The following is a 576,716-nucleotide window of genomic DNA, read 5'->3' on the forward strand; positions in this document are numbered from 1 at the left end:
AAAGCACTGGAAATTCAGATGATGCTCATCAATTGAAGAATGACTGAATAAATTGTGGCACATGATTATGATGGAATATGATGTTCTCTAAGAAATGATGAGAAGGATGCTCTCAGAAAAACCTGAAAAGTCTTCCACAAGCTCATGCAAAGTGAAATGTATTATGTACAGAAAAATAATAATAATGTGAGATAAATGACTGTGAATGACTTTGCTATTCTCAGCAATACAGTGACCCAAGATTTCCATGGAGGACTTATGATTTAAAATGCTATCCACACCCAGAGAAAGAAATGATTGTGTCTGAATATAGGTTGAAACATACTCTTTAAAAATCTTTATTTTCCTTGAGGGTTTTTATTGGGAAGGGGAGGAAAGGACAGGGAGAAACTATGTTTTCTTTCACAACATGACTTTTACATAAATGTTTTGCATAACTTCACATGTGCCTTTTCAGTGGAGGTGTGGAGGGAAGAGAGGCAGGGAGAGAATTTGGAACTCAAAGTTTTAAAAACAAATGTTAAAAATGTTTTACATGTAATTGGTGGAAATAAAATATTAAATAAAGAAATGTTTTTAAAATGCAAGAATAAAAGTGTGATTTATACAATTCAAATAATGAAGACAGGAATGTGGGACTTATCCAAGCCTCTTAAACACACACACACACACACACACACACACACACACACACACACAGACATACAAGCAGTCTTGCAGAAAGAAAGACAAAGGCCTTCTTTCTAGACTGTCCTACTGTGAATGTGAAATGTCCCAGATTTTAGGAAACAAGAAGGGTCTGATCTTGTTTCACAAATAGGAACTAAAATTAAAATATAACAAAAAGCATATTTTTAAAAAACTTGGCACAAGACACAATCCAACTGTTTATAATGCATTCATTTCCCAAAGTTGAGCTATGTATTTTATGCATTATTTGTGCTTTATGCGGGTTATGTATTATTTGTTATGAGCCTCTCTTACTTTATCTTGACATCATAAGGCTATCACATACATATCGATCTACATGCTATTCCTTATCCTCATCATGTAACTAGTCCATTTTTTCAATCATCCACTTTTTGATGACAGATTTATTCAAGCTCTTCTTCAGTTTCTTTAACGGTTGCAGCCTACTTGCAATCATCCACCTGTATATTATCCTTTAATATTTTCACTTTTTTCAACCCTGTAGAGATACAGATTTCCAAGTCATACAAAAACACAGATAACACACTGGCATTTGTATCATCCCAAATTGTGCTGCATTTTCTGTTTTAGATGTTAGATACAGTTCACCTCAACAACTTCATCGCTATAATACTTTTAAGAAAGAGGATTTAGTACATATGGTAAAAGGATAGGGAGTTCAGAGCCTAAAGACTTTAGAAAAGGTAATAGCCCTTCTCCCAGCCAAAATCATCTCCTTTATACGCTTTTTTTGTTGCTGTTGTCGGTTTTTGCTAGGCAGCTGTAGTTGAATGACTTGCCCAGAGTCACACAGCTAGTGAGTACTAAGAGACTAAGGCCATATTTGAATTCAAGTTCTCCTAACTCCAGGGCAGTGCTCTATTCACTGCAGCATCTAGCTGCCCCTCTATGTAGTTAATTCAGTCTTCTCTCATGCTCTCCTGCAGACTGCCCTAACTATTGAATCAATTCTCTCTAATCTTTAATTTCTCTAAGCCTGTACTGTTTCCTTTTGCTTTCAATCATACCTATGTATTCACTGTCTTAAAAAAAAGACAAATAACATTCATTTGCTTTTACTATCTATCCCCACCAGCCATCATCCTAGAGTTCTCCTTTCCTTCATTCCTAAGCTTGGAAAATATTTCTACAATTATCATCATCAAGGCTTCTTTGAATTTTAAAGCTTCTGCAATCTGGCATCCATCCTCATGATTTAAGTGAAACTGTTCCTTCAAAGTTTTTGTTGTTCAGTCATTCACAACTGTGTCTGACTCTTTATGACTGGTAGATCATAACATGCCAGTATTGTCCATGGGGTTTTCTTGGCAAAAATACTGGAATAGTTTCTCATTTCTTCTCAAATGGATTAAGGCAAATGGAGGTTAAGTGGTTAATCTAAAGTCACAAAGCTCATAAGTGGCTGACATTTATTGACTTCAGGTCCAGTCTGCTAGCCACTGAACTATCCAGCTACATATTCCAAGGTTATCAATGTTTCATAATTGCCAAATCTAATGGTATTTCCTCATTGCTGATCCTTATTAATCTCTCCCCAGAATTAAATGTCACTATTAGCTATTGTTTTCTCTGAGATACTCTCTCCCCTGTAATTCCGGTAAAACTAAGTAAGTCTCTTGTTTCTCCTCCTATCTTTTTCATCACTGTCAGTATACATTCCTTAGTCTTCACCTGGAACATGCTTTTTAACCATGGACATCCCTTGTATATTTGTTCTGGGGCCTCTTCTCTTCTAACTCTATACTCTGTCACTTAGCAACTTATCAGCTCCCATGGCCCAATTATTATCTTTATGAAGATAATTCCAGATCTACATATCTAATTCTAATCTCTCTCCTGAACCTTAATTTCACTTCACCAGTGGATGTCTCATGATAACTCAAACTCTATACATCTAAAAGGAAAATTGTTCTCCCACCTCTTTCAAACATCCCAATCAATAGATTCAGGACACTGTGTCATCCTTGATTCACACTCAACCCATATATTTAGTCACTTTCCAAATCTTGTTATCTTTTCCTTCAAAATATGTTAATATTTTATATCTCTTTCTCTCCATTCAGTCAAATCCTGATATAGTCCCTATTTACCTCTTTCCTAGATGGTTGCAATGTTCTGCTCATTGTTTTCTCTGCCTCAAATCTCTTGATTCTAGTCCTTCGTCCATTCACTTACAAAAGAAATTTTTCAAAGCAGTTATGACCATATCACATCACAACTACTGAATTTACTCCAGTGACTCTCTCTATCTCAAAAGTTAAACAAAATCCTATTAGGGTTCAAAGGTCCTCATGAGTTTGCCTCTGGTACTCTTACACTTGTTCCTTTCCCTGAATTCTATGATTTAGCAACATGGCCTTCTTTCTGTTCTTTGAATGTTATACTCCATCTCTTGATTCTATGTCTTTTCAATCCTTACCCTTCATAACTGGAATATTCTTCCTTCTACCTTCTTTTTCCTATCTTCATTATGATGTAGCTCAAATTCTAATTTCTGCAGGAATCTTTTGCCATCCCTCTCCTAACCCAGTGCCTTTTTTTTGAGGTTATATCTTGTCTTCATTGCATGTAACTCATATGAAGAATTGTTTGTATTTTGTCTTTCTATTGGAATCAGAACTCCTTGAAGGTGAGCATGGTATTTTCATTTTTGTATCCCCAAAGCTTAATGCCATATCTAGTCCACAATAAATGGTTCAGAAAAGCTTGCTGACTGAATGACTTCTGCCTCTTCTGAGATTTAGAGTTACCTGTGTCCTCCAATCCAACATTCTTGCTGCTAACTTCCATGGCATACCGCCTGATTGCTGCGTCTGTGCATTGCACAGCAGACTATGTCTCCAGAGGTACCAAAGCATCCCTTTAATAGCTGACTTGCTTGCTTTTTCCTGTTAGCTGGCAGCTACCTTGCCCAGGTGCAAATGATGAGTAATCAGCAGATTCCTGCTAATTGCAGCCAAAGCTTTCAATGCAAAACAGCAGCTGCAATTGTCAATTATCTGATAGATGATATTCTAAAAGGAGTCCAATTTTTACCTTCCTTCTTATCTTCTGGGGAAAATGTTAGAGAAAATCTGAGGTCAGACTGAGTAGTTTATTTCTCTGGTCATCATGGACTATCTGTCATCTCCTCTGACCTAGTTGTTGAAATTCTTGTCCACCCACCACCATTTTAGAACCAGAGAAACAGAATTTCAGTCATGTGCTCAAGAGCTTTCAGCTCCAATTCAAGTCAATGCACCAAAAAAAAAAAAAATGTTTAAATTAACTATTACATATGAGGCACTAGGCCAGATGCAAGAGATGCAAAAACAAAGTGAAAATACTTTCTTCCCCTGAGAGCTTACATTCTATGGAGGAGGGGTTTGGACATAGCATGTAATTATTTTGTAATGAGGATAGGGATTGGAACTATGAGTTCATTGGTATAGGAAATTTCCAGGTGAGAGAATTTCCACTGCCAATGAAGGTTTCTACCTCCTTTGCAAATTTAGACTTAGAGAATTTTTTTTAGATTACTGTAAGGTTTCAACAGGTTTGACAGCTGGCATATGTCAGAGGCAGCACTTTAAACTGGTTCTTCTACATTTTAAGACTAACTATTAGAGAGGAGAAGTAGCAGGAAGTAAGTTGATAGAGCAAGTCTCGGAGACAAAAGGAAGCAGACCAAAACAAACTAAAGGAACAGAAAAAGAGATGGAGTTTATGTGAGAGGCAGATTAGGTTGCTGGATGAAATCTTTTCTGTAGAATGAGGAGGAACCAGATGAAAATCAATTCCTTGTGAGCATTTTATGTTGTGATAAAGGACAAGGGAAGCTAGGTGGTACAATGACTAGAGCATCAGATCTGGAGACAGGAAGACCTGGGTTCAAATCACTTACTCATTGGAAAGTCATTTAACCCTGTTTACTTCATTTTTTATCTGCAAAATGAGATGGAGAAGGACATGGCAAATCATTCCGGTGTTTTTGCCAAGAAAATCCAAATGGGGTCACAAATAGTTTAAATTGATTGAAAAAGTCATTAAACTTCTCAGAGGCACAGTTTCCTTTTGTAAAATGCAAATAATGCTATCTTCCTCAATGAATTTTTGTGATGCTCAAATAAAGTAATCCATGGAACATTCATTGAGAATTGCAAAGCACCGTCTCTAAATGGCAAAGTATTATTCTGAAACACCTGACTTTTCTGATTAATCCATAGGGCTATGTCTGCAGGAAGGTACAACAATTCCCATCTCACCTGGACACCAAGTAGGATCTTGCTTCTTTTCGTTAAAGCATTCATCTAAATGTCATAGCATCATATCTCTGGGCCTTCTCTATGTTTATCTCTGTTATTCTCCTCTGAATTTCTCTATATTCCTTCTATGTGTCTCTTCCTTATTCATGTCTTTCTGCTGTTTTCCTCTCTCTCTCTCTCTCTCTCTCTCTCTCTCTCTCTCTCTCTCTCTCTCTCTCTCACACACACACACACACACACACACACACACCCCAATCTGTTTTTTTGTCTACCCTAAAAGATTTCAGATCAATAAGATACTTTTAAATGCTAGTAAACTGTCTGTTTTTAATTTCAGATGGAACTTAATTCCAACCAGTGAGTTTGTTTTAATTTGCAGCTGATTAGTCGCAAACCTTGAATGTAAACTATACAAAACAAATCTAAATTTAAAAAAAAATCACTGGATTAAATTTCAACCATAAACAGGGGTCAGATTTTAATATAACTTTAAAAAAACACTACAGTGATGTTGGTTTGATTGGCTTAGCAGGATATTAATGTGAAAATTTTCTGAAATGGGAAAACAGCTGCTTTACCAAACTTGAGCATTTGGCCAAACAACTGTCTATTTTTAGCTTTAAGCTAGCCATATATCCTTTATGTCTTGACAATTTGTATGCTGCTTCCATTTAAGGAGTCTGAAATGATATCTTTACAGATGCAAGGTCAGAAAGACCTTGATTCACAACCCTTCTACCACTTGGGGCTTTATAGAGAGAATTCACATTAATTCCTGATACTAAGTAAATACTCCCCGTTTCAAAGCCTATTTGGCTTTTAAAACCTTTGTTCCCGTTGGCATGACGTAAAATATGATGTCAATAATGCATATTGTCCACTTTAAGGCTATTACTCATGTCCCAATATCCCGCCTACCTTAGCCAGTTTGTAATCCCCAACTCCACTTGCACATCAAGGCAGAGATAACTGCAGGGGAGAGCCTTGAATACAAATTGTGCACTGCTGGCAGAGACTACATTTGCTCCAAACAAAGCTTTTTCATCCTTCTGATTTAAAATGAGAGAGAACATTTTGTTGGATCCCTAAATTTTCAGCTGTTTAAAAGGCAGAATGCATTGAGCTCATTAAAATTTCTTAATAACAAATTATTTTGGGGGGCATAGTCAACTTTTGAAGAATACCTAAACAGATTTTTAATATTATCTGATCTTGTTGGTGATGTGAATTAAATCAATGTATTTAAAAGCCTATGTAAGAATGGTAAGTGCCAGTATGGGGCTTGGATTTCTCTTTGTTATGTCATTGATTTTCCATATTGTTTTTTAAATCCCAGGGTGTTATAGGTAATGCATCATAGTAAGATGCAAAGAAATCGAGTGACACTACAAAAATAACAATAATAAAATTGAATCTTACTGAAATTCTCCAGGGGAATAAAAAAATCTATAATATTCATTAAAGTTGGTGATTTGCAAAAAGCAACCTGAATTCAATTGTCTTTAATTTGAACATAAAAAGTAGTGTTATGTTTAACCCATACTGGCATATATTTGGATATTATTCATGAATACCTGGCTGTGAATGACTAAATCTACCAATTAAAAATCTTGAATTTTTCATTCTCCCACAGGAAAAGTCATAAATTATGGTTATATAAATATAGCACATTAGCAAGTATCAAATTTACTAGAAATAGATTTTCCTTTTTTTGCTAGCACAGCACATGAATGTCTTGCAGAAAGAGTTTCAGTATTCTTTTAAAATACCCAAATTTTAGAGCCATTTTGTTGAAACCATAGCAAAACCAGTCTATCATGCAAGATATGCCAAGCATTCACAGATCCTGTTGACATCCATCTCACAAACATTAGGAAACAACTCTGAATTTTTGTAACATTGGCTGGTAGCCATATGTAAAAAAAAAAATAATTAAGAGAAAACAGAGACTGCTATAATTTATAGGAATCTGATTTATTTTTAATGCACAGTACCATGTTAGAAAATGATTTATCAAGTCCAACGAAGCCATAACATGACAGAATGGATCATTTAGCCTATTACATTGCAGCATTTTATATATTGATGCTTTGAAACTATTAAGGAATTGTCTCAGCCAGCATATTTTTTGCAAGCATCCTTGTTTGTGCATTTCCAGTGGAGTGAATCTATCATGGCATTTAATCACTGTCTGAATTTAGTGGCTCTAGAAGATTTATGATTTTATCTCAATTCTTTAGATTTACACAGTGACATTTTCTAGAATTCTTTGATAGCCTTTGCCCTGTTCGAAAAGAACAAGAGAATATAGATACTTAGAATACAGTGTGTGGAGGAGATAGTTTATGCTTAGTTTCACTGACTCCTTGAGTACACAATGAAATGAGATTCATAAGTAAACAATGACAGCTCCTCTCTGTCTACAGATATATTTATAAATCTTTCCAATTCTCTGTATCTTTGCTATTGTTGTCTTTATGTTTCTGTTTCTGGTTCCTTCTGTATCTGTGTTTCTTTCTGTTTCTGTCTCTGTGTTTGTCTATCTGTGTCTGTCTCTCTTCCTCTCCTTTTCCCCCTTTCCTCCACTGCATCTCTCTATCTCGTGCAAGTTGGAAGTGCAGTATTCACTCAGAAGCCCAATCCAAATATTGATTGACAAGGAAGATTTAACCTGCTCCCTTTTTTCTGGCCCTGATTTTCTGCTTTATCCTTCTTTGTCAGTGTGGTTGCCATCTGCAACTAAGAACTCACAATATTGGTTTCAGACATATTATTGACACCCAATCATCTTTCACCCGATGTCAGCTCTGAACTCTAATAGTCCAACAGTCTCATCCTCTCCAAAAGCAGGGACTCTAGACATGTCTTGCTAGATCCAGCTTTTTCTTTATATCTTGGTTGTATTTTTATCTGCAAAGACTCTAAGAGATTTTATTTTTATAAATCGAAACAAGAAGGAAAGAAAAAAGAAAGCAAGAAAAACAGACAGACAGAAAGAAAAAGAAACAAAGAAAAATAAAGGGATAGAGGAAGAAAGGAAGGAAGAAAGAAAGGAAAGAAAGGAGAAAGAAAGGGAAAGGAGGAAGGAGGAAGGAAAAGCAAAAAAATAAAGAAGAAATACCTCAACCAATTTCTGATCCTTAAATTACCAATTGATTTGTAATCATCACATTGATGACCAATACTCTTTGTTATTTTGTAAATAAAAAGTAATATTGTTTTGAATTTACATTGATGAAATATTTTCATGAATCATGAACAATGGTGGTTATCTTTCTCTGATAAGTATTTTCTAAAAGATTAAAGAGAAATGACAGGCCAACAGAAAACAAAATGAGAGCTTACATTGGTCACCTGAACTACATTTGTGGCACTGATAATAAAATATCAATTTATGTTCAGAAAAGAAGAGAGAAAGTCTCTTGTTCTGTACCCCCAACAACTTCATTTGCCACTTAGACACAAATGACTCTTAAGTCGTTGTCTACGGTACTGATTTTTGCTAAGCTCCAAGTCCACACGTTTGATCGTCTATTGCACAATTATTCGAATGTCCTGCCTGGATCTCAAGCTCAATATATACAAAGAGAATTAATCTTGAGTTTCAATCTTGTTCTATTTTCTGACCTCTATTTCTCACAATATCATGTATAATTCATATACATTTGTACTCTAAGCCTTCTAAGATATGGATTTCTAAGATACTAAACTATTGGAATTACTTTCTGAGCTTTTTTTCATGTCTTGCCATCTGCAAACCATCTTGGATCCCATTGTCAGTTCATGTTTCAAAATCTTGGTTCTGATCAGAACACTCTTATGCTTAAAAATGTTAATGGCTTTTATTATTTATTATATAAAGTCTGATTTTGTTTGATATTCAGTATTTCCATAAGATAACTTTAAAGTTAATCTCTTTACTCCCTGTCACATGCTATATACTACATAGAACTTGAACTATTTGTTCATCCTACATATATCCTATATATTACTAGCTTAGTATTTTCTTCTACCTCAAATGTTCTTTTCATCTTGTTTTTCTCATATACTTACCTATCTCTACCTCTTCAAAATCTTATACTTTTCAGACTCAGCTCAAATACTGTTCCTCATATGAAGCCTTCCTGTGTCCTTTTTCCTAATCCTGACATATAGATATTCTGATTCACTCCTCTGTATTTTTATTTTTTTAATTTATCTTATGAATTTGTTCTTTTTATGGACTTATCATGTTCATTTTTTAAAAAATTTAGCAAAATAAGCTATGTCTTCTCTATTAGATTTTAAATTTCTTAAGGTCAGAGACCATGATTTTCCTTTTTCTCTCTTAGTATATGGAGCAGTGCTTTCTTCATATCAGAAATTCAGAAACGAGAAGTTAAGAATACTTCAAAGAGCCACAGTGCATTGACTGAACATTTGATGTATTTATTTTTATCCACTAGTCAAAGAAAATATAAATGTCATGACAAAAATTTCATCCTAATGTAAAATTACATATTATAATTGTCTTTATTTAAAGCTTATGTGAACAGAAGAAAGAGAATAAGTTATAAAAAAAAAAAACAGTAGGACAAGGGTCAATTGATGCTCTTTGTCCTAATGGTGCAAGGAATATAAATTTTTTATTGACCTGAATTAAACAGATGATTTCCTTCTATTGTCTTTTATATGAAAGGGTTTAATCATATAAATTATTTTTAAATAAAGGGGAAAAGTTTTATATGAAATATATTATTTTTCAAAACTCAAGAAATCAAGATTTAGGAATGAAAAAAATCATATATGCTTTATTTATAATTAAAATTCAATTCATATAAACCAAAAAGTATTAAGCACTTATTACTTAAAAGCAATATTTTGGGTGCATATCCAAAAGTATTTTCTTTCCCTTAAGTGTTTTACATTCTATTGGGTAAGAGAGGGAAAATATCCTCTACAAAATGTAAATCACTTCTCTCTCTTGGATCCATTCATCGTCACCAATACAACAGCTTTAAGTTTTTAGAATTCCATGTGTTATCTCATTTGATCCCTAAAACAATTTTGTGAGATGGGTGTTATCATTATCCCTTTTTTACACAAAAAGAAATTGAGCTTGCATATATAAAATGACTTGCTCACTGTCACAGATTACTAAGTGTTTAAGTCACATTTGAACTCAGGTCTTCTTGACTCCAGATCAAGCACTGTATAAATTGTACTAACTTAATTATCCTTTATTTTAGTCCTCAAGATTCTGTCCTATGATACCCTGTTCTCTGTCCTAAGATTATAAATCTAGAGCTAGAAGGAACCTTAAAGCCAAAGCCACCTAGCCCATTAGGAAACTGTGACTTATCTAGTCATATAGCCAGTAAGCATGAGAGGCATAATTTCAACCCAAGGTTTCTGACATTAGAAGTAATATTCTATCCATTTACAGATTAACATGAAATGCCAAGAACTTGGTAAATGCTAGTTTATTCTCATTAGTGATATTTAATAGATAATTATGCATAATAAAGAAGGCTTATTCTCTAAATTTTGAAACAAGCATATGTCCATTTTAACGTATAAAATGTGTGCCATTTAAATGTATTATTTCTTCTCAAAAATTACAAAGCTCTATTATTACAAAAGTGATAAAATTCTATTTTTATAATTTTAAAAGTTCTTTATTTTCCCCCAATTACAAATCAAGAAAGTTTTTAGAATTGATTTTAAAAGATTTTCAGTTATTATTTTTTCCTGTGTTCCTCTGAAGATGATATACAGTTGGATATAATTTATATACATGCTATCATGTAAAACATATTTCCATATTAGTCACTGTGGTGAAAGAAGAAACAGATCAAAAGGAAAACAAAACCATGAGAAAGGATAAAGTTAAAAGATATATTTCAATCTACATTCAGAGTCCAGCAGTTCTTTATCTAGATATGAATAATATTTTCCTTTGTGAGTCCTTTGTACTTGTCTTGGGTTATTGTCTTACTGAAAAGAGCAGAGTCTTTCATAGCTGATTGTCATATAATGTTGCTGTTGCTTTGTATAATGTTTTCGTTCTGTTCATTCATTGATACAATTCTTCCCAGTTTTTTTCTTTCTTTTTTTTTTTTTTTTGAAATCTGCTTGTTCATCATTTACTATTGCACAATAAATAGTATTCTATTACATTCATATACCCCAGCAAATTCGGCTGTTAAACAATCGGTGGGCATCTCCTCAATTTCCAATATTCTGCAACCAGAAAAAGGAATGCTATAAAGATTTTTGCACATGAAGTTCCTTTTCCCTGTACTATTATATCTTTGAGATACTGACAAAGTAGTTGTATTTCTGAGTCAAAGGGTATATGGAATTTGGTTGTGATTTGGGCATAGTTCTAAGTGGTTGGATCACATCACAGCTCCACCAAAAGAACCTTAATGTCCTAATTTTCCAATATTGATCATTTTCCTTTTTTGTCACATTAGTCAATCTAATAGGTATAAGGTGTTATTTCAGAGTTCTTTTAATAGATAGTTTTGATTTCTTCATGTGAAAAATACCTGTACACATCGTTTGACCATTTATCAGTCGTCAGTGGCTTGTAATCTTACAAATTTGAGTCAGTTCTCTATATTTGAGAAGTGAGATTTAATCAGAGACACTGTCTGTAAAGTTTGTTTCCTAGCTTTCTTCTTTCCTTCTAATCTTGGTTGGATTTGGTTTTGTTTGTTTAAAAAAAAAAAGAGAGATGTTTAATTTAATATAATCAAAATGATTTATTTTGCATTTTGTAATGCTTTCTATATCTTTTTGAATTGTGAATTCTTCTCCTTCCAAAAGATCTGAGAGACTATTCCTTGATCTTCTAATTTGATTACAATGTCACCATTTACATGTTAATCATGCATCTATTTTGATCTTACCTTGATATATGGTATGTGATGTTAGTCTATACATAGTTTGTGACTTATTGTTATCCATTTTACCCAGCATTTTTGGACAAATAGAGTGTTCTTATAACAAAAGCTAAGGTCTTTTGAGTTTATCAAACACTGTTTTTTTGTTGTTGTTGTTGTTTGTTTGTTTTTTATCATTGACTACTGTACCTAAGATGCCAAATATCTTTTTTTTTAATTACAAGTATTATCTTCCCATAGTTCAAACTCCATTAATTCCCTTATGTTTTCTTTTCCAGTTTTACCTTTTTTAGGCTTCTCTTGGATCTTGATATCAGACATACTCTTCAATTCTGGTCTCTTTATGAAAGTTTGAAATCTTTCTATAGCATTGAGTAACCTTTTGTTTTCTCTTGGAGTATTAGTATTAGGCTTAATTTGACTATTTAGGTGATTTTTGTTTATAGTCTTAGCTCCTTTACCTTCTGGAAAACATGTGCATAATCTCCAACCTTTTCATTTTGCATCTGCCAAAGTCCTGTGTATGATTGTGACTCTCTGGTATTTGAATTGTTTCTTTTCAGCCATACACAGTATTTTTCCCTTGATCTGATAGTTTTGAAACTTGGCTTTTATGTTCCTTGGAGTTTATATTTGAGAATCTCTTTCCTGAGGTGACTGGTGTATCCTTTCAATACAAATTTCATTCTCTTGCTTCCACATATCAGGGCAGTTTAGTTTGGTAATTTCTTGGAAGATGATGTTGAGGTCTTCCTTTTGATTATGGCTTTCAGGTATTTCAATGATTCTTATTTTGTCTTTTATGGATTTATTTTCCAGGTCAGTTGTTATTTCAATGAGATATTTTACATTTTATTCCATTTTCCCAATTTTCAGAATTTGATTGATTATGTTTTCAGTTTCTACTTCAGAATTCTACCAATTCTAACTTTTATGGAATCATTTTCCTCAATCCCCTTTTGCACTTTCCCTTACATTTGATGAATTATGCTCTTTACAGAGTTGTTTTCTTCAGTATTTTTCAGATTTTTCTGTCTCTTTTTCCATTTTGCCAAGTCTGTTTTCAAGGCGTTTTTCAAGTTGTTGATTTCCCTCTCCCCATAATTCTCCTGTAATAATTTCATTTATTTTCCCAGGCTTTTTCCCTACCTCTTTTCTATGATTTTTGGGTTTCTTTTTAAGCTCTTCCATGGGCTCTTTCAGGGCTTGAGATCACTTCCCATTTTTCTCTGAGGGTTTTCCTCATATGTATTTGATCATTATGATCCTCGTCTGAGTTCTTTCCTCGGTCTTCCTTGTTTTCATAATAGCTTTCTATGGTAAGATTCCTTTTTGTTTGTTTGTTTGTTTGAGGTTTTTGCTCTGGCTCTGGCTCTCTGGTTCTCTCTCTGGTTCGTTTTCTCTCTCTCTTCTCTCTTTCTCTCTCTTCTCTGTTCTCTCTGTTCTCTCTGTTCTCTCTCTTCTCTCTCTTCCCTCTCTTCTCTCTCTCTCTCTTTCTTCTCTCTCTCTTCTCTCTCTCTCTCTCTCTCTCTTTCTTCTCTTGTCTTCTCTTCTTTTCTTCTTCTTCTTCTTCTTCTTCTTTTCTTCTTCTTCTTCTTTTCTTCTTCTTCTTCTCCTCCTCCTCCTCTCTCTCTCTCTCTCTCTCTCTCTTTCTTTCTCTCTCTTTCTCTCTTTAAATTTGAGCTCTGCTCCTAGGGAGGAGTACCATTTTACTTTTCTTGTGCCAATGGCTACAGATCCAGACTGTTTATTTGGTGTTGCACTGATGTTTCCCTGAGGGACTCCGATGGTTGCTGTTGGCTGAACGGGTGGTGTTGGTGGCTAATGATGCTGGAGACTGTAGGGATGTGGCAGTTTACCTGATGCTGAGCTGGTGTCCTAGTAGTGGTGTCTGGTATGTGTTGAGTCCAGATGGAACTGAGCAATGTGGAAGCCTGGCAGCTAGAAAATCTCTAATTGCCCAGTGCTATGCTGAAACACATGGTAATTGGATCTGGAGTCTGCAGGCTCTCCTGGTTTTGCCAAGTCATGTGTCAGGTCCTGATGTTGTCATTCATCTGTTCCACTACCCTGGGGCTAAGAATTTCCTGCTGGTTTCCTGAAGTGGGCTTGCTGCAGACTCACTGGGGAGTTTCCTGTCCTAGAGGACCCCTCCTACATATCTTCCAAGTTTTCTGTCTTTTTTTACCCTGTCTTTTGCTGGTTTTACTATTCCAGAACTTGTCTTTAAGTGTTATTTTATGGTTGCTCAGAGGTGAACATGGGAGAATTGCAGTCATTCACTGCTTGCTACACCATTCTTGGCTTGATGAAGTTCTAAAGAGGCAAAGTTAGACAAAGTATAATAAAAAAAAAAAAACTAACAACAAAAAATTTCCAAATTATTAGGATGAAAAGCAAACAAAACAGTTTGCCTCTAAAGGTACCAATTCTTTAATACTCTGGTCAAGACTGACCACTTCTCAGGACATTTGTGAAGGATATATTTTTCAATTAAGGCAGGGACTAGATATCCTATGGAAATTTTTCCAACTGTCAATTTCTGTGATTATGTATGAGAATTCTTCATCAAGTGTTTGGGAGAAGTGATGCATTTTCAGCCACAGGGAAATATATCTGAAGACAACTGGGATGCTGTTCTTTGTCCTTCATTCTCAAAGATGACCATGACATAAGTGAGGTGTAACTGTATTAACAATCTGTTATTGGATTTAAGTGAGGGAGAGCTGTCCAAAGTTTCTCCTCCAGGACTATCTGGATCCAGAGGCAAGGTATAAATCAGAACAATGGAGATGACCCTGGATGCAGTAGGAAACTGAGGTCTTTTTTAAGGTAAAGTCTTTAACAGGTTCCAATTTGACTGAGGCAATGTCCAACCAGTGTTTATGATGAGGTAAAAAATAAGGCAAAGAATGGCCTTTTTTACCTAGTCAAAAAATAAAAATAGCAATCAGGGTGAATAAAACTTTCAGGATTTCTGGTCAAAATAGAAAAAAAAATTGCTATTTCCTCTGAACAAATTAGGACCCAAATAGTGGTCCAGGGCCTATTATTGATCAACCAATGAGAGCCAGAGTGATGTGAGATTAAGTCATGATGCTAGCCTGCAAACTCCAGGATATCTTGCCAAGTTTCAGTGATCAAAATTTACATTCCTTTGTATAGACCCCCCCCCCCCACAGCTAAGAATATAATATACCTATGGGGACAGAAGGAAGAGAAGGGAAAGAACATAAGAAAGAAGAGAAGAGAGGAGAGGAGAGAAGAAGGGAGAGGAGAAGAGAAGGAAGAAGAGAAGAGGAGAAGAGAGAAAATGAGAGGAAATGAGAAGAGATGGGAAGAGAAGAAAGAAAAAAAAGAGAAGAAGAGAGAAGACGGGAGAGAACAGGAGGGAAAAGAGGATAAAATAAAAGAGCTATATTTCCCAAATGGCCAGTTCTAGTTGGTTTTCCAGTGAGATGGCTGCTACTCCTAGTCACAAAGGTTGTTTTTTGTCTTCCATTCTCAAAGGGACATCAGGGAGATGATGCCATGACATGCTGCTTCATTTCTTAACTGACCTAAATCACTGATATGACATTGCCTCAGGTAAACTGAGACTTGTTAGACTTTATATTAAAAAGGCCACTGCCCCCAGAGCCATCTCCAGTCATCCTGATCTATATGCTGCCACTGAACCCAGATGGTTTCAGAAGAAAAAGTGAGGTTAGTGACTTTTCACAGTCCTCCCTAACTTAAATCCAAAATTATAAATTTTTACAACATATGCTTAGTTCAGTTGTATTCATTGTCTTTATTAGTTTATTGCTAAAAGAATCTACACATATGAGAATATCATTATTTACTCTATTAACATGTCCAATTCTGTAAAAAGGATATTGAAACATTTTAGCTCTTCAAATAGTTTATCATAACAAGAAAAAAGAAATACACCTCTCATGAGACATTTTTATCTATACTGCTTAGTCAAATACTCAGCATCTCAAGTCATTATACTTAATTAAATATTTTGTTAGAAACAACACTAAGTATAGAAACAATTAATAACTATATTAAAATTTATGCATTTTAATATATAAAGAATCATACTGCTTTCCATCCCTTCCAGTTCCATTTTCTAAACTCCCATACAGATTATCCAGTCTTTCTCATCCATTTTTCTTTATGTTCTTATAATTTATTTGATATCCCTACTTTTTCATTTTAAACTTTATTTCATAAAAATCTTAACAGATATTTAAAATTCTATGTAGTTGTTCATTTAAATGCATTATAATATTCTATTATATCAATGTGTCAGACTATTATCCTGTAATGATACTTTTATGTTATTTGCAGCATTTACAATAATTCTATGAAAGAACAAAAGTGAATAATAAAAACTTGATTTGTGAGTCTGTGAAAATCACTTTGCCTTAATGTTCCTGAGGTTAGTGGACACCAAAGTTTATTTTTTGGTTGTTGTTTTTTTAATCATGCAAATTTAAGTATTTTTTAAACTTGAACATATTCTTAAATATGTACAGATGTATGTATTTGTAAATTTGTCTCTCTATACTATGTGATGATATTAACAATCATATTCATCACAGAATTTGTACAAAATAAATAACAATGAAATATATCTGTTTATATATGCACATATGTGTATATGTATACATATGTGTATGTATATACATATATCTATCTATAAAATATATGCGTATATCTATATCTATATACTTCTCTCTCTCTCTCTGTGTATGTATGTTACAACATAATGTAAATAGGAAGCCATTAAAATTGATCAAGCAGGTAAACATCATGGTCAGAAAACACTAGCAGTCAGTCATGTAGAGGATGAATTAGAGTGGAGGAGAACTTGAAGCAGGGAGACCAATTAAGAGGTTTTGGTCATAATCAAAATGAACATGATGAATATCTGAACTAGATTAATTGTTAAAAGATAGATTTGGAAGGAAAGATAATATTCTGAGGCCTGTAATCTTTTGTAACCCATCCTTACCTGTCATCTATTTGACTTATTCTGTCTTATCCAAAACGAAGAGGGGGAAAATGGTACTCTCCTTTCAGGTCATTGCCCCAGAGAGAGGTGGGGCATCCTTCCAAAGTTCATCTGCTGCTGCTATGGAATGATTTGAAGATAATAAATAGTTTGGGAACATGAGTTGTTGAATTTTTCTAATGGGATCTGTGTAGTTGCTGCTCTGGATACCTGCTAGAAATTTAGTTATAACTGCTTGAGAGAAAATGCTTGTATCAAAGGGGTGAGGTTGGTAGCTATTAGAGCAAAGGAAAAATGAAATATATGAGAATGTTGTGAAAAAAGAAAGTCTGTGATTGTGTTGTAAACTTGTTTCATACTGAGCTATCTTGGGAAGGGTAGAATTTGGCCTATGGGTTTTGTGTCAGTTTTTATATTTAATCCTCATCGTCTAGGTTAATTTCTGGAACAATATAGGATTTAATTTGTTTGTTGATTAAATTTAACTATCTACAATCACATTGAAGTTTTATAGATATGGATATAGATATATTAGGGTATGGTTATAAAGTGCATCCCTCCTGGAGACCTACCTAGCAAGCACTTTGGAGACTACTGATTTAGACAGCTTTATAAGACTACATTACGAAGAATACATTTTCCTCTTCTGGAACTTCCCTATATCAATTAAGCAACAAATTCATTATGCAGTTTGTTTGTTTTTTTTAAGTAGAGAGCTATTGTTATGTTTATATTGACACTATCAGGTTATATTATTTTTCTTTTTTAAAATTATAGCTTTTTATTATCAAAATATGTGCATAGATAATTTTTGACATTCACCCCCTACAAAACCCTCTGTTCTAATTTTTCCCTCTCTTCCACCCACTCCCTCCCCTGTTGACAAATGATCCAATATAGATTAAACGTTTGCAATTTCTCTATACATATTTCCATAAATATCAAGCTGCACAAGAAAAATCAGAACAAAATGAAAAAGAAATGAGAAAGAAAACAGAATGCAAGCAAACACAACAAAAAGAGTGAAAATGCTATGTCGTGATTCACATTCAGTTCCCACAGTCCTCTCTCTGTATGTAGATAGTTCTCTTTATTACAAGATCATTGGAACTGGCCTAGATCATCTCATTGTTGATGAGGGCCATGTCCATCAGAATTGATCATTGTTCAGTCTTGTTGCCATATAAAATATCTCCTGGTTCTGCCCATTTCACTTAGCATCAGTTCATGTAAGCCTCTCTAGGAATGTCTGAAATCACACTCCTGGTCATTTCTTATAGAACTATAATATTCCTCCATAACATTTATATGCCATAACATTCAGCCATTTTCCTGTTGATGGACATTCACTCAGATTCCAGTTTCTTGACACCACAAAAAGGGCTGCTGCTTGCCCTTATGGGTCCCTTTCCCTCCTTTATGATTTCTTTAGAACACAAGCATAGTAGAGACACTGCTGGATCAAAGGGTGTGCACATTTTGATAGCACTTTGGGCATAGTTCCAAACTGCTCTCCAGAAGAGTTGAATCAGTTCACAACTTCACCAACATTGTATTAGTGTTCCAGTTTTCCCACATCCCCTCCAACATTTATCATCTTTTCCTGTCATTTTAACTGATCGTAGAGGTATGTTGAACTCCCCTAATTTAGAGTTAGAAAGATTAGGGTCTAATTTATGCCTTCCATGCTTATTAGCTTTGTGACCTTGGCAGGTCACTTAGAATCTCTTATTCAATTTCCTTACCTCTGAAATGAAATGTTCAAAATCCATGGTCTTTAAGGTCCTTCCAACTGAGATTCTTTGACCCTGTGACTTTGTTGAAGTGGTCTATAGAGGCTGATGTTCTATCTGATTCCCAACTATTTGATTTCAAGTATTAACATTGTCTAGGTGGCATAGTGAATTAAACACTAAAGATGGAATAAGGAAAATCTGAGTTCAAATCTAGCTTCAAACACTTACTAGCTGTATGACTCTGGGTAAGTCACTAAGCCTTTGTCTATCTTGGTCTTCTCCATTATATAAAGATAACACCTACCTGAATTTGTTGATTCATTGATATAAGGAAGTTCCAGAAGAGGAAAATGTATCCCCAAGTGTAGATCAGCACCTTCTTCATAACTTAGTCTTGTAGAGCTGCCTAAATCAGAATGGTTGGATTCGTTCATAGTTCCACCAACTATGTATCAGTGTGCCAGTTTTCCCACATCCCTTCCAACATTCATCATTATCTTTTCCTGTCAACTTAGTTTACACTCTTTGACCATTTATCAGTTGGAGAATGGCTTGAATTCTCTTAAGTTATTATTAAAAATTCTTTATAAATTTTATGTGTTTTGTAAATGAGACCCTTGAATGTAAACATTTTTCCCATTTTATTGCTTCCCTTCTAATTTTGTCTACATTGTTCTTGTTTGTACAAAAAACTTTTTAACTTCAGAAAATCAAAATTATCCATTTTGCATTCAATAATATGCTCAAGTTCTTCTTTGGCCACAAAGTCCTTCTTTCTCCAGAGAGCTGAGAGGTAAACTATCCTTTGTTCTCCTAATTCTCTTATCATGTCACTTTTTATTTCTAAATCATGAATCCATTTAGATCTGATCTTGGTAAAGGATGTTGGGTGTGAGTCAATACCTAGTTTCTGTCACACTACTTTTGCAATTTTCCCAGCAGTTTTTGTCAAATAGTAAGTTCTTATTCTAAAAACTGGGATTTGGGGAGTTTGTCAAACACTAGATTACTATAATAATTGATGATTTTGTCCTGTGATCCTAATCTATTCTACTGATCAGCTAGTCTATTTCTTAGCCAATACCAAATGGTTTTGATGACCACTGCTTTGTAATAGAGTTTTAGATCTGGTACAGCAAGGCCATCTTCATTTGCATTTTGTATCAGTTTCTATTATTAACATTGGAGTGATTGTGTAAAGTGGCTACACTATTTTTATAACCTTTATTTTTTTTTTTTCTATGAAAGGATTCTACAATATCAAAATTCCTCTGGCATTTGGTTTTGTTTCTCCATAATTGTGCCTCATTATTATTATTATTATTATTATTATTATTATTAATACTGAAGAAATTTGTGTTAAGTGACTTGCCCAAGGTCATACAGCCAGGAAGTGTTAAGTGTCTGAGGCCAGATTTGAACTCTGGACCTCCTGATTTCAGGGTTGGTGAATAATTTTTTTTAATTAAAATTTACAAATTCAATGAAAGAAAATATATTTTCTTTCTCAAATAGGCAAAGTTAAGGAAAACAACCCTTATAACAAATGTTCATAGTCAAGAAAAACAAATTCCTGTCTTTATTATATCCAAAAAATGTTATATCTTAATCTTGAATTCATCTCATTGACAGGAGATGATTAGCATGATTATCATTCCTTTTTCTTTGTGGTTGGTCATCAGGTTGATGAGAATTATTAAGTCTTTTGGATTTTTGTCTTTACAGAGTTGTAATTAAATATGTTGTCTTCATTCTTTTAAATTCACTCTGTATAAATTCATTCAAATTATTTGAGGTTTATCTGAAAATATCCCCTTGATCTTTTCTTGCAACACTGAAATTCATTGTTTTTAACTACTTCATCAATCTTCTAAATATAACATCTTACCATAAAGTAATTTTAACTAAAATCTCTTTAATTATTTATTCAGTTGAATAATTCTTCAAGAGAACAATAGTCATTTCTGTCATCTCTTTACAAAATTATCTGCCCATATCATTTGACCAAATATTTCACTGTAGTCTGAGTTAGCAGCTTGACTTTTTATTTGTTCTCTCTATATATGTAAGTATCATTTTTTGTGTGTGTCATATATTCCATAAATATTTTCTGATGCCTAATTTTTCTTTTGATTTCTATTATTAAACAAATGTTCTATTCATTAAAGTGTTTCAACATGTTTTCTTAGCATTTATAAAAATTGTTTTCTTATTTGGTGCTATGTTAACGTTCATGTTTTTCAACTTCTTGGAGTTGAAAGGGCTATATAGCCCAGTGATAAATTGAAAACCAATACATCCCTTACCCAAATGTTATTTTTAAAAGCATGTCAGCTTTTAATCTTTTGTATACATTTGTTTGGATGTCATATCAATTCTATGTCACTGAGATATACACACATATATAGATATACTCATACATATATGTATATTTGCACAGTATCAGTTTAGATAATAACCTATAAGTTTATCACCACATATCTAAGTAAGTACCTCCTCATTACTGAAGTTTCTGAATTTATTTAAATTTAAGAATATATCTTTTGTCTCAGGGACCAAATTTCATCATGAACTCTCCCTGTGTATTAGCTGAGTCTAATAGTCTGATTTTCAACAATAACAAAAACAACAATAATTTCTAATCTATACGGTTTTTGTGGCCTGAAAAAATACTTTGTGGAAATATTTTTATTTGATCTTTAAAAATGACCTAAGATACTAGTGCTGCAATACATTCTTTTTTACAGATGGTAAAATTGAGAAATTAAGTGAGTTATTGAAGAAGAGAAGATTGAAGGAATTGAAGAAGTCAATTAAAGATTGAAGATCAGTACTATAAGTATCTGAAGCAAAACTTTTTAGTTCTGTACACTATAGGGCACACCCTTAAGTAATATAAGTAGATTAAAAGAGCTTCAGAATGAAAATCAACTCTTCCAAAGTTTTTAGATCTTACGCAAGCATAACAGGTAGAACCTTTAGCACCGAGCAGTATGAAACAACATATGAAGGAAGGACAAGAGACAAACATTAATTTCCTACTATGTACCAGAAACAGTGCTAAATATTTTATAAATACTATCTCATTTAGTAGATGCTCATCAATTGGGAAATGGCTGAAGAAATTATGGCATATGAAAATAATAGAATATTATTGTTTTATAAACATGATAAACAAGATAATTTTTGAAAGGCCTGGAAACATTTACATGATCTGATGCTGAGTGAAACAGCAGAAACAGGAATAATGTGTCCATAGTAACAACAGCATGATTGTGGGATGATCAACTATGACAGACTTAATTCTTGTCAATGGTTTAATGATTCAAGGCAATACTAATAAACTTTAGAAGGAAAACACCATCCACATTCAAAGAGACAACTATGGAGACTGAATCTGTCAACACATGCTTTGTTCATTTTCCTTTATTTTTTCTTAATCTTTTATTGTTTTCTTATTTTTCCCTTTTGTTCTGAGTTTTCTTTCCCAATATATTCATATGTTTTTAAAAATTGAATGTATGTGTATAACCAAAAAAAATCAATTAATTAATTAATTTTTAAAAAAACTTTCACATTTGATGCCCAGAACAACCTAGATGCTATCTTTATATCGCTTATATAGTTGAGAAGATTAAGATAGACAAAGGCTTAGTGATTTACCCAGGGTCATACAGCTAGTAAGTGTTTGAAGCTAGATTTGAATTCAGATTTTCCTTATTCCATCCTTAGTGTTTAATTCACTATGCCACTCAGATATTGTTAATACTTGAAATCAGATAATTGGGAGGCGGACATCAGTCTCTGTAGACCACTTCAACAAAGTCACAGGGTCAAAGAATTACAGTTTAAAGGGACTTTAAAGGCCATGGATTTTAAATATTTCATTTCAGAGGTAAGAAAATCGAATCAGAGATTCTAAGTGACCTGTCTGCTAAGGTCACAAAGCTAATAATGAGCATGGAAGGCATAAATTGGACCCAATCTTCCTAACTCTAAGTTAGAGGAGTTCAACATTCTTCCTTTCTCATTTGGTCATAGTCTATCCGATATTGATTTCTCTTGCACTTATTGGTACCATAGATATAAGACTGGAAAAAACCTTAAGGGCCAGTGACAGGAGCTCCTTCATTTTACAGATGGAGATATGACAACAGCAAAATAAAGGGACTTTCCCAGGGACATTAGTGCATTGTTGGTGAAGTTCTGAAATGATCCCAACAATTCTGGATAGCAATTTGGAACTATCCTTAAAGGGCTGTCAAATTGTGCATAGTTTCATTACTGGTTCCATATCCCAAAGAGATCATAAAAGAATGAAAAGGACCCACATGTGCAAAAATGCTTGTAACTACTCTTTTTTGTAATAGCATGGAACTGGAAATTGAGTAGATATCCATCAATTGGCTAAATAAGTTATGATATATTAATATAATAGAATATTATTGTTCTATAAGAAATGATTAGCAGATTATTTTAGAAAAGCCTGGAAAGACATTATTCATGAATTGATGCCAAGTGAGGTAAGCAGAACCAAGAGTACATTGTACACAGTAAGAACAAAATTATGTGATGATCAACTTGTGATGGACTTGGTTCAAGTCAATTTCAATAAACTTGGATAGAAAGTTCTACTTTCATCCAAAGAGAGAGAACTGTGGACAGAATTATGGAATGTTGATAAAGCATAATATTTTCACCATTTTATTGTTGCTTATTTGTTTTTTCTTCTCGGTTTTTTTTTCCATTTTTTCTTCTTTTTTATGCACAACATGACAAATATGGAAATATGTTTTAAAGAATTTCACTTAGTTGCCTATATCAGATTGCTTGCAGTTTTGGAAGGAGAGGAGTAGGGAGGTAAAGAAGAAAGAGAGAAAAATTTGAAGCACAGAATTTTACAAAAATGAACATTGAAAACTGTCTTTAGACATATTTAGAAAAAATAAAGAAAAGAAACTTTCCCAGGATCATGAAGGTCATAAATATTTAAGGAGGAATTTAAGTGCACTCATTCTAAATCTAATTCCTTACTTTCCAAACAGTAATTTCAAATATTATTATTAGGAATAATACTGATAATATAAACCCCAAATGCTAGCATTTATAAGTTTTTAAGGTTTGCAAAACACTTTACAAATATTGTCTTATTTTATCTTCTAAACAATGATGGAGAATAGGTGCCTACTTTATAAAAGGGTAACTGAAGCAAACTGAGGTTAAGTGGCTTTCTCACAGTCCATAGCTAGTTATTGTCTGAGGCAGGGTTTAAATTCAGGCCTTTTTTTTTTTTTCCTCCAGGACAGAATTTTACTAACTGTCTTTGTCTACATCAAATTAATTTATATTTATCTGACAGAATTATATAATTTCAGAATTTCAAGATACCTTAGAGATCTATAGGCCAATCCATATACAAAAGGAATTTACACTATAATGTCTTTATTAGGGAAGCCTGGTGAGAAAGTCCATTCTATTTGTGGATAGTAACTAATTTTTTCTTGTATTGCCAACCCCTAGCACAAGATTGTGAAGTAATGGATAAAATGGTGTACCTAGAATAAATCTATCCTTAGACTCATATTAGCTGGGTGACCTTGGGCATTATCATTCAAGCTCTCTTGGTCTATTTTCTCCCCTATAGGGATTCTAATAGCACTTTCCTCACATCTATTGTGAGAATAAAATGAGATAATATATGTAAAATACTATGTGATATAGTTATAGCAGTGTCAGAGGAAAAAAGGAGGCTACATGAAGGAAATGTTTTGAAGGTAAAATTGATAGGATTTGCAATGGATTAGATATGAGAATAGTGAGCACTTTAAAGTTTATAAAGTGCTTTACATATATTATCTCATTTTATCCTCGCAAGAGCACTTCACATGGCGACTATTGCAATAATATGGTGATTGATATCCTCCAACTTGAGTCTCACTCCATGCCAGTCCATCCTCTATTGTAGCTACTATTTCATCTTCCTGAATTGCAGGACTGATTATATGTCACATGCAACACCTTCTTTATTCTGTAAATTACAGTGGATATATAACAACCCCATGATCAAAGATAAAATTCTCTGTATGCAAAATGCATCCCTCCCATATTCACTGTCTTCTTACAGCTAACTCTACTTTCCCTGTATTCAGATATTCAGATTCAGTGCCACTTGCCTCCTTGATTTCCTTAAAAAAAAAAAAAATGAACAATAACAAACAAACAAAAAAACAATGACAAAAATAGTCCATCTTTATGAAATTTTACTGGTTATCCCTATGCCAGAATTCTCTTCATCACCATCATCAGGTCTTCATGACTTTCTTCATTCCACAAGTCATATCCTACCTTTTATACAAAACTTTTCTTGATTCCCTTTAATGCTAATTTCCTCCCATTGTTGACTACTTCTAACTTATCCTTCATTTATTTCTTGTTTGCTCATAGTTATTTGCATATTGACTCTCCTCATTAGACTTTGGGCTCCTTGAGATCACAGACTGTCTTTTGTTCGTTTGTTTGTTTGTTTTTTTCCTTTCTTGGCATTATCTTTACTTATAAGAGAGTCTAATATAGACTGGTGACAATTGAAGGGTAACAATTAACTTTTGTTAATATTATACTTGGTAAGCACTTAATAAATGTCTTCTTTGAATTGAATATGAATATCCACAAACCACAGGAGGCGCAAAACTAGACCACTGTTTTATGAGTCTGAGAAGTACATTTTATTATAAACAAGGATATTAACATGAATATATTAATTATACAAGATATTAATTACACATGAATTTTTCCTTTTCTTTTCTGGAAAATATTGATGGAGTAGTTGGAAAGAATAAGCGTCAACAACAATAACAACAATAGTCAATAATCATTTACAATGTGCTTATTATTGGCCTGGTCTAAGGATAAAAAGGAGCAAAAGCACAAATCACTCATGGAATATGTCTACAGTATATATATATATACTAACAGAAATTTTATGGAATTAAAAATAGAAAACATAATTGGAACTTCAAAGGTAAGTCATTTCAAGGAGCTGTATTTTCCCTTGAAGTTACTGAACTTTCCCCTTTGTCTTTTTCTTCAGTGTTCTTTAGTTAAACAATCATACCAAGTCTTTGATTTATAAATTGTATGGCTAGAAACTGCAATCTCCTCTATTTGCTGTTCAATGGACTATGTGGAATCACTGCTGTCTCAGTCTAGTAGCCAAAGCACAAGAGTCTACATTACAAAAATAAATAGTGCCATGCTGTCATGGTCACTCTATTGAGGAGGCACTGTGAAAAAGGGAGGACGGGAACATGGAAAATTGAAACTTTTCACTTTTTTTTCTTTTATCCTGGGATCTCTGCTGACTAGAATCATTCATTTGTATAATAGGGCAACTTCTATCATGACTCATCTAAACTGCCAAGCATTCTAACTCTGTTGGACTTGCCATATTGTTCTAATACCAAATGTACACTTGCCAAAAAGATTATTTTATGGAGAACTCATGTATGGCAAGCACTCCTGAACTCATCAGAAGAAAAGCAATGCAAGGATACACTCAAGCTCTCTTTTAAGAACTTTAGAAATGATCATTTGACATGGGAGATACTTGTATAGGACCACCCAGCACGGCATGCTCTTATCAGAGAACATACTGTGCTCTATGAGCAGAGCAGAATTGAAGTAGCTCTGAGAAAACATGAGGTTGGAAAAATTAAAGAATCTACCCCAAATATTCACAGGGACTATTTTTTTTCCTATGTGTGGCAGAGCATTTTGAGCTCTCGTTGGTCTGATTAGCCAAAGTAGAATACACTGTAAGTAGAGCTGTCATTTTGTTCCTCTGCAAGAATGAAGGAAAATAACCAAACTAGTCCTCATATAATTGTGGGAAGATTGTTAGGTGACTATTGATCAATAATCTTCAATTACTGATTTATGGGAAAAGGAAGGAAGGGAGGGAGGAAGGGAGGGAGGAAGGAGGGAAGGAAGGAAGGAAGGAAGGAAGGAAGGAAGGAAGGAAGGAAGGAAGGAAGGAAGGAAGGAGGAAGGAAGGAAGGAAAGAAGGAAGGAAGGAAGGAAGGAAGGAAGGAAGGAAGGAAGGAAGGAAGGAAAGGAAAGGAAAGGAAAGGAAAGGAAGGAAGGAAAGGAAGGAAGGAAGGAAGTGAAGGAAGGAAGGAAGGAAGGAAGTGAAGGAAGGAAGGAAGGAAGGAAGGAAGGAAGGAAGGAAAGAAGGAAGGAAGGAAGGAAGGAGGAAGGAAGGAAGGAAGGAAAGGAAGGAAGGAAGGAAGGAAAGGAAGGAAGGAAGGAAGGAAAGGAAGGAAGGAAGGAAGGAAAGGAAGGAAGGAAGGAAGGAAAGGAAGGAAGGAAGGAAAGGAAGGGAAGGAAGGAAAGGAAGGAAAGAAGGAAAGTATATATATATATAACTATATACAATATTCTCCTGGTTCTTATTCCTTTACTTTTCATCAATTCAAGTCTTTTCAGATTTGTTTTGTTTTGTTTTCTGAAATCTGCCTGCTTGTCATGTCTCATAGCACAATAGTATTCCATTCCATTTTAACACAATAACTTGTTCAGCCATTCCTAAATTGATCAGTATCTCTTCAATTTCCAATTCTTTGCCACCACAGAAAGAGCTGCTTATAAATATTTTGTACATATAGGTACTTTCCCCTTTTTGTTATCTAATATAGGATATTATTGAAAAAGTACCAATTGAACTCAGTAAACTTTGAAATTAATCAGTCAATTAAAAAGCATTTATTAACATCTGTTATGTTTTAGGAACTATGTTAAGCATAGACATAAAAAGACAAAAATGAAGTAATTCTTGTCTTCAAGAAATTTACAGTAACTGAAGAGACAACATGTAGTAAGTTATATAGGAGAAAGGGACTAAAACTTTGTGATTATATATTTAGGGAACCCTGATATGGAAATTCCCTTCATCATGCAAGTAACTACCTTTTCTGCATTTTTAGTCTTAGGGACTTATCTAGAACACTGGAGTTTGAGGGACTTACCCAGTTTCATACATTCAGTATGTATTAAAAGCATAAATTAGACCCAAAGTTTCTTGGCTTTTTTGCTCTTTACTATACCATACCATATTTTTTATAAGTAAAAATGAAATACATGAAATTAGGGCCACCCAACAAATGTAACAGTCAAAGAAAAACATTGATCCTTCTCTCTAGAAATTTTTAAGTAAAAACAAGAAAAGAACTTATCAGAGATTCTATAGATGATATTCTTTTTTTATAGTATTTTATTTTTCCAATTACATGCATTTTAACTAAGTTCCAAATTATCACTGTCCCTCCCTCATTCACCACCTTCATCCTAACATGATAAGCAATTTGATGTAGGTTATATGTGTACAATTGTGTAAAATGTAAAATAAAAAAAAATCCCCATTGATCACTTTGTGAAAAAAGAAAGAATATAAAAGAAAAAAAAAAAAAAAACTATGAAAAAATAAGAAAGAAAATAGTATACTTCAATCTATATTCAGACTTCATTAGTTTTTTTCTTTCAATGTGGATAATATTTTCATGATGAGTTCTCTGGAATTGTCTTGGATCATTTTATTGCTGTGAAGACCCAAGTCATTCGTAGTTGATCATTATACAATGCTCCTGAAACTATATACAATATTCTCCTGGTTCTTATTCCTTTACTTTTCATCAATTCAAGTCTTTTCAGATTTGTTTTGTTTTGTTTTCTGAAATCTGCCTGCTTGTCATGTCTCATAGCACAATAGTATTCCATTCCATTTTAACACAATAACTTGTTCAGCCATTCCTAAATTGATCAGTATCTCTTCAATTTCCAATTCTTTGCCACCACAGAAAGAGCTGCTTATAAATATTTTGTACATATAGGTACTTTCCCCTTTTTGTTATCTAATATAGGATATTATTGAAAAAGTACCAATTGAACTCAGTAAACTTTGAAATTAATCAGTCAATTAAAAAGCATTTATTAACATCTGTTATGTTTTAGGAACTATGTTAAGCATAGACATAAAAAGACAAAAATGAAGTAATTCTTGTCTTCAAGAAATTTACAGTAACTGAAGAGACAACATGTAGTAAGTTATATAGGAGAAAGGGACTAAAACTTTGTGATTATATATTTAGGGAACCCTGATATGGAAATTCCCTTCATCATGCAAGTAACTACCTTTTCTGCATTTTTAGTCTTAGGGACTTATCTAGAACACTGGAGGTTGAGGGACTTACCCAGTTTCATACATTCAGTATGTATTAAAAGCATAAATTAGACCCAAAGTTTCTTGGCTTTTTTGCTCTTTACTATACCATACCATATTTTTTATAAGTAAAAACAAAATACATAAAATATAAACAAAATATGTAAGGATAAATATGTATTCATTTTGCAGGGTAGTGATACCAATTTCTTTGGAATCAAGAATGGTTCCATGTAGAAGGTCCTACTTGAACTCCTTTTGGAAAGAAACTGGGCAAAATTGATGTTAATGAAGGTTTAGAAAACATTGATTGATTGGTGAGGCAATAAATGGAAAGGATCAAAATGAGAGAAGCAATGCAATATGAGGTTGAAAAAGAAGAGAATTTTGGCTGGACTAAAGAGGCTTTCCAAATATGACATTCTATGACTATCCTAGAATCCTGTTGTTGTTGTGTGTCTCTCCTTCTCAAAGAGGACCATCAAATCAAGGAGGTAATGTCATGATATACAAATAAATTGGATTTAAGTGAGGGAAGGCTGGGCAAGGTCACTGTCCCCTCCAGAGCCATTTGAGTCCCTTGAGCAGATATAGATCAAGATAACTGGGAAATGGGAGACCATGGCCTTTTTAAGCTAAAATCTTCAACAGGTCTCAGTTTGACTGAGGCTGCACCCATTCAGTGATGAAGGCTAGCTTACAATTGAGATAAAGAATCTCCTCTTTGACCTAGTCCAAAAAAAAATCTAAATAGATAAATGAACAAATGAGTGAATCTGGGAGGGAAGGCCCTCAGGGTTTCTGGCCAAAACAGCAGCCTGTTAATTAATATATGACAGTCCTTGAAAATAAGACATATGATCTAAAAGGAACAACTCCTGATACAAAATGATACAAACAAAAAATTGGTTTGATGTTCTTTTAAAGAAATAACCCCCCCAAAAAAAAAAAATTAGTCTTGACATGAAGATTGCAAATGACTGAAACGTTGTAACAGTGGGATATTCCCAATCCCTATGAATTAATCCCCTATTCCCTAACCACCTATTTAGGATTCTATATCTTTAATTTCCTGTGTCAAGTGTAAAGCAATGTAGAAAACAAATTGCTTAGCTTTTGATTGAAATTGTTTAACTCTTTAAAACAATGTGGATGAGGCACTATGAAATTCCTGCTGATACATTTAAATCAGAACTTCCAAACCCTAATTTTCTTTCAAAATGTGATGCATTTAGACAACACTCTGGGGAAAAGACAGGGGGAGGGTTAGTGAACTAAGTACATCTGTAATCCAAATGATAGCAATTTAGTGCTAAATGTTTGACAAATATTGGCAGACTGATTATTCACCAAAAGCTATTACTGGTTATGAATCAGAGGGGTGCAGTTTATTAATTAAATGTGAAGACAAAGGCTTCATTATCTCCCTATTATTAAAATGCTGGGAAAACCACCTGTTTTCTTACATTATAATCTCTTTGAAGGGTTCCATTAAGAATAATAAAAAGGTCTCTGTAATCAGACTACACCCAACAGCTTCTCCGGATATTGTTAGAGGTGCCTTTGAAAATGTCAGATAAATAATAATGTTCCATTAGAAGGACTTAATTCCAATGTGTTATTTGCATACCCAGAGAATTGCCATGCCTCTATTCATATACAAGTCTTATTTAAAATCCAAAGCTTTCATTTTTCTTTGTTGTTCCCTTCAATTTGCATAAATATTGTGAGGATTTTCTACAAAAGTTTTGTAAGTGTATCTGATATGCATGTTCCATACATGAGCTAATTAACTAAAAAGAAAACAATAATGTATAATTCTACTTTCGTTTTTTTTATTTTTGAATGTTAGAATCAAAAGATTTCACATACAACTTAAATTTCAAGGGTATTGTTTTATAGATGAAAAACTGACATCTAGAGAAGATAAATAATTTCTGCAGTCACAGAAGTTGTAACAAATGTAGAATTTGAACCCAGATGTTCTGATTCATTGAAGTCTCCATTTTATTATGATATCTTTCCATCTTGACCCACCAAAAAGCCAGTTGCTGAAATGTATTCAATTATTTTTTTCTGTATAGAGGTAGATTATGGATGTAGAACGTGGTCTTTGTTTCAAACATGGAGACTCTGATGATCAGATTTACTTAAATTCTTTCCTTCATTATAATTGAAGAAGTTTATTCTAAGCAATTATGTTGATATGAAATTAAAGGCATATGTATAAGCAAATGGGGGCAAAATTTTGTCATCTTGACAATAAGATGGTTTAATTAAAGAATTTATAAGAATAATTTAAAAATTGAGGTATTAGCTGAATTAATATAACAGAAAAAGTCAAGCAAACAATTGGCATTTTTTATATATGACCAACAAACCACAAGAGAAAGAAATTGGAAGACGTATTCCAAAAAGTTAACAACAAAACTATTATAAAGGTATATTGATTAAGTTATTAAGATGCTCAGAAGAATTTAAGTTTTATAACTCTACAGTACTTTTAAAAATCTTTCTTATTTTCAAAACATATGCATAGATAGTTTTCAACATTCATCCCTTATAAAACCTTGTTTTCCAATTTTTTCTCCATCTCTTCCCCAGTCCCTCCCCTACATAGCAAGTAATCCAATATATGTTAAACACATGCAATTCTTCTATACATCTTTCTACAATCATCATGCTGCACAAGAAATATCAGATCAAAAAGGAAAAAATGAGAAAGAAAACAAAATACAAGCAAATAACAATAAAAAAATTAAAATACTATGCTGCAATCCATCCTTAGTCCCTACAGTGTTCTCTCTGGATGCATGTGGCTTTCTCCATCACCCATTGGAACTGACCTGAATCACCTCACTGTTGAAAAGAGCCATGTCCATCAGAATTGATTTTCATATAATATTCTTGTTCTCTCAGTTCTACTCACTTGACTCAGTATCAATTCATGTAAATCTCTTAAAAAAAAAATAGAGTCTTACATAATTAGAGAGATAGATATATAACATTCATGGCTAATCCATGGCAATATTATAGGGTTTCACCCCAATATTTTTTATTGTATGTTGAATCTGAAATTATGGATTTGCTAAATTAGCAAACTCAACTTGCCAAAAAAAATACTTTAAAGAATTAGAGATGCCCATTAAAGGTATTCTTTAGAGGAGTAGAAGTTTAGAAATATTAAGTTATTTCATTTTTAATAGTAGAAAGAAGTACACTTTCATGCTATCAAATCAGTACTATAATGAAGTAGCTAAATTAAAAAAAATAAATAAAACACACACACACACAAGCAAATGAATATTTGAGATATTCAAAAACTAGAGATAAATGGTTGAATGAATAGAAAGAAAAAAAATAGTGATTGTAATCCCACCTAAGCACCGAGCAAACAGAAAGTTAAAGTTGTTCCTACTTTCAGGGAGTTAATTCTAATGTAATCTGTATTTGAGGTTTCAGAGTCTAGTCAGTTGCAAAGGTTTTATAGTCCTTTGGGTGCAGTTGCAAAGTAGGTGACAATGAACCATCTTTAATATCATTTTCACTAAAAAAGTATAATTAATTAAATAAATGAATAGATAGTTTATTAAATTATTAAATAAAATAAATTAAATTGTTATATTGAACCATTTGACAATGTCAAAGGTTTTGGTGGGATTAAATTTCTTTTATGAGTCTTCAGTAACTGTGGCTTCAGTAGCCATAAAAGTTGTATCTAGGCCACATCTATAGAGTAATTCCCAGAATACTGGTTGTGAGAGGACTCTGCAAGAAAAAGAAAAATGCTGTTTTACAGGGCATTGACATCCCTAGGGATCTTTAGCGTGTGTGCCAGTGGTTTCTATTGGTCAGCAACTTGTGTTGGTAGTAGTAAGAAAAATAAGCCTTCTTTATGATGATTTCTTTACTCATTGATTGTAAGATTCTGATTGAAAACAGATACAGTGATCCTGGGAGAATGTTGAGCTTTCTCCACCTCTGTTTAAGAAGTCATTGAGATCAAGGTGATGGTTTGACTAGCCTGGCACATGCTGTTTCTTCTCTTTCCTTCAGGGACCTTTACTGTTTCAGTTAGGATGGATTGCCAACTCTACAGGAGTCATTTGATCAGCAATTTGTGAATTGGTTTTCCCCTTTTTCACAGGAATTATATCTCCAATGATGAATATGAGGGATTGGCTGAAATCACAGCATGTGTTGGACAAAGCAAAGAATACAGATAATTTTACAGAATTTGGGAAAGCAGAAGCAGTGTGATTTAAGAATAAACATAGAGGGGCAGCTAAGTATCATAGGGACTAGAGCAGTGGCACCAGTATCACAAAAATCTAAATTAAAATCTAACCTTAAATACTTGACACTAATTGTGTGATCCTCAGCAAGTCACTTAACCCTAATTGCCTTGCAAAAAGAAAGATTAAATGTAGAACAGTATCATTTTGACCAATATACCACAATGAATCCCAAATGAATAAAATATCTAAATTTTTGGAATTAAATGATGAAATATAGCAGTATCAAAAGACATGGTTTTCATAGCTTTGGATTGATGAATTCAATGAGCATATACTTAATAGAAATAGTCAAAAAAGACCAAAAAATGCAAACAATTATTACAATAAACCAAGAAGCATTTGTAAGAACAAAAATAAATAAAGATAGATGAGAAGAAAGGTACATTGGAGAAAATTCCTTGCATTAAACCAACCCAATAAAAACAACTAAATATCCCAAACCAATAAGAGTTGATATGTTAATATTCTAATAAAATTATAATGTCAAATAATAGTAGGCATTTATATAGTGTTTTAAGGATGAGTAATTCAAAGCATTATTTATTTTATCTTTAAAACAACCTTGGATGAAAACAATTATTATTATTCCATTTTGTAGATGAAAAAATGAGACAGCAATTAAATGACTTGGTCAATACCACACAAACAGGAAATATTTGAGGCCAGATTTGAACTCATATTCTTGACTTGATGTCCAAAGCTTCAACTACTCTCACCTACTTGTCTAAAAAGTTGTTTTATAAGAAATATGAGGTTGTAGGAAAACAACACTAGTTTTCTAAAGAAGCAGTTTACCTGTTTCTTATATATATTTTCAAATGATTTACAATTGAAATAATATCAAAAATCCCCATCAGTTGGGAAATGGCTGAATAAATTATGGTATATGAATTTTATGGAATATCATTGTTTCATAAGAAATAATCAGCAGGATGATTTTAGAAAATCCTGGGGAGACTTACATGAACTGATGCTAAGTGAAATGAGCACAATCCAGAGAATAATGTACAAGGCAACAACAAGATTATGTGACGATCAATTCTCATGGACATGCCTCTTTTCAGCAATACCGTGATTCAAGCCAATTCCTATAGACTTATAATGGAGAGAACCATCTGCATCTAGAAAGAGGATTGTCTGGACTGAATGTGGATCAATCAAAACATAGTTTGTTTGTTTGTTTTTTTTCACCTTTTTGTTGTTTGCTTGCTTTTTGTTTTCTTTCTCTTTTTTCCTCTTTGATATGATTTTTTTTTTTTTTTGTGCAGCAAGATAAATGTAAACATACATACAGAAGAATTGGACACATTTAGAATATATTGGATTACTTGCTATCTAAGGGAAGGATATGAAAAGAGTGGGAGAAAAATTTGTAATACAAGGTTTTGCAAGGATGAATGTTGAAAATTATTTTTGCATATTTTTTGAAAATAAAAAGTTATTTTAAGAAAGAAATAATATCCAGAATCTGAGCTTGTCAATGAGTTCAGTGTACATTCACAATAGTCTCTTCAAGCAGCTGCCTGTGTCTTTACAATTTCCTTTTGTGACTTCAGAAATTCACAATCAATCATTTCCTAACTTTCCTGTCCTACTTCTCTTAAATGTTTTTAAATCCAATATTCCAAAATCTATGTTGTATTATTACCATGTATTGTGTTGTCTTCCTTTTTCTATCACAAACTTTATGACAGAATAGTCACTTGACTTTAAATTGCCTATCAGTTCTACTTCTGCCACTAATCCCTTTTTCTTCTTGGCCAAGATCGGGTCCAGAATAGCATCCTCCCTTATCATCTCCTTACCTTTTAAAGGAAAGTGATATTATTAAGGCAAAGTGTGCATTTCTCACCTGCTGTGCTTCTTCTCCCCATCCCCAGATACACAGAGAGATCTGGAAGGTTGTAAACCTATATTTGTTGAAGTGATGTTTTTTGTAACATGATCCAGGAAATATAGAATAGGAGAAAAGAAGTTCACTGGGAAATGTAGGTGATATAAATATAGAAGAGATCAATGAAAATGTATTTTGCATGAAGAAACAAAGGAGAGATTTGCAGGTCTGTCATGTTTACATATGCATAATTTAGATTATATCTGAAATACTATTTTAAAAACTTATCTTTTTAGCCAATTGAATCTTTACACAGGAGTAGTGTAAAACTAATGTGCATAAGATATGAGGAGGAGGGTGGGGGAAGACAGACACAGTGTCTGCTCCACCCACTCACTCATGCTTAAAAATGGGTCAGCATGCTGATGGAAAATATAGCATATTTATGAAAGAGAAATCCCCAGTTTATACATTTAACTGAAATTATGTTATTCTATGAATTCTGAAGTCTTCCGCATAGGCTCAGCTCCCAACTCCCTTTTTTAGTTGAATTTATGAATTAGTTTATTTTTTTTTATTTTAAAACACTTTATAATTGAATAATTATTTTATTTTATTATTAAAGTTTTTTTTTCAAGTTATATGCATGGATAATTTTCAATATTCACTCTTACAAAATCCTGTGTTCCAATTTTTTCCCTCCCTTCCCCCCTCCCTTCCCCTAGATGGCTAGCAATCCAATATATGACAAACTCTTATACATATTTCCACAAACATCATGTTACACAAGAAAAATCAGATCAAAAAGGAAAAAAAATGAAAAAGAAAATAAAACATAAACAAATAATCACAAATCTCTGAAAATACTCTGGTAGCAGATGGCTCTCTTCATCACAAGACCATTGGAACTGGCCTGAATCATCTCATTGCTGAAAAGAGCCGCTTCCATCAGAATTGATCATCATAAAATCTTGTTGCTGTGTACAATAATCTGCTGGTTCTGCTCATTTCATTTAGCATCAGTTCTCTTCAAGTCTCTCTGAAATCATCCTGCTGATCATTTCTTATAGAACAATAATATTCCATAACATTTATCTACTATAACTTGTTCAGTATTCTCCAATTGATGGGCATCCCCTGAGTTTTCATTTTCTTGCCATTACAAAAAGGACTGCCACAAACATTTTTGCACATGTAGAGCTCTTTCCCTTCTTTGTGATCTTTTTTGGATTCAGGCCCAGTAGAAACACTGCACAATTTAATAATCCTTTGGGCACAGTTCCAAATTGATCTACACAATGATTGAATCAGTTCACAATTCCACCAACAATATATTAGTGTCCCAGTTTTCCCATATGCCCTCCAACATTTGTCATTATCTTTTCCCAACATTTTAGCAAATCTGAGAGATGTATAGTGACACCTCAGAGTTTTCTTAATTTTCATATCTCCCATCAATTCAGCTCCCCTTTTTAGTTTCTGAAGTTATATTGCATAAAGAATTAAATTACAGATATATTTATAGCTGACAGAATTATAAACTACCCTTTCTTCTCTTTAAATAACTCTAAAAACTCAACATTTTCTCCATATTCTTTCTATTGTTTTTCCTGCAAGACAATTCAGACCAAATTTTCTCCTTTTGTCTGTTACTGCCAATCTGAGGATATTTCTTTTCATTCCTGCAATCACGTCTTGGTTCAGAAAGATTTTGCTATTATATATCTCATCTTCCAAATTCTCGCATTTCCATTTCTCTTCCTATGTATGATTTTATAGTACTTCGAACAGGAAAGATATACCGATGTTCTCATTTGCCATTGTTTGAATTGTCTTTTTCTCTTAAACAATGGCAGTGATGGTAACAAATGGTGACAATCCACTCTTGTGTAGGTAGAAGACAATGAAGTCCTCCTCCCCAAAAAATGGGACCTAGCCTGGATTTGGCAGATTGTTAGAAGTATGTCCAAGTTGATTATACACGAGAAAATACACTTCTTCCTTTTCCCTTAATAGGATTACCAAAGGTATGAAAAGATGCCAGGACTATTTTACCTAGCTTAATTGAATCTTAGAAAGTAGATGCTATTAGGAAAATGAGACAAACAACAGGTTGAATGAAAGGGCACAATGCATACTTCCTACCATCTGATTTCAGAACCCCATTATCTCTCAGCTGGACTATTGAAATAGTTTCCCTAATTGGTATTACTGATTCCAGTCTCTTCCTTCTTCAAATTATCCTCTATCTTGCTGCCAAAATTATATTCTGAAAGCTAAGATGTGCCCATGACATCAGCTTATTCAGTCAACTACAGTGGTTTCCTACTGACTCAAAGTGGAAACATGGCATCTTATACTTGGCATTTGAATCTTTCTGGATTCTCACCTGCTTTTCCATATTTCCCTAATAAAAGTTGTCAACATTCAGTCCTACAGAATTTACTGTAATCCAAGCAGTGAAGATACAAAGACAAAGTAAACAGTGTCTGTTCTCAAGGAACTTATGGAGAAGGAAATGTATAATTAAGGAAATGGACCATCTATATAAAATGAATGAAGAGTAGTGTAAAAAGGGAGTGGAGCCATATGAGGGATCATTAAATTCCTCATGTAGAAAATGACACTTGAAATGAATCCTGTATGAAAGCAAGATTTCCAAGACACAAAGGCAGAGACAGAGAGGGAATACATCCAGGCATAGGGGAAGAGCCGTTGCATCAGCTTAGAAATGGGCTATCAAATGTGTATTTAGAAGAGCAAGTGAGCTATGAATTTTTGAGTTGAAGAATAGAACAAAATGCATAAAAAGCCTGGAAAAGTATTTTGGCCCAGGGTTGAAATGGGGTTTAAAATGTCAAATAGAAGAGTTTATATTTGATCCTAGAGGCAACAAGGAACTGTGGATTTTATTGAGAATAAGGTGTGTGTTGGGGGGGGGGGGAGGAGGGGGGGGGGCGCGCAGGGGGGGGTAACATGAACAGCCCTGTGCTCTAAGAATATCATTTTGGCAGCTTGGTATAAAGCATGGAATAAGGAGGGGAAAGACTTGAGGAGCTGACACCAATAAAGGCTATTACAGAAGTTTCACTAAGAAGAAATGTGGGTCTGAATGAGCATAGTGGTTGTGTGACTACAGAGGAGGGAAAATTGAGATTTTGAACAAATAGGAACAATACTCCATCTCCTGACTCTTTAATTTTGCATAATCTATCTTTCCTGCCTGGAATACAGCATCCTTGCTTCCTCTCTCTGAGTTCCAGTTAATCTCAAATACCACCTACTACATAAGACTTTTCCTTATATATACATAAATACATATATATATATATATATCTGTGTATATATGTATACCATATACATATAAATGTGTATATGATTTATGGATAAGTGGATATGTAGATATACAAGTATGTATATAGATATATATACAGAGAGAAATATGTGTGTGTGTATATATATATATATATATATAAAGTGTTTTAATATTTTTTTATCATTCTTGTAATAATCCCCTAGATAAATCAGTCTAATATCATCAGGGTCATAATAATGTCATAATAATAAGACTAAGAAATTTCCATGTGACTTTGTATTTTTCGTAGGGAAACCAGTTTAAGGAGACCTCACCTTTTATTCCCACTATATTTTACCACCAATTACATGATGAATCTTTGGGAAAGTGAGTGTCCCATGTTTTAATGAATTCTAAGCCCCAAGGATTTCAGTTGTTAAAAGACTTGCTGCACATTGCGACCTTGGTAATTAGCATTCAGGAGAAGCTTTGAAAAGCAATTACTCAAGTCTGAAATTATACTATGGGAGAAGCATTTTTAAGCATAATCTTGTTCTGTACATATTTTTTATAAAAGTTATGCCAACTGTTTTTGTGATATTATTTGGTTTTAAAAAACATTATTTTAAATATTATTTCCTTAAAGGTTTGTTATACAGAAGCATACTGAAGTTCCAGAAAATCTTCAGGAGACTATCTTCCATTTGATTTACAATTTTCAATATTTTTCAGTATTTCAGTTTTCCTTGCAAAGCAGAAATATCTATCATACTAGTTTAGATTTATGTTATCCAGTAACAAACTAATTTATCATGATCCTACATGAGCAACTTTATTGTTAAAATCCTCGTAGAATAAAAAAGAATCTTGCTAAACTCCTATTTATTTATTTTTCCTACACAGATATTATTTGACTTGGAGTGATATGAGATTGTAGCAAGACTTGTTTTGCAAATGGAGATAGAAGATTGTAGACAAGATGACAAAGTTAGTTTCTGGAGAATTTTACTATCAGGGGAAAATATGCAAGCAGTAGGATGAATAATTGTTTTCATTTCTGTCTTTAGAAAGTTTTAGTAGAACCTCTAAAGAATATGACTTCATTTTCTTACCCCTCTAATGTGATGCAAAGAGAATGGCTGTAATCATTCTCAAAATCCATTCACTACAAAATCCAAAGTAGAGATATGTATCACTGAGGGAGCACCTACATATATGAAGTCACAGATCGTTGAAATACTGAAGGTTGTTTTAATATTGTTTTAAGGCAAATAAAGTGCCTTTATTTAAAACATTTTTTTATTTATTTAAATTTATTTTTAATTTATTAATATCTATTTATTTATTAAATAAATTTGTTAAATTATTTAAAACAGTCTTTGCCTATTTAGAAACACTATTCAGAATTCTATTTTAACATTTATTTTGAAATCCCTTGCTCTGGTGATTAATACTTAGAAATATTCAAAATATGTCAGTTTTTAAAAATCAAGCACTCCCCTTCATAACTTTTAAAATTTCTAAATCATGCCCCTTCTCCAAATACCTTGAACTCTGACTCATTTGATTTCTGTTTCTTGTTTATGTAATATCTTCCCCTATTTTAATAGATGACCTCTAGGTATAGAAACGAATTTTCTCTTTGTATTTGCAGCACATAGAAAAGTTTCTGATACATAGTAAGTATTAATAATTTTTTCTTTCTTCTTTTATTTCTCCCTCTTTCTCTTTTTTCTTCCCTCTTTTCTTCCCTCCCTCTTTCCTTCATTCCTCTTTCTTTCCCTCCCTCGCTCCTTATTTCCTTTCCTTTTTTCTTCCTTCCTTCCTTCCTGCCCTATTTTCTTCCTTCTTGTTTTCTTCTTTCCTTCGCTCCTTCTTTCCTTTCTTCCTTCTTTCCTTCTTTCCTTTCTTTTTTTCATTCTTCCTTCATTCTCTTCATTCTTCAAACTTTCATTCCTGCTGCTCAGAATATAGTCTTGATTACTGCAGGAATGAAAAGAGAAGGTGATAGAGGGATGGTGCACCTCTGTCTTGAATCTATGGAAGGAAAAAAGCATCTAAAATTGCTCAGGCTTATATGACTATGAGAAAGTAACATACTGTGGAGTCTTAGACACTTTGAAGGTTGCCAGAGTTGGCTGATATCTGGGATTCACTTAGCGCAGGAGTAGAGCTGATATTTTTGGGAAAGTGTTCTTGTGCTTGTTACAGAACAATGAGGGATGCTGGAGACCTGGTTTGTAGAGATGCCCATGAAATAGTGCTTTCATTGTCATATATAGATGGATAAAATAATGAGGGAGCCAATGTATGACTAGGTTAATACTCAGGTAGGGTGGCACAGTTACATATCAAGACATGGAGTAAGAGAATTATTTGTTGATGCCTGGAATAAAAGAAAATGAATTAAGGAATAGGATAGTAACTCAGGGCTTATTTGCCTCATTACCTATATCCACCATCTTAAAGAAAAGAACTGTAATAAAAAAGTGTAAAATCAGAGCCTGTTTCATACAGTGCATCTTAATCCTGAATATTTACTCAAACTTCTCTCTCTTTTTAAAGAAAGATTCACCAGAAAGGAATAAAACAACTAATCCTTTCTCCAGTCAATCATCCACACCACTGCCTGAGACATCTTCTTATGACAATCATTTTCATGAATTTAGAAATATGTTTAGAAGTGCACATGTTTAACCTATATCAGATGGCTTGCTTTCTTGAGGAAGGGGTAGAGAGGAGAAGATTTTTTAAAAGTGACTGTTAAAAACTATCTTTGCATGTATTTGGAAAAATGAAATATTTTTAAAAATGAAAAAGAGAAAAGAAAAGAAATCATCCTAATTAGTAACTTTTAGTGACTCTTCAAGTTCCTACTATGGGATCCAAAATTCAGATGTTATAGGACCAATACTCCAACATATTTCTTAAGGTTACACCCAAACACATTAAAGTTTAATTTCTTTACCCATATATTCTAAAGCTTAAGGTAAAATAAAAGTCACCACTGTCAAATCCTCAGGTTGTTTCAGGGTTGGATTCCAGGATGGCACTGGAGAACAGACTATGTGCCATTGAACAAATTTATATCACTGGTATCTTCATAAAGCAATGATTTCTACATAAAATCAGCAAAACACCATCAAACTTCAGTCATTTGAGAGTAGGCGTGAGGCAAGCCCCAGCAGGTACTACATATTACTTCCATTTGACTGGCAGAGATTATACATTTGGCAATGACTGAATATCATCAAATAACAGGAAAAGCATGATACTTTATCAAAAGTCATCAGTGGTGTTGCAATTCTAAGGGAGTTGGCCTTCTATAAATTTGCCAAGAACACATGTGCTCCTCTATACACCACTTTGTACATGAATTCTGTCTGACACTAGCATGTAATCTCCTAGAAGGCAGGGATTGGACTACTTTTTAAGCTTTTCTTACATCAATGCCACCAAACAAAAAAAGGATTGTAGGAGAATAGTAAACTTAATAGATGCTGCTTTATTAATTGATTAGTATAAGTATGGGCAACTCATTTCCTTATGGGATACACCTTGGGATTTTTAAAAATTGAACATATAGTGAATTTTTAATTATGAAGAGCATTATTATATTCATCAAACTAAAGAATCTACCCTTAATTAAATTGCATTATATTAAAAATTAAACTTTATTTAAACATATAAACCCAGCAATGGAAATTTTTCTAATGTTTTTATCCTTAACGTCTTGTCTAACGACAATATAAAAAGATATTCAAATGATCCCTGCTTCCCAAGTCCAGCATTTCTAAAAGTTTCCTTTTAGCATTTATTTTATTTCAAATTTTTCTTGTACACTACTCATTTCATTTACAATATAATTTTAACTTGTTTTTTTTCTTTTTTAAAGCTTTTTATTTTCAAAACATACACATAGTTTTGAACATTCACCCTTGCAAAATTTTGTGTTCCAAATTTTTTCTCCCTCCTTTCCCACATTCACTCAACTAGATGACAAGCAATCCAAAATATGTTAAACATGTGCAGTTCTATACATATCCCTCAATTATCATGCTACAAAAGAAAAATTAGTTCAAAAAAGAAAAAAATGAGAAAGAAAACAAAATGTGAACAAGCAACCACAAAAAAACTGAAAATAGTATGTTGTGACCCACTCGGTCCCAACAAGTCCTCTGGCTGCAGATGGCTCTGTCCATCACAAGACCATTGAAACTAGACTGAATCACCTCACTGTTGAAATGAGTTGCATCCATCAGAATTAATCATTGTATAATCTTTTTATTGTTGTGGACAATGCTCTCTTGGCTCTATTCAATTCATGTTAGGATTGCTTCACATAAGTCTCTCTGGATGTTTCTGAAATCATCCTGCTGATCATTTCTTATAGAACAACACTATTCCATAATATTCGTATACCATAACTTATTCAGTATTCTCCAATTGATGGGCATCCACTCAGTGTCCACTTCCTTTCTACTACAACAAGGACTGCTACAAATTATTTTCCACTTGAGGGTCTTTTTCAATTTTTTATGAGCTCTTTAGGATACAGGTCCAGTAGAGACACTGTTGGACCAAAGGATATACATAGTTTGATAGCCTTTCAGGCATAGTTCCATATTGTTCTCCAGAATGGTTGGATCAGTTCACAATTCCAGCAACAATATATTAGTGTCCCAGTTTTCTCACATGTCCTCCAACATTCATCATTATCTTTTTTTGTCATCTTATCCAATCTGAGAGGTGTATAGCAGTAGCTCAGATTTGTCTTGATTTGCATTTCTCTAACCAATAGGGATGTGGAACATTTTTTCATATGACTAGAAGTGGTTTTAATTTTTTCATCTGAAAATTGTTCTTATCTTTTCACCATTTGACAATTGGAGAAGAGCTTTAATTTTTATCAATTCGAATCAATTCTCTATGCATTTTTGAAATGAGGCTTTTATTAGAACTCTTGATTGTAAAATTTTTCCCTGTTTACTGGCTTCTCCTGTAATCTTTTCTGCATTGGTTTTGTTTGTACAAAACCTTTTTAACTTAATATAATCAAAATTATCCATTTTGCTTTCCATAATGTACTCTAGTTTTTCTTTGGCCACAGATTCCTTTCTGCTCTACAGATTTGAAAGGTAGACTACCCTTTGTTTTTCTAATTTGCTTAAAGCATCACTCTTTATGTCTAAATCATGAACCCATTTAGACCTTATCTTGGTATAGGGTGTTAGGTATAGGTCAATGCCTAGTTTCTGTCATACTAATTTCCAATTTTCACACAAATTTTTGTCAAATAGCGAGTTCTTATTCCAGAAGCTGTGGTCTTTGGGTTTATCAAATACTAGATTACTATAGTCAATGACTATTATGTCTTGTGAACCTAACCTATTCCACAGATCAACTACTCAATAACTGGTATTAGCCAGTATCAAATGATTTTAATGACCACTGCTTTATAATATAGTTTTAGGTCTGGCACATATGGGCCACCTTCATTTGCATTTTTTCATTTATTCCCTTTAAATTCCTGACCTTTTGTTCTTTCAGACAAACTTTGTTATTATTTTTTTCTAGCTTTGTAAAATAATTTCTTGGCAGTTTGGTTGGTATTGCATTGAATAAGTAGATTAATTTAAGTAGCATTGTTATTTTTATTATATTAGCTCAGCCTACCCATGAGCACTTTATATTCTTTCAGTTGATTAGATCTGACTTTATTTGTGTCAAAAGTATTTTGTAATTGTTTTCATATAGTTCCTGACTTTGCCATTGCAGGTAGACTCCCAAATATCTTATATTATCCACAGCTATTTTAAATGGAATTTATCTTTGTAACTCTTGCCGCAGAATATTGTTAACATATAGAAATGCTGATAATTTCTGTGGATTTATTTTATATCCTGCAACTTGGCTAAAGTTGTGAATTTTTTCTAATAGTTTTTCAGTTGATTCTCTAAGTATACCATTATCTCATGTGTAAAAAGTGATAATTTGGTTTCCTTATTATCAATTCTAATTCCTTTAATTTCATTATATCTCTTATTGCTAAAACTAACTTTTCTAATGTAATATTTAATAGTAATGGTGATAGTGAGTGAGCAACCTTGTTTCACCCCTGATCTTAGTGAAAATGGTTCTAATTTGTCTCCATTACATGTGATGATTGCTGATGTTTTAAATAGATGCTACTGATAATTTTGAGGAAAATCCCATTACCATTACTATTGGATTGTAAAAATGCCTCACATTTCTTTTGAGTTGATACAGTTCTGCTTTGCTCATAAAGCACTTTCCAGGGTCTCCTATGTCTCACAATCAACACAAGAGTTCCTCAGAGATAACTTGAGAGTGCCCTCATATCCACCACAATGGATACACTTGCTTTGTCTGAATACTCCATAAGATAATCTGTTAGGCAAATGTACATTGGCCCATTGTAATTGCTAGTCACTCTATAGTAAAATCTGAATGCTTATCAGTCCAGCTAGAGAAAGAACTCAGTGTCGGGTACCTTATCTTGTTAGGTGATTTTCAGAATCTTCCTAAGACAATATAAATCTTGTAATATACAAGGCAATATAAATTATTAAGACAATATAAGAAGCATTTCAATTTTCTGGCATGGCACTGAAAGGTTGTCCAGATTTCACAGCTATACAACAATGAGATCAACACAAAGGCTCTATAGATCTTCAGCTTGGTAGGCAGCCTAATACTGCTTCCCTCCCCCATGTTCTTTTGCAGTCTCCCAACTGCTGACCTAGCTCTGGAAGTTCACTGGTCAAACTTATAAGCTATGTGGACGTCCTCTGAAAGTATGCTGTCAAAGTAACTGACCTGGTCCACTTCAATTTTTTTTTTTCCATTTTGTTTGATAGTTGGTGTTAATTATTAGGCAAAAATCTCAGTCTCAAAGGCTACATTGAGTGCACAATCATTTCTGAATGAAAAGTCAATTCTCCTTCCACTTTAGTTTTGGTTTGTAGCCTTTTCAAGCTAAATAATTTGCTGTCACTGTGGTAGTTGACCTTATGACATTTTCATCCTTATTGAAAGTGTCTGACAACATTGCTGAAAATATCATGCTAAAAAGCATGGGAGTAACACTGCTTTGGTCCACTGGTGACTGAGAAAGTGCAAGATCATTATCCGTTATCCAGAACCCTTGTGAGAATGCCTTCATGAAACTGGCATGCAATATTAATGAAATTCTCAGGGAAAGCAAATATTACCATGATCTTCCACAGTCCCTAGTGACTGACAATTATCAAAGACCTTGGTTGATCTACGGACATGTACAGACCTCTGTTCTTCTCCTGCCATGTTTTCAGGAGTTGTCAGCCAGAAAACATCATGTCAACCATTTCTTGTCACTTTCTAAAGCCATACTAACTCTTGGATATCTGCCCTCGTCCAGGAGAAGAATCAGACAATTAATGAAGTTTCTGGAAAAAATCTTATCAGCCATTACTAAGAGAAAGACTCCCCTGTGGTTGTTGTAAGAGAATCTATTTCCTTTTCTTTATATACCTGGACAATGAAGACATCCTTTATCTCCTCTTGTCATATAACTTAGAAGATTCCTTTCAGTTTTTTTTTTTTTTTTAATTTTATGAGACCTCTGCTCAATGGAATTAGCACTAGATCTTTGCCTAATGGCTTTCAAACCCTTTTTTTCAGTTAGAAGCTCAGCTAAAATAGAGATTTACTTCAACTTGTTGTAAATAGTCAATAACTTCAGCTTTGGTTGATGACAGTTTTTTGGGGACACTATGGAAGCATCTGACCCATCTTGTAAGAATTATGTTATTGTCACTGATCAATATGGCTCCTTCTATTAGCTCAGCATAGTTGAGAAGTACCAACGATCTTTGGCTCATGAATGGCTTCAGGGCCTTGTAAAAATGTTTTGGATTATTACTATCAACTTAAAACTAACTTATCTGCCTTGTTACTAATCAAGAAACCCTCATTTCTCTAAGCTTTATTTGAACTTTAGTTTTGATGGAGTTAAATGTTGCCTTTTTAGAGAGAGATAAGCTAACCTTCTGGTAGACTCTGTCAGGGATCCTCAAACTTTTAAAATAGGGGGTCAGTTCACTGTCCCTCAGACTGCTGAAGGGCCGGACTATAGTAAAAACAAAAACTTTTGTTTTGTGGACCTTTAAATAAAGAAATTTCATAGCCCTGGGTGAGGGGGATAATAGTCCTCAGCTGCTGCATCTGGCCAGCAGAATGTAGTTTGAGGACCCCTGCACTAGAGTATTCTCTGTGTCTCTAAGTCTCTGTCTCTTTTGCCTCTCTGTCTCTCTTTCTATCTTTCTTTCCCTCGCCCTCTTTCTCTCTCTGTGTCTTCCTCTTTCTGTCTCTCAGAAACTTCTGAAATTCCCCATCATTTCCATCAAATAAATCCACATCTTACAAATGGGACACTTTGTAAGGATCCCAGCTAAAATGAGTAAATGTAGTGCTGAATACCAAATCTCCAAAAGATGCCCACTCACCTGATGATGGCATGTGGCACTTTCTGCAAGGGACAATGACATTGTCATGAACTCCTTTTGGGGAGGAAGCCTGTCTAGATTTGATCATGATACCTACACCAGCTTTCACGGAGTTCCCTATCACTGTGTCCACTCCAAGAAAACATTTATCCAGCTTTTGTTTCACTCAAAACTGATATTTGGATGTAATATGCCCTGAGTTTCCTTGCAAGAAGAGTTCTTTGTCTTTCAGATTTACTGGATTTCTTATTGATCTTAAGTGTATACACATTTCATGTACCAATTATACATGGACTCATCTTCGCAAAAGATTTTCTACGTGTTTTTGTCTTTCAACACAGGTGGGATTTGATTGACCAATTGTTCGATTTGACCATTGGTTTAACATTGGTCATCAATGCAAACCACCAAAGTAAGCAAACCAGGGTTACATGAAACAGGCAATTTAAGGCACCTTTTCTGTCCCTTTCCTCCTACCAGGAGATACTCAGTACAATTCTCAGAAGACCACCCAAATACTCAGCTGCCAAATTTCAAAATGCTGTTTCAATTCAGTGAGAAAATGACCCTATGATCCGAGCTGCCTATATGCAGGGTTGTTACTTTAGTTCCCAATATATCTTCACTTATTGTTTTGTCACTAGCCTATCATCTCAGGACTTTGAAATAGGTGAAAAAATAACCCAGTAAAATAATAAGTATCGTTATCCCTTCTGCATCATAGAGGTTAAGGGAACAATGTCTCTGTGATCTGGAAAAACCACAAACAAATTTTAGCCCTTGCTTTGTACCAGAGAAGTCTAAGTTATTATGGTATTAAGAGAAAATATGTTGATATCATACAATAAAATGCATATATTTTATGCATTTTTTTAAATTTCAAAACTTCTGGCATTGTCTTTTGGCCTTCATGTGTTGTGGCTTCTGCAAATCTTCTCCAATATTTCCATTTAATTCCTCATGTCTAGTTTTCTATTTGAAAACACAATGGGAAAAGTCATGATGTGGAAGGGATAACTGTAATAACATAGTTGATTAACAAAATAACAAAGTGATAGAGTTGTAAAATTATTGAATAGTAAAATAAGAAAATAGCAAATTGATAAGGATGATGCCTTTTGACTCCCTTGTAAATTTGATATAAATGAGACAGACTTGTATAAAGTCATCAGTCTCACTCTCTTTTCCAATCATCAAAGTCTAAAACAAAAGTCAAGATAAATGGAAATGACTTTCTCTGGATATAGTGAATAACCTCGTCACCTTAAGTGACTGACCAAGGTTTAAGCAATGCTGAGGGCCTGATTCTCCCAACCTTCATGATCCACTGAAATAAAATAGTCATTTCTGTCCATTCTACTAATGAAGTCTTTACATATTTGTATAGATACCTCCTTAAGTTACCCAGAAGTTTGAGGCCTTTCAGATACTCTCAGCCTGGTTTAGCTCATATATCAAGATGATTAATACTCCAGAGCCTAAACTGATTAATTGTGGAATAGATGGAGGAAAGATTTTAGACATTAGGGAAGGTTAGGAGATAAACTCAGCAAGACTTGATATTTGGCTACATAGTAAGGTACTCAGAAGGTGAGAGACAGCAAAGAGCTGAGAATGTTGTGAAGCTGGGTAACTTGAAGTATGGTTGTGCCTATCAACAGAAAAGGGAAAAATCAGAAGATATTTGGGAAAAATGTACGTTTAGTTTTGGGCATATTTTGTTTGTAAGATCTATGAGATTTCAAGATAGAGTTTTCAGATAATTGGCAAGGAGGTTAACAGATGTCAATTGGATATTAAATATAGGAGTTTTATTGTCAAATTTTTATTATTGACCATATATTATAAATATATGTATATATACCCATGTATAATTAGCAGGGTAAGAATAATAATTCAACAATGAAGAATGAGAAGTAATAGGTCATCCTAGTAAAAGGTGAGCCAAGAAAAAGAAATATGCTGAATACTCAGAAAGCAGAGAGTGATTCAGGACGAAGCATTGATAAAAGGCAGCTAGATGGCACAGTGAATAGGGTCCTGGGCCTGTAGTTGGGAAGATCCGAGCCAAAATCTGTCATGGACAATTGTTAGCTGTGTGTCTGAGGTGGTTAGAGAAAACTGGCACCTCTCCTTTGAGGGCTGCTGAGGGCTGCCAGTCTCCCATGTAATGCAATCACTTCCAAAGTTCTTCAAAGATATCTTGAAAGTGTCCTTGAATCACTTCTTCTGACTATCATGGAAGTATTTTCCTTTGGGTGATTTCTCCATAAAATAGTCTTTTAGGGAAACAGAGATTTACTTAAAAATCCATTTCACATGTAAGTCAAGACATAATCCTGTATGTCCTTGATCCCCTTCAAAAGTGAATGACTAACAGCAGCAACAGGATGACTCTGAGTAAGTCACATAACCACTGTTTTCCTCAGTTTTTCCATCTGTAAAGAGGGGATTATAATAAAAGCACCTACCTCCCAGGGTTTTTGTAAGCATCTAATAAAGTAATAATTATAAAGCAGTTTGCACAATGCCTGAACATAGTAAGTGTTTAGATAGATAGATATAGATATATAATTATTATTAGCAAAATGAAATCTATAAGGTCTCTCTCACTTCTTAGTCATAAATTTATTTGTGACTTACAGTAAACTGGCTGTGCATCTTACGGTGCCTCAGGCAAAATAATCTTGTTCCACAACAGTATTTGATTATATGTTCATTGCCCCATCTACTATAGAAAGACAAGTTATAAACTACACAAACTAAATATGTATCATTTCCTTTCCTTTTGAGGATGCCAGTTTAAATCATTATTGTGGGTTAAATCAATGTATTACTAGTAAAATTTTATGTAGGTTAGGGATACCAGCAAATAGCTGGGTAAACTAAACTATCCTTTCCATTAGGTTCCCATTTGTCATTTTAAACTCTGTCACCATCAATACCCATATATAAGAATGATATATTGATTCAAAGAATTGTTAATAAATTCCTCCACTTATTTCTCCTATAAACAGTCTGGAATTTTGGCAATATTAGTCATTTAAATGTAAGTTATTGTTATTGTGGATTTTTTATGAGACATTGGATCATTATTGAAACTGGGCTAATAAAAAGCAAACGCATTTGATGCAGATACAGTTTAGAACAATGAATCTAAGAACAAAGAGGAGAAATTGTGCATCTGCTGAAAGGAAAGATTCTTCCGAATACTGATGAGGAAAGTGGTCTGGGAGTTGTTGCATCAAGCGTCAGCCTAATGTACAAATGTGGTGAAGGAGATTGCAAGCTTAGAGAAATATAAATCAGATTTCATCTTATTATACAATTGTCTAAAGAATTATTGTCTACATTGTCTTTGTCCAATAAATCTTCAAAAAAATACATCTGATGCTTAAAATGGTCTAGCCTAAAACATCCCCTAAAATATTGTGGTTGAAAGATCAAGTTTGAGGTTCACATGTGGGATGTGTATGTATGTTTACATATGTGTGTATGTGTGTGTGAGTACACATATATGATTCCTAGAAAGAGATCTGACTCCATCTCTAAATGGATATTAGTTCAATGCTTTAGGAAATTAAATGTCCAGAATTATGGAATTCATGTAAAACCAGACCTAACTCTAACTGGAGATTTCTCACAAAGTTGTTGTTGCTAGTCACAAGGGGGTGAAACAGAAAGATGAGACACCATGCTTGTGTCTGGCTAACAGACAAATTAATGAGAGAATCTGAGCTCTTTTAGTCAGCATTGTGTGAAAACTAGATTTAGGTCCAGAATCTCTTAGAAACTGTTCTGGTCTGACCTGCTTGACCTTGTCAAAATGGACAGAAAATAGGAATTTACTGATATCATTAATAATAATTAGCATAATAAGTGCTGAGACATAGGAATTAATCGGTTGATCAAAGGCAGTATCTAGAAGGGATCCTTTTTATTATTGATTATTGAATCAAGTGGGAAATTTTCTCAGTGTTTTGCCAGATAAGTTATTGACACAAGTGGAGCATAGAATCTGTGAGGAGGGATCTCGGAGCCTATATAGACCAAGCTGGTGTTATAACTTGTTCATTACCAGAGGGATCCAGACCACTTCCCACCCTTGAAAAGTTCAATAATCTTGTCTCATCATCATCCCAAGACTAAGGAGAAGAATTTTATTTTTCAAAATTTAAAGATAGGGAGAGCAATAGGGAGATTACAGTACATTTACAGTATTTAGCAAAATTCCTGGAACATAGCAATACCTATCCTTATTTTCTCAGTTTTGTTGTACACAGAAGGAAGAAGATTGTGGAAGAAAGGGTATTCTAAGAAATAGAGAAGCAGAGAAAGGTAGAGACAAAGGAGAAAGAGAGACAGATAGACAAAGACAATGTGATAGAGACAGAGAGAGAGAGAGAGAGAGAGAGAGAGAGAGAGAGAGCAGAGACAGACACAGAGACAGAGAGACAGAGAAAAAGACACAAAAAGAGGCAGAGACAAAGATAGAGGCAGAGAAACAAAGCAGAAACAGAGAGATTGACACAGAGATGAGAGATAGAGAGGTAGAGGAAAAGAAAGAGGAATAGAGAGGCAGAGACAGATAGACACAGAGAGACAGAGACACAGAGAGACAGAGACAGAGAAGAATGGAAAGAAAAAGGGAAAGAAAGGAATAGAGAGATGAAACAGAGAGATATGTAGAGACAAAAAATTCAAAGAGGAATAGAGATAGAGACACAGAAAAAGAAAGAGATAAAGAGAGAGAAATAAAGAGATAAGAGACAGATAGAAACAGACAGACATACAGACTGAACAGTGAAAGTGGAAGAAAAGTCCCAGCATCTCAGACCATTTTCACTGTATTATTTACCTCTGTGTGTGTGTGTGTGTGTGTAAAACTGTTTTTGTGCATTCTATAGGCAGCCTAATAGTGGCTGTTTTGCATCAGCTCCTTGGGAACAGGCTAGTCCTTCCTTTCTCTAGGTGACTCTTAGGTGGGCCTAGGGAGAGTGCTGGGGCAAGAATCAGGACAACATGGGAAGACTTCAAATCCTGCCTCAGATTCTTATCAACTGTATGATCCTGGTCAAGTCACTTAACCTTTGTTTTGAGTCAGTTTTCTCAACTGGAAAAAAAAAAAAAAGCTGATAGCATCACCCACCTTTCTAGATTATTGAGAAAATCTAATAAAATATTTGTAAAGTGTTTAGAACAGTTCCAAATCAGAAGGTACTAGATTATTATTCTTATTCATGTCTCTTATTCATCTCTCTTCCATTGCCCTAAACCTGAAGGGTTGCTGACACGACGGTAGATTGTTTACTTCAAACCTGGGTCTTTCCATCTATTTTATTTTCGAGGAAACATCTGTGAAGGGGATTTATCACAATTAGTAGGTATGACAAAACTTAAAATAGGTTTCTCCTCATAAGTTAGATGAAAACTGAATTGATAGACTCAGACTTTAAATCAGTGATAAGGGAATAGAAAGAAGAATAAAGAGACAGAGACAGAAAAAAAATGTCTAAAGGTCAAAGGCCCGATCTTACCATGTTCTGTACTTCCTGGTCAAGTCAGGCTGAGGAAAATAGATCTTCTAAGCGGTAATTGAGAGATGCTTTTCTGAGAAAACCAGAGAAAGATTTGAAATCCCAGAATGAGAAAAGCAAATTGAAGGAAGCTTCAAAATAATTTGGAAAACAAAAGACAAGAGAGAGAGACTAAGCTTTTATGTGGTACCTACTATATGCCAGGAATTGTTCTAAAGGTTTTTCAAATATTATCTCATTTGATCTTCTAAACAATGTGAAAAACCATGAGATAGATACTATTATTATACCCCTTTCATAGTTGAAGAAACTGAGGTCAAATGAGTTTCCCAGCATTACACAAATAAAAAGCATGTAAAACTGGATTTGAACTCAGGCCTTAGTGATGCCAAACCCATCAGTCTATCCACAAGGCTGCCTAGTTGCCCAGGTAACTGAGAATGCTTTATCTCATAATGCAGGAACAACATAGAGGTTCTCCTAAAGGTATCACTTTAGCTGATGACTATAGCTGAAGCCCAGATAGAAAATGGAGGAACAAGCAGACAGTGCTAACTGAAAAAAAACATATTAATCATACCCATATAATACCGTCATGGTTGGTGGAGGTCATAAAAAGAGGTGTGAAAGAACTTTAACTATAAAATCTCCTATGGGTGTTCTATAGAATATTAGGTTTCCCAGAAAAGAGTCTAGAACACATAGCAGCAGAGAACAATAAGAAATTACTAGCGATCTAGTGATTGGAAAGGAACAACAAAGAATAACCATCTTAATATGCAACACTGCCCCATCACCACTGCTACTCACCATGTTTCTTTTAACTAAACCATATCCATTCCGAGCCATTACTTTTATCAATCCCAGTCTAACTGTTCTATTTGTTTAAATTCCCCTCTTTCTCCTTGTTTCTTGCTCAGTCTTTGGCTATTTGTACAGCTACAAAAAAGAGAAACCAGAGACTCATGTTCAAGGAGGTAAATTTGACCTCTTGAATACCAAAAAATACATGACTAGATTGTCACTTAATGAGTATATTTTATTCAAAAGAAATGGAGTATGTAAAAAAGGATAGTTTTGCATATTAATAAAATAGTCCTTATTCATTGCTCTTCCTTGCTAAGAGACAGCTAAGTGGCACATTGGGAAGAGTACTGGGTCTGGAATCAAGAAGAACTGAATTCAAATATGGTCTTATAGATTTACTAGGTCTGTGACACTAGAAAAGTTATTTAAGCTCTAGTTTCTTCAGTTCCTCAAATGAAAATAATAATAGCACAACCTTATAGACTTGTTGTAAAGATCAAATGAGATAATATTTGCAAAGTTCTTAGCACAATACCTAGCATATATTAGGCAACATATAAATGATTTTGTTCTCTTCTTCCCTTTCTTTTCCCTAGCACTTCATATTAAAAATATACAATTATGTATGGAAATCTAAGGATGAGAGAGGAGAGGCCTGATGGAGAAAGGTAAAGGTAAAAATAAGGAGAAAGATCTAGCTCCCACATTCATGAGCTGGACCTACAATACATGAGAAAGAGAGAACAAATTTGAGACAGAAATATGATACAAAAATAATGGGTAGTTTAATTATCCAGCAACTGCCGGAATTCTCTACCAAAAGAAAAACAGCTAACAATTTCTTGATTTGCTTAGTACTAATTCCTCCTTTCAGAAAGTCCAGGATACAGTTCTCACTAACAAGGGATAACTGGTTGCTGGAGTGGAAATGATGAGAAGCAGAATGAAAAGTTGTCATCTATCCTATAGTTTTTGATAGAGATGGATGGCAAATCTTGGCATAATATGACATGCAACCTTGATTTTGAGAATGATGCCTTCAAAGAAGTCACATGAAAGATAGGTAAAAATGTATCAGGGAAAGTCAGGCCTTGAGATATGAAAAAAATGTTCAAGAATGAAATTCTAAAGATACAAAAGGATATAATTCCAATGAAAAAAGAAAATAGAATTTGACCAAAGAGAAGTTAATTAGCAACTTAGATCATCAAAAACATATAGAAATAGAAGAAAGATCAAATGACACTGAACACATATAAGTATGATAAGAAACTGGTATTTGGGTATTGGGAAATGGTATTGGGAATATTCAGTCTCAGAATGAGCAGAGAAGGGCAGGATAAATTAAAATCAATTTTTAAAAGGTTTCATTTGTTTTAACTTCTCCCAGAGAAAAGAGACTATCAAAGAAAAGATAGGAATTTTGTTTGAGTTGGTTGAGATTGATAATAGAAAACAGATAAAAGACAGAATGATCAGATCTTGTTTTAATTCAGCTTTCTTTGCAAAGGGGAATGACTGGAAATGAGGGAACAAAAATGACTAACAAGTTATTGATACAAATGTAAGGTAATATTAAGAAAATACCTAGTACAATATGATGAATCCAAATCACTTATCCCAAATAAATTACATTGTCCTGTGATTGCTAAGCCTGATATTTGAAAGGCTATGTAGAAAAAATGAGTGGCAGACCATTAGAGTAGAGGAAAAATACTGTTCCATTTAAAAAGAAAAGAGAACAGTTTTCAAACTATAGGCCAATGAGTTTGGGATTTATTCTTTGGAAAATTTTAGAAGAGTTCTAGAACCAACAGAAAAAGTTGGTGATTACCTAGATAAGATGAGATGAGATGAGATAAGATAAGATAACACTATGATTACAAGGAAGCACAGGGGGCAGCTAGATGGCACAGTGGATAAAGTACCAGCCAAAAAGTCAGGAGGATCTGAGTTCAAATTTCACTTCAGAATCTTAACACTTCCTAGCTGGATGACCCTAGGTAGGTCACTTAACTCTAATTGCCTTAGCCAAAAAAAAAAAAAAAAAAGTACAGTGTTTCATCAAGAACAATGTATGCAAGACTAACTTTTTGTTTTTTAACATTGATTTTCACAAGAGTTCTAAACTAAGATAATAGGTATGTTGTTACTAAAATTGATCCAATTCTGGCAGAGCTCATTTATAAAATATATTAGACTATTGTCATGAAAAACATAGATATAGATTTGGTAATAATATAACTAAATTGTTTCAGAGTTTCATGACCCAATTCAAAGACTGATGGTCAAAGATTCATATTCAATATAGCAATAGGACTTGGCTATAATGCCTCAGGCATATGTACTGACCATGATTTTAAACATTTTTTAAATTAATTACTTGTAAATTTATTAATGGCAGATAGGTGACATAGTGGATAAAGTGCTGGGCTGGAGTAAGGAAGTTTAAATCCAGCCTCTGGGACTTACTTGCTATGTGATTCTGGACAATTCACTTTATCTTGTTTGTTTTGGTAAAAAATGGAAAATCATTCCAGTATCTTTGGAAAGAAAAAACGAATGGGATCATGAAGAGTCAAACACAACTGAAAAATAACTCAACAACACAATTAGATCTGAACTGCCTCTGAGTCTGTGGGCACATCCCCACATGGAAATTGAATTATATATGAACATGGTTCCCACATACACACACAATCCACCCTCATTGCTAATACTAAGTGAACAGCTGACTAGGAATCATGATTCTCTGGACTGTGATATAAAACTGACCAGAGGTGATCTCCATGGTTGTTCCCTGCTGACTACTCAAACTGTAGCTGAAGCTTAAAGGACCCAGAAGTTAAAGTGTGTACTGCCCTTTTCAGCCCACTGGCTCCCATCCCACTAGGATTAGGTACAAGAAAAACCTGCCTCTGTGTTTTCAGTCCTGATTTCTGTAAAAGGATCTAGGACTTTAATTTTCTGGGTGCATGCTTTTCACTGGCATGGGCCACCTTTTGATTCAATTTAGTTAAATAAATATGACTTCAAATGCCTAATATATTGCAAGGCACTGAGTTACAGGATGAGGATACAATGGCAAAAATGAAGTTGTCCCTGGCTGCCTAGAGAATTATATTTCCTATGGAAATAGATGCATAGAAATAAGTCAGTTGAAATGAAGGGGAAAATAAATGTTTTCTTGAAAAAGTGGAACCTACGCCATATTTTGAAGGATTCAAAGAATATCATTCTGCATATGGAGTTAGATTTTGTCAAAGCACACAGAGATGGAAATAGGGAACACCTAGCAGAGAAGTTTGCCTAAAATATAGATGTATCTATGATATTATGAAAGTAATTTAATCTACTTCAAAGATTTTCTGGAGGGACCTAATGATAAAATCATATCTAAAGTGCTATGCAGACTTTTAAGTGACATAAAACCATTAATTTTATAGAATCTATAAGACTTGGCATCTGACTAGATGAAGAAGAGGAAATCAAGGATAATTTCAAAGTGATGAATATAATTGAATGAAAATATGATGATGCCTTAAATGGGATTATGTGTGTGTATTTATGTACCTGAGTGTGTGAGAGAGAAAGACAGAGACACAAAGACAGAGACAGATAAGGAGAGAGTTAGAGAAACAGAGACAGAATAACAGGGACATATGGAGAGAAACAGATATTGAGACAGTAAGAAACAAAAAAGGAAAAAGAAAGAATTCAAGGAAAAAACTGTCCTTGAAGGACACCTATCTTTCTACAGGAAAAAAATGATGATATTGATCCAGGCAATGATACTAACAAAGCAACATATAAGATCTCAGAGGAAAAACAGGGAAATATCAGAATCCTGAAAACCAAAGAAGGGAAGAGTACTGGGGGAGAAGGAATTTAGGATACAGTATCTAATCTACATGAGATCAATATAGTTGGGGATTTTAATACACACACACACACACACACACACACAATTGATAGCTATATAACTAGCTAGATAGATAAAATTTATTAAGTATTTATTGTATATCAAGCACTATGACAATTGTTGGGGATATAAGAGAAAACAAGACTGCTCCTACGCTCAGAGAGATTACCTACTAACAGGGATAGGGAAGGAAAAAAAAGGGAATTGGGAAAGGAAAAGGAAGAAAGAGGCTATCCACATAAAGGCCAAGTGGTCAACAAGGAAGTGAACTCATCCAACATGCTTCAGACTGGAGGGTGACTTGGAAGTAATGTATTTGGTCTTAAGATTTGACAATTCAGAAATTAATGGTAACTTTAGAGAGACATGTTTTTATCTAGTGGTGATATAAGCTCAGTCACAAGGGAGTAAGGAATGAAGGAAAGGTAAGAACTTGGAGGCAATAAATGCAAATGGATTATTTTTAGGATTTTGATTGTGAAAGGTCCTAGAAATACAGTGTGATAGCTGAGGGGTATTGCAGAGTCAAATGAAGAATATTATCATAGGATAAGAAAGAGCTGATCATGTGCATAATTAGTATGTAGTAAGCCTGTAGGTAAGGATAAAATGAAACTGAGATAGGAAAAAAACTGATAGATGGTAAAAGTTCCTGAGGAATTCAAAATGGATAGATTTAGTTGAGCAAGCAAATGATTTTCCTAAGCAGAGAGAAGGGCAGCGTCTTTTTCAAAATAAATAAATAAATAAATGGACTGCAGCACAAGTAGAAAGAATTGTGATTGGAAATTGGTTAAAGGTAGATTAGAGAGTACAAGAGAAGAGATTCCAATGGAAGAGAACAAAGTTGAACTGGATGGTAATGAGATTTGGAAGTGGTAGAGAGAGGATTTTTTTTTTTTTTAATTTCAGCTGACATGAGACTCAGATGAGGAGGAAATGTCAAATTTCTAGTCATTGGACAATTGGTTAGAAAAGAATAGCACCAGAGTTTCATCATGATGGAGAAGAATATACCTTTTTTTCTTTCTAGACATCAGAGTTGAAGAGATTGAGACATAAAGAGATTGTCAGAACATGGAGACCTATACATCCAGTCCTTTTTAAATGGCCAATTATTAGAGCCTTTCCTTTTTATAGGAAGGGAGAAATAGCTATTAGGAAAAGGGATCTTGGGAGTTCAGGGGATATGAGATTGACTGAAACATTCTTGTTTATTTTATTTTTTTTGTCATTGTTTTTTTTTGTTGTTGTTTTATTTTTTAGTTTGGTGACAAATAATAGAATGGGTAGAGCATTAACTTACGACAGCAGATAAGGGCCAGTAGCAAAATCTGGAAGGATTAGAAACTCCAAATCCAGTCTCTAAAAGCAACTAGACTACCATTCCCTTTCACCAGTTAGGTGAAGCTACTTCTACTTCTACCACCTGGCTCTCAGTCAGGTGGTAAGAATCATGCTCCACTATATCACTACTTGTTTCTATTTCAAAATCACTTGAGTGTGGCTGCCCCAGCTGCTGTCCAAGTCTTCTTCTGCCCCAATAATTCATGTGGAGCTAAACAGATCCTTGTTTTCCATTTGCTATAGTGATCTTTTTTTACTGTTCTTCACACATAATGCTCCCTCTACCAACTGCAGGTCTTTTCACTTTCTTTTTCTTATACCTGAAACATTTTTCATCCTTATCCTTCATCTCCTGGTCCCCCAATCTTCCTTAAAGACTCAACTCAAATCTTCCCTTTTGAAGGAGACCTTTCCCACAACTATGGTTTTCTCTCACATTTATACATGTGTTTACTATGATCATTTAAACATAATGTTCACATTTTTCTTCATTAATTTCATACCCTCCTTTAAAAAAAATAGAACATTTAAATTTTTAAATATATTCTCCAAATATCCAAGGACACCCTTCAAGGTCTTTTTTCTTCTGATATGGTTACAAAAATGTCCTAAATATTTTCTGAATTAATTATATTTCATATCTGATCTACTTGAGTAGTTTTCACAGTGAAAATACCATGTCTGACAGGGTCAAAAGACAGTAAAAATTAAGCCTCAAAAGCATGTCTCATCTCCAACTTTGTCCCTATTTGCAAGGTCAATTCCTTTGCCAAGAAAGGAAATTGAATATATTTAGCTTGATTTGCCTTCTGATAAATCACTGTTGGCACATATGTACACTTCCTCCACATTTTCGCAAAATGATTTTGTAATGAAATCTCTCCACATCTTTCTAGCATTTTTTCTCTCATTTCTAATTTTTCAAGATGAGATTTACTAGCTGATAGCTAGATATATGATAGATTAGATAGATTATAGATTAAATAGATAAATGATAGATGACACATGAGATAGATGATAGCTTCAATAGAAGGATTAGATAGCTCATAGGTACTTTAGAAAGAAAGCATATTTATTAAGCATTCATTATGTGTCAGGAAGTAAGCTAAGTTCTGTGAATACAAATATAATGAGCTGGAAGGTCTCTACCTTCAATGAGTTTACATTTTTTTTTTAAATGATTAAAATTTTCTTGGTACATTTTGTTTTTCTTACTAGTGTAACAAAGTATTACAATTAAGTAAACTAATAACATAACCTTATCTGAAAAAGCATACAACATTACACTTCTGTAGTACCATCCCAACTTCTATTAAAAAATAACTTATAATATATATTTTCTTTCCTTTCAAAATGCTTTCATTGAAAAAATGGGGGAAAAAGTTCTTGCAACAAATATGTATAGTCAAGTGATAAAAATACCTTCAGTGGCTGTATACAAATTATATACATGGTAAAACTGTTGTGTATATATACACATATAATATACATGTGTTACATATATAAAATATGAATATACATGTGTGTACACATACATATCCTTTTAAACCCAATCTGTTATTTGTTGTAATATATAAAATGTGGTATCATCAATCTTTTGGAAATATGAATCACCTTTGTATTAAACATAATTATTACAACTTTCAAAGTTTTGAGAGGAGGTGGAATTGTTTATAAAATAGCGTATATAAGAACCTTAAAAGAGAGAGAAAGTGCCTATTCAGAAAAGATAAGACTGCATGGAGGGAACTGGTTGGTGTGGTGGATGAAGCTTGAGCCCTGAAGAGTCAGGAGGACCTGAGTTCAAATATGGCCTCATACAGAGGCTATATGATCCTGGGTAAGTCACTTAACCCCAATTGCCTCAGCAAAAAAAAAAAAAAATAATAATAAAATTAAATTAAAAATAAAATTTAAAAAACACTGCATGAAGTTTTGCAAAAACCTGGACTAAGGAAATATATAGCAAAATGCTCACATATTAAAGCTGAGAGAATCAAGGATAGAATCAGAAAAGTAAAACATCAGGCCAATTAATGTCTTTCCTACAAATTCAATGTGAACCAGCTGCTTTAGCAGCTGCCTTCCAACAACCTCTTATAATAATATTTCTATACCTCATTCTCAAACTCTGGGTAAAATCTTGCACTGGACAGTTTAGTTTATAATACCTTTGGGCTGGGTTAACATTATATACATAAAGGTCAACAACAAATGGTTCACCAAATGATTTGAGGAATAATAACACTGATAAACTTGAAAACAATTATTGATTTTACTCACTGGTAAGAGATGAAGGTAATTTCATACACTCATAGATTTTGTTAAAAGCCTCTCATTCAGACCTATGATACTATCACTGACACTGTGAGCTCTAGTTCCCATTATATCTTCCTTGTTCTATTTTCTACCAATTGAATAGGAACGTGTCCTTTGGATAAAACCCTGAGATAGATTATCCACCCATTTATAAGCCTTTACTCATACTGAGCCCCCTAAGCATATTCTTGCACTTCAGTGCTCAGCTTTAACTCACAATGACTCTCTTCCCATCTACTCAAAAAACAAGATACTCATTGTTTTTTCATCAAGCAAAACTGCTTGGTCCCCCATGTTGCCAAAATTCCCTGTCTCATATTGAATTCCCTCTCTGTAATTCCTTCTCATGCGTACTACTATTATATGGACAGAATCAATCACTCCACCCAGAATGTTAGGGTTCATAATCTTTTACTACCACTTTCAGGCTTATTTTTAGTATTATACATTCCGAAAACACATGGCAAATGTACAGAACAATGCTTTCTAAATAGGGTTGGTGAATAATTGATACTGATGAGCAGCTGTGTACTCCCTTTATCTCAGGTGCATGGCTTTTTCCCCTCCAGAGTCATCTTTAGTCTCTATTAGTATCTGACATTGGAATGAATTTGCATGGTCATCTTGCTTACAATCCAGATGTACATAGGAGTGTTCCCCTTAGCATCCCAGATAAGTTGTTTTCTAAGAGCTGTCCACTTGAATAGTCTCAATATTTCTGCTACATGATAGAGGGAGACCTTCACAACAGGAAGACCTCAATTTGTGTTCTGCCTCTGACATTTACTAGTTCTGTTACTATGGATTAATCATTTTATTAGCCTTAATTTCTTCATTTGTAAATTGAAAATATGAACACCACCAATCTCACAAAGTTGTTATAAAGACCAAATTATACACCCTCCCACATATATGTGTTATGTATATATTATTATTATTATTGTTCAGTGCTATACAAACCCTAAAATGATATATGATAGTAGTAGTAGTAGTAGTAGTAGTAGTAGTAGTAGTAGTAGTAGTAGTAGTAGTAGTAGTAGTAGTAGTAGTAGTATTGTACTTGTCATTGTTATTGCTTTGGGAAATAATTCACAAGAACATCTTTGATTTGGGGGTTACTCTAATTCTTAGGAAATTCTTATACTGAATCATATTGTTCCTGTGACCTTTCTTGTCACAATTCTATTCTCTGGAACTATTTATCATAAGCCTAATCCATTTTGCAAGCAACAGTCATCAAATATTTGAAAACAGCCTAAATATTTCTCTTCTAAGGTAAATATATCTAATTATTTTACTAGGTATATGTTAGCAGTATCCTTGAAGCCCTCAGACTTGCTTCAGTACAACTCCTGAAGCCATGATGCAAAGGAGTAATTCATTTCCTACTAAGTAATTGATACTAATTAATGGGAAGAGCATAAAAACATGGGAATAGCAGAAAACCAGCTCTCTGTTTATAAGCCTTGTTTCCTACATGGTGCCTACATCTATTGATAACCTTGATGAGACAGTTGCATCTGTAGGTAGCACAGCTACAGCTAATGAAGACTAAAAGAAGAAAAATCTTGCCACTAACATAACATTGTCACCTGGTTCATTATCAGAAGTTCATATGGTTTTGTTAGCAGAAAATGAATGAACAAAATGAATTATCATTAACTTTGTAGTGGTACCCTAAGGACTACTGGATCTTTTCACGTTACTTCAATCTGAAACTTCCTATAATCTCTTAGAATGTGAACTCTTTGAAAGCAAGGACAGTTTTAGTTTTCTATTTGTATCCTTAGGACATAGGAAAGTACTTTGTACATAGTAAATTCTTAATTATTCTGCATGGTTTCTGCACTCTTTAACTCTCTCCAGATGTAATCTATTGGGAAATCACCCCCTTAAAATATGATATCCAGTACTAAACACAATGGTTTAAATGTTTCCTGACAAGTATAAAATATTCCTCCTAATACTGCCCAAAATTGCTAAATATATTTTTGGTACCAGACTTCTTATTTCATTTATGTAGAATGATTTAGTAAAGAATTTCTTTAACACAGAACAATTTCTATTATTAATTTATCACATTGAAAAATAGTCTGTGGCACCTAAGACCAAGGGACTTGTTCAGATCTATACTTTAAGTATCTTTCAAAAGCAAGACTTGGACATGGTTCTTCCTGACTTCAAGATCAGCTGTCATTTCCCATTGTGCCACTCTGAAATCAGGTTCACATTAGCTTTTTTTTTTTTTTTTCTTTGAAGCACTCATAGCACTTTGCTAACACACATTGACCTTGTGTTCAAGAAAAGGAGGAGACAGAGAAACAACCTGTCTAGAATACTGGAGAAGAGATTATTACTTTCAGAATGGACTAAATGAACACAGAGAAGTCTTCCACTATTAGGATTCTGTGATTCATTGCAAACCCGGGAGCCTTTTTCACATAAAATGTTATTTTCCATTCTACATTGGTGAGGTGTTTTTTTTTTTTTTTTTTTTTTTTGCTTAAGTACAGAGGTTTACCTGAATTCCTATTAAATTTCATCTCATTAGTAATAGTTATTTAAGCCTTAGTAGTGACTTAAACCTTCAAGGTTTAATATAGACTCTTTTGTTTGACATTTAAGACCCTTTACAATATGGCTACCATTTTAATAAATGCATATTCTCCTGCACACTTTCTACTTTCCAACCAAACTGTTCTAATTAGTGTTTCTATACAAGACCTCTTTACTTTGTCCCTCATTCCTGCAATTCTATCTCTGTGATCTAACATTCTAACCTTCTCTAACTTGGCACCTTTCACAAGAGAGGTCTTTTCTGATTTCATCCTGAAATTTCTTTGTTTTTATTTTTCGTGTTTATTTTTAAATTTTCTGAATGTGTTAACTTTCTACAAAGAGCATGAAACTTCCTTGAAGACAGGGATTGTTTAGTTTTTGGTTTTGGCTTAGTTTTAATACTTAATAGTTGTCATTAAACTGCATTTTATGACTAGATTCTAATTTGTTGTGTGAGGAAACAAATAGCACTTTAAATATTAAATATGATGTTGCCAAAAATAGCCAGCTCTGGGCAAGTTTACATATAATAAGTTCATGATGGAAGTGATACAGTCTCAAAGTACTGAATTATTGTTTATAAACTCATTAAGGAAAGAGAAAAATAAAAATAATGGAAAAAAAATCACACAAAAATATTGCCCCAAATGCAGATGAGCAGGAAAATATTAATAACTAACAATCCATTTGCCAAATTATTCTAGTTCATATAAAATCTTTATTAAAATGTCTACATAATTCCTTGATATCGTTGATGAAAATGAGAAAAAAAAGTTAATTTTCATAAATGTGATTTGTCTTCACCACTTCTTTTCTTCACAATCAGAAAACAAAATTCTGCTGCATTTACTGTTTGCTGACTATTTTTTAAAGAATTTGACTTATCAAATTGGGCTCTCATATAAGAATATTTGATAGTTATATAGCCATAGAGGTTGCAATTGTTCAATATACAATGAGGGACAAGACCAAATGAAAAAGGAATTTCCTGTCAAAGATTATGTCTTCAGATGCACCTGTTTGTAGTTGATATTTTGCTGACTGAATCAAGATTCAGACCATTAGTTGGATACCCAAATGAGATCTATGTTTATTCAAAATAGATCAACCTTATAATCATAATAGGAAAACTCAAATGGATGAAAGACTAGGATGTTTTATTGAAGGGGCAGTCTATTTAGTCTGTTAATAGATAAATGATTAGCTAGAACCAGATTTTAATTTCCAAAGTAGAGAAAGCCCTAATAGCATTTAAAAGATTGTACAATATTATAATGAATCCCAAGATGCTTCCTGTAATACAGAGTATCACTTTAACTTCAATGTATTCCTAGTAATGTTGCATAGTTCCAAATCTTAGAACAGTATCAAATCATAGACACTCAGATTTGGAATTACCTTATAGATCTCCCATTTCCACAGCCAAAGCAATATTATCTTTATATATAAATAAAGGGTAAGAATAGGAAACCATTATTAAGCATTTAATTTGAAGCAAGAATTATGTTATAAATGTAAATTTGAACACAAACCTGGACTTCAAGGAGTTAGCTTCATAATAGAATTTGAGAGAGGGGAAAGAGAATAATTTGCATGAATGGGTAAGTAAGAATTAATGACACTATTGATTTAATTATAGTTGCAGAAGCGATGAATCAGCATGGTACAATGAGTAGAAAGCTTGCCTTGAATCCAGATCTGGGGGCAAGTCCTATATCTGATACATTACCCAGGGCAAATTACTTACCTTCTCAATCATCAAGGTTCTAAAACTACAATTGAAGAACAAACATTGATTTAAATTAATAGAATTTCCTTACTGGGAGTTTTCTATAAAAATAAAATAAAAGATCCACTCTGGAATTATTAAAAGAATAGACATGAGCAGAACTAAAGGAATGATATAAACAGTAGCAGCAAAGTTATTAAAAAAAAAAAAAAACTTAGAACAACAGAGTCATTTTGACTATTATAAATATCTACATTTACTCTAAAGAACCTATGAAGGAAGACTATCTACATCCAGAGAAAGAACTGATAAATAAATAGAGAATGATTTCATACACACACACACACACACACACACACACACACACACACATACACTCTTGTTTCGAATGATAATCCTCTAAGAGGGGGAAGGAACAAAAAACAGGGAGAAGAAAGTTGCATGATAATTTTATTAGATAGATACACATATATATACGGAATTGCAAGTTATATTTAATACATATTTAACAAATCTCCAGTTTCATGGGCAATCATCTTTTAAAATTCTATTCTAATATGAAAATGCTTGTTTTAGTCCATAAATAATTTTTTAAAGGGGTAGTTAAAAGAAGTAATGTGCATATGTTTAGCAGCAAGGCAGCTAATAGGAAGATGGTGACTGGGAAGTAAAATTATGACTGACTATTAAAGATTAAGGCCAATCTAAAGTAATGAGCTCCTGTAGTTGCTCACCCATTGAACTAGTAAGGCTCCAGATTGAACATTACAGAGAGGAAAGGGTTAAAGTTATCACTATGTGCATTCTGTTCCAGTAAGTTATATAGTGAAAAAAATTGGCCTGTATGGGAAGTGAATTTGCAACAAATGATAATTACCTTTACTTGAAGCCCTTTTGTAAGGGGAAAACCACAGCCTCTTGAGATAGTTCAATTCCACTTTGGATCTGTTCTAACAGGAAATTTTTACTTACATTAAATCTTTGCAATGGTTACCCATTATTACTGTATAGAGAAAAGAATAGCATGACAGTGTTTCAAATAGTCAAAGAGAGCTAATTATATCCAAGCTGAGCCCTTTCTTTTCTTTCTTTCTTTTTTTGTCTTTAGTAAATTTATTTATTTTTAATGCACATTACATTATCAATGATGTTGAGAGAGAAAAATCAGAGCAAAAGGGAAAAACCATGGAAGAGATTAAAAACAAAAACAAACAAAAAAAATGGACATATCATATGTTGATTTACTTTCAATCTCCTTAGTTCTTTTTTTTAGATGCAGATAAAATTTCTGTCCAAAGTCTATTAGGATTGTTTTGGATCACAAAACCACTGAGAAGAAGCAAGACTCATAGTTGATCATCTCACATTCTTGCTGTTATTGTGCACAAGATATTCCTGTTTCTGCTTGTTTTGTTCAGCATCAGTTCATGTATATCTTTCCAGGTCTTTCTAAAATGGGCTTGTTCATCATTTTATAGAATAATAATAATCCATTATTTTCATATACCACAACTTGTTCAGCCATTCCCCAACTGACAAGCATCTACTCATTTTCCATTTCTTTGTTACCACAAAAAGAGGTGCTACAAACATTTTTGCACATGTGGGTCCTTTTCCCTCCTTTAAGATTTCTTTGAGATACAGATTCAGTTAATGTCATTGCTGGGTCAAAGAGTATGTATAGTTTTATAGTCTTTAGTACTTCCTTTTCTAAGTTAAATGTCCCAGTTTCTTGCCATTTTAATTTGAATGACATAAATTAAAAACTTCACAGTTGTAGTATTCCTCTAGTGTCCAATATTGCATTTCCTAATATGACCATTTCAAAATTCCACATAATAATGCTAATGAAGCATATTGTGTTAGAGAATTTATAAAATTAAAAATAATTCTAGTTACACTAAAGGTACAGGAGTGATGCATCATGGGTATAAATTGGATTAAAATATTTCCACAAAGCACTTTTTCAAAAGAAGCATTACAAAGACACCATCTAGGAATTGTATGATTAGGAAAGTTAGGCTGTTTAGGCAAAAAAAAACAGTAAAGTATAATAGAAATAACCAAGAAATAGAAAGGGATCTTCAGCATGCTAGGCAAAAATCAAACATGATAGGAAGGTGTAAATGACTTGTGTTCTGTCTGAGAGAGGAAAGCAGTACACTTTCCACTGAGTGGATGAGCACAGATTCATTGAACCATTGAAGGAGAGAAAAAGTTCATTTAAAATTCTATCATCCAGCATATTCAGTATTCATCCCATATAAAGGGGGGGATGGAAAGAGAGAAAGAGAATGTGAATAATGAAGGGGAAAAAAAGGTTTACAAGGGGCATAAGTCCTAAAGGATTGTCATTATAAATCAATAGTGGTATATTGACACTGTAGAGGCTATTCAGACTTCTATCCCATAAACCAGCTTTGACTCTGAAGATGCCTGGGTATGTTGATCTTTTTTCTAAACTCACTTTGCAAATGAATAACCTTGAAAGTTCTATTCCCTAGCTTTTGAAGGCTCTAACTGATACCAGATGAATACTAAGGTGGAAAAAACACACAGTAGATTTCAAAATACCTAAGGGTGTCCCTCCAGCTGCGTTTGTATTTGAGCAGCAGGGATCATTGCACAATTTGAAACTGACCTTTTGGTTTTCAAACTAGGTATGGGGAAAATTTTTCACAGATTATCCCAAGCTTAGGAAAAATGTATTCCTCATTCACTGTATGAAGTATAATGTTAATTGTTTTCTAAGGCTGTTCCTTGCATTGGACTGTGGCAAGCATCACCTGCCTCATGCTAATGCACTCATTAATTTAAAACTGTGAATTAACTAAGGCTTGAATGGAGAGGTGGCAGAATCTTAAAATGATTTATTATCAAATTTATATGAGATTTTAAAAATATGGGTAAATATTTCTCATTTCAATTAACCATTTATTTATATTCACATATCACACATCTAAAGAGAGTATGTTTCCTGCTTGGATTAATTTTAATGATGTCTATATTTTTTTATATTCCCAAATTATTCAAGGTGAAATCTAAAATATCAATATGAATCATGGTGCAGGATAATAAAATCAATATGTTAATCATTGAAAGCATTTAAAAGTTCATTTGTAATGTATTTTATCATATATATAATGTCCCCATATAGAGTTTTTAATTAAAAGAAATCCAAAACAAATTTGATAATTCGATTAAATTTAATAAACATTTATTAAGCAATGACTGTGTGTCAGGCACTGTGCTGTGATACAAATAGAAACAAGACACCATATCTGCCCTCAAGAAACTTAAAATCTAATGGGGGAGACAATATGAAAGCAAATATATACAAAACACTCACCCTGTATTCAGGATAAATAGGAAATAATTTACAGAGAGAAGGCAATGGAATCAAGAGGAGATTGGTAAAGCTTCCTGTAAGAGGTAGGATTTTAGTTGGTATTTAAAAGAAGTCAGGGAAAGTTACTGAGAATAGAGGAAAAGCTTTTCAACTTGAAGGACAGTCCAGAGAGATTACCCATCACTGAGACAGAACTGTTTTGTTCTTAGAGACAATTGTTACTGGATTAAAGTGTATATTGGGGAGTATTGTAAGAGAGGGATAAATCATGAAGAGCTTTGACTGTCCAGCAGATTATTGTATATTTGCTTCTGGAGGTAATAGGAAACTACCTGTGTTTATTGAATAAGACAATGACATGATTACCCTTGCATTTTAAGAAAATTATTTAAATGCAAAGCATTAGCATTTACTCTCTCTTTTTTCCCCCTCAGGTCATAGAAGGATAAGTACCCTTGCTCTCTGGATTCCATTACAGGGTTTCTTTCTTCCCTCTCTTGGCTTTAATTCAGATTCTCTGGGCTTTGTTTACCATGCCACAGCAGCCTATGCATCATGGAAGTTCACTCTGTCCTTCACCTTGTACTGACTGAATAGACTTCTCCTGTCCCATTCTCTTTTTTTGTCTAATATCCTGACTCCTCCAACTTCCTCCATTTATGAAAACAAACCAAGTCAGCCTATAAAATTCTAATGGTCAGAACTAGGTATCTGCAATAATGTAAACAAAGGTTGATAAAACTTTCCTACTTTAACTAAATATAATACATTCATGTAATTCTGGTACTCAGAAAAGAAGTTTTGATTGATTGAAGTTTTGACAGAGGGTTAGGATTGTTCTTTGAAGTGATGTACCTATTATTGTTATAAGTCCTATGCTCTCTTATATAAACATAAGGAGATGACATCTGAAGTAGGGAGTTTTAGTCAAAGAATGATTAGTGCTATGAGGAAAAACAGGGTTCATGGTAGCCCGAAGGTAAACTTCAATTTAATATTCTTGTCAGGTTCCATTGACTTTGTTATAACTGGTAAATCCTTTGGCTGGCAATCTTAGCTCTAAAATGTGTGCCAAAAGTTTCCTTGAATTCGTGAAGCCCTCTGTATTTTCGAAAGGTGGTGACTACCTGTCCAAGTTTACTCAAGTAAATGCCAGAGAAGGAATTGCACAAAGTTCCCCTACTTCCACTGTTTTCCCCATTGTACTATGCTGCAATGGTGAAATCCCCAGAGATGGAAGCCCTTGAATAATTTATATTAAGCCAGCAGCCCTGGAAATTCCTTCATCTGTCAGGTGAATTTGTGTCTGTCACTAGGCAGGATTCCTGCTTCTAACTGCTCCTCACTGCTGGAAGACTTGCAGGACATCAGGCAGCTTGGGCATGATGACTGCCATTTGCTTTAGAAAAACCAAAATTATTTTTGTTTAGGGGTTGGAAAGGAAGAAAGGAAAGATAACACAAAGTCAAGAAGGCAGATGTGGGAAAGGAATGAAGAAAGGAAGGAAGGAAGGAGTGAGGGAGAAAGAGAAAGAAGGAAGAAAAGGAAAGAAGGAAGGAAAAGGGAGAAGGAAGTAGGAAAGGGAGGAAAGAAGAGGGAGTGAGGAAGAGAAGGGATGAAAGAAAGAACGAAGGAAAGAGGGAAGGAAAGAAGGAGAGAAGAAAAGAATGAAAGAGGGAGGGAGGAAGACAAAGAAAGGAGAGGAGAGGAGAGGAGAGGGAGGGAAAAAGAAGGAAGGAAGGAAGGAAGGAAAGAAGGAAGGAAGGAAGGAAGGAAGGAAGGAAGGAAGGAAGGAAGGAAGGAAAGAAGGAAGGAAGGAAAGAAGGAAGGAAGAAAGGAAGGCAAAATCTCCAGTTAAAACTTGACTAGTTCTTTAAATCACTTCTCATGTGGAATACTCTCAGGACCCTCATTCTTCTAGCCACCCTATTTTCCATACAGTCCAGATTTCCAATGCCCTTGCCTAAATATGATATCTGAAACTGAGCTCGAAGCTCCCAGATGTCCTTTGGTTAGGGTTAGAGAAAGACAATTTCTCATAAGCTTCCAACACTATCCCTGTTCAAGCAGTCTAACATAACAATATATTACTTTGATGCCTATGTCTGTCTCAGAATGTGCTTATCTATTTATTTATTTTTATATAAAAATGTCTAATATGAAAAATTTAAAGAAAAATGGGAAAACATATGAAGAAGAGAAACAAGAAAAAAAAGATAAAATAAACGGTTACAAAAATATGAATAAGACTACAACAAAACTCAATAATTTATAATCATAACTGCTCTTCACTTTTTAGAGAACATAAGGAGATGGTCCTTATACTTTTAGTTGGAAAGGTAATGAGCATGGGTCTAGAAAGTCATACACACTGAAAAAAGTGGTTAATGTTATCTCCTTAGCTTTAATTTTATTGTCATTATTATTCCAAGAAAAAGATTACCTTTCTAAAAGGGGTGCTGCCGGTGATATGACTAGAAATGATTGATATAAGAACAAAAAGCATCAATAAAACTTCAAAAACAAAAAGGAAAGAAAGGAAGAGCTTAATGTTAATTTCCCCTTTGCTGGGAACTTTGAAAACTCATCATTAAATTAAATTCCACTGTGTTTTAGAATAAGCTTTTTAAAAAAGAAATAACAAACTTAGTAAATGCTATATATTAATGGCTATTTTTTTTTCTTTAAATTGCTCAGAATTCCATTCTAGTTAGCTAAATGGTTTATCAATAAATACATGTAATGCCACTAAAGTACATTTTTGGGAGCTTAGCATTTAAGAATTAGAGTGATCTTCACTCTCAAGGTCTTTTCAGGGTTCAAATGTCTCTTTTAAAAAATAAGAATTATCCTAAAGCTATGATTCTTCAGAAAGAAGGTGTGACCTATCTCATAATACTGACATGGTTCATTCAGCAAAGAAATGATTTTTAATTCTACAAAAAAGTTTCGCCAAAATATGATGATGAAATCTGTGAAAGTCATTGTTTTTTAAATAATATTATCTTACGTATCAGACAAAATCATATTTTCCTTTTCCACAACATCTGATACATAAAAATGTATGTGACTAAAAGATAGATAATGATATATATTTTTTAAAGTTGCCATTTCACCAATTATCTTTATTTGATCACCTATTAACTATGGGCTACTCATAACAATTCATATAAATTTAAATAAATTTGAACAAAAGGAAAGAATCTAGTCACTAACATATGGTAGTTATTGTCTTATCAAAATGCGAGCAAAGAATGTATATTCCATTTATGAATCTCAATATTTGCCAAAACATTATGGGTCTCTTATTCCATTTCCTTTTCATTTTATAATTTAATTCTCTCTCTCTCTCTCTCTCTCTCTCTCTCTCTCTCTCTCTCTCTCTCTCTCTCTCTCTCTCTCTCTCTCTCTCATAGTATGTATTCTTCCCTCTACTGTCAGCTCTCCCCTTTTTTTCACTAGCTCTTTCTGTAAGACAGTTGGTGGCAATTGAAAATGGGATTTAACTATTAACACAATCTTGCCTTTGCATGGCTGACTTTCCCCCAAGGAACTGGCTTCTCTTTGAAATTGGCTTTGGAGCTGACAGAGCCTACTCAGTTTCACATTAAGGCTAGCCCAGTAGAGAAAATGAAGCCAAGAAATTTGATCAGGTTATCCTGGGGCAAAAAGAAAGGGTAGGTTTAGGGAAATGCTTAATTTGCCTGATCCTGCAGGGATTCTCAAGTATGAATCTCCTGAGGAAATCAGAAGCTGCCTTTCCATTTATCCACTGAGATATCCCAAATTACCAGCTTGACTTGGCTTTGCTGATAAGAAAACAAGAGATACTGAGTCTTTTAATTTAGTTAGTGATATGGGGGTTATCTGCTAAAACAGGTTTGAGCAGTGTATTTTAAAAAAAAAAGAAATTTTTTTAAAAGATGTTTTATGAAAGTGTCAAAGTATAATTCAAAAAAGGCTATTTTACCTATGGTACCTTCATCTGCTATAGTGGGGTGTGAGAGAAATGGAAATTGGGGAAATATATACCCTTTAAAGACAATTTCAATAGTTTTCCTTTGTATCACAAAAGTTCTAGGCAGACCATATATAATGTTCATGGTATCCAGGAAGGTGCCAGTATTCTTTCTCTTTAAAAAAGCACATTCAATATACTACCCAGGTATTGAACACTTGTTAGTTGCTCTAAATTATTACTTCTCCCCTATCTTTACACATAGCAGAATTTTGGTTTTCTATACTTAATAGTAATGAAAGTGACGGTATAGGTTGTAATGATGATGGAACATAACAACTGCAATGTTAACAAATGGATTTCTTTTTGAGAGTTCCTGGATATATATAGTTCTTCTCTATAAGAAGCAAAATAATTACCAAACCTTGAAAATAAACATGCTAATATGAGGAAAATTAAAGGTCAATTTTCTTTCTTCTTTTTGAGCAGAACCAATTTAAACTTGTCATTCTGATTTGTTCAAAGCATAGAAAAATGTGTCTTGTTTAAATTTCCCCTTCAATTAATGTTTTGGAGTGTAGAAATTCTAGTGCCAGTCAAGGGAATATAACATGGAATCCAGGTGAAGAAGAGGATGCTAATTAAGAACCATCATTCAATGTCATTTCTACATTAGATTAAGCAAAATCCATTAGAACAATCCATCTTATTTTTCTCAGGAGGTCATGATCCAAGCTACTAACCTCATCAGAACAAACACCCATAATTACTCTTTATCCACTTCATCACGGTTTCAGCCATATTTAGTTCTCATTTGCCTTTCATTACCATGCATACTTAATGTTTCATATGTATCTCTTCATTGTGTTGAAGAGTTCGGGACAACAGCTGACATACATCTCTGCTCAGACACATTTTTGTCAAACCAAGACAACTCATTAGAATGGAGGATCTGAGAGCCCCATATTCTCTTATAGCTAGAGAGAGCACAGCTTCAGAGCTAACAAAACCAGTTAAGAGTTGTTAGCCCTTACCAACTTCGAGAGCGTGCAAAACTCTTTGGGGGAAAATTGATGGGAATCATGCATTTCTTCATGCAAAATTGGACTTGTTTCAATTAAATTGATTAACAAATTCAGAGAACCAGTTATATACATACATATATTTCATAGACATAGATATACAAATATGTACAAATATGTATATATGATGTGTGTTTATAATCTATATATATATCTACATGTGATCTCTCTATAGATATACAATGCACCTTTATATATACATGTATATATAGCATATATAATGTGTTTATAATGTCTATACATGTATATATGATATCTATACAATCTCTTCATATGTACACACATACACACATATATAAAATTTATAGTAGTTGAACCAATTGTACATATTGCCCAACTTCAGATGAATGTTTTCTTCCACAAAACCTATAAAACCTATGACCAATTCATTATAAAGGTATGGTTGTATTGATTAAGAATGATTTTGGTATTTTCTCAAGGAAATTAAAGTAGATAATGTGGTTAATTATATAAATAATTCAAGCAAAAGAAGTGTTAGGATATTTTGCATTTAATAGGTTAGACCTGGATCACCTGGGCATATGCCTAGATTCTTCATTTGGTATAGATCTGCTTTAATCACTTTTGTGGGTCTTCATGTAAATGGTCATAAATCATTTTAATTTTTTAAAAAAATCAAATACAAAGTCACTGATCTAGATATTTAATTTGACTAGCAGTCAGTATAAAACATCTTGGTTTAAGATTAATCCTAAATGTATGTTACAGGTATAATATCATAAATGTATATGTGATTTATATCCTATAGAAAAATATCTATTTGTTTAGTATTTTTACCTATGAAGAAATAGTAAAAAATATTTTGACAGCTACATAATTCTAACTGCTTTGAGCCTGGGGTAAGAAAGAACTATAAGTAAAAACTGACCTGATCATAAAGGATAATCTTTCTTTTATAGTTCTCTTTTTGCAATGAACCTTTATCCATCAAAATAGGTGAACAATATATATCAGTACCTCTGGTTAAAATTGAAGTAATTTCAATAAACTGCAAAAAAGTCTCATGCTATTCACATATAAAATAAATGAATATAGGTCATTTTGATTTTAATCATACAATTTGTAAATTTTGTATATGTAGACAACAAGGTGAATGGAAAGAACACTAAGTCAAGGCCTAAGTTCAAATTCATCTTTGCCATATCATATCTGTCCTGTGATCTTTGGGCAAGTCATTTAGATTCTCTGGCTTTAAAATGGAGGATTGAACTAAGGTCAGCTTTTAAGGGGTTTGCCATCTCTAGGTCCATGATCCTCTGATTCCTTCACTAGTGAATTGGCAAATGACAAATTTCAAAAGCAATTTGTCTTAGAATTAATAATGTTTCTATGGTAAGGCATTTTGCATTTGTAGTCTTCAATAATGTCAGTCTTAAATAAGTTAAATACTTGTAAATTCTACTCCACCCATCCTCATTATCGCCAACTTAGTATAATAGATTATCACTGGAATCTTCAAGATGATGAAAATTTACAATGAGGCACAATGGAAGAAGAATAAGTTCTGGAGTGAGAATACACAAATTCAAATCTTGTCTCTGGTACTTCTGTAAGCAAGATACTTTCAGTTTCATAGAATCCCAGAATTTCAGAGTGAAAGGGATATCAGGGACCATCCTGTCCTGCCTATGCCTGAAAAAAAAATATGTCTTTCTAAAATTTATATGACGAATGAATATCCATTTTTTATCTGAGAATCTTGCATGAGTGGGAATCTACCTTAAATGCAGCTCATTCAATTTTAGTATTGATAAGAAATTTTAAAATGGGACTTAGAAACATAAGAACTGTGGTCTAAACTTTCTGTATGCACTTTTTTTTTTTTAAGGACTCTTTCAGAATCCTGCACTTAAATTTTATCTTTCTCTTATACATCCAGTTTCTCTAATCTCTACCCATTTCCCCACTAGTCCATTATTTTGTTTGTTTGTTTACTTTGAACAGGCGCAAATCTCCCTTACCTAAACAATCCTTTTTGACCTTGATGATAATGCCTGTCCTAAATATTGTGCTTTCCCTCCCTCCCCCCAACTCTTTCTCTCTATTGCGATGCTTCTCCGGTGAGTGCTTCATACCTTTCACTGGCCATATTTCCTTGCTACCCATTCCCTCCTGTTTATAACTGCTAAAACCATTTCTTGGATACAATTCATCTTTGTAGATTCAATAAACAAGTCTTTTAATCAAATCCAAAAATCGTGTCCAGATTCTTATCTTACTCAATCTTTTAATAGCATGTTCCTTTTTACTTTTGACTTCTATGACATTGCATTGTTGTTCTCCTACCTTTCTTAATGATCTTTTTTTTTAAATCTCTTTTTGCTGAAAATCTACACTACATGGTAGTAGTAGTAGTAGTAATAGTAAAACAATATTTATACTTAAATAGGGAGCAATTTTAAATAGAGAGGAGAGAAATATACCTGATCAAAGTCATACTATTGTGAGGATTGGGAATGTTTAGTTTTATCATAACTTTTTGCTGCCCTGCATACTTGTCCATAGTAAATAGTAAATGCATATTGGCTTTAAAAAGTGAATCAATGGCAACTTCTTCAAGTATGTTAGAGACAGAGACAGACACCCACACCCACACTCACACACACACACACACACACACACAGAGGGATGGGGGGAGAGACAGAGACAGAGAGAGAGCACCCTAAAAACGAGAGGGATCTATAAGAGTATAATTTAGAAAGAACTTAAAGTAATCCTTAGCATAAACTAGCATAAAGTAATCTAGCATAAGCTAGAAAATCTAAAAAGAGATGGTGACATTATATTCAAACTCTAGATAGCCTAACAGTCCAAAATTTGAGCTAAACTGGTTTGTCTATTTTAGGGAATAACTAGTAGGCAAATTTGATGCATCGATGTAAGTCACACAATTTTTTTTTCTTTCCAAATTTTCAGTTGTTACTTGATAAATTCTAAATCTATATCTTTCCCTTGAACATTTCCCCTAAGTTTTAGTCCTATCCCCAAGTATTTATAGATATCTTCCCACAATCCTGGAATTCATATCCTCCTTCCCTTGCTTCTTCAAACCATCATTTCCTTCAAAGTTTTGTCCAAATACCACCTCTTAAACGTAGAATATTCTAATTTTTGAGATAGTTTGCAGCTGCAGTAAGAATCACTCAAATACCAGTTTCTCCTTACTGTCATCCCCAAAAGGTATAATCATGAACCTGACAACTTAAAAAGAAAAGAAAGAACTTGTCCATTTGATCACATTTGTGAGAATTGTTGGAACTGTAGCAACTTGCCTGTCCATATATTCACTTTTAAAAATTGATGTGATACTTAGTAGAAAAAAAAAAAAAAACTAGAACCATGGGAAATTGTGAATCTTTACCAGTCTCAAAGCCTTTTCACAATTCACCAAAAATGGAAAGCCTGTTGAAAAACTGTAGGTATCAAAAAATTGATCAAATGAAGAGTCATTCCTTCTAAAACACATTTCATGGATCTAATGGAAATTTCTGCAAAAAGTAAATTACTAAAACCATTATGTAGAAGTGCTTCTGCTATATATTTAGGGTATCCCTACATTTTGAGATTTTGAATAAAAAATTCCATTTTGCCTTAATAGTGGCAAGCTTAGCAATATCCACATTGAGCACCAAATAAAATTCTCATATTCACTATCTTTTGGTAAAATTAAATTTTATATTATATGCATTAAAGAATTCATGAAGATTTTTTGGGAGAGACAGAGACAGAGGCAGAGAGAATATTCTAATGATTTTAGCTGCTAAATGCCTCTCCCAAAAATTCCTTTAATTTGTTTTATGTGTGTAACCAAAAGTGTTAATGAAATTTTAAGCTTCAATATATATACTTCTCTATTCTCCTTAATATAAGATCAGTTTCCTGAAGTCAGGAATTATTGGTTGTTTCATTTTCATTGTTCTATAGTAGAGGGTTAATAAATGCTTTGATTATTTGATTGATTGACTAGAGTGTTCAATTAATGATTTTACATCTAGAGAGCAATAGTAGGCTGGGTTGCTGAGTGACAAAAGAGGTTTGGGGGGTTGGGGTTTTTGTTTTGTTTTGATTGTTCTTTTTTTGGTAGTGGTGCCATTAGGTAGGGTGTTACATTGAAAAGAAGCACTCTCCTCCTCAGAGATGCTGAACTCTGATTGTTTAAAGAAGAAAAGAAAGAAAGAGAAAGATTTATACAGATGTTAATGGTTAGCAGGCAGATTTTATAATGAAAAGGAATCTTTAATTGTGGGCAACTTAGGGCTTGCGGTTGCAAGATTTCTCTCCTCAATTCATACAGAACTAACCTTCATCTTGGTAATAAGCATTTATGATCTTATTCTATTCTATGGAATATAAGGCAGCCTGATATAGTTAAACAAAGGGCAGAACTTGAATGTCAGAAGATCTAACTTAAAATTCTACCCCTGACACCTGCTAATGATGTCACCCTGGGAAATTCAGTCTTTCTGAGCTCCCCATCATAAGGCTTTCAGATTTATATACCTGATGCCTCTCGAACTGTGTCAGTGGAGGAAGATTTCATGCCAATGGAATAAAAGATCCTTAAAGTAGTAATGCATTCTGTGGTAATATTTTTCCTTCAAACCTTCAGCAGCTGTCTTTGAAAATGTGCTTCTTTGTTCATAATAGCAGCCAATGGTGGCTTAGTTCATACTATGCATACTTCCCTGAGAAATATAGTCATGAAAATTACTAATTGGAGAGAATAAAGAGTTATTAGAAAAGAATAAAAAAAGGAAGTCCCAGTTGATATCAGACAAACATGCATTTGTTGTTGACCAAGTCTCTTCCCTTTTGTGATTTCCTCATCAACAACCAACAACTCAAAGTAGAAAGAAAAAAAGGTGATAGTGGGGATGAGGCAGTAGTTGACCTCTCTTTTGGTTGAGTCAGAACTATCCACTTCATGATGCAAATTTAGTTTAACATTTTAGAATATTTTATCATCACCATCATGTCATACACAGGATAGTAAAGCACTTTTTTTGGATCTGAAATTAGAGACCAAGTCTTTTCTCTGCCACTTGTGTGACTTGTGTGATTATGGACAAGCTATATCACCTCCCTGAAATTCTGAGTCTTAATCTGTAAAATGAGAGTTCTTATAATAGTTAATGATATTTAGTATTGATATAGCTAGGATTTACAAAGTTTTATACATGTTATCTTGTTTAATTCTTATAACACCCCAGTCAGAAAGATTTTATTAATTTCCTGATTTTAGAGAAAAGGAAACTGAAACAGAGGTTGTGACCCAGGTTCAAATAGTTGTTAAGTATTTGAGATTGGATTCAAACTCAGCTTTTTTCTAGTCAAGCAAATATAACTTCTGAATCTCATATAGTTTCCAAGTTTTCTTACATTCCTTACTCATGATCTTATGATAATCTCCGGACCAAATTCAATTAAAATCTAATGATTCTGTTCAATTTTTCTTTTAATGAATGACTCAGTTTCAGTGGAATTCAGTTTGAAAGTCTTTAAAGCTAAATATGGGAGCTATTTAAAGGATAAACTACTTTAGTCAGAAATCATTTTATTCACAATTTGCTATGTTTCTTATTGAGTATTTAATGGCTCTACTTTTTTCTCAAGTCTAGATTCTTGCCTATACCAATATTCACAATAGGTCATAATAATGAGACAAAGAGTTTCAACTTTATTATGGTACATCCTGTGTTATCAGTGGGGAGGATGCATTTATCTTTAAGTGTAAGAAGCAAGTACTCAATGGTGGTTGTGATGGATTCATAAATATTATTCCCTGCTGAAAATAGCATGACTTTATTATTTCCTATTTCCTACATTTCCTCAAAACATCAGTGTTATTAAACCTGTATTTTAGATTTTTTAAAAATACAGGTTAAATTCCAAATTAAACTACTCCATGAAATATTGCTCTATAAATAGAATCATTTTATAAGGGCTGAAAGTGTTTGTCTTCAGATCCAGAATAATTATTTATATTTGGAGACTGAAGGATTATTTATCATCACTATTAATTTAGTTTAAATAAAGGTATGGTCTTTATATCTTTCAGCAAATTTCTTAAGTTCCATTGAATTTGGTGGTTAAATGAGCTTCAAAAACATGAACATTATATTTCTATGGTTTTTGCTAAAAACTGTTAGTGTTTATGTGTGTGTGTACATGTGAATGTGTGTGTGTGTGTGTGTGTGTGTGTGTGTGTGTGTGTGTGTGTATGTTCTCATAAGGGCATTCCAGGAAGTGTGAGTTACCTTTCTGACACATATGGTCTAAGTTTGAGCTTGATTTCCTCTTAAGAATAGTTATCTGTGGAAGAGTATGTCACAGATAATTTTATTAAAATGCATCAATTATATAAATTTATTTTCTTTAATAAAAAAGACCTTTTTAAAGGTTAACCAAGACTAAAAAATTCACAATTCACAACAACAGCAGGAAAAACATCAATGGAGCTTTTAAGCTATCTGTAATTTGAAAGAAATACTCATTCTTTCAGTTAAATACTAGAATTCTGAGAGGATATGTAGTTTATTGTAGGCCCCTGACTTTTCAATGCATTAGGGAGTTAAAATAGTCACTTTACCACCCTCTATTATGAAAACTTACTCATTCATCATATTCCAATATACCAAAAAGTTTATTACACATCTCTTTCCCCAAAAAATTATAAGACTTTAAAATCTGCTTTCTGAATATAAACTTTCTACTAAAAATATTTTATTTATTATTCTCTTCCTTATTCTTTCTTTAACTTTCCCATTATCATCCTTTATTTAAGGAAGGGATGTTTGCTTGCATTTTAGACAAGTTGCTATCTAATTTTAAAATCTTTTACATTTGCCTCTCTTCACTTTCTCTTCCTTCTTTTATGGATTTTCACTCTCTTGAGAATAAAACAAAGTCATTCATCTCCAATAAGTATAGAAAACCACATATGCTGACAAAAGTAAATACAAAATAGTTTGCCTCATTTAACCAACACATTCAATGGAGGTTACAACTTTTGGCTCAAGAGATCAGCAAAACCACAGTGACTTTTCAGACAATGTATATTTATTCTGTTGAAACAGATTTTTAAGAAACAATTTTACCTAGACTTTTGGAACACGTGATGGTGAGGAAACCACCTGTGCAACCTAAAAGAGAGACTTTTCATATGATAAGCACAAAATAGAACACAATCGTTGGGTTTCTCCAGAGATTTATGGGAAACCACATACGACCCTTCTATAAACAATCCCTTTGGAAAAGTTTCCATTTTATGTCGGTGTGCACTGTCATCTGTGTAGACTTATGGCTGGAACAAATTCCTGTAGAGGGTTTGGATGTTGGCATGGGAATGCCTTTTACTCAATCTTATATAATGGATGTGTGCAATTCTTCAAGGGTAGAATATATGCCGCATTTTATTCACAAACTTTTAAATAAATTGGTTGTTAGCTATCACCTTTAAAATCTGGCACAGGAATAGAATGTCCTGGCTGATTTGAACAGGAATTAGTTAGGAAGCCAAGGAAGTTTGTTCTAGTAAAAGCATTGATATCAAAAGGAAAATTGTCTCCCTAACATACTAAATTTCTTTTTTGTGGGATTTTTTGTAACTAAGATTTATTATATACATTGATAAGCATTTTAGAGCTTTCCCTAGTATTTGACTTGCAGATTTAACTAGGTTACTCTATAACAACAAAATTGAAACTTTATATATATATATATATATATATATATATATGTATGTATGTATGTATGTATGTATATATTTGCATTGATTGGAATTTGAGCCCTTAATGTTGGTCTTCAATGATGACCATATGTTTACTACAACCTAAACATATCAACTGAGATATTTCAAAAATTAAGCAATTTCCTTAATTTAGTTGCCTTTAATGACAATATAGTAGAAAATTGTGATTATTACTGCTTTTGTCATTTTTACTATATTATTAAAAAAGTGTATTTTCAAAAAAATTTTACCTTATTATTCATCATACATTTAAACTTCAAAGGTTATATGTCTATTTTAAGAATCCTAAAATACTATGGACTTTTTGTTCCTTTATATTCAACTGCTGCAAACAAAGAGAGTATCTTTTCCAATTTTCTAAAGATGGACTAGGGCCAAAGGCAATCTTCAATAAAATGTATTGCCTGTTCTTTTCCATTTCAGTTTTTCTGAGAGTAACAAGCAGTCAAAACACATGACCTACATGAACTAAAATAAAGAAATAGGATAAGTATAAGTTGTTCTAAATTCCCTTATCTGGAATGGATCTTCTTTTTCATTTCCTCCTTCCATTTTCAGCACAAATACCTTATCCTTTGTCCATACAGAATGTAGGGAGAACATCATTCTGTACAGAGATTTATTTTGTGACTTCTTTCATTCAATGCTCTTAAAGTAAGATAAATTGTAGGCCTTTTAATTTTATTTTTAAGTGGTCTAGTTATATTTATCCAACTTTTCATTCAAATGCAAATGCTAAAATATATGGCATTCTAACCAATAGAGAGCCTCAAGACAGAATAATAGTTTAATGATCTCTTCCTAAAAAGATAATGATGCTAAAAAAGGGCATTCTTTTTATCTAATTGGCCTGATCTCCCTCCAAACCTTCAGAAAGCTGGCATTAATAATCTCCATGGGGTAAAACATCCCATAAAATGGAAAAACTCAGATACAGGGTGTCAATTTTTTTTATCAATTTTTATTTTGTTAATATGGAATACCAGAGGAAATTTCTTGTATTAAAATCAGATATCATTATTTATATATTAAATTAGATTTATTACCACAATTATATAAGCAATTTGTTCATCCATTCCCCAATTGATAGATATTGTCACCATTTCCAATTCTTTGTCACCATGAAAGAACTGCTATGAATATCTTTGTACATATAGATCCATTTAAAAAAAAAAAAAAAACTCTATGTTATGCAGACCTAAAACTTATATTGCTTGGTCAAAGAGTATGCATGATTTTATAACCCTTTAGATGTAGTTCTTAATTGTTTTACAGAATGATTAAATCAGTATCACAACTTCCCCAAAATGCTTTAATATTTCAAATTTTTCATATACTCGCTAACATTTCTTATTTCCATTTTCCCCCATATTAGCCACTCTGATAGAGATGGGCTGGTAGTTCAGAGTTGCTTTGATTTGCATGTCTCTAATCAATAGTGATTTAGATTATTTTTCCCACATGATTATATGTAATGGGCTGAAGCTGAGCAAATGCACTGAGGTCCGAGCACTTAAGGCTAATTACCAATTGGACAATATTCTATTAGTATATGCTTGGAGAAAGAATGGCCCCACCCACTCTCTGTGCAAGTTTAATCTGCTGTATAGGAGATTGGGTAGAGGATTTAGGGGATGGAGTGTGAGAGCCAGATGCACTGCTGGCCAGATTCATGTTGCAATTGCTCTCACTTCGTATTGCCATTATCATTCACCTCTGCAAAGAATAAAGATCAAGGACTTTTGCTTATCCTGACTCCGGCTGATTTTAAAATACTCTGGGTGCTAACGCAGTCATCACAATTACAGATAGTTTTTATTAATTCACCTGAAAATGGCCTCTCCCTATCCTTTGGTCCTTTATAAATTGAGGAATAGCTCTTATTTCTATAAATTTGATCCAATTGTCTATATATCTGAAAAATGAGTTTTTATCAGAGAGATAATGGTAATTTTTTCAAAATTATTATTCTTTGTATTGACCTCCATCCCCTTTGCCTTCTGTTTGCCCTATTCTGATTTTGAAGGTGTTTTTTTTAGTCCCTTCTTTTTTTGTGCTGTTGTTTCTTCTTTACCAAATTGTTGACTCTTTTTTTGTTCATGATTTACTTTCAATCACCTTTATCCTCCACTATTCTTACTTGATTTTTAAAATCCTTTTTGAGCTCTTCCATGACCTGAAACTATTTTTCTTTGAGATTTTGGATATAGCAGTTTTGATTTTGTTGTCTTCTAAATTTGTGGTTTGACCCCATAGTAACTTTTTGTCAGAATCTTTTTCTCCTATGTGTTCGTTTTTCAGCTCACTAATTAACTTTTAGTTCATTACTAAAGTGGGACTCTGTTTCCAGAGAAGAGGGGGCATTGTCCCCAGCTTCAAGTTTTTGTGCAATTGTTTTCAGAAACAATTCTGGACATCTGTAAGCTTTCCATTCTTGGAAGGTTATATGATCTAGGGAGAAGTGTGTTTACTATTCCCCTGTCTGTGTTCTGGTCTGTGATAGAAAACAAGCATCCTTTTCTGCCCTGGAACTGATTCTGAGTTCCCTGCTCCATTGCAGCTATTAACCCTGGTGTGTTAGTGCTCCTTCTTTCTCTGATATTGAGACTCTGTATTGGGGTTGCAATTTAGATCCAAATATGGACAAACCAAAAGAGTTCTGACCCCAGTGCCAGTAAAGAGACTTGGAATCTCCTTTGGGCTAATTATCTGACCCCTTACTGTTTGTGGCCCCAAAAGTCTGGAAACTGTTACTATTTCCATTGATTCAGTTGTCTCCAAGAACAACTACCAGTTTTCTGCCATGGCTTGAACTGGACTGTGTTCCTCTCTTAACATGATGTGACCTTTCCTATTGAACTTCTAATATGTCTTAAACAGGAAAATTGCTTCACCTCATCCTTTTGTGGGTTCTGCTACTCCAGAATTTGTTCTGAGGCATTACTGAAAAATGTTTGGAGAGGTTTGGGGGAGAGCTCAGGTGAATCCCTGCCCATTTGGTTCCCCCCTATATATTTTAAGATGAAAATTCTACATGAAAATTGTTACCATATATTCTTGGATGTGCCAAAATGGTTTATGATTTGGTTTTGCTTTGTATATAGAGAATAATTATTGTAACAGAGTTAAGGGGCAGGATATGAGGATTTTAATTGGAATTATCTAAATCATGATATGCAATGACAACCTCAATCTATATGGAAGTAGAAACCTGAAATAATTATAGAAAGATAACCAAGTTTATTAGCCCTTTTCTTTGTATAGGCTGCTTTTGCCTCATTCATAAAATACTGATTAGTTCACTAATCTTAGTTCTATGAGACTTCAACCCTAGTTCCTTGTTTTATCAATATGATTACTATGTTATTTTTCTGTAATGTAAAACATTTCATATTCCATTTCTTCCTTGAAACAGAAACTATTCTTATGGAATCTATATGATTTGGTCTCTTCTATTTCTGTTCTGAACTATTTCCTCAGACTGTTGATCCTCTTCTGAGAAACTACAGCAATTGTCAGATAGATATAGAATAGAGCCTTTTATCATTTCACTGAGTTTTGCCCCTTTAAATAAAGCTATCAGCTGAGAAAATTTTATAGAAGGTCTATTGGAGATAATAGGACCATATATTGATAAGTTAGAACTGATGGTCCATATAGTCCAACTTTCTTATTTTTTAAATAAGGAAACTGTTGCTCAGAAAGGTTAAAGGACTGGTCCTTGATCATTGAGGTAGTAAGTAGCAATGCTGACATAGCAAAACAAATCCTCAGACTCCAAATCCAATATGCTTTCACATTACTCACCTATCCCCTTTTTTAAATTCAACATTCTATCTCCTATTTCATTCCTTTTTGTTGTTCATCCTTGATTCTTGAAATACACTCCCTCCATATATTCCAACTGCTAATGTCTTCTCTCTCATATTAATTTATATTTAACTTTTTAAATAAATTTAAATTTATTAACTTTTTACATATTGTATATGACATATATGTGTATGTAATTCATACTGTTACCTACTCCCTTAGAACACAAATTCATCACTTCCATACATTAGAGATTGCTTTATATTTTATATTTATTTTCACGGTATCTACCACAGTACTTGATACCTGTTAATGTTTGTTGATTAATTAATTGACTGTTGTTCCATCCAATTTCCCATTTATATAGTCAAGTATTTATTTTCCCCTGAGGAGCAATAAAAATATCCATTTTCATATATTTGTACCATTATGATCTGATTAGCTTATGTTAGAATACGTATGTGACTATTCTAGGTAGAATTTTTTAAAGCTATATTTGCAATACTGAAAAGGAGAATTGAAGTGTAAAAAAGATTCTAATTCGTTTCCCAGTGGCTGAAAAGGGCTACACTTGGTTTTGGCACATGGGTAAAAGAAGTGTATGTGTCTGAAATCTACAATCAATTGCAGTTGTGTGATTAAATATCATGGTATGGGTTGGCAAGAACTATAAAACTACCTGGGCAAAGTACCAAAAGGGGTTGGAGCAGAACAAAAGAATGAAGTCAAACTAAGGTAGTATGAGTTTAGCTTTTCAATACAAACATGGCCTTGGAATTCTTGCCTTGAAGAGAGGCCCTGTGTTTTATTATTCTGTATTCAATGTTTTATTGGGTTTGTCTATGTTATTCAATACAGAAAACAAATTGTGTAAGAATATACAAAGTCTTATTTAAGACTTTTGAAGCTATGTGTTAACATACTACAAAGGCATGGAAAAAGATATCTGACAAGATATACAAATAAGAGATCATATTTCAAGATCAGCTGCCTTCCATCATCTTAAAATAGAAAGAAATGGATCCACAAAGTAAAATAACAACAAGAAAAGGTAGAAAAGGACCCATCACAAAGAAAGCTTCATACAATAGAGTGAAAAAAAAAATGGAAGATTTTGGGAAAACATAAAATAATATAGGAAAATCACAATAGAAAGGGAATACTTCAACAACAGGAAGACTTTCCCAAATTAAAATGATAATCGAAAATTTTCAGCATGTTTAAAGGAGCTTTAGAAGATGAAAAAAAATATTGATATAAATTATTGTAGAAATAGATTTCTCAAAGAGGTATTCAAAAATCTGATCAAAGGCCTCCTTGGTATTAGATGTTCCTAACTTAGAAATTTTCACTAGAAGTTCTGTATGTCTAGAACACTTCTCTTTCACATTTCTCTGCTTCTTGGATTTTCCAGCTTCCTGCAAGTCCCAGATAAAATCCCACTTCTATAAGAAATCTTTCCCAATTCACCTCAGAGATAATGCCATCTATTGAAAATCTCCAATTTATCATGTAAATATTTTTTCCGTACAAATATCTACATGTTATCTTCCCCATTATATTGTGAAGTATCTGAGATCAAAACTTTTCTTTATATTTTACTTTATTTTCTCTTTTCTTTATATCATTATAGTTCAACACTATACTTTATATACATTAATACATAATAAATATTAATTGAAAAATATGAAAAATAATTTAGAACAAGTAGTAGAGATCTTGTTTAAATTTGTATATAATTCAAAAAAAAAAAAAAGAGAGAGAGTTAGAATCTCAGAATTGTAGAGATGGAAGATTAGCAGAACAAAGTCAAAGCAATGTAATGTGGTTAGGTCTGCATAAAATGTAGCAATTGATCTTAAAAGCAGAACATGGAAATTATAAAAAAAGTAATATTGACATTTTTCCCAAAACATGACCAAAAAAATCCTGAATATTATAGTTCAGAAAATGAGATTAAATTTTTTCCTCAACTATTGGGACCAGATAACAAAGTACTGCTATACCAATGAATAGAGCCAAATAGAAAAAAAAAAAAAAAAAAAAAAAAAAAAGCAATGTTAATTTATTCAGAAATATGGTCAAGTTTTAAATCTTCAAGATTGAAAAACAAATATTACTAACATGCTTTAAGGAGTTCTTTATAGGATAGTTAGGTGGCATAATGGATAGAACTGTGTCTTTAGAATCAGGAGGACCTGAGTTCAAATCCAGCCTCATACATTTGACATTTACTAACTGTGTGACCCTGGGAAAGTCACTTAACCTCTACTATCTTGTAAGAAGAAAAAACTGTCCTTTGTATATCAAGATAGAACATAGGGCTTAGAGTTCAGTTCAAGTCTCATTATCATATTATCTTGTGAATGTTCATTATCCTCTTCTGGACTCTAAAGTCTTTATGTTTCAAGTCATTTTTCTCTGTTCCTTTGGTGAGAATTGTCACTTTGTATTCATTTGTTTGTTTGTTTTTCCCATTCTGAAGATTATATGCTGTCCAGGAAATATATAATGCTTTCCAAATTCTTATTTCTATTTTAATTTATACTGAAACATCCTGTTGTTTTACCATCCTTTCTTGGAAACTGATAAGTATCTCTGTTTCATTAGATGCTAATTTATTTTCATTTGTCTTGAAATATTTATTTATAGATATCTTGACTCTTTTATTTGATTCAGAGGACATATCATTATCATAACAATTAATATTATTTTCCCTTCTCTTATATTCCCTTGTTACTCACTTTCTGATTCTTTCCCCTTTGATTTCATTTATACCTAAAATTTGCTTCAGTTTCCTCCCATGCTAAGAAATTTACATTTCACTGTCTTCAGTTTCCAAGGGGAGTAATTTAAGGAAGGACTGAGCTAGCCCCATCTGGATCCTTTGCTCTCTTTCTTTTCTTAGTGGAGTGAAGCTATTCACTTTGTTGGGGAGCATTGCCTCTCTTCTGTAGTGATGTGGCTGAGGATTTTTGTAGCACATAATGCGGCTATGTTGCTATCTCAGCCAGAGAATGTTTCCTGCTTCTAAATGTCTGTGACAATGAGAAAGTATGGGAGTAATAGTGATCCTCAAAGTCAGCTTGTGCGGGCCATTCAGAGTATGACAGTACGTGGGGGAGGAAATGTTAGAGATTTAGGATTATAGATTTGCCTTTTATTTTGATAATTCACTTCATTATCACACCATTAAGATTCTTGGTGTCTTAAACTGTGGAAATGGCTGAAATAGTCTTGTCTTTTGCACATAATTCATATTTTGGATATTTTAGAGATCATGAGAATTAAACAATCGTCTCTTCCTCCATTTTGTTGTTTACATCGTTCATTGTAAAATAAAGGAGTTTCTTAGATAAGAAGTCATTATGCTGCTGTGTGTTTGTGTGTATGTGTGTGTGTGTGATGAAGTGCTTTGACAACCTGCTAATGTTTACGTATCTTTTCTCAGAGTAATAGTTGTTGGCCAAATTTAGTTGTATTAAATTTCATTTAGAGATAAAAAAAGAAAATGAGTTTTATTTCATTCCCAGTTCAGAGATCCCCTAAAATCTATATATTGTTCCCAAGAGTTCCATAAGAACATCTAGAGTAGATGATCACTAAAATGTATTCTAGTCCCAAATCCAGGATCCTATGATAAATCATAACTAGCATGTAGTTAGCAATAGCTTTGGGCTAGTGTAAGTAACAGAGGTATGTGTTGTAAATTATAATCTGCACTTCATATGAAATCCTAGTATTTAATTTATTGATATTTGTAGGGAAAGAAAATCAATTGAGAATTGAATTCTAGTCACTCACTGCCACATGTGGAGCATCTTATTGTTTCTAACTCTTTCAAAATGACCAGAAATGAATCCAAAACTTTGAGTCTAAGAACAATTATTTCTCCTCTATAAACCATGGAAGCCACTGTCCCTATCTATCTATTTATCTATCTATCTATCTATCAGTATAAATATTATATATATATATGTTTATACATATATATATATAAAAGAACATATATAACATTTATGTATATTTTATTTATGTGTGTATATATAGATATACAGATTATATCCTTAAATATGTCTATATATGTGTTGTATGAATATATATAATATACATAAACAAATATGTTTTTACATGAATGGATGTCAATATATATCATTTGAAAGATTCCAGAAAGTTCTTGGTGTGGAAAGCAATAGCAAAATGTTTAGGGAAAAATTTAATACAACTTATTGAAATCTTTCTAATGATAAGGCCCTGTACTAGCTAATAGAAGTGGGGTCTAAAGAAGGCATTTTGGGGGTAACTAGATGGTGCAGTAGATAGAGTGTTGGCCCTGAAATCAGAAGGACCTAAGTTCAAATCTGACCTCAGACACTTAATATTTCTTAGCTGTGTGAACTTGGGCAAGTCACTTAATCCCAATTGCCTCAGGGGTAAAAAAAAAGACATTTTCCCACCACTAAGCTCACATTTACTGAAGAAAGGATGGGGTAGACATTTTATATTGTTCAATATAACATGAGGTCAATATAACATGAGGTAATTTGAATGAGGAAACATTATTGAGGAGATAAGTTAAAGAGGTATTAAATTCAAATATGCTCTAAGGCACCATATTATAGAAGGTAGATTCCCCCCCGGCCCTTTTGATGACTTGCATTAAAGTCCTGTCCCCTATATTATGGAAAATGATTATGAGCAAATGAATTAACTTCTCAGTAGCCAAAGCAGCATTCTAAGATTATAAATTTTAACCTCAAAAACTCTCAGCTAAACACCAAAATAGAAATTCATAAAATGAAAAAAGATGAATAAAAACAATTACAAAAAAGACAAGTTTTTTTTTAATTAAATGAAAAAATTTTGTACAATAATAATTACTAGATCTAGGATAAGAAGAAAAGTAGTTGAATAATAAAGTAACAAGGACAACTTGGCATCATTTTCCTTGGACAAGTGCTTGTTATCTAAGATATATACCTAAATAGTAGAAATATTTGATAAATACTATTTCCTAACAGATAATTGGTCAAAAGATATAGTTTGCAAAATAATTGCAAATTATGAATAACTATATAAAAATAAATAACAGGATAAATACAAATCAAAACAATCCTGAGGTTTTATTTCATACCTAGAATATTAACAAAAACTGATAAAATATGGGAATAATTGATGTTGGAGGAATTGCAGATAGTTATAATGTTTTATTGATAGATCTGTGATTTAGTGTTATTATTCTGGAAGGCAATTGAGAATTATGAAAATAAAGTGTCTAAAATGTCCCATATACTTTGACCCAGAAATTAAAAAAACACTTAACAAAGATAGAAAAATAACATCAACATTGAACTGTTAAAAAAAAAAACAGAATCTATGTTATAGATTTATAAACAAATTACTGCCTTGATCATTACAGGATGAGGAATACCAAATTGTTAAAAAGAAAAAAAAATAACAGCAACTACGTATAAAAATAAAATTTAAAAATTCTAATTATATGTCCCACATGGTTTATTTTTAAAAAGGATAAATATATAAAATATCTTTTTTATGTTAAACGTGTAATTCTTCTATGCATATTTTCACATTTATCATGCTGCAGAAGAAAAATCAGATCAAAGAGGGGGAAAAAAAGAGAAAGAAAGAAAACAAAAAGCAAACAAACAACAAAAAAAATGTGAAAAAGCTATGTTCTGATTGATCCACGGTCAGTCCAGACAGTCTTCTTCCTCGACAAAGATGGCTTTCTCTATCATAAGTCTATTGAATTGACCTGAATCACCTTATTGTTGAAAAAAATTTGTCCATCAGAATTGATCATCACATGATTTTCTTGTTGCTGTGTACAATGTTCTCTGGGTTCTACTCACTTCACTTACCATGAATTCAATAAATCTCCCCAAGCCTATCTAAAATCATCCTGTTGATCATTTTTTATAGAACAATAATATTCCATACCATAACTTATTTGGCCATTCTACAATTGATGAGAATTCACTCAGTTTCTAATTCCTTGCCACCATTAAAAAGGCTTTTAAAAATATAAAATATCTCAATTAATAGATCAAAACTAATTTCAATTTGAAGAAATAAAAACATTTGAAGGACTCATGTTTAAACTTCCAAATAAAATTCAAATAACTAGATGATTTACAAGTGATTTCCATCAAACCTTCAAGAGCAATTAATTCTAATGTTGTTATATAAACATTTTTTTGCAAAAATAGGAAAATAAGAGTTCTTCCCAAATTGTTCCTATATCAATAAAATATTGATTTCTAAACCAGGGAGAGTCAATAAGAAAAAGATTCCCTAGACCAATATCTTTAATGAACATTTTTTTTCAAAAATGCTAAAAACAATATTAGTAAAGATATTGCAAAAATATTAACAAATTTATGTATTATGACTAAGTAAGCTTTATACTATGAATTCAGAGTTGACTTCCATATTAATAATGGACATAGTATGCTATTTTAACAACAAAAAAACATCACAAAGATGATTATATCAGTAAATGTTGAATAAGCTTTAGACAAACTGCAATCTGTATATAGATAAATAAACATAAATAATACAAGAACCACTATCTTCTAAGAGGTCACATTCAGTAATATAACACTAAAGATGTACATTAGTAGAAGCTGAAAATTCTTAGACATAGATATAAGAACACATTGTCTGATAATGGGCCATTCTTCACCAAGGCACAGACAGAGAAAATTGCATGTTGAGTTTGGAGAAGAGCTCTCATAACCATTTATCTAGAACATAAAGGTGTGAAAAAGGATAATATGAAATCAATCTCTAAAGATAATTTGGAAATTTATTGTGGGAGGCCATAAAAGACAAAATAATGAGTTTGCCTGTTATCTTAAAGACAAGAGGAAATCACTCAAGATTTGGAGATTGGAAGTGACATGATCAAACCTGTTTTTAGGATTATTCATTTAATGTTTGATAGGGGATAGATTCCAAATAGGAGAAAAAGACATTCATTGAGAATTTTTTGTGATAGTCTAAGTTAGAAATAATGAGGGCCTGAACTATTATAATAGCCAGGGCAGTAGGGAGAAAAAAAATTGTATTCAATAGAATGTGTGGATGTGAAAGGAAGAGGATTTGGCAATAGCATGGATTTTATCTATGGCCATATCCATGAATACTAGAAATAAAATGGAGGAAAAGCTTATAAATTTTGTTTGAAGTTGGTAATTAAGAGACCAGGGTATTTAAGGAAATGCCATTTTGAAAATTAAAGTTACTAAGGATAAGAACAAAATTTAGAGGCAACAAAGAATAAAGATGACACTAAATTCTTTTTTTTGGGGGGGTGGGAAACAATCCTTGTGAACACCCAGATGGATGGGGGGAAAAGAAAGTATAATTTATAAAGTAAACTTTTAACATAAGGAGATAAGTATATCAGAAATATCATAGATACTTAGTATATAGAATTGGGGGTTAGAATATAGCAATGGAAAAATATATTGTATTCCAAAGAAAGATACCTTATAGAAATGTATTGGAGTAGGAATGCATGAGGAAAATAGCCATCCCAAGAGGATTATAATGTAATTGAAGGAAGGTGGATGCCACAATGCATAAAATCCAGGGTCCGGAGTCAGGAAAATATCTTCCTGAGTTCAAATCTGGCCTTAGACATTTGCTGTGTGGCACCAGGCAAGTCACTTAACCCTATTTCAGTTTCCTCGTTTGTAAAATGAGCTGGAGAAGGAAATAGCAAATCATTCCAGAATCTCTGCCAAGAAAAACCCAAATGGGGTCAGAAAGAATTGAACACAACTGAAGAAAGACTCAAAAAACAGCATAGTGTAATTCTTCCTGGGTGGAGAATAGAGAAATCCCAGGGATACCATTGTAGACTGGCCATGATGCTGAATAGATTAAAAGAGTAATAAGTTTTCCATTATTGTCACAGAAATGGCACAGATGTAAAACTTTGTATCTAGGAGGGATTATTACCTGAAATCTTCTAATTTTTTTTTTTTTATTCAGCTGAAAGTGGAATATCTAATACATTCTTAAAATGCTTTTAGTTTTCCAGGAGGCAAAGGAAGAAATGAGAGATACTAGTCTTCACTAATTCAGAAATGACAGAGCACTTATCAATTTGCTCAGAAGACAGTAGTAACTTTATCTTACAGGTTATCATCATGTCATTCAATGAAAGAAAAACTGAACACTGTTAAGAGTTACATATGCTCTCTGTTAAGGAAGCAGTTTAAAAAAAGTCAGATGAGAGATGACCTGAGAATCTAAAAAGCCAAAATGATGCAAGAGAAATAACAGATCATCAAAAATGAAACTTTGATGTACAATAATTAAAAAATCCTAAAGAAGAAAAAGAAGAGTGTAGAATAAGAAGATTAGCGAGCTAAAGTTTAAAGGAATGTTAGAAGTCACCTATTATATAAATCCTTCTCCTTTCTTCTGCTGTAGAGGAAACCCAGTCCCAGTGATATTAAATGATCTATTCAAGGTCACACAGTATTAAGTGTAGTACAGAGAGCTATCTTATAAGTCAAGAAGGCCTGGATTCAAACTCTCTGAAATGTGCTGACAGTGCTGTGCTAAAAATGTTAAACAACTTTTTCTCTGTGGGGCATAGGGAAAATGTATATCCAATATGCTTTTAAGTTTAATCTGCACTATTAACTCCTTCACTCTCTCCACTTTCTTAAGTTTAGAAAAATAACAAAGTAATAAATCACATCTTGGTTTGCAGTGTTTGCCAATTTCTAATATCTGAATGTTTACAATGAAAATTTAACAATCAAACAGTAAAGTTTGGCTTTAGCATACCTTGTTATAATGAGAGGAGAGTATCATCTTCATCACTGACATCACTAATATGATTTATATCATGCTAAATGTTTTATAATTTTTATAACATTTGATCTTTCCATCAATCTTGGCACCCCCCATTTTACAGATGAATAAATTGAGTCAAAGAGTAATTTGCCCCCGGGTCCCATGGCTCAGAAATAAGTTTTTGGTATTCTAGGAAACTCTCTAAGATTAAAATTGCAGGGGTATTATTGACAAACATTGTTAGAGGGAATTTTACAAGTGAAATCTCAAGGTTAGTCCTTTTTTCCTATTAATAGGATTCAGAGAGCTGAGCATATGGTTGTTTAGATGAAACTGAGACAAAGGAAGACAAAGATAGAGACAGAGTCCTGTCCTTGTATTGTTACCCATTCCTCTATATGGAAGCAGAGAAATAGAATTAGAAAGACTTTCTCCAGAGAGAGGACCCTGGCTTTCTTACACTCCGAATTCACTTAATTTCCCTTCATAGGCTTCTATATACATGCTTTCTAGGTACTGTGTGGTCTTAACACTGTACCCCTTAAACAGCTGCTTAAGTTTGAATAAATCACTCAGTTTTTCTCTAAACTTAAATTACTTGATCTTTCTGTGATTAGTTTTCCTTTTACAAAAGAAGTTGGGAGTAATGAATGCCTAAGGTCCCAATAGATTAAAAGATCCTTGGCTTCATGAACATATTTGGGAAAACATAAATACACCATTGGATCTCTGAATTCATTTATGCTTCTTTTCTCTCTAATGATGCCAGTTACAACCTTGTATGTTTGCTTGTCTTGTGTTTCTGTGGTCCATGTCCTCCAAAGGTTATCATAAAAAGTCTAAGCACCTTGGACAATTTTTTTGCTTTCTTTTAACATGAGAAGGATAACAACGGAGCCCTCATTAGTCCATTAATCTCATTCTGAAAACCACCTATATTCAGGCATAATTTCTCAATTCACTATCTTTTTTAAAGTTCATTCTCGGCAATTCCTTATTTATGATGTGCGATATATTTATCATGTAGTAATTAGACATTGAAAAAAATTAAAAATTCAGATCCCAACCTTTCCCAAATATAAACAATGAACTAAAATAAAACAATCTGGTTTTATAATGTATCTCTATTATATCTTTGAATGGAAAAGGCTATTTTTTTTTAAATTCATTTAACTCCTTGGAGAGTTGTACCATCTCACTAGTTCCTTGTGCAGTTCTGAACAAGGAGAAAAACACACACACACACACACACACACACACACACACGTGTGTAATCTTTCTTGACCCCCTCCACACAATCAATGGAAGCCCTGAAGCATGAGATTTGATTACATTTGACATTATTTTAGCTGCATAACTATAATGTTATCAATGGTCATAAAATTACCTACTCCCTTTAAAGGATAGAAAGGGTGCTTGGTTCAGAGACTTCTGAAAGCACAGTCACATATTTTAATAACCCATTGGATGAAGCAAATATTTACCTTTATCCTTCTAATTTTGTTCATAGAATTATCATGTTTCAGTCTAGGGGAGACATTTTTACTTCTTCTCTTATTTATTTATTTATTTATTTATTTATTTATTTATTTATTTATTTATTTTTGATTAGATAGTGACTGCCTTATTCTTTTAAGAATACCTTTACTATTCTGGAGGTAAAAATATCCTGCTTTTCCTGATTCTGTAGCTGGCAAGAAATGCCCCATCAATCCTTTACTTCACTATATTGCTAGGCTGAAATGCCAATTCCAAAACTACATCCCTTCTCCTTCATGGTTTTTCTAGGAACAATGCCATCATTCTAGCTACTCAACTTTGCCAAAAGGCAATGCCATTCTTGGAAGTACCTCTCTTTGTAGACCTCATTCTGGGAATGGTATCAAATATGGTTCAGTCTTTGGGTAGGCAATAAATAATGAATAAAAGATGAAAAACACCTTAAGCTTCCAGCTACCTTTTATCTGTTTCTGTATTCCTTTTTCTTTTGGCCTATCTCTCTCACCTTCTGCTTATAGTCATAAAAGACACTCCCTTTGCTTTTATTTGAGGTTCACTAGGATAGATTTTATTATACTCAGGATTTTGATTGTGAAGTGTAAGTTTATACCTTTCTAGACTTTAAACAGAAATAGCTGCCCTTTGGAAAATAGTTTAAAAGATGCCTGATCTATCTTCTGCAAATATACACATCAGTTTAATGAATATCAGAGGGAGAGATGGGTCACTGCCAAGGGTGTAATTCATCCTGTAAGTTTCAGAGAAGAGCAACAGAAGAAAGAAAATCTCGCAGGAATTAAAACATCTTAGAAATCTTAGAAATCACACAGCTCAAAGAGGTATAGGGGAAGGACTGGTGGATTTGAAATCAAAAGATCCCACTTAACATCTGAGCTAAGATATTTATCCTTTTGCACTCATTTACCTCATCTTTAAAAGGAGAGAGGTTTGAGTATACTTGTCATCAAAAGTCCCTCCCAAATCTTGATCTATGGTCTTTATAGAATCATGAACATGGGGATGGACAGATTTCAAAGATAAATTTAGAAATGAAGAAATTAAAGCTCAGATGTGTTAATAACTTGTACAGGGTCTCCTTGGTAGTAAGTGACTACTCTTAGGGGAAAGATTTATACCCTGTCAGCTCCTCCCATAATACTTAGCTTCCTCATAATCTGACAGCTACAATAGAGCTTTAAAATTTAGGCAAGGCTACTAAGGAAGTTTTCTTCTCTTCCCAGCTCATTCACCCAATAGATCAACAAGAGTCTTGATTTTCCTAGGGCCAGACTTACTGTTTGTCCTTGGTACTGATCATTATTGAAAAAGATACTTGCATATTCACAATAGTAAGAATATACATATAGGTACATCTATGTACACATCCATTTATTCTCAGAGAGACAGTAATTTGCACATCATGGGAAGAGACTACATGTCTCTCAATCACATTTCTTTCATGGAGAAATTTTAATTTTGGGAATAATATTTAAGTGACCCAATTTTGTTTTTATAAACTCTCATTGGATTAGTTTTTATACTAGAAATCTTTTTATTTCTGTGTTGGTCACTTTTTTGGCATCTCTGTCTCGAGCTCTTTCTGTCTGTTCTTCTCTCTGTTATTCCCTTTCTTTGGCAATATCATCAGCTTCCATAAATTTAGTTATCATCCCTATGCGGATAATGTTAGATCTATTTGTCTAGACCTTATTCTCTCCTAACCTTTAGTCTTACGTTTTAAACTAACTATTGTATATTTCTACCTAAATATCTAGTAGACAGCCTGATTTTCAATATGTCAAAAAGTGAATTCATTAACCTTCCTCCTCAACTTTCCTTACTTCCCAATTTCCCTATTTCTGTTGAGGATTCCATTATCTTCTTATTCACCCAAATTTATGTTCTAGATGTCATTATCTCATTATCTCTTATTGTGCCATATATAATCAGTCATTAAATCCAGTTGTTTCTTCTTTTAAAGAATCCCTCATCAGGGACAGGTAGATGGCACAGTGGATAAAGTACTAGTCCTGAAGTCAGGAGAACCTAAGTTCAAATCTGGTCTCAGACAAATCTAGCCTTAGGCAAATAATGCTTTCTAGATGTGTGACTTTGGGCAAGTTATTTAACCCCAATTGCTCAGCAAAAACCAACAAAAAAATTTTTTTAAAAGAATCCCTCATCCCCTATCCTTCATCTTCTCTTTTCTCACCAAAATCTTGGTGCATGCCTTCATCACCTCACACCTAGCCTAGTAGGCTCTCCTTACTCTATTATACTCTATTTTTTTGGCCATCAAAATGTTCATCCTAATGTCCAATTGGAACCATGTTGCATCCCTACCTTGTTCACTAAACTCCAATGCTTCTCTATTGGCTCTAGGATCAAACATTAAATCCTCAATTTTGTTTTTAAAAGCTTTTAAAACCACCCCCATTCTACCATTCCAGGCTTATTTTACCTTACTTTGCTCCAAGTACTCAATCTAACATTCTTGCTATTCCTCTTAGAGGACACTCCATCTTCTATTTCTATGCATTTTTTCCTGGCTGTCCTCCATCCCTGAAACTCCTTCCTCACTTTTACCTCTTGGTTTTCCTATCTTCTTTCAAGTTTTGGCTAGTTTCCTACATTTTGCAGGGATGACTAGTACCTCTGGTATAAGGACTGATGACCCTTCTTCAGGGCTGCTTTCCATCTTTGCTATTCACCTGATTCAACTCTCAGTTCCAAGTAGCTCCAAGGAGCAATAGTTATACAGTGGTTTACCTTGGCAAACCATCTTAACAGATGGGTTTATAACAGGTTGAAGATAACCAAGGACTCTCAAACATTTCAATGAATAGGAGGATGTCTGGCCCAAGCATGTAAAAACTTTTTCCACCAGAATGGGTAGGTGAAAAAAAATTGTGCAAAAGTCCATGAAGGCAGCTAAAGCAAGTACTATGGGGTACTTAGAGTTTAATTAAACCTTGAAGGTAGCAAGGTCACCTACTCTCTCCTGAACCATCACCATTCATTTTGGCTTTTATCTTGCCATTGGACTTAGATGACTCTGGAAGAGAGAGTGGGACCAGCAATTTCAAACAATACTACCTCACTTAAACTCACTTTATATATGAATCAAAAGACATCAGCCATACCATTTTACCATTTTTGCATACCTCAAAGTCCTGTAGCAACAGGCAAGTGATGAAGCAGTAGGTGTGGATATAATGGGAAGTGTAATCATAACCATGAACATAGGTGCTTTAGACCATAGAGTTATCTTCTCATAGGAAGAAACAGTGAAATTTGGCAGTCTAATTGAGTATCTCACCAGTGTTTTAAAGACCACAATACTTATCTCCTGATATGAAGAAAGAGCTAGAAAGATTCCCCCAAAACAGTTTGTTTACTCAATCCTGACTTGCTTGCCATGACAGATGGGAATCCTGCTTTGTGGTCAAAACAGCTCCCAACCCCATATACACACAAACAAAACCTTTTGTGAAAATGATTTCATTCATCATTAGTACATGGAATATGTGGACACTTATGAAAAGCAAGAAATCCAGCATACCTGAAAGATGAACAGCTCTTATGGAGAGAGAACTCACAAATATTGTTTCCAAATAACATTTCTCAATAAAACAAATTTGAAAATGAAGACCAGATTATGAAAGTCAGGACTGGATACCCACTTTTTTTTTTGTTTAGTTTAGTTTTTTTGTTTGTTTGCTAGTTTGTTTTGTTTTATTTTGTTTCTCTGGAGTGGCCAGGAAGCTGGCATAGGTTTTGCAATCAAAACTATTCTATTCAATAAGTTTGTATACTTATCAAAAAAAGTGAACAAGAGTCCTAACAAAGCCATTGCCACTTGCAGGAAACCACCTATTCCTCCATCATTAATGCCTATCTTCTCAACATGACCAATCCTGATGAAATCAAATAAAAATTTCACCTATAGACCCTTATCATTAATGTACCAAAAGAAGAGAAGCTTATAATTCTGCATGACTTTAATAATAGAGTAAACTCAGACTACCAGATATGGAAGGGAATCCTTGGGAGAAATGGAGTGGCAAATAGCAACAGAAATGGTAACTTAAAATGAAGAGTTGTGCCCTCATAATCTTCTCATCACCAACACTGTTTTCCATTTAGCTAGACACAATAAAACTTCATGGATACATCTATGACACTGTAAGGAAAAGAGATAGACAGCTGAAAAAATAACTAAGGTGAAGTGGGTGGCAGAGTGCTAGGCTGATCATAAACATCCTCTCCAAGCTAAACTTTTACATTCAACAAAAGCATCCTGAGGCAAGATGACTACTAGAAGATTTAGAAGGCTTTTCTGAGTGGGAACAGTTGCTAATTTGGAAGGAAAACTAAACCTACTCTCAGTTGGCAAGAATGGAACACAAAAAAGAAATGGGCAGAGATTTGCTATATAGTATTGCATTTACTCATTTGGACCAGGATACTTGCAAACATTGGTATTGATATGATACAGGAAATTCAGAAACTTCTAAATGCAAAATAAGTACTCAACAGAGGATAGTTCATCTGTCTCTAAAAAGGTAGCATTTAACTCCATCAAATTTAAAGTGAAAGCAAAACTTAGAGAGATGTAGGCTTCTTGGCTGAGTAAGAAGGCAGAAAAAATTCAGTTTTACACCCTTAGTAACAATCTAGAAGATATTTTTCATACCTTGAAGGCTATTTACAGGCCAAAACAAGTCATTGTCGAGGGAGCCACACTGATAAGTGATAAAGACATAATTCTGGAGAAGTGGGTTGAATAATTCCATAGTGTTCTCAACAAAACAACATCAATCAATGCTGAAGTCAATGATGGTATACTTCAGGTTAAAGTCAATCCCTCTCCAGCCAAACTTGCAACTGCAGAAAAGGTTTTGAATACCATTAGGTTCCTTTCATGTGGCAAAGTTCCTGGTGCTGATTTTATTCCAGCTGAGATCTACAAGGCAGAAGGTCCACTGTTGATACAAAAACTGACAAAAATTTTCTGGATTATGTGGCAAGAGGAGGTTATTCTCCCAGGAGTGTGCTTTGCAATAAAAAAAGAAAATAGGCCACGCTGTAACAACCACAGGAATCTCTCTCTTAGTTGTTGCCAGTAAGACTCTTGCCAGAGTGCTTATTAATAGGATGATCCTTCACCTGGAAGATGGTCATCTACCTGAGAGCCAATTTTATTCCAAAAAGGGCTGAGAAATGGTCGATGTGGGTGTTTGCTGTCCAACAAATCCAGGAGAAATGCCAGCAATAGAACAAAGATCTGTATACATTTGTCTATCTAATGAGGACTTTAATGCTATCAGTCATGAAAGCTTTTGAAAATTATGGCAAAATGTGGTGGCCTGGAAAAGTTCATTAGTACTGTACATCAGTTTCCTAGTGCCACGTTTGCTCAGGTTCTAGATAGACAATGCTCTTATACTTTCATAGTCAACAATGGAATAAAATAGGGCTGTATGCTTGCTCCCAAGATTTTTAGTATGATATTTTCAGTAGTTTTCAGGTGCCTCCAAGAAGGGTCCAAACTGCATCAAAATCATATATGCAACTGATGGTAAATTCTTCAACTTGAAAACACTATAAGCAAGACTAAAGTGGAAGTAGAGTGAGGGAAGGCTTTGTTTGAAGATTGTGTACTAAGTGCAGCCTTTGAGACTTAGATGTAACAAAGTATACATCAATTCTGGGGCTTGTGATAATTTTGGCCTAACAATTAACACCAAGAAAATACAGGTGCTCCACCAACTAGCACCATATCATCCATATGCGGAACCATTGGCTACAGTACATGGAGAAATTTTGATGGCTGAGGATAAGTTCAATTACCTTAGCAATATACTTTCCAGAGATGTCCATATAGAGGATGAGATTGACAAACACATTGACAGAGTTAGTTCACTGTTTGGAAGGCACCAAAATAAAGTATGTGTGAGAGAAGGTATTGCCCTGCCTGCCAAAGTGAAAGACTCTACAACTGTTTTGTTGAAAAGGACGACAGTAATGATGAATGATAGCTCACATTTTATAGAGCAATATAAAGATTTGCAAAAAGAGATTCATTATCTCATTTGACCCTCATAATAGTCCTGTGAGATTTTGTATGTCTCATTTTATAGATTAGAAAATGATTCCCAGAGATTTTTTAATGACTTGTCCAAATTCACACAACTAGTAAGTATCTGAAGCAGGACCAGAAATATAGTTGCTCCATATAGATATTTAATGAAGGCTTTATCCCCCTCCTCCATTTAACATAATGCATCAAAGACAAGGACATTGCTTTTATCTTAACCATCCTTAAAGAAAACATTTAAAACTTCAATTCCTCTATATTATGAGATTTCTAACTATTGGAGTAGCTTCTCACTTGAGGGATATTTGAATTCAGGAATAAATTGATGCTTCTATTTTGGAACAAGTCAGGAAGAAAATGAGTCCAGTGTTCAGTTGGAACCTTGTTGGTACAGTCATACATGACTAGACCTGAGCCCATTGCTTTCTGGCTGTTTACAAAGAAAGTGCTTAAACTCTTGAGCTTAGCCTGACTTTTAGTTTCTTTTGTAGACTTTGACATTGGGAAATGTTTTCCCACAGGCATAATATTTCCCTTTGTAGGGACTATATTTAATATTCTGTCTTAACTTCCTCTTCAGAAATTTTCTAGATGAATAATTATGCCTCAGGAAAAGAAGTTAATTCTCCTCCCCCCAACCATCAAATTTAAGCCTAGAACAAATTCTGCCCTCACTTGCATTTGCACTTTGTCTAGCATAGTGAGCAGGAAATACACCCACTAAGGTTAGTAATTATTGAAATTTATAACATCACATTAATTTTTGAAATCTTTTATTCAATTGCTTCAGAAGCAGGACTTTGAGTGGTTTGTCTGTTATTCTGTAGGCTGGAATCCTCTTCCCAGGTTTGTTCAGGTTTTTAAGGATAGTGCATTGAAGGAGAACAGAAATTGGAAGGACAACCTCACAGTCCTAGTGAAATAAAAATTAGAAGTCTACAATTTCCCAATAACCAGTCAGGGCTTAAAGAAGATAGGATTTTTTCTTTTTAGTTAAAAAAAAACTTTTCCAGCCCCCCCCCTCAAAAAAAAAAAAAAACCGGATTTGAATATGTATATATGTAAGGGAAAGCTTGTAAATACTCCCGTGTTGATTTTAATATTTTAAGATAACCTGACCAGACAACATGGATGTTGTCTCCCACCTTAGACTACATACTCCTTGAGAGTAGGGATAATTGTCTTGTCTCCCTCTCCCCACCTCTGTTTCTGTTCTTAGTATTTAACACAGTGCTAAGTACATAGTAGGTGCTTAATGAAAGCTTGTTGCCTGATTCACTGACTGACTTGAAAACAAGGAAAATATTTTTAAAAGACATATAATTGAGTGACTTTACTTCTAAGATACTCACAGTTAAAATATGGATCTGGAGAATTTAAGCTTACATAGAAACCTAATAATACACACAATAAAATGTTGCCTCTGTAATTAACAAACATTCGAGGGCTTATAAGTTTGAAATGTAATGACAAAATCATGTTTATTGCCAAGATAGGAAATATTAGTGTGTATATCACACCCTTGATGAGGATATATGTATATGTATATGTGTATGTATATATGTATACATATATGTTTTTCTTTAATAGATAGTGCTAAATTATAGCCAAATTCAGCACAGCCCTTTGAAATGTAGCAATAGCTGCCCTGTCAAGCTTGATATAAGATCATCTGGTATAAGCATCAAAGAAAACCAATAGGACAACTAAAATTATCTTTGACCTGTTCCAAGCTGAGCCCATTTGTAGCAAGAGAGTAAAGGTTCTTCTACGATCACGCAGATATGAGGGGTGGGAAAAGTTCCGGACTTATTTTTATTCTATTCCTAATTCCTATGAAGGAAAAGCTCTAAAGCTAGACAGAGTAGCAAGCCAGTGACTGAGAGACAGGGGGAAAAGGAGGCAATACGGAGAGATTGGCTGGTGGAAGAATGTATGAATTAGGGGTGATTGGAAGGAGAAAAGGGAAAAAAGCTGCTCAATACAGAAAATAGAGAGAAGGTGGGGGTGGGAGGCAAAGCAGAAAGAGAAGGCGGGGGAGGGAAAGCCCGAGAGAGAAGGCGACAGGAGAGGGGAGAGGGAAGTGAGAACTGCCTTGATTTTGAGAGGAGAGAGAGTGGATAGGCAGGGAGGGGTACAAGGCGGGACGGGAGCTGCCTTTTCTTGTCTTGTGCCAGCTCCAGGAGGGGGTAAGGCGGAGCCTCCCCGACGGATTCGCGTGCTGCCAACCTGGGAGAGGCTGGTTACTCCCTGAGGAGGAGCAGCGGAAAACAAGAGGCTCTTAACCCTGCAAGTCAGCCTAGCTTCTGCTCTGAGCAACTGGGGTGGCGGAAGAACTTTCCTTTGGGGAAGCACGAAATCTGATCTCGCCCAGGAAGGCCAACGAGGTGTGTTGCCAGAAATTTGTTGGGGTGGTGGTGATCTTTCTCACTCGCAGTCGTGCCCTGCTTCTTCCTCCCCTGCTAATTCTCTCCCTCCCAAGATCTTTCAATCCCTAAAGCATTCCTCTATCAAGATAGGGGACTGGGTGGCGATTTGACTCAGTATTGGAAAGGGTGTGTGTGTGTGTGTGTGTGTGTGTCTGTGTGTGTGTGTGTGTGTGTGTGTGTGTGTGTGTGTGTGTGTAAGCAATCCATCTCCCACAAAGTGGGAAACAACGTGTTTGTGGTCCTCCACCTGTCTCCTTCCATTTGTACCCCTTTCTCCCTACTTCTCTGATCCTCTAACACCTCTCTTTCCATTACTAAAATTTAAGTTAATATTCCTGTCAATCAGAGGGAGGTGGAAACCCTATGGGGCTTCCTCCACCTTAACACCCAGCAACTGCTTGGAGCTACTGAAGATAACCTCCCTTCAATGATCCCAAAAGGCCTCCTTCTGGTCATTTAGCTGTCTGGAAGAGATGAACTGCACGGGCTCTCAACTCGCCCTTCTTTCTACCCCTTAGGTGGGTAAAAGCATCAGGGGTTCACAGACCTGTGTGCTTGTGCGTGTGTGAGAGAGAGAGAAAGAAAGAGAAAGAGAGAGAGAGAGAGAGAGAGAGAGAGAGAGAGAGAGAGAGAGAGAGAGAGAGAGAGAGAGAGAGAGAGAGTTTGAAAGAATTGGGGGCTCGACGCGTTACCATGGCTCCCTGGAAGCTGTGCCTGAGGACCTAGACATGCCGGTCACGGATGTTCCCTTCTTCCTTCTTTGTGCCGGTTTTTTGGTGAGTGTGTGCGAATGTAGGGTGTGAATATGTGTGTGTGTGTGTGTGTGTGTGTGTGTGTGAAGAGAGAGAGAGAGAGAGAGAGAGAGAGAGAGAGAGAGAGAGAGAGAGAGAGAGAGAGAGAGAGAGAGAGAGAGAATATATCTGATTGAAATCTGGAGAGCTCCTGGGGCGGGGGGAGGGGTTGGTAGATGGGGCAGTTCTGTCCCTGTCCACTTCTCTAAAGCCGCCCTCTCTCAGCAAGGAGGCTGGGTGGAAAATCCAATCAACTCCTGTTCCTACTATTACTTGGGCAGCTACTAACCACCATCTCCAGGGGGTGGGCTATGGGGGAGCGGGAGGGAGTGCAGAGCTGAAGTAGAAACGCTGGCAACAAGGAAGGGTAAGTGTCTGGAGAGCGCCCAGCCAGGGTGCCAAGATACAGAAGAACGGAGGGGTGTGTGTGTGTGTGTGTGTGTGTGTGTGTGTGTGTGTGTGTGTAAGGGGAGAGAGAAAGGGAGAGGAGAGTTGAGGGATTGGGGGGCGGGAGCCTAGGGAAACCCAAGGAACCTAGTGTTTTGACCTGGGGTGTGCAGATAGAGCTGCCTTTGGCTCTCCGGGGAGATTAAGGCACTGAGATTTTTTTTCCCTATTTTTGCCCTAAAAGATAGATAAAGGAGAGGAGGAAGAGTGGGAGGGTGGAGTGCCTAGGCTAGAAGTACCCTGGGTGACCCCCATTTCCTCCCCCAGGGACCCGATCTAGGCTGGTACAGTGGGTTGCTCGAAGGAGATGCGTTCGTTGTTGGGGAAGAGGTTCTTGGCAAGGAAATCCCACGTTTCCAGTCTCTGCCGCTTGTTCGGAACCTTGCCCTTTAAATCCTCGGCTTTGGCTGCCAGGGGGGAAGCGAGCCAGGCTTAGCCCGCGGGGAACAACGGAGGAGGCACTGGGGACCCGGCAACTTGGGGAGCTTTGGAATGCGTTTGGTGGTGCACGCTCCCGTGCCCGTGTGTACGCGGCCGCGTTCGTGAGAGCGCGTGCACCGCGCCAGGCACATCTTCAGGGACTGCTGGGGAGGGGAGGCAGGGACGCTGAGCTCTGGCACCAGTGGCTCTTTTGGAAGCCACCTTCTGCTCCATGCCATTCTGTCTCCTCTTCCCTCTCCTCTCTGAAACCATCTGTCACTGCCACTGAGACCATTCAGAAAGGCAAGATTCTGGCCAGAGCAGATTGAGATGAATAAGCTGCTGGACCTGGCAAAGTTGGCATGGGAGGGCATCGAGAAGCGTGCTTCAGCAAACGGGAGGGAGGGGAAACTTTGAGTAGCCGTACTGGAGGAGGAAAAAACGAGATTTTAATGAATAAAATCAAGATATTTTCTAGGACTCTGGATGTGGGAAATGGGGGCCGGGGGAAGGAGGGGGGCGGTCCCTTGTTCCCATTTACAGTTGCTGCTTTTTGAGTTCAGTTTGCTTAATTTCAGCCTTCCCTGATGGATAATAATGAGCTTGGATAGTATTCTTTGGTTCAGATATACATTTAATTTCATTCTGCCCATTTTATCCTTAAGTGCTGTAGTGAATTTACCCAAAGTGGCACAGTGTGGTGGTATATAATGATCTCTTGTGAGCTCCTCAATGTAGTTAGGGAGTAAATTGAGACAAATGGGTGATATTTTAAAAGAATTTGACTGAGTGTGATTTCTGGGTACTGTAGTTCATTAAAAATGGATTTCAGAGCATTTTGTGCTCACTTTCCAAAAAGGGCTTCAGAGTGCAATGGTAAAATCATCTGATGCTTTGTGTTTTCTTGTAGTTATACTGTCCTCAAGGCCTTCAAACAATGGCTTTTAGTGAAAGGAAATAAGTGTTTACTTTTCAGCCCACTAGGTGTGTGATTTCTTCACCATAGACTATACTCCCAGCTCTGTAAAGTTAATTTCAATCATTAAGTCTATTACATGATGTAATACTCCATTGAACATAGCTGCTACCTTGAAGTTCGGTGATCTCATGAAGTATGCAGGCTCTCTATATGAAATCGGTCTTGTATGTTTACTCATGTGTTTTTGGTGAATGTCAGAAAAATAAATGTGGGAGATTTTATAGATAAATATAGATATATGCAGATATCCATATGCTCATACATAAATATATACCTATATACTTACATACATACATATACATATATACCATTTCCACTGCCCTCCAGGTTTATATCTTAATATTGACATTCTTTGAAAATAAAATTTCAGTATAGATGACAGATTATCTCAGCCACTTTTCATAGCAACTGGTACATAGTAAATCCTGAATGAATTCTTGTTCCCTAAACCTAGAACATAGTTTTTTTTTTTTTTTTGGTTTTGTCTAAACATTTTATTCATTTAGCTAGGTCATTTTATGAAGGATTTGATAAGTAAAATATTAGATCTCTAATCTTTTTTCCCCATTGGGTAAGGGAAGATTCCACAGTGGAACAGAACCAATAGGATAATAAGCAAACTTGAAAAATCTGGTTAAATTGTGTATTTACTGGTAAAAGTTTAGGTATTCTGCGTTGACAATCCCTCTTGAGAGAAGGCTTAATCTTCACATAGAGGTTTAAAAGGTATCCAAGAGAATTAATGTGACAGCTTGACTGGAGTTCATTTGATCATTTAAATATTGTTTCCCAGGAGTCCTGGCATAGATGTTTCACTTATTGGAAATAATTTTTCACTTTGGTCTGTGACAGATGACAGAACGAAGTATTCTATGCCTATTTTACAATTTTTGAGATTGCTTTATGGTTTAAAAAAATCTAATGAACACTTAAATGAGTCAGAAAAATACATTAAAACACACACACACACACACACACACACGCACACACACACAACCTCCCTAAAGGTGAGACATGAGGGGAAAAGAATAACCCATGACTAGTCATAGAGTTGATCTGAATTCAAATTTGGTAAACCAGTTGACATGGTATGGTTTAATCAAGGCAAAGGAACCTTCTTCATGAAAACAGTTGTCAATGGTGCATTTTATTATTGGTTTCAATCAGTGTACATAGCCATTTTTTTAGTTGGAGACTGAGTACTATATTTTCAATTATGAACATTTTGATTACAGTTTCATTCTAAGTAACTAATTCACAGTCTGAAGAGAATGCAATTATTATGGTGATTTACATACAATATGCTAAATTAAAATAGCTAATGAGGGAAAGCATTATGTTTCTTCTATTCATTCCAGAAAGGGAAAAAAATATTGTGCCTTATAAGTATTTATTCAAAGAAAAAATAACTATTCATCAGCATTTTAACATTACTTCCAAACATTCTGCCACATAATTTCATTGAAACTAAACCACTAACTATATAAAGTTTCTTTTGCATTTGCAACTAGGTGGCATAGAGGATCTAAGCCCTGGGCCTACAGTCTAAGATAAAATGAATTCAAATCCAGCCTGGATAATTTTCTTGTTAGATAACTCTGGGAAAATCCATTAATCTCTGTTTGCCTTAGTTTTCCCAATTGTAAAATAGGATTATAATTGCTCTGATCTCCCAGGGTTATTGTGAGGATGAAATGATATAATATTTGTAAAGTGCCTAACATGAAGAGTACTTAATAAATACATGTTCCATTTTCTTCTCCCTTAATATTTCCAACTCTTAGCTGGGCACTTAGTAGGCACTTAATAAATGTTTAGTGACTGTTGGTTGACTCTTGGTAGCACAACATATGCCATTTCTTTTCCATTTGAGAGCCAATGAAGGGGAATGAAGAGGGACAAGCCACTATTTAGATATAGTGCCTTTCCCTCAAAATTTCTTCACATTTTAACTAAAGGCAAGAATCTTTTTTTTTTCCTTCTCTAATTTGGAAGGACAGTTAACACCTCAAACATTACTAATTACTGCAGTTTATTTTATCAGTGTTGCTAGTCTACTTAGTTAATTATAGCTTCCCCATAAGCATCATGTTGAGAATAATGAATTAGGGTAACATTTTAATCAAAAGAACATCTATGCCTTTTATCTTCTGTGAATACAAATATTATTGTGTTACCAAAAGTCACCATAATTTCCCCAAAGGAAAACACAACAATAACAACAACAAAAACGAAAAACCAGGATTTTTTTTTTTTTTTACCAATTTGACTTAGAAGCTGAATGAATGAGTTGAATTGATCAGAAACAAGTGTCTGTGAGCTCCTGGTTGCTTGGCAACCCAACATTATTCTGCAATTTCTTCTGGTATATTTATCCACTAAACTAGAAAATTCTGTTTTGTTAAAGAATGTTTTTAACTGGTGCATAAATAGACCATAACCAATGGAAATTTTATGTATTGAGGATTTAAAATGATGCTATATGCCTTCCCATTGTGATTGGATAATCAAATGCCAAGAAAAAAAGGAACTCTCTTCTCAGATTCATATTGCTTAGAATAGCTTATATTTTTCACATTTATTCACATTGCCTTGTAGCCATGTGTAGGATCAGTCTTTCTTATCTTTATGGGGATATAATTATTGAAATATACTGGATTTCAGTTTCTCATATAGGCCTCCACACCAAATAGTTGTCTAGTAAATTTGAAAAGGTCTAAATCACCAATCCAAATAATTAAAATTCTTCAAATCTAGTGCTTTCATACTTTTGTTTCAATGAATTCATGATCTCATGGATCTGTCTATTTCTGTCACCTAAGCAAAATGCTACCTGTTCATACATGTGTTTTTGTATTTTGTGATGCTTTTACATATCTTCTCGTAATTTCCTTGAATCTGTTCCCAGAAAATTAAATCTTCCTTTCATTCATTTAACATTTTGTGAATGTGAGTTCAAAGTGCTGTCCTCCAGTCTTGATATATTCCTGTCTCATCCATTTTTTCAGATCACCTATGTTCATTGTCAATATCATGTTTGTAATTAATCTTTCTATTTCTCATTGTGTATCCTCCACTTCTCATTCAGTTTAGATCATAACCTTAGCACTTAACAGACGACTTGGAAAATATCAAGTCTATAGCAAATGGTCATCTAAATTTCATGCTAAAAATTGTTTCATTCATTTGCCTTGCAGACACATTGCATTAAGGAAATAGAATATCAATTCAATTCAGTTATTTAACTGAATTATTGTGCTTGGGATGTGCTGATGATTCAGGAATAAAAATAAATGATCTCCTACCCTTACCACCTTCCCTTCTTTAGGTGGATACAATAGGAACACAACTAAGTATAATAAAGGGTATGAAGTGAAGGGGATGAAGAAGAGATAGATAAAGAATCCAAGAAAAGTTTGAATCAGATGAGATGGTAAACTTAATTGGCTTTAACAGGAAAGGCCTCAAGAAGGAAGCTGCCTTCAAACAGAGACTTGAAGAATACTTAGGATTCCAAAAGACACACGAGGAAGGAGTATGACAAGAAATTTAGGATCATGGAAAGAGCACCAGTTCGATTTGATCTTTTCCTTCAGTTTTGGGCCTCGATTGCTTGGGCAGCAATGTCTAAGAATTATATCAAGGAGAACATATGCATATACACATCTAAGAAAACAAATACATATGTTCATATAAATACATGTATAGAGAGAGAGACTTGCCCATTATGGCCTTTGCTAACCTGGCAATCTTCTTCTAATCCATCTTATATAAGGAAGGTTTTCTTAAATTTTATTAACTCAGTATTATTCCTACCTTTCGAAGAGAAAATTTCCCATGACTTCAGTGACTATATGAACATGCAACTTCCTGTTATGTATCTTGCTTGACAGTAATTTTCAGCAGATCATTATCTCTATTGTCACATCTGTGAGAGCATATTGTATGATTTAAACATAATCATGGGAGTTTCTATGTTTGAAGATAGTTTTGAGGCTGTTTTATTTCCTCTATTGAGTTAAATGGTTATTTTGAAATCCAGAAACAAGAGAAATAGAGGAATCATATATTGTCACACTCTAGCAGGTTTTTGAATGCAAAAAAAGTATTCTGATGAAGAAAATAAGTCATCAAAACTTTAACTATTCCCTTCTCACATATACATGCTTATTCCATGAATTGATAATTATTGTAGAGATTTAGTAAAGATAACAAAATTGGCATGTGTATTGACAGTTGCTGATTTCTTTTTGCTCATATGCATGGTTTTTTTTTTTTTTCTGGTAAAAGTGCTATCCATGATTTTTTTTTCTATTAAAACAAACAAATACAGAAAACAAGACAAAACAAACCTCTCCTTTGAGATAGCTTGTAAAACATTCTGCAAGTATCTTTAAAATTATGTCATCTTCAGTTTTATAGAAATGCAAATTTCTTCTTTATTACTTGGCCAGTTCTACCCACTTTTCCTGATTTTATTGCCTTAATTGCTTTTCCTTTAGGGGAAAAAGGGGACTGGCCAATAGGGGCACATTTGAAACTATGTTGACACCATCCAAATATGGCAGTTCTACTACCATGGATGCTGAGCATAAATTCCCATAGCATATCTGTTCCATGCCACATCTGTTCTGTTTTGTGGCCATCCTTTCAGTTTAACAATTATGATCTTTGGATGATTGGGTTAGCTGAATTTCCTATCAAATTTTATTTAAGCTATTCTTCCCTTTCCACTCATATATTTTTTTTACCTTTTTGTGAGTCAAAATTACTGATAATCTACCATCAATCTCCTCTGTAATATTTTATAAATGAATTTATACTTTTATCTGGTCCATCCTTGACTGTAATATTCCGGTGTTTGGCAAGAAGATAAGTTTTTGCTAGCTGAATTGGTTTCTGAATTAAATCAGTTTCCCCCCTGTGGTAACTCTCTTGTAATGGTTAAAATTCTCTAAAAAGTGGTGATCAAGTCAATATCTTATGTCTGTTTGCCATATTTGAGATTCAATATTTTGTTTGTTGTTGAGATAAAAATGGCTATTGACACACAGTACCAGTCCTAATTTAGTATTGATCTCTCCCAGCAACTTATCAATTTCCATGGGCCATTGATTTTGGGCATGGACAACTAGACATCCTTGTTCATAACTAATATTCCACTTAAATTATATTGGATTGTTGAGCTATTGTTTTATAATAACTAACATTTAAATAGTGCTTTAGCTTTATAAAATATATGTATCACCTAGGATTGAAGCCCAGTTGTCGAATACTCTTCTTGCTGATAAAGATATAAAGATTGATTACATCTATCTATCACACACAATATGCTTCTTCATATATAGTGTGTGTACTATCAAGCAATATATGCTTATACAGATATATATATGAATGTGTATACATATACAATACATGTGTGTATCTATATGTGAGTATGTGTGTATGTGTATTCTTCTTCCCTTAATCTTTCCCACTCTTTAGACCCTAGAATATTTAACTGCATGCCTTCTCTCTCAAACTTATATGCCTGAAAACCTTCAGTCTCTGTCCTCTACCAAAAATACTCACAAATGCTTCTTCACATTGATTTATTAATCCCTACCTCTAAGGGCAATCATATATAAATGGACTTGAGATCAAGATTACATATATCATTTTATTTGGTTCTTACAAGAAACCTCTGAGTTAGGTACTCTTATCCCCATTTTAAAAATGAGGAGAGGCACAGAGCAGTTAAGTGCTTCTTCCAGGGTTATATAATTAATGTGTCTGAGACTGAATCAGAATTCCACTCTTCCCAATTCTAAATCCAGTATGCTTTCTACTGTGCCACATAGCAACTTCAATTCATCAAATCCCTTTGAACTTTTCTTAAAGAAAATATTTGTCTTGTATAAATAACATTTCTAAAGTTTTTGTAAAAAAAAAAAAAAACAACAACCTTGATTTAGAATCACATTTTTCAGCATAACTTTTGCTACTATTCCCCTTGCTTAGCTTTGAATCACCAGATATCAAATTATGAGATGATTTATTAAAGAAGATCATGCAAACTCTTCACAATATTCCATTAGATGAGGATAAACAGAAAGACAAAATTCAATCCCTGCTCTCAAAGACCTAATAGGCTAATGAGGATGACCAAGTGTAAACAACTTCATTTAAAACAAGTTCTATACAGGATACCTTTGGGATAATCTCAGAAGAAAGGCATCAAGATTAAGGAGGACTGGGGAATGTTTTTGTAGAAGGTAGAACTTTAGCTGATTCTCAAAGGAAACCAGGAAATGGGCAGGAGAGTACAGATAGTTGTAGACTTGTGAGACAACTATGAAAGCATTCATTGTTGGGAGACAGAGTGTTTTGTGTGGAGGAATATCAAGGAAGCCAGTGTCACTGGATTGCAGAGTAGAGGAAGTGCCGTAATATATAAAGAGATTGGAAAAGTAAGAAGGGTTAGGTTGTTTTGGGCTTTAAAAACAAAGGTTTTCCAGTTTGATCCTGGAAGTTTTGAAGAGTTCCTAGAGTTATTCAATTAGGGAGGATTTTCAAATATGTGATTAATAAAGACCATTTTGACGGCTGAGCAAAGCATGAACCGAAGTAGGAAGAGATGTGAAAAGGGAATACCAACAAAGAAGTTATTACCTGCTGGTGATGTTGACCTGCTCTAATCTAGAGCTAGTGTCAGAGCAAGGAAGGGAGCATATAGGAAAGATATTAAAGAAGAACATTTAATGACATATGGGAGCTGGGATTTGAAAGATGAAGCAGGGATGGCAACTAGAGTGTGAGCCTAAGTAACGGAGAAGGTGATAGTACCCATGACCTTAATAGGCAAGTTTGGAAGAAGGGAGGATTTTGGTATATTGATATTGAGTTTTGGAAATGTTGAGTTTAAATTGGCTTTGGAATATCTGGTTTCATTTTCTCATCTAGATTTCTTATTACCTTGTATAAGTATAGGCTAAGCCAATGAATTCTACTGTTCATTGTTATTATTTTGTGAAATGAATTCTCATCCTCCTTTGGAGAAGAAGAGTTTATTAAGGGAAATCACTCAGACTATATACAGATGTGTATATTGTGATATAAAGTTTTGTTTTCAGAAATAAGCTTTGTGTATAGCTGAGAAATAAATGTGATCATTGGTTTTCATAGATGTCTCAAGGGATCCATTTTATGCATATTCTAGGTGGATTCGTCATGCCTCTTCAGGTACTAAAGTTAGGTTCCCCTCCCAGTGAATCAACTAAGATTATGAGTTCAGGAAAAGTACTTCTTGAAACCTGGTGAATCCGACTTCCGGCCAAGATGGCGGAGAGGAAATACACTTCTGTGTAATCTCCGTGTTTTTCTCTCACTATTCATTTCATTTCATGCCTCTGAATTAATGCTCGACTGAAAAAAAAACCATACAATTACTTACCAAGAGAAACCATCCTTGAGACTCGTCAAGAAAGGTCTGTTTTTGCGCGAGGGCGGGGACGGTATTTGGAAGCAGTCTGCGGGCAGCAGCGGCAACCAGAGCACAGATAGCAGCTCAGAACCGGGTGGAGCGGAGAGGGGGTAGGAAGCAATCGCAGCCGTCTCTGCGTTGAGAGCTTTGCTATAGGAGCAAGTCAGCAGCCCAGCAGAGAAGCTAAAAACACCGGGGGTGAAGAATACAATCCCAAACAGCTGGAATTTCTCGGGACCTGGCCACCCCTCCCCCACAGTGTCTTAGCCCGCTCGGATCTCAGAGCGCTCGGATCTCAGTGCGCAGGCGCCATAGCACAGTAGGACCTGTGCCTCACGAATACCCTGCCCCTCCCCCAAAGAAAGCAGCCTCCATTCAAGGGGTTTTTTTTCCTTCTGTTTCTTTGATAGTTTGTCTTTGATAAATAGACAGAATGAGCAAGAAACTGAAAAAGAATTTAACCCTGGACAGCTTTTATACAGATAAAGAGCAGACTCCAAACCCTGAGGAGACTAAAAACAAACAGTCCCCAGGTGAATCCCCGAAGGAAGAGACCTTATGTCCCTCAGCACAGATGAATCTCATGGAGGAAATTAAAAAGGCTCTCACAAGGGAGCTAGAAGAAAAATGGGAAAAGGAGAGGGAGGCTCTGAAAAAGGAGAGGGAGGCTTGGCAAAAGAGCCTGGAGAAGTCAGTTAAAGAGAGAGTGGATAAAGAAACCAAATCCTTGAAAAATAGGATTAGTGAACTGGAAACAGAAAACAGCTCTCTAAAAAACAAAATTGGCGAAATGGAAAAAAATTCCACAGAACAAAAGAACTCAATTGGACAATTAGAGAAAGATCTTAAAAAAGTGAGTGAAGAAAATACCTCACTGAAAATCAGGGTCGAACAATTGGAATTGAATGACTCGAGGAGACAAGAAGAATCAGTCAAGCAAATCCAAAAAAATCAAACAATGGAAAAGGATGTGAAATACCTTCTGGGGAAGACAACAGACCTGGAAAACAGATCCAGGAGAGACAACCTGAGAATCATCGGACTTCCAGAAAAGTATGATGAAAAAAAAAGCCTGAACACTATCTTCCAGGAAATTATCAAAGAGAACTGCCCAGAAGTCATAGAAACAGAAGGTAAAATAGACATTGAAAGAATTCATCGATCCCCTACTGAAAGGGATCCTAAAATCAAAACACCAAGGAATATAGTGGCCAAATGCCAGAACCCTCAGGCAAAGGAAAAAATACTGCAAGCGGCTAGAAAAACCCAATTCAAGTATCAAGGAGCCACAATAAGGATCACCCAGGATCTGGCAGCATCCACATTAAAGGATCGAAGGGCCTGGAATATGATATTCCGAAAGGCTAAGGAACTTGGTATGCAACCAAAAATAACTTACCCAGCGAGATTGAGCATCTTTTTCCAGGGAAGAAGATGGACATTCAACGAAATAAGCGAATTTCATCTATTTCTGATGAAAAAGCCAGAACTTAACAAAAAATTTGATCTACAAGCACAGAACTCAAGAGAAATCTAAAAAGGTAAAGATTAATCTTGGGAACTATATTTCGGCTGTAAAGATGTATAAAGAATACATGTATACCTTGTTCTAGAAACTAGTTGTGGAAAGGACATTGTACTAGAAAAAAGGGAAAGTGGGGGTACTACATTTCATGAAGAGGCAAAGAAAACCTAGTAAATCTGAGAGAAAGAATGGAGAGGAATGAAAATAGTGAGTATTTTACTGCTTTCAGAATTGGCAGTAAGAGAAGAATTTTAGACATATTCAATCTATGGTGAAACTTCTCCTACCTCATTGAAAAGTGAGAAGGGAAAAGTGAAAAAGGAAGGAATAAGCTAAGTGGAAGGGAATACGGTAACTGGGAGGGAAAGGGGTAAGTTGGGGGGGGGGAACTCTAAGGGGGGGGAGGGATACTGAAAAAGGGAGGGCTGTGAGAAGCAAGGGGAGCTCACAAGCTTAATACTGGGAAGGGGGGTAAGGGAGGGGGTAAGGGAGGGGGTAAGGGAGTAAGAAGGGAGAAAAGCATAAACCGGGGTTAACAAGATGGCAAGTAATACAGAATTGGTCATTTTAACCATAAATGTGAACGGGGTAAACTCCTCTATAAAGAGGAAGCGGTTAGCAGAATGGATTAAAAGCCAGAATCCTACAATATGTTGTATACAGGAAACACACCTGAAACGGGGTGATACATGCAGGTTAAAGGTAAAAGGTTGGAGCAAAATCTACTATGCTTCAGGTGAAGCCAAAAAAGCAGGGGTAGCAATCCTGATCTCAGATCAAGCTAAAGCAAAAATTGATCTAATCAAAAGAGATAAGGAAGGGCACTATATCTTGCTAAAGGGTAGAATGAATAATGAAGAAGTATCTATATTAAATATATATGCACCAAGTAGTGTAGCATCTAAATTCCTAAAAGAGAAATTAAGAGAGCTGCAAGAAGAAATAGACAGTAAAACTATAATAGTGGGAGATCTCAACCTTGCACTCTCAGAATTAGATAAATCAAACCACAAAATAAATAAGAAAGAAGTCAAAGAGATAAATAGAATACTAGAAAAATTAGATATGATAGATCTCTGGAGAAAATGTAATGGGGACAGAAAGGAGTACACCTTCTTTTCAGCAGTTCATGGAACTTATACAAAAATTGATCATATATTAGGACATAAAAACCTCAAACTCAAATGCAGTAAGGCAGAAATAGTGAATGCATCCTTTTCAGACCATGATGCAGTGAAAATTACATTCAATAAAAAACCACAGGAAAGTAGACCAAAAAATAATTGGAAACTAAATAATCTCATACTAAAGAATGATTGGGTGAAACAGCAAATTATAGACATAATTAATAACTTCATCCAAGAAAATGATAATAATGAGACATCATACCAAAATGTATGGGATGCAGCCAAAGCGGTAATAAGGGGAAATCTCATATCTCTAGAGGCCTATTTGTATAAAATAGAGAAAGAGAAGGTCAATGAATTGGGCTTGCAACTAAAAATGCTAGAAAAGGAACAAATTAAAAACCCCCAATCAAACACTAAACTTGAAATTCAAAAAATAAAAGGAGAGATCAATAAAATTGAAAGTAAAAAAACTATTGAATTGATTAATAAAACTAAGAGTTGGTTCTATGAAAAAACCAACAAAATAGACAAACCTTAGTAAATCTGATTAAAAAAAGGAAAGAGGAAAATCAAATTGTTAGTCTTAAAAATGAAAAGGGAGAACTCACCACTAACGAAGAGGAAATTAGAGCAATAATTAGGAGTTACTTTGCCCAACTTTACGCCAATAAATTCGACAACTTAAATGAAATAGAAGAATACCTCCAAAAATATAGCTTACCTAAACTAACAGAGGAAGAAGTAAATATCCTAAACACTCCTATCTCAGAAAAAGAAATAGAACAAACTATCAATCAACTCCCTAAGAAAAAAACCCCAGGACCAGATGGATTTACATCTGAATTCTATCAAACATTTAAAGATCAATTAACTCCAATGCTAAATAAACTATTTGAAGAAGTAGGGATTGAAGGAGTCCTACCAAACTCCTTTTATGACACAGATATGGTACTGATACCTAAACCAGGTAGGCTGAAAACAGAGAAAGAAAATTATAGACCAATCTCCCTAATGAATATTGATGCTAAAATCTTAAATAAAATATTAGCAAAAAGATTACAGAAAATCATCCCCAGGATAATACACTATGACCAAGTAGGATTTATACCAGGAATGCAGGGCTGGTTCAATATTAGGAAAACTATTAACATAATTGACTATATCAACAACCAACCAAACAAAAACCATATGATCATTTCAATAGATGCAGAAAAAGCATTTGATAAAATCCAACAGCCATTCCTAATAAAAACACTTGAGAGCATAGGAATAAAAGGACTTTTCCTTAAAATAGTTAGGAGCATATATTTTAAACCTTCAGTAAGCATCATATGCAATGGGGAAAAACTGGAACCTTTCCCGGTAAGATCTGGAGTGAAGCAAGGTTGCCCACTATCACCATTATTATTCAATATTGTATTAGAAACACTGGCCTCTGCAATAAGAGTCGAGAAAGAGATTAAAGGAATTAGAGTAGGCAATGAGGAAACCAAACTATCACTCTTTGCAGATGATATGATGGTATACCTAGAAAACCCCAGAGATTCTACTAAAAAGCTATTAGAAATAATTCATAATTTTAGCAAAGTAGCAGGATACAAAATAAATCCCCATAAATCCTCAGCATTCTTGTACACCACCAACAAAATCCAAGAGCAAGAGATACAAAGAGAAATTCCATTCAAAATAACTGTTGATAGCATAAAATATTTGGGAATCTACCTACCAAAGGAAAGTCAGGAATTATATGAGCAAAATTACAAAAAAGTTTTCACACAAATAAAGTCAGACTTAAATAATTGGAAAAATATTAAGTGCTCTTGGATAGGCCGAGCAAATATAATAAAGATGACAATACTCCCTAAACTAATCTATTTATTTAGTGCTATACCAATCAGACTTCCAAGAAAATATTTTAATGATTTAGAAAAAATAACAACAAAATTCATATGGAACAATAAAAAGTCGAGAATCTCAAGGGAATTAATGAAAAAAAAATCAAATGAAGGTGGTCTAGCTGTACCTGATCTAAAATTATATTATAAAGCAGCAGTCACCAAAACCATCTGGTATTGGCTTAGAAATAGATTAGTTGATCAGTGGAAAAGGTTAGGTTCACAAGACAGAATAGTCAACTATAGCAATCTAGTGTTTGACAAACCCAAAGATTCTAAATTTTGGGATAAGATTTCATTATTTGATAAAAACTGCTGGGATAACTGGAAATTAGTATGGCAGAAATTAGGCAAGGACCCACACTTAACACCACATACCAAGATAAGATCAAAATGGGTCCACGACCTAGGCATAAAGAACGAGATTATAAATAAATTAGAGGAACATAGGATAGTTTATCTCTCAGACTTGTGGAGGAGAAAGAAATTTGTGACCAAAGATGAACTAGAGACCATTACCAATCACAAAATAGAAAATTTTGATTATATCAAATTAAAAAGCCTTTGTACAAACAGAACGAATGCAAACAAGATTAGTAGGGAAGTAACTAACTGGGAAAACATCTTTACAATTAAAGGTTCTGATAAAGGCCTCATTTCCAAAATATATAGAGAACTGACTCAAATTTATAAAAAATCAAGCCATTCTCCAATTGATAAATGGTCAAAGGATATGAACAGACAATTTTCAGATGAAGAAATTGAAACTATTACCACTCACATGAAAGAGTGTTCCAAATCACTATTGATCAGAGAAATGCAAATTAAGACAACTCTGAGATATCACTACACTCCTGTCAGATTGGCTAAGATGACAGGAAAAAACAATGATGAATGTTGGAGGGGATGCGGGAAAACGGGGACATTGATGCATTGTTGGTGGAGTTGTGAACGAATCCAGCCATTCTGGAGAGCGATCTGGAATTATGCCCAAAAAGTTATCAAACTGTGCATACCCTTTGATCCAACAGTGTTTCTATTGGGCTTATACCCCAAAGAGATACTAAAAAAGGGAAGGGGACCTGTATGTGCCAAAATGTTTGTAGCAGCCCTGTTTGTAGTGGCTAGAAACTGGAAAATGAATGGATGCCCATCAATTGGAGAATGGCTGGGTAAATTGTGGTATATGAATGTTATGGAATATTATTGCTCTGTAAGGAATGACCAGCAGGATGAATACAGAGAGGCTTGGAGAGACCTACATGGACTGATGCTAAGTGAGATGAGCAGAACCAGGAGATCATTATACACTTCGACAACGATATTGTATGAGGATGTATTCTGATGGAAGTGGATTTCTCTGACAAAGAGACTTAACTGAGTTTTATTGGAGAAATGATGGACAGAAACAGCTACACCCAAAGAAGGAACACTGGGAAATGAATGTGAACTATTTGCATTTTTGATTTTCTTCCCGAGTTATTTTTACCTTCTGAATCCAGTTCTCCCTGTGCAACAAGAGAACTGTTTGGTTCTGCAAATATGTATTGTATCTAGGATATACTGCAACATGTTTAACATATATAGGACTGCTTGCCATCCTGGGGGGGGGGAGGAGGGAGGGAGGGGGAAAAAACGAAACATAAGTGATTGCAAGGGATAATGTCGTGTAGAAATTATCCTGGCATGGATTCTGTCAATGCGAAGTTATTATTAAATAAAATAAAATTTATTATAAAAAAAAAAAAAAAAAAAAAAAGGTAAAAAAAAAAAAAAAAAAAAAAAAAAAAAAAAAAAAAAAAAAAACCTGGTGAATCCTAAGCTAGATTAAAATACATAAATTTGGGGTCAAAAAGAACCAAAGAGGTCAGATAGTCAATTCTGCTTATTTTGGAGTAAGAATAAGGTAAAATAACTTGCCTAAGATTTCATAAATAAGAAGCATTAGAATACAAGCCCTGTTGATCTGACTTCAAATATAGCCTTTTTCCACTACATCATGTTGTTTCTCCCCCAAATCCAGAACTGTGTGGCATCTCTTTGAAACCCTATATATGTCCAGGGCTAGTGTGTCATTGTCTTATTTTGTCTGCTTTTTAAGATGATTTACTAAGAATCTCATAAGTTATTGAATTGCTAATGTGTTAAAGACATTAATGGTTTAATGAATCACCTTTCCTGTTTGCATTTCACATTTTAAATGCCTAAAGCACAAGGAATTATACCAATATTAGAAATTTCTGGCATTGAGACATAGCAGTTTTAAAAATATGTTTAATAGGAGGTGTTTTTACCCCTTCTGATGACCTTCTGTCACATTGTAGACATTGTGTCCAGCTTCCCCTTTGGTCAACATTCTCTGCTCCTAAATATAACATGTTAATGTGAAACTGTGAATGAAGATTCCTCTGTCTTTGTTTGGAGAACGTTTCTTTTATGGTTCCAGGGAGAGAAGGCCCAGTTCAATTGAACATAAAATAACAGGAGACATTTGTTAATAGTCTGACCAGAGAGTAGATTAGGAATTAGGAATGTTATCTCACTGAAGACCTTTGCTGAAGGGTTGTAAAAGGACAGCCAACTGTCTAGATAATAGATATTTATGTTTTATGTATTTCTTTGTCCAGAAAAAGAGAAGTACTAGTATTCAAGGCTTTCAGGGAAAGATAAACATTGACCTTTTCTACATTCCTGTCAAAAATGTATTTGTCTTTTGACAGTTATACATTACATTTAAAAACACACACACAAGCATATTTTTATATGTATAAGACACAAAGAGAATATAAGCTTCTTGACATTAGGTACTGTTATATTTTTTTTTTCTTTACATCACTGCTGATTAGCACAGTGCCCAGCACATAAAAGGAGGGACTGGATCTGTGATTTCACTCTGTAGAGATATAAAGAAATCTCCTTTAACAATGCAAATTGGCACCTTTTTCTGCAATTTGTATTGTGGTTAAAAGTCTTTCCCAAAGTCACATAGTACATATCAAAGGCAGAACTTGAACTGAGTTCATGCAGACTTTGGAGTCAGTTCATGATCCATCATATCACACTCCCCTTTTGTCTGATACATAATAGGAATTTCAGGAATGCATATTGATAGCTTGAATTAAAGCAGAAACTCACATAGCAATAATATAAGGATTTGTTTAGACAATACTTTGTACTTTTCAAAAGCATTTTGACATAGTTCAATTCAATAAATAATTACTAAATAGTACTCATTAACTGCTTGCTAGAATTAAGGCACATGAAGCACATGAAAAAAAATGTGATCTAGGTTATGTTGATATTATTTGTATTTTTTAGATAAAGATGCTGAATAATGGAGTGTCTGAGTAACTAGGTCAAGGTCAAAAAAATAGAGAATCAAAAAGAAAATCCAATGTTAATTTAGTGTTTTGTTTTTTTTTTCCTCCTGTACCACAATTTGTTCTTGTTTTATTTAAAAAAAAAAAAGGAGGTTTACTGTGTGTAGCACTGCAAGGTCCTTTTTGAAATAGGAAGCTAGAATGATTGAATTCAGCAGTGATTTATCAGCACCTATTTTGTGTAAGGCTAATTCTGGGCATTATGAAATAAATGTGAATCAGAATTAACTAATAAGCATTTTTTAAAAAAATATCCTGTTTTACATTAGGTTTTGTTCTACCTCCTGGGGATATAGAGGCGAAATTAATACTTTTTATTTTAGGGCTCTTCCATTTTTGATGGCGGAAACCACATGCACATCTATGTACATACATATATACATAGGTACAAATGTTTCTTTCTCATTCTTTGCATAACATAGCATTAATATATGTTGAAGAATCTTTTATTATTTCTTCTTGTATGCATATGATATACATATATGCATATATATACAAGTTTATATTTTTCAAAAAAAAAGAAAATGTGAAGATAGAATGACATGATTTGAATTATATTGGTATGGAGGTGGTAAAGAAAGGGAAATTAGAGTATTTTTAAAGAGAAATATGAGAATGAACAGACTAATACTTCTCTATCAATTAAAGCTAGGTTACTCAAAATGCATTAAACTAGATGGTTACTTAAAACCTCTTTTCATTCTATGGCATTAAGATTTCCTTTTACTTTTCCTTTTTGATTTATAATGGGAGGGACTGGACTGTCTGGAATCAAGCTCATAAAGCTTCCAAGTTAGTTACCATCAGGGGATAATACTGCATATGATCTTAGGTCTGGGTTCTCATTGGTCAGTTTTTCCTATTACATATTCAATCTAAGAGTGCCTTAGTAGATTTATGATGCAGGGAAAAAAAAAAAAAAAACAAAAAAAAAAAAACCTTGCCTTTGCTGCCTTCTTGTGTTTTTCCCCTAACTTAGCATCCTACTTATTAGTTACCAAAATCCATCTAAAGCAACCCAGAACTACTAGTTTAGTGGCCTCCTTTTTACCTTTTCTTAATAATGGCTATATCATTTTGATCAAACTTTATTTGTGTAGTGTCTTTCTTTCTAACATAACTATGGTTATGGAGATCAGTCTCAGTCATATATCTTGTAAATGTGTTACCCATCCCAGGAGTATTAAAAAATGTATAACTTCTGGTGGGATATTAGGCACCAAAGCAAGCCAGTGGAGATTTTTATTTGGAATGGTTACAAATTTGAAGAAGACCTTAAATGACAGCACCTATGTTATTGTCCAGTTTAACTATGCATAAAATATCCTGTGAAACCAATTGAAATCTGTGATGTGGTAAAATGCCATTTACTTATTCTTATTCCTATTTTTTAAAAAATGTTTTTTTGAAACCTTTTCAGGGTCTGCCATGACAAAGCTCTGAAAGCTAAAAATAAGCAAAGTGACATATTTTCCTTTGCTTCTTTGTCAATATAACCAATTTCATGATATCAGGCTTGCATCTCCATAAAGGTGTGGGCACCTGAGTTCTGCAACATGAGATAAAAGGGGCTGGCAATGACAAATGCCTTAATACTCTTGGAAATAGCTTTGGTATATGACACTAAATGTAATGATAGTATTTTCAATAAGAGCAGCTTATAACTAAGACAATCCCTTAAAGTATAAATATATTCCAATTATTTCCTCGTGTATATTTTAGGGTTTTGAAATGTTTTTTGTTTTGTCCAATCAGGGCAAAAAAAGCATATATTTTAACATCATAGAATTTTAGCACTGAAAAGAACATCAAATAGGTTCTATTAATAATAATGATGGTAATAACAATACATAATATTTATACAGTGCTTAAAGGTTTGAAAAACTTTTTAGTAATATCATTTTATTTTCACAACCATTCTGGGAGGTGGGTGATATTATTATTATATCTATTTTTATAATGAGGAAACTTGAATTTAGAGTGGTTAAATAATTTTTACAGTGTCAGACACAATCAGCTCATCTTCCGAGGGAAGAATCAGTGTTAGAGAGCAAAAATGACTTGCTTGATATCAGATGAACATAGAGCATTTCAAAATACAAAATGAACAAGCAAAAACTATTTCATTAAGGAAGATTTTGCCTGGATATACAATTATGTCTTCCATTCCTAGCAAATATGAAGTGGACTATGGAAATTCAGGCTATTTTGAAAACCATTAACTAACTATCATAAAATTAAGTGACTTATAGAAGATTCTTTTGTAAGACTGGGAAAGGGTTCTGTTTGTTTTCTCTCCTTATAAAGGAAAGGTTCCCTTTCCTTGTTAGTATTAAGAATTTTGTTGCTGGTTTTTGGTGGGAACAATGTTATCTTACAGTTTTCTTCTATGTTTATTCAGGGACTGACTGCAGAAAGCCCATATTTATGGAAGTGGTAGAAAGGCTCCATGCTTTCAATCTCCTTAATTTTCAAGTGCCAATAAGCTCCATCTTTAGATATTTTCCAAATGAACAGTTTCTATCAAGCCCAGTATTTGTCATCTCAAGGAATACATTCATCCTCATGTTTGCAAATTGGCTAACATTCTGAGCTTACGCTGTGAAATTCATCTGATATCATAGTGAAAAACTTATTATTCCAAGACAAGCATGTTAAAAGATAACAAAGGATAGACTGTTTGAATGCATTATACAGGGGGAGAACATCTTAACCCCTTTCCATCATTGTCAAAAATAGCTTGCATGTCAGTTCATTTAAGTCTTCCTGTGTTTTTTGCTTTCATTCTGAGTTACTTCTATTTACACTTTCTTACAAATTGATAGCACAGTGGAAAGAACAATGTTTCTAGAGTCAGGACATCTAAGTACAAAGTACTCTTCCCATCCTACTTGTATGACAATGGGCAGGTCACTTAAATTCCATGAGTGTCACCTTCCCCATCTATAGGAAGAAACATGAAAATATGTTTTCCAATTGGAGATTTATAATTCTATTCCACTTTGTTTAAAGTTTTTCCCCCTTTTTTTCTTCTCTCTCTTTCTCTCTCTCTTAATCTTTCTCTCTCTCCCTTTCTATTTTTGCTTCCTTTGTCTTCCTTCTTCCTTCCTTCCTTCCTACTTTCCTTCCTTCCTTCCTTCCTTCCTTCCTTCCTTCTTTTTTTTCCTTCTTTCCTTCCTTCATATTTCTTTTTTTCCCTCTTTTGCTGCTACAATCAAGTATTGCTACAAATATATTGGTACATATTGGACCTTTATGGTTTGACCTCCTTTAATGCAATCATATCTTGCAATGGGTTTACTGGCAAGGGCATAAATAATATAGTTACTTTTTTTTCCTGCATAATGTCTAATTGTTTCTCAAAATGAGGAAGACCAATTTACAACTCTTCTCACAATGCATTATATGTGTATATACATATAGATAGATAGATATGTATACACACATGCACATATATGGGAAGAGTGTGTGTGTGTGTGTGTGTGTGTGTGTGTGTGTATATATATGAAGAATTCATGTATGTATGTACTTGTATACTATGTTTTAGAAGACAATTTCTTATTGAAGCCAAAGACTGAATATGTAATCGAAATTTAAACTTCTGTGTTTAATTTTAACCTTAACCTCAATTCCCTTTTCAATTTCTAACAAAATTCTCACAGGAGCCCAGTTTCAAAGGGTCTCAAAGCACCTTCATTTTCCATCCACAAAGGTTTTTGCATGTAATTGATTTATTCCCAGTAGATGAGCAACACAATTGATTTGCTTGAAATAACATTAAACTGCTTGAATCAAGCAATTCTGGTAAAATTCATTTGTGTCCTAGTAAGTCAGGTTCAAATCAATTGGATTTGACCTTAGCTACTGTCCTCCCAGAGTGGGGTTCAGCAATCATCAAGCTGATGCCATTCAGTTGCATTCAAGATTGACACGTAGTGATCCAGTTGAGAATTTATCTACATGCATATGTCCACTTTTGCAAACTTAGTCTTTACCCTCAGTTTTGGTGGATATAAAGTAGTAAAACAGGACATGTCATTTATGAAGATTGATTCACTGATTATTTATAAAATATTTAGGAGATAAAAAGTGCTAGCCATTGTTATTACTAATAACCCCCTTTTGCCTGGTACAATTTTGATTAGCATCCATAAAAAATATAAAACCATTATATTATTTAATAGGGAAATAATCTGTTACAGCAGCACAGTATTTACTGTTTCAATTAAGTACATGCTCTACATTTTCCAGCACTAAGATTTTTGTAGATTTTGGGGGATGGAGGGAGGGGGAAGAAAGAAAAAAGATGTATAGGAATGGAGACTAACAGAAATGTGTGAATCAGTGTTTTTCTGTATGCATTTTAAGAGTGCACAGCAAGAAAGTCTTAATGATTGTTACAGTCTCAATGTTTTATTTGCTTCAGAACCCTGTAAAAAAAGATAAGGATGTGATTTCTGACTCTAAAGTTTTGATTCAAATGAGCTTACATTTGGAATTTTCTTCTGGAATTGTCTTATAATATCATTTCATAGTCGTTCTTTGAAAATGTGTCAGTGGAGTAAAAATTTTGCTGATGAGGTGAACAGTGTCAGCATCTGTGTTTAAACCTGCAATTCAATTTTATGTGGTTATATCTACAGGACAAAAAGAAGCAAAATTTTAGAAAAGGCAATTCAGTTTGTTCAAGTGTAAACATGTTATAGGAGGATTTTAAAATTTTCATTTTTATGTGTTAGCATGTCTTTTTAATTTGTCTTTTTGTCATTTTGAATAATGATTAGTTCATCTTTTTATATTTGCATATCTCTCCCTCCCCAATACACTCACATACGCTTAACCCTCAATACTATACTATCATATAGTAAATGCTCAATACTTTTTTTGGTGGAATTGATTGCATTGTATTTATGTAAAGTCTTCAGTTGATCTTGAATTACTTAGACCTTGTCCTGGTACTCTAGAATTGTTTAGGCAAAAGCAAATTTCCAATATTTGTAGTAGAGAAGACAATTTATCCCAAATGGGAAGGGGAAGAGTGGAGTATTAAGGTTAGATGCTTTGATTTGCTTTTTGTTTAGTTCTGAGTATTCCATTTTGGGAAAAAGTTCGATAAACTGTAGCATATTCTATGCAGGGAAATCATGTTGAGGAGGGCCCTGGAGGTCATGATATTGAGCATCAAGGAAATAGGAATATTTAGTCTGACAAAGAAAGGACTTGAATGCGATATTATAGCTTCCTTACAATATGGGAATGACAGTATATAAAAAAGACAGACATATTTTGATATGCCAGAGAATAGAACTAAGAATCATGAATTGAATTTGAAGCAAGGTAGATTTAGGCACTGTGTAACGAATGACTTTGTCACAAATAAAGGTGTCTCACAGTGAAATGGGCAGCTATTATCATTAGTGATGATCCTATCATTAAAAGCCTTAAAAACAAAGGTTATATGATCATTTATGGGAGAACTTCTTAATAGGTTCCCAATTCAGGGTAATATTCAACTGTATGTTTCTGAAAATTACTTCTAGCTTTGATATTCTTTGCAAAGTTTCAATGATATGAAAAAGTATTTTTAAAAGAAAAAATAAATTAATTTTATTGCCTTTGTTTTGGGAACCATTTGAGGGCTTTTTTGTAGACCACTGCATTTCTTAAAAAAAAAAAAAAAATGGCTCAAATTGTAATGTCTGGGCTAGCTTTCTCAAGGATCTCTCTGGTGTCTGGAGTCTGAAATTGAGCTCCAGAACATTCTCACTTGAGTCTCTCCAGTCTGATTATTTCAAGTCCTCTCAGCCCTTATATACCTTAATACAATTACATCATTACAATGCACTGAGCATGTGTCAACTGTAGAACCATTACATCACCATATTAAGTACTAAGTATGTAAACTAGAGAACCATCATCTCATCAATCACACTGAGTAAACACTTTGTTGTAAGTATCCTTGTTTCAAGTATACTTTTCTCAGAGTCCCCAATATCTACAGTTCTCTATACCAAATAATTAATTAGATGCTACAACTAGTAATAATGGTGGTGATAGTAGTGATAGTAGTCATGGTGATGGCAGTGCTGGTAGCGTTGTAGTATTTATAGTAATATTAACAGGAGTGGTGGTGGTTGTAGTAGTAGTAGTAGTAGCAGTAGCAGTAGTGCTGATTTCAGGTGGTAGTCATTGTAATAATAGTAGGGATAATGATAATCATGATGCTGATGGTAATAGTAGTAGTAGCAGAGTAGCTGTTATCATCCTTAGTAGTACTAGTAATAGTAGTGATAATAGTGCTGGTGGTATAATATAGAAGTAGTTATATTGTAGTATTAGTAGTAGTAATAGCAGCAACAGTTATAAATGCTGTAGTAGTAGTGATGATGATGGTAATGGTGATAACAGAAATAGATGTAATTGTATTGTAGTAGTGGTTATCAGAATATTAATTACAGTATTCTATTGAAATCTTATTTCAAACCTTAGGCATGAGCAGCCTATTACTGCTAAGTACCGCCACCACCCTCATTCCTTTTATTCTCATTCTAAGTCTTTCATAATTTTCTGTCCCATTCTAACTCAGTTCCTTCTTGTCTAGCCCATTCTCCCAGATTCATTGGAATTCATGTTCTATCCCAATCCCACTCTCACTTGTCCTTTCTTTCTCCTCCACCCAACATATTCTATCTTTTTCAAATGTAACCTTGTTGTCCCCTGAGAATCCTTTGCTTCTAAACACTCCTCCTGATCTTTAAATCTGTAAAATGGGATTAAGATCCTTCTCATATATTTTATAAGACTCTGCACCTGGAATCAGGAAGACTTAAATTTGAGCCTGAGCTCAAAAACTTACTAGTTGTGTGACTCTTAGAAAATCACTTAATATCTACCTGACTTAATTGCCTCATTTGTAAAATATGCTAATAACATCTACCTCCAAAAGTTGTTTTGAAGATCAAATGAGATAACTTGTAAGGAGCTTTTCAAATATTTAAGTGCTATATATATGATTACTACTACTACTACTATTCATCCTTCTTCTCTTCCTCTTCCTCCTCTTCCTGTTCCCCCACCTCCTCCTACTGCTATTAATCATTCTTCTCCTCCTTAGTGGTGGTACCTACAGGCTATTCTTCTGCCTCAGTCACTCAATAATATTTTCTGACTTGGGGTCAGCATAGCATGATAGACAAAGCCCTGGGCTTCCAGCTAGGAAGTTTCGTACATTGGATTTAAATCCTGATATTCCTGATTTCACGTCCAGTATTTTCTTCATTTATTATGCCACTTTCTCTCAACAGTGAATTCACTGATATAAATTGCCTCATCTCCATTCTTCCATTCCTCAAAACTGCTTGATTATATCATCCTTGTTCTACTCTTTTCTCCAGTCAGAGGAAAAAAAAAATCTTTTACTAGGAATATTTACTTTGTCTAAGTTCTTGATCTCTTCTATCTCCTCCAGAATCTTGCTGCATCATTCCTTTTTCATACATTATTGATCTTCCCTTTGTCCTCCTCATCTGCTACAAACTGACCCAATTCTAACCAAGCCTAAAAACAGAGAAAACATCATTTTATCTTTATTTCCCATGAAGATACTATCCCATGAAGTATTTTGATGTTAAAATATATGGGGAATAAATATGTAGCATCACCATCACACTAATTGGTTGCTTCCTCTAGTGATCTAATGACCTATTTCCTTTTTCAATTCATTGTTCAACTCATTTTTCTTATCCAAAATTGCAAGCCTTCATGCCAGGGACAATAGTGTTATTCTGAAAAATATTCAGGATGAACAAAAGCTTTTCAGCAAAAGCTATTTAGTTTGCTTTTGAACATGTTGAATAATATTTAAACTTTATGTCTCCCCCGTACCTAACACAATACTCTGCACGCAGTAAGTTTGCAACAAACATGCATGATTATTATAATTGTGTAAGAGAGAAACTATATATTATTATCATTTAGGGAGACTACACTTTGTAAATATTATCATCAATTCATTGACTTTTGAAATTTAGTTCACATGAATTCCATAATTTATTTTCTTGAACTGTACATTGGGAATTCACTATATGCCTGAAAACTGCTTCTGTAAAGTCTCTCCAGGTATATGCACTGCATATTAATTTTATGTATGTGTTTGAATCAATGGGGAACTACACAAGCTGTCCTTCATTTTAGAAAAAGAAATAACCTAGAGATTTGTGTGCAAGCAAAAAGATGTGATGAATTATTCTTAAATGCTAGAATGAAACAATTTATGCAAAATTCTGAAGGATTGAATTTTATCTACTAAATACTTAGTCATTTGAGTTTTGGTGATTATCAAATATGAACTTGTACTCATCAAACAATTGTTCCATCATTATTAATGTGTCTACAATATACTAGACAGGATTTTTGTTCCCTGTGAGTTAATATTCCCCAGTAATTCAATAGCAGCATGGATATATTGATTCCTAGAAGGGGTGCTGAATGGAGAAGTACAAGTCATATGGGCAGATTCTGAGAACCACATGTGATGAGAGCTATTACTTGAAACAGCAGGTAGAGCATCAGGGTTAGGAGAACCCTCCATTGAGCTCTGGGACCTTTAATCCCTCTTGCCATTTGGTAGGATTGTCTTTAAGATGGTCAGCCATCCTTATCCATTTAGCAGTAGGGGGTGGAGTGGAAATTATTGATCTTTTGTTATAGTCCTCATTGAGAAGAGAAAATCAGAGCTTCCCCAGAGGAAACCTCATGGGGGAATAAAGGTCTAGACACTCTGGCTTGTGATTTGAGGCAATCCTCAGGTCCCTAGCAAAACAGACTGTGAAAATGGTAAAGCCAAAAATAATTAGTACAAATGCACACACTTATCTTCACATATTATGCACCATTTACTATAACAAAGGACTTTACAGAAGCCACAAACTCCTCTTCATATGATTTCATGTGAGAACAATTGTAAAAATCAGATCTCAAAAAATATCATCTGTGCATTCGATAATTCCACAAATAAGATATAGGAAGTAAACTGTCATTCATAAAAAAGACAAAGGATTGAAAAGATTCATCTTTCTTAGGAGTCTTCCCACTTTCATTTAACTTAGTTGTGTTTTCTGAATATAAGACTTGAAAAAAAAAGAGGGAAGCCTCTTTTCTTCTGGGCAATGGAAGATTAGTTGAGGAATGGAGAGGTATGGAAAGTATCAAAACTAAGGAGCAGCTAGACATGGGAATTAGAGAGAATAAGGGTAGGGCCACACCAAAAGCTAAGACAGGCAAAATGTTGCAATTAAATCTGACAATTGCTTTTAATTTGGAGCAATGGAGAGGCAGGGTGAGTTTAAAAAAAAAAAAACAAGTAGCATCATGTTTAAAGTGACACTAGAAAGGATTATATCAGTGACATTTGGACACGATTGGAAAAGAAAAGCTTCCAAAGGCAAAGATCCTGTTATGAAAGATTTTGATAATTTTGCAATTAGATGATTCAGACCAGAACAGGGAACTTTGTTGAAAGGTTGGTGAGAAAAGATCTTAGAAGAGTCACTGAATAAGAAAAAATGAAGAAGGAATTGGTGACAGATTATAAAATGGAGAAAGGAGAGCTAACAGAGGAAAATTTATATTATCTATCTATATATATACGTACATATATATGTATGTAAATATATTTGATATTCTCAGCAATACAATGATCCAAAACAATCCAAAGAACTGTGAAAAATGCTACCCACCTTCAGAGAAAGAATTAATGGCAACTGAATGCAGATTGAAAGATAATATTTTTTCATTTTTTAAAATGTTTGTTTTAAAATGTACAACATTCTCCTAGTCCTGCCCACTCGACATCAATTCATGTAGATCTTTCAGATTTTTCCAAAATCATCCTGATTGTCATTTCTTATTTCATTGCCACATATATCACAACTTGTCCAGCATTTCCCAGTTTATGGTCATCCAGAAAGGAATAAAATTTTAAAAGATTATTAAGATAGGAAGGGTCTCAATTGTGAAAAAAAAATTGAATGCCAAGTAGAGGAATATATTTTTAATTTTGGAAGTAATAGGGAGCCATTGCAATTTATTGAGTACATGGCTAACATGCTCAGACATATATCTTCTGAAGCTTCTCTTCCTTTGAGAATCAGAAAGATATTTATTTCAGAACAATTTCCATGGCCACAGCCTTCAGTTTTTCATTAAGGTTATCCAGTTAAATTGTGACTCACTGAGCACCCAAAAGCCAACATCAATTCATTCACGTTTCAATAGAAACTCCAGAGTTTGACACTGTTACAATTTTTTTTGAGTTTTTCAGATTCAGACAGAAAAGTCAAAGATCAGTTCATCACATTAGATGATATCTGATTGGGGCGGGGGGGGGGGGGAAGGAGTCATATATATGTATGAACCCAAAGGGAAAAATGTGAGGGTCATTTCTCTGAATATCTTCAATTTTTTTTAGATCAAGTAGTTTCCTTCCTTTTCTCTTTGCTTCCATCCTTCCATCTTTTCCTCCCTTCCTCCTTCCTTCCTTTCTTACTTTCCTCCTTCTTTTAACAAATACTACTATATGTAAGGCAGTTTGCTAGGTAGGCAATAAATGCCCTTTAGCATCAGATCCTACACTCAACAGTAAATGGCTATTTAATCAACATATTAATAGATGATACCATTGACATTTACAAGCCTAATTCTACAAGGACCATTACAGGAAAGTTCATAATTTATGCAATTACTGAGGAGCATCATTAATAAAGCAAATAATACTGCCTAATTCTAGAATCCTTTAAATTATTTGAAGAGTTGAATAAATACTTGAATAAAATTCATCATACAGACAATTTCTTGATCTGTTATGATAAGCACTGTGGAGATACGCTTGGATGAAGAATTTAGGGTTGGTGAAGATTTAAATCTCATCCATGTTCAAAATCACATCTTCAGTGTCAAAGTTAAAGAGAATTAAATTTTCCTATTAACATCTAGTTCTGCACATATTCATGATTTAATCCTTCCTCCTTCCTTTCTTTCCTCTCTTCTACCCTCCCTCCATCCCTCCCTCCCTTTTTCCTTCCTTCCTTTCTTCCTTCCTTCCTTTCTTCCTTCTTTCCTTCCTTCCTTCCTTCCTTCCTTCCTTCCTTCCTTCCTTCCTTCCTTCCTTCCTTCTTTCCTTTCTTCCTTCCTTCCCTCTTTCCTTCCTTTCTTCTCTCCCTCTTTCCTTCCTTAAAAATACAAATATATAATATTATTATGTTACTCTTGTAAATATCCTATGTATACAAAAGTGACATAATAAGGTATATTAGATAAAAGTATATATTGGACAAAAAATACTATATATATAGGTGTGTGTATGTATGTGTGTGTGTGTGTGTGTATAACTCTTCTACATTGAAACTTTCCCTATTTCTATATATTATGGGTCAGCATAAGAAATTAAATCAGGAATTTTGAGGAAGTTTTGTGAAAGCCACAGACAACATGAGAGGACCAACATATGGTAACAGAGAAAAGTTTAGAAACTCGGAAATGCATTAAATATATTTTAGTATTGTATAATATCAAGAAATTTTATCTTTTATTATTATAATAATTCAGACTTCTCTGGTACAAAGGAAGGACAACATTTTTTTTCAGATCTCAGGGGGTTGTAAGATCCTGACCCTTGTGATGTAGATAACTTAACTGTAGAATATTTCAAGTTTTAAAAAGATAGGATGTGTGTATGCTATTTTTGTTTTCAAGTTAAATATAATTTTTTTTTTTAAAAAGTCTTTGCTCATGTTTGGTTAGAGTTGAGTTATACACAAGATCCTCTGATGTATAGAAAAGTTTGCCCATGTACTGCCCAAATATTGACAGAAGCATGACACATTAAGAAAAAAAGAGATGAATAGAAGGATTTTGGGGAATATAGGAGGATTGAAGAAGGCAAAGAAACAAGTTAACAAGTAATATAAGTTCACCCTTTTTCTCCACAATAGTTTTTGGGAAAAAGAAGTGGACATCCTTAGAATATGAGTTCAGCACATCTCTTCCCATGTGTTCTCAGAAAGGGATAAGAAGGCAAAGACACAATAAATACTATTTCAACCAAAATTTTTGGACAGCCGCCATCCAAACTCTCAAGAAATCATTTTATAGATAAAGGAAAAATAATAACAAAGTTCATCGGAAAAGCAAAAGGTCAAGAATTTCAAGGGAATTAATTTAAAAAAAAATACCAGTGAAGGTGAGCTAGCTGTGCCAAACCTAAAACTATGTCATAAAGGAAGGATCATAACAACCATTTAGTATTGACTAAGAAATATAGTAGTTATCGATGGAATAGGTTAAGTGAATAGAACAAAATAATCAATGACTATAGGAATTTAGTGTTTGACACATCCAAAGACCCCAGCTTGTGGGATAAGAACTCACTATTTGACAAAAAAACTACTAGGAAAATTGGAAACTAGTGTGGCAGAAACTAGGTGTTAGTTCCGGGCTGGCTTCCTGGAGTCCTCAGGATCAGCCAGAGTAAGGATTAAGTAAAAGTCCTTGGTCTTTAGGGGGAGAAGTGGGCAAACTGCCAGGAATTTTTTGTTTGTTTGTATGTTTTGTTTTTAATTTTTAATAGTTTTTTATTTACAAGTTATATGCATGGGTAATTTTACAGCATTGACAACTGCCAAATCTTTTTTCCATTTTTCTCCCTCCTTCCCCCATCCCCTCTCCTAGATGGCAGGATGACCAGTAGATGTTAAATATATTAAAGTGTAAATTAGATACAAAATAAGTATACATGTCCAAACTTTTATTTTGCTGTACAAAAAGAATCAGACTCTAAAATATTGTACCATTAGCCTGTGAAGGAAACAAAAAATGCAGACAAGCAAAAATATAGGGATTGGGAATTCAATGTAATGGGTCTTGTCATCTCCCAGAGTTCTTTCACTGGGTGTAGCTGGTTCAGTTCATTACTGCTCCATTGGAAATGATTTGGTTCATCTCATTGCTGAAGATGGCCAGGTCCATCAGAATTGATCATCATATAGTATTGTTGTTGAAGTATATAATGATCTCCCTGCCAGGAGTTTTGCCAGAGATCTCTTCTAGATTCTGCAGTCCAGAATCTTCACTTTTATCTTCCTTCTCCTGCCGCCAAATGAGTCTGGCTTATCTCACCCCACCCTCTAATCCTTGCCTACAATTATTTGTATACAGCAAACATTGAGCCAGCACCAAACAGTGAGAAGGCCATTTTTCCAAAGATATGTTAATAGAGTCATTGTCAAATAAGTAATTAGCCTTAAGTGCTCAGTTGTCTGATTTGAGCACATCTTTTCAAAGTTTCAGCCATTTACACCTAGACATTGATCCACACCTAACACCATAAACCAAGATAAGTTCAAAATGGGTTCATGATTAGATATAAAGAATTATATTATAAGCAAATTAAAAGAATAGGATAGTTTATCTCTCAGATCTGTGGAGAAGGAAGGAATTTGTGACCAAAGAATAACTAAAACTTATTATTGAACATCAAAGAGTTAATTTTGATTATATTAAGTTTAAAAGTTTTAGTACAAACAAAACTAATGCAGACAAGTGTAGAAGGGAAGCAATAAATTGCATAAATATTTTTATATTTAAAAGTTTTCTGATAAAGCCCTCATTTAAAAGAAATATAGAGAATTAACTCAAATTTATAAGAGTTCAAGCCCTTCTGCAGTTGATAAATGTGGTGATCTTTTTCTTCTTTTAAATATATAATATAAGATGATGGTTCTCTCTGGGGGAGAAGGTTAGGTTTCTCAGGGAGGTTTCTTGGAGGCAGCCTTAGTATCAGTTCGGATCAATAATTATCCCAAATGCAGCCAGCTGGTAAAAATGCAAGCGTTTATTTTCTCCTTCCAAAATAGCCCGGTTAGTTAAGAGGCCTATCTCTCTGCTTGGTTCCAAGAGTTCCCTCTGAATGTCTCCAAATCCAAAGGTTTTGTCCTTCAGCCTCTGCCTCTGCTTTCTTCAGCCTCCAGCCAGTACAAAGATGGAATGAATCTCTTGTCTCCTTCACTTGGGGCTCAGCTAGCTTTTTGGTGAGTCTTTCAGACCAGCTTGGTCTCAGTGGGGGAAGTGCAGGAGCCCAGCCACCACAGTACTGTGAGATGAAGATGAATCTGGTTGTGCCTCTGAGAGAGCCTTCTCAATGTTCCACTGAACTCTCTACTGATAGCTTCTTCCCCTGAAAACTCTCCTTCTGCCACCAGCCAGCCAAGTAGAAAATATTCGAATGAATCACTCTTCACTGGCATATATATGACTCTTCTGAGAGAATGGGATTATGGGTTTTCTCCCATAGTGCTCTCTGGCCCTAAGAGCTTTAAGGGAGGTATGAATTCAGATATCTCATACTAAACCCTGAAATTTCCCAAACATGTGAACTCCAAGGAGTAAAGGTGTGAACACAAGCATTGTATCAATTAATTCTACTTAGTATCTTGTTTCAGGTTCTGCCCCAAAACATCTTCTTGTAAGATCAGATCAATAATCTATCAACTCTAATGAGTTAGCAATTTGTAAAGATTCCAACAGATAAATAGTCAAAGGATATGAACAACTTTCAGATGAAGAAATTAAGACCATTTCTACTCATATGAAAACATGCTCTAAATCACTATTGATCAGAGAAATGCAAATTAAGACAGCTCTGAGATACCACTACACACTTGTCAGTTTGGCTAGGAAAAGATATGATGAATGTTGGAGAGGATGCAGGAAAACTGGGACACTAATACATTGTTGGTGGAATTGTGAATACATCCAGCCATTCTGGAGAGCAGTGTAATGGGCTGAGGCTTGAGTTGATGCACTGAGGTCCCAAGCACATGAGGCTAAATAGTAATTGGACCATACTCTATTAATAGATAAGCTTGGAGAGAGAATGGCCCCCACCCACTCTTTGTGCAAGTCCTGATGTGTTGTATAGGAAATGACGATTTTGGTGGGTGGAGGCAGGGGAGTGGAAAAGGAAGGGAAGGGGAGGAGAGACTTTTGGGATTGCCATTGCCATGGCTTTTCTGTTTGTTTTCTCTTCTTCTTTTTGCTGAGGCAGTTGGGGTTAAGTGACTTGCCCATGGTCACACAACCAGGAATTGATATATGCTCAAAAAGTTAACAAACTGTCCATACCCTTTGACCCACAAGTGCTTTTACTGGGCTTATATCCCTAAAAGATCTTAAAGGAGGGAAAGGAACCCACATATGCAAAAATGTTTGTGGCAGCTCTTTTTGTAGTGGCTAGAAACTGGAATATGATTGGAAGCCCATCAGTTGGAGAATGGCTGAATAAGTTATGGTATATGAATGCTATGGAATATTATTGTTCTATAAGAAATCATCAGCAGGATGGTTTTAGAGAGGCTTGAAAAGACATATGAAGTGATGCTAAATTAAATGAGAAGAATGATTGCACATGACAGCAATATATGATGATCAATTGTGATGGACATGACTCTTTCTAACAATGAGATGATTGAGTCCAGTTCCAATGATCTTGTGATGAAGAGCGCCATCTATACCCAGAGAGAGGATTGTGGGAATTGAATGTGGATCATAACATAGCATTTTCACTCTTTTTGTTATTGTTTGCTTGCTTTATCATTTTTTCTTTTTTGATCTGATTTTTCTTGTGCAGCAAGATAATTGTATAAATATGTATACATATATTGGGTTTAGCATATATTTTAACATGTTTAACATATATTAGATTACTTGCCATCTAGGGAAGGGAGTGAGGGAAAGAGGGTAAATGGAATATAAGTTTTTGCAAGGGTCAGTGTTGAAAAATTATCCTTGCATATGTTTGAAAATAAAAAAGTTTAATTAAAAAAAGAAATGGGCAGCCCCATGCTTTGTTATAGAATAGGCACCTTTGTAAATCAAAGAAAAAAAAGGGGAAATGTGCGTGGGTGGCACAAAAGGGCATTGACTTTGGGAGTTAAATAACTTAAGAGTTCAAATTCCTCCTCTGCTATTTACTACCTCTATGACCTAAAACAAGTCACTTGACTCAGAAGGTTATAGCTTTAGATCACAAAAAGATATTCAGGGCCACCAAGTCCAACTCTCCAGATTTATAATACAGAAAACTGAAGCACTTAGATTTTAAGTGATATGACCAAAGTTATAGAGGTAGAAAGCATTAGGGTGTGATTGGATCCAGATCTTATTGACTCCAAGTCCAGGACTGTACCACAAAGAACTTCAGTTTCCTCATGGGTTTAGACTAATTGACCTTTGGGATGCCTTCTAGTTCTAGGCAACCACAAGGATGAATATTTGTGATTTTTAGGTTCTTTGTATAAGGGACATATTGTGAATTTGTAAAGTTTGCTAGAGGAGGGGAGATGTAGGCCAAATATCAAGTATTAAGATTTATCATGAACTCAATGGGCATGGCCTAGATATTCTTCAACAGATTTTTTTCCCCAGCAAGAGAAGAACAGTAAGCTCTTTTCTCATGTTTTTCATTGAGACTAATTCCTCTCATACTTTATGCATCATGGTGACATTTGGGTTGTTTTCTTACTAATAGAATGTTCATACAAAATGGGTAAAGACAGAGACAGAGACAGAGAGAGAAAGATAGAGAGACAGAGACAGAAACAGAGAAAGAGACACAGACACAGAGGTGGGGGGAGAGAGAGAGAGAGAGAGAGAGAGAGAGAGAGAGAGAGAGAGAGAGAGAGAGAGAGAGAGAGAGATTAGGAGGAACATTGGATAGAAGGGAAGAAAATCGGGTATTCATTAAAAAAATTAATAAAGTTCTTTTAAACTCAAATAATATTTATCATCACTAAGCATTGTACTAAGCATCAAAGGAAGCTATAAAAACACAGGGTGTAGCACAAGTTTAATACATTGTTAAACTTTTTATCACCTTAAAACTGCTCTAAAACGTTTGCTATATGCTGTATATTAAACAGTTCTTACTCTCATGGAGTTTACAATTCTGTAGTGAGGTTAAGATTTGGGCATAAGTACAAATGTTGTCATACAGAGAGTGTTCCAGACTACGTATAAACTGCTTTATTCCTTTTCAAAGCAATTTTTAAGCTTATCATGGAATTATAGTCATTCTCTCAGGAACTGTGGTAATGCTTTATATTAAAGCTTTTGAAACTTGCAAATAAGGGGTTATTTTCATTGCTTTTACATATCCACATTGACTAATGCAACAATTCTTAATCTGGGGTCATAGGGCTTGAGTTTTTTTTAGTTTGAAATACATACACATAATACATTAGATGATAGATAGAATATAACTATTTCAATGTAATTTGTTTCCTTTGTATTCCTATTTTATTTTGTACATTTGATAATGCTATTCTGGAAAAGCCTCTGGTTTTTACTATATTTTGAAAGTCATCAATGACAAAAATGAACAAAGGTTAAGAACTCCAAAGCCACGTTTTAGTCAATTAACATTGATTTTAGACTATGAGTATAATATTTCATGTTTCCTTTCCTTGTCTAAATCTTTCACAATATTTGAATTGGTTTCTGTAGTCCTGATTAGCTATTGATGCACTTGTTTCATATGTGGGACTTTAAATGATGTATTTCTGTCTAGAGACATCACAGACTATCCCTGGAGATCTCATTTCATAAAGCATTCATTGTTGCTAGTCTCTGAGAATCCTAAATAAGATAAATGAAAGTATATACTCCCTGCCCACAAGGAGCATATGGCATGTATTTAGAAAAATAATGTCAAATTCAGAAGGAAGGCAGAATGTTTGATTCATTAGATTTTCATATTTTGTCTTTTCTAATTATGCCCTGCAACAGTTTTTATTTTATTTTATTTTTATTTCTTATTTTCTCTCAAGACCTATGTTTTTTATCATTATAGGGGATGCCCTTCAATAATGTTGATCTACATCTGTTTCATTATTTAGAGTGTTAGAGAAATATCTGTGAGTACTGAAATGCTACATGACTATTCCAGGATCACACAGACTGCATGTTTCACAGGTGGGAATTGAACATAGGTAATCTCGACTCTTAAGGTCGCTCTTAAAACTCTATGCATCTCTTTTAAAGAGCTATTATATAGAAAGAAACAAAGCATGAAACTGTGACTGTAAATGGAAAGAGTATCTTTTTCTTTTCCCAGTCTGCATTGTGACTATGTTACTTAGGTTTTATTTTCTTATAAGGAGTACTGTTCTTATAACACATTTATGAATAAAGCAAAAGCCTTCAGAAATTTCCTTTATGTACTGCATCAGATTTTGAGCAAGGAAAAAAAAAGCAATAACTTACATATTGCTTTGCCATGTGTGTGATGACAATAAAATGTCTCTGTTTATTGTGGGTGATCTCCCCAAAATATAACCTAAATCATGGAAAGGTCTCCTTTCTAACTGTTGAATGATTCAGTGGTGAAATTTGCTCCTCACATTTGCAATTTTATGACTTCCAAATGCTTCCTGACTTTCAGCATACCAGCTAATGTTTTATTTAGTGTCCCCATGAATCAGTCAATGCCACCAAAAGTTCCTGTCATCCTGTAGCAGGTGCTTTTAGAAAATGATGTAATATATGCTGTGAGGATGATTTCTGACTTAGGACCCTAAAAAGAACAAAACAATGTAGAATTTTGAGATCTATTTCCATTATTAAGTCAAGCAATGTGAATCTAATTTGGATTTTAAAGAATGAACTAATATATTTTAGGAGAATTTGCTACTATGTCAATATTACATTAATATCTCAAAATCAAAGAAATAGCTTTATGATTAAAATATTATTCTCAAGCGAAAGGCATTTATTAAAGCCTAATCAAGTTTCATTACTATGCTTATTATATGTAGCTTTCTTTATGGTTAGTGTTATTGAAATAAGATATTTGAGGGCATATTGAACAATTCTATAAAATACTATTCTCTTACTGGAAAAGATATATAGTTGAATAGCTTTTTTTAAAAAAAAGCTTTTTTTAGCACTGATAAGAAAATATACAGTAAATATTTTAGGATTTTATCTAGTTTACAAAAGTGAAGTGTTTTATTAATTCGTTTATTCTTGGCTTTTATAATTGGGAAATATCTAAACAACTTGGAGTATATGAATGTGATGGAATGTTTCTGTAACATAAAAATGATGAACTCAGTGATCTTAGAAAAAATATAAAAAAAACTCATATTGAAAGCTATTCTATAGGTACAAGATCTCAAGCAAGATTACACACTGCCAAGAATGCTGCTAAGTTAAAATAAAAAGACCTAAAATTCATGCACTTTAAGCATTTAGACTAAACTCTTTGGGTTCAATTAACTGCAGCAAGGTTAGCTTGATCACTAGTTTAGAAATCATTTGCAGAAGGAAAAAGGGGGAAAATGACATTTTTTATCTATATCCTTGCATTTTCTATGGCCTACTCTGTACAAAGCAACAAGTCCCTAAGTAACTCAATCTGATTTTGGTCCTTATTAGCTGTGTGACATGTCTCTTAAATTCACAGTCACTTAGGGAAAACTATTTAATTTATAAAAGTGTTTATTTATATTGGTAAAAAGAATCTCCACAAAGGAGGTCTTTTCACCCATAAAATAAAAAATCCAGTGAGAGGAAAATTGTGGGTATTTAGTAGAGACAATGCTGTTCAGGTCCCTCCTTTCTGTTGTCCCAGGCAGATTTAAGACTCCAAGAAGAGGTAGTTTTGTTATAGTAAAAAGTGCTTTGGAATCAAAACAAGTTGAACTAGGTACAAACACTTTCTTTTCTATTTTTTAGCCATGAAAGTTTGTTTTCCTCCTGTATTACCATTTCTATAGTCCTCAGTGTTTTCAAAGGGAAAATGAATTAAATCGCTTAGCCTTGACATCTATGGCTCCTTTATTTTCTAAATCTATGATCCTCAGTGGTAGATGAATTGATGATTTTTGAAGGGATTTTTTACATTTGAAAGTTGCCAGACTAATAAAATTACAATATCTGCTTCCCCTCAAAAACAAAACAAAACAAAACATATAGAGTTAGAGTGGGATAGCTAGATGGTATAATGGATCAAGTGTCTGGCCTACAGTTAGGAAGAATAATCTTTCTGAGCATATCTGGCTTCAGAAACTTTATAGCTTTGTGAATCTAGGTAAGTCATGTTACTCTGTTTGTCTCAGTTTCCTCATTTGAAAAAATAAGTTGGAGAAGTACATGGCAAATTACTCCTGTAAGTTTACACAAATGGGGTCATGAAGAATCAGATGCAATTCAAGCAACTCAATAACAACAAATAGAATCAGGATTGGATTGCAAAAACTGGCATTCTCTATTATGAATTATCTGGAAAAAGCAAAGTAGAAAATGTTGTATAACCCATCCTTTTTTAGGATAAAAGCCATTTTTAAACTTAGGCAAAAAGAAAATTTATTGTTAGGATCATACTTTGAGAGCTACAGGGAAATGTTAGGGATTGCTGAACCCAAACACTTCATTTTCCAGATGAGGAAACTGAGGTTGACGGGATTTAAATGGATTTACCGGATAGTAAGTGGCTTAGTTGGAATTCAAACTCATCTTCCTGATTCAAAGCCTAGGGCTCTCTCCACTGAACTGCCAAAGTGTGCAAAGATTTCATTTCTATTCATAATGGCTTTTTTTCTGTTTAAATTAATTATTATATCTTCACAGTTATGTGATGTGGTAAGATGACATTTGCATGGCTCATTCATTTATAAGGCATCTACTGAGGCACTATATATTATATGTGGTGGATGCCAAATGGGATACTTAGATCCTTACACTCAAGAAATTTGTAGTATATCTGGGGATCTAAGTTGCATAGGAAACAAAGATAGAAAAAGGTAATAGAATTCCAGCAACTAGTGTTTATGTTGTATTTTAAAGTTGTAAAGTGCTTTGCCTGTATTGTCTCATTTGAGAGTCACAAGAAATTCACTTAGAGAAGCCGGGGATTGTATTCTATGCACAAGCATTACTGAACATCTGATTTTAGGTTTTGTTATGGTTGTTGGTCAGAAAACCAGTCTTGAAGTTATGAAGGATCAGGTTTAATTCTTTTCTATGACACATTCTAACTAGGTGACCTTGATCAAATCAACTTTATAGAACATTAGTTTCAAATCTTACATATTGATGATATTTATATAGTTTTAGGCAAGCCACTTAATATTGTGTGCCTCATTTTCTTCATCTGTAAGGTAAAGGAATTGGATAAAATAGTTTCTGAATCTATAAACTCTCACCTGCCTCCATTTTTCAGATTTCTTTTGTGAATTCTCTTCCTTGATTAGAATGAAATCTTTAGGGAAAGGGAATGTGTCATATTAAGCACTTTTTACAAATATTGTCTCATTTGATCTTCAAGCTAACTCTAAGAGGTAGGTGGGATTTTCATCCCCATTTCACAGTTGAGAAAACTGAGATAAATGAATTTCCCAAAGGTCACACAGCTAGTGTGTATGGCTATCATTTTGCCTTTCTTTCAACCCTTAATATTTAGCACAGGGTTTGGAACATACTAAACCTTTAATAAATGCTTGTGGACTGATTCCTAACCTCCTGACCATTGAAATTCCCTCCAGCTCCAGACCTGTGATCCAATGGGTATGGTCTAAAAGCATCCCTCTTTCATTAAATTCTAGGCTATCAGCCAAATTGGAGTGAGGCTCAATTGTAAATACCTATGGCCCTGGAGGAGATATCTGATTTATTCTCGCTGCCCTTGGAGAACCTGTTTCATTTATTCTCATGACAGTCCAGCAATAAGTATATGAGATGCAGTCATTTTTCACTGAAGTCTCAATGGTAAAAATCTTAAGTGAATTTTGAATGCTCTATTGACCTCTTTGTTTTAGTAATTTGGATTCACTTTGAGATATGTACTGATATATTTTAAAAAATAAACATTTTTAATTTTTTCCTTAAGTTTCACATTAAACCCTTACAATAATGCAATTTAATTTTGCAAAGTTGTTTTTAGATGACAGGCAATTTTTAATAATCAGAGCAGACATGGAGAAATAGTCAATCATAATAGTTAAATCAGTGAGTTGACAAGCATTAATTATTTATTATCACTTACTATGTTCTATTCCTTACAGTAAGCACTAGAGATATAGAGAAAAACAAACAGCAACAATATCTCCTATTCAAATAATTTAAAGAAAAAAGTTCCTACCCTCTGAAGGACCTTCCAGTCTAAAAGGGAAGACTACATGTAAATAATTATTTAAGAAACAGAATTATTGCTGTTGTTTAGTCCAGTCAAGTCAACTTCTTGTGACCTTCATGGACCATAATGTCCATTGGATTTTCTTGTCAAGAATACTGAAGTGATGTGTCATTTCCTTTTCTAGTAGATTAAGGCACAAATAAAACATATATAGATAAATTAATAGGTCATTTCTGAGATAAAGTATTATTAAGGAAAATCACAAAAGACTGTCTGTAGACATTTTAGTTGGGACTTGAAGGAAACCAGGGAGAATAGGAAATACATATATTGGAAGAGGAGAATATTCTATGTATAGGGGCTAGGTAGTGGAAAATGCCTGGAAGGAGAAACAGTATATATACAAGGAAGAATAAGAAGATCAATTTCACTGGATCACAGAGTTTGAAAGGTGGAGAATGGTGCGAAGCAAGTGGAAAAATAAGAGAGGGTCAGGGAGTTTTATATTTACAATATGGGATTTTATATTTAATCCAGAAAACAGGGAACTAACAGAGGTTATTGATTAGGGAAGTGAGATGGTCAGAAAAGTTTTAGGAAGAAGATCAATCTGACTGCTGAGTGCAGGGTAGGGAGATTGGAGTAGAGAGAGAGTTGATGCAGGGAGTCCAACCTAACCAACTATTGCAAGGATCCCAGTGTGAAGTAATGGCAGGCTATACCAGAGCGACGACAATATCAGAGTAGAAAAGAGGCTGTATAAAGGAAAAGCAGCAGAGACAAAACATAGAGTAGCGTAGGCAGCAAATGTATTTTGGTATTGTTTCGTTTACCAGGTTTCTACATATTATCTAGAAGCATGTGACTGTCAGCAGAGAATTAATTTATCACTCTGTCTAAATTCTGTTCAAAGATTTACTATTTGGATGAAGAAGAAATTGTACAGACTTGTACACTTGATATCATGCCCATTTGAAATCCTAGGTTCAAAGAAATTTAGTTTTAGAGGGAAAAAAAAAAAAAAAAAAAACTTGGAACTCAGTGAGCCAGTTTACATGGAATAAGAAGCTCTTGGAAAGTGCAATGATTTGTCCCTGTTGAGATAGTGAAGGTAATGTTGGTGCCATCTAAAATCCAATATCCTGGGTAAATGCTCCAGTACTCTCACTATAGTTATAAGTCTGTGTGAAACACAATGAACCACATTTAGTAAGAGTATTGAATAAGGTAGTATCAATTTAGCTTTTCCATTAGTAATTATTATTGTAGCTATTTGAAGACAAGACATTTAGCTCATCTAACTTAGATACAAGATGATTAAGATTTATATTCACAACCAACATTTATAGCATTTAGATGCATTCATTCTTCCATTCATAAATTCATCCATTAACTAAAAATCCATCAAGCACTAATGTTCTAGATTTTAGATTCTAGGTTCAATAATAGGGATTCAAACACAGAAAGGAAACATGTTCCTATCCTTAAAGACAGATGGGAGTTGAGGGGGAATAAGTACTTGTATTTCTCTATTTCACTCTATTTCAGGGGTAGCTAGGTGGTATAGTGGATATAATACCAACGTGGAATCAGGAAGATTTGTGTTCAAATTCAGCCTCAGACACTTGCTAGCTATGTAATCCTGAGTGAGTGACTTCACCTTATTTGTCTCAGTTCTCCATCTCTAAAAATGATCTGGAGAAGGAAATGGCAAAGCATTACAATATTTTTGTCAAGAAACAAATGATGTCATGAAGAGTCAGACACAATGAAATGATTTTGAAATCCTGTGCTAAGTGATTTGCCAATATCATCTTATTCAATCTTCCTAAGAAGTTGTGAGATGAGTGTCCAGGGAGCTTATATTCTATGTGAGGACTGGAGGAATGGATGCAGAAAACAAACGCAATACAATAAAAGTCTGAGGAAACAAATTCAGGGGAGGCTGAGTGACATTTCTAAAAAAGGAAAAAAATGGTAGAATAGCCTTACAGAAATGGTTCATAAATTGTCTTGTGTATGACCAAAAGGAATTGCTTTAAAATCACCCAAGGATTTTGCTACCATAAAAACAGATGCAAAGGACATGATGTTTAAAAATACATATTCACCTTAGGGATTATTAGCAGTATGATGATTTACTTTACTCAGCAATAGTTCTGTGACCTTTTACAATAATTGTTTTGAGTTGAAAATGTCCATGGCTTACTGGACCTTCTGAGAAAATAAATGCCTTTTTTTCTGCAGAACAAAACAATATCCACAGAAAGGAATGTTGTGTGTGTGTGTGTGTGTGTGTGTGTGTGTGTGTGTGTGTGTTTATTGAGAAAGCTTCATGTTGAAAGGTTTATAAAACAGAACAGGAGGCTGCCTTTTGTCTTGTCAAAATATTTTCTTTCTGAACAAGAAGGTGCAACTTTTGTCGTCAAAAGGTAGAATTCACATGACATTTCCCCCCATCCTCCATCTAAATATTGTAGATGAACAATTCTAACAACAGATATTTGGGAAGGATTCATACATATTTAATAATATTTTTTTCATGGGGAAAAATATAATATGGTAAGTGTTGAAGAGAAATCAAGATATCTAATAACAATAATATATTCCTTTATCTTTATCTCTTTTACCTGTGAGATACCATTCTTTTAGTCTTATCTGGGACTGAGCTTTTTAAGACATCTTTGATTTTTTTTTTCCTGCTGCCTTAATTGCCTCTCTAAAAAAGCTATGTCGGGAGCTCATTATGAAGCAGAAACCAACTGATAAATTAGTTCCTGGAAGGTTTGTGTCTAGTATAGCACTGTGCATGTGGGCACATAATAAATATTATTTAAGGCCTATGGTATAGTAATGCTCATGCCCAACAACCCGACTTTTGCATTGCTCTGAGGTGCCTTTTGCCTGGAGTTTTGGCTTTCTGTGCTGAGGATGAATTTACTTTGGGATTCTAAAATTGCATTTCATTTAATAGGGGAATGATGTCCAACAATTTTGCCATGAACTCTTGGGCAGACTCTGGATTTCTTCTCAGCATTAAGTTTTTAAAAATATAAAATAAAATATGTGTGGTTACAAAGAAAACCCATTATCTCTGAATATAAATGTTAGTGGAAGATGAAGGGGAGAGGGGACATGGAGGGAAATTTGCCAAATGGAATCTCAAAGAGTTAATGGTTAGAAATGTTTTGAGAGAAAGGAGATAATAGCTAAGTGATACCAAAACATAAAATATGAGCCTTCTGTTCAATAGATTTCTTCTCAACTGTATGCTGTCTGTTCTTAATTCTTGCTCAATTATTTTCTTCTTCTTGACCTTTGCATTTTAATTGCTATATCTTCTCTTCCCCTCCACTGCTTTCAAGTGACTCTTCCTCCAGTATATTTATTTCCTTTTTTGTTGTTGTTGCTTTCTCCTTAAAACAATTTCTTATTGCAACCTCTGAACACTCATGTGCTTGCTATCTGCAGTGGAGGTAAAGCAAATGAGAAGAGAAAAATCAATGTCAGAAAGGATTCTGGCTTATTCTCACATTCAGCGACATACCTAGAAATGCTGTTACTAAGGGCAACGACTACATTACACTGAAAATCTCTTCCCTGTCTCTGTCTATGTTTCCCTCTGTCTCTTTGTCTCTCTTTGTCTCTCTCTTCCTCTGTCTCCCTCTTCTACCCCAGTGGAGATTTATTACACATTATATTCTTTGGGCTTCTATCCTTTTTAAAAATTTAATCCATCTAATTTCTATCTGATTTTCTGAAAATGTATTTATAGGCATTGATGATATAAGAAATGAATGTGAAGGGACAGTTTGACTGGATTTGATCTATAATATAATAACCCTGTAGACTGGAATATAGCATTGAGACTCAGACAATGAGATTATGCCTCCATTAATGATGTTATTGGATATGTAGTTCTTAGCACTAAACTATTTTGCTTTTGTTAAGAATTTTGTTCCACTTAGGCATATGCAAATAAGATATAGCAATTCTATTAGAAGAAAAAGGCTAATGCTCTTTTTTCAGGTGATACACATTTTTTGAATATACTGTGCTTGCTCTATGTGTATCAAAGCATCTCTTTACCTCTTAAAATTATATTTATTACAATGAACAAAATTTATATGCACAGAGATGTACGTGCCTGACTATAGAGTCAGGATATATTAGTGAAGTAATAGAATTTTTTAAATGGTTCATTAGCCCCCATGAAACCTCTGGAATATATGATAGCCAGAGATTTCTGGCATGCTCTTAAGTGAGACAAAGTCAGCAATTTTAATCTATAAGTTTCCAGATTTTATTATTTTTTATAAACATTTATATAGAATGTCCCTAAAGTCTTAGAATAGTTTTAAGCTTTAATAGTGTAGAGCATTTTTAAAGAATTAAAGCTTAAAAATATCCTCAGACTTTTGGTACAGCCTATCTTTATATTTATATATGTGTTAACTATTATATCTATCCATCTATCTATGTATCTATCTATCTCTCTACCCACTGTCTTCTTGTCTAGCTACCAATTTCCTTAAGCCCCTCCTGACAGGATCATTTTGTTCTCTTTATGTGAATTGCTTGCCTTGTGTTCATAACTAGCATGATAGTACACTTGAGCATATGTTTATCACATATGGAATGTAATGGCAGCTACATCAAGTAAAAATTCTTAAAGGGAGAAAAATATTCAAGTCCAGACATTCTCTAGGGATCTCATTAAAGTACTAGTTCCTTAATGCATTGCACAGCATAATAGTGATCAGCAACCCTGCAGTGTGCTTTCCTGATAGGTTAGTTTATACAGGATTAATTGTCTAATTTTGCAAGCAACCAGTGCGGTGAACATTGATTTTTGCATTAGCCTCATGTATTGCTTTCTGGGAATTCTGCTCTTTTTAAAGGTGATTTTGGATTTCTGTTTTTATTAATTATAATTTCTACCCTACATGTTCTGTGTTTGATACAATTTATTAAATTCTTTTATAATCTTTTTTTCTGATTGTTAAGTCCCTTGGAAACTTCATTAATTTAGAGCATTGATGTGTAAAGAATGACAAGAGCAAATGTAATTTGCAAAACATTCTATGAATAGTCACATTCTATATACTGCTATTCACTGGAAAACATGAAGATTGTTCTAGACTAAATGAGCATTTAAAAAAAAATCTTCAGCTTTTCTAGTTAATATTAAATAAGTGATTAATTTAGGGAACAACAAAAAGTAAAAATATCTTTCAAAAAACTGGAAAATCAATAAGAGAATCCTATAATTTCAGATAGGATAATTCAAATTGGGAAATATGGGCACCCATCCTTCATTCTGCATTCATGATGCAGTTGGGATAAGAAAATATTTGGTTAAATTATCTGGATAATTGTTACTAATTTGGTTAATTGTTAAATTAAGAACAGTCAGCAATTGTTACAATTGATGTGAAAAGACATAGCTCAAAAGCAGATTTCTTTTTTTTAAATCATAAAGTTTTCTTTGGGATAATGTTACAGTGATTATATATAGCCCAAAGGTATCCTTAACCATTGTCTCCAATGTATTTATATATGAAAAAATTAAACTAAATAAATACTGCATTTATAGCTAAAAAAGTTATATTTGAGCATAGAGACTTGCATATAGTAATTATTTAATAAATGCTACTGGGGTGATAGTAAATATATTTAATTCCTTCTTCTTCCTCTGCCATTCTCCCACTAGACTTTATAACTCCAATCACCACCCCCACCCTTCTCTCAAAAATCAGATAACCATCCTTACTTTCTCAGATAAAGGCAAGAGTGTAAAAAAGGGATGGGGATGAATACAGTTATGTCATTAATATTGGGAGTTTCTCCCAAAATTGATTTGTACCTTCTCTAAAATATATTGCTTTAGTTTCTTAGATCACTGAGTTTAAATGACTTGCCTACATTCACATAACAATTGTGTGTCAAAGGTTGTTTGACTTTCCTTGTTTGAAGGTGAGTCATCACTAAACTATCTATTTAGCTAAAATAGAAAAATTTTAAATCTCATAATTATACACACAAAGAAGTGTTGTAAATGCTTTCCTAAGGAGCTATTATGATAAGGAGACAAACTCAGACAATTCAATGTTCTTTACCAAATATTTATCAAAATAACCACTATAAACAAAGCATGGTTGAAAAAACGTAGAAAATAGCATAATTCCTGCCCTCAACAAGTTTATAGTTTGATATGGGAGGTATGAAATACAAATGCACATATGATTATAGAGTAAAAATAGCAAAAAGTACAACTGAGATGTTTGTTTAAAATGTAATAAGAATTTTAAAGAAGAAAACATGATATTTCCCTGCAAGATAGGAGAATGAGTCAGTTACTTGCAAAATGAGGTTGGTCCAAAACAAAAGTATACATTTTGAGCGTTTCTGATAGATAATGAAGGTTTTAATAATTATTATACTTCAATATTCTCTTTGAGTCAAAGAGAAAATCAGGGTGAACCTCTTACCTTTCTCCATCTTTTATGTGTGTCACATCAAATGAAATGGCTTCTGCTGAAATAGAATAAATTCCAAGTAAAGATGAGTTTTATATCTAAAATGAGACAAGTACTGACTTTGGCCTCGGACCTGAATTCAAACCTGGCCCCTGATTTTGTGACATTAGAGAAGTCACCTAACCAAGTATTCCTACCACATCAGACACTCTACTTCTTTACTCCATGGTACTCCCATGAAAAGAAAAAAAGAAGTCTCTTCCCCCTCACCTTAGATTCCCAGCTTCTCTAACTTCATTCAGGACTCAAATCCTACTTTTTTCATTGTGATTTTCCAGTTGTCAATTTTCCTTTTCTACCCTTCTTCCCCCTTCCTCTGAAATGACATTTTATTTATACGATAACTAGTGTGTGTGTGTGTATTTACATGTTATGTGCCTCTTTGGAGTATTATCTGCTTGGTCATAAAAACCATGATTTTCCTTTTCTATTTTCAGCAGTTAGCACAGGTTTTGACAAATAGTAAGTTTTTAAAATAGGCTTGTTGAGTGGCTGACTTAATGTATATAAGCTTCAAACTTCTCATTTGCAAAAAAAGAGAATGTTGAATTAAATGGTTTTTGAGGTCTTTTTGAGATCTAAATCCACAATCTTTTAGATTACTATGACAAATTTTTTTTTAGCTTTCTTCTACCTACTATTGCATTTTTTATTATTTTAGAATTATATGTATCTATTTTCTCTAGCATTGCAACTAGTTACCTTTTCACCCAAGACGATAGTATAAAGTTGGCTATATTCCTTTCCCAGTGGCATGGCTTGGCATATTTGGGATGGTTGATTCGTCTTTCCTAGCAGGAGATCATGTTTGGGGTAGTAACAGGGGTGACTAGTAGGCATGGGAATGGCAGGAAATTAAGATACAGAAAACCGAGTTTTAACAGACTTTATATGTCCTTAGGCAAATCACTAAATATTCTGGGCCACAATTTGCTTTTCTTTAAAATTATATGATTATATAAGAAGACATTTCAGGTTTCTTCTAGTCCTAATAGCTTTGATGCTATGTTCTTCTTCTCTGACTGCCATTCCTGAGCATCAGAAAAGAGAAAGCATCATAATGTTGACCTACCAGGGATAATCGTTGAGCATTTATCAAAATTCGGGCCGCAGGCCATTAAAAGGAAGAGACACAGCCAGAAAGCTCTTTTACATGTAGCTGATTGAAGAAAAGGTGTTCCCCGTTTCCACCCCTCCCTTCAATTGCTGAGTGAATGCAAGGTATTGCAGAAGACCTGGAGTGAAATCCTATCTGTGATACTGAACAGGCCTACGACAATCATTTTCTCTCTCAGCCTCAATTTACTCATTTCTAGGATGAGTTATTGTTGTTAAATCATTTTAGTCATGTGCACTTCTTGGTGACCACATTTGGAATTTTCTTGGCAGAGATATTTGAACGGTTTGTCATTTCCTTCTCCAGTTCATTTTCCAAATGAGCAAAAGAGAATAAACTGAGTTAAATAACTTGCACACAGCTAGTAATTATCTGAGGTCAGACAACTGAGGAACTTAGGCCTCCATGACTCTAGAACCAGCAATTTATCCACTGAGCTATCTAGATCCTAAAGTATCTCAGTATTCTCTCCAAAGTTATCAATGACTTCATAACTGTTCAATTTAATGGTCATTTCCCTGGCTTCATGGTTTTTGTCTTCTCTGTGACATTGCCATTCTTGACCAAGTTCTCTACTGGTTACCACCTTTTTCCTCTACTTTCATGGCATGGTTTTCTCCTGATTCTTTTCCTCCTTATTTGACTTGTCTTTCTCATATCTAGAATATCATCTATGGCTTCACCCTCAGATCAGGACTCCAGAGCAGTTACCTCCTTATCCCAACTGAAGATTTTCTCTTGATTCTTTTCCCAGATGTAAAAATTCTGAAATGAGAATCTGCCCTGCCTTCTCATTATATAAATCTTTGGTCTATTTGCAGACATGCTTTCTGCTGTAGACCCCATTTGAGATAGAGGATTGATAAAGGTATTAGGCATTGGATCTAGGGTCTCTAGACTTATTTTTCAGTCCTCTTTACTAGAGAATATTGAGTAAATTATATGAAAGCTTACTATGTTAGAATTCTTAAAGCACTTAGAAAATAACTTTAATTCCTACAAAGACAAGTCTATACAAATAGCACATGGAGGAATTCCCAGTGTATGTGAAAGTGGGAGATTTTAACTTTAGGTTCTAAGTTGTCAAGGTGATCCATGTTTCCTTTTTTTTTATTCCAAGGAAATAAAGTGAAGACTAAATACCACCACCACCACCCTCTCCCCCCCCCCCCTTCTCTCTCTCCCTCTCTCTCTTTCTTTGTGTATGTATGTGTGTGTTTTGGATTTCATACTATACATAAGACTTCATATTAGTATTATATTGTCTCTATTAAAATGTTCACTTTTAATATCTTAGCTTATTAATATTATTTTGGTATTGTATAGCTGAGTTGGCAGCAAGTTAATTGGAGCTCTGTAGTAACATGCTATAAAGAATGCTTTTGTCTTGGTCTCTGCCTCCCTAAAGATATCTAGCTGTCAACTGATGATGTGACCCTTGACTTCAAAACCAGTCTGTTCAGTATAGTCTAGGGCAACTATAGAGACTTTTTTTAAAGGAAAATTTTATAGAGCAACAGAACTGATTCTGTAGCATCTATAGCTAGTAAGTCTCTTTGTCCTCCTCTGCTTCTGATTGATGTTCTGATATTTATGATAATATGAGCTAGTAGAATGATTTAATTTGGCTCTTTGAATCACAGAATTAAAGATGCACGCCACCTTGCCTGCAAAAGGTCACATAACCAGGCTGAGTATTTTTAGTAAGCCTTTCTTGAAATAGCTTTTAAAATGTTTGCTTCCCTGAGATGTTTTAGTTTACATTGCTCTGAGGAAATTTTAGAGTTTTGTCATTCTGTTTATTTTGCTTGTACCTTACAGGAAAAGGGAATGAGAACTTGAATTTACTATGATTAAAAATTATTTCATTTCCATGAATAGTTTAAGAGCACATTATTCTTATAGAACCTTGCCATAATTTTCTCTGTCATTGACCCTCTATATTTAAATGTCATTGCCCAAGTGTAGAGGAAGTTATGCTTTTTTCTATAATAATTTATGCAAGCCATGCTGATTAACTGGCTTTTTCAAAGAGATTCATGTGAAAATGGCGGGTGATTCTTCAAGCTGCATATTTTCTGAAAGGTCTGTTTTATTCTCTAGATCAGGGGTTCTTAACATTTTTGCTCACTATAGACCTTTTTGTCCCTGATGAATCTTAAGGACTACTCATAATAATATTTGTAAATAGTTGAAGACATGCTAAATTTCAACTATAGCTTAGTGAGAATAAGAATGTATTTTTCCCATTTAAGTTCACATACTCCTTGAAATCTAAATGGGTTTCTTGAACCCAGGTTAAGAACTTTGCTCTAACTCAAGTATTTATGAAGTAGATGTACACTGAAAATGGAAGGAAAGAGACACAGTCAGAAACAGTGAATGAGAAGGGGTGGGGGGAGGAATGGGGAAGGAAAAAGGTAGAGACAGAGAGACAAAGACAGAGGCAAGAGACAGAGAAAGAGAAAGAGAAAAAGTTAGAGAAAGACAAAGATAGAGAAAGAAAAAGACAAAATGAGATAGAGAAAGAGATACCAAGATAGAGAGACAGAGACAGTGAAATAGAGATAAAGATAAACAGAGGCACAGAGACAAAGTCAATGAGACAGAAAGACAGGAGAGAGAAAAAAAGAAAGAGTTAGAGAGAGAGACAGAGACAGAGAGACAGACAGAGACAGAGAAAGACAAAGAGATAGAGAGACAAAGATGAGAGTGAAAGTGACACAGAAAGACAGAGAGAGATAGGAAGAGAAACTAAGAGAGACATACACACAGAGACAGAGAAAGAGAGACACAGAGAGAAAAAAGTGAGAAAGTCTTTGGTCTGGTATTTCCTACTCACAGATTTTTGGCAAATCTTTACTTCCCTAAGAAATCACAGTCTTAGAGTCTTAGGATCTTTCTTTTGAGGTCAGAGAAGATAACTTCTCTCATTCTGTGGATTTAAAACACACACACACACACACACACACACACACACACACACACTTCAACCTCCCTGATGTCAATTATTTTTTACTTAATCCTAATAATAAGATACTTTCTGCATAAAAGGCAGCTGCTTTTGTTTCTAACTATACATTTAAATATTTAAGAAAGCTAACACATTCCTCCTAAGCAGACTCTCCTCTAACCAAGTATCTTGAGTTCTTTCAAGTATTTTTCACTTCAGAAAACTATAATCTTCCATTTGAGCATATTTTTTGTTTTTGTTTTTTTTTTTTTTTGTTTTTGGGGGGTTTTTGGCCAAGATCTCTCAAATTGTGGCACCTAAAGCAAAGCACTGTATCTTTAGTATAATATAACTAGTATATTTACATTGGCAATATCCTTTCACTTAACCTGACTTCTATTAAACTACTGCATAGTTTTTTTGTTTGACAAACATATAATAATTTATCATATTGACTCATGTTGAACTGTATGTTTAAAACCAATACAAGTATTTCACACAGACTATACATGTAGTACTTCTGTGGGTCATCAGTATATTATAAGCAACTACAATATGTCAGGGACTGGGTCAAGTGCTGGGGATACACTGAAAAACAAAAGACATTCCTTGCTTTTCCTGAAATCACAGTGTAATGGGGAGATAATTTATAAAAACTACATATGAACAAAATATCTTCAGATTAAGTTGAAGAAAATTTTAAAGGGAAGTCACTAATATTAAGGAAGTCTGAGTGTGCTTCTTATAGAAATTATGGAACAGTAATTTACATGTATAGCTATCAAAATTATTATTTATTTCAACATATATGCCAGTATATTAACCATTTTGCTACTTGGTCCTAACAGATAATATATTAAAAATATCCCTCTATATATTTATTAAGTACACTTTCTACTTGTTTATCCAAGTTGTGCATAATAATGTTGAGCTGGACCAGATGAGGCTTGGAGCTCTATGCCATATATCTAGAAACTTTTTTCCATTACTCAACTTTTGGGGTCAGTATGGTTATTTTATCAGCTATAAATTCACCTAATTTTATTACCATATAAACTAGCTTTTTCCATAATTATGGTTTCATATGAGATATTGCTAAATGGCACCTTGAAATGGATCTAGACATTTTTTTCAAGTCAATATTCTTTAAAAAAAAGTTTTTTGGGGGGATGTATGCCAGAAGTAACACTACAATTGAATCTATAGGACAAGAAAGGAAGAAATTTGACAAAGTACTTTATGAATTAACATTGGAGAATATTAATGCTTTAGATGCTTACTCTGCACCTCTACTAGTCTCTATGTTCTATTAAAGTCTGTATGCTAATCCATCAGTTTATAACTGACACCTATAAATGCATAGTTCAGACTTTGTCTCATTTCATTGCAACAAGAAGCAATCATTGACTCTGCTGAGTTACAAAAGAAGAAAAGGGGAACGAGAAGTGTGGGGTGAGAATGGGATTTCCTTTTATTACAGAAGCTCTCCACTCCAGGGCTTCTGAAGCACCTCAAGGCTTCAAGGACACTGCCTAAAACATAACCTTCACCTTTCTTTAAAGCTACATAAAGAGAGAAAAGTAAGTCATTGATTTCTTAGAAAGGCTTCACAGAGGCTAATTAAAAATCACAAGTCTCCAAGAAACATTTGGCAAATAGAAAAGCCTTAAGGATGCAATGCAGGGAATAATACATGAAAATTGCTCATGATTGATAAATACAGGGAAAAAAATACACCAACCAAAATAATTCATTGAATTTCAATAGAAATTTAAGAAAAAAATTTAAATTAAAATTACAAGACAGATAATGCCTAAATTGAATAATCCCATTAGCAAACTACAAATTCTGCAAATAGGCAGGTGAAAGGATTCCAAATGTAAAAGAAAGAAAAGACAAATAACTATTTGAGACTATTGAGACTAAGAGAAGAGAATAACAAATTTTGAAAAGCAAAGATACTCAAGATGAAAACCTAAATTACATACTCCTGAAAACCTGAGCCTAATTGCCAAGGAAACAACGAACAAATTTTACCATCTAACCTTGGGAGCTAGAGATGGAATTTTATTGGAAGGTGATATGAAGCAAGGCATAAAATTGAAATAGAATTTGGATATGTTTAGAAAATAGCAAGCAAATCATTTGGAACAAATCAGTGGGTCCATATAAAAGACTGGTAAAAAATGATTGGGTGCCAATTGGGAATGCCAATAAAACATAGAAGTTCTGCATTCTAAAAGGAATTCACAGTCAGTGAAGTGAATTTCAAATGACAAAAGAAAAGGTCAACACTTCTTTTTTGCTTGTAAGTACATTCTGTTTAGTGAGAATAATAATTAAAATATTTCTAGAATGCTTCTTAAATAATTATTAAAATTTTGACTGATTCCATGTATAGATATTTTATATTATAAATGTTTGATTCATTGAAATTGAATAGATATATTTATCAATGTCCTTTTTTGTTCACAACTTTCAAGCAGTTCAATTATTCTTATATTTTCGCTTCTTGATCTGTTTCCCAGATGTCATTTTTCTTGTAGGATATTTCCCATTCTGTCCTATTTTTTCATTCTTTATAATCTCTTTTATTATTTCTTGGTCCCTCATAATTTCACTGGCTTCCCCTTGCCCAGTTCTAATTTTCAAAGAGTCATTTTCATCTTTGAGATTCTGCATCTTTTTTCTAGTTGATTAATTTTTTTTTGCATAATCTTGTTTTTCTTAGATGCTTTTGACTTTTTTTTTTTCCCTCAGTGATTCTCATTTCACTTTTAAATTCTTTTTTGAGTTCTTTGATAAATTCTCTATGTGCGGGGAGCCATTTCACATTATTCTTTGAGTTGGAAGCTCTTTTTATTTCGGTGTCATTTTCTGAAGATGAACCCCAGTTTTTCCTATTTCCACAGTATGTTTCTATGGTAGAGTTCTTTCTTCTTTTCTGGTTCTTTTTTTTTTTTTTTTTTAATAAGAGGTATTAGTGTTAGCATCTCTAATCCTAGAGTGAGGGAATGGGGGGATGGTGTCTTTGGCTTCACATTAGCTCTCCTCTCTGACCAAGAACCCCAAACCAAGAGCTCATTCTCCTGCAAGTACCCACTGCCAGAAGCGTCCCTCTCGCATTGCCTCCTCCCTCACAAGTGCTGATTCCTTCTCCCCCAGGGCAGTGCAGTACACCGGGGCCTGGCATTCCTAATCAGCCCAAATTCTCTCTATATTCTGGTTCTCAGACCTCATTCTACAAACAGTCCTGAAGGTGAAAGTCTCTGTGGTTCCTTTTGAAGTTCCAGTCACACCTAGCTAGCCCCAGGGCTCCCCACTTGCTCTTTCTAGGGAGCTAGCCTGGAGGTATTAGCATTTTAGACAGGTTAATCCTTGGCCCAAAGTCTTTCTTCAGAGCTTCTTGAGTTGTATCTGGGGGACCCCTGATCTGCCCCACGTCTTCTTGATTTTTTTACCAGTCTATGTTTACCCCGAGGTACAAATTTGTTTTATTTGTGGAGGAAATTGGAAGAGCTTGAAAATTACCAATTTACTGTACCATCTTCCCAGAATCCTCCTGGAATAAATATATTTACCATTCTAACAATGATACTAAAAAAAAAAAAAAAAAACCTTAGGTAGTGAAGTTTTTGTGATTGGAAAATGTGTGATTCTTATCTGTGTTGTTGCTTGAAATGTTTTGTTTTGTTTTGTTTTGTTTTGTTTTAAATTTACTTAGTGAAGCTGGCAGAACCTCAGGATTTTGCCAGGAAAACAAGAATTTTTATTAAGCATTCTCATTAAGAACATAAATAACTACACCCCTGAGAGTTAATCAATTATAAGAAAAGAAGAAAGAGCTATATCAACAAGTTATGTTATGATACCTTTATCCCTAGTAAAATCATTCTGGTTATAACCATGTTGTGGGAGGTTAATTCTTGCATAAGGAAATTGCCCATCTCCTTGGATTAGTAGTAAAATTCCAGTTCATCTGACTAATGTGAGCACTTGCTCACCCAATGGTGTATGAGACAGATAAGAGCTCTCCAGAATCACGCTGTTGCTGTAGGCATAGAGATAAGCATGGGCAGTCACTACTGGATAGATTGATGCAGAAACACAGAATCACATAAACACAGAATCACAGAGTTGGAAGGGAGATAGAAAGCCCTTTCCATACCCAAAGAAAGAACTTCAGCCATGACATATTGTCCAAGTGGTCATTCAGTCTTTGCCGATGAAAAAAATAAATAAATAAAAAACGAACCCACTGCATCATGAAATGATTTGTTTCGCTTGTGGATGGCTCTAATTGTTAGAAAATATTCTAATTGTTAAGAAGCATTTAACAACCTCAATCAGCCTTTTTGCAAAGTCCACCCATCTGCCCCTAAGTCTACTCTCTAAAGCCAAGCAAATTCAGTCCTTCCTACATATGACAGCAATTTTAATACTTAAAGACATCTTTCTTGTCCCTCTTAAGTCTTCTCTTGGTTAGTCTTCTCTCCATCATGCTAACCCTAACCAGTCATCTTAGTAAGACATGATATGGTTTCCAGGGAAACTGTAGCAATGAGTGTGGATATCTCAGCATGATCTTTCACTATTCATGGAAAAACAAGTCAGACACATGGCATATTGACACTAAGATAAAACTGCTGCCTCCTGGGAAGCAATGACAGCACGAGACACAGGATTATATGAAGTTATTTGAAAAGAGGTGACTCATTATAAATGTAATGGAAGTATTTATGAATCATAATTTAAAGAAATTTTCCAATTTACAATCATGAATCAAAAACTTATAAAATGTGTCTTCATACATAATTTATATAGGATAGATGTAATTATTTTTTGCTTGTTTATTTATCTCTTCAACAAAGGATTCTTTATTTGGAAAGGATAGTTGAGAACTGATACCACAATATTCATTATACAGATTAGTAAACCAAAGACATTCAGCAGTCCATAGGATCAGAAGTCTAGAACTATAATAGACTTTGCCAGCTGATTAATTCAGTCCTTTCACAAGACAACAGAAGAAAAGAGAGGTTAAATGATTTGGCCAAAATCACCATGGGTATTAAGTGATAAAAATAACATGTGAATCCAGATTCTCTAAGGCTAAGCCCATTGCTGTTCATGCTATACCATGCTAACTGTTTTTTGCACAAAGCTACCTCTTTGACCATCATGGAATACTCATGATAGTGTGAGCATCACATGGAAACTATTATTATTTGGTGACTAGAGAATTATTTTCTGATTTCTTTTGACATCATGAATGTATAGAATTGAAAAGAATTGTGGCTTAATTATTAAAATCCAGCTTTAATTCATTAAGGGCATATAAGAGGAGAGTATAGGGGGAGAGTATTACTGATATCTTAAAACACAGAAGACATCACACAATATTTTTTGGGAGGAAAAACTGAAGAAGGAAAATCCTTTGATAGTGTCATAATTAAGTGATTACATGACATGAAAATTTTATATTAAAATGATTGCACATGTCCAGTTCCTGTTCTTATCCCTATCTTTTGTCACTGTAGAGCTTAATATTGTGCCTTTGGTCACAGAGGTTTTTATCTCCAGACCCCCATTATCAAATACTAAATATCTCCACTGGCAGTCCGGGGTTCATCTTAAATTGAATATGCAAAATTGAATGAATTTTCTTCCTCCCTATCTTCCTCCCAACTTCAAAAACTAATGCATCACTGTTGTAGTCATTAAAATCATCTTGTTTTATAGCCTACCACCCTTGATTCTTTCTCCTTTTCCTTTCCCCATATTCTGTTTTCATATCTTCTCTAGTCTTCTACTTATTCCATCACATAAAGGCAACCCTTTCTTTACATTAAATCAAATTTGACTCAAATTCAGGCCTCCATCTTTTTTCATCTCCTAATTGGCCTCCCTGATTTAAATCTTTCCCCAGTCTAATCCTTCCTCTGCTCAGCTATCAAGATAACCTTCCTAAGGTATAGGCATGGTCATTTTACTTTTTAAATTAGCAATCTTCTTTAACTCCCTCTAGCTTTTAGGAAAACATATAAATTGTTCGACCTAGCATTTAAAGTTCTCTTTAGCCATCTTCAATCTACCTTTCCATTATTTCATATTATTCTTTTTTATATTCTTTTTTCCAACTTAAATGACCCACTAGTTGTCCTCCAATGCAGCATTACAATTTTCATCTTCTGGCCTTTCAGATTGTCTCCCATTTTGATTGTGTAGTTTATCATTATGTTCATGTCTTAGAATATTTAGTTTTTTTAGCAGTCAAGTTCAGATGCCACTATCTTCTCAAATCCTTTCATGACCCCATTAGCTGTTAGTGAGAAAAAAAAACATTTTTCAATAGCTCAATAGTCACTTATTTGCATGTATTCATTCCTTAGAACATAAATTCAAGGAGAGGAAATGATCATTTTTCCTATTATCTTTGTGTTTTCCTTGCTTTTTATACATTAGATACTTGATAAATATTCGGTAAATGGAATGGTGAATTTAGAATTTCAGATTTAGAGTACTGGACCTTTAAAATGCCTTCGTTTTAAAATGTTATAACTGATCCCCAGAGAGTTGAAATATTTGTCTCTGGTTATATAGATGCCAACTCACAAAGTTAGGATTCATACCCAGGTAAATAATTGAATGAATGAACAATGAATGAAAAAATAATGAAAAAAAAACATTTTAAGAGCTAACTTTAGGAACTGTGCTAAGCTATGACTATAAAGGGACAAAAAGAAATACAGTATTTACCCTAAAAGAGCTTTCATTTTCATGGGGAAGGACAATGTACATAGTAGAATCATAGGCAAGATGAAATATTTTATCTAAATAGTTATGGAGATAATTATGTATTTATAGGAGAATGATATATCCCATCCAAGAATAATGGAAGAATTGTGTGGTTCATCTTCCAAAAGTGGAGGGATTGATAGTATGAGGAGTATGAAAAGTTAGGTAACTTGGATTATAAATTCAACTAATTGTAACTCAGACCAATGCAAGCCTTAAAAGAGGGTTAAAGAACTGAACAAACAGTATAAAGCTTACTCTTACTTGTGTATTTGGTGTGTGATTCACTCTGGAGCATTCCCACTTCTCATGAGAATCATTGAAAAAAGGATTCTTCTATCTCTCTAAAAAGGCATTGGTTGTAACTCTACTTTTGGACTAGCTTATAACTGGAGAAGTAATGGGCAGTGGCAGTTCATCCTAGGATTATTCCTATTGAGTTTCATGGGGTCTTTTAATAACAACTAGAAAGTTGGAAAGTAAATAACTAGAAAATAGGTAATAAAACAATACATATTTGATGTTGAGTTGGAATATTCATATGGGAGAGGCATTAATTATTTTTGTTGGACGAGAGAAAGGGCAAAGGGACTTTGCTCAAGATATAAAATTCTAGATATGAAAAATTAAAACCCTTTGTATGGATGGCCAGGCAGTTGGAGAGGCTACGGAGGAGAAAGGTAATGAGTAGAGAGTAATCATAATATCCTATATTTAGAGGTACAAAGGACCTGTCCTTTGATGACCATTTTCAATTAGCTTGATGCATTTAGTAGATAAAATTAAGAATAAAACATATGTATATTATCAATCCAGTGGAAAAGGGCCCCATTAAATTCTTTATAGTACCTTGTGTGGGTGATATGCAAATATTTCTGTTTATTACAATTGAAATAATCACAGTGTCAGTAGTAAACCCTAATGGGATTGAAATGAAGCCTCCAGAGAAAAGAAGTAAGAGAAGAAACTTAGTTTAGTGTCAGTTGGTCAATTGGAAAGTGATAGGGACTATTCACATTCTTTCTGGGGTGAAATTCTGCTTTTCAGTATATTCGTGTGAGGCAGAGGGATCTGTTTATACTTCTTGGCAACAGTTTTTGAACTGAAGCCAAACTGAGAGATTGTCAAGGAGTAAACAGCAAGAAAGTAGGTTGCTTGCATATATTAGTCCCTGAGTTTCTTTCGGGCCAGAGGAGATATTGTAGCTTCTACAAAGATTCTTAATTGGCAATCTCTCTGAAAACACTGAGTTATACAGAGTTTGATTATTATGGATATAAGGGAGCAATTTAAGACAACCCGTAGCCTAAAGCCTTTGAACCACTTTGAAATTTGAGGCTTCCTTTTCACCCCAAAGAAATAAGCATATGTTTTCGACACTACACTTGGAATTGGTGAAAAGCAGAAAGCAGATTTCTTTGCAGACTTTTTTTTTTTTAAAGTTGATAGTGATCAAATTTTAGAAAACCATCTTGTCCATTTAAGACAAAATTAACATGGTTCTAGTAGTAAGAGACTTAGCTTGGTGTTAATAAACACAAGACTGCACTAAGCATAAAGAAGAGTTGATTTTAAGTCAAGCCTTTACACAGTGGCAGTTTGACTATGGTCACTTAACCTTTTCTTGTCCTAGACAGCTGCCCCAGGCCAAATGCAACAAATGAGTTACTCTTCTATCATGAATCAGTCTGCATACTAGTGGTTTCCCAAAATAATGAAATCACAAAGTCTAGATCAAAAATGAAAAGTAATTGTTAAGATTGAGGATTCATGACCTTTGGCATATGAGGATTTATATATAAATGTGATTTATTTCCATTTAATCATGTACATTTTATTTTATACATTTAAAATATTCTTTTAAAAAGGGGGGCATAGGTTTTTAACAGATTGAATACTGATGCCATGAAGCAATATTTACAAATTACCTTTGGAATTTGTAAGCTAAGTAATACATGTTAAGGACAGCAAAAACATATTTAGAAACTCTCATGAAGAAACCAAACTGATTTTTTTGTTGTATTTGTTTATCTGTCAATATATCTATCTATCCAGTCATTCCTCTATTATTTCCCTATCTATCTATCTATCTTTATATATATATATGTATATATATATATATATATATAAAATCTAAGTATCTATATTTCTATGTATCTGTTTTTGTTCTAAAATTCACAAAGCAGTTTCATCTGATATGAAAATCCAGGACAGGATCATTTCTGCAATATTAAAGGGAAATTGATACATTATTATTAGGGAACATTTTGTTCATATGCAAATGTACTCAGTATTATTGTAATAGATCTATAAACTGATTTCTTTGGAAAGAAAGAAAAATGGACGAGAAAGTGATTTTTATTCAAGGTACGAAGCAAAAAATGGTGATGTTTGAGAAATCTCTCCCAAGATTATATTTATTTCCAAATTTACAACTTTTTAATCTCTCTCTAGGTGCTGTAAACTGAGAACAATGATCCAGACATAAGCCTGCAGAGAAATTTCATACAGAAAATAAAAGAAGTTCAATTTACTGGTAAGAATAGTTTCCTTAATTAAATACTCAATGTATTTTTCAATAAGCTTAATTATTGTTGCAATATGTTGAAGATAGGAACAACTTGAGGGCTATAAGAATATGAAATAAAACAGATGTCATGAAGCTGTATGCATAAAATAATAGGAGGACACAATTTGTGCAGGAAAATTATATAATGTCTAAATCTTTAAAAATATAAAATGATGGGTGGTTATTCCAAAGCAAACTATTTACTCAAGTATTTTCTTTTTCTTTTCTTTTTCGTCTCTTCCTTCTTCTTTTTTTTTTTTTGACTGAAGAGTGTAAACAAGAAATGTTGGGAATTGTAGTTTTTACTGGTCAGAAAGATGAACAGATATGAAGAGAAACCTGAGAATTTTGGAACTTCACAGAGATGTGTGCTAGCTGTGGGATACTGAAAAGTAAAAGGAACTATTATTGAAAAGTGAATTGAATGCTTCACATTTGGAGCCTTTTTTGGATCACTGATCCATTTAAGGAATCATCTGACTAGAAACAATTTGTTGTATGCTAGAGGGTACCTGTATCTACTCTGGCACAACAAGAAACTGGTGAATTTATCCTTTTGCCACTTCTTCCCCCGTCTAGTCTTACTGCTTCCAGCCTAACAGACATTGCTAACCCTTTGAAGTCCCATGTTCTTTATTGAACCCTGTTTATTTTCTGATTGGAATTTTATAATGGGCTATGTCTCTAGATCAATTGAGTTGATTTGAATTGCCTTTGGAGAAATTAAGCAGGAAACTGGGGACTAAATTTTTGGTACCAGAACAAAGGGGAATGAATCCTTTACATCAATTGTCCTATATTAACTATGAGCTTCCTTCTGGTGAAACCAAGAGAGATTTCATTAGATAATTTCAGTCTCTTTGAATGATGGAATGTAGCAGTGGGAAAATTCTAGTATAGAAAGTGAGACATATCCCTTGATTCCCTAATATCATATCTTAGATTTGTTTTGGAAAGCATGCCATGTAATACAACTCAAATAGATACAAAGTATCCCAGAACTTACAGATGGGAAGGAGAACAAGTAGGTTCTGGGTTTACTGTTATAATCTAAATCAATACTTCTGGAACTTTTTTCAAATGCAACCTATTTCACCTGAGAAATTTTTATGTGCACTTGGGCATATAAGTATATAAAATAGGTATACAAATCAAACATTTACTGATAATAAATAAAAAAAGTAAAACTCTAATTGGGTATATATATATATATGTATGTATGTATGTATATATAATCTTATTATTTTTTATTTATTTATTTATTAAATATGAAAATAAATTTGTATATTAATGAGATGGATATGATTATTTTTGCATAAATAACTGGATCTTGGAATATTTAATACTTTTTACTGTTACCTTTTTTTGTGTGTGATCTATACATTCAGTTATATGACCCTATATGGGGTTGCCACACACAGTTTAAGAAGTTTTGGTCCAAGTCATCATGTTAGTAACTAGTCATTTCCTGTTTCTTTGAACATGATCCTTGTCATGTTATTTGGAGGTCTCCATGCTCAAGACCTCCTGTTCCTCTTCTGAAATTTGAATTTATAACTATGCTTATTTATCATTAATTAACTATAAGAAACAAATGAAATGAAGTTTATTTTTTTTAAGTAAAATATAGTGGAAACAGAAGTAAGTTCAAAGAGAAATACAGACAGGCAGGACAATTTTGAAAGTAACATAGTTAAGTACTAAGTACAAAGTTGTTACCAAATAGCAACAAGGAGATTCTGACATTCTCTGCAAGAATTGGATTGGTTGAAAAACAAAACCCACCAATTTGGAGGCAATAAAGCTTTGTTGAACAATCCAGAGGGCCCTCAATTCTTTCTCCTATTACTTCTAAGTAAATCTTCTTTTATTAACTCTTTAATGAATTAGGAGTATCTTCTTTCATTCCATTATTAATCGTGTCACTAGGAAGCTTAACTGCATCTCAACTAGCTCAGAAAAATTCTTTTGCTCCCTCATTTTCCACTATGCTACAAGATCTCTCATGGGAATAGTATTATGTTCTATTAATAACAGAAATTCTTGACATCTTCACTGTTTCTGTGGCTATATGAACTAATGTTTGGCTTTCCCAAAGTGCTTTGTCTTCCTCAATTTTTTTTGATGAATTGCTATTTCTTTTGTTCCAATTGAGGATGAATCAAGTTACTTTGTCATTCCAAAACTAATAATTTTCATGGAAATGTATATGTAAAATTCTCAAACAGTAGGAATCCTATGTTGTTAAATATTTACAATTCATATTGTATTTATTCCTTAAATTTCACTCCAACACTTGTAATTTAATTTGTCTGCAGTGCTGCTTCTTTTAAACATAAACAATGGCAAAGCAATGTGTGCTGCTACAATGAAAATTCTTATTTATTTATTTTGGAGAATGATGAGTAACCCCTAAGTCTCTGATTACATTTAAATACAAGAATACCTTGTTTTTATAATTTTTCCAAAATCCAATTTTACTTTGATATTTTAGTGCATTTTTCTTTAATTACATGTTAATTATTTATCATACTTTGTACAAATGTATAAAATATTAATATGTTTACACATATATACCTATATAATGTGTATGTAACTAGATTAGCTAGATAAATCAATGAATATACTTTTATCTCATTCTTTTAGTTAAAGTACTCACTATACTTCTAAGAAGAAGGTATAAAGAAAGAGGAATAAATAAATAAATTTGTGACAGTGATGGGAAATCACATTGAACAACTCCAACACACCTACTGAGCATGACATGCACTGATGGATTGATGGTTTGCATTGTGGTTTACAGCTCCATTTATTGATTGTAATGGGCTTCTAATACATAGGAAAGACTATATATGCTGTAAATCTAGGTGATACATGGACTACATAGCAAACGAAGTCTAGTACTTGCATTTAATTCTGTTCAAACTGTTTTGGTGTACAGAAGGGTACAGCTGGATTCCTTGGATTAACAGATACCTTGGATATTGAATATTTTAAAAAAGAAATCTTTACAGGTACAGAGGATTGATTCCTACTATCAGCGAGTAAAACTATTCTTGAGGATAATTAACTTCTAAACCATTAGAGAAATAATAACACTAATGCAAAAAAAATTCTATAAAATCAAAATCTCACACTAAAAAATAATAGATGCAAATCATTAAAACTAAGGTGTATAGAAATGCTAAACCTTTCTATTCAATAATTAAATCTAGGATTTCAATATTTCTAGTGATGAGACATTAACAATGTATTAGAAGATTCCATCACATGCTAGAATACTCCATATTAATATTTCATGCTATACATATTTCATAATGATAATTCTGTTTTGTCCCTTTTTCTCTATCCATGATTTCCATACAATATTTCTAGCTCTATGCCCCTGCTCCACAATTAATAATTCTTTTTCATATTTGATGTTTACACTTTTGAAATATTTATGGGCTATTATCATGTTCCTTTATTGTTGTTTATCCAGGGTAGGCATATTGAGAACTCTTTCATTTCCTCACCAGCCAATCACTCTAGTCCCTTTATCATACTTTTGCCTATTATTTGGATTGTCACCAGTTTGCATTCATAAATTAGAAAGCAAGGTGCCAAAATCAGGATTTTTTAGTTGCATGAAGAAGATCTTGCATGAAACATCTTTAGAGAAAATTTCAAGCTTAAAGATAGTAAAACTCAGGAAGGATTAAATAGGGAAGCAAAGCTAGACCAAAATGTTGCATAAAATACATACATACATATATATATGCATTGTGATTTGCATTCACTTCTGAGAAATGTCAAGATTAACAGAATAGAGGAGGGGGAAGAGTAATTCTTTATAGAATGTGGAAATGTTCCTTTTTCCTCACTTGAATAATATAACTAATATTGAATCTTCTATAAGTTTCATTCATACCCATATTGATGCATGATATAGTTGGTAATGAATAAATGTTTACTGAATTGAATAATTGAATTTAATTGATGTTATTTTATTTTATTAAACACTTTTTCTTGTCATGCATTGTGTTAAGTACTGAGTATACAAAGAAAGGCAAAAACAGTACCTGCAGTAAAAAAAAAAAAAAAAAAAAAAAAAAAAAAAAAACCTCATATCTATACACTGGGAAATATCATTCAAATAGCTATCCATGTAAATAAAATAAATGTAAACTGAAGGTAACCTCAATGCTAGAGAAAGCACTAATATTAAGGGAGATCATGAAAGTCCTCTTATAAAAGTAGAAATATTAGCTGAGACTTGAAGGAAGCAAGAGAAGCCAGTAGGTAGAAAAAAGGAGGAATAACATTACAAGCACCAATGAAAAGCCATAGAATTGGAAATGGAGTATTTTTTTTTTTTGGTCAGTTCAAAAGTTGTTTTTTTACAAACACATGCAAAAATAGGTTTAGCATTCATCATGCAAAGCTGTGCATTCCAATTTTTTTTCTCTTCCCCCTTCCTTAGACAACAAACACTATGATATGGGTTAAATATGTGTGATTCTTCTAAACATACTTCCTTATTCATTATTCTGTTAAGAAAAATCAGATCAAAAGGGAAAGAATAAACACAAGAAACAACAAACAAACAACAACAACAGGTGAAAATACTATACTTTGATCCACATTCAGTCTCCCTAGTTCTCTCTCTGGTGCAAACATTTTTGCATATGTGGATTCGTTCGCTCTTTTATGATCTCTTTGGGATACAGACCTAGTACACTGGATCAAAGGGTATGTGCTAGGGTATGGGACCCTGCTAAGGGGGAGTATAGAGGCCACATCAATCTTTGGTGAACCGTAACTTTTCTGCCACATTGCAGAAATGTTTTTGTTGAGCAAAGAGCAATGATAGGTGATCATGCGAATGGATTTGGTCTGAGGGTCACAATGTAGTTGTTCTTAAGCAGGGATGCCTTAACAGGGCTTCTTGCCTGTGAGTGGGTTACTAGAATGCTCGATTGCTCTCCTCCCATTGGCAGATACCATGCACACACAAAGCCTATGAACTGCTTCTCTGAATGGTGAATGGTGTTCACATACTGGTCATGTTTGCAAAAATGTAGATCAACAAGGCTGTATGGCATAATAAACAGGAGCTCTTTTCACACTCTATGAGTCTCCCGCCTCATTCATCTCACCTCTGAGATCAAGGACTCATATACTTTGATTTCTTAAGATGGCCACAACACATAAGGACAGTTGTATTGTTCCAAATTCCTCTCCAGAATGGTTGAATTAGTTCACAACTGGAAAAGGAGTATCTTGTTCAAGGAAAGGCAAGGGGCCAGCCTTGGGTCCAGAATGTGGAAAGCAAAGTGAAAGAAACTTAGAAAAAATAAGAATAGATCAGATTATGATCAGTTCTTTCAATGCCAAACAAGGTTACATACGTATATATGTATATGTATATGTATATGTAAGTATAGATCTCTCTCTCTTTCTCTGTCTCTGTCTCTGTCTCTCTCTCTCTCTCTCTCTCTCTCTCTCTCTCTCTCTCTCTCTCTCTCTCTGTGTGTGTGTGTGTGTGTGTGTGTGTGTGTGTGTGTGTGTTATATAGGAGGGAGTCACTGGAATTTATTGAAAAGGACTTTAACATAGTTAGATCCGTATTTTAGGAAGATCACTTTGGAAGCTGAATGGAAGCTGAACAAGAGTAGGGAGAGATTTGTAGGGATTCATTATACTAGTTTAGGTTTGAAGTGTTAGTGGGTTGGTGGCAGTGTCAAAGAAAAAAAAAGTGGAGAGCATATAAAGCATACAAAAAAAATATGAGAGCATACAAAGGTAGAAATGCTAAAACATTCAACTAATTGGATATAGGAAGTAAGAGGAAGAAAGGATGTGAGTATAATCTTTACTGATTGGGGAAATGGTTATGTCCTTGACAATAAATGGGAAGTTTGGGAAAAGGAATGAATATAATGCATTTCTGCTTCACATTCCTATCTACAGTAGCTTTTTGAACTTTAACTTCATTACACATTTTTGTTGTTATTTTTACTATTCTTATATATCAGGAAGAAAATAACAATCTCATTTTTTCAAAAGAGATTGAGGAGCTTGTGATGATGGTGGTAAATATGAGGTCACAGTAAAGAAAATAGCAAAATAAAGTTGTAGAGTGAACTAAACCAAGCACAGCAACATTTAAGTGATGGATTTTTAAGGTTAATGTTTTTTGGATTATTTTGGCATTAAACTAGACCTTCAAAGAACAAATATATCATAAATGAAGAAGTCCATGACAGCTCACTCACATGACTTTTTAGAAATAAATCCAGTAGAAGGAATATAGGTGTTATCCAGAGTAGAATGATGCCAAGAAATCCTATTCAAGAAAAATATCATAAAACATCAAATAAAATTTTCCCTTCCCTGGAAACTGACTTTTGTGGAATAGGTAGTTATTGGAAGGGCAGCAAGGTAATGCAATGGATAGAGCATATAGGCCTATGAAATGTCAAATTATTCCTGTGTCATTGCCAAGAAATCCCAAATGAAGTCATAAAGAATTGGAATAACAGCAACAGTTTATTGGAATATATTAGGACACTAGTCTAGATATAAAGAAAGAATATGTCTAGAAGAGGTGTAGGGGTTTGAGAGCCTTCCATTTGAGGAGGAATTAAAGAAACTGAGGCTGACCAGAGAAGAGAAGACTTATGATGACTTCCTGAGATATGCACTGCAAGAAAGATTAGACTGTTGGTCCAGTTAAAAAAAACAAGAAAAAGATATTAATAGATATTGATAGACTTTCTTTAATCTCTGGGATAGTAGTGAAGTAGTAGATTATAGGGTGTTTAATCTTCTAGTTTTTCTAGCTGATTTTTTTTCCTACCTGTCTTTTATTCCCCAGCTTCTTAAATCCCTTATGGGAATCTCATAACTGAATGTGGGGATAATGAAATTAAGATTTATTATCACCAAATATTTGATTTGTCTACTTATTTTATATACCTATATACTAGAATCTTATTAAAAATTGGGTGGATATTCTGGTGAACAATCTGGAATTATGGCCAAAAAGTTATCAAACTGCGCATACTCTTTGATCCAGCAGTGCTACTACTGGGCTTATGCCCCAAAGAGATACTAAAGAAGGGAGAGGGACCCGTATGTGCCAAAATGTTTGTGACAGCCCTGTTTGTAGTGGCTAGAAACTGGAAAATGAATGGATGCCCATCAATTGGAGAATGGTTGGGTAAATTGTAGTATATGAATGTTATGGAATATTATTGTTCTGTAAGAAAAGACCAGCAGGATGAATACAGAGAGGACTGGCAAGAATTACATGACCTGATGCTAAGTGAAATGAGCAGAACCAGGAGATCATGATATACCTCAACCCCAATACTGTATGAGGATGTATTCTGATGGAAGTGGATATCGTCAACAAAGAGAAGATCTAATTCAGTTCCAATTGATCAGTGATGGACAGAAACAGCTACATCCAAAGAAAGAACACTAGGAAATGAATGCAAACTGTTTGCATTTTTGTTTTTCTTCCTGGGTTATTTTTACCTTCTGAATCCAATTCTTCCTGTGCGACAAGAGAGCTGTTCAGTCCTGCACACATATATTGTATCTAGGATAAACTGTGACATATATAACATGTATAGGACTGCTTGCCATCTAGGGGAGGAGGTAGAGGGAGGGAGGGGAAAAGTTGGAACAGAAATGAATGCAAAGGATAATGTTGTAGAAAATTACCCAGGTATGTGTTCTGTCAATAAAATATTATAATTATTTTTAAAAATTGGGTGGAAAGGAGTCATAAGTAGAAAAAGTTTAAGAAGCCCCATCTTATTGCATAAGAGGTAGAGAGCCCAATCTGGGCAAAAATTCACCACACATGCATTCTCCTCCTTAGAAATAAAGCAAACTAGTGAAGCATGACATACATAGTGTAGATCTGGAAAAACAGAACTGCCATGTGACTTTCTGTCTAGTAAGTGATCAAACATTAAAGTACAAAGTAAATCAGAGCTTCAAATCAAAGTCTAATAGAGCTCATCATAATGATACTGCCAGTGGAAGCTTTATGTAAGAACATCAAAGATATACACTTTATACACTTTACCAGAAATGAAAGAGGCAAAGGAGAGGAAATACATCAAAGCTAGCTAAGAAATCTGAACATTATAATTATTTATATTTGAGTACCAGAAAGAGAAAGAAAATAACATTAAGAAGAACTAATATTGTTATTACTATGTCATTTTTCAGACTTGTCCAGCTTTTTGTGTGACTCCATTTGGGATTTTATTGGTAAAGATATTGGAGTTGTTTGTCACTTCCTTTTCTAATTCATTTTACAAATGAGGAAACTGAGGCAACCATGGTTAAGTGACTTGCCTAAGGTCATACAGTGTCATGGCCAGATCTGAACTCAGGAAGATCTTCCTGGCTTCAGGCTAGGTACCCTATCCACTGCCATCTAGTTGCCCAGAATCTACCTATCTATCTATATCTATCCATCTATATCTTATGCTATTCTCATATGTGTGTGTGTGTGTGTGTGTGTATGCATATATGTAAATCTATCTGTATAATATTTTTGACTTGGATATTTGGGAGAAAAAAGTTCACAGACTCAGTATAGTTTGTATGGTGCTAAACTGTGAGCCAAAATAACCTGGGTTCCAATCCTGCTTCTGATTCTTGTATCTAGGCATGTCACTTACCCTTTCTTAGCTGTAGTTTTCTCATTTGTGAGAGTAAGGGGATTGTACTAGATGTTCCCTATCTATCCTTATTAATCACATATATTTTATTATATACTTTAATATATATATGTATATACATACATTATATATATTATTGATAAATTTTCCTCTATTATAATTTCTAAAGTAACTTGTCTTCATAGTGTCTATACTTCCCTCCCCCTCCCTATATTTTCTATCTAATTTTAGCTTATAAACTCTTTGAGAGTATGGACAGTCTTATGCCTTTCTTTTTATCTGAGATGGTTATAACAATTCCAGATATATAGCAGGTACTTATTGACTGACTGATTTCATTTAAAAACATCATTTTGAGAAGTGATTCTTAGGCCTTATTAGACTTTCAAAACATTACATCTCTCTGTCTTTTTGATTCTGTCTTGGTCCAGTCTCAATTTCTCTTTGTCTTCCTTTGTTTCTGTTTCTCTACCTCTGTCTCTGTCTCTCTGTCTCTCATCTCTCTCTCTCTCTGTATTTTTTCCTAGTTCTCTCTCTCTCTCTCTTCCTTTCTTTCTCTGTCTCTGTCTCTCTCTGTCTCTGTGTCTCTCACATATGTGATAACTAGAAATTAAGTCTTTTAAACTTGTTCTTGATTCTATGTGTATGATTTCCCATTAATCACTGTGAGGAAAGTATGGTTGGAGCCACAGGATCCGGAGTTTAAGTCCCATTTTTGCTATTAATTACATCTGTGACCTCAGATGAGTCAGCCAATTTCCCTTAGCCTCAATATCCTCATCAGTAGCTTGAAAGGGATTTTAATAGTGAGTTTTTTAAAGACCTCTTTGATCTCATAAATTCTGTGTTTCTATGATTCTCTGAGAAATAGAAAATTGAGCTTCTTAGTACAGGACTTTCCTGCTTCACCAACAGAATAATAATGCCAATGATGCTCAATCATCTACCCATTGTGTATTTGCTTAGTTCTATCCCTTTTCAACTACAAGAACCATGTTATAAATGTTTGCAGAATCTAAGAATCTGAAAATACAAATTATAAATCTCATGGGAAAAGAACAGCTAAAAGAGTAGAGAAGTCTTGCAAAAGTAGACATGTCATTTATTTTTTCTTAGTTGTGTATTTTTCACATTTGTTAGAGTGAGGGGATTGTATTAAATGTCTCCTAGCTGTCCCTATTAATCCTATATATTTTATTATATATTTTAAAATTACATATTTTAATGATATTTTTTCTTTTATAATCATTTCTAAAGTAACTTGTCTACATAGTGTCTGTACTTCCCTCCCTCTCCTCTCATATTTTATCCCTCATTAGCTTGGCTAATATAAGAAATATATCTTATTCTTTTTCCTTTTTCTACCTTCTCTCTCTTATATTTTTCTCCTGCCCTCCACTCATCTAAATACCCAGTTTCTGAGAATGAGCTATATAAAATATTGACTAAGTTAAATATACATGTATATATAGATACACATATATATGTAGATAAAGATAGATATGTGTATATATCTATTAATGTGTGTATATATATATATATATATATATACATATATATATATACACACATGCATGGATACACACATATAAATACAAACATATACATATGTGTGTATTTTGGGGAAGCAATCAGAGTCAAATAACTTGCCTAGGGCCACCTAGTTTTAGTGAAGTTTTAACTTTATTACCATTATTATTGATAGGGAGTGGGGGAGGTTGGAGCTTAAATGGCTTGTCCAAGCTTACACAGCAGTAAATTTCAAATTGCAGAGAGTGGATTTGAACATTAGTCCTCTTATCTCTAGGACCAGTGGTCTAGCCACTGAGCCATCTAGCTGCCCATACTGATATTAAGATATAAAGGAAGGGGAAATAAAAACAAAACAAAACAAAACAACTCTTCCCATGGGATATTTACATCTCCAAATAAGGATTCAATCAACAAACAAACATTTGTTAGATGTTGATTTTGTATTTATTGCTCTGTTAATCTGTGGGGAGACAAATGCAAAGTGAAACAGCCCCTCATATCTAGGAGTAGACTTTCAGTCTAGGAAGAGGAGTCCACAAATTAGAACATTCAAGATAAATACACAATTGATCCGAGAAAATTAGGGAAAGAGAACATTAAAAGTTTGGAGAATCAGGAAAGAATTCATATTGAAGGTTGCACTTTAGATGAATCTTAAAGGTAGTAAGGAATTGGGTATGAGGGTATGTATACACAAGGGAGGACTTTATTCCAGATGTGGAGGAAAGTTAGTGCCATGTCACAGTGACAGAAGATGGAATGCCATGTAGAAGGATCAGCAGGAAGGACAATTTGTCTAGACCATAGAGTGCAGGAAGGAATGTGATTTATAATGAGGCTGGAAAGATAAGTGGTGGCCAATTTGTAAAGGGCTCTAAAAGCATTTAGCTTCCTTCAATCTAAATGAATTTCCAATTAGTGGAATATCTTATGGCTGTATTTTTGAATATGAGAACTTTCAGAACTTCTCCTAGTACTTCTACCAAGAGAAGGAGGACAATCTAAGGCTCCCAATTCACTTCCCATTCACATGAACAATTAATAACTAAAACAGATTCACCATTTATTAGCAGCATATTACATTATAGCACCCATTCCACCTGTCTTAATTAATAAAGAGCTCAGCAGCTATGAATCGTGTAGAGAACAAGTAGAATACAAAACAGCAATCAAAAAAAAAAAAAGACAAAGAACAAAGAGCTTATCATGGATGTAACCTTGTAAAGTTTAAAGCATAAACATTATCTCCTCTAAGCCTCACAACAGCCCTGTGAGATGGATGCCTTGGTTATTAGAGAGATACGTGCAATTCTTAAAATAGTACATGAAAATGAATTATTATTATTATTTCATTTTTATCATCCCCTTTATGGAGATTTAGAAATTGATGATTAGAGAAGATGAGTTACATGATCAGTCACAAAGCTAAACAAATTTTAAATCGGAATCCTTTTGCTTTAAAAACAAGTAGATGACATTTCCTATACTGACAGCCTCCCATCAGATTTGGAGGTCTGCATAGGGGAAGGGAAAACATGGTTGCCATTTTGAATTCCAACTAAGAGGGGAAAAATATGTGAATGATGAATTTAAAGTATTAAATCTTCTCTACAAGTTGACTCTATGAGGGAAGGTGATTTTTCCCCTTCAAATCTGCTTAGTTAAAAATAGGTCCCTTCAATTCAATGTAGTTGTAATGGAAACTGTTTTAAATACACATTATGTGTGGATTGAGTCATGTGAAAGTTGCACACCATAACTTGCCAAAGTGATTAAAAATGGTTTTTGCTTCTCTCTGGAGCTTAGAGGGGAGTATTTCCAGTAACATTTTCTAAGGCTGTCATGATGCTGCACACTGCTGCTAGACACTTCAGTATTATTCACCTGAGCTCTGATCTTGCTTCATTAGGGGATGAATAGAGACAGGGTTAACAAAATGTTAAATGTTAAACATTTGGCCATTAATTCATTAGTTTATTAAACTAATAATCTTTGAGAACTGGAGCTATTGCAGTTTGCCAATGGCTTCAGAATTCAAGCATGAACCAAGATGGGACAAGGAATTTGCTCAACCCCCTGTATATCATATAACTCTGAAGAAGTCCATAAGTCCTACATATTATTCTGGTTATTGGTGCAATTGGTGGGTGTGAGGAAGGGGATGCAAGCAGAGTAAATGAAATAAAAATTTCAGACTCTACTCTAACATAGATAAGAATAATCAGATATCAAGAAATGAATACATTATTCCTGCAGGGGACAAAGAATACTGCAAAGGAGTGATCAGAATATCAGAAATGAATGATCAGTAAGACAGATATAAATAATAAAGGTTTTCAGATGAAGTGAGATGTCAACTAGATTTTAAAGGTGATAGGTATGGGTTAGCAGGAGGGGGAGGGCAATTAAGGTAGATAACATTATATAAGTAAAATTACAAAAGGGAGGAGTAATATTTGATTCATTTTTGTTCATGGGAAATGAATAGATATTGCCTTTCTAATTTTACTAGAACAATACATTTTTTAAAAGATTTTTTGATTTGTTATATAGCTACCAGGAACCAGATACTTTATCTGTTCAGGTCACTATTAATCTATAACATTTTAATATGTGGAGTGAAAAGGAATTGGTTTCTTAGCTGGTAAAAACCCAGCAGTCCAATATTTTTGCAGAGCATCTGCCAGGATTGTAATTTCAGTAGGATGTTGGCTGGCAGTGTAAATAATTTTAGATGCTGATAGACAGAAAAGATTCAAGTCTCTATTTTATCCTCAGTGCTCATTTTAGGAGAAAATGGAGTATTTTTTCTTCCTCCTTCCTTATTCTGCATGCCCTGCTTTGGGGCCACATAAAGCACCCTGCCCTTCATCAACCACATCCCTCATTCTCTGAGTTCTGCCTATCCTGGCTTAGGACCCTCACCCTGTGCTCCTTAGAGCTCCTACTGATGCTCACTATCACATTTTACCTCCTTGTTAGATACCTCATGTTGCCCTAGGCAACTGCAGTCTTCAATATCGGGCTTTTTTCTTATTCTGAAACATCTCTGTAATGCCATGTATTCTGAAATCCATGTTCTTTTTGTTTTCCAAGTAAATTGTTATTGTAAAATTAGATCAACTCGCAAATGTTACTGTACTAATGGGAGAAGACTAATGACCCATCTTTCCTGCTACCTCCCCAATGTGTACAAGGCATCAAAAGAATTATGCTGATTATAGCCTTGTCTTTCCTTTAAAGATCTTCACTGTCTGACTGCAGTCACATTTTCCAAACAGATTAAACTGAATGCTACTCTATTCTGCCTCCAACATTGTGTATCTTCTACAATCCAGCCAAACTAATATATTTGCTGTTTTCTCTATAAAATTTCACACCTTCCACAGCCATACCTTTCCTTAGTCTGTTCTTTCTGCTTGAAATGGTCTTTTTTTTCTCTTGGACCCCCAGAATTCCCCAAAGGCTCAGGTTAAATGCTGCCTCCTCAAAAAAGGGATGCATGATGTCCCTAGTCCTTAATCTACTACTCTCCATCACAATTACTTTGTGTTTTTATATAACAATGACTAACATTTACACATTACTTTTAGTTTCTCAAACTTCTTTACAAATACTGTCTCATTTTATTCTCATAAGTAATCCTGAGAGGTAAGTTCTGTTATTATCACTGGCAGATTATTAAAGTGAAGCAGTTAGAGGTTAAGTGACTTGCTTGGGTTCTCACAACTAGTTAAATGTTCGAAAACAAATTTTAAATCATGTATTACTAATTGCAAGTATAATGTTCCATTCACTACACTACTTAGATACCCATATTGTATATATTATTTGTTTCTATATTAATTTGTGAAGATAGTAAGCTTTGCTCAAAAACTAAGGAAATAACAGAGGGGAAAAATTATCCTCAAAACCATAAAGAGGTGTGTTCAGGTATTGCCTCTGACATACTGGCTAGGAGACCCTGAGAAAATCACTTCATCTCAGAGCTCTAGCAAATTTTCTCTGTCCATAAATTGCAGAAAAGATGCTCATTTGAATTGGCAGAATTCCCTTAGCTTAAAAAAATCATAAGTATATACCTTTTCTCTGTCTATTTGTTGAATTTCCCCTGTAGAAAATAAACTCCTCAAGGGAAAGAGTCCCTGTCTTGTTTTTACTTTTGTCCTGAGAAGCTAGAAAAAATCTGGCACATAGCAGAAACTCAACCAATGTTTATTTATTTAATTGAATTAATTTAACTCATAGGAGTAATTTCATTAAATAATATTTTATTTTTTACAGTTACACATAATGGCAATTTTTATTATTTAAATAAAAATTAGTTTCAAATTTTTTCTCTTTCCCTTCTTTTCTATCCTTTCCCCTAAGACAATAAGTAATGTGATATGTTATATATTTATAACCATGCAAAGCATATTCCCATGTTAGCTATATTGTGAAAGAAAAAACAAACCAAAAAGAAAAAAAAAAATTAAATGGAAATAGTGTGCTTCAATCTAGGTTCAGACTCCATCAGTTCTTTCTGTGGATTTTCTGTGAAGCATTTTCCATCATGAGTCCTTTGGAATTATCTTAGATCACTGATTGCTAAGAAGAACTAAATCATTCTTAGTTAATCATCATGATATGTTACTGTGTATAATGTTCTCCATGGGGGTAATTCTAAAGATTGAAACTTTGGTCTGGATAAGACATAAGTTAAGGTAAAAAACTACCAGGAAGGCTAACTGCAAAGAGTCTTTAACCTATCCCCCACTCACGTATTCCTTTACCATCATAACCCAACGATTGCTGATCAATTGCTAAGGCCCATTCCAGTTTCAATGGTCACTTCACTACCCCTAGACATTCACAGATTCAACTAATTCAATACTACATTCAAATCTTGTCTCAGATACTTTTATAGGTTTGTGAGTCTGAGCAAGTCAGCTAACCTCTTCAAACCTCAATTTCTTCATTGTAAAAAAATAATAGAATAAACAATACTATTGACAACACTGTTGTTATTCAACATGTAGCATAATGTCTTGAAAATGGTAGGCACTTAATAAATGATGATGGATTGTGAGGTTCCAATGACATATTTAAATTAATTTTAAAAATTCAAAATGTTGCATAAATAAAGACTATGATTATGATTATTATTAACTACGGATAGAGCCAGGCTTGCTTAATCTTTTAACCAAACATAGAGTTGAATTTTCACTGGAAAAAAAATTAAGTTAAGAGCACAAGCTAAAAATTAATGTTTTATTTCTTGGCCAGCATTCTTAGCTGCCTTGAGGTGAGGTTTCTGCAAATTCATTTAGCATACTGAAAATGTGAAAGCAGAGGCTTGGAGGAAAGCTGTGAAGTGTCATTTGAATAATAATGATTTCCACTACTCTTAACTCATTACAACAGTAATAATGCACCACCTTTAGATGACAGATGAGATCACCATGGATCACAGGCCTGAAAGATAATCCTTAGCTGATCTTGTTTAGTGCCATCAAAACCATTCAGGGTGAAGCTGTTCCTTTCCTGCCATTTCTGCTAGTAAGAGTAGACAAGGCCAAGTGCTTTTCTGAAAATTAGTGACACATTTTCGATCTAAAAAAGATTGCACATCTAAATTAGGTACATGCATGTTGTAATGCAAATGAAAAGGCAATAAAGCTTTTTTTAATTTTTGTCATATTTAGGTGCAAATTCAAATAAAGTATTTTCCTGAGAAAATATACTGTTCTGCAATTATTTTGATGGTAGTATAATACTCTAATTCTGATTTTTACTCTAGAATTTTCCTTTCCTTTATTATTTTTGGAGAGTGTGATAAATAACAATCTTTTAAGTGTTTTCTTTTTTGATTAGCAGCATCTAATCTAACTACTCAGGAGTCTGAGAAACTCATTAGAATTTGCATTTGGAAGATTCTAAATTAATGTTCATTAATTGAATTAGAATGAGTTTTTGAGAAGTAACATATATAATTGTTTTAAGATCTCAAGAAGCATGCTTCTGCTTTTGAGTTATTTGGTTGCAAATGCAACTGTAATCAACCACCAGAATGGTTGCTAATGATACCAAATTCATTTCAAGTAAAAAGTATAAGACATCACCTCAATTTTTTCCATTCTGTGGGGAAAAAAAATCCTGGTTGCTATCTAGAAGAGATTAGACAATAAATCTCTTTAACTTATTTGCCGAAGTAAGGAATTGTTGGTGTGCAAGATTCTGTTAACATGTTGATTAATTTTACTGATTGTTTCCTCACTCCCCACCTCCAGCATTCCTTTTCTATTTTTGTTCTTTTCTTTGAGGGATTGCTTTCTGGGTAGGTAAAGAGTGAAGGCTGTATTAAAAACTAAATGTATTAATTCAAATGTATAATTCAAAACAGTTGTATAAAGTAAACTACATGGAATAGAAATATTCTTATAGTAGGAAACAATGTATAGCAGGAATCCATCTTCAGGGTGATTTTTATCACATGAAATAAGAAAAGGTATGTGTATGGTTTGAAGTCTTGTGAATGCTCTGTTTACTATTTATCAACCTAGTTTTTTGACTCTACCATATTCTTTGGTTCAGCAATGTATAGACAAAGGAAAGAAAATATAAAGTCAGAATCTTAGATTATCACAAAATAGGAATAAAATTTCTTATTTTAATATATGACTAGCTTGCTTTGGGAATCAATAATAATGCATTTTCTTTCCATAATAAACAATGGACAGTTACTGGACCATGTAATGATAATAAATGGGATAAAATCATAGTTGAAATTAGTTGGAACTGGCATTTGATTTAACTCACCAAACAGTTATGTAAAACCCAGTATGAGAACAGCATTGTCATAGACATTGGGGATGCGAAAACAAATATAAGAGATAGGGACAGGGTTTGGATTTTTTTTTTCATTCATATAGAGAAATTCCAAGTTGATATTATCTTTAGCAATTTGCTCTGTATTTTCTAGTTTTAAAGATTTTTTTAAGATGTCATATACATAGAGCAATAAAATGTTTGTGGCAGCCCTGTTCGTAGTGGCTAGAAGCTGGAAAACGAATGGATGCCCATCAATTGGAGAATGGTTGATTAAATTGTAGTATGTGAACGTTATGGAATATTATTGTTCTGTAAGGAATGACCAACAGGATGAATACAGAGAGGCTTGGAGAGACTTACATGAACTGATGCTAAGTGAAATGAGCAGAACCAGGATATCATTATATATCTCAACAACGATACTGTTTGAGGATGTATTCTGATGGAAGTGGATCTCTTTGTTAAAGAGAGCTAATTCAGTTTCAATTGATCAAGGATGGACAGAAGCAGCTACACCCAGAGAAAGAGCACTGGGAAATGAATATAAACTGCTTGCATTTTTGTTTTTCTTCCCGGGTTATTTATACCTTCTGAATACAATTCTCCCTATGCAACAAGAAACCTGTTCAGTTCTACACACATATATTGTATCTAGGATATACTGTAACCTATTTAACATGTAAAGGACTGCTTGCCATCTGGGGGAGGGGGTGGAAGGAGGGAGGGGAAAAATCGGATCAGAAGTGAGTACAAGGGATAATGCTGTAAAAAAAATTACCCTGGCATGGGTTCTATCAATAAAAAGTTATTTTAAAAAATAAAATAAATAAAAAAGATCCAGGGCAAGTTCTTACCCTCAGAGCCCTCAGGAAACTAAGTATAAAGAAAACCAAAATAGAAATAGCTCCTTTCCTCCAAGAACTTATATTCTACTGGGAGGTGAGGAGGAGAAGGGAAGGGAGATCAGAGTAAAACAAGTAGAATGTATGAGGCATTTGGAGATGGGAGAGGACACTAACAGCTAAGGTGAATCAAGAAAAGATTCTCAAGTCATAATGTATAAGTGGAGCCTAGAAGAAAGCTAAAGATGCTAGGATGCATAGGTATGGAATCTTTTCCAGGAATGTGAGACAGTCACTGTAAAGATATGGATGGCGAGCTGTAATACAGAGAGCAGTGACAATTTTACTTGTAATCTTGTATAAAAGTATCAATAATGTGAAATGAACTTGGAAAGTTTGGACATAAATGTCCTGTTTTTTGACTGATAAAATGGCTCTTCCTAATAGTGTAGACTATAGTAATAGAGGTGAAAAAGAAAAAAAAAAAGATAAAATATTTGAACTTCAGGAACAAATACAGACTTAAAGGAAAGGATTGTGGGAAGTTGGTTCTCAATATTTTCTTGATCATTGGTTGAGTGGTTGATTGATGAAAATAAAGTGGAAGTAATGAGGCAAATTTTGAATTAATTAGATGAAATCAAGGTGACTGCAAGTTCAAGTAATATTGCAATATTATGGAGTTGAAAGAATTTTGGATTTGTAATGTGAAGATCTTGGTTTCTGTTTTGGCCATGCACTTAGCAGCTGTGAGACTTTGCTCCATCCATGCCATATCGTTGAGTCATACATTCTTATCAATGATGAATTAATTGGACCAATTATATCTAAAGTACATTAATGATTATTAAGAGATGTGATAAATGAAGAAAGGAAAGAAAACAATTCCATATATAAGGAGAAATATAAAGGTCATATGATCATAGATTTTGAGAAATTTTGAATTTAGAAGTCATTTAATTTAAAGCTCTCATTTTATAAATGAAGAACCTGAAATCTGGAAGAACAGAGTAAATTCAGGTTCACATGGCTATGATAACTTTTCCAGGATTCAAATGCATGTCCAAATTCAGTATTTTAGTTAATCTGTTATATATATAGCAAGGCTATTTATCCCACTGATGGATTAATTAATCCACACATGCATGCACACACATGATATATATACACACACACATACACATGTGTATTTAAACATGAATTCAGTAAAATATATATGTGTGCCTGTATGCATGCTGAGACACATATACATTTGTAAATATGGAAGAATATGTCCACACATATGTGATAGAAGTATAGATATATATAGACTCTGTGTATGGGTATTTCAGTAATTAAAGGGAAAATATAGTCATATGTTATATTTCACAAGGGAGTTTAGTGACTTGCTTATGATTTTCTAGTTAACTTGTGTTAGAGACAGAATTTAAAACCTAGTCAGTTTTCATTCATACTAAATAGAAGATTTGAAAATGAAGGTTTCATTGCTACAGCACTGAGGGTAGACTTCTTATAGAAAGTAGTGTTTGAGCTGAGTCTTGAAGTTAACTAAGTAGAAATGAAGAGGAACTACAACAGTAAAAGATGTGAGAGCTGTGTTTGTAATTGGATTCTAGAGTGAGTGAAGGGAAAAATGTGTACTACATTTTTGTATGTATTTTATAATAAAGTCAGGATAGATTTCATAATAAGATCAGGATAGATTTGGAGGAGATTTAAATGGCAGAAGAGAACATTTTTGCACCTAGAAACAAATACGGAGCTAGTGGAGATTTAGTCCATTCAGAAGATAAACATCAAAATTTATACTCTTTAGAAATATTGAATTTCTAAGGATTTGTATTTCTCTGTTTCATTTATTGAAATTAACCATAAGAAATTAAAACATATTGGTATTATTATGAGTTTTGACCTTGCAGATTCTGTAAAATAGTCTCATGGACCCCATGGATAATTGGATCACACTTTGCAAACACCTAGAGTAAAGGAATGATGTGGTCAAAGGTGTGCTTTAGGAAAATCACTTTGGCACCTTTTTTCCATCACATATTATCTGATTATAGCTTTTAAAAATATGCCAAAATTCCAATTTCTAGGTTTTATGGAAAAATTAAAAAAATTAAGTATTAACTTTCTGCAGTGCTTAAAACAATATACTGTTACACCATTTACATTGTGGGAGTTAGGAGCACAGCATCCCCACAATCTGGAAAATCTGCATAAATTTTTTAGCCCTCCCTTCTTGCCAAAGATGAAATCTGAATTACTATGGTATTAAAACATTAATTTATTTTTATTGGTGAGGAGACTTAGAGTCAAGTAGAGTCATATAGCTAGCTAATGAAAATATCCTGACTTTCAGTCTAGTGGGTTTGTTCATTGTACTGCATTGGATGCAATCCATTTGTAGGGTAGAGAAAGGAAAGGAAAGGAATAAACAAAATAGTTCTGTCGCTTGTGTCCATTCAGATGACCCCTGCTGTGATTTAGTCCTGGTCCAGTGAAGATGTAGTTATGTTGACTTATCTCCATGAATGAAGCTTTGTAGAGGTCTCTGTGCTTAATGTTCTATCCCATCCTCATAAAATATTTTCTGTTTCATTGATTTCTATAGGAACATAAATATTCTGTCAAAATGATGTTGATTTATACTGATGTGCAAAGTAAATTCACTGTTTTATGAAGAGAAAGAAAGGTTTGTTGGAATTAATGTGAAAATATGAATTATGGACTTTTTCACTTTCTAAATATTTTAAAACATAATGGTTTTATTAGAGAGGAGGCACTATAGAGTAAATGGAAGTAGCTCACCTTAGAGACATGAAAAACTAGATTCACAGTTCTTTACTGCTGACTGTCTGGGCCTTTCTCAGGAAGTCACTTAATCTTTTTGTTCCCCTAGGCACTTCTATATGATGATAAATCAGAACTGGTGGGGATATGCGCTGGAAAGGGACTTGCTCTCTGGGAGCTTCATACAGGAATCAAATCAAAGTTTCTATTAAACAACAATACCACAAAACAAATTAAATAACTTTAAAAGTTTTTAGATTATTTTACACTTATATACATAAGAAGAAAAGAAAAAAAATTGTCACGTGCGCAGCAGAACAATAGAGGATTAAATAGAGGATAAAGCAATAAATATCCATTTCAAGAAAAACTATAAAATAAATAGTACACATTGTTTTCAAAATGACCCATCTTTTCTTAGTTTCCTTGTATGTTTTCTTTTGTTCTCTGCTGTGCACTTTTTAGTTCATTCTCCCTCCCTCTTTCATGTAAAACACTTTTTATTACTTTCAATTCTATACCATTAGTCATTTCTTCAGCTAGTCAAAAACATAAAGTGCCTACTAGGTGCCAGGCATTGTACTAAGCAATGAGAATACAAAGAAAGGCAAAAAAGTCAGTCCTTGCTCTTAATGTAGAGTCTAAGGGGGCAGACAACAGACAGGATAAATTGAATATAACAACAGAGGGAAGATCTTAGAATCATCAGCTTCATAGGGAGTTGTTCCCAAGCTTTTATCACAGTTCTTTGCATTCAATGGGGACATTAAAAATTCAATTTAAGTATATATAACTCAAATTAATCTAACAATATGTTAGGTAGGCAGTAGACATTCTTAGGGATCTGTTAAAAATTTGAAAAGGTGATTTATTTAGAAGATGAATGATCTTTACTTCATATTTATAATATATTTGAAAGCAGTTTGTTCTCATAGCTTTGCTAACTTTACCCTCTATGCTTTTGTCCATACAAAGAAGGTGTGAGTTACTATATGCATGCAAGAAAGGATAACAACCTTGATTATATCCAAATTACCACAACTTCCTAATTACTGGGATGCTAACACCCTGCACTTATCTAAATGCGAAAACTTGCCAAAACCTTTGAGCTCATCTGCTGTAATGAATTCTTTCACTTTGACGCTATTGCAGTTGCCCCTATAAATTTAGTGTATAGCTTCTTTTTTCCACTAATGACCCTTTCACCTGAAAATTTTTTACTGGAGCCCAGGTATATTATATCTAAAAATTATAGATTGCAGACTTCAAAAATCCTATTTATGAATCTTGTTCATGACCTCTTCCATATTACTGCAGGAAAATTAACTAATTACTCTGTCTTTGGTTGCATCTCATTATGGGAATTGAGTTGATGAACTTCATTTTCTCTTCCAACTATAAATTTATCATTCTTTGAACTTTACCTCATTCTCATTTAGGGAAGGTTTTGATATAGCTGGACCAGCTAGCTGGCACAATAGATAGATATAGGCTTGGAGGCAGGAAAATTCATCTTCATAAGTTCAAATCTGTCCTCCTACATGTACTAAATGTGTGACCCTGGACAAGTCACTTAACCCTTTTTGCCTCAGTTCCTCATTTGCATAATGATCTGAGAAAGTAAATGGCAAACTATTCTCTTATCTTTGCCAAGAAAACCCCAAACGGGATCATGAAGAGTCACATAAAACAACAGTAGCAATTCCTGTTATTGATAGGTAACCAACTTATGAGACATTATAGGGCACAGGGTTCCATTGGAACACTGAATCTAGTGTTAGCAAAGTCAAGTTCAAATTCCAAATCAATTAGACTGGAGCAAATCACTTTCTCATGGATCCATTTTCTTTATTTGTAAAATGAAAATGAAGACTTTCTCTAAACTTACAACCTTACATTTATCATCACTATTTCGAGGTATTTTTTTTAACCAAATGATGAGACAAAATATACCTTACCTTCTAATTTTTTTTTTTTGTTCTACTACACCTGTAAAATTACATTATCATTTTTCTTCATGATTATGAAAGTATTCTTGGCTTGGCAATTTACATTTAGCTATTGCAAGTAAAAATATTCTCATACATCCACGTTAGTTTATTTCAAATAAAAACGCATTAAGACTTCTGAATTTTTCTATACCTTGAATAACCCTAAAACATAATAGATCAAAGATGTAAAGATAATATACATTGATATAGTATTTTCAGGATTTTAAAATGCTTTCTTTATGTTATATTTGATCCTTACAAGAACTCTTTTAATATCAGTTACATTTTCTTATTTACTTTTTTGATGTTGAAACTGGGAATCTGAGTTTGAACAACTGTTCTTATATACAACTGCTTGAACTGTGGCATTCTATGTAATGGGGAGGATATCCTGTCATGGATACCATGATTCATACTCTTATCTACTTGCTAGCTATGAGACCACTGAGAAATTTACTTACTTTCTCTGTCCTTCCATTTCTTATAAGGAAGTTGGGCAGAACTGAATATTATTTAAGAGATATTTCCAGCTCTAAATCTATACTCTTGGAATCCTATGATTTAGGGAAGAAGGAAACTGAGATCATCTGGTACGTTACCTTCATTTTAAATTTTAAATTGAGACCAAAGGCATTAACTAAATTTGTCCAAGTTACTTAGTGATAGAAACCAGATTTGAAACCAGGACCTTTGACAACAATTTCTAGTACTCTTTCTCCTCTAAGTCCAGTATACTGCTTCTATTCACAGTTTAACAGGATAAATAATATGTCTTTATTGTCATATTTTGTGATGCATTCTATCTTCACTTTTCATAACAGTTTTGAGATAGGGATCTTGAATATGATTATTCCTCTTTTCAAAGCGAGGAAATTGAGGTTCACTAAAGATCATTCTGCTAGTAAAGGGCAGATTTTGGATTTAAATTCTTATTCTGGTGGGTCAGAATTCAGTGTTCTTTTCACTATACCATAGATGTCCCTGCCAAGATGAATGCACAAATAATTATAATTGAATACTTTAACTTCCCACAAAAGGCAATATGAAATAACTGTCCACAGAGAGGCACCATCAGAATAATGACACTTCCTATCTCCATTCCTCTTCATTTTCCTTTCCTTATGCTCCAACTTAATCTAAATCAGTCTTCTAGATTACATCTCTTTTGCAATATATATATATATATATATATATAATATAATTATGGAAAAATTTCTTTTTTTTAAAGTCAGAACTGGGAAAATATTCTAAAATATATTTTGTATTCTTATAATCACTGAATTATATATATATATATATATAAATGATCCACAAATCATTTTACACTCTACATATTATATTACTAGTCAGAAAGTACAATTGTTTTATGAGAAAGAAAATGTTTAATTCTCTACACTAAGTAGTTAGTCAATTGTATATGATAACGATATTTTTTTCTTACCAATTGAAAAGACTTGAGTTGCAGCTGTTATGAGTAAAAGCCTGTATGAGAGCTATAATCAGAATCAAAGAATAGCAGATGTGATTATAAAAATGCATCTTAGACATTTTAAAGGATATGATTCATGCCACATTGGTTTCAAATTATGGTACATTCAACTTCATTGCTAGAATACAGTCAGTTCTAAGACATGGGATGGTAGGCGGGCACCAGCAGCAATGTATGTGCTTAGAAACTCAAGGAAGTAGGGAGGATACTTATTTATTATAGCATCAGATAATTGTTATGTCTACAGTAGTTTTGTATTTAAATTGGCACAGTCAGCTAATGTACAAGTATTAAGTACCTAGTATGTGCCAGGTGTTGGATTAAGTGTTGGGATACAAAGAAAGGGGGGGAAAGAATGTTTCTGTTTTGCAAGACTACATGGTCTAACAGAAAAACAATATGCAAATAACCATGCACAGACAAGCTATATGTAGGATAAATTAGGAATATTCAAGAGAAGAAAGACATTAGAATTAAGGGGGATTGGGAAAGCATTCTTATAAAAAGTGTGATGTTCCTTGGAATTGGAGCCGTCCTTTCACTCCATCCCCTCCTACACACTTAAAGATAGTATGGTTTACTGAATAAAATACCGAGTCAGCAAGGGCTGAGTCAAATCCACTGCTAGCTGTATAACTATGGGCAAGTCATTTAACTTGTTAGTGCCCCATGCAACTGTCTTAATCATTTAAGCAATGTGATGATTTTTAGATTTTCCTAAATGCAGGAAATTTTCATAGGTGTTTCCTACACAGTTGAAATCATGCACCCTGATTTCTTTCTCACCAAAACAAGCACATTAAATGAAATGAAACAAAAATTTAAAAAAATTTAAAAACTCACTAAACTTTAAAAAAAAGAAAGAAAATCTTCCTTAAAATTCTCTAGACTCATGTTTTAATTGAGAAAGGGTGCATATTGGTGGTGATGGTGATTTTCCTTTTCTCTTGAAGAAGACCAAAAAGATATTACTATATTAGAGTAATTATGATATATCCAACTGTGACTGAATTGACCAACATGGGCTCGAAGTGCTCCGCCACGTGTTGGACACAAATGGACCCCATGAACATTTGAAGTGAACTCCTTAACTTTGCACATCTCATATTTCTTCTGGGCTAATTCAATCTACTTTTCTTATAGGGCACAGCACCATCTCTTGACGAGGGCACTCCATGCTGGGCAGAACTTGTTCTCTGTGAGTTCTTCATTTTTAAACTACTTGCCACATTTGAATGTATTACATTAGCCTACTCAAATGAGAGTGTATTTGTAAAGCTCTTAGCATAGTGCTTGGCACTTAGGAGCTACTTGTCAATGCTTTCTCCATTTAGCTTCCCTTTTTTCTTCTCACCAATATTTATCTGAGTAATCTTGCACTACTATTCCATGACCATACAGAAGAGAATGTAGTTTAGAATAGGATAACAAACAGGCAAGTTTTCAATAGCACTGTGTGACAAGCAAAAACTCCATAGCGTGGAATAATGTTGGGTGTGTGTTAATGAACAGTATTAAGTAGTGAATTCAAACTCCAAAGACCAATATTATTTTAAAAATTGTATTTCTCCTCACTTCTTTCAGGAATAAAGAGTTGGCTCTTCCTTTAACCCAAACCCTTTGTCTGCCCCTATAGCAAAGTTTACTTTTAGAAGTCACATTTAAAGAATTAATTTTTCCTTTAAGGCGGACTAATTATGCAACAAAAATACACTTTATGTTTATAAAATTTAATTTGCAATAAAAAAGGACATATATCACTTTGAATTCTCCTTGAGAACAGGATTTTGTTTTATGTATTTTTTCTTTCATTTTATTCCTAATCTTTAGTACAGTGCCATGACACATATTGTTAACGTGAATCAATTTGGCATATTTGAAATCCTGATAATTCTTAGTTTAACAGAAAATTCAGGTGAAGAATTCAACCTACAGTAACTAGAGGGGAGAAAATGATAAGTTATTAAAATGAGAATCTCCATCAGACAAAAAAAAAAAAAAAGGAAAACTTCTTGTTTTCTCCTTTAGGAAGAATGGTCCTATCTTTTAAATCACTCACATTTTTCATCTCAGAAAAATCTTGAATTCTCTTTTCCTCCAATTTTCTCATTTAATTAGCTGCATAGCCTTGTCATTTTCACCTTCATAAAAAATATCTCTTCTTTCTTCTTCTTCCTACGCATTGCTTATCCAGACTCAAAAATTTTTGCTTGAATTATAATAATAATGTTCTGACTAATCTTTTTTACAATCTATTCTCTACAACCTTGTGAAAATAAGACACACATCTGCTTAGACTACCCTTTTGGAAAGTTCCCTCCTTTAAATTCCTCAATTTAACTACAACTGTGTGGCACAATAAATAGAATATTTGCTTTGAAGTGAGGAAGTACTGAGTTGAAATCTCTCCATAGTTATTTAATAGTTGTCTGACTGTGGATAAATTATTTAATGCCTCTCAATTTCTTTTTTTTTCCCAATTGTAAAATGTGGATAATTATAGTACTCATTTCATGGTAAGGATAAAATGATATAATGATCTTTGAAAAGATCTATGTCAATACTATTTATCTGAGGTGCCATTTCTTTCTGATTCTGCAATTTTCTCCTTTATATTCTTCAAGGTCTAATTGAATTAGCCCTACTTGTTATCCACAAAAATTCAGTATTCTATCTCCTGCCTCCACACATTTGTACAAGTTGATCCCCAGCATATCTAGAATGCTCCTTCTTATCACTACCTCTCAGAATCCATATCTTTCTTTTTAACTTATAACTTATCTCAAATATTACCTCAGTCATGATGATTTTCCTTTAATATCACCAGTTATTTTTGTGGTCCTTCAGTTATTTTGTGTCCAATTCTTTGTGATCCCATTTGGGGTTTTCTTGGCAAAGATTCTGAAATGGCCTGATATTCCTTTCTCAAGTCATTTTACAAATGAGGAAACTGAGGCAAATGGGGTTAAATGACTTGCTTAGGGTCACATAGATAGTACTTTCCCAAGAAATATTTTAATTCAGGAAGAGGAGTTCAAAACCTAGCAATCTATTCACTATGCCATCTCCAGTTGTTAGTACTCCACAAATGGTGGTGCATTTGCTTATCTGTGGACTTATAATATATATGTCTCCCATCCCTCATCCTATCAGGAATCTTTAATCTCAATAATTAGTATGAATTTTATCTCTTATATATAGATGTAAGCCTATCACTGTCTATTATAGTGATAATAACGATCACTTACCCCATAAATCAGATGAGAAGGCTTCTTAATTTTTTTTCCTGGCATTGTAAGGATGCAATGGAAAATATAGGTTATAAGCAGGTAAACAATAAAACAAACAAATAAAAACAAAATCCAATAATAACAACAATAAATATTACTTAAGAGTTTCCTATGTGGTCATTTTTTGCTCTTCCCAATTAATCAGTCCATTTTTTTTCCTCCCAAACATTTCCCTGATGTTCTCCTTTAGTCAGTTTTCATTTAATGTTTTTGGTTATATATTAAAATGTATTCATATCCACCATATATCTTTCCATTGCACCTTGATATTAATTTTGAATTATTCAAAGACTATATTTTGTCATGACTCCCAGTCAATAAAACACCATTAGAATATTGGTGTTAAGAAAACTGGCCTTTCTTGGAAAAGTTTAAAATCGTTAAAATGGATTTGTGATTTTTCTGGAGTCTCTGCAGTAAATGATTTTTCATAAATATTTGTTGGATTGAATGAAAGGAAGAATTCACTTTACCACTACTTCAAAATTTTCCAGTTGTTTACTGGCTAAGCTTATTGTGGCATCCTGCCAAAGCAAAGGACTTATAATTACTTGGGTAACCTTAGAAAACTCACTTCAACTCTCTAGCCCTCAGTTTATATATTTGTATAATAAAGGGATGGATTAAATTACCTCCAAAGTCCCTTCAACTTTTAATCTATGGTGTTATGATGCTAAGGATAGTGTCAAAAATGTTGTGTGTGTGTGTGTGTGTGTGTGTGTGTGTGTGTGTGTGTGTGTGTGTAGTGGACAGCACTGGTATAGGCTTCAGGAACATCTTATTTTAAATCTTGCTTTAAGTTCTTACTAGCTTTGTATCTGAATAAATCATTTAATTTTATTTAAGATCTTTTCCCTCTATTTAAAAGTAGGGATGGTAATATAATACTTCACCTGGTTGTTTTGAGGTACATATAAGTAATTAAGGAATAACTTTAATTACACTAGAGATTTCAGATATTTTAGTCTCTTGGCTAAACTGAGTCAACTCTTTACTTTGTTAAAGCATTTTTGCAATAATCAGAGGGACATATATTTGCTCCAGTTGCTAACAACTTCGCTTGGCCAAATAACACTCAGGTAGGTCACTGGAATATAATTCAATTGTACAGCTGTGGTTTAAGCTGAGAAAATTTATTGGAATTGTTGATATCAAAAATGACTTGTGAAGTGTCAGGGACAGGAGGTCAGACTAGGGAGAGAGACATAAATCAGCCATCCTTGAAATCAGAATCTTTCTTTTCCTAGAAACTTTGGTACTAACATAACATTATGGAAGGACAATGATAAAGAAATATGATTATGGGAACAGAAATGGCTTTTCAATAGAATTATTTCTTTGAAACTTCTCCATGAGATATCAGCAGCTCTGTAAAACTCAGATTGTCGGAATCATCTTTATTTTTGATTGTTTGACAAACAACCCTGTCTTGCCAGTTTATTGCTATTGGATTAGTGGTGGGACACTTTTTATTTTTATTTTTTTTCAAAAGTAAATGGAAATCAGTTGAATGACAAGTTAAAATAGCTCCATTATTTCTTACTGACTATGGATCAGCTAGACTAAGATCTTTTCCAGTCCTTGACTATATTACTATTTGATAGAATTTAATCTTACTCCTTATTTTAAAAAAGGAAATATGTATTTTATGAAAACAATCAGATATAAAAGCACACCTATGAAGCTGTAGAAAAGAATCACATTCAGACTAATTAGTTTGAAGAAAGAGATCTTTTAAGATTGTTTCATCAAATATCCTCATTTTGTAGTTAGTCACAGAAATGTATAATTGATTTTCTCAATTGTTGGTGGCACATTTTTTCATTCCTAATTCCTAATTCTTTCTTCTAATTTATTTTTATAGCTATCATTTCCTTGTGAATGTGATTTAAACATAGTAATAATAATATTTATTGATCACATACAGATAAAAGAGGCTTCAATTGGCTGGCATAATTGCCCTGTTCAGATTTTTAAGGGATATTTTAATCCTCTCCCTCTTTCAGCTTCCTTTTGGCTTCTCCTATTAGCAACTTGAGGTTAAGTCTCATCTTTCAATTTTGAATTTACAGCACTTAATATCACCTGACACATTATAGGGGCTTGATAAACATTTATTGAATTCAAATTGAATTGAATCAGTTCAGCTTGAATGGCTATAGCATAGCCATTCATTTTACTTCCAAATTGATATAATTGTTCTGGATTTTTTCTTTTGTTAACTTTAATTTGCTTCTATACCAATAATAACTAGCTCTTTAAGGTTATCAAATGTTTTAGAAATACCATCACATTTGATCCTCATATCAGCCCTTTAAGATAGACTAATGTCCCAATTTTAGAGTGGAAGAAAGTTCAGAAAAAAAGCTGACTTGCCCTGGTCAACCAGCTATAAAATTGTAATGATAAGATTAACATTGAGCTCTTGATTCTGGGCCTAACATTCTCTTCACTGCTATCTCTAATGTGTGATATTTTATCTTTTGAGACTGTTTCTTCTCTGAGATCAAATAGAATGTGTCTAAACTATCCTCCCTATGAGAAGCCTTCACACTATTATAGCCTTCTTTAAGACTGTTACCGTGTTACCTCCTACTCACTGAACTCCATTGGCTTCAAGGGTCAATTAAAAAAGCCTTGTTTGACATTCAAAGTCTTTCATAAACTATCCCACTGTGACCTTTCTGTCTTATTACACTTTACTCCCTGCCACATATTCCTTGATTCAGTGACAATGGTCTCGTCTGTTTTACAAACAAGAAACTCCATCTCTAAGCTCTGAATTTTTTTTCCTGTGGCTGCCCCCCATTCCTCTTCATTTTCCCTCCTCAGCTAAATCTACTGACTTTCCTGTCTTTTAAAATCTTAACTAAAATCCTATCTTCTATAGGTAGTCTTTCCCAATCCCTTTTAGTGTCTTCTTTTTATAGTTATTTTATATTTTCTTGCATATAATTGTTTATTGTATGTGTATTTGCTTGTTCTCTGCTCTTTAGATTATGAATTCCTGGGAAGAAACCATCTTTTTCCTTCTTTTGGTGTCTCCAGTCCTTAGCTCAGTGCCTGACACATAATGCTTATTAAATGTTTATTGACTGACTAAATATCTCCAGGCTAAATATCCTTGATGATTTTAAGTAATCTATACCATATCAACTTGAAGACTTTCACTGATCCAGATATATTTTCTTGTTTACCAATGTTACTCCAAAACTTAAAAAAGATTAGCTAGGTATGGGCTAATAAGGCCTAGGAGCCATCACCTACTTATTAGAGAATTGTTAATCCTTTCACTATAATCTAAAATAGCATTAGCATTTCTTAGCTACCACATCATATCATTGACTCATTTTGGTATTAATTTGTTTATAAATTTATACTTTTTGTTTATAAATCTCAGATCATTTTTCTAAATGATTCCTCTATAGAAAAGTATTACTCTGGTAATTCTTATGAAACTGATTTTATATATTAGATTTACTCTGAGCCATAGACACAGTGTCAAAATATGCACAAACTACAAAGCATCTGACCCAGTGCTAAACTCATAATAGGTACTTTAAAAATATTTACTTGAATGAATGGGGGGAAAAGGCACAAGTTGTTCTTTTAACATACATCCTTCCAAATGAGTTTCACAAAACTAGTATGCATATAATCCCAGAACATAAGCCAATTCTCTAGTTCAAAATATATCCTTTTGGATGCTGCATTGATCCTTTTCTTTTCTATTTTATTTCTCTAAGATAGTGAAAGTAATTCATTAAGAAGTCCATTACTGACCTGAAAGAACTAATTTACCCTCATTCTCACTGTTGTATTGATGGACTGAAAGGATCTGGCTCTCCCTATCAATTGACTTGTTGGATGCACAACTTGCATTTGCAGAACTACTTTCATTTTTCTGACCCTAGTAAGATCCAAGTTATTACTGTTCTTATATTAAGATGCCATTTGAAAATTGTAAAGGGGCAGGGAAATATTCATTTGTCATCTGAAAGTTACTCTTAAGTGAAGTACCATTATTGCTCTGCAGTTAAGTGCTTTAGTGGCGTGCATGATAAATTCCACTGTCCACCCCACCAAATCTTCTATAGAGAGTTTTTAATGAATATGAATAATTCTGACATCATGATATTTCTTTCACTTTGCCTTACCCCAGAACTTATGGACTTTGTTCCCATCATGCATTCTAAGCACTCCTTCACATGTTGTCATATACTTCTACTGGAATTGTTATTATGGCCAAATTCTTTGTTTCTCCCATCTGAATGTAAAATTTCCAAGATCCAGGGACATATGATCTATATCCTTTGGATTCATATTATCTTCTGTGTACTGGAAACATTAAAAAATTATTTAAATAAAGTAGTCTCATGCTTTCAAAAATTTTGTTTCTCTTAATGTAACATATAATTACTATATTTTGGACATATGTAATTGATCTTAAAATGGTTTCATTATAAAGTGTTTTTTTTTTTTTTTTTTTTAATTTTTTATTTAATAATTACATTATATTGACACTCATTTCTGTTCCGATTTTTTTCCCCTCCCTCCCTCCACCCCCTCCCCTAGATGGCAAGCAGTCCTTTATATGTTGGATATGTTGCAGTATATCCTAGATACAATATATGTTTGCAGAACCGAACAGTTCTCTTGTTGCGTAGGGAGAATTGGATTCAGAAAGTATAAATAATCCAGGAAGAAAAACAAAAATGCAGATAGTTCACATTCGTTTCCCAGTGTTCTTTCTTTGGGTGTAGCTGCTTTTGTCCGTCATTTATCAATTGAAACTCAGGTCTCTTTGTCAAAGAAATCCACTTCCATCAAAATATGTCCTCATACAATATCGTTGTCGAGGTGTATAATGATCTCCTGGTTCTGCTCATTTCACTTAGCATCAGTTCATGAAGGTCTCTCCAAGCCTCTCTGTATTCATCCTGCTGGTCATTTCTTACAGAACAATAATATTCCATAACATTCATATACCACAATTTACCCAGCCATTCTCCAATTGATGGGCATCCATTCATTTTCCAGTTTCTAGCCACTACAAACAGGGCTGCTACAAACATTTTGGCACATACAGGTCCCTTTCCCTTCTTTAGTATTTCTTTGGGATATAAGCCCAATAGAAACACTGCTGGATCAAAGGATATGCACATTTTGATAATTTTTTGGGCATAATTCCAGATTGCTCTCCAGAATGGTTGGATTCGTTCACAACTCCACCAACAATGCATTAGTGTCCCAGTTTTCCCGCATCCCCTCCAACATTCATCATTATTTTTTCCTGTCATCTTAGCCAATCTGACAGGTGTGTAGTGGTATCTCAGAGTTGTCTTAATTTGCATTTCTCTGATCAATAATGATTTGGAACACTCTTTCATATGAGTGGTAATAGTTTCAATCTCATCCTCTGAAAATTGTCTGTTCATATCCTTTGACCATTTATCAATTGGAGAATGGCTTGATTTCTTATAAATTTGAGTCAGTTCTCTATATATTTTGGAAATGAGGCCTTTATCAGAACCTTTAACTGTGAAAATGTTTTCCCAGTTTGTTGCTTCCCTTCTAATCTTGTTTGCATTAGTTTTATTTGTACAAAGGCTTTTTAATTTGATGTAATCGAAATTTTCTATTCTGTGATCAGTAATGGTCTCTAGTTCATCTTTGGTCACAAATTTCTTTCTCCTCCACAAGTCTGAGAGATAAACTATTCTATGTTCCTCTAATTTATTTATAGTCTCGTTCTTTATGCCTAGGTCATAGACCCATTTTGATCTTATCTTGGTATATGGTGTTAAGTGTGGGTCCATGCCTAATTTCTGCCATACTAATTTCCAATTATCCCAGCAGTTTTTATCAAATATTGAATTCTTTTCCCAGAAGTTAGGGGCTTTGGGTTTGTCAAACACTAGATTGCTATAATTGACTATTCTGTCTTGTGAGCCTAGCCTTTTCCACTGATCCACTAATCTATTTCTTAGCCAATACCAAATGGTTTTGGTGACTGCTGCTTTATAATATAATTTTAGATCAGGTACAGCTAGGCCACCTTCATTTGATTTTTTTTTTCATTAGTTCCCTTGAGATTCTCGACTTTTTATTGTTCCATATGAATTTTGTTGTTATTTTTTCTAGATCAATAAAATATTTTCTTGGAAGTCTGATTGGTATAGCACTAAATAAATAGATTAGTTTAGGGAGTATTGTCATCTTTATTATGTTCGCTCGGCCGATCCAAGAGCACTTAATATTTTTCCAATTATTTAAGTCTGACTTTATTTGTGTGGAGACTTTTTTATAATTTTGCTCATATAATTCCTGACTTTCCTTTGGTAGATAGATTCCCAAATATTTTATGGTATCAACAGTTATTCTGAATGGAATTTCTCTTTGTATCTCTTGCTGTTGGGTTTTGTTGGTGATGTATAAAAATGCTGAGGATTTATGGGGATTTATTTTGTAGCCAGCTACTTTGCTAAAATTATGAATTATTTCCAATAGCTTTTTGGTAGAATCTCTGGGGTTCTCTAGGTATACCATCATATCATCTGCAAAGAGTGATAGTTTGGTTTCCTCATTGCCTACTCTAATTCCTTTTATATCTTTCTCGACTCTTATTGCCGAGGCTAGTGTTTCTAATACGATATTAAATAATAATGGTGATAGTGGGCAACCTTGCTTCACTCCAGATCTTACTGGGAAGGGTTCCAGTTTTTCCCCATTGCATATGATGCTTACTGATGGTTTTAAATATATGCTCCTGACTATTTTAAGGAAAAGTCCATTTATTCCTATGCTCTCAAGTGTTTTTATTAGGAATGGATGTTGGATTTTATCAAATGCTTTTTCTGCATCTATTGAGATGATCATGTGGTTTTTGTTTGTTTGGTTATTGATATAGTCAATTATGCTAATAGTTTTCCTAATATTGAACCAGCCCTGCATTCCTGGTATAAATCCTACTTGGTCATAGTGTATTATCCTGGTGACAATTTTCTGTAATCTTTTTGCTAATATTTTATTTAAGATTTTAGCATCAATATTCATTAGGGAGATTGGTCTATAATTTTCTTTCTCTGTTTTCAGCCTACCTGGTTTAGGTATCAGTACCATATCTGTGTCATAAAAGGAGTTTGGTAGGACTCCTTCAATCCCTATTTTTTCAAATAGTTTATATAACATTGGAGTTAATTGTTCTTTAAATGTTTGGTAGAATTCACATGTAAATCCATCTGGTCCTGGGGATTTTTTCTTAGGGAGTTGATTGATAGTTTGTTCTATTTCTTTTTCTGAGATGGGACTGTTTAGGATATTTACTTCTTCCTCTGTTAGTTTGGGCAAGCTGTATTTTTGGAGGTATTTTTCTATTTCATTTAAGTTGTCGAATTTATTGGCATAAAGTTGGGCAAAGTAACTCCTAATTATTGCTCTAATTTCCTCTTCGTTAGTGGTGAGTTCTCCCTTTTCATTTTTAAGACTAACAATTTGATTTTCCTCTTTCCTTTTTTTAATCAGATTTACTAAGGGTTTGTCTATTTTGTTGGTTTTTTCATAGAACCAACTCTTAGTTTTATTAATCAATTCAATAGTTTTTTTACTTTCAATTTTATTGATCTCACCTTTTACTTTTAGAATTTCAAGTTTAGTGTTTGACTGGGGGTTTTTAATTTGTTCCTTTTCTAGCATTTTTAATTGCAAACCCAATTCATTGACCTTCTCTTTCTCTATTTTATACAAATAGGCCTCTAGAGATATGAAATTTCCCCTTATTACCGCTTTGGCTGCATCCCATACATTTTGGTATGATGTCTCATTATTATCGTTTTCTTGGGTGAAGTTATTAATTATGTCTATGATTTGCTGTTTTACCCAATCATTCTTTAGTATGAGATTATTTAGTTTCCAATTATTTTTTGGTCTACTTCCCCCTGCTTTTTTGTTGAATGTAATTTTCATTGCATCGTGGTCTGAAAAGGATGCATTTACTATTTCTGCCTTACTACATTTGAGTTTGAGGTTTTTATGTCCTAATATATGGTCAATTTTTGTATAGGTTCCATGAACTGCTGAAAAGAAAGTGTATTCCTTTCTGTCTCCATTACATTTTCTCCAGAGATCTATCATATCTAGCTTTTCTAGTATTCTGTTTACCTCTTTGACTTCTTTCTTATTTATTTTGTGGTTTGATTTATCTAATTCTGAGAGTGCAAGGTTAAGATCTCCCACTATTATAGTTTTACTGTCTATTTCTTCTTGCAGCTCTCTTAGTTTCTCTTTTAAGAATTTAGATGCTACCCCACTTGGTGCATATATGTTTAATATAGATAGTGCTTCATTATCCATGCTACCCTTTAGCAAGATATAGTGTCCTTCCTTATCTCTTTTAATTAGGTCAATTTTTGCTTTAGCTTGATCTGAGATCAGGATGGCTACCCCTGCTTTTTTGACTTCACCTGAAGCATAGTAGATTTTGCTCCAACCTTTTACCTTTAACCTGCATGTATCTCCCCGCTTCAGGTGTGTTTCCTGTAAACAACATATTGTAGGATTCTGGCTTTTAATCCATTCTGCTAACCGCTTCCTCTTTATGGGGGAGTTTACCCCGTTCACATTTATGGTTAGAATGACCAATTCTGTATTACTTGCCATCTTGTTAACCCCGGTTTATGCTTTCCTCCCTTCTTTCCCCTTTCCCCCCTTCCAAGTATTAAGCTTGTGAGCACCCCTTGCTTCTCACAGCCCTCCCTTTTTAGTGTCCCTCCCCCCGCCTTAGAGTTCCTCCCCCTATCTTACCCCTTTCCCTCCCAGTTCCCGTATTCCCTTCCGCTTAGCTTATTCCTTCCCTTTCCACTTTTCCCTTCTCACTTTTCAATGAGATGGGAGAAGTTTCACCATAGATTGAATATGTCTTAAGATTTTTCACTTAAAGCCAATTCTGAAGGCAGTAAGATACCCACTATATTCATCCCCCTCCATTCTTTCTCTCAGATATAATAGGTTTCCTATGCCTCTTCATGAGATGTACTACCCCCACTTTACCCTTTTTCTGGTACAATGTCCTTTCCACATCAATTTCTAGAACAAGGTATACATGTATTCTTTATACATCTATATAGTCAAAATATAGTTCCCAAGATTAATCTTTACCTTTTTAGATTTCTCTTGAGTTCTATATTTGTAGATCAAACTTTTTGTTAAGTTCTGGCTTTTTCATCAGAAATAGATGAAATTCGCTTACTTCGTTGAATGTCCATCTTCTTCCCTGGAAAAGATGCTCATTCTCGCTGGGTAAGTTATTTTTGGTTGCATACCAAGTTCCTTAGCCTTTCGGAATATCATATTCCAGGCCCTTCGATCTTTTAATGTGGATGCTGCCAGATCCTGGGTGATCCTTATTGTGGCTCCTTGATACTTGAATTGGGTTTTTCTAGCCGCTTGCAATATTTTTTCTTTCATCTGAGGGTTCTGGCATTTGGCCACTATATTCCTTGGTGTTTTGATTTTAGGATCCCTTTCAGTGGGTGATCGATGAATCCTTTCAATGTTTATTTTTTCCTCTGTTCCTATGACTTCTGGGCAGTTCTCTTTGATAATTTCCTGGAAGACAGTGTCCAGGCTCTTTTTTTCATCATGTTTTTCTGGGAGTCCAATGATTCTCAGATTGTCTCTCCTGGATCTGTTTTCCAGGTCTGTTGTCTTTCCCAGAAGGTATTTCACATTTTTCTCCATTGTTTGATTTTTTTGGATTTGCTTGACTGATTCTTCTTGTCTCCTCGAGTCATTCAATTCCACTTGTTCAATTCTGATTTTCAGTGAAGTATTCTCTTCACTCACTTTTTTAAAATCTTTCTCTAATTGTCCAATTGAGTTCTTTTGTTCTGTGGAATTTTTTTCCATTTCGCCAATTTTGTTTTTTAGAGAGCTGTTTTCTGTTTCCAGTTCACTAATCCTATTTTTCAAGGATTTTACTTCTTTATCCACTCTCTCTTTAACTGACTTCTCCAGGCTCTTTTGCCAAGCCTCCCTCTCCTTTTCCCAAGCTTCCTTCTCCTTTTGCCAAGCCTCACTCTGCTTTCCCCATTTTTCTTCTAGCTCCCTTGTGAGAGCCTTTTTAATCACTTCTATGAGGTTCATCTGTGCTGAGGAACAGACGATCTCCTCCTTTGGGAATCACCTGGGGACTGCCTGTTTTTAGTCTCCTCAGGATTTAGAGTCTGCTCTCTATCTGTGTAGAAGCTGTCTAGGGTTAAAGTCCTCTTCAGCTTCTTGCTCATTCTGTCTATTAATCAGAGACAAACTACCAAAGAAAAACAGAAAAAACTGGAGTCTTTCTTTGGGGAAGGGGCTGGGTGTGTTATCAAGCTTCCTCTACAGACTGCAGGGGGCAGCAGTGAGGCACTAGCAGGACTGTGCTGCGCCTGCGCTCTGAGATCCCAAAGCGTGCTGAGTCACTGAGGGGGGGGGAAGGGGGGGGGCAGGTCCTGAGAGACTCCAGCTGTTTGCGGTTGTGGTCTTCAGCCCCGGTGTTTTTAGCTTCTCTGCTGGGCTGTTGACTTGCTGCAGGTTCCAAACCTGTAGCGAAGCTCTCCCCGCAGAGACAGCTGCGATCACTCCCCACCCCCTCTCCAGTCTGCTCCCGTGCTCTCACTGCCGCTGCCCGCCGCCTGCGCCCGATCTAAAACCGCCCCAGCCCTCCAGGAAAGACAGACCTTTCTTGGCGGATCTCAAGGATGGCTTCTCTTGGTAACTATTTGTGGGTTTTTTTCAGTCAAGCATTGATTCAGAGGCTTGTAATGAAGTGGATAGTGAGAGAAAGCGCGGAGCTTATGCAACTGTGAGCCTCCTCTCCGCCATCTTCCATTATAAAGTGTTAATGTGAATATAAATGGATATGATATCTAACCAGATCTTTTTAGCATATGGTAGAAGTAAGGTGGTAGGTTAGCTAATGAGTAGCCTGAAAAGACAAAGATACTTGGGCCCCTTTAAGAATATTATAGAGAGATAAGCTAGTCATATATGTAGATAAATATATATTATGTAGTATAATACAATAATGAAGTATATAGATATAAAAACATAAATATAATATCTCAACAATTTATTCAAGAGGAGCTATGAACTGGCTGTGATGACCGTTTTCTCTAAAGAATGATATGAAAACACATTCTGGTTGCAATATCAACCAACATGCATTCTACTACACATCCTCCCATCAGTTAACGAGAAGTGTTTTACCCAATGTACTAAGGTTTAGAGATTTCTTAATTTTCTTTTTAAATCTGAAGATAGTGAGCTGATGACCTTTTAGCTATATCTCCTTGATATGTGTCCAGTTCTTTTCTATATATATTTCTATTTTCTCCTTCAAGTTTTATTGAGGCTTTTTTTTTATATGGCATTGGTTTCCAAATATGTTTTTCTTTTCTTTCTTGCCAAGGAAAAAAGTCTTCCTAATGCATTTTAAAAATTGTATTTGAGAGAGCTATGCATCAAAAAAAAATCACCAAATAATTAGCTATGAGAACTCCAGGAAAGAAAAAAAAGTTAATTCTGACTAGAAGTAGTGAGGAAAATCAAGTAAGGTCACAAAAAAAGAGAGGAAACTTTAACTCATCTTTTCTAGGCCAAGTTGAAAGATTATGGCAAGAATTATTTTTCTTGCTATCCATGAACTCAGGTTACCTTACCAAAAATGTTTTTCGTTTTTTGCACAGTTCTTTCTTTGCTAAGGTAATTTACTGTGGTTGTCCATTAATGGTCAAATGAATTTAATTGATTTTTATGGTTCCTATCAAAAGGACATTAAACTTATTACCATATGAATAGTTGGAAATTGAATTCTTTTTTATATATTTTTCTACAAGTTAGCATAATGAAAGATGACCATTTGTAATTTCTTCCTTTTCCAATATTCTTCTACCTGGGGAATCTTTTTTGTGGCAGTAATTATTTATATATATGTTTTGGTAGAAATATTTAAAATAAGTGGATTTCTGCTTTTTTAGGTTTAATAAAAAAGATAATGGAAAACATGTAAGGAATTTTCAGATGTAAGATTTTTCTCTCCTGAATACATAGTTATTTGTCCTTTTACTTTAAATGTGATGGAAATAGCCCTATATTATTTTAATAAGTCTGTTATACCTTATGAACTGCAAATGAAAATGTGAAAGGGGTGAAGGCAGTGAAATCTGTTGAATGATTAAACTCCTGAGAGATTATCATGTAGTTAGGAAGAGTAACACCTAGAAGAAAAGAGATTATCAAATAATGACTAAATCTGTGTACTCATGGAACTCTGATCCCAAACTTGAAAGATGAGATCCATGTATTTTGAATCCTACACAGACAAGAATTCTGGTCCTGGACGCAGTACTGGTCACAAAGTAAATACAATAAATACTGATCCACTCAAAAGTTTAATTATCCTGTTTCTATTTGAGCTTGACTCCCCTGCTTTGGAATAGTCTGTACAAGTTAGACAGTGTCTTATTTGACATCTTCTGGAATACTCTTTATTTCAGCATGGAATTTCTTCTTCTCTTGCAGCATGGGGTTTATTTATAAAGACAAGGTAGATTTGTTTATGAATGCAAATGAACAAATGGAGCTTAGAAGTTGAGATCATGGAGAACTACATCTGATATACCTTTAATTAATCAGAGCCATGTTTTGGGGAGGTTTATGTTCATTGTATGTTCATTATCTCTACTTCACTGCTTTGGTCATCAAAGTTCCAATTATTTGGGAAATAGAACATTGGAGATAGAGGACTTTAAATTTGAGCTTTGTTACTTAAAATGGATATTTCCTATTTGCTGTGTGTGTGTGTGTGTGTGTGTGTGTGTGCATGTGTGAGAGACAGAGACAGAGACAAAGACACAGAAAGACAGAGACACAGAGACAGATACAAAGACAGAAAATTTGTGCTGAACTAAACGTCGACTAGCTAAATGATGACTAAACACTCCTCTAGCTTCCAATCTGTGATCCTGTGAATATCGGCCCTTAATAATAAACATTCTTATTAATAAATAATTTAGAATGAATGAAGAAATGTATCAGAGATCTATTGTCCTTTCCTAATGGGATATTTGCACAAAATTTTGGACTGCTTAGTTATTTGTAAATATTACTCCTTCAATGGTGTTTTTTGCCTAGAGATGTTATTCCTTTATTTCAGTCTTTGCTATAGGCATTTCATTATGTTGTCTCAGAAAACTAGTGAGAATGAAATGTAAGCCATCTGGACAACTTCCTTTCTATGCTTTTGTTCCATAGGGAAATAAATTTTCATCTTGTAGTGGGAACACTCCAATTGATTACTTTTAGCTCCTGGACCTGTGCATGTTGTGGAAGGGATGTATTCTAGAGATTACATAAAAGGTGATTATAATAACCGCAGAATAAACTGAGGCCAGGGTGGAGAGATATTGTTTGAGATGATAATGACAGGTTCTTCTATGTATTGATTCATCTTCAACTAGGCAGCTTTCAGACATGTGCAATTTGAAGGAAAACCACTAGTCTGCCTGACTCCCTTTGAAAAGGCAATTTGAGAGAAATGGAGTCAAGCTTGACGTCTTAATCATAAAGAAATGGCATCCCCTTGACCCTTAACCACTCAGTCTACAATTTTACGGTAATCTGGTAGTATGTATTTAGTGATATTCTACTGTATTGTTCTGTTCTATTTCATGTATGATGTTACCTTCACACACATGGTTTTCTTTGAAATGATAGAGATTATAGTATTAAACACTCCTAACTCCTAACACATATTAATCAAGCAGTTCACATTCCTATTAGTGAAGAGAACATTTTTCCCATAATGATAATGATATTGCAAAATGATTATGTTAATAATATCCATAGCTAGCACTTCTATAGACCTTTAATGTTTTCAAAAAGCTTTGCAAACAATAATTCCTTTTATCCTCACAAAACCCCTTTTAAGTAAGTGCTATTATCACCATTGTATAGGAAACTGAGAAAGAGATTATATGATTTATCCATGGTCATACAGCTTTTATGTGTCTGAGGCCAGAATTGAACTCAGGTATTTCAGACTGCAGGCCAAGTGCTCTAACCACTGTGACACCTGACTTCTGAGAGATGATATCATGAGATGCAAGTGAATTGGACTGAAGAGAGAGAAGGCTGTGAAAAGTCACCTGCCTCACTTTCCCCTCCAGAGCCATCTGGGCCCAACAGCAAGATGTAGATGAGGATAACTAGAAATGGCTCTGGATGCAGTGGGAGATTTGGGCTTCTTTAAGCTAAAGTTTTTAACAGCTCTCAATTTGACTGAGGAAACACCCATTCAGTGATTAAGGTGAAATAAGAAATGAGACAGAGTATGGCCTTTTTTACCTGGTTAAAAGTAAAAACATTGTAAGAGGGGAAGTTTCTGCTCAAAACAGAAACAAGTATTATTTATCATGGGGCAATCAGGTTCCAAAAAAAGATCAAATGAATCTTAGCCTGGAACCTCTTGTTGCCCAGTCAATGAGAACCAGATTAATTGGGTTTAAAGCATGATTCCCAAGAAAGAAATATTCCTAAAAACCCCAAGCTATCTTGCAAGCTTTCAGAGATCAAAATCTATGTTCCTTTGGGCATTTGATACTGAATGAACTAATAGAATGGATAGTTTTTTTGTTTTTTTTTTTTGGTAAATTCTATTTGTAGCATTCATTTGCAGTAGGTTATATTACACTGTACCTAAAACCTATTTCTTCTTAGCACCCCCAACCATGAAACTTTTCAATGTGTGCTACATGTCCATATTCTGTTCTTGCAAAGCTGCCTAGCCTGCCAATCCCTAGTATTACTCTGTTAGTTCAGATAAGTTTGAGAGAATGCCCCCATCTATATAAAGCCCTGTGGTTGGATTTGGCTTTTGCTTGATTTTGTTAGATGCTCTGGCATGAGGACATACAGGACCCAGCTGTCTCTTACAACAATTAGGAGGAAGGATTAGAGAGCTGGCAAAGATCTGTGTACTAATTCTGAGGGCACCCTCTGTGCAAGACTCATTGATTCTTTCTACTTGTCCTGCCTCAAAGACTATCACAATTGAAATCTTAAAATCTTCTCCCTGGTTGTGTTTAGAACTTCCCTTACTTCCCCTGCCATCCATACTCCCACCCTTGGTGAATCATATTGGATTTTGGATGTTTCTTCTTGAGAATTATAACACATTCATGAAAAAGCCTGTTTCTTTTTTGTTGTTGGTATGATTATTTTGCAAAATGTCTTCTATATCCCCAAACTTTTGGAATGGATTTGGCCAACACGTCTACTGAGGAGTATTAGACATATTTTTATTGCTAATTCATGTCTGCCTAAGGTATGTACTAAAGATGGATGGAAGGAAAATTTAGTAAATTATGTTGTTGAAAATTACATTGATAGAAAATCATACCCCAGCAAGGTGATTAAACATGTGTAATCTTAGACTTCTATGGGAATTTGTTCATCAGTCAGAAAATTATAGGATCGTACATGGAAGGGATATCAAAGACCAGCTAGCCTCACTTCTTCATTTTAAAAATGAGAAGTTTTATGACTTGGGCAAATGTTGAAGGCATAAAGTGATAAAGGGGGGTTTTAAAGTCAGATCCCCTGATTGAAAAGTTAGGGTATATTTCTACAATACCATGATGTTAACTCCAGGTTGAAATGTATCATGGTAACCTTTTACCAAGCCCTGGCTTTATCCTTTTATTGAATACAATTTATAATTCAGTAATATAGTTGTGTAGAAAAATTAAAATCTTTCATTTTCTTTATTATGTTTTGCTATTCAATTTCCCTTTGCATTTTTTTTTGTATTTTCTCTACTGAGATATGTTTAATGTTCTTCCCATTAATAGCCTAGCATCCTGGAATTAGAATAGTGGTAAGCTCTTTGAAAAGTGGGAATGTTTCCTGGATTTTGATAAAGATTTTGTATTTTAGGAACTGAAATATCACTGATATGCTTCAGAGTGCATATAGAAAACTGAAAAACAAACACACATTTATTTAATGTCATTTCCTCTTTTTAAAAATTAAAACCAATACAAATGGCATCTCATTAATCTTCATAATGGCTAATTTGTAGCCAAGTCTAAAATAGTGTTATCTTGGGTATTCTCAGAGTCAAAGAGGGCAAATGCTGATGGATTTACTCCATTAAAATGTTGCATACAATTCAAGAGAATTGTAAGGTCTTAGATTGCATTGTCCCAAACATTTTCCTTCCTAAAGTATTAGTTTGAATATATTTCATAAGGAATGTGAGTAGGGCATTTTCAATTCTTTCCAAGCAAATATTTTTTCCCTCTTTTTCAATGGAATATTTAGTAATTATCACAAGTTTTTTAATGACAGTCACATTTCTGTTTATTGGCATATGTTGTCATCTTCATGAGATCTCTTGAAGTGAGATTTTTTTGATGTAAAGATGATGATGGTGATGATGACAGTAATGCTGATGATAAATTTCCCATTGATCTAGTATTTTATTGTTCTGAAATTGAACCTCAGACATTACATATGTGATCTTGGATAAGCCATTTATCCATACTAAGCTTCAGTTTCCTCATCTGTAAATTAAAGGGATAGAATTAAATGGCCGTTTAAGGTTCTTTTCATCTCTATAGTTATAATACTAGGATCTTGGTTTATTTTATTATAATGGTCCCTGTGTGCTCTTAGCTCAGAGCTCAGTATATTAGAAGTAGACTAGGAAAGTTTTTTTTTTTTTTTTCAGTTTTCCTTCTTACACATACTTACATGGAATTGGGTGGATGGTTATTTTAAAACTGAACAATTTTTCCTTATTAAACTAAAAAAAATCAATCTGTTCTTAGTTCTTGATGTCAATCTGAGAAATTTTGTTTCTTTCTTGCACAGAGTAGAGCTCCTAAATATTTTCCTAAATTATAAAGTTCATATCTTTATATCTGCACAATATGATGTCTCTCTGTGTTTCTGTCTTTTTGGTCTTTGTCTGCCTGTCCCTCTCTAATTCTTTCTCTATCTTTTTTGGGGAAAGGAGTGAAGATATGGTTTCATTATTTTATTTCTGTGGGAAACATCAGCTATTCCAACTCACTCTGATGAAGTTAATGGGAGACTCATCTGAGTTTTAAAGATCAGTGTCCTAATCACTGAAAAGTAAATGATTTGTCTAGTGTCAGATGTGGAATGAGATAGCATGTCTTTTTGCCTCTAACTATGACTTTTTATTCACATTGTCCCTCATAGTTATTCTATTACTTGTTTTAAAAAGTGCTATCTTCATATGTCAGAGACATTCTTTTTATATGTGAGTACAAATGTACTAAATTTAACACATATTTCTTGAGTATGTAGAAAACTATTTTATCATTATAAATAGAAGCAAAGTTATTAGTACACTTCTATCTGTATTTATTTTAATTGATAATGTGATCTTAGGCAAGTCATTTTCCTTCCCAGTTTTCTTATCCTTGATAGAAAGGAAGACAATTGGACTAATTGACCCCTTCCATTCCTATATCTATCATCCTATAAGAAATATCAATTAAAATAAATTATAAAAAGCTTTATTTGTTGTCAATCAAATATTAATTAAAATAAACCAATTATGTAATTGTTAGTTTGTATTCTTGGCTAAATTTTATATTTTGGTTAAAATAGGTGTTCTGTCCTTAAGGTAAGACTGGAAATAAATTGTCACTTATCTCCAAAATTATTAATGCTTAACTTTGCTCCATATTATAAAGCTCCCTTCAACTGCTATTTCCAGAGCACTTCCATAGTATGAAGCTTATTTCTAAATCCTAACAAATCCCAAGATGAACAGAGAAACCACCTGGAATTCAATCTAAAATGGGATTTTCTCTATTTGAACTGCTGAGGAAGGTTGATGGGGTGAAATATTAACAAAGCCTCTTGCAGATGTCACAAGTTATTCTTGTGACCAGCTTCTACAGCAAAATACCCAGAAATGTCAATGACATGAAGAGAATTTGTAAAATGAGAGTGGAAAACTCTGTGAGCCTAGAGGGAATCTATGGAGAATTTTGTAATGAAGAAAAGTGATTTATTTTTGATGAAGGAAGCATGGCCAATAAAGCTGCTATATTCATGTTAAGATTATATATTAAAGGAAATCTGGGATCTGGTCATTTGACAAGCTGAGGAATAGCAGAACTATAGAGAAAAGAGTGAAATGATGAGAATTGTTTGGTAGAGAATTTGGACATCTTTGACTATATATATTATATTATATTATATTATATTATATTATATTATATTATATTATATTACATGTGAATTGCTATTGTGAAAAGGTTTTCAGATTTATAAAAGTTTTTTTTTTAATTTATTTTATTTGAAAAAAAAGTAAGGAAAAAGAAAAACAGAAGGGGAACACAAAATAAACTAAAGCAAAATAAAAGAAAACATTGTCATGTGCCCTGTAGAAAATCAGGGAGGATTCATAATATATAACAACAAATTACCAGATCAAGAAAATAAATATAGTAGTGGAAGAAATTATGAATGTCCATTTTTCTTTACTTCCTTGTGAATTTTTTTTTCCTCTATTGCACATCTTATTTATTTCCCCCCTTTCATCCTCTCCATTTCCAAGTAAGTTATAGTTAAGAAAAGATATATTTATATATCCATATATAGATATATATTTACATACATGCACCACTCAGATATATCTTCCCTTTCCCTGCTGACTCTTTGCTTTAATTCTTCTCCTTAACTTGCCTTGCTATTACTTAATCTCCCTCCACCCAAGGATCCCTCCCTTGTCTTTTTCCCTCACCCTTTGCTTCCCCATCTGCCCATCCCTCCCCCCTTGCTTCTTTATAGATTTTGGAGGGTACTATACCCTTCATGGTATATATGTAGTATTGCCTATTTAATCTATCTTGTTGTGAATAGGCTTTCAGAAAAATGAACCTCCCCCCCACAATGCCTCTGAGTCTATTCTTCTTCTGTACCTCATTTGTATAATATCTATTTTCACCTTAAGTCTCCCAATTTTTCTTTTGATTTACTTTATTGTTGATGTAAATCTTAAACATATAGTACACATTTCCCATGTAAGAAAACCACAAACAATTTATTCATGTTTAAACAATTTGTACATATTGACTTCCTTGAAATTGATCTTTGATATTGGCTCTTACATATTAAATGTTCTGTTAAGTTTGGGTTAGGTTGATAGAAAGTCCTGAAAATCTGCAAGTTCAATGAATGTCCACTTTTTCTCATTCAATATTACATATAATTTTGCTGGATATTATATTTTTGACCACAGGCCTAGTTCTTTTGATTATTGATAGATATGATTCCAGGACCTTTTGTTGTAGCTGTTAAGTCCTGTACAATTCTAATTGTAGCTCCAGTGTATTTCAATTTTTTTTTCCTGTTTCTTGCCAAATGTTCTCTTTTCAAAATTCAGCAATAATATTACTGTGTGTTTTCTATAAAGGACCTTGTTGAGATGGTGATTGGTGGATCTTTTCTACTTTTACTTTCCTTCATGCTCTATCACTCCAGGACATTTTAATTGGATTATGTACTATTTTGTCAAGGTGTTTTTTTTTTTTTTTTTTGGGGGGGGGGTTGGGGAATACAACTTCCAGGCAGTCCAATTACTGTTATATTTTATTTTCTTGATCTCTTCTCTGGATCTATCATTTTTCTTATAAGAGGTTTCACATTCCATTCTATTTTTTCATTCTTTATAATCTGATTTTTTTCTTGTTCTCTCATAGATTTCCTGGCTTCCCCTTGCCTGATTCTATTTTTCAAAGAATTATTTTCATCTTTGAGACTCTGTAGTGAGTTGGTTAACTTTTTTGCATAATTTTCTTGTTTTTTTCAGATGGTTTTTACTTTTATTTTTTCCTCAGTGTCTCTCATTTGATTTAATTTTTTTTTTCAGTTCTTCTATAAATAGTCTCTGGGTAGAGAGTTATTTCATGCTACTCTTTGGGATAGAAGCTTTTTTTCTTTTTTACTTCAATGTCCTCCTCTGAAGATGAACCTTAGTCTCCCCTGTTCCCATAGTAGATTTATTGTGCCACAGTTTCCTTTTATTTTTCTGCCTCAATTTCCCTGAATTGTTCTGCCTCAATTCCTTGAGTTGTTGTGCTTCAGTCCCCCTGGTTGCAATCCCCCTCCTCTTTGCTGACTATTAGGACTGATATAATTTAGGACTGGCTACACTAAGGTCATATTAAATGTTTAATCATAGATAAGGGGGAGAGCTTCTATTTCAGACATCCTGGCTTCTAAATCCTCCTAAGTTATCAAGAAAATATGTTCCTCACCCCGCCCCCCAACCTGTCAGAACCAGATTGATGGTCCTTTCCTAAAAATTCTCACTCACCAGTGTTCAGACTCCACCCCTTCCTTTGCCCCTCTGATCAATAGAGGTCTATAAAAATCACTGGAATATCACATTTGATGCTGAATTCTTTGAAAGTTCAATTCAGTCCTGGGGGGCAAAATGGATTCTGCTCTGCCCCCAGACAATCTCTTCCTCTCAGAAATTCAAATGAAATATTAAAAACTCTCTAATCTCTATCTTGCCTCAGTTTCTCCAGCATTACGGGTTTCCATAGTGGGGTTCTTTCCTCTTTGGCAATTCATTTTTTTAAAAATAAGAGTTATTAGTGTAAACATTTCTAGTCCTGGGATGGGGAGCATGGTGCCTCTGGCTTCATTTCAGCTCACTTCCCTTACCTGGAACACCAAACCAAGAGCTCCACTCTTCTGCAAGTGCCCATAGCCAGCAACTTCCCTGCCCCATTGCTTCTGCACTCACCAGGTGTTGGGTCCTCCTCACCAGTGCCCTGTCTCAGCAGCACAGCTGGGCCTGCCATTCCTAAATTTGCTGAGGTTTCCTTGGTCTTCCCAGACTCTGAAGTCAACTCCACAAACAGTCCAGAAGGTGAAAGTCTCTGTGGTTTCTGTTGAAACTCCAGCCACACCTAGCTAGCCCAAGGGATCCCCACTTGTTTCTGCGTGTGGAGATAGCTCTGAAAGTATTTGTACTTCACACAGGTTAATCCTTGCCCAGGGTCTTTCTTCAGATCTTATTGGGTTGTATCAGAAAGACGCATATTCTGCCTCAAGTCTTCTCAATTTTTCACCAATCTTTTTGTCCTAAGGCAGAAATTGGTTCTATTGGTGGGGAAAATCTGGAGTACTTGAAATTTATCAACTTATTCTGTCATCTTCCGAGAATTTTCCCTCTCACATTTTTTTTTAAATCAAGGATCATGCTTCTATAACAATCCCATTTGGCAGACATTTAGGAAAATAATCACCCTAGGTAGAATAGTGTTGTGATATATACCAGTCTCTGAAAGCACAAGCATTAAGTATTTTCTGCGATATAATATTTCAACATAATTAGGCACAGAAAGAACACTTATTTCCTCAAATAATAGTCCTAGTAATACAATATTCAACAGCATCTATGAATACAATGATGACTTTTTAAGCAAAGTGTTTTGAAAAAAATTAGCACTTTAAAAAAAGTCTTATTAATACTGTGTCAGTTAACATCACATTAAGTCTTTCTAGATAACTATTTTAAAGAGCTTCTTATTTAAAAATAAGAGTCTCTCGATTATATCATGTTATTCATGCTCTCTTATCCTTTTCTATTCCTTTATGTAATATTTTTGAAAGAGCTATATTTATAGTAGTTATTTGGGGGGTTGGGAATGAAGGTAAAGCAATACTTAGTCTTATAATTTTCCAGGAAACATCTGTTTCCTAAGTGTTATTTCTTTCTGTAAGACCTTTAATAACATAATGTTCTTTAATATGTTTTTCTAAGTCTTATTTGTAGTGAAACAATTTCCTAAAAGTTATACTAATGATAGTTACATTAATGATCTATCACTAGTAGTACATGTGCTATGAATTATGTATGTGTATTAATGATAGTAATAAAAGATTTGCAGTGACCCATCTCTTCTTTGCTCTTCTCTTCCTTTTTGCTCATAGCATACGTTGAACATCCAGATGCTAAGCAAGGTGACAGGGGTTAACTCTACTAGGTTAAGGATGCCCTTTGTGGTCATAGAAGAGAACAAAGGCATACAAGGATGGGAAGTACGGCTTCATTAAGATCATAGTCTAACCCAGGGGTTGGCAACCTTTCAGAACTAGCATGCCAAGACTTCATGTATTTATTCTAGTCTAATTAAGGTTTGGTGTGCCAGGAATAAATTTTAATGACTCCTTTCTCCCTTCCCTCCCCCATTTTGGCACTATGTCACTCAGAATTTTCATCTGTTCAATTAGAGGTGTTTCTATCAAAAATTGCCAGGCCCTGTCTTAACCAATTGAACATAAACTACTCCCAAAGAGTAAATTAGAGAGTGTTAAAGCTGATTAACTCTTCATACTACAAGGCACCATTGAGTCAAGCCATATCACCATCCAATAAATGGCATCCCTATGGCCCAGAAGTTTGTGACTTCAGAACAATCTTGACTTCATTTGTTGGAGAATATGTCTGCTCTTGCGGGGAAAATGGTTCAGCTTGGATTGTCATCTTCCTAAGTCATAAGACTCTAATGCATGGACATAATTATCACACAGTCATTTTCAGCATAGCCTGTGTGTATTGGGTTCCTTAATCTTATTTTTTAATTCCTAGAGATCTAGATTTTTTTCTTTTGCAATAAGCCCTATAAATCAGTGGTTCTCACAAAGTGAATTAAATTTGAAAGCCTTTTCTCCCTCTCTTTTTTTTTCTTGCAAAAGATTTATGAGTTTAAGAGGATGGAAACAATTACATATCAAAAAGTGAGTATCATAAGTCATAAAAAATAAAAACGCCGATATATTGCTTTTCATATAATAGTCACTCTCAATAAGATCCCTAAATTTCTCTTAAATGAAATCACACTTACATAGACTCAATAAAAATGTCTGAAATGGGGCAGCTAGGCAGATAGAGCATCAGCCCTGAAGTCAGGAGGACCAAGTTCAAATCTGGTCTCAGATACAATACTTCCTAGCTATGTCACTTGATCCCAATTGCCTCAGCAACAAAATAAAACAAAAAACAAACAAACCAAAAAAGTCTGAAATTATACTCTCTGCTAAGAGGATATATAACATTTATCATTTATAATTTACCATTTCTTAACAGAAAGGATCTACATTTTAAAAAATCACTAAACTATAAACTCATTTGGTGTTAACAGCTATCTGACTTTTCTTCTTTTTTTTAAATTTTCAGATCCTAGCCCAGTACCTGACACAAGTAGGCACTTAAAAATCTTTATTGATTGAGTAATTAATCATCTGGAACCAGAATTTGTCATTTCATTTAATATGATTATGTTGTTCTGGTTTTGATGTTTTTACTCTGTCTTCCCATATTTTTATGGATTCCTCAGAGTCCTAATTCCTTGCAATATAATATTCTATTACATTCATATCCATTTTGTTCAATGATTCTCCAAGCAATAGATGTCCTCCCAGCTTTTAGATGCTATGGAAAGAGCTATTATGATTTTTTTTTCTTTTTCCTTTCCTTTCCTTTTTTTTTTCTTTGAAATGTATGGGAAGGATTTTTTTTCTGTTATTGACCTCCTTATCTGTCATATAATTCCATTAAATAATCTCTTTTAGTATCAACTCAGTTACTGAAACCTAACATCTGTCAGTCTCATGAATGCTTAGCTTTCACTTATAAGAATACAGATTTAGGATGAGAATGAAACTCAGAGATCATCTACTTCAACTGACTCATTTTACTGGGAAGAAAACTGAAGCTAAGAGAATCATGATAATAATAAGTCCCAGAATTCAGATTTGATCCCAGGTCTTTTGTTTTAACATTCAATGTCCTTTGCAATGGTATCATAATATCTCCCTGCTTTCAGTACCTTAATAGTTCATATCTATATAGCACTTTAAGTTTTGAAAAATAGTATATATGTATATATAAATATATGCAAATATATCTCTATATCTATACATAGATAAGTAGATAGCTAAATATATCTATAGATAGGGATGTGTTATGAGTTCAAATGTTGGAGTTCTTGTTCTTCTCAAAGCACAGCCGGTTTAGAGGCTTAGAGCCCTCCGAATATCTCCAAATCCAAAGGTTCTGTCCTTCAGCCTCTGCCTCTGCTTTCTTCAGCCTCCAACCAACACAGAGATGGAATGTCTCTCTTGTCTCCTTCTCTTGGGGCTCGGCTAGCTTTCTGGTGAGTCTTTCAGACCAGCTTGGTCTCAGTGGGGGGCGTGCAGGAGCCCAGCCACCAGCTACAGTGGTGTGAGATGAAGATGAATCTGGTTGTCCACTGAACTCTCACTCGTAGCTTTATCCTCTGAAAACTCTTCGTCTGCCACCAGCCAGCCAAGTGGAATATATTCTGCCTTGCCTCGAAAAGAGGGCTTCTGGCGTGATTCCACTGAAATCCGTCAAAGTGCTCTCTGCACCAGAGTCGCTCCTCTCGAGTCCAGCTGAACTCTCTTCTGCTATCATCCAGCCAAGAGGAAAAAATGTATTCTGTCTTAGATCCCTCATCGCTTACCTTTTATCTGACTCTTCTGAGAGAATGGGATTATGGGTTTTCTCCCATAGTGCTCTCTGGCCCAAAGATTTTTAAGGGAGGTGTGGACTCCCTTGAAGTTAGAAAGTTTACTTTGTGAAGCTGGCATAGTTGTGAACTCCAATGAGTAAAGGTGTGAACACAAGCCTTGTATTAATTAGTTCTACTTAGTACCTTATTTCAGGTTCTGGCCAAAATCTTCTTGTAAGATTAGATCAACTCTAATTAGTTAGCAGTTAGTAAGGATTCCAACAGGGATGTATGTCGATATAGATAAAGATATCTATCTACAAATATATTAAGATATAGACATAACTAGAGATAGTTCTATTTATAACTATCTGTCTTCATTTGTTTTTCACAATTCTATGAAAAATGATATTATTATTCTGATTTTTAAGATGTGGAAGTCAATATCAGGATTAATCAATGTGTCTAAGATCTTTTAGCCAATAAGTATTTGAGGTAGCATTGTAGAACTTACTGTTTACTGCCCTTATGTTTAACATAGCTTCTCAATATTGTTGTTGTGATGTAATTCTTTCAGTCTTGTCCATCTCTCTATGCACCATTTGGCGTTTTCTTCACAGAGATACTGGAGTAGTTTTCCATTTCCTTCTCCAGCTCATTTCACAGATGACGAAACTGAGGTAAACAGGGTTAAGTGACTTGCCCAAGGTCATACAGCTAAGTAAGTGTGTGAGGCTAGAGGTGAACTCAAAAAGATGAATCTTCTTGATTCCAAATCCAACACTCTATCCACTGTGTCCTCTAGCTTCCCCTCTCTCAATATAACATCGCAAACTTCAGATCATGATTATCCTGATAAAACAGGAATCAAACTCTTTCACACTGTGTTTTCCACATTCAATCACTGCTCAATCACAAAGATTCTCAATAAGGCTATGTTATGCTGCCTGACAAACAACAATGATCTGCATCATTTGGATGATTTTTTATAACCCCATGGGTAATTAAGAAGGTAGTCAATGCTTGAATGCTGCCTCTTTTGCTCACAGCTGTCTACCATCCCGTGAGCTTTTCAGTAGAAATACTAATCCCTGTATTAAGGCTTTAAAAGAAAGATAAAGAAATAAGAAATCTAATCCTTGCCTTCAAGGACCATACAAAATAATTGAATATAAATATGAGGAGCCCACCCATGAATCTTAAAAATGTCAGGAACCTAATGTATTCTGAGAACTGCATGTTTTTTCATGCAAATATTATTTGTACAAATACATATGTGTGATATGTAATTATACTTGCGTCTGAGTAGATATCTTATATATGTGAATGTATAATGTGTAATATATCTTACACACATACCCACTCATTTATCTGTCATCTATGTATCTATCATCTGTGTATCTGTATCTATCTATGTATCTATGATTTATCTATACACCTATTATCTATTTATTTTTCAACTATGTTTCTATGTATTTATACATCAATCATCTATCTATGTATCTATCATCCATCATCTATTTATCTGTGCATCTATCTATGTATCATCTACTATCTAATTCAAGTCCTGATTGCTATTTTCTCTTTTTTAGTTTTCTCATCTGTAAATTATTACACTGGATAACATAAAATCTTTTCCAGCTTTGAATCTATACTATGTTTGTGTCATATATATATATATCTTTAATAAATTTTAATGTTTGTCTTCAATGAAAGTCAATGAAAGTGTTGAGAAAAATGTTTTTGAGATCAGATGGTAGATAACTGTTACTCAAATTTATTTACAAAATGCAGAAATTATAGAGGTAAGAAAATCTAAGATTTTATTATTATGTTTAAACATAGGATCAGATCTCAAACAAAATAAAAATCTGGGCAGATATTATTATTCCAACAAGGCTTTTCATAGTCAGATTGCATAAGAACAACAAAGAAATAATTCTTTTATATGTTGCAATCTTGTACATTCTTCTTAGGCCTTAAATGAAAAGAAAGATTCAATGATTTCTTCAGTGTCATAAAATATGAACAAACTTAGTCAATAATCTCATACATAAGCAAACTTCGTTAAATAGTCTCTATAGGTAAACTACGTCAGATTACAGATAAAAATACATTTCGGAAGTTCATAAATAGAGGAAATATTTACATGTTGTCAAAAAGTCAGGGACACTTGATATTCTTCTTCTGACTTCTTAATTAAGGAATATTTGAGGACTTAAAATAAATTTTCACATTCTTTGAGACAAGTTTTGGACAAGTAAGGTTGAAGATAGGCTTTTAGTTGTTTATAGTTGCAGGAAGAATGATCCTAAGTGACGAATAGCAAAGAAATTTAAAAAATAAAAACAAAAACGAAACAAAAATGTTTTCATTCCAAAGCAGCCTAGAGTAAGATTTTACAATTTTAATTGCTAGTTTGGAAAGTTCCTATTTTATACTAATGATAATTTTAAAAATCAATGAAAATTCTTGAGTAGCGAAGTGACAGATTCAAACTTACAGTTTAGAAAGATTATTTTGTCAGTTTTGTGGAGGATAGATCGTAGAATAGGAAGCCTGGAAGAAAACAAAGAATTGATGTTATTATATTAACCAATAGCCCATAGAGGATCTGAAATAGGGTGACTCTGCTTGAGATGGAAGACAATAAGCATTTATTAAGTATCTACTATATGCTAGGCACTATACTAAATTCTTTATAATCTCATTGATCCTTGTAAGAACAACATCTCTCTGTTAACTCCTAGTTGTGAGTGATTCCTATTAGATAGAGTGCTAAAATCCATTCATTAATGGAATTCACTAATGGAAATGCAGCATTTATGTACAATCTTTGGCCAAGTTGCTTTCTTTCACCAAGTTCTCAATTTATATATGTATATATAAATATAAATATATATATACATATATATACATATGTGTATATGTATATATATATATATATATTTAAAGGGAGAGTTTATTCTATATCTATGCCTTCACCCATTTCTGACCCCACCCATTCTATGGTGTCTTATGGCTAGTAATAATAGATTTCTGTTTTCATTTCTTTGCATCAACAAAACTGATTAGTGGGGAGGAAAGAATAGGGAGGCTGCCTTGGTGATCAAGGTACCTGCTGCCCTCTAAACTCTGCTTGGCTCATTTGTAAATTGAAGGGAATGTGTTGTAAGTGATTGAACTGCCATCTGGAAATACTACAAATTACCATCTGTAGTGAAATATTTATTTCTCCACTGCAGAGAAAGCTGGCAGATAGTCGGGATGATGTCATGGGCACAGAACAGTGGGCATTTAGAGAGTTGTTGTTTCTTGCTGTTTTATAGTGGTTGAACTTGTTTATGTACTTGTAAGAATGCTGAATACTGAAGTTGCTACTGTTCTCTCATGATAATTTTTTTTTGTTGAAATTGAAAATGCATACAACCTTTTCAAAAGATGTTTCTCAGTCTGAATGGAATTCGCAGAATTACAGAATTTTAAAGTCAGCAGGAACTATCAAGTCTGTCTATTCAGGTCAGTATAAGAATCCTCTTTCCAAGGCATACCCATAAATAGTTATATATTTCCTGCTCGAATTTCTAAATTCTACTTGAAGACCTCTAAGAAAGAGGGAACCACTTGTTGTGATAGGGGAGCCACCTGCCAGTGGCTGCTGGAGATCTAACTCAGACCTGTAGAATGTGAGAGGATGATGATGATACAAACAGACTGAGAAGCAGTTGCTATTCTCTGACCTGTCTCCTCTTCCCCTTGCTTCCAATTTATTTCATTTCAAATCCACAAGAAACATCTACATTAGTAAAAGCTGCTTTGCAACTACATCGTGTTGTGATTCACAGCTGTGGAGGATCTCAGGGAATTGACTTGGCCCTTCACCCAGCATGGTCTTTAACAATTCCCCATTTTTTCTTTTATAGAAGTGTGATTTTTTTTCCCCCACAGCATGTTCAGTAAGTTTATGCTTTAGCTGTTATCTAAGTCCACATTTTAAGGTATCTGAGTCTGCATACTAGGGAGTATAAACAGCACTGTAGCAGGTCTTGAAACTTGTGAGATGTCATGGATGTAAAGTTTCAAACAGAGAAGAGGACTGTAATCAGAACAGGCATTTTTCACAAGTCTCTCATCAGTATCCTGGCTCAGCCCTTTGATGTGTTGGCCCATTTAATTACCCTGACTAAAAAAGTCTTACTGGGTCTCTTCTACCTTTCCTTCTCTGCCAGTTACTGAAGGAACTCTGGGAGGATTCTATTCACAAACAGCTCTCAAGTGCTGCTGCTTTTTCATTTCTTGTATTTCTTATGATTCTTGTGCCGCATGTTTGGGAGACATATGTTTTGATATGGGAGCCACCTGCTAGTGGCTGCTTGAGGTCTAACTCAGACCTGTAGAATGGAGTTTTTCATGCGAGAGGATGATGATGATGATGATACAAGGAGACTGAGAGGCCATTGTGTTTTCTGACCTCTCCATTGAGAGGCAGTTGCATTGTCTGACCTCTTTCCTCTTCCCTCTTGCCTCCAATTTATTTCATTTCCAATCCACAAGGAACATCTGTGTAAGTAAAGGCTGCTTTTGCAACTCCTTCAAGTGTTATGATTTACAGCTGTGGAGGCTCTCAGAAAATTGACCTTCTCCCTCATTTAGGCATGGTCCTTAACACCCACTCTATCCTCAAGTGGCTTTTTCCACTTTGTTTTATAACCCTAAACATTGTTAGCAAGTATTTCTTTGCATTGACCCCAAATGTACCTATTTATAATTTGCATCCTATTCTCCTAGTTCCACCCTTTTTGGTCATGACTCATATGCTGTTGGATAAAACTAGAGGGAAGAATAAAAAACATATTGCTGATTTCTACTACAAGTTTATGTTACAAGTTCTCAGTTGAACCCTCAGTGTGGCAATGCAAAAGCCTTTTACACTCTCCTACCAAATGACTCACTATCATTGATTTTTTCTGAACCTTTTAATTTTTCCTTAAATCACTCTCCCGTTTGAAACTCTTACCCAAAAATATTTCCTCACATTTCACTAAAAGAATTGGAGCAATTTGCAGAATGTTCCTATTCAAATAGCTTCTGATACTAGTTCCTTCATCCTTGTCTCACATGACACAGTGGTCATTCTTCTTTTCAAGGCAGATCTCTATACTTGTACAAGTGATCCCATTCTATTCTGTCTTCTCTAGCACTTCCCCACTTCTTCTCTCATCTCTATATTCCCACTAATTTTCAATTACTCTTGCCTATTGATTGCTTCCCTATTTTAACATGTCTATCTCTCCCCATCCTCAAACCCTCAAACTTAACCATCCATCTCTTTTAATTACTGTCCTTTATTTTTCTTCCCTATTGTGGCTAAACTCTGCAAGACAGTCACCTCTACTTCTTTTCTTCTTATTCTCTTATGTCTGCTTTAAGACTTTTACCTATTCAAATGAAGCTGCTCTCTCCAAAGTTATTAATGCTATCTTAATTGTCAAATCTAATACTTTCTTTAATTCTCATTTTTCTTGCCTTTGATACTATCAATCATCCTCTTCTCCTTAATAGTCTGTTTTCTCTAGATTTTTGCTCTCTCTTTACTTTCTTTTGCTCTGTCTGATCATTCTCTTATCTTCATTACAGAATCTTCATGTGAATTATTCCTGCTAACTTTGACATTCCCTAATATTTTGTCTCTTCTCTTTTCCTTTCCCCTTTACTCTCATTGGTCTATTTTATCTTATATCCTCATCATTTCCCATGATTTCAATAATTATCTCTATACAAATAACTCTTAGATTTATTTTTCCATCTCTAATATGCTTCACTCTCCCAGCTCCAACTGTGTAATAGACATCTTGAATTGAATTTCCCATAGGTTCTTAAAATAAATTCAGTTCCAGAATTTTTCCTCTCTTTTTACCTACTCTTCTCTCACTTATTGAGAAGCAAAAATTATAGTAGCCATTATATATATATATATATAATATATATATATACATATACATATATATGTATGTATATAAAGTCATGTAAAACATATTTTGACATTAGCTATGTTCAAAAAAAACCCCATAACAAGAAAGAAGAGGAAAATAAAGAAAGAGGAAAAATATGCTTCAATCTGTACTGTACTCTCAATCCACCAGTTATCTCTCAGGAGTTAGATAGCATTTTTCATTATGAGTCCTTTGTGCTATATGGATCAGTTACTAAGTCTTTCAAAGCTGATTATCTTTGCAACATTTCTGTTACTATATAGTCTCATAGACTCATTGACTCATACTGTTTAAAAGGGAACTCATCATTTTATCTCCCAAACCCTCCCCTCTTCTTATCTTACCTATTTACCACCAAGGATAGCACCATTATTCTAGTAACCCAGGCTTGTAACCTAGATGTCATTCACAAATCCTCAGTCTCTCTCTCACAACATATCTAATAACTTGGGAGCTGTTGTTTCCAATTTTTAAAAATCATTTCTCATATACATCCATGCCCATTCTTTGACACTGAACCTATCCTGAATCATACTTTCATAACCTTGAGTTTAAACTATTATAGAAACATGATGGTTGATCTATTTGCTACAAGTCTTTCCCTCCTTGAACCCATATTCTATTTCTCAAATATTTCTTTTCAAAACCTAAATATGACCATATTGCTCCTCCTCCATTCAATAAATGTCAGTGGATTTATATTACTTCCAGGATCATATATAAAATTCTTCATATGTTTTTATTTTTTAAAGCCTTAAATAAACTGTCCCCTTCCTACCTTTCCATTGTCTTAAACCTCGCTCCTCTACATTCTGATTTCTTGATAATTGCCTTCTTGCTTTGCCTTCCACGACACTCCATCTTCTGACTCTGGACATTTCCCATAATCATCCCCGCTGCTTGGAATTCTCTCGCTATTAATGTCCACCTTATGATATTTTTAGTTTCTTTCAGGTCCCAGTTAAAGTCTCTTTTTCTTTATCCCTCTTATTGCTAGTACATTTACTTGTTTTCTGCAATTTATGCTGTTTCTATCTTGTTTGTACATAGTTGTTGGCTTGTTTCCTCTTCATTAGACTGTCAGCTCCTTGACAGCAATCTTTTTGTTTGTTGTTTTGTTTGGGTTTCTGTTTTTGTTTGTTTATTTATTTGTTTTTGCCTCTATTTGCATCCTCAGAAATTAGCTCAATACCTGCATGATTGTAGAAGCTTAATAAATACTAATTGAGTGACTTATTGAAAATAATGTTTTTCTACAAATACTTGAAGTCAATTATTAATCCCATCCCAATAGACACCCCAACTATACTCTGTCTTCTCTTTCCTTGGTACAGAATCCCAGTTTTCTTAAGCATGTTCTAGAAATATGGTCTTGTAGTTCCTCATCATCTTAGTCCCCTTGCTCTGGGTTAGTGATAGTTTCTCAATATCTTTGATTAATAGTGTTATCCAAATGGAACCTAATATAACATTTATGGTCTAAGCAGGACAACATATCACCCTGTTTTCTGCAGTCTATGCCTCTCATAGTAATTTCTCACATAAGAAAAAAACACAAAAAATAGCACATTTCTTTAGGATAAACTTTATATAATTATTGTTGATTTCCTCTAAGCTGAAGATGCTTTCGTGGTGATATTTAAATAAAATTATAAAATCATTTTTTATTTAAAATAATTAACTTTGGAATCAATGATAAGAAACCAAGTTGCTGAAACACAGAGGTTATCTAGGATTATAACACTAGTAGTGATAGAAAGACCATATTCTATTGTACCCCTCTCTTTTCAAAAGATGATACCCTGAGACATTTCACCCACTTGACTCTGGAACCTGGAGTTCTTGCTGTCTTGACTAGTGAATGAGTGAATAAAAAGTCTCATAGCTCACGGTAGCCATTTCCAGGTCACAGCAGAAAAGGCCTCACATTCTCTCCAGCCATAAAACCCAGTCATTTTCTTGCTAAATTCCATAGCACCATTCTATTAACATCTTTCTACCTCTTCCTCTGGAAGTTGTACCTACATAAAGTAAATATTACCTCCTAGAAAGATGCACACAACCAGGCTTTTTTATCCCATCCACCAGCTCTATGACATTTAGACCAAATTAATTCACTGGCCATCACTCCCCTATATGTGCTGTATTTTCAATGGATAGAGTCTCCAGCTACACTGACTGGCATATTGTAGATGCTTAATAAATGTTTATTGCCATGAATTAGATTGGATATGTTGTCTCTTCATATTAGAATATAAGCTCCTTAGAAATGTCTAACTTTTATATTTCTTGCATAAAGTTTAGTACAAAATACATACTTAATAAATGATTTTCTTTCCCTTCTTTCCTTCCTTCCTTCCTTCCTTCCTTCCTTCCTTCCTTCCTTCCTTCCTTCCTTCCTTCCTTCCTTCCTTCCTTCCTTCCTTCCTTCCTTTATTCTTTCCTTCCTTCTTTCTTTTTTTCTTTCATTTGTCATATAGGAAAGGAAGCTAATCATAAATGAGTAAACACAGAACATATTAATTTGGTCTGCACTATAAATATCTTTTTAAAATCTTTAACTTGGTTGCTTAAGCCAACAATATATTTAAGTTTTCAGACATGTTCTTGTGATGTGTGGTCAATTTATTACCTTAATGTTTGGAGGTTGATGGAAGGATTTTCTTTGGAGAAAGAGATTTCTGAATTTTTGTTGGTAGGTCTTCAACTATTTTGTGACCTCAACATTTCAATTATAATAATGAAAACTTTATGGCACCACTATTTCTGAAATCTGAACAGGAAGCAAATTTGAATAGAGAAGATATCTAAAAAACATGTAATAGGAATACATATACATGTAATTGAAAACATGTGGTACCAAAGAGTTAAAGTTTTCAAATCATTCAAATGCTGCCCTTTTATGTTCCATGCATCACAACCATTGATGGTCACTTTTGTGCTAGTTTTCTTTTTGACCTATGACAGATTTTATTAAAATAAGTTATTGGATCTTCTAATTCCTCATACAAGCACTGTGGCACTAAGTGCTAACAGACCTGGGAGCTGTCATGTTTGGAAACCACTGTGGTGACATGAGTTAATTTTATACCTGTCAGGAGATCTTGCATGAGATCCCAGGGGATCTTTCATTGTGTCACATTACCACAAGTCATTCATTAGATCCTTTGGAGGCAATGACCCATGGCCAGAAGAATGTGTCGTAACATATGGCGACACCTGTCACCAAGTTTCCTGATAGGCATAAAATTAACCTGTTTCCTTCATTGGTTTTTCAGTATTAAAAATGCTCAAAAAAGGGATGAAAGGATGTTTCCTATAACAACTTACTATCATTTTGAAGAAATACAATGAGCAACCTTAGAAGTATTTTTAATAGAGGCAGATTTTTGATAATCATTTATTGTAAAGTAGCATTAATATAGATTTGTAGCACACATCTCAGTAAAATAAATATATATATATTTTTATTTTTGACTTCATCTTAAAACTATATAATGTTTATGTTGAAAGAGACCTTAGAGATTATTTAACCCCAGTCTTTCATCTCTGTAGATAAGGAAAGTTGCCCAGAGAAACAAAACTTGGAAGGAATATTTATCAACATTCTTTCACTTGAAATTTAGTTTCATATCTCCAATGGCCTATTGGAGTTTTCAAAATGTATATACTGGAGATGCCTAAATCAATATTTTCACAAATGAACTCATTGCTTTTCCCCAAAAAAATGCTCCCTAGAAAACTTTTTTTATTCTGCTGAAGAAAACATCTTTTCAGTTTCTCAGATTCACTAACTCATTCTTAATGTATTCTTTTTCTCAGTATATGTTTTCAATCAGTTGCCAAATCTTATTATTTCTAATTTCAAAATATATCTTGGATCTGAATACTTCTTCCTATTTATACAGTTGCCAACTTCTTGGATCATCACAACAGCTTCCAGATTGCTCTCCTTCCTAATATATTTTCCCACTTCAATTCATCCCATACACTGTTGTCAAGGTGATTTACTTAAGCATGTATCTTAAAGTGATACTTTATTAACTCTAAAATAAAATTTAAACTAAGTAAATTGGCCCATAACCTGAGGATCATCTTCACAACATAGTTCTAAATTATCTTTCTAACCTCATTAAAACCATTCTCTGTTCTAAAGCCTATGATCTAACCAAAGGGACTTCTCTACTTCATGCACAAAACTTCAACTCATATTTCTGTGCCTTTATACTAGTCATCTTTCATTATTGAAATTCTGTACTCCCTTATTGCTTCATTCTAGAGTAAATATTATCTTCCTTTAAGAAACAGCTCAATCATTACTTTCTGCAAAAAGAAATTTCAAAAATCATTCTTGCCTAAATAACTGGTATTTAATTTGAAACTCAAGGTTTTGCAAGGGTCAGTGTTGAAAAATTACCCATGCATATGTTTTGTAAATTAAAACCTTTAATAAAAGATAGAAAGAAAAAAAGTAACTGGTCTTTAGCTTTTATATATACATATTTATGTATATATGTTATCCTTACATTACTTCTAGAGATTCCTATATATAAAATATAAATATATATATACATACATATATATATATATATATGTCTTTCTTTTAAGAATATAAAGTTTGTGAGTAAGGATTGTCTCATTGATTATATCTCTGCTGATAATACCTAGCACATTGTTTATTTTTTGATAATAGCTTTTTTATTTTCAAAATATATGCAAAGATAATTTGCAGTATTCATTCATGCAAAATGACATGTTCCAAATTTTTTCTTCCTCTCTTCTCCACCTAATCCCCTAATTAGCTATGTAATGCAATGTAGATTAAACATGTTAGCACATTGTTTAGCATATAGTAGACACCGAATATGTATACATTGATTGAGATTTAGGCTTTTTCAGGCCAAAGAGCATTTTTCCTTTTTTATCTTTGTGTCCCCAGTAGTGCCCAGATGATTTAGCAATTCATCCAGATGAATTTTTTGAGGACTTACCATTAGCCATAGGAATATAAATTGAACACATTCTAAAAAAAGATAATCTTTGCGTTTAAGGGACTTACATTCTAATCAACTTTAAATTTAGCAAATCTTTATTGAATTAAAGTAAATGGTCCAAGTACTTATTGCTAATAAATCTGAAAACATCTCAATACATGTTATCTGTGAAACTGGAAAGAATTATTTGAATCCAGTACTGTTTTCCCCTGACTTTCTGGCCATATTTTTATATATTGGCTTTTAGCATTGTTTCTTGTGACTTTTCAAAGAAAATGTGTATTAATAAAGTCTGAAAATATTAAGTTCTAAAAATAGTCTACTGTATTATAAACCTAAATAAGAAAGAATATGTTCATTTGATATTAGGACATACTCATTAATTTTCATTTTTAATATTTCATTTTATTGAGGGCACTTTAATTAACTGATATCTTTTTGTCTTTTATGTTCAGTAAAAGTCTCCTTAGATTTATATGTTACTATAATTAGAAAGGATGAAGGCTCTAGATGAAGGCTAGTTTGCTGTATTTCTTGCTGTATTCACTCACAGTTCTACCATCCATCAAAATGACATTGTCAAAGTCATTTTCCGTTTGAATTCTAGAGTAATCATTTTTTCCTTCTTGGAATTTCTTGAATGCTTCATATTATTCAGTGAATTCCCTTTGAAAATGTAAATATTAGCTTCTGTATGATGAACATGGAAATTGATGGTTGTTGCATTCAGTGAGTGGGAAAGCTGAAATGACTGAGAGATTCTGGACGAAGCTAAGCAAATACAATATAGGCACAATGAATAACCCAGGAAACAATGAGAGAAGTATGAATTGATATCCAGTTGACCTTAGGAATAAGTGAAATACTTAAAAGAAGCTTGACTTGATTAATAAATGCTTGGTATAGAAGATGAAATCTAAATTTGTTTCTTTTCCATCTTGAGGAGTCATATATGAATGCCTTTGAAATGAAGAGCATTGCTTCCAAACTCAAATATATGTAATGTTATTCAAAAAAAGAATTATTTTTAAAATGCAGATTTCTTGAATTGCAGATTATAAATAAGTAGCATAAAGCCAAATTTCCTAGTCTTAAAGTAGTTCTCAACCTATGGAGCCATGGAGTTTTACTAAGTATCTGCTACTTTAAATTGTTCAGTATAATTAAATGAACAAAAACTAAAGATTCTAAGAAACAGAGTTGAGAAAGAAGAGACCATTCCATTCTTGATAGAGCAATAAAAGATTTTGTAAAAGCTTTGAAATGGGATATATTATGAAAAATTTGGGAAACAATGTAAGAGAGTGCATCTAGAACACAAAATTTGTTTCAAGACTGGGGGGATCTAAAAAGATAGGCTAAAGACAGATTCAAATGATTTTTAAAATGCTAAGTTGGAGGATTTTACCCAAAAGGTCATAGGGAACTTTTGAAGGCATTTGAGTAATAAGATAAAATAATCTGACCTGCATTTTAGAAACCTTAATATGACAGCTGTTAGGAGAAGAGGAAAATGGAGTGACTGAAAACAGAGACCAGTCAGGAATATATTCTAATAGTCGATCAGAAAATTGATCAGAATTCTGATGGACGAGGTTCTCTTCAACAATGAGATGAACCAAATCAGTTCCATTTGTTCAATAATGAATAGAACCAGCTACACCCAGCAAAAGAAGTCTGGAAAATGAGTGTGAACTACTACACATTATTTCCAATCCCTCTGTTTTTGTCTGCTTGTATTTTTGATTTCCTTTTCAGGTTAATTTTACATTATTTCAGTCTCAGTCTTCTTGTGCAGCAAAATAACTGTATGGATATGTATATATATATATTGTATTTAACATATACTTTTAAAAAAATGATCAGGATATGAACTCAAGTAGGTACCTGAAATGTGAAGAAAGGGATTCCATAAAATAGGTAATGGGGTAATTGGATAGCTAAAACTTGACAACTGCTTGATGATTTTTTATTTTTATTTTTATTATATCTTTTTAATTACAAAACATATGCATGGGTAATTTTTTCACCATTCACCTTTGCAAAACCTTCTGTACCATTTTTTCCCCTACTTTCACCCCCTCCCCTAGATGGCAGGTAGAACAGTACATGTTAAATATGTTAAAGTATATGTTAAGTACAGTATATGTATACATATTTATACAGTTATCTTGCTTCACAAGAAAAAGCAGATTTAGAAAGAAGGTAAAAATAACCTGAGAAGGATAACAAAAATGCAAGCAAACAACAACAGTAGGATTCGAAATGCTATGCTGTGGTCCACCTGATTGATGATTTTTTTTTAATTTTTATTTAATAATTACTTTATATTGACACTCGTTTCTGTTCCGATTTTTTTTCCCTCCCTCCCTCCACCCCCTCCCCTAGATGGCAAGCAGTCCTTTATATGTTGGATATGTTGCAGTATATCCTAGATACAATATATGTTTGCAGAACCGAACAGTTCTCTTTTTGCATAGGGAGAATTGGATTCAGAAGGTATAAATAACCCGGGAAGAAAAACAAAAATGCAGATAGTTCACATTCGTTTCCCAGTGTTCTTTCTTTGGGTGTAGCTGCTTTTGTCCGTCATTTATCAATTGAAACTCAGGTCTCTTTGTCAAAGAAATCCACTTCCATCAAAATATGTCCTCATACAATATCGTTGTCGAAGTGTATAATGATCTCCTGGTTCTGCTCATTTCACTTAGCATCAGTTCATGTAAGTCTCGCCAGTCCTCTCTGTATTCATCCTGCTGGTCATTTCTTACAGAACAATAATATTCCATAACATTCATATACCACAATTTACCCAGCCATTCTCCAATTGATGGGCATCCATTCATTTTTCCAGTTTCTAGCCACTACAAACAGGGCTGCTACAAACATTTTGGCACATACAGGTCCCTTTCCCTTCTTTAGTATTTCTTTGGGATATAAGCCCAATAGAAACACTGCTGGATCAAAGGGTATGCACAATTTGATAATTTTTTGGGCATAATTCCAGATTGCTCTCCAGAATGGTTGGATTCGTTCACAACTCCACCAACAATGCATTAGTGACCCAGTTTTCCCGCATCCCCTCCAACATTCATCATTATTTTTTCCTGTCATCTTAGCCAATCTGACAGGTGTGTAGTGGTATCTCAGAGTTGTCTTAATTTGCATTTCTCTGATCAATAATGATTTGGAACACTCTTTCATATGAGTGGTAATAGTTTCAATTTCATCCTCTGAAAATTGTCTGTTCATATCCTTTGACCATTTATCAATTGGAGAATGGCTTGATTTCTTATAAATTTGAGTCAGTTCTCTATATATTTTGGAAATGAGGCCTTTATCAGAACCTTTAACTGTGAAAATGTTTTCCCAGTTTGTTGCTTCCCTTCTAATCTTGTTTGCATTAGTTTTATTTGTACAAAGGCTTTTTAATTTGATGTAATCAAAATTTTCTATTTTGTGATCAGTAATGGTCTCTAGTTCATCTTTGGTCACAAATTTCTTTCTCCTCCACAAGTCTGAGAGATAAACTATTCTATGTTCCTCTAATTTATTTATAATCTCGTTCTTTAAGCCTAGGTCATAGACCCATTTTGATCTTATCTTGGTATATGGTGTTAAGTGTGGGTACATGCCTAATTTCTGCCATACTAATTTCCAATTATCCCAGCAGTTTTTATCAAATAATGAATTCTTTTCCCAGAAGTTAGGGGCTTTGGGTTTGTCAAACACTAGATTGCTATAATTGACTATTCTGTCTTGTGAACCTAGCCTTTTCCACTGATCCACTAATCTATTTCTTAGCCAATACCAAATGGTTTTGGTGACTGCTGCTTTATAATATAATTTTAGATCAGGTACAGCTGGGCCACCTTCATTTGATTTTTTTTCATTAATTCCCTTGAGATTCTCGACTTTTTATTGTTCCATATTAATTTTGTTGTTATTTTTTCTAGATCAATAAAATATTTTCTTGGAAGTCTGATTGGTATAGCACTAAATAAATAGATTAGTTTAGGGAGTCACCTGATTGATGATTAATAGGGAATGAGGAAAAGCAAAAAGACTATGAATCTAGGTCACCAGACGTATCATAAATTTCATGAGAACAGGGATATTTGAAAGGAGAACAAAGTTATATGTGGTTTTGTTGTTCATTTGTTTGAAGAGAGAAAAAAGGTAATTAAGATTTGCAATTTGATGAATTTGAAATGATGATTGGATATTGTCTGATGACTAGTAATGTGTGACTAAGAGGTTAAAGGAAATTAGAAGGTATATAGATCTGAGAGAATTATGCAGGGTTGATAATTAAAATCATAGGATTGGATAAAATTACTTAGAGTAAGTATAGATAGAAAAGAAGAGGAAAAGAGAGAATGGCAGAGAAGAGAACAAGACATAATCACAGGATACTTTTAAGCTTAGGAAGCAATAGATTGATGATAAAGCAACAAAAGAGACAAGTAATGAGTAGTCACATAGAAGAAGAGCCAAGAGAGAGTAATATCAGGCAAGGAAAGAGAAAGTGTTCTGTCAAGAAGGGTGTGATCAGCAATCAATTTCGAATCTTCTCACTATAGACACAGAAAACTTGCTTTTACTTATTTGATTGGCTTCAGCCGAAAATGGGAAGATGTAATAGAATGTATCAGCCAAGTGGGACTCTACAGTAACTAGACCAGTAATGAAATAAATTTATAATTTTCATAACATTCTCAATGCTATGTTTTTTTAAAAGTTTCATCTGAACATATACTCTTTCAGAGAGGCAAGTGTATTGTAATTGTCAGAAAGTCAAATCCAATGTAATGGTAAATGCCTGTGGATGAAAGGCTGGTAAAATTTGATTTGTGATATTACATAGATTTCTTAGAAATATATTTAATAAAATAATGAAACTTATTGTAAGGCACACTCATACTTTAAGAACAGAACATAATGGAAGTATACCTTGCATCATTATTATTGCTTAAGTTAAGTTTGAGCCTAGTTCTTGATGCTTATGAGTCACTACAGTGATATAACTATGCACATTTTATACCTAAGAATAAGTAGTTTAGATTAAAAAAAAAAAACATGCTAGATGGACATGGTTCTAATCAACAATGAGGTGATTCAGGCAAGTTCCAAAGATGTTGTGAAGAAGAAAGCATCTTCACTCAAAGAGAGGACTGTGGGGACTGAGTGTGAACCATAACATAGTATTTTCAGTCTTTTATTTTTGTTGTTGTTTTCTTGCATTTTCTCAATCTCTCTCTCTCTCTCTCTCTCTCTCTCTTTTCTCTCTTTTCTCTGTCTCTCTTTTCTCTCTCTCTCTGTCTTCTCTTCTCTCTCTCTCTCTCTCTATATATATATATATATCCTCTCTCTCTTCTCTCTCTTTTCTTTCTCTCTCTCTTCTCTCTCTCTCTCTCTCTCTCTCTTTTCTCTCTCTCTCTTCTCTCTCTCTCTCTCTCTCTCTCTCTCTCTCTCTCTGGCAATTGGGGTTAAGTGTCTTGTCCAGAATCACACAGCTAGGAAATGTTAAGGATCTGAGATCATATTTGAACTCAGATCCTCTTGATTTCAGGGCTAGTGCTTTATCCACTGCACCACCTAGATGCCACATTTTTTCTTATTTTTTCCTTTTTGATCTGATTTTTCTTGTGTAGCATGATATTTGTGGAAATATAGAGAGAAGAATTGTGCTTGTTTAAAATATATTGGATTGCTTGTCGTCTAGAGGAGGAAGGGAGAAGGGAGGAGAAAAATTAGAATGCAGGGTTTTGTAGGGGTGGATGTTGATAATTACCCATGTATATAGTTTGAAAATAAAAAGCTTTAATGAAAAGAAATAAAGAACATGCTCTAGAATTATTTCTTATTTAAGCTTTGCCACTTGGTGTAGTGTTCAGGCTAGCTTTCTGGAGAACCTCGGGATCAGTCTTGATCTTAGTGCAGGAGGCAGGACAGCCACCAAGAGACTGGTCAAAGACAGAATGTCTATCTTCCAGTCCTTCTTATCCCTTATATACCTTATTGTAATTACATCATTACAGCATACTGGTTATGTGTGAACTTAGAGAACCATTACATCACCTGACTAAGTAGTAAATATATATGTAAATTAGAGAACCATTATCTCATCAATTCCACTGAGTTAATATTTGTTTCAAGTATACTTCTCAAGAGTTCCAGCTCTCTACAACTTGGCAGTAATTTGGCTAAATGATTTCTGTTCTATGGACCTTAGGTTCCTTAACTGTGAAAGGAAACTGGATCTCTTAAGGTCTTTTTAATTCTTTGAGAAAACAGTAAAATATTTCATATGTCCACAGACAAGTAAACAGGATCATTGATAAAAAGGGGGAAAAATTTAGAGATCATTAAGTGCAAACTTTCTCTTTTTTTAATATTATCAATTTATTTTCAAAATATAGGCAAAGAGAGTTTTCACCATTCACCTTTGCAAAACCTTGTGTTACAATTTTTCTCCCTCCCTTCCTCCCACTCTCTACCCTAGACAGCAAGTAAAACAATATATGTTAAACATATACAATTCTTCTATACATATTTCCACAATGATCATGCTGCACAAGAAAAATGATATCAAAAAGGAGAAAAAAATAAGAAAAGCAAGCAAACAACAACAAAAGAGTGAAAATACCTATGTTGTGATCCACATTCAATCTTCACAGTTCTCTTTCTAGATGCAGTTGGCTCTTTCCATCATAAATCTATTGGAACTGGCTGAATCACTTCATGGTTAAAAAGAACCACATCATTAAGAATTGATTGTTGCATATTTTTCTTGTTGCCAAATACAATGTTTTCTTGGCACTTCACTTTACTTAACATCAGTTCATTTAAGCCTCTCCAGGCCTTTCTGAAATCATCCTGTGATTATTACAGAACAATAATATCCCATAACACTCATATACCATAAATTATTTAGCAATTCTCCAACTGATGGATATCTGCCCAGTTTCTTATTCCTTGCTACTAGAAAAAATATTGCTAAAATATTTTTGCACAAATGGGTCCTTTTCCTTTTTGATGAGATAGTTGGAATACAAGTCCAATAGAGATACTGCTGGATCAAAAGATATGCATAGTTTGATAGCCCTTTGTGTGTAGTTCCATATTGCTCTCCAGAATAATTCTCCAGAATTGTAAATTGGATTAATTCACAACTCCACCAACAATGTATTAGTGTTTCAGTTTTCCCACATCCCCTCCAACATTTATCATTATCTCTTCTTCTTATCTTAGCTGAACTGAGACATGTGTAATAGTATTTCAGAGTTGTCTTAATTTGCATTTCTCTAAACAATAGTGATTTAGATATTTTTTATATTACTAGAAATGGTTTTGGTTTCTTCATCTGAAAATTGTTCATATTCTTTGACAATTTATCAATTCAAGAATGGTTTGTATTCTTATAAATTTGAGTCAACTTTTTATATATTTTAGAAATAAGACCTTTATCAGAAACTTTGGGTGCAAATTTTTTCCCTCAGTTTTCTACTTCCCTTATAATCTTGTTTGGATTGGTATTGTTTGAATAAAACTTTTTAACCTAATACAATGAATACACTTCATAATGTATTCCAGTTCTCCTTTGGCCACAAATTTCTTCCTTCTACATGGATATGAGAGGTAGGTTATTCTTTGTTCTTCTAATTTGGTTATAATATCACTATGTCTAAATCATGAACCCATTTCAACTTTATCTTGGTAGATTGTTATGTGTATATCAATGCCTAGTTTCTGCCATTTTAATTTCCAATTTTCCCAGCAATTTTTATCAAAAAGTGAGTTCTTATCCCATAAGCTGGGTTCTTTGGTTTATCAAATACTAGATTGCTATAGTTAGCAATACTTATCGACTATTGTGTCCTGTGAACCTAACCTATTCTACTGATTGATTACTTTATTTCTTAGCAGTACCAAATGGTATTGATGATCATTTCTTTATTATATAGTTTTATAGCTAGCATTGCTAAGCCACCTTAATTTGCATTTTTTTTCATTAATTCCCTTAAAATTCTTGACTTTTTGTTCTTCCAGATGAATTTTGTCATTTTTTCTAGCTCTGTAAAGGAATTGCTTGGCAGTTTGATTGGCATGTAACTAAATAAGTAGGTTAATTTAAGTAGTATTGTCATTTTTATTATATTAGAGCAGCCTACCCATAATATTGAACTGGCCTTATATTTCTTGTGTAAATCCTACTTGGTTATGGTAAAGTACCTTGGTGATAACTTGTGGTAATCTCTTTACAAATGTTTTCTTTAAGATTTTTATGTGAATTTGCATTAGGAGAATTGGTCTATAATTTTCTTTCTGTTTTAACCCTACCTAGTTTAAGTATCAGCACCTTTTCTGTATCATAAAAGAAATTTAGTAGCACTCCTTTTTTTTATTTTTACAAATAATTTGCATAATTTTGGAATTAATTGTTCTTTAAATGCTTGGTAGGATTCAGTAAATCCAACTGGTTCTAGAGATTTTTTCTTAGGAAGCTAATTAATTTATTCAAATTCTTTTACTAAAATGGAACTATTAAGTAATTTATTTCCTCTTCTGTGAATATGGGCAATCTATATTTTTGTAAGTTTCCATTTCACTTAGATTATCAGATTTATTGGCATACAGTTGGACAAAGAAATTCCTAATTATTGCTTGAATTTCCTCTACATTGGTGGAAAGTTTGCCCTTTTCATTTTTGATACTAGCAATTTGATTTTTTTCTTACCTTTTTCTAATCACATTAACTAAAGGTTTATTTGTTATTGGTTTTTTCATAAAACCAAATCTTAGTTTTGTTTATTAGTTCAATTGTTTTCTTACTTTCAATTTTATTAATCTTTCCTTTTATCTTCAGAATTTCTAATTTGGGAAGGGGTTAAATTATTTTTTATTTCCAGCTTTTTTAGTTGTCTGCCCAATTTCACTGATCTTCTCTATCTCTATTTTATTCAATTAACCATCTAGAGAGATAAGATTTCCCCTAATAACTGCTTTGCCTGAATCATATAAATTTTGGTCTGCGGTCTCATTATAGTCATTCGCTTGGATGAAATTATCAATTTTATATATGATTTGTTGTTTTATTTAGTCTCTAATTATTTGTTGGTCTATTTTTCCTTGGTCCTTTAATTATATAAACTTTTTATTGCATCATGATCTAGAAAAGGTGCATTTACTATTTCTGCCCTTCTGCTTTTGATTTTGAAGTTTTATGCCATAATACATGGTCAATTTTTGGGTAGGTTTCATGTACCACCAAGAAAAAAGTGTACTCCTTTCTATCCCCATTTAATTTTCTCCAAAAATCTGTCATACCTAACTATTCTAAAATTCTACTTACCTTGATGACTTCTTTCTCATTATTTTGTAGTTTGATTTATCTAGTTTTGATAGAACAAGGTTAAGATCATGCACTAGTATAGTTTTACTGTTTATTTCTTCTTTTAGGTCTCTTAATTTCTTCTCTAGGAATTTGGATGCTATACTACTTAGTGCATATATGTTTAGTACTGATGTATTTTTTCATTAGCCATAATATCCTTCAGCAAAATGTAGTATCCTTCCTTATCTCTTTTTATTATTTCCATTTTTGCTTTTGCTTGATCTGAGATCAGGATCATTACCCCTGCTGTAGTTTTTTTTTTTTTTTTTTTTTTCTCTTCAGCTAAAACATAACAGATTCTGTTGCAGCTTTTAACTTTTACTCTGTATGTATCACTCTGCTTTAAATGGGTTTCTTATAAACAACATATTGTAGCATTCTGGCTTTTCAGTCTATCTGCTTCCATTTTATTGGAGAGTTCATCCCATTCCTATTCACAGTTCATATTACTAATTATATTTCCCGCCATTTTATTTTCTCTTTCCTTTCCTCCTTTCCCTTCTTCCCAGTGTTGTACATCTAACCCCCACTTCCCTCAACCTGCCCTTACCTTTCTTAGCTCTTCTCCCTCTCTTATCCCTTTCCCCTGTTACTTCTGTTCTTCCTTCTATTAGCCTTCCACTTTCATTTCTCCTTTTCCCTTCTACTTCCTCATAGGGTGAGACAAGATTCTCTATCAAACTTAATATATCTGATATTTTTCTTCAAGCCAAATCTGATGAGATTAATATTAATGCTCACCTCCTCCATTCTTTCCCTCAATTGTTATAGGCATTTGTTGTCCTTTCTTGTGATACAATTTACCCCATTTACCTCCCCTTTTCTTTTCTTCCAGTACAATCTCCTTTCTATCCCTAGTTTCTTTTTTTTTTTATGTCATCACAATAAAGTCAAATTATACCTACATTTTCTAAGTGTACCTCTAACAAAGATACAGTTCTCAAGAGTTAAAATGTCATCTTCCCATATAGGGATGCAAACATTTTAACCTTTAAAACATAGTTTGTTTTTCTTTCTTTTTTTACCTTTTTGAAGATCAAATTTTCTATTCAGCTCTAATATTTTTATCAAAAAATAAGTGAAAATATTCTATTTCATGAATGTCCATATTTCCCCTGAAATATAATATTTAATTTTACTGGAAACTTGATTTTTGGCTGCAGTTCAAGCTTCGTTGCCCTCTGGAATATCATATTCTGGTCCCTTCATTCCTTTAAAGTGGAAACTGCTAAGTCCTGAGTAATCCTGATTGTGTTTCTTTGATATTTGAATTGTTTCTGTTTGCAGTATTTTCTCCTTGGTGTGATATTTTTGAAACTTAGCTATGGTATTCATTCGAATTTATATTTATTTATAAATATAAATATTTAATTTTTATATTCATTTTATATTATTAATTTATTTATATTTATTAAAATTTTATTTTATTTTAGGTCAGCTTTTAGGTGACTAGTGGATTTTCAATAGGTATTTTACCCTCCGATTCTAGAACATTAGGGCAATTCTTTATGCTTTCTTGAAAGAACTTGTCTAGGCTCTTTTTCTCATCATATTTTTCAGGTTGTCCAATAATTCTTAGATTGTGTCTCCTGGATCTATTTTCTAGGTCAGTTGTTTTCTGTGAGATATTTTATATTTTCTTCTATTTTTTTTTCGTTTTATTTGTTTTGTTTGACTCATTCTTGATGTCTCATTGAGTCATTGACTTCCATTTTTTCAATTCTAATTTTTAGTGAATTATTTTCTTCAGTTAGTTTTTTTTTTTTTAACCTCCCTTTGCATTTGGTCAAATGAACTTTTAAATGAGTTTTTCTTTGTATTTTTTTCCACTTCACCAATTCTATTTTTTAGGAAGTTGTTCTCTATTTCTATTTTATCAATTCTGTTTTGCAAGGAGTTGTTTTATTTTTTCATTTCTGTAGACGGTCACAGTCAGTGAGGAAACTCTGGATAAAGTATAAGACCCTTCAGCCAATAGGGAACCATCTCCCCTAAGGGCTCTTGGATTTCCTGAGAAGTCAGGGTGTGGTGACAACCTCTATTAAGATTGAAGCAGAGTGATAGCAGGTGGAAGAGTGATACCAGGTGGTAAACTATGTACAATAGCAAGTTCTTTATGTGGTCCCATGTGCACAGTGTTGTTTTTGTTACACTTTATAAAGGGGAAAATCCTTGAAATAAATGGTTTTCATTTTTCAACCATCCCCGGGAGTCCCTCCTCATCACTTATCCACTAGGAAGGTATATCTTAATCACCCTGGTGTGGGAGCTCTGGAAAGCAACAGTACGTTTTGTCACCCCAACTTGGGAGTTCTAGAAAGCAGGACACAACACATTTAGCCAATTCTATTTTTAAAGAGTTATTTTCTTATTCCATTTCACCAAATTTATTTTTAATGACAGTTTATTTTTTGTTTAGTCTTTTTTCTTCAAACAATTTCTGTGTTTTCTTTTCCAAAGTTTTCATTTTTTTTCCTTACTATTCTTCTGACACTCTTTTAAGATCCTTTTTGAATTCTTCCAGGAGAGCCTTTTGAGTTGGAAACAATTCATATCACCCTTTGAGAATTCATGTGGAGATGTTTTTTCTTTAGTGTCCTCAGGGTTGAAGTATGTTCTTCCCTGTCTCCATAATAGCTATATATGGTCAGAGCTCTTTTTACTATTTTGCTCATTTTTAAAGGTTGTAGTCTGCTCTTAGATGAAAGTGGAGATTGTCCCAAGCTTCCTTAATATATGAACAGTGATTTCAGGCTCCCTTGGGGCTAGTACTGCTAGTTTCCTTCCTAGGTGGGCATGGCCAAGTCACACTTGTTATGCTGAGGTTCTGGGGCTCAGTATTTGGAGATCTCACTGCTTATCTCCTGATTCACTGCCTTTTGAACCAGGACAGAATAGCCAATGCTGCTGTATTTTGGCTAAGAGTCTCCTTGGCACAAGGAAACCCTGGGTCTTCCTGAGCTGCATCTATGCAGGGCCATCCTTCCCCCTACCTGACTGAGAAATACTTTTCTTGAAGTTCTTCCAAAATGTCTTCTGCTGGAAATTTCTTACACTCCAAATATTTGTGGATTTTGTCAGTCCAAAACCCAATCAGAGGCTTGATCTGATGTTGATTCTGAGGAAAGCCAGGAAGAGGTCAAACACTCATCTACTCTCCACCATTTTGATTCTGCCCCCCTGAAACTTCTCTTTTTATACAGGAGGAAATTGATGTTCAGAATAATCAGCTAGGTAATGTAAAGGATAGAAAAAAGAATGCAAAGAAATAAGTATATATTAACTTTCTATGTGCCAGATACTGAACTAATTCCTTTACAGTTATTATCACATTTGCTTTTCACAACAACCCCCATAAGACAATTTTTATTATTATTACCATTTTACACATGTGGAAACTAAGGCAAACAAAGTTTGAATGACTTGTGTAGACAAGATCATACTTTTAATAAGAGCCTGTGGATGGATTTGAACTTAGCTCTTCCTGATTCTGGGATCAGGACTCAATCCGCTAGGCTACCTTGAGATCAGTGACATTAGGATTTGAATTCTACCTTAGATTCTTCTAGTCTTGTGACTGATGGGCAAGACATAGCTTCTGCCTCAATTTTCTCATTTGTGAAATGGGGATAATAATACTACTTGTCTTCTGCATTGGATCAAATGAAGTAACATAGGCAAAGTACTTTGCAATTCTTAAAATATTACATAAAAGCTATTATTATTATTATTATTATTATTACTATAATCTTAAATGATTTGCCCAGTATCACTAATTATAAGTTGGAGAATCCTGATTCTCATGCAGATATTCTCTCTCCAAATCCACTTCTTTTCTACTACATCATGCTCCCCATAATCAGAGATTGTGTGTTTTTTTAAAAACAGGTTCATATGCATGCCCAGAAAAGCTGACTGTGGATGAAAACAATGACACATTAATTAGATTGGTGCACTACAAAACACATCTTTGTTTTACCTTTTAAACCTTATGTTAGATTTTGAAACATGTCAAAGCTGGAATAGCAAGCGTCTTGCTAGAATTGCTGCTTTTATGAATGATAATGTAGAAATACAAAATAAGCAAATGTTGTCATTGGAGAAAGCCTTCATTAACTCAGCTTTGGGAGCTAGTAACTAAAATCTGACATTCAAGCTTCAAGACTTATCATGTCCTATAAAGTGGGGACAGAGGGAATGAGTAATTTTAGGAAAGTTTCTTGATAAATAAAATCATCTCAAATGATCCATATTGTAGTGAGCTTATTTAGCAGAAACTGGATATAAAGACTGAACTAAGTTGAAACATGATTAGGTCATAGTAGAGGGCCAGACAAAGTTGATTTATCTCACATTTATTTTACTAATAGTGAAGTTGTTCATTATGTATATATGTTCAAGATGTATAATTTTCTAAAGTAGAAACAAATATTAAGTTTTAATAATATTTGTTTCTACTTTAGAAAATTATACATCTTTTTAACCATTTATTCATTATGATTTGGTAGCCAAGTTTGTTGAATTTAAATATTTCATATATTTTATTTCATTTTTCCTGTTCTTTTTAATTGTAGATTTTATTATGAAGAATTTAAAAATATAACTAAATACATTATAATTATTTTTATTTTTTAGATAGGCTATAAAACTATCAATAACTGAAATAACTTCATTCTTCCATTTTCATCCTTTTATAAGTTTTATTTTTAATGTTTGAATTTATTATCCAGTTGAGTTGTTAGGAATGAGATGTTGATAAAAACCTACATGTCACAAAATTTTATCAACATTTCTTAATATTTATGTATATTTGATATAGCTATGGGTAATATTTTATATCACTCAACATTGCTATTGCTATTTCTATATTTGCAAATGTATCTTATCTATATCTATATTTATGTAATTTATGCCTATGTATACATATTAACAACATATTATATAATATTATACAACATAATTAATTAAAAATATTCATTTTCCTATGCCATTTGACAGTTTAATATATTCAGTTCATATTATCTCCATATTATTACATTGATCTATTATTTTCCCCCAAAAAAGATGATTTTGATAACTTCTGTCTAATATGTCTTAAAGTATGATAACTTTCTTTTTTTATAAATTTTTATTGGCAAAACATATGCATGGGTAATTTTTCAACATTGACCCTTGCAAAATCTTCTGTTCCAACTTTTCCCCTTCTTCCCCTCCCCCGCTCCCCTAGATGACAGGTAGTCCAATACATGTTAAATATGTTAAAGTATATATTAATATAATATATTTAATAACTATTTCTTAATCTTATATTTTAAACATAAATTTTATTTTTATTTCAATAAAGAAAACTCAACATTTTAATTTGTATAACATTAATATGTGAACTAACTTTCAAAATATTACTATTTTATTATACAATTCCATCAAAACTAAAGCACAATCAAAACTTAGCGAGATGCAGATTCTTGGCTCAGTAAAAAGTCAGATGAAATTCAGTTTTAATTTGGTAGTAAAAATCCAAAGCACTTTAATGATATACTGAAGACTATTTATGGGCCAAAGACCTATGGTGCATCTCAATTACTCATTGCTGGTGGTGCCATACTGATTGGTGATAAGCACATGGTCATAGAGAGAGAGAGAGGCTAAATCAGAGGTCCTCAAACAACAGCCCGCGGGCCAGATGGGGCAGCTGAGGACGTTTATCCCCCTCACTCAGGGCTATGAAGTTTCTTTATTTAAAGGCCCACAAAACAAAGTTTTTGTTTTTACTATACTCCCTCCAGCAGTCTGAGGGACAGTGAACTGGCCCCCTATTTAAAAAGTTTGAGGATCAGATTCTTCCATAGTATTCTTAAGAGACCATCATCAATCAATGGTGAAGCTATTGACCATTTACTTCAAGTGGAAATCAATCACTTCCTAACTGAAGTTCCAACTGAAGAAGGTGTTTTGAATGCCATTAGCTTACTTTTGTGTGATAAAGTACTGGGTGCTGATTCTGTTACAGCTGGGAGTTACAAAAATAAAGGGAATAGATTGTCCTGTGACAATCACAGGAGGATCTCTCTCTTATAATAACCTAACCCTTCCAGTAACACAGAATGGTCCTTCAAGTATGGGAATTTGTTTTTTCAAACTTTATCATTGTAAAATTGTCCTTATGCATGGATAATAGATAGTACTAAGCAGGTTAATTGTCAACTATTTGGCAATATTTATTATAAATGAAGCTTCTCTTTATGATTTTTTGTTTCTTGATCTTTATTAAAAATAAATAATAAAGTAAATTATATTCAGGCTTACTCTTGTATCTTATGATCTTGCTGAATTCATCCATTATTCCTTTTAATTCTGGAGTTAAAACTATTAGATTTTCTAAATACGTTCTCATGCTATTTGCAAATCATAAAATGTTGATCTCAATCAATTCCACCATTAATTTTGATAATTTATTTCCCTAACTTATAGCAGGTATTAAAATTTACAAAATAATTTTTAGAGTTGTGGGAGCAATATATTCCACTTATTTTATACTGTGTTCTAAACTAATGTAATCATCTCCTTGCCCCTCCGTTTGCCTTATTTATAAATGGATATACCCTAAGCTCAAGTATTTCTACTTATGGTTTTGTCTATAGGACTGATCTCAAAAAGATTGTTTTGATGATTCAGTGAGATATTCCACAAAGTGTTTTATAAATCGTAAAGTGCTTTATGATTTCTATTTCTTAATGATTATTTTCCCCTCATGACTGTTCTTTCCCTACAGTTACCCTGGCTTGTAACACCTGCCAGAGATTAAGCTTCATTTGTATAGCTCTTAAGACACCTGAGTATTCACTTGTATTTCTTGATTTGGCATCCCATCAATTTCTTGCTGTGTTACAACAAAGTCTGACCACACTCCTGGGTCATTCCTGTTTCCTCCTAAAAATCTTTAGCTTCCTTTAAGGATCCATACAAGCACAGACTAGTACTGGAAGCTCCACTACTATCCTCGTCTAGTGCTCACCTGCTAGTGCTTTTCTGTTTCTCATTTCAGTTTTCATTTAGAAATATGCATAATAATGTTTCATAAAAGTAAGCAATTTTATTACAGGTAGGTTTTGTTTTGACCTTTATATCTAAATGACTAGTACGGTGCTTCACAAATAGGATGTAGTTAACCAATGCTTTTTGAATTGGACTGAGTGCAGATCTTTCATTAAGATATAATAACACATTTTTCTAATGGGGTTTTATCAATTTACTCTTGAAGTCTGTATCACCAACAAATCATAAGATATTTAAGTCCATACTATATATAGTTCCTCTAAGTGCTGGACTCTGGGGATACAAATACCAAAAGTGAAACAACTTCTACCTGTGAGATAATCTTCTAATAATAGAGATAGTAAATACACACATATACCTACATACATGTATATGTACGTATGTGTGGCACATATATATATATATATATATATATATATATATATATATATATATATATAAAATTAGAATACAAATTCAAGAAAAGAGTATGATGGGAGAGGGGGGGGGGGGCAGAGGTGAAGGGCTTCCTGCAGAATGCTACATTAGATACAGGTGGGTTTTGGTCTCTATTGGAATGCTTTTTGAATTTTTAGATTAGCTAAGCCTTTTTTTTTGTTATTGTTGTTGCCCTTTCCTGTCCCTACTATAATCATTTTAGATTTTTTGCAATTCATTATCACATCCACTGGAAAACTGGCAAATCAACAAAATAAACTACATTGGAAGAAAATGTGCAACCAAGTGGCTTTTAGTTCCAGGTAAGGGAGCAAAGAGAGTTAGCTTTGATTTTGCTTTATCTTACTTAATCTGGCTTTTCTTCTTGTGAAAGCTCCTGCTGATATTCCATTCACAAGGAAATCATGAAGATTAATGTTTGTGTGACACACTGAAAAGAATGAAGTGATTATTAAAAAATACATGTCATTTTTATTCACCTTAAAGGAATATAAACTTGAGCCACTTAATTTGGGATAGCTATTTAAAATAACATATTATTTAATTCTCAAATTTCTTTTAGTTCTGTAATACAGAATAGGGAATAAAGGATTTTCTCTTCAAACAGTGGTTTAATATTGATGAAGACTACAAAAACTAAGTAAAACATTTAATTTATCCCTTTTTCAATATATAGAGAAACAGGATATACATTCAATCACCTTATAAACCAATGGGAGGTGTTAGTATGATTATATAGCCTTCTATCTTTTCATTCTCTATTTTCTTCATTGATCCAATATATTTAGGCAATAATTTATAATTACATAATAATTAACATGTAATTCCATTTACAAATGTGATTGTGTTCCCTAATGTACTCAAACATATGATTTTATATTATATATTCAAGAAAAATGATATAGGTTTCTTTTAAAATTATTTTTAAAGTCATTTCTTAATAAGTGATCACCTACATAATATCTTTCAGTCAAAGAAATAAAAAAAAATTAAGCATAACAATTCCAACTGATAGCACATACAATCTCCGATTCTTATCACTATTCACTCAGTACAGTTGTTGCTGAACAAAATAAGTTGCATACTTTTCAAAATAGAGACATATAAATAAAGATTAGGAATACTCTAAATAATTGTTAAATTATAGTGATCATGGCAAGAATTTGAAATATAGTGGGCCTTTCTTTTAAGGAATATGGGACAAAGTGTGTTGTCTTCATTTTTAATGTAATAAAATCCATTGTTCCATTGGGGAAAAAATGAAAATAAGAAATTCAGAGTAACATCATTTAATCTCTCTGTGCCTCTGATAGCTCATTTCTTAGATGAGAAAATTATTCTTAATGATGTTTAAGGTGATTTTCAAATCCAAACTGATGATCCCATGACTACTAATAACTGATAGAGTGAAATAAACAGAACAGGAAAACTATACACAAGCACAATAAGTACATAGAGAAGCTTGATGGCCTAGTGGATAGATTGATGCACTTAGAGTAATTAAGAAGATTTGAGTTTGAATCCTGTTTCAGATATTTTCTAGCTATGTGACATTGGACAAGTTATTTAATCACTCTTTACCTCAGATTCCTTATCTGTAAAATGGTTGTTGTGAGAGCAAGACTAAAATTATATTTCTAAAAGGCTTTATCAACTTTAAAGTACTATATAAATGCTAAGTAAAGCTTAAATGAAAAGAACACTAAAACCAACCTGAATGATATATAATTGGATAGGCTTATCTTTCCTTTGAGATAGCTATGTGCACCACCTTTTTTTTTTTTTTTTTTTTAACTGGGAAGTGATAGTCTATAAGTATAGAATATTACACATGGTGTCAGATGCAATATTGTCATTTACTTTTGTTTAATTGGTTTCAATTCACTTAATTAATTGATTTTCAATATAATAATGGAAAGTTTAATGAGGAATAGTGTAATAAGAGTTGAATATTATACGAAACAAATAAAAATAATGATAAATAAATATTGAAGGTTAAGGAAACAAATATTTACTCAGCAATTAGGTGGCATGAAGTTTAGATTGCCTGACCTGAAGTCAGGAAGAAGCATTGTCTGGAGTTCAAATCTGGTCTCAGACACTTACTAGCTGAGCAAATCACTTAACCCCATTTGCCTCTACTTCTTGTTGTATAAAATGAGTTGGAGAAGAAAATGAAAACTACTCCAGTATCTTTACCAAGAACCTCACTTAGGATCATGAAAAGTCATACATGACTCAAATGACTCAATAGTGAAAATCTATGTGTAGAGTGATTAAATACATGTATGTATTTCTCAATTACAAAATTGAATTCCTAATATGTTCTAGGTACTGAAATAGTTCTTACTTTTGAGAAACATATTATATTTAATTAAAAGAGACTTAACCACAAACAGTAGTGAATAAATTTATCTTACTTATATGATGGTTTTATTTAGTCCCCAGCTTTTTAAACTATGGTACCTGATTCAGTATGGGGTCTCATAACTAATTGTGGGGATTGCAAAATTATGATTTATTATTAGTAAGTATTTGAATTGCATACCTATTTTCTATACCTATGTACCCTTTGTCATATACAAATTTCTTGAGTAAAAAGGGTCAGGAGTAGAAAAAGTTTGTCAAGTCCTGATTTATTCTACCTATCTTTTCTCTTATTTCATTTATGTGATAGTATTTTTAGCTGCAGAGGTGGAAACTCTAGAGTAAGATAATTTAATAGTCATATGTTAAAAATATAAACATTTTGATATCTTACATTATGAAGAAATGTATAATTTCTCCTGCCTTAAAAAAGATTTTGAATAGTCATAGAATTGTTTTTTGGTTTTCATTTCTATCATTGAAACAATATTTTCAGTAGTAATTGGTTTATATTTTATCAGAATGAGTTGCAATAACTTTAGTGAACTTCAGATAGGCCAGAAGTTGTATAAATCTGTTATCAGAACAACTTTTCTCTGCTGCTGCTCAGCTATATGGAAAATGTTTGATATTTCATCAGGGAAGAATTATTTCCCAGTTTATATATGGAACTTTGTAAGGTTTGGAACATTGCAATTTAAGTAAAAAAAAAATACAAATCTACCCTAAATGGGGAAAAAAAACAAAACAAAACCCAACAATCACCAAAATCATAATCAATTCGACAACCATAAATAGATATAACAATAAACAACACTAAAAGAAAGAAAGAGAGAAAAGGGGAGGAAAAAAGAGAAAGAAAGAGAGACAGACAGACAGACAGAGACGAGGTTTAAAATAGCGGCTGAAACATATACAAAATAAAACAAAAATCACAACAAAACCCTTTAGAATCTAGCCTCCTGACATTTATCTATTTTTCCATCATTTTAAATGTTTTCATTTTTGTTGCTTTTTTTTTCTCTCAATAAGGTCTCAACATTATCAATAGGATTTTAGAAACTAACACCAGAAATCTTCATACTATATTTTGAATCTTTACATTATGGCTAAATGATATGTGACTGTGCCTATTATGTAAGGAATACTTTACATATGAGATTTATTAGCAGAATAAAAAAAATCAGTAATTGCTAACATGTTAGTTTAATAGCAACAACAATGTAATGAGAATGTGATTTTTTAGGTAGTTAGAATCTTATTGCTATGAAATCCACTGGGCACATACAATTACTGAGAACTTTTTACTTGGCTTTTTTCCATATTTATATGTTGCTAATTGGTTTTTTTGAAAATGAAGAGACAGCTGTGGTGTTAAGAACCAGAGAAGGTTCATTTGTTGGTCAAAAACCATCACTTCCCAGGGAGATGCCAACGTATGTTCAGAATTCATATCTACTTGATTCATGGGGATAGAGGAAACTGTTGTCTGCCCTGTTTAAAGACTGAGTTGTGCCAGGAACTGTAAAATAATTTGATCATCTTTAAGAAAAAACTAATATTGAATGTATTTTTAAAATGTCATGCATGTGCTTTTGCTGGATTCTTTCAATCCAAATGGAGAGGAGAGAACCCCACAACTATGAAGTAAATAGACAGAAATTCTAAGTTAATTTGATTTGTATTTCTGCATTTTCTTTTCTTGAATAAGAATCATAGATTTAGAGGTGAAGGTACTTTTGAAGTCATTTAATAAAGTTATTTCACAAATAAAACACTGGTGCTCAGAGCAATAAATTGACTTGTCAAGAGTCATACAGCTTGTGAATATTAGGACCAGAACTGAAACAAAGGTCCTAAAATCCACATTCAGTGCTTTCACTTCATTTTATTTTCATTTTAATCCATTCATTTATTTGTTTGAGGATTTATGGATTTATTTTATTTTTTTTGAATACTACAGCATTCTGCTTCTGGAACAAATGATATTGCTTCCCTTTTCCCTCACTTCCCTCCTTCCAAAAATAATCGGAATATTTTCTAAGCTTGATGAAATAGTATCCATAGTATACATAGTACCTATACTTTCCAAATCTAGACCTTGTATCATGGTATCCTGTTTAGAAGGGTACTGAGAGACTGTGAGATCTTTAATGATCAATGGATGAAAGCAAATAACATTTGACGTCTATGAACGTTATAGTCTAGTGATGGCCTATTTTCCCATTAGCGTATCAATATTTCTGGTTAGAGTATTTAGCCAGAGTGATAAGAAATTGACTCCAGGTTTAGTTTCACCTACCTTTCAATAAGAGTACAAAATGTAACTCATTTGCCATAGATACCCATGAATTCAAAATCTAATAATCATCTCCATTCTTCCTTCTATTCCAACTTCTCCTGTGAATAGCCATTTGGCAATGTCTATTAGAAAATGAGTTTATTATTTTAAATAGAAAAAGAATATTATGGTAAGATGAAAAAAATGAATTGAAGAGATAGGTCAATAAACATTTATGAAACATTTCCTGTGGGTCAGATTTAGCTTTGACTCCCACTTTTAATAATCGTTAGGATATGGAAGAAAGCTTCTAGAGACTCTTCTAAGTCTTTAACAACTGAGCTTCAGAAATACTTAAAGACTGAGCATTTTTTGAATTGAATCTAGTGCTTGTCATTTGAAAATTATTTTTTCCCCTATGCTTCTATGAGTAAGTCAAAGATAGCATGAGGTAGTAGATCAAGAACCAGTTTCAAAGCCTAGAAGACATGAATCCAAATTTCACCTCTGACATGTATTGGCTTTGTGACTGGGAAAGTCAAATATCTCCTACGGCTCTTGGCTAATATTGTTAAACTCAAATAGAACTGGGAACCATGCATAATGATTCCTGCAAACCTTATATTGACTTAAGAAAACCACAAATTAATATTATTTGTATTTGATTGTATTTTAATACAATATGCTAAATATTTCCCGATTGCATTTTCATCTGATTTGGGTCACACTTGGGAGTATTGTGGACCGCATTGAGCCTGTGAACTTTTTGTGTGTTAAACTGCTTTAGGCAACTCTTAGATTAGATGTTGCAGAAAAATTACTGAAAAGAAGATGGAGGAAATTTCCTTACCTGGACTTTTGTATCCTGGTAAAATCATTGGTCTAATCCCTATCCCTATGAGTGAGTCAGTTAGCTTTTATAAAATATGTGTCACACAATGTGTTAAATCTTGAAAATAAAAAGGTGAAAAACATTTCCTGCTCTCAAACAATTCATAGTCTAATGGAAAAACAGCTATCTACAGACAAGATTATTTGTGTGTGTGTGTGCGTGTGTGTGTGTGTGTGTGTGTGTGTGTGTGTATACACAGGATAAATCATACACAGGAGTAATCTCAGAAAAAAAAGAGTTAAGATGAAGGGGGATGGGAAACAGCTTCTTGCTCAAGTAAGACATTACTGAGATTTAAAGGAAACCAAAGAAACCAGGAGAGAAAGAAAAGAGGGAAAGCATTTCAGCATGGGAAAGAACTGATAAAAGTTCTTGGAGTTAGAAGATGGTTACCAAAGAAGTTTGCTAAAGGAAGGGCATTGGTTTTGTCCCTAATGAAATGGGTTTCAAATCTTGGTTCTGACTTTTAATATTTAAATAACTTGAGGCAATTTATTTCATCTAGTACTAGGTCTCAGTTTCCTCATTTATACAATGAGATATCTGAAATAATGGCTTCTAAAGTTCTTTCCAGCTATTATTCTATGTCTTCCCTAGAACGCATTTTCTTAATCTGAACAATGAGATATCTGGAGTAATGACTATACATTCATTTCCAGCTCCAATTCTGAGCTTTAGGTGTATTTAAGTATTTATTATTTCACAATAATTAATCATAATAATTTTACTGTCTTTATAAGGTTGTTTTTTTGAGGAAAATGTTTTATTTTCTAAACTTTCAAAAATAATGAATAAAAATGTATTATTTAAGGATTTAAAAAAATTTCTTCTTGTACTTGAGTTTTATGAACATAGTCCAGGCTGTTTTCAGATGCAAAAATGATCTTTCTTTCTTTGCAAAGCAGAACTCACCAGGCAATGGGATGAGTTTGGAAGAGATGTAAGAGGGTTTAAATATAGAAACAGGTAAAGATCCAAATAGATTTGCTTCTCTTACAAAGACAGAGGTAGAACATTTCAAAATGTCACACAATAATATTCCATTGATTTTGCAGTTACCAGAAAAGTAACAGCTGTTTGAGTGTAATCTGCCCTTTGACATAGGAGAGAAAGCACTGCATGAAAAGGAAGATCTGTGTATAAGACTTGATGAAAATAATACTCAAGTCAAAGAATGATAGATTTAAAAAAAATAATCTGAAAACTCTACAGAGAAAGAAGGTAATGACATATAATAAATGGCTTTGGACTTTAGAAAGATTGTTTTGTTCTCTTTTTAGCTTTTCATTCTAACCTGAATTTGGTTAGAGTAACTCAATTAAAGATGTAGCTATAAGTATTTGTTATGCTTGTGTGTGTATGTCTCTTTATGTGTGTGTATAAACATATGAATGTGTGTATATACATAGAGACCAAAATGATTTTATTAAAATAAAGATGAATGCCTTACCAGGATACTGGAAGTGTTACCTGGGCCATCTCAATAAATTAGCTAGCACTTGTGGATACTAACAGTCCATCCAGATAAGAGTTCAAAGAACATGCCAGATCCCTAAGTGTAACTTTTATTTTAGCTATTAGATCCATTGAGATACGATGCTTTAAAGTGGGGTGGATGGATCTCCTCTTCCTCTTCTCTGATTGCATTGACTACTTGAATGGTATTTATGACTTCAGGAATAAGTTATTCTGGTTCTGTCCTCTATTTTTAGTGGTTGTGATTATAAAGCAAAAAGTAAATTGGGAAATAAGCAAGTATGGCTATGATATTTAATAGTATGTTTCCTAAATATTATATCTGTCTCTAAGGTACCTGTGACTGGAGGGCAGTTAAATTTACTTCACACTGATAAACTTACATTTGTATGTACCATGAAGTTGAAACTCAGGCATATTTTAATTTGGAATATCATGAATTTGTTTTCTCTGCCCCATGTGATATTCTTTTTATCTATCTATCATTCCAACTCAAATTACCAATATCCAAAATTAAAAAAAAATAGTGAGTTGCATTGAGTTAGAGTAAAAAAAAAATCAAAGAAAATAGTTGCTATTGGATTTTAAATCCAAGGACCAATATTTATGTTTGTCCTCTGAATTATGTTATTTACTGGCAGAATTATTTCCAAAGTCAATTTCCTTTTGAGAACTCAGTTTTCTAATCTGCAAAAAGCCTTGTTTAGGACTTGATGACTTGAATAGTATTATAGGGAAGTCCAGTGATCCTAAAATGAGCTATCCATTCTCTGGATATATAGTGTATCAGTCTTTTTTGTCCAGTCTGACTCAATTCACCCCCAAAAAAATATAGTTTGTTTGGATGACCATTGCTACTGAACAGCTGGGATAATGACTTAAGATTCCTAGTGATTCTTCTCTTATGGTAACAAGATCTCCTAGAAAATTGGAATGTGGAATTCTCCATGCCCGAGAGAATTCATTGCTACCATTTGTATTCCTAGCCATAAAAAGCCAATAACAACCAAATATAACACCCACCATTCCTACCCCCATTACCCTGAGATAGCAGCCATCTTTTGAACACCATCAACATATAATAAAGGAATCAACAATAATAGCTGTTTTCAGCTTCTTCTAAGACCTATTCATGTGCAATTAAATAGCTGTTTCATGAGAGTCAGTATTGTCTAGTTAAAAGTGTGAGGAGTGAGTACAGAACCCCTGCTGTTAAAATCACTGCCTCTAAAGAATGCTTCATTACCTTACAATAGCAACCAGCCACTGTAGTCAGATAATAATTATGGCAGGAAAATAGCCTCTCTGACTCTTACTATTCTTCTAATCAGAATATATTGTATTGCCCTTATTTATATTTTAAATATTTGCCAATAATAACCTTAATAACTCCTCTCTGGAAGCAGTCTTGTTTTTCAATCAATTTCATTTCATTTCTCAATGACTTCACACAATTTTTTTGTTTGTTGGTTGGTTTTCTTTTGTTTTTCCCAGATTGAGAAAGGGAGCTCAGCGATTCTTAAAACAGGATTTCTTTCTCACTGTTATTTGTTTTCGCTAATGGTTTATTAGTAGCATGAATGAGCTTTAGAGTTTTCCAATCCAAGCTCAATCTTTGCAAGAAAAAGAAATCTTAGTTCAACTCAAGAAGCATTCATTAACCTTTGACTAGAACATAATTATGTTTATTTACATCAATTAAGATGAAAAAACTGTAGTACAATATCAGTTCTTTGCAGCTAGTGCGCCCTAATAATTTATGTTGTGCTATAAATTCCAACATTATATAGGGGTTCATCACAGTGTTTGCCATAGGGTGATGATGCTTTTAGCCACAATAACTCTGAAACACAATTTAGTATTTTATATTGAGGTGGTGATTTCTGTCAGTAAAGCATGGGCCCAATGGGTGAAATTGAAGGCTAATGAAATATTGAAGTACCAGGAATTCCACAGATATGTTAATGTCTATGGAATATAGATTTTTTTATTATTAAAGCTTTTTATTTTCAAAACATATGCATGGATAATTTCTCAACATTGATCATTGCATAGCTTTGTGCTCCAAATTTTCCTATTCTTTCTCCAACTCCCTCCCCTAGATGGCAAGTAATGCAATATATGTTATACATGTTAAAATATGTTGGTTCCAATATTTGTAAACATATTTGTATAATTATCTTGTTGCACAAGAAAGCTTAGATCAAAAAGGAAAGAAAATGAATAAGAAAACAAAATGCAAGCAAACAACAACAAAAAAGAGTGAAAATATTCTGTTATGATCTATAGTGTTCTGGTTGGTTTTCTGGAGGTCTTGGAAGCAGCCTTCATTTCAGCAATCACCACAAGAATAGCCAGGTGTTAAAATCCAAATTCTTTATTATCTCCTTCAAAGTCTTGTCTCCTTGCCTGGGATTTTGGCTAGCTTTCTCAAGATCCTCTGGAATGTGACTTGGTTTCTATGGAAGAGGCAGGAGGATCACCATGATTTTCTCTGTCTTGAAGTCTGTCTCCAAGCTTCGTCTAAGTCTGTCTGAGTCTCTCCCAAAGTGCAGGAAGGAGGAGAGCCACCAGGTGCCTGATGAAAGATGGAATGTCTCTCTGTGTCCGAAGGCTTATGCTCCAGCCTCCAGCCACCACAAAGGTGGGAGATGAAATGAATCTCTCTGACTGAGTTTGTCCCAGCTTATGTGGAATATACTGAGTATAAACCAATCATTATATCACTAGAAAACCATTATTTGTTGCAAGATTAAATCAATCATACTGAACTAAAGAACTATTAAGCACCATACTGAAGTAGATAACCATTGTTTTATCAATTCCACTGAGTTAGTACCTTGTGAGAATCCTTGTTTCAAGTACAGAGTTCTGGCCCATAATGATGATCTACACTAAGTTCCTGTAGTCCTCTCTCTGGTTGTATGTGGCTCTCTTCATCATGAGAGTATTAGGATTGGGCTCAATTATCTCATTGTTGGAAAGAGACATGTCCATCAGAATTGATCATTGTATAATATTGTTGTTGATGTGTACAATGATCTCCTAGTTCTGCTCATTTCACTCGGCTTTGGTTCATGTAAGTCTCTCCAGGCCTCTCTGAAATCATCCTGCTAATTTCTTATAGAACAAATAGTATTCTATAACATTCATTTACCATTCAGTTTCCAGTTTCTTACAACTATGAAAAGAGCTGCCACAAACACTTTTGCACATGTGGGTCCCTTTCCCTCTTTTAAGATCTCTTTGGGATATAAGCCCAGTAGAAACATTGGTGGATCAAAGGATATGCACAGTTTGATAACTTTTTGAGCATAGATCCAAATTGCTCTTCAGAATGACTGGATACATTCACAGTTGCACTAACAATATATTAGTGCCCCAGTTTTCCCATATCCCCTCCAACATTTGTCATTATCTTTTCCTGTCATCTTAGCCAATCTGAGAGGTGTGTAGTGTATCTCAGAGTTGTCTTAATTTGCATTTCTCTGATCAACAGTGATTTAGAGCACTGGTTTTAATTTCTTCATCTGAAAATTATCTATTCATACCATTTGAATATTTTTATCAATTGGAAATTGGCTTGAATTCTTATAAATTTGAATTAATTCTTGATATATTTTAGAAATGAGGCCTTTATCAGAACCCTTAAATGTAAAAATGTTTTCCTAATTTATTGCTTCCATTCTGATCTTGTCTGCATTAATTTTTACAAAAACTTTTTAGCTTAATATAATCAACATTTTCTATGTGGTATTCAGTTATGAGTTCCAGTTCTTCTTTGGTCACAAATTCATTCCTTCTCCACAGATCTGAGAGATAAATTATCCTAAGTTCTTCTAATTTGCTTATAATATCACTCTTTATATCTAAATCATGAACCCATTTTGACCATATCTTGATATATGATGTTAGGTGTAGGTCAATATCTAGTTTCTGCTATACTAGTTTCCAATTTTCCCAACGGTTTTTGACAAATAGTGAGTTTTTATCCCAAAAACTGGGGTCTTTGGGTTTATCAAACACTTAAATTGCTATAATTATTGACTATTTTGTCCTGTGAATCTGACTTATTTCACTGAGTGACTACTCCATCTCTTAGCCAGTACCAAATTGTTTTGATGACTGCTGCTTTATAATATAGTTTTAGATTTGGCACAGTGAGGCCACTTTCATTGGCATTTTTTTCATTAATCTCTTGACATTCTTGACTTTTTGTTCTTTCAAATGAACTTTGTTATTATTTTTTCTAGATCTGTAAAATAATTTCTTGGGAGTTAGAATGATATGGCACTAAATAAGTAGATTAATTTGGGTAATATTGTCATTTTTATTATATTTGCTTGGCCTACCCATGAGCACTTGATATTTTTCCAACTTATTAGATTTGACTTTATGTATGTGGAAAGTGTTTTATGGTTGTGTTCATATAGCTCCTGATTTTCCCTTGGCAAATAGATTCCTAAATATTTTATATAATCTACAGTTGTTTCAAATGGAATTTCTGTTTGTATCTTTTGCTGCTGGACATTTTTGGTAATATATAAAAATGCTTATGATTTATGTGCATTTATTTTGTATTCTGCAATTTTACTAAAGTTGTGAATTATTTCTAGTAGATTTTTAGTTGATGCTCTAGGATTCTCTAAGAATACCATCCTATCATTTGCAAAAAGTGATAATTTGGTTTCCTCATTACCTACTCTAATTCCTTTAATCTCTTTTTCTTCTTTTATTGCCAATGCTAACATTTCTAATACAATATTGAATAGTGATAGTGATAGTGATAGTGGGCAATCTTGTTTCATTCCTGATCTTATTGGGAATGGTTCTAGTTTGTCCCCATTACATATGATGCTTGCTGATGGTTTTAAATAGATGCTACTGATCATTTTAAGGAAAAGTCCATTTATTCCTGTCCTCTCTAATGTTTTTACCAGGACTGGGTGTTGGATTTTATCAAATGCCTTTTCTCTATATGTTAAGATAATCATATGATTTTTGTTAATGTGATTATTGATATAGTCAATTATGCTAATAGTTTGGAATATAGATTTATCAAACCATTATAGATAAATCTTTTCTAGAATTGGCACTATCCTGGCTAATATAGTAACTACAGTAGTGCCACAGAGTTTTTACCCTTAGCTCTTATTATCTCTCTACTCCTTTCTCCAAAAACCTCACTTGGCTCTTCATGATGGGGTTAGTGTAACAATTTTTAAGCTCAAAATATAAAGTGCAAGGCACATGTGAACTCACAAGGGCTTTCTGTGTGCCAAATGATATCTTTATTTAGGTAAAGAGCTTGTAAACAAAATGAAGAGGTAATGTAGACATTAGGATTGCTAAATATGAGAGATTAAAAAGAGCAATAGACTTATCAAGGAAAGGGATTTGAAAGAAGCTATTAAAGGAATATGCCATGAGATCTGAGTGTTCCATTGACTGGCAGGCTAAATCAGAGAGGAGTTTAGCTGACTAACCAGAGTTAGCTATAGTAAGAAGAGAGAATCCATTAAAGGGAAGATGGTATGAAGAGGAATAGAGTACTTTATATTATGCTTAATCCTGAAAAGTAACAAAGATAGTCATCATAAGCATGTCTTTTATGAAGGAAATATAACCTTCGACGTTTCTTTGGGGAGGAGGGGAAATAAAGGCAGGAACAAGGATGTATATTAAGACATCAAGATTGCCTTCAAAGTATTAACAAAGGTGGTATGGGAAAGTTTGGGTTCCCATTATAGGTATCTTAAAGAAGCTAATCAAGGCAGTCAGGATAGATCATGCTTGTTTGAACTATAGTAATTAGACAGTCTGGGAAACCATGTTTCCAGTTTTGAGCATTTCCTGACAAGGAGCAAGTTTCAGAATATGTATCATTCACTCTAGTAATTCAATCAATAAAGATTTATAAGATGATTACTTCCCTTTGAATTGATAGTATTGTTCAAATTAACACTGTACATTTCTACTGAAATGGAACTTTTTAGGATATTTTATGTGTTAATTTATTCAAATAATGTGAATGCAAATATAAGTGGATTGATATTCATGATATCATTTGAAAAGATTCATTATTTACACTAATTCAGTCTTTATGTTAGTTGAAGCAAAGACAGGCATAGGTATGCAATTATTATGCCAAATGAAGAGAAGTGATTAATCCAGAACCAAATAAAATCTGAAGATTTCATCCAGATCTTGCATCTTTTAAAAAATAAAAAAGACTAAAAACTATGAAAAGCCTTTAGCATAGATGTTTATTTTTGTTTGTTTGTTATATTTGAATCTAGGAAGAACAAATTTTGATTCCTGACCTATTAGTTGTATGATACTAGCTATGTGATCCAGGCCAAGACCTGTGTCTGTCTAAATTTCTTTGTAATTTCAAATGATATCTCTATTTCCCAAGATTATTATAAAGATCAAAATGATAAAATTTATAATGTGCTTTGTACATCATAAAGGATTATATAAATACATTTTATTATAATTAAGAACTAATTTAAATTATAATTCATTTGTTAAATTATTATGCCACTTATAGACTTAACAAAACTTGGAATCAAGATAGTGGAGTAAATGCAAGAAGCCATCAAAATCCTCCAAAATCCCCCCCTCCAAACAACTTTGTAATAATGCTTCAAATCAAATTCTGGAGTGGCAGAATCAATAAAAAATTGGGGTGAAACAATTTCCAGCCCAAGGCAACTCAGGACCAGAGAGATTTATTTCACCAGAGTGTGGTTTTACCTAGAATGGTATAAAATATGCCCCAAAGCCAGAAACAAATATTGGAGGTGGCTGCATTTGCAACAATAGCACCTTCAGGAGCTCTCAGCTCATAGGTGATAAGTCAGACAACTGGTTAAAAGGAGAATTTAGAGGACCATTTCTGGCTCTATGTACAGGACTGTATTGCAATGTCCATACACAGTTCCAGGACATATTCACAGGGTGAAAGGAACACTAACCTAGGATTTGGAATCACTGGAGAGCAGGGATCTCCAGGTCAGAGAAGAGTAGTTGTTATAGCTCATGTGAAAGCAAGGACCCTGGTCACAGTTGCAATATGGAGAAGAGTGTTCATAGTCACTCACCAACCAGAGCACAGAAGATGAAACAAATGATCACACCTCTCCTTAGAAAAAAATCATTTTGGAGAATGTAAAACTTATTGACTTCCAAGAATTAGCTCAGAAAAACAGCTGGAAAAAACCTGAAACTTGATACAGTACCTGCTCTTTCCCCGGAGCATAATCCAATTTTAATGTAAAGTTTAAAAATCAATAAATATACTAGAAAAAAAGAGCAAACAATAACAATGACAAAACAAACCTGATCATAGAAAGCTACTAGGGTGACAGGCAAGATCAAGACACAGACTTAGAAAATGACAATGTAGTCAAAACAGTTATGTGTAAAGCCTCAAAAGAAAAAAAAGGATTAAAAAGTCCCAACAGGATTACTGAAAGAACTTTAAAAATAATTTTATCAATCAAATGAGACATGGTAGAAAATTGGAGAAGAAATGAAAATGATATAAGAAAATTATTTTTAAAAGAGTCAATAGATTGGTAAATATACTGAAAATATCTAATATATTATCTAACATAAAATATTTAAAAAGAAGAATTGGCCAAATTGAAAAAGAGGCACAAAAACTTCTTGAAGAAAATCATTCTTTAAAAATTAGAAGTAGGCAAATAGAAGCCTATGACTCCGTGAGGCATCAAGAAAAAAATAAAAGAAGGTTAAAAGAAAAAAAAAACAATAAAAGAAAATGTGAAATATATCTTTGGATAATTATCCCTTAAAGATCTATTTTCCCAATCAGTTACTCCCCCTCCCCCATAATTTCAGAGTTCTATGGTCAAGAAAAACATTACAAGTAATCACACTTAGTTGGATATAGGAATCTGCCTTACCCTAGAAAAAAATAGGAGAAGAGAAAAAAGAAAAGGGGAAAGGGTTAATAGAAAAAGGCCACATTAAGATAGACAATGATCAGAAAAAAAGGTCTTTTGAAGAGGGACAGATACAGAGAGCCAGATAGGCAGACAGACACAGAGACAGAGACAGAGTGAGAGAGAATTATCTGTCCTTTGTTCTCAAAGATGATCATAACTCTCAGTATGTTATTCTATGACATGCTAATGAATTAGATTTAAGTGAGGGAGGCTGTGCAAAGTCATCTGTCTCACTTTCTATTCCAGAACCATCTGGGTCCAGGAGCCAGATATATAGTAGGATGCCAAGATGACCTCAGGGTGGGGGTAGGGAAATAGGATAGTGGAAAATACAGTTAGTAATCATAACTGTAAATGTGAGTGAAATGAATTCACCCATAAAATGGAACTAAATAACAGAATGGATTGAAAATCAGAATCTAACAATGTGTTCTTTACAAGAAATATATTTGAGAAGAGAGACACATGTAAAGTAAAAATGAGGAACTGGAACATAATCCATTATACTTCACATGTAAAAAAAAGTCAAGGACACTAAGACCCTGCTTGTGGCATTGTGGAATTGTGAACTGACTCAACAATTTTAGAGAGTAATTTGGAACTATATCAAAAGACCAAAAGATAAATCTGAGCATACCTTTTGACTTACCAATATTTTATCTGTTTACCAAAGATATCAGAGAAAAGGGAAACATTCCAAATGTACAAATAATATTCATAGAAGCTCCTTTTCTGGTGGCAAAGAATTACATATTAATGGGATGCCCATCAATTGGGGATTGATTGAACATGTGGTTTATGATTGTGATGAAATATCATGCCATGAGAAATAAGGAGAATACTTTCTGAAAAATCTGGGAAGACTTATATGAACTGATACAATGTGAAGTTAATAGAATATTATATACAGTAACAGCAATATTGTATAAAGATCAAGTGTGAATGACTTAGCTATTCTCAGCCATACATTTTACCATTATAATTTCAAAGAATTTATAATTAAGAATACTTTCCACCTCCAGAGACAGAATTGATGGATAAATAGATACTTTTTAATTTGCTTTCAATTTTTTTGTTTTTGTTTTTTGGAATTGTTTGGCCTGTTTTGTAACATGGTTAACATGGAAATGTTTTGTATGAGTGCTCATATATAATCTATTATATTTATTTTGCTTGCCTTCCAAAAGAAGATGTAGGGTAGGGAATGTTAGAGAGACTTTAGAATTCAAAATTTTTTGAATGTAAATGTTAAAAATTATTTTACATGTAATTGAAAAATATAAAATATTTAGGTTGGCAAAGGAAACACTTCAGATACTAGTTTAACAAAAAAGAACATTTCTTTGTTTTACATTCTTTCTGCCTCCATAAAATAAGCTATCTTTTTGTGGGTGTATGTATGAAAATATGTGAGAAGAGTAGGAAAGTCCAAAAGCAAAATAAACAATGACAAAAAATATAATTGAACAAAAACTTCAGCAAACATTTTTAAAATTAGTGTGTATTTAAAATACTTGAAATACTTTCCTCCCTTCTCCCCTCTCCGCCCCTTCTCTCTCATGTTCTTCCTGCTATATGACTAGATACATGTTTTAAGACCATTACTCTCTCCTTTATTAAACCCAAGAATCAAATACTAAAATTGGTATTTGATCTTTAAAATTTTTCATAACTTAATTGCAGTCTAATTTTTTTTCAGAATTGATTCTTTTTACTGTCCAATTGAATGAGAATTCTTGCTAATCCTTATACATAGTTTCCCACCTCTTTTTTTCCATGCCTTTGCACTAGTTGATCTCATATCTAGAATGTATTCTTATCACTTCAACACTTGCATCTAAGAATCTCTAGTTTTGTTCAAGGCTTTGCTCAAGAGTCACTTTTGGGGTCTTCCCTGATGCTGTCTGGTGTTCTTGCCTCCTCCTCAAATGACTATGTATTTATTTTGTAAATATTTTATATATAATTATGGATTTTACATGTTGTTAGTCTTGATATAATGAAAATCTTTGAAAGCATGACATGCTTATTTGTGGTTTTGAATCCTTATTATTCAGGATTGTGCCTGATATGGTAGACCTGTAATTATTAGTTAACTGTTGGATACTGAGATGTTAAACTGCAATTCTAATTTAACTAGTACTTTCATAGGTCAATAATTTTTCTATAATTATTGATATAAGGAAAGGCTAGTGAAATCTACTTTAAGTATCAGAATCATCAAAATTGAACTTATTTTCAAATATGCTTTATTTTTATTCTATTTCTTGCAAGTTGTTGATTCATTTATGATATCTGTTGGCTCAAACAGTCTATCAATGAACATTCATTACCTACTATGCTACTATGGGCCAGGAATTTTGCTAAGCACTGGATATGAAAAACACCATTGCCTAGTAGATAGCAAGCCTATCTGAAAGACAGCAAATCCTATGTGTAAACCGCATCTTTGACATATATAGGCTGCATGATCCTGCAAGTCACCTGACATTTCAGTGCCACAAACAACTTTCTAAAATTATAAGTTACAGAATAAGTTATTTAACTGAATTCTTAGAAGCACATTCCTAATGGAGACATCCCTTTACCAATGAGATGATAGAACTAGGTCATTATATCTCTATATATCTATCTATTGAAATAAACACAAGGATAAATATAAACATATAGATCTTATCTACAGATATAATGTATATATTCCTGGGTAATCCTAATTTCTTTGAATAGAAAATGCCATCTGGATCCAGAAAAAGATGCTATGATTACTTCTTTTTTCTGTTTTTTTTCCCTTTTGTTCAGATTTTTCTTTCCTAACATAAAGAAATGTGTATTTAAAAAGTTAATATGCACATATAATCAGAAAAATAAAATAAAGAAAAAAACAAAAAATGAAAAAAAGCAAATATTCTGAAGGTAGATGATCTTGCTATATAACTGAATGATAGATAACTAGAGAACTAATTCCATTGCACTGAGAAAATTGTGCAGGGTTTTCAGTGATCCCAATTTGCTCATTGACACAAAAATCCAAACTTTGGAAACCAGTATTTTCTTGGTGATTATATGTAGTTATGAATTATGGACATTAAAACTTCTGAAAAAATTTAAAAAGTTATAATGTATATATGCATGAATGATTATATATATATATATACATTTTTGTGTATATATACATATATATGTATATATACATGCAAAATGTGGGAATTGGGTTTGCTGATCATCACACATTCTTGCTGTTATTGTATAAAATGTATTCCTGGTTCTGCTTGTTTCACTTTGCATCAGTTCATGTAAGTCTTTTTAGGCTTTTCTAAAATGAACTTTTCTTAGATATTTTCAAATTTTGTGTAATGGGGTCTTGTTGCTCCCTATAACAGTAGATAGCAATTCACTAGGAAAAAAAGTCCTATGTTGTGAGAATGATTTAGAAAAACTAAATGTTATGTTAGAATGTGTCTAATCTGTTTATCTTGAAGATATTGGAGAAAAATAAGTTAAAACCCATTATTATGTTAATACTTTGCTGGTATTACAATGCTAGGCTTATAGAAGTGTTCACTCAGTTTTTTATGGATTTATTTATTGATTGATAATAATAATTATGAGATAATAGATTTGCATCTAGAACAGTAGGCCATCTGATCCAAACATCTTGTTTTTTAGAGGATAACTTTATAGCCTACAATTGTTAAACAACTTTCTCAAGACTGGAAAGGGAAATATTATAGATAGAATAAGAACCAAATTTCTCTGACCATAGATTTATCCAAATTTCCCTTGATTGTTCTTAAGTTATCATGAAAGGAGACATTTTTCAATGGTGCTAACTTTGCTACTTTTTTTTTCCCTTTCTGTAGAAACAAAGCTTTTTATTTCTTTCCACCAGGCTAAAAAAGTATCATCCTTGTTTCTCTTTAGAACCTGGTTATAATTGGGAGAAACTATTGAATCTCAAACAAAAGAGTAACTAGTATGGTAGATATTTAGATCTTAATGGCTGTAATTGCCATTAGGTAGGAAGAGGTAAGCATAGGAATTAATTAAGAACTATAATCAATTTCAAGCCTCTTCTCACATTGATGAATTCTTCCAGAATCCTCTCTGTTGGAGAAGGGCCGAGAGCAGGTACCTCTTATTGATTTAATTACCATGTTTCTGCCTGGGTACCTTGGAATCTGACCTACCTCTGCAATCTTTCCAGCTGTTCTTTTATGTAATTGTTTTCACATTTTAAAAAGCAATATCCTTGAGATTAAGAATTTGTTTTACTTTTTTTAAATTTTAGTTTCTTAATACTTATGACAGTGACCTGCATATAGTAAGCATGTGATAAATGTGACTCACTACAGTTATTCAAAATAGGATATTACCACTTGATGGGTTTTTTGGTTGTCCTTAATTCTCAAAGGACCAAAGTGACATCATTACATTAGAGTCAAGTTACAGTGTGTCTGACTGGGACTGATTAGAACAATATGAGCTCTTAATGTTCTGCCACAGGTTGGACACAAATAGTCCCTATGAACATTTGGGGTGGATTTTCTAACTTTGGGCATCTTGCATATCTTCTGAGCTAACTTTATTCTATTTTGCTCATAGAGCACAGCACCTTGTCTGATAAGGGCCTGCTATGCTGGGCAGTTTTATGCCAGCGTCACAATCATACAATTGTGTCCTCTCAATAACCATTCCATTTAAGTTCCTCCCTGATTAGTCCTACTTTGCTCTTTTCTTAGGGGGAACTATCATTTCATGCATTACCCTGTGATTTATAAGGTTTCTTAATATTTCTTATCATTAGGATCGTGTCTTCTCTCTTTCCCTACAATTAGATAGTGTCTCCGAGGTTCTTGGTCTCTATTCTGGGTGATTCCTTTTTCTAACTATAAATGCCATGAAATCTAAGTTATTAGTTTTCTGCCCTCAATAATGTTTCACTAGTAAAATGATTTTTAATCTCGGATTTTTCCAGATGACTCAGAAAATACAGGAATAACAAGATAAATGACTTTTGAACTCAGGTGTCCTGATGCCTAGACTGCATTGGACATGTCACCGTCTTAACTGAAAGTGATATTTTAATCAGTTTAAATTTTATGAGAGCTAATAAATAACAACACAAGCCCAATTTTACATAGCTTTTATGATTTACCAAATACTTTTTTTACAACTGTGTGATAATGCTATTTACAAACTCCCAAAATTATCAGTTTTGTGAATCCTTGAGGATTGTTCCTTTAAAACATTTTGGACTAAAGGTTGAAGGGGATAACTGACACAAGTTCTCTTTTGTAATAGGGTCCACTGAATGTGTAGCTAATCTGATTGCTTTCTAGGAGATAATGTTTGCCTTTCATGTTTGTCATCCAAAGGCCTATACCATGTGACCAGGATGCATATTTCTATGCCATTTGTGCATTATCTTATTTATAAACTTTATATTTAAGACTGCTGAAAGCTTGCTGATCTCTTTTTATGGCATTCTACTTTTTAACTTGCCATACCTACTTGAACCTTTTCCATATACTCTCTCTCTCTGATAACTCAAATGTCCTTCCTCTCCTCTGTTATTTAGGAGACTCAACTCAATTATAGTCCTTTTTTTTCCCTTGTTTTCTTTTTTCTTAAATTAAATTAATTTGTTTTTTATCACACATCGCCTTGTGAATCATGTTGGGAGAGAAAAATTGGAACAAAAGGGAAAAACCATGAGACATTTTTAAAAATGGAAAAAAAGTAGTGAAAACATAGCATGTATTAGTCTACATTCAGATTACACAATTCTTTTTCTGGATGCAGATGGCATTTTCTGTCCAAAGTCTATTGGAATTGTTTTGGATCACTGAACCATTGAGAAGAATCAAGCCTTTCATAGTTGATCATCACATATTCTTGCTGTTATTGTGTGCATTGCATTCCTGGATCTGCTTACTCTCAGTTCATGTAAATCTTTCCAAGTCTTTCTTTAATCAGCTTATTCATCATTTTTATAGAAAAATAATATTCCATTATCTTCATATACCATAACTTATTTAGTCATTCCCCAACTGATGGGCATCTACTCATTTTTCAATTCTTTGCTACCACAAAAAGAGCTGCTACATATATATTTTTATACATGTGGTTCCTTTTCTCTTCTTTATGATTTCCTTGGGATACAGACCCAGTAATGGCACAGCTGGGTCAAAGCGTATGCAGTTTGATAGTCCTTTGGCATAATTCCAGATTGCTTTCCAGAATGGTTGGATTTCACAACTTCACCAACAATGCATTAGTGTCCCAGTTTTAGCTAATCTGAGAGATATGAGGTGGTATCTTAGAGTTGTTTTACTTTTCCTTTCTCTAATCAATAGTGATTTAGAACAATTTTTCCTATATAAAATCGACTTCTTAGGCCTATATCTTCATTAGTGCCCTTTGGATCACTCTGCTTATAATTTGTACTTAGCTTGTGTTAACTTAATTATGTCATATGATGTTCCGCAGTCTAATAGAAAGTATTTTGAGAGGAGAAAGTTTTTTTTTAAATAATTTATCTTAATACCTACCCATTATTTGATGCATAGAAAGAAACAATCTATATGGATTCATGAATCTTCCAATAGTGGGACAGAAGTTTCACAAATATCTATATCAGAGTTGTAAGACAAGTGATTTGTGAATCTGAAAGTGCTTAACAAATGCTCCTTAAAATGAATGAATAAGGAATAATACATTCTTTCTGGCTAATTTCTATTGACGGAATTATTGGCTCTTCTCATTCCATCTTTTATGGCTGCTTGGTGAGTCATTGGTCTGGCTTGTATCACTCTTGGACTTGTTTATCCCTTCCTAGGCTCATTGTCCCAGATCCTTTGACCACACAGCATGGCAAAAGGACATTGATTCTGTCCTCCTACACTTCCTTCTTCTTTCATACTTTCTTCATTTTTTTTATTGTACTCCCTCCACCTCCATTGATTTCATTTAGTATCAGAAAAACAGAATAGATGAAAACTTTGAGAGGCAGAAGTGTGTGTGGGCACACAGGATCCAATAGTTAACATTTTGTTCAGGAATCTTGATGGGAAGTTATAATCTCAAATATTTCCACGTTTCATGCAATCAAATAGTATGAAAAATTATTTTTCATATTTATAGTCTTAAGATTAATGAATGTACAATAATGAATCTTTTGGGAAATAGTATGGTTAGGCTTTTATAAAATGTACTCTGCTTGGAGCTCTTGTATAATGATTCTGTGTGAAGATGATGGGAAGGTTATGAAGGGATACTGATTAACACCATAAGCAAATCCCTTTGTCTTGTTACTTAACAGAGCAGGGATGCTCAGCAGATTTGCCAAACAGAGCTGGGGTTGATGATCCTTCTTTTGTCTGTGGATTAAAATCCATTAACACTCATTTCTGGATCTATGTGTTTATGACACATACAAATTGATTTAGAGTATTAAGAAAATAAATGCTTCAAAAGAAGTTTTAAAAAATACTCTTTATATGCCCTGGGTTGTAAGATTAAACAATTCATATCACACTTCAGGTTTATGTAAATGTACTCTCCTTCTCCCTCATAGAACTGGATTCCTGATTCAAGAGAATATTTTATGCTTTGCTAAAAATGACAAAAATAACTGAAAAGTGCTCTTAGTTTCCAAAGATAGGGGGTGAGAAAGAAGTGAAGGTTACCTTTGTTCTATTGTGAAGATGAAAAACAGCTTTATTCAAAAACATCTCACTTTTTATTTTGAGTACATCTTTTTTTCCTCCTCATGAAAAAAATAAAATTTAAATGATCACAGGTATGTGTGTTACAGACAAGAACTAAAGAATAAATCCAGTGATTGGATCATTGAAAGTCACAAATAGAATCACATCATTGTTACATGTTCTGGGAATATATTCCTACTTGCATGAAATAATCCTAGGGGTTGGTGCTTTAAAGCTTACTTTGGAAGAACACCACAGAAATTGGTTTATCAAAAATGTTCCTACACTGATTTGTAGTAAATGAGATTTCCTCTCTGCAACTGATGGCAGGCAAGACAACTTAATAATGTTTCCTGGTGGAATGGAATGTCACCATAACACTTCTTGGCTGTAAACATTCCTTCTTTTCTTATTAAGACATAGTAACAAAGGAATTGTAATCTGAGTATCTTTGTACTAACTGCAATTGTTTCTATGGATTTAAAAAAATTTATTAACCAACTCTAAAATATTATCATTTAATTTGCTTTTATCCCATCCCCCTTGAGTTTTTTCTCCCAAAATATTTGTCAACTTTTAAATATTATTTTTGAGGTCCCTATTTCTCATTTCCTATTCCCAGTCCATTAAGAAAAATCCATTTAAAATATTTTCTCTGTTCTCTATGGATCACTATCAGAGAAATTTCAATAAAATAGGAGAATGAGCTTAAATTAGGATTTAACATTTTAGTTTCAAAAATTAACCTTTTGGAGCATTCCTCTAGCCAATCAGTTTAATTTCTCTAGAAAAATCATGATGTCAGCTGTCAGGCATAAACTTCTAATGCTAATATTGTAAATATGTTGAAATGATACAGCATAACATAATTTGTCATCACTTAATGAACATTATCTAAAAACACTGATTATTTACTCTCCCATCATGAGTGGCAGATTTTTTTCTAGCTATTTTCAGCTAATTGGCAGATTTTTTTGGTATCCCTTTGTGTATTTCTCTTTAACCAGATTTTTCAACAAAACTGAGGTAAGCAGGGCACTCAGCAAGTTATATCACTTCTATGAGTCTGTTACCTTGTAAATGAAATAGGCCAAATAATATTATTAAACTTAAGATTATTAGGAACATGAAAGGGGGCAATGCATATTGCATTCATTACATTCCTTAAGTAAAATATGGTAGGTTGATGGTAAGTGATGATAATGATGATCATTAATCTTTTACTGATGTTCATTTATAAAGGGTCATGATAAGCCAGTATGTTGTCTAATATTTAATTAAACTATGGCAGAGATAGGTAACTTAAATGCCTTTTGTAATTTTAAACAGTGTTTAGAGGATATAAGGCATACCAAAAGCATCTTTAGTACAACTATTATAAGAGTGAATATGTGTCTCATTCTTTTCCCACATGATTTAAATTTAATCTCCTGTTCTAGATCTTCATGTTTTGAAAGCTTGTTGTTCTTTTTAGTTTGAAAATTGTATGTAGTTGATACTAAAAATATTGTCCTCAGATTTTAGTGGAACATTGTTATGTCTTGGTAATTGCTGGCATAAATTCTCTCTGGCATTAATCATCTGATACAAATAGTGTATTGATTGACTGTTCAAATATATATGTAGTATTTGTAGTATGGGGAATTATCTAGAAGTATATAAAATAGTTATCTTTTGATGTAAAATTCTAATTACTAGAAATTATTTTGGTAATGTTAAATTTTTATAGCCTAAAACAATTTTTTCTAATTTCAGAATCAATCAATCAATAATTTAGTAATCATTTATTAAGCATTTATTTTAGGGCAGGTAGGTGGAATAGTGAATAGAAGATTAACCGTGCACTGAGAGAGATGTGGGTTCACAACTAGACTCAGACACTAACTAGTTATTTGACCTTAAGCAAGCCACTTAACTTTTTTACCTCAGTTTTCTCATGTATAAAATAAGCTGGAAAAGGGAATGACAAATCATTGCAGTATTTTTGTCAAGAAAATCCCAAATGAGTTCACTTTATTGGTGTACAGATTCTAGGGGAAACATAGAAGTGAGAAGATTTCTGACCTTAGAGGCTTCAGTTCTAACAATCTGTCAATAATTCTAAAGTATTTTGGCTTTAGAATCAGTGATCCTAAGGTCCCCCTGACCTCAGAGTACTATTGTTCTAACAATACGTTCATCAATGATTGTAAAGTCTTTTGGCCTAGGAATATAACAATATTTTTCTCTTTAGACTTTAGGGAAGATCTATTAGTGATCTTGAAGCTTAGAGTGCTTCAGAATTAACAATTTATCTGTCAATGATTCTAAAGTCTCCTGGCCTTAGAATAGTCCTAAAAACATTATTCACTCTCAGATAGATAATCTATTGGTTAGTGATAACCAATTTCCTAAAATAATAGTGAACAGACCACCTCTCAAACCTACCTGTAAGCCAGAAAATTAGCAAATAAGTAACATGAAGCTCTGATCTAATTTTGTCCTATAAATCTATCTATTTTCTCTTGGTTCCTTGCTAATCCCTTTTGGAACTTAGCCCACAGCTGTCGTCATAATAAAATTTTACCCCTTAACTTAGAGGCAAACTCAATTTGCAAATTCTTTCTTATCCCATATCTGTGATACCAACCTGGGGACTCCTAACATGGATGAGGTGCTTTTTCCCTCAACAATTTGATATAGGTTATATATGTTCCATCACTTTTTTTCCAAAGAAGATTTATTTCCTTCATTATATTCATCAAAAAAAAATGCATTCTGTTTATATAGCCTTATAAGTTATTTATTGTCAATATTCTCCATAGATTTAAAACTTCTAGGATGATGATTTTAGGTTTTTTCTTCTTAACTATTATTGTGTTAATATTTTATTGTGTTCCAGTATTAGAAATGCCAATTCTTGCTGGTGGTAGAAAGAAGTTTGTTCCATGGTAACAATTTTCCTGGATCTCTAAATCTCTAATTCTATAGTTCCTTGTTGATTGTTATCCTTTTCTTTTTTTCTTTTCTTTTTTTTCTATTTGTCTCAACATTTCTTCCATGAATCTATGCCTCTCAATTCTTTTTTTTTTTTTTGGCATTGGTTGTTACAGGAGTCAATTCCCCTTCTCCTAAGGGTAAAAGAATAGTTTCTCTAATATATCACAAGAGATTACACAATAGAGTATATTCAATCATGATCCCTATCTCCATTTATAAAATATCTCTCTTCTCTCATGGGAAGAAATTCAACATATTAAGAATTTATGTTGCTTTGGACATAGTTCTAAACATATTAAAATTATTCTCTCATTTGATTCTCCCTATGATCCACTGAGGTAATTGCTATTATTATTCCCATTTTACAGCTGTGGAAATTAGCAAACAGTGGTTAAGTGACTTGCCTAGTATCATATAACTAGTATGTGTCAAAGGCCAAATTGAATTCAGTTCTATTCAATTCTAGGCCCAGTACTATAATCACTGTGGTAACCTTTCCTAAAATTAAAACAATATTTCTTCATTACTGTCCAAATTTTTCCCATATCTCTTCACCATTTTCTCTATTCTCTTGAAATACTACAGGAAACTTTTTTTTTCCCTTTCCTCCTCACCCCTTCCCTTTATTGTCATACTTGCCCTTCATTAGGGAATATAACCTATTTTCTTTTCTTTATTTCTTATTCTTTCTAGGCATCTTCACATCCAGAAGTTTTATCTGATAACAAAAATAACAACAACAATAATTCACTTTAAGAGGGGTATTGTGAGTTTTAGACTATACAGCGTTAGGCCTGTTTCTTCATCTTCACTTCTGTTTTCACCCCCCTTATCTTGTATGCACTTGGAAAGAAATCTCTTAATACTCCCTTTGGTGTACTTTATTTTTGTTTTTCTTGGTTGATTTATTTGCTTAATTTTCATTGTTACTGTTGGAGTTGTTATTCCTGTCTGTGTTATTTCAAAAGCAATTGATTGCTTAAAGTTTGTTTTTCTTTCTAAAAATGTTTCAAACATCTCTTTTCATTAAATATCTATTTTTTTGTGAATGAGCAAAGTCATATTTGAAAGATAAGTCACTCTGAATTGAATTTTATACTTTATTCTTTGGGAAAACATTCATTTTTATGGTTTCTGGTGAGAGTGGAATAGATTTGCATATAATCAATTTCATTTGTTTTTTAATTGAAGGTCTTTGTTCTGGTTACTTTACAGAATTTGCTGTTCATGGGTGTAATTGTTAAATTTTATCATTACATTTCTTGGAGTTTGCAACATTGTTTTTGTTTGATTTTTTCTTTGTTTTATAGAGGCATTCTGTTTATTTTTTCATTTGACATTCTACTTTCTATGTTCAGAAATTCTAGGAAGTTTGTACTATTGTTGTTAGTCCTTTAGTCTCAATGATGATCATGACATGTGGGAGGTGATGCTATGGAATGCAAGTGAATTGTATTTAAATGAGGGAGGACTGTACGAAGTCATCTGCCTCACTTTCCCTTCCTCAGCCATCTGGATTCAGTGGCCAGATATAGAGAAAGATGACTTGAGATGATCCTGGATGCAGTGGCACACGTTGGCCTTTTAAAGCTACGGTCTTCAATAGGTCTCAGTTTTTGCTTGCATTATGATCAGGTTTTGACTGGCTGTGTTATTCTGGGATTCCTATAAACCTGAAGTTGTTTCTTTGAATCATGTCTTTAAGATCAATGTCTTTTGCTTATATGGAGATCATAATTTCTTTTAATATTGTATTGTTATTATTAATATAAAATTTACTATATTCTTCCAGTTTGTCCTATATTTTCATAAACTTCATTCATTATCAGTTGCTTTTATTTCTTTAATAAGACTTGCTACCATGGATTCAAGTTTTTTTCTCTTCTGCCAATTATGTCTTATTGTTCAGGTCATTAACTCTGTTTTTAATATTCTTGTTTCCCTTTTAAACCATTTAGGAATGTTCTACTGGGTTCCTGTGTTCTTTTCAGAATCCATGTGGTTTTAGCAATCATTATATTTTATCCATTATTCCTTTTTCTTGAAATGTTTATCCAAGGATGACTGATTTTTTAAAAAACTTTTTTAGTAGGATATATTCTCTTCTCTTTCTCATTTTCACACATGTGTATGTACATATATCAATATATAAAACTATATGGATATGCATGTATGCACATATATGGTCATATGGGCACATATATGAAGGTAACTAGCCTGAATATTCACCCACACATACATACATACGTATATGTGTGTATATGACCTGTGTTCAAATGTGGTCTCAGATACACTGACTGGCCAAGTCACTTAACCCTGTTTGCCTCAGTTCTAGATCTGCAAAATGAGCTGGAGAAGGAAATGGCAAACCACCTTGGTATTCTTGCCAAGAAAATCCCAAATAAAGTCATGAAGAATCAGACATGAGTGAAACAACTAATTGTCAACAAATACGTATACATATTGCATATATGTGAGTATGTATATGTACATATATATGCATACATGTGTATACACACACATTCACATACCCTGTGGTTCAATCTGCTTTTGCTCCAAGTCTTTAAGTGAATTTCTTCTTTCTGAAATTTTTGGATAATTCCATTCCTTTTTATTCCTGTCTTTTTCCCCATATTGCTTATTTTCTGACACCCTTCCCTTTCAGAATATCCCTGGGGGTTGAATTTCCAAGCTGTCTCAGCCTTCTTCCTAGCTGGGCAAGTCAAGATTTACAGTCTTGGTTTCTGCCAGAAAAGAAGTGAGTGTCATGACTTTGGTGGGGAAATGAGGGGGCAGAGAATATTCCTATTTGAAGTATAAACTCTCTTCATCAGGCTTAGTCACATATCTCCACTTCACACGGATATCAAGCCTTAGTTCCTACTTTTGCAGTTCTCTGAGTTCTATTGAGGTATAAGTGCTCCCATTCCAATCTGCTATAGAGTTCTTCACTATTGTAACAGCCTGAGCAAATTTCTGCTTTTTGAATCTCTACTGTGAGCCTGTGAGTAGACATTTTCTGCCCTTTTACCACAATTGAAACTTACTGGGTAGTGGGGAAAAGGGTGCTGGATGAGTGTTATGGATTATCATTTTTTTTTTTTTTTTGGTGACATAGACCACCAAGATATCTGAAATTGCTCTATCTCTTGTTCATAATTCCTACTGGGGAGGTTATAAGGATCAGAGAAAATGCTAAATCCAAAAGTGAAATCAAAAGACTTTTTATGCATGTTCACCACATGAAATTTACAAAAAATTGTGTAAAAAAGAGCTTAGTCAATTGGTTTTGTTTTGTGATGGCTGAGTGGAGAATCAATTGGAACTAGGAGATTACCCAGTAAGCTAATGCAGTAATTTTGGTTTGAGATGGTGAAGGCCTGCACCAGGAAGGTGGAAATTACAGAGGAAAGAGGGCAATGGATGTGGGAGATTGAGAAGGTTAAAAAAAAAAAAAGGATTTAGCAACTGATTGGATATTGGGAATGAGAAAGAATCATGAATTTGTAATGACACTTATATTGCAAATCTCTGTGATTGAGGTTAGTGGAATCGGCCATGGTAATAGGAAAGCTAGGGGAAAAAAAAAAAAAAAACAAAAAAACAGTTTTTGTTTGTTGTTTGTTTGTTTGTTTGTTTGGGGGATGAGTTCAGTTTGGACTCATTTTTGACATATTTTGGGGGAAATGTGCTCATTCCTTATAACTATGATAAATACCTATTCTTTTGTATTTCTGTCATTGTGTAATTGCCCTGGTATTTGAATTCATTTTTAAATTCAAAAAGGGCTTTTTGAAATTGCAATCTAAGCAAGTTCATACTTTTCATCTTTTGCAGCATTTTTATTATTGTAGGTTCTAAGTATAAATCTCTGGAATTTGTGTTGTGACATTTTTCAATTACCTCAAGTTTTTCAACTTTTCTTCAGATTTTAATAGCTCTTTGATTTCATCTGCTTTTATTATAATTACTGATAATTTAAAGCTCTTTTAACTTTATAATTGCAGCAGCTTTATGGCCCGTTTGTATTTTCTTAGCTCTTTCCTCTCAATATCTTTTGAGATGGGTGGTAGAGTATAATTATCCCCATTTTCCATAGAAAGAAACTGCTTTATTCATGGTCACATATATATTATCAAAGCATCACTGAGGCAAAAAGTTCTTAATTTGGTTGTGTCATACTGGTTCTTTTTGGTGTTAAAGTTCAGAGTGTAATATGAAATATATTTCACAAAATTGACCTTTATCACTTTCTTCTTATCAAAGGGATATTAGGTGACTTACAGTTTGAACATAATATATAATGACAACTTGAGGGACAAAAGCAAAATAGATATATCTAAATAAATAAAGAGAATTGCCAATGCTCGAGATAAGTTCACTATTAAAAGTGAGTGTAATATATTTTTCTCAGAATTTCCTGGAATCTGAGACAACAGCAGCAGCAATAGTAGTTGTAATTTTAAGTAGATACTGATGCTGGTGGTGATAAGAATGATAATGTCAGCAACAACAAAAGAAACAACACCTTCTGATGGATAGTTGCTTTTTTCTTCTTATTGAAAACAAAGCACAAAAACTACTGCAGGGAAATGTATTTATTTTTCTTGATTTTAATTCAAGAAGAATTGAACATATGGGTCTCTTATCTGCTTTTTTTCTTTATTTTTCTTTCTTAATATCTTAAGACAGCCATCACTCATTTAAATTCTGCCTATTTCTTGAGAAACCAATCTGGCGACCAGTATATCTGATATGACTCTGAGAACTTTCATTGCCCTTAAGAAGGAAGTTGGAGACTTTTATTATTTCTACAGAAGGATAGCAGGAGGCAGACCATTTATTTACTTATTGCTAGCTTTCACAGACAGTTAATTAAAACCTCAACTGCTCTAGGGCTATATTGACAACCACTTGGGATTTGAGTTAAATGCCCTTAACATTGCCAAGAGGGAGAGCTACTAATTTTGGCTATGTCCAAGAACCTTATTTTTATTTCATTTCAGACTGAGTTTTTCATCAGTTCCATTGGTTGCTATTTCACTGAATTCTAGACAGTGTGATGTAAAAATCATTCATTACCCAGGAAAAACAAATTGAGATTTAAAATTGCGTTAATCTTATGCTACAAAATATATATAGTCTATAGGCAGATCTTTTCCATATTCTGCATGATGAAATGACAAAAAGCTATTCTATAATCTGAAAGCTATTTCTGTGTTCTCTTTTGTCATCTTTTAATGCAACTTGCCCTGCAGGCGGTCAATTTCTCATTACTAGTGGCTTTTAAGTAATACCCTCTTAACATGCATGTCTCTCGTAAATGAAATCAGAATCTTATAAAAAGATAAGGTCACATGTGGAATTAACCATTAAATAGCCCCAGAAGACTGGTAGCTTTGTTGATGTTGACTCTCTGCTATACAGTCGTGTTCTGATTACATGAACTGGACTCATCATTTCATTTTTATAAGATCACTTGACAAGAATGGTTTGGTTAAATGAACAGAGCAGTGAGTTCAGAGCAAGGGAGACATTGGTTGAAATTTCAATGCTGAAACCAGAGATTAAGAGAGACAGAAAAAAAGATAGAAAAAGAAGAGAGATGAAAGGGAGAGAGAAAAAGAGAAAGGGAAAGGCAAAGAAAGGGAGAGAGACACACAGAGAGAGACAGAGACAGAGAGAAATGAATGAGTAGTAGAAAAAGACATAGAAATGTGGTCTGGGAAGTCTTAAGATTGTATGTTATTGACAAGATGCTGATGTCTATATCAGTAGATGGAGATACCAAAATCATTGAATTGACAGATCTAATCTCTTTTTTTCTATCTCTTTTTCTAACTTTCTGCCTGTCTCTGTTTCTGGCTATTTCTCTATCTTTATTCTATTTACCTTCATATTTGTCTCTCATGCCTTTCTTCATGTATTTATATAACACACCCACACACACACACACACACACATAACACACACACACACATATATATATATATTCAACAAAATAATCAAATAAAATATAGTTTGTCTACGTGTACAAAATCTCATTGAATATTGAATGAAGAAAAAGTTTACTACCAAAAAGAAATAGTGCTGGCCCATTTTTACTTGAACATTATTTAAAAAAGAAAAAAATATAAGAATGAGATAACAAACATAACATTGTACCCTAAAACTTAAAAAAAATATAGAAATCTCTAGAGCTTAATTATCAAATCTTTATTGAGTTTCCTCTGGTGGAAAAATTATAGAAGTATTTCTATATGAGTTATCTGAGATAGAAGCTGTCTTAAAACCATTAAAATTCCCACACTTAGATCATCACCGTTGAGCAATTAGTCTATGGGCTATTTTGATATAATAATTGAGTACTTAAGGATGCTAACCTACTTTGGGAGATTAATGGGAATTTAACATTTTCTCACTTACTTGAATGACTAATATTTTTATTCCCTGCTTCAGAAAGGGATAATTTATGGTATATGAATTTGAAATACATAGTTCCTTAATAGCATCAAGGTTTTGAACAATTTGGTCTTCACAAATAAAGGGCAGCTCATTAAACAAAGAAATGAGCTGCCCCTAAAACAATTAACATCAACTTTTAAAGGAACTAGATAGTAAATAATGGTCATTAGAAGTTATCATACAATTATAAGAAGTTACATCAGCTTCCTGCTCTCAATCATCTTTCACAAAAGAAAAAGAGAAATTAAAATGAGAAGGAAATAAAAATTTCCCACTACATTCATTCTTTCTTAAACAAATGTGAATCACAGCCTTGCAACAAGCTACCTTGTTTTATGACAGCCAGCGATGTGGATGATAAAATTAGATAACTTTGTTAGTTCTTAAATGTGAAAACATCTGAGAATATTGAAAGTAGAAGTGATATCATTTACCAAAGCCATTAGTATAAGAACATTTAAAGATAGAAGTGTCCCAATACTGAAAAAAAGCTATAATTGAATAAAGACTTAACTTTTTAAGGGATAGAGATCTGATGTATTGGGAGAAGTATTGTGTTGACAGGTAAAAGACTTGTACTTAAGTCCTTGTTCTCTGGTTTACTAATAATCTCAGGTTGGATACTTAATCTCTTCATAGTTTAATGTGCTTGCTCATTTGAAAAATAGAGACCATAGAAAAAGAAGGAAGAGGAGGAGGAGGAGAAATAGAGAAGGAGCACAAACAAAGCAGGGGAGAACAGGGAGGGCAAGAGTGAGCTGAAAAAGTAAAAAAGACCTCTTATTTTTCCATCACATATTTCTTAACTCTTTGCAATCTGATTTCTATTCAATTGAAATTCCTCACTACAGAGTTATTCAGAATAATTGCCAAATCAGATGATATTTATTAAATTCTTGTCCTGGCACTCTCATCCTGAATATTCTATACTGTTTACTCCCAAAACCCGAACCAGCTCTACCTTGTTCAGCCTATTTGTTGGCTTATTATTTATTTAGACTCCTTTGCCGGATTATCTATATTATTCTTTTCAAAAGTATATGTGCTTCAAGTTTAGTCTTAGGACCTTTTCCTTTCCTCTCTATTTTCTGTCACTGGATGGATTCATTAAATCCTAAAGATTATTTCACAGTCAAGTCCAATATTTATTTTCATCTTCCATGCCACATCAACGATGCTTATTGGACATTTTGATGGTCTATAGGCATCTAAAACTCAACTTGTCAGAAAAGCTCTCCATTTCAAAATGCTAATTCAAAATGGCTGGCCCAATGCCATTTTCATCTCTGCTTCTTCACTTTTCTGTATTCCTTTAAGGAACAGTTAAAACCAAACTTTCTACAAGAAGCCTTTCTCAATCTCCCTTAAATCTAATGATTTCTCTCCCTTAATTATTTCTAATTAATCCTGAATAGGTTGGTTGTAAATGATTAAATATTTTCTCCCCCATTAGACTGTAAGCACTTTAAAAGCAGTGATTCTCTTTCTACCCTTACTCCCCTGCATATATATGTGTTTATATACATACATACAAATATATATATATATATATATATATAAAGATTTGTGTACCTATTAATGTGTGCACTTAGTCATATCCATGTGTATGTAAATATATAATATATGCATGCATACTTGCATAAATACATATAACCTGTATATAAATAATATCTACATACATATAACTATTTCTTACACAGTACTTTAGTTAATGCCTGCTTATTAAATTTTTCTTTACTTGTCTTCATAACTTCACTTAATATACCCAATATAAAATTCAGTATCTCTTCCCCGCTCTAATAAATTTTCCTGCTTATGCCAAAGATTATATCATTCTTCAAGGCTCATAGGTTCACAATCTCAGTGATGTCCTCACTTTCCCTGTTTCTGTCTTTCCACATGTCTAATTAAATGACTCATCCTGTTGTTTCTACCTTAGCATCTCTTATTTCTGACTACTTCTTTCTCTACTAACACACATTTTCATGGCACAAACTCTCATTATTTTTCCCCTAGACTATTGCAACGGCATCCTAGTTTGCTGCCTTCCCTCATAGCTCTCTGAACTTTAATGTTTCGGATATTGTAGTATTGCATCATTGGAATCCATGTAACATCACCAGAGAAATGTTGATGTTCAAAATGACAGTCTCTGAGAAACTTAAGATCATGGAAAGTACTGATTAATTCTTCAAAATCAATATAGTCTATTAGTTTCTTCCTATTCAAGTTATGGTCTGATACCTTGTCCATCTGCAGCAATTCAATAGTGTTACATTTTAAAGGCTATTTAAAATTAGTTCTCTATCTATATCCAGAAAGAGAAAAGGAGAGAAAGAAGAGAGGGAGGGAGGGAGAGAGGAAGGGAGGGAAGGGAGAGAGAGAGGGAGAGAGAGAAAGAGAGAAAGAGAGAGAGAGAGAGAGAGAGAGAGAGAGAGAGAGAGAGAGAGAGAGAGAAAGAGAGAGAGAGAGAAAGAAGAGAGAGAGAGAGAGAGAGGAAAGAGAGAGAGAGAGAGAGAGAGAGAGAGAGAGAGAAAGAGAGAGAGAGAGAAAGAGAGAGAGAGAGAGAGAGGAAAGAGAGAGAGAGAGAGAGAGAGAGAGAGAGAGAGAGAGAGAGAGAGAGAGAAAGAGGAGAGGTAGAGAAGGAGGGAGGGAAGAAGAAAGATATAGAGCTAGAATAACTGTGATATAGGATTTAGCAGGCATTGATTTTCATCATTCAGCCCTGTGCTTTCACAAATGATTGAGGTAGCTTTTCCAAATCTCATCTTCTCCCTTTGTAGCACTCTGAATAATAGTATTGACAGAAATAACTATTATTTCAGTAAGCTACTGGTGAAAAATAGCCTGATGAAGAAAGTGTAATAAAAGTGCCATTACCCACCCCCAAACAACCCCCTCAAACAACTCCCTCCACATACACACACTCACCCACAAACACATGTCCCTTATATATGTGGATCTTACATACAGAGATAAAAGCATTTAAAATTTATTTAATTGCAATTGGACACACTTTTCTTAAGTGGTTATTATAAGAAAGGCATGACATGGCAGTCCTTGCTTTCAAGGTGCTTAATATCAAGTGGAAAAAGAATGATGCAGGATTAAATATCAATAGATATATTATTAAGCTATCTTCTATCTCGTTGTTGTTGTTTGTTTATTTGTTATTGTTTTGCCCAAGTTCTGGGTGCAAGTCATACAATATGGGAATTTGATAGTCACTCTATATTTTGACAAATTTTCTTACTTTCTTCTCAGTGATACTTTGATTTCCTCTAAGGCAAAGGAAAAAAAAAAGCCAGCATGATATAATTTGTCTAATATTGGAGTTGGAGGCAGGAATATTTAGGTTTAAATCCAACCTTTGATTCTTGCTAGCTATGTGACTTTAGGCAAGTCATTTAATTCCTCTAATATTTCATTTTCTCTTCTGCCACCAGAGAAGCTTGAAATAGAGTCTAAAATCTTTTCTTATTTTAAATTCCAAGAATTGGCTCCCAAGCTTAATGAAATAAAAACTTAAGGGAATGGAGATGATTGATATCCCTACCTCTTCTAATTCAACCTAAATGAGTATATTAGTAAACTGGACTAGTCCATATCCATTTGTTTTTCCCTTCTCTAGCCCTAATCCTCTTCCTTCCAGGCTGGTGACTTTGAACAGCACAGAATGAAAGAGCAAGAAAATCAAAGCTTCATATTTGTTACAAATATTAATGAATCAAATAGGATTAGCTGTTCATTTTAAAGCATTTTAATTGAAAAGAGCCATGATAATGAATGGTACCATATTTGTACTGGTTTTCATTCATTAGAACAATTAAGTACTTTCTAAATGGAACACTGCCTTCAGTTACATAACAAATAATAACTGGCAAGATTACCAAAATCTTATGCTTTAACTGCCCCTTTCTTTCTCGAGCAATGTAAGGTAGTGTTCCTCTGTCCACAGTGTAACTGATAAGAAGTCCAGTGTGAGAGGTGTGTATATATATATACATAAAGCCATGTCAGGAAATAAAAATGAAGAAAAATATGACCTAACAGAACTCATATGTGAAGTTTCAGGAATTTAATAATCGTATTTGGAGCATATGAGCTAATTGTGTTATTGTCATTGTTTTCTGACATTCTAGGTTCAAATCCTCCCCTTCCTTTGGAACCCAGAGTGAAAGAACTTCAGTCATTTCTACTTTCTAAATTGTGAACCTCCTCCAGTTATGAAGATGCAGCTAAGCCGAAGAGGATACATTAGATGTCTGCTTTTCTTCATGTTAAAATTAACAGCAGCCATTGAAATACCAATATCAGGTAATATTTCAAGACCTAATAATTGGTTGAGAAGCTATGGTAGAAAATAGGGTAATTTTTTAAAGCAAATGGAATGAAAGGTATTTATTTGTAATGGGTAAAAAGGCTGGCTTAAAAGTCAGGAAAGCCGAGCTTCAAGTATTGATGCTGATATGTGCTAGCTGTGTGTTATCAGACAAGTCATCTAAACTCTCAAGGCCCAAGTAATTGCTCCAAGAATATTAGTTGCATAGTAAGGGATGATTTACATTGTTAGAGAGAGTTGGTTTGGTTTGAGTTTCCCCAACCAAGAATTTCAATGAAATCACTGTGCTATGACAAATCATTGTAGTCATTTATATTTTGGAAAAAAAAAACTCCTCATGTTCCATACCACTTAACTTCATGATCCAGAGAAACCTATACTGCTCAGCAAAATCGCTTCTGTCCTTTTATGTTAAATGACTTAGCCTGAATTGTAATTATTCTATGACTTGATTTTTTTTTCCTTCATTCTGAAAAGCAAACAGATAAGTGGCTGGCAGAACTATTGAAAAGCTCTCCCTCCTGTACCTCCTGTCTCATTTAGACAGATAGAGCCTCTTTGCCAGTACAGGTGTAGCTTTAATAATTATTCAAAATTAATTTCAGCTTTTAAACTATTTTCCTTTATACCTGAATAAAAGTTTTTAAAGGGATAATGTTTTGTGTATTCAAAAATGAGTTTTGGACAACAAAATTAAAAGTAGTCTTCATATTCTTTAGATTACCATAATTATTCTATTTTTTATCTCTATAAAATGTGTGTGTGTATGAGAACAAGCATATCAGTAGATGAAGATGGAAAGAGATAAAGATGTTATAAATAAATTATAAAAATGTGTATATGTGACAAGAAAGAGGGGAGGAACAGAGAGAGACAGAGAGACAGAAAGAGAAGTAGAGGTAGAGGGAGCAGGAGAGAGGGAGGAAGAGAGGAAGGGAGGGAAAGAGAGACAGGGACAGAGAAAGGGAGGAAGAGAGAAAGAGATAGATACAGTGACAAGGACAAGCAGAGGAAAGGAAGAGAAGAAGAAGAGAAGAGATGAAAAGAGAAAAGGGAGGGCAAGAGAAAGGAGAGAGAGATATCATCTGCTGTCAAAGAGGGGTAAGTGACAGAGCAAGGGTTCAATCCTAAATTTTCTACGTTATAATTCATGACTTTTTTCTATTGCATCTCACTACTTTGTCACTAAGTGGGCAATTCAGTGTTATTCCCTATAACATGGAAATATTGGAATAAGTGAGATCAAAAGGCCCTTCCAGCTCTTAATATATTAAAAAGGGGTTCATTGATTTATTTTTGAAAGCAAAATTGCTTTTGTGCTAATTGTTTGAATAGAAAATAGAGGAAAGGGATCTGGTTTCCGAGGAACCCTCTGAGAGTTGGCTTTTTTTTCCTTTTCCTTCCTCATCCTACTCCATCTGTATTTGGGATTTCTAACACAAATTCTTTCTCCTTTGATTTTCCTCCCTACTCTCCCTTCAGCCATCCTGTTTCTTCCCCTCATTGGTATCTGCAAATTATCCCTTGAGTAAAGGAGGTTTCTACAAATTATTAATTATTTTGTACCACCTATTTGTCTTGCTTACTTGTGAAAATCCTTAGCATTCTTGTAGTGTGATGTACTTTGAAAACAATTGTTGTCAAATACTGATGGAATGTTTTTGGAGGAACTGAATATTTATACATGCATTTCAGGGACTCTAGAGTCCTCCTTGGAAAATGCAGCTGACTCAGATATCCCATTTGAATGTCAAAGAGTCTGCTGCCTCTGTAATTGGCCTAATTATGGAGAAAAGGACTTGAAATATTGAATGTATATTCCTATAAATACCCAAAGGTCATTAGATTCATTCCCTGAATAATTAGCTTTTTCTGAGCTTTTACAAGCTGGGCAAATATGAGAAGGAATAATACTCTAATAAACATGGTGTTCACAAGGTATTAACTGATATCTGAGGAACGCTTACCATGATAATTTATTCATCATCACCTTGAACTATAAAGCAGAGCTATGTAATCTGAAGGGCAATAAGGTTGATCAAACTGTGACAAAGAGTTGTCATAGACACACGATAAGTCATTTGCTCTGATGGATATAATTATTCATTTTTTAATTTTACGAACAGTAATATATCTATTTCATGCCTGAAAAATGAACTTGAGCTAATATCCTTATGTCATGGGAAAAGTCAACAGCTAAACAAAAAGATAGACACATTTAGATGGTAGAAAACTTAAGAATGGCCTAGGGAGGTAATGAAGTAAATAAAGCACTGGATTTGGAGACAGGAAAACTTGAGTTTGAGCCCAAGCTCAGACACTTTTGTGTTTGGCCATGGGCAAGCCACTTAACCTTTTATAAGAGTTTCACCCTAGCTTTAAAATAGAATAGTTGTCTCTGGGAAGTAGGTGTTCTCATCATCCCTATTTTAAAGCTGGGGAATTAAATTATTTTATAAATTGAAAAGCATTACATCATTGTTATCTGCAATTATCATTATCTATATTAATAATCATAATAATAATTTCCCCATGTGTACAAAGTGAAGTTATTATTAATAATAGCAATATAGCACCATCTTATGTTACAGATGGGGAAGTTAAAACTAATATCACTAATCAATTAATTATGATCAAGAATGGGCTTGGATTACAATCAACTCACAAACATTAATATTAATGGCAAATATTAATTAATATTAATAATAATAATTCTACTAAGGGCTCAAAAGTATATATCCTCTTTATAGCTCTGTAGGTTTCTCCTAAACTGTCTATGTTGTGACTGAACAAAATACTTTGCATTTTCAGCTTCAGGTTTTTTTTATATAATTATTCCATTATCTTTTGAGATAAAATAGCACTTATCTCACAGGGTTGTTATGAGGATTAAGATATTTTTACAAACTTTAAAAGACCATATAAACATCAGTTGCTGCTGCTAGTGTATTATTAATTCTGATAGCTAGAATTTTTATAATTTTGTGTTTTGCTAAGAGTTTGACAAATGTCAACTTGTTTAGTCCTCATCACAACTCTGAAATGTAGATGCTATTATTACATAGGTGAACAGTCTGACATACAAAGACATTACATGACTTGCCTTTGGTCTTATAATTAATAAGTTTAATTTAAGATAGGATTCAAACTTAGGTTTTCTTGATTATAAGTATTGAATTCTAGCCATTCTACCACTTCAATATCCTTATTGCTACTTTTATTAATGCTATCTTTGCTGCTGATTTTACTTCTATTTTTACTACTACCACCACTACTACGGCTACAACTACTACAATTTCTGCCATCACTACTACCACTACTACCACCATTACTATTACCACTATCACTAATTATTTACTAGCCTTAACAGATTTCATGCAGCAGCAGCAGTCTGGCAGCAAATTCATTTTGAGGAGGCTCTGCAGCCATGTGGTTTGTAAATTTGACTGTAATCCAATATTTTCTGACCACAAACAGTAATGACTCAAATATATATAGTGAGTTTAATTTAAATAGAAAGAAAACAGAAATAGAGGCAGGTAGTCTAATGCAAAGAGTACCAACACAGAAATGAGACCCATAGGTTCTAACTTGTATTAGTTGTGTTACTTTTAATCATTTACATCCTTCTGTGTAATCAGTCACCCTTATCTGTAAATAAATTGGATTTTTACATTGTCTTTCAGTGCTGAATCTTTGCTTTTAAACATGATAATAATGTGAAAATGTGATATTAAACATGTCTATTAGAAATATTAAAAAGAACTCATTAGAAACTTTATTTACAAATGTGATTCTTTCCAAATATATTCTGTCAATTTGAGTTGAAGAGAAGCTAGACTTCTATACAATTATCCAAGTAAAGCATTTGTTCAAAACTTGCAATATAATAAATTATAGAGTAAGAGAAGACTATGAATAGTAAAAAAGATTTGAAAGCATAAAATATTCTTTCTAACTGTGAAATGATATTTGAATTTTTGCTGATTGTTTTACTTGTCAAGCATGATAGTCAGCAAAGATGATTATAGTTCTTGCAGTGTCAGCTTTAACATGATTTTGAAAGTCTGATTACTAAATGTATATTTTTAAATTTAGTTAAACAGGTCCCAACAATCATCACAGAACAGCCAAAAGTACAAGTTGCATTTCCTTTTGACGAATACTTTCAGTTTGTCTGTGAAGCCAAAGGAAATCCAGAACCAACGTAAGTATTACCATATGGCATTAAACTTAGGGAATGTACAATATCTCTAAATCTATTTTTTTTTTACTCTGATATGCTCATGTTGCACTAGCAACTACATCAGTTCAAATTAAGAGAGGTACTTTACAATTCAAAATAGAATCTTGAATAAGGAATCAAAAGATGGATTCTAATCCTGATGCTGCACTAATTTGACCTGTGATGTTGAGCAAGTCACTTCAACTTATTGGAACTCAAGTCCTTCATCTATAAAGTTAGAATGAATTATATGACTTCTAAAGTATTATCCATTTGTAACATTCTGAAACTTCATAAATCATAGTGGATTTATTTGTTTAATCATAATGCACATTATTTATAGATATAAACATACAATTGTTTTCAGAATATTCATTCATCTGATCACTGAATTAAATCCATTTTAAACTATGTAGTAGAAAACAGGGTTCTAAATCATTAACAATCGTACAATTCTCTTTTCTCTGGTCTAGGCAAATCTTTAATTTGATCACTAGAAGAGAAGGCTCTAACCTATATCGAGACAAGAAGTTTCTTTCTTGACAGTGTCTACACCAGTGAAATCACTTATTTCTCTCCTTTTTTTTAGTGCAGCCAATGGATGGAATCTAAAATAATTTAGTGGTGGATGTTTTCCAGAGATAATTGAATGTGTTATCTCCTTTCAGTCTTATCTTTTTGCATGGGTTAGATAATCCTCATTTTTTGTTCAACTATTGTCCAACAAATTGGAAAGAATGAAATTTTTAAAAAATCAATGAAAAGCTTTGACAAAATTACCTACCTAAGCAACCCATAGTTCATACCTTGTCATTAGTGACATCTTTATAAATGTAGGTACAGAAAGAACAGGAGAAACATTATGTATATGATTCAGGTTCAGTATATGAGAGAAATCAAAGGGTTACACATTTCTGGAAAGTCTAATACTCATATATGCACAATGCTTTCTTCAAGAAAAGAGTTTGAAAATGTTAATTATTCCAAGCAAAATATAGCATCATAAAAGATAAAGTTGTCTATCCCTTAACAGATTGGATGAAGATGAATTATTTGAGACAAATGTTTACTTCAAGATCAGTAGGCTAAGTGAGGTCAGATCATTATCTGGATACAAGAAATAGTAAAAGAATGGTTTATACACAGTTGTTCAAAGATAAAGGTGCAAATGAAGTGCTGTGTACAGAGTATCTAAATAATCTATCAGAGTATCTAACAGAGAGTATCTAAATAATCTATCAATAATGAAACCTGGTAAATTGATAAATGTTATGGGCCAGAACTTGAAACAAGGTGCTAAGTAAGTGGAATTGAGGAGACAGTAGTTAAATCTAGTTTAGCATTGATTTAATCCTACAACAAATAATGGTTTCTTAGTGATATAATGATTGGTGTATACTCAGTGTGGAACAAATAAGGAGGAGCTGTCAGGGCCAGAAGGGACAAGCACACTAGAAGCTTTCTGAGGCTACGACAGATTCACTCCATCATCCACCTTTGTTGTGGCTGGAGTCTCAAGCACAAACCTCTGGATTTGGAGACATCTGGAGGAAGCTGGCAGAGGCAAAGGAGACAATAAAGGACTTGGACTTTAACTCCTGGCTGCATTTGGTGTGATTACATTGAACTGAAATGAAGGCTGCTCCCAGAAGCCCCTCAAGAAACCTGCTCCCAGAGAACATTATATTTTAGAGAATATTACAGATAAAAGTAAAAATATAAACTTTTGTTTATCAGTTTAATTAATATAAAACAATTACCACATCAAATATGTGAATTAGTTTAGTTTTTTTTTTTTAACTGTTCCCTTCCTTCCATGATGAATATATTGTTCTTCATAGGAAAATGATGAGCAAAGCAAGGGGCAGTGAAGGGTAAGAGTTGAGCCATGAGCAACATTGACATAAGGAGTACTATACCAATGAAATTATGTATTCACCAAAATTCCTCAGGCATTCATTGTTTCAAAGTACTCATTTATATTTTAAATTGCTTTGTGAAAAAAATTAGTTGGCAAAAATGATGAATTAGGATGCTATGACATGCTGAATTAGTGTCAAGAATGTTTTAGTTAACAAAAGACTTCTTCACCAAAACAATGAATTCAAGATCAGTGGCTTCATATTTCTTCTATGATAAAATATTTCCCCATTTTTTTTTTAGCTCTTAAAGCCTTATGCAATCTGACCATAACTTTTGGACATACTCTCTCTCTCATGCTCTATATGATAGTCAAAGTAACTTTTTTTTTAAACCTCACGCACAATATTCTATCTCCCTTCTTTGTACCTTCACTCTGGTTAACCATATACATTACCTTAAAAATCTTCCTCTTTACCTCCACTTCATCATATCTATCCCCTCCTTTATGACTCAACACTGCCACTTCTGCATGAGGCTGTTCCTGATCCATTGAATTGCTAGTACCATCCCTCCCATTCTTTGTATTTTTCAACTTGCATATGTTTTATTGATCAGTTTTATACCCTATGTATACATGTCTCCATCAGAATTTCAGCTGCTTGGGATAACTAGATAGCACAGGAGTAGAATACTGTCCCTAAAGTCTAGAGGACCTCAGTACTCATCTGAATTCAGACACTTACCACTTTCTAGCTGTGTGACCCTAAGCAAGTCTTAATTTAATTGCTTACTTTAACTTATTAACTTAATCCCAATTCCATGTCAAAAAATAAAAAAACAATTTTAGCTCCTTGCAAGTAGAGACTCTTTTAAACTTTGTATACATTGCTAACACAGCTCCTAGAAATTGCTAATTGCTTAGCAAATGATTGATTACTGGAAGTCTACTTTAAAATGATTTTTAAAAATTTTTAATCTAATTTACACATATTTCTTTAGAAATGCATATACTGAATAAATTCATACACTGAGATAGCTAAATCACAAGATGATAATATTTGAGACCTGGAAGGGACATTAAAGATCATTTCATGTAACTTTCTCATTTTACAGATGATCAGACTCATGACTACCTATCCATCTAAGAGAGACACATCCTTAATGAAAATTGATCATTTGACAGCATGTTAAACATTCTCTGGGAGACATTATACCTCGATTATGTTTTCAACACCCCTTAAATCATATTTTGATAACTCAATGGAACATTAAATTTAACTCAGCAGTATTTAATGTTTAATCTTAATAGAAAATGAGCAAAATTAAAACTTTAGCATTTTTAGTGGTAATATTCCAATCACTATTCTTTTATTTCTTCATGACCTTTACTTTCCATGAGGGTCCATTCATCTCTTCATCAGTGCTCTGGATTAAGAACTAAGATAAATAAAGTAAAAAAAAAAAAAAAAGAAAGAAAGAAATATAAGATTGTATTCCTCACTTCTATAAACCTCCAGTTTAGTTGCATAGACAAGGGATTCTTAAAATTTTTCCACTTATGACCCCTTTTTGCTCAAGAAATTTTTATATGATCCTGAGTATATAGGTATGTAAAATGGGAATATAAATAAAACATTGACTGATAATGAACCAAAATTTCACAACCTCTTCATTCAGTTACCTGATTACATATGGGGTCACAACCAACACTTTAAAAAAGCTTTGGTATAGACAACAACTATATTAAATTATTTGGGATCATTCCAAGACCACATGTTGTTCATAAAATGAGTGAGTCTAACAGAGATTCCCCAGGATATGCAATGATGGCTTTTGAAGGATTCACATATCTGCAGGAGTAAAGAAAGAGTATTTTAGGCTGCAGGAAAAGGTGGATCAAAGACAAAGAGGTAGAAATGAGCATTAAAGATGTACACAAGCTAACTGGCAACAAAAGCTCATTTTAAAGGGAGACTGGGAACAAATTCAACTATTTTTTTTTCTTATTATGAAGAAAGAATTGCTAAAGGGAGTTCTGAAATGAATATATCACATATATACATACATAAACACACAGATAGGTAAATGTGCACATATTGTGAATATATATATGCACTTGTATGTATATCTATGTGCATGTGTGTGTATATATATATATATACACACAAACACACATAATCCATATCTATATCTATATATCTCTCCATCAGTTCTCAGTAATGTGGCTCACAGAGACAATAGTAACAAGTCCATAAAACCAGGTAGGAGAACCAGCATAGAGTAATAGATGAGAGGAGATTGTAGCCATGAGTAAAAAGAGGAAGTCTGAACATATGATGATACATGCGAGGGAGATGCCAAAATCAACAGTTGATTGACCAGTTTGTTCCAGATGGGCATGAAGGTCTAGTGCCAAAGAATAAGAAGCTAAGAAACAGCCATGAAAAGAAATCAGACAAAACAGAAGCAGATGGATGGACAGTTTCCAATAGATCTAGAATAAGGGAATTGAAATCAGTGAAGTTTACAATGCTTCAGTTCTAAGGAAGACAAGAAAAAGATCAAGCTCTAGGTCCATTCAGGGACATAATGAGGAAGGAAATGATAGCTTTGTCACTGTTTCTAGTTTTTAAAGCTTTGGATATGGCCACAGTGAACAAAGAATACTTCTTATCAGATCAAGGGTACATGGTGAGAGCAAGACCAGCCACTAAACAGATTTGTCATTGAGCAACTGTGATATGTAAGTGTGCATAGAGATAGAAATGTAGAATACACACTATATACATATATATGTACATATAGTGTGAATAATATATATTTACACATATACACACATATATATGCATATACATAGTATATAGGCTATATATATGAATACATATATACACACAATTATACACATGGGATATGTGTGTGTATGTTTGTGTGTTTGTGATGAGTAGTCCATGTTGTAATAGATAGAGAGTTAGACATAGAACCAGAAGTTCTGAGTTCAATGCTGCTTCTATACATATTGGCTGCATAAGGTGGGGCAAAATATGTATTATGTTTTATGCAACTCTTTAACTGCAAAGCAGTTCCCAGTCACATTGGTGAATGAAGTTTCCTCATCCCAGATTTCCCTCCCTGTACAGGTGAAATACAGACATAGCACAGTACTGTGACTGACTTCTGTCCTTGTCAGGGGGGCTGTTGGCCAGGTCAGGCCAGATAAATTGCTTGTGCCAATTGGACCCAATCTGGTTCTTGGACAATGGAGATATAAGGACCATACAAGTTGTAGTCCACAGGTTATATCAATTGTTCAATATCAAATCTATCTAGTGACTGGTCTTGTTTTCACCATATATTCTTTCTTGTGAATAGCATTGTTCACTGTGACTGAATCTACTGTCTTGTGCCTTAGCCCTTATGATTGAGTTCTCATTATGTTCTATTCTTACACCTTTGCCTTAGTACTTCCATCAGGACAGGGGTCACCTTGCTTTTAATAATCATCTCTCAAAAAACAAACAAAACTGAATCATAGTGCACGTGATGCAAGCTCTTATTTCTATATGTAAATGTGATGTTATATATCTATTTAAAGGATATATAATTTATATCTACTCAATATTTGTATTTCAGCTTCTATCTATAAATCAGTTTCTTTATCCATATAAATCTCATACTCCTATAGATTTCAGCTAGTCTTTTTCTCTTCACTAGTGACTCACCCTGTTTCATGTCTCTCAAAGGCCCACTATATACACTCTACGTGTAGAGATTCTCATTTATAATTTTTCCACAGGATTTATTTTGTCATTTTAAATAAAATTCTCTGTCACTGAATGCTGTATTTTTAAAATTCAAGCATAATTTTCTTATTTCTCATTTTTAAAATTTCACATTAATTCTATCTTTCAGGTTTCACTGGACTAAGAATGAAGAACACTTTAGTCTCCTCTCTGATCCACGGATCATTTCATCTAATAATACAGGCACATTCAAAATCTTAAATGAGGGACACATCACTCACTTTCAAGGAAAATACCGGTGCTTCGCGTCTAATGAATTAGGAACTGCCATGTCAGAAGAAATCGATTTCATAGTTCCAAGTAAGTTTCTCAAAGTAAAACAGGTTTGTTTGATTTTTTTTCCATTTATTTCTTGTTTTTATTTTTGTAGTGGAGGTTGGTTATTTTTAATAAGTACTCATTATGTCATGAGTATTTTAACATGTCATCATTTGTGATGATGAGAAGTGTAGAAAGAAATGAAGTTTAAAATTGTCCTGTGACTAAAGGTAGAAATTTCCCTGTACAAAATAGAATTCCTTGTGAAGATGATATGGTTTGTATAGGCAGCTAGGTAGCACAATAGGTAGCACTGTAAGCATGGAGTCAGGAAGATTTTAATTTATGTCTGGCCTTAGATACTCACTAAGTGTATGACCCTAGGCAAGTCACTTAACTTATGTTCTCTTCATTTTCCTCTGCATAAATAACAGAATATGGCTCACAGGATTGTTGTGAGGATAAAATAGAATAAAATTTATAAAAATAAAAATTCTTAGCACAATGCTTGGCATGTAGTAGTTGCTATATACATACAAACACATATTTCCATGTGTTCTTCTTCCCCTATAACTAGGGCTATTAATCTCTTGCAGTAATCCCATAACTAGATAATTAAGAAATCTCTCATCAAGCATTTATTTAGTGTTTTATATGTTCTAGGAACATAGGATCTAAGGGTACAAAGAGAAGGAAAAAAAACTTTCCCTGCTCATAAAGAATTTTTTTCTATTAGTGATGAGACCTAAGTTTAGAGCTGTGACTATAGAGAGAAGAAGAAAGGTTGGGGAAGAGGGCAAGAAGGAGTGAATTTTATAGGAAAGAAATAATTGTCAAGATCTGGATGAAGGAATTGTAATTAAGATCTCTGAAATATATTCATATCTAAGAAGCAAGAATTAAGAGCCCAGAATTTGTAGAAATAATTTAAGACAGAATGCACTTTTTGCAGTTAAGAGATAGTGGCTGAACCTTAATTATATAAGACAAATTAATTGTAAAATTGCATTCTCTCCAAGGATAAAGATAATGAATTAAACAGATTTCTTATGAATCACTTCCAGTCTCCCACGATGTGTTTTCTTCTACAAAGCATTAGTAGATGTGTGTAGGAGTGTCTTTGTATGGGCACCAAACACTTTATGCCATATGTAAAGAGAGAGATTAAAAAGCTGTAATGTATACACAAAAGGAAAATCAGGGTCGGGTGGGGACTGAGTCATGTGATTCAAAGTGCTTAGGCGGTAGAAAAGATTTAGGGAGAATATGATAGTAATAGCTTGTATTTATGTAGCACTTTATGGCTTATAAAACCCTTTTGTGGTTCAGTCATGCCGAACTCTCCATGATCACATTTTTCTTTTCTTTTCTTTTTCTTCTTTTTTCCCTTCTTATTTGATGAGACAATTGGGTCTAAATGATTTGCTCAGGGTCACATAGCTGGTAAATTTGAGGATGGAATTTAACTCAAATTTTCCTGATTCCAATTTAGGGGCTCTATCCACTGCATTACCAAGCTGCCCCCATTTTGAAGTTTTTTTTTTTTTTTTGTTTTGTTTTTTTTCCTGCAAAGATACTGTAGTGGTTTGTCATTTCTTCCTCCAGATTATTTTTCAGAGGCAGAACTGAGGCAAACAGAATTAAGTGACTTTTCCGGGATTACGCAGCTAGTAAATTTCTGAGACTGGATTTGACCTCATGAAGATGAATCTCCCTCATCCTAATTCCAATGTTCCATCTGCTGTGCCACTATACATATATTGCCTTACTTGATACTTATTACAACCCCATGAGATGGAATCTTACTGAAATTTTGTAGATAAAGAAACCAAAATTCACAGAGATTAAACACATGTCCAACTAATAAATAATTGTGGCTGTATAAGTTCAGCATTTTACCTAAAATACTTCTTTGAATATCTTGAAATATTTGAAATTTATCACAGGAAATAATAATAATAATAATATATTAATGTGGTATTTTATAATTTCAACATTTTTTCTATCTCGATAATTCTATGAAATAGGTAACATAATAATTATGAATATCATTTTATTGATTAGAAACATAGTATTTACTCAATTTTTTAACCTACTATTATCAATATCCTCTTCTATTATGATGATCTAATCCTTTTCCCATCCTACCACTATCATTATAGAAGCATAATGAAGTGACATGGAACTGAGACATTTTATGTATTTCTGCGTTTTATGAGTTGTAATAGTTAAGAATGACTCCTCAAATGTTCTATGAATGATAAGCCTTTCAGTACTTTGCTAGGCTGATACCCAAAAGAATTATTAGAACATATAATATAAAAGATATTCACAAAAAGACATATAAAGGTCAAAGGACTAAGTTCAATCACCTAATGAAAATGATTTTAAAGCTTCCATAGGAAGCCTCATAATATGAAGAATACTAAAGTCTCCTAGCATGGCACATAGACTCCTTGTGGAGATTTATAGGAGAACACGAGCAAGAGTTTCACTACGGATGGATCATTTGTGATAGGAACAGAGGAAGAAGGAGGAAAGACCTAAATTGATAAGATTATAGATTCATTGAGGTCATGAAATGTTGCAATAACACAATGATATATTAGATGTCTGAATAAACAAAGAAACCCAACAAAATGAAAAGCAATGAGAAATACTGCTTCATCTCTTACCTTCAAACTGTATTCTTTCTCTCAGGAGGAAAAGAAATTAAAAAGGAAGCATAACTCTAATGTGAATGCTACCTCTGAAGACAGATGTAAACTTATTATCATAGTGATGGGGGGTATAATAGCATACGGTTCTTATTGCCTGTTATATGCAAATGAGCCAAAGAAGATCCATTTGCTTAGCTGATACGTGCAACTTTGAGATTTGAGTGTTTAATTAAGGCAAGGGTGGTTGCTTTCATTTATCAGAGCCTGTGAATGGCCACAGTGAAATGTGCTGAGTGGGCTGTCCTTCCTTAGCATGAAGTCATTGAGAGCTCTTGGGCTGGAAGAAAGAACGGCCTTATTTCTCTTTTGTCCTAAGCAGATTGATGGAGTAGCATGCAGGAAATAGGAATAAATTAAATCTATTTACAAGGGAACATTGGATCCAGGACTGTTACAGCCTGTAAGCCCAATAACACATATTCACTATTATGAGGGGCGGGCTATTAGCAATTTGCCAAGCTTATTCAAGTGGAGTCTCTGATACTCAAAAGCACACCAGGCCAGCTCAGTAACACAACAAGAAGTCAAAATATCTAATGTTCTTCTGCAAAAAGGTTAACCAAATGATGTAAATACTAGGAAAATCCATCATCAGTGGACAGTGGTTGCTGCTAATTATACATAGTCCTTCAAAAATAGATTCTTGATAAGTCAGTTCAATTCACATTTTTATTAGTCACTTAATCTGTGGCCAGTTACTCTGATAAAGCTTTGTTGCTATTTAGTCATTCAGTCATGTCTCATTCTTACACCATGGATCATAGCTCATCAATACCATGCATGGAAGTTTGCTTTCAGCAAAGATACTGGAGTGGTTTGCCATTTCCTTCTTCACATCATTAAGACAAACAGAAATTAAGTGACTTATGATCATACCGCTTGTAGAAGCCAAAGCTGAATTCAGGTTTTCTGAAATACAAGTCTAACACTGAGCAACTTAGCTGCCTCTTAGCAAACAGATGAAGTAACTTGTCCAGGATCACTCAACTAGTATATATCTGAAGTTATATTTGAATTCAGGTCTAACTGAGTCTAAGACCTGTACTTTACCTTAAGTTGCTACTTAAGCTGTCTCTTTGGTAGAGCCTAGAGTAGGGGATGTGTGGAATTAACTGAGTAAAGATGCTCTCTCATGGGAATATAGCCTTAGATTTTTAAACTATACTTTTAATTGTGACATGAGACTTTATAATAACAAAGAGAGTGATAGCTAAAAATTTGTAGGTGCTATCCCCTTTTATTTCCCCCCATTTCTTAATTAGTATTTAAGTAATTCTTTTAAAGATGATGATCTCTTTGAATTCTATATCTGCTTGTATATCAATTCTCTAGGGAAACTTAAATTAAGAGTTTATTATTACTGACTTGTATTCTTTTCTTTCTGGATTAGAGTTCAGCAATTAAAATGTAAGCCTGGAATCAATAGGAAAAAAAGGCCAGCCTGGGGAGGGGGTTTCTGCATTTATACTATTGAATCTTGTATTTCAGAGTTATGCTTTGCACTTCTTTACTGATAAATACTTTGTCAGATAGGAGATGTCCTTTCTCATAAGATGGCAATAAACCTCTTTTTGCCTTTTCTTACTCTGAGAGTCTCTGATTGTTTTTGTGGAAGAAACTGTCCCACACAGGAAAAATAAATGGAAATAATCCCTGACCTCAGGGAGTTTACATTCTACTAGATAATGATGAATATATGGGTTAGGGTCAGATTATTGAGGGAATTTGGAAACCAATTTAGATATTATAGATATAAATTTGGAAGGAATCTTAGAGGTTGTCAAACCCTTTTAGTTCATTAATGGGGAATTGTGGGTCAAAGAGATTAATTAATTTGCATAATATCCCATATGAATTTAGCAGATTCCAATCCTACCTTCTAATTATAAAATTCAACATGTTCTGCATTTTGTGAAATGATCCCTGCAAGATCTACCAAGCCTAATATTGCTTAACTTCAATTTTCAGATGAGATAAGGATAGTTCAGAGATGTTAGAATTAATTTGAAATGTAAAATAAAAAGATTGAAGTTGTAGCTATGAGTAGTAATATGACCAGAAAATTAGTATCAGGATGAGTACACTTATTGTGACTCAAGAATATTGAATTGATTGGATTGGAGATGGGAGAACAATTTAGAGGATTGTTGTCATAGTCCTGACATAATGATGAAGATGTAAAGTAGTGTGCTGGCAATGAGGATGGATATGAAGAATCAGCTGATATGTCCCACCTCAGATACTTATTATAAGGATAAGGCACTTCATCTATCTCTAACTCAGTTTTCTTGTGGAAAATGGGGTTAATCATAAAACCTACCTTGAGGAGTTGTTATGAGGAATAACTGAGATAACATTTACAAGTTTTTTGGTTTTTTTTTTTTTTTGTAAATTTTATGGCACTTTGCAAATGCTATTATTATTGTGTGTCAGTTTCCTTTTATTGTTCTGACTCAGTTTCCTTGGTTGTAATCCCCCTGTCCTGTTCATTAGGACTGAGATAATTAGAGGGTTGTGGAGATCTGGCCACGCTGGCATTCCAAAAAGAGTCAAAACTCCAGATGTCCTATCTCAGATACTAATTGGCATCTTCTATCTCTATCTCTCCAGACTTCCTGTCTCTAGCTGAATACCTCCTTCACTCCCAGTTTATCAAAATTTCTGGTCCTCACCCACAAAAACCTGTCAGAACCAGATTCATGGTCCTGGAATTCCTGGAAATTCCTTGCTCACCAGTATTTGGACTCCACCCCTTGCCTTTGTCTCCCCTGATCATTAGAAGCATATAAAAATCATTGGCATCTCATATTCGATGCTGAATTCTTTGAGACAAAAGTACAATTCAATCCTGGAAGCAAAATGATTTCTGCTCTGTCTCCAGACTATCTCTCCCTCTCAGAATCTCAAATAAAATATTAAAAACTCTCTAGTCTCTATCTTGCCTCAGTTTTTCCAGCATTATATTATCATCATCATCACCATTACTATTTCAATTATTATTAGTAAATGATATTTCTAAAGCCTTTTCAGGAAGTTCTAATAGCTCACTTTTTCCTTTCAGACAAAATCCAGATTCAAAGTCCTTCATAATCTGGCACCAAGCTTCCTTCCTAGACTAGCCTCAAGTTCCTCTTCTTTTACTCTTGTCATTGAGCCCCATGAGCTTCTTACTCCACTTCATACATGATTTTCCATCTCTGTTGTTGATTCTTTTTCATCATCTGTTCCCCATGTCTGGCATTTACTTCCTCCTCAGTTCTACTTCTTAACATCTCTTGACCTTTAAAAGTCTCTCTTCACTTCCACATCTCAGCATCCCTAAGTTTACTTTAAAACTCAGCTCAGAGAAGACTCCAATGTAAATGTCTTTCCTAATCTTATTAACTGCTAGTGCTTCCCTTGGCACATTCTACTGAAACAAAGTATCCTTAATGTCTATACATTTTCTATTTATGCATCTGTGTTCTTGATGTATCCCACTTATATTTATAGAGGACAGAGACTGTTTTGCATTTGTCTTTGTATTCTCTGAGCAAACAGCCACTAGCAAAATGCCTTAAGTAGATGCTTAATAAATGCCTGTTGATTCACTGATTCATTGACAGATTGTGAAAAATCACCAGAGGTTAATACAAAGAATTAGTCACTTATTAATTTACAGAAACAATTGCTTCTTTAACTAGAAAATTCTAGGCAATCTTAAAAAGCAGGAATAGCCATATGGGAAGTCAGTTGATTTATTTCTCTGCTTCATTTCTTGTCTATTCTGGATATAGTACTTGCTAAGAAGAAAACGAATACTGCCATTACTTAGAAAAGACAGACAAAATTTCCCACCAGGGAGGGAGAAGACCATCAAACAAAAACAAACAAACAAAAAAACAAAAAAAAGAAACTTCAGAAAATAATATACAATGAGGAATCAAGAAATATAAATGAACTTCAGAGAAATGTGTCTGCTAAATGAAAGATAAAGAAAAGGAGGCTAACAAAAGTAAAACAAGTCTGTGTGACAGAAAATATTTCTGGCTTTGGAGTCAGATCAGAGTTCAGGTCCAGCTTCTGAAATTTACAAGTTTATAATTATAGTTAAGTTATTCATACTATGAGGTGAGAAGGTCCTAGGCCTAGAAGGGTTAGAGCTAAAAAAATTTCAGAAAAATAAACATTTTTAGGAAAAAGATAGACCTATTTTGATAAATAGATTTAATATTTCTTATACTAAACTGAAAGAAATAAGATTTAGATAAGATATAAGAATTTTTTTTCCAAAAAAAATACTTGATTAATTTCTAACTTTTTTTTCAAAGATATGCTACATCTTCCCATCTCTAATTCTGGAGCTAAGAAAAATAACAAATTTCTATGAAATTATAGTAGGGCTAACAAATGATCATATAGATAATAGCAACTCATTTTTTCATAATTTTTATCTAAACTAACCTTCAGAACCTAATTTGCTAATGAATCTATGTGTCATATTAGAATTGTTGTGAATGACACTTTTAGTAGATAGATTCAAAGGTAGAATCACTTACAAATAATCTAGTCCAACTTATTTTATAAATGAAGAAACTGAGGACCAGACACTTTAGGCCATTTGTCCAAGATTTCCGATGTAGTAAGTAGCAAAATATGATTTGAATCCAAGGGTTTTTTTTTTTTGGTTTGTTTGTTTTTTTTTTAATTTCTGATTTTCCTACTGTAGTACCAGAAAACTGAGGCAAGTAGAGATTGGTTTTTAATTTTAATGTGGAGGGTTTAAACTAGATGAAAGAATGGAACTATAAACCAAATCACTTGGTACAGGTAAACAGAGGCAGAGAGCTTATATAGGGTTTGTAAACTTAGAATATATAACTTGAGCAGACAATTGTATCCTAAACATATTGCAGTTTTAGGGGAAACAAAAGCAGATAAGGGGGGACAAGGGCAGTGGGAGGATGGACAACCCATAATTCCAGGAAAGTATCATAACTTAAACCTGACAGGATAGAGGTCAAGATGATTGAGATAATGCACCTATACATTTATGATACAATGGTATATAAAGGAGAGTGGGAGCGTCAAGATTTTCCCGGGATCTTTTTTAAATTAAATTTTCCCAGTTCCAATTTCAAAGAATGTTGGAAGCTGCAATCTCTAAGCTGATTGGCAAAGCCCAGTACTGACATCAAATGTGCACAGCACTCATGCAGGAACATTTCCTTCTATGATTCTCATTAGTGGACTACTATTTCCGATATTATTTATAATTGGCTTGATTACAGCACTAAACATTATCTAAAACATCTGGTGACAAGAGGAATTTGGGCAAGTTAACTAGAAATGATTCTACATGCATATTCTGTTCTAATAAAACTAATTTCTCATTGAGAAAATGATGGATGCATTCCAAAAGTTTGAAGTGTTCCAAATTCCAGTAGAGGATTACCTAGCTAAAATACAACAGGGCTCCAATACCATGTACAGGAATTTATTGAACACCATTGTCTCTGTAGGAGAGAATCCAAAGGTCTAAGCCACAATGGTGTTTCTTAACTTGGTCTCAGAAAAGTTCAGTTTGCCTAGGAGTCAGTAGAGGGTTAAAATAGCTGGAATTGCCCTAAATGCCCATGTACAGGGTTCCAAGTCAGGGAAATAGAGGAATCAAACAATCCATAGGATTGACAAAGAAGACATAAGTAAACTAATAAAATTCATTGACATTTAACATTTACCTTTCATTATTAGCTTCACATAATATAATCAATATTTAACATTTTACCATAAAAACTTTCTCAGATACTAAATGTAGTAACATATAAAGGTCAATAAGTCAGCCACATGTCTGAAGACTATTTTATCCTAAAGAAATGTATATGATCATGATATAGTATAAAAATAAAGCCTAAAGGAGCCTGAGAGAAGTGGGAGCATCACTTCCATCAGTTCCTCACTAAAACTACCCCATGATTTCTGTCTTGCTTTAATGCCGACCCTATTCCTTCTGCTCAGTCCCCTGGACCCCCTTGCAGAAGCTGGACCCCTGCAAAGGGAGGGGAATGGTTATTGCTTATTATCCAGAGTTCAACACTGCCACTATTCTGTCTTCACAGTATTCTGTATTCATTGAACTAATAATACTAAATCTTAGTATAAAGATGATACACTCAATGTTTATTTCTGTTTCATCAAATGTATTTTATTCCTTGTGTAGTCAGTCACCAATCAGTTCTTTTCAAATGACTCCATTTTTTAACCATGTGTGATTTTGAGGAGGGGAAATTCTATAGGAGATGGCAGTATACATGGGCTCTAATCACATCTCTCCTATGTTCTCATGATGAGTACAAGGCAGCTGCTGCCACACATGCTCACTTACCCTATCTTCTCACTCGAATTGTGGACCAATCAAACCACTTATATAAGAGAGATAGAAAAGAAAATGTATGCAAGAGGTATCTGAATGAGAAGGATATTCTTTATTGTCACCAGGAGTTATAAGGTGTGCTGTAGTCTGAGTTTAGATTAGAATAGTAATATGGCAGCTGTCAAAATGTATTCCCATTTTCTCTTTGTATAGAAGAATCTGTTCTCTGATATGTGTTATGGATGTTCTTCATATTTTGTTCTTTTCCCCAGTGGTAATTTGTAAGTTATGATTATCTCCTCTTTCCATTATCAGATTTATACTTTGGATTTTTGGACATTGTTGTTGGTTAAAGGGGTAAATAATTAATAAGGGAGAAAGGGAAATGAGAAGAGACTCTGATTCATCTTGTTCTTACAGAGTTAGGGATCTGCATTTCATGACCTTTTCTATTTTTCTGAGAAACTCTTTCCTATATATAATACAAAAAGCATGCAATGGAGAAAGAAAATGGCAAAGTCTGCTAACAGGCTGACTTCTTAAGCTCATTTAACTTTCATCCCATCTGTGCCAGTGTTTGTTTTTCTAGTGAGGAAACAAGTTTGGTTATATAGGTAGGTATGAAGTGGCAGAATAAAAATTGTAACTCAGATCTTTTGTTTCCAAATTTAATCTTATTTCTATTTCATTGTGTTTTCTCTTTAAAAGCTAACATTCATATAACACTAAGTTTTTTCAAAGCCCTTTAAAAGATTGCCATTTTCACTACAACACTGCTATTTTTATTCCTATTTTATTGATGAAAAACTTGAGACTGATAAAGATCCCTGACTTGCTCAAGTGTCATACAACGAAATGTTTGAGGCACATTTTGAATTTAAATTTTCTAACTACAAATCCAGTATTCTTTCCAGTGGGCCACATAGCTAGCATTAATTTCCTTCATCATGGGCTATATAGCTAATATGTTTTTGAGGAAGATTCAATTTCTCTGAGCATAACCTCTTAAAAAACTCCAATGGCATAATCTGGAAATCAGAGTTACCTTTGTGCTGTATAGAATAATCAATTTTGAGGCTGAATTTTTGTTGAGGATATTAGATATATACATAAAATATATATTCACATATAAAAATACAATGCACATAGGAAGGTATTAAGATATACACACGTACTTATGTGTCACATATGTCACATATGTTTGTATTATGCACAAAAATGCATTCATACGAAATCTATGAGTTCATTCTTGTTGTGGACGACTTTATTAGATTAGAGTAAAACTAGACTACCAATGAAGAGTAGAATTTATCCTGCAAGTTAGTCTTTGAGAATTTCCTGGAGCTCTGAGAAGTTAAAATGGCTTAAATGGCTTGCTCAGGGTTATATACACATGTCAGAGGAAGGAGTAAAACTTATATCTTAGTACACACATACAAACACACAGACACATACACACACATATATATGTAATGCTTATATATCTGAGACTGGTTGACTAGCCAGAAGGCCATGAGTGATTTCATTTCTTTTAATATATTTTTTACCTTGAATTTAAATAATATTTTGAATTTTTACTCAAATAAAAACTGCAAACAGCATTTGATATTATCTTCAGAAACCAAAGCTAATTGGAACAAATGTTCATTTTTAACTCAAAAATTTTTTTGGCTTGAAGTTAAAAATTGTACCACGTTTTAGAAAAGTATGTTTTTTTTTTTATGTTTTATGTTTTTTCCTTTTTTTTTCCTTGTCATTTTTTTTTCTATTTTGTCTATAGTAGGGAAAAAAATGAAGTTTTCACACGTGATTCTCCTCCCCCCCCCCCAACTAATACACATGTATTGTAAGGATTCTCTAAACACTTAATTTCAAATTTTAATTTAAAAATGACTTTAGTTTTATTACTGGAAGTTTCATCTTTAAATGTTGAGAAAACTTTCCAGGTTTCATACTTTAACATCTCAACAAACACATATCCACATCCAACTCTAAGACTTTTGAGGTGCAGACCATATAATGGATCAAATTTCAAAATAAATACCATGTGACTTCTCGACAAACAAACCATTTCTCTGTCCAGACAGATAATTGAGGCTTGATTCTTTTTCATCATCAGATATGGACAAATCTGAGGTATTTGATTCATTGAGATTTTAGTGAGAGAAGCATAATAATAATCCTTACATTTTTCTCTTCATTTTAATTAACCTTTGTGTTTTGTTAGTGTTCATGTTAATTAATTAGATTTTAAATCAATTCAGCATTGATTAACGATCTAATTTATGCATAGAAGTATGGTAGTGGCTAGGAGTAAAAGGAATAATAAAGACAATCTTTGACTTGTAAGTACTCATAACTCCATGGGGATAGAAAGGATGTACTTAATGCATATTTAAACAAAACAATTCAATAGTTTAAATGGTGTCACTAAAACATGAAAATCTCTGAGTACAGACATAATAAAACTGATATTAACTAAATTCAAAGATTTCCTCAAGAGCTGGAGTTAACTTCTCCCACCTGTTTTTTGCTGAATTTTTATTCAGGAAATTGATATGTATAGGCTGGTCTTTTTTTCATAAGTTCAAATTAAGCTATTAATTGAGATACTGCACCTCTTGTCTGTTAATGCAAAACATTTTGTCAATCAGTGTTTCATTATTCTTGTTGTTTTAGTTGCTTTGTTTGTTTTAAAGATCATACTATGCTAGATTGTAATTGGAACAAAATTTTGAGGTCTACTAATGTAATTTTGTACAGTCATTTCAATCATATATGTCTCTTCATGACTAAATTTGGAGTTTTTTTTTTTTTGGCAGAGGCACTGGAGTGCTTTTCCATTTACTTCTCCAGCTCATTTTATAGATGAGGAATCTGAGGCAAATTCAAGTTACTTGCTCAAGATCATATAGCTGGAAAGTATCAATCCAATGCTCTATCAGCTGAGCCATCTGGCCATTGTCTAATGTAAAAGCTCAACTTTTCACAATAAAAGTTTTAAGGTGTGATATTATTTCAAATATGAAACTCAGTTGAGTAGGTTAAGATTTTTAAATACTTGAATGTGTTCCTAAAAGAAAGCCCTAATTTTTTAACTGTCTGATTAAAGTGATTTGGGAAAGTTTTGTAAAATAGAAATTTTCAACAATGGCTGACTTATAAATTTATACTTAGACAATATCTTAGATGTAAAATTTGTTAAAATTGAAATGTGGACACCAGAGTTCTGTATTGTCATAATTTTCCTGAATCATAAGATTTTTCCAGTATTCAAAGGAGGCTCAGTGATCAAAGATTTAAGCAACTAATTAATTAGCTGCATAGAAAAATAGACCTACCTTGTAAGTTCTAATAAAATTTGATATGAGGCAATACTAAGCCTGATTATTACAAAATGCATGTCAATTCTTGCAACATTTCATGGAAGTAGATGCTTCAACTTTCTATGTCTTCTTGTTTTAGGACTTCTTGGGGAAAATGATTCAATTAACTTATTGGTTCCAGTACTCCAAATCTTAGGGAATACAGTACTTACATTCTTATATAGTAGATTGTAATAGAAATATGTTCAAATTTTTAAAATGTAATAAGGAACTTTGGAATCATGATAAAACGATGCTACTTGATACATCGAACTTTTAGAATTTTGTAATACTTTGTATTTTGTATGTTGCATTTAAATATTTTGTAATATTGCTTATACTGTCATATCAAAAAGAGATAAATATAATATCATAGTTATTACGAGATTTAGTGAAATAATACTTTTAACTGAAAGATGGTTCTAGATTGGCTTATGGTAGACCAAAATAAACAAGACAGGTAAATAGTTGGTGGGGCATGTTATATATTAAGAAAGGATTTTAATGTGAAAAAACCAATTAAAGTATGTTTTAAAGCATTTAGTTTTGGTTCAATGAAGGAAGAAAAAAGTGATTTTGTAATTATAATACTGGCAGCCTGACTGGGCCAAAAGAGGAAATGGATGAAAATTTTGGGAAACAGATCACAAAGAAATGTGACATGATGACAGAAATGCTAAGGGGTTTTAATTATCTGGATATCTTTTAGAGTTCTCTGTCAAATTAGAACAGGTTATAACTTATTAAATTTATCCTTCAAAATATAGAAGGAGAATTAAATTCTGAAACCAACATGTAAATATTGGTTTCTGATTTTTACATTATTGGGGATGGGGGGGAACTGATCAGTCTTTTCTACAATTTGCTTAAAAAAGGAGAAGAAATCTGAGAAGTCTGACATGAGTTTATTAGTTCTGAAATACATCAAATTGATAAATGGAGGGAAAAGATTATGATTAATTGATATAAACACATCACCCACCATATCTGAGTGCATAATGCTCAGTAAGAAGAGTCATAGAAAATGGTTTTATGATTTAAGGAGAAAAAGGATTGGGGAGAATTATATGAAGAATGAGGCTGATTATATAACAACAGATGCCATTGGCAATCTGATCAAGAAAACCACTTCTTTCTGGTTGTTTTACCCTTCATGACCTAATTTGTCATAAATCTTAATGAAAGTGGCAACAACAGTTGTTAAGCTAGATATTTAGAAGATCCCAGCATGGGGACTGAGAGTAAGGCTCAGCTCAAGCTAATAAAAAGTAAATAACTCAAGAGGAGGAATGCAAAGAGATTACTAGGATTATTTAGAGGGAGCGATAGGTAATATTACATTTGATATTACTAATATTAAGGTTAATTTCGCTGTCAAGTTCAAGCAAGTTTCAAGAAGTTTATGTGAAGGACAGATTCTCATAAGATAAAACTAGGAATATTTACTTTAAAAAATGTTCTTAATTTACAAAGATGACACCTCTCTAATAAAAGACTAAAATAGGAGTTATAGGAAGGAACTAAGGTAGCTTTATAGGGAATTCACTGATTAATTTAGACTTCAAATATAAATATTCATAAGAGGGTAGGAAAGCATTTTATCATCCTGCAAAAATGGCATCAGGAGTGCTAAATTTCAAAATGAACTAATTCTGTCAAGACAACTCATAAACAAAAAACAACCAAAAAAATATTTTGGTGAGACTTTCAATATTGTTGTTGTTGTTTAATTTTATTAAATATTTCCCAATTATATGTAAAAATGTTTTAAGAATAATTCTCTTTTAAAAAATGAGTTGCAAGGGGCAGCCAGATGGCACAGTGGATAGAGCATCAACCCTGAAGTTAGGAAGACCTGATTTCAAATCTGGTCTCAGACACTTAACACTTCCTAACTATGTGACCTGGGCAAGTCACTTAATCCCAATTGCCTCAGCCAAAAAATAAAACTAAGGAGACTGGATGTAAATAAACACATGCTAACATTCTGTTTTTTTTTATCTCCCATAGTTTTACCTTTTTGTTCTATTTTTCTCTCCCAACAAGATTCATAAAGCCATGTGTGTTAAAAATAAATTAATTAATTAATAATAATTTAAAAAAGAAATAAGGGCAGCTAGATGGCGCAGTGGGTAGAGCACCAGGCCTGAAGTTAGTTCAGATGTGACCTCGGACACCTAGCTGTGTGACACTGGGAAAGTCACTTAATCCCCATTGCCTCAGCAAAAATAAATAAGTAAATAAATAAAAATAAACTTCTATCAGAGCAAAAGGGAAAAACATGGGAGAGAAGTAAAACCAGAAAGAAGAAGTAAACATAGCATATGTTGATTTACATCTAATCTCCTTAGTTCTTTTTTCTGGATGCAGATAGCATTTTCTATCCAAAATCTATTGAGATTACCTTGGATCACTGAATCACTGAGAAGAACCAAACCTCTCATAGTTGATCTTTGCACATTCTTGCTGTAATTATGAATAATGTTTTTCTGGCTCTGCTTGTTTCACTCAGCATCAGATCATGTAAATCTTTCAGGGCTTTCTATAATCAGTTTGTTCATCATTTTTTATAAAACAATAATATTCCATTACCTTTATATATCACAACCAGTTCAGCCATTTCCCAATTGATGGGTATCTGCTCCTTTGCCAATTCTTTGTAAAAAGAGCTGCTACAAACATTTTTGCACATGTGGGTCCTTTTCCCTCCTTTATGATCACCTTGGGATGTAGACCCAGTAATGGCACTGCTGAGTCAAAAGGGGAAGCACAGTTTTGGGCATGGGTTCCAGGTTGCTCTCCAGAACAGTTGGATCATTTCACAACTCCACCAGTAGTGCATTAGTGTCCCAGTTTTCCCTCATCCCCTCCAACATTTATCATTATCCTTCCCTGTCATTTTATCCAACCTAAGTGGTATGATGTGGTACCTCAGAGTTGTTTTAATTTGCATTTCTCTAATCAATAGTGGTTTAGAGCATTTTTCATATAATATAAATTGCTTTAATTTCATCATCTGAAAATTGTCTGCTCGTATCCTTTGACCATTTATCAATTGGGAATGTCATGCACTTTTATAAATTTGACAGTTCTTTATATATTTTAGAAATGAGACCTTTATAAAAATACTGGCTGTAAAGATTTTTTCCCTGCTTTGTACTTCCCTTTAAATCTTGTTTCTGTTGGTTTTATTTGTGCAAAAACTTTTTAATTTGATGTAATACAAGTTGTCCATTTTGCCTTTCATAATGTTCTCTAGTTCTTTGGTCATAAATTCCTCCCTTCACCAAATATCTGATAGGTAAATTTCCCTTGTTCTCCTAATTTGTTTATAGTATCATTCTTTATGCACAAACCATGTAACCAGCTTGACCTTATTTTGGTATGAGGTGTAAGATGTAGGTCTATGCCAAGTTTTTGACATATTATTTTCCATTTTTCCCAGCAATTTTTGTCAAATAAGGAGTTTAGGAGTTTACCAAATAATAGATTGATATAGGCATTGCTTATTGTGTTATGGTGATTTAGCAGTACCTAAAACTCTTCTATAAAGCTGCAGTCTTTAAAGCCATTTGGTACTAGCTAAGAAATAGAGTGGTGGACCAGTGGAATAATTAAACTTGGATGCAAAAAAAAAAAAAAATTCACATATCATTTATGGAGAGTCATTCCTAGAGAACAGGGCTTTGTTGTGCTGTAAACTCAACATAAGTAAGTGGCATATTGTAACTATCAAAAACATATGCAATTTTAGGTTATATTTCTTCCCTCATCAGTCCTTACTGAGTATTTTATTCATTTCTTTCTGCAATATTTTATAAAGACACAAATAAGTGAAAAAATATTCAGAGATATGTTTGATAAGAACTGGTTGTGGAGAAGGAAGGTTTTTAGCAAAGAGTCATAAGTACTCAGAAGATTAAACTATTTTCAGGTATTTGAAAAATTGTCATATAAAGGAGAGATTCAAGTTTTTTCCCCTGAATTAGCTTAGAAGGCAAAACTAGGAATAATGGTTAGAACTTCAACATTCTTTTAGAGGACAATAAAACAAAACAAAACAAAAGAAATTCCAAAAACAAAACAAAACAAACCAAAAAAAAATGAGGGAGGAGGAGTTGAACTTGCTTAATAATCAGAGCTGCCTCAAAATGAAATGGGCTACATTGAAAAATTAAGTTTCCTTTCCCTGGAATTCTTCAAATTGGAGGAAAAATTTTTTTTTAATGTGTTTCTGGTTTTTAGTTTCTGTTATTAGTTGAACTAGTTCTTTTTGAACTCTAAATTTCTGTCATTTTGTGATCTGGCCAATGTGTTGGCTTATTTTTCTTTGTTAAAAAGAAAAATTCTTTTGACAGTGGTAGGTGGCGTGAGAGGAATTGAGGTTTGGGAAGTAATTTTTTTTTAAAGAAATATATAAAATTCTTATAGCATCAATAAAACATTTTTTCTGCTTAAATAATTTATTAAAATGAAAATTAATTAAAATTACTTTTAAAATATTAAAAATATATTCCTATATTCTTTAGAAAAAAAAGAGCAACTTTTTTCTAAAATGTTGAGTGTTATAAGATAAAAAAGATGTGAATTTAAGTTGAGGGGAGGAATTTCCTTGATTGGCTGTCATGTAACAGTGTATACAAAGCCAACCAAAGCTTGCTGCCTGAACTTGAAAAGGCCTTGCACTGTACACATGGCATACACCCTGCAAAGAAGAGCCTGAAAGAGTCCTTGAATTGAGACAAAAACATGATTCATTGCGCCCAGCTGGTACACTGATTAGAGAAATGTCAGCAAATTCCCTCAACCTCTAGAGAAGAAGGGGAAAAGAATGAAAAAATAGTCAAAGGGAGGTATCAAGCTTCTTAAGAAGAAATGTCCTAATAAATGTATAGGCTCTTAAGACTAATAAGAATAATGGCAGTCTGTTGTGAACTTTGGCCTTTTTGCTCAGAAGATAGAAATGTAGTTATCCCCTAGAAAGATTCTATCAGGCAAGGGAATATATTGGATGAACTTTCACATGCCTTGCTGACCCTAAGAGTTGGAATAGGATTCCATAATCAAATCTTAATGATTGCTTTCATGTAATATTTATATGTTGGCATTTGGCCTGGGATTCATCTTACTGGTTCTGGTGTCAAGCTGCTTATTTATTGTTCATGGTGGTAACTGGATGGCTAGCATAGCAGTTTAAACCCATTTAGCTATGTTAGAGCTTGCCTTCCTGGTAAGGACTCAGTGAATATACAACATACTGCAAATAGCTTTTACTTCAGAAAGCATTTCCATTTCACATGTTCATTTCCCTCTGGAAAAACCCTGGGATTTGCAGGTCAGTATTTACCTTTTCTTTTTCTTCATTCATTTAAGGGATTTGGGAGTCTTTGTAATGTACTCCCATCATCCTCAACAATTCCCTTCTTAATTTAATCAGATTGATATTGTAAATTGAACACTAGCTATATAAAATCAATAACTAAAGTTTATATTGGTAACTTCTGGGGAGGGTGAAACCAATATAGAAGGACTCAGCCAAACTCTCTTAACATTCCCCTCAAAACAACTTTAAAGCAAAGCCTTAAATCAAATGCTGGGATGGCAAAGTCAACAAAAGATCAGAATGAGAAATCACTGACATGAGGAAGAGACTTACCCAGGAATCCTGTTAATGAAACAGCAGCTAGTTCTAGGTGACAGAAATAATAACTACTTTGGGAGCTCTCAAGCCACAGTACATAGTTGAAAAGAGATTACCAAATATCCCTGTGCTAACACTGGATACAGGAGCAGAAGCTATTGGGCAACCCCATTGCCTTTATCCAAAACCTAATCAGAGTTCAAAGGCAGAAAGGAGGATTTTCAGCAATAGAGGTGGAAAACCTGAAGGACAGTCACATTTACAGCTATAAGAGATCAGAGTCATTTATTGTTTCTCAAGGAAGATGGGACTTTCCTGAGTAAGAACAAGAGTACAGATTAAAGAATTAGTGACCACACCTTTCCCCAGATCACACCCCCTTGGAAGCACCAAAAAGTAGCTCAGAGAATAGTAGTGAAGAAAGTTTGAAACTTCAAACAATGTTCTTCCCCAACTAGAAACAAAGCCCAACACAAACATAAAGTTCCAATCAAGAAATAGGGTGGGAAAAAACCCACAAAACAACAAACTAACCATGAAAAACAAAAGAAAACAAAACTACCCAAGTACTGTCATGACAGAGAAAATGGATATACAAACTCAGATGAAAACAGCTAAAAACAAAGCTTTAAAGAAAATATATGAATTGGACACACAAGCCTAACACGGATTCTGGAGGACCTGAAAAATGATTTTCCAAACTAAAAAAAAAAAAAAAAAAAAAAAAGTGGTAGAGGAAAAATTAGTAAAGAAATGAAAGCAAAGGAATAAATTATGTAAAGACAATTAACAACTTGGTAAAGAGATTAAAAGAAAAGATACCGAAGAAAATAACACTTTGAAAAGCAGACTCGTCCAATTGGGAAAAAAGAAGTACAGAAGCTTGTTGAAGAAAATAATTCTTTGAAAATTGGGCAAATAGAATCTAAGACTCTATAAGACATCAAGAAATAATAAAGCAGTCAAAAGCAATGAAAAATAAAAGAAACTGTTAAGTATCTCACTAAAAAAAAAACAAACTAAAATTGAGAAATAGTTTGAGAGGAGATTTAACAATTCTTGGTTTACTAGAAAGCAGTGATCAAAGAAAGGGCCTAGGCATCATCTTTCAGGAAATTATCCACATAAACTATATTTTGATATCCTACAACCAGAAGGTAAAGTAGTAATTGGAATAATCTACCAATCACCACTTGATAAAGATCCCAAAATGAAAAATACTAGTAATATTATAGTGAAATTTCAGAGTTCCTGAGTCAAAAATAATTTTTTTTTAAGCAGCTGGAAAGAAATCATTCAAGTACTATGGAATCTCAGGCAGGGTCACAGAAGATTTAGCAGCTACCACTTTTAAGGAGTAAAGGGCTTAGAAAATGACATTCAGGAGGGTGAAAGAACTTTGATTAGAATAAAGAAACTGAGAAAAATTTTTCAAGAGAAAAAATGGATTTTTAATGAAATAGAGAATTCATAAGCACTCCTGATAAAAAGACAAAACTAAATAGAAAATTTTACTTTCAAATTCAAGGTTCAAGAGAAATAAAAAGCTATAAATTAAAGAGAAATCACAAGGAGTTTAACTTTATTGAATGAAGTTAAACTCTATGTGAAAAGATGGAATATGTATTTTCTAAGAACTTTATCATTATTAAGGCAATTGCTACATAGAAAGGGTGCAGAAATGAGTTAAGGACAAAAAATGTAGATGCTCGTTGTTGTTTTTGTTGTTGTTCATACTTCATTCTCAAAGGGGGCCATGACATCAGGGAGGTGATGTCATGGCATGTAAATGAATTGGATTTAAGTGCAGGAGGGCTATGTATTAACCTCACTTTCCCCTCCAGAACCATTTGGATCCAGTGGCAAGATATAGATCAAGATGACTGAAGATGGCCCTGGATGTAGTAGGAGACTGACCTTTTTAAAACTAAGCTTTTTAACAGGTTTCAGTTTGACTGAAGCCACACCCAATCAGCGATTAAGGATAAGTAAGAAATGAGGCAGACAATGGCCTTGGGGTTGCTGGCCAAAACAGAAACAAAATGATATTTACAATCACTCTGAGCCCATCAGAGTCCAAATAATAAACATTGTGGGGCTTGTCCTGGGAACTATTGTTGGCCAATCAATGAAAGGCATAATGATTTGAGTTTAAGACCTAGTGGTTAAGAAATCTAGCCTTTAAATCCAACTTGTCTTGGAGGTTTCAATGATCAAAATTTATATACCCATACCTCAGGTAAGGTATGTGGACATACCTATGAGAACAGAATTAAGGGAAGGGAAGGATAGGGAAAAGAAATGGAGAAGAGAGAAGAGTAAGGACAATGTTATGTTACCCAACTGGCTACTCCTTGAAGAAGACTGCTGCATCATGGAAGTAGTCAAGAAGTAGTTGGGGAAATGAGATAAAAGAAAAGGGATATGATAAAGGAAAATAGATTAAAAAAAATTAGTTAGGAGGATTAAACAGAAGAAAATAGGTGGAATACTATATGAAATAAGTTGGTTGAATTTTAGGGAAAAAAAATTAAAGACATATTAAATAATGTTTTAATTAATTAATTGATAATTTAAATAATTAATTAAATAATGTGTTTGATGAACAACTGTGATAATTGTTATTCTTAGTATTATATTCAAATTAGCTACAAGAAACCCATGAAGGAAGATGCTATCTACCTCCAGAGAGGGGGAAATAAAAATAAAAACATTTTGCTAAGTGACCCAATGGATTATAGTTCTGTAGTCAGGAAGATTCATCTTCTGATATTTACTAGCTGTGAGATACTGTTTAAGTCACTAAAGTTTTAACCCTCTTTGCCTCTATTTTCTTATCTATAAAATGAGTTGGAGCAAGTAATGGTGGACCACTACACTCTTTTTGACAAGAAAACCTCAAATGGCATTATGAAATGAATCAGACACAGCTGAAAAAAGTCTGCACAGTGACAGCTGAAGAGAGAACTATGAGAACACTGTACATAGTAAACAGCAATAATGATTTAACTACTCTTGTTAAGAAAAACATCCACTAAACTTCTGAAGTATACATGATTAAAAAAAAGTTAAACACCTTCAAACAGAGAATAATTGTACATGTAAGCATATTAAAAATAACTTTATTTTAATTATTTTATCTTATATTTCTTAAGCTTATATATTCTTATATTCACACAGCTAGTGTGAAAACATGTTTTATATGATCTTACATGTATAATCAACGTCAAATTGTTTGCCTTCTTAAGAAGAGGGGTTAAAAGGAGGGAGAGAATTTGCAACTCAATTAAAAAATTCTTTACATGTAATTAAAAAATCTTAAATCAGATAAAGTAATTAAAATAAAATCAATACCTTATGAATTCATGTATATTAATAATAATAGCAATATTGTCATAGTTCTATTGAACAGAGGTAAAATCTTTCAAGAGAAAAATGTTTTTTTTTAATGAAAAGAGAATTTTAAAGAATTCCTGATAAAATTAACTGAATAAAAAATTTCTGCCTCTTGCCAGAGAAGGAATTGACTGACTAAGCAGATTGTTGTTCACAGTATTTGCATCACTTTGCTTTTGACTTAAGTGTTTTTTGTTTTGTTTTTTTTACAAGAGTTCAATTTGAATTGGTTGGGGTAGAAAGAGGTTATCTAAAAATCATGGCAATTTGAAAGAAAAAGACATCAACAGACTTCTTTATAATCTATTTGTTGTCATTTAAAAACCAATTAAAATATATTATTGCTATGTATGGGAAATACATAGAGATAATTGGTAGGTAAATAGAAAAGAAGGAAGAAAAGGAGGAAAGAAGGAAGGAAGGAAGGAGTAAGAGGAGGAAAGAAGAAAGATATATGATAGATAGTAGAAATAACACATTTATTAAAAACTTACTATACAGCAAGAACTGTACTAAGTATAGGGAATATAAATAAACAGAAAGCAAGAGAAACTCTGAATTCAAAGAGCTGATGATGAAGGAAGATAGAACCTGCAAGAAGTTAAAAAGCATTGGGGTTGATGGTGGGGAACTACCCCTGAGAATAGAGAAGTGGTAATAGAATCTTGGGATAAGGCAGGTTTGAAGTAGAGATGGCTCATGTGAATAATTCCTCAAATGGAGGAGGTGTGTTACTTATTGATAAAAGGATGAATGAAAATTTTATATTTTCTTCAGGTATACCTAAATTTCCAAAAGAAAAAATTGAACCTCTGGAAGTTGAAGAGGGGAATTCAATAGTCCTCCACTGCAATCCCCCCAAAGGCATCCCTCCACTTCATATATACTGGATGAATATTGGTGAGTAATGTTTACTTCTACTGAAAAGGTAAGAATCCAATTTTCATGAAGTTGTTTTTATGTTTGTCTGGATGTGTGATTTAATTACTGGAAGGCATCCACACAGAGGAAACCGTACCTATCTCTGTGGATCAGCACCTGCTCTGCAGATTAGTTCTAGGGCATAGCCTGGAGTGCTTTAAAATGAATTGATTTGCCCAGTCTCACAGGAAGATTATAAACTAGAGACAGATTTCACCCCAAGTCAGTTTGATTCTCTGGCATGCTCTTCTTCTACTGTGTCATATTGCCTCTCATGTTAATGTTAGAAAAGGAAATAACCAAGGCCAGAAATTCTGATCATTGGGTCTTCAGTGGAAGCAGATACATGAAGGGAGGGAAGAAGAGAGGGAAGGAGGGGGGAAGAGAGAGAGAGAGAGAGAGAGAGAGAGAGAGAGAGAGAGAGAGAGAAAGAGAGAGAGGAGAGAGAGGGGAGAGAGAGAGGAGAGAGAGAGAGAGAGAGAAGAGAGGAGAGAAAGGGAGAGAGAAAGAGAGATATTCAGTCAGGCTTAAGCAAAGTGACAGACAGAGAGAAGTGCTAAAAAGAGACAGAGAGGGAGAGAGGGAGAGAGAAAGAGAGATATTCAATCAAGCTTAAGCAAAATGACAGAGACAGAGAGAGGTACTAAAAAGAGACAGACAGAAACAAAGACAGAGATAGACAGAATCAGAGATAGAACAACATAAAAAAAAGGTACCATGGATCCTGGATCCATGAAGTCCTGCCTCTGATATATAATGTGTGAGGCTAAGCAGTTCACTTAATGTTCTATGTCGTCAATTCTTAAAGATTTAAAGTTGCAAATGGAAACATAGCTGTATTGGCAAATATGATCTTAGAAAATCAGAAATTAACATTATCCATAATAAATTACTTATTAATTTCATTAAACTTTCCCCAATTACACTTTATTTTGTTCTGGTTGTATCCAGAAGTTTGGTGGAAATTTTGGAGTCTTATAGGCCCCAGGTTTTAATCTCTGCCTGATAACAATGAAATTATGAATCTATTCCCTAATATAATACACATAAATAGATATTTGTATCTGTGGACAGTTTGCTTAGTCTATCAGTGACTCAGGTGATTGTTCAAGATTATGATTATGAAGTCCTTCATGAGCTTCCTCTTCAGAGTAACATTTCTCTCCTTATTATTCCCTGATCCCAGAGAAATGAAGGTTCTAGTCCACTTATACTTGTAGAGTAGAGGAGAGGAAGAATAGCAACTGGATCTGAGATTTCATTGTTACAATTAACTACTGCATGAGGACATTGCACTTGCAATATTGGAAGGGGACAGGATGCCCAGTATATATAAAAGACAAGATTTATTGATCTTAAGGATAGTTCTCTATTTACATTGTTTCTATACCCCCTCAATTCCAACCCGGGTCCTTCAAAATATATAGAGGTGGAGAGATAGGGTGATGCTATCTATTTAATCTTGTGGATAGAATGCCTAATCACTTTTCCTGTGTGTGTTTTGTTTATATGTGTACTTCTTTCATGACTTTTGTTTACAATCTCTTTGACAATAAAGACATTCCTTTTAGTGTTTGTATTTCCAGAGATTATCACAATAGCTGGCACATAATTCCTAATAAATGCTTGGTGTAGCTTTTAGTTGATTAGTAGCTAATCAGGGATAAACCTTGGTGAGACATATACCCATTGGCTGGACAATCAATATTGGTAAGGCTAACCATTTATAATTCAGTCTGACATAAATGAGAAGCATAATATCAGAAATATATACTATTTTTTTTTTGGGGGGGAAACATTAAAATTATGACCAGTTACCATGGTGATCTTAGTGTCTTCAGGGTTACAGATTATTATAGCACAGAAACAGATAGTGATAATAAAATCATGGCCTATATAAATAGAGAAACATACAAAACTGGATTTAAAAAATTAACAATTACATCTATAGAGTACATGGGAAAGCTGGTTATGGTTAAATCTCTAGTAAAGAATAATATCAAAATATTCTATCTGTATATCTGTGATGTAGCATATGAATCTGTCATGAAAACAAACTATATTAAATTTAATTAATTTCATTCAACCAACTCAACCCAGTTTACTAGTTGCATATACATGGAGCTTATGTCTGAGCCTTTGTTTTTAAAGCATCATTATAGAAACACAATCTATACACTTAATGTGATATCAGTTTTCTCCTATCAGTAAAGATTATAGGCAAAGAAGATTCCTGCATGTTGTATCACATTTGATTTGAAAAAATAGAACAAAACATGAACACATTTAGGAATTGATTTCTAGGAATTTCCAATAATTTTCAGGAATTATTTTCCAAACTATATTCTAAACTCTATCTTTAACTCATATTTTTAATAAAATGTCAGTAATGGAATTGGTTAAGTGGGTATCTGTCATTCTGGTTCTTATGATTGGGCTCTAATTGAATCTTGATGAGAAAAAAAGGCTATACTTTATCTCTTCTTCACAAACTCAATACAACAAATTAAATTTAATCTAGTTAAATTCAATTCAATCATCATTTATTAAGAATCTAATCCCTGCCAAGCAGTGCTAGATACTAAAAATACAGTGATAAAATTGAGTCATTCTTACAGGTAGGAAAAGGCAGAAACTGAGGAAGGAAAAAGGAATAGAAAAAGAGTGAGGCTGAATGAAGAGACATTATCAAAACAGAACATTTTGGTATTTATGTAGGCAGAAAGGGTAGGAACTTTAAATATAGGCTTTAATCACCAATTTGGGAATTATTCTTTCCAGATTTACAGCACATCCCACAGGATGAAAGAGTATACATGAGCCAGAAAGGAGATCTATACTTTGCAAATGTGGAAGAAAATGACAGTCGGAGTGATTATTGTTGCTTTGCAGCTTTTCCAAGATTGCGAACTATTGTACAAAAGATGCCAATGAAACTGACAGTGAACAGTTGTAAGTCTACTTAGTTTGCATTTTCATTTTGAATGACATTTGATGTAAATATATTCCATTTATAATATCATTTTGTTTGATGTAGATGAATGTTGGTTGATGTTCCCCTCCATTCCTTGCTCAATTCTAGAAACATCTTCCAGATTAAAGAAATATCTACAGCTGTAGGGTCTGAATATTTTTTATACTCAGGAAAAAAATTCTTGAAACAACTGTATTTGCTTGTAGAAATACAAAATGGAATGTTTTTCAGTAGGCAAGATATATGATAATATTCCAAGGATTTCAAATACTTTCCTACTCACTAACCAAATTTTAATCTAGGTTAGAAAGTTCACTATGAGTAAAAAATCTATATAAAAATGGCAAGAATTGGAGAAGAATAATTGAATTAGCCCATTTCCTCTCCAAAAATATAGCTTCTCCCTTTTATTGCATACTTTTTTCTTTGCTAAAGATGGTAATATGAACTATCAAAAATGTATCTAATTAAAGAAGAAAGAGGAAAAGTAATAACATGAAATTTGAGTGATAAATATTTTATTTAATATTCATTCTTTGTTTGAGTTGATTTTATTTTATTTTTTGTTGATATGGAAATCTGCTAGAATTTCTAAATGGGATGTTCTGTGGTAGGGTGAGAGTCTCACTAAAGTGGATTTACTTTGTATTAGAAGAAGTTCTATCTAACATTTTCATCAGGAATTTGGTCCCCTAGAGTGGACATCAAGAGCATTATAATCAGATGCAATAGCAATCCTGGAGAGGCAGTGTGATGTAGACCATAAAAAGCTGCTCATGAAATAAAGAAAGGTAGCTTCTGGTCCTGCTTCTGGCACATAATTGATGTGTGGCACTGGGAAAATCATTTATTCTTTCTATAATCAAAAATACTCTCTTAAGACTATGAACTTCAGAGAAGTTGTTGACCTTCCCTGGTTGAGAGAATTCTGTCATTTGAGAGTATCTTATATCAATCAAATCACAAGTCTAGCTTCCATCCCTTTGGATATTCTTTCATCACTTTTAGGGAAGGAATGGCTTTCTATTTTATTTTATGTTATGTCATTGTTATCAATATCACTTGTTATGTTTGCATTTGGTTTTCATTTTGTTTATTTCAGTAAAGCATGCTAATGACTCAAGTTCACACAGACAGAATATTACCAAGGGTAAGTTGATCATATATGTAGTTAGCTATCATTTAATTTTGCCACCACTGTTCTTTGTTATATTCGGAATTATCATTGATAGTTCATTAAATCAATTCTTTTGTGAGCTTCATAAAACTATTTCTTACTCAAAAGGAAAAATTCCTCAAATGATAATTGTTCGACAACTTTGGCCCAGATGAAGTATAAAGTATTTATTCTAATAATTTTTGAAATATGGACTTAAAAAAAGGAGTTCTATGCTATATCGTTAACTGGTTATCTAGAGAAATGAATTAGATAGATAAATATAGAAACACATATAGATGTAGATATTCATGTCTATAATATCTATATATAAACATCTATGTCTATATGTATCTTTATATCTAACAAATTCTTGTTCATTGGACAAAATTAAGTGTATGAATTGTTTTATCCAACTATGAAAATAAGCATTAATTTTCTTGTCTTGGACCTTAAAAATAAAATTAGGACTTATAAGAATCAACACAATTATAGATATATCTATTATAGTTATATATTGTAGATGTATTATATCTATATCTATATATGTATAGATATTTGTATAGATATCAATAAATATAAAATATGTCTGTTGAATTATCCTGAGTGTATATATTACACTAAGTCTTTATTCTGTTAGCTTAATACTGTGGACAGAGGCAGGTAGAAACAAAGGCAGTCAGCAGTAGGGATCAGTAGGTCACAGAAATCTGAGTGGGACCAATGCAAATTTTGTAGTCCAAACCATATTTTACAACCTAATGGAATTTATAAGCTTCTTTGAATGTTATTATTATGTTATGAGACATCAAAACGTAGATGAAGAAGGGGAATTATGTGTGATAAAATTATTTCTCTAGTCAATGAGTATCAAGTACTTATTATGTACATACACTGTACAAAGTGCTACAAATTCAAATACAAGCAGAAAAAAAAAACAGTTCATGAACTCAAAGGAGAAATATTCTAAAAGGAAAGACAAAACAGAAACAAAACTGAGAAGTAGGGAATTTGGGGAGGTACCTGGCAAAGGGATTATCATGGAAAAAACTCTCTTGGGAGTGAGGCCTTGTGAGAAATGATAGCTTGGGTGCCCTCCCTAAAGTGGAGGTTGTGAGAGGAACCAGTCAAGCAAGAGAGATATGCTGGAATGGAGTGAGCTTGAAGAGGCAATTTAGAGAAAGTTTGGAATTAAGAAGGAAGTCCGTAGGTGGAGTGTACTTTAAGAGAAAAGGGAAGAGACAGAAAAAAAATCTGTTCAGATCAAAAGTACAAAGAAATTATATTTGATAAAAGAGAAAAAACAGTAAAGTGATTTTTGATTGATATTATTTTCCCCTAGCTTTGTGACAACATTTGCATGAATGTTGTTTTTTCTTTTTTAATTATCAGCGCTACAACTTAAAATTCTTATTTATTTGTATAATCAGAACTGAGGAAAATTGGTCTCTGTTAGGGAATATACCTTAAGTTTAAAAAGAGGCATTTCCCTCTCCCCAAAAAGGGAAATTCTAGTTCCCTGTATAATTATCTGTGTAAATATTTATGTGTATTGTACACACTGCATTCAACCATGTATGTGTATATGAGTATATCTATGTTATGCTTGTATTTATTGAAAGATAGAGAAAAAGAGCACATGCAAGTATATAGCTGACTGTTTTCAATGTGTGTGTATGTGTGTGTGTGTGTGTGTGTGTGTGTGTGTGTGTATGATTTTGGTGAAATATCGAGTAAACAATGATGCCATTAACTGACCTAGTTACTTCTAGATAGTAATGAGTACACAAAATACTTCAACCTCGGAAAATGTTTAATTATGTTAACAGAATAACAACCTCTTTGGTTGTTGTCCTCATTTATTTCATATGACCTATGTTACATGTACTGAAAATAAGTGTTCATCGGGAAATAGATATAATTATTTGTTGAATGCTCCAGAAATATTGCTGTTGAAAAAGACTCAAGCTCTCTTTTCCATCCGCATAGCAAATTCAATCAAGCAAAGACAACCCAGAATGCTTTTGCCTCCCGAAACTTCTGGCAGTCATTCTTCAGTCACCATCATCAAAGGGGGGACACTGCTATTGGAATGCTTTGCTGAAGGCTTGTGAGTAATTGGAGATGTTTCATAAACTTGTCAAATCGGGCTCTGTAAAAGGGAATACATGAAATCAAAATGTGTCTGGAAAGAGCATTTAAAATTCAATTGAATTTTACATGTGTTTGTATTGATGTGAGTTTTTAAAGTTGAAGTTTATGTTTTTTATATGTGTGTGTGTGTGTGTGTGTGCTTGTACATGCCTTATTTTGGATTCAAACCAAGGTTAGTACTGTATGTACGGCAGAGGATAAATGTGGTTTTGCTAGACCATGGGTTCTTAAAATGAATTTATGATTGTGTGTGTGTGTGTGTGTGTGTGTGTTTGTTTTGATTTTTGATCGGTCTTTATTTTATTTTGTAATCCTTTTTTTTTCTCTTCTTTAAAAAAAAAATAACCTGACAAAGGGTACAAAGGTTTCACTAACTAACAAAGAGGTTAGTTACCCTTTCAAGGTGATAGATTTTCAGATAGGGTAAGAGTTACCATGTGCCTGATGGAAGAAGAGACAAATAACACACCTAAGTTGTTGATGTTATAAGGGATATGGAGAGTTCTACACATTAGGAAGAGTATTTAATAGTTGGGTAAGGGATAGATTGGAGAACCAATATAACAGAGAAAGGGAAACAAATTACAGATTGATCCTACATTCCAAGCAAGAAGTGGTGATTATCTAAACTGAGAATTCATTATTTAAGTTGTGACAGGTAGGTAGCACGATGGGTAGAGTGTCAAATCTGGATTCAGTAAGATGTGAATTGAAATTTAAACTCAGACACTTACTAGCTATGTGACACTGGGTAAGTCACTTACTCCTATTTGCCTCAGTTTGTTACCTATAAATTGAGCTGGAGAAGAAAAATGACAAAATACTCCAATATCTATGTCAGGGAAACTCCAAATGGGGTGAAGTCCCAGACATGATTAACAAGTAAGTAACAGTGAATGGAGGGAAAGGGACGATTTTGGAAACATATTTTGTAGGTGAGATCAATGGGACTTGAGACCTTATTAGATATATTAGATATGATGGAGAGGGAAGTATTAGGGTTGATTTTGAGATTTCAAATCTAAGTTGAATGTAATAATGGGAAAGTTCACAGGCATACATACAATATCAGTGATACAAATATAAAAGGTTGAGGTCATTCACAAATATAAAATACTTTATTGCTGCATGGCAAAGAATTATAAAGAAACAACTCCACCATAGTTGGAAGCTCAAAATTACAATATGGTGTATGATATAGTCATAGAAAGCATTTATAGAGGAAGCAGTTATAGAATATTAGAATAAGAGAGAGAATATTTTCTGTGTATTTAGCTGTTATCAAACCAAGTCTGAAGTAACATAGTTACTTGTGAAAGCCATATTTTTCAAAGTGTATTAAAAAACTAAAGGAATTCTGGCTCATGTAACCAGTATGATGAGAGAACATACCCATCAGGAGAAGGATCGGATGATTTTGGGCCAGGCGAAAACAAGACTTAAGAATGGCAGGACAATGGCGTTTAAATATTTTAAAGTTTATCAAATGAAAGAGTGATTGATATTCATGCTTAATTGATTCTAAAGGATTAACGATGTCTACTGAGACAAATTTAAGATAGTGCCGCAAAACTTTTCCAATATCCTGAAGCTTTATCTGTGTAGAACGGAATGCTTTCGGACATAATGAATTCTCTCTTATAGAATTTCTTCTAGCAAAGATTAAATAACCACTGGTTGGGGATGTTGTCCAGGGTATTCCAGTTGAGATGCCATTTGGACTAGATGATCTCTGAGGTGTGTAAGAGAAAAATAATTGTGCCCTGGCTGTCAGGGTTAGGCTGTGGAATTGGAGGGTGTGTGTGTGTGTGTGTGTGTGTGTGTGTGTGTGTGTGTGTGTTTGGAAAAAGTTAGCTTATCCACTTAAGAATTGAATCCATCATCTTGTGGAGAGCTATAATTCTATAATCTATTAAGTCAGCTGTAAATGTACAAAACAGTTATATGCCTGTGCATGAAAGGACACATAACCAATTTGGGAATGAAAAAAAGAAATATGACATAATATAACAAAGAAAAGAAGAAGAGGATGAAATAAGTGAAAGAGCAGAACAAGGGGCTGCATTAAGCCTGGAAACCCAAGATTCATGTTCTTGAAAGAACAATTTCAGCTACAAAGGCAAAGTCACTCTTGGAGGCCAACTGTGCCCCCACTATCCATTTAATATATAACAGGCCATCAAAACAGTAATAGTCATAACAATATGATACCCAAAATCCAGTAAACCTAGTAATGCTTTTGGCTCATAGATATGTTCCCAGGTAAACTGCATTCTCAGTAAAATAATACTCCTCCATGGACATTTTCTATTTTTAAGCTAAAACTTTTGATATTGGTATATGCTAGGTTAAGGAATAACTGAAGGATTTATATATGTCCAAGGAAAGAAAGGGGAACAGTTGTAAGAAAATGTATGGCAAAATGTGTGTGTGTGTGGGTGTGTGTGTGTGTGTGTGTGTGTGTGTTTGTGTATACCTGAAGCACAGAACAGATTGTAATTTGGCATATTGCCACACTAACAGAAGGAATGAAAAGTAAGCAATTGAGAGAGTTGGGGTATACATCCTGTTAGGTGGTATGTTCAGGAAAGCAGCAGTTAATGTTATCCCCCAGCAGCCTATTGGGAATTTCATTATCCTACTATTGCTTGCAGAACATTTTCAGTCCCATAATCCTGGATAAATTGAAGATAGTTGTCATGAGGTAAGGCAATGGTAGGTGGTTAGAGCATGGTATGTTAGCACCAGCAGGCAGTGCAGATGCTTTTATGCACAATCTAGGAGAACATCATCTGGGACAGTTTCATGAACCCTGGGAGAGCTGAGGTAAGCAGAAGCTGCTAATTTTGTTTATTTTGAACTATTTAAGAGATAACTAGAGAGTAGTAGGAGAACTATCTGTGGCATAATTGATAGATGTCCAGCCTCAGACTCAGAATTACCTGCATTCAAATTCTGCCTTTGAGACATTCTGGAATTGTCACTCTTGAAGATGATCTGATCTCTAAGTTCTCTCCCACTTCTAAAACTGTTTAGTATAAGTTATTAAGTTTGGTTAAAGGGAAGACCCAGCAGATTTTGTAAGGCTCAGCAGGGGTCCTCAAACTTTTTAAATAGGGGGCCAGTTCACTGTCCCTCAGACTGCTGGAGGGCCAGACTATAGTAAAAACAAAAACTTTGTTTTGTGGGCCTTTAAATAAAGAAACTTCATAGCCCTGTGTGAGGGAGATAACGGTCCTCAGCGGTGGCATCTGGCCCGCAGGTCATAGTTTGAGGACGCCTGGATGTATGAATGATATTTGGTGTTTGGTTCGGAGTCTTCTTCCATTGGAATTGCAACTTTTGTTAGGGTTTTTATTACTCTTGACAAGTAAAATTCTTTTTTTTTTTTTAAATTTTATTTTATTTAATAATAACTTTGTATTGACAGAATCCATGCCAGGGTAATTTTTTTTACAACATTATCCAACAAGTAAAATTCTGAAAACTGATCTTGCTAGATGTACTTCATCAAAATGGTCTTATTCCTGGAGAAATAACTATAAAACACAACTGAGGCACTAGTTTTACTGAAAGGCCAGGTAAATGGCTAAATTTATGGAACAAAATTTTGTCTTTTGGTCAGGACACCCTAATATATAGATCAAGTATAATCTGAGTCCTCTTCTCATAATTCAGGTTAAATTTTCTATATAAGATAATTTTACTAAAAGATTACTTATAGTCAGTTTAAGAAATTTATTTTGTTATTACTAGATTTTTGAGACTGATATCACAGGTGTAGACATTGTTAAAAAGTAGTATTCCTATAAAATAGACTTCTAGGATCTTGTACTTGTTAGTTTTTTGGGAAAAGAGATTTGGAAAACAAAATTTAATAATATGTACATTGGTTCAATGACCCTGAGGTCACTCAGTCTCACTTATTTGATACTCCTAAGCATATAAGGCTTCTGGGAAGGAGAATACAAAAATTTAGGAGAATAATATTACAGCATTCTTGATCCTGGAGATTTTATGGAAAGTACATCAGCAAAATTGTAAAAATTCAAATTATCTTGGCACTCTTTTGCCATTGTGTTTCTGTATTGTTCTGTGAGGAGTCAGAGTGGGTATAGAAACATTGAGGCTTTCCCAGTAGGTGTAATTGTAAGAAATATGATGGAACTTTTTCCTTGCCTTTATTTGTCAACATTTTTGTAATTTTCTAGGCCAACTCCACAGATTACTTGGATGAAGGTGGGTGAAGATTTGCCCAAGGGAAGAGAAGAAAGAGAAAATTTTGGAAAGACATTGAAGATTGAACAGGTCACTCACATGGATAAAGGACATTACCGGTGCATGGCCAAGAATTACAAAGGGACTGCCACGCATGAATTCCGCGTAACCGTAGAAGGTGCTATATTCATTTCAAATAATTTATCCTTGTATATTGTGTGTATGTGCAAATGGCATGTGCACAGTCTTCCAAAGGTATTTTGAGCTTTAACAAGTCGAATCTTCCTTAAGATTTTTCCAACATAATGCAACCAATATCAATGTGACAACAATATGCATATAATTATGCAATGCACACTTATGCATACCTGTCACACACCAAATACACACATATGTATATGCATGCCTGTGTACAAATGCAATTATATATGCATGGTATAGTAAATGAAATACAAAAAATAAATGAAGCAGAACCATCAGATCACTAGATTTCCTCCCACGTCTCTACTTCTAAAAGTTAAACATTCCAACTCTCCCTCAAAAGTTTGTATTTTAAAAATATTTAACTTCTCCCCATCAAAGCTTTTAGAATTTGGGCTAGGATAGAACTGTGGTGACATCATTCCACGGAGTGCTTTTTGCCATTTTCATAATGAGAATGAATCTTCACTGAATGGACTCAAAGACTGTACTAGTTCTTATAATCCTCACAAACAACCTGATGAGCTTTGTTCCAGCGTCAGTTGTGAGCACTAGCACATTGTTTCCTTTGAGTATGTCATTTAAGTAGATCTCCTATTAGGGTTTTAGACCTCAGAGTCCCTGCAGCAACTTTCAGGACTAAACTTTTAAGACTACGTCATGTGTTTCAATGTCCTGATATACTTACAGAAATTTAAAAAGTAGACATATGTCATAGTATTTACATATAGATATATAGATATACTTAAATATCTATGTATCTTTATATATGAGGAGAGAGAGAGAGTGCAAGTACAAACTGAGAAAGCTATTGAAAGGAATAATTGTATTCATTTTAGGAAACTGTTGCTGGGGGTGTCATTTGGAGTTCCTAATGGAATACAATTTTTAAAGAAAGCCAATCTAATTTAGCCATTTGAATTGGCCCAGTATTTTGAGTTTATTAAGGTAAAAGGCAAATTGCATTTATAATTTAAAATGCAAATGGCATCTTAACTTTCTAGAATGGGTAGTTTCCAAGAAAAATGCCATTTTGATGTCATAATCTAATGTTTATCCTTAGATAAAGTGCTATAGACAGGGTGAAAACCCAACCCAGGAACATTGGTTTCTTTGATACAATAAAATGATGCACATAAGGGTAAACACATTAAACACCCAAACTATTATCTGCTCATAGTCACTTATTCCTGTGTTAATTCATACTCACCTTCAGAAAGAAATCCAGAGGGAGTAGCTTAGGAAGTTTTTGCATTAGTATTCCCCCTCCCCCTCCTAGGATTCTCTAATGGACATAATATTTCCAGACTGTAAAACTCTGTGCAAAATGAATATTTTCTCTTGCTTATATATTCGTGCACACATAAATTTTAGACATAGATAATTGTTCACTGCTATGATCCTCCAAGTTGCTGACTATTAGAAATCCTTCCAGATGGTCTGGAACTGTGCTACAGTAGCTGAATATTTTAACAATCTGGCCACGGTTTTCTTGACTGTAAAATGTAAGCTTTCAAAGGAATTGCGAGAGTTATAAAAAAAAAAAAAAAAAAAAAAAGAAAGAAAGAAGGAAAATATGTTGAATGCAAAATTAATTAAGGAATTCAAAATGTTGACCTTAGGATTCTATTTTCCCATAGGTTCCTTGAACAAATTATCTTCACTATTCATAAAACAACTATTATCTCTATTGAGATGTAAATAGTGTTTTTATGAGAATCATTAAATCCTTCTTCCCAAAGAATTACTACTATAGGTGTCCCTTGGTTCTATGTATCAGGAGTTCTGCTTCACAAATCCAAGTGAAAGCCAGACAGAATCTAAAAAACCTTTTTTTTTTTCCTCTGAAGTCTGAAATCAATAAATGCTACCATTAATCATGGGGTGGGGGGAAAGCAGAGGGATGTACTCACTTTTGATTGATGTCTTCTGTCTTTCTGATCCTATTCTTTCCTTGTCCATCCTCCAATCTCCCCTCTCCCCTAGGGGGAAGAGGGGGGGGGAGATAAAGATAAACTATGCAGTAAAATGTCAATTGGATTTGACCACAAAGTCCATTTCTTTATCATCCCTTGTGACTTTATCAAGGCACTTGTTGTATTAGGGCATCTTGTAGGTTATCCCTTTTTCTTTTGGATTAAAAACTCAAATCCAATCCTCTGATCAGGATTTTAAAGATACTCAAAAATGTAAAATGTTTGCCATTATATTGTAAGTTGTAAATAGATATGTAAGTAAGTTGTAAGTAAGTTGTCAAGTAAAATGCCAGAATATTTTCATTTAAAACTGGAAAATATGTTCTGGTATTCTATGGAAGGGATGAGGTGGGGTAATAAATATTTATTATTTCTATTGACATGATACTTAGAGAAATTAATTATAACCTGAAAAGAAGTATCTCACCTGAAAGACAGTGAGAATTCAGTTTCTGAGAACATATTGTTTGAATTTTATCTAAAGAAATATTGTGGGTTTGGAGGGTATATAATTGCCCTAGATGGTGCATGATGAGAAATTTCCCTATGATAGGAAATTGGGCAAAAGTAGTCATGAAGGAAAAGTTCATGATGCCAAAAGAAAAGGATGTAATGAGCCTGGAATTGGTACATAATTATACTTCTCAGGCCACTGGGAAACTAAGCTTTCAAACTCTCCCACTGCACCCCATCCATGCTTTCCCAAAAAGCACCCACCATGAAATCAAATTCTTTTCATCAAACATGACAAATGACTTTCTTTTCTTTTTTCTAAAGTAGTTTGTCACTCATTATTAAATTTATTTCCTCATCTGAAAAACTAGAGTTGGATGTTCATCAAGTTCTACAATTTTGAGCCTCTATCTATGACCCCCATGCATTAAGATAAAACACACACATGCTTACTCATTAATGTTACTTTTTATATCTTGCTGAGAGGTGTTTGTTCCAAATATTAGGATGCTGATGTAAATGGGGAGCAATTGTGAATCTTGGAAAAGATGACAGCTTTCAAAGAGTCAGGATAGGGGACAGGTAGAGAGAATATCATTTTCTGTACTGCCTTGTACTCTTGTAAGCTTTTCAGTACAAATGGTTGTGAATTTATTTAACTTATATGATTCTTAGCATCATCTTTGCCACACTTTTTTTCGAGCCAATTAATGGTTTCCATTGTGGTCAGTTCCTCATTTATAGAAGTGAAAATATTTAGGAATTATTTACTTCTTTAGTCACAGTTATGTGGGAATGTGGTACAGATACTCAATTAGTAAATGTTCATTAAAAACTTACTATATAGCAGCCATAGTTGTAAGCCCTGGGGTACAAATAGATGTAAAAGACAAGCCTTAGAGGCAGCTAATTGGTGTAGTGAATAGAGCACCAGCCTTGAAGTCATAAGGACCAGAGTTCAAAACTATCTTCAGACACTTAACATTTCCTGGCTGTGTGACCCTAGGCAAGTCACTTAACCCTAATTGCCTCAGCCAAAAAAAAAAAAAAAAAGACAAGCCCTTCTCTTAAAGATTTTACATTTTAATGAGGGGGCCAATATGTGCACTGATATGTACAAAAATAAACTATATACAAGATAAATAGGAAATAATTAAAGTAGAGAAGATATTAGAATTAAGAGGGATTGGGGAAGGACTCCTTCAGAAGATGGGATTTTTGTTGAGGCTTAAAGATAAATATGGAGGTTAGTAATTGGAATGGAGAAAGGAGAGTGTTTCAGGCAAGGGGAACAAGCAGAAAAAAAATGTCTTTAAATAAAAGATGGAATATTTTGCTAATGGGATAGTCAAGAGGTTAATGTTACTGAATGAAAGAATACATGAAGGGGAATAAGGTCTAAGAAGCTAGAAAGATTGGAGGGGTTAAAAACTATCTTTGAAATATATTTTGAAAATAAAAAGCTATTATTTTAAAAAAATGATAGTAAGGGGTTAGAGTATGAACAACTTTGAATGGCAAACAGAGCATTTTGCATTTGTTGTTGGAGGCAATAGGGAGACATTAGAGTTTACTGAGTAGGGTGTGTTATGATCAGATAAGTTAAATAAACCACTGGAGCACACAGAGTGGCGACAATGAAGGTTTTCCTTCACATAGAATTGAATGTTTGCCACTTCCTCTGGAGTCTACAGAGCAGCTTTTGCCCTCCCTTCTTCCCTCTTTATTACTCCTATTCATCTTCCTTTTATTGTTTCTCCTACTACCACTATCACTACCACCATCAAGGTTTGCAGAATTCTTTATATATGTTAGCTTACTTGATCCATATAACAACCATTTATGACTGAGGCACAGTAATTAGGTGACTTGCCTTGAGTCATAGAGCTAACATATATCTGAAATCAAATTTGAATGCAGGCCTTCCTAACTCCTTGATTTCCTCTTTTCCTATGATACAAACTAGTTGCCACCTGGATGAATTCCCTATTTCTTAATCTTCCCTCAATCATCTATTCTTATTCTCTCCTTGTCTCTGATATGGCATTTTGGTATATTTCTTAAATGAAATTTCCTTAATGAATAAAAGTGAAAATTGTATGTTTTATACAATTTACTAAATTATTTATTTGAAATAGCAGTATGTCTTTTGCAGAACACACTGGTATTATGAATAAAGAGCTGGCTCTTGAGCAGGAAGAACCATATTCAAGTCTCACCTTGAATACATATTGTCCATGTGATTCTGAACAAATAACTTCTAAAGGTGTTAGGCAACTCTCTAATATTCAGAATTTAAATATTAGAATATTTAGTTTAGAATAGAATATAGAAAGTGCCAGTCTTCATTGACAAAGAATATCCTTATATGACAGTTCCCTATACCAATGCCATCACTGTTCCATTCCCTCTCTTTACACAAAAGGTGAGTAATATTGTGTTTTTATGTTTTGAACTGGATCAGAATGAAACAATGCTTTGTTCTTTCACTGACAACATTATTGCAATGTTGTGTCACTTTGAATTCAGCATTGTATCCAGAATTAAGACAAAATGAAGATATAAAATGTTTGTAATATACAGATGTATATATACACACAGATATTACTGCATATAATACCTATATTTATATTCATACACACTCATATGTTTGTATATCTCTGTATGCATGTGTGTGTGTGTGTCCAATGCAGCATAGCAGAGACAACCATGGATGCAGAAATGGAAAGAGAAAATTTAAATATGGTTCACTCTATACATGTAAATGTTACAAATGGAGAACAGTAGGTTAAAAAAAAAACAATTAGAGAAAAAATATGATTTTTCAGTTGTGTTATGCTAATTTCACAATCACTTGCTGTATGCCCTGCAGTGAGATAGATAGGAATAAGTTAGCTGTGTGACCCCCCTGGAGAGGACACTTGACCTCTGAGTTATCTTATCTGCAAAATGAGGTAGTGGATCTCTCTGACTTCGAACATCTCTTCTACCTCTAGCCAGGCAAATGAGCCTATAAATCATATGTTTGTGACATATCTTTGCCTTTTGGGTGAACTGCACAAATGCTTGCTTGTGAATCTGAAAATATGAACTCCTGCTTCAGCTCTGCCCTATGTGCCCTATGTGTAAAGTATATAGCAAAGATTTTTTTTTGTCTCTAAGATTTCCTCACGTATAAAATGAAAGACTTAGTCCCAGTGAGCTTTACAGTTTTAGTTCTAAAAATCTGATGATTGTGCTCTTCTGGAACAGATAGTGATAGACAATTGGAAATACCAGATGAAAGGGAATGGGAATAGGAATGACCTCATCTTGATGAAGGTATCTTGAAATATGTGTTGACTTGTACTTTGGTTACCCATTCCTTAGCCTGTATTGTAATAAGAAGACCAATTTAGCCTGCCAAATCCTGGAAGCATTAGATTGTAGTGAGTACTACATTCTGAATAGTAAAAGTTTTATACATTGCTTGAATTAATAATTTATCTACATTTAATGGAATATCATTATTTGGAAAAGACTGAAATCAAGTAAAAAGACATTTTTCATTCAACTCAAATGTGAGATTACTAAGAGTGTTGCTGAATGTAAAATGCCTTTGGGAACTCAGGAGATTTCAGGTTGGCCATTTTATAATTTACCAAATGTACAGCTTCTGAAGGCACATTTACAAAGGCATACATAGCTTATTTTCAACTGGAAGGTGAACAATTAAATATAATACCCACACCTTGGGAGATAATTACAAAATGAATTTTCTTGCTTAGACTTGAATTTGTCAGAGTAGTTTGTACCTTCTTACCTTATATGACATTTCTGTCACTTTTTGTTTTTCTTGTGAAAATAATTTTGTTGTCAATTTTTCTTTAGAATACGTTCCTAGTCACTTGGGGAATAAAAGCTCAGTTTCTTGGAAATAGTCATATTGGGAAATGTTTGGGGTGAGGGGAAAAAGTATTCAGAAATTATGCAATTTTCAAATAAAACCAAATCATCCACACTTCAATGTTTCATTTTGGTATTGCTAACACAGTGCTATATTTAAGGTAGCAAAATAAAATGTCATTAAAAATGAAAGAAAAGAAATGTTTCATTTTTGATTTCTGTCAAGCTCTAAAAGCATTATAGTGCCTAATTCTAGAGTAAGGAAAGAAGTTGTACTTGGGATTTTCTTGGTATAGAGAACTCCTAGATAAGTGTATTCTTACCAGTGAAGCCTGGAATCTTCTGTGAACCATTCAGTCTTAACAGAGTCACTATCATCCTTAGAAGTTACCTGATTTGTCCAAAGCCCCATGGAAAATTTGGGTCACATGTAGGACCTCGATCTAGGATGTCCTGACTTAGTGGCTAGCTCTTTATCCATATGCCAGAGTAATTTGCAAACAAACAAATAACAAACCAAAAAAATCCCTGCCCAAACCAAGAAAACAAGGACAAAAACAAACAAAAACAACCCAATTGTCTCTCAGGAGGAAAAAAAAAATTAGTAAATTGTATAAGGTTTACAAGTCTTTTCAATCTTACTGTACTTTTAAGTGATTTGCACTTAAAACACACACATCTTGAAACATGTATGCTGTTGGTCAGATTCTAGTACCATACAGTAGCATTAAATCAACATATCATCTATAGCTAATTCACCTCTATTTCTCTGCTGATGAAGAAAGGCATTTTTGTAATTAGCAAAATGATCACATTTATGTGTTTTAGTAAGTTATTTTTATTCTATTTTACAATCTCTCTCTCTCTCTCTCTCTCTCTCTCTCTCTCTCTCTCTCTCTCTCTCTCTCTCTCATTCACACACACACACACACACACACACACACAAAATACCACTCCTACAAAGTGAATTTAAAAAATTCTGCCAGGAAATACTTGATAAAGTCTGCCATCTGCTGGCGTTCATGAGATTTCCAGCCTTGATGCTATATGACATTTTAAACTTGTTTTCTTTGTGTTTATTTTATTACTAGAACCTCCTCGCTGGACAAAGAAACCTGAAAGTGCTGTGTACAGCATTGGGAGCAATGGAATCCTGCTATGTGAAGCTGAGGGAGAACCTGCCCCTGAAATAGAGTGGAAAATCAATGGCTTACCTGTTAATAGTGAGTGCTATTACATTTTCTTGTCTATTGTCAATGCTTGGAACTCATAGCTTAGTGGGATGAATGGAACTCAGTGATTGTGTTTAGCCTGATGAATAAATTTGATTTCAAAATTAGACCTGATAGTGGACCTGAAGTTTCCTATTCTAAACTGAAGTAATTGTTCCTCTTAATATAGACTCCAGCCTCTGACTTTGCTATTATTCTAGATAATAACCATTTTCCCTGTTCAGAAATTCTGTATTTGCTTTGATTTTCATTCCTTTCACCTCCTGAATCTTCTGAGTAGCAATATCCTATTGATTATATTCTGGAATATCTCTTGTTTTGTGCCTTTTTTTTTCTTCTATTTCTACAGCCAGTGGCCTAACCCAGGCCTTCTTTACCACCAGCCTGGACTATTGAAGTTGTCTCCTTACCAGTGTCTCCATTCCTAGTCACCTTCCTTTGAAACCTATCCTTTAAATCACGACTAGATAAATAACATATCTTACACAATAACTTCTCTCATCCATATATTTTAATGGCTTCTTCTTGTTTATCAAGTAAAATATACAAACTTTTTAGGTAGTATTTAAGACCTTTCACAGCCCTCCACTGTCACTTGGCTAACCTTTTCTTATATCTTTCCTTTTCATCTATGGCATAAGATAAAAATTTTAACAGGTCTCTTTGGCACAAATTGATTTAGAAACCACAAATTAACATTATCTATGTTTTATTGTTTTTTTTAATTTATTTTGTTAATTATTTCCCAATTATATTTTAAGCAACTTGTTGGTCCTGGGACTGTGAGTTTGAAACTATACTTTCTGATCTCTTTATCAGCCAGGTTTGTCTGTTTCTAATTCTTTGTAAATATCCCAAGCCTTCAATTTTTTTTTTTTTTTTTTACTTCTCCTGTACTGTTTCCTGTACCTGGAATGCCCTGCCTTATTTTTACGTGTCAAAATTTTACCCAAGTTTGAAGACCCAAAGAAAGTACTATATTTTGAGAAGGATTTGTTTATTCATGGCATTTCTCCTTGACAATATTTTGTACCTCTGTAATGCGCTTTTTCTGTTTTAGTTTGTTGTTTTCTACTGTAGTGCTTATTTTTGTATTGCCTTTTTTACAGCTGGAAGATAGTGACATGAGATCAGGATGTCAGGGCCTAGTCTTATTTCTTTCATATAATACATCATTTCCAATCCAATGCTTTGATCATAGTCGTGAATATACAGTTATAAAATTGAATTGGTAAATAGAGTGGTACATAAACGAATATTGAACTATATGTAGATTGATAAATATGCTTATTTAGTCTGAATCCTCATGTTTATTAAGCAAACAGGAAGAGGACAGGTCTACAACAGAACAAAGAATGCTCTATTGTTATGGGGAAAGGTAAAACAGTTGGAGTTATTTTATTTGGGAAAAACATAATATAACACCATATCACATCACATCACAACACAACACAATACAACACAACACAACATAACATAGCATAACATAACTACATTATTCTCTCCACAAACTTTATCAATCAAATTATCAGATAAGCAAGCAACATATATTTTTACATATCCAGCCAGATATTAGGTGTTAGGAATGTAAATGCAAATAATGAAACATTCCTGCTCTGAAGGAACTTTTTACTGTGATATGAAGGTCGCCTTGAGACCTTGAAGGCTGCATACAAGTAGAATAACAATCCTGGAAGGAATTACCATATTGCCAAGGATTTATGCATTATTAGTAGTAGACAGTGTACCTGGTATATGAGGCCTTGCCTGCCAACTTGCAGTTTGGCATATTATCACCAGAAGATGGATTATTAGGTTATAATTTTTAGCCATGTTGATGTATGAAGTAATATTATTATTTATTATTATTATTATTATAAGAATGGAGAACCTATGTTGATGAAATAATGGATCTTTCAAAGTATATTGGATATAATTCTCTAAATGAGGATGGACATTTGTCATTAAGTCTGTCGATTGGCATTTATTGAGTGTCAGGCACTGTGCTAAGTGCTAAGAATACACAAAGGAAAAAGACAATACCTGTTCTCAAAGAGCTCATATTCAAAAGGACACACCATACAAACAGCAATGTACAGAATGTATACTAGGTAAACTGGAGGTTGTATCAGAGGGAAAACACAAGAGGTGTTCTCTCTCTACAAGTGTTGAGTAAGGAAAGAAAATATTGACTTAAGTTATTTTTTTTTTTTTGGATTTGTACATCATCTTTAAATATTATTGCAAATACTGAATTTTATATGAAACTTGTTTCCTCCCTGGTGATGATGAAATTTGCCAAAAATTTTATAGTCATTTCCTTTACTACTATTCTATTGCCCTTTCAATGAATCATATATTTTATATTGTTTAATGAAAATTCCTTTAGGTCAGGGATTATTTCATCTTTAGCTTTTTATTTCAAGCATTTAGCATGAAGTAACTGCTTAATAAATGCTTCCTCATGGCAATATTGATTGATTAATTGATTCTGGTTGTCTTTTTCTGACTGTTATTTTTCTATTAGATTGTAAGATCCATTAAGGGCAGAAAGCTTATCTAAACTTTGTAATTCCCCCCATGCCTGCTATAATACTTAGCAAATACTAACTGTTCAATATGGAATAAATGAATTCATCAGTGGTTTCGCGATTAAAAAATAGTTATAATAACATCAAAGATACTGAATTTGAAGGCTGAAAGGAAACTTAGAAATTCTGTGAAGAGAGAATCTGAGACCTTTAAAGGTTAAATGAGTTTCCCAAAACCATAGGAATACTAAAAACGTGGCTGAGATTGAATCCCATATCTTCAGATTTCATATATTGTCTTCAGTCAAACTACTTATGAAAAATAAAGGAGGAATCTATAGAAGTATAATGTCTTGAGACACTGTAATATGTTGTACAAGGCAAGACTTGATGACCTGGATTCAGATCAGGCCTGTGATTCTGAATATCTGTGTGACATAGGCAAGTCACTGTCTCTGAGCTTCAGATTCTTAAATAAAAGTAAAATGGTTAGGATCAATATTATTGAAGATACTTTTAAACGTTAAATCTAGAATCCTTGATAATCACTAAGCCTTCTGGAAGTTAATGGTTAGAAAAAACTCTAATATTTATACTTCCAACAGATCTGTTACAATGGAAATAAATTTATTATGCTCATCACAACCACACTTAATTTGAAGGCAACTCTATACATGGGATTTTTAAACTAATAGAATAATATCCTTAAGTGATAAGACATTTTATGTGTACATACCCACATGTCTATGCATGTGTGTATGTGTATATATAAACATATGTATATGTGTATATACACACAGACAAATCTAAACATATATATATGTGTGTGTATGTGTGAATTTCTTTACTAATCTTGAGAAAAATTCAAATTGATTCTATTTCATTCAAAATTATTTTGTGGAGCATATCAGTCTGGTATGGAATAATACATAAAATGAGACTCAAGGTATTTGGCTTACTGATGCTGCAAATGTATTAAATGGGTATATATTAAAGCAAGGAATTCTCAAATTTCAGATCAAACTGAAAGTTCACTGTATATAATAATAGCAAATAAAAAAAGGTAGAATTTTATCTGGGACTCAAAAGATTGGTAGCCTTTGGACAGGTTTGGAGGAGGACATGGTATCATTTGAGGTAAGGCAAGCAGCAAGATAAAATAGATAAAAAAACAGGAGTACTGTGTTCTTGGAGAAGAGCAAAGAGATTTGTTCATTAATTTCAATGTAATAAGTATTTATTAAGCATTTGCAAATTTACAAACCTCCAATTTGTAATGGAGATAAAAAGAAAGGCAAAAATCAAAGTTTTCCTCAAGGAGCATTCGTTTATTTATTCATGGATTGGACGTTTTTCTGTTGCCTAGTTTATGGATTCTTTTGACTATACGCTGTAAAGGAGATAAATATTATATATATTCCCTGCATTAAGAGGCTTAAAATGCAGTAGATGAAAATAAGACATACACAGACAATTGTAATGCAAATTATAAGATGCTCCTTTGGTGACCTTCTTAGCTCCCATTGTGTTAATTATCATCCATATTTATACAGATGACACACAGATCTATGTAACCAGCCCCATTCTCTCTCTACTGACCTTCAGGATTATGTCACCAACTGCTTCCTGAACATTTTAAACACGATGTTCTGGAGACATCAATATTCAACAGAATAAAACAAAACCCATTGTCTTTCCCTTCAAATTAAGTTTCTCTCTCTCTCTCTCTCTCTCTCTCTCTCTCTCTCTCTCTGTGTGTGTGTGTGTGTGTGTGTGTGTGTGTAAATGTCCCTATTTCCTCAGACACAGCTTTTATTCTATTCAGTCAGTCAACCAAAAGTTATGAAATACTATGTGGTAGGTACTTTACTAAGTTCTGTACATAGATAAGAAATGTGAGGTAATATACAAATAACTAAACATATCTATAGATAAATCGATATCTGTATTATGTAGATGTACGCATATGCATATATACACATGTATGTGTGTACATGCATACATACACATGCACTAAGAAGGAATGAAGAAGAATATCATTGAAATTATATTTGATCTTGGAGGAAATAGCAAGATATTAGATCTCATTAAACAAAGAACTGACATGGTCAGATCTGTGCTTTAAGAAAATCACCTTAAGCTGAAAGGAAGATAAATTGGAAGAGGCAGAGAGTTGGATATACAGAGACCAGTGAGAGGACTATTTCAATTATTCAGGCAAGAGATGATAAGGAACTGAACTCGGATTGTGTTTATGTTGTTTCAGATGTCTGTGGACCACCCAGTTCAATTTATCTAAAATTCAGGAGCAAATGGTTGCCTATAATTATGGAGAGATGGGAGAGCAGGATATATAGACCTGGAAATGATCTGTATAAAAAGAATAACAGATAACTAAGAAGCAATGAAATCACTTAGGAATATGGTATAAAACTAAACAAAAAGCTCCCTGAAAAGAGCTTTGAGGGACACTCTTAATGAGAGGGTGTTACATGGATGAAATCTCATAAAAGAGAAAGATAACAATCAGACAAATGAGAGGGAAAAAAACAGGTAATAGATAAGAGGGAATGAACCAAGTAATAGCAGTTCCACGAAAAATAAATGAATAAAGCAACTCTAGGGAGGTATAAGTCTCTAGACTGAGAAGATTTTGAATACAATAAAAGAGGTCAAAGATGTTCACCATTGAGAAGAGTCATTGAATTTGGCAGTGAAAGAATAAATGAAAATTCTGGAAAGGACAGTTTTAGTTGAATTATGAGATCAAAAGCTGGATGGTAAGATTAAGAAGAGTGAGAAGAAAAAAGCATCCAGTTAACGCTTTGTTGATGATTTTCTCAAAAAGGAGATAATGGCTAAAGTGATGGATGAATCAAGTGAATTTTTGAGGATAAGAGGGTACTTAGGAAGATTTGAAGACAGCAGAAATGGAGGTAATAGATATGGAATTTTCCCTCACTGAAATATGAGGGATATGAGAGTAGAGATTAGTAGATGCTTAATAAATATTTGCTGATTGATAGTGATGATGGCGTATTTTAAAATCAGCCAGAGTCAGGAATTCAGGTTAAGGGAAAATCTTCAATCTTTATTCTTTGTGGAGGTGAAGGGGGCTGGTGATAGCAATGTGAGCAGCTGTGACACGAACCCAGCCAGCAGTCTTTCCCCTCCTCTCTTCTTGCCCCCTCCCCCACCTCCACCCACCAAAATCGTCTCTACATCATTTCCTATACAACACATCAGGACTTGCGCAAAGAGTGGGCGGGGGCCATTCTTTCTCCAAGCATATATATTAATAGAGTATGGTCCAATTACTATTTAGCCTCATGTGCTTGGGACCTCAGTGCATCAACTCGAGCTTCAGCCCATTACAATTGATTATTTCATTGAATAATGAAATGCTAAGAGAACAAATGAGGGGTTCATATCTTCTATCTGGAGATCCAGGGATGTTAAATAACTTTAGGAAGGGGCAGGGTGGGGATCCAGCATACAAGAATGTAAGTATTTAATGTATGTGTGTGTATTATGTATAAATTTATTTATATTTATATGTATACCAAAAACCATAATTAATCAATTGCTATGTATCAATAATTGTGTTAGATGCCAGAAAAACAAATAATGAAATATTCTTTGCCCTTAAAAACCTTATATTCTACTATATATGGGCAGTGGATGGAAAACTAGCTGAGATTGTTAAGCACGAGACTAAATGATAAGTATTAAGAGATTAGAGCAAATAGAACCAATAAATACAGAAATTTTTTTTGAAATTCCTTGTTGTAGAAGGGATTGGTAATATTGTGCCTATTTTATATTTTAAGAGTGGCCGGAACCCAATAAAGGGACAATTGGTCAAGAAGGCCCTACCTAAGAAAAGAAAATGGGGAATATATTAGAAATTACAAAAGGGAAAATTCAAATGAGAAATATTGAGAATTCTCTTATATGTGTATTAAAAAAATACCATAGGATAGCATTAATTAATGACTTTTGAATATAAGATACATCTTTATTTATTGAGCTTACATACCTTAATGTCTTTCAGAAGAGCACTCCCTACCTGGTATTGTATTCTTCCCAGGAGAAATCAGTTTCAACAATATTCAGTTGAATCATACTGGTGTGTACCAGTGTGAAGCCACAAATGTACATGGCAAAATTCTTGCTACTGCCAATATCAATGTTTTAGGTAAGTGTTCATCTAAAACAGATTGTAAATTTGCATATGTAAGAGAAATATTGTGGAAAAAAAACATTATCAGTAACAAATTTTTATTTGATTAATGAGCCTAGTTTGCATTTTAATAGCAGCAGCAGATAAGGGAAAAAGTATAAAACTCAATGCATAGAACTCAGTTCTTCTCTCATTGTTCTTAGGATATAATATCAAAGAAAAAACAAAACAATTGCTTTCAAATATGTATTCATTTAGATGATAGTTCTGATTTAATAATTAAAATTCTAGATAAATATCTTGTTTTATATTTTCTATTATACAGTATCTTTATTATGTTATATAAAGATTTTTTATTATATTCTTAATATATGCAGGCAAAATGAAAAGGAGATATAATTTCAATCATATTTTGACTTATAAGACATTTATTTTATTTTATAAACATTTTATTATATTCTTTATATAGATAGTGATATTATATATATGCAAGAAAAATACAAAGGAAATATGATTTTCAAACATTTTGATTTAGAAGGTAAGACAGATTTGAATTCTGCTTTGATTTATAGATATTTCTCCAATGATGCAAACCCCAGATGATGAAGGGTATGCTGCTGTGGTTGGTTACAGTGCTTACTTATTTTGTGACGTTTTTGCCTCACCTCCTGCAGTAATTACTTGGTAAGTTTGATTTTTCCTTAAAAGGGCACTGTTTGGAGAGTATATACATATACTGTACATAATTTTTGGTCAATTGTAATATATATCCCCAATGGCTTTAAGATATTAAGCATAAATATAGTAGAAATATAATGAACTACTATCCCTATCAACCCTGTATTAAAGTTTAATGATACTTTAAAAATGTTTTATGATAAACTTAAGAGTTGTAAAGAAATTTAAAATATCAGTTTTTGATTTGTTGCTAAGCAAGTGAAGCAAGTCATAGAACTTTTTTAAGCTCTCTTCCATTATTTCAGCTCTTTTAAATATGTATAACAATAACTACAACCACAAAACATAAAGTAATTAGTAATTATGTACTACTAATAAATAATATTTTTAGAGCTTACTATATGTCAGGTACTATGCTATGCATTTTGCAATTATTTGATTTTCTCCTCACCACCATCTTATGAGGTAACTATTTCACAGATAAAGAAACTGAGGCAAGCAGAGATCAAGTGACTTGAGGAGGATCTGATACTAAAACATTAAAAAAACAATTGGGGTACCTAAAAGATATTTCCTCAGTACAGTCTCACTGAGCTCCATTTTCAATTGAAGAAAGAGAAACTTGCTTCAGTCAGATGAAAGTTGAACTGAGGGAACCCAGTGAGATGGTACAAGGATAAAAATGAAAAAGTAGATAAAATCTAGACTTCTTCCATCTTATATTAGTAAGGAGAGCTTGGTAGTTATTCAACAAAAAAGAACTAGATAAACATTGTTTAAAAGGCAGCTGAAAATGTCTTACTGTAAGGAAGAGGTTTACTAAGTACATCAGCTACAATGAATTGAGAATAGAAGAGAACAATAAAAGCATTATTAGAAGGTATATGTGAATATTATATAAATTATTCAAAATCTGAGCTAGTTTTCCAGTGCAAATGGCTAGAGAATCCATAGGGCAACATCATGGCTTCATATCCCCATTAAATATTTATTTTTACTAGTCATCCTGAACATACTCTTAGTCTACAGCAAAGATATTTAAAGAAGTAAAACATGTAACCCTAGAGCATTTTCTCCATTGAATTTACATTCTCTCCCACAAATATATGCACCCTATGTACTCAAATAGAAATCACAGGAAGAATATGCACACTGAAAACATATGTGGACAGGACATTCATGAGGAGGGTAAACTCATATGTCTGAGATTGCAGTGAGATTGCAGTTTTGGTACTATTGTGTTGCCTTCTGTGACTGTCCCACTTTATACCAGATGTTGAAATAGAAAAGGAGCTAAGAGAAATTAAAGACTTTTTTTTAAACCTTTCTCATTATGTTCTTCTGTTTTAAGAAAATAACTAGTAATATACTTGTTAGAGAAGAAAGATGAGACTGGTGACTTTTTCCACTTGGCACTAACAACATGTCATAGTCTTGGTACTGACACCTTATATAATTGTCAATAACATAAGCATTTAAATAAAATATGACTTAAATAAACTTTTGAAAAAATGCCAAATGAATGTGTTTAAGAACTTCAAACTTTGAATTTGGAATTAAATAAAACAACAATAATAATAAAATAATTTTAGAGTCAGGAGGGAACTTAGACTCTGTCATCCATTTCATTGTATAATTGAGAAAACTAAACCCCAGCAAAATTGAGATAATCAGCACAAAATCAAACTTAAAAAGGGGAAGTGGTAGGATTTGAAATTAACCTTGGCTATACAAATAGGATTAGGGTTAGTAGAATCAAGAACAATGAAATGCATCAGGAATGGTAGGTACTTTCCACTATAGATCTCTGATTTAGATATTCCCTCTGGGTAAGTCAATATTTCATTCTTTGTTCTCATATCTACAGTGCCTAGAAAATAATAAAGATGTTATAAATAATTTTTTATTTTAAAATTAGTTTTTATTGATGTCTTCTACTCCTTACATCTTCATAGTTTTTCCCCAGTTTCATTCCCTTTACCTTTCTAGAGAGTCATACCCTAAACAAATAAACATATAATGACTTCTTTTTGCTTGGTTGATTTGGGCAGTATGATCACACACACAAAATCTATTTTACCTGAAAAGTAGAACAGCAAAAATATTTACAAGTTCCAGGGATTTGGAGTTGGGAAGCCTAAGTTCAAATCCAACCACTTGTTGGCTATGGCCCGATAAGCAAGTCACCCAACGTCAGTGTGCCCTTCTTTCTCTTATCTCTAAAATTAGAAGGTTAGACTTTGTAGTCTCTAAGAAGGTCTCTTGTTCTAAATCTATAATCTTATAAAGTAGGATCTTATAAGCCTATTATAGAATTGCAAGAGTAAGGCAATACAAATAACCACAGCTGGGACTATTTCAAGAGGGTTTTGATTTCCTAATGAAGTCTGCTGCCATATGCCACTTTTAAAATAGGGTTATTCAGTGTTTTCTTTGCTCAGCAGCTCCAAACGGGGAAGTCTATCTTAACTATTCACAGACTTATCACATGGAGTCCATGGTTGTATTTGATTCCTAAGTATACAGCTTTTGAGGAAATGTTGTATCTTTATAAGCAATGGGAACCTAAGTTTTTAGTAAGATAGAAATGAATTCCCCTAAAATAAAAAGGTCACTCTTATGCCATTATTTCATTGTTTGTTTTTCCCAACACTAGGAACTTGCAAAAGAATATTTGTCTATGGATCTAAAGTGCACTGAAGTATTGATTTAAAATTGAGGAAGGTTCAGTTTGGTTCTCTATAGACATAATTGAATAAAAAATTTAAAAATACAGTCAATTAGACAAAAAGTCTTTATTGAGTTCTTAATATAGGCCAATGTCTATACTGATGTGAGAAGTTTATAATGTAATCAGTGAGACAAGTCTTATATTTATCCACCATTTATAGAACCTAGAGATTAGAAAATAGAAACTAGCTCAGATAAATCATTTGTCCTCTATGGTTCTCAGTCTCTTAATATTTTCAACAAAGTGATTGGAATAGATAATGTTTGAAGGACAACTTTAAAAGGCTATGATTGAATGATTAGATAGAGAGAAATCAATGATTCAACAATCATTCATTAGCCTGTATTTCAGGGAAAATAGAGTATTACATATTATATATTGAAATTCAAAGAAAGAAGAAACAAACAAACAAACAAAAAAGATTAGTCCTCCCCTTAATCCAGTTAAATTTGAGCGGCTTGATTGGGGTGGGGAAGAAAGCAAAATTGAATCTTTAAATTAATTCTTAATTTTAACAATCAATAGGCAAAGACCATCGAAAGTTGAAAGGCTAGAAGGTCCACATTACACTACACATCAAAATGGAACCTTAGAAATTAAAAAAACAACAAAAGAAGATGCTGGTCCATATACTTGTTGGGTGAAAAGTCCTCGAGGAGAGGTGGCAGTCACTGCCCATTTGGCAATTAGAGGTATTTTGCACTTTTATGCTTTTTCAAGAAATTTCATGTGACTAGTTTTGTTTTGTAATTTCTTTCTTTCTTTTTTTGTTATTTTTCCTAAAGAAAATTGCAGAATTTATATTCCAATTTTATTCTCATTCTAGAAAATGTTATTTATAAAGAGGTCAAATAACTACAAATAATGTTTAATAATAAAGGATAATATAGACTATGCTAAATATTTGTAAATTTTAAGTTGTTCTCAAGGGATGGCAGAGAATGGGATCTTCATATTCCTTTTTTGATTTTGCTCTTTCTTGGTTGTTATTTTAATTTCTTACATTGTAAGTATTTATTCTCTAATTTGAAAACTTCATGTTGAAAGTAGATTTCATTTTACAAAATTTTACAAAATTACAAAATTTTACAAAATTTACAAAAGTGGCTTATAGAATAAAAGGTTCTTTCTCTCTCTCTCTCTCTTTCTCTATCTCTGTCTGTCTCTCTCTCTCTTTCATACACACACATACACACATGCTCACATAGACACATTGTGTAAGGTCATAGAACTAAGTAGGAGACTATTCTTAGTCATGTGATGACAATGGTGCCATTTAAGTTAATCAACAGGAAACAAATTGATTAGGAACTCTTTTACAGATCACAAATAAAAGTTCTGGATTTCTTCATACCATTAGCTTTACTGTTGTTTGGATTTAGAAATTAGTCAAAGAACCCTTTTCACATTAATATAAAAGCATTGAGAGAGAGGCCTTTAATAATGGAAGAGATCCGAGACTGTTTTTTCACAGAATTTTGGATTTCCTTTGTGTATGTGTGTTTTATGAGGATGTGAGGACGTGTAAGTGCTTTCTGCTGAAATTAGATTCATATACTTTTTTGCTTTTGCTTTTGAATATTTTGTCACTTCTCATGGCCCTTTTTATTTTTTAAATATTTTAAAACATCTGGAGAAGTTTTAAAATAGGTCAATGAACTTAAAGCCCAATATACAGAATACTTAAGCTAGAGTCAGGAAGTCCAACCTCAGACACCATGTGATCCTTAGAAAATAATTTAATCTCTGTTTGCCTCAATTTTCTCAATTGTACAATGTGGACAATAAGTGCACCTACCTTTCAGAATTGTTGTGAGGATCCAATGAAGTAATATTTGTAAAGCACTAAACTTTGTGAATATGCACATATGTACAAAAGCACACATTCACATTCTTGTATATACATATATTATTCATATACATGTACGCATATGTGTGTACACTAAAATATTCAAATCAATCTGTGATACACTTGATATATAAGCTCTGACTAATGATGTAAATCATGAACCATCCATTATTACTTATTCCATATGATTTTTGTCTATACCTTCCTATAAATTTTTCCTAGGAAGTCTACCCAATGTGATGGAAGAGGCTTTTTTTTTTCTTTCTCCAATTATTACAAGAGAACTTGTGGAACCTGTTTACCTATACCTCTCCTTTCTTGGCTTTTTCTATCTTGCCTTTAGTTGATAATATATCTCATATCTAGTCTTCAAAGTTCCTCATTATTTATATGTAACAACCTATGTACACATAATATGTAGTTCTCCATTGCTCTCTAATATTCATTTTTAATTATTTGGAAATGCTCATGTTGTATGTCTTAATGTCATGCAGAAATATTGCTAGAATCTTGATATTAAAAAACTTTTCCTATTTTTCCTTGGAGTCATTAATGGAGCTTTGTCAGTTATGAGACAATCTAGCCTCATCAACCTTCCTATTCAGCTCCAAGCAGACAGATTCCCTTATTTTATTTAATTGTCAATGTCTTCCTTTCTATTGTTTTTTTTTCCTCTGTTGACTACAACATATTGAAATTTCTCTGAAACTTCAAAAGAGCCTAACTAGGCTCTGTCATACCATCTCCATCCTTTGTCAGCCTAACTGCTTGAAAAACCTACCTCTATTTGGTGTTTTACTTTCTTCCTTCTACCCTTCAATTGTTTGTCTTTATTCTCATCATTCAGCTGAAACTCTTCTCTCTAAAGGCACTAATGAACTTCTACATTCCATTTCTGATGACAATTATTTTCCTTAACCTCACTCTTTCCTTCTGTATACTCTTTCCTCTCTTTTGGGGGGAAATACTCTATCCTGGTGCTCCTATTTATTAGAATGAGCTTGCACAATCTCATTTGCTGATTAGTCATCTATGTCTCATCCACTACCTTTGGGCATAGCCTAAGGCTTTGTTCTTGGGTGTCTTTCTCTATATTTGCTTGATAACATCATCCACTCCCATAGACTCAATTATGATCTCTATGCAAATTTCTCTAAGATTGATATATGCAGTCCAGTTTTCCCCCAGAGATCAAGTCCCACATCACCAACTGCCTATTTTAAACATGATGTCTTAGAAGCATTAGATACTGTGTCTAAAGACAGATTCACTCTCCTTCTCCTCAAATCTTTCCTTTTTTTCAAACTTGCCTTTTACTGTCAAAGGTACGACCTAGATTCATAATGTTGGTGCCATTCTTGACTGTTCACATTTATTTACTCCCACATAGATAATCAATTGCCAAAACTGTCATTTCTCTAATATGCTTTTTCTTCTGTCCAGTCAGTCATCACCCTAGTTGAAACAGTCATAGTTACTTCTGTGATAAGCTCTTTTTTGGTCTTCTTACCTCAAACCTCTTCCCACTCCAATCTTTCTTCCCTTAAAGTTCCAAAATGATGATTCTAATGTCCAGAACTTATTGTTTCATAAACATACACGACAAATTCGAGTGTTTCCTTTTGCTTCCAGGAAAATAAATAAAATAAATTTTTTGACATTTATAATATTCATAATCTAGCTCCTTTTATAACTCTTCCCATTTTACTTATTCATTTTTCCATACCCTTCTTACAGCTTATTTCTTGTTCTTCATACAGAAGACTCTACCTCCCATTTCTCTGCCTTTGCAGTCTATGTTGAACTTGAAATGCACTTTTTATTAACAAAAAACATTTTGGAATCCTAGATATCCTTCAAGACTACTCAAGTGGGATCTTCTTCATAAAGCCTTTCACAACCCAAGTCAATCCCTCAATTGCCAGGTTATTCACTCACCAAATGACTTCTTACTAATTTTTACATATTCTGCATATATTTATATATGTTTATGTTGTCTTCCACATTAAAATGTAAAGTCTTGAAATGAAGGAGCATTCATCTATTTGCATATCCCCAGTGTTGAACAAAGTGCTCAACAAAGAGTGAGCACTTCTTAAATCCTTATTGATCAATTGATCCATACAGTCTGCATATGTAGATACTTCTTTTGAATAGTTATACACCATCAGGATTTTGGAACGTGACAAAATCCACACAGTGTGCAGAGAAGAACATTTGGAGGACATCAACATTCACAATGTGATCTTCTACACCTTGGACACTGATATATTTATCACAATATAGTATACTTTTGATGAATATTTACCTTATTTTGGGCATTATTGTATGTTCATTATGGAGAGTGGCTGAATAGTATTATTTCTGTTGTGTCCTTCTAGGAATTCTAAATGATTTTTGAGTTATGCATAAAAGATCCTTTTTTAGAAAAGATATTTTACTACCAAATCTAATGTGATTTCATCCTCACAATCAACAATAAAAAGAGTACAATATAATAGTTTATTTTCTACATCTTTCAGTTAATTATGAAAATGATAAAGATATGGTCTAGTAATGAATATTTATAGTAAAAGTCTACTTGTCTCCTCTTAGTACTTTTACTAAGGATTTCACTTATATGTGTAGATGCCAGATAAAAATAGTATATTGATGAGAGAGTAGATATATAAATTTGTAAGTATGGATATGTTTTCTTGAGTTCTCTTTTTTGGGGGAGGGGAACAGGTATATTACAAGGTCTCAGGTTTGGTTTCAGTTATTAAAATGTGTTTGCCTCTTTCAGATGCATTGAGTAGTGATCCGTTGGTGCTTTCATAATTGTCATTCCCCTAGCATGTATCTATTCTGTATGTATTTGGTCTAATCAGGATATATTTTCTATTTTTGTTTACTTTGAATCTGTTTCTGCCTTTTATATACTTTTAATTGGTGGCATGAGATTTGCATGTTTGGGGGCTTCATAATTGTTGATGCTGAAAGTATTTGTTATAGTAATCTTTACAGGTCTTTTCTGTTTTTTTTTTTCTTTTATTTGAATTCTTCCTTTTCTCTTCATCTTTAAATGTCTTATGGATAACTTTGCTTAGTTGGACCTCTTGCTAGTCTTCCTCTAACATGCTTTTGCTCTTCATTTTTTTTTTTTTTGTATTCTGAGTTAACACTGTTCATATGCTTCCATCATCCATCTCTAAAATTATACCCCTACACACAGTTATCTATACCTAAAAAATATACATATGTTATATGTATGTAGATAGTTATATGCACACATATGTATACACACACACACACATATATATACATACATTATAAACCAAATTGTTGTAACTATTACAAGCTAAAGTAGATTTAAACATAATGTTTTTCATTTGGAAATTTGACTTCTTATATTGAAGTGGAAGTGAGACATAAGATGTTTCTGCTTACAAGCAAACATTTTTATTTGGTTGAATTTTGGTTTAATTTATCTTTTTTAGTCTATCATATTTACATATATATGCAAATATATTTTATACATATACATACATATATGTGTGCCCATAATTTTCTTTTGCTTTTTAATTATTTTGGGGAAGATCAGGTAGTTTATAGAATATATAATAACATTAGAAATGCCAAATTGGGTTAAACCCATCTCAATATACAGTCTATATCTGACAACCAAAGTGGGAAAAATGGGAAAGCACCATGCCCTTTCTATTGCTATATAGATCCTGTCTTATCACTTGGCACCTTTTCCTACTCCAAAACATTAACATGTTAAATTTTAATTAGATTGCTGCTATCAATTTGTATTATAGATATAGCTCACTTCATTTAGATTTTGACAGCTGTCCTCCTATAATGATCAACTTAACTACTTATTTCCACATAAACCTTAAACACAAGTTTAATCAGTTAATAAATTAAATTGCAGAAAGTAAAATTAGAAATTCCTTAACTTTTTGGTACTATTTAGTTATTAAAGAATGGAAACACTCATCTATATCATTCCTCATCTAACTTTCATATGTCCACATTTGGAAATCCAGTAGACCATTAGATATCATACCTTACTTTACTGTAAAGTTGTAAAGGAGAAAATCATTAGCTAAAATTTTAATTACTCTTTGTTCTCTTGCCAATTATTTTCAGATCTTCTAGTTATCCATGCTTGAATGCGAAGCCATTAAGTTTTATTTTGTTTTTAACCTGGGCCGCTGATTTCATTGGGATATACGATATCAACTGAGGAAACACTTTCTACTTCAGTAATCCAAAATAGTACTGTTCTCCAACTTACAATTATAGACAGTTGCCTATAGTACTGATTGGTTAAGTGACACGATTAGCATCATGTGGTTAGTTTAACTCTCAAATATAACTTGCACACAGGTATTCCTGACTTAAAGACTTTTTCTCTGCTATCATCCAGTTCCTCACAGGAAGTTAATAACAATAATAAATAAAGTCATGAAAATATTATTAGCACATTTAACATAAACATTTTCCAAATTAATTTGACAATAGTATCTTTAAAACAGAATTCAATTCTAAACAATGTCTCTGTGTGGTTTAACAGATGCTACAAACCTTACCATTTCTCCACTGAATCCTCATGTCATCAAGTCACACTTGCTAGTTTTGCACTGTGAGATAGAGTGTGATTCCCATTTGAAGCACAGTTTGAAGTTATCTTGGAGCAAAGATGAGGAAGCACTTGAAGCTAATGGAACTGAAGATCTCAGGTAATCAATGGGGATATATCCTATAGTAAATGTAACTTACACAGAAGGTAAGAAGCCTTGCACTTTGGGGGGAAATTTGAAAGATATAATATCATTATTTAAAAAAAAAGATGAAAAAAATCCTAAAATATTTCATTTAACTCCTTCCAGATCCATTTGCAGAAAAGTAACATGTGTATGTGTATGTGTATGTGTATATGTATGTATGTATGTATAATATATATATATTATCTTAGTTTGGGTGTAGATTTCTGAATTAGAAAAGAGTTATTTGACATAGTCTATCAACTATGAGAAAGCCTACATATTGAGCCTTAGAAGAAGCCATAACTTAGACATCTGAAGGGATAGAAGAACATTTGTCAAAGAACAAAAACAAATAAGAAATACTTAACCCCCTCCAAGTACTTCAGAGTAGACAAGAATATATATAAAATGTTTAATAAAACCCAAAAATTTTTAGTGAGAAGACTTAGCCCCTTTTTCATTCTTAATCCTCTCCGAGGTTTCTTTGTCAACATTGATGATATGTTTCTTCGTCTGGAGAATCTGGAATGAGAAAATTTTTATTGTTGTTGTTGTTGAGCATGAATATTTCAGGGATGAAATAGAATATGTTGAAAGCAATATTGGTCTTTTTTCCTCCAATTTCTGAAGAAGTATTTGAGCACTGAGATTGAAGACAGGAGACCTTCATTCACATCACAGCTCTGTTATATTTCCTAGAGGTCTGTAGGTGGCACAGTGGATAAAGTATTGTTTTTGGATTTTGGAACACTTGAAATCAGATCTTGCCTGAGACACTTGTATTACCCCGGGCAAGTTATATGACTTTAATCAGCCTCAATTTCTTCACTTATAAAATGAGATTAAAATTGCCTCTACTGCACAGAGTTATTTTGAATAGCAAATGAGTTGCTAAACAAAAAATACCAGATATAAAAGGCAAGCAATTCTCTTTTCTCTCATGCTTTTTTCGTGCTTTTCTCCATCATCATCATCGTCGTCATCATTGTCATCATCTTCATATTCTGCTGCTCCTCATTATTTTCATCTTCTTGTTGCTAATCAGTAGTATCTGAATATTTTGGATTCTCTTTGGAATTTTCTTGGCAAGATATTGGAGTGGCTGGCCATTTCTTTTTCCAACTCATTTTACTGTTGAGAAAAACAGGCCTAAGTGACTTGTTCAGAGTCCTATAGGTAATAAGTTTCTGAAGCCAAATTTCCACTCAGGTCTCTTGACTGAGGAGTTCCTCACTCCAAGACTGGGTTTTACCTATTGCATACCTAGCCAACCTAAAATTTCTCCAATGTAAAAGTTTAGGATAGACTAGATGGTCTCTGTGGTCCTTCCACCTTTTAATCTATCATTTTTCTTTGGAATGTCATAATTTTCATTTTAAAATGTAAGCATATTCCTCTTGATATATAAGTAACAGTATGCATACACTGAGGTCTATTATTGTAAGTGAAAGAATCCTAAGGAAAAATAAAATATCATTTTTAGGTGACATTTACAAGTGAGAAGAGAAATACATAAGATTTCTTTGGTACTTTTTGCATATTTTAATTTAAAAAATAATAAAACCAGCCAATTTTTTGCTGAAGGAATTGGATTTTTAAAGTTTTTTTTTTTTCACAGTATATAGTACTGTGAAACTTTTATTATAACTTACCAAACATTCTGATTAGGGTATAAAAAATCATAGCAATCACATATGTTCTAAGAATATATTAAGAATTTTAGTTGGAGCAAGAGTGTGGAAAGAATTAAAATCATCCTCAAATGAATCACGTCCAAAATCAAGCCCATCCTTTTCCCTCTTAAAAATCTGCTTCTCCTCTAAACATTCCCTTTTATTTGTACAATTTCACAATCCTCAGAGTAATCTGATGCTTCCCACTGCCTCACACTACCCAATATCCTACTGGCTTCTAAGACTTGTTGAGAAAGCTGGGTGGTAGAGTAGATAGAACAATGAAGCTGGAGTAAAGATGACCTGAGTTTGAAAGCTTCCTTAAATACTAACTCTAACTCTGGACAAGTTATTCAACTCTCAGTCTCAATTTCCTCATTTTAAAAATAAAGATAACTCACTGAATTGTTACATAGATCAAATGAGATAGCTGAACCCTTTGCAAACCCTGAAGTGCCTAAATTAGAGAAGAAAATTGGAGCAGTGGATAGAACTGACTTTGGAGTATGAAGATTTGAGTTCTAGTCTTACCACTGTCATATATAACTATGTGAACCTGGGCATATCACTTCTATTCTTGATAGTCTAAAGTCTTCCCTTTGTCTATAAGCTTCAGAAAAGTTAGTGACCTGAATTAATAAATGTAGTTATTTCATATATGAATTACTGATGTTGACTAAATTATATATTTAGTCCAATTACAAGTCACAGATGTCAGTTATTATTGTTATTCTTAATCGATTCCATGTTAAAAATTTTTACTATATTATCTTTGTTTTCTCGAGTTTCAGAAAACAAGGTGACCCTCTTTGCTAGATTAGACTCTCTCTAACTGTATAAATGACAAATCATGCCTGTCTGATGTCTCATTAATTGATCAACTCTTTCTCATCTCTATATTCTTCATTTTTACTTTCCTTGCCCACTTTTTTCCAAAGTGCTAAAATCTTTAAGATTAAAACAACATTTCTCAAATTCTCATCCTCTATCATTCCCCTCCTTTAAAGACAAGTTTATAGAAAAAGCAAAGGAAGCTTTCATTTCCGCAGCTTCTTTACCATTCATTCATTTCTGAAGCCTCTAACCTTTGGTTTTATCTATCTTCAGTACTGAAACTAGTCTCTTCAAGTTTAATAATGGACTCCTTACTGTGAAATCCAGTAGCCTTTTCAAAGTCCTTCTTAAAACGTTGCTCAAATATTAATTATTTTTGACTAGTGTCTCCTTTTTTATTTTTAACCTTCCTTTCTATTATACTAGTTTTCTTTAATTCACCCAACCTTTGCTCATCATTCACTTTTCCTGGTTTCTTTTCTTCATTTTCCTCTCCAGATAAAATCATTCAAAATTTTGTATTTTTTCTTTTTTCTCTCTCTTCTTAACCTTCTCCAGTTCTCAGTATTCAATGTTTATGTTGCCTCTATGCAACTAAGATTAATATTCTAACCACTCTTACCAGCGGTTCCAAGGAATTGTAGTATAGTAAAGTACTATAGTATTATATTGCTTTACTGTAGTATAGTACAGCAGTTACATCCCAGAGAAACTCTTGGTAGAGGGGCTAAGCCAGGGATAGGGTAACCAATAGGCTTCAAACTTTCCAGTTGGGTTGGGGGGGATGTTTGCCCCAACCATTTGAAGACTTCTTTTAGCAGAATAGGTGAATGAAAACAGTTTGTTCCAATGGCCATGAAAAGAGCTGAAACAAGAAGTGGGGAGTGCCTAGGCATTTGTCAGACATTGAAGAAACCTATGGCCATCCACTGCATCCTGGTCCATCTTTAATTATCCTGATTTTTGTACTGATACTGGAATTACACGACTTTGGGAAAGAGAATAAAATTCATAGTCACGTATAATTCTGCCTCACTACAAACAAATTCATCATCTTGTGATGTGAAGGGTCCTCTTCAAAAATTAAGGATGAACAACAACAGCCCTGTTGAAGATTGACTGACCTTCTTATTTCTAATCTGGGAAATTTCCTAATATTACAATGTTTTTCTAACTGCTTACAACAGATCTTCAACTAGGTTTTGTTTTGATACCTCAAATTCAATATATATATGAAATTAAACTCATTATAATTATCATTCCTACTCAAGCACATTCCTCTTCTTAATTTCCCTATGGTAATTTTCTAACCACTTTCTCAGTCATTCCATATTAAATCTATGGTTTCATCCTTGGCTATTCCTTTTGCCTTTCCCCACATGTCCAAGGAATTTGAAACTTTCCCTATTGTTTTTATTATACTTGTCTGAAACTTTCCCTTTAAACAACAGATATCTCAACTCCAGTTTCCATTGCTTGTTGTCTTTACTTGTTATCTGAATTAATTCAATAGCCACAAATTGGCCTCCAGATTTCATACCTTTCTCTTTTTTAATCCTCTTTTCTTCACATGACTCTCAAAATATTCACATAACTTCTCAGTTTCAAAATCTGTTCTCTATTGCTAACTGAATAAAATATAGGATCCATATTCAAACCGTCCTCAATAGGACTTCAGCCTACCTTACTAGCCACATCTCAGGCTATCTTCCTGTATAGATTATGCTCTAATAAAACTGGATTACCAACTATTCTCTGAAATTGTCTTTAATTCCTTCATCTTTTTTTCTGCACTATTCTTTTCTTCTGGAGAGGAAACTGACTATTCTAATGGAGAGATTTCATCAAATCATATTCAGGAAATTAGAGCATTTATTTATGGATATTTGTTTTTCTTTTCCTTTTTTTGGTAATTGCTCTTTTTTTTTTTTTTAAAGCCGGATAGCTATTGATGGAGACAAACTTACTATTTCAAATGTCACTTTAGAGGATGAAGGATTGTATTCCTGCCATGTTAATACTGCACTTGATAGAGTGGAGGCAACAACTCAAGTAACCATTCTTGGTAAGTCATTCTTTATTGGTTTATCATAAGAGAAAATATATTATCTACCTCTATTCTTGTTTAAAGTCTTTTCTTAACAATTAGATCTAAAATGCTAGCTTCCTGGATCTGTTAAGCTTTATTTCCTCTTTTTTTTTCTTGTTATGAAGTCAGCATATGATTAAGCATTTTTACACTTGCACATTTGATTTTGAGCTTATTGCACATAGTATGGAACAGTGGGTCAAAGAATCTTTGGAATACAGATTAAGCTTTGGAAAGGATTTTAAGGACATTTCAACCCTTTCATTTTTACAAATGAGACTAGACAAGTTGTGTGTTTATCCTGAGGTCATATAGATAATAATCCTTCACAAAGATCATAAAATAACAATCACATAATTGGAAAAGAATTAAAGAGCCACTTACACTGACCTCATTTCTACAGATTAGCATACTGAGGCCCATCCAAACTATGTGGTGTAGAACAGACATATAAACATAGCCTTTCTGACTCTAAATCCTGCAAAGGCCTTTAGTGGTTAAAGTTGATACTCATGTCCAGGAGGACAAAGGAAATTGGAATTATTTGTCAAGTTTCATATTTATGAGGACTTTCTATAGAAACAGAATGGATTAGTTAAAATCTTGACTCTATTAGTATCTTTTTTAACTTGATTATTTAACCTACCTCCAATTTCTTTTTTCTGTAAAATGATTGGTTGAACTAACTAGACAATTTCTTAGGTCTCTTATAGTAATAAATTGTTTATCCTAAAAGATCTATACAATTCCCTACCTCAATTTACTCACATACTTTATCCCCAGATATAAACAAAAGTTGATTGATTTTTCTCCATGTAATTCCTGCTAAATATACAAATCAAGAGATCCATAAAATCATAATTGTCACTCACATTAATCAACCTATTTCTTTTCTTTTTATTTTTTTCATAAAAAAAAAAAACAAAACTAAATTACCAGGTTCAGGATATGAATATTTTATTTCTGAATATCTAAAAAAAAATTGTTTAACATATTTATCTATAAATAAATACATATATACATATTTGAACTATTTTAATCTTTTATAATTATAATTGTATAATTATAGTTGTAATTATGCAGTAAAATTATAATTATATATCATAGTTCTTCATGAGTTTATACTGTGATATAGGCTACATTTATTAAATTTATTTTTTCTAAGAAAATTTCAAAAATTAACAAAATATGCTTTAACTTTTCCCCATAAACATATGACAGTTCATGGAAAATTGGATCATATATTCAGAGGCAGCTTTCCTTTTAATTCTTTGTATGCAAGTGCATCTATCTTAGTTTCATTCTATTCTCTTTACATAAGATTTAATCTCAGATGTATACTCTACTCTAGTGAACACTTAGATTACACATATATAGTGTTTGCAGAATTGGAGGCAGTGAAGGGCAGAAGAAAGACAATTTGGCGTCGGAGGACAAATTTCTGATTTTGAGCACTTCTACTTATAACCTTTGTGACCTAAATCACTTTTCTGAGCTTGAACTTGCTTTTCTTTACAATGAGGGCTTAAATGAAATAACTGCAAAGGTCAAATATGAATTTATCATATTGTGATTCCAAATTAAACATTTGTAAAGATTATCAAAATGTAAAGAAGTGATAACTTCCTTTTTGCCCCTAAGATAATAGAGGGTTGAAATCTCATCATTGGTCACATTTTGAGAATCTATCACGTGTGTGTATTTGTATATATATATATATGTGAATTTACAAATTTATATACATACACATAGATACATATACATATATGTGTGTATATATGCATATTATATATAAACACATATACATATATTTATGTACTTATTTCTTTAATTTTTGAAAATAACTTGTGTCAAGGACTTAGTACATTTTATTTTCTTTCTTTCTGATATATGTATAAAATAGATACTTAAGTGTCTCAATAAACAGAGGGCTGAATTTGTAGATAGAAATATCTTTATTCAAATCTTGCTTCAGATACTTAACTAGCTGTGTGATTCTAGGCAAGTCTCTTAACTGATCTCATATTCAGTTTCTTTACTTGTAAACTGAGGAAAACAAGAGTTCTTACCTTCTAAGTTTGATGTGAGAATCGAATGAGGTAGCACATACACATGTATCTGCATATATCTGCATATAAATTTATATGTTGTGCTTGACAAACTGTATCACCTTTACCTATTAAAGTCAGTTAGAGTGTCAACTAGAATGGCTGCAGGGTGATATACTCTTCAAGGGGGAAAAAACAAAAAAACAAAAAACAAAAACATTTCTTGAAGCCCTTCTAATAAATCCAAGAGGAATAGTCATGTATTTCAGTGAAGGGAAAATCCATAACAATGAAGTAGCATGACACTGAAATAGTGAGGTAGAAGGGTTTCAGGACATTTAGGCCACAGGACATAACAAGTTGATCTCAGAGCCATGAAGACCAGTGTTCAATCCTTGTCTCTAATATATATTGACTGAGGAAATCATCACCTCAAGGTGATCTAAGAAACTCTCCAAGCATGTAAGCTGCTGTCAGTACATTGGTAGAAGTTTGACTAACCCTATTTGGCTTGATATACAATAGATTCTTAATAGATGTTTATTGATTGATTTTTATTCATCCAGGAACTCCTTATAACATGGAAATCACAGGTATAGTGCCTACCCTAAACTAGACTTATCCATGTACAGATTGTTTCCCCCCAATAAAATGTAAATTTCTTAGGGACAGGGGCATTTTCTTTTTTTAGTCTATTTCTGTTTCTTTCTCAGGCTCTCTCAACATACATAATGGGGCAACATATATTAATTAGGATTGAAACTCACCAACTCACTCATTGAAAGAAAAGACCTTTTAATAATTTATAATTTGTCATATTTTTTTTCATTTTCTGAAAATCCAAATCCTTTTCTGTGATGACCGCATATTTTAAAATCATCTGGAGTCAGGTTAAGAGAAAATCTTCAATCTTTATTCTTTGTGGAGGTGAAGGGGGGTTGCGATAGCCCTGTAAGTAGCTGCGATAAGAAGCCAGCAGTCTCTCCCCACCTCTTTTCCTGCCCCTCTGCCTTCACCACCCAAATCGTCATTTCCTATACAACACATCAGGACTTGCACAAAGAGTGGGCGGGGGCCATTCTTTCTCCAAGCATATTTATTAATAGAGTATGGTCCAATTACTGTTTAGCCTCACATCCTTGGGATCTCAGTGCATCAACTCAAGCTTCAGTCCATTATACTTTTCTTTTTCTCTGAGGCAATTAAGTGACTTGCCCAGGGTCACACAGCTAGGAAGTGTTAAGTGTTTGAGACCAGATTTGAACTCAAGTCCTCCTGACTTCAGGGCTAGTGCTCTATCCACTGCACCACCCAACTGCCCCTGGAATCCTTATTTCTCATAATAAAAGAACACACACACACACACACACACACACACACACACATAAACAAACACACACACCCCCTTATTACTCTGTTGTAATGTATTTTATTTTCTTTACATTATTATCCAGATGTTCCTGATCCACCACAAAATCTCTATCTCTCTGAAAGGCAGAACAGGAGTGTGCGGTTGACTTGGGAAGCTGGAGATAGCCACAACAGTATCATAACTGGTAGAAAATACTTCAATAATTAAAATTTTTCATTATATCTCATTATGAAAAAGTTTTTTAAAAATATTGTGAAGTTGCTCTTTACAATATTATATGATATAACTGATGAAACATTTTCAGCCTAACTTGTATATCATGCAGGATATAACATAATTAAATGTGCTTAAGTATATGTTTCTAATTATATAAAATATGCCTTTTTTTCCAAGAGTTCATTATAGAGTTTGAAGGCAATAAAGATGAGCCAGGAAAGTGGGCGGAATTGACTAAAATTCAAGGAAATGAAACGACAACCCTGTTATCATTGGCACCATATGTAAAATACCAGTTCCGAGTAATAGCGGTAAATGCTGTGGGAAAGAGCCTACCCAGTGAGCCTTCTGACTATCATGAAACTCCACCTGCAGGTAAAACAGATAATTTTCATTCTATATATCTTTTAGCTTAGCTTCATCCTATTAATTTAAGAGATACTTCATTAAAAGCCCTCTGAAGAGTCACACCATACACCACATACTGCACACTCTCTACCCCCTGCAAATTTCAAGAAACAGATTAGTTTATAACTTTAGTCTGTACCATTATTGTACAACTACTATTACACATCAAAGATACAAGGAGACATATTTTTCTTCTATATTGCCACCCAGATTTTGATTTTTCCCCTATCCTGAGAGATGTAGCAACACATATTATTCCTAGAAAATTAGACTACCTCCTAATTATTATATCCTAGAAAATACCTATTACTCTAAGCTGATTCTAAATGGCTTTTAGTAGTTAAGATTGGCATTCTGTTATATCCGGGAGGTCAAAGAGGATTAGAAACCTGCATAAGTGTGCCAAGCCAGGATAAGTAGAGCATGGCATTTTTGTAGGCACCAGTGCAGATTAAATGAGACATAGAAGTTAGGATTTAGCCAATCACTTTAACTATCTCTATTTATGTTTTCTTCCTCTGGCAAAGAGAGACTTTAGGTGACTATATCATTCATTTAAATTCTTTGGACATTTTTGTTAGTTCATTATGTTCAGAATATTCCACAATTCATGTTCTAGAACAACTCAAATTAGACGACTTAATCATGATTTATCAATGTGTAGGAAAGTAAGGGAAAATATTACACATTTCTTAGGACAGTAGAGATCCCCATAATCATGTCTATGATTCACATATATAAAGTACAATTTTAAATTGAAGTTGATTTATGTTTTTTTCAAAGTTTCCCCAAATACTCTCCCTTATCCTCTCAAAAAATGAACTTCCCAAAATAGAGCCTTAAATTTCTTTGAATTTTCCCTCCACCTAGAATAATTGGGTTGGGTGTGTTTGATGTACATTTTGTATAATCTCATAATCCCTGCTCCAACCCTCAGAACATTTACTTTTTTTTTTAACTTCAAATATGGAAGGTCTAAGTTTAAGACCCCTCTTTTGGGCATTTATTCTTAATGTGTTCTTTCCTAGCATGATTTCATGCTTTGTTCCACCAGTGCAGGATTCTCTATGTGAAATAACTACAATAGAAGGGTCAATCATCTGTGTAATCTATTTTACACTAAACTTGTTACATATCTGTAATGTTTGTGCATTTTCCATTTTTTACATAAAAAGGCTGGCATTTGAAAGGAGTCATTCTGTATTGTCTGCTTGGTTTTCCATTTGAATTGCCTGCTCACTTCCCATTGTTTTGTGGGTTCTCCCCAAGGTGATTTATTGTACTAAGTCAACTGTTAGGAAAATAATCACCCTGTCTTTTTTGAATTAATAACGTTAAGCACCACTTTGGAGCAAGGATTTTTAACCTTTGTGTGTGTGTGTGTGTGTGTGTGTGTGTGTGTGTGTGTGTGTTGGACCCCTTTGGCAATCTCATGAAAGCTAATAACTTCTCTGAATAATGTTATTAAATGCAGAAAATAAAATGCATAGCATTAAAAAGGGAACCAATTATATCAAAAATAATTACTTGTTTTTCATACACACATATGAATGTATGTGTGTAATTGGAATAATTTATTGTATCAAGTTAGAAGGGTTTTTATTAGTTTGCTTGTTTTCTTTATTTTTCAAGCAAATGTGGAATATTTTGGAAACATTTTCTTCAATATAATAAATCAAAATGAAAAATTATAGGTGAAATTATGTTTAAAAATGTGGAATAATTAGAAATAATAAAGATAGCTTTTTGTTAATAAGTTATTTTTATTTTATTTTAATAAATTATGGTAAGTTTGAGGTGATTCTTATATAGATTATCAAATGATGAATGAAAAGATAATTTTAAGTCTATGTAATTTTCTAGCTCCAGATAAGAACCCAGAAAACATAAGAGTTGAAGCTTCTCAACCCAAGGAAATGTTTATCAAATGGGAGGTAAATATGATTATTTCTTTTTAGTTTATTATTGTTTGTTTCTTTTTGTCTTTTAAGACACTGAAAACTAAAGAGCATATTGATAATTCTGGTGGAGTGACTGAGTGCTCCTATCTACTCTCAATGGAGCAGCCAGATGGCAGAGTGGATAGAGCATCAGGTCTGAGGTCAGAATGACTCATCTTCCTGAATTCAAATCTGGCCTTAGACACTTACTAGTTGGGTAATTCTGGGCCACTTACCTAACTCTGTTTCCCTCAGCTTTCTCATCTGTAAGAGAAGGAAATGGCAAAGTATTTCATTATCTTTGCCAAGAAAATCCCAAATGGGATTACAAAGATTTGGACACAACTGAAAAAACCAGCAGCAACAAAAGTTTATTCTGTATTTATTTTGTATACATTTATATGTAAACATGTTATATTTTTTAGAATAAGATCACACAGCTTGAGATCAAGTTATTGTCTAATTTTTTATCCTTGTACTCATGATTTTAGCACATGGCAGAACTTGAGAAATATGAGTTGGATAACTGATCAATCAATTAACCAAAACCACAAAATATTCATATTCTGGAGTATACAAATAGTCCCTGACATCAAACATTTTATAATCACTTGGTGGGATAGAGGGAGGAACACAATATATACAATATATAGCATAAAGGAAAAGGAATTTGGTGGAGAATTAAGGAAATCTGAGAGGATATGACTCCTGAATTGAGAGATGTTAAAGATTCTATAAGGTAGATATGAGAAAGGAGAAAGTTTTCAAAGGAGCTTGTGCAAAAAAAAAAAACAGGGTGGAAGATAAAGTCATATTTGAAAAACAAAGACAAAACAGCTTTGTTAAAAACACACAAAGAGGATTAATATAAATAGGGAAAGATATAGAGCCAAAATGTGAAGGGCATTAGGTGCTAGACAATATTGTTGAAGTTATATCTGATGGAAAAGAAACTGGAGGAAGGTAGATCAATTAGATAGCTATTGAAACAATACAGACAAAGTAATGGGGGCTTGCACTAAAGCGATAACTGCATCATTAGAGAGTATAAGAGAAGAAATACCATTTAGATAAAAAAAAAAGAATTGACAATTGGATATGAGGGTTGATAGAGACTAGAGAGTGAAGAACTGAGAATAAAACTTTGTAAACTTATATTATACTAACTATCTTACCAGTTTGGAACAGAGGCATAAACTTTTTCCCATGACCATATAGGAAATATCTCAAATCACTCAGTATCATATGACAAAATACAGTCACTTATCTCTAGACAAAAAAAAAAAATAGAATTATCCTTAAATATGAAATTATATAGATTTTAAAGAAAAAAATTATAATTTTCATTAAAGATTACTACTTTATTTCTTAACCCACTATCTTAACCCTCTAAGCATTTTTTTCAAAGCCATTAACCAGACAATTTAAAAAAAAATAAAAAGAAAAAAAAATACTATGAAAACCACCAAGCTTCTTATTTCAGAAGGAAAGTTGGTCAGATTCCCAAATGATATGGAATACTTCCACAAGAGATATCAATCAATCAATAATAGGACCTTAGGTGAACTGGCAGTCATGCCTCTTAAACTCAGGTGAGAAAATTAGCTGATTGTTGTAGGTATTTTCAAATTAGATCATGGTGAATCTGGGATAAGTGGACTTCTCGTTCTTCCATTAGGGCCCTTCACTCCTGGCTCTTTATTCACATTCCCAGAGTGAGTTCAATCCTGAATAACATTAAAAGGATAAGAAAGAAACATCTCAGAAAGAAACCAGTCTCTATCTCAATCCAAAGGAAAAGAAAAGGGAGTAAAATGAACAAGTATTTATTAAATGTCTACCATGTGCAGACACTGTGCTAGAATTTCACACTAGAATGAAGCAGATGATGGAGAAGTGAAAATAAAATTTCTTCAACACAAGTGAAAATTCTACTTTTCTGAGTGAAAACTACTTGATGATTGACTCAAGGCATAAGACCTTCTTAAGTGGGATCAGACAAAATATCATCAGACATAAAACACAAAATACACACAAACTATGGTCCCTAAAACAATGGAGATTCTCTTTGAAAACCAGGCAAATTGTCTTTAGATCTCTGCTTAAAAAAGAGAACCTGAAATTTCTCATAGTGAATTCCTACTATAATTTCATACCTATCACAAAATTGAATGCTATTTTCAATTACAGATTAAAGAAAACAAAAGCTGCACATCTTCTGAGAATTAAGCTCTTCCATTGACCAGACACCATTACACTGGTATCCACTAGATATGAAGCTCTCTTTTTCAGTATCATTTATTAATGTTTTAAATGAACATAGAGGGGATCTCCTTTTCTATATTTTGAACATATTTAATTAGTAATCATTGTAGGGAATCTTCTGACTCTTGGCTCCAAAGCAAGTTCACCATCATAGAGTTCTATAATGTACTGGGCTACTTCTCTATGTATTCTCTATGTATACACACAAATAGATACATATTTCCAAATATTATTTTAAAAATATTTGTGAACTTTGCCTTTTAACAGCTGTTGATCTGAGTTATAATTTCAAAATTAAATGAGAATTTTATAACATAAAGATTAATGAGCATTTTTTCCATTCTCTAGTTTCAGTATGCCATATTGTATCAGGACTTAGAAAGTAATAAAAATTAAATATTTCCAATTTGGATATTTTTTTAAAAATGCTTTAAAATGTGACTTATTCCCTGGATTGTGCTGAGAGTAGCACAGCAGATGTTATTCCTTCTTGACAAGAGCTTAAATTGTATATTTGAAACCTTAGCTTTCTTTAATTCCTTTAGAGTATGTCTCAGTCCAGCACTAATCTCACCCAACTGTTAAAAGTCTGAAGAGTGGAAATTCTAATTAGTCAGATTGCAATATTTGTAGTAATATGATAGTTTGTTGGGAAAGCAAAATGTTTTGTAAACCTTATGTCACTAATCCTAATCATTCCTCTTAGGTAGTTAGTATTTTCATTCTTGGATTATCTATATAGAAACATTCTCAGAACTTGATCAACAGGATCTACAGTCACAAAAAGAAGAAGCAATTAGGAAAGTTAAAGAGTTTTTAGTCTCCTCCCTTGGTCAGATTTTTCAGAATTGGAAGGATCTCAAGGCTTTAGAATCCAAATCCATACTTAAACACCATCCCACCTCCATGAGTGAATGGTCATTCAGATAACATGAGCAATGATATTTATTTTGAAGTAGTCTTTTCTACTTTTGGCAATCTAATTATAAGCAATTTTTATCACTTATATTAAATCAAAGATTACCTCTTCTACTCCAAGTTGTGTCTTCAATGTCCCAGCAGAACCAGAGTAAATTCTTTCTTTATACTCAGCTTTCAAATGGTTACTATAGACCCTCTTACTCTTGTTTTCCAAGCTCGACATTTCTAATACCTTCAACTATCTTCATCATTTGGGTCTTTCTTCTCTATTTGAGCTTAATTAATCCTACCTATTTTGAAAATTGATCCCAGTAATGCATCAGCTGCAGTCTAATCTAGATAGAGTACAGGAAATCTCTCATAATATTTCATTCTGTTTCTGATAGGCTAAGACTGTATTAGCTTATTTTGATTATCTTATCAATTCATATTAACTTTCTGTATATAAAACATGTGTTGGCTCCCTGGGCAGAGTTCTTGGAGACAGTACTTGGAGCCTGAGTTCTGCCTTAGATACTTTTTGTTTGTGATTTCAGACAAGCCACTTCACCTTTCTAATTTTCCCTCTGTAAAATGGGTATAATAATAGAATCTGCTTATAGCATACTTGTGAGGATCAAATTAAAAAAAAAACAATATAATACTGTAACAGGCTTTAAAATCTTACATGTAAATGCTAGCTATTATAATTAATATTAATAATAATTACATGGTGTAGTATATACAGTCCCAGGTCTGGAGTCAGAAAAATCTTACTTTGTTTCTATTTTCTTAACTATGAAGTAGGGATGATAATAGAATTTGTCTTTCAGAGTTATTATGAGGACCAAATGGAATAATTTTGGTAAAGCATTAAAGCTAGCTATTAAATGCTAGCTATTGTTAATTTTAATAAGTATTACTAATAATACCGTTATAGTAATATTGATGATGACATTCATGGATATGATTTCTAAAGTTTATTGCCTGTCTTTTACTTTTATAGCTGAGTATTTGAACCCAAAGATATGACTTTGAATTATACCTTTGAGTCTTAGTCCCTTGCTTTAACCTGCCTGGTGCATTTTGGGTCACGCTTCATGGTCACATTCTTTCTCAGTTTAAACTTGTATGACAACTGGATATATACCAGCTATATTTTCATTAATATCACTGAAAAATTTTAAACAGCACAGTATGAAGTATATATCCTAAGTTGCTACCACAATGGAAACCACTTACTAAGTTGAATTTGACATAATAATGACAGTATCTTGAGTCTGGATATCCAACCAAATATACCCAATTTTAAAATTATTTATAATTAAATACTATTTTTTTCTATATTTATAATTGTTAACTCCTTGAGTATAGGTGCTATTTGGTTTTCATATTGTATCCCTACTACCATGAATCTTGCCATGTTAGCTGTTTAATGAATGCTTATTGACTGAACTGATTAAGATAGATCTGTTTACTACACCATCTTCTATATATTCCATCTTTAAATAAGAAATAAAAATTCATAACATCATTATAGAGTGAAAAGCATACTAGTCAAAAGATCTTATTTCCTATCTTTGATGGTTATTGCCTGTGTGACGTCAGAGAATTCCCTAAACAAGTTGAAACACAATTTTCTCTTCTGTAAAGTGAGGGGACTGGGCCAGTGAGGTTCTTAGACTTTATATAGATCCTATGCCTTCAAAAAAATATATATATATATACATATATACATAGATATATATATATATCTGCCATTAATAGTCTAGAAGAGGCTAAATGCAAGAAAATGTGAAGTCAAATGAATAATTATAAAGTTAATGGTAAAAAGTTGTGTTGGATTTAATGGGATTTTTTAAATGAATCAGTCAATTGGAGAAATAGAAGATAATTAACATAAAATGATCATTTTCTCATTTTAGATTTAACAGACAAGAATGACATTTGACTTCAGCCTTTCAGGCAAGAATGTTGAATATTAAACATTATTTGACTGAAAATTAAATTTATGCTAAAATTTTAAAATTGCAATACAGCTTTTTTTTTTTTTTACCCACAGTTATCATTTAAATGATAATTTTTCAAATGCAATAGAATCTTGAATTACCACTCATTTTCAAGGGTCCTAAAAGTAGTAGTCATTGTTCCAATACATAAACTAATGAACATATTCCAATACATAAGCAAATGAACAGAAATATTCATTTGAAAATTTAGACAATTATACAATTTAATTAGACTATTTGCTTGCTAAATAATTAGGATTTAACAGGATGATACTCATACTCCTTTGGAACTCCATCACTGAACTATTTTCAAAAGTCTGGTGTTTTTACTTTAAAGAGACCAAAAAGATTTAAAATGTCAAGAAATATTGAGTTCCACAACTCATATTAGTATATAACATTGGTCAAATAACAACCCGAAAGGCCTGAATTTCTCTATCTGTATTGAGAATTTAATGAGAATTTCTGTCTAATTTGCAAAGAGATTGTGGGAAGTGTATTATTGTCATGTCTTTTATATTCCCGATGCCATAGGAGAGCTCTCTGGCCAGAGGTTGGCCTTTCTCTTTGCTTCTCTCCCCCTATCCTTCCTTCCTAACTTTGATCTCTGGACTAGAAACTTACTGAAGAAAAAGGGTTGTAGAGCTATTATGAAAATACATTGAGTGCCAAATAACAAGCGTTATTATATCACCTGGAAAGAATAGGTTCAGCTAGCCCATAATGATACAATGAAGTTTGTTAATCTATATCTAGTTAGTTTGATAGATATAAAACTTGTATATAGATGTATGAAACATACAAATGCATATATATGTATATATATATATACATATATACACACATATACATTATTTAGAGTACACAATGCACATCTCTATATATCTTTATCTATACCCATAGATATATATCTATAAATCTATCTATCTATGTTCTAGAAAGTATGAACATCATCATGAGAGAGAAAATGACATAGGGCAAAATGTCATTCCTGTCATTGTTCTGAGATAAAGATATTTAAAATAATGGATTTTTGTTTGGATAAAAACTTTAAGCTCTCTAAAAAGCAACATTTATCTGTGCATTCCTGATTCCCTGATGAATTTATGCCATTTTTACACTCAGAAATTTCCTGGGGCAAAAATTCCCATTGAATACAAATAGAGACATTGCCAGGGGCAAATGCCAGCTCTGTTTTATCAATGAGCAAAATTATTCACTCAGTTGTAAACATAGGCTTAAAGTGATTTCTTTAAACTGTATTTAATTGAGATCATAGTTTTGATTCCTATTGAAACATAGTTGATGTCCTTAAAACATTTTGCTTGCTTAATTAGTAGGATCATAAAAAAATGCAACTCTGGGACAGCAAACTTCCATTACAATAGAATCATAGGTCTAGATTTCAAATTAGCCACAGAGGTCTTCTTCTTTTTCATTTTATGGAAGTGGAAACTGAGGTTGTCACTTACCCAAGGTTATAATAGGTGATATGTGCCAAAGGTAGGATTTGAACTGAGATCCTCTGACTCTAGTGAGCACTTTGCCTGTTTAATTTAATTCAGGTCATATCAATTCAATTCAATTCAAGTGTATTATGTGACTACTATATGGTAAATGATGTCTAAGAAACTACATACATACATAGAAGTGCATACATAAATACATAATACAAAAACATATGTGTACATATCTAGTTGTATATCTACTTATCTATATGCGTACATATCTAGTTGTATATCTACTTATCTATATGCGTATTTATTATAGCCCTGCTTTAAAGAACTATATATTCCCTAGCAAATCAACCTCAATAGTCACACAAATGATTCTCACATTTCATATTCTTTAAGTTTTGCAAAACACTTTAAGTACATGAACTCATTTGAACTTGGGGATATATTGTGATGAATGGAAAACAGTGCTAGATTTGAATTCAGAGGAAATTGGATTTAATGCCTGGGTCTTCTGTTTATTCTGCATGTGACTTGAGACAAAGGACCTCTCTGGGCCTCAATTATTTCATCTGTATAATGAGAGAATTGCATTGTCTTAGATTAATTGTGTCAAAGTTAAATAGAAACACATGTAACATATTGACTGAGAAAATCATAAATTCACATTATCTGTGTTGTATTTATTAATTTTGTCAATCAATTCCCAATTACATTTTAATTTGATCAAGGCCACATTTGGACTATGTGGGCCTTGAGCCTCTATTTTACAAATCTGGATTAAATAATTTCAAAAGTAAATGTGAAATCTTACTGATACAGAAACTATGGACCTATATTAACTACCTTATGGGATTTCTGCTACAATTTTATTTTCCTTTTTATTGTTTTCTTTTTTCTGGTTATACATGCATATTAATTTCTTAAATATGCATTTCTTTATGAATCATGTTAGGACAGAAAAATCAGAACAAAAGGGGAAAACCATGAGGGGGAAAAAAACAACAACAAAACAGAAGAAAAATGAAAAAATAAAAGGGAACAGCAAGTGTTGATTTACATTCAGTCTCTGTACGATTTTAAAAGATTAAAAATACAAAGTAATTTTCTGGAGTGTAGAACAAAAATTTTTGATGAAATCAGGGAAGTTCACTTTCATAAACAATACAGGATCCTGTAGATCCTAAAATATTATCTAGATCCAGAGGCCAGCTTTTCAGGATTATTATGATAAATACAATTTATGGATATTTCTTCCCAACCCAGAATTTGAAATGATGTAGTTGAATTTTATAACACAGGATATATATTTTAATATATTTTATTGAAATAGAACATATCAGCACCCTTTGCAAATGTATCTGTTGCTTTCATATTCTCATTTGTAATTGTTGGGCAATGCTATCTATCACATGAAGGCATATAATTGATTACAGAAAATTGAATAAAAATTTGTTTTTTATTTAGTCTTGCTCTTGTGAAATTATGTCTCTGTTTTAAAATTGAATTTTATTTTCCCTAGATGTGCTTTCAAACATATATTACATTAAAAAATAAATGTTCCCTTTAAACACACTCACAGATACATACACACACACACACACACACACACACACACACACTCACACTCACACACACATGTCAGCGTGCTGGAGATTTGCCTAGATCATTACTAAGGATGTGATTGCATTTATGGCATATAATGTAGAAGGTTAAAATAATTATAATGCAAATTAGTATTTTCAAAACTTCTGACTTCAAAGATAGGCAGTAGGAAAAACTAGGTTAACAAAAACTCTTCAGACTTAAAAGTTGCAGAAAAGGTGATTCTTGAATGTATTTTTTTCTTACTAAGCCATGTGGAAGGATGAATTAGATAGACTTTGGAAAGAAGGTAGCTAAAATCCTCTAGGGAATTATTTCAATAGCTAAATAAAGATGGTTGAAATTACATTTCTATGGCTGAGAATGGCTTCAGGGGATTTTAATTCCTAGCATAGGGAACCATGTGTTAGTACTGGAGCTCTATAAGTTAGAGGAAGAATTAAAAGTCTTAACTCTAGGGAAGAAAGGGAGAATTTTAAGATTAATAAATGGTAAAAGTTAGAGAGGGACCTAAATTGTTTTTTGCTATTCCTATTTCTTTTCTCTTAGTCTATTTGTTCATTATTTTTTCAATATAGGCAATATAGCTTTTGTTAGTATTGGGTTTTGTTTTGTTTTTTAGTTATGAGCTTTAATTGTATGGAAAATCATATTTAAATCAAGAAGTATATTTTTTATCACTTTTGGTTGAGTTAACCTCATCTATGGGAAGTTTGTTAGATCACAACATGATATCTTAAGCCAAGTTCTATAATGTACTTGATAGCAATTCACCCAAATTGGCAGGCGAAGTCCTTGAAAAAATATAGAAGAACCTTTGGAGGCTGAAGCCTTTGAAGTTTAAACTTTCAAAGTAAATGACTTTGAATTTACTTGTCTTCTGGAACTGTTTAAAAGTCAATCAAGGACAGCTATTAAGCACTTATTATGAACCTACTGTTTTTTCTAAGAAAACAAAACAGAAGATGGAAAATCCTTCCTTGGGGAATTTGTAATCTAATGAAAATACAAAATTACAACTGTTATATATAGGTATGTGAAAGTTACATTGAAAATATCCATTAAGAAAAGTATACATAAGTATCCAGAAGGCAAACTAGCAGTAAGAAGAGCTAGGAAAGCTTTCCCATAGAAAGTAGCACTTGAAGAGAGTCTAGAAGTAATTGATGGATATTAAAAAACTGAAATGAAGAGCCAATGGACTTCAGCCACAGGGTCAGCCAGTGTAAAGATTTGCTCATATATTTGAGAAACAAAGCAAAAACACAAGTTGATCAGTGCAGCCTGACAATAGAATGTATCAAAGATAGTAATGTATAAGGAAGGTATAAAATAAAGAGGCCAGATTGTGAAGAGAATAATTAATATTTAGAAATAGAGGTAATAGAGAGTCAGTTTATTGAATGGGGCCAGGAAGTAATCTAGTTAGAATTATACTTGAAGAAAATCTCTGGGAGTTGTGTATAGGGTGTATTGGTTTGGGGAGAGACAGAGCAAAGAGATCAATGAAAAAGATATTGCAATATCCCAGTAGAGAGATGATGAGAACCTAAAATAGAATTGAGGCTATATGAGTAGAAAGAAAGGGGACACATATGAGCAATAAGGTAAAAATAGAAAGAACATGTTCTGTCAGCATATTGGATAAGTAGGACCACTGAGAGTAAGGATTGGAGTTTGACTCGGAAGTTATGTACATGGATCTTTGGGTAAGGGTAGTAATGTTGGGAGACATAATGATACACATAAGAGCAGTGGGTTTGGGGAATGAATTTGTTTTGGACATACAATGATTCTGAGAAGCTAGTTTGTCAAAATGTCTAATAAATAGTTGGTTATGTGGGACTAGATACAAAGATTTGGAAATTGTTACTAAAAAGTTGTTAATTGAGCCCATCAGAGTCAATGAGATCACAAGTTAGAGAAAAAAAGAGAGAAAAATAGATCTGACAGAACTTTTGTTCAACATACCTTGTTGCTAGTTGTCTCAAAGTAATAAGCTATTAATTGAATTTCCTTTAATCATGTATACTTAAAAAAGTTATGTTTGAGCTTATTTAGAAAGTTCCCTAATAAAAAAAAAAAACCCTTTTACCCCCATATTCCTCACCTTGTGGAATTAAATGACTTTTTCAGGGACACATAGTCAATATGGCTCTGAGGCATTGAAAGTGAAACTTACTATCTTTTGAAGTTTACTTTTCTTTCTCTTTACCATACTTCCTAACTCTTAAAATGCAGTTTTGTAATTGTATCATCAAAGATGACAGTGCATTTCTTGATTCTTTTCATAGCCACTGAAATCCATGGAACGAAATGGACCAGGATTAGAATATCGAGTGTCATGGAGACAACAAGGAGTTCCTTCAGAATGGTCTGATGAATTGGCCACAGATAATACCTTACGAGTGATGACCTCATATGTCTTTACTCCTTATGATGTCAAAGTTCAGGCAATCAATCAACTTGGCTCTGGGCCTGAGCCTCAGACTATAACTGTGTATTCAGGAGAAGACTGTAAGTGACCTCTTTTCAAAACTAATTTGAAATATTCAATGCTATTTTAACATCATTAATAAGTGATAATTTACTGAATATCTATTTTGTCCAAAACATTGCCCTGATCACTGTATTCAAGGCACAAAAGTCAGACAATCAACAAGCTTACATTAAGTACTTACTTTATTTTAGATACTAGCAAAATGGATATAATCAGAAAGAAATACAGTCACAGTCCTAAAAGAAATTATGATAGGGGAAGAAACACATTGTTAAGAAACCAAAAAAAAAAAAAAAAAAAAAAAAGAAGTGTAATAGACCTTATTCTAAAACATTTGAAATCTAGTTGCAGAGGATACAAAATTAAAAAAAAAAAGATGCTATAGTATCTGCTGAGTACAATAATGTGCACAGAGTAAGTTATGCACACATATAGGAAAAGTTAGATGATTATTCATCTAACTTTTTGGGACAAATTGACGATTGAGTGAAAGAAAACCATTCTTTATCACTTAGACACAAAGATTACTTTTAATTATAACTTCTTAAAATACTTGGCATTTGTAACATTCTAATTTGGATTATATATATATATATATATGTGTGTGTATATATATATATATATATATATATGTATGTATGTATGTGTGTGTGTGTGCGTGTATATATATATATATATATATATATATATATATATATATCCCTCATAATTCCTGGTAGAGACTACTGTGTTTGAATTCAGAAGATTCAGATTCCAATTCACATTCCAACTGAATTTGCTACTTATATGATTTTATTCTATTCAATTAGCTCTTCTGGACCTCTTTGTCTTCATCTGTAATATCACTGGTTTTGTACTAAATGAACTCTAGTTCAAAATCTTTACAATCCTATCTTAGAGCAATATGGGGCAATTTCAAGTTTAGGCATCTGTGATGAAAGCCAAAATCTGTTTTATAATCCAATACATGGAATTATCTAAAGTTGAAGATGAAATATATGTTCTCAGCAGAAAAAGTTTTGTCTAAATAGTTTGGGAAATTAAACTTTTTACTTTTCAAAAATGTCAGTTTAAACATTTATTACATTTTTAATCTTGAGTAAATTATATTGTCAGCACCTTTTTAATGAAAATACTTTTTTAGGTGGTGTTCAAAAGAAAGAGAGCAAATTATCGACCTTTTAGACTGGAACTGATGGTCAGGATCCCAAGATAATACCTAATTATAATAACTCTAGTTCAGCATAGTTTTATAATAAGAAAAGAGCAGAATTTTCATCCTAGATGAGGCTTTCCTATTTAAACACTTATGGATATGGTAGTCTTGATGGGATAATAGATTTAAAATTTGAAAGACTTCAGAGACCACATAATATGGCCTCTTCATTTTATAGGAAAGAAAACTGAAGCCCCAAGAAGCTTAAATGATTTTGCCAATATCAGAGAAACAATAAATAGCAAAGATGCAATTTGAATTCAAGTTTCACAACTTCCAATTCATTCTTTTTTTCAAAGAATCAAACTTCCTTCCCATGTCTTTATTGATATCTGATTGCAAGATGATATTATTTTGATTAATAATCCTATTTTTACTTTTGGAGAAAAAGAAGGCAGCATTCTTCCATGTAATGATGTCTTAAAATTTCTGAGGTTGAAATTTTTCAGTCTTCTGGGTAAATTGTTTTATAGTGTAAAAGGTCTTTGTGTTTTGAGTTACATTTGGTTGTTAAAAAAAAAAGAGTTCACCTCTGACCCTCATTTTCAGTACTTGGCTGAGGGGGTACAATGGGAGGGGAGTGACTGACTCTGCTGGAAGACATAGGAGTCTGGTGTTTCCTAGGTCCTGAGCTAGGGTTCTAGTGATAGTGGTTGGCCAGTGGGGTGTTTCTGCATTTCCCTAGTGCTACACTGAATGTGGTAGAGGTCTGGCCAATGAAGGTTGCTTGTTTGAAAAGTGATAAGTTGAAGCACTTTTTGGTTCTTGAAGCTGAAGTCTGCTCATTTTTCTGAATATGCTGAGGCATCTGGAAGAGCCTGATGTTCATGTTTGTTTGTTATACTACACTGGAGCTCAGGATCTGATTTGGTGAGGTGGGACTCACTGCAGGCTTGCTAGGATTCTTCCTATCTTAGATGGCATTCTCCTTTTAACCAAGTGAGACAGACCTTTCCTCCTGAAATTCCAAGTTTTTTGTGCTCAAAGATTAGTTCACCTTGTCTTTTTGCTGGTTCTGCCATTCCAGGATTTATTTGGGAGTGATTGGAGGATTGAATATGGGAGATCTATAATGGTTTACTTCTTAATTAAACTAGCTTGTCTCCTGGAAGTCCCATTTCTGTATTCATTCCTTTACTTACTTATTTGTTTATATGAAGTCATCTTTGTTGTAGATCAAAGATTTGAACTAATTCCTCTAAGTCTAATTTCAGTGTACTTTTGGCACACTGCTTTATTATACTAATTGCCAAACTGACTATAATAAAATTGTTGGAATAAGACAGAGACAAAAGATTTGTGTAGCATTTGTGTATGTGTATTTTTTCCCTCTCTGTTTTCATCCAGCTTTCAATTTGCCTGAGTGGGTAAATGTAAGACACATTGGCTGTATGACCCTATTCAAGTTATTTAAGCTCTCAGTTTCCTAGGAACATTGGCAAGGCTATTATTTCAAAATAGTTACTGACCTTCAGTGATTAAAGGAGTTCCCTTACTGGAAGTTAACTCTATCAGTTAAATCAAAATTTCAAATGAAAGTAGCTTGACAAACTAGGACTCTGAGTGGAATCAAATAAGATAGAATTGGCTAGACATAAATGTAAAGTTTTATAAAGAGGAGTAAAAAAAGTAGATTATGATTATATGATGTTAGCGGCCCAGTTATAATGTCTTACATACCACTGGTTATATGTCTTGTATATAGTGTTACTATTCAGAAATGGATTGGATTGATGGCTTTTGAAACTTTTTTCAATTCTGAAAATTGTTTTCCTGAATCAAAAGAGCTAATGCAAAACATTTTAGAGTGAAAAGCAATTTGACATCTCTATATATTTTGATACTTCTAAGACAATGCAAAGCCTTCACACTATCACTATCATATATTGAATCAAAGTATTGTTGATTCTCCCATTAAAAAAAAAAAAAGAAACAAACCCTTAAGCTTACTTACCTTGTTTTCTAACTCACAATTGATTAAAATAAACTGTCTATAAGAAATATGAGGTTGAGAGAAATATGAGATTTTGCCTGTTTGAGACAGACAAAATGATACTATATGAAGTAATAGATTTCAGTAAGAAAGAAGACAAAAACTAAAAAAAGAAAATGGAAGCAGCAAGCAATACAATGGGACTTTTTCAAAATATACATATATTTTTTAAAAATTCTGGAAAAAAATAATTAACTTAAAATTTTATTCTATTTGAACCTGAGAACTTTCAGTTATCTAGAAAATTCATTTGTAAGAACCACTTTTATAACAATGTTTGGTAAATAAAATGCTATCATATAAATATATTTTTGCAAATATCAGATAGTTTGATTATACTTGTTTAATTATAAGGGCTTATTCTTTTCTTGTTACCTATTCATTCAATAATTTTTATCTATTCATTCAATAATTTTTTCCATGACATTCAGTGAGCCATTTAAAACTTCTCTTATATACATACATACATAATATATATAATATAGTAATAAATAGCAATGTATATATATATATATGTATATATATACACATGTGTGATATATCCATATCTATGTACATATTATACTACACCTTCTATGCACATAGAAATGTGTTTGGTACCTGTGTATGTTTCCAATAGCCTAAAATAATTTATGTTTTAAAATAGTTGCCTACTAATATCAATTATGATATTAATAATTATTTTTATTGGCAGGATACTATACATACATCATCACATTTGGTTGTCAAAATAACTAAGTATAGTAGGTGCTAAGGGAACTGAGGTTAAAAGAGGTGTGATTGCCCTACCATCAAAGAGTTTCTAAGTGCCTGAGAATTTGAACTCATGTGTTCCTAACTTCAATTTCAGTGTTCCTGGTCACTGAACCACCAAATTGTCTCTGTTTAATAGACTTTTTTTTTTTTTTTTTTTTTTTTTGGTGCAGAGTCAATTGGGGTTTAAGTGACTTGCCCAGGGTCACACAGCTAGAAAGTATTAAGTATCTGAGAACAAATTTGAACTCAGGTCCTCCTGACTTCAGGGCTGGTGTTCTATCCATTGCACCACCTAACTGCCCTTAATAAACACTTTTTTAAGGAAGGTATAGTGACATTGGAAATGAGCATAGATACAATTCATCAAACCTCATGGCATCCATAGGGCTATCATATTATTTAAATTATTGTACAAAGTTATACTTATTAACATTATTATAAATAATTGAATAGCGAGATGAAGTATTCTTATTTTTTAGAAATATTCATGATGTCTCTCTGTATTGTAATATAGAAATAGTTTTTGAGAATAATCTTATTGATTCAAATTTAACAATAACAATATTGTTAAAATAACAGTAACAATAACAATGAACCATATTTGTGTGTGTTTGTGTATGTCTTTACAGATCCTGATGCAGCTCCTTCTTCAGTATCAGCCAATGTTATAAATAGCACGCTGATAAATGTCACCTGGGAAAGAATTCCAAAAGAGAGAGTACATGGACATTTAAGAGGATATCAGGTTTTGTTTTCTAATAGTTGCATAAAAATGTTCTTGAATTTTAAAATAAAACTGATTCAATAGGTTACAACAATTATATGTAAGAAAAAATATGGCAATGGATTATAATTTTTTTTTATTTTAGATCAATTGGTGGAAAACAAAAAGCAGATTGGATGAGAGGAAATTCCCCAAAGAAATAAAAACTTTACGACTGGCAGGAGACAGAAGCTATGGAATGGTTCCTTCACTAGATCCATTTAGTGAATTCAAGTTAACAGTCTTAGCCTACAATTCCAAAGGTGCTGGGCCGGAAAGTACTCCAATTTCTTTTCAAACTCCAGAAGGAGGTAAAAGAAAAATAAAATATGTAAGATCATTTAGTTCTTCTCCCCTTAGTGTAATCTTTTGAAAACATACTTATAGATAAAGCCTAATCTAACACTCATTAATGTTCATAATCGTTTATGGTTTGTTTAGACTAGTTACATGCCTCTTTAATTTATGTAGTACATTTATATTCCTGACATAGTGATTACAAAGTTGGCCTTGAAGTTAGAAAATTCTAAATTCAAGGTTTTCCAGTGATACTGGCTGGGTGATCATGGTCTAATTTTTAAATAATAACATCTAAGACTTTTATTTACATAGAAAATTTCAATTTTCATGAGAAGAGGGAGATTTCTTACATAATAGTCTCTGTATAAATGCAATTATTTGTCTAATTCCTATCTCTTTTTTCTATTTTGAATGGGATGTACTACATGGACATACACAAAGTCATGTATAAGCCTTATAAGTGAAGAGATCCCAGTTTGTATAAAGAGGGAAATCTCTAATTCACATGATTGTACCTTTGTCCTGGTTGTAAAATTAGAAAGACTGTTATCCTTTCTATCAGAGTAATCTTTGTAGCTGGTATTTCCAGAGTTAAGTTTGACTGCCTCTAATATGGGAAGAAGTTAATGAAAATATACCACTCCAACTATAGTGGGTGAGTGGTGTGCCCTCATGCTCTCAGCTGCATTCTAATTGTTAGCTGCATTCTATTAGATTGTGTGATGGATCTGATTTCTGCTAAATATATTTGTGCTTTTCTTCTAATAACTTTTTGGTAGAATCCCTGGGGTTTTCTAAGTATACCATCATATCATCAGCAAAGAGTGATAATTTGGTTTCCTCATTGCCTATTCTTATTCCTTTAATCTCTTTCTCAACTCTTATTGCCAAAGCTAGCATTTCTAATACAATATTAAATAGTAACGGTGATAGTGGGCAACCTTGTTTTACTCCTGATCTTATTGGGAATGGTTGCAGTTTGTCCCCGTTACATATAATGCTTACTGCTGGTTTTAAATAGATGCTATTGATTATTTTAAGGAAAAGTCCATTTATTCCTATACTCTCAAGAGTTTTTAATAGGAATGGATGTTGGATTTTATCAAATGCTTTTTCTGCATCTATTGAGATGATCATATGGTTTTTGTTAATTTGATTATTAATATGGCCAATTATATCGATAGTTTTCCTAATATTGAACCAGCCCTGCATTCCTGGTATAAATCCTACTTGATCATGATGTATTATCCTGGGGATGATTTTCTGTAGTCTTTTTGCTAATATCTTATTTAAGATTTTAGCATCAATATTCATTAGGGAGATTGGTCTATAATTTTCTTTCTCTGTTTTCAACCTACCTGGTTTAGGTATCAGTACCATGTCTGTGTCATAAAAGGAGTTTGGTAGGATTCCTTCATTCCCTATTTTTTCAAATAGTTTATAAAGCATTGGGGCTAATTGTTCTTTGAATGTTTGGTAGAATTCACATGTAAATCCATCTGGTCCTGGGGATTTTTTTTAGGGAGTTGATTAATAGCTTGTTCTATTTCTTTTTCTGAAATGGGACTATTTAAGCAATTTACTTCCTCCTCTGATAATCTGGGAAGCCTATATTTTTGGAAGTAGTCATCCATTTCACTTAGGTTATCAAATTTATTGGCATAAAGTTGGGCAAAGTAACCCCTTATTATTTCTTTAATTTCCTCTTCATCAGTGTATTTGTGCTTTTCTTACCTATTTATTTGTCTTTAGGAGTCAAGTAATTTTTTTGTCAAACTTGATACATTTTCAAATTCATTGCTATTAGTACAAAGCCAATAAATTAAGTACTAATGAAATTAAATCATTTTAAATTAATTTAAAGTAACCAATATTGGAGTTTTAATGGCAGAGTAAACACTTGATGAATATTTTCTATAAATAAATAGTCTATATTTGGTGTCTTTAAATTAGTTTTAAATCAGTTTATAAGTCTAAATCATTCAATAAGAATTTTGGGACTGTGACATTGTGTTATGTTTGAGATAGAAATCAAAAGCAAAAGAAAGGTAGTCCCTCTGCTGAAGTGATTAATTTTCTAATGGAGAGAATACTTTGTGGCTAGGTCTGGCTATTCTCTCCTCTTTCCCAAAAGGGAGATTGTTAGAATGGTTGTTTCACTAATGAGAAAAGAGACCCAAAGGAATAGAGTCAAAGGGAAGCTTCAGTATTATGTGAACTGAAAAACCAAGGATTGCTTATGTCATCGGAAGAATGGAACTATATAAAGGAATTCATTGTATTTTAATAGTTTGAATTTTGTCATAAATTTTATCTTGATCTCATTTATTTCAGTACCTGAACAACCTACTTTCCTCAAAGTTATAAATGCTGATAAGGACACTGTCGTTTTATCCTGGGGACTGCCCAAGAAAGCACATGGCAACTTAACTGGCTATAATTTACAATATCAAATAAGTAAGTAGAAATTTAATTTTTGCAATCAATCTTTTTGTAATGAATAGATTATATATTTGAGTAGATGATATTATAAAATGGGAAACTGGGTAATTCTTTGGCCATAAAACAAGATGGTACTCATTGGAAAAAACACAGATATTGATACAGAGTGAAGGAAAAAATAAAAAGATGACAGCAGAAGATGAAATGGATAGATAGTCTCCTAGGGAAAAAAATTAATTTGAACTTGGACAGATTTTGAGAAATAGTGGAGGAGAGAAGGCTTTGCTGTATCATAGCACAATGGAATCATAAAGAGGACATGAACAAACATCTCAATAACAACAGACAACTCCAATTATAAGTTATTCCCTAATTAATTTAATTACCACAAATTTTGGTCAAATTTCAACGTACCACTAATTTGATCATTTTATATGAATTTATCTTATTTGGAGGTTTACTTGAACAGTGATGCATGCCTATATAAACATATACCATTATAGTGTACATTTCAATTTTAAGAAAATATTTTTCTGTATATTTCCCTTTTCTATTTCTCTAAAACCTATTAGCATATAATCTTTGCTTTATTTCCTTCAATATTTTCATTAGGGAAGGCATGGAACATTTATAATGGGAATACAAGGGATAACAAACTAGAAAACTACTAAATTACAAATTTCTACCTGCTAACATATTCTCTCTCTCTCTGTCTTACTGAATCTGTCTCTCTTGTCTCCAACTCTCTGGCTTTTTCTGTGTGTCTATGTATCATTGTTTCTGTCTCTCTCTTCGTTTCTCCTTTTCACTCCCTGACTCTGCCTCTGTCTCTCTCTCTCCCCACCACATTACACATACACACACACACATATATACATACATGCCGCATGGTTATATCCTGTTTGAGGCAGAATGGATGGTGTAATGAAAAAGAGTTGTCCTTAGTGTCTGACAGATCTGGATTCCATGCTCAACTGTGATATTTACTGGTTGCATGACCCTAATCAAGCAACTTAAACTTTCAATTTATCAAGCAACTATCTGACTTCTATGGCTCTGAACTGCAAAAGAGTTTCATGATAGAAGAAATTTCTTCACTATAAGTTCCTTATGTCAATAAAAAAATACATCCAGCCTATTATGTATATGTATATATGTATATACATATATTAATATATCCATATATGTAAATATTTAGAGTTTTTGAATGTTTGAATTGACATTAATGAATTTTAAAAGAAAATAAGAAATGGAAAACTTACAATCTTTTAGTAAGCATTTAGAAAAAAAAAAAAAAACTTTCCTTTACTGGGAAACATCACAATGTGTACAATGAGTATTGTTGATATGTTCACTCACAATTGTAGTCCTCAGATAATAGAACTAAGATAAAATTAAAAAAAAAACACTTTAAACAAGTTTGTGATGATTTAAACAATAGATATTTCATTGGGTTTTTTAAATGAATTGATTACATATTGAAGAAAAAAGAGAGAAGAAGGCTTTAATATCAAAAATGTATTTGTTAAAAGAACAGAATAAAATAAGTAAAATTAATCCATTAGCTTTTCCTCTCTCCTACTTATAAAAATGGCACTATGAATTTCTTCTGAAAACATCATTGACCTGAGTGTAATTATAATGGTCAAAACATTCCCACACTTATAAGACATAGAGAAGAAAGGAAAATATATAAAGTTTGTGTCCAAACAAATTATATTAGCCAGTGTTGTCTCCAAATGTTTCTTTACTGCAATGGAAGCATAGGCATGGAAGACAGTAATTAAATCTTTTTCTTCCCTTTTAGGTAAATATCACATTTTTTTCTTTTAATTTTCACGAGATCTTTATCTCATTCAACTATTAGTAGCATTAGCAGTGAATTACATCACTTAAATGCCAATTGGATATAGGATATATCAATATGAAACAATGCAATTTAAAATACTGTGGCCATGTTACTCTGTTTCCTGGCTTTCTAAAAGCTGATCTTCACACGTTTTGTTGTTTAAGGATCAAAACACATAATTTCTTTTTTTTCCCCACTTAATAGTATTCCCTTTTTTTCTATCACATGTATAGGTAGTTTTCAACTTGAATTTTTGTAACATTTTGAATTCCAAATATTTCTCCCTTTATCCTTTCCCTCAAGACTCTCCAAGAAAACAAGCAATTGAATATAACACAGTTGTGTTTAAAATATTTCCATATTGGTAAGACATAATTTCAAAGAAAAGAAAAGTGATTCTAGTTGAAATGTCTTTTAAAAAGTAGCCTGAGTTTGTATTACATCATTCTAATAAATAATAATATCTATTTGCAGGATTAAAAAATGATATTTCTAATAATGTTCAGTCAAGATCATTAAATCTAAAGAAAAACAAATTTGTAAAAACATTTCTCAAAAGAGGTTGATATACTTTTCAACTTTATAATATTTTAAGAATATTTTAATTCAAGAAATTTGGAATCTTGATATATCTATATCTTGGTCTCTTTCTCTATATGTACATATGTATGTATGTATTTATATAAGGATGTGTATTGATTAACACAGAATGTGGTACATACTAATTCCCTTCCCTTTTCCTTATTCCTTTCTTTTCTCCCTTTGTCTCAATGCAGACCGGCAATTTCTATGCAATTTATTGTCTTAAAAATACTGAGTTTTAACTGTCAATAAGTGATCTTTTGCATTTCCCTGTTTGGAACTAGACCCCTATATCTTTGCGTGGTCATTTCATTATGTTAAATTATGACTGTCATTCTTATCTCACACTATCACTACAAATATATCTATCTCTATATTCAGTGAGATTCCACCTTACCTTTTGAAACAAGTCTTCTAGGCCATTTCTCTTCCATCCTCACACCTTGCTCTAGCTCCGGTATCCCAATTCACTCTTGGTCTAGGTCTAAGTTTCTAGGTCTCCTTTATATACTGTCTTTCCCTGTTAGATTATAATAGTTTGAAAAATAAGGATTACCTCCCCACGTTTGTATTTGTATTCTCACCTCTTATTGTAGACTCTTAAGACATAAAATCTATTTAATTATCTACTAAGAAGATAGTCTTGACATGACACAAACACAGCAAATGTTATATCAAGGTAAGAATGGCACCAAGGTCATTCTTATTCTAAAGACAGTCCTCTAATCCTAAAATAAAACTATGCTTGAAAATCGATTTAAAATTATATAAATTTGTGTTCAAGCCTAGGGGAAGCAATTTATAAACTCGAGGAGTATCTATCTCCTTTTGATTTTTTTTTTTTAGAAATCTATACTTAAATCTATTCCAAGAAACCATTAATGTATTTCATATTTTATGTGCAAAATTTTCATTTATTTTTTTCTTCAAATGTGATTCTGTGATTATTTCCCTTTTATTATACATGAAAATGAAAGATAAAGAATGAGATTAGGCCTACAAATTGTTAATATCTGAACAAGACTTTAAAAAGATACCCTGATCTTATGGCTATGCACATATCTCAAAAATCAGCTTGATTAGTACATTACTGAATTTAAGAGCATAAGCTTAAAAATGCCCTTTGATTTCAAATAAACCACAGTTATATTCATTGGAACTATAAGACTATCCTGATTTGGCATGAAGTCAACCACTATTGATCAAAATTGTTCATTATTTTTTTTTCATTTATATATTTATTTTATCTGCTAATCAACTCTGTAGGAAGTATTTAAGAAATAGTTTGAATAATTGAATTGATTTTTATATTTTCTAGAAAAATTAAGAAGATGTCTTCACACATGTGAATGTATACATTATGTATACATAATATATATGCATGTTATTTGTAATGCACATTACTTATGTATACATTTGTATAATTGGATGCTATCTAAAACCCATACCATTCTGCCTCTTTATTTTATAAAGGAGGGAACTATAACCAGGAAAGATTAAATCCTGTGCTCAAGGACATGTATGTAGTATCAGGGGCAGTATTTGAACCTGCAATTTCAGACTTCAAAGCCCATACTCTTTATTGTGTCATAAAGCCACATTCCACCATTCTAAATATAAAATAAGTTATAGTAATTAATATAACTTTTGTCTTATTTTATGTGTTAAATAATTTTCTTCTAAAAAGACATTTATGTTATTGATATTGATGGCTAAAAATGTCAAAATGTAATTATTGTGTTTTATGATTAAAATCTAAAAAGATGTTGCTTTTATATCGAAGCAACCATTTTGACCTTTGGTTGATGTAGGAATTTTGTTTGTCAAAATCAATAGTATTTTATTTTTAGAAATCTATAATAATAAGAAAAGAACAACTTTAAAAGCAGCTATCATTGAATGGGTAAAAATTTTAATTTAGAAGATCTTTCCACATGTATTGTAATTCCAGCTGTAATTCTTATACTTTATTAAATTTCATGGAAATAAAGATTCTTATATATTTCTTTCCTTTTCTTTTTTAGTCAATGATACAGATGAGATTGGAGAACTAAAGGAAATCAATGTTACAAACCCTTCAAAACTCAGTTGGCGTGTTCCAGATCTTAACTCTACTACCAAATATAAATTCTACTTGAGGGCATGTACATCCAAAGGCTGTGGGAAACCTATTACTGAGGAAGGTTGTACAATAGGAGAAGGCAGTAAGTGAATAGTGTTGATAGGGGTGTCTCATTTAAAAAAAAAAAACAAACAACAAGTATATGGAAATTCATGATGCAATAGAAATGTTTATGATAGGAGTGTGGGGGGACTTAGTTAAAAAAAAAAAACAGCATCCTCCTTTTAAGAAATGGATTTCAGTTCAAATTGGAGTGACTGTGGAGTAACTAGTGGTTATAACTTCAATTGCAGTAGTCCTTTGATCAAGTAGCCCCATACTTTCAAGTTCAAGCATGTTGTTTTATCTATCAAAAACCAGAGAGGGAGCAAAGTGATAGGTGTGCACAAATATCACAAACACACACACACACACACACACACACACACACACTCAGCAGAGTGAAAAGGAGATACAGAGATAAAGGCAGGCATGCAGAGAAAGACACAGAAAGAGAGAAATACAGAGATAGGCACAGAGATAGATTCAAAGAGGCAGAGATAGAGAGACAGAGACTGAGAGACAGAAATAGTAACAGAGACAGATAAAGAAGAGAGACACAGACATACAGAAACAGGGAGAGAGCCTAAAATGATTAGAAACTAATGTTTTCCCTTTTCCCTAATTCATTGCAAAACCAACCCAATATCTCTGGTTTATAGTCCAATTCATGTGGAAACATATTGTATTTGCCTGTGTGCTAATCTATAACAAATGTCAAATGGTTTTAACTGTCCCTAAGTTGATAGGATTGTTTTAAGAGTGTCATTAAGCAAATCACTCTTGCATTTTATTCATACTGCTTGTTTCCAAACTCTCTCCACCAAATTACCTACATGCCTATAATTTTCCACAAGTGCTGTTTTATCAATATTTTTGCATAGCTTTCATTCTCTTATTGACCTTAAGTAGCAAAGGAGCAGGAAGAACAGAGTTAGATAAGAAGATGAAGAAGACAGAAGAATCAAGAGATTTTTTGCAAACAATGAAATGGGCAAATGTTTGATTATAGGTTAGTTCAAATTTTGAAAGATAGAAGGGAAACAAGAACATAATATACATGGTGAGAACGCTATAAGTCATTGTCTGAATGGAAACAAAATAAAGCAGATATTATAAGGAACATAATCTAGTTCAAAAATCACTGAGGTGGAACAATTCTGATGGATGTGGCTCTCTTCAACAATGAGATGATTCAAACCAGTTCCAATTGTTCAGAGATGAAGAGAGCCATCTACACCCAGAGAGAGGACAGTGGGAACTGAATGTGGTTCATAACATAACATTTTCACTCTTTTCATTGTTGCTTGCTTGCATTTTATCCTGCTTCTTTTTTTATGGGTTTAATTTGATTTCTTCTTGTGCAGTACAATAATTGTATAAATATGTATGTATATATTGGATTTAACATATATTTCTACCATGTTTAACATAAATTGGACTACTTGCCATCTAGGAGAGGGTGTGGGGGAAAGGAGAGAAAATTGGGAACACAAGGTTTTGCAAAGGCTAATGTTAAAGAATTGTCCATGCATTTGCTTTGAAAAAATAATAAGCTTTAATAAAATTAAAAAAACAAAACAAAACAAAACACTGATCTGAGAAGCAAAGCACTGGGATTCCCATCAAGGCTCTAATCTGAATTATATTTATTTTGTTTGGCAAGTTATTTAACCTCTTTGGGGCTGAGTTTCCTCATGTGCAAAATGAAGAGCTTATACAAATTTCTACCTGTTTTAATGTTTTGTTATTGGGGAGGAAGATAGAAGATAAAGAAATAAATTTAAGGGAAAATTTTCATTAAGAAAATGGTGACACATGTGAGTGCTTAAACACATGCTAAAATAGACAGTATTGTCAGTCCTGAATAGTATATGCTTTTAGAGATGATTTATTCTTCTTCAAGATCTTGACCTCCTTGCTTATTTTAAAATATGTATGGGGAAAAACATGAAACCAAGTAAATGTATACAATGTCTAAATTATTCACTGGGATAAATTGTCCATCTCACAACAAGTGTAATTCCTAATGAATTACCAAATTCTTATTTATAACAGCAAAATTGCTTTTTGAGAATGCTGAAAAATGTCTATTAGCTTTGACATCAATTTCTGAGCAGCTTTCTTAAAGCTGACTCAAAATGGGTTCAATGATATAAGCAATATAAACGAGATGCTGGGGTTGCGAATGAAGCTCTCTCCAGAGACATATATAAGTTTTAGTAAAATCCTTGTGAATGGAAAAGAGATGTTCATATCTACTACTTTGTTGTAACTGAACCAACAATTCTCTTTCTGAGAAAAGTGCTTCCCTACTTTTAACACACTGAAGTTCAGTGAAGTTTTACAGAATAACTGCTTGTTTAAAACACTAACTTCAGTTGAATGTTCTAAAATGAAGACTTTGTGGTTTGTTGATGGGCTTTGAAGCTATGCCTCATAATTCTGCTCCTAAACTGGTCTGGGATAATAATGAGATGTGTAACTAATGCTATGTCCTTCCTGCAAGTTTAAGCTCTGATAACCACTTTGAATTTTCGAAAGCTAATTTCTTCAATAACTTTGTGTTTCAGTTTACTTTAGGAGGAAAGATTGCTTCGCTTCTTGCCTCTCCAGGATTCTGCACATATTCCATCTACCAACTACCTTTCCAGTTAACAGTTATTTTTCTTCTATCAATATTTTGGTGCATAGCAATAATATTTACCATGAAATAAATAGAAATGTAGAAAATAGAGTTCAACATGGGCTTTTAAAGAGTATAAATATTTTTAAAACCAAAATAATAACAATGACCTCCAAAATGATTTCCACTGACGAATAATCAGATAACCTCTCCACCCCAAAATTTAAAAGCTATCTTATATACAAGCTAGAAGCTACTTCATACTTGTTTTCTCCATGTGTTCAGTACATTTAAAGCTTATCAACCCTTTATTCTTTAAATAGGAGTAATGTTCAGATATGTAGTCTCTCAATTCATCTCTAGTATTCTGACTTCTCCTTTGAAGGAAATAAATTTCAATGATTAATAATATTTTTTATAATCAGAACATTGAATAATTAGGTGTAAGGAGCTACCTATAACATGTGTATACACCTGCAAGTGTCTGTGCATGAATGTGTTTGCATCTTTTTTTGTGAATAAATCACATATAAATTATCACTAGATGATAGATAAATATGTATGCACATACAAATTTAAAACTTTTCTTTATTATTTATCCCAAACTCATGTTGGATATGTGGGTCTCTGTTTCATTTCCACCAAGACTGTTTACTCTGAAGACTTATTGATCAGCTATCATTATCAGAGGGACCTTCTCAATTACAATTCTTTTCTTGCTTTGTTAATAAGGTCCTCTGGTTATAGTAATAATTGAAATTCCTTGGATCAAAGATAAGCCCAATCTCTCCCAATTCAAGTCTCCTCTATAGAACTGTCATAGACTTCTCATATATAATGTCTTTAAATTTACATTATGACATTGGATATCTCATCATGCTGCAGTCTGTAAGATATACATATAGTTTCACTTCCTTTGAAATTTTAGTAACTGAAATTTTAGGCTTGCATATTTATTGCTATGAAAATTGTCTTATTCTAGTAATCAGAGAAACAATAATTAATAATGTGTTAGGTTCTAGGTCTAGATACTACTGAGCAGAAAGAAAATATATTTCAGTTTAGAAAAATAAAATTTCCCATCATAACATCTGAATAATGTTAATCATTGATAAAATTAAAATAAAGTGAATTATTACTTATTTATTTGAATATCCATTGTCAAGAAAAAGATTCTAAAATATAATAAATAGGAAATATGTGTTGAATGGAATTGGATTCTGTTAGTCTATTTGGAATTTTTCTTAAATGACTTCATTTCAAAGGGCATAAAATCTACATAATAATGTAGATTCTATTCCTGTATTTTATGATGTTTCATAATCATGTAGAAGACTAAAATATAATTTTTGTATATCACAAGTTATTTTTTGTTTCAGTTCCCACTTTGATGGAATAGAAAATTAAGACAGCTACACTATCTGGCCCATTAGCAATGAATATACTTTGCTAAAATTTCATATTTTGAGTAGAAAATATTAAATATTCCAATATCCAATTCCTTCCTATCAAAAATGAAATCAAAAAATAAAACAAAAATATATGAATAAATAAATGAAGTTCATAATGTATTGATAGGAATTTTGCAAATCTATGCAAATTTTAAAAGCACAAGGAAACAATATAATCAACTCTAATAGTTCCCTATTAAATCAAATTAAAAAAACAAAACAAAATGTTAAAACAACAACAACAACAACAAAACTTCAGTTAGGCTTTTAAAGCACTCCATAACTAGCTCCATTCTATCTTTCCAGTCTTTTTATACTACAGAATAACTTTCCCCACAGTCTTTTTGATTTAGTGATGCTAATCTCCTTGCTTGTCCACTTCCTAACTCTGAGTTTTTTCATTGATTGCCCCCATGTTTGGTACTCTTATTTTTCTTCCTCATCTCCATTTCCTGACTTTCCTGGCTTCCTTTAATTCTAAACTGAAGTTATACCTTCTACAGAAAATCTTTCCCAGTCTTCCTTACTCTTTGCATCTTCCCTCAAAGATTATCTGCAATATATCCAATATATATCTGGTTTGTACAGAATTATTTTCTGTTTTCTTTTCCCTTGAGCTATTACCTTTTGGAGAGCAAGATTGTTTGCCCAGTGCTTATAGTGCCTTTCACACAAGAGATATTTAATAAAGTCTAAATGGCTAACTGATCAATAGAAAAAACTAAATAATACTGGAAAAGACAACATACCTCTTTAAGATGGTATTTTCTTCCCTCAAATTTAGGAAATGCTGAAGAAAAGGAAAATTCTAAAAGAGAACTATCTTGTTTACTATGTAACATTATTTTTTAATTTCAAAGTCCTACTTTTTTTTTTAAATAATGCATATGACTTGACTATGTACCTTTCATAGGTAAGAATTTCGGGAAGATTTCAGAAGCAATAAATCCTACCCAAAAGGTTCACCCTCTTGAGACATTTGACCCTGAAACTGAGCATACAGTTCGTCTAGTGACTAAGAATTGGGTTGATAACAATAGCATTTTTGAAGATGTTATTGAGACAAGGGGGAGAGGTGAGAAATCAAAGGCCTTCTGGGCTGAGAATATGAAACTTGTTTTGTGAATGATATAATTTTGCATATTTCCCTAAATTATTGGTGAACTTGTAGAAAAGGCAAATTAGTTGAATCATCTTTGTGTACTATCTGCAAATTAGTCAAATGAAAAATTTACAAATTTCCTTAACTAAGCAAGTCATGTTTAGCCAATACTATAGTTGCTATTTGTGCATAATAGCACCACTAACTAATGCATGTTTTTAAGAGGCTTCTTTCAGAAAATCTGCATGCAACTGATGTGCTCTTCACTCTTTCTTGCATAATACTGCTTTGGCATACAATTTTATTACTTCTGTCTTCATTTTCTAATTGAATCAAAAATAACCTGGGTTGTAATTTTCTAGAAAGTAAATGTACACAGTAATGCCTTCCATTCAAATATCAAAGAATTAGAATATCTAAAATGTAGAAATGACTAGAATTAGAAGTGATGGGAGAGCTAAGCAGTATTTTTATTTATGTTGTTATTTGTTTGCTTGTTTGCTTAATTATTTTGGAGAGTAACATTGTCTGATTGCCCCAGTGTGACAAGTCTTCAGTGATGCATTATATTTCTCTTTCTATATAACAGCATATGCAGGCTTATATGACAACATCTCTACCCAAGGATGGTTTATTGGACTGATGTGTGCCATAGCTCTTCTTACATTAGTACTGTTAACTATTTGCTTTGTGAGAAGGAACAAAGGTGGAAAATACTCAGGTAATGCTATCCTGTCTTATTGAACTAGTTTATTTTCATCTTTCAAGGATAATTCAGCTTCAGAGATAGTAATTTTATGTAGATCGCACTGATCAGGAAGACCTGGGTTCAGATATTCCTTCAAACACTAGTATTATAACTCCAAAAAAATCACTTAAGCTTTCTGAGTCAGTTTTTTTCATTTGTTAAATGAGATGGCTAGACTTGATAGATAGACTCTGAGGTCCATTTTCTTTCCAAATATATGATCCTAGCATCAAGAAATTTTCCTGTTTGCCTCAATCAGATGAGATATTTCCCTCCTCAAAATATTTGTAATATTTTGACCATTTCTTCAAGGACAGCTTATGTACTGTTTGCAGTATAGTCAGTGGCACTTTTATATCCATTTGATCTACTGTGCCTCGTAGCAGATTTTAATTTTATTAAGGACAAGAATTGTCATTACTTTTATATTCCTCTAAATACTTGTCTAGTACAATGGCTTATACACAAATGACTTCATTGAATCTGATTGAATGAGATTTGATTTTGGATACTGGTTAAGTTTTAAATATCAATGATGTGATAAATCTATGATTTCATTAGTGTAGTTATTTTTCCCACTGATGCAGAATTCATTTACCAACTCACGTTTTCTCATCTCAGGTAATTCTTGCCTATATCTTTCAATAAATCTACAAAAGTTCTGTCAAGAGCATCAATTGTCCTCCATAGAATAACCAGTGTCACATTCAAATTTTCCATTTGATACCTCTTGCTATCACATTCGAGATCATTATCTTCATAATATTATTTTGATACAGATCTTTGGTAATATCCTCTAGTATGTTTATACCAATCATACATGACATGTATTAAATACTGTCATTAAAGACAATGAGGCAATCTGGGTTATAGCACAGACAATTGAATCAAGGGATCAGGCTTCTAAATTCAGCTCTTACTGTGTGACTTTCAGCAAATCAAATCATCTGCCAAAAATCTTTTGAAAAGTAATACTATACATTTTTCTATGGATAAAATGAAAAAAAAAATTCCTGGTAATCTAAATGGGATTTATTATGCATTTTGAGGCAAAAGAAAGAAAGCCACCATAGTAGGGAAATGCTTTTTGGTCAAAATATAACTTGTAAATCAATGTACATTCCTTTAGAATCAATATTTAGAAAGAAAGAAAAGAAAATTCTCCTGTAGGCTTCTTTTCTTCTTTGACCACCCCCCCAAACATCACCAATAGCATATACAACAAAAACAAAAGTCTCTCACATCTAATAAACTGCACAGGTTGTGAGTTTATATTTCAGGAAAATATAGTTCTGAGAGAGTATATGATTGAGGCAAATAATGGAATCAATCTCCTTTTATTTACCAGAGTTTATCTGAATTGAGCTTTTGAATATAATTTATATTTAGGAAACAATTTACATATTACCAAATACTTTCACTTACATTATCTTTTTTGTTCCCCATAAACTCATTGTGTGGTGGATAGTATTTAATAATTTTAATCTTGATTCGCTATTGAGAAAAATAATATTCAAACTATTTAAATGATTTTCTCAGTCAGTGGTGTTGAACCCTGATGTGTTCAACATTGGGTTAGTCAGATTGTTTTTCTGGGCCTCAGAAAGATAATTTGTAAAAAGTATGAGGAGATGGAGAAACACAGAGGTTGACTAGATCATCTCTGGAAACTTCTCTGCCATTTAGAGTATATAAGACTGAAATTCTTTTATTTTATTTCTTTAATATATGCTTTCCCCTATATCTTCAATATAAATATTATATCATATCTTAAAGAGAGGAAAATATATGATTTAATTATTGTTAAGAGCCAAAAAATATTCTGAACTAGTTCTACCATCCACTAAGCTTCCCACCCACAGAAACAGATCAGTCAGTCCAGAAATACTGCCCAAATATTTTGGCTATTCTTGGGCCATGTAGGGGAACATAAGACTTACACACTATTTTTTTCCTTATTTATTTATTTTTTAATGATAGATTTGAGAATTTACTAAATAGATTCAGACAAAATTCCTTCAAAAATTTGTCGATTCTAGTGTAATAAAATGTTTAATGCTTTTGCCAACAAATAGCTAACCAATCCTTTTCCAAATGTGTGTAGTGAAAGTCATTATTTTTCCAGAAAAATACAAATGATTTGGATCTTGTTTTTCCTAAAGTGAAAGAGAAAGAAGATTTACATCCAGATCCAGAAGTTCAGTCAGGAAAAGATGAAACCTTTGGCGAGTACAGGTAATCATAATGCATAATTTCACACACACATAAACACCAAATGCACAAAAAGTATTGAATGTGAATCTGGTAAAGAAATAATGCAGTTGTTCATTAAAGTATAAAGTCTTATAGGAATATGTTATATTACTCAAATTAGGCAAAACATCTGAATAAGTGAAATAGATAGTTGTTGATGGTGCTACATATCTATTTGGTATTTTTTCTCATTTTCAATGTTTTTAGCTTTTAAAAATTGCATTTTTCTTTACTGAGTGGTATTTCTATATATTTAAAAATGCAGAAAGAAGGAAAGGTTTTTTTTGCATATGAATATTGATTGACACATTTAAAAAACTCAGTTATTCCAATATATTTTAAAATAATTTATTATTCCCCAAACAAGCATCAACCAATTTCAACAAGGAATTAAATACATTAAAAATAAAGATGGGGTGGGGGTCAGAAGAGTGAGTAGTATATAAAGACCATTGATTTGAAAGTCAGAATACTTGCTGTGAAAAGAGCTTGATAACTCTGTTCAAGTGATTCCTCTGGGGTCCTATTTCCTCACTGTAAATGTATTGTAGCAATACAGATTTGGAGCTTATTGAATTTAGTCCTATACCCTCATCTTGCAGACTAAGAAATGTAGCCTAGAATTGGCAAAGTGATTTACCCAGTTTCCCACTGGCATAAAATGACAGAGCTGACATTTGAATATCGGTCCTAAGACTCATATACATAGCTCTGTGCACTTTCTATACTGTTTCTATCAAGAATAACACAAAATATCTTCTTCAAATAATTATTAAAGCATCTTCCTCCTCAAAATATCTATATAATTTGTTATTTAATATAGGTATGTATGTATGTATATATACATAAGATAGATATAAACTCAAAGGAATTCAGTTAATTTTTATCAAAAAGATTAAAATTAATTCTATACATACACATAAACATACAAACACACATACCTATACATATATATATATGCATATATATATGTATATCTTTACATATTCATATTGATCTAGAAGGCACTTAAATTGATATGAATAAATAGAGAGCTACTGTATCATAATGAATAAGAAGCCAGGGAAATCTGGGTTGAAATCCTTCTCCCAACAGATAATGGCTGTGTGATTCTGGGTAGTCACTTAACAAATTAATGCTCTAGGATACTGTCTAATTCTCTAAGTTACTGGGAAGGTGCTAACCTGAATTTGTAGCGGAAATGACCTGATCTGAGAGTTCCCATTGTAAAGAAAATCACAGCTTCTGTTGTTATTCATATATAGAGTCCTTAGCAGAAAGCTTGGGAAATAATATGTGCTTCAGAATTTTAATTTTATACACTTCAGTTTTCCTACTAATATTTCAATTTATTTTAACTATATAAAAAGAAGTAAATATCATTTTCTTAATATATAGAATATTGGTAATTTGATATAAATTTGAAATTTCATATTTGTAAGCTTCTTTTCAATTAAATTTCAGTTGAGGTTATTTCGATGACCTTTCCTTTAAGATATTTCTTGAGTTTTTCCAGCTCTATTATTTTAAATTATTTGATTAATAGATGACAGTTATTATGTTCTGTTTAATTTATTTGAATATTCAATAGAAGACCTGTTCAGTGGCCATCTCTAATACTTACTAGTCCCTCTGTCAAGTTGGTAATCACTTACCCTCTCAGAACCCTTATTAAATCATCCGTAAAATAAAGAAATTGCATATGATGGCCTCCAAGATCCCGTTCCATTCTCAATTTCTGGCATGACTGACTATGTATATACCTCTGTGATCCTTCAAATCCATAATTCTAGATTTTGTTAGAGATTTTTCTTTTATCTTCTAGTGACAGTGATGAAAAACCACTTAAAGGAAGCCTCCAGTCTCTAAACAGAAATCTCCAGGCCACAGAAAGTGCTGATAGCTTGGTGGACTATGGAGAAGGAGACCACGGTCTCTTTAATGAAGATGGGTCGTTTATTGGAGCTTACACAGGGTCTAAAGAGAAAGGATCAGTGGAGAGTACTGGAAGTTCAATGGCAACTTTTCCACTTCGGGCATAAACTATCTGTACATAAACCGCATGAGTCATTCACCTCATTTTTCCATGTTGATCTATATAAGCAAGTCGTTGTCTCCAAGAACAGAACTGGGTTTAGCCAGGATCAAACATCCAGCAAACAAACCAAGAACAAGTCACTGCCATTGACAAATAAGAACAAATTCTTCTGATCTCTGTTGCCATGGGTTGAATTTAAAGAATAAACATAACCATGATAATCAGATTCAACTTAATTGGTTTCAAATAATGAGTAATCAGTGTTTTTCTTCATGTACCTGTTTCGGCTATCCCATGTCTCATAACTTTTCTTGGCTTGTAGGATTTTAGGTACATTTTATACACATCCAATCATTCAGTTTCATAGGATTGCATGGCTTAACTTTATTTTTACTAGCAACTGAAAGATGAAAGAAACACAGGTTATTTAAAAATGACAACAAAATAAAACAGTATGGCTTATTGAAATTGTTCACTGAAGAAACCAAGTCCATATTTATTATTTAAATTTTTGCTTTTTAAGATTCTTTCTACATAATCCATCAATTGATATCTCTTTATTTGTCTAACACTGGTTATTGCAGCCAGTAATATTTAAGGCATTAAGTTGTGGCTGTTTAGTCAAATCCAGTTTGATTTCTGGTTTATCCTTACTATGGGATCTCTAGGTATTTGGGCTTCTTTCCTTGGACCAAAAACACCTGCAAGGGACCACTGAATGTGGACATAGGTGAGAGAGGCCTAATGCTTGGGAATGGTAACTTGGTATTTGCTAAAACTCATTCAAAGCCTCCATTTTTAAACTGTCTTCTTTTACATGTCTGGTGTAAATATAAAGTTACACTAGCATGTATTTTCAGAATGGAGTGAACACATTCTTTTGATATTTACACGATGCAAAACATAGATGTGATTTTAGTTTTTATTTCAAAGTGAGAAATATTAACATGAGAATTCATACAGCTCCAGTACAGAGTAACAGTAAATTGTTTAGCTCCATTTCAGGGTTTGACTGTTTAGAATTTAGTAAAATAAACTTTCAGATCTTAAGAAACTGCATGTATTGGGATTTTATTTTGTAAGAATAAAATAACTTCAGAAAATTGAGGGAATTTTTTTGCATATTTTTCAAAATATGCTTTTCTTACTTGTCAAAAAAAAAACAAAACATGCTTTTTACTGTAGAAATTGCTGTGATATGGTTTCCTTCATACATTAAACATTGTTAGAATGTTTGTTTCTATATTATTTCTTTTTGTAAAAATTTAAAAATTCTTAAACTATATGAATTGGCATTCAGCCCATTAGCTTTATTAATTTATTTTTAAATTGGCATAAAGCAATCCACATGAATTTCAGTAAACTGAAATAATGACTCCCTCACACATGTTTCATCCTAAACCTATTAATGGATCATCAGAAAACTTGGACTTTGATCTAAATATCCTTCCCTCTTGTTTGTTCATTTGTTTGTTGAATACATAATGAAGCAAATGGAACTGGATTTTTTTTCCTTTTCTTAGATTATCATAAATACACAAAAAGTATAGGGAAAACAAAGTAATAGTATGGAAGTATTTGCTATAGGAACAGATACTCACTAAAGTAAACAGTGTGCTTTTTCAGGCTTTGTTGGAGCATTAGAATGTATATATCTAAGAATGTCCATTTTTAAATTATCTTCAGGTGTCCATGAAAGAAAGCTTGCAAAATGATAAATATGCTCTATTGTATTAAAACAACAACAGAAAACAATATACAGAACTGGCTTTAAAAATACTTGAGACTAAATATACATTGGGATTTGATCTTGATTCTCTTGTGAATTTCTTTCCTTGGGGGTATTGGCCAAAGGGTATTTTTAAAGAAATAATATGAAAGATGATGCCTCTCCTTTAGGTGATTGCAATAGTTCTTCTCCTTTTGGTGGAATCATTAGAAATCAAGCTAATTCTAACTTCATCTCTTCTACCCTCATACCATAGAAAAGGCAACTATTGGGTATTCTTCCTACCTATATAAGGATCCTGAGTTGTTTTTGTCCCACTGACTAAATGGCCAGATTGTGTGATGCAAAAGAAAAGTTGAAAGAGAGAAATATTTTCACCACTTTTTCTGAATGCTCTATATTCTCAAGTAAAGAAAGGAAAGAGTGTATGATAGTTCGTACATTTTGACATGATTTCATGGGATAAAACAGGGTTTGAATTTTGTGTAAAATAATGCTCACTAGTCTTCTCTTGAAACGGTAACCAGTTGGATGTGTCTAAAATGATATGAACCAGTGCTCTTGACCATACTATCTTCTTTTTTTCTTACAAAAGTTAATTTGATGGACTACAATGGATTAGCAAACCATTCAATCTTGAATTATCTAAAAAATTTTATTATAAATTATGCCACATAAACACGTTGTATTGAGTATAGATTGTTAAATGGTATTAGTCATGTAGTTTACAAACCATAATTACTTTTCTGTTAAACTTTATGAGAAAATTGTTGACTATGATTTCTTTCTTATGCCTCAGGACCTAAAATATATATGTAGTGTCATTTAAGTGCAATGAAAAGGATAATAGTATTTGAGAAAGTGTCAAATTAACCTAAATGCTTAGCCCCCAGCTTAAAACTAGCACTTTGTTCTCTGGTGAATTTTCTTTCTCTATAACTTTTTGCAATCTCTAATTTAACAGACTGTAAATTATGATACAAAATATCTAAAATATTTATATCTTAAAGGACGCTATAGGAAATCACCATAGCATCTTTTTTTTAAAAGGTACCTGTATTTTCAATTAATGTAGTACTCTACTGAGTTTCTCAATTACTTGATAAAACCCTGTTTTCTCCATTATATGTGCCACTGTATATTTTGAGTAAGTTACCCACTGAGCTTCTGCATTCAATCATGTTCTTGTCCATTTCCAATCAGAGGGAAACGAGCAAGATGCACTGAATCAAAAACTGGAAAGTCTGAATTTTTTTTGGAATTCTTCCACTCACTTTCTGAGTAGCCTTAGGCACATCCTTTAACAATTCTATATTTCAGCTCTTTTCATCAATAAAGTGCTGCTGAAAATCTGCTACCTGCTTTATCACAGGGCTAGTTCTTTCTAATTAAGACTGATTAATAAATGTCTGAGAAAGGCTAAGAAGTCTTTCATTTTTTTTTAAAAAAAGGTATGTAGTTAAGTATTATGGGCATAATAAGCGGGGATCTCTGCATAGAACAATAATATTTCCCATTGAGTTTAGTGGGAATTGTGCCTAGGCTAGTGGGAAGAAAGCTATTGTGAACAGATTATACAAACATATTCAGACATTCAAATAGATATTCAGGCCATACCAACTCAGTACTTTTTTCCAGTGAGCATAAGATATATATTTTTGTAGAAAAAAAAAACAAATATACAGGACTTTAAAAGATGCCTCCCATCCAGTGAGCAGTATAATTTGCGTGTGTTATTACAAAAAAAAATTGAATTTTTTTAAAAAATAAATTTAACAGGGTGTTTCCTATACAAAATGTTTTCTTTTCCAGTAGTTTTACATGCATATTTGTAATAAAAAGCTTCTGAATTAGTTGCAGTTAGTCTACTAGTTCAAAAGGCATCCAATATTTTAATTACACCCAGGTTTATAAAATATGATGTGTAATGTGGAAGTCTCAAATAATATTTTTTTCCTATTTTATAGTCATGGAATAAAAGATGAACTAAAGAAAAAGGATTAATGGAAGTTTTGCTTCCCTTTTTAAAGTCTATAAAATTAAAGTGTCATTTGAAATACTAAATATGTTTACATATCATTAAGATCAAAATGCTTGTAAAACTTGCAAATGGATGATAAGGGGATTGAGTTTGTAATGGGGCTCATATATTCCAGTTTCCATTTAGTGAAATAGGTGGGGTTGAGCCAAAGCATACTTTATTTTATTTTAGATTTATGATATTTTATTACATCATCTGAAGAGGGAAAGGACTGTGTATACTAAATTAATCTGACTGCTTTTTTCAGATTAATATCCTTAGTGAAACTTTATTAAAGTTGATAAAAACAAAAATGTGTTTGTATTGTAGTTGCTGTTTGTATCATGTTTATGTATATGTATGGTTTCAAAAAATATTTTGATTATACATGAAATTAAACTTTTCTAATAAAAGTTCAACTTCATGTAATCCAAAAATTCTTTGTGATTCTTTGACTTGCAACAATAATGAACATCACTTCAGTTTTTACCATGATTTCTTTCAACTAGCTGGAAAACATCTATGAAGCAAATTCAGTTGAGCTTTGAAGAGGCTAGATTATTTTAAATAAAGGCTACTGATAACTATGACAATTTTTAAAGACTACTTACTATGATCAGCATCTATGGAAGTTAATAAGATGGTATTTTTTATATTTAAAGTAAAAAAAAGAACATTTGGATCATTGACCATCTTTCCAGAGCATTACATTTTAAAATAATGTTGACGGAAAACTGACAATGCTCTTAATTTTTTTTTTTTTTTACAAATGATCCATTTTATAATTCCTCACTGATAAGAATACAAGTAATTTGCAAACATTCTATTCCCATCTTTAGCTTCAAACACATCACTAAAATATATACAAATTCTTTATTTTATCAATTTGCCAGTTAGATTTGGAGATACTTCATTTGATCATAATAAGTTCAAAACTTTGGGGCCATAATAGACATATAGATGGAGATAGTAATACTGACTTATAGATAGCAAGTCATATAAATATAGATAAGACAAAGATATAGATATATCCTAGTAGTCTAGATTTTATACATTTTCTTATGCAGTTGAATTTGGTCATTTTCTAATATCTCAATATACATATTTGTGACACACACACAAGTACATCACATACATATAAGTGGATGGATATGTGTGTGTGTGTGTGTGTGTGTGTGTGTGTGTGTGTGTGTAGATTTGAAAAAACTAAATTTAACTACAATGCATATACAAGTAATGTATAAAGTCTAAATAAAGATTGCTTCAAAATGACTAGAACATTTTGAGGAGAATAGATCATCTCCTGCTACTTTAGATAGTTTCTTTATGATATTAAAGTACAAAGCCCAAATCACCAAGCATGCTTTTACGAATAGTTTTGTTAACATAAAAAAAAAAAGATTCAGAGACAGTCATTGCTTCTTATTCCTATTTTATTTTTTTTTCCTCTGTAAAAGCTGCAGATTATGTCTCTCTCTATATATATCCTTGGATTTATACGATTATAGTCTTTACATTATCAACAGAAGTAAATAACTGAATCTCATTCACTTCTCAAAAGTATTGATTTTGCGATTCTTCATATTTTAAGATAATAAGATCTTCACTTATGCCTCATAACTTATAATGAACAAAATCTTGCAATCATACGCTTCAGTGAAGTGAGAATCAGCTAGAAATCCCCAGTATTCTGATAATTCTGAAAATAACAAACAATCCTCCTCCCCAAATCTCTAAACATGGGAGTCAGAAATAGACACACAGAGAGAGGGAACACAAAAGGACATAGACAGAAACAAAGAGGCAATTTGTGCATGTACACATTTTTGTGTGTGAAGATAATTTGAGACTTGGAAAGGAGTACTTAACTTCATGTCTGAAAAACAATAAATTCATTGACTGGACAAGATAAGTAATTGTTCCTTCCAATCTTGATTCCAATGAACTTTCTACTCTACCATGCTAATTTATGTCATAATCCCAGAGAAAATATGCAACAACAATAAAATGATATGCAAAATTTCTTTAAATTCTAGCCAACTTCCTACTGTATCCTAGTTTTGGAAAGGATCCTGAGAGAATACATACAATTATCTCTGGATAGTTCATTGTTGAAGTGGGAGCCCAGTGAAGCTAGGGTCATGGGTTCAGCCCACTGTGAGCCAGTTTTGTTGTGTTTTTTGACCCTGTTCTGTGTCTAGCCTACAGTCTTGCAATTTCATACTATTTATCACAGGCGATGGTGTTTCTACAGCCAAAATCATGTTTTTAACTATAGATGTGGCTATTAAAAAAACAGTATGTTATCTTTAGATATGTACAGTGAAAATGTGTGTATAGACATATATGTGTATTATATTCTTGTAAAGAGTGACAAATACACACATATGCATACATATGTGTTCACACATATTTGTATATGCACAAATATTTATATATACACAAGTATACATACATATACACAAATGTGTGTATAAGTGCATATTTAGTGACTAAAATTGTAGTCAAATTATCTCTTTTTTTTATTCTTAGCTATGACATTTTTAGTCTAAGTGAACTTAACCAACTCAAAGAAACTTTCTTTTTACTCATAAAAAAATAATAATTTGATAAATATGACCTCTGAATTTCCTTACAATTTGAAATCTATAATTTTTTGCATATATGATATCCTTGATCTAGTCCTTTAAAATGAAACTTTAAATAAAATCACTATTTATGAGGGCTACTGTGATTCAATAGGCAAAAACCTGTTATAAGTGAATTTAAAGGATTATATATAAGCTCATTTATATCTATAATGGTTTTTATAGATATATATGAACAATGAAATTTTCAACATTTCCTAAAGAATGTGGTGGGATTTGGATCTATAAGAATTGTTTACAGAGCCAATGTCAGGAAAGCATCTTTGATTCATATCTAATATTCATTTGAAACTTTGTGTATTTTCCTTGTACTCCTAAAGCCAAAGAAATCTGAAATAATATAAAAAGCTGATGTTAGTCATGGGTTATCATTATTGCTTGCTGTGGCTTTATTCAGAGTGCTAGATCTTTTTATCCAAGGAACACTGGACACTACTCATTGGAGATTTAAGATATTTACTAACCAATCAACACTGAAAGGAATTATCTCTTTCTTGGAGAGGTGAAAATGGTGACAGTCCATCAGCACTACTGATAATAAGCATTTCACAAGTTTAATCATAGGCTGATAAGTACATGAAATATGACTGAGTCAAATGTGTATAGGAGACAGTACTAGATGCTTCTGAGTAACTTTTCTGACTTTAAATGATTTAATAAATTATTGAATATATAATTTAATAAAATAATTAGAAAAATTGATAATGATATTAATTATAATGACTCCTTAAATCATTACAGGGATCATTCACTTATTGGCAGTTAATATTGTGTGAAGAAACTACCTCTACCAATTGAGATTTATACGTTCTTTGCTATTTTTAGCCAATTGTCTAGAACCCTGAGAGATTAAGTGTCTTGCCCAGTGTCAACAAATAAATATTTGCTAGAACTGTGTAGGATTTAGACCATTTTTTTCTTCATTCAGAGGACAGCTCAATCCACCACACCAAACTATGAGAATTTGCAGTTAAACACCACCACTACTGTGTTCTTATAAAAACATTTTCTTTCACATTTCTGAATAATCTGTATTTTTCACCAAAACCACATTTTGCCTTGATAGATCACATTCTCTTCCTGGAAAATACAGGTCAAATTCAGGATGTGATTAAAAGATTGAGCCACTAGATGGAACTATTTCAAAGTCAAACAAAATATATTATCCTTATCCCATCTAAGTCAGATTCTTTTTTTCCTATTATGGTTGTCTCTTAAAATATTCTTTCATGTTGTTATTGCTGTTGTTGCTACTATTGTTGTTTTCATCAGTGTCAGCCTTGTCATGAAACAATCCATATTTTAAGGCTAGGTCTCTATTATTGCTTAAGCTAATATGTTAAAAGAAAATGCCTAAGTTTAAAGGCATGTTTGCAGCTAACAATGTTCAATTATTATCATTTTTATATTTAAGCTGAGATTTCTTAAATTATCGTCTTTCGATAAGAGCTAACAAGCTTGAATTTCATAAAATATATGGATTGCTTAAATCATACTATTGTTCTATATTTCCTTTCCTGACTTATTACATATTACTATCCTTACCATAAATCTTAATCTAGTCAAACTGCTTTTATTTCTCATACATAGCATTTCATATACCTTTTCAGATCATTGCACTTTCATGCCCCATACCTGCTATGAACTTTCTCTGCTCAAATCTACCTCTTAGAAACCTTAGCTTCATTTCAGTTCAATTCAAATGCTACCAAATGTGAATTATAAGTTCTTTAATGAACTACCCAATTGCTGATCAGTGAACCACCATTTATCAATTTACCTTGTATTATACTCATATACAATGCAAATATTACCTATCTTATCTACATCTATACATTAACACACATAATGTACATAAATTATGTTTTCACATATCATAAAAATAAATATACACACTTTTTATATGTATGCTTAGCAATAAATATGCTGTATCTCTCAAATATCATGTAAACTCCTTAGCAGAAATTGTCATTTTTGCATTACAGGCCCTTAATCAATCAACTGATGGATTGATTGTTTCATATAGGACTTTCCACATGCAACATTAAAATTCCATGTGTAACTTCTGAATATCTTATGCCATAACTGCTACTGTCAATGACCCAGTAAGACAGCATGGTACACTAAAAAAGCAAACAGCTTGAAAGGTCATAAATTTAAATTCCACCTCTGACACTTGCTACTTTCATGGACTTGATAAGTTATTTTAGTTTCCTGGCTGCAGTTTCCTCATCTGTAAAAGTGACAGTGTTAGAATTATGTTCCCCTCCTCTAACCTTCCTTCTAGGTCTATATCCATAATGTTAAGTAAACTAGGCAGATGATAATATCTGAGGGAGACAAAGGCAAGTGACCTAGCCAAGAAGTTAATGAGCTTGGCAGACACCCAGGCCTTCTTGTGGTTTCATCCCACTCCATCATAATACCTCTTCTACATTTCTGGGGAAGATAGGTGAGTGTGGTTTTGCCTTTTTCCGTATTTCACAGATTTCTTTTCTTCACAATATTTTTACAACAATCACTCCTACAAGTTAAGTAAACTAGATAGATGATTATATCTAAGGTAGACAAAGACGAGTGACCTAGCCAATGTCCTCATTTGCAATTATAATATTTTAACTATAACATCATAATGTAGCATAGTATAGTATATACTATATGTACATATATTCACATACAAATGTGAATGTATTGTGTTTATCTGTATATAAATACATAGAATATTTAAACATATGTATGCATTTGTAAACTTATTAATATGTAGATAAAATATAAATCTTAAAATTATATATCTTTTATAAAAAATTCCTAAATCATCCCTGACTTCTCATTTTGTTATTATTTTCCATATTCTGCCATGAATATTCCATAGAAATCATATATATTTTTCCGAGACTTTTTGTCCAGCTTTCTTGACATAATTTTGAAATTAGTGAAATTAAAGTATCAGCTTTCCATCAGTTATCTCTCCCATTACTTGAACAGTACAATTTATTGTTGTTTTGCATTTTTGTGATTTCTTTTATATCACTTCTATTGTACAAGTCATCACTGATGATATATTGCACTCTTTGTGGCTACATTTATGATTGATCTTTACATGACACAAAATCTTACTTCATCAGAGACTAGTGCAACTCATAGTTCTGTATCATATACGATCACCAGAAGTCTATTACAATAAAAAAGATGGACATTTGTTTCAGAGAGAAATTTGTGTTTATTAAAAGAATTGTGCATTTTACCAGGAGTAATTTGAGTTGTCCTCTATTATTCAGTTTTAATGATTAGTCATTACAGAACCTCCTAAATAATATCAGAAATGTGTCAAGCTAACAAACCACAGAGGATGAAGTAGACCAGTGGATGAACTGGATGAAGAATAATTACCAAATAATGATATGTAGTTGTATGGAAAGTCCACAAAGCTCATCTAGCAGTCAATATCTATGTCTCTATATAGCTATATATCTACATCTGCAACATCTCTGTTATCTATATCATTTATATCATCTATATCTAGTCATCTACATCTATATATTTATGCTATCTATATTTCTACTACATATTATTGATCTACTATCTATCATCTATCTATCTAAACAATACATATAAAATGTATGCATTTTGCCTAGATACCACATATGGTTAATTAAATTTTAAAAGTGTATATATACTTTATGTGTGTGTGTGTTTGTATGTATGCCCCTATAATGTATTTCTGGATCAATTTGATTTTACACTAACATTTTTGTTCATTATGACCAAACTATCACAAATTATCCAACCACATGTTAGCCAAAAAAGGCCCTTCACCTAAGATCATACTAGAATAGCTTATTCTTCCTTAATTAAACATTATATAAATCCTTGCATATTTCCAAAGTCCTAAGCTCAGTCTATTAGTAAAGAACTGTTTGCTCTGTCCCCAAAGTTGTTTTATCTAATGGTCTCTTTTTCACAGGATTACTTATAAGAAAATATATACCTTACACGTACTATCAGTATATTTCCCCAATGTCATCATGGAATAATTACATCTAGGCTCCAATTAGTGTGAATAATGAATACCAGGAAATGTTCTTGTGTCTTAAAATTTGCATTATTCAAAGTTATAATTATGAAAAATATGGTAATTGGTCTGAGCCAAATGGAAATATCCAATGCGAATTTGAATAATACAGCTACATCATGGAGTACATTATCCACATTAATCAGGACTTGGCTAACGTGAATTTGGAGCTATAAAATGTGGCTACTCATCCTGACTGCAACTTGTTATTTATTTAACCTCCATCAGATTCCTTATTTGCCAAGTTCGTGTTGTGTGTGTGTGTGTGCATGTGTGTGTGTGTGTGTGTGTGTGTGTGTGTGTGTGTGTGTGTGTTTAAGAGGGAAAATAAAAATATTCTCCAAGCAAAAGTACTCTCCAGTCTTTTTCAGTTCTAAATCCCGTGGTTCATTCTGAGTGAGCATATATCATATCCAGATGAATCTATTTGTATTAACTTATAATGCCCAACTGTGCAAAGCTTCATACAGATAAAGCTTTCAAAGAAAGTAGAAGAGGCCATACTTAAATCTTATATTTATCAGCAAAAATAGCATGAATAATCCAAATATTAAATCCACCAAACATCATTAATGTAACTAAAAAGGCAAATTATGTTATCCTGTGCATATTCTGTAACTTTTTTTTTCAAAAATATCTGTTGTGAATTTTTTTTTATTCAATCCCATGAAACTCTAAGTAACAGGGAAATTACTTGCTTGAGAAAGAATAAAGTTTTTTTTTTTTTTTTGATCACAAATTGTATTAATCAAAGTACTTACACTTTTACATTAAACAAAATGCTTCTTAAAATTTTCTTCTGGAAAGGATATGTCACAAATGTTTATTGTCTTTAACTAATTTTTAAGATTATGGGTAATTTTTAGAATTCTAGTGAGTAGTAGAGAATCCTGGAGTTCACCTCTTCATTTGCACAGGAGAATGACCCTTTCCTTAATGATACTTCTTTGTCTTTGTAGAACCTACAATTATTATCAACAGCAAAAGATACAAACTTCACCTCTTTAAAGGAATTACTCTCATACTTGTTTCAATATTTTGGGCAGATGGCTTTGGTGTAACGTTCAGTCCCATTAAAAGTATATGTTTATTTTTATTCCTTCTCCTCACAGAATGTGCTTGGTCTCTGTGGGCCTTTGTGAAATCACAGGATGCAAAGAGACCAACTAATGACTTGTAATACTCCCCATCACATAAATGAGTTCACTGAAATGGCATTCCAGTGGAATCCTGCAGATGGCTGGCCAAATGCTGTCTAAAATGTTACTTATTCTTGAGAGCTAGTTCCAACGACAATACTTTCCCGAATAATTAAAAATGCATTCACCGTATCCAACAAAGTACATACTCATCACTATGATGTGTTAGGCTTTATGATACAGATTTAACATTGTCATTCTTTCCATTTTCCACTTGTCAAAAGCTAAAATATGTATAAGCACATCAGTATGTGTTATTAGTAGTGACAGAGTGATAATAGCTGACAGCAAATTGTAAGTGTTGGTTAATCATTTCCAATATTCAGAAATTACAGCAGTTCAAAAATGTGCTGAATAGTAAAAATACCCAAAATACACAGCAATACCTTACATCTCTAAACTCCATGAAAGTGGTAACAGTGTTTTACCTAAACTTCAGATATGTTCTGGTGGGAAATATAGTCTTTTGCACATCGTGAGTCTTTATTTATTGTTAATTAATTTCACAGTATTATGATAGATAGATGTTTATAGGAGGTGAGGTGTATAGATAATTAAAATGCTATTAATGTAGTTGTAGGTAATAATTATTTTTCTTTTCTTTTTTATCTTTGATTTTTAATCTTACTATTGATGTTATTTTTGATTTTATATATCACATTATATCCAAATATATCACAGTCAAGTTCTCTACTCAGTAAACACTTACAAAAATGAAGATAAAAAAGGAAATTATCAATAGTGTTTAATCAGAGTCTGAGTACTGACTAGAATCTTGGGATTTATAGCTATGAGGGAGAAGTATTCCCTCCCTTTCAGCCCATACATTGATGTGCTTTGAGGAGTATCTTAAAGCTGAAAGGAAAATTCATATTATATACAGGGATTCATAAAGTAATATATGTAACCTGCAACAAATGGATTTATAAGGGAAAAAATAAATGGACTCTAAGAGCTCATAAGTAAGTTGCTACTGAGATAAAATCCCCAGTCCTAACCTGAACTTAGGGAGTGAAATAGAAAGAATCAGTGGCACAGAGAAACAAATTATTAAGAGGAGAAGATAACAGAAAAGTTAAGCTGTGATAGAGAAGAGAAAGACTGGGGAGAGCCACCAGACATTTGTTGTATATTATAGTAGAAGACTGCCTGTAGCTCCCAGTTGTATTCATATCATCTATTAATGATCAAAGTTCCAAATGAGTCCACTCTTTCTCAGCTTATACTGTTACTCTCTAGTAACAGAAGCCTTAAAAGTGAATATTTTAACCTAAATATCTCTTATGTCTTGATTTTTTGTCTTTAAGATAAACAGCCCTGTGGTAAAAAAATTAAAATTAAGAGAACAAAATTTTTGACAGAATGTTAGGAATTTTTTAAAACTGATGACTCTATATTGTTGAAATCATACTGAGAATTTTTGGTCTGATTAAAAAACAACATATATTGGAGAAAGTAGCTATAAATACCAGAGATCCATTCTTATATCAGGAGAAAACCAATTTTCATAAAAGGTTGTGGATGATTAAATCTTATGAGGTTAAGAAAAAGGATCTGATAAAGAAAACATCATATTACCTCCTAAGCCATAGGAGATAGGGAGAGTCTGAGAAGAATTTTGCTTATCCCTATCCATCAAAGAGGAGTGAGGAAAAAGGATCTGAGTAACAATTGTTCAACTATATATTTCACAGTGACATTCACACATATCTAAAAGTATACAAATTTTTCCACAATCATAGACTGTTGTCTCTACAAAAATGAGAGGTAGATGCACTTTGTCAACTTATCTCAAGGACTAGATTAATAATTGTAATTATATGACATATAATTTTTTTCTTTTATTGCTGTTCATTCCATTTACATTCTATATCCTGTTTAAATAGTTCTGCTTCATTTACTGTGATTCACTTTAAATAGATCTTCTCATGCTTTTGTGAAATCTTTATATGTGTTTCTACTTAAGAAACAATGATATTCCATTATATTTATTTATCATAAGTTATTCAGATGTTTCACAGAGAATGTATTTTGTTTCCTTTTTTCCTACCTTTTTTTAAACTACTTAGATAAAAGTGGGACATTATACTCTGTTCATGATATGCTTGGGGTGTAGACAAAGCACTTTAAAAATAATTTTTTAAAAATTTTACTACATATTAGGCACTTTGTTAAGTGCTGGGGATATGAATATAAGAAAAAAGACAGTTCCATCCTAAAAGAACTTAATATTTTAACAATGGAAAACCCATTTAAAAAGATGAGTAAAACGGAAGGAAAGGTGATTAAAAATGGGATACCTAAGTTGGTCATGGTGACAATGTCCTTAAAGACAGATGCAGTGTCAGAAGAGGAATAAGTTATGGCTGACATGGGCTTTATCCCAAAATGGAGGACCCGAAAGGAACTTGCCAATGAGACAAAGAGGTTGGAATTTATGATGGAATAAAATTATACTAGTGAGTAGAGTTCATTAACTTAGACATATTCCAATCAGGAATTTTGTTATTTTTATTGTTGTGTTTTTTGTTTATATAAAATGATTACATTTGTTGGTGTCTTCTTAGTTTTTATAATTTCATATAAAAGGAGAAAATAAGTCTTTTAGAAATATTTTCCACTTAAGTTGGTTAATAATATAACAGAAAGACTCCTTTCAGATGCATGACCTATTCCTTTCTTTTTCTTAACATGTCTCAAGAGCTCATGGAACTCTTCATTTTTGTAGTTTGGTGTACATCTCTCCAAGACCTACTTTGGTCCTTTTATGGCCTGTTGACATAATGAGAAAAACATTGTTTTAACAAACAGTTCAATAGCATCATGTTTCAAGGAGAGCCAATAACTTCTTTATTTTAGGGGTTAGTGACTCATATTATTAAGACATTCAGAGTGATATTAATGAAAGAGATTGAGAACACAGCTTTTCAAGCTGAAAAACACAGTAGCATGTATTTCATCCCAAGAAACTAATATGAATCTGAAAGCAGAATTTTGAACAAAAGTAATGAAAAAAGAGATAAGAAATATAGGCTTTTAGGACAGGGCTATAATTGAGTCATATAAATCTGAGGTATCTACTAGACAGGTGACAACTTTAGTTGTGATGTAGATGTAGAAGCAGTGAGTGTAGTGATGTAGTGATGTAGAAGCAGGAAGTAGGAGAAAAACTGGACCAGACACCCAGTGGCCTGCTATAGCTACTATAGAAGAGATTACATCAGATATTAAATTTAAGCAAAGTCCAATATTACCAATATTTGTCTTTTATCCCCTTCTGCCTTATACCATCAATTCCCAGTGTTAAAATGAAAGTGATATTGCTTTTGAATCCACTTTGAGTTTATATAAGAAGATTGGGAAAGGCTAGAGCATCTCTCTTACAAACATCTGTTTCATGATGCTTTCCACTATGAGAACTTACACATTAGAAAAAGAGTGGCCTCCTACTGTTTATGTTCCATTTGCAGATGGCAGAAGGACGTTGATCAGTAGTGTGCATTCTGTGTATATCATTGAAATGTCTTATTTCAGCTGAGAAAGCAGTAGCTAAAAAAGACAGTGACTTTTTTGTGCCAAGAATAAACATTTGTCATTTACAATTTTCAGTGACAAACCCAAACCTTGCTATCCATTTTAGGGTAAGGACATCATACAGTTAGGTTATAGATATACATTCTAATTATGCAATGTTCCCAATGGTAAGACATCTGACTTGCTAACTTTTCTTCCCACCAGAACTTCATTCTGACTTTAATTTACACAGACCCATACACCAGGTTCTTTTTCAAATTAAATATTAAAGTAAATATTATTTCATAATAAGTGCATCAAAAGAGAGACAACATATTATGAAATGAATGTTAGATCCAGTCCCATTAGCATAAAATGGAAAAAATATTAATTGCCTTCATATGAAATTATTTCATGACACCAAAGACATCAATGTGAAGAGGCAAAAGAGAATACTACTGAATTTGAAGACAAATGTCCTGAATTTGCTATCTATCTATCTAAGCTAATTATTGCTTTTGCTCCCTGTGCCTCACTTTCTTTGTCTGTAATTAGACTAGAAAGTTTTTGGGGTAGCTTCCTGATTTAAATTCTATGAGAATATTTCAGGAATTTGATTGATTGATTGATTTTACTTTGGTAGCTCACAGTTAAGGAAAATGAACACAATAAAACATGTGGAAATGTAAGCATGATGATTCTGAATATTCTCCAGACCTACAATGACATTGATCACAAGATGTCAAAAGAATTTTATTAGTAGAAGGAAGAGAATAAATCTGAGACCAATAGTAAATGCTGAGACTTGAGGGTTTTTTTTTTTTTATCAGCATAGTAAGTTTATGAGTAAATCACATTTTGCTCACTCTGGACTGGGGAAAAAAAAAAAAAAAAACTGAAAACTGATCCATCACCCTCCCTGTCCCTCACTTGCCTATGGCTTAGAATTTGAAATGGAAACAAAATGAGGGTTATATTCTAAGAGAGATACTATAGGTTCTCTGATAGTAAGAGATTATGTTCTCTATTACCAGTTTGAGGAAATGATTCCAAGTAACTAATTCCTAGGTAATTAATTTAATTAAAATTGATATAGCCCTTGAAGAAGTAGAAGGAGTAACTAAATAGGTACAGTCAGATTGGAAAGTTTTCATGGGAAGATGTTTATGTGTACCCTTAGGCAATAGTTAGGAGCTTGTAGGAAACATCGAGGAGATAAAGATAATCAGATAATAATAAGTTTCCACGGAGAGCAAGAGACAACTTTGATGCCATCTGATGCTGGTCCTGTGGTGATCAGAAATAAAACATGTATTGAGGATTTTGAAAACAAAATGAAGATTTTCCACCAACACTTCTTGCTATATAGGTCCTCTTTCTTTTAATTGAGATACTGAACAATGTACTGAAATAGGAAAACAAGATTTTCTCTGGGCAACAAAGACTTTTAAATTTTAACCCACTGGGCTAGGGGAGAAAAGACCAAAGAAAAAACCTTCATCTGTGGATACATTTTTGTTTGCTCTGGGTGGTAGCTCAGTTTCTTATTTTGATGAAAAAACTCTTAACTTGATCTTAAAATGATGGAATTTTCCACACTACACCATATTAGACTCGATGTGAGAAGGCTGACAGTTGGCACTGAAGAAATTAATTATACAACTAGATAGCATGAAGTAATGCTTTGAAATAGCCACAAGACCCAAAAAAGTACTATATGCTGATCAGAGGGTAGAGAAGTTTTTAAAAATCTGCAGTCATTTCCATGCCATGATGAGCAAAGTTAGAGCTCTAGAAAGAATATTTCATATTAAATGAACATGATAACCAATAAAAATTGTAGAGACTTAACAGAAGAATTTATGAAGAGGTGACAAGAAAACACAAAAGAACCGTACAAGAAAGATCTTAAATTGCCAATAAGCATGATGTGTAGTTACTAAACTAGAGCCAGACATTCTGGAGAATGAAGTTAGGTGGGACTTTGGAAGCATTGCTAGCAATAAATCCAATAATTCCAGCTGATTTATTTAAGAGGATTCTGGGAAGACAGCAGAGTAGTTCAGAAAATTCTAAGCTCTGCAGAGTTCCATTACAAATAAAACAAAATTATTTCTCACAACTAATACAGACTGCAGAAAAACAAATGAGTTGGGGCAGAATTCAGTTCTCAGTTGGAGCAGTCTTCCTGGGAGAGAGATCTGAAAAAAAAAAAACCCCAAGACAGAGGGTTAGCTAGTGTGAAGTGTAAAGAGCTCCAAGCTAGCTCTACTGAAACAGAAAGCAGGGACCTCTGAGATTAGTTGGGTTTGAAGGTACCCTCAGCTGGAACCACAGGAACTTTCATCTCTGGGACAGTGTGGGGGACAAAAAAGTCAGAGTATGAGAGAAATTGAGGAAAAACAAAAAAAATGACCTAAGAAAACAAGATTATGAAAAGAAAGTCAATCAAATAGAAAAGGAGATCCAGAGTCTTAAAAAAAAAAATTAAAGATGATTGAGGAAGGATTCTGGGAAGATGGTGGAGTTGGCTGGCAAATTTCAAGCTCTCCCAAATAAAACAAATTTGTGTCTCAGGGCAAACATAGACTGTTGGGAAAAAACAAATCAAGAAAAATTTGGGGCAGAACAGAGGCCCTCCTGATACAACCTGCGAAGAGCCGAAGTAAGACTCTGATCTGGGCATTAACCTATCCGAAGAACAAACATCTCTGAGTCAGCTCTGCAGAAACATCAAGTGGGGACTCCTTAGTCTAGCTGGGTGTGGCTGGAGCCTCAGTAGGAACCACAGAGACTTTCCCTTCCTGGACTGTTTGTCCAGTGGGGGTTTGAGTCCAGGAAGACTGAGTGAATCCCAGCTGATTGGAAATACCAGGCCTAGTTGTGCTGCTGAGAGGTGACCCCAAGAGAAGAACCAATACCCAGTGAATACAGAAGCAGTGATTCAGGAACACTGCTGGCTGTGGGCACTTGCTAGAGGGTAAAGCTCTTGTTTTGGGGTTCCTGGTCAGAGTGGAGAGCAGAAGGAATGCTTAAGGCAACCTGCCTCCCACCCTACAATTAAAGGTTATTATTCTAATACCTCTTATTTTATTTTATTTTATTTTATTTTATTTTTTTTATTTTTTTTAATTTTATTTTATTTAATAATAACTTTGTATTGACAGAATCCATGCCAGGATAATTTTTACACGACATTATCCCTTGCAATCACTTATGTTTCGTTTTTTTCCCTCCCTCCCTCCTCCCCCCCCCAAGATGGCAAGCAGTCCTATATATGTTAAATATGTTGTAGTATATCCTAGATACAATACATATTTGCAGAACCGAACAGTTCTCCCGCTGCACAGGGAGAATTGGATTCAGAAGGTAAAAATAACTCGGGAAGAAAATCAAAAATGCAAATAGTTCACATTCATTTCCCAGTGTTCCTTCTTTGGGTGTAGCTGTTTCTGTCCACCATTTCTCCAATGAAACTCAGTTAAGTCTCTTTGTCAGAGAAATCCACTTCCATCAGAATACATCCTCATACAATATCGTTGTCGAAGTGTATAATGATCTCCTGGTTCTGCTCATCTCACTTAGCATCAGTCCATGTAGGTCTCTCCAAGCCTCTCTGTAATACCTCTTATTTTAACAAAAATGAATTAACAAAGAAGAAAAACCCCAGCAATGAAACGTGTTATGGGAAGACCAGGGTTTACCTTCAGAACAAGTCATTTTAGTAAAAAAAAAAAAAATAATAAAGCTTCTATTACAAAGAGTAATGCAGAATGGCTCCCTGCCCAGAGAATATTTGCAATGAGAAAAGATGGTAATAATACATTTTCGAGGTGTTAGGAAAATAAATCCACACCAATACACTATTGTTTGAATTGTGAATTTGTCAACTGATTATGAAAAAATATTAAGAATTATTTTAATTTAGAGACTCATGTATCTATACTCTTTCATCCACAGATCACACTACCAGATATATACCAAAAGAAGATCAAATATAAAATGTAAGATGTAATATACCTATTTTTATATTTATATCAATATTTTTTTAATAATGAAGAAGTAGGGGAGAAAGATACACATCAATTTGTTAATGGCTAAATAGAATAGACTAGTACTATAAAAATAAGAAATTATGAGTACAAAGAATATAAAAGTAATACTTATATAAATTAATGAAAAATAAACAAAACCAGGAAAATAACATAAATAATGAGTAGAGAAAGATAAAAGAACAATAATAACAAAATCTGTACCTGATTGACCTATTAGCATTCAAATAATTATTCAATATGTAATCTATGTTATGCACTCAGGATAGGAAAATGGAAGAAAAATAATTCCTATTTTCCAGAAGTTTGCATCCTTTAAAAAATACATTTTAGTTATACATTTTGTATTACATTACCTTATTTTCTCTTCCCATATCTCTTCTTTGAGGCCACGGTTTGTTTTTGTAATTTTGCATTGTTCACTTCTACCTGATTTGTGTCTTTTGTTTTGTCCATTTACACAGTTGTAGTATTTGTGTACATGATTTTTATCGCTCTGCTCATTTTATTTGACACTATTTCATGTAAGTGTTTCTTTGCTAATCTATATTCATAATATTTGTCATTTTATTTATATAGTCCTGAAATATTTGTTAGCACTAATGTATTATTTTTGCCACTTCCCAATCAATAAATGACTACTGACTCTAACTCTTTGTTGTGGTGATAATAAAATATTTTCAAAATACTTTGCAAATGCTAAAATTCTATATATGCTATTAATAATAAAAACATTATAATTAACAACAATAGTAATAACAATAATTATATGCAACTCCTAGGTTTTTTTTTTTTTTTTGCTACCTCCTTTATTTTATATTCATAGATGTTTCTTCCCTCTGTGGCCAAAAAGAGAACGGTTAATTCCTCTGCTACTTCATCAACCTTCAAATTGTTGGTGACATCGTTTTTTATAAAGATGGTCATACATTTTGTTGTTTAAAAAAAAAAAAAGACTAAAAAGATTGGTAAACTTGACTAAAAGAACCTGGTACTAAAAGGCACAAGAAGAAATGAAATGGAACAACTTATTCTCTGTAGCAATATGGGAACTTTGTTGAGACAGTTTATTTTCTTTCCTCAGGAAAAATACAGAGTATAATAATTGCAGAGCCCTCTATTTAATCTGTACAACCTTTAAGTTGCCACATAAAGCAAAGGATTGGGCAAAGTTCATGATATTGGGCTATTTTCAACCACACTCTGTATTTTCACTTTCTAGACAGCTTGACAAGACTGAAGTGAAACCTTTTTCTTCTCATAATAAAGATAACAACCACTAAAATTATTTGATAGATTTCAGTGCAATAGAGAATACAGATTAATTTTGTCATAATTATCAAGTCTTTATAGCTAGTAATTGCCTGCAATTTTCATGTATCAACTGTCAAACTAATTTTAGTGATTGTATAGTCCAGGCACTGCATTTACAAATTTTGTTTATTGGTTCAATTAGCCCTAAGGCAGAAAGTCTTATCATGATACTTTGATCATCCCCACAAGTTACTTTCATATGCATGCAGGTAGGTATAGGTCTACATATTGGTATATATGTGTGTGTGTGTACATATGTATACATAGATATCATATAAAATATACACGTAAACAAGTCTATTCATATATACACATATGCAATTGTATGTGTGTGTATATATATGTATATATATATATAGATAGATAGATAGATAGATAAATAGATGAAGAGAGATAGAGATAGAGACAGAGAAAGAGAAAGAGAGAAACTCAGAGATAAAGACCGACAGATATACAGAGAGGCAGAGACAGAGACAGTTTCAGACAGACAGACAGAGACAGAAGGAGCACACTACTTACAATGTGGTGTTAGCCCTATGCCAAACACTTTACAAATATATTATTTGATCTTTACAAAAACTCTGAGAGAGAGAGATGCTATTATTATCTCCACATATAGCTGAGGAAACAAGCAGACAGTGAATTGCTGGAGATTACACAGTGAATAAATAACTTGTTTAGGGTTCTGTGACTAGTAAGTACCTTTATCTAGATTTAAACTCAGATCTTCCTCTTGCTCAATACTGCAGGCACTAAATAAATGCTTGTTTCTTTCTCTCCTCCTTAAATTGTTTTAAATTTATCAGTACTATACTTCATCTTCTACAGATGGTAAAGTAGTTTTCTTGACATACAGATCCTGCTGTGTCTCTTCCCTATTACATAATTTTCCATATTATTAGACATAGTTTTTATATGCCCTCTGACCACCCCTTCATTCCTCCTTTTCCTTTTTGACATGAACTCTGACCTTTTATTTTATGTTGTCTAAAACTAGGGGTCTATTCCACTTACTTGCTATTTTCCTACCATTCTCCTGTTCTGTCATCTTCTCTCTTCCCTTATGTATATGCATGCTCCTTTAAGAGAATGGCTTATTTTGATGCTTTTATATATATCCTTAATGCTTAGTCCATTCACTGGAATACTATGTGTGTTTGTTACAAGTACTTCATTCATTCATTAATTCAGTCAGTCAATCAGTCAGTAATTCAAATAAGAATTCTTTCCCTTTCTTCTTGGAGACCTACAATTCAGAGAGAACTCCCTGTTTCCCAAGTCAACTAATTCTACTTTTTACAGGACCAAATGTTATGATTTTTTCATGTATTCTCTCCTCCCTCCTCCAATTACAAGTCTACATTTTTTGTTTGGCAATGTTCACACATTTGCTCTGCATATATCCTCTGGAGAGATGAAAAGAAGATCAATCACTCTGCTACTTCATGTGCTTTTTAACTGGGAACTTACATTCCATCAATCCATGGGCCACGAGTCCAAATGTAAAAATATGTTGCTTCTGAAGAGTCAATGAATCCATAGCAAGCAACTTCTGATTAATGGACATAACTACACTGAAATTTCTGGGGGTAAAACATTTAGTGGATTTTTACTGATGCTAGTGACCAAAATGTGAATTAGGGTAATAATAATGCAAATAGAAGAATTTTTTTCTTCTAAAAAAAGCTATGTTTATATATCCTAATCATTAAGAACATAATGTAAACTGTAAACAAACTATTGTTTAAATAGACAGAATTAATTACCAAATATTTTTCACAGTAGGATTTGGTAATATGTCATTGAAATAATTAATGTAGGTATTATTATATAATTTTTATTGCAATTAGGAAATTTCTTTTTTAATCTTTGTTTTTGTATAAAATGAACTAGCATAAGAGAGAACTTGTATTTAAAAATCATGGGATTTTTTACTAAGGATGGTATATTGTTATCAATAGTCTTTTTTGTATAGAACATATTTGCATAATTAAATACATTTGCTCTGAACTATTTATTTAATATTCCATATTATGCTATTGCCTTGTCTCTCGTATATGCTCCATAATGAAAAATTACTATTGGATTTTTTTAATCTTCTTGGGACACCTGTTGTTGACTGTTCAATTTTGATGAGTATGGATCAAAGTTATGCTTATCCAATTAATAACATACATGAGAGTAAACCGTATAAAATCACTTGATTCTTTTCTTAATTAAAAATTAAAGCAAAGAATATTCCTCTTTGAAAAAATCAGAAACTACATTTTTTGAATCAAATACAGAATGGTATTCATTAAAGCAAAAGAAAATGTGGTATTTCAACTGTAAAATGCTGAGTATTATAGTAAGGGAGTTTGATAAACTTGCTGGGATTGGAGCTGAGATTTAGATTTGTGTACAAATAATTCTCATGGGAAAAATCTGGGTTATAGAAAAGCTGCCACCCTCAGAGATTCAACTACTGTTTGAATTAGTTTATCTTGATTGTTTCTTGTCAGTATAAAATTGTCTTTATATAAGGAGAAAAATAGCCTGTTGTCGGAAAACATTGATCACCTTCTCTTTCTCTCTTTTTTTATTTTAAAGAAAAAATAAAGGTTTTATTTTTTACTTTTTAAACAAAAAATAAACAGAATGAGATAGTTTCCATTTCATGGAAAGTTACTGCAACTATCAATGTACTTGAGTCTAAAATAGCCCTAACTACTTCCATTGAAAAAAAGGTTTAAATGTCATGACTTCTTTCCAAGAAGCTCTAACATATAATAAATAATTTCTTTCAAGAATATTTGATTTCATCTACCACTATTACTATACCCATTTTACTGAAGGGAAAGTGCTTTATGATACTGTTTATAATACAATATCATATTAAAAGCATGTGATAGATTTCAAGGGTATTTTTATTGCCCTCACTAAATGGTAAAATAAGATATATTTAACTACTTCTGTTAAAAGGAATGAGATAATTTTTTTGGGGGGAAAAAACTCAACACCCTTTATTTGCTATTAGAGTTGGGGAAATGTGTGATAAACTTTTTCAATTTTTAAGTCTTGAGGAATGTTCATTTTTCTTAAAGGTGAGATATTAATTTTACTTGATATCTCCATGGGGTGGTAAGATGGGAAAGGCCAGAAATCAGCCTAGAACACAGATAACAGTGAGGTTAAAGTTTTTGTCAGCACTCTCAAGATTACTAGGATTTGAAGTAGATAGTTACTTAGGATGTAATGGACACTCCATGTTCTTGGTTTTGTTTGGCAATATCATTATGCATAAATGATACATAATACTTGTCTTCTATGTCTTTAACTTCTTCTCTGCTTGTTAACACTATGTTTAATAACCAATATCTTCTTATTTGAAGGAAGTACTGATTTGAAGTACTTATTTGTACTAGTGTTGAATAGTCTCCATTTCACTCCTGTTGGTACATAAATGTTTCACAGCAAAACTCTCGGGCAACTGAAAGTACCTGTTATAATAGAGGGTAGAGCAGTTGTTGGGATTCTGGAATTTGTAGTTCTTATCACAACCATTCTGTCTCAGTTTTGAGAGAAATTTAAATAATCAAGATCTTTGAGCCAGTAAGTACCCTTGATTCCTGTATATTGGAAAAGAAGCATATGATTTATAAAAGAACAATGAAAATGAAATTTGATTCTACTAGAGACATACTAAATTGAGCTAGTAGCATGCACAAAGACATACACACAGAAAGAGAGAAAGAAAGGGAAGTAAAGAAAGAGAGAGAGAGAGAGAGAGACAGAGAGAGAGAGAGAGAGAGAGAGAGAGAGAGAGAGAGAGAGAGAAACCGACAGAGAGAGACAGAGACAGAGACAGAGACAGAGAAGGAGTGAAGGAAAGAGGGAAGGAAGGAGGGAGGAAGAGATATTGATTGATTGATTAAGATAGTAGGTATTAGGGCTCTGCAGGCATCTTAAAACAAACATCTCAGACTGAAGCTGCCAATTATAATAGTCTTGTATATTTAGTTCATGCTGAAAAAAGATGAAAAAAGATAGTGGCTAGCTGGAAATCCATGCTATTTAAATTAAGCCATAGAGTCAAACTTTTTCCAGATGATGACATTTTTTTTCTTCCTGGGGCCTATGGGCCATTATGTGTGCATTAATGTTTTTTGAGAACAATTTCTACAAAATATCAGAAAAATAGGCCTCATGGATCTGAAAGCCTTTATATTTCCCTTAGAATAAAAGGTAACTTATTGCCATAGGTGATTAAATCTCCAGAGATGAGGTCAAGAGGAAAGTAGTGCCCAAGAAATGATCACACATTAAACCACATATGAGGTGAAAAAAGAGAAAAAAAAATTTTGAACATATCATTTCTTTATATAGAACAGATATCTCCCCAAGCTTAGCATCTCTTCCTGAGCTTTATAAAATAAGCTCCCAGGCAGAGAAAGGCAGGGCTTGGAAAGGATTCATCTCTGCCCTTTTTCCAAAAAAAATAAAGCAAAAAGATCTTGCTTATCATCTGATCATTCCCATCTACACTTATATCACCTACATCAACATCTGTCACTGTTATAATAACTATAGGTCAGGAACATTTTGTTCACTGAGATGATCTCTGGAAATGATGTAGATTATATTTGGTAGATAGCATATTAGGTTTTGACTCTTGAATTTTTTTTCCCCTATTTATCTCTTTCCTGTGTGTCCTTATGATAGGAGACTGATTACTCTTACTCCTTTTCTTCTTCATAAGGGAAAATTTTACAGTAAAATAGTCTCTTAATTGGTCAAAAGTGATCAAATTCTTATGCTGAACAAAGGAGCTGAGGATTCCATCTCTGTCCTTTTCATGTATCCCACTTCCCCAATCCATCCCTAAGGAAAGCCAAGACAAATGTGGTTAAAGATACCTCTCTGATCCCAAACAAAATAAATTATTAAACTATCTCCAAGACAAATTGTTTGTTAGTCTCATTATGAAATACTGATCTCTTTTATTTGGTATAAAGTTGATTTCTAAATATATCTTTCCACTATGACTTAGAATAAAAAATAAAAAAGAAAGAGATTTAAGAAGGCATTATAATCAGTTGACACACCAACTAGGCTTAACATCACAAACAATATTTTATATTCATATTCCCATACCTTAAAAAAGAAAGAAGGGAAATATTTTGTTTTCAACTTGTTTTAGAACCCTAGCTTGATTGTTATAATTACAAATACATTTTAATTCCATCTTATTATTATAATTGTTTCCATTTGTATTTTTGTGAGGTTTTCTGTTTTGTTTCACTCTGAATAAGTTCATACAAAGTTCACATTCTTTTCTTTATAGTGATCATTTTGCATGTTTTGACTTGAATTTCTAGAGTTGTTTTTAACTGATTCTATTTTATTAAACATACAGAAGTAGAAAGAAAGAATTAGGAAAGAAAGAAGGAAAGAAACAACGAAAAAAGAGAAAGGAGAATAAATGAAAAAACAAAAAAGCAAGTATGAATGCAATAATGACTGATAAAAATAATAAAAGAAATTCTTGATATAGTATTGTATTGAACTAACAATTCCTACAATAATCTGAATTCTTGGTATTTCAAATTACACTAGATTTGTATGTTCATTATTGAACGATGAATTTATGTCTGCTACAAGACTTTTGTTTGTGATTCCCATTTAAAAATATTCTCCAAAACAAAAATATATAATTGTCTTATAATATTTACCTTTATAGAAGCTGTAAAACCATGAATAAATACCTACAAGAATTCTGTCAAATCCTAGTTTGGTGCAAAAAAGGAGAGCATATCAAACTTAATGACTAGTAAATGTTAGAAGTATTATGTCTAGCATTCCTCTTAAAAGCAGCAAGTCAATGAGTCAGAAAAAAACCTAGATTTGTCTGGCAGTCATTAGGAGAGATCTGTCTTTGGGGAGACATGGGTTTTAGGGAACTAGCAATTGAGTGAGTGGAAGCATCTGTTATGTATGAGTGGAAAACAGAATAGGGAATCACCTTAAGGATGTCAGCCTTTTCAGTAGAGTATCATTACCATAGGTTAGTGATTGACCTGGATCAGAGAGCTGGGCAATTATTACCTGAAAGAATCCCTTACCAAGTACATAGTAATGGGGAAAGTTTTGAATGGGTATTTGGGGGTTTAGAAGAGAGCAGGTAGGAAATCACCATCTCAGTTTTAATTGTATTCAAATGTCATGTCTTCTCCCAAAGAGAGAACTTTTAGCATATTTTTCAGCAGTCAGAATCACTAAAAATAAGATAGTGAGAGTGTAAATGAAGAGATTAAAAGAAACTGAACAAATTCCTTGGATAACCAAATCATATAAATATTTTCCCCCACATCCTATAAATTGCTTAATCAATAAACATTTGCTAAACACATACTGTCACAGGTTCTGTACTATGAAGTCATCATACTAAGACAAAAATTAACTATCCACTTCTTGCAAGGAACTTTCAGAGAAACAACACATATACATCAAGAATATGACTTCATATCTCAATAGAATCATGAGTAAATGCTGGTGATATCTTCTTATTATCTGTGAGCCCAGTGAGGGAAACGGCTTATTCCAAGCAAAAAGCAGCATAAGCCCCTAATTGTAACTGAATACAATTTCAGAATTTTTCCCCCTTTTCTATAAAACTCAGGTCTGGGCTCTCTGGGTCTCTGTTATTTGTATACATTTGTCTCTGCCTTTGTTTCTACCTCTATCTCCGTAGCACTGTCTTTTTATCTCCTTGTCTTGTCTGTGTCTGTCTCTCTAGCTTTGTCTCTTTCTGCCTCTTTCTATATCTATTACTGTTTCTTTCTTGATCTCTGCATCTTTGCTGTTTGTTTCTTTCTCTTTGTCTCTCTGTCTCTTTCTCTGCCTCTTTGTCTCTGTCTCTGTATATTAGTCTTTCTCTATCTCTGCTTTTTTTCTCTCTGTTCTCTCTCTCTGGCTCTTTCTGTCTGTCTGTCTTTCTCAGTCTTTGTCTCTCAGTCTCTATTTTTACTGTCAATTATTTTTATCTCTCTGTTTCTAATTCTGCTTCTTTATCTCTGCCTATCTCTCTGTCTCTGTCTCTAACTCCATCTCTTTGTCTGTCTCTCTTTCTCTCTGTCTCTGTCTGTGTCCATAATTCTATGATTCTGTCTCTCTCTCTGTCTCTTTTTCTGTCTTTGTGTATGTCTCATTCTGGATCTCTGAGTCTGTATCTTTATGTCTCTCTTTATCTCTGTGGGTCTAGCTCTGTCTCTGTGTCTTTGTCTCTGTTTGTCTCTGTTTTCTTTCCTTCCTTATGACTCTGTATATAAACTACATGTTGACAGGATAAGATAATATTCACTTCACAGGGAGTATAAGTTATGTGTAGAGCTAATTTCTCAATGTACTATTTCTAAATTAAACCTTGCATAACTGTGACCTTGAGGTTTTCCAAAACTATACTCTTAAAGCTTCTGATGATATTTGCACATTTAAGCTCCTCATTCATAGCTCTTGGTGAGTCTTTAAAAAAAACAGCTATTAAGTTCTTTTAGCTTCCCAATAAAGAGCATCAGATTAAAACTCTTGATTCTTATCCTGTAAACAGTAAGCCCTTTTTGAAAAATATCTTTCTTAACAAATTGTGAAATAACTTTAGTAATTTCTACATTCACTTCTCACCAAAAAGAAAATGTATTTAAAATGGCATAATAACATGATTACAATACAATTTTTTATTAAAAATTTAGCTCATCTCCTACAAGAGGCTTTTCTGAATTCTCTTGGCTGTTAGTATCCCTTCTCTACTTCTTTCTTAAAAGATTTGTGTATATATTTTATTTTTAAAAATTTTTGCTGAGGCAATTGGGGTTAAGTGACTTGCCCAAGGTCACACAGCTAGGAAGTGTTAAGTGTCTGAGGCCAAATTTGAACTCAGGTCCTCCTGACTTAAAGGCTGGTGCTCTATCCACTGCTCCACCTAGCTGAAAAAGAAACATAAGAAATGGGCAAACCAGTAAATAAGAAATTTTTGGCTTGTTCTGGAAAAAAAAAATGGTTAGACTTGTTTACAAGGCAGTAGGCTAGCTTGATGGAGATGACTCCCCCTCACTGGAGGTCTTCAAGCAGTGGCTTGAACACCATTTGTTGGATGTGTTAATAGTAAGAATCATGTTCAGATATGAATTGGGTGAAATTGGCTTGCAATTCATGATTCTGTTATATGAAATCCTAATGATGAAACTATTAAGAAAGATGTCCCATATACCAGCTGCCAAATTAACTATTTTATATACCCTTACTTCTATATAATTTTCATTCTCCATCTGCACTCAAATAAAAATTGTTCAGTCTTCACTATTGGCAGGACCATATATTTTTGAAAGCGTAGGGAGTCACTGGTATACAAGAACTGCTACAAAGGAAGAAAAGTTGGGCTCAACTTTGCTACTGGTATAACTAGTCGCATTCTACTATGATTCTTCATGAATCCCCCATGTAAATATTTGGTTCTATATGTCCCTTTTGGACACAGACATCTAACTTTTTTCTTTGATCCTAGTCTCTGGTCATTCATCAGGGTAGAATGCTTGTTATATTCAGTCCTTTGAAAAATGCCCCATCTATTTACTCTTATCCTGTGAACCAATACCCTCTAAAGTGCCCTGATTCAGTCACAGTGGTCTGTCACATACACAGTGAATTCAATACATTTTTATTATCACAAATTTATTATCATAAACTATCATAAAAATCATCACAAATTAGACCTGACTAGAAAATATTATCATTCGTTTCCATATTAAGACATACTAAGGTCATAGATTTAGAAATGGAATGAATCTTAAAGCCCATTCAGTCCATGTCACCATTTTGCAGATGAGGTCACTGAGGCCCAAGGAGGTTAAGTGAATTTCAGAGGATCGTATCCCACAAATTATGGAATTTTAATATAGTGATAACTCCATTAAATATGTTGATGAAATAGAAAATCATCAATTACTTTAAAAAGATTTATTATATGCTTATTATTTGGCTAGTGCTGTGCTATGTACTAGAAAGAACAACAAATCTAAAATTTGAGGTCATTGGTATATATATTAGTTCTATTACCCATTGATGAGTTGACTTGAGAGCATTTCCCTATCTTTCCTCTAATTTCTGCTCTTCCACCTTAGATAACTTTGTATTATTTAAACACACACACACACACACACACACACACACACACACACACACAGAAAGAAACACATTTTCTCCCCATATAAAATATAAGTTCTGATTGGTCCAGGACTAACAATATTTTCAAAGTAGAAAGTACTTAGTAAATCCCTATGTTCACTGTGGGGCCAGAACTGTGCTAGGTGCTATTTATAATTCTGTAGAATTTCATTACCTAATTTCTGCTTGTGTAGAATCCATCATCTCATTGAAGGGTCAAGAGTTAGATAACATTAAATAATTTGAGAGTAATATGAGACAACCTACAATCAAGTACTAAATTCTAAATACTATGGGAGTGGAATCATTTATTGCCATTCCTATACATGTCAGTGCAACTGAATTGGGCAACTCCTTGGCATACAAAATGCCAGTGATGGGAAAATGGTTACATTGTAAGCTTCTAACAAATTTTGAATTCCCCTTTGAAAGGAATATATGAATATTCAAGCTATGAAATGAGAGCCTAACCACTAATAAACTCGCTCATTCTTTCATAATGACTATTTCTCGCTTTTCAACATTTTTAATGAATCTATTCACTGGTCCCATAAAAAATAAAAAAAGAAAAAAAAAAACTAGAAGGAAAAAATGGCTGCAGTGAGATAGACCAAGTTAATATTTTTCAATTTCATAAAGTATTACCAGAGAATTTCATTTTTAAAAGATATTGTCTCTTATAAAAAACGAATTTAACTGACAATACTCTCAGAGAGAGCTCCCCAGTGTTCTTCCTAATCTTTCTTATTATTGATCTTTGACAGCTATTTGAGTCCCAAGCCATTTTTATTGGTCTGGTTTTATTTTATTTACTTATTCATTAGTTTCCTTATTTATGCATTCATTCATTCATCTATATATATTCATTTGTTGTTTTAGAAATTTTAGGCCTGTAATCTAAAATACATAATCTGGGTGATCTAGAACACAAAACCACATAGATCAGGTGACCTACAACACAAAGACATATAATCCAGGATGGTCGATCCGGGTGATTTAGAATACAAAGACATGCAATCCGGGATAGTTGATTGCGGTGATCTCGAACACAAAGACGCTTTTCTGGACAATGTAGAACACAAAATCACATAGACCACGTTATCTAGAACACAAACACACATGATCTGGGTGATCTAGAACACAAAAGACATGTAATCTGGGAGAATTAAGCAGGAGATCTAGAACACAAAGACACACAATCTGGGCAATCTAGAACACTAAACCACATAGGTCAGGTGATCTAGAACACAAATACATGTGATCTGGGACAGGTAACCCAGGACATGTAATCTGGGTGATCTGGAATGCAAGGACATGTAATCTGGGCAATCTAGAATGGTAGATGTAATCCAGGAAGACAACCCAGGACATGTAATCGAAAAGACATGAAATCCAGATGATCTAGAACACAAAGATACATAGTCCAGGACAGTTTTATTGTGTTCAATTCTTTATTCCAATATCTAATTGGAATCTAAATAAGTGTCTAATATTAACGTTAACAATAATTCTGCAATTTGCTGAAGCAAAATTTAATTTTTGCTATCTAAATGAACTCCTTTTTTAGCTGCCTTAAGGTACTTTAATTGTCTCTATCCATTAATTATTTGGATTTTTTTCATTCTGCCAAAGCATTCATTTCTTTTTAAAAATTTCATTTTGCCCCCCTATGTAATAAAATTCAGTTGGATGCTTTATTTATAGATTTATTAAAAAAGAATTTATGAAGTAACCACTTGCAGTTGATCCTTGTGCTTAATTCTGGAGATGCAAAGACAAAAAAAAAATACTCCTGCCATTAAGGAGCTTTGCATTTTATTTTTGACAAAAAAATTCCTCTGCCAATTCCTGAATATAAAATACACAAAGCAAATAAAGTCTAATATTTGAGGTAGGTCATTAAGAAAAGAAAAACTCATAATTATCATATATAGGGTGACATATATTCTGAAACTTGAATGAAGCTAGGAATTCTAGGAGGTAGAGATAAGAAAAGAGTGCATTTCATGTGTTGAATATAGTTTATGTAAAAGCATAGCGATAAGACATTGCACATGAGAGCAGGAACTAGGTTATTTGGCTGGGATATACTGAGCAAGAAGAATAACATGCAAAAACTGGGTTGTAGCCAAATTATAAAGGGTTTAATGGCAGAGTTTGCATTCTTTTCTTAATCATCAATATTTCTAGTAGTAAAAATAAAAATAATAAGTAACATTTATTTAACTCTTTAATGTGAATAAATAATTTATAAAACATTGCATTTTACTTGGTCATAACAGTAACTTTTTTTGTTTTTTGATATTATTCCCATTTTACAGTTAAGTAAATTGATTTTAAGAGGGGTAAGTGCCTTGCTATGTATAATATATCTACTAAGTGTTTTAGTCAGAATTCAGACTCAGATGTTCTTAAATTTAAGTCCAGCATTTTATCTCTTAAAAAAGAGATATTCTCTTTAAAAAGAACTCAAAAAACTTTTCTTAAATAGGGAGTAAGAGTGGAGAAGAAGGGAGGGAATCTGAAGGTCAAAATTTTAAAAACAGATGTAAAAATGTTTTACATGTAGCTGGGGAAAATAAAAATATATTTTTAAAAATTAACAAAAAGAGCTTAAACCAGAAATCCCAAATCTACTGTAGATGAAGTAAATAATCAGACCCATTATCAGGGGAAAAGTATCAATATTTATGTGTTACCTAGTCAAATTAATAGTTTGTTTTTATCCTTTATCTTCTGTCTCATAACTGGGATTTTTTTTAATAGGCAGTGGAAACTTAACTATGCCCTACATAAATGACAATAGAGGAATAACTTCTGTTGTCTCAACTTCTATGGCTGAATAAGCCATATGGAATAGTAAGTTATGAACAGTTAAGACAAAGTAGTTTCTTTGTCCAAATCAACACTATATATTGTGCACAGTGTAAAAGAAAATAAAAGACATATTTTTCTGATTTCTCAGAACAGTAACAGGCTGTCAATTTAGTGTTTGCTTTATGAATAGCAGCAATATCGTGACAGAGAGAGAGAGAGACTCCTTAAGAAAGAAAGTGGTAAACTGGCTCAGGTTAAGCACAGTATAATTCAAAGTTATTCTACCAATCAATAGATGGATTGATTGGTGAGGGTCCACTGTGCTTCTGTCATCAAATATAGAGACCCAGATTTTAAAAAAAGGGATCAGTGTTTAGAAGTTGAATCTTATGCTTATGAATGATATAACCCATTTGAGGATTACATATATATATGGATATATCAGAAATCCTGTATATTTAAGAAAGCCAAAACCTTACTTATGTTGACTGGTACAAATTTGCCCCTATTAGCTATTAGCCCAGAGTCATCTGGCTAACATTTTGATGAAATAAAATTAATGAACAGAGAAAGTTAAAAGAATTGATGGTTTAGAGAAACTAATCTAGGAAGGACAATACACAAGAATAAAACTAAAGAAAGCAGAAATTAAAAATAAACTTATTTTTAAGCCCAAGCTACCACAAGAATGGAAGGTGAGAAACTTTGAAAGAAAGGAGAAAAGGCTAATGTGATACATCAGTCAAGACAATTTAGAATGAAGTGAGATGAAAGAAAAGGCATTTCTGGAGGTGGTTTTCATATACTTTCTTCCACTGCCTGTTTGACTCTATCCTTCCTATTCTGCCTAAGAATCTTAGAAATAAAGCCCTTTTCTCTTTTTGCAACATATTTTGTATTAACCTTTCCTAATTAAAATGTGCACTTTTGTTTCATTTATGAGAGATATTTAAAATGCTATTACCAAAGAGTACAACATCTCCTCCTTTTAATATTTTGCCAGTAAAATAATTCCTTAAAAATATTTTTATGGAAAGGTCAAGGAGGCTGAAAAACACATTTAGCTGACAACATTTGGAGACTTTGCCTGTGAAAACACACTCAGCAGTTCTGAAGTCCATCTGAATCTTATTTATTTAAAATTTTATTTTTTTTTGTAAATGCCACCATTATTTTGCTCTCTGAAATATAATCAGGACAAACCTTTACTTTCTTTTCTCATTTCTTTCTTTTCTAAAAGTGTTGAATGAAAGACACTGATGTTCACTAGGTTTAAATAGACGAAAAAAAAAATAAAATGTCACCCTCTATATATTCGTCTAAGAGGTGTTGCTTTGGTGAAGGTTCTAATGGGCTTAGTACATTATAGCTTTGGATGGTAATTTATAATCATTTCCAAAGTTTGTTATTATCCATTGTTAGTTTTTGAAGAGGACTGAAGATATCACAGGGTGATTTCTTGACTTGTGTATGAATTGAATTAAGTGAGACAGAGTGGAACAAAGTCATCAGCCTTACTTTCTCTTTCTGAGTCATCAAAGTCCAGTGACAAGAGAAAAGCCAAAATAATTAACAATGGACTGGAATCAATAAAGGACCTTGTTTTTTCTTTTCTTTTTTTTTTTATGCCTAACCAAGCTCTACTGTTTTAGTCACCTTCTTGGGCACTGGAACAAATTGTTTTCATGTGCCCATTCTGTTAGGGGAAATTTTTTACACTGTTTGGGATACAAATCTCCCTACATCATTGATGGGTTTGGGGCCTATCAGTTACTCTTTATTTGGTTTAGTCTGTCTGCCAACATAGATTTAGTAAACTGTGACTTCTCTATATACTACAATTTTTTGAAACTACAGAAAACTTTGATAATAGGTAGCCATCAAAGGTGAATGAGTTTAAAAGTTTACTACCATTAAATGATAGCTGGTACTTGAGAATCAATATGGGAAGTTGACAGCAGAACCCTATATACTTAATGTATTGGATTTGGAATAGGAAAACAGAAGATATCTTTTTAAATACACACACACACATACATATATGTATATCAATACATATATATGTATATCAATACATATATATGTATATATTTCTCCCTTCTAAAATAGATCACAATTTTTGTTGTGCATATACAGAAATAGGGAATCCACTATCACAAGGCAGAATATTTTATTTTCTACTTTCTAATAGGACTAATGATGTGAAGTTTTTATCTATATCAAACCTAAATGTATCTTTTGGCAGTTTTCAATTATTTTTTTTTTCCATTTTTGCTCTCTTCAAAGAAGGAGAAGAAATCTAATTTCACTTCTATAAGATAGCTCTCAAATATTTTCAGATTGAGACTATATCCGCCCTCATTTTCCTCTTCTTAAGAAGCAATATTTTTAGATCCTCATGATATAGACTTACCATCTTATAGTTATGATTGAGCTTATTGCTGTCATTTTTGTGGTATGGCATCCAGACCTGAATAAATCACTCATGCCTTCTTTTGTTTTTTTTTTCTACATCATGCTTTTCAATATAGCTTAACATTACATTAATTTTTGTGGAATTTATAACACAAGTGATTCATCTTGAACTAATAGTCTACTAAATTAGCAGAATATTTCTAGATAAAATACTCCTCAATAGTATATTGTTTGAAAAGTCAAATTTTGAACTATTGCACTAATGAATTTAAGTATGACTTCATATTTATTTCTATTTTTACCTTTCTGCCCAGTGTTTTAGTTTACCAATAACTTTTTGGAATCCTGACATCAATGAGTTTGTCCACTATACTTTCTAGCTTTGTGTCATCTGAAAATATGTGTGTTATTTATTCCTTTAAAAAATCATTGATACACAAATTAAACAGGTTTCAGAGGCTTTTCATTGTTGTTCTTTCCAAACTGATGGTGAACAATATTACTAATGCCTGGACTTTGGATCTAGTCGTTCAATCAGATTTAAATTTACCTAATTATTTGCAAAACTTTTGTATAGTAAGTAGTGTTATCAAATACAGCTCCTTAATTTTTATAAGAGCAAAAATAGTATTTCATAAAAGTTTTCATTAAAATTAGATAAAGTATAATTCGGTAATTCTTTAGAAGAGAAATATGATTTTTATTGTTTTGTTTTTTCTGGTTATTCATTTGTATTAAGTATTTTAAACACACATTTCTTTATGAATCATTGGGAGAGAAAAATCAGAGCAAAAGGGGAGAACTATGAGAGAAAAGAAGCACAGAAAAAAAGTGAACATAAGATGTGTTGTTTTACATTCAAACTGCATAGTTGTCTTTCTGGATACAGATGGCGTTTTTTATCCAAAGGATATTGGGATTGCCTTAGATCATTGAACTACTGATAAGAACCAAGTCTTTCATAGTTAATCATAGCACAATCTTGCTGATACTGTCTATAATGTATTCTTGGTTCTACTTGTTTTGCTCAGCATCAGTTTATGTAAATATTTCCAGGCCTTTCTAAAATCAGCTTGTTCATCATTTTTTTATAGAACAAAATTTTCATTATCTGCATGTACCACAACTTATTTAGCCATTTCCCCAACTGATGAGCATCTATTCATTTTCCAATGTTTTGCTACGACACAAGTTTTTGCACATGTAAATTATTTTCCTCTTTTATGATTTGATTGGAATACAGACTTGGTAGTGGCACTTCTGGGTCAAAGGATATGCAGTTTTATAGCCCTTGAGTATAATTCCAAATTGCTCTCCAGAAAGGTTAGATTAATTCAGAACTCTACCAAAAATGCCTTAGTGTCCCAGTTTTCCCATATCCCCTCCAACATTTATCATTATCCTTTCCTTTCATCTTAGCCAATCTGAGAGGTATGTGGTAACATATCAGAGTTGTTTTAATTTGCATTTCTCTAATCAATGTGATTTAGAATATATGACTATAGATGGCTTTAACTTTATCATCTGAAAATTTTCTGCAATTTCTCAATTTGGTCATTTCTCAATTGGGGAATGACTTGTATTCATATAAATTTGAAACAATTCTTTATATATTTAGAAATGAGGCTGTTATTAAAAACACTAGTTGTGATTTTTTAAAATAAATTACTCATTTGTCCAAAGATCTGAAAGGTAAACTATCCCTTGTTCTCTTAATTTGCTTATAGTATCAACCTTTATACCCAAGTCATCTTATATTAGCATGGGGTGTGAGATATAGGTCTATTCCAAGTTTCTGACATACTATTTTCCAATTTTTCCAGAATTTTTGTGAAATAGTGAATTCTTATTTCAGAAGCTGGAGTTTGGGAATTTATCAAATACTTGATTATTATAGTAATTGATTATTTTGTCATGTGTATCTAATCTATTCCAATGTTCCACCACTCTATTTCTTAGCCAAATCAAATGGTTATGATGACTGTTGCTTTATAATGTAGTTTTAAGTCTGGCATTACTAGGTCACCATCCTTTGTAATTTTTTTTCATTAATTCCCTTGATATCTTTACCTTTTATTATTCCAGACAAATTTTGTTATTATTTTTTATAGATCTATAAAATAACTTTTGGTAATTGTATTGGTAAGGCACAGAATAAGTAGACCAATTTAGGTAGAATCGCCAGTTTTACTATATTAGCTCAGTTTCTCATGAACAATTGATATTTTCCCAGTGCTTCAGTTCTGACTTTATTTGCATGAAAAGTGTTTTGTAATTGTGTTTATATTGTTCCTTGGTTTATCTTTTTAGATAGGAACCCAAATATTTTATTTTATCTACAGTTATTTAAAATGGAATTTCTTTTTCTATCTCTTTCTAATGGACTTTGTCAGTAATATGTAGCAATGCTGATGTTTTTTGGGGCTTTATTTTATATTCTGCCACTTTCCTAAAACTGTTTCAAGTAGGATTTTGGAAGATTTTCTAAGTATGTCATCATATTATTTGCAAAAAAATAATAGTTTTCTCTCTTCATTGTCTATTCTAATTCCTTTTATTTATTTTACTTTTGTTATTGTTAAAGCCAACATTTCTAGTACAAAACTAAATAATAATGGTGACAATGGACATCTTTGTTTCACCTCTGATCTTACTGGGAATTCATCCAACTTCTCTCCATTACAGATAATACTTCCTAATGTTTTTAGATAGATGATGCTTGTTATTTTAATGAAAACTCCTTTTATCCTACTGTCTCCAGTATTTTTAGTAGGAATGAGAGCTGTATTTTGTCAAAAGCTTTTTCTGCATCCATAGAGATTATCATTTGATGGTTTTGTTGGTTTTATTAATGATATGATAGATTATGGCAAGTTTTCTTGATATTGAATGAGCCCTGTATTCCTGGCATAAATATCTCTTGGTCATAGTGTATTATTGTGCTGATAAGTTGTTGTTATAAATTTGCTAATATTTTATTTAAAATGTTTACATTGATATCTTTAAGGGGATTGGGCTGTAATCTTCTTCCTCTGCTTTAGCTTTTCTTGGTTTAGGCTTGTTCAATTTATTTTTTAAAATTAGAACTATTTAAGAAATTTATTTCCTCTTCTGTTAATCTTAGAAATTTATATTTTTCAAATATGCATCCATTTTGATAACATTTTCTGACTTATTGGTACAAAGTTGTGCAAAAATAGTTTCTAATTATTGCTTTAATTTCTTCGACATTGGTAATAAGTTCATCTTTTTCATTTTTAATGTTGGTAATTTTTCTTTCCTTATCTAATTAAATTACCCAATGATTTATCAATTTTGTTGTTCTTTTTATAAGACAACTATTAAGTTTATTAATTAGTTCAATAGTTTTCTTAGTTTCATTTATAGTAATCTTTCCTTTGAGTTTCAGAATTTCTAATTTGGTATTTAGTTGGAGGGTTTTAATTTATTCTTTTTTTAGCTTTTTTTAGCTGCATGCACAATTTATTGATCTCTTTATTTTATTCATTTAACTATTGAGAAATATATAATTTCCCCTGAGAAATGCTTTGACTGCATCCCATAGATTTTGGTATGTTGTGTCAATAGACCCTTTTCCCTTCTATTACTCCTTTCTCCTGTTTCTGCCCTCACTTTTATCCAATCCCTCTCTTTTCTTTCCTCTTTCTCTTCCTACTTCTCTATAGGGTATGATAAATTTATTTACTCAAGTGAGTGATTATATTATTCTCTCTTTGAGCCAAAACTGATGAATAAAACTTCAGATAATGATAATCCCCTCTCTTCTTTCCTTCAGTTGTAATAGGTCTTTTCTGCCTCTTTATGTAATCTAATTTAACTCATTGTGTTTCCCTTTTCCTCTGCTCCCAGTAAAATTCTTTTTCTATACATTAACGTATTTTTCTTTGATATCATCACATCAGAGTCCATTCACAACCACATGCTCTATCTCTGTATGCCCTCTTTAACTGCCTCAATAACAGATAAAAGTTCTCAAGAGTTACAGATATCATTTCCTCAACTAGTTTAACCTTTAAAAATATATATTTTCCACTTATTTATATTTCTATACTTTCTCGAGTCCTGTGTATTAAGATCAAATTTTCTGTTTAGTTCTGTTTTTTTTTTCCAAAAGAAATGATTGAAAATCTCTTACTTCACTGAAGTTCTATCTCTTCTCCTTAAATTGACATTCTTGCTGTATTAGTTAATTCTTGGTTGGATCCCCAAGTCCTTTGTTTTCCAGAATATGGTATTACAGGTCCTTCAATCTTTTACTGTACATATTACCAGATTCTGGGTAATCCTTATTTAATCAGAATGGAGGAATCACACAAGCGAATAATAATATCACACAAGCAAGACTTCCATGAGTCCCAGAAGCTTCCTTCCTGTAGAAAATAACTATCAATTCACAACTACACATACACCTCCTTCAGCAGCCAAGAGATAGTCCAAAGCCAATCTATTGTCCATCACTTCATGTGTCAGGGAATCCAATGATTCCTGCAGGTTTTGAAGTCTTGCATCAGTCTCATTAACAATTATTTTTATGGTCATGGTAATGTTCAAGAGCCCATTGCCATATACATAGTGTTAACTGCCATGCTCTTTTAGTGGTGGACATAAACAGAGATGAAACCACACGATGTTTCCTGGGTCTTCTTCATTCCAAGGGTCTTCTTATTTCTGTCTCTCTCAGTAAACAAGGCAGATATGGCTCATTGGCACCCATTGGATTCCTTCTCCACCTGTAGAGACACAAGCAAACCCTCTGCCCCAAGTGGTTAGTCTATCTGGTCCCTTTCATTCACCACTCTCTGGATCTCTCCATATCACCTAGCCATTATCTAAAGCTATCAGAGCTGCTTGCACAGAACATTGACCTTATGAAACTTGTCTGCCAGTGCCAGTACCTCTTCATCACAAATAAAAAAAAAATAATAGTATAAAGGATTAAATTTAGAAGTTCTCTAGAGTTACCTGTGACTCCCCCTTTCTTTTATTTTTGGAGGAACATCTTGATGTCTCTGGTCCTCCTCTCTATTATTGCCTGTCCTTGAGAATTGAAGGGTAGCTAACATGATGAGAAGGCAATATGATTTTGAGTTTCCATAAAAAACAGGACCGGGAATACCATTATGAGAATAAACATGCAAGAAGTAATGCTTATTTGGATGTTTTCTCACTTGTTCCTGAAGTTCCTTAAAAAGCTGAAATATGTTAGAGACTAGAAATTGTATTTGGGGTGTGACAATTCTTTGTACTATACCTACTGAATAAGCTGAATGAGATATTATATTTACATCTCCTGGATAATAAGTAAGAGCTAGAATGATTGCATACAATTTATTCTGCTGAGTGGACTGAAAGAAAGTTCTGACTACTCTTATTATAATTAAGTCAGGAGAATATACAGCACAAATGTTATGTTTGGATGCAAAATGTTATGTTATGTAAAGATGGTTGGTCATTGAAGAGGAACCTTAGAAAGCTTTTCTTCAAAAATTCATGGCCAATTAAGTAATAGCTGGGTTATCTTTAAGGGGCCCTGTGTGTAAAATTTGGAGCTGTGGCCAATAAAATGTGCCACTCTGGGATGGTTTCACAGCATATATTAATTTGTACATTGGTATAAAAGGTGTTTATCTTACCTCAGATAATTGTATTACTTAATGGCCTTTAATAAGATTCTAGCCACAAGCACTAGGTAAGGAATAAGGCTTTGGTCTGGTTGTGCTTGGGGTCACTTACTTGATCATACTGTCACTTTGATGATGGGATACTATGTCTCTTTTTTTTTTTAAGCAAAAACTGATATTCTCAAGGTTTTCTAATGACTTTTTCAACTACACTAGAAACAGCCAGTTCAACCTTTCTCAGAGCCTCTTAGGCTTCTTTTGTAAGTTGGTGTGGTGAGTCCAAAGCAGTGTCTTCCCTTAAAATAATCATACAATGGTTCTAATTGATAAGTAGTTAAGCCTAACACTGGACTCAGCCATTATACATTTCCTATCAATTTCTGAAAGTCATTTAAGCTGTTCAACTTCTCTGGTCTTAAAGTTTTTGTACCACAAGTACTTTGGGCTGTACTTCATATCCTAAACATTGAAAAAGAGTATACTTTTGATTTTTTTTCCTTGGGCTATATAAACAATTGGTAGTTCCTTAGCATTTCTATGGTCTTTCATAGGGATGTTTTTAACATTTGCTCTTCAGGTACACATCCTGATATATCATCCATGTAATGTAATACATTACAGTATTCAGTTTTTTTTCTAACTTTAGTAACAGCAGAAGCCACATACATTTGATACATGGTAGGACTATTTTTCATTCCCTGTGGCAAAACTGTCCATTCAAATCTTTTATAAGGTGTAATTAAATTGATACTGGGCACTGAAAAGGCAAGTCTTTTCATATCTTTCTTATCCAGAGGGCTAGAGTAGAAATAATTCCTAATGTCTATAATTCAAAGAGGCCATTTCCTAGGCAATTGAGTAGGAGATGGAAGCCCAGACTGAAGAGTTCCCATAGTTTCCATCTGTTTAATTTCTTTTTTTCAAATCAGTCAACATCCTCCATTTTCCAGATTTCTTTTTTATAGCAAATACAGGGGAGTTTCAAGGACTTGGAGAAGGTTGTAAGTATCCTTTGTCAAGTTGTTCCTCTATTATATCTAATAAGGACTGAATTTTTTCACTGCTTAAAGGCCACTCTTCCACCCACACCACTATATTAGTTTTCCATTGGATAAGAATAGGTATAAAGGCTGGCAGGCCTTCAACAGCAACCCTGCCTAAAAAGCCAAAATGCTTAATAGTAATCCTAACTGTAGTAAAAAGATTCTTCTCTTTTGCCTTGCCTCAGAGATAAGAGGACAAAACTATGCTGGAGGGGCTGATGATGTCACCACACCTCCTGTTCCTTCCCCTTTCATCCATCAAGGCAGAGTTGAGAGAAAAGGATCATTAAGCAGAGGATGCCCCAAGGGCTCATGTGCAGGCTTAGGGGGAAAAGAAGATGGGCTGAGAAACACAGAAACACCATGTCCCTCAAATCTCCTAGAGCAGTAATAAACAATGTATATAAACAAAATACAAAAAAGATTTCCTTAGCTCCTTGCCACATGGTGTATCTCTGAGACTACAGGAACCAACTCTCTGCTTGTTTTTCTCCTCATACTTCTTGGTTTGACATCCCAGGCTAAAAACTTTCTTTTTCTTATATGTGGGATTTTTTTAAGGGCAACTTTATCCCATTGTATTCAGTTAGTTGCTCTCCCACTACCCTCTACATCTTGGCTCCAAACTTTCATCCTTGGAGAGCCAAGGAGACATGCACTCCAGAACATCTGAGAACTTGGTGATCTGCTTCTGAGTTACTAACAAACCTTGCTTCTCTACTAATCTAACTAAGAATGCTTTATACTTCCCTCAGGAGAGAGGCTCTTTTGTTAGTATTTATCCCATTTTGGCTGAAAAATGAAAGTGACTATTAACCCCCACTGCTGCTTACCTGTCTTTATACTTAACAATATTCCTAAGGTCATGGGGACTCCTCCATCACATTAGTTTGAGCTGCTGTGTACCTTACTTTCTAGGGCCCCACATCTAGGGCCCCATGTTTAGGCACCAAATGTTGTGTCTGGACTAGCTCTCTGGAAGATCTTGGTACCAGCCTGAGTCCTTGCTCTTAAAGAAGAGTGAAGAGGTGGGACTCATGTGGATAGTCAGATATGGAGTCTCTTTATTCTCAGTTCTCTCAGCCTTATATACTCTAATACCTTTATATAAATATAGCACACTGCATGTGAGACCACATAAACAACTTGCTATTGTATGTAGATGACTCTTTGCCACTTGGTATCACTCTGCTTCAACTACAACACAAGTTGTCACCAACCCCTGACTTCTCAGAAAAATTGAGAGCCCTTAGGGGAGATGGGAAGCTGAGCCAGATATTGCTAGCAGGTTCGCTTTGGATTGAAGGGTCTTATATGTCACCCACTCACTGTGGCGCTCTATACATACCAAACTTAAGGATTTTTTTTTTTTTGTGTGTGTGTGTATGTAGCTATTTTTATAATTATTACTGGAGATCTTATAAGTTTTTGACTCTTCCAGCATGGTATGATCTAGGGAAAGATGTGTTCACTACTCTCCTGTACTCTACACTGGTTTGTGAATGACCACAGGCATTCTTTTCAATCCTGAAACTATGGTCAAGTTACTTGTTCCCATCTGCTATGCTAATGCTCCTCCTCTCACTGGGACCAAGACCCAGAGGCAACAGTGTCCTGCCTCTGGTGCCTGCAGAGGGGACCCCTGTAAATCTATTTTTCAGATCTATTATTTTATCTTCTTACTATCTATGGGCTGAGAAGTCTGGAAACTTCTATTATTGCCAATGATTCAGTCACCCTGAGACTTGTTTCTGGTTTGTTAAGGCCCAATCTTCATTAGCATAGATTCTACTGAACTGCACTCCTCTCTCACCCTCTTGCTACATATCATTCATCACAGAATTCTAAATTTTCTTGGGTTTGTAAGTTTTTTTTCACTCTATCTTTCTGTGGGTCCTGTAACTCTAGTTTTTGTTTAAAATCATTTTATTTATTTATTTTTATTTAAAGGTATTTGGACGAATTTGGGGAAGAGTTCAGATAAGTCTCTGCCTGTACTCTACTGCCTTGGCTCTGCCTCAAGGGATCATTCTCATACCAATCTTTGCAGAAAAAAATTGTGAGGAAAATGATGTGATTGGGTGATGTTTGGTTGGATCATGGTGTTTTATCTCTCTTCATTTCATCTCAATTTTCAGGTGGCTCAGCAGCTGCTCCCTTCATTGGAAACACAATAATCTAGAGATTCAAGATGAGCTTTAATCCACCTGTTTCACTATACCCTGGGCATGCAGCTGGAGTTCTCTGAGTATGCAACACAATACAAAATCATTGATTTGGATTTGGATATATGTAAAGGAACAAATGAAAAAGTATTTGAGAATCTTCCCTATTGCATGACTATTTCCTTCTCAATTATAAAATTCTAATATTTCCTAGATACAAATGGCCATTATGTTTGATAGTCTTTTAAAAATTTACAAACACAGCTACAAACACATGGGTATCTTGTACTAATAAAAGTGAATCTACTCATTTTTCCTTTTCTCAGTCAAAGGCAACAATGAAACTAGAACAGAATCAGAATCAGTAAGACTGGCCCAATTTTTATTATTTCAAAGAAGAAAGGTTCTCCTTCCTTGTTATACAGGTTAAACGATTTTAGAAATTCTATGTAATTCAGAATAAGACCCTCTCCCTTTTATGTCAGAAACTACTCAACCCTAGCCTAACTGCCACTCTTTGCACACATGATTCTAGTTACTATTTCACATGCAATTCTAAATTACTTTAATAAAATGCATCATTAAGTATTTTGTAGTCATTTGCTGTGCCTCTAAAAACAAGTCAAAGTTAAGATCTAAGACATTCATCTAGGTAATTTGACAGTAGTATTCACATAAAGATAAGAAAAGAATCAAAAATAGGGAAATTTGAACAGATTATTCAAATAAGCTATTTAAATGGATCATATTTAAGATTTCTTTTGTCAGTTTGTAAATAGGCACATAGACTTGGATTTTGAACCATGTACCAAATCTTGAAGATCTAGTTTATACTTAACTCAATATAATTTTCATTAGGACATTCATTTACTTAACAAACATAGTGTTTAAGAGATTGCATCTAAAGGAGAAAATGTTACTAGATGAGTATATAGTTCAATAAAAGTCATGATGGAAACAAACTATATATAAGTTATAACATATAGTGTAGAAAGTACTAGAAAAATTTTGAAGGTAGATAGGTAATGCAATGGATAATGTGCCAGATAATTTAGGAATACATCTTCCCTAGTTCAAATATGATCTCAGACATCCACTAGTTATATAACCATGGGCAATATACTTAACCCAGTTTGTTTCAGTTCTTCCTATGGAAAATGAGCTGAATATGAAAACAGCAAACTACTCCAGTATATTTGCCATGAAAACCTCAAATGGGGTTATGAAGAATCTGAAATGAAACAATAGAAGCAGCAGCAGCAACAACAATAACAAAAACAATAATGACAACAATGAAAATTTTGAGAAATAAGATAAAACAAAAAACCTTTCAGATGGAAGGGTTACTTCATCACAAATCTGCCTTGATTCTCCATTATTCTGCATCAACTCAGCACTTCATTCTAGTAATCAAGGACACATCACTACCCTCAACTTCTACAAATAAAATTTTGTTTTATTCTTCCTACTTAATTCTCCTTTGCTTCAAGAAGGCTTAAATACTTAATGTTCTCAATTGTGTTGTGTTTATAAGCTACAATCCTATATATTCATGGTGATTATACTAAATAAAATCACTACTATCCTCCTTTCTGGTAATGCAGAAGTTTGAGTTTCATCAATGAGGGAATAAACAAATAAATAAACAATCATATTTTAATCACCTACAAATGTAGCAATTGTGCTAGGATCAAGAGATAGGGATAAGGATAATATCAGAACTTTGATTTTATTGATAGAGTATAGTTCCAGGTGAGTATTCTCTTTTCACCAAGCCAGGTTGATACCTTCTCAATATCTTATCCTTTTAAATATTTAACTAGAAAAGAGAGAAATTAAATAATTTGATTAGGGTTATTTAGACAATATGTATCAAAGGCAGAACTTACAATCCAATATGAAACTGAGACTCTTCCCCCTATTAGGTGACATTGACTCTCTGGGAATACAAAGAAAAGTGAGACATTTTCTACCCTCAATACTCTAAACACTGAGTCTAAGGCTACTTTAAGAATATGTCTTCTATAATTTACTTAATTTACTTTACTTAAAACATTTTCTTGCTTCACAGTCTTTCAAATTTATTATACATATTTTGTACTCATTTACAATTCCTTCACTTTTTGTTGCTTTGGGACCATTCATTACTTGTTTCTTATAAGTTTATTTTCTTATAATTTATTTTGTCTCTACATTTTGATAATCCTATTTTATTATTATAATGAATAAATAACATTTCATAATATTTTAAGGTTTACAAAACATTCCACACATTTTATCTGAACTGATTCTCAAAATTCCTTGAAGTAAATGATACATAATATATATTTTAAGAGATGAAGAAATTGGATGAATTAGAATATATACATGTCTAAAATCATAAAGCTAACAAGTGTCTGAGGAAGGATTTTAACTAAATACTTTATGGCTTTCTATATCCTCACTATCCACTCTGTTTAGCTTATTGAGGACAGAGAAGTAACTTCTATTTTTTTTTTTTTTTTTGGTTAAAATTTTGCTTTTTCAAGAAACATTTGTTAAATGTCTGTGTGCAGCTTTAGCTACTGCTAGTTAGAGAGAATATGGAGACTAAAATTAAAGCAGTTTCTGCACACAGACACACACACACACACACACACACACACACACACACACTCACACCAATATCCTGTATCTCTCTTTGGCAATCAATGTAAATCTACATAAGCACATAAACATAAATAGAGTCATTATAGTGCAGCGAGGGCCAAAAGCTAGTTTGCCAAAGATTTTTAGAAAGGCCTTCTAGAGACAGTAGCACTTGAGTAAGACTATATGGGAAGCTAGGGATTCTAAAAATTAAAAGTGAGGAATCAGAATATTCCACATGGTGCTGAATTCTTAGATGTTATTTAAAAAATGGTAGCTGACAAAATGAAATCAACTAAACAGCCATTATTTCATTAATTCTGTTATTTTGCTTAACATGGAGACACTGATTTTCAACTTTGTTTTCATTATCATACCAAAGACTTCAAGGACAACAAACATGTCAGGTTTGATTGTTGTATGTTGACATTGAAGAATACTTCTAATGGCAATACATACCACAAATGCAAAAATCCAGACAGCTTGTTTCATCACTAGAGAAAAAAATAATTTGTCATCATGGCTCCACAATTCTATATTGATGGATCATTGGATTTACATAAGAGTATCAAGAAAGCACATTTAACATATATAATCTAACAAAGTATGAAGCAAATAACAGGGTTTTGTAAAACTGGGATAAGCCTGAAATTCTGCAAGTGGTGTTCCTTGTTCATCCATGTACATCATCATATGACTGTATAAATTCTTGGTTTTGTAGATATTTTAAAAATTGTATCTTTGGACTATATTTGAGCTACAGAGAAATGCTTAGGTTCAATCCTTTTAGGGTTAAATATGATAGATTTCCTTCAGAGGCCTAGGCAATGCTAAAAATTTTGGAATTTTTCTACTATGGTAAGTACAAATGCTTATCTTTTGTGTCCCCATTGTCAGAGGTTAGTTGCTAATGCCCAATATTCATTTAACAAAGTTATCAAAGAAAAAGTATTCTAAAATATATTTGCTCAACAAAAAGAATGAGAACAAACTTTCATTTTCCTCAAAATCTTAAAGGAATATTTTCTCTTTATACAATATTGATACATAAGAACATAGTCCAAACCTAGTTCCTATATAATATTGGTTTCAAGAAATTCCTATCCAAACTGTCATCACCAGAATTGGAAAAAAATTGTAGAATACAGGCAGAAACATAATAGAAATCTCCGAACATTCCCCTTGAAACAACTTTAAAATAATGTCTCAAATCACATTTTGGATTTGCACAGTTAACAAAAGATTGAGGTGAGAATTTTTTTCCAACACAAGACTTCTTAATAGATTAGCAGGAAAGGGTTATGGTGGCCAACGAGAAAGCCTGTCCATAAAGTTGCATAGAAGCACCAGCAGCAAGCCTTGAAGGGGGATACAACAGCAGCATTAATACTAGCAGCAACAGCTTTAGGAGTTCTTTGTCAAGAGATGGTAGGGAGTCAGACCTGTTACATTATATTACATGGTTCTGGGACATAGGTCTAGACCAAAAGAAGTACCACTTGAAACCTCAGGAAAACACAAACCCTAATCAATTTCCATGGAAGAGAAGATTGCTTTTGGTCCCTCACAAAGAAGCAAATGGGATAGTGTCAGTGATAAGGCAGAAAAGAAACACTAGCATTTGCAAATGCAAAACAGGATACCTTGTCACAGTTCCCAAAAAGAAAGAAGAACTAACTTTTGTGACTTTAGGAGATCAAGGGACCTAATCACAGTTCCAGAGTAAGGAAGAGCACTGGCATTTGCAACTTCAGGTGAAAAGTCCCTTTTTGGGGAAAGACTAAACCACAGGTCAGGACAGGCGTGACCACATCTCTCCTTGGATCATACTGCCTTGAATATACTGAAAGAAAATATACTTCTAGAACAGCATCAAAAAAAGCTTCAAGCTTGGGACAGTGACTCTTCCACCTCAAGAGCAAGGTTTAACTTTAACATACAGTTAAAAGTAAACAAAGTGTGGAAAAATTAAATAACAACAAGAAGAAGCTGACCACAAAAAGCTACTATAGTGACATGGGAAATCCAGACACAAACTCAGAAGACATTGATAACAAACAGCTACAGGAAAAAAAAAATAAAAAAAATGTGAATTTGTTAGGAACTCAATAAGAAACTCCTGTATGACTTAAAGAGGGCACACAAATCCTTTGAAGAAAACAAGTGGCAGCTAGTGCCTATACAAGCTGTCAGAAAACAATATTTTTAAATGGAAGAAAATGTGAAATTTTTTATTGATGAAACAACCAATTTGGAAAATAAATCAAGGAAAGATAATTTAAAAGTCATTGCACTATGTGGGAACCGTGATAAAAAAAGACTATAGATATATTATTTCAAGAATGAATCAAAGAAACATGTCTTGATAATCTAGAACAGGAGAAATATAAGAAATAGAAATGGTCCAAAAATCCCCTCATTAAAGAGATCCCTAAATAAAACCCCTCAGAAATATTATCGACAAATTCCATAGTTCCTGGGTTAAGGAGAAAATATTGCAAGCAGCCAGAAGGAAACAATAGCTTCTCTCTTAAAGGAGTGGAGAACTTGAAATATGTTATTCCAGAAGGTAAAAATAAAAGTTAGGATTATAACAACAACAACAACAAAAACCTACTCAGGGAAATTTAATCATAATACTTCAGAGATAAAAATAAAAAAAAAATTAAAATGGGCATTTAATGAGATTGGGGATTTTCAAGCATTCCTAATGAAAATATAGGCACCGAATAAAAATGTTGATTTTCAAATACAAAACTCAAGAGAAGCATAAAAAAAGTAAACTTAAAAGAGAAATCAAAAGTTGTAATGGGCTGAGGCTCGAGTTGATGCACTGAGGTCCCAAGCATGTGAGGCTAAATAGTAATTGGACCATACTCTATTAGTATATATGCTTGGAGAAAGAATGGACCCCGCCCACTCTTTGTGCAAGTCCTGATGTGTTGTGTAGGAAATGACATTTTTGGTGGGTGGAGGCAAGGGAGTGGAAAAGGAAGAGGAAAGCGAGACTGCTGGATGGCATCTTGACACAGCTGCTAGCATTGCTATCGCGATGGTCCTTCACCTCCGATCCCCCTCTGCTAGCTGGCTTCCCATATTGCTATTGCAATCCTTCTTCACCTCTACTGAGAATTCTCTCTCCTGAGAATAAAGATTGAAGATTTTTCCCTTAACCTGTATTCCTGACTCTGGCTGATTTTAATTACGCGATCATCACAAAAAGTGACTCAGAATTAAATTATTTATATTTCTATATGGACAGTATACTTATAATTCCTAGGAATTTAGAGAGAGGATATGAGTATGAACTGACACTGGGATGATCTTCACATAAAATTAAAATGTGAGAAAGAGGGTTGAACTGGGAAAAGGATGAAAGAAGAGTTTAAAAAGAGGAAATTATCTCCAAGATTAAAAAAAAAAAAAAGTATAAGAAGAGTGGAGAGGGAAATGGAGAGAGTGGCAGGCATCCTTAACTGTAAACTACAGCTATGAATTTTTTTTTAAATTGTTATTTCTTGGGAGGAAAATTATGGCAAATTTGGACAGCAAACAAAATGCAGAGACATCAACTTTCTAATAAAGGTCCATATAGTCAAAGCTATAGTTTTTCATGTAGTAATGTATAGGTGTGACAGTTTAATTATAAGGAAAGTTAGACATTCCAGAATCTATGCTTTTTTATTTGTAGTGCTAGTGAGAACTTCTGATTGTTCCTTCAACAGCAAGGACATTAAATCATTTAATACTTAATAATAATTCAAATTATTCATTGGGTGGCTAAACACTGAAGGTGAAGTTTAAATACTTTGTTCATTATAATGAGAAAACAGGACTCATTTTAAAAGACCCTGTTATCTGGATAGATTGAGGGAAAAGAGGAAAGGAAACAGCAGAGAATGGGATAGATAGTGTATATCTTGGAAGCAATATGCATAACTTGAACATGCTTTGAGACACATAGTGACGGAAAGAAGGACCTGCTGTGTTCCAGTCCATGAGATCATGAAGAGTCAAACATGACTCAATGATTGAACAAGAACAATAAAAATCTAGGTTTCCTGGGGGGATATCAGATTTTAAAGATGACAATAGATAGTTTTACATGGAATGAATCAGGTTCCCTAACAGTATTATTAATCACACTAACTATGAGAATGAGAATCTAAGAAGGTATTTTAAAACATTGTCAGTTTCTCAAGAAAATTAGATAGAAATACCCTTGTAGGTATTTATCGATTTGCTTTTGCTATAAAATATTAGGATATTTTGCAAGTGGATATGTCCTGCAATTTTGTGTATTGACTAAATGTAATAATGACAGATAACATACAGATATAGTTGATGCATCCTTATTTCAATCAGTATTTATGAGTTTTTAGATGAAAATATAGGGAGAGGGAGTTCATTTATATTTGAATATCATAGATGACTTTGAACCTTATAATTGGTTAATAGTTATAAACATTTCTTAAACACTATTTCACAGACTTTCCCAAGACATACATATCTACCACATGTATACTATGTGTGTACATAAACATGTACACATATACATACACACATACACATACACACACACGTGTGTGAAGAAACCACAGAAGAATGAAAATATTTTCAAAATGAAGGTTTTCCCTAGCAAATTGAATTAACTTGGTGATATTTTAAAATGAGGCTAATTTTGTTTTAGTTATACTGTATAGTCATGGTGTAGAGAAACATGGTAGAGAAGTAAATAGTGCTAGTCTCAAGTCACAAGATCTACATTTATGACCCCTGACACTTACTGGTGATTTGATCCTGGGCAAATCACAATATCTCTCCCTCCTCAAAACAACATTTAAAGACTGTAAATTGTTGAGAAGGTATTATCCTGTGTCAGAAAATAAAATTTATTTATCTAGGAATATCCAATAAAAATGAAATCAAAGTTCTAGACCCTATTTCAATATAGAAATACTGCATGTTAGCTACTCACACAAGAAAATGCTGTATTCATATCCTGATTAATTCCATTCTAATTTTAAATATTCCAAATGATCAAATATTATGTATGTGCAGACTACTGTTTCTGGGGTGGTCATTGGATATGTGCTTTTATAATAATTAAAAAGAATGGCTTGTTCCAGATAGCTAATAAATATCTATGTCCATTTCACAGGAAAAAAGTGAGAATCCAAACAAATAAGAAAAAGTCTATGGTCTATAATCACATTTGTGAATATTCAAGACATACTATTTTAAGTATCAGAAACAACTCAGAACATTTTTTTCCAATTTCTGATATTTATAAAATACTCTGAAAGATTATATATGTACATATTTGTATTTGATAAATTATATGCATACATATATGTATGTGTATGATTATATGTATGAACCTGTCCATTGCTCTTTGGGAAGACTTTGTGGAAAGACCTTATAACTGAGGAAGTTTTTTCATAAATGTAAACTGTTATTATTATTCGAGAGATGATTTAGCCCAACCCACCTTTTGGAGATGGGCAAACTAAGATACAGAGTAATCAAGTGAATCATTATACAGCTAGGAATTGGAAAGAGGGAAAATGAGTCAATCCCAAGTTTCCCAGACTCCTAGTTCAGTGTGTTTAATTATGAATCATGTAAGTATTAAGTCAGTCAAATTTTGCCTTCACCCCATTTTTATTGTTTATTTTAGTTAAACAAGCAACTTAGTTGCTCACTGGTCTAAAGTCAAGTCAGGATTTCTCAAACTTTTCTGTGTTGTGGACCTCTTTGACAGCTTATGGAAGTCAATGAAGCCTTTTTTTATATTTTTTAAATACATAAAACAAAAAGCATAACATTATAAAGGAAACTATCAGAAGTTCAAAATCTCTGCTTGAAGAATAAGTTTCAGAAGGCCTGAATTGATAAAGAAAATTTCCTTACTAGGAAATGTCCTATATCACTGAAATCATGATTATGATCTCTGTCTCTGTAATATCAGTAATTTAGCTTAATTAATTAATTATGATTTTGTTATTACCAAAGAGCGGGAAAAAATGCTAACTAGACGATACATTGGAGAAAGCACTGTGTTTGAAATCAGGAATATTCATCTTCATGAATTCAAATCTAACTTCAGACACTTACTAGATGTGTGATCCTGGGCATGTTGCTTAACTCCATATTTCTCAATTCCTCATTTGTAAAATAAGCTAGAGAAGGAAAAATAGCAAACTGTTCCAGTGTCTTTGCCCAAATGGTATCATGAAGAATTGAATACTATTGAAATGACTGAATGGTAGTCACAGAGAGAACCGTATGAAGCATAAGTACAAAAACAAGGATAAAATATTTCAATAATATTATATTTACAATAATATTTAAGGCTAGTTAGCAACATGGTCCAACCTTTGATTAAAGTTCATAATTTATTTTAGAAAAGTCTATTGTGGCTTGGAATTATTTCCAAGATATCCCCACATCTTAAAAGCTCTTATAATGATGCTTCATATGTTAACACCCAACAATGGTTATGAGATGAGTAAAATCAGCTTTGTCATTTAAAAATGAGACTATCAATCATACAGAAAATTTAATATTTCTTCACTTTCTTCTAAATCTTATGACTTCATCCCTAGTCACAAATAAACTATTTTGGTTTGTTGACTTAAAAAAAGAAACTATCAGTGAGGAGATTTTCAGCTGTGTCTCTGTGTGTTTTTTTCCAAATTCATTCTTATTATTGTCCAATCAAACTCATCAGATTTGGGGTGGGGAGGGTGCTAGTATTTGTAAATGGTATGATGCACTTAAAGATATTATGGGGATTTGGTAGCAGTTCTTAATGTTTCTCAGAGTAATAATCTGAAAGATCTTTAAGAACATTTGGAAAACTGTTTAGAACTGCAGTTCTATACATAAATGTAGATGCACAATTAAATATATGAATATGTTTGAGTGAAACATATTATGCACATATAGAAAAATGTTTTATTTTGTTATTTTTGAGTCTCTTTTCCCTAAAAGGTTGGAATTAATTTTAATTACCAGTTGACTACAATTGTTGCTATTGTTGTGTGGAAATAGAACATTATGCTAAAAGTGGATCTTTAATTTGGATAAGATGGACATAAATGTCAACTACATTTTTGAAACACAATTCTTTTATGTGATAATTATCAATTACTTTTATGTGTTACTTTATAAATTTATAAGAGTAGATATGGAGGTATAACAAAATGGAAACAATGTTGTATTTTTAGTCAGAGGGTGTTAAATGAGTTTGAATGCCAACTCTACCACTTACTAGCCATGTGATATTGAGTAAGTGACTTTGATAGCTAAGTGATATTGTGCATCTGATATTAAGCAAGTTCCCCAGTCTAAAGTTTGTAAAATGATCATTCGTTATTTATCAGTTGTGTATAATCCTTCATTATTTATCAATTGTGTATGATCTTATGCTAGGTCCTTAGAAAAATTGGAGTTTTAGAATATAAAGTCGGACATTTATATATCTCTTTAAACTTCTCCCTCTCTCTCTCTCTCTCTCTCTCTCTCTCTCTCTCTCTCTCTCTCTCTTTCTCTCTCTTTGTTTCTCTGTCTGTCTTTATATATATATGACTGTAGCAAGATTTGAATCTAGTTCTCTCCTGACTCTCAGGTGTAAAGATTTGAATCTCTGAATAGGTGCACTGGAATCAGACAACTGAGCACTTAAGGCTAATTATCTATTGGACAACACTCTATTAACATATGCTTGCAAAAATGGCCCTTCTCAATATTCCATGCTGGATCAATCTTTTGGTGTATACAGATAATCATAGGAGGGATTAGGGGGTGACAAGCCAGAGTCATTTTGGAGGAGGATGAGGAGAAGGGAGGTTGGTCTGTGGAGAACATGTGGCAGTTTTGTTGATCCTCTTCATTTCTTCCCCTAAAGACCAAGAACTTTCGCTTATCCTGACTCTGGCTGATTCTGAGGCCTCCAGGGAGCTAATCTGGACTTCACACTCAGGTACTTTTTATACCATAAGATTCTGGATCATTTGCAAGATAAGTTAAGTTACAGGATCTCCACAGATATATAGATTAGTAGAAGAGTAAGTCATAGTAGCAAATGATGATGATACAGTTCACTTTGCTCTTTGATGAATTAATGGTATCATTGTTATAGACACTCCTTGTAAAGTGTAGATGCCATCCCCTTCATGATTACTCATCCTATGAGATTTTTCTCTAATAAGACCTCCAAAAAAAGTTCCATTCTCTGTGCTGGAAACATTTTTCTCTATATTGCATAATAAAAGGCAGCTAGATAGCATTACATAGAGCACTGGACCTTGAAATAGTAAGAATGAATTTAAATTCTTTTGATGGTAGCTGTATGACCTTGGCTAAATCACTAAATCACTGTTTGCTTCAGTTTTGTTGTGAGGATCAAATTGAGGAAAAAAGTTTGTTAAGGTATTTGCAAAACTTGAAATTCTATATAAATGTTATCAATCACTATCATCAATCTCATCACCATCGCCCTCCTCCTCCTCCTCCTCCTCCTCCTCATCATCATCATCATCATCATCATCTATCAATCACCAATCACTATTATTTATTTGTAAGACTATTAATGGAACACAGAAGTATATTCTTCACCATAATGATATATTCTTGTCACTACTTTTGCTCAGTTCTTCTTGGGTTATACATTTTACCTGCTCCTGTCTATCATTCATATTTCAGATGACCCACAATTTGACTTCCTTCTAGACTGTGTTATTCAGTGATCAGCGGCATCACTTGAAGAATACAGAAAATAAAATCCTTCACTATTTAGTATTATATACCATCTTATAATATACATCATCACCAGATAGATGCTTTGGAGTTACAAAACCTAATGAAAAATATTTTCAGAAGTGAAGAATGCCTCTACATTCACTATTATAATTCTTGTTATTGTTCAGCCTTTTGCAATATGTATAATGTTATTTTAGAAATGAAATACAGCATAGAAGTTGTATAATATGTACAGATAAGTAATATCTGTTGTTGGTGTTTACTCTTATAACTGCTTGCTCTGTTGTGTCTCTTTTCATGTTTACTGGGGCTTAGTACTGACATCCAGCAAGGCAGAATGGTGACACAAACTTTAGTCATTCACAGAATCTAGATGTTGCATCAAAGAATTAAATCCTACATTGTGAAATAGAGCTCAAAGACTTTAATTCCTAAACTGGCAGTCACCCTTGTGTTGTTGCCATGTTGTTGGTGCTGAAATCAAGTTCCAAGTCTTTGGGTGTGGCTTCAGATCAGTGCTGTCTGCTCATTTTTTTTGGTAAGATATTCTCTTCTGCAACATCAGTCGCTTGCCTGTGAAATACTTTTTATCTTAAAGATTGAAGTAATTGCAAGCGGAAAATGAAATGCCAACATATCTTTTTTGGAACATTTGTAACTTCCTTTTGTACAATCCTTTTCCATCCTAATTAACTCACTGTATGACAGGAATCGATTTTATGTTTATGGAATCTATGTTTTTTAAATAAAGGAAGAGTGGGGGTGGAGGGGTGGGAAGCAGAGCATTTAGAAAGTTATCTTCTACAAAGACAAAGGAAGACATGTCCAAATTTTTTCTTTTCTTTTCTTTTCTTTTCTTTTTTTTTTTCCTCAAAGAGATCATCTTTGTAAATCTTCTTTCTTAGTACTCTTCCACCCATGCCGATTTCAGTTTTCTAACATCCCCTGCTGAGTATCTCTTGGCAGGAAATATGCCCATCTTGCAGAAGCTTACATGAATAATGCATATAACTGTCATATTGCCTCTCTAAAGACTAGATTACTGCTTTGGAGAAAGTGCTTAATAGGAATCTTCTAAGCAATCCAAAATAGAGCATGCTGTTCTATGGAACCAACCTTGGAGGGGGAAAAAAAGTTACTCTAATGTAATTAAAGCCCAAACTCACTTTAGTTTATTCTACCCAAATCTGGCTGGACAGTAAAGCAATAAAGAAAGATTGTAATTTTAATTGGGGTCAAGTTTTTCAGCAAAATGAAAATATTTTTAATTCCATACTTTAGGTCTAATTTCTTAGAGACTCTTCTTTTAGATTTGAGAGAAAATGAAAGCTTCTGGGGATAGACATGTGCCTGAAGGAAATGGGAGAGAGGTTGTGTATATGACACCCATGTCTTCATTCACACTACCTTTTCTAGCTTGGAGTATAACCCATATGCTTTCTTCTTGTGAGAAAATAATTATTTTTATATTTTATACTTAATTATTGAATTAGAACCAAGGCTTTTTCACTTTTCTACTTCCATATCCAGAAACCAATTCTTATGGGAAATCTTTCTTGAAGATTTATCCAGGCTAAATCTAAAAAAAATAGTAAAAGACATTCTAAGTTTGGGCTGATGGGTATAATTATGCTCATTGTGTTTGCTCAGATAAACGCTGGAAATTGTGGATCCTTTCTTTTGTTAGTCAGGTGATATGGAAATTGACATTTCTTTGACCAACATTTGTATGACTCAGTCAAAGCTACTTAAACTGTGGGTCATGACTCCATAAGGTTCTGATTGTAATGACCAAAAATTAATGCAAAATCAAATGTGTAATGAATCTGTATTGCCTTGTGTGACTTCAATACACCCTTGGTTTTGAACATGTCACATGCTTAATTTGAACTACATATACCCAAAGCCTACCAGAAATACCTCAGATCAGATTCAAAATGGAGTTGTGTAAAAATTTCTTGGGTGAAAAAGGGTTACAGGTGGGAAAAATTTAAGAAGCTCTGATGTAAATCATGTGCTTTATGATCCTTATTTTAATATAGCCTACCTACCATTGTTCTAACCAATAAAAGTTGATTGAAATTCCTCAGAAACACCTACTCTTTCAAGGGCATATAAACTGTGAGCTTACTGACATTAGGTCTTTATTCTAAAAAAGATAAACAAATATTTTATTAATAACATGTTGACCTTATTAATAAAATTATTAAATTGCCCAGAAACTGTCTTTCATCCTTTTAAATTGCCGCATTCCTATAATATGATTGCAGTTTTTCTAATGACTATTGTCATGCTATCAGAGTCTGCTTTTAGCAAAGTTTAAAATCTTGAACTTTCAATTCTTAGCCTCCCACTCATGTTCTTTTCTCCTCCATAATGCCTTCTGCTTCCTCTTCATTCTCTATTAACTATTCCCATGCAATAAATAAATACAATGCATTAACAAAATACTGAACCCATTATCAAGAAACCCTCCAAACTCAGTCAAAATAAAATTTGAGCACTACAAGAAATAAGAAATATGAGAAATACAGTGATGCATGGAAAAACTTATATGAACATATGAAAAAGAAATAAATAGAGCCAAAGAGGAATTGAAAAATGTACACAATAACTACAGTCAAAATGGATAACAAAAATAATAAAAATCATAACCATAACCAAATTGAATTTTTTCAAAGTTAGGAAGAACAAATTTGGCACCAAGGACAAGAAAGAACACCCCGCTGGTTAATTTCAAACATTCTTTTGCTGTGGAATTAGTTATATATATACATTTTTGTGTATCATCAATTTCAAATTTTAATTTGATTTATTTTCCTCTACTCTTCTTTGTTTCATTAATTTAAAAAGTATATTTGTGATATTAAATGGTTTTCTAGAAGGAGAAAAAAGAAAAAAATGAAATTTGGGTGATATTAAAATAAATAAATAAAAGGTTTAATGGGATTTAACTTAAAATATTATTTTTCATTTTTCCCAGTACAATAATATTAATAATAACAAATTCATATGACATTTTAGTGTTTGTTTTAATTTGTGTAATTAAATATTTCACAATTACAAGTTTAAAAATCAGTATTTATTAATTTATTTTAGATAATATTTTATTTTCTCCCACTTACATATCAAGGAAATTTTTCATATACATTTATACAATATTTTGAATTCTAATTTTTCCTTCCCTCTTCTAAAGTTGGTAGGTGTTTTGATATAGTTTATGAATATACCATCATATAAAACATCTTCTCATATTAGTCACAGTTGTGAAAAAAGAACAGTTCAAAAGAAAAAAAAAGAATATGAGAAAGAATAAAGTGAAAATATATGTTTTGTTCCTCATTCAGAATCCATCATTTCTTTATCTACATATGGATAGCATTTTTCTTCATGAGCCTTTTATGCTTGTCTTAGATTGTCATATTGCTTGAAAATAGTTGTCATTCATAGCTGATTATCATACTGATAATGTATATACTGTTTTCCTGATTCTGCTCATCTCATTTTGCATCAGTATGTACAAGTCTTTAGAAGATTTTCTGAAATCTAGATGTTTAACTTTTCTTATTGCACAAGTCCATTCCATTACATTCATATATTATTACAGCTTGTTCAGCTATTCCCTAATTGATGGGCATCCTGTTAATTTTCAATATTTTGACACCATGAAAAGGACTACTATAAATATTTTACACCTACAAGTTTCCCCCCTTTTTTGTTATGTCTTTGAATTGCAGATCTAGTAGTAATATTGCTGAGTCAAATGATATGCACAATTTGGTTGCCTATTTGGGCATAATTACAAATTTCTTCCTGGAATTGTTGAATCAATTTACAATTCCACCAACAGTGCCTTAGGGTTCTGATTTAGAGAATTTTAATATCATTATTCATATTTTTATTTCTTCCTTTGAAAATGATATTTTGATATTCTTTGACCATTTATCAATTATGGAATTGTTGTTGTTATTGTTCTTCCTTTTTATAGTTTGGCTCGGTTCCCTATCTATTTGAAAAAAATAAGACCTTCATTAGAGAATCTTGCTGCAAGTTTCCCCCCATTTTCCTATTTTATGACTAATAATGACTGCATTTGTTTTGTTTGTTCAAAAGGTTTTTAATTTCACATAATCAAAACTATCCATTTTGACTCTTATTATCCTCTATATCTTTTGTAAATTCTGTCATCACTCATAGATTTGATAGACTCATTGTTATCTATTTACTAATTTACTTACGATATCACCCTTTATGTCTAAATCATTTATCCATTTTGACATTATTTTGGTATATGGTATGAAATATTGGTCCATGCCTATTTGTTGTACACTGTTTTTCAATTTTCCCAGAATTTTTTTGTCAAATTATGGGTCTTGTCCAATAATTTTTAATCTTTGTTTTTATCAAATAATAGATGACTATTTAGCACTGCATATTATGTATCTAATCTATTCCATTGATCTGCTATTCTATTTCTTAGCCAGTTTCACATTATTTTGGTAATTACTTTTCATTATAGTTTGAAATATTTACTTTTTTGCATATTTTTTCAATTATTTCTTGAATATTCTTGACATTTTGTTCTTCTAGATGAATTTATTATTATAATTTTTTCTAGCTCTATAAAATAATGTTTTGGTAATTTATATGTAAATATAATATGTAAATTAATTTCAGTAGTAGTATAATTTTTATTATATTTCCTTGCTCTACCTATTAGCAATGATTATTTCTCAAATTGTATATATTTGCTTTTATGTGAAAAGTATTTTTTAATTGTGTCCACATAGTTCCTGGTTTGTCTTAGTAAGTAGACTTTCAAGTAATTTACACTGTCTGCAGTTAATTTAAAAGGAATTTTCCTTTCTATTTCTTTTTGCTATTTTGTATAAAAATGCTGATGATTTATGTGGCTTTATTTTAGATTCTGTAACTTTGTTGTGTTAATTGATTCAACTAATTTTTTAGTTGATTATCTACAAGTAGACCATCATGTTATCTGCAAAGAGTGACACTTTTTTTTCAGCATCACCTCTCTTTATCCCATCAATTACTTTTTTTCTTGTCTTATCTCTATAATTAACATTTCTAGTACATTATTGATGATGCTGGTGCCAATGAGCAGCTTTGCTTCACTTCAGATTGTATTGAGTTTTGATCATTTAAAGATGGTACTTTTCCTTGGTTTAGATGTATATTACTTTTCATTTTAAGAATGTCATTTTTGTTTTCTACTTTTTAAAAAATATGAATAGGTGTTGAATTTTTCAATTTTTTTTCTGAACTAGTGAGACAATTATATATATGTGCATGGACAGATAGATAGATATAGTTATTTTTGCAGTCAATTATCCTCAAAGTTTTTGTAATATTGAGTCAGCTCTGCATTTCTGGCATAAATCCCAGCTATTTGTGTATATGTTTAGTACTGGTATTATTTCATTGTTTGTAATGCCTTTTAGCAAATGGTGGTTTCCTTACTTATCCCTCTTAATTAACTCCATTTTTGCATTTTCTATACTTTGTGGTTGATTCATTATCTAAAAGCTTCTTCTTTTTTCTTTTCTTTTTATTTTTACCACAGTTGGGGATCACAGATTATGTTCTAGTTCTTCATTTTAATACTTTGTGTGTTTCTCTGTTTTGAGTATGTATCTTATAAACAACATATTGTTGGGTTTCGATTTCTAATCTATTCTCCTATCTGCTTCGATTTTATGTATAAATTCGTGCTGTTCATGTTTATGGTTATGATTTCTAATTGCATTTATATCCATCCTACTTTTTCCATTTTATTCTTTTCCCTTTTAATTTTTTTTCCTATTTCTACTTGAAAGTCTGTTTTTTTTTTGACATACACATTTCCCCTTTTTGAATATGGAGAGTATATATATATATATATATATATTTCCCCTTTTTAAACCAGATTATATAGAACTGACATTCAAGCATTGTCCATCCACCACACCATTTCTTCCTCCATTATAAATCTTTTCCTTGCATGCCTTTTATTTTCCCTGTTATTCTCCTTTCCCCTTTTTATTATAAGTTCCCATAATTTTTGACTATTCATTTTTTATAATCCAAAGATAATTGATTCATTCTTGCATACTCATTCTATATAGAATCTTTCAAACTGCCCAAATAATAAGGACATTCTTAGAAGTTAAATATATTATCTTCCATCTAAAAGTATAAGCTTGTTAACTTAACTGAGTCTCATGGCTTCTCTTTCATATTTATTATTTTATACTTCTCCTGAGTTATTTATTAGAGTTAACTTTTCTATTTACCTTTAGTGTTTTCATCAGCAATGCTTGAAAGTTCTCTATTTCACAAAATATCTATGCTTTCCTATTGAAAGATTAAACTCAATTTTGCTGTGTACGGTATTTTTGTTTGTAATTTCATATTTTCTGCCTTACAAAATAGTATATTCTAAGCTCTCCACTACTTTATGTAGGTAGCTGCTAAATCTTCATTGATATGCACTATAGTTCCATGATGTTTACATGGTTTATTTCTGGATGCTTAATTTCTTTTTGACTTAGAAGCTGTGACATTTAGTTATAATATTACTAGAAGTGTTTATTTTAGGATCTCTTTCAGATGGTGATCATTGGATTCTTTAAATTTCTTAAATATTATTCTGTTGTAGATTTTCAGAGCAATTTTCTTTTGTTGTTATTATTATTATTATTATTATTTGGCAACATGATGTCTATTCTCTTTATTTAACAATGACTTTCAGGTACTTTAATAATATTTATGTTATGTCTCCTTGATCTATTTTCCAGTTACTTTACAAATGAGAGAAAGCTAAATGGTTTAGAGGATAGTCCAAGAGTCAAGAAAACTTAACTACCTCAGTTCAAATATGGCCTCAGTCATTTACCAGCTATGTAATCCTGGGTAAGTAAATTAGTACTGTTTCCCTCAGTTTTTTCATCTATAAAATTAATTGAAGAAGAAAATGGCAAAGTACTTCAGTATCACTGCTAAGAAAACTCCAAATGGAATCATAAAGAATCAGTAATAACTGTAATGACTGAACATTTTACATTTTTCCTCTTTTTTCCATTCTTTGATTTTATTTTTATTATTTCTTGATGATTCTTAAAGTCATTAGCTTCCACATGGTTGATATTATTTCCTTAGTGAGCTTTATTACCTTTCTCTCTCTCCCTTTTTCTTTCTCTCCTTCTCCCTCTCTTTCTTGTTTGACCAATTCTGCTTTTTGAATAGTTGTTTTCAACAGAGAATTTTGTACCTCTTTTTCTACTTTGTCAATTTTGGGTATTAGATGTAATTTTCATCTCTATTTTTATACTTCTTTTGCCAAGAAATTTATTGTCTTTTCACAATATTTTCCTTTGCTTTCTTTTTTTAACTTTATTTTTCTTCTACAACTATTATTTTAAATCTTTTATTTGCTCTTTCAGGAATTTTTGTTTGTTTTTTGTCTATTTTTTCCTTTATGGCTTTATAGTATCACTCCTTATGGCACATTGGGAAGGCACTGAGGCTTTAGAGAAAAAAAATATATATATATATATGTTTATTGTTTAAGTATGTATGCCATTTTCCACTTGTGTGATTTAGTGTAAATAACATCACTTCTCTAGGTTTCAGTCTCTTTATGTGAAAATGAAGTTGGAATTAATGATCTTTAATTGGAGATTTAAATTTAAATGCTGTGATCCTATCTTTTTTATAAATTCAATTTTTTGGAATTACAACGGTTTATTGCTGCTTAGATTCCCTCTTCCAGTGAACCTGAAAATGATTGTCCCTCAGGATCTTTGATCCCTTTGTACTAAAAAATGAAACTGTTTCTCAGGGTCATTGATTTCTCTTGATCAAAAGTGTTTCTGTATGCTATTGAACTATGACTCAAAAGTTGGTAAAAACAATAGATTAGTCAAACAAGATATGGTTCTTTGTCTAAAGCTAGCACAAGATTCCCTTATAATCTCTTTCTGACCAGTTTTCAATTCTGTTTTCTTTTTCTGGCTTGAGAACTCCCAAAGCTGCTTCTTCTTCTGTTGTTCCTGCCTAGTCCTCTGACTGATGTTTCATACAAATGAGCTTCAAGTCATCCTCCATCCTCTGTATAATAGATCTCTCTTTCTGATTTTCATATGTCTTGGACTGGAAGAATGTCTCACTGACTTTTTTTTGTCTCTTCCCCTCTGAGATTCAATTTCAGGAACTATTTTGAAATTGTTTAGAAAGGAAAGTTGGGTAAGATAAGCTGAATATTTCTCTAATCCATCATCATAACTCTATCCTTGATATTCTTGGAGTTTGGGACCTTTGTATAGGTCATATTTTAAAGTCTCAAAACATTAAGGAATTCATGTATTACTATGCCCATTTTCTAGATAAAGACAACATTCTTAGAGCTGTTAAGTTGCTTGTAAATGACCACCAAATTATTGTGTTAGAAGATGAATTCTAACCCGGATCTTCCTTATTCCAATCCAGATCCTATCCATTCCAACCCCAGCATTCAATCAATGGATATATTATCTCATAGTATTCAAAGCTAAAGAATTATGCTTACAAAATAATTTGACATAACAACCAGGTCTCTGAAATTAAATATATATTTCATAATTTTATTGTTTATTCAACCAGTTTGTATTTGTTTACCATACTTATTAAGTATGTATTATATGCAGAACTCTGTGGCACATATTAAGTGAATAAGGGGATAGAACACAGCACTAGCAATTAGTAATATGAGTAAATTAGTTAGCAATACTGCATCAATTTCCTCATTCATAAACTAGAGATCACAATAGCACCTGCTCTCTAGGTTTACTTTTGGGATAAAGTGAGATAATATTTTTAAAAAGCATTTTATAGATTTTACAGAGCCATATTAATATTAACCTTTATTTGGTAAGCTGAAATAGAAGAAAAAAAAAAAAAAACAACCTCTGCCCTCATGGAACATCAGGCAGGCTTATAGTTAGCATTATTAAATCCAGTTTATGTTCCCATAGATGCAGATTTTATGGAAAAAAGCTACTCTTTGTAGCTTTATAAATTCTTTTAATAGTTAGCCTTATCATTGAATCAGCAAATAATTATGATGCACTCATTCTATGTTATATACATAATTTTTTTCCCTTTTCCCCTATCTAGCACACCATTTCAATTTCTATTTTTTCAAAAACCCCTCCCAACACCATCTCTTGCAACCAGAAGTAATCACCCTCAAGTCTATAGATGTTTTTTCTCAATTATTGTGTTTTCAGAAGATAATATTTAACATAATTATAATGACAGCTCATATTTAGAGAGCCTTTATGTTTTCTAAGTACATTTACTTGTAAGAAACCATAATTGCAGCTGGGACCCTAGTCTTTAAATCATACCATGCCCTCTCCCCCCATACATGTATTTTCTCTTCTACTAGAGAGTAAGCTTGAGGGAAACAGAGAAATGTATTTTTTAATCGTTCTCATTGTACTATGCATATACTGTATGTTAAGTAAGTAATACAGTATGAGCTAATATGTATGTAATACCTCCTGTGAGTTAAGGACTATGCTAAGCACTTTACAAATCGTATTTCATTCAATCCACATCACAACTTTGAAAAATAGTTGCTATTATGTCCTCTATGTTACACTTAAAAAAACTGAGGTGACTTAAAAAGAGTCACCCAGCTAATCAGAAATTGAAGCCAGATTTTAATTGTGGTGTTGACTTTATCCATTGTAGTATTATATCCATTGTAGGACCTAGATAACTAAGTAATTTATAATGAATATGTGAATGAATAGATAGAGCTGGAAAAGACTTTAGAGCTTATTCAATCAAAACCTTTTATTTCACAGATGATGAAATTGAGCCTCAGAGAGATTAATTTATCATCTTAGAGTCCCAAGCTAAGGTAGTCACTTAGCTAGCTGCTAAATATCAGAAGCAAGATTTGAACCCATAATCTTGATTCCAAGTCCTTCTAGATAATGCTTCCCAGAAAGAATGAAACATTGTCTAAAAATACAGCAAGCCGTAAATAGCAAAATGGCAGAGTTAGATCATTAGATCATATTTTTAGAGCTGGAATGGAATTTATAAGCTATCTAATCCAACTCTTTCATATTTCAGATGAGTAAACTGAGGCTGAGAATAGTCATGTTACCTATCTAGGATAATACAACTAGTAAACATCTAAAGTAGACTTGTTAATCAAATTAAATCTAGACATAACTTGTATTTTTTCCAAGAAGGTATGGTACTTTGATCCCTAAAAAGAGATAGGTGTTCAATCAAATAATCATTAAGTTAGATGAAATGACAGACAGTATCTGTTCTAACTCATACTTGAAATAGGCATCTCTTCTACAACATCCTCAATAAGTCAATAAAAAGACTGATTAAAGACAATAAGAGATGTATCACTCCACATGGTACATTAGGAAGGCACTGAGGCTTTAGGAAAAAAAAAAAAAGATATGTTTGTTGTTTAAGTATGCCATTTTCCACTTGTTTGATTTAGTGTAAATAACATCACTTCTCTAGGCTCCAGTTTCTTTATCTGAAAAATGAAGTTGGAATGGATGATTTTTAATTGGAGATTTAAATTTAAATGCTGTGATCCTGTCTTTTTGTAAATTCAATTTTTTGGTTCTAATTCTATTTTCTAGTACCAAGCAAAATTAATATAACCACTTTTTCATGTGATCCTCCTTAAAGTATTCAAACAATTCTAAATGTTCTTGAACTATTCTCTTCCATAATCTTTTCTTTTATGGAATCATTTTTAATTTCTTCATTATTCTCATTGCTTTTCCCTGGATATATTCAGTTTGTCCATATCCTTCCTAAGAAGTGGCAATCAGGACTAAATATAATATTCTAGCTGCAGACTGTTTCTTGCAAAATTTAATAGTACGGTAACCTCACTCAATGGGACATAATACTCTTATCAGTATTGTCTAAGATTACATGAACATTTTGTCTATAATTATGATATTAATGTTCATGTTTTAATACTTTAATTCTTCTGATAAGCATGAATATATTTAAAGAAAATTGAATACGGATAGATGGAAAGGTTTTGATTTGGGTGAGAGTGGAATTGATACAGCTACAAAACTGAGGTGACATGAATAGATGAAATTTTAAAAATATGTGGTGGGGGAATTATATACTTAATGTTTTGAAAGCTAAATAAGAATCATCATCAAGTTATAGAGGAAAGATCATTGGACATGAAGTCAGGAAAGGCCTAAATTCACATCTTACCTCTAACATGTACAATTTGTCCTTAGGTAAGCCACTGAATCTCTGCAAATGATAAAACCCACCTCACAAATATGGAGGAGAAAGTTGCATAAGCATGCCATATTCTCTTGATTAAATAATCTTCTGGAAGTAGTTTCTCTACATAATTTCCCATCATCAACATTTCTGCTTCCATTGTCTACCATTTTCCATGTGAATTTATTGATTTAATTTATTTAAACTTTCTACTTGGTATTTATATTTCCTCTGCTTTTAAAAGAAATGCAACATGATGACATCGAATTTTTCATCCCCTGTCTTTGAGAAACTGTCCAAAGAAGCATTCATTCTGAGAACAATGCTTCCATATGGAACTGTTGCACCATTTAATGTTACATAGAAAATTAAACCAAACATAATTCCTTCAGATAGGCCTGAGAAAGATAGTTGAAGTTACTTTCTTTTTGACTTTTTATTTCAAGAACACAGGAGTCTTTCACACATAAAACTTAAAGTAAAGTGATTTATACTGAGCTTGAGAAAAAATTAAAAATGATAAGCAAAATGGGAATTTTATTTTTTTACCTCTTTTAAAAAAAGTTAATAAGCATTTGTTATTTCTGCTTCCCATCTCCCATTGCTATGTGACATTAGGATAAGGAGGAAAATCTTTGAAACAAATATATCTAATTATCACATTTACCTTTTAAAAATATTTGTCTCATTCATCATCTTGACTCCATTGCCTTTCTGTTAGGAAGTGGAAACATGTTTTATCATTGGTCCTTTGTAATCATGAATGATCATTTTGTTCATGGGAATGCTTAGGATTTTTAAAGCTAATTCTCTTCAGGTTACATTTTTTATTGTCTAGAATTTTTGCATCATATTACAAAAATCTCCTCATTATTGAATTTCACTCCACCCTTGTCCTTCTTATATGATAAATATCTCATTCTCCTCAAAGCCTTTCACCTGATTGATTAATTCCTCTTCAAATTGACATTTTAATGAAAATACTCATGCCAGTCACATCTTTATGAACAAATGGTCTATATGAGAATCCATCCCAAAAGTTCTTATAGAGTATTTGTGCCCCACTTATGGCAGAGCACTTTGAGATCCTATTGGTCTGATCACTTACAGTTGGAAACACCATAACTTAACTCCCCTTCTTTCCTCCCTTCCTCTCTTCTTTTCCTCCCTGCCTCTCTTCTTCCCTCTCTTTTTCTTCCCTTCTTTCCTTCCTTATTTTCATCCCTTTTCCTCTTCCTTCCTTTTAAGAGTTTTTGTTCTATTGGGGTAACATATACCCTGAGAAATAAATACAAAATACATGCAAAGTCAATCTAAAAAAGGGGGGAAGCTGCCCATGTGCTAAACCTGGTGGGCTTTATCTGGCTATCCCAGACTCTGCAACTCTTCCTATTCAGCCATTCCCCAGACGCCATGTTGAAGCACTTCACTACTATAGCATTTGGCCTGGGGATGCTCCCCATTTATCAACAGCTCTCATGGCGGGCAGCCCTGGACCAGCCCTCCACAAACAGGCCCATCCACTGCACAGCCAGGGAGACTGAGATTCGGTCTTCTTTGAGAAAGAAGGATAACAGCCAACTATAATTTGTTCAGTCATGACTCAGTTGATCACTGATCAGTTTCCAGTTCTTCACTATTATGCAAAGCATGTTACAAATATATTTTTTTCTTCAAGATATGGCTGTTGGCCTGAGTTATCCATATAATTTTCAACTTCTATTCCCATAAAAAAACCTCTCAGCCTTTTCTAAGAGTGCAATTTATCTCCCATTTACATTTGGGGAATATTTATAAAAATAAGGTATGGTGAATTATTTCATACTGGTATCCATTTTTGAAATTTGAAGGCAAGTTGTAAATTCAGGTAAATTAAAGAAAAGTACGTCTACAATATGTTTTTTTCTTTAAAGATATTAACCACAATTTTACCCCTTTAGTTCATTTTTAAGATGCTCAATTTCCACTTAGTCCACGCATCTTAATCTTTGTTTAGTAGAGAAAAAAATTCTGTTCAATTGTTTATTTGTTCTGTCCTAGGCATGTTTATTTATTTTAGGGAAGGAATGCACTCATTACTTTCAACAATTTTTTGTAAAGTTGTCTGCACTCCTATTTTTGGTATGGGATTTAGATTGTGGTAAAGTAATGTGACTTAAGCTTTCTTTTTTAAAATGTGCATGTCAATCCATTTTCTGTCAGACAGAGAAATAGTTCATGATTTTCTGCTGAGTACTCCCTTAAGGGTTTCTATCCTGGAGATTTCTATAATAGGGAATATTATGGATTTTGACTTCCTTGGCAGGAATGTCATATCTTTGGTAAACAGCCTTCCAATTTACATATGGCCTCTGTAGTGAGGGGGTTACCTTTTCCCTCAAAATAAAATCAGACTGTGTTCTTAAAGAACTTTACCTGGTTAGAATCTCTTCTGTGCGCATGCTACTGTATTTAAACTAATAAGGAAGAAAAACTTGGCCCCTAAAAGCTCTCTGTATTTTTTGGTCTGCTATTTGATTTGATCTTAGCTTTAGTAGAACAAAACTGGAAATGGGCTGGTACCAGAGCAGTGCCTCATCTCATTCTATATTTTTGCTCATAGTCTACATGGATTAGCGTTACTTTGAAAGTTAGATCAAAAATAAAAAGCCTCCGACATTTCTAACGCTGAATTAAATATACCAGTGGAGGGAAAAATGAAGTTATGTTATTAGTATGACTCAAGGCCCAGTTGGCACCTAGAGACCAAAAATGGTGTTCATGATTCATATGGAAAATTAATCTCATTTTGAAAATATTGTTTACTTCCTTTTTCATTCGCATTCCCAGTAATGTAACAGGAGGACCAAGGTTCTATTTGTGAGGGAGACTTTCAGAGAAACTGTACCTTTTGAATATATTCTGTATTGTTTAGAATAATTATAATTAATGTGTTATTTTAAAAATTGCAAAGTTCTTTCTTCACAAAAACCTTAAAAGGGAGGGAAATATCACCTTCTTTGTAAGAAAGAAAAGTATAACTTCTCCAAAGTCAAACAAATAGGTAATCACATACACATGTATGTTCTAATTCTGGGTCTCATAAGTTCTTACAAATCTTCTTTCCTCCTTGAACAATTTTCAAAAATTTCTATTCTGTGCTCATATTGCCATCAGGCCCTCAATGCCTCTAATCTCTTCCATTATAACCTAATACATTATAGCCTAACGAACAAGTTACTAGTCTCATCTTTCTCCTACCCAATCTCTCCTCTACCTAGTTGCAAAAATATTTTTTCTAAAAGTATATAACTGACAAAGTCACTCACTCATTGAATTCTTATTCTTTCCTTATACCTGAAAAATCACAAACAAACTCTAATATTTGGCTTTTAAAGCCCTAAATAATTTGGCTCCAACCTATTTTTTTGTTTTCCTTGGTTGGTTGATATGGGTATAATAATAATAGCATCTACCTTTCATGGTCATTGGGAGAATCAAATAAGATCATATTTACAAATATTTAACCCTTTCTAATAAATGCTCAATAATGCTTCACTCCAACTCCCCTCTTCCTTCTGGTAGTATAGTGAACAGAATCTTGAGCCATCAGGAGAAGATGTATCCAGTTTTAATCTGACCTTGGAAACTTACTAGCTGTGTGATTTTGAACAAATAAATAACTTGTTTGCCTTATTTTCCTCAATTAGAAAGCTAAGATAATACCACTTAACTAATAAGGTTGTCCTGAGGATTTTATTTAAAAAAAATAAAAATACTTAGCCCATAACTGGGATGTAGTAAGTGCTTTTTGAAATACTTGTTCCTTTCTCTTATCTTACTTCCCTCTTCTTTTCCCCTTCCCTTTCTTTCCTTTTCCTCCCCTCTCCTTCTCTTCCTTCCTTCCTTCCTTTCTTTCTTTTTTCCTTCCTTCCTTCTTTTCTTCTTTCCTTCTTTTCTTCTTTCCTTTATCCCTTTTTTCTTCCCCTTTTTCTTCCTTTTATTCTTCTTTCTCTTCCTCTCTTACTTTTTTTTTCCTTTCCTCCTTTCTGATCTTATTCTAAGTTTCTCTTCATTTCACATGCTATAATCCAAACTAGTCTTCTTACTATTCCTCACATTCTATCCACATCTTCACAATTTTTTACCTATATATCCCTCATCTGGGAAAACCTATCCATTTCATTTCCATGTCTTAGGACCTTTGTTTCTTTCAAAATGCTCCTTAAATGCTATCATCTATACAAATCTTATTATGATCTCTATCTCCACCTCCAACTGCTAATGCATTATGAATGAAAATTTCCCTTGCACAAGTTTTTGTACATACTTTATTTTTTTTTTTGCATGTGAATTCTCCCCCTTTTTTCTGCTCCATAGTATGTTTTATATAACTGGTGCTATACAAGTATCTCTAAGTGTGTTATACTGTCATATACCCTGCCCATACATATAGAAGTTCCTGGTACATAGTAAGTGAATAATAACAATTTGTTGACTGACTTTCAAAAAAATTATCAGAACCACCTTAAATTCCAGCCCCAAACCACCCTCTTATAAGAAGCCTTTCCTGAATCCTTTTAATAGTAGTGCCTTCCTTCTACTGATTATTTTCAGTTGATCCTGTATGTAATATGTTTGCATATTTTTGTTTGCATATTATCACCCCCATTAGCTAGGGAGATCCTTGAGAGTCTGTTATCTTACTTTGTATTTCCAATATACAACACCTGTATGTACTAAATTACTAGCTAATTGAATCAGATAGTCATTTTATTTTGCCTGTTCCCCCACCCATCAACATGCCTTTTAAAAATTAATTATGTGTTATTATTAAAAATGTCAATAGATTGCATTTTATTTGTACTGTTAGCAAATGGATTAGATGATAAATGAATCAATATGTGATAATACATTCTAAAGTGAAAATATATGTATGATTGAATCAATGCACATGGTCTAATCTATCAAAATTTCTCCTCTTTCCTCTTAAACAATAGTTTCATATGAAAAGTATGAGATAGAGCTGAAGGCGGTTTCAGATAATCACGCAAGTAATAACTGGCAGAAAGAAAGAAAGAACCAATCAACTTTTCTGTGGAAAGCAAGACTGTTTGCCCTGAACAAGGCCTTTTGGCTATCTACAGGGATCTGATCAGTTGGGTAATTGCTTTAGCTTTGTGCTATAGTTTGAGTGGACATGTTCTTACAGAAAACTACAAATCCATCTGAATTTCTCAGGTTCTATCTCTTAAAATCAACTAGTTTGAACTTTTCTTCAGTCTATTATATATATATATATATATATATATATATATATATATATATATATATATATATATATATTTGTGTGGGGGTGTTTATGTGTGCATGTGTGGGTGTGTAGACGAATATGACAATTATATGATGGAACTCATTCTTTCTATTATAGTCTAACAGATTTCAAATCAACAGAAATTGGGTTTATGCAATGTACTGAATTGGAAAACTTTAAGGAAATGGAATCTGGTAACTGGTTTTACATTTGCATGACATGCTAGAAAAATAAAGTCAAAATTGAAAGGCATTTAATTTAATTAATTGTATTTGTGGGAATTTAATTGTATTTAGAATATTTTACTAAATTTTAGAAAATTTTTCTAGAAAAAAAATTGAAGTTGTCTAAGCAATCTCCTTTTAGTCTGAAAATCTATAGGCATATCACATTCGATATTCCCTAAGGAAAACTCACTTTCTTTTCCCCTAAAGCACCCTTCCTTCTTACTTCCCTATAATTATTGAAGATACCATCATCTTTTCTCTCACAGATATTCACAACTTAGTAGTTCTATTCAAATCTGTACTCATTCCTTACTTATTATTCAATCAATTGCTAAATCTTGCTGATTTAACCCCTTCAGTAACCTACCATTATTAGTCCTAGTAGAGATACTTGTCATCTCAGGCCTACTATATTCCAAATTTATTCCCTTGCCTTTGATTTCCCTTCTATACCATTAATCTCCTTGCAACTGAGAAATTTGACCATACCATTCCCCTGCTTGACACATTTGAATTTCTATTTCTTTTAGAGAAAAAATAAAATTTCCTCCTCTTTCTTTTAAAGCCTTTCATAATCTTACCCCAGTCTATTGTTCTAGACTAATAGATAATTATTCTTCCTTATAAACTCCATAATCCAACTAAACTGTTATTTCCTTTAAACAGCATTTCCACTTCTGTGTTTTTGCACAGGTTCTATAAGACCCCTAACTTTGTCCAAGAATTCATTTCATCATTATTAAGTTTATGTTTTGTAACTAACTTTAAGTTACCTCTTCAGTACTATTTGAGTTTTATCATTTTTTCACCTATTAGTGCTCTGACTTCTCCATTAATTCATATTTCCTTTGAATATCTATCTAATCAATTAATCATTTGTGAAATTGTATTAACTATCAATATCAGTATAATGAAAGTTCTTGGAGGATAGAATCATTTTAGTTTGTTTTGCATCCTCTTTATACAATAGCTTACACACAGTAGAATATCAATAAATCACATTTGAATTGAATTATATCAAATAGACAAATTAAAGATTTTTTCTATTTTTCAATCTACTGATTATTGATATTGAATAGAAATATGTGAACTTTGTAATCAGATTAATTTAGGAAAACTATAATCCAAATCACTGTTAAATATTATGGAAACAAACAAATTCAGTAAAATTTTTGAATTACTCATTTTTTTATTTCATTGTATTTACTCTCTAGAAATTGAATTAGGCTTTATGTAAAGGAAGTAGGCTTTGTAGAAAACATTATTTTAATGTACTATTAAAGGAGAATATGATAAAATAATCTTTATCTACGATATTAGTTTCATCTTGGTTCACACAATTTACATTTAAAAGCAGCAGACCTAGTTAACCTGTATTTTAATACATTATCAACTCAGTAGTGGAGAACTATGAAAGTTATCAGTCAAACCCATAAAGTTAGGTAGAATTGTCCCAAGTTTCTGCTTCAATTTGACAATGAAGATCTGGCTTCTTGGTTGATGTCGTCTAATTATGTGCACCCACCTTTTACTTAACAAGAAAATTTGATCAGAGACTGTACAGTTTTATATAATAGATAGCATACTTCTTTATATTCACAAGGTTTCTTATAACTGTATTAAATAGAAACAATTCAACCTAAAAGTAAAGATAAAATAGTATAAATTATTAGGAGCAATTGACAAGCACATAGAGGAAGATCTGCTTTTGCATCACTTCCTACAGAAATGGTTTCGTGATCTGCGCTCCCCCAATTCTCTGTTCCATTAATGTTTTCTATTCTTTACTAAATGAACTTCTATAGTTTTCTGATACAAAGATGATTTAGATATATGTATATATTTATTTTATATTTATCATCTTATTTAAACTCATAAAGATGAATTCTCATGAATCCAAGTCTAGTAGTCTTTCTACTGCATCATCTAGCTGCCTCACTGTACCATACTATGCTAACTCAATGTCAACTAATTAAAAAAAATATTACTTAGCATTTATTTTATCTCCCTTTCCTCTCCTATCTGTTCCCCCCTCCCTGATAAAGACCTAACAAAAACACTTTCAATAACTAAAAAATAACTTCACATTAGTCTTGTCTAAAAATGATGTTGAGTTCTGCACATTGAGGCTTTCACTTCTTTGTCAAGAAAAGCGTAACATTCATAATAAATATGTGATGAATTGTAGTGTAGGTGTGTGTTTATGTATATGCTGCACAGCTATATATAATACTTGTCAATATATCAGTGAACTATGATTGTGCCTGTCTGTCATCTCCCTCAAGAAATGTAAATTACATCCCTTTTATAACTCAGTAGGTAGTCTAAAGGATTTGTTTAAGATTCAGAAAATATAAGTAAACTTGCCTATTGCAATTCATGACTAATAAGTATCAGTCAGTCAATAAACATTCATTAAGAACCCACTATGTGCCATTGCAGCAAACTAGGGGTGCAAAAAAGGGCAATAGTCTGTCCCCTCAAATAGATCACAGTCTAATTGAGGAGGCAAAAAAGCAAACAGACGCAAACAAGCTATGTCTAGAATAAATAGGACATAATTAAAAGAGCAAAGGCACTAGCATTAAAAAGATTTGGAAAATGCTTCCTGAAGAAGATGGATTTAATTAGTACTTAAATAAAGCTAAGGAAGCCAGAATTTGCATTCAGAGATTCCAGCTCTCAATCCACTGTGGGATACTCCCACTCTGAATGTAATAAGAGATAACAATAAAAGCAAACTTTTGATTAATAACTGAAGGAATTACTCAAAAAGTTTTTTTTTAATACATCACGATTTCATTGGTATAAATAACAATGTTTTGTAACATGAAAAATCACAACATATTGCAAAAGATAATTGAAATTCCTGCATATGTCGAGGATATTAATATTTTTCCCTGCTTTTTTATAATGAGAGAGATGTGAATGTTAAAAAAAACCCCACTTCTATGTGTGATAAGGGTGCCAAGTCTGTTTGCCCCCCCCGTTATTCTGCCAACACAAATGTTGAGCTCAAATAGTACTTCTTGTTCCAAAGAAACATCATCTATATATTCATATCTATGGTAACTATTTCAGTATCAATAAAATTGACTACAGACTTAAGAAAATGATGGTCACATTGCTACTGAGCACCAGCAAGCTTGAAGGAAAAAAAAAATCTTGCCACTCTTAGAAATACATTTTTAATATCAATGGGCACATGAGATCCTAGTAATAGTGATGACCATTAAGTTCCAATATGGCTATTATTCTCACACTTTAAATTTTCAGTTCCTATAGACTGCTTACATAGAAAAGGCAGAGAATGATGAAACGCTGGATCTTGTCTCACAGTGATTTTAGAGATGCAGTTATTTTGCAACTTTTGCTTTTCTCTCAGGCAATAATTATAAAATTTTCTTAAGAAAATAGAAACAATTTTAATTACTTTCATTAAGAATATTTTAATAGCCTGAATTTTTATTAGATTATATATGATTTCTCTCTTGAAGTAATAGGTACTTGAGAAAAACAAATTAAAAGTTTCATTCCAATCACATATTTGCAAAATTAAACATATTTGTATACTCTAAATAGGAAAATAAATGATGTAACATAAAATGCAAGATTGATTTTCAATAGAAAAATGTGAATTTGGTTGATTAAGAAATTTATTTGCTAGATGAAATATTCAGTGTTAGTTAACAGAATTGGGAAGAATGAAATATAAAATAAAACTTTTCTTGGTTATTGCATCATAAATACTAATTAAATGTTAAGATTCAGATAATAAGTTCATGAGGTCATTGATCAAAAATATAAGGAATCACAGAGAACATTGGGTTCAATTAAAAAAAAATAATCCAATGAAGTAAATGAGAACTGGGGTGGGATTAAGTGACTTAGTCAAAGTCTCTTGGTAGTAGCAGTACTAAGTAATAAAAATTTCCATGATTTTTCTTTAAGAAACTTTGGAAAAAGTTTATAAAGTCTTGTGGTTGTACTTTTGTCATGAATATGTCCATTTTCTATTTTGAAACTAAAAACTTTAAACAATACAGCATTGTATAAAAATTTGTGTCTATATGCATTTGTTTATACATGTGTGTGAACACTGAAATCTAAAGCACTTTGATCATATCTCATCCAATTTCTTTTTTTTTTTAATTGAAGAAACAAAATTCCAAAGGATTTAAACACTTTCCCAAAATGCCCCCAAAAGTGAATGCAAAAGTTTGGATTTGAAGGTAAAAACTGTGGCTCACATGAGGACTGTTTCCTCCATACTATATTGATATTGTCAACCATGAAGTGGCATTATTTTCGGTGGAGTAATTCTAGAAGAATTTTAGATAAGTATAGAAATAAACAAAAAATGCCGCCTCTCTCCAGTTTAATTTTACATCATTCAACAATTACTTAAAATATCACAAAAAAGAAATATTAATGGTGTAAGAAAAATAGATGGAAAAAATTCTTATTTACAGGTATGATGGTTTCCCTTAACAACTTGATAATTTGCTTAGAAAACTCCAGGGAAAGACAAAAGAAAGTACCTAGCATAATAAACAATTTCAATAAAATAGAAGACTATAAAGTGACTTCCTAAAATTATTAACACTTAAATATATGAATAACAAGAACATATCATAGAAATAAAAATCTTAACAAAAATCGGTGAAAAATAACAAAATATAAAGATTTTAATCTAACAAGAAATTTGAATTTTTGTATAAGAATACAATTTTAAAATGTCATTTACTTAAAAAACCAACTGATAAAAGAATTTCATTGAGTAGATTTTGCCAATATATTTAAACGTAATAGTTAAATGAATTTACTGATTTAGTGCTATAGTTGTTAAATTATCAATGATTTAACTTATAGAACTAGGTAAAACATTAACTAACACATTAAAGGAAATAAAAGACAGATTTTTAAATGAAAATAATTTTTAGAATGACTGTGGAAAGGTGAACAACAATATCTAATCACAAAATATAAAGCAATAACAGTAAAAGTGTTTTTCCCAGTTAAACTTAGATAATTAAATCAGGGAATCAAGAACTTTTGGAATATAACTTTCTAAGCATTCTGATCCTTTAATGTAGAAGGTGCAAAGTTTTGTGTAAGCCTGACTGTGGCTCCTTGATAATTGAGTTGTTTCTAATTCTCTTTCTTGAACTTTCTTGAACAGTTTGCTGTCTACAATTTTGTAATTGTCAGATAAGTTATTCTACTTTTTAAAATATATCTTACAAAATGTTTTTCACTCATATGGATCACACCTTTTATTTCACAATTTTATCTCCTATTGCATGGACCAAATCTTCCATCTCCCATTTTTCAGCTCCAATAGCTACATGAGTTTGTGCAAACAACTTCCTCCCTCTTTTCACATTTTTTAAAGAGCTATTTCATACATTCATCACATGATATAATGTTTACCAAGTACTATACATGTGTGTCTTCTCTTTTAGACGAATGATAACCCAACTTACATAAAGCTGATGAAATAATTATTTTAAATCACAAATATTCAAATTGTTCAAATTGAATCCTTTAAGGGGTTGGAAAGGTCATTAATCTCTTAATCCATTTCCCAGAATTTAGTAGCAAAAACTTTCTAAACAGATAGCTATGGGCTAAGCTTGTCAACACTAGAGAAATAAAAGGAATACTTTATTTAAACTAAGTATCTACTAGTAAAATTTATCAAAGGATTTCTATATCCAGCCTGGGCTTGAATAAAGAACAGCATGCTAAGAACAAATGTATTATTTTCTTTTTTTCTTTCAAAAAATGTGCTTCTTTTCTTATAAGAAAAAAAAATTCTCCTGGGCATTTTTGGGATGGAAAGAGAAATTTTGTTCATATTTAGTCTTACAGATCAAGTGACATGCCACCTGTTTTTAGACAAAACAACAACAAACATTGCTCAAAGATCAATTTTTAGATACAGTAACTCAAAATGATTTATTGCTTTCCCCTTAATACAGAAAATGAGTCTTTTCTGTGCTGTGATGTCTGATTACTTTCATAAATCCTCAGCTTATACTTTCCAGCAATTTAGTTGATGGGTACACAATATGGTATGTCTTCCCCCTGTTTCCAAATCTATAGTTGGTCATCTTTGAGCATTATAGTTTTTTGAAATGGTGGAAAAGTGAAGAAAATAAAGAAGGTAAGTCTGGACAACTCACTAACTGACTCAGCAAATTTATTGTTCACTGCAAAGAAATGGAGTGCTTCTCCAATAGTCTTTGACTAGGTTCTTGGAAACATTCCTCCTTCTTCTCTGAGAAGAAAGAAAGGAAGAAAAAAAGAAAAAGAGGAAAAGGATACATTTTTTTTTCTTCCTATGGCCTCAATAGTTAATTGTAGTTTCTTCTGAGTCAATCTCCAAATATGAAACCATATAGGTTCAATCAATTGGTTAACATCCGATCAGGGGGTATGTTCAGTTCTTGAATCTCTAAAGGGAAATAGGCAAATACAAAGGAAGAATATATTTTTAAAAAATTCTACAAAGTTTTTATGAACTTTCCCTCCCCTCATTTTACTTCTTGGCTAAAACTCATTCTTTTCTGATTGACATTTCTGAATGAGATTTCCCTTAACAAACCAATTCCAGACTAATTTTCAGGAATGATTTCACATTATTTTCCCATATTAATTCTTCATTTCAGGCAAACAATGTCACTTAATTTTCTACTGCAAGAGCTCCTCCTCTCCAATTATAAGATTTGCTAGCTTTCTTCTAAGCTCAAATGAAATGGCCACAACTTATAGAAAACCTTTCCACATATCCTTTGTTAGGAGACTCTCTCCCACCTCAAAATGTTATGCCTCAAAATGTTATGACTAGGTTTATTTTTGTAGGTTTTGTCCATAGCCCTATCATACATGAAACTTACTGATTATCTAAAAACATATGTGAAGTTGAGTGAATGTATGTAGGGATGTGTGTGTGGGGGGACAGATTAGTGAAAGCCTAGAAATCTTATTTTATTTACTTTGCCCCCTCACTAGTTCTTTCTAAATTATTAATTACTTTCTTTTTATCTTTTAATTATCTCACTTCTTAATTTTAACGTTTGGTTGGAATTATTTTTGAGCAGTAGCTTGTCTTGTCCTCAAAAAAATGACAAAGATTTTTTCATTGCTGAGTCTTTTCATGGTAAACTTTGTTTATCTTTTTAACATTTATAACATTTTCACAATTTGTAAGCCAAATGTTTGAATTACTCCAGTTTTCTTTTGCAATAATCACTTCTCAATTTTTCAAGATTCATTTTTAAAAATAACATTTGGATTATTTATACTAATGTGTATACCATGTAATTTAAGTTACATATCTCTTTCATTTCTCTTTGGAGTACCACAGGTTATAATGGATAAAGCACTGGAATCAGAAACACTTGAATTCAAATCCAGCCTCTACCACTCAATAGCTATTTGGCCTCAGACAATTCATTTAACCTCTATTTATCTCAGTTTCCTCAAACATAAAATGGTGATAATAGTAACACTTATCTCATAAGATTATTAGGAGATTAAATGTTAATATTTGTAAAGTGCTTATCAGAGCCATTTAGTAGATGCTTAATAAACATTTATTTCGGGCCTTTCTTCTTCTGGTTAGAGGCTATAGTAATTCTGTATTTTTTAGGTTGCATGTTTGCAAGAACTTTTTTCTCTTGGCTTATTATGGGGGAAATTTTCTTATCGCATTTCTGATAATATTCTATATTTTTATTTTTTCTATATTTTTAATTTATCAAATTGTTCTTTGAGACTTATAAATTTAAACTATCAGTTCATATCACTTATTCAGCATCAAATGGCTTTAGATTGGGAAAAAATCATGAGCTTTTTCATATCTTTTGCTTCTCTTTAGTCAAATTTCCATCCACTTTTTTTCTACTTAGAATGCAGAATTCTATTTTTTTTGTCTTTAATAATTTAAAGGTGTTATTTTCCATGTTTTTTAGTTGTTCACTAGATATGCTGTTGTTGATTTAGAACTCTGATTTCTTTATTAATTTTCATTTTAATATCTCTTTTCAACCATCTTCTCAAATCATGCTCAAAAACATCTTGCTTCTCTTCCCATTGTTTTTATGACCTCTAGGAAGTCCACAGTATTTATTTTATTGTTGTCTTTCCCATTGGAGTTTTTTATTTTTTGTTTTACAATTATAACTGTGTTTTTTCCCATGTACACACCATGTGGTGTGTAGCTTAAAAAAAATCTTCCCCCACCCCTTCCTTTGCCATGGGTCTTACTATTAATTTTCTAATTTGGGAGCATCTCTTAAACATAAAATTTTTTTCTTGGAATGTTTGTCTTTCAGATTTTTTTTTCTCTATTTCCACTTCACACAAACTTTTGTAAGAATTTTAATTCCTTTGATGTCATTTCAGAATAATCTTATTTCATTTGCTTTTCAGAATTTTTATCATGTTGATGCAGCTTTCATAATTATATGATGGGAACCTTTTTTTTTTTTTTTTTTTTTCCTTTTCTGGTTTAGAAGCTGCTGGATTGGTAGAATTAAGCTGAAAATAACTTTACCATCTTGCTCATCACATGACTTTTTATACTTTCATTTGTCTTTAACTTTCTTTTTATCGCCTAATTTCATTTATAGCTTGCTTGTGAATGTTGATATGGTTCAGTAATACCAGTACTTTGTTGATTCATTCGTTACCAGTCCAACATTTCACATGCAGAATTTTGTGTCAGATTTGCTTTTAGAAACATATATTTTTAAAAAATCACGATTGTGGAAACAAACCACTCAGAACTGGGTACAAATTTATTGAATACAGGAGTACCAAATTATATTCTTCATTTTCAGCATATGTTTTTGAATTATTTTGTGATTTAGTTGGAAAGGAACTTGAAGACAGTTAATTTCTTACACCATTGAGGAACATACATGCCTTGACAGTGAGTTAAGAAAAGTTGCCTGGACCACTGCATCACCCTCTTCAGCTCTCTTTGAGATGAGCTCAACCCAACACTTCCAGACTCCAAAGCTAATACTCTATCCCTTAAGCCCAGCTTCCTCTGCTGAGTGATGAGTGCTGAGTTCATCACCCATTAGCCAGTAAAAAATGAAATCCATAAACAAATAGGTTCTTGGAGAATAGTCTTAGTCCTTCATTGAGATGGTACTTGAGACAATTTTTTTAAGCATTGTTGCACCTGTCAGAACTTGCATAATAATCATCATTGTTCCTATAGTGCCTTAGGGTTTGTACTACATCCCTTATGCTACAGCCCTGCCTATAGATAGATAGAAGAATAGCTGAAAGGATCACTTCAAAGCAGAATGACATATAGATTACTGATTTACCAAAGTATTTCTCTCTTTTTTTTTATCAAATGCCTTCAAAGAAGGAGATTCCACTTAGCTATTACAGCCCTTGCAATGCTCTATGTTAAGCAGTTCTTCCTAATGTTTAACATAAATCTCTCTTGCTTTGATTTAAAATCTTTTTTCTCCTTTTTGATCTTTAGAAGAAATAGAATTCAGTCACTTGCTCTTTAAAGGTAGTGCTGTAACAAAGACATAACTAGCAATTTTCTCTTGGGTTACCTTCAGTACAAAATGATACATGAGGCTAATGTCCTCAAACCTGCATTTAGGTTATCAATGGTGGGAAAAACTAGCTGACACCATGTATAAAAGAGATACAGAGACCTGGGGCCCTTAGCCCCAGAATACTGCAAGGACACTGCTGGAAAGCTGCTATTCAGGAAGCAACTCACATCATGTGGACATGTAAGAGAGTTGGAGGGATGTAGAGAGCTTAAAGGAATTGTACTGTTTGTTAGCTTCCCAGTATAATATTTACTTTTAAAAGTAGTTTCTGTGATGCTGAAGTGCTGCCAAAATACAAATGTAATCAAAATTATTTTACTTAAAAGTTTTGGTTCCTCAAAATTTTAGTGCCTTAGTGACAAGCTATTGTTCTCAACACATAATAGGCGCTTAATTAATGTAAATTCCCTTGCCTCTACTCCCCTATTTCCCTAAATTATTAAATTTGAACTGTGGGCCTGAAGGAGCTGAAATGTGGAAATTTGAACTTTCTTAGACTTTTATCATACATTTGAGCCAGAACAAGTCAAATTATTTCTCTAATCCTATTTACCAATTGTAAAGAGATGAGCATTCTTGAAATATTTACTTTCTTTGTATTGTTGTGGAAAATGTAATAGAAAAAGCTCTAGAGCAGCAAGGCAGCTTAGAAATTGCCCAACCCATCACCCTCATTATTCAGTTGAAGAAACAAGGGCCTAGAGTGTCTATGAAGCTTGCCAAAGGTCACTAAGGAAGTTTCAAAGGCAGAATATGGACTACAAAAAAAGTACATAAATATAAGAAATAATTTTTCCTTTCTCAGCTGCAAACAAACATTTTTATCTTAGCCAGTATTGCTGCATTTTAAAATAGTTATCTGGATTATGCAGCTCTTAGAATTTAGTTTTTATTTTTTTCTCTCTGCAGCTCCTTCAGTTTCCTCCCTCTCAAACAACAGCAGAGCTTTGTTAATCCTTTTTATCTTTTTCTGAAAACATAATTTTGCTGCCCTTTTGGTTGGCAACACAAAACCAAGAACTCCCAGCTGTGATACTATTTGTTCTCTGTCACTTGAAATGGGAGTCTTGGGATTTCAAATAAATTATTATATCATATTGCGACAACTGTGACATTGACCAGTTTCTCCATCTATTATTCAAGAAGTAAAGGGCTAGAAATTATAGGACTAGTTATTCTCCTTCTTGGATGTTCCCTTCTAATAATCAAACTTCTTTCATCAGAATAAAATTTCTCTCAGATTTGAGTTTGGAAGTGCATTAAATGTTACCTTTTCTCTCCTTGAACCCCTTTTAGCTTTATCCCTAACTTAAGCTGAAAAGTAAGAGGAATAATAAAAAAAAACTTTGGGAAAATATTATCTTTGATAAGATCAAGACTAAATTGTTTTGGTGGAGAGCCTCATCATGATGTTTTAAGATTAGTTCCAAACAAGCTAGTCTGCAATTTTAGCCTTATGCTCTTGCTAAAGAAAACTAGTAGTTCTCAGAGATTAGATTTTTTCTATGACAATCTACAAATAAACAGTAGAGGGCAGTCATTGAACATTGATGACTTTAAAGCAATCTGACTGAATATTTCATCAATTATATGTAAGTATAATTGTATATTTTATACATATAAGTATACTTTTTTACCTCTTCATGTTAAATTCTATCTAGTAATACTTCCTAAATAAAGAGTGACCAGTGACCTTGCTAAGTTATATTCACATTCTCTATCAGCCTTATAAAACACTTATCTACAAACCAAATGTTATTGACTATCTATTACTCTGGGCAATTTACAAGATCTAGGGCTTTTCAAATGTACTATAGTGTTGTTGCTGAGATTTTTTTAAAATCCAAAATAAAATTTTCTAGTTCTTCATTGTGTTGCTTCTCAACCTGATAAACAAAGATTAAGAGAGACCCAGAAACACTAAAAAGCAATTGTTAAAAGTGAGGGTTGTATGGGAAGTCAGCTATTATACAGGTCAAAAAGCATTAATTTCAGAATAATAGAAATTAAGATTAAAAACTGGCCTTTTTTTTTTAAATCATGTATGTAATCAATTGGTATTTAGTGAATATTTACAATGTACTAGCTTATGGGACAGAAAGATAAAAATTATATATTTCCTACTCCTAAGAAATTTCTATTCTACTGCAGGACACAACATGTACATAAATAATAAACTAAATATTTTACTTTTTTGAAATAAATAAGTTTTAAAAAAGTGATTTTGTAAGTGGAAGCACTAAATCTTGGGTGAGTAATAACTTCTCCTGGACTTTTAATCTTTAAACTTAGAGGTTCACTCTGCCTCTGCCTTTCTTTCTTTGTATATGAATTCTATCTCTTTGGCTCTTCCTATGATCAATCATTTGTTTCGACAATTTGTATTTTATGGAAAGTGCCCTGGCCAATCATGCCCTTATTCCCTCTCTGATCTCCATTCCTGACCCTAGAATTTCTCCAGCTCCTTTTTTACTCCTTTACTTTGTGTGTGTGTGTGTGTGAGTGTGTGTGTGTGTGTGTGTGTGTGTGTGTGTGTGTGTGTCTGTGTTGTCTTCTCCAATTGAATATAAGCTCTTTGAGGGCAAAGACTGTTTTTCTTCTGATTTGTATTTGCATTCCTAAAGCTTGTCATAGTTCCTGACACATAGTATTCACTTAATAAATGCTTGTAACTTAATTGATTGCCTGAATGCTACTCTAACATACTATGAGATGATAAGAATATAATAGTAATTAGTCGACTTTACTAAAAGTGTTTTATCGCTAGATGGCAAGGGGCATTGTATTTTTGGCTCACAAAGAGATAATAAATACCTCTGGCATCTTTTATCCCTATTTTTCTTAGACTTTGATTCCTTCTAAGTAGGGAGCAGAAAATTGAGGCTAAAGTTTAGCCATTTTGATTTCCTCAGAGAAGATTTTGGGGTAGAACTGCATCCATCTCTTTGCTAATATATTATTTGTTTAGAGGATATGCATTTTAGTTTCCAAGTATAATTTCTGATCATTATTTTTTTCCTTTTTCTTGTCTCAATCCTTTTATCTGTTTCTATTTATTATTCACATGCCTGCTTCCATAATGGTTGGAAATATTTTAAAAACTGCCTTGCTTTTAGTGTTTCTTAGATGAACTAGGGTGAAATATCAATGTCAATTCTTCTGCCTTTTTCTAGAGCTTCTTTCTTTAAAATGTATATAGTATCAAAATAATATCTTGATATCTTCTCCTGGTTCTGACTTTTGCCCATAAATTCTGGTATGCAGTAGGAATACAACTTGATATACTTGGTTATACCTTCCCAATTATAGATATTTTTAAAACATTGGGAATTTGCTACTACTATAAATATCCCGATGGGTGGAGGGGAAAAAAGTCCTCCCCCTCAGTTAAATAGACCAACCCTCACCATTCTTGGAAAGGGGGCATATGGCCACTCACTGAACACTAATTCAAAGACACAAAATAACACAAATCAAATATATTTGTCTTAAAACTATAGAATACAATAAAGTGGAAAAAATAATTACTAGACAATGATCAACTACTAGCAAGTGCATATGAATGACACACTCCATCACGCCACCATAAATAGAAAAAAATGCACTCCCATCCCATTTGATTCACGTTTTGCTCTGCCCTCCTCCCAGATATGGGTCTCAGTTCAAGAAAATATGGCATGTAGAAATATGAATCTACAAGACAAACAAACTAGGGGATAATCATTCACATAAGCAACCTTTTGATTCTTCAATAACAAAACAATAACTAAAATTCTATGCAGACAATGAGACTCTCTTAAATTCATTACATGTGCGACATTATTAGATGATCTATTCTGCAGAAACCTGACTTATATAAGAACTCTTCTTTCATCTAAAAATATAGCTATCTTTTTGCTTTGATTCTTCTCCCTTCTTCCACCTGTTCTAATCTCCTCTCCTCTTCTTTTCCCTCTCCTTCTCTCTCTGCCTCCTCTGTTCTTCTCTCTATCCTCTCTCCTTCTTCCCTTCCCCAGCCTAGACTATGAAGTGGTGGGCACAGGCCAGGGGACATCATGGGGCTTTTGTCAGGACATGTTCTTCATAGTCATGTACTTGACCAGAGAACTCACAGCTACCATTGAAGATTATAAGTTTCTGGAAAATATGAATAAACTGACCAGCTTAGAGTATCTAGAAATGAAAAATATTGCAATAAACATAAGTAGAAACCTAAAGAACCTAAACCAGAACTGCCTTATCTGCATCAGTCCACTTTAATTGAGCAGCAAGTAGCTGCTCCTGAACAGTCACTCTATGAGTTGGATGCATATTCAAAGAAACTATGCAAGAAGTTAGAGTGGCTATGAAAATTCTTTAACACAAAGACTAGCTCCATAAATGTTTCATGAGAGCTGAAATGAGTGAGATGGAATTTATCATACATATATGCTTCAGTTCCATAAAAGGCAGTGGTGATACCGGGACGAGGAGGGTCCCGGTCCCCAATTTGGTTGGATGTGCAACTTTGGTCTCTCCTTCATGTCTTCCTAAAACCGTAGGCCCAAAACACCACTTTATCATGTGCTTCATAGTGTGTCCTGGACCAAGGCTCAGAAATCAGGATCAGTCCCTGCCAGAGCAGACACAGATGAACTGGTCTGGTGTCCTTGTCTGCTCTTCTTCCCCTCTCTCTTTGACTGTTCTGAATGCAAGCCCCCCCACCTCTTAATAACCTGTTCTTGAACTTAAAATAATAAATGCCAATTTCTGATAAAAATAAATAAATAAAGGTACAACTATATTATTAAATGGAATCCACAGGGGAGCCATCCATCCCAGTACAGCTATACAACTGAATAGAGCATCAAATCATCCATTGAACTAGAGCTGTATACCACAACATTCAGACAATTGAGGAAACAATAACAAAGCAGAATTATCCAGAATAGGAAAAAACAGTAGTCAGCAACATAAATACTTCCAAAACAAATTTAATTCATTTTAATCTGTACTGCAGAAATCTGGTCTACTACTTTGAAAAGACTATTTTCTTCTTTTAACACTGATCAGTATTTCTTAATGAGAATGGGGATTCACAGTTTTATATGCAAGATTTGATTTCTTTCCCAGCAACAATGTCATTATAGAGAAAGCAGATAATAAAGAAATTAATTTATCCAAATTAATAACAAAACACAATTAAGAGAAAAAGTACATATAAGAAAGATACACATAGAAGGAATTGCCCTTTTAAGAGTGAGATGCCTCAGTTTATCTAAGAAAGAGTCTTACAACTTACAACTCCCCAAAGAGGCTTTCGGTATAAAGGTTATTAGCTCCCCTCATGTCAGATTTGCTCCAGAACTTGGATGGTCTATTTTCTCAAAGCTAAAAGTGGGAATAACCAATCTCTCTTCATCTACTCACACCACTGCTAGATCGTCATCAATGAGGAGGAATTTCCATAGAGTTGGAACTCGGAGCCAGTGGTTGCAGTTACAAAATGTATTATGTCCAATCTTATTTTGTTTTTACAACAGTGTGAAGCAGGGAGTATTGTTATCAATCTCATTTTGCTGAAAAGAAAATTGATGATTAGAGAGTGAAGTAAAATAATGAATAATGAAATCAGAAGTGAAATAGTGAAATTCTGAGTGAGAAAGTTCCATATAACATTAAAAGTTGAAGTCATTCTTACTATTTTTAATCTTAAAGAGCAACCTAAACTATTAACAAGCTATGTTTGACTGACCAAGAGTTATAAGATTATTAAGTGTCAGAAATAAAACTTAAACACAAGTCTTTCTGGAGATCAGATAGAATCAAGCTATCAATAAGTATTTCTGAAACTTTTACTGTGTGGCAGACACTGTGCTAAATGCTATATAAATAGAAAGGTTTTTAAAAAATGAAACAGTGAATAAGAGACACTCTGAGGATCACTTCCCTGTTCTCATGTGTGTGTGAGCTTGTGTGCATATGAATGGATACATGTATACATATGTTTATGTGTATGTATATGAATGTATATGTAAGTATAAAATAAAAACAAAATAATAAAAATTACAAAAGGAAAGCTACAAGTATGAATAGATTACAAAGTCCTTGAAGTCACAATTACTTTTTCAGTTTGTTGGTTTGTTTTTGTCTTTGTATCCCATGTTACAATATCTAGTCAATAGAAAGTTTAATAGATGCTCCTTGATGTATTGACTAATTTCATCTCAAAGTTAGATATATAGGAAAATGAACATAATGTGTTGTGGGAAAATCTTTATAAAATGTAAAAAATAAGAATTCCAGGAGAAAAAATGTTAAGGTGACAACAATAAAGATTAACAATTTGGAAAGCTGTAACAACTACGTTCAATGAAAAGACTATTCATGATTCCAAAAGCTCAATGGTGATATTTGCTATTCACTTTCTAATAGGTAGGGGATGGATTCAGGATGCTAAATGGATCACAAACTTATATTTGTGTGTGTGTGTGTGTGTGTGTGTGTGTGTGTGTGTGAGTGTGTGTATAGCCTATATACACACAAATCAAGTTGATGAGGGTGGAAGCCAGATCTTCAATTGTTCATTAAGATAACCAAAAGTGGTATTATTAGGAGGAGGTTTGAATTTTACAGCCTAAGCTGCTCCCTGAGGCAGGGAGGGAGGCTCACTAATTATCTTGACCTTTTGATCTTAATTGGGTTTTTCTATTTTTTAAGTGAGTCTTAAAGTCCCTAACCTTAGTTGAAGCCTCTGGTGGAATTCTTAGCTGATTTTTTTTGACAAAACCATCATTACTGTATCCCTCATAAAAGGATTTAACTGTATCTCACAAGTTGCTAGTCTCTTTTAGCTTTAGCCTGCCATGTTGTACTCTTGCATCACAGTGTCTGTCTTTCTCCTTGTCCTAGCTAACCCTTTTTGGGGTTAGTCTGCTTTCTAAGCATCATAATAACTATCTTCTTTTAGAATGCTAAATTCCTTTTAGGGTTAATTCACCAGTCATTGGCAAGATCCCACCTTATGGTACTTTCCCCTTTATGGTGTCTTCCTACTGATTACTGCTAGCAGACTTGTCTTTCTCCTTGTCAGTTATTAAAAGCCTTTCCTTTGTTTTAAAAAAAATAATACTTATGGATTTATGCTGCTTGGCAGTGTAATAAAAATTTTCCCTTTGATTTGGAGATTTATGCCTACAAATTCTTTTGAGATATCTCTTGACAGCAGTCTATAACTCCGATATACTTTTGGGGTCCAGTACTCCTGCACCCCAAGATAGCTATATTAATGTAGTATAATAAAGAAATTAATCTTGCTTGACAATGCACACTTGCTACAAGGGATTTATCTTCTCTCTGGGATGCACTCCTCTCAACTCTTTTCCTTAGGGAATAATGTTGACAGGAGTTTTAGTTTAGTAGAATGTTACAGACTGGCATCAATAGCAATAAAGTGATATTGAGGTGTTTCCGGTGGGTAGCCTTTCACCATAATGAATGGGTGAGGGAGATTGTTGGTTGAGTAGAGTAGAAAAGGGCCTTGGCCTGGTTGACAGCTAGAAACCCCAAAATCTGACTAAAAGAAATTTTTAGACCAAGGTATAGAACATCTAACTGAGAAAACAGCCTATTCTATGTGATCTTAAGAAGATAAATGTTTCATTGTTCTTACCTCTAGTGGAGTCTATTTTCAGCAACAAAAGAACTGCTTTAGGAACTATAAATATTCTGCTGATGAGACAAACTGGGTTCATTAGAAGGAGCAGCCAAAAGAAAGTGGAAGAGAAAATAGAATTTATCAACATTGTGCAGATGTGAAGGCTTACCATAGTGTCATTTTCTCCACAACTGGATTCTAAGGAAAAGAAAAGTCTTTTTTTCTGTCATCACCCCTGCTGCGCTATTACAGGAACTAGAAAAGTGTTGAAATAATTGTGTTATCCTTTCCTTTGGAATGGAATTTTCCAAGTTTTAAATGAACCAACCAACTTTAATATAATGTTTTCAGGTTTAGGCAAAATGATAGGAAGCTACCTGAAAAGAAAAAAAAAATATTGGTCATGAAAAAGATAACTTTTTTCTCTTATTGGGGAAAAAAAAAATCTCTCTCCAGCCCAAATGTCTTCACCCTAAATCTCAAAAAAAAAAAAAAAAAAAAAAAAAAGTAAAAATCCATATATGAGATTCTACAATTGTACTGGATATTTTTATCCATTTTTGTTCTCTCACTAACAAAAAATTGATACAAAATGTAAGCCCATGCATTCATAAAAGCAGTTGCTTCCTGCACACCTCATTTTGCAGTTTGCTTTGAAATGAAGAAAGGAATAACCGAGCACAATCTTCGCTGTGATAATTGGATTTTCACCATCAGGTAAGTCTGGTTACAATTGAATAGTAGAAATAAGACACATTTTAGGCTTAGTTTTAGATAATCTATTAAAACAAAACAAAAGAAGACGAGGTTTGATCTAAGAACAGATTTGATCTAGGGATACATTAGACACACAATTTTGTACCTGTTTATAATTTGCCAGGGAAGTTGTCTAACTGAAGATGACTCTTATTCTTCTCCTCTTAATACTTCTACTGTTTAATTCTCCCCCATCTCCATCTCTCCCAGGTCCAGCTGAATTTACATTTCAGCAATCTTGAAGTCTGCATAAACTTGTTGGAAAAGAAGCTTTTCTTATCTCTGAAGCTCAGCCACCTGAAGGATAATTGGATCTCCAATCCAGAATCATTATAGATTGTGATGTTTTGGAGGTTCCTTAAAGATTTTGCCCTTAGTTCCATTATGAAATAAATTCTGGATTATTATTTGATAAACTTCTTTTAACAGACTATAAAATATAGGATAGAAATTTTGAGATATGAAGAAAATGTATACATATATAGTAATATACACACATATACACTGGTATATGTGTATGCATGCATGCATGCAAGCATTTAATATTTGTATATATGTGTATATATATATATATATGCACACAAATATAGTGCCTTCTTCAAGGCAATTGCTGAGTTTTTTTCAGCTGAAGTGTTAAAGATCATAGTTTTCACCCAGAGATGAGAATATCATGATACAGCATAATGAGAAAAAAGTGACCAAAGGTTGTTATAAATATTCCTGGTGGCCCAAATGATAAAAAATTACATCTTTGGTTTTGAATTTAATAGCAATTTCTAATGTTCTTTTCTAATGTTCCAGTTTTCTTAAACCTTCCTTGTTTTCACAAAAACTATACTTCAGTGACCCTTGTCTTTTTACCACTTTGCTTAAAAGAGGTCATTCCATCTCTTAAATCTGCCATTTTTATTGGTGATCTCCTACCCGTGCAATTCTTTCCTTCCTTACCTCCATTTCCTATATAGTAAACCAAAGCTAAATGACCCTTTCGACATGTACCTTTCTGATGCATCCCATTTAATTTAAATGCTTTTTTTTGAGATTATGTATAATTTTTTATGATGATTTTATTTGTATATACTTGTAACTTCTTTCCCCTTTTAGATAATCTATCCTTCACTCAATATAAAGAGCATTTTCTTTTCAAGGAGGGAGAGTAGAAAAGAAAAACTGGATCCATGATTTAATTGGCAAATGAAACTCCTAGTGAGAATGTCCTCTTTACTGATATAGATTATCACCTGTTCTGCAATATATAGTCTTAGAGAGTAGCTTTGAAGAGAAGTTAAATGACTTGCTCCAAGTCACATAACCAATATATATGAGACAGAATATAAATCAAGGCCTTTCCAACTTTCAAGATGGTTCTTTGTTTTTTCCATACATATTTCTACATTTGTTATGCTGCACAAGAAACATTAGATCAAAAAGAAAAAAAAAAGAGAGAAAAAGAAAGGGGGAAAAGTGAGCAAACAACAAAATAAGTGCAAATACTATGCTGTGCTCCACATTTAGTCCCCATAGTCCTCTCTGTGCATGGAGATGGTTCTCTCAAATACAAGTTTTTTGAGTTGGCCTGAATCATCTCATTGCTGAAAAGAGCTGAGTCCATCAAAATTGATCTCCAGATTGTTTCTTATCTCCTATAATACAGAGTACGACACAGGAAGGATATTTCTATGGAGAAAAAAATGGGCTTTTGGGCAGGAAATAGCAGAATTCTGAAATCATCATACAGTTTTCCAAATGAAGTTCTGAGTGCTCTCTGCCTTTGATTTGATTCTTGTCATCTGTTGTTGTCCAACTTTTCATGAACCATGAAGCAATACAATCTATGGGGTTTTCTTAACAAGGTACTGGAGGGGGTTACCATTTCTTTCTCTAGTAGATTAAGGGAATCAAAGGTTAAATTACTTGTCCAACATTAGATAGCTAATGTCTTTAACTTAGATTTTCTGGATTCTACTCGCAGTGTTCTTCCCATCTTACTATCCAGATTTGGAACTATGCCCAAATGTCTATCAATCTGTGCATATCTTTTGATCTAGCAGTGCCACTACTGGGCCTATATCCCAAAGAAATCATAAAAGAGGAAAAGGAATCCATATGTGCAAATAAATTTGTACCATCTCTTTTTTAGTGCCAAGGGACTGGAAATTGAGTGAGATGGAGAATTCATATGGTATATGAAGGTACATAAATGTATATAAATGCAGTGGAATATTATTGTTCTATACAAAATGATGAGCAGTGCTGATTTCAGAAAAGCCTGAAAAGACTTAAAAGAATTGATGCTGAGTGAAGCGAAGAGGCCCAGGAGAATATTCTACATAGTAGAATTATGTGATGATTAACTGTGATGGACTTGGCTCTTTTCAATAATGCAGTGATTCAAGACAAATCTAATAGACTTGAGATGTAATATGCCATTTGCATACAGATACAAAACTATAGAGACTGTATGTGTATTTAAGCATAGTATTTTTACCATTTATCATTTTGTTTATTTGATTTTTTCTTTCCATTTTTTTTCCCATTTTGGTTTGAATTTTCTTATACAACATGATATATATGGAAATATGTTTAAAGAATTGTATATATTTAACCTATATCAGATTATTTGCTGTGATGGAGAATGGGCAGGTAAAAAAGGGAGGGAGGACAATTTGGAATACAAAGTCTCACAAAGCTGAATGTTGAAAACTCAAAAAAAAAAAAAATGATACCAGAGAAGCCAGGATTAACAGAGTGTGTTGTATGGGAAACTCAACCTGGGAAAATATAGTTTAAGTGAGAGATGGGTTTGTTTTAAAGTGAGACTGCATTAAGTCAGACATCCAGTCACTTCTCTTTGTTTAGCTGCTTGTGGAAAGGCAAAAATTGATTCCCTTGCCCATATGTCTGTTGATTAACTGAGCAGTGTGTAATGTGGTGTGGTGTGGTGTGTGTGTTTGTGTGTGATCACATGAGATAGACAGATCAAAGTATCAACTGAATCCATATAGAAATATGCTGGGCAGAAACCAGGGAATAAAGAGGTTAGGAGAGGGTAGCACATATAACTGCTACAGTCATTAGCTGTTACTAGAAAATAGTTATCTTGGACTGTTCAATAAAGTAACAACTGATCCAGCACAGAAAATATTCTTTTACAACTTGCCAACTTGGCCTGGTCAGTGTTGATTTTAGGGTGAAATCTCACAACATTGTTTAATTATTAGGCTGCCCCAATATTCCAAATGCACTGGCTGATTCTTCAGCCTTCCCAGCTGTTCATTGAAAAGATATAATTAAAGTTAACTTGGTTATAATTTTTTTTCCCATAACATCGTTTAAAACTGGGAGGGCATTCAGAGATCACTAAATTCATCCTCTGTCATTTTAGAGATGAGGAATTCAAGTTGTAAGAAAATGATGTGTCACTTAGCAAATGGCAGAAATAGGATTTAAAGCTGTTCTTCAGATTTCATAGAAAATAGAAACAAATACTTGGCACTATAGAAGACATTATTTTAATTATTTAATTTTTGAAAATGTTTTTCCAAACATTAGTATTGAAGGTTGTAGTTACAATGCTTTCATAACAACAGTATGTTTTTACCCATTATTATTTTTTGGACAGACATCTATTTTATCCTCACTTTGCCACTACCTCATTCAAAAACAAAAACAAAATCTTATAATAAATATGCTTAGTCAGGCAAAACAAATATTATTATGGGCCATGTTCATCTAACTGCCTGTTCCCCCCAAAAAAAAAAAATTTAACAGTAGCAACAACAAAAAAATCTGTGCAGGAATCATTTTCAGTAGCTTGTTTCAGCAGACTTCTAGGATTGTGATTGGTCATTGAGTTAGTTGATCAGAATATGAGAGCAGGATTCTACTATTTGAGTGAAGAAAGGAGGGCCAAAATCTGTTTTAGTGAAAATAAGCTTTTCCATTCAGATTTTACAAATAAAGGCTCTTAATCCTTTATTTTCCTTTTGTATAAAATAATCCTGAATGAAAAGACAATAAAAAGAGAGAAAATAGAAAGAGAATAAGGGCTAGCTAATGCTTTAAAGTGTACAACTATGTAGGTGAAATGTTGATCTTGAAGTGAGAAAGACCTAAATTCAAATCTTGCCTCAGACACTCAAAAAACATTGACTCAGAATGAATGCAAATAGCAGTCAAATCTGTTTTGGCCAGAAACACTAAGGGTCTTCCACTCCCAGTTTCATTTTTTACTTATTCGTTCATTTATTCATTTATTTATTCATTCACTCATTCACTCATTTACTTATTTATTTGCTTGCTTATTTCTTTGTTTGTTTATCTATTTATCTATTTATTTTTTGGGCAAGATGAAAGAGGCCATTCTTTGCTTCAACTTCTGGCTAGTATAAAATTTAAATGGTTGTTACCTCAGTCAAACTGAGACCTGCTGAAGAATTTAGCTTAAGAAGGTCGAGGTCTCCCACTGCATCGAGGGTCATCTCCAGTGGCTTTTATTTATAACTGGCCACTGGACCCAAATGGCTCTAAAGGGGAAAGTGAAGCAGGGAAGCTTGACAGCACTGCATCACTCAAATCTAATTCACTTGTATGTCATGGCATCACCTCCCTGATGTCATGGTCCTTTTCGAGAATGAAGGGACAAAAAACAACAACAATCTTGGGTGACCCTAAGGAAGCCACATAGCCATTCCCAGACACCTTTGAAAAATATTCCAATTAAATTCAATGGTCTCTTATGTTTGTCTTCCTTTGAGTGTATGATTGTAGGACTATATCACTAAAACTGGCATCTAGTGAGTCTGTTTTAATGAGTAGGAGTTGGTATGTTTTTTTTTTTTTTTTCTGCAAGTAGTCTGCAGGGAGATAATTCTGTTTTCTTAGTACCATAAACAATCCCAAACAGAATAGGACTCATTCTGCTTACCATGCTATTATTAAAAAAAATATATTAAAAATTTATTCATTGGGTTAGATGCAAACATGGAATAATGCAAAGAACCTATGTTCAAGGGCTTTTCATTCTAGTGGGAAGGATAAGAGATTTACATAAATAACTATGGTAGAAGGTATTAAAGAAAATGTTGCATGTGGAAGAAAAATTCAGACTAAATGCTAAAAAAAATTCAGAAGCATAACAAATGAAGGAAATGGAACTAAGGCTGATCCCCAGCATATTTGGACAGCTAAATTCACATTAACTACAATGAAAAAAAAAATTGATTCTAAATTTGTTGATGTTTAATCATTTTTCAGTTGTGTCAGATTCTCTGTGATCCCATTTGTTTTTGTTTGTTTGTTTGTTTGTTTTTTTGGTAAAAATCCTAAAAAGGCTTGCCATTTCCTTGTCCACTTATTTTGCAGATAAAGAAACTGAGGCAAAAAGTATTAAATGTTTTGCTTAGCATAACACCATTTGTAAGTGTCTGAGGGTATATTGTTACTCAGGAAGATGAGTTCTAGGATCAGCATGCTATCCTCTTCACCATGTAGCTACTCTTGACATTAAACAAATGATCACAAACCACTTTCCTCTTATTAGTAAGGAGGTTAAGATTTACAAGCATTACATATTAATACTTTAATTATTATTATTTTAATTATTAATATTTAATTAATAATATTACATATTACACTGTCAAATGAAATCTTTGCATCTGATGGTTTTACATAACTATTTTAATGTCACAAGGGAGAATTAGTATTAGAGGAAACATTCAATCAAATAACTAGTTTCTTAAAGGCATAAATGATTCTTTATAATACTTCTGTGTAATATTCTTGTAATGTTCTCTATTGAGGTTTTCTTGGGGTCTTTGGGAGCAACTTTTGTTTCAGTTCAGTAATCACCACACGAGTAGCCAGGGGTTAAAGCCCAAATCCTTTATTGTCTCTTTCAAAGTCTTGTCTCCTTTTCTGGGGTACAATTAGTTTTCTTTGAGGACTATCTCTCTCCTTGACTTTGTGGGCTTGAGCTCCTGCCTCCTTCTCTGTCCTCTGAATCTCTCCAAATGTCTCTGAATCCAAAGGCTTGTGCTTCAGCCTGCAGTCACCACAAAGATGGATGATAGAATGAATCTGTCTCAGCCTCTGAGAGCTTTTAGTGAGCTTGTCCTTTTTGGCCCTGAGAGCTTTTTGCTTATATGCTCTACACCGAGTACAAACCAATCATTATATCACTAGGAAACCATTATTTGTTGTAGGATTAAATCAATGCTAAACTAGATTTAACTATTGTCTCCTTAATTCCACTTAGTACCTTGTTTCAAGTTTTGGCCCATAACATCTCCTTGTAGGATTAAATCAATCATACTCAACCATGCCAAATTAGATAACTATTGTCTCTATCAATTCCACTGATTTAGTACCTTACAAGAATTCTTGTTTCAAATTCAAAATTCTGGCCCATAACACTTCTGAAAAATTTTATTTGTAATGCCTTAAATCCAAGGCTGTACCTATGCTTGGGTTGTGGTGTCCATAGAATTTGACTAGGTATCAAAATATTTATTGATCCTTGCACTGGTTCCTAAGATTTCTATCATTTCAAGAACATTTTATCTTGATTTCCAGATGATCATATGGCTGTTGATCAGGGAACAGCAGATATGGAAGTTGACTTTATTGGAAATTGTCCAGAGCACCTGAGACAATCCAGTTTAATTGAAAATATACTGCCCTCAGACATTTATTAATGGTGTGACCCTGGGCAACTCAATTAATCCAATTTGCCTCATTGTTCTCATCTATAAACTGAGTTGGAGAAGAAAATGGAAAACCACTCTAATGTCTTTGCCACGAAAATCCCTAATAGAGAGAAGAAACATTGGACATCACTGAAAATGACCAAATAACATAGAAAATACTGGACTGGAAGTAAAAAAAAAAAAAAAAAAAAAAAAAAAGATATGGTCCAAATCCCACCATTGAAATTTGCTTGCTATGTGATCTTGGATATCACCTTCTTTGAATCTCCATTTCTCCAATTGTTAAATGAGAATACAAAAATAAGTGTTTAAATTCTTCATAACCCTTCTATAAAGATCAAGCAAGATAGTCAATGTAAAGTATTTTAAAATTCTTATATGGTTATTAAAAAGATAATTATTACAATTAGAGAAAACAATTCTATCTAAAAAGGTAAAGTAGATCTGGCATGGTAGCAAATATTTTGCTTCCCTATTTTGTCTTTTTCATTGAAATACCAATTCTGCATCAGTTCGACTTTTACTCATTATTCAAGGCTCAGCCCAACCATCACTATTTCCTAGTGTGTCCTCCTCCCTTTAGCTGATCAATCACTTAATCAGTAAGTGCTTATTAAACATCTATTATATGTAAGATATTCTGCTAAGAACTAGAAATAAAATAATAAAATTATAATTTCTTTTCTCTGGGATCTTTTTTTTTAAGGGATAAGAGGATCTAATATAGGCATATAGAATGTGGATAAATATATGCAGAATTAAATCAAATAAATACATAGTAGCTATTGAGAGACTACATTGTTAGGAGGGGAGATCAAGAAAAACTTCATATAGAAAGTGGCACATACTTAATCTTGAAGAAAATAAGTGATTCTGGGAGTCAAAGATGAGAAAGAGGCACATTCCAGGCTGTGGGAAACACAAAAAAGACTGAGAGGTAATTATTGGATGCCATGTTGGATGTAGCTCATGGAAAAAAGAAGTAACACATAATAATGCTGGAAATACTCACTTGGACCAAGTTTGAAGGACTTTAAAAATCAAACAGAATCTAACAAAATTTGAGGAATCTCTGAATTAGTGAATGGGTATTGTTGTGCCACAATTCCCTTTTAATATCCTGACCCAGTTTCTCTAATTGTCCTATTTAGTTACTCTGTCTCAGGTTATAACCTTTCCCTCTTAATAGTTGATGAGATAAAGGTTTTATATCTTTAGGCTATAATCATTCCTTCTTAATGTTTGACAGGATAAAAGTCTCTTCATTTTAGACATCATTAGAATATCAGTAACCTCTCCAGTACCTCCCTCCATTATGTCATCCTAGGTCCCTCCCCCCATTAGGTTATCCCCATCCAGGTACCTCCCCCATTATATCATTGTTCTTGTTATCCTATAAAAGAGTCTTGCTGTCTGATACTCAGGGCTGGATCTTTGAGATGATAGTCTCCTTCAGCCTTGGCACCAAACATGGATCATGTGGTCCCAGTAAATCTCTCTATTTAATAAACTGTTAAATTGTTCTCTAATCTCTGTCTTGCTCATTTTCTCCGGCATTACAGTAAGGTCAAATCTGTGCTTACCAAAACCAGGAAATTATTTTTCTCTTTGAAATATCATAGTGCTTTGATTCTCTTGAGTAAATTCCATTTTTACTGATGTGAGAGACTGAAAGATTCTTGAGAGCAAGATCTTACTCATAATGTCTAGCACAGCATATTGTTCATCATAAGCATTCGATAAATATTTATTGAATAGATAAATAGAAGATAAATAAATGGTTAGATGGCTGGATGGAAGGATAGATGGATTGATGAATAAACGGTTAGATGGATTATGAAAGATTGTCACTGAAAGAAAAGTCTGTATTTCACAGTTCTTGGTACTGGTTTTTAATTCATCTATAGTTTTCTACTCTAAATGTCTGCAAAGTAATAATAAATGCCATTTAGGGAATAATCAGAAGAATAGAGAAAGAGGTATCAGACACTAACAAAATGAAGGTGAGATCAAGGCCCATCAAGACAAGATTATCTCTTGTTCACATGTTTGCAGACATTATATAGAGTTTTCCATAGAGGAAAAGAGAACTTAATGAATTACTCATCAGTATTTAAATTCAAGTATAGAACCTTCTAAATGGATTATCCAGGAATGAATGCATTCATTTAAGACATGCTAGCAGGTTAGATATCACAATGAACACTTTGAAGTCCAGGTAAGTAATTAAAAATATGTTCCTCAATGTCAATTAACTCCATTCACATTCATGTGTTAATAAGTTTATAAAAAAACTTTATAGACACAACTCTTACATAGTAAAATTGAGTAGAAATGGATAGATATAATCCAGAGTACTTTTACCTAAGTGTACACATTCAGGCATATCAGAATCTTGAATATTCCCATTATTGCTCATTGAAAAGGCAATGGACTATGCAACAAGATTGACAACAAAAGGAAAAATGATGAGGAAAATTGCCTTACTTATCTGCTAGAGTGCTCTCGAATGCCGACTGCAATTTTACGGTTCATTATATTAAAAAAAAGTTTTATCATTAATGCTAGTGCTTGTGTATCATATTCAAAGGAGAAGTTACTCAAGATGTGCTTCATTTCTAATCAAGCCACTCTAATTGTGTGTTTTTAAAGCATCATCAATTTTCATCAATTTTGCCACTGTTGTCATAATGGGCTGATAAAATACTTAAAGGTCAAGCGACAACGTGTGACGCGAATCTGCTGTCAAAAAGTGAAGATGTTAAAATTATGCAGTGGTGACACAAGCTATTTGCTGAGTTACCACTTGACATTGCATAAGATGTGGCTGGGTAATTAAGGTAAATAGCCTCGCAGTTAGACATGGCCTGAGAGAGCCAACGGGAGGTCACAGAGAGTAGTAGCTGTCATCATGCTTGGAAACACAGGGAAAACTCCTGAAACCATATGGGGAAAACCCAATTTTAAAGTCATATTTAATTTCCTGACTTGTGGCCTAATGTCACTGTATGGGTAATGATGAAGTATGTCCTATGTAGGTTGGATCTACAGGGATGGTATGTTTTTCATTTTATCTACACAATCATGGCCCAGAGCAGGGATTTTCAATTAAAACTTAGTCTGGAAAATTCTGGCCTTGAACCATGACTTTGTCCTGATTTTTTATTTTTTTTAATAGCAGTGAGTCCAAATTATTTTCAGAGCTGCTTCATCTATTAACTTCAAACATTCTTTATAAGCACAGAACAGATTCTTGTATGGGAAAACAGTTAAAGTTGGACTTCCTGCTAATGTCAATTAATGATATGTGATTATGTAATGTGTATTATTATCTCAAACCTTATCAGTCTTAATTTTATCTAGAGCAGTGACTTTTGTGGCTATTAACTCTTTTATTTATAATTTGAAAATGTGACCTAATTCCTAATATCACAAATTATTCTTGATAGGAGAAGACAATGTAATGTATTGGGAAGAATATATGGCCTGAGTCAGCAGTTCTTGGGGTCAATTCAATTTTTTGTACCAGCTGTGTAACCTTTAGCTAGTTATTTAACCTTTATAAGATAGTATTTTGTCACCTATAATTGGGATGATGACAATAAGTTCAACCTCATGGGTTAACTGGTGTGCCACAGTTCCCTTTTAATGTCCTGACCTAGTTTCTCCATTGTCCTATTTAGTTACTCTCCCTCAGGTTATAAGCTTTCTATCTTAATGTTTGATGAGATAAAGGTTTTATATCTTTAGGCTCTAATCATTCCTTCTTAATGTTTGACAGGATAAAGGTCTATCCATTTTAGACATTATTAGAATATCAGTAACCTCTCCAGTACCTCCCTCCATTGTGTCATCCTAGGTGTCTCCCCCCATCAGGTTATCCCCATCCAGGTACCTCCCCCAATATGTCATTATTTTTGTTATCCTATAAGAAATCTTGCTGTTCAGATACTCGGGGCTGGATTCTTTGAGACAATATTCTCATTCAGCCCTGGGACCAAAGATGGATCCTTTGGTCCAAGTAAATCTCTCCATTTAATAAAATATTAAATTGTTCTCTAATCTCTGTCTTGCTCAGTTTCTCCCACATTACATAACTATGAGGAAGCAATAAAATAATGTATATAAAATGTATTCACTATACAACTGTGAACTATTACATTATTGTTTCTATTCTGTCTGCTCTTCTGTGATCCCATTTGGAGTCGGATTCATTGTGACCTCATTTGGATGTTTCTTGGCAAAAAAAAAAAAAAAAAAATACTAGAAGGGTTTACCATTTCATGGTCCAGCTCATTAACAGATGAGGAAATCGAGACAAACAGATTTAAGTGACTTGCTTAAAGTCATACAGCTAATAAGTCTGAACTCAGATCTTCCTGACTCCAGACCTGGTGCTCTACCCACTGTGCACTTAGATTAGTCAACTTAACTGGCTTCTAATTTCCAGACAAGGCTGGCTAACTTGAACAAGCAAATGGAAAATATTAGCATCTTGCTTGATTAAGCAACTCTCCAAGATCTCAAAAGACTTCACTCAAATGGATCTGTTAATAATATTTAAGTTTCTCAGGAGGAACAAGACTGAAAGTGAAATCAAGAATCTAGAAGACAATACAGATTACCTAGTTCAAAGAGTTACCAAAAAAAAAAAATACATACATACATATATATATATATATATATATATATATATATATAGAGAGAGAGAGAGAGAGAGAGAGAGAGAGAGAGAGAGAGAGAGAGAACGAACTAGAGGCTCAAAGTTGGGTGTTGCATATTGAAGACCTGAAACTATAGGGAAGGAAATAAGCATTTATATATTACCAACTACATGCCAATCATTGAAAAAGGTTTTTTCAATATTATGTCATTTGATCCTCCTAAAAATCCTGGAAACTTGATACAATTATGATTCCTATTTTTCAGTTGAGGAAACTGAGGAAAAGAGATTAGTGACTTTCCCAGAGTCACATAATTAGTAAATGTCTGAGACTGTATTTGAATCCAGGACTCCCTTTTTACAAGACCATACTCACATTGAGTTATCAAGATGCCTAAAATCTCTGAGATAAGAGTACAGATTATTCAGGAGTTTCTTTGACTAGTAGAAGAATAGAGATGTTTAAGTGCAAAGATAAGGTTCTTCTCTAAATAGAGTGAGAGCTGTAAGCACTGTACAATTTTCTTTATTCTACCACTTCATTTTATATATAAGTATTTGGGAGGAGAGAAAGTCTAAATGACTTCCATTTCCTACTCTCCTGTCTTTTTACTAGCTATTTCTCATATCTGCAATATGTTCCCTCCTCATATCTAGTCTTTTAAGATTATCTTTCCTCATATAACAATTCACATCCATATTTTACAAACTGCTATCAGAGGTTAATGCTCTCTACATCTTGAAGTGATTTTTTGTGTACACATATATAGAAGCATATATATATATATATTTATATAGAAGCACACTGAGAGAGATATAGAGATATCTATAGAAATAGACACACAGAGAGGAGAATGAAAGGGAAAGGAACTAAAGTCATAAATTATAAATAAACTCAGTTGTTTAGCCATAAAGGTGAGGAAAAGATACAGGATGATAGTTAGAATGGATGGAAGTTTTTTCTTTTTTTTTCTTTTTAGGATATGCCTCAAATTCTTCATCTGTGAAAAGACTAAAATGAGAAGGTTGGATTAGATGGTATGTAAAGTCCCTTCTGGCTCAAAATATCTGATCTTCATGTAATGATCAGACAAACAACACAGTGACTCGAGCACTAGATTTATAATAATTTGTTATTTTTGCATCTTTCTCTCTGTCTTTCCATACCAAATCTGACTCATCATCTTATACTGTGACTTCCAAGTCTCCAAATTCTCAGTTCCTTCCCATATCTTCATTCCTCCACCAGCCACTCTCACCTCTATGTTCCTCATCTTACTCCCTTGAGGAACTGGATCAATTCTGCATTGTCCTCTTCTTTTGAATCCCTTACCTACTTATCATATCACTGATTATAACTTACCAAGCTTCTCCCTTGGATGATCCCATTCCCAGTTTCTCCTGCCTTCAACCCTATTTTCAAATCCTTAAATGAAGATTGGGAAAAAACAAAACAAAACAAAACAAAAAAAAAAAACACCCAATCAATTAAGTCCACTATAAATTTAAGGTACCTAATCTCAAATGGTTCTTTGTTTTTAAGCAATCATATTTATATCTCCTTTATCATCTCATTCATGTATTCTCCACAGGAATGTTCCAAACATATTTATCACGCATCTAACCACTTACAGTTCACTCTTCTTTATCTTATTGATCTGAGAACTTTGCTACATGTTTTACAGGAAAAATTAAAGCCATTTTTAAAGAACTTCCTCTTTTTCCCTTCCTTGGTTAATATGATTTTGGTTCCTTCTGTCATTATCTTCTTATTTATTTCTATAACATATAGGGAAGTATTCTATTACTTTCCAAAGCAAACTTTTCTATTTACAAAAGTGATCCCAATCCATTCCACCATTTCAAACAGATAGTCCTTTTTGTGTTCCTATTCTATTATTTGTCCAAAATAGCTTCCATTTAGTGTTTCCTAGTTTACTGTCTACAAAAATACTCATATCCCTCCATTCTAAAATTTTTCTCACTTGATCTTCTCATCCTCTCTACATATCTCTATTATTTGTGAAAAACTCCTTGATTAGAAGCCTAGAATTATGTTCAGTTCTTGTGAGTCATATCCTACTCCCTGTAAAGTTTTCTTGGTTAAGATACTTATAATTGATCAATTCTGATAGACATGGCTCTTTTCAATATGAGGTGATTCTGGCCACTTCCAATAGACTTGTGATAGAAAAAGCCATTTGCATCCAGAAGGAGGACTATGGGAATTGTAAAGGGCAGGAACTTTGAAGAAATATACTTAAGGCTCAGTATGATTGATTTAAACAAGGTGTAAACTCAGTGGAATTGATAAGACAATGATTATCTTGTGTAGCATATAAGTTCTCCAGTTCAGTATGATTGCCCACCTGATATAATGATTAGTTTATACTCAGTATACTGTAATGATGTAATTGTAATAGAGCATATAAACTGGGACAAACTCAGCCAGAGAGAGACTCAGAAAAGACAGAAGACTGTAGTCTAGAGATCAAGCTCTTGGACTCGGAGAAACTTCAAGACAGAGCTCTCATGGTGGTCTTCCTGCTTTCTCCACTGAGATCAAGGTCAGTCTGAAGGCCCTGCAGAAAGTTTGCCAGGTCCCAGGTGAAAGAGACAGACTGTGAAGGAGATAATGAAGAATTTGGACTTTATCCCTGGCTATTCTCGTGGTGATTACTCTGGTGAAATGAAGGCTGGTCCCAAGACCTCCAGAAAACTAAACAGAACCTTGCAGGGGACTGAATGTGGATCAAACATAAGATTTTCATTTTTTTTGTTGTTTGATTACTTTTTGTCTTTTTTCTCATTTTTTTTCTTTTTTGGTCTGATTTTTCCTTTGCAGCATGATAATTATGGAGATATGTGTAGAAGAATTGTATATATTTAACATATATTCGATTAGTTGACTCTAAGGGAAGAGGTAGGAGAAGGGGAGAAAATATTTGGGATACAAAGTTTTGCAAGGGAGAATGTTGAAAATTATCTATGCATATGATTTGAAATAAAAAAGCTTTAAAAAAAAAAAGGAAAAAGATAGTTATCATTTCTTATTCCAACTCATTTAATAGATGAAGAATTGAGGTATAAAGCATTAAGTGACTTGCCTAAAGTCACAAAGGTAATATTTATTTCCTCTTATTTCTTCTTAAACCACTAACATCCAATTTTTAATTTCATCATTCCATTTAAACTGTTCTCTACAAACATACCAAAGATCTTTAAATTACCACATACAATGATCTTTTTAAAAATCACTCTTATAGACCACTTTATAGCCTTTCCATTGTTAATACCCCTCTTCTCTATGATTTTGTCTTCTTGCATTTTTAGAATACTATCTATCTTTATATATATATAGATATATACCTATAGATATAGATATAGCTATATAGTGTGCGTATGTGTCTATGTAAATTTGTTTTGATTTTTTTTTAAGTTTTGTCTTGGACTTTCTTTTCATTCTATACCACTTGATTTGGTGATTTTACAAGCTATCATGAATTTAATTATTATTTCTATCCTGATACTTCTAGAATGTGTTTATTCAGCTTCAACCTTTCTGCTGCCTTCCAACTTCAAATTGCTGACTTTCTGTCAGATGTCTTGAATTGCATGTCCAAAAGACATGTCAAAGCCAAAATATCCAAAGTAGAGTATATTATCTTTCCCCTTCCACATTTGCTATTACTGTTAAGGGAACTACTATCTTTGCAATTCCCCAGGCTGAGAACATAGGTGCCATTCTTGTTTCCTAACCAACTCAAAAATCAGACATCAAATTTATTGCTAAATTCTGTTGATTTCTCCTTTGTATCATTTTCTCATATGTACCCATTTCTCTTTTGATACTGATAACATTCTAATGTGAGGTCTCATTACCTCATTCCTGGACTTGAAATAGCCTGCTATATTGTCTGCCTGAACAAAATTTTATATGTTTGTGGATGTATAAACTTATTTCAGTAAATATTTCCTAATATGTGAAATTTTAAATTCAATTTTAAAATTGTGAGTTCCAAAACATCTCCCTTGCTTTTACCAATCCCCTCCTTGTGAAAGCAATAACATGTGAAGTTATGAAAAATATATTTCCATATTAATCATGGTGCAAAGAAAAACACAGACAAAAAATCAAGAAAAACAAAGCAAAAATAAAAAAAAAGTAAGCTTCAAAATATCATTAGAGTTCATCAATCCTCAATGGAGTAGGGTAGTTTTTTTACTTTGTCTTTTGTAACTTTCTTAGATGATTGTCTTGATAAAATTAGCTGTTATTTATAGGTGATCATTCTTACAATATTTCAAACTATTTACTTCTTATAGTACATTAATATCTCATCACAATCATATACTAAAACTTGTTCAGTCATTCCCCAATTGGTAAATATCACCCTGATTTCAATTTTTTTGTCAACACAAAATGCTGCTATAAATATTTCTGCATAAATAAGTACTTTTCCATTTTCTTTGATCTCTTTGGGAAACAGAACTAATAATGGTATTACTGGGTCAAAGGGCATGAAAATTTCTTAGTTCTTTGGGTATAGTTTCTTTTTTTTTTTCATTTCCTCATTTATTATTATTATTATTATTATTATTATTATTATTTATTTATTTATTTATTTTTAATAATAACTTTGTATTGACAGAATCCATGCCAGGATAATTTTTTACAACATTATCCCTTGCACTCGCTTATGTTTCGTTTTTTCCCCTCCCTTCCTCCACCCCCCCCCCAAGATGGCAAGCAGTCCTATATATGTTAAATATGTTGCAGTATATCCTAGATACAATACATATTTGCAGAACCAAACAGTTCTCCTGTTGCACAGGGAGAATTGGATTCAGAAGGTAAAAATAACTCGGGAAGAAAATCAAAAATGCAAATAGTTCACATTCATTTCCCAGTGTTCCTTCTTTGGGTGTAGCTGTTTCTGTCCATCATTTATCCATTGAAACTCAGTTAGGTCTCTTTGTCATAGAAATTCACTTCCATCAGAATACATCCTCATACATATCGTTGTCGAAGTGTATAATGATCTCCTGGTTCTGCTCATCTCACTTAGCATCAGTCCATGTAGGTCTCTCCAAGCCTCTCTGTATTCATCCTGCTAGTCATTCCTTACAGAGCAATAATATTCCATAACATTCATATACCACAATTTATTGGGTATAGTTTCAAATTGTTCTCTAAAATGTTAAGAATAGTTCACAGCCCCATGAAGAGTATATTAATGATCCAATTTTTTTTGGTATATTCCCTCTAGTATTTATTCTTTTCCTTTTCTGTAATATTAGCTAATGTGATAGGTAAAGGTAGAGTGTCAGAGAAGTTTTCATTTTCATTTCCCTAATCAATAGTAGTTCAGAACATTTTTTCACTTGACTATTGATAACTTTTGATTTTTTTTCTTCTGAAAACTTTCTGTTTATATTCTTTGATCAACTGGGCAATGATTCTTCTTTTTATAATTTGGGTCAGTTCCCTAAATATTTGAGAGATGACATCTTTATCAAACAAACTTGCCATGATTTTTTTCACCACAGTGTCCTATTTACCTTGTAATTTTGGCTGCCTCAATATAAATAATTTAAAAAAATGTTTCATGTAATTTTTATTACATGATTACATTACTATATTACATATAAACTTCTACCATACTCCATAGGCCTGACAGATACATTTTCCCATGCCTGCCTAAATTATTTATGATATCACTCTTTAGGTCTAATTTTACTTTTACCCATTTTTACTTTATCTTGGTCTTTGAATTGTTGGCCTATGTCCACTTTCTGCCAAACTGCTTTCCAATATTCCCAGAAAGTGTTGTCAAATGGTAAATTCTTATACCAAATGCTTGGATCTTTAAGTTTATCAAACACTGGATTTACTACCATGTAATATGTATCTTATCTAATCCTTTGATCCAGTATTTTATTTCTTATTCAGTACCAAATTGTTTTGATAATTATTACTTAGTAATATAATTTGAAATCTGAAATTAGCACAATAATAGGCCATCTTCCTTTTTTTTGATATTTTTGATATTTTGTTTTTCCAGATGATATTTTTAGTAATATAAAATGAAATAATAATATAAAATATTTATATAGTAGTTTCATTGTTGTGAAACAAAATATACAAATAAATTTAGGTAGAAATGTCTTCTTCTTATTGTTATATATTATTATAATGGCTCAGCCTACAGCAAGTAAAATTCCTCTAATTATTTAGATCCATCTTTTTGTAAAAAAAGTATTTTTAAATTTTTTTCATATAGTTCCTGAGTTTGTCTTAGTTCTATAGACTCCCAAGTATTTTTTTTACCACTTACAGTAATTTAAAATTTTCTCTTTCTAGCTATTTTATTGCTGTTTATTAAATAATACATAGAAATGTTGATGATTTATTTGAGTTTATTTTATTTAAAATTTTTGCATGATATTCATTAAGGAAATTGGTTTATAGGTTTGTTGTTGTTATTTGTTTGTTTTTGCTCTTTTTGATTTAGGTATTAAAAACTATCTTTAGCTCCTAATTTCCCTTATTTCCTTCAAATCTCAACTAAAATTGAACCTTCTACAAGAAGGCCAATTCCTATTAATTCTAGTACCTTCTAATCACAAGCACTTCCTATATATGTAATAACTAGTTTGTACACATTGTTTTTGTTGTTGTCTCCCCCACTAAATTGTGAAATCCTTGAGAGTGTAATATTTTGCCTTTCTTTTTCTTTCTTGTAAAGGTGATTGATCGATTCTTTCAATCACTATTTTCCCCTCTCTTTCTAGAATTTTGGGGCAATCTTCCTTAATGATCTCTTGTAAAATGCTGTCCATGCTCTTTTTATTTTTTGGTCATGGAATTCAGTAGGCCCATCATTTTTTAAATTGTCTTTTCTGGATCTATTTTCCAGGTCAGTTGTTTTTTCAATAAGGTATTTCACATTTTCTTCCATTTTTCATTCTTTTTAGTTTGACTGATACTTGCTATCTCACAGAATCATTAGCTTCCATTTGCCCTATTCTAATTTTTAATGTATGATTTTCTTCAGTTAGCTTTTGTATCTCTTTCTATTTGGTTTATTCTATTGCTTAAGGAATTGTTTTCTTCAGACAATTTTCCCCCTTCCTGTTCCAAACTATTGATTCTCTTTTGTATACCTCTCATTTCCTTTTCATTTTTTCTTCTGCCTCTCTTATTTGCCTTTCAAAATCTTTTGTGAGCACTTCCAAGAAGCCTCTTTGGGCTTGAGACCAATTCATATCACTTTTTGAGATTTCTTCTTTGGACATTTTATCCTCATCAGAGTTTGTGTTTTGGTCTGCTGGGTCACCATAGTAGCTTTCTATGGTCAAGATTCTAGGTTCTTTTCTGTTTCTTGCTCATTTTTTTTTTTTTTTTTTGCTATTTCCTCTTTTTTCACTTCTAAGATGAAGTTCAGGTCCTGGGGTAAAGTTGGTACTATCACAAGCTTCCTGTGTAGCTCTGATCCTTGGTTTTGAGCACAGGGGCCACTTGGGTTTGTAGGGCCAGCTTTGCCAGTTTATTTTTCTTTTTTTTTTCAGGAAACAACCTGGTTTCCCAGAGTTTGTCTTTTGAGCTGGAACTGGAAGCTGCCCCACTGATCTTTTCCTCTACTGATCTAGGATTGAGGGTCTTAGTTGTTGATTTGCTATGATTAAGAACCTCTCAACAGCTTTTTAAGAGTCTGAGTGGGCTGAACACCCTTTTCACCCCAGTATGACTGATCTTTCTTGAAGTTTTTCAGTCTATCTTGACCTGCAGAGGGGTTTTATTCCATCAGACATTGTTCAGACACTTGGTTTCATGTGGTTTTTGAAGGAAATTGTACTGGATCAAATTGCAAAATGTTTTTTTAAACTGTAAGGTACTATATAAATATTAGCTCCTATGGTTATTAATAGAGGATTTGAGAAGTGACTGGTAATGCAATGCCTATACTTTAGATGGATATTATTCAATAATTTTATATCACTTAAAATCTCTTGGTATCAAATGATTCATCTATGCAATGCAGATACATCAAATGACTTCTGAGTTTGCTTTTAGCTCTATATTTATGTTACACTGTTTTAAAATATTATATACCCTGTATAAGTGACTTAATCTTTGTAGAATTCAGTTTCCTCATCTGTAAAATGAGGATAATATTTGCACCTGTCAAGGTTGTTTTGAGAATAAAATGATAAGTGTTGTAAGGATAAAACTGTAAAGTGCTTTGCACACTGCAAAACACTATGTAAATGTTAATTAGTGTTAATAGTTCTCAGTCATCTCTGCTATCATATGTATTTTCTATTATAAACTGCATGAAACTTATAGTCTCCATTCAGAAGTTCTTAAAAAATCTTAAGCCTCTGGGAAATTATAGAAGAGAAACATTTTTTCACCTTACTGTTATAAATGGCAGTAAATGAAATAGAGAACAGAGTGGCCTTCTAAACTGAGGAACATAGATATTTATATGTATTTACTTGAGGGATGCCAAAAAGTATACCTTGATAGCCTGATATGATGCCAGAGAATTCATAGTTCAGAAAGGGTTTCTTTGGGTACCAAATATCAACCTATAGAAGAGTTTCGCTTGCAGGAGTCTTTGAAGAGTTACATTAGTTGAACCTTCTAAAGAAATTCTCAAATCAGAGTCAGCATTCTGACATTCTTTGATTATCAACTTGACCTTCCTCATCATCATTTTTTTTTTTAGTTCTAATTTTCTTCCTACTATGTTAGTTATTATTTGTTGTATTCCCCTCCTAACCTCTTCCCTTTTCTACTTTCTGAAAATGGCACATGTGGTTTGGACTTCTCTGCTTAAATATATTTGTCTCTTGTTTTCTGAGCCTTTTCCATGTGAGAATTCTTATGTAAGTCTCATGGTTAGAAAAGTTTTATGTGAAAGACAATAATAAGTGTTTCAGTTTATAGAGAACTGGGAATGGAGTCAGGAAGATGAGTTCAAATGTTGGCTCAAATATTTATATTCTTTGGTACCCTAGTAAGTTCCCCTTTTTTACTTCAATTTCCTCATCTGCAAGATGGATAAAAAAAAATTCCAAAAATATCATATAACTCTATTTCCTTCAATCAGTCCCAACTCATATAGTCTTTCCAAAACTTGTTTCATCAACAAGTTAAAACTTCTATGTCCAAGTCTTCCTTTGAACTACTATCTATTCTGGAAATATTACTCAGTAAAGAACAATGTTTGTGATATAGTGGAAGGAATACCTTTGGAACCAGGTGTTCAAATCTTGCCTTAATCAATTGTGTTACTGTGGGAAAAGTTGTTTAACCTCTCTGAGGCTGAGTTTCCTCATCTTTAAAATGAGACAGTTGGATTAGGTATCCTCTGAGGTCTTCTAGCTACAAACTGTAGCTTCTATAGTTAACAATAGACAGAAAAATGATTTATATTACTGATTCATTATGACTCCTCTTGAAAAACTGAAAGTAAAGAAGGTATGGGAGACTTAATATTTTAGTATTTATGAGGGGAATGATATGATTAGGTAGGAACAAGTTAGAAGTTGGAGCTATCTATTGCATCAGGATTTACAAAATAAAGCTGGGAAGGGAGAGGGCAGAGAGGCTCAGAATCAAAGATGTAAAGAACTTGAGAGGATGCTGAGAAATGGGGTAAAGAGAAAACAGTTATAGACTTGTCTACTAGATAATATTTTCCTGGGACTGAACCTGGTAGAGAACTGTAAATTCAATGAAGCTTCAAAGAGAAATTGACAAATAACATCTGAAGTCCTGTTTAAAAGCCTAGAGAAGTGATCTCCTTTGCTTAAGTCTTATTTATTCTAATCAATTTTTTTAGGAGACACCTAAGAATGTAACTGCTCACTTTCTATCCAGGAAAAGAAAGCTTGCCTTTAGAATCCCAACTGTATTCACAAATTAAATAACAATCCTTTAAATAAAGGTCTAAGTCATTCTTTGGCTTTTGGCTGACTGGCTGACATTACAGTGAATGTATCACAGAAGTGATGCAGTCCTTATGATCTATTAGGCCAATACTTCATCTGGACTTAGGTAATATACTATAAGATCTCTGTTGGTCTGATGATGTATGACTGGGTAAAAATAAGGTTAGCTGTCAAAAGCTCATTCCAGGGCCCTGAAAGTTTGGTCGGGGAGAGGAAAGGAGGAGGGATCATTTTAGACCTCAAAAATACATTTTTCATTTGAGTGAAAAAAAGATGACAAGCCTGGGGTTGAAAGGATTGTAGGCCTGGTGAACTCTTGTGAAAATTACATCTTTCTATTATGTCAGCTGCATGCCTAAGACAAGGGTCATAGCAATGAAGCCCAAATTTCATATTATCTTCCCTCTGGTGTTTATAGGAGAGGAACATTTGCACTTGTAGTACAGAACGAGGCACAAGTAAAACTGCTTTTGTCTTTTTATTGGGAAGAGTTATCTTGCTCTTGGATACAAAAATAGGGCCACTTCCCTGATCTGCTAGGTAAGAAGTCCCAATGACTAAATTTATACAAAAAACATAAAACATCTGGAATTAGAGCTTGATACATGCCTTAGAAAAATGCATGATTATTATTTTCATATCTTTATTTATAGGTCCTTTAACAACTGTTATTTTACAGGAGGTGATAATATATTCTAAAATGATCTTTAATACTGATATTTTAAAAATCTGTTCTTAAAAGTGTATGCATCATTTGAATTTAAAAAAAAAAACTGTCTTGTAATATTTTATTCAGTTTTATTTGTGCTGACTAAATCTGGGACTGGTATTGCGTTTTTAACTATACTTAGAAGTGAGAATTTTAAAATTTTTATTCAATACCTGAGTCAAATAATTTCATGGTATGCAGAATCTTCCATAATAATTTTTTACTGGAATAATTGGGCGACTTGAAGCAGCATGGTTGCCTAGATGATATTCAAAACATCAACAATAATAGTAACTACTTGGGTTTAAGTAAAATAAATGTTACTTTGCTTAAAGAACTTACAGTTTAAAAAAATCACAGCATTCTTATAAAAGCCATTTGAATATCTACAAAAATGATCTCTTGCTTTTATACCCATTAATTGTTATTTTTAATCTAGGATATCCTAGGATAAAGGTTCTTGATATTGGGCCCATGAACCTAAACAAATAATAAAAACATTTAATGATTATTTGCCAAATTTTCCTATATATCTTTTTAATGCATTACTGTGAGAAGAACTATCTAGCCATTACAAGACTTCCAAAGAGGTCTAAAATATATTTTTTTTAAATGTTAAAAATTCCTCATGAGTTAATCCATGAAATGCATTTCATTTTGTTATCCTGAGTACAGAGAAATTGTATCATATTTGCCTTTCAAATTAAGAGCTGACCAATGATAAAAAAAATCAAAGCAAAAACAAACAATATTTATTGCTACTTGATGAGCTTAGACGCATTCCACACACAAAAGAGAAATAAGATGATATGTGCCATTTCAATTCTTAAATTTAAAGACTATATGGAGTATATTAGAATAATGGTTGCAGAACATCTTTCCTCCAGAGCGTCATACTTCATGGAATCAAAATGGTCAATCAATACTTAGCAAGTAAAGAATAAATGAAGGAAAAAGCAATAATTTTATTGACTTGACCTTGTGAACACCATAACGTTTGGATTCATTGAATTTTTCATTTTATAAGTACATTGTGTGATATACTATAGCTAGTGCTAAAGAGAACACAAGTCTATTAATTATTTAATCAACAATCTTGTGCACAGTTCACATTGTCTAATGTGGTATGGGGGGGAACCTTGGCCTTCAGAATCAGGAGGAAATTGGGTTGAAATCCCACCACTGATAACAGCAGAATATTCATAGTCAAGTTAAATAACCTTATTGAGAGTTATCTTCCTTTTATAAAGTCCAGTAACAGTATTTGGAGCACCTGTCTGTCTACAGGCAAACACAACTTCACAGAACTTCACAGAATGCTAATAACAATTAGCATTATTACAGGAGAGATAAATAAGTGGAACCTAAAGAGTTCACAATTCATACAGGAATTTGCATTTTTATAACAGCAGGACAAAAGAAGAAGAAACATAAATATCCCTGCTGAAAAGGCAACATTCCTTCCAATAGGGAGGATCAAGGTGATGGCAGAAGCAATATTATTTTCCCTTGAAAACTGTTAGTCTCTGAAGAAAAGATGGTGTGCCTATCTACATGAATCCCAGCTGCACAAGCAATTTTTCATAACCCAGGTTGACTAATACCTGTCTTGACTCCCAATGACACACAGGGATTGCAGTTTGGGATGCAAACAGCAAATTGTGTCAGCATGGGAGTTTCATCCTTGTTATATCCAGGCCCTCCTGTATGCTCTGAGTCCAGTTTTTCTGGAAAATACGGCAACTCAAAAAGGCAAGTTCAAGGGACTCCTTAATATTCCTTAATATACATCACAGTGTAATAAAAATGAAATCAGATAAGGTAGATGAAGTTTTCCTTAACTCTTAAAGATCTATCTTAAATTCAGCTAAGTCCCAAAAAACCTTTGTTGAAGTTTTACCTTTATTCCAAACTAATTGTGTGACTATTAAAATATTGTTTAACTTCCCTGTGTTACAAACAATTCTCTAAGACTAGACAATATAAATTAGTGGTCATTTAGCATCACTGGAGGGAATTTTCACACCAGGAATGTGTGTGTGTGTGTGTTGTGTGTGTGTGTGTGTGTGTGTGTGTGTTATATCAAGATGTTTAAATCATTATTGTTGTAAGAACTTTTAGGATAGTATTTACTTGCCCAAGGTGAAGAATCTGATTTCTTAAGAATATCTATTTACTGATTTTGAGAATCATCCATTAAGCAATAAAAGCATTATTCCACTATAACAATTCAGAAGCAACAGGATTTGTTAGATGACAGAGAATGTCACAAGTCCCTCAGAAAATCTGTGGTTCAATAGTATTTTGGTAAACTCCTGAGTCTAATAGAAGGGAGGGAGTTGACAAGTTGATCAATGCTAACTTTGACCTAGTTTCCAGATCCATGAATTGCTTGGGGTTGCCCAGATATCATCACTCTCAGCCTCTATATTGTAAATATCCTAAACTCAAATTTTCTCTGAGAGTTTCTGGGGTTTCAGCTGTTATACAAAGCAAACTATTTTGTGAAAATGTGGAATGGCCCAATTCCCTCATAGCTCCTCTCCCTCTGGCCTAATACTTTATATGAACCCTTTATCAAATTCTCTCTTTTAGCTCCCAGGATTTGCTGCTATATGGAACCTTAGTTACAATTTCTTTGTTTCAAGTGAAGATCACATTTTTTTTTCTATTTTGCTTGCTTTATTTTTTATTCAGGTTGACAGAATCAAAAGGAAGTCAGTAAAGGTTAGGTTAGAATCTAAGTTTTTATTTTTGTTTCTTTTGGGGAGATTTGTGTATTGAGATTTGAAACAAAAACTAGAAATCAAATTTGTATTTCAAGCCATGGTAGACCTGATAAAGAAAAGGAAGCATGCTTCCATATGTCATTGTCCATGAAGAAAATTTGATTCAGTCTTGTTTCCCAATTGTCTACACTTTTATTACTGTTTTCTGTACCCTGACTGTATGTACAGTGCTATGAGCACTTCATTGTATAAACTGGGGCATTTCAAGATATTGCTCTATGCCTGGAGCAGCAGAAATAAATGTAAAAAAAAGATTTTGATATTCTCAAATATCAAAATAATCAGCTGTATAATCAGCTGGCCCTCAGCAGCCTGGTATTTCCATAGCATGCCATTTAACAATCATAAAAAGGAATTTTTCACCAAAATGGAAACAAAAGAAGATTAAGGGAATTTGGCGATGAACATACAAGCCTTAAAAAATAACATCAAAAGCAGTATCTATATAAAACCATTAGCAAGCATTATTTGTAATGGGGAGAAGCTGGACACATTCTAAATAAGATCAGGGATGAAACAAGGATGCCCATTATCATCACTATTATTCAGTATTGTTGGCTTTAGCAAAGGAAAGAAAAAGAAATTAAAGGTTGAATAGGCAATGAGGAGATAAAACTATCACTCTTTGCAGGTATGATGATACACTTAGAGAATCCTAGAAAATCATCCAAAAACCACTTGAAACAATTAACAGCTTCAGCAAAATTGCAGAATGCAAAATAAGCCCATATAAACCATCAGCATTTCTAGATATTACTGACTAAGCCCAGCAGCAAGAGGTAAAAAGAGAAATTCCATTTAGAATAGTATAGACAAAATACAATATTTGGTTGGGGGAAAAATTGGAACAAAAGGTTTGTCAATTGTCAATGCTGTAAAATTACCCATATATATAACTTGTAAATAAAAAAAGCTAGAATAAAATATTTGGTTGTCGAGACAAATCCAAAAACTATATGAACACAATTACAAAACACTTCTCACACAAATGAAGTCAGATCTAAACAACTGGAAAAATATCAGTTGGTCATGGGCAGGCAGAGCTAATATAAAAAAATGACAATTCTCATTGATCTACTTGATCAATGCCATGCCAAGCAAACTACAGAAAAAAAATGATAATAAAATCCATCTGAAAAGACAAAATACAAGAATATCAAGGGAATTAATGAAAGAAGTACAAAGGATGGTAGTTTAGCAGTACCAAATATAAAACTGTACTATAAAGCAGCAGTCATCAAAACCATTTGGTACTGGTTAAGAAATAGAATGGTAAATCAATGTAATAGGTTAGATACACATGACACACTAATCAATGACTATAGTAATGTAGCATTTGATCAATCCCCAAAACTCTAGTTTTTGGGTTAAGAACTCATTATTTCACAAAAATTGTTGAGGAAACTGCAAAATAATATGTCAGAAATTTGACATAGGCATATCTCTCATACCTCATGCCAAAACTAGGTGAAAATGGATACATGATTTGTGAAGAAAGGTGATACCATAAAAAAAATGGAGAGCAAGGGATAATTTACCTTTCAGATCTTTGGAGAAGGGATGAATTTATAACCAAAGACAAGCTAGAGAATATTTTTATTAAAGCTTTTTATTTTCAAAACATATGCATAGATAATTTTCAACATTCATGTTTATAAAACCTGATATTCCAAAATTTTCCCTCCTTTGTCCCTACCCCTCCCCTAGATGGCAAGTAATTCGATATGTTAAACATATACAATTCTTCTATATATATTTCCAAAATTATCAAACTGAACAATAAAAATCAGATCAAAAAGGAAAAAAAAAATGAGAAAGAAAACAAAATGCAGATGAGTGCAGATAGCTCTCTCCATCACATGATCGTTGGAATTAGCCTGAATCACCTCACTATTCAAAAGAGTCACCAGTAAGAATTGATCTTGCTGTTTCTATGTACAATGTTCTCTTGGTTCTACTCACTTTATTTAGCATCAGTTCATATAAGTCTCTCCAGGCCTCTCTTAAATCATCCAGCTGATAGTTTTTTATAGAGCAATAATATTTCATAACACTCATATACCATAATTTAATTAGTCATTCCCCAACTGATGGGCTTCCACTCAGTTTCCAGTTTTTTGGCACTACAAAAAGGGCTATTACAAACAGTTTTACACATATAAGCCCTTTTCCCTTTTATATGATCTCTTTGGAATACAGGCCCAGTAGAGACACTGCTGGATCAAAGGTATGTACAGTTTGATAGCCCTTTGGGCATATGAACTAAAGAATATTATGAAATGCAAAATGAACTACTCTAATTACATTAAATTCAAAAGGTTTTGTACAAACAAAACCAACACAAGCAAGAATAAAAGAAAATTACAAAGTTGGGTAAAAATTAGTGTTTCTGGCAAAGGCCTCATTTCCAAAATATATAAAGAACTATGTCACATTTATAAGAATGAATATCATTCCCAAAGTGATAAATGGTCAAATGATATATGAACAGAAGATTTTCAGATGATGAGATCAAAACCATCTATAGTCATATAGAAATGCTCTAAGTCATTATTGATTAGAGAAATGCAAATTAAAACCACTATGTGGTATCACCTCATACTTCTCAGATTGGCTAAAATGGCAGAAAAAGATAATAATAAATGCTGGAGGGGGTGTGGAAAAACTGGGACACTAATGCATTGTTGGTGGATTTGTGAAATGATACAATCATTTTGGAGAACAATTTGCCCAAAGGGCTATAAAACTCTACACCCTGTGATCTACCCGTGTCTTTACTTGGTCTGTTTCCCAAAGAGATCATAAAAGAGACAAAAGAACTACATGTGCAAAAATGTTTGAAGCAGCTCTTTATGTAATGGAAAAAAAAAATTGGAAAATGATTAGATATCTACCCATTGAGGAAAGGCTAGATAAGTTAAAGCACATGAAAGTAATAGAATATTATTATTCTTTGAAAATGATAAACAGGATGTTTTAGAAAAGCTTGGAAAGATTTGCATGAACTGATGCTAAGCAAAACAAGCAGAACCAGAAATGCACTGTTCATAACAACAGCAAGATTGTGAGATGATCAGCTATTAAAGACTTCGTTCTTCTCAGTGATTCAGTGATCCAAGAAAATGCTAATAAATTTTGGATAGAAAATTTCAAAAAATATCAAAACATTTTAACTCTCACTCATCCATAAAGGAAGTTCTTCAAGGATGTTAAAATAAACTCAGCAAGTATTGATCAAGTACTTACTTTCTATCTAGTACAATGAGGAGTGCTAGGAATATAAATACAACAGGAAGACAATCCTAAGCTTAAATCAAAGAAAGCTAAAATTTAGAGTTTGAAGATATGAAAAGATGAAAGTTTGGAGAAGTAGTACTGCTATCTGGAGAGGAAAGAAAACATGATTGAGTTGTTTCTCTCCTTCAAAGTAGAGGTACCAGAGGAGAAAACAACTGATTAGAGAAAGGCAATACAACAAGGAAGGAAAGATACTTCTGTTGTAAAAAGTAGTCTTGTGGTTAGCATGATTTTCCAGGATAAAGAGGTTTATATTATACAGAGAAAATTCCAAAGGACCAAAGTTTAGGGAATCTTAAAAAAATCAGTAGAAGGAAAGGTGAAGAGACTGCATTGTTACATTATTGAACAATTGAGCAATATCATTAAATAGAAAAAAAAAAAGGTGTCGGATATCAACTGAAATAACTGACTCAGCCATTGTCAACATATATGATGGTAGCTAAGTCATTCAGTCCCTCTAAGTTTTATTATCTTAATGTGAATAAAATAGGAGGTTTTGTGTAGAAAACTTCCAATTATAGATTTATGACCCATTAAATTAATACATATATGTATGTATATATATATATATATATGTATATATATATATATATATATATACATATATATATATATATATATTTTTTTTTTCTTGCTGAGGCAATTGGGATTAAGTGACTTGTCTAGGGTCACACAGCTAGGAAGTGTTAAGTGTCTGAGATCAGATTTGAATCAGGTCTTCCTGATTTCAGGGCTGGTGCTCTATCCACTGTGCCACTTAGCTGCTCCCCAAGTTAATATAATTTTTAAAAACCTATATAGTAAGTTAGTTGGGAGAAGAAACTCATATGGGGAGATGAGTTTTGGTCTTTCCATCTCCTTTCCAATTGACCGGGTGATGAGAAACTTTGAAACTGGAAAGGTCAGATTATACACAGTGTCCCCAGAGGAAGGATATAGCGGTGTCTCCAGAGCAGCAGTGAATAGCAGCTGCACCTAAAGCTGAATTATTCATCGAAGATAAAGCATACATACAGAGGAAAGGAAAGATAGCTTCAATACTACTAGGTTAACAATATTTGGAGTTCCGAGAGAGATAGACCTAGTGGGATATATGACATGATACCTTTGATTTCTTGAAATATAAATTTGTAAAGACAGGCTTTTAAAAAGTACATTTTCTTTTAAATGGAGGTATTTGACTATGCCTTTCAACACAAATTACTACAGCTTTCACTGAATGGCCAAGAAAAGTCCCAATCCAGGCCTCTTTGATTCACTGTATATATTTTGATGACTTAAAATGAATATAAATGGCATTCCTTTTCTGTTTAGGCCAGAAACTACGAGGTTTTCCCTCCTGATTGATATCTTTGTTTTGTTTTCATTAATTTAGTATTTTACTTTTCCCCAGTAACATGGAAAAACATTTTTTTAACATTCATTTTTAAAACTTTGTGTTCCAGATTCTCTCCTTTCTTCCCTTCCTACCCCTAAACTTGCTGAGAATGCAAACAATTAAGTATAAAATATGTGAAATCATGCAAAACATTTTCTTAATAGTCATGTGAAAGAAAACAAAATTTTGAAAAAAGGAAAAAATTTCAAGAAAAATAGTTTACATATATGTGTATGTATGTATACATGTACACATAGACACATATATGTATGTGGAGAGAGACAGAGAAGACAGAGAGAGATAGAGAGACAGAAGGAGAAACTGCAGTCTGCTTTCAGAAACCATCATTTTTTCCTCTGACTAGGGACAGCATTTTTCATTATAAGGTCTTCAGAAATATGCCTATAATAAGAATTAATTGTGTTAGGGCATTTTTTATATGGCCATGGATAGACATGATTATTTCATCTAAAAATGTTCATATGTTTTGATCATTTATCACCTGAGGAATGGCTGTTATTTTTACCATTTGATTCAGTTCTTTATATATTTGGGAAATGAGGTCTTTATGAAAAAAATTCACTTCATTTATTTTTTAAATTTTTAATTCACGTCCTCCTGACTCCAGGATCAGTGCTCCATTGCTTGCACCATCTAGCTGCACATCAGTTAATTTTGTTGACTTATTTCTCCCCTTTTTGGCCAATTTTCTTTTTTCTTTCACCCTGTTCTTCCTTAGAAATGTTTTTCTTCTGACTATCTCCTCCCCAAACTTCTCTTCCTTCTATCATACCACAACCTTTTATCTATTTCCCCTCCTACTATCCTGTATGGTAAAATATATTACAGTATAAAACAAACACAACTATCAAAAAAAGTTAAAAGAAGCTTTTCTAACAGATTATTGGAATTGAGAAGTGTTATTCATATAACATAGAGGGGAGAATACAAAAGGAAAAGACATGTATAATTGAAAACCTTTGATTAAAAGTAAATTAAAAGCTTTCACATCACTAAAAATGCTACTAATAGAAAAAGGGAAACTATTAGGAAAAAAGAGTGAAAAATTCCATTAATAGCATTTTTATATCCAAGATATATAGAGAATTGATACAAATGTAAAATATTAATACATTTCTAATATGTAAATATTTAAAGGATGTGAACAATCTATAAATGAAGAATTTTGAATTATTTTCAATCAGATAAATTATAATTCCAAATTAATAAACAAAGAAATGAACATTAAAAATGTGAGGTTTTATTTTATGCCCCATTTGCCAAGAAAATTACAAAATTTTGCCAAAAACAGCAACACTCAATGTTTCAGGGTCTGTTTAGTGACTGGCACATTAATATACTATGGTGAATTTGTTAATTATTTCAACCATTCTGGGAAACAGTTTTGAATTTTGCAGAAAAAATGACTATAATTCAAGCTTTACAAGTTTCAACAGCTTTGCTCAATAAGAAATTGAGCATCAATGCATCAATAATTCATCTGATTTGCTAGTATTATTACTATAATGCCTATAACTCTATTAGATTGTAAGTTTTATGACATACTAAATAGAAATTATAGGGACTATATTGGCTTTCTTTTCATACATCTTCCATCGAAGATGGGAGGTATTTAAGAAATTCTGGTTAAGTGAAATAACACATGAATGAATAATTCAAACTCCTTTGGGCAACATAGAAGATAATACATGTAGAAATTTAAATATATATATATATAGATAGATAGATAGGTAGATAGATATATGTATAGATATATAGATATACATATCTATATATATATCTACTTATAGATAGAAATGTTTATAAAGTTGCAAAGACAGGTATAAATGTGGATAAAGATATGGTTTATATTTGTGTGTAAGTATGTGTGAAGGAAGGAAGCTTCTGTTTAGCAAATTATAGTGTAATGGTCTTCACCAAGGTAAATTTGGTGGGTTAGTTAATACTTAAAGAAAAAAGACAATTCAGGTCATTTAACTACTACATAGCAGTATATTGATATCAGAGCAAATGAGAGTAAGGAAACAATGTGATATCTCCATCCTGACATATGGCTTTTAGGCTTTTGCTCTGATTTGAGATCACCTTTGGAGAGCTCTGATGAATATTTCAAATGGGTGATATACAATTATATAGTGAACCAATTGCTGAATTTGGGGTCAGAAAGTCTTGAATTCAAATTCTGCCTCAGACACATATTAGCTGTGTGATGTTGGGCAAGTCACTTACACTTTATCAATATGTAAATGACAATCTAGCTCACAAGACTTTTCAGATAGGATAGCATATACAAAGTGCTTTGCTCATAAGACAGCTCTATAAATGATCACTATTACAATTGTTATTATTATAATTGTCAGGGTCATGGAGAACCATATATGATGCTGGAATGAGTATCAGGTGGAAAAGGAAGTAAATACACAGCATGTTGGCTCTGGAGTTATAGCACCTAAATTTATGACAACTCTGAAATCATTCCTATTCTGCTTTCCCCTGAAATATGTTCTCTGATCCTGGGGGTGAAGGGTGCTAATAGGTGAATATTTACCTTAACTTCTCTGGAAATAGGCCTACCTGGGAGTTCCTGGTCATAGCCACACCAAGGCTGCCATTCAGATATCATTTCCTTCCTTTTCATCACCCTCTTCTCTTCATATTTTCTTTTGCCATTGGAATTGGTTCCAAGAGGGCAGGTACCTACTTCATTTGCTTATTTTTATATTCCTAGTGCTTAGCACAATGTCTTTTTATGTGTCTCCTGTGTCTATTTTTGTCTTCACTTTCTCTTTCTCATATATGTCTGTCTATCCATCCATCCATCCACCTGTCTTTCTGTGCATCTGTCTACCTGTCTGACTCTCTATCCGACATTAACCATATCTCAGTCAAATAAATAACCTGCTTGGATCTTCATTTTCTAAATTGTAAAGTGAAGGGGTTGGACTTCATATTGTTTGAAGTTCATTTGAAAATTAAATCTTATAGTCTTCCATCCTTGCGAGTAAAGCCAATTCTCCCCCACCAACCTGAAGTAGAGAGTTCAATGGTTTAATGGAGCCAGTCATTTAAGTGGTTGCTTCCCATTCTACATATACCTTGGGTACTTCCATTAAATGGAAATATAACTCCTGATACTTTTATTTTAACTTCACTTTTCCTGCATGAGAGAATTTTAAAAACTATACTTTCCGAGGTCATTGTGGGTCACTTTTCAGTCTGATTTAGTATATCCAGGTGGTTTTTATGGGCTTGTTAAACATATGATCTCTGGAGATTTTAAAAATTCTAGACATAAATTCATCTAGAAACATTACCTTCAGCAGCAAAAAGAAATAAAAATCATGGAAGAGACTGAAGCAAATTAATTTTGTGGAACTGTAAATGGCTCTCTAACAATATCTTAGGAAGATTAGTAACTTAACCCAATGCATGCACACACACACACACACACACACACATATACAAATACAGTGGCAGAATATTACATTGTCTAAACAACAGTCAATTAATTGAGTATTTTCTGCCATGATTCAATTAGCAAAGATTATTAACTTATAATTTGTAATCAGCTTCAAAAATGACCTTCTTTAATTTCCCTCATAAAATCCATGGGCTTTGATGTCAAATGTCTAGTGTTGATGTAACTAGAAGTACCTTTTTTCAGATTGTTAATTCTACATCACCAGGCTTCATATACACTGGTTACTTATCATCAAATTGCTAATTTCATGTGCTTTTCTTCACTGGGACTTGGCAGGGTTAAATTGCTGGGCTTATATAATAAACAATTATATGGAGAGAGTACTATTTAATAGAGCATCAATATATCATTCACAGAGAATTTGTAGATGTGTAAGAAATATGAATTCTTGGTCAAAGTGATCAATTTTTTGGTTCCTATTGGCAAACAGATACACAGGTATTAGATAATTATATCATAATTGTGGCATAAGTAAGAAGTGTATTAGATGATATAGAGGAAATATGACCTCATGAAGGTCAAGATTTTTGCATAAAATGATCCAATTATTTGCATAACAAATGACATTTAACTAGCTTCTCTATCTCTCTACCCCACTCCATATTTTCTCTAACATCTTGAAAGAGCTAAATTTAAGGAATTAATCCAGTTAAAGTTTGGCTTGAGATACTATTCTTAATATTGATTTTATCAGCATCATTTTATTTATTGATTGATTGTTTGTTTATTTGTTTATTTTGTAAGCCAGGGATTAAGAAGAAAAGAATGATTGCAAAATAAGATTTTGTAATTCTACATCACCAGGCTTCATATACCTGACACTGCTTACTTATCATCAAATTGCTAATTTCATGTGCTTTTCTTCACTGGGACTTGGCAGGGTTAAGTTGCTGGGCTTATATAATAGTTATATAGAGCAAGTAATATTTAATAGAGTATCAATATATCATTCACAGAGAATTTGGAGATGGGAAAGAAATATGAATGCTTGGTCAGAGTGATCCATCCTTTGGTCCCTACTGGCAAACAGATATACAGGTATTATGTAATTATATCATAACTGTGGAATAAGAAGAAGATTTATTGTTACCAAGACAGTGAGAATAAGTGATTCATTATCTCCAGAATAGCACGATTTCATAGTATTGTATTGTATTATTCACACATTTCTGTATAAGAAAATGTAATCTATATAATTGATGTTTAGAATGAAGAAAGATACATTTACCTTCTCATGTTAACATCTGAAAGGCTTTAAGGAATAGTTGGAAGAGGACAGGCTTCAAAGCTGGGGTCAGATTTTAACCCAGCTATCTACTTTTACTTTGGGGAAATCTTTTCTCTGGGCTTCTATAAAATGAAAAAGTAGGATTAGGTGGTCTCTAAAGCTCTGTAAAATCTGTGATTCTTAAAAGGTGACTGTCTGAGGTTGGAATAATTAGTTTTTTTTTTCTGATTCTCTCACCCGAGTTTATGTCCAAATTTCCTAGAGCAGCCAATAACATCTGTAGTGATGATAATGTAGTTTTTTACGGTTCAAGGAAACTGAGGATATATGGATTACAGGGTCTCAGCTGAATCATTACATTGACAAACTACAATGCAATTCATTTTTTAATGATCTAAATACTATGAGAATGGGATGAGTTATTTAGTTCCCATTTAATTTGATTACATTTCCCATTAAATCTGGGTATACTATTTATTTTATTTATGAAAGTTAAACCACATATCAGAACCAAGATTATGGACAGGTTTGAAAACTTATTTTATGCCTAAAGGCATAACATACAAAGGAGATCATTGAAGGAAATTTTCAAGTATTGCTTTTGAACATTTTTTGAACTTTTTGCTCTTTTCTGATCTCTCCCTTTAAAAATCCTTGACTTATATGCTCATTATAAGATCCACTTCCTATGATAAATATTTCCATCTTTCCTCATCCTTCCTGGTTATTATTGTTCATCCATTTTTTAAAAACTTTCTTTTCTGGATAAATATTATATTGCCATTTTACAATGTAAACTCCTGAGAAGAGGGTTTTCTCATTTTCCCTCCTTTTCCACCTTCTTCTTCTTCTTCTTTTTTTTTTTTTTTTCTTCTGTATAGTAAATTGTTGCAATTAACAATCCATTCTTTTTTAAGGAATTGGAAGATAGCTGGCTAAATAAATGAACTTGTAGGGAGGAAAAACATTTTATCAAGAGTTTACCACAGTATTTTATGATGGCAAAGAATTGAAAATTGAAATTATGTGCATCCATTGGGAATCATTGAACAAGTATATAATTGTGATGAAATGCCCTTGTGATATAAAAAAATGACAAGCAGGATGCTTTCAAGAAAATCAGGGAGAAATTATATGAATTGATGCAAGTGAGAAGAACAAGGATAAAGTTTTATACAGGAATGGCAATAGAAGAACAACGATCAACCATGAAAGACTTAGCTACTCTAATTAATACAACTATCTTTGACAATTCCAAAGGATGCATGATGAAAAAGAATAACCATCTCTACAGAGATAATTGGCAAACTCTGAATTCATATTGAAATATCTTTTCCACTTTATTTTTCTTGCCTTCATTTTGCAACATGGCTAATATGGAAATATGCTTTACATGACTTCACATATATAATTGATGTCAGGTCCCTTGCCTTTTCAATAAGTCAGGCAATAATTTAGAGTTCAAGATTTAAAAATATAAAAAAAAGAAAAAAAACCCTCAATAATAAATATGAAAGGATTTTCTTTTAAAGTAATAATAATAGTAGCTATATACCTACTAATTGGGGAAGGGATTTTAAAATCTTTTGCATATGAATGTAATGAAATATGATTTGCTATAAGAAATGATGAATAACAAATAAAAGAAAGCATTCAGAGACCATAGGAACATTTACATAAAGTAATGTAGGATTAATGGGCTATCTTGAAATGATCTCAACTTTTTGTATGTCTCCTACTAATGATGAAAATTACTTATTAGGTATGTGATTGTGTGGAAATTTTCCATGTATGTGTTGGATTAGATAAATTCTAAGGTTCCTTCTAAATCACTGTCACTAAAATAAGCAGAAACAAAAGAACACCCTATAATATGAGTATAACAAGGTATATTGAAAAGAAAAAAAAAGACTTCAAAGTCTAAATAACTAAAAACAATGAAGGTTTTTTGGAGAACACATAATGACGTGTATTGTCCCCCTCCTCAAAGAGATGTGGAGTATCACTGAGACAGAATTGTGTGTATTTTGTCAGCTGTGATTTTTAATTTTTTTTTTTTTTTTTTTTTTTTTGCTGCAGTTGGCTTTCTTTGTCACAAAGAAGGATTCAGCTAGAGGGATAGATTAAAAATGACTGATATAAAAAATAAGCATCAATAAAACACATTGCAAAGCAAGTTAGAAATGAATATGTAGCTAACAAATATTAACAAACATAGACAAAGATATTATAAGTCTTTTCTTGATATACATCTAAGAAGAAAAAGGGATAAGAAGCTAGCGTATTCAAAAGGTATTTCTTTTAGCCTTACACAAAACTACAGAGGTGGGGGGGAGAATATATTATATATCAGTATTTATGTGAAGTTCTTGGTGACATATATAAAAGTAAATAAAATAGTTTCTGCTTTCAAGAAATTTAAATTCTAAAGGAATGATAAAGTCCTGTAAGTGAATGTTCTAAGTTGGCAATAGGGTAGAGGTGGGAGATTATCCGAAATGGGGACATGCTGGGGAGAGTGAAGGAATTAATGTGTTAATCTGATTCCTGGATAAATGAGTTGAAAATATTCACTTATGGAGAAAGACTCATGTGTGGGGCAAAGGGTGGGGATGGGGATCTGAAATTCTTTCCTAGTTTCTCATTGGGAGAAATGTCAGGAAATTTCCATTTCCATTAAAACAAGAAATATTCTCTGTGATAAATCAAGTTCCATGTTACAAGGAAGACTTATAGTCTTTAGTGGACCAGGGCACATAGAAAGCCCAATGCTAAATTCTAAGGCAACTCAGTTGTTTTTTTTCCTAACTCAATTGGATTAAATCAATGTCTTATTCAAGACCTGTCAGAAGAGAAAGTATGGGTCCTGATGTTGTAAGAGATATTCAAAGAAAAGCCTGTCATTTATCACAGAAGAACTTAGATAATCTTCTTTTTGGGAATGTTGGTTACAGTCACAATGTTTAAAGATGCCAAATTTTAGGTTCACAGAAGTAAGATTTTGGAAATATATTCCAAATTTCTTAAGTATGGATATATTCTATGTGGGTATTTCAGTAGAATCTAAGTTTCTTGATGACAGGGACTATCATTTTTTGTATTTTTATCTTCCATATCTAGCATCTAAACTTAGATATATAGTAGTTACATATTAAATGTTTATTGCTTTTCATATTGACAGATGTAGACATTGTAATTAGCATATTTACTACTGGTAAGCTATTACCTTGCGAACACAGTAACTTTAAGTCCAGATTCATCTTCAGAAAAGGTTCTGCTTTCAAGGAAAACCATGCTTGATGTTTAGAATTAACTTCATTATTCTTACAAAGTTGACTTTCACTCATATTACATAACTTTAATTCAGTTTAAATTGGGTTTGAGAGTTTGTGACCCCATTTGATGTTTTTCTAACATAAATACCAGAGTGGTTTGCTATTTCCTTTTCCAGTTCATTTTACAGATGAGGAAACTGAGGCAAACAGGATAAAGTGACTTGCCCAGGGTCACACAGCTAGTAAGATTTGAATTCAGGAAGTCTTATCTTCCTGATTCTAGGCTCAGCACTCTATTGGCAAAGCAATGGTTCTCAAACTTTCACTCTCAGCATTTTTATATTATTAAAGTTATTGAGCATCTGTCCAAAGATTTTTTGTTTAAAAGTTATATTTGTACTTATCATATTAGAAACAAACACTAATTTTGAATTTGTAGATCTTCTGGACCACACTTTGATAACCACTAAGCCACCCCAGTTACCTATAATTAAATTTATCTTCCAAAAGAAGAAAGAAAAAAAAATTTCCATCCTTGAATCCATATTTAACATGTTTTATTTATTAAGATTTCTCTCTCTTTAGGGATTGAGTTACCAGAAAGTTTTAGAATATGTTTGTTCATATCTGGAGCTTTTCTCATCTTCAAAATATTTCAGAGGAGATAACAAAACAGGGATAGGAATAAAGGTTGGTAAAGGAAGGATTTTAAACTACCTCAAAATTATCATCAAAGCAAATTCTTTGCTGACAGTAAAAGACTTGCACTACCAATGCAAGACAGAGGATACTGTACAGTCTTGGCAATTGCAAACCCTAAAACTTATATTTCTTTATATAGTGTTCTAAGAAGTGTACAGAACTCCTACAGTATTTACAATACTTTTTTTTATATTTATATAGTATAAATATTTTATATTTATATATATTTTGAAGGACACAAATCATATTTTGTATTTAAAGTGAAGCCAAATTTGAGCCTGGTTCAGAAATTTCTCCCTAAAATTCTGGAATGAATTATCCTATTACACACACACACACACACACACATACACACACATACACACACACACACTTACCCCAACCCCCAAACAAGTCTAAGATGTTGACTTTGCAATTCTGCCAGGCTTTTATGTATTAACCTCCATAAGTATAAACATGCACATGATCATTAAAGATGCATAATAGCATTCTAATTAGTTCCATTTAGGCCATCATGTCATCTTGTATAAATCACATATCACACAGAATACTCAGTAGCAAAATGAGCCACTTAGACTTTTCTTCTTGCTGACTTGACATTCCTGGGTTAATGTAAACAGAAAAATAGTAAAGATTTCCCTCTGTGATATTGAAAGGGTCTTTTTCAGAAAATTTATCCCTAAGATATAAACCACATTTAACAAATCATTCTAACTGTTGTTTTAATTAAATGAGAACATTATGGAATAAATCACCACAATTTTTATGCATATCACCAGAGCTATTTCTTTACCACTATAGCTGGATAGTGATAATCATTTATTATATGTTGCCATTTAAATGGCCTTAGGAAATTTCAATTATGCCACATCCAGGAAGTGTAAAAATAACAGGTTTAGTCAATATTAATGGTTGCATTTTACATCTCTACAATTCTGAAAATTTCCCATGAAATATTGAAATTTAATTTAAGCAGTTGTTGTTAAAAAATAATAATAATAGCAATAATAATTACCAAGCAAGGGGGAAGATCCTTTTAGGAGAAGACTAAATTAGTTCAGAAATAGCAAATCAAGTAGAGCAGAATTAAACCTTATTCAGTCCTATAAGTCCATTTCAGCCTCCTTTGAATCCATAAAGATTAAAGATTTTGAACTGGAATATTTGAGCAGTCATTTAGTTCAACCACTTTATTTAAGAGGTGAGAACAAGGTTGAAGTGGAGAAAGTCCCAGGATTAGAGTTGCATAGGCTTGGATTTGAATCTCCCCTCTGTTGCTTTTCACATTGTGACACTGCTGAAGTAATTTACCTTTGTTTTGGTCCTCAGTTCTATCATCCTTAAAATCCTTAAAATGAGGAAAATAGCATATTTTTACACCAACTTCACAAGGTCTTCAGGATCAAATGAGATAATGCATATGAAATCCTTTGAAAACCTAGATATGACTATAGATAAATATAGATATAGATATCAGCAAACATTTTTACTGATTTTTAATGAATAAAACCTTATTTTCTCACCCTGTCTTTTCATTTAAACTTAGATGTAATTACTATTATCCTTTTAGGATAAAAATAATAAATGGACTTGTGATTTCCTTGATCTAGGTAAATCGTAGATGAGGAAACTCCCTCATCTAAGTGCAATTGCATCTCTGCAACATACAATCTTTTTAAAAAGTCATTTCATAAACATTGTTTTATTTTTTCTTATTTTTTTAACAGCTTTTTATTTCTCCAAAAAAATGCAAAGATAGTTTTCAGCATTCACCTTTACAAAACCTTGGGTTCCAATTTTTTCTCTCTCCCTCCCACTCTCTCCTATAGAGAGCAAGCAAACCAATAGAGGTAAAACATGTGCAACTCTTCCAAATACAGATCCACATTTGCTATTCTTCATGAAAGAAAAGATGAAAGAAGGAAAAAAAAATACGAGCTGAAAAAAAAAAACAACAAACAAGCAAACAACTAAAAACAGCAACAATAAAATAATTGAAAATACTAAAATAATTGAAAATACTATGCCTCAATCCACACTCAATTTTCACAGTTCTCTTTCTGGAGGCAGATAGCTCTCCATCACAAGTTCGTTAGGAATGTCCTGAATCATCTCATGATTAAAAAGAGTCAAGTCCATTACAGTAGATCATCACATAACCTTGTTACTGTGGACAATTTCTCTTGTGCAACATACAGTCTTAGACAGTTTTCTAGAGCACCCAAATGTTAGGTGACTTGCCTAGTGTCATATAGCTAGTATATGTCAGAGGTAGGACATGAAGCTGGACTTCTTAGCTTTAAGGTGAGATTTGTATCCATTACATCATGGCATACTGTTATCGTTTTTATAGATAGAAGTCTGAGTTTCCTTAGGTGGAATGATTATCAAAGGTCATTTAGGCAATAAGGCAGAATTTTAACCAATTTGCAAAGAATCCTAATGTAGGATATTTTCTTAACTGCCCTATCATCCAGAAAGTGATTCTATATTTCCTTAGATGTTCCATAACTATGTGAGAGCATGTGTTTGGAGTCAGAGGATATGGCTTTGAAATTGCTCCATACCATCATTATGACTTCAGATAGGTCATGTTCCAGAGACAATGGCTTACACTGTTATAAAAAGAGGGTCTTAGATAAGGTGCTTGTTCATATAATTTCTAGGTTTCAATCTGAGTGTGGTCTTCTCTCTTGTTTCTTTAGTTGGATGATAAACTGAATCTGAGGCTTCTCTTTCCTTTCCTTATCCTGAAGGATCTCAAAGATGGAGAGACTTTGGAGAAGTGGTCTAGAAGAAAATTTATCAACCTGAGATACAAAAAAGTAAATGATCCTATGACTGTTTTCCATACTTGTCTTTCTCTTCCTTCTCATACTCACTGACTTGCTTCCCTCAAATTTCCTACTTTTAATAGACTTCTCCCAATATTCTTTAATGCTGATATCTCTACACTATTGATTTTCTCTAGTTTGTCCTGTATATATTTTGTTTGTACTTGTTTATGTGTTTTCTTCCCTTGTACAATGAGCCATTTGAGATCAGAGTGCCTTTTGCTTTTCTTTCCAAATGAGAAAGAAAACAAAATGCAAGCAAACAATCAAAAAAGTTAAAATGCTATGTTGTGATCAACACTCACTTCCCACAATCCTCTCTCTGGATGTAGATGGCTCTCTTCATCACAAGACCATTGGAACTGGCCTGAGTCACCTCATTGTTGAGAAAAGCCACAACCATCAGAATTGATCATCATATAATATTGTTGTTGCTGTGTACAATGATCTCCTCCTGGTTCTGTTCATTTCACTCAGCATCAATTCATATAAGTTTCTCCAGGCCTCTCTGAAATCAGCCTGCTGATCATTTCTAATAGAACAATAATATTCCATAGCATCCATATATCATAACTTATTCAGCCATTCTCCAACTGATGTACATCCAATCTGTTCCCAGTTCCTTGCCACTATAAAAAGGGCTGTTACAAACATTTTGGCACACATAAGCCTTTTCCCTTTTTTATGATCTCTTTGGGATATGGGCCTAGTAAAGACACTGCTGGATCAAAGAGCATGTAGAATGTTGGTGTATAGAACTCAAAACTTTAAAAAACTAATATAAAACAAAAAAATGTTTTGAATATAACTGGGGGAAATATTAAAGAAATAAATAGTATAAAAATAAAAAAAGAAAGAGGATCACTTGTAAGCAATTGATGACCACTGAGTTATTCTTTTGTCTAACTTTGAAGGCAAATGAAGAATTAAAAAAGGACAAATAAATAGGAAGGTTTGAATTGGGTTGAAGCAGGAAGGCAGGAAACAAGTAAGAATAGAAGAAGGAAGAACAAAGGAGAGGAGGGAAGAAAGGCTGGAGGGATGATAGGGAATGGAGGAGATGAGACAGGAAGAGAAAAAGGGAGGCAGGAAGGGAGGAATCAATACAGGAAGGCAGAAATAGAGACAGACAGAAAGAGGCAGAGGCACACATACAGAGAAGATTAAGATTTATCCTGTATTATTTTTTATTGATCTTATTTACAATTAATTCCTTTTATCCTGCAACCATTTAAGTCATGGCTCCTTTTCTCTGAACATGGTTCAGAATTCAATTGGTCAGACATATGGGTTAGGCTTTCAAATCCATTTCTCCTGATAAATCACTGAGCTATTCCTGTTTCAAGTAATTTAGCAGATATCTTAGGGGATATGTGTGAACGTAAGGGAGCTGGGTCTAGGAACAGTGGTAAGAGAGGAAAGCACCAGACTGAAAATGTCTTTATGTGCCAAATAGACAACTTTATATTTGATCGTGGATGTAATGGGGAACCATTAGAATTTACTGAGTAAGGGGATGACAGGTTCAGACCTGTTCTTTACTGAAAATCACTTTGGCAATGGAATGGAGAATATATTAGAGTAGGGATAAATACGAAGTGGAAAATCCAATTAGAAAGCTCTTAGAAAGCAAACAGAATGTGTGTGTGTGTGTGTGTGTGTGTGTGTGTGTGTGTGTATACATCCACATACTTGTAGAGCTTGAGGTCCATGGATGTCAACCATCTAACATATTTTCTATTTTTTAAAAAATCTATTAACCAATTTGCTGATTCCTCTCCCTCCCTCTATTGAAAATATCCTTAGTTATATGAGATGGTTCTCTTGAAGGTAGAGAAAGAGGTAAACATGTAAAAAATTGCATATGTTAAAAATGATCTTTTGAAAAGTCTATTGAAATAATCCACCCCCTCAAAAAAGACTACCTTTTCTTGTCCCACTGATCATCTATCTCTATACATTTTAAGCCAGTTTAGAACATTAGAATGAAACAAGCTTCCTAGAATCAATCCAATTCTATATCTTTAAATTTACTTAGGAGAGACAATTATAGTCATTAAAGAATCTTAGGGATTTATAGTTAGAGGAGAATTCACAAGTCATCTAATGATAATGAAATGGATGCATTCTAATCTCTGCGATCTTATGCAGTTAAGTAGATACCTGGTGAGCAGGAAGAGAAATATGGATTATGGATTATGCTTTAATAATGATTGTTCACAATATAGGGAAAGGTATAAAATAAAGATACAACAGTTGCCCAGTTCCTGCGAGAGAATGGCAAGTAAGTCAAGGAGATCACTGAGAAACAGAAATTGTAATAAATAAAACTTGCAAAATCTGGCACAGATTCAGGAAAGTTAGTAACATTTTTCTTAGTTTATGCAATTTCTGAAAGACCTGACATGGTTTCCTAGGCAAATTACTACTTTTAAAGAGTAACAGGTGTCCTTTGCAATTGTCCTGCTGTTGTATTCAGCAAAAGAGTCCCCTTGGGAAACAACAAACTGTAAAATGCTGCTTACAGACCATTAAAATAAACAAAAAGCCCAATGTATCCTGCAATTCCAGGGGGATATCTTCAGCTGCCTTAATGCAACAAGGCTCATAAATAAATGATTCATGAAATTTCCAAAAAAAGAAATGAGAAATGTGGCTACAGATAGATAAATGGACAGAGATAGAAGAGAGAGGCAGATGGATAGATGGATTGATAGATAGATGAGAAAGAGAGAGAGAGAGAGAGAGAGAGAGAGAGAGAGAGAGAGAGAGAGAGAAATATGACTATGAATCGCTTAAGAGTAGGGACTCTCTTTTACCTCTCCTTGTAGCCCCAGAGCATAGACAATAGGCACTTAATAAATGGTTAGTTACTTTCTGTATTTACTGTCTGTTTATGTAGGCAGGGAGTCCATGATATGTGAAGGAAAACAGATAATAGAAATAGTCCAATATGAGCTACCACAAAATGTAATCAGTTTTTTTTTTCCTGCCCATAAAGAGATACTAACCATCACATTAGTGAACTCCATAACAATATACATTAAAGGTCTCTTTTGTTTCACCATACAGAACTGCTTTTTGATCCTTACACATAGAACAATCTAAGTCACCTTCCTTCTTGGAACAGTTTGTTTAGGTCATTGCTTACATTGAGATACAGTTTAGATGTGTATTCCATTGAAAACTTGTTCAGTCTTATGTCACAGATTAGAAATATAGAAATTATATTATAGTATAGAAATATAGTCTGCATTGTTCCAGTGTTTCTTTGCCAATCTTTGTTCTTCCAAACTCCTCACATGGTAATATAAATTCATAACTCCTGCATAAACAGTGGAATTGCTTTTTAAGAATACCATTGTTTGTTGTTCCCACAAAGGTGCCTTCTATAAATACATGTATTATTAGTACTAAATCTATTTTTAAATGTGTGTGTTTAATCAGATTTTTTTTGCGTATTTATTTTAATTGTTGCATATGAGTATACTATTACTTTTGGGGAAAAGTATTACATTTTCCTCTAATTGTTGCAAAGTTAAAGACTATGAAAATATATAAAAGTGCTTTTCAATGAGGGCAGAGCAGGTTGCCATTTGACAACTTGGTCGCCTGTAATCTATTTCTGGGTCACATTTCCAAAGTGGAGAGAAGGAATCACAGTCACAAATGAACAAAAGTCCTGAGGATTCACATCAAACTTGTTGCAAAGAAGCAGGGACTCTGAGAAATTGCAAAGGAGTAATGAGCAAAGCTTTTACTGGATCACATTGCCTTGGAAGAGCAAAAAACTTTTGATCCTTAGAATTATTTCTTAAAATAGTGTAAAAAATCTGAAGATTGGAACAGGGCCCTGAATCCTCACAATGGGAAAAGAGCTCACTTTTAAAATAAAGTTCAAATTCAAGAAATAGATTGCAAAAATGAGCAAACAGGAACAAAAAGAACCTGATCATAAAAAGTTACTGTGGTGACAGGGAAGATCAAGACACAAATTCAAAAGTCAATGCTGTCAAAATAATGATAAGTAAAGCCTCAAATACAATGTGAATTGGATAGAAGCCCAAAAAGAATTCCAAACTAAAAGAGAGTTTACATCTCAAATAAGAATAGTAGAAGAAAAAAATGGAGTAAAATGTGAGCAATGCAAGAAAAAAATATGAAAATAAAATAAAAAGATTAGTAAAGGGGAAAAATACTGAAGCTAGTTATACTTTAGAAAACACAATTGACCATTTTTTTTAAAAAGATACAAAAATTAAATGATAAAAATAATTTCTCATGAAACAGGGGAAAGGAGATTCCAAAGCTCACTGAAGAAAATAGTTTCTCAAAAATTAAAAATAGAAAAGTGAAAGCTGATAATTCCATAAAACATAAAGAAGTAATAAAAACAATTAAGAAAATAGAAGAAAATGTGAAATATTTGTTAAAAAAATCCTAACTTGGAACATAGATCAAGACAAATAATTTAAAGATTATTGGACTACCTAAAAACTATGGTCAGAGAAAGAGCCTGGACATCATTTCAAGGAAATCTCCCTGCTAGCTTAGAACCAAAAAATAATATAGAAGTCAAATGAAAGAAAATCAGAAACATTATAGCTAAATTCCAGAGCTCACATGTCAAGTACAAGTCACAAAGCACTTTAAGCAACGAGAAAAAAAAATATCATTCAAATATCCATAGTCGGTTTAGTAGCAACTATATTAAAGAAACAAAGAGTTTGAAATAAAATATTGCAGAAGGCAAAACAGCTGGCCAAAGAACTAACAATAACATACACAGAAAATTTGAATATAATTCTTTAAAAAAATTAATATTTGGTTAAATAGAGGAATTCCATGTACTCCTGAAGAAATGATCAGAGCTGAATGGGAAATTTTGTTGTTAAATACAAGAATCATGAAAAGAATAAAACAAAATCAGGGTATTATTTTAAGCATAGCAAAGTCTAAAACAACTGATATTGTCAACTAATCTGTGTCCAAATCCTGCAACTGAGATTTGCCTATATGGCCTTTCCAAGTCAAAAAATTCTCTGGGCCTCAGTTTTCCCATTATAAACTGCAAAGAGTAAATAAGGCTGCAGAAAAGAAGGTCAAACTAAATGTTTTTTTCCATTTCTTGATCTATAAATCCAAGATTAGGAGGTCTCAATCAAATGATAAATTTTGGCACAGCAACAATTCATGTGGTCACGAAAGGCATGATCTCTTCCAGTGAATGGAATGTCCAAAATTTTTTTGATATATTAAAACAAAAAACTTATGGCTTATAGGAAACATAAAGCCACTGGGAATTAGTTAAAGCTTCAAACACTTCATGACTTCTAAGTTTGGTAATATCTCATAATCTTATCAAATAGGACTAAGCCTAGAAATACTATTACTCTATCTACTGTGGTACATCTTTATTTGGTATATGTGTTAATGTTAAGAATATGCCAGTCAACATAAGATATTTTCTCTCAAATTAAAGTTATACATGGTAATATATGTCTTTTTATAGCTGTAAGGCACACTGTGAAGTGAAAAGAACATTATGTTTTTTGCTTTTGTGTATTTTTAAAAAGTGTTGATATTCATAAGAAATTCTGAGTAATATGCTAAACTACAGATTAAATAAAAACAACAGCAACAAAACAATTGACAAGTTAAACATTTTATGTCATCCTTGAATACTCTCACAATTTTGCCTCAATATAGCAAAACCCTTCTGATATTTTAAAATCAAAAGGCATTTTTTACGAATTGTATACATGATAAACAATGTATATAATGTGTGTATGAATGTAGATATGTAGAGACAAATGCAGGAAAAAAATTCATCAAATAAAACTACAACTCAATTTTCCCTGTTTTTTATTCCATTTATGGCTATTTACATATTATTGAGGCCAAAATAGAGATTTTTTTTTTCCTTTGGGAGTCCATTGTAATCCTCTTATTGTATTTATGCCCTGAAGATAAGGATAAGTTTTAGAAAAAAGTAGTTGCTTGGTATGGCACTTCTGCCATTTAAAACATAATTATCTATCAGATTCAAGAAGTCAGAACTATTGTAGAGGATGGCAGGTCAGCTGCTCAAAGAATACATTATATATTTATTTCTCAAACATCTAACTCTCAAAGCAAAAGAAAAAAGACAAAACAGAAAAATTGTAAAAGGACCTTTAAAATGATCCCTTTTCTCTTTGTTTGACAATCATCTTGGAAAGTTAAAAGAACTGAAGTAATGGATTTTATTTAATTGGGAGACAGATGATTCTTTAAGCTTTCTACAGAACAAATGAGAATAGAAATGTAGCCTATAATTTTGGGATATTTCTTACTGAAAGAACTATGATAGTAGAGGCAGGTGCAGTACTTGAGTGTACTTTGCCTCAAAAGGACTAGAGTGTCCTCTGGGAACAGGCTAATATCTTTTTGAAATTGAAGTAGTTCTTTGTTAGACTTTTGATTAGTATTGCTAAAATATTACATTTGTGGAATAATTATGCTTTTTGAGAAGATTTTTATTTGAAAAGGAAAATGACATGTTGGAAAGTATGTGGAAAAATTTTTACATTGTCTAACAAACTATAAAATTGTGTAAATGCTTTAAAACAGCAATATCCTGCTAGGTCTGTATCTCAAAGAGATTAGAGAGAATGAAAAAAGAACTATACATACAGCCATTTTTGTAGTGGCAAAGGATTTAAAATTAAGGTGATCTCAATCAGTTAAGGAATGTTTAAACAAGTTGTGCTGTATGAAGATAAAGAAATACTTCTCTGTGGTATAAGAAACAGGATATTTTCAGAAAACCAAGAAAGGTTTATGTGAACTTATACAAAGTGAACTAAAATGATGAGAACATTATATAAAATAACAGCAATATTGTATCACAATCAAATATAAATTACTTAGCTATTCTCAGCAATACACTGATCCAAGGCAATTCCTAAGGACAATTCCTAAAGTTATCAAACCTCCAGAGAAAGATTGATGGAATCTGAACCTAAACTGAAACATTTCTTTTTCACTTTCTTTGTTTCTTGCTTTTCTTTTAGCAACATGGACAATATGGAAATATGTTTTGCATGATTTCATATGCTTAATAAATATATTGCTCACCTTCTTAATGAATGGGAATGGGACAGAAAGAAGAAAATTTGAAACTTATTTTTAAAAAAGAATGGTAAAAATAAATAATAAACATAATTAAAAATACCTTTTTTTTTTTTTTAAGTGTGCAACCTGTTAATTCATGGGAATAATATGGGAGATAATTATTGAATGAATGATTTCCTGGTGGCTACTTCTAAAATTTATAAGGAACAGAACAACAAAAATGAGGTGGTGGATTAATTTATTCTTCACTTTTCTCGTGTGTGTGTGTATATGTGTGTGTGTGTGTGTGTGTGTGTGTGTGTGTGTGTGTGTGTATGTATGTGTGTGTGTTGGGTGTGCATTTTGAAGAAAATGTGAAAAATATATAAATTATGTAGAAGAGTTTTTCATCTCTTACTTGATTTCAGTTTGTTGATGCAATGAAAATGAAACAAATAACAAAACAGTACCAATTAAATTCAAAGCAACCTGCTAGATTAAAGGTATATAAAGACAAAAGAGTGACAGTATTTTTCCTTGAATTCACTTTTTAGGGCACAACATGTACATTAATATCCATGGTATATGAAAAGAATATCAAGTCTTAAGTAGAAGTATAATGCCAGAGAAACTGAGGCAAGATAGATTAGAGAGTTTTTAATATTTTATTTTAAAGGGAGAGATTTACTGGGACCAAATGGATCCATGGTTTGGTCCCAGGGCTGAATGAGACTATCATCTCCAAGAATACAGCATCTGGCCAACATCCATAAGCATCCAGTAGTCAATGTGAGTTCTCCATGACATATTTATACACAGTAGCTAAACAAAGGCAGTGGGGTAGAGTCCAAACTCTGGCGAGCAGGAATCTCCAGGCAGGAACCATCAACTCAGCTCAGGTTGGTGGGAGAGGAGGGTAAGACGATAAATTCTAACAAGCTGAGAGTTAAGAAAGTGTCTGATTAGAGACAGAATGTCAGGAGTCTCCCTTTCTGACTTTACACATAAACAATTTATAACCTTAGAGCAAATAGCCCTGAGTTATATCAGTCTTCATGAACTGGAGGCGGGATTGCAACTAAGGGGATTGAGGCAGAACAATTAAGAAAACTGAGGCAGGACCAATTAGGGAAACTGAGGCAGGACAATTTAGGGAAACTGAGTCAGAATAATTTAGGGAAACTGAGTCAGAACAATAAAAGAGAACTGTGGCACAATAGAAGGACATGACTTGCCTTTGATACTTATTCCAAGTTTGACTTTGGACAAGTCATTAATTTCAGAGTACAATTTCTTCAACTTTATAATAAAAAGGAGCCATGTTTTGCAGAACTTCTTTGTCAATCTGTCTCTTCCTGGAGTTTCCTTCTCACCATTTGGAAGCTCATTTATGACACTTAAATGTTTTCTCTGAAATTGTATGATTTAAATTTTTTATTTATTCTTGTGTTCATGAGCATTTTGCATATCCATATTCATTACTTTCATTTAACTTGTTGGGTCAAATGGCATATCAGTTGACAAAATACTTTCAGATATACACTTTATTCTTCATTTATTTGCTAATTCTTCTCCTTTTGTTTTTCAGTTTTGATACTGGTAATTTTATTTCCCTTTCTTTTTAAAAAATAAAATTAGATTATTATATTTTATTTTTTTAAAGAAGTTCCAAGTTTAATGTTTTAATGTCACTAATTTTACCTTTATTTTGAGATTTCTAGCGTTAACTTTATCATTCTAAATAATTTCAAGATCATTTGAGAAAGGGAAAAATACTAATTGTTGAGAAGATGAGGAAAGGCTTCCTATTGTTTGTTATTATTGAACCATTTCTGTTATGTCCAATTCTCTATGACCCCATTTGGGGCTTTATTGACAAAGATATGGAAGTTATTTTCCATTTCCTTCTCTGTAAAATGATGAGGAAACTGGGGGAAAGTGAGTTAAATGCCTTATTCAAGATCACAGAGCTAGTAAGTGTCTGAGGCCAGATTATAATTCAGATCCCACTGACTCCAGGGCTAGAATTCTATCCACTGTGCCATGTAGGTATAATAAATCTTATATAAAGCTAAGGAGTCTAAAAATTCAACATAGAGGGCATTTCAGTAAATGTGAAATATATTTTGAAAGGGAGGTGAAAGCCAGACTGGGAAGGGATTTGAATACCATGATGAGGAATTTTTCTATTTCTTCACAGATATTAAAAAGTCACTACTTTTTTTTTTTTTAAACTTAGCTGGTTTGTTTGAAACTGAGGAAAAATATTTTAGTAACAGTGTTAAATATTGAGGTTATTTATATTAAACATGTAAAGGCTGATATTTAAAGTAGAATATTGGACCTTTCTGTTAGACATCTTCCAAATTTGAAATTAAATGATTTTTCATTTCCTGAACCAGGGATCTCGTTCCTTCAAGGACTAGCTCAACTGTCACCTCCTTTTGAAAGTCTTTCCCAATCCTGACATTTTTAGCATTTTCTCATTCTTCAATTTCAAGTCCATTCTATCTTAGAAAAGAGAGTTTAGGCCTTGTGCCTTAGAATAGCAAAAATCAACTACTCCTGATACCACAAACCCTACTTCCATCATACCCCTGAAGCCAACATTAAAGAGGTAATAGCTGGAAGAAAGGACATGTTATCACTCCATCAACAAAAACTACTAATCATTTAACCTAAAAGAATTGGAAAGATGTCCTGAGGGCCCATCACCACAGTTGGCAACTTGACCATCTCCTCCCCTGAAGACTTGCATCCAAACTCTCTGGAATAGTAATGGTGGATTCCTAGACTGCTGGACCTGATTCTACCCTATATCTTTTATTCAGAAGAGTAACCCTTGTATGGAGACATACCTTGACAAATGTCTCTGCAGGTGCCAAAGTCCTCCCCCTCAATAAACATCTCTAGCAATCACTGCTATTGAAAACCAGAAAGAAAGTCCTCATTCCTAAAATTCTTAACATTGTCAAATTGTACAACAGATGAAATAAATGGGATTAGATCAGATAGAATTACTATCTATTTAATCCCTGTATAACTGGGCCATTTCATGTGAATTGAAACTGAAACTTCCTATAAATGCTAACATCTCTGTTGAAATGTGAACTCTTGAAAAGCAGGAACTGTTTCTATTTTATCTGTTTTTTTTTTCTTGTTTTATGGAGCTAATTTCAGAAATAATCACCAACCAGTCATTATCAGAAATTATAGTCAAATCACTGTCCTAGATGTATAAATTCTTCTAAGGCTCCAGGAACAAAGATACACTTGCAAATGGACATTAAAATTCATCTAACTCAACCTTTTTATTAGATAGATGAGGAAACAGAGGCCCAGATACTTTGTGATTGCCAAAGGTCACACAAGTAGTAGGGAGTTAAGATGAGATTTGAACCCCAGTTTCTGATTTCAAGTGTAGTACTCTTTTCACTATGCAATAGTTTTTCTACACTTCCTATGTGCAATACTCTGTCTCTTTTTTTGGTTCCATCTCCCCTTTCTCTTATATTCTTTTCTCCATTACTGATATGGATAAAAACAAACAAACTACTATGTTTATTGATAACTGATTTTGAGGAAAACTCTCAAGGAAGATGGAGAAAATCAGAGAGAAAATGGGAATGTTTCTTTGAGTCTTTAGGCACACAAAAAATGACATGACCAGAAATTACTGCCTAGGCTCTTGGGGAATGAGTGAAAGAATTTTGAGAAAACACAATTTTGGGAAAAGATCTACTTTTGAAGTAACCAATAAGATGTTTCCATGACCTTTAGGCCTTTTGAGTATAAGACCTAGGATCATAGAGACTAGTGAATAAAGAAGTTTTCATAACAATATGTTATACAATGAATTTTTTAGCTGTAAACACATTGATCAGATTCTTTCAATAAAAGTCCAAATGATAGAGACTTAGTTCCTTCTGAGAAAGGCAACAAGTATCATCTATTAAAGGACAGACAATGACAGAACTGCAGATAGTGAGTGGTATAAAACAATGAATAGAGCCTATAATGTATAGAATCTTAGTAGATCAATCTAATGAAAATGGTTGCTGGTGAGAAAATGAAGGCCACAATACAGGCAAAAATAATATTGGTCTGAATTTTGTTTGCTTTCGATGCTTAGATCCTGGGACGTCTCCTAAGGAAAAATCATTATAATTTCCTTGGCTATTAATAGTATTCTCTTTTAATAATTGTATATGTTTCTATCTTTATATGCATCCCATTTCCGATAGAATACAAGATTTAACTGAGGAAGGGCTGCTTTTTAAAAAAGTTATCCTACAGAACAAGTGTTGAAGACTGAGTCATTGAACTGTCCTATGTGTTTTCATTTTCAATACAGAAGTTCTGAGGAGTCACACAAAACTAGGGTGATTAGTTTAAACTTTATTAGAGGATTAAACTCATAAGAGATTTTTGTAGACAGGACACAACAATCAAGTCCTGTAATGTAGTAATGGAATATTTGAGAAACCCCCAAACTCCAGCTTCTGGAATAAGAGCTCACTACTTCACAAGAATTGCTGGGATATATATGCACAAGGGCTTTGGTCTTCAGCTTTTTATGTGCTTTACTGAAACTTCTGAAGCTAGAAGTGAGTAAAAATGTATAAAAAGATACATGGTCAAAGTTAACAGGATTTAGTAAGCAGAACAAACTTAGATGTTACCTACACATCGTTTTTGATTTAGTGAGAATACTTATGAGTTACTTGTCCCTAACTGCAACTGTGATCCATTAAATTTATGGTTCTGCTAACTACAACTAGAATCTATTCAATCCAAGATCCATTCTTCTATTGTTGGCCCAGTCAAGTTTCACAGCCATTTCTTTTTCAAGCCTTCGGGAAGGGAGAATAGACTACAAATTTAATGGCCTTGGTTGCCATGGTATTTATACATTGTAAACATATAGCACACCAAGATTATAAACACATTCTAAGAATTTGGTAAAAAAACAAAACAAAACAAAGTGACAACCATAATAGAACATCATTTAGAGCATATTATTTGATGTTAGTTTCATGCAAAAAAAATCTCTATATAACAGTAGTCATTGTCTTAGTGGTTCATCGGGGGTACTCCTCCATGGCTATGTACAGGCTTAGTCATGAAGATTAACTATTTACCTTTGTTCCTAGTGTTTCATGTGAATCATATGCTGGTGTTCATGTTCACAGTAGATATTGATGTGGAGAATCAGGTTACATAGCAATAAGTAATTGTAAACTAATATTCAATTAGCAAATTTTGAAACATCATGTCATTGGACAGAACACTTTGTTGTATTAAATAAGCATCTCATTTACTCACTGTGGGTGTCTGTGCAATGTAATAAGTATACTTTGTCAAATAATTGTTAATATACCCATTTATGAATATAGAAGTCTGAATGGTCACAGAAGTATATATTGAAATAATTCTTGACATGTTGCAAAACTAGAAAAGTAAATAACAATTGATTTTTAATAGCAAAGAATATTGCTTTTCATATCACTTGAATAAAAGCAAAAAATACAGAGGAATTTATGGGACCTCATACTGACCGACCAAATACTCCATTACATGGAGTAACATCTAATTCATATGGAAGAAAAGGTTCTATGATGTGGCGCACACTAACTTAAGCAAAAAGTACCCTAGCTTTAACAAAGCAATTTAGCATTGCTCCTTTCCCACTCAGATAGATCCCTTACTTAGGGTTAATAGTTGACTTAAACTTGAGATGGAAGATAATAGAACCCTTAGGGAAAAAATAGTCAGCCACTCTGAAAGGATGCAAGCTCTCAAAAGGTGCAAGTTGATAGACTACCCAAAGCAGATGATAAACAAAGTTTTTTTTTTTTTTTTTCTTTTAGAATGAAATAACTTTGGGAGTAGGAACAGATTTTTTTTTTCTTGGTATGGAAAGTACTTAACAAAGCATTAGGTTCTTTAGGAACACTTATTAATTGTTTGAATCATCACCATCGTTCCACAATCCAAATCAATACAAAAAGCATTTGTTACATGATTTTCTCTCTGTCACTGAAGTGTGCCAGGAGAGATTCAATGTTTAGACAAAGCTAGAGTCCTTACCTTGATGCAGCTTTGAGTGTACTATATACAGGTATATACATAGATATAATGATTATTCATATCTATAATCCCTTCAAGTTTACAAAGTACTTTCTTCCTAGTCTATTAACAATGCAAATGAGAACCACAGAATAAAAGTGGGTCAGTCCACTAATCATTAGCTAAATAAAATCTTTCCCTAACATAGAACAATAAAAAGATGATTGTATATGAAACTGCAAAGCTACCATGCACAACTTCCTATTCCTTTCAAATATAATTCTATGTCATAAAATTATATTGACATTGCTATTTATAATATTAATTTTACACTTCTATAATAACATAATATGTGCCAGGCTTTATGGTAAGTACTAGAAATACAAATACAAGAAGAAAGATAGTAGCTGATTTCAAGGAGCTCATTTTCTAATGATGGAAAGCAACACATAAAATAAATATAAAAAGGGGGAGTATGGAGCAAGGCCATGATATTGCTGGTATGGAGGACATGGTATAAAAAGTACAGAGAAGAAATTGGAAAGAAATGAAAAAGTCACATCTAGGATCAAATCATAAAGTCCTCTGTTTGGCATTTAAAGCCCTTCATAACAAACATACCATACATAGCTTGACTGTACATTTTTATTTTGCTTGTTATATTCCCAACCAGATTGTGAGTTCCTCAAGGGTAGGGACTACATATATTTACTTTTATTCTATTTATATAGTTTAGCAGTGTTCTTCCTGTATGTCACATTTAATAAATGCTTATTGATTTACTGACCTCTTCCTCTCATCCCATGACAGGAATTCCCCTTTTGCTATGACCCATTACTTCATTCCCTGATGATTTTTTTTTTTCTGGGTGATGGAAAAAAATAAGTTTTTTTCTAGATCCTCAGGAGCTTTCCTTCAGAAATTTAAGCCTGGGTTTCGCTAATAGTGAAATTTGAAGCTTAGCCACTAGGGAAATGAATGTAGTGGTAAGGGAAAGTGCGTTTGATTAAGGTTGGTCTATTTTCTTGCTGTGAGCTATCCTCTTGCAAAGTATGGATTTCAGGGGATATTGAAGTTGCTACAGAGAAATAAGGATTCTGAAATATTAATGCTGAGATTAATTTATGCTGTGGAGCTAAAAACCAGATGCACTGATGAATTTTGTCAACTGTGAGATGTTTTGAACTGAGAAGTGCTTTTTTAAATATCAGAAGAGAATTGAAGGATGTTCTTAAAGATAAATGATTTAGGGATATAGCACCACAGCATTTTAGCAAGGCTTCAAGTCCAGCTGTACAACAGGGTAGAGGAAAAGAGAAGAGGTCCGAGTTTGGCCAAAGACACAAAAAATAGAATAAAAACAGTTTCTGAGGCCAATGTTAGTGAGAGACATTTTAAAAAGGTTTCAGTTGTTAGGTATTGAATTACTTGCTTAAGTTTTGTTGGTGAGTCCATTATTGCAAAAAGAATCATCAAGGACAAAGAAGTAAATCTAAGAGAAATAGATGGAAATTCTCATTTAGGAAGGCAAAACTACTAAGAAATGTGAAAGGAAATTGTACAAAGAGGGAACTCTTTACCATATGCATATTTTTTGGTAGAAAAATTTCTAACATTATGGTGAAATGATCATATCTATACACTACTTCCTTTTGAAACACCAAAAAGTATAGAAAATATTGAAAGAAGAATAAAGAAAAGGAAGAAGAGGAGGAAAAGAGTCTCACAAGGAAAACCACAGAGAAATACCAGCAAAGACACAGAAAAATGATTAATCAAAATAAGTAAATTTTACAGTGCAAAAGAAATCAGCAAGCAATCATTGAAAGAAGTAAAAAAAAAAAAATAGGGAAGATGCATATTTCTGAAAAACAGAATGCTAAAAGTACTCGAATTCCAAGTATAAAGAGAATAATAAAACAATTAGTATAAGAGAGAAAGAAAAAATGATTGAGAGTTTGGAGATTTTCTCTAATGAGGAAAAAAAAAATTTGGAGGTGGAGCCAAGATGGCAGAGTAAAGCCAGGAAGCAGCTCTAGCTTTCCCAGTTTTCTTTGAAAACCACATGAAATCCTGATTCTGAACACAATCTGACAAACAAAACCACTCTCCAGCTCAAGAAAAACTAGAACAGGACAAAGGGAAGCTAATGACTGTGAGACAACAGTCAAACAAATTAAAAAGAATGGAAAATGGAAGAAAGTGTGAAATACCTTATTGAAAAATAGCTGACCTAGAAAATAGATCCAGAAGAAACAACATAAAACATGCTGGCCTATCTAAAGGCCATGACTAAAAAAAGAGCCTAGATATCATTCTTCAAGAGATCATTAAAGAAAAAATCCCTCAATATTCTAGAAACAGAGGCTGGGGTGGGGGGGAACTCATTGAAAGAATGCATTGATTATCTTCAGAAAGAGATTCCACAAGGAAAACCCCAAGGAACATTGTTGCAAAATTCCAGAACTACAATCTCAAGGAAAAAATATTACAAGCTGAAAAAAAAATCAATATCAAGAAACAACAGTCAAGATTATCCAGGATCTGAACATGGCACCTACGAAAAATTGACCATGTAGTAGAGCATAAAATTCTCACAAATACAGAAAGAAATAGTTAATGCTTCACTTCCAGAACAAAATGCATCAAAATTATATTCAATAAAGGGCCAGAGAAAAATAGGCTAAAAACCATTTGGGAATTAAATAATCTAATTCTAAAGTAGGTCAAACAACAAATTATAGAAACAATCCATAATTTCACCTAAGTGAATGACACAGATGAGACAACATACCAAAATCTATGGAATGAAGCCAAAACAGTTATCAGGTGAAATTTTATATCTCCAAATGTCTATATGAATAAAATAGAACAAGAGGAGATCAATGAATTGGGCATGTAACTAAAAAATAAAACTAGAAAAAGAACAAATTAACCTCTTCCAATTAAATATTAAATTAGAAATTCTGAAACTCAAAGGACAGATTAATAAAGTTGAAGCAAAGAAAATTATTGAACTAATAAAACTAAGAGTTGATTTATGAAAAAACAACAAAATGGATAAACCTTTGATTATTTTGATAAAAAAAGAAAGAAAAACACTAACACCAGCATCAAAATGAAAAAGGTGGACTTACCACCAATGAAAGAGAAATAAAAAAAAAAAAATATATATATATATATATATTAGGAGTTATTTTCCCCAACTGTTTAGCAGATAGTCTGACAATCTAACAGAAATGGATAAATATTTAATAAAAATATAAATGCCAAGAGGAAATAAATTAACTAAATATTACCATTTTAGAAAAATAAACTGGACAAACCATTAATGAATTTTCTGAGAAAAAATCTCCAGGACCAGATGGATTTACAAGTGAATTTAGCCAAGCAATTTATTCCACTATTAGGTAAATTATAAGGAAAAATAGGTAAAGAAGGAGTACTGCTAAATTACTTCTATGATACAAATGTTGTATTGAAAACTAACCCAGGAAGAGACAAAACAGAGAATGAAAATTGGAGATAATCTCCTTAATGAACACTGATGCAAAGATTTTAAATAAAATACAAGCAAAGAGATTACAGTGATTTATCAGCAGGATAATACTCTGTGACCAACTGGGATTTATACCAGTAATGCAGGGCTGGTTCAATATCAGGAAAACTATTACCATAATTAACGATATCAATTACAAAACCATATTATCATATGATAATCTCAATAAGATGTAGAAAAAGCTTTTGACAAAACATAACGCCCATTCCTATTAAAAACACTAAAGAATATAGGATGAAGGGAATTTTCCTTAAAATCATCAGCAATATCTACCTAAAACTTACAGCAAGCATTTTTTTTAATGGAGAGAAGCTGAACATATTCCCAATGACAATGGGGTAAAAAAGGATGGCCTCTTTGTGTCGTGGCAAGAAACTGGAAATTGAGTGGATGCTCATCTGTTACAGAATAGCTGAATAAGTTATGGTGTATGAATGTAATGGAATATTATTGTTCTGTAAGAAACAATCAGCAGGATTATTTCAGAGGCCTGGAGAGACTTACATGACCTGATGCTGGGTGAAACAAGCAGAACCAGGAGCATACTGTACACAAAAACAGCAAGAATGTGTGATGATCAACTTGAAATGCTTGGTGAATCTCAGTGTTTCAGTGAGCCAAGGCAATCCCAATAGACTTTGGACAGAAAATGCCATCTGCATTCAGAAAAAAAAAAAGAATTAAGGAGATTGAATGTAAATCAACATATATGTTCCCTTCTTTTTTATATTTTTTTATCTCTCTCATGGTTTTTCCCTTTTGATATGATTTTTCTCTCCTAACCTGATTCATAAATCAATGTGTATTTAAAATAAATAAATTTACTAGAAAAAATAGGGAAAAGCATGAAAATATATACATTTTAGCACTTTGGTACAAAGTTAATTTTCCAGTCTTCATTTCATCCCCAAACACCACTACTACCATACACTATACAACGAAAGAAATGACTGCACTTAATTCCTTGAACTGCATGGCCCCTTCTGGCTGTACATTTATGAACCTATGATATTATTATGTGCTCACATACATGTTAGTCACTACTGAGAGCATCCTTAAGAGACCTTCTGAGCTCACAATTATTGGCAATACCCAGTCCAATTTGCTTTTCACTCCATTATATAAGAACGTCAACTGTGGGGAGAGAGGAGGCTGGCTTTTTGCATCTTGGTTTTTCCCAAAACAGGAACCTAACTCTTTCCCTATTTGTGATTTATTTCTGTGACATGTTTTAAATATGATTATGCTTTAAGGAACAAACCAAAAACCATGATGAATTCCAGAAGCTTGGTAAAAGTTGAGTAAACCAAGTTCAAAGTAAACCTTTCAGTAAGGGGAAAAAAAAACAAAACAAAACATACTAACTGTGAATAGATATCTGGATAGATTGGAATATCCTGTCCAATGGCACAAATTAAAACCCAGCCATATCTGAACATCTTATGTTACTTTGGTCCTTTTGTTCCTATAAAGGTCATAAAATCAAATTTTCAGAGGCCTTCTATATATTCTCTGGTTATTTCTTTCCCTTTTATTTTTTTAATCTTCAAAGTACTGTTATTATATAAACTGTTCTCATGGTTTTACCTACTTTACTCTTCATCAGTTCTTGTAAGTTTTTCCAAGTTTCTCTGAAACTGCCTTTCATTGATTCTTATATACAGTAAACTACATTCATATATCATAACTTGTTCAGCCATTTCCAATTCATGGCACTCTCTCAGTTTTCAATTACTATCACAAAAATATTTGCTATAAATTTCATTGTGTGTGTGTGTGTGTGTGTGTGTGTGTGTGTGTATATATATATATATATATATATGTAACCCTCTTTCTTTGAACTTCTTGGGATATAGTCACAGTGATGGTCTCAAAGGACATGCTCTTTTTGTTGTGCTGTGACTTGCCCTGGATGATATAGTTAGTGTTTGATTCCAGGTTGAATAGTTTATGTAATATGGCACACTTTTTATGTAAAGCACTTTGAAAACATAAAATACTATATAACTATGTCATAATGAGTATATATGTATAATAATAATAGTAATAATAGTTTAAATAAAATTCTTGAAATTGAAATGCTAATATAGTAAAGTAATTGTGATTACCAATACAAATGTATTCTATTTATAATTAAACTGTTTCTTTTTCAGTATAACTTTCTACCACACTTGAAAACTACAAATGATATTTTTATGTTAAGAAACTTTTATTATTAAAAAACCGAACAAACAAACAGAACAAAACAAAAATTTTGTTTCTTCCTCCTCCACCTCTTCCTCTTCTTCCTCCTCTTTCCTCTTTTCTCCAGAAGAGTAGGATATTCTCTTGCCTTTATAAACCTCTTCTCTAGAGCATTTGACTCATACCTCTATGGTAACTAAAGTAGAAAAGGAAGTATCCAGTAGATTAGCACAAGGATAAGGCCTTGAGGATAGTGGTATGGGGCCTGGTAATGGGTCAGTGACTTGCTTCATTGTGCAAGAAGACAATAAGATGTAAAGATGTTGGTCTCTATAATGAATAATTCATCTTAACCATTCTACCCTACCTCTAGACTTCTGTAACATGAGCCAATGCACAGGCAAAACTAGTTATGACTAATAATATCAGGCAATACGCTACAATGGATAGCATGCTAGATCTGCAATGAGGAAGATGCAGGATTGGATATTACCTTTGATGAACTCAAAATTTAGGACCCTTGTTAAATCACTTACTGCTCCCTACCTCCACTAAATTTGCTAAACCATTACCAACTCAATGCCATTAAGACAAACTTGACACAATACCCAAACTTCTATTATGTAAATATTGTAGTATTCAAATATTATAGTAAGTATTAGCACAACTGTTCCTAGGAAAAAAAAAAGTCACTGAATAACATGATGTATTGGTAATACTTGGAGTAAAAACTTGGAGTCAAGAACATTATCTCTGACATTTATAAGTTATATAATCATAGACAAGTGAATTAACATCTTAGAGCCTTGGTTTCTGCAAATTTAAAATGGATATAACAATATCACTTTAACGTATCTCACATGGCTATTGTCACATTATTATAACCAATATTTGTTAACTTTCAAGAGTTCCCATAAATGCTAGTTATTACTATCATTGCCACTCTTATTGTTATAGAATATGTCATTTATGGGAAGAAGTAAGGTTCCTGAAGTTTATTTTACCATGGTACATTTCAAAGAATGCTATATTTGGAGTCATTGAACCTGAGTTCAAATTATATTCACTACTTAGTATTGCCTTATGGTTTCAAACTAGACTCTTAAGTGGGGAGGGAGGATTTGACTATATACTGCACTATTCTATTTTCTATATCTGTCTTTACATCTGTAAATCTATGATGTTTACATAAGTGAGACAAAAGCATAAATGCTTTATTTACACTTTCCCCTTCTCACTTCCACTTTTATTAAATTCTTATTGCATTTGTACCAAAGTGCTAAAATGTATGCTATATTGTAGGTCTAGGGAGAAGAATGTTCTGTATATGTATAATAGCTATAATATTCTCACATTTTTATGATACATTCTATTATTTAATTCATAAATATATATTTCAGGCATGCATCCACTTTCTGAATCTTCAAAGGAGATTGCTTGACTACAGAAGACTGACATTTTTTAATAACATACCATATCTAACTACAGAAAAATGTATTTTTCCCTTTGAACAATAGTATTACAAATACTATCAGTCAGTGTCTTAACAAATGTCACTGTAAAGATTTTTAATCTGACACAAGTAGCCCCGCAGAACACTTGAGATGGACTTATAAGCCATAACTAAGATTTATTTCCTAAATGTCTTGATATCATGGACAATTTTATTAAAAATCATTTGGATAAGATATATAAAAATAAAGAAAATCTTTTGAAGATATTTTGCTTGTATTTATTTCCCAGTAGTTACCTGGAGAAAGAAGTGAAAATGTTGGAACAAGAGAGTGTATTTAAAATAGGGCTGATACAATGAGATCATTCTCATTCGTTATAACCCACGGTCAAAGAAAATCAGCAGTTGGCTTCAGCAAATGATGTTCCATGATAATATATGCTTGCTTTGAACACAGCAATTTTTCTGCTAACATATTCCATTTAGCACTTATGTCTATATCAAACGCTTGACTCTATATGCCAGGCTTCATGTTGCACATTGTGTTTCATTCACACCTTTTCTTAGCTTTTCATGGGCTTAATTATAACAATGTATTATTTATCTCTGCTGAGTATTGTGTTCAAAGCATGTGCTGGTTGACCTAACAGAAGCATGAAAACCCAAGATAACAAACATACACTAAATTCATTTTATTGCACATTAGGCTTTCCCTATATGTAATGATTTATGTTAGGTATAGTATATATAAAAGCAATAGGAAATTAGTACTTGCCCTCAAGGAGTTTCTATTCTACTGGGCAGACACAAATTAAATGCAATAAATGAATACAAATTATATTAAAATTCTCAAAATATTTTTGTGATATTTTCAAAGTGGTTATTTCCTTTAAAAAGCAGGGGAAATAGCATTATCTATTCCTCCCTCCCCATCCTGATTCTTCTCCTATAAATTTGTGATAATATGTGTGTATTATATTACCTGGGAAATGTGTGTAGGTGTGGGTATATATCCCATAAATCTGTAGCTATGAAACAAGTCAAGTTCATATGCATAGTGAAGCTGGCTTGACATGAGACTTGACATGAGAATTGACGTGGATTGTCTTCATTTCATTTGAATTAATAGATGTATAGTCTAGTCATGAAAGCTCATGAGTTGTTTAGTTTTTTTTTAAAATGAAGGTTCTTGGATATTACAATAAGTACAGGATGAGGGAAGTCTGGGGACTGTGGAATTCCAAAAGTGCAGAAGAGAGGGAGTTATCCAAGGGTATGAAAATCAGCAAAAGAAGAGTGCTGATTCCATGAACTAAAAATAGATATGAGTAGTTGAAGCCTTTCTTGGTTCAGGGATCTGCATAGATAATGATATTTCAGGATAAAAATTTGCTGTTTCCCCAAATGTCATCACTAACTTTAACTAGCAAATTTATCTCTTCTCCTTTCCTCAGTTTCTCATTTGAAAATGCTGCATGGGGAACTAGTATTTATTTTCATTCAATTTTGATTATTAGCTGTCTATACTCTTGTAATGTTATTTTTCCTCTCCAAATAAAGAGGATTTATACTGCATTTTGAGCAAGCATTTGTTTATATTGTGAATGAGCCACTTAATAGAGAGAAAGATATTTTGCTTTTCAATTGTAGCCATTTTTTGTGACCTACCTGCTTTTCTTGGCAAAAATACTCATACGGTTTTCCATATTTTTCCAGCTTATTTTACAGATTAGGAAACTGAGAGAAACAGAGTTATTGCCCAGAGTCACACAGAAATGTGTCTGAGACCATAGCTGGATTCAGGAAAATAAGACTTCCTAACTTCAATCTTCAGGCACTGTATGTATTACCTAGCTGTCCACATGAAAGAGTAGCCCTAAACTACAAGATGGGAAAGAATTTCATTTTCATTATCTTTTATAATGATCTATTTTTGTAAATTTTTGTTGTGACAATCTTTATGACGATGGTTGAACTTCATCCAGCTCTAATGTTTAATGTTGGAAATCCAAGCAATCTTTATTGAATGTTTAGACTTATCTGATGATAAACATCTCAAACATTGCATCTACCTCATTGTGTGCAGCAGCTTGTGTACTTCTTTCCTTTTTGGAAGAGTACTGCCCTTCTGTAAGTCACTGAATTGAAAGTTTTCTTGAACCTTTGTTTAAAGTCTACAGAATGTAGCCACACCATCTTCTCTCTGACAAATGACTTAAACTTTTTCTCTAAAAGTATTTTAACCTTAGGTTTTGTTCTTGATGGAATGTGTTTCTCAAAAAATAAGGGGAGAGAGAGAGAGACAGAGACAGAGACAGAGACAGAGAGAGAAATTTCAATGGGTATTACCAAACCTGAAGGTGAGAGATGAAATTAGAAATATTTATATGAACCTGGAAATTAGACTTGTACATATGTGACTTCAAGTTTCCATGTTATATATAATTTATGTTATATTTCTGTAGGCATTACTTATATCCTCCTGTCTTTAATCTCTAATGTGATCAACATATTTTCAGATGATTGCTTTTCTAATAATTTGCCAAAGGCTCTCAGAAGTTTCTCAGTCTTTAAACTCTTCTGATTTCCAAGGCAGATGAGACATTAGGATAGGGAGGAGCACAGAGGCAAAGAAAATTTAGGGGTAAAGTTTTAATCCTTCCCCTTCTGTCCCTAGTCAAAAACTATTGTCTATCATAAGAAGAAATGTTTTTGTTTGTCTCCAACTCCCTCCCAACAGTCTGGCTTTATGTTCTTTTATACATTTAATAGTACACTGTAAGGGTAACTTGTTTTATACTGTAGTATAGTCATTGGCCACACCCTGGTCAACCCTCTAAAAAGATGGGATAAATGAGATTGAAGGCCACTGACAGACCCCAACTCATTGGTGAGGTAGTGGGATGTCTATCCCAAGCATGTGAAGTCTTGTAGTTATAGTAAGTTATGGAAATCTTAAAGCTTGGTCATACATCAAAGATGCTAATGTCATCCATTATATCCCAAACCATTGCCAGTCATCCTGACTTTTGTCTTGCCACTGGACTTTCATGACTGTGGAAGAAAGAATGAGCCTGACAATTTTGTGCATTCACTTAATTAATTAATTCACTTAAATCCAATTCATGAGCATGTCATCACCTGTGATGTCACTGGGCCTCTTGGAAAGCAAAAGATGAGTATCAGTGTCTTGCTTTATATTTACAAAATGACTGTCTTTTTCCAACTCACTTTGAAGTGGGAAAATGAGGTCATTTGGGTAGTAGGTAGGTAACTACCAACTCTATCTCAGCAAGATTTGCCTTTTTTTACATCCCATTTCTGGATACTAAGTTATGAGATCATAGGGCATAGAACCAATAGAGATCTTGGTGGCCTTGCAGCTTAATACACTTGTTTTACAGAAGAGGAATCTAAGCCTGAAAGTATCAGAAATATTGCATTTACTAAACACATGAAGTAGTTGTTATAAAAGATAAAAATCTTTTATCCCTGAAGGAAAAAGGCTTTATAATCTCATATGAGTCTCAGGAGGGTCCAAATCTGAGTGCAAGCTCTTTGATGTCATCCCTGTTTCTTTATAGAGTAATCAAGAAATTTTTTAAATTAAAAAAAAATTTAAAGAGATAAATTTTTGAGGAGTCTACATTAGAGACTGGATGTTTGAAATGGGAAACATCAGTGGTTACCAAAGCAAATGACAATCATTAACATTTGCTAGAATTAAGACATAATAGGTCCTGTTGGAGTTGATGTCTACCAGCTAGCTTTTCCTATACCAGAAGCACTATGAGCTTGACTTGTCAAATGAAAACAGAGAGAGCAAATGGTCTCTGTCCTCAGGGAGTTTATATTCACTTAGTTAAAAAAGGTGCAGAACACAGCTTTACCTAATAGTGTTTCAAACCTAGCATCCTTCTTTTTAAGGTCCCCCTACCTCCAGCTCTGCTCAGAAAACTATGGATATTGCATGTGTGTACAAAGTCAAAACTAAACCACTCTTCAACTCTACCTTTAAGCCACAAAATGATCATATTAGTTCCATGAAGCACCTGGTTTATTTAACTATTCTTTATTAATTTAACTTCTCACTCCTGGCACTTTGATAACTTCTTTTGAAATTTAGCCCTTTTTTAATTGAAATTACAATTTTACCAAACTTTGCTCCTTGAATTGGAATTAGATCTGATCCTGCAAATTCTTTTGAGACACTTTGCAAATCAGTCTGGAATCTCAATATTTTGGGGGTTCCCCTGAGCTCTGAGATTAAGTGCCCATACTCAGAAGATTATGAATGAAATCTCCAACATTTTCTTGATCTGATGGTCACAAAAACCAAAGAGGAAAAGGGTCAAAATGGCAGACCTTGTTTGGAGTTTACTATGAAAAAGTGGATCCTCTCTTCCTAAATTAAGATCATTTTAAAAGCTGTCCAGCCTTGTCAAAATATCAGCATCATAGAGGAGGTCCAGATATCATTTTGAAATAGCATTTTTCTCCCTTTACAAAAAGTCATACTCCATCAATTTAAAAATCTTTTATTCCTGAAGGAAAAAGGCTTTATAATCTCATATGAGTCTCAGGAGGGTCCAAATCTGAGTGCAAGCTCTTTGATGTCATCCCTGTTTCTTTATAGAGTAATCAAGAGATTTTTTTAATTTTTAAAAAAAAATTTTAAAGAGATAAATTTTTGAGGAGTCTACATTAGAGACTGGATGTTTGAAATGGGAAACATCAGTGGTTACCAAGGCAAATGACAATCATTAACATTTGCTAGAATTAAGACACAATAGGTCCTGTTGGAGTTGATGTCTACCAGCTTTTCCTCCCTCTCTGTCTGGCACCTTTGCCTTAGCTACAGCTACTAGCCCCTGGGTTGTATTTTTTTCTCAAACACCATGAATAACAGTGTTTTTGAAAGGTGCTGATTTTCATGTCACTGACACTGCCAAAAGAAGGAGAGAAGCTTGTACCTTTTGGTGGCTAATTCAGGATTATTCTTTTCTTCTTTAGTGGGGGATTAAATCTGTTGTAACCTTCTTAAACTTTTGTTACCCTTGTAATTTAAACTGACAAGTTAAATGCTAATGCAATTGATAGGGGTGAACAACTGGTCAATGATAGACCTGATCTGACTACATAATCAGGCTGGGATGGCAAAAATATGCAGGTCAGATGGAATTTTGACAGAAAATGGTTCTCTGCTAGGCTTTATGTTTCCCTGGATGATATTAAAAAAGCCAGGACTGTAGTAAGTATCACATAAGGGAGGGGAGTATTGAACAGGAGAGGAGACAGCAACTTGAACTTGGAGTAGAAAAAAAAAGTAGATGTTGAGATTTTTCTTGCATATTTATTAGATACAGATGATTTTGAGATTAAAAAGGCTGCCATAGGGAAGACTCTCACCCATTATGTTCTTACTACCAACTAAGACTTGACAAACATTAAAATTCTTCATTGTAAGCATAATTTCTGTAGACCAAAGGAAGCGGAGCTTTGAGCAAGTATTTTGGTTTGATAATTTGTGGTCCCTATGGAAAAATTGAAAACTTCTTTCCTTAAATCTATCAATTTTATTGTTTCATTTTATTTTTTATCCCTTTCAATTCAAAATATGTCATTCTTTTATTCAAAACAACATCTCTTATATATATATATTTTTTAAAATAGTGAACAAGGAATAAAGAAGGAAGGAAGGAAAGAAGGAAGCAACCAGTTAACTACCAACACATTATCAGTGTTTTACATTTTTAGTCCTCTAATCTCAACAAAGACAGGAGAGAATACAATAGAGAGAGGTAGCCAACTGTGGTTATTTTAAACATAGAGAATTCATATCATTTTGTTGTTTTTTAATTTTTTTATTGTTTACATTAGTTACTTTTCCCCCTTGTTTTACTGTTCCTATTTATTTTTTTTTACTTTTTTTTTTTTTTTTTTTTTTTTTTACAAATTTTACATTTGTTCATGTCAGTGTTTCCATCTGTCTCTCTATTTTTCATATCCATTCTTTCCTATGAGTCATTGTAAGGACTCTTAGAAAGTAAGAGATCTTAAGTGAGTCTCAGCTATGTCTTTTGTGTTACTTTTTGCTGAGAATATGAGAATGTGTTTGCAGTTATCTGATGGAAAAGAGGAAAGAACAAAGACTTTGGAAGGACAATTAATCAGAGTATCTTTTATTATTTACCTGTGTTTACCCCAGGCACCTGACCACTTCTTTGAGGAAACACAGTCCTCATAAAGGAATGAACAAGTATTCTCCTTGGTGAGCCTTTTTTGATGAAGCATCTTGTTCCTGGGAGCCTGCTAGGTCTCAAGAGTCACATATGAAATGAGAATACTTAATGTAGTGCTTTCTTTGTTCTCAGCCTATATAAAAACTTCTTAGTAAAAAGGGAATTTGAGGATTCAGACTAGGACATTGTACATTGCCTAGCAATGACTCTCATTTGAAACTTCAAATAGCTGTTTGTGACCATGAGTCTTCCCAGACAAGGAATTCAGATGTTGGTGCTTCCCTGGCGTGATGATGATGATATATGTTGTATATCATTTGTTTGTTATAAGGTCTTAATGGTATGGTGGCCACTATGTTTGTTAATTGTGTATTATTTTTATGTTTTGAGTTTCCTCTTCCCTTATATCTTCTTTAAATTAAGGTTTTGTACCCCACCTCTTTAAGACTGTGACTGTTAAAATGCAAATCCTGAACCTAGATTAACTTACAAGTTAATAATATTTGATTACAATTCTATACCAGTAATTGTTAGGCCATTCTTCAGTCTGCAAATGATCATTTTGCATGCAATTCTTTGTTGCTACTAAAATGTTTATCTAAATATTTTGGTATATATCATAACTTTTAATTTTATTTATCATTCACCTTATATTTTCATCTACATTTGTATATATGTACATATGCAAATACACACATATATGTATATATTCAGCTATCCATACAATCATATGTGCATACAACTATATACATACATATGGGCATAGGGACCATATGTGTACTATGAAAGAATATTGGATGGGGGAATAGAAACCCAGATCTATTATACAATGTCCAGAGTGATACAATTCACATTTTTCAAATGTTTAGATATGGAATTATAAGTTGTTACTTAGAAGATATCAAGTCCAACCATCTCGTTATATAGATACATATACTGAATACCAGGGACAATAAATGATTTGCCCAAAAGGACAGATGTTAGAGACTGAACCTATGATTTCATTGGTAAAGAGAACTCCCAAATAAGGAAAGCCTTCTCTCACAAGGTCAACACCTTCTTTGAACTTTATATTCTTAGAGAATCATTTAGGGTATTGAGAGATTAAATGATTTGTCCAAGTTTACATAAATAGTAAACAAAAGAAACCTAATTTGAATTTGTGTCCTCAGAGTTACTACACTTCCTACTATACATGCTTCTTCTCAGGTCCTGCTGCAAAGAATCCAGATGCTTTGTGTTAACTAGACCCTAAAGTAGGCCCACTGGGCTGGAGCTTTCCTGCTGCAGAGATCTTTTGAGTGAACAAATGAAAGAATTAAGAAAAAAAAAAACAAATAAGGATTTAGGGCCACAGGCAGGAAGATGGCCAACTATCAAACATGATCATTATAGTAGCTAACATTTATCTAGGTTCCTACTCTCTGTTTTCTAGATAACATCTAAATGTAGCTGAACTCTGAGCAATACATACACTAAGCATTTCTGGTGACCTAGGAGACCAAAATAAATCAAACAAAAACTGTCACTCCAGTTGTCACATTACAGAATTCAACACCATCAGAGACCATTTCACTAACAGAGAATTTCCCCTACAATATCAGAGAAGTGACTAAGCACTCTCTGCTTGAAGTCTTCCTCCCAGTGGGAGAGAATTAGCAACCTATTTTCCTTTCAAATAGGTTTAATTGTTGGGAACATTATCCTGATATTAATTCCATTTTGGCACTCTGCAACTCCCAGTTTTTGTCCTGATTCTTATCCTTTGTAGTCTAATCAAATAACTTTTAACCTCTGTCCACTAGGCATAAATTGTGTCTTAGCACAGGTGAAATAAGATTCAGGGTCCTAAAATTCTATATAAGGAATTTCAGCACACTGTAAGAAAGCTGAGAGAAAATAAATCAAGACAGCTTTATTGATGGGAAATACACTGAGTGAAAGTGAAAGACAAGGGGGACAGATCACCTATATAGTGGGAACATGAGGTGTGGGATGGATATAAACCAAGAAAATCTGATGGCTTTTTATATCCTGGTGGCTTTTTATGTCCTAGACATACATCCTGGTGTCTAGGATGAACTAGTCTAGTTATTAGGGACAGCTAGTAAAGAGCCAAGAGCTGAGGACTTTTACTGACTCACTGGTGTTAGGAAGGATTCCTGGAGAATTTGGTTGAGTTGATACTAAGAAAGGGGTGTGGGAACATTCAGCTGATAACAAAATAATGCCAGTTAACATTTGGTGATTTATGAAAATGAATTGGTGTTTACAATAACCTTCACTGAAAGATGGTGCTATGATTATCCCCATTTTACTGATCTGAAAACTGTGGCAGAAAGAGATTAAGTGGTTCACCTAGGTCAAATAGCTGATAAGTCTTTAAGGAAGGATGTGAACAGAGGACATCATGACTCTAGTTCCAGTTCTTTATTCACTGATCCAAATAGCTTACTCGTTAAACTGGCACATTGCTTTAAGCCTTTGATAGAATACTTGGGAGATTTGAAGTTTCCCAGAGCTTTTTTTCATATAACAGATTAGGATAGCTACTGAGGTCTTTATGTATGATAAATCATCTAAATTTCTCTTTTTGTACCAAATATTCATAATTTCTTCAACTGAAAATGAGAGTATGTTTTCCAGCCTGTTCATTATTTTGGATGCTTCTTCATGGGCAGTTCAGTTATTTGATTTTTTTTTCATAGCTAAATCTGAAATATTACGGAGCTAAAAGTTTGCAGTGGATGGAATGTTAGGTCTTGAGTCAAGAAGACTCATCTTCCTGAGTTCAAATCTTATTTCAGACTCTTAATAGCTTTGTTTCTCTGGGCAAGTCATATAATAACTTTGCTTGTCTCAGTTGTTCAACTATAAAATAAGTTGGAGAAGAAAGTAGAAAATCTAGCATCTTTTTTAAGAAAACCCCAAATGGAGTCACAAAGAGTCAAAGCGACAGAAAAAATAAATGACTGAATAATAACAAAGACAAAGTGAAATAAATCAGGTAAAAAACAAACATCAAACAATTTGTCTTACTGGTCAACAATATATATTCAATATTCTCGGTCCTTTTTCAAAAAACCTCCATGAGTTGGAGGCATTGTGTAATCAAACCTGGTTTTGGAGTTATAGAATCTGAGTTCTAATTCTGCTTTTGTCATTGGCCTAGGGCATATTGCTTAGTCCCTCTGAACTTCAGTTCACCTATCTGTAAAAAGAGGTTAGATTAGAAGATCTCTAAAAAATTATTTTGACTCAACATTTGAAAATTTCAAATGAGCATAGTCATGAAATGTTTTTGTTTTGAAATACCAAATAAATTCTGTCACACACATACTCATACACTTCAGGCCTCTGTAAAGAAGGGTACCACGTAAGCAAATTTCATATTCAGAGATCTCACAACATTCAAAAGTACAGGAGTAACTGACCCTAAGAAACCATTAAGTCCAGGTAGAATGACTATTTAGAACATTTTTTCCAAGGAAGGAAAGAATGCTATCCTGTTCTAATTGTGCTTATCTCTAAAAAGCTAGCTATGTAATCACTCACTGTTAGACATACCAGAGGAAATTAAAGCACTTTCTATGGCTTAGCTTCACAAAGGTAAATGCTTAGTGCCCCATGGTCAGAAAAGAACTAATTTTCTTTGGCAACTGTGACTATGTTCCAATTAAATTGTTATAATTATGTTAAACTATTTACATACTTAGGAAGCTGAGAGACTTGCACACTCTTTATAGCTCCATTTACCCTATTTTCAACTCTGCCAAGATTCAAAATTGCTTTCTCACTTAGGAAGGTTAAGAATGGCTTGAGTATATCAAGGGGTGCACATGTCAATCAACTGGATATAACATTTGCTGTCTAATCAATATTTGTGGAATTGAGTTTCCATACCTTCAATTTGTTTCTGAGTATTCAAGGGGTGAGTGGTCTTGGACAAACTTAAACTACTGTGGAATATCCAAGCTCTATCTTTATATTTTGTGAAAGTACATATGTAAGGATGATGTTTATAAGAAAATAGAGAGGAATCTCTCTCTAAATAGTAAATAGTAAATGGAAATTAGTAAATAGAAAAAAAGTATCAAAATACAAATTCTAGTGTGAAATAGTTTCTCTTTATTGGGGAAACTGATCAAAAATCATTTTGGACACTTATTCCAGAGCTACTCAATATATATTTTCAAAAAGGTATGAAAGTAATTTCATCAGGATATTCATTCCTACTTGAGAGTGAATACATCTCTTTCTTACAGACAAGGGTTTTTTAAATTTCTAGTTCTAACTTTTAATAGAAATAGAAATCAATTCCCAATTCCTGTGAAAGAGCTATTATCACGTTATTAGAAAAGCTGCTGGATGTGACTCATTATTTTTTCATCTATTTCATTCCTAATTTTGATTATCCCTGAAATGTATGTTTGGGGTAGTTTTTGTTTGTTTTGCCCCACCTCTCCCCCAACTCCCTTTTCCTATAGCAATTAGGAATAGGTGGCAATAAGGGAGAATTCAGGCAGAGGTAGTAGATATCAGTAAAGTATTCATACAAGAAATGAATAATTCATTAGATTACTCCCTTTTTCTGGGAACTGACTCTCAAATCCAAGTACCAGAGTTCATATCCCTCTCTGTTATTGAGAACTTCTATAGTCTTGAAAAAAATAATTTACCTTAGTTTACTCATTTGTAAAATTGAAGGAGTTGGACTTGTGACCTCTGAATTCCCTTCCAGCTTTAATTTATGCTCATTATCTGGAACACAGGGCAGTTAAAGTAAACTCCTTCCCCCAGAAACAGAAAGACGTGTGCAGGTAGAGAAAAGAGAATGACTGATGAACAAGATGGTGAAAACTCACAACCACAGTTTTTAGCATCGCCTGAGTTCTTCATGAAAGGAGGAGTTAACTATAGCTAGATTTGCTTAATTAACTTCAGACAAGAATAAATAGCTTTCTTTGTTTTTGTCAGGGTAAAACAGTACAGTCTCTAAAATTTGTGAGTAATCATGAGGAAGAGAATATTATCTGGACAAACCTTTATTTCTTGGCAGCAGCTACATTGGCAGTTTCTCTTAGGATACATTGGATGGCAATGAGTCACAAGTATGCTTGCCTTCTAGTGCGAGTAGACTCATGTGACTTATATGCTATTAAATGAGCCCCATAATTACAGTAGATTGGCTACATGTGAAGCTTTATCTATATTTAGTGAAAGATTGGATTTGATTCACAGACTAGTAATAATAAAGTGAATTCACAAAAAAAGGCAAAAATTAGAGTAGTATTTTTTTGTAACCTTTTCCTTTCCTATCTCAATAAAAATAACTAAATAACATAACCAGTCAATTCACCAAGGACAACAACAACAAAAAATTTCATTGATTACTTAGTGATCAGTCTAGTATATCGAAACTCCCTCTTTTAGGATGGACAGAGATTCATTTGCTGGGGAATATTTATCACAATCATTCAAACAAAATCGTGGATTGTCTGCATAAAGACATGATTTAAGTTATTATAAATAAGAAAGGTCATCAAGGGAGAGAACAGGGAGAGAGTCTATTCACTAAAGGATAGAAAAAATACTTCAAAATCCAATTTTTAGGGTGAGTCATCTCTATTTGCTGGGAGTAATGGAAAGCAACCACCTTAAATAATTTGTCCCATGGCTGGTTCATATATTTTCTACCTGGTAGGGGCAGTTGATCATATGATGTATAGAGTCCTGGGCCTGGAATCAGGAAAACTTGAATTCAAATTTAACTTCAGATGGTTACTAACTCTGTGATCTTGGCAAGGTCAATTAACTTGGGCTTGCCTGTTTCTTTGACTAGAAAATGGAGATAATAATGGCATTTAATTCTTACAGTTGTTACAAGGATCAAATGAGAGTTCTAAAGTGCTCAGTACAATTACTGGCACACAATAGGAAATGCACACATTCATATTCTAGCTCTTTTCATCATTATAATCATTATTATCATCACCACCACTATCATCATTATATGCCATTAATTTATTTTGCACTTTTGGGTCTAAGATCTAGTAAGAATACAAGTGAATATGTGCTGAAATGAAAGATCTCAGTTAACATAATAGGAAAAGTCTGTAGATATGTATATAGATATGTTTTTCCCCTTTATAGATTGTGACTCTTAATAGTTTGTAACTTTAAGTGGAATTTTTAGTGTGCACAGTGTTCTTTCCAAAGCTAGAAGAAAGGTTTTTTTGGAAGAAAAGAACAAAAGAACCAATGACTATAATGAAATGAAGCTGCCCTTACTAAATAATTGGGTAATCATCAAATCAATTATAGTAGGAAATTTATCTAAGGTGTCACTCCTAACAGGTGACTGAAGTACATTAGAATATTTGATTTCTAATCAGCTATAAGGTTGCAGCAAAAATGTGTCATATCCAGATTCAGACTGGTAAGGAGTCTTTGATTTTGGCAAAAAAAATGTAGGATGAATAATGTACTCCATGTATCCACTTTTCTTTTTAATATAAAATTTCATATTTCCCCTTAAGTCATGTGCAATGTAAGCTACGGAACAAATATTGAACTTGAATTCTGTAGCACTGTAATTTTGAAATATCTTATTTCTTGCTTTAGTTCAAAGTCTGTTTTACTATGTTCCCCTGATGATGAAGATGATGGGCCATCCTCACAAACACTTTTGTATAAAAATATACCAGCATTCTTCAAATAAATAATAGTAGATAGTATGATACTGCAGTGGCTAGAACAAGGTTTCTTAAACTTTTTCTACTTGTGACTCCTCATTCAAGGCATTTTTACATAGCCCTGGGTATGTTGATACATAAAATAAATATATAATCAAACACTGATAATAAATCATAATTTCATATTCAATTACACACCACCATATAGGGTCACAACTCATAATTTAAGTAAGAACACTCAGTCTCACATAAGGAAAGCCTCAGTTCACATCAAACCTCAAATACTTAACATCTTTGTGAGTCTGGGGAAAACTCTGCCTGACTCAGTTTCCTTATTTGTAAAATGGGAACTTAAGAGAACCAAACTCTCAAAGTTGTGAAATGAAATATTTGTAAAAGGTTTTACAAACTTTAAAATATTATATAAACGCTTTTTTTAAAAAAACAATAATCATTCTTATTCATTGTCTACAAATGGCAAGCAAAGTAGAAATCTGAAACACTGGTAGCACAAATTGTCATAGCATTTTGAAGGAAGAATAGTTTCTGATTGACCAGGATTATCTAAGTTTTCCATTTTACCTTAGTTATATGATTAGTTAGCCACCTGACCTAAATACTTTTAGCATGATTAGTCACTTTGTTGACTGTCTATATCTATATCTATATCTATACACACACATACACACATATACTTTCATTTGTTTAATGTTTTTTTAACCAATTTTATTACACTATAAATACATTATTTGCATACTAGTGATGAAAGCTGATTAGCATTTTGATTAGTTCATCTCAAAAAATTCAACTTTGTGAGGTAGCTATTATCAACATCACTTTTTCACAGTGAGAAAACTTAAGCTTAGGTCAAATAAGTTACCACAGCTTACATAGCTAATAGTTTCTGAAACCAATTATTTCAGACTCCAGTCTTCTTGCCTCTAAGTCCAATGATTATGTCACACTGTCTCTTAGTAATGTGACTAATGCTAAGTATGGTCCCAGACTTCCATCTAAGCATTTATAAGTTCATTTATTTATATCATTAAAAATAAAATGAATTAAAATTATATTTTGTTGCTCAAATATAGCTAATTTTCTGCTTTGATTTGTCTATTGTGTTTTAAATAAGTCACAACTCTGATAATAGAACCTTTCTTAGTTATCTTCATAAAATGTTAGAGCTTTGCAAGACTTCAGAGAATGTAGACTATCTTATCCCTCATTTTGCAGACATATAAACTGAGACACAGAGAAGTTCCTTCCTTCTTCAGCAGAGAGATCCCTGTAATTTACGTCAAGAAGAACTGATTATAGATTCCTGCTCTGTTATGTACTAGTTGTATCATCTTGGACATGTCACTTCATTTCATTCTGTCTCAGTTTCATCATCTGACAAAAGAGAAGCTTGTACCTGGCACTCTTTGAGGTCCTTTTCAGCTTTCCATCCATGATTCTTTGATTGCTCAGTGTCAGGACTTGAACCCATGTTGATTACAATTATATTTTTCACCTCCATTACTTCATTCTATCCAAGATGGAACAGCATAAAAGAAATGCATTGAGTTTTTAATCTAGATCAATAATTAATATATCTTTTTTCCTCCTTGAAAATTTTTAATTAACTGGCAAGCTAGACATCATACTGACAGAAGAGATTCATATTCAGTTGAAAAGAAGCTGGGTATATTTTAGTGCTGTAGGTATGGATGTGAAGAAACCCATGTTCTTTTTCATTGTCTCTAGATGGCTAGAATTGATATTCCAGGTTGTGTGTCCATCTAAGACTCGGCTGTGCAATTGAAAAACTTACAGAAAAAAGCAAACAAACAATAACTAATGGTTTTATCCAAAGTAATTACTTTGTAGATGTTTGAATGGAATGGAAGGGATGATGTTTGATTTATAAGGAGTCATTTCAAGCCTACTTTCTAGGTTTGCACTGGGATAAAAGCTTAATCCTTCCATGGTTCAATTATTCTGATTATTGTCATACTTTGACAAATTATACTTTCGGGACCACAATTTTTTTTTTTTTTGGAAAGCAGAACATAGGCCCATGAGATAGTGAATCTAGGCCATCCAGAAGAACTAAAGAGTGGCTATCGGCAATTAACACCCCCCCCCCCACTTCTTGAAGCACTAATAATCACAATTCCCATTTACTGACTCTTGTTTTCTGCAAAGAATTGCCCTTGTTCACTCCTCCAACCATTTTGGTTAGGATGATCTATCTTTTATGTTACTAGAGCACAATTTCTCATTTGTACCTTTCTACAACCCAAAATGACCTTCAAAAACCAAATTTCTATGTTCCTGGTAAATTGAGTTCCTCTAAAGATATTAAAGTTTATTTCTATATAAATTGATTTTGTTATAGTGTGTCTGGCTTGAACTCTGACAAAACTTTTATGTGTGAGCAAAAGATGTTAGAGAAATAAATTATTTGATTGATAAAAATTTGTAAATTTCTGTATATGTGTCTTAAAACTTGTTTTTCCTTGATTTCTAAGTGATACATTGGATTAAATCTTCCTTAATTCTATATTGTTAAGATTTTTAAAGTACCAAAGAATAAATTACATAAAGGTGTGCTAATAGTTTGATACACTAGATTTTTATCATGGGCTAGTATTTATCATTCTGAAAGTCTGAACTCTGGAAATATTCATATTAATCTTAATGGTTCTAGATAGCTTTTTAAATCATGTGATATACAATTTATGTTATGAAAAAAGTCTTAAAATAATTGATCAGAATTAACTTTAGAAAATTGCTTTATTTAATAAATATATTCTTCCATCTTTCAATATCAATTATATCTTGATTATTATTAATTAAAGCCATATAGGCCCAGCTTTGATGCTTCTTCATGTTATTGATAAAGAGCAACGGCAAAAATTATTTTAAAAAAGATTCAGAATTAGTCAAAAGCTGCTTCTTTGTATTGATTTTTGAAAATCAAATGCTTTTAATGTTTAGGAACAAGCAATCATGATCTTAAAGATATATGTCAGTGTTTTCTCTTCCCAACATCAAAGAAAGGACTATGGGGATGTATATCATAACTTAGATGCTAAGAAAAATCATGTATTTGAAAAGCAGTATTTTATATATTTGGAATAATTAACTTCTAAAAATATTCTACCTCAAAGACTCATAATTACATGAATAAGACTCTGGAATTTATGAAGTTGGTCAGCAGGGAGTAAACACTGGTAATCTTTATCAAACCCAGAATATTTTGAATATGTTCCCAGTGATGATCTCTGGTACCTATTTTTGATGATGGTAACTTCATTCTGTTCATCGTTTTTGACTCTTTATTTTCTCTAATCATCAAAGTCAATCTATTGCCAAGACCTGTTGATATTAACTTTGTAACACCTGTCACATGGAATTCTTTTCTTTTTTCCAACCTTTGCACTACCCTAAGCCTGGTCTTTTTCATTTCATTGCTAGACAATTGCAGTAGCTTGCTTGGTGGCCTCTTTGGCACAAGCGTTTTCTCCAAATTCAGGCCATTCTCCATCCAGCTGCTAAAATAATCCTCCTAAAGAAGAGATCTGACCACGTTACCCTCTATTCAATTAATTCTAACCATTCTCTATCATCTATAATATGAAATAAATTTCTTTTTGTTTTTATTTTTTTTCAAAGACCTTTGTTACCAACTACATGTCTATCTAGTTGTCTTTCCCCCAATCTTTTTATACTACTCTGCATTCTATTGGGTCCCTTACACTACGTCCCCCAAATACTGTCTCTCTGCACTAGTCATTTTGATTGTTGTCCCCTGTGAATAGAATAATGTTCCCTCCTTATCTCTATTTCTCTTGTCAAATCACTATCTCTCTTCAAATGTCAGATAAAAATTCATCTATAAGAAGGCTTTACTGATTCTTGTAAATGCAAATGCTCTCTCTCAATTTGAACAATTTTTCCAATCTTCATCTTGCTTCATCACAATGCTTGCTCTTGCCTATATCAGACTTTGAACTCCTTGACAGCAGCAAATAAAGGCCTTTAGCCTTTCTTTGGATCCTTAGCAGTTAGCATAATACATGGCACAAAGCAGGTGCCCTCTCCAGTTGTGCTGATCAATATTTGGCCACTAGAACTACATAACACCAGAGAGAACATGAGCAGGTGATCTTGTATGGAAAAAAGTAGTAGGTGTTCTACTCACACCTAACCCTTACTTAAATTCAATTCACTTACAAATCATGGTATCACTTCCCCAATGTCATGGTTCTCTTTAAGATCAAGGACAAATAACAATGAGATGCTTAACATATATCTACTGCCTTATTGACTATCATCTGAAGACCTGGTTACTTAAGTTTCAAAAGGCTAATCAACAGGACAGCTACAAAGAATGGCATTTTCAGCCATGTGTGATTTTCTAAATCATTGATATAGAAAGACAATTAAAACTCCATGAGAATAGGGATTATATCTTTTTTTCCCTTGTATCCTCAATTATTACCACAATCTTTGATATGTATCAGTAAATGCTTATTGATTTTCTGATTTATTGATCTTAAAAATAATAAAGATCTGTGTCACGCAAGAGAAACTGATGAGCTAGATCAGCATTGCCAGAGAAAGCCTGAATCACTGTATTTGATAAGGAAACCTAGTAAGGAGGATCATTGATAGGATCATCTCAACTTTAAGTGGGCTTTATGTTTAAATGGACTTTATTACTATCCCATCTCAATTGGAGGTCTTTGGTAGAATTCATAGCTGAATTCTTTGTGTTGATATAACCATCATAATGCCACAGTTAGTGTATCCAATCAGAAAGACAACAAATTATAATGTCAAACTCTGGAGGTTATATTTCCCTTATAGAAAATCTGCTTATACCACAGATCCCTGATAACTCTTATTATACTAAATCCCTTTTAGGGTTAACCTGCCAGTCAATGGCATAGTCCCTCTGCCCCCTTCCCTTTTGGGGTCAGTCAACTTGCTAAGTGCCACAATAGCTAATGTCTATTAGAACCCTAAACTCCTGTTAGGATTACCCCATAATTCCCCACTTGCCAAGACTTAATTTCATCTTCCTCCTGATTACTGCTAGGGAACATGCTTTTCTTCTTGTTAATTACTAAAAACTGTTTTCCTTGCTAAAGATTATTATGGATTTAAACAATTCTTAGCAGTGTAATAAAATCTTTGCCCCTTAATTTGGAGGATGTCTATGTCTACATTTTTGGGATAACTTTTGACACTGTAACCCCATATACTTTGTGGTATTAGCCCTGTGAGAATTGAATGAGGGTTTAGTTTTCACAAAATTATGTTAAATTATAGAGGGAAGTCATAAATTAGAATAAGAAACATGCTCTTAGATACAGAAGGGATATATACACATCCCAATAAGGTGAAGTTAAAAGGGAGATGAAATTAGAAGTGGAGACTCATGTGGAGAAATTAGGCTCTCCAGACAGGATATAACTTTTCTAAAACTCAGCCAATGGTGAATCAGGGAAGAAACTGAACTAAGTGAAAATAAAGTAAATCTCAAAGGGAGATGAAATCAGGGATGGGGAAATCAAACACTTCATGGAGGAATTGAATTGGGTGTTCTGGATAGGCTGTAACCTCTGTATTGCCTAGTCAATGGGGAAGGGGGAGGAACTTATATATCAGGAACAAGGTATAAAAATATTTGCTCAGATAAATCCAAAGGGTGCCAGTTTCTGGACATTGGGTCTTGCAAGACTGTGAATAAAAATCCTTTCCTGGCTTCATCAACCCAAGAAGGTGAACTTAAAAGGGAGATGGAATTATAGGTGGAGACTCATGGAGGAATTAGGCTCTTCAGACAGACTATAACCTTTCTAATACCCAGCCAATGGTGAATCAGGGAAGAGACTGAACTATGCTCAAATAAAGTGAATGTGAAAGCGAGATATTATCAGAGATGGGGAATCAAACACTTCATGGAGGAATAAGGTGTACCATCTATAGAGTCCTTGGTAAGATGCTTGTCTCTTCCCCCTCCCCATCGATTCAACCATTTTGGTTGCCTGGTATGGGAAGAGACTGCACCCTATAACCTCAACAAATAAAAAGATAACCCAGGAAAATCTGTGAAGCCTAGACATGTAGAGAGCTTAACAAAAATATGCTGCTCCATACTAGCATGAAAACGTAAAATGAATGATGACTAAAATCATTAGAAATACAATTTTAAAGAAAGATCTGTCTTTATTTTGAATGCCCCATTTTGGTGAAATCTGCGAACAGCTTCTCAAAATAGTAATAGCTTTTAAATAATTGCAAGAAATATTAAATTGAAATTGGAAGTTAATTAATGTAGAATTTTTTTTCCATCAAATTTCTTGGTTCTACCTTAGATCTCATTAGTTTTAAAGAACTTAGGGATAAAAATCATTTGATCTTAAATAATTACAAGAACTTTTCCTTAAATCTTTTATTGAATATTAAATGTAATCATTCATGAGATAATGTGTTTATGACAGCCAATAAAAAAGTAAAATAGGAACAAATAATGGGTTGAGGAAAAGCCCTGAATTTGGCATCAGAGGATGCATGCTTCTGTCATTTATTACCTATGTAACAAGGCAAATGATTGAAGGAATCCTCAGAGATTCCTTCTAGCTCTTTATGAGTCTGTAAAATTTCTGATTCACCTACAACTATTCTGTATTAAGCAACTGGAATACAATTCTAAACCATGGAAGAGTCTCCATTGTGCAGGTAGCTATGGCAGCTGTCATTCATACATGGAATAAAACAGGGAAATTCATTTAACTCTATAGCAGTTAGGTTTCACTATTGAAAAGCCTTTCTCCACCAGCATTCAGATGCCAAATTTCATACAGGAGTGATATTTTAAATTGTATGTTCAGCCCATAGAAACTCCATGGAAGCTAATCTTTTGGAGACTCAAACTTCTACACTGAGAGAAAGCCCAAAGTATAAGAACATCTCTAATGTCTTTTGTTTTCAAACACCAGGAAGTGATACAATATTGAGTGTTAATAATTAGCATAGAATGAAAATCAATGGTATCTTGGATTAAAAAAAATAATTTGCAATAAAACATTTATGGGGAAAAATTAAAGGGAAATAGGAAGACAGATCAGCCAAGTATTTCCAGAAGGCAAATTCTGATTATCCAAAAATAGGAGCAGCAGGAAAGCATCAAATATGAGTGATCAAATGAATTTATATTAATTATTTAGCAACAGTGGTCGATCTGCATGGAGCCAGCACTTTAAAAAAAAATCTCTCCTGACAACTCAGGTTGCTATGGCTGCATTCAAAAAAGGTGATGTCTATATTAAGTTCTAGTTATAACCTCTATCATCCCATTTAGTGGACACTACATTAGTTATCCATCCCATTTGGTATCTTTGAATAATACTTTGCATCAGATTGTTGAGGTCCACAAAGAACTATTAGAATCCAATGGGTGGTGAGAACAAAGGGGAAAAAAGTAATCGAATTCAGACCATTCATTTTAATGAATTATTGATAGATATACTGTTAAGATACATAACCTTTTCCCTCAGCATTGTTTTCTATGTATCAATATTAATATTTCCTCATATTTTATTGAGAAGTATTTTTTGTTTATCTGGATAAAGAGAAAGATACTCAAAATACAAAATGAAGTTGGCATTGAATCTCTTAAATGGGAAAAGTTGTTTTTGGCCAATTTCCCTCTAAATTTTCTGTCAAGATGTCAGATTATTCCCTAGGGGGAAAAAGGTACTAAACAATACTGACATTAAGGGTCATACTTCCTCTAAGTTTACTCAAAAAGGATTCTCATTAGGGATGACTGACTCTTTTCTGTAGAGACAAGATCTGTTGGCTGGATGCATTTTTCACTTGTTTAGAGCACAGTTTTTCTGAAACTATACTTATGCATTCCATCTTTTTATGAGGTAGTTATAGGCATAGAATTTCAGATTGCAACAAAGTTTCAGAGCTAATTTGACTCAATTCAAACTTTTTCCAAGAATTTCTTCTATAACATTCCTGACAATCATTTAGCATCTTCACAAACATTTAGGGCATTCACTACTTCCTGAAGTATACATTTCATTTTTGGTGAGAGTTCTAATCATTAGCAAACTTTAAGTCTAAAGCTCAAGTTAGACCAACTTTTCTCAGGTGATCCTCTTTTACTTTCTCAGAAAAAGAAGCCCAAATCAAATCATTTTCCCAGGTGATAGCCCTTTCACATACTTATGGTTTGTAATGATGGAATTTTTCTTTTCTCCAGACTAACATTCTCAGTTACTTCAATTTTTATTCTCATACCATACAGTATCCAGTCAATTTATTACCCTGGTTGCTACTGCTTGGATGATCTTTATCTTATGAATTTCTTTTCAAAAACATGCTGCCTAGAAATGAGCACATTTCAATTAGATTCTGACAAATGCAGAGAACAAGAGAAATGCTAATTCTCAAGTTCTGGACAATACTTCTCTTAACTTAGTTTGAAGCTACAATTTACATTTTTTTTGCTTTCATTTCACACTATTGAGTCTAATTGAGCTTAATATCCACTGAAACTTTTTTTTTTTTACACAAATACTAGTTTACTCAAGCTTACCTTAAACCTTGAGTCTGCAGTTGATTAAAAGAAAAAAAAAAGTTGGAGAACTTTGCATTTCTTTTATGTTTAATGTACTTCAATTTAAAGCTATGTCATGACTGGCTATGATCTTTTTTTTTTTTCAGATCATGTTTCTGCATTTCACTATGCTAGCTACCAATCTTATTTTGTGACATCCTTTAGTCTTTTATTTGTTGCATAAAAGACACTTCTACATTGACAGTGTAAAATTAATTATGATATACTCTGGGTGACAGAGTTGGGCTTATTCCTCAGAAAACAATTTATTAAGTAAATTGGATGATTTTGATTACATGAAATTAAAAAGATTTTCCACAGTTATAACAAATGTTGCCACAATTGGTGAAGTCTTAAATTAACTGATGCAAAGAGAAATGAGAACCAAAATAATATTAGACATAGTAAAAGCAATATTGTAATAAGGATCAGCTATAAAAGACTTAATTACTATGATCAAAACAACGATGTATGGCAATTGCAAAGTATCTATGATGAAAGATTGTACCTATCACCCAAGAGGGAGAACTAATGAATTCCGAGTGCAGATTAAAGCATATGGTTTTGTTGTATTTTGTTTTGTTTTTCATTTTCATTTTTTCTTTTTTTGTGTATTTTATTTTCCACCATGATTAATATGATATATTTTGCATGACTTAACATGTAAAATTGATTTATTACCTCCCTTCTCAAGGAGTTGGAAATAGATGGGAGGGAAGCAGAAAATTTGAAATTCAAGATTTTTTTTATTATTTTAAAAAATATAATTGGAGAATATTTAACTAACAAAAATATATTAAAGGGGAAAAAAAGAAAAAAAGGAAATTAATCCTTTTCTCCCTATCCAGAAGAAATCTCTTTTCCTACATTATCAGTAGTTTCAGTTATCTTTGTATTTACTAGGCTATGAACAATAAATATTTATACATGATTTTTTAACAAGGTAATTATTTTATAGTGGCAAAATGTCTACCCTTTAAAATAAAAAAGGATGGATGAGGAATGAGGAAATTGTCATGAAATTGCATGATACCAGATATACTTGCATGCATATACATACATATACACATATAATTGTTCTTGTGTTTTGCTGTTGACATAAAGGCTAGAGATGTATTAACTTTGTATTTGTCTTTTCAACATCCAGCAGAATTCCAGGTAAATAGTGGGTTCTTAATATATACTTGGTGGCTTTCTTTTCTATCTGCTCTTACCCTTTTCATTTTTGTGACAAAAATAATCTGAAAACAAGTCACAATCCTGATATTTATTCATATTCAATATTTTTGGGGTATCATGCAGGTGCATATGCTATTAACATTAACATTATCATTGTTATTATAAAATCATTCCTATTTTACATAAGAAAAAGAAGAAGGAGAAGGAAAAGAAGAAGAAGAAGAGGAGGAGGAGGAGGAGGAGGAAGAGAAGGGAAAAGGAGGGAGGGGAAACACAGAAGGAAAGACAGAGGGAGGGAGAGGGGAATGGGGGAAAGAATGAGAGAGAAAATGAGAATTCTTGAGAATAAATTGATATTAGAAATTCTAGATTTCCTTAAGGAGTCAAAGAAAAAAAAACATACAAGTCAACAACAATCAACAATAGTGCTTTGAGAAGTATAAAAAAAATTAGAAGAGAGACAAAATCCAAAGAAAGAAAATATTGAACTGGTCATCTGTATGACCTCAAGAAATCCACTACAACAGAAATCCATGTGGGTTCAAATGAATGCTATAAAGCTTATGTTTCACTTATATAATGAATGACTAAGGATTATTTCAAGAGAGGTCAATTAATTTCTAGCATCTCTGCAAACTGAAAAGTAGTGGGGTGGAGCTGAATAAGATCTATCATTATTGATTTAAATGCTACTCCATAATGCATGAATAGTTGACAATAATATTACCAACTTCCTTACATTCATAGACTTGAACTTGCTTTATGTAACGGAGGTCATTGTATATCTATTACCAAAGAATAGGAATACCAGAAATCCCTCCAACTATAAACTAATCTGGGGTTTAATGCTTTATGTAAATTATCCCTAGGTTGTAGCACTCAAAAATATATGAACAATTTTTATTTTTTTAATTACAGGTTTTTATTTTCAAAATACATACCTAGATAATTTGTGACATTCACCCCTACAAGACCCTGTCTTCTATTTTTCCCTCACTTCCCTCCTCCCCCAGTCAGCAAGTGATCCAACATATGTTAAAAATATGCAATTCTTTTATACATATTTCTACAAATATGCTGCACAAGAAAAAAAACAGATAAAAAGGTAAAAATGAGAAAGAAAATAAAATTTAAGCCAACAACAATAACAAAAAGAGTGAAAATGCTATGTTACAGTCCACATTCAGTTCCCACTGTCCTCTCTCTAGATCATATGGCTGTCTTCATCACACAGACTATTGAAACTGGTCTGGATCACCTCATTGGTTTTTTTTTTTTTTAATTTAATTTAATTAATTTATTTTTTCATGTTCTCCAACAAGATTTTATTATTTTTTTATAACTTTTTATTGATAGAACCCATGCCAGGGTAATTCTTTACAGCATTATCCTCTGCATTCACTTCTGTTCTGACTTCTCCCCTTCCTCCCTCCACCCCCTCCCCCAGATGGCAAGCAGCCCTTACATGTTGAATAGGTCACAGTATATCCTAGATACAATACATGTGTGCAGAACCGAACAGTTTTCTTGTTGCACAGGAAGAATTGAATTCAGAAGGCATTAACAACCCGGGAAGAAAAACAAAAATGCAAGCAGTTCATATTTATTTCCCAGTGCTCTTTCTCTGGGTGTAGCTGCTTCTGTCCATCTTTGATCAATTAAAGCTCTCTTTATTGAAGAGATCAACTTCCATCAGAATACATCCTCAAACAGTATCGTTGTTGAGGTATATAATGATCTCCTGGTTCTGCTCATTTCACTTAGCATCAGTTCATGTAAGTCTCACCAGTCCTCTCTGTATTCATCCTTCTGGTCATTCCTTACAGAACAATAATATTCCATAACATTCATATACCACAATTTACTCAACCATTCTCCAATTGTTGGGCATCCTTTAATTTTCCAGCTTCTAGCCACTACAAACAGGGTTGCCACAAACATTTTGGCACATACAGGTCCCTTTCCTTTCTTTAGTATCTCTTTGGGGTATAAATGGATCACCTCATTGTTTACAAGAACCATATCCATTTTAATCAGAATTGATTATTGTATAGTTTTGCTGTTGCTGTATATAAAGATCTCCTGGTTCTGCTCATTTCACCTAGCATCAGATCATGTGAGTTTCTCCAGGCCTCTCGGAAATCATCCTGCTGATCATTTCTTATAGAACAATAATCTTCCATAACACTTATATGCCATAACTTGTTCAGCCATTCTCCAATTGATGAATATCCACTCAATTTCCAGTTTTTTGTGACTATAAAAGGGCTGAAACAAATCTTTTTTGTACCTGTGGGTCCTTTTCCCTTTATTATGATCTTTTTGGGATACAAACCCAGTAGAAACACTGATGCATCAAAGAGTATGCACAATTTAATAGTCCTTTGGGCATAGTTCCAAACTGCTCTCTAGAATGGTTGAATCATGAAGTTTCTTTAAAACAACAAATTGTCCAAGACACAAATAGGTTGTAGCAAAAAAAAAAAATCCAGGAGAATAAAGAATAACTTATTAACTCAATGATCATTGAACAAACTATTTGAACATGACTCATAATGCCTACTGCCTCCATCAATTTCTCAATAATTTTTTGCTGTTTGCTAATTTGACTTGTTCCTGTCATGTAAACATATAAGATAAATACAAGTGTGTGCAAGAGACATTACATAATTTGATGTCCACATTTAAAATGGTCATCTATTTAAAATATTCTACAAAATATATATAAAAAAATTGCTATAAAGTATGGCAATCTGGAGACAGTTAAACAATTCTTTAGCCTATTATCATCTCTCTTAAACTGGACTAAATATCACTTCTAAATTACAGAGAGAATTATGCCAAAGTAGCTAATCATATATATATAAAACATTGTGACATATGTCATCACTGGAAAAAAAAAAGTAATTAAAATCTCTTCACCTTGTGGAATCATCATTTAATCATATGAAACATTTTATATGGACTTGATAAATAAAAATAATATCTCAATGCAAATAAAAAAATGAAAACTAAAGTCTCTGGTGTTGAATCTGAAAGTCAAAGTGAGCTAATAGATGAAAATAAAAAAATATTCCTTAGTATTTTCTATGCAAGAAATGATGAGCATGGTAATATCAAAAATAACGTTGTGTGTGTGTGTGTATATATGTACATATATATCTGGAAAATATATGCATATATCATAATATGCATGCATATATAATACATATAAATATATTTTGTATATATACACAATGCATATACATATATTATATAATCTATAAATATATATGTATAAATTATACACACTTCTATATATAGATCTTCATAGAAAGATATATGTATATCTTTATATTTTGCTATATATGTATTTAGATCCATGCATATAAATATATGCATTTCATTACATTTGGCAATATAGTGTTTAAGTATTTATTGAAAGTATTAGGTATAGATATTGATATCATCTTTAAATGTTAGATGATCTTCAATAGCTCTTTCAAGTCTGTTTCTTTCAAAAAAGTTTTTTTTTAATTGTCTATCCTGATGGGCTTCTTTGATAACTTTACTACTTCTTTTATTTTTACAGTGACAATAACTGGCAGGTAAAGTTCTGTTTATATATCTTGAAATGTTTTTGACTCTTTTTGTCAAAGACATTAAGAGAATGTGTTTGTTCATTATGATTATCACAACTATCACATTTGATTTTTTAATGATCTGTTCTAACATTTGTCTAATATGCAGATCCATGCCATCTAATTCATTTTGAAGTTTACTGAAATTCTAGTCAATGTATACCCACGCCATTTTCAAAATCATTTTATTTATTGTTGCTTTTTCTCATCTATTTCATTATTACTTATAATTTCAGAATTTTGAATTAAATATTTTATATGACCTCAGGATATTCAATTTATTGAATCTCTTATTCCATAAAATAGAACTTTGGGGATGGAGTTTAATTTGTTTTTTTTTTTTTTATTTTGTTTACAATCATTGTCACAGCCAGCAATTTGAATGGTAAAAGTCACAATAACTATTACAACATCAAACATATCCCCTGGCCACTGAAGACACCAAATTTATAATCTCTTTTGAAACTGACATATTTATACAGAAAAAAAATCTTTTCTTAGCAAGATGTTTTGTCATTTGAAACTTAGAGTTATATTGACAAAAAGTAAAATGAAATTATTTCTTACAATTGATAATCCTCCTTCCCCAATAATATTATGTAATATTATTTCTACTTAATGAATGCATTCAAGCATGTAAACACACTCAAGTAGTTTACTTTAGGGGCCAGTGAAATCATCATTAAAGCATTTCCAAAAACATAAATATGGCACCTAAGTTTTATTCCAATTCTTTTTTTTATGTGCCCCAAAACAAAAAAAAAATGATAAATTTTCTTAGGTGTCATTTTGATCATCATAATAACCTAATGTACTGCTCAATATATCATCCTAACAATTTCACAGTCATGAAAGTAGTTTTAGGGTGCTAATCTATTTACTGGTGTCACCTGAATTCAAGTACCAGCCAGGCCTCCAATAGTTGGAGTAACACTTTCAAAGCACAAAATGTGTTGGCTACATACTATCCTGAGTTTCATGCTATTCCTTTATATTCACTATTCATCATCTCTCCCACAACATGGTTGAAAGTTTGGACTTTTAGAGAGGAATTATTTTTATATTAATAAAGGCTATTATCATTTATAACACCAATGTCCTACTCTGGTGCTTTATCTGATTATGGCATAGATTCTGGAATCTGAATATCAATGCCAAAATTATACACAGGGATATCATACTAAAGTCCAAACACTTTACATACAGGACAGGCAATGGACTGAAATGTGAATATGGTGTAAGTACTAACTGAACTATATTCAGAAATAGTCATTACCAGCAGTTTGTTTATGAGATAATTGCCATTTTTGACAAGCGGCAATTCATGAAATCAAAGTAAAGATATGGAAGAGTTCCATTTGCTATTTTTGGAAGTAATACTAATGTACAAAAACATGAAACCATGGATCAATTAAGTACTTCCATGTCTTCATTTCTTTTGTCATGTTCATTCTTCTATTTCTTATTTTAAAAGCTTCCAAAACATTTTGTGCAACATTCTCCTATCAATTACATCAATGTTACCAAGAACAAGATACACAAAATAATTCAGTTTTTTCTTCTTTTGTTGTATTAGAAAAAATATGGTTAACTTCTAGGGATGGAGCCAAGATGGTGAAGAGGATGCACATTTCTTTCTGACCTTCTCCTACAAGCCTCAGACCAATTAGCAAATACAGCCCCTGAATTAGCTCTGGACTGCAGAATTCACAAATATAGGGAGTACAACAAATTACCAGCAGAAGATAATTTCAAAGATCGCCAGAAAAGATCTGTTTTAATCAAGAATGGAGAGAGGCAGGCCTAGCACAAGCAGGCTGAACACAGATACCAGTGCAGACAGCACAGAGACTGGGGGTGGTATGGACTTCATGGGATGGAGAATCTACTGGAAGGAATTTACACCAGCAGTGTTGACTACTTTGTCCTAGTTGCAAGCTAGTAGATCAACAGAGAAGTTACAAAACATCCAACACAAAAGCAAAAGATAAAGAGTGAAACCCAAAATGCCAGAATCTCACAGGACCTGGCCATGCCCACCCAGTACCAGGAGTGAGTCAGCACTGACCTAATGCAGCCACTGCTGCTTATAGAGGAAGCCACCACTTGTAGAGGAAGCTTAGGAAACCTCCCCTGCCCTAAAAACAGAACTTAACATTAAAAAAAAGAATAATAAAGCAAAGAAAACTCTGACCATAGACAGCTTTTATGGGGAAAGAGAAGAACAGATTTCAAACCCTGAGGAGACTAACAGCAGATCATCTGCAGATAAAGCCCCAAAAGGCAATATAATCTGGTCCCCATTACACAAGGCACTCCTAGAAGAAATTGCAAAAAAAAAAAAAAAAAAAAAAAAAGGATCTTAAAAGAGAGCTAGAAGAAAAATGGGGAAAGAAAAGGAAAATGTTGCAAGAGGGTTTGGAAAAGGCATATAACTCATTAAAAGATAGGTTTAAAAATGAAAAAAGAAAACAACTCCCAGAAAAACAGAATTTGTAAAAACAGAAAAAAGAAAATAACTCCTTAAAAAACAGAATTTGTGAAATGGAAAAAGAAAATTTCGTAGAATAAAACAACTCATTTAAAAATTGAATTGGACAAATACAAAAAGAAGTTAAAAAAGTAAATGAAGAAAATAATTCACAAAAATTCAGAACTGAACAAATGCAAATGAAAGATTCAATGAGAAAACAAAAACCAGTCAAGCAAAACCAATTGTAGAGGATGAAATTCTGAAAAGGTATGCTTGAATCAGACAACAGAGCACTTAAGGCTAATTACTTATTCTATGTGAGATGATGGCTTTATATGCATATATTTAGATAAGATGGTATTATGATGGCTCTCCTCACCATTAGTGCTTGCTGAATGTTTGGTGGTGAGGTAATCATAGGCAAGGATTGGAGGGCTGAAGGAGACAAGTCAGTGTCAGGATAAGGAGGAGAGAGGCTGGAGATTCCAGACTCCAGAATCCAGGATACATGTTTGGCAAGCCACATGGTAGCTTGCCTGCCACCTTCACTTTTCCCTCTAAAGACCAAGAACTTTGATTGATCCTAACTCTGACTGATCCTGAAACTCTCCAGGGAGATAGCCCAGACATTATAACCAATAAATGAAACAATAGGAAAAAAAATGCAAAATACCTAATTGGGAAAACAACTGGCCTGGAAAATAGACTTAGGAGAAGCATTCTAAAGATTATTGGACTCCCTGAAAACTATGATGAAAAACGAATCTAGACGCTATTTTTTCAGGAAATCATCAAAGAGAACTTCCTGGAAGTCATAGAATCAGAAGGTAAAATAATCATTGAAAGAATTCACCAAACACCTTGTGAAAGAGACCTCAAAATTAAAACTCCAAGGAATATCATGGCTAAATTTCAGTACTATTGGACCAAAAAAAATATTATAAGTAGCCAAAAAGAAACAATTCAAATACAGAGGAGCCACAATAAGGATTATCCAGGACCTAGCAGCTTCAGGGCCTGGGATCTGATATTCAGAAAGGCAAAGGAACATGAAATGCAGCCAAGAATAAACTATCCTGCTAAAATGAACATTTTCTTTCAGGGAAGAAGATGGTCATTCAATGAATCAGATGAATTCTATTTATTTCTGATGAAAGGACCAGAGCTAAACAAAAAAATGATCTCCAAATATAGAACTCAAGAGAAGCATAAAAAGGTAAAACTAAAAGAACTCTTGACAACTGTATTTCTATTATGGGTATACATAGAGAGTGCATGTATAATCTGAATTTACAGTTAGAATATAAAAAAGAAACTAGAGGTAGAAAAGTTTTTGTACTGGGAAAAAAGGGAAAGTGGAGGTAAAATGAGGGAAACTGACTCTCAGGAAGAGGCAAAGAAAACCTATTATAATTAAAGGAAAGAAGGGAGGACAATGAAGATTGTATGAATCTTAACCCTCAACAGATTTGCCTCAAAGAAAGAATATTAGACTTATTTGGTTTTACCAAGAAACTTCTCTCACCTTATAAAAAAGTGGGAGGGGAAAAGGGAAGAGGAAAAGAATAGGCTAAATAAAAGGGAAATCAGAAATTGAAGGGGAAAAATTAAGAAAAGGGGAAGGGTCTTTAAAGGAGGGACTGCTTGAGGCAAAAAAGTTCTGGGGAGGAGAAAAAGGGAAAAGGAAAGAGAAAAGTATAATTTGGGATTAATAAGATGGCAAGAAATACAGAATTAGTAGTTTTAACCATAAACATGAATGAAGTGAACTCTCCCATAAAGCAGAAACTGATAACAGCCTGGATTAAAAACAAGAATCCTACAATATATTGTTCACAAGAAACAGATTTAAAGAAGAGTGATACATACAGAGTAAATTTAAAAGGCTGTAGCAGAATCTATCATTCTTCAAGTGAAGTAAACAAACAAACAGAAAAACTAAAAACAGGAAGAGCCATTCTGATCTCAAATTAAGCAAAAGCAAAAATTGTTTTAAATAAGAAACTTAAGGAAGGAAACTATATCTTGCTAAAGTATACCATTGATCACTAGCAATATAAAACATATATGGACCAAGTGGTGTATTATCTAAGTTCCTAAAGAGGAAATTAAGAGAGTTGCAAGAAGAAATAGACAACAAAATTAAAATAGTGGGAGATCTCAATCTTGCTCTCTCAGAACTAGATATATCGAATCACAAAATAAAAAATAAGAAAGAAGGTAAAGAGAGAAATAGAATGCTAGAAAAGTTAGGTATGATAGATCTTTGGAGAAAACTAAATGGAGAAAAAAAGGAGTACACTTTCTTCTCGGCAGTTCATGGAATATATTCAAAAGCTGACCATATATTAGAGGATAAAGACCTCAAAATCAAATGTGGAAAGGCAGAAATAGTAAATGCATTTTGTTCAGATCACGATGCAATGAAAATTGCATTCAATAAAAATTCAGGGGAAAATAGAACAAAAAGTAATTGGAAACAAAATAATCTCATTTAAAGAATGAATGGGTGAAACAGCAAATCATAGTCACAATCAATAATTTCACCCAAGAGAATGACAATAATGAGACAATATACCAAAAATTATGAGATGCAGCCAAAGTGATATTAAGGGAAATTTTATATCTCTAGATGCTTGCCTGCATAAAATAAAGAAAGAGAAGATCAATGAATTGGGCTTGCAACTAAAAAAGCTAGAAAAAGAACAAATTGAAAACACCCAATGAAATACCAAACTTGAAATTCTAAAAATAAAAGGAGAGAGCGATAATATTGAAACTAAAAAATAACTGTTGAATTAATAAATAAAATTAATAGTTGGTTTTATTAAAAAAACAACAAAGATAAACCTTTATTTAATTTGATTAGAAAAAGGAAAGAGGAAAATCAAATAGTTTCAAAAATGAAAAGAGAGAATTTTCCTCTAATGAAGAGGAAATAAGAGCAATAATTAGGAGTGACTTTGCTAAAATTTATGCCAATAAATTTGATAACCTAAGTGAAATGGAGGAATATCTACAAAATTATAGATTGCCTAAATTAACAGAAGAGGAAATAAACTACTTAAATAGTCCCATTTTAGAAAAAGAAATAGAACAAGCTGTTAATCAACTCTCTAAAAAAAAAAAAAAAATTCCCAGGACCAGATAGATTTACATATGAATTCTACCAAACATTTAAAGAACAATTAACTCCAATACTATATAAACTATTTGAAAAAAATAGGGAAATAAGGACTGTGACCAATTTCTTTTTATAACACTGACATGGTACTGATACTTAAACCAGATAGGATGAAAACAGACAAAGCAAATTATAGACCAATCTCCCTAATGAATATTTATACAAAAATTTTAAATAAACTGTTAGCAAATAGATTACAGAAAATCATCCCCAGGATAATACACCATTACCAAATAGGATTTATACCAGGAATGCAGGGCTGGTTCAATATTAGAAAAAACTATAAGCATAATCGACTATATCAATAACAAAACTAATAAAAAAAATCATACAATTATCTCAAGAGAAACAGAAAAAGCTTTTGATAAAATCCAACATCCATTCCTATTAAAAACACTGGAAAGTAGAGGAATAATTGGACTTTTCCTTAAAATAGTCAGTAGCATCTATTTAAAATCATCAGTAAGCATCATGTGCAATGGTGATAAACTGGAACAATTCCCAATAAAATAAGGAGTGACCACTATCACCATTACTATTCAATACTGTATTAGAAATGCTCACTTTGGCAATAAGAAAAGAAAACGAGATTAAAGGAATTAGATTAGGTTATGAGGAAACCAAATTATCACTCTTTGCAGAAAACCCTATAGAATCAACTAAAAAGAAACTATTAGAAATAATCCACAACTTTAGCAAAGTTACAGGATACAAAATAAATCCACATAAATCCTCAGTATTTCTATATATCACTAACAAAACCCAACAGCAACAAATACAAAGAGAAATTCCAGTTTAAACAACTGGAAAATATCAAGTGCTCTTGGATAGATTGAGTGAATATAATAATGATGATAACAGTACCTAAACTAATACATTTATTTAGTGCTATGCCACTCAAACTCCCAAGAAACTATTTTACAACCTAGAAAAAAATAACAACAAAATTCATCTCAAAGAACAAAATATCAAGAATTTCAAGGGAATCCATGAGGGAAAAAAAGCAAATGAAGGTGGCCTAGTTGTACTAGATCTAAAAATATATTATAAAGCAGTGGTCATCAAAACCATTTGGTACTGGCTAAGAAATAGAATAGTCGATCTGTGGAATAGGCTAGGTTCACAGGACAAAATATTCAATAACTATAACAATCTAGTATTTGACAAACCCCCAAGCCCCAGCTTTTGAGATAAGATCTCACTATTTGAAAAAAAAAAAACTGTTGGGAAAATTAGAAACCATTATGGCAAAAACCAATCATTTACCCACCCCTAAAACCATACACCAAGATAAGGTTGAAATGAGTTCATGATCTAGATATAAAATATGACATTATAAACAAATTAGAAGAACATAGGATAGTTTACCTCTCAGATCTTTGGAGGAGGTAGGAATTTATGACCAAAGAAGAACTAGATATCATTACTTATCACAAAATAGATAATTTTAATTATTTTGAGTTAAAAAGTTTTAGTACAAACAAAACTAATATAGAGAGGATTAAAAGGGAAGCATTTTTGCATTCAAAGGTTCTGATAAAGGCCTCATTTCTAAAACATACTGAGAATTGACTTAAATTTATAATAGTTCAAGACATTCTCTAATTGATAAATGATCAAAGGAAATGAACAGATAATTTTCAGATGAAGAAATTGAAACTATTTGTAGTCATATGAAAAGGTGCTCCAAATCACTATTGATCAGAGAAATGCAAATTAAGAAAACTCTGAGATACCACTACATACCTCTCAAATTGGCTAAGATGTCAGGAAATGATAATGACCAATGTTGGAAGGGATG

General features: G+C 33.1%; 1 protein-coding gene across 5 annotated transcripts; it reads left to right on the forward strand.

Annotated features, from left to right (window-relative positions):
• Positions 1-103,436: 103,436 nt before the first annotated feature.
• CHL1 (cell adhesion molecule L1 like) lies at positions 103,437-394,878 on the forward strand. 5 transcript variants are annotated; one of them, XM_051980967.1, is made up of 29 exons: positions 103,437-103,748; positions 163,867-163,948; positions 189,273-189,327; positions 280,160-280,334; positions 284,458-284,566; positions 290,357-290,547; positions 312,757-312,879; positions 315,682-315,852; positions 316,977-317,024; positions 319,020-319,140; positions 323,396-323,580; positions 331,009-331,140; positions 337,735-337,878; positions 338,436-338,547; positions 341,798-341,964; positions 347,686-347,851; positions 352,323-352,450; positions 355,977-356,078; positions 356,288-356,485; positions 358,382-358,452; positions 368,986-369,208; positions 373,786-373,901; positions 374,026-374,230; positions 376,554-376,676; positions 381,117-381,296; positions 386,244-386,405; positions 387,022-387,153; positions 389,343-389,415; positions 391,259-394,878. In XM_051980967.1, exons 4-29 carry the CDS (start codon positions 280,244-280,246, stop codon positions 391,473-391,475), a joined length of 3,690 nt encoding a protein of 1,229 aa, XP_051836927.1. In that variant the 5' UTR covers positions 103,437-103,748; positions 163,867-163,948; positions 189,273-189,327; positions 280,160-280,243; the 3' UTR covers positions 391,476-394,878. The 5 variants fall into 5 exon arrangements, with proteins under 5 accessions (XP_051836927.1, XP_051836964.1, XP_051836955.1 ...); XM_051980976.1 differs by lacking the exon at positions 103,437-103,748 and adding an exon at positions 104,458-104,566; XM_051981004.1 differs by lacking the exon at positions 386,244-386,405.
• The last annotated feature ends 181,838 nt before the right edge of the window (positions 394,879-576,716 follow it).

Source organism: Antechinus flavipes, chromosome 1, assembly GCF_016432865.1.
Source record: "Antechinus flavipes isolate AdamAnt ecotype Samford, QLD, Australia chromosome 1, AdamAnt_v2, whole genome shotgun sequence".
Taxonomy (NCBI): domain Eukaryota; kingdom Metazoa; phylum Chordata; class Mammalia; order Dasyuromorphia; family Dasyuridae; genus Antechinus; species Antechinus flavipes.

Bases quoted from the DNA above. Each gene is read 5' to 3' on its own strand.
- CHL1 (XM_051980967.1), top strand. From the start codon at position 280,244: ATGAAGATGCAGCTAAGCCGAAGAGGATACATTAGATGTCTGCTTTTC. The intron at 331,141-337,734 runs GTGAGTGCTATT...AATGTCTTTCAG, and splicing joins CAATGGCTTACCTGTTAATA to AAGAGCACTCCCTACCTGGT. The intron at 387,154-389,342 runs GTAATGCTATCC...TTTTTCCTAAAG, and splicing joins CAAAGGTGGAAAATACTCAG to TGAAAGAGAAAGAAGATTTA.